This window comes from Panthera tigris, chromosome B1 (assembly GCF_018350195.1).
Source record: "Panthera tigris isolate Pti1 chromosome B1, P.tigris_Pti1_mat1.1, whole genome shotgun sequence".
Classification (NCBI taxonomy): Eukaryota; Metazoa; Chordata; class Mammalia; order Carnivora; family Felidae; genus Panthera; species Panthera tigris.
The window spans coordinates 197,094,295-197,665,830 of NC_056663.1; the positions used below are offsets into that span (position 1 = coordinate 197,094,295).

General features: G+C 50.5%; 7 protein-coding genes and 2 long non-coding RNA genes across 19 annotated transcripts; 5 read left to right on the forward strand and 4 right to left on the reverse strand.

Moving 5' to 3' along the window:
• Positions 1-84,548: 84,548 nt before the first annotated feature.
• Positions 84,549-128,417, forward strand: WDR1 (WD repeat domain 1). The gene is made up of 15 exons (XM_042984932.1): positions 84,549-84,713; positions 85,161-85,282; positions 97,093-97,183; positions 101,822-101,969; positions 103,011-103,191; positions 110,778-110,855; positions 111,401-111,481; positions 111,705-111,938; positions 114,528-114,615; positions 116,332-116,488; positions 117,807-117,894; positions 121,447-121,557; positions 123,690-123,863; positions 125,594-125,738; positions 127,304-128,417. Exons 1-15 carry the CDS (start codon positions 84,698-84,700, stop codon positions 127,408-127,410), a joined length of 1,821 nt encoding a protein of 606 aa, XP_042840866.1. The 5' UTR covers positions 84,549-84,697; the 3' UTR covers positions 127,411-128,417.
• Positions 128,418-141,565: 13,148 nt separating this feature from the next.
• Positions 141,566-398,695, forward strand: SLC2A9 (solute carrier family 2 member 9). Of its 4 annotated transcripts, XM_015534686.2 has the most exons (14): positions 141,569-141,834; positions 163,602-164,161; positions 176,202-176,302; positions 183,647-183,745; positions 208,785-208,945; positions 225,446-225,570; positions 240,670-240,815; positions 280,151-280,283; positions 313,717-313,904; positions 325,344-325,454; positions 339,471-339,572; positions 343,295-343,370; positions 376,621-376,748; positions 396,844-398,695. In XM_015534686.2, the coding sequence occupies exons 3-14, from the start codon at positions 176,240-176,242 to the stop codon at positions 397,096-397,098; spliced, it is 1,587 nt and encodes a 528-aa protein (XP_015390172.1). In that variant the 5' UTR covers positions 141,569-141,834; positions 163,602-164,161; positions 176,202-176,239; the 3' UTR covers positions 397,099-398,695. The 4 variants fall into 4 exon arrangements, with proteins under 4 accessions (XP_042840868.1, XP_015390172.1, XP_007075826.1 ...); XM_042984934.1 differs by lacking the exons at positions 376,621-376,748; positions 396,844-398,695 and adding an exon at positions 343,525-344,243 and having other exon boundaries at positions 141,566-141,834; XM_007075764.3 differs by lacking the exon at positions 163,602-164,161.
• Positions 398,696-425,656: 26,961 nt separating this feature from the next.
• On the forward strand, positions 425,657-426,383 carry LOC122237783. The gene is made up of 2 exons (XR_006216429.1): positions 425,657-425,949; positions 426,064-426,383. It is a non-coding gene; the product is annotated as an uncharacterized LOC122237783 (long non-coding RNA).
• A 3,584-nt stretch (positions 426,384-429,967) lies between these two features.
• Positions 429,968-431,392, reverse strand: DRD5 (dopamine receptor D5). The gene has a single exon (XM_015534698.2). The coding sequence runs from the start codon at positions 431,390-431,392 to the stop codon at positions 429,968-429,970; it is 1,425 nt and encodes a 474-aa protein (XP_015390184.2).
• Positions 431,393-445,818: 14,426 nt separating this feature from the next.
• On the reverse strand, positions 445,819-480,186 carry OTOP1 (otopetrin 1). Its single transcript, XM_042982755.1, has 6 exons — positions 479,790-480,186; positions 469,717-469,853; positions 465,326-465,384; positions 458,576-458,706; positions 453,862-454,790; positions 445,819-446,151 (listed from the first exon to the last, which is right to left on the reverse strand). The coding sequence occupies exons 1-6, from the start codon at positions 480,184-480,186 to the stop codon at positions 445,981-445,983; spliced, it is 1,824 nt and encodes a 607-aa protein (XP_042838689.1). The 3' UTR covers positions 445,819-445,980.
• A 12,374-nt stretch (positions 480,187-492,560) lies between these two features.
• TMEM128 (transmembrane protein 128) lies at positions 492,561-503,183 on the reverse strand. Its single transcript, XM_042984945.1, has 5 exons — positions 503,059-503,183; positions 501,396-501,537; positions 497,545-497,703; positions 494,600-494,708; positions 492,561-493,184 (listed from the first exon to the last, which is right to left on the reverse strand). The coding sequence occupies exons 1-4, from the start codon at positions 503,153-503,155 to the stop codon at positions 494,609-494,611; spliced, it is 498 nt and encodes a 165-aa protein (XP_042840879.1). The 5' UTR covers positions 503,156-503,183; the 3' UTR covers positions 492,561-493,184; positions 494,600-494,608.
• A 30-nt stretch (positions 503,184-503,213) lies between these two features.
• Positions 503,214-517,557, forward strand: LOC122238125. Its single transcript, XR_006217091.1, has 3 exons — positions 503,214-504,249; positions 504,665-504,820; positions 517,417-517,557. It is a non-coding gene; the product is annotated as an uncharacterized LOC122238125 (long non-coding RNA).
• LYAR (Ly1 antibody reactive) lies at positions 515,647-537,440 on the reverse strand. Of its 4 annotated transcripts, none has more exons than XM_042984942.1 (9): positions 537,348-537,440; positions 531,156-531,325; positions 529,734-529,848; positions 525,319-525,426; positions 525,118-525,201; positions 521,341-521,758; positions 520,934-521,020; positions 516,704-516,789; positions 515,647-515,969 (listed from the first exon to the last, which is right to left on the reverse strand). In XM_042984942.1, the coding sequence occupies exons 2-9, from the start codon at positions 531,275-531,277 to the stop codon at positions 515,835-515,837; spliced, it is 1,155 nt and encodes a 384-aa protein (XP_042840876.1). In that variant the 5' UTR covers positions 531,278-531,325; positions 537,348-537,440; the 3' UTR covers positions 515,647-515,834. The 4 variants fall into 4 exon arrangements, with proteins under 4 accessions (XP_042840876.1, XP_007075829.2, XP_042840878.1 ...); XM_007075767.3 differs by having other exon boundaries at positions 537,298-537,382; XM_042984944.1 differs by lacking the exon at positions 537,348-537,440 and having other exon boundaries at positions 529,778-529,848; positions 531,156-531,243.
• Positions 537,441-537,546: 106 nt separating this feature from the next.
• ZBTB49 (zinc finger and BTB domain containing 49) lies at positions 537,547-564,934 on the forward strand. Of its 5 annotated transcripts, XM_042984939.1 has the most exons (8): positions 537,927-538,528; positions 545,165-545,334; positions 547,351-548,450; positions 550,912-550,958; positions 558,238-558,311; positions 559,856-559,938; positions 560,030-560,191; positions 563,804-564,934. In XM_042984939.1, the coding sequence occupies exons 2-8, from the start codon at positions 545,183-545,185 to the stop codon at positions 564,475-564,477; spliced, it is 2,292 nt and encodes a 763-aa protein (XP_042840873.1). In that variant the 5' UTR covers positions 537,927-538,528; positions 545,165-545,182; the 3' UTR covers positions 564,478-564,934. The 5 variants fall into 5 exon arrangements, with proteins under 5 accessions (XP_042840871.1, XP_042840874.1, XP_042840873.1 ...); XM_042984937.1 differs by lacking the exons at positions 537,927-538,528; positions 550,912-550,958 and adding an exon at positions 537,547-537,657 and having other exon boundaries at positions 547,351-548,527; XM_042984940.1 differs by lacking the exon at positions 559,856-559,938 and having other exon boundaries at positions 537,924-538,528; positions 547,351-548,527.
• The last annotated feature ends 6,602 nt before the right edge of the window (positions 564,935-571,536 follow it).

Sequence of the window (571,536 nt, forward strand, 5' to 3'; positions counted from 1 at the left end):
AGAAATTTATATTGCTATTGATCATACCAAAGGCATTCAGAAGAACCACAGGTGGCATCCATGTCCAATTTTCTAGTATTTAGGTCTCTGGTTCCTCCCAGGGAAAGTGAACGAACAGCCCCTAAAACCACATCATCTGAGAATACCCAGGCACTGTACCTTTTTAATTTTTTTAAATGTTTTTTAGAACCTGTACCAGAAACAGGGAGTCTTCTCTAAAGCAAAGCCTGAGCATTACATTTTTTCATCTTCTGACATCAATCCCGGAAACAGGCTTTCCCGAGAAGTATCATAAAACAAACCCAGAAAGGTGGTCAGATCTTCCAGGTTTTAGGAACAGTAGCTTCCTCGACAGAACCAATGACTCATGCTTCCTAGAGTCTGAAACCTAACAGGGTAACATTGACGGCTTGAAAGGGATTCCTAATTCCAGGCCATGTCTTCAGATAGAGTCCTAGATGCCCAGAGCAGAAAGTACTGCTGTTGACCAAGAGGAGCACTGTCCTGAGCCTGAAACAATTATGTTGCTGGTGGTGTCAAACACTCACCTTAACAGGCATCTGGCTGCAACCTTCCCACATTCAAACTGCACTTCCTATTGTACTTTCCAGCAGGCACACCTTAATGACACTTCACCAGTCTAAGAACATCCATCAGCTTAGCACATAGTTTTACATCAAACCCATAGTCAACACTCTGTGGACATTCCCTATGTAAGTGAGCTAAAATCTCTTTTAGAGCATCGGGAAAATAAAAAGCCTCACTGGACCATCTCAAATTCTTTTCAATGAAGATGATGCACAAGGTCATTTAAACAAAGTGTCAGAGGAGGTAAAGGGATTCCTGGACTGTGGCCGTTAGGCCCTTAGACTCCTGGCAGGATGGGGATCATATACTCCCCAAAGACCTACATGGGAGAAACCAAAGCAAAATAGCCTGAAGTCTTCTCCTTGGCCAGTGTCTAGTACAAACTTATACTTCAGGTGAGACTCTGCATGGCACATAGCTAGCTTCCTTCTGATTCAGTCCTTGGAGTTCTAATGAGAGGTCAGCCTCCCAGGTCAGGTTTCACCAGAATTCAGGTGGTTGAAGATGATGAAATGTGGGAGAACAAGACTTAAACCCTCCCCTACACAAAAAGAGCTTAAATCACACACAAATGAGAATTCAACAGGTCTTGAAGCTCAGACGACAAACGTATCACTAAGTGATGACTTCACATGGTCTTCCCATCTAAACCATTACTAATATAGTGAAGCTGGTACTAATAAAACACATTTATGTATTGAAATATTCACACAGGATCCTAAAACTAACATTCTATTCCAACATAGCAAAGATATTGCAGAATTCTTCTATTTTTCCTTGATATGTCCTATCATTTTTATGATCACTTAAAGAAATATTGAAAGACACATCTCTCAAAATATTATCTCAGTTTAAAGGAGACTGTTAGGACTAAAACTTGAGAATCACAGGAAAAGAAAAGACAAAAATCCCCTATGCCTGTGTGAGTACAACCTTGAGCCTGTTCTCCAGAATGGGGCTATTCTCAGGCTACCTTTGAGCCCCATTCCACTCCATCTGTGTGGCTGGCATCAGAAGACCATACACCTTGGGGCACATGAAAACAAGGGCTCTGGAGAGAATAGACGTGCCCACTAACTTTTCCATGATCTAGAGGTTACAGAGGATCTTTCCACCTCCAGACCAATCTTCTTTCAATTGTGGGTCAGGGCCATGAATGGAGGAATAGCTATTTGCCAAGAGGGCCTAGACCATTGAACACCTCTTAAAAAATGAAAGAATAAGAAAGCTCAAACATTCCTCTCCCTTTTGATCTGCCATTCCTAGAGGAGATCACTCTTGGCTTCAGTCAATAAGGAGGACAATAGAGAGTAGAGGCGACCTCCCGTTAAGGAGCATGATCCTTAAGTTCAGACATCATTTCTGCTGCTACTCTATAGCACAGCATGAAGAGACTGGACTAAAACTAAGTGCAACAGAGCAAAGGTCTTAATTCAAATAGACCCACAAGGAACTAAGAACCTACTAAGCAGAGGACTATCACTGATATCCTCAACCTTCACTCTCACCTGCAGTCTTCTGGATCACGTAGCACAGAGCACATTAGCCAAAGCAGAAATCAAAGAGCAACACACACACACACACACACACACACACACACACACACACACACACACCCCTTTCCTTCTTACAGACTTCCTAATGCTTGGATGCCTTACTCAAAGCTAGTCTACAGTGGTTTGGGAGTAAGGGATGTAACGCTCATTTCTGCTTCAGTTGGGGGATTTCTGTGAATGACTATGTAAAGACAGTATTGTGAAGAAAACAACCTGCTACAGAGAGACTATATTCTAGTCCACTTTAAAATGATCCCAATTAGAGGAGGAGGATCATCAGAAGCCATCCCTGGCCAAAGAATTCTGGAAACAGTTTCTATGACTACCAACCTAGATCTCGACACAAAATTCTCCATAACTTACCTAGTGCAGGTTCTCCATGAGACAGGGGTAATGACACCAATGTTCTTCAGAGCAGAAGATCAGGTAGAGTGCAATCATAGGTAAGAGATGCATAAAGATGAAAATGACAAGCAAAAATATGGTTATCACTAGTTTAAATCTGTTACTGCATGAGTGGTGGAGGAAGGGATGAGGTTCTCCTTGAACAAGACGATAGGGAGAAATAGGAAACTAATCCGGTAGGAGGATACTTTGAGAACAGTTGTAGTGGAAATTAACTACATCGTATGTGATTTCCAGATAAGAGTGACCTCCACCTAATGCCATGTACAAGGTTTAAATCCTGAGATCCCATATGTGGGCCCATAGGATTCACTGGGACAAGTTGATATCGTGTTACTGTTTTATACAGAACCTAGTCTCCTGGGTACCCAGGTTTGAGGTGCTCAGTGACTAAAAACCATTTAGTCTTGTTCTCTCAGCAGTTGACAGGCAGAAGCTCCCACACTCAACAGGTCTTTGATGAGGACTACGTGCTCTGGAGATTACTCAAACAAGTTCCTGTAACTTATACACAGAAAATGTGAGACAGGGTCTTCTAAACAGATTTTCCCCAATAACTGAAAGACCTCCTCATAGTCCTGTTGAATATCATTTGTGAGAGCTAAAGTGTTTCACGGATTCTCCCAGGGATATAGGTTAGTGATAACCTGTAGATACTGAGACTGAGTTTTCTGCTTCATCTTCCTGCTGAAGGACCTACAACCTTTTGCAGCCTTGTCAGTTTTGGGCAGACAGGATTTCTTCCACTCACAAATATACATCACCAAGCAAGTGTAGGTATTTACAACCTTCCAGTTAATTTTGACTCTAGGCTTTCTATACCCTACATAACAGAACTAATTTTCCATCCTGAATGTAACATCAAGGTCCAGTGGTCACCAGGAATAGGATCAAGGAACAAGAGACAAATGATAACAAGATGAATAGCTATGTGAAAGTACTCTAAACAAACTTGATTCTTTGTCTGGGAAACCATTTCTCCTTTTATCCTGAATGACAGCCTTGCTGGATGGATTATTCTGGCTGCAGACTTTTCCCCATTCAGCACATTGAATATATCATGGCACTCCCTTCTGGCTTGCCAACTTTCTGTGGAGAAGTTTGCTAGCTTTATGAGTCTTCCCTTGTAAGTTAGGGACTTCTCCTTTGTCTTGCTTTTAGGATTTTTTTCTTTACTACTTATTTTGCAAATTTAATTACAATAGGTCTTGGTGTTTGGCTTGCTTTGGGGGATTTTGATGGGAATTCTCTGTCTCCTGGATTTGGAGGATTGTTTCCTTCCCCAGGTTAGTGAAGTTTCAACTACTATTTCCTCAAATAAACCTTCTGTCCCTTTTTCTCTTCTGGAACTCTGTCCCTTTATCTCTTCTTCTGGAACGTCCTATGATATGAATGCTATCTTTAATGGAGTTCTTGAGCTCTCTAACTCTATTTTCATGATCCATTAGTCTTTTGTTCAGCTTATTTTCCATAATTTTATCTTCTATATCACTTATTCCTCTGCTTTTTCCATCCTTCTAGTCATGACATCCAGTTGGTTTCAAATCTTATTGCATTTTTGATTTCCTCATGTTTACACTTTTCTCTACAGTGAGGGTCTCTCAGGTTTTATATGCTTTTCTCAAGCCCAGAGAGTGTCCTTAGGATGGTTACTTTAAATTCTCTATCAGGCATTTTATGGATATCTGTTTCAATTAGATTCCTGGCCATGAACTTAGGTTATTTTGGGACAAATTCCTCCATCTTGGCATTTTGTCTACCTCCATTCTTGAATGTGTAATGTTTAGCTGCTAACAAAGACAATATGCAAAACTGAAGTGCCTTGCTAGGAATAAAGGGCTCCATTAGTGGAACTATAACATGCCAAGATTTTTTATCACAAAAGTCCACCATTTAAGGTTCAAACTTCTAGCTCTGTTCTCTAAGGCATGAGGAAGAATTACAAGTACATACCAGGAGGCAATTACAAGCTCAGAAATATGTTTCCAAACAGTTCATAAGCAACTTGAATTCCCTCAGCAAAATTACCTAGACTAAATTGATCTGGTTCCATATATAGGGGGGAGTCATGACACAGGACACTTTAGACTAGAAGTAGTCTCATCCCTGAGGACCAAGTAGACTAAAGTCCAGTGGTTGAATGCTCACCAACTTTACTAAAGCCAGAGGAATTAAGATGCAGGAGTCTTCAGACTCAGACATCCAGTGAGGTCCCTGCTTTGCACAAGCTGGTTGGGCAGCAGGGATGCCAAGAGAAGCAAACTATCTGCCCTGCACACTAGCAAAACAAGTTCTTTGTGAAAAACAGCCTCTTATGAAAATTACAGCTCTAGTATTATCTTCCTCTTATTACAGCCATACTCTCAGCCATTCTCCACAGAAAATCATTGCCAAGACTAAACTAGAAATGGCTAATGCCCAGATGGCATGACCAACAGCTTCCTCTCCCACCCAGAAAGTCTCTCCTCAATCAGATTTTTGGGCCAAAAGTCGAGTAATTCCCATCATTGTGACCCTGTGGGACTTTAGTGGTTCCCTAATTTCTATCCATGTCTCACAGATGCACCTTGTCTTCCCAGAAAAGGGATAATGATGCCAATGATGAGCACTGTCCCACTTCTGCCTTCTACATTCATGTGCTATCGGTGCCAAAGAAATTCAGAGAACAGCAACAGAGGGCATCCAGCTCCAACCTTCTAGCCTTTAGGTCTTTGCTTCTCTTGGAGAAGTTCCAATAAACAGTATCTGAGATTTCATTTTCAGAGGACACTCAGGTACCACAGAGTTTCACATTTAACCCAAGTGGACATCACCTCAGCCGAATACCAAAAAGTAGTAGTATTTATCAATAGAACCTTTCTGCCAAGATATATGCTCAGGTAGGGGCCACCACAAGCACTCACAGCACAAGGTAGCAAGTACCTAAAGGGCATCAATTTAAGAGAACTTAACCTATTCTCCATGAAGAGGTTAAAATCAAGAAATTGAGATAGAGCCACAATCCTTAAAGCAGATATTAGCCAGAGAATATGAAGTCATAAAGCAGATGGAAATATTTAGTCAATGGGGCACCTGGGTAGTTCAGTTGGTTAAGCATCCGACTTCTGCTCAGGTCATGATCTCACCACTTTTGAGTTAAAGCCCTGCATCGGGCTCTGTGCTAACACCTCAGAGCCTGGAGCCTGCTTCAGATTCTGTGCCTGTCTCTCTGCCCCTCCTCTGCTCACACTGTCTCAAAAATAAATAACAATTTGTAAAAAAGAAATATTCAGCCAATACCCTATAGAAAGACATGGATAAATGACAGAATAAGTGTGGCTGAAGACCATTTGAAGGAACTCTGTTCAAAGCATCAGGAAAAGTAAAGGCTAAAATGTACAAGACAGTGTTTTTACTTCAATCACTAGACACCTGTCAGGACATACCCAGAGTACAAGGTAGAGGACAGTATAGATTTTCAGGCATTTGAAATTAGTGTCCCATCCATGGAAGACAGTTCATCTATGGCTCATGTTGTACTGAGACAAGTTATCTGAATTCTGAAGAACTTTAAGTACAAGTCACAGGAGGTTACTTCTCTATATCCTATGTCTAGAAAATAATCTATTTCTATCAGAAGATATCATTGTTATACAAGGAAATAGGTTTTTATTTTGATTTAGAAGGACAGACAGAGTTTAAAACAATAGCACATTCAAAATAGTTAGCTTTGTGAGAACTAAAAAAGAGACCTGGAAAATCCAGTGTTGAATTCCTGATTCTAGTCAAACTTGATTGATGCCAAATCACTCAGAATCAGGAAAACCTGTATGGAACTGAACAAAGATACATAGATCAGTAGAACAGAGCCCAGAAACACACCCAAAATTATATGGTCAGTCTATGACAAAGAAGGCAAGAATATACAATAAGGGAAAGACCATCTATTCAATAAAAGGAACCCTTGTACACAGTTGGTGGGAATGCAAACTGGTGCAGCCACTCTGGAAAACAGTATGGAGATCTCCCAAGAAGTTAAGTAGAACTATCCTACAATCCAGCAATTGAAATAGTAGGTATTTACCCAAAGAAAATGAAAACATTAACTCAAGATATATGCACCCTTATGTTTACTGCAGCATTATTTACAATAGCTAAGGTATGGAAGCAACCTAAGTGTCCATCCATAGATTGATAAACAGGTGGTATATATATGTATATACACCCATATATGCACACACAATGGAATATTCGTCATAAAAAAGAATGAAATCTTGTCATTTGCAACATGGATAGTACTAGAGAGTATAATACTAAGTGAAGTCAGAGAAAGACAAATACCATAGGATTTCACTATGTGGAATTTAACAAATGAACAAACAGTGGAAAAAAGATACCAAAAAGCCCAGACTTTTAAATACAAAGTACAAAGTTGTGGTTGCAAGAAGGGATGTAAGTGGACAGAAATAAAGGGGATTTAGAATACACTTGTCTGGGCATCTGGGTGGTTCAGTCGATTAAGCATCTGACTTAGGCTCAGGTCACGATCTCACAGTTTGTGGGTTTGAGTCCCGCTTTGGGCTCTGTGCTGACAGCTCAGACTGGAGCCCACTTCCAAATCTGTGTCTCACCTCTCTCTCTGCCCCTCCCCCGCTCACACTCTCTCCCCTTCAAAAAAAAAAAAAAACTTAAAAGAACACACTGGTCTTGAGCACTAAGAAACAGATTTTGGGGGAACCTCCATGTTGTATACCTGAGCTAATACAACACTGTTAACTTTATACTTCAATAAATGGTGCTGGAAAAACTAGACAGCTACATGTAAATGAATAAAACTGGACCACTTTTTAATGTAATATACAAAAATAAACTCAAAATGGATGGCACTTGTGATGAGCACTGGGTGATGTATGTAAGTGATGAATCACTGAATTCTACTTCTGAAACCAATATTGCACTGTGTATTAGCCAGCTAAAATATAAAAGTTTAAAACATGGATTAAAGACCTAAATGTGAGACCTGAAACCACAGAAATTCTAGAAGAGAACACAGGCAGTGATTTCTCAGACATGGGCTGTTGCAACATTTTTCTGGATAGGTCTCCTCAGGCAAGGGAAACACAAGCAAGAAATTAAAGTACTGGAACCATACAAAAAAAAAAAAAAAAAGCTTTTGCAGAAAGAAACCATCAACAAAAAGACAACTTACTGAATGACGGAGATATTTGCAAATATATGATAGAATATATTTGCAGATGAGATTTGATGAGGATTAGTATCAAAAATATATGAAGAACATGTACAACTCAAATGATCTAATAAGTGGGCAAAGGACCTGAACAGACATTTTTCTGAAGACACAGATAGCCAACAGAAACATGAAAAGATGCTTAACATCACTAATCATCAGGGAAATGTAAATCAAAACCACAGTGAGATATCACCATACACCTGTCAGAATGGCTAAGAAAAAGACAAATGTCCAGGATATGGAGAAAAAAACCCTCTTGACCTACGCTCTTGACAATGCAAATTGCTACTGCCACTGTGGAAAACAGTATGAAATCTCCTCAAAAACTTAAATACTATATGATCCAATTAATTCCACTATTGGGTATTTACCCAAATAACATGAAGACATTAATTTGAGAATATGCACCCCTGTCTATTGCAACATTATATATTATAGTCAATATATGAAAGTAACTTAAGTGTCCACTGATAGACAAATACACGATGGATTACATAGCCATGATAAAGGATTAAGGAGTCCACTTGTGATGAGTACTGGGTGTTGTATCGAAGCATTGAATCACTATATTGTACACCTGTAATAGCATGTTAGCTGGAATTTAAAAATTTAAGTTTTTAAGAAGAGATTGTGCAGTTTGTAACAAGAATGGATGTAGTGGGTATTATGCTAAGTGAAATAAGTCAGACTGAGAAAGACAAATACCATGTAATTTCACTCATATGTGAAATCTCAAAGTGAAAAAGCAGAATCAGACCTATAGAGAACTGATGGTTGCCAGAGGGGAGTAGTACGGGGATGGGCTAAATGGGTGAAGGGGAGGAGATATAGGCTTCCAGTTATGGAATGGAGTAAGTCATGGGAATAAATGGTACAGCATAAGGAACATAATCAATGATATTATAATAGTGATGTATGGGGAACAATTGGGAGCTACACTTGTGAACATAACCATGCATAAATTAGCCAAATCACTATGTTATATACCTGAAACTAAGGTCACATTGCATCAAATTTATTCAGAAAAAAATTTTTTAATCAAGAAAATCTGAGAACTAGTTTTTCTAAAACATACCATCAATCAAGAAGGACCACAGGACTGGGCTTACCAATGGAATAACTTCTGATGGAAATCCCCCATTCTTAGAGAATACAGTTCAAGGGGAACCTGCCTACTCACAAAAAAAATGAACAGCATTCTGTGGCCCTTAAAGAAGGCAGACACTGGCCACATGACTTGTCTGGAGGCCATGAGATGCACTGTTCCTTCCTCATAGGAGGACATCAGGCAAGTTTTCCTAACTGGATAAATCCTTCATCAACCAGCTCACTCCAACAAGGAGAGTCAGGTTCCATTAAGATGATATACATGTGATAAGACCTCCAGGCAACCATGTCTGGAGTCCAAATCAAGATCATCAGGACAGAGGGGGGAAATGCCATCAGATACAGGATTTGCCAGTGAGTCAGCCCTGTACAAAACATAGACATTGCTGGACTTTAAACCTCAACCACCACCACCACCCTCAAAGGCAGTCCAATGTACAGAGGGTTGAAAAGGGAGATCTGGATCCACAAGTTTCATAGATAAGAAAAAGATCACTTGAGTGACCCAGGTCCACCTTAAATCCTGCCCAGGTCACCAATATCCCTGGGGGTAAAATGAAAGGTCTCTCTCCAAGAACAGACATGTGGTAGGAAACTCCACCTGGACCATCTAAGTACTTTGGCTTAAAAATGGTCATTTATGGGCCCTAAGGAATAGGAGTTTCAGGAAGACATGGGTCAAAGAAGGACCTAGGCTTTGTCCAGCAAATAGGAACTAGGATGATGGGGAGAAGCGGGCAAACACCACCCACAGCTGTGGGCAAATCAGAGCCAAATATGCTTGGCAGCTGCTTCCTCTACGGGCCATCACAGGGCCCAGTCAATCCCAGCACACAGCCTAGGCCTGCCAGAGACTGCAAACAGGAGAAGGAGTTTACATATACTTTTCCTTTCCCATACAATCTTAGTTTTAAAGGAGGGGAATGGGGTAGCATGACCAGACTAGGCTCACTAGAATTAATGGGAGCTAAGGTAAAACATCAGGAAAGAATGCTTATAAAATAAACAGCATCAATTGTTCAAATTCAAATCAGATCTAGACCTTTCTTAGAAAACAGAAGTTGTAGATCACATTTCACCCTAAATACAGAGGCATATAGCAGTGAAATGCAACAGTTGACATATTACCATATTTGCATGAATATGGAAATCTAAGCTTGATCTCTATTATATGCTAAGAAATCAGAGTTGAATTCTTTTATAACATTTATCTTAGAATAATGCATGACTTGTAATGAAGATCTTAGAGGAGGTGTATTTAGCTTTATATCCTTAAATATACAGTAAAACCTTGGACTGCAAGTAATTTGTTCTGTGAGTGTCCCACAAGATGATCAAACATTTCTAACTTTAGCTTAATAAATGAGCCATGTCTTTCAATAGGAGTAGTAGTGATGCTGAACATCACACGACCATAAATGAGCCAATCGCTCTTCTAATTGTGGGTGATCACCTTCCATGCTCAGATGCTTCGTCTCAGACCACAGTGTTTGGCAGAAATCAGTGATTTTTTTTTTTTACAATGTTGAAATGTGCCCATAACTGGCACTAGTTTATTTGTCACTTCAAAGCACCTATGGACTGTCCTTTGCTTTCCCATTTCCCCTAAGCATTGCTTAGGAATGCTTTGCTTCATACTAGGTCAGGCTGTCTACAGATATAGACCCTTTCCTCTGCTGCCTCCTTGCCAGTTACATTAAGTACAGTATGTGACAAGTTTATTAATACTGTAGTCAACACCCGTGCAAGCATATACAATGGCCGCCATATAGAAAAAGATTCCACTGAGCCAACAGATAGCAGTGATTCCATTAGTGAAAGTTGTCCTACACAATAATCCTCTCTTGTCTCCCTCACACCAGCCACGAAGGTTTTCAAAAGTGTAGGAAGTGTAGGTTATTTTTCTTTTTTATTTTCTTCCTTGTATTACAGTGTTATAGTCATTTTTATAGGATTTTTTTGGATTGTGGAACAAGTCAGTTATTTCCTATGGAAAATTCACTTTGATATACAAGTGCTTTGGATTACAAGCTTGTTTCCAGAACGAATTATACTTGCAAGCCAAGATTTTACTGGTATTCCCATTTTCTTTTAACGTGGAAGAGAATGAATCCTAAAGACCAGTCATCTTTTGAATACAGTGAGAATCTGTTGTTCATTTTTGGCATCTTAAGATACTTAATACAGGCAGGCACTGTGGGACACAGCTGAATGGGATCTAAGAGAATGTAAAGAGTATCTTCCCATAAGAGGGGGGAAAGCCCTGATCACTGGAAGATAGTATAGGGAACACCTTGCTGTAGTAAACACTGCACCAGTCCCTCCTCTGCCTAAAGGGAAATGCAGGAGGTTGGCATTCTACTAGAAGTGTTGGCTGGCCCAGTGCCACACCCTGACCATCTCCGTGCCCTTGTTTTCATGCAAAGCCACAATTCAGCAGTGCAAGGAAATGGATGGATGACACAAGGAGTAATTGCAAAGAACATAGTCAATAGAGTTACTGGTAAAATACCAGACTCTTGACCCCATTAGGGACAATTATGAGATGCATTCTACATAATGCCTCCTAAAGGTCCCAAATGGGGCTGAACTCCAGTCACCTCTGTAGGTGACCAGCTTAATACTACCCACTTCGGTAGGTAACTCCCTTCAACTTCCCACAGGTTCACCTCTGGGCTTCCTGGGATGACTACAAATAAAATACTATCAAGTAGACCCATATCATCCCCCCAGAATGTTGACATCCTAATCCTCTGAACCTGTAGACCTGTCAGGTTACAGGACAAAAAGAATTTAAGCAGAAAGAATGAGGGTTGCTAATCAACGGACCTTAAATCAAGGAAATCATCCTAGATTATGCACATGGCCCAATGTAGTCACAAAAGCAAAAAGGTCTAACGTTCAGATGCACAGGTCCAGAATTTGAAGCTAAAAGAGGCCATAGCCAAAGACTTCTGAAGGCTTCTGTAAGGTGCAGGGAGGAGAAACAGTCCTCTGATGCCACTAGAACAAATGTCACTTTGCCCACACTTTTTCTCTAAGAGACCCATTTCAGATTTTGTACTTCCAGAACTCTAAGATAAATTTGCCTTCACTTATGCCCCTAACCTGGTGGTCATTTGTTACACAAACACAGTAAGTTAATCTAGTACCTGTCCAAAATTCTTATTTCAGGATCTATGTTCAGGGGAATCCATACTAACTCAAATTTATTTCAAACAATAGGCCTCCTAACTATTGTTTTCCTGGCAGCACTGATGAAAAAATTAAGGCAATAAAAATAGCAACATAGCCTCCTAGCATCCCAACCTAGAAAGGAGTTTCATGGAGTTTAGTTCAAACATGCAGGCTTAAGTAACTTGACTCAAACTATTGAAATTTACTGTAAACATTTTACATGAGTAACTAAATACACAACTAAAAACCTTCCAAAATCTCTGGACCTGGGTTATTTCCTTATAAGATTCTATGACCAGTTCAGCTAGAAATGCATCCATTATATTCAAATTATTCCAGAGAAATTAGTCTTTTTCTATTCCCTAACAGGTACTCTTCCCAGGTAACCAAGTGAATTGCCTAAGACTACTAATCTCATTCTCAATTTCTCCCCCAGGGCAGCTAAGATGTACAAGAGGTCTTGTATTTCACAGTGGATGGTGAGGTCCCTACTTCGCAGGAGCAGTGGATCAACATGCTCTGACAAACAGCTTTGAGTCTTTCTCTAACCTCAAAGAAATCTCAGAGCACAAACGTGAAAGTCCTGGAATGCAAGACCAGCAGCTGTCAGCACAACACAGAAAGTAGTGCTAGCTCACATTTTACCCCATCGGCCTGGCAGGCCCAGGGTGCCAACACCAAGATGCTAAGGATTGACTCAGAATGCTACTCTTTGGAGCACTGGGTCTTCCTACCTAGAGAACACACTGGTGTTGACCACCATCACCACTGTCCCCAGACTCCTGGAAGTTTCAGTGGCTCTAAAGGAATCAGATAAAGCAGGAGCTTCTACTCTGCTTCCTAATTCAAGCCTTCACCCCCTCTGGGTGAATTTCCAAGATGCAGCACCTACCTGTGACCTGAGAAACTGTTAGAGCAGATTCACATCTGTCACTTCAAGAAACAATCTGCTACTCACAAGGTGAGCTGTGATGAGGGCATGATCTGCTCATTAGTCTAAGGAATCACCTAAGGATTGAGGTCATGGACCAGACTTGCTTAAAAATGGCAAGGCAGTTCTTTGTCTAATCATAGAAGGGTGATGGTTTCAGGTCTCTCCATGTACATCCACTTCCCCAGTCCTGATGGAATAGAAATTCATAGGATGGGTGGGGAGAGGAGGACAGTGCAGGAAGCCTGTGATGAGTAGACTTCAGCAGACTCTGAAACCAGGCTGCCGAGAAGTTTACCAGGTCCGGGCTAAGAAATTACCCTGCATGTGTGCACCAACTTGAAAATGCTCGAACGAAATTCAAAGAAGCACTTCACTGCAGAGCTGCTCACTAGGAGATGGGCAGTGACTATGTCAGGATCCCACAGCATGCTCCATCAGCTATATGGCTCCAAGGATTTACCCACCCCTTAAGAGATGCCAACCTGTGTTGTCATGGGTTAATGAACAAAGGTGTTTTTAAGACCCATAGGACTGGTGTAACTTTTCAATATAGCATAGTTTTGGAGCCAAAGTATCAACTCTGAAGGTAGAATTGCCTGCTCATTTTAAGAGACTACTGATCATTACAGCCTCCACAGAACCATCTAGAAATTATTCACATCAGAAACAGGAAGAGGTCTCAGGGAAGAATATTTTTTGATGGGGCAGATTTAAGCCCTTCACCTTGAGTTGCCTGCTATTCTAGCAGGTGAAGCAAAACTCAGGAACCTTCTTTGACAGCTTCTGGTCATCATGCAATTCTTCCCTGGGTGGTTTTATGTTCTGGTTCTCACAGGGCTATTGAGGGTGCAAGAGTGCTCTCACTGGTGCTGACCATCTGCTGCTTACCTATTATTTTTCTGCACAGAGCCCATACTGCAGGCTAATAGAGGTAGGACCTGAAATCTACCTACAGCTCAATATCCTCCCTACAAGCTATGTGGAAACCCAAGCATCTCCCTATTCACTGTATGCAAGAAGAGGTCGTTGGGCTTAGGGTAAAATGCAGTGAAAGAGGCTCAATCAAAGCTCTGTACTTTGGCAAACCTGTTTTGTATAAACTGCTTATACATTGGAGGAGATTGGCAATTCTTATGTCCTTAAAAGAAGTTTTCAGTCCACCAGGGGAAACATCAACATTGGACTCAGAGCTACAGTCTGATAGGGATATCAACACTGGACATATCACAAGACTCCATGCTCAGCCCAGCATCACAGCCCCTTATGCCATGCCCTCCAAAGGTCATCATCTTCTATGCACTGAGGTGTGAGATTCCTGGGAAGCCACACACAAACTGCTCTCATGCTGAGGCAGAGGAGTCTAGCAGACCAAGCTCAATGAGCTTATACTGCAGTGTGCAGACAAGGGCTGGGAGAGAATCTTCCCAGAGGACTCCTTCAGTCAGACCTGCAAGTCCCACATATTTCTGAGCAACAAGAGGGAAGACTGGAGTCTGAACTTAGGGGAAGTAGCATTTGAATAACCTTAGGTTGTCACCACCCTCAATGATTATTTAAGAAAAGCAAAACAGTTAATGTGACAATGCTTCATTTTGAACCCTCACCTGCCCCTGTCAACAGGTCCCCAGTTAAGATAAAGGGTGGCTAAGGACCTTATAGCATTTTGGTAGTAGGTTCCCCTCCACAGCATTAGCAGGTGGTGAACACCTATATGCCCTGCTGTGCATGACCACTCACCTGATTCTCTGGGTTATAGAGAGCCTCATGAGAGTAGATACAGGTGAAATATATGATAGGGATTAAGGAGTACACTTACAAACACTGAGTAATGTATAGAATTGTTGAGTCCCTATATTGTACACTTAAATTAATACAATCCTGTATGTTAACTATACTGGAATTAAGTTTTATAGAAAAAATCCTTGATCCAAGCTTAGTTATAAATCAGGGTTGACTTATCCTCAGTCTGGGCCTAGGAGTACAATTCGAGATCATTAACTATCTTGAGCACAAAAACAGGATAGAACTGGAATATCCAGTGTTAGTTTTCTGATCTAGTCACTCCTGAAGCATCCCTAACTGCTAAGATCAGAAAACCCTAAACAAAAACATCCTTTTCTGAAATAGAAGTTGTAAAAGTCATGATTGACTTTCCGATGGAGTAACTTCAATAACTCATCCAGAAAGCAGCACAATTTCTTTCACTAAAATTGGTCTGTGGCCCTTATCACTGTCACATGGCATAGGACTCTTCTGCTAGCCAGTAGACTACACAAATTGTTCCTGAACCAGATGAAAATCAAGTCACAAGCATAGATAGCTTTACCTTCATTCAGTATCCTCAACCCACTCATACTTTGAAACATCAGAGTTGGGGTTCCATAAGGAAGACATCTGTGTCAAGGCCTCAAAGCGACCGAGGCTGTGGCTCCACCGGAGATCAGCTCAAACAGGGAAGCCCTTCCTGATTGCTGGATGCCAGCATGACTAACTCAGACTCTGTCGCTGGGTTCTTGACTTTTACTCTTCACCACACCAAAGGAAGGACACTAAACACCTAGAGTCAGCCACAGGTGTGGAAGTTGACTCTGATGACTCAAGCCCACAATATAAATATCATCCATGTTAATCAACATTCAGTGGGTCTTGTTTAAGGTAGATAGGTGGAATGGAAAAAAAAAAAAAAAAACACTTTTTAGACCATGAAAAGGTGAACCCACACTTCCCCTCCCCCATGATCTCAGGTAGTCTGGGATGAAAAGAACTTTGGGGAAAAAAGGAACAGGACTCTCCGGTAGAAAAAGAGGACCTAGGCTTGTCCAGCCAGGGCTCAGGTGAACATCAGAACTCTGCCCTCATATATACACACCTCTGTGAGCACAAGTCCAAGCAAAATAGCTTTAGCAACATTAACCTTAGATGGTCACGACAGGATCTCAGCCAACCACACATCTGGGTTAGGCCCTGCCAAGGACTACAAGTGAAAGAGGCTCTGATCATGTTACTTCTTCCTCCTTGATTTAACAAATGGGCCCTTCAGTAGGAAGGGAGCACACCCCTAACCAGGTCTCACTAGAAGACAGGAGCTGGAGGTAGTAGAGAGGTGGAAGACTTCAACTCTTAACCACACACCAACACCCACACACCTATAAAATGCTCGAGATCCACCTTAGATAAGAGACTACGTATACATCTCTGAACAATGCACATTCATCATTTAAACAGGAGGCTGGAGTCAAACAATCCTTAGAATCCAAGGAAAGTAAAGATATTCTCCCATTATCAGAATTATGAGTCATTGTTTTCTGACAGGCATTTCTGGGAAGCAGAAATGGAGGCAAGGCTGAATGGGATGCTTAGCCTCAAGAGACTCTTTGTAGGCTAGAGGAAATGCCACCATGAGAAAAGGATGGATGTTGTGGAATCAGCTATGGAGTCATGTAGAGCCTTACTCCAGCAGGCACTGAGCCCATCCTTTCCCTGGAAGGAGAACCCAGCAAGTTAGGCATTCTTCTATAATGACTGGGCAGATGTGGCCAAGGCTAGGCATGTACCATGCCCCACTCTGCCCAGTTGTTTTAGGTACAGCTGTTATGGGCAGTGACATGCCTGTTGCCTGCATCCCACCAGCAGCTCTTCAGTTTTGTTTTTTAAGCCTTTGGTTCAACAAAATCTCAAGATTGCTCAGCCTTAGGCACAAAGTACATCCCTTTGAGCCAACCTTGGTAGGAGTGGCAAACAACTCATTACTGAGGCTACTACTGAGCAAGACTCAGTATGTAGCTCTGATCAGAGGAAGAGAAATTCAGAATCAACATGAAGAACCACTTTCCCACCTCAAAAATCTCACCTCATCATGCTAAATAGCAACCTCAAACTCCTTGTGATGAAAACTGTCCAGGCTGAATAGATTGGACTCCTGAAACAGGAAGGACACAGGACACCCTAAACATATAATGGTCTTATCCCTGAGGACACAAAGGATGTATGGATCTACTGGTAACATCTCTGTAGAAGTGTTCCTGGCTCACAATTTTGTCTCACTGTACTTAAGCCTAGATCAATGATACTATGGTGACTGGAATTGTTTCGTAACTGTTCCAGGTCTCTTGGACTCCATCTTCTCAGAGGAGGGGCTGAGACTGGCCATGTCAGGCACTACCCCCAAACTGAGGCAATCCTATTTCTGCCCAAAGCATGTTGTAGGGGACACCTAGTTCAACTTTCTGCATTCAGTCCTTTGCTTCCTCCGTATAAATTTAAGGTACCACCCCTTAAGACATTATAGCCCCTTCAGGTCTGAAGGCAAATGTGTGGGAGCCCTGAGAAGGAGAATGCCCCAGGGTAACAGTCAATATTCCCCACAAAAATCAACATCTAGTAACAATGTCTGGGGTTAACCTGGAGTGCTACCCTCTTTTATAGTACAGCTCTGGTGAAAAACATCACCTTGACCATCCCAAGTATTCTGGAATGAAAAAAAAAACAAAAACCCTTAATGAGACAAAGATAAGAATGTCAGATAGGCAGGTTGAAACACCAACCCAGGCTGTATCCAGTGGCGTCTCATGATGTGTGTCACACACACCCTACACACAGAGACCTGGGATTTTAAGTCAAAACAAAATAGCTTTGGGAGAATTTCCCCCTCCAATGTCAGCACAGCGGAAGAAGCACTTCCAGAATAGCAGGGAAATGATCTCCAAAAATCTACACCATAGCAGGGAGAACATGACCCCCAAAAAAATTTTTTTAGAAGTCACAACTTTTCCAGGACTCTGGAAATTAACCAGATGCTTGCAACAATCTAAAGAGTATTACGTACATTTTTTTTCTTGAATTCTTAAGAACAGTGAGCTTTGTGGCATTTTAACTTGTCCTATTTCAATTATTCCAATTTTCTCCCCAGCTCTGCAGTAAACTTGAAAACTAGCACCTTACAACCATGGTAGCTGTGGAAAACAGCCTATCAGCTACTCCAGGGGGGAAATTGGATCTTCAGTGTTTTGGATCTTCATAAAAATTCCTGGCCGCAGAAACTAGGAACTATTTAAGATGTCTGGCACTTTCCAGTCCTATTCTTAAAAATGGTCTTCAGTTGACCTTAAAGTTGGCTCACTAGAAACAGCCCTATCCCCTCTGTGTTTGTCAAAAAAGAAAAGTCAACAGTAATTAACACACTTCTGAGGCCACATTACCAGATGGGGCAAACAAGATACTAATCAAAAACTTAGAAGACGAGCAGGAGATGCTCACAGGGGACTTTGAAATCCTCCAGCATACTTCTGGTACTTTAGAAGGCCACATACATATGCATGGCCTTGCACACCTTTAGGAAAGACCTGAGAAAGCCCTAGGCCTCTCCTTGCTGACCTTGAGGTTCTCGCAGTGCAAAATAAAGGCTAAGGCAGAGTTATAACTGCCACATACTTAAAGCTGTACCCCAACACACACAGAGCTCCTCATCCACAACTGAAAGACTTCTTAGTCCAAAGCATTTGAGGAATTAGTTGTCCAAACTTTAGGTAATTAAGGTAACTGAGCAGAAAGTTCAGGGTCTGAACATAATAAAGACCTCAAATAAGAAAAGCCACTGAACACTGGGGGTAGATGAGTTTAATTTCCCAGAGTTACCAATAATCTCTAGATTTGCTGATCATTTAAAATATCCAGGTTAACAAAGTTAAAGCATACAAAGAATCAGGCCCATACAGGAAAAAATTTAGTCAGTAGACACTGTCCCTGAGAAAGCCCAGCTGTTATCCTTACTATATTAAACTGGCTATTTTAAATATTTTCAAAGCAAAGGAAATCATTTGTAGAGTATGAGAACTGCATGTCATCAGGTAGATCAATAGGGTTTGTTTTTTGGGTTTTTTTTGTAGTTTAAGGTTTATTTTTGAATGCAAGAGAGAAAGCAAGCGCACACAAAAGCAAGTGCACATGAGTGGGGAAAGGGGCAGTGAGAGAGGGAGACAGAATCTGAAGCAGGATCCAGGCTCTAAGCTGTCAGCACAGAGCCTGACACAGGGGTCGAACCCATGAACCATGAGATCACGACCTGAGCCAAAGGCAAATGCTTAGCCAACTAAGCCACCCAGGTGCGCCCTCTACAGAAGTTTTTTTTTTTTTTTTTTAAGAACCATATGGAAATTTTTGAGTTGAAAAGTTCAATAAATTCACCTAAGAGGCTCAATAGCAGATATGAACTGATAGAATCAAAGATAGGTGTTGAGATTATAGTCTGAGGATAAGAAAAAGTGAGCAAAGCCTCAGATACCTGTGGGACAACCAAACATACTAGCATATACATAATGCTAGTCCAAGGAGAGGATAGAAAAGGGAAGAATATTTGAAGAAATGGTTATAAACTTCCCCATTTATCGACACATCCAAACTATTCAATGAACTTCAAGTAGAATAAATGTAAAGGGACCCAGAGCTATACATCAGTCTGTTGAAAGACCAAATCCTGAAAGCTAAACACTAACCCATGACATACAAAGGATTCTTAAGAAGCTTGAACCAATTTCTCATCAGAAACCAGGGACACCAGGAAGTGGAAGAACTACATATTCAAAGCATTCAAAGACTTTCAAGCAATAGTTCTTTATCCAATTAAAATGTCCTTGAGAAGTAGAGCTAAGGCACTTCTAGATAAATAAAGATGGAGATAACAGAGGTGACAATCCCTTCTCTCATCCTACTTTCCTTGACTAGACCAGTTGTGGCACAAAACAATTTAAGACCTTGCATATTACCTATAATGGCTTCTTGGTTAGACACAGAGCATGGAATAATGCAGCCCTTGAACAGAAAGTCTTCCTCAAATCTAATTTATTCCTTCACAGCAAGACATGCCAGACAAAATGAGGAATGAAGGTGAACTCAGGCTGGGCTTGCTTTGTTGACCGTTTCTGCAAGAAAGGAGGCATAGTTATTCCCTCGGGGGACAAGCAAGTCATGGTAGATGAGGTAATGTGGAAAACAGTGCTTCCTTTGCATGCCCTTTTCCTTATTCTTCAGTAAGAGGGAGCCACATAAGCATACTCTTGCTTTAAGTACTAAGACATCTATCCCTGGGTTAAAATAGAAGATTGGATTTCAGTTCACTCCAAGTAAGAGCACCTGATGCAATTGAAGTGAAAAGAGGGAGTATCTACCCTGTCAGGCAAATTGGAAAAACAGAGCATCCCACTGACCAGGACTGAGGGTCATTTCTAGGAAAAGTTATTTTGGATAGAGTTCCTCTTATGGTATTGAGCCATCAAGTTCCTCCTTGCTCAGTCTGGCTGCTTCATGTTAGTGGACAGTTCATTCCCACAGAGCATGCTGAAGAAATAACAGGACAAACCCAACAGTGCACTTCTCCTGCTTGGAAATCGACCAAGTACATAATCTGGATCTCAGGAGCGCACATGAACAGAACTGCCCCTTCCAACTCATCGGCCTATGAGGAAAAGGAGTCGTTGTTGTCAAACAGATCTTGGCAGCATCTGCTAACTGACTCAAAAGCGGTCTATGAGAGCATCTTGTCATCTGGCACTGCTGCTGCATGGAGCTGTGGTTCATGCTTAAGTACTGGTTTCTCCCAGAAAGGACTAGTTTAAAGAAAGCTGGGCAGGCACCCAATACAAACATGCCCTGGACAACAGCCTAGCACATGAGCCCTCTGGTGTTCTCAATACCACACAATTCAACATTTGGTTGTGAAGTTAGTTTTTACCCTTTGGGAAAGACAGGACAGAACAGAGACACTCCAGAGTAGAATGAAGACAATTCTGGGAGGCAGTAGGTAGGTCCCTCTCCAAATGTCTGCTGAAAGATGGAGAAATGCAGGGCTGAGATTATGGCTTCAAGAGAAAACCTTCCTTCTGGTAATTGTGTTTCCCTGTTGTCCCCAGGAGATTCCTGTGCCCTTTCACAGTGCACTCTGGTCCTTGAGGAGCCTCACCTTGAGGTTTTCTTGGTGTCTAACTGTTAAGAGCCAGTCATTCATATCCTACAACTCAAGAATGGTAGTCCCCTAGCAGGGGAATTCTAGGAGAATTTGAGGAGAAATATTGACATGTATCAGTTACTACCATCTCTTGACTAACTCTGACTAGTCAGGAGAACTTGAGGCAATTTGCATTGATTTCACCAGTGGATAGCCTACATCAGGAGAGTCTGGGCCAAGGAAATCCAAACATTTTCCCATGTAGAATTCCAGGAACGCATTACATTGCCATCAGCCCTAACTACTAGACTCTATGCTTTAACAGGGTAATGTTATCACTTCTCTCCCCTTTATAAACTTTAGTTAAAAAAAAAAAAAAAAAAAAAAACACAAAGCCACTACAATTATACTCAGAAGATATGACCCAAATGATTAGCTCTCTGTTTTAAACTAAGATAATCTCACCAGAGCATTTTTGTAACACAAGTATCTGGGCAACCCTGAACAGCTGGGGATAAAGTTATTAAATGCCTACAACTCAAAGTAAGATTGATTTCAAATTTTAAAATATTTTTGAGAGATGAAGCACAACCAGGGGAGGGGGCAGAGAGAGGGAGACACAGAATCCAAAGCCAGCTCCAAGCTGTCACCACAGAGCCCGACATGGGGCTTGAACCCATGAACAAGATCATGACCTGAGCCAAAGATGCTTAACTGACTGAGCCACCCAGACACCCCCTCAAAGAAAGAAATTTGAGTCCATTGATCAAAAGCCACTCTAATCTCAACTGAAGTCCAACTGACCAGCACCTTCCCCCTCCCTCTGCATGCTTCCAGAGAAGGAGATCTCCAACAATGAAGTTGGATAAGAATGATAACATGGTTAGGTCCCTGATAAGCTATCTGGCTCTGATGCACATGGCATCCAAGATATACCCCAATTCTGAGCTTCTGTGCTGGGTCAAAAGCAACTTTCAATGGCTTCTCTTGAGGGCAAAAGCTGGAAATTTCACCCAAAAAAACCTGGGTCTCCCTCTGAATTTTTTGTATCACTCACTTTAAAATACATTTCTAGTCAAGGATTGAGTCCTTTGGGCAAGTTTTTACTATGTAATAACATACTTTATTGTGTGGGGAGGGGGTTTCTCCAAGTAGATAAGAACACTAGAGTGCACCTCCTTAAGTGGTCTCTAGTTCATCTACTCTATATCCAGGTAAGTATTGGTTTGATACTGTTCAAACCTTATCCTCAAGATCCTCTGACCATCTTATCCTCAAGTCCAAAAAGTTACATAAAGAATACATATTCTGAGCTGATCATCTGGACAGAAACTGGTTCAAATTTTAAAAACAGAGGAACCTATGGTCTAAGCGTCACCAGCCATCCAGGCTGTAAGATAGCCCAAGAGGTTTTAATGGGACTTTAGGGACTCATCCAGACCTGAGTGATAGGGATAAGGTTACCCATTCTGGCTACTCCTCTCACACAGTGGCCAGCAGTAGCCATTCCCCAACCTCCAAGGTCTTATAGTCAGACACTTGAGCTCCTCATGGTACCAAACACAAACTTCTGTAGGTCCATCTGCTAGGAGGCCTACGGGACACAGACTATCACAAGCTCCCAGACAGGGTCAGAGTACTTACTCCAGACTGAGATACTAAGAAGTCTTTACTATAGCTCCCAGCCGCAAATAAGAAAAACCAGCACCTCATGGGCCTGACTGCCTGTTTCTCATACAAACACTGGGCTACACCCTTCATCTGGTTGCCTATACCTCTGAGACATTCTGCTTGCTTTGACTCAATGCCAACACCTTCTCTTGAGCCTATGCTGAGCATATTCTTTCTGTCCAGGGCTTCCTACACAGAGCAATGTGGGATGCTGATAAGAGCCTGCTCTTCAGGCAGACATGCAGGACCTAAAAATATCCAGGGGATGTTAGCATTCTCTATCAGCCAGTGAAAGAAAGGCACTTCTTCCCATTGATCTTCAGAGGAAAACAATCATTCTAGAGGCTTCTGGAAGGTTCCAAGAAATCAAGTCCCACTCAGCAACCAGCTCAGTATATGCCCATGTTGACTCCTCTCCTCATTTCCATTTCCTCAGACTCTCCATTCCTGTCACTGGGAACTGCCTGTGAAGCCTTTGGGGGTCAAGGCTCAGCTTTTAGTGAGGAGACCAGGCTAGGACTTCGTAGCAAAGTTTATAACCTTGATCTTTTGAAAGTCACTCTAGTAAGAGGATGTGCATACCCCCAGGAGGTCCCATTTTTGTGATAAATAATGCCTCATGAAAGCAGGTGGATAGATGTGGTCTGTTGAAAGGCAAAATACTCTACAGGGAGCTGAGGTTTTTCTGTAGCCACCCCCATCCCCACCTCAGTCATTGCTACCAGGAATCCCCCAACCATGAAGGCTCATGCTCTAGGCTGTGGTTACGCAAGGGGGAGAACTTTCATATTTCCCTTCTAACCAGCATCATGGTTTAGAACTTGAGTTCTCCCAACATGTACCAGGTATTTTTCCCCACATAATGTCCTTGGGTACACATCATGGATATCTACTCTGCCTTAAAGACTTAAGGCTGAAGGTCCGGGTGGCCAGTGTTTAAGGAGATTCCAGTGCTAGGTAGCTTTCCTGGCTCAAAGGGAAATCATTCTCTGACCATTCCAAAGTTTACTTTGACCTCTAGATCATCTTGAATATCGAGACCATAATTTACATTCATGAACTTCTGTGTGGTTCGTTTAAAGCTCAAAGGAGGCCAAAGGCATGTAGGTCAGAGCACAACGTCAAACCATGCAAGCAGCTTTTTCTGTAGACCTGCATTCCCAGGGGCTGTTTGGACAGATTGGAGAAAACTCTAGATCCCAGAGTAAAAGCATTAACCAAGCAGAAGAGTCAGAAGACAAGGAGCCACTCATTTTCCTGGGACCTCAAAAGAAAAGTTATGAGAAACTTTTTCCATGTAAAGTCTAAAGTTAATTCAAAGAGGAAACATGTAATGGTACTCTGAGATTGCCTCATTTTCTATTTGCTTCCTAATTTAATCCTGTGCCAAGTTCTGCAAGTTGCTCAACATCCTTGTCGTTGAAAGCATCACCAGCACATGAAGAGAACAAAAGCTCTGATTATCTCCTGAATCTCTTAATGTTTGAGAGCTTTAAGTCCTGACTCACACCTGTAAGCTGGACTCCCTGAATTCATTCATCCTTGCAAAACCAAGTGTTTACCCACAGCAATCCACATGAGAGTTCCCCAGACAAGGTGCTACTGCTGCCCCACGACACTGGTCATCTGCTGAGGTAATAAAAGCTCAGGTTTGGACAAGGAGTGTTTCAGAATATAAATATAGGTCTTAGTAAAGGGTAATTTCTAGGGCACCTGGGAAGCTTAAGTGCCCATTATAAAATTGACATGATATCCAGATCAGTTCAAATAAAGAATACCGTAAACATTTTAAAAGGTGGCAAAACACGTACCCCAATGTTTATAGCAGCACTTTCAACAATAGCCAAATCATGGAAAGAGCCTAAGTGTCCAACTGATGAGTGGATAAAGAAGTTTTGGTTTATATATGCAACGGGATACTACTTGGCAAGGAGAAAGAATGAAATCATGCCATTTGCAGCAACATGGATGGATGGATGGAACTGGAAGGTATTATGCTGAATGAAGTCAAAGACATCATGTTCTCAACTCATATGTGGAACTTGAGAAACTTAACAGAAGACCATGAGGGAAGGGAAGGGGAAAATAGTTACAGAGAGGGAGGGAGGCAAACCATAACATACTCTTAAATACAGAGAACTGAGGGCTGATGGGAGGGTGGGGGAGAGAGGAAAATGGGTGATGGACATTGAGGAGGGCACTTGCTGAGATGAGCACTGGGTGTTGTATGTAAGCGATGAGCCATGGGAATCTACTCCAAAACCCAAGAGCACACTGTACACACTATGTTAGCCAATTTGACAATAAGTTATATTAATAAATAAATGGTGGCAGGACTACTATAGTGCCATGCAATCCTTTTGAAACTAAAGCACTAGGAATCTAGCACTGAGTACTAGGAATCACTAGGAAGCACAGACCTAGCTTCTCTACTGGCTTCTTGGAAGAAACATTCCATTATTTTGAGATGCAGAAAAATCATTTCTCAGTTTCTATAGTGTGTCAAGGACCTCTGGAAGTGATTTGACACCAGCATTCAGATTCTCAAGCAGAACACTGTTCAGAAGCCCACATGCATGCATGACTTCACTTCAAAAAGTCTGTGAGCCCCAGACAGATATTATCTATTCAGAAGTAGGGGTAACAGGACCTCCCACTCCAAAGATGCCTGCTCTTTCTGAAGTATCAATGAATTTGGCAACAAACTCTAGTTTGTAATGGACAATGAGGGGCTTTTTCCCAGATCCCCTCAGATCCCGTTTTACCAGGAGGTACCGGGAAACTACTGGCAAAGACCATAGAGCTGTTTAGCCACTGAACTTGTTAGTGGCTTGTATAAGTTTCTTGTATAAGTGTATAACACTGAACTTGTTAGCCACTTGTATAAGTTTCAGTTATACAAGAGGAATAAGTTCTAGAGATCTGTTGTACAACATCACGCCTAAAGTTAAGGCAGCATTATGCACTTAGAACAAGACCTACCATAACAAATTTAAGTTTTAGCACAACAACGGAGGAAACCTGCAGATGACCTAATGTTGGTTAGGACTTCACACAATTGGTATTTATACCAAAACGTTATATTAGTCCTGCTACTGAGGGAGGGAACATTCACATGGCCAAACCTTAGGAAATAAAACACACAGGAAAAGTCCAAGAACTTGACTCTTGAGTGACACAATCCTCATTCACGTGGTATAATCCCAACAGTAAGATAGAAGATAAACTCAGACTTGCAAGACTAGTTTCAGCAACACTCTTGTCGCAGTTGCCTTTAGTTGGCGTGTACCACAGCACACCTTCACGAAGTTCGTGGTTATGCCAACTGTCCTCCATGGCAAGAAGTCCACAAGGATCTTGTCTTGGTGCCCCACCTGCCACCACACTGCTATATGGTATTAACGGCATTTGTAGGAGATAAACAGCAAGAAGCAAGCACCTTAGAGGACTTAGCAATATATATATCAGTACCAGAGGCTGGAGATAATCACCTCCTGGAAGTCCAGGGTTGACACATCAATTGAGCAGATCAGAATACTCCCTCTAAGGTGAAGGGCAAGTTACTAAGACCTTCCACCACGCACCAAGAAGTAGGTGATCCAATTCCTGGTCCACCTCTTCAGGCTTTGGAAACGAACTTATGAGTACCACTCAGACTCATTTACCAGGTTATCTACAAGCTGTCAAATAAGTAGAACCCAGAGCAAGAGTACACTCTGTAGCAGGTATTAAGTTGCTCTGCCTTGGGCCTTATAAGCACAGCACTCAGATACTGGACTTTCCATGGTTAACAGAGGTTATATAGAGCCTCGTACAGTCCTAGTGATTAAACAACACACACACACACACACACACACACACACACACACACACACACACACAGATGAGTAGGGTACCGAAGCAAGACCATGCCTTGTTCTTGTGAATAACTGCTGGATTGCTGTGTGACTCCATCAGAAACCAAATCTTGACCATGGGACACCACATGACCCTAAGATGTGATAGATCAGATAAAACCCAGTACATGGATGTCTCAAGTTCAGAGTTAGGCAAGCACCACAATGTTACATCATAAAAACAAGTATGACATTAAACACCAAATATGAATAACTCTGAAAGGCACAGTGTATTCCATTAACATGTAGTTCAGACTCTCCCAGTACCCTTTCCCTCCCCCATTCATTTGCCAGCCTTCTCTCAAACCACCTATTGCCTCTTGGGGTATCAACAGAGGAAAACATGCAAACCTGGGTTATGGCTGCATTCAATGGAGGGTTTGCAAGGGAGTGGGAAATGGAAAGCCCTCCCAGTGGCAGATGGTCAGGCAGTTTTGCCCACTTCACAAAGGAGAGAGAGGACATAGTCTATTTTTGTAAGCAGAGACCTGAAACAAGCAAGATTGAGGATATTAGCCTATCTCTAAAGCCAGCCCATGCTTATTCACAGGGGATCATGGAGACAGGAATGAGAGCAGTCACAGGGTAGGCTCCCTAGGAAGATGGAGAAAAATGCAGGAAACTTAGAGAATCCTCTTGAGGCATTACCACCTGGGGAGGGAAAGGAAGCCAGATCGGCAGAGGGTGAAGTTGAACTGCAATGCAACCTCATTAAGGCTCAGCTATAGGACATGTTAAACCTAGGATGGCCTTTCAGGGTCATCCCAAGTTACAGTGGCAGGGCCAGGCTATCCTACTTCCACACTGATTGGGGCTGGATGTAGGTCAGGCACAGTGCCCAGGAGTAGGGGGAGGGGGAGGGCACTCAAGGCAAGCACAATGGAGGGTTATATACAATGCTGGTCTGCCAACTATCATTCCAGAAGAGAAGGCAAAATGTCTTCAATTGTTCAGCTAGGATCTGATCAGAACATCACAATGCCTACCACAAAGGCCATACATAGGCCTCCGTGGCAGGAGCTCTTCCTCTGTGCTCAACTCTAAGGACTTAATGGTATACTCATGTCTAGGGTCTAGAGTAGCCTCAGTAAGAGGCTCTTCTGGCTCTGTTGCCCCAGCCTTGTCCTTGAACAGTGGTAAACACCATGGTAGAGCATTCCATGGGGCACCTGGGTGGCTCAGTCGGTTAAGTGTCCGACTTTGGCTCAGGCCATGATCTCGTGGTCTGTGGGTTCAAGCCCCGCATCAGGCTCTGTGCTGATAGCTCAGAGCCTGGAGCCTGCTTTGGATTCTGTGTCTCCCTCTCTCTCAGACCCTCCCCCAAACATGTTGTATGTCTCTCTCTCAAAGATAATATTTTAAAAAAAAAACAAAAACAAAAACAAAAAACAAAAAAAAAACCACCATGGTAGAGCATTCCAGACCTGCTTAGGTAGGCAACCAAGACTTCATGTTATTTGTGAATGAAGGATAGTTTTGTGCTCAGGTCTCCACCCAAGGTCTATATGCAGGTCTCCCTCTGGAGACATTCAGGAGGCTGCAGCCTGTGGCTCTACTAAGCAACTTGATTTTTAAAGGAGGAACATTCAGTTAACATTACTGGAGTGTGCCCAGTAGCCCCATGGACCTGCCTCTTGCTTCAACAGTGTTTGGAAGGAACAGACCTGGAGACACCCCTTTTTCCAGCCTCTGGCCATCCTCCAACCTCTTTTCTAGTTGCAACAAGGACAATTTTCTCAGCCACCTTCAGCCTCTGCAACCAGCCAACATGGTTTTGAGCTTTGCTCCTTATTACTAGTCAACCATGATTGTCAGAATTAGTCCACTGAGGTGGAAGTCACCAGCAACTACCTAGTCAATCTGCACCTGCAGGCCTCCTACACCTACTCTGGGTTTCTGTTCCAACCACGAGGACAGGGCTTAGAGGGTGTGGGCCATTTCCCTCATGAATTGGTCAAGGAAAAGTACAAGGGTGCTGAATGTCTCTTGAAAATACAAAAGCAATGCAGTGGTCACACCCTTTGCCTAGACTTGCAGAAGCCATCCCAAGATAAGCAGGGTTAAATCCTGGACACCATGAAAGCTGCCATGATCCTGGAGAAGAACCAGAATAAGGTCACTTTGGATCTGTATGCATGGGTTCTACCCGTGCAGACCCCCTAATGGAGTTACTTCATAGTTAAGGAGGTGAAACTCAAAGATGTGCAATCCTGGGTTTCTCTTTAAAAAGCTCCTTCTCAAGCATGACTAGGAGCATTCCAAGCCCAGTGGCCTTTGAGGGGCTTCTGTAGCATCCCCCCTAGTGTAAGGGCTGCTAACCCCTCCCTGTCACCACTAGGTAGCTTTTTTAAAGTTTATTTTGAGAAAGCATGAGCTCCAACACTAGTGAGCATGTGGGGGAGGGGGGAGAGAGGGAAAGAATCCCAAGCATGGTCTGTGAGCCCGAAGCAGGGCTCGATCTCACGAACCAGGAGATCATGACCGGAGCCAAAATTAAGAATCTTATGCTTAATCCACTGAGGCACTCAGGCACCCCAACCACTATGCAGCTTTTTAACTACCCTGGAGCCTTTTCTCAGGCCGTGGACCAAATGAAAGAGCTTTTAGCAGAGGAAAAATAAAAGGTGACCAGAATAGAGTCATGCCATTATTTGCATGGGCCATGTTTTCTGAAGCACATAAGTATCTGAGAAAAGTAGATTTTACCCATGCAGATTCTTTTTCTCATTACTCACCTCTGTGAGAGTTGACAGGGGTAGGACCCTGAGGTCTAGAACCACAAGAGCTCTTATCCCAACTGTACTCCCACTAAGTGAATGACTTAGTAGAAATTTTGTAGTATTTCCCAGCTGAGTATGGGGGTATCCTTGCCACTTCCAGGGAGAGTAGATCTGAAACGTTGAGGGGACTCCAGCCTGTGTTACTCTAGAAGCACATTCTCAGGCAGGGTCACCTACTAACTGACCCCACACAGGAGTGATGACCAGAACAGTATTGTGGCCCCACCTCCTCAAGTTTAAATCCCCTCTAGATGCCACCTGTTTCTCTGCTCACCTTTATAATACTCCAAGAGACTCTAGGGCACCATGCCTAGTTTTCATTATTTTCTTTGAAACCAATTACACCTCTTTTCCTAAGCTCCATGAGTCAAGTTTCTTCCTTTAACCCTAAACTGTTCAGTACTAAAATCAGTTATTTCTATTCCCTATTATCTTACCTATCACAAATACTTCATCTGATTGACCACTGCTTCCTCCAAGAACCACTTTCTGGAGTTGACTTCAAGAACACACTTTGGTTCTATCGCACTTACCCCCGCTTCTCAGCACTATTTAGTGTCTCCTCCTACTACTGCAGATGTCTTAAAGGCTATAAGCAAAATTTGTAGTGTTTTACCAACTAAACAGCAATTCCAAGTTTATTTGTGATCCAAATCATAGAGGAAGTGGGGAGATAAGCCCCATCAGTGGGAATATTTGAATCTGATAGTAGAGATTCCTGCTTACAAAGTTTCATGTTAGTAATTATGAGCGGGTGAAAAAAATCTGATGAAGTTATAACTGCTGTCTACTCCATCTTTGAGTTGTCCCATTATAGGAGTATTACATCTAAACTTCTAACTATAGTCCCTTATAACTGCTCTACAGTCTGCCTTCTCTTTACTGAGGTCTCTAGAATTGTCCCTTCTGTTGAGCTAAGATTTTCCACATTTTCTATTTGGCTACAAGACCCAATGTAGCAATATAGCATTTGGCCTAACTTGCATGAATTTCAACAAGATATATACAGTCACCCACCATAAGTGTTTGTAAGGCCTTTTAAAAACCTAAAGTCAACCTAAACACATGTCCAGGAGGCAATTCTGGGCAAGGCACTGTATCTAATCTGGAACTCACTGACCAATAGAGACTCAAGGGATGGCCAAGCAACTTTAGGTAGGTAACAAAGGAATTCAGAGTTACCTGCAGAGAGCTTTCTAGAAACTTTAGAATCAGAAATTGGGAGGTATTCAGTTATTTCAGATACTTCTGAAACCAATAACCTCATTAGATAATTATATCTATGTGGTATTCTTCATGTCACCCCCTCTTTCACAGGACTTTTCCAGAAAGGGGAGTGAAATGCTAGTCATCAGGAAAGCAGGGGGCTGAAGTTCCTTTCCAGTTCCACCAATGCTCACAGAACCTCTTTCTGTGACAGAAGCAAGCAGGCCCTTTAAAGGCCTTATCTGCACCCCCCCCCCAAAGCCTTATGTAGCTCCCATCCAAAACTAGACAGCTGGGGTCCCAGAGTTCCTGAAGGTAGACAAGGTAAGCCATTGTCAACTAGAGGCTTCTCTCCTGCACATATTCCATCTTGAGCCATGGAGTGCAACTATTAGGTATACTCCTCTATAGCCACAGCTTATTTCACTTTGGGACACCCATAGAGGTACATGCCTATTTCATAATGGCATCTATTTAAGGAAAACTTCCAAACTCCTTCTATGAAGGCAGCATTACCTTGATTCCAAATCAGAGAAAGACCCCACTATAGAGAATAACAGGCCAATATTCCTGATGAATATCCCTGAAAACTCACCTAGGCATTTTCATGGCCTTGCTTTAGTGTATTTAAGCTACATTAACAGGTTGCAGCAATTCTCATACTAGCAAATCGATTTCAACAGTACATTAAAGGCATTATTCACAATCAAGTGGGATTTATTCCTGGGCTTCAGGGCTGGTTCAATATTTACAAGTCAACATGATACAACACGTTAATCAATCAAAGAAAGGATAAAAACCAGATGATCCTCTCAATAGATCAGAAAAAGCATTTGACAATACAGCATCTGTTCTTGATAAAAACCCTCAACAAAGTATGGATAGATGAAACATACCTCAACATCTTAAAGGCCATATACAAAAGACCCACAGCTAAGATCTTCAATGGGGAAAACTGAAAACTTTTCCCCTATGGTCAGGAGCAAGACAACGATGCCCACTCTCACCATTACTATTTGGCATAACACTGGAAGTCTTAGCCTCAGGAATCCAAAAACACAAAGAAATAAAGGGCACACAAATCAGCAAGAAATCAAACTGTCTTTGCAGACATGATATTCTATGTAGAAAACCTGAAAGACTCCACCCAAAAATTGCTGGAACTGATACTTGAATTCAGGAAAGGATATAAAATCAGTGTACAGAAATCTGTTGCATTTCTATACACTAATAATGAAGCAACAGAAAGAAATCAAGGGATCGATCCCATTTACAATTGCAACAACAAAAAAACCCCACAGAAAATACCTAGGAATAAACCTAAGAGAAAAGATCTGTGTGGTGAAAACTATAGAATGCTTATGAAAGAAATTGATGCAAATGGAAAAATACCTTCCATGCTCAAGGATTGGACAAACATCATTAAGATGTCTATACTACCCAAAGCAATCTACACCTTTAATGCAATCCCTATCTAAATACCACTAGTGTTTTTTAGAGCTAGAACAATCCTAAAGTTTGTAGGAAACCACAAAACATCCTGGATAGCCAAAGCAATCTTGCAAAGGAAAAACAAAATTAAGCATGATTCCAGGTTTCAGGCTATACTACAAATCTGTAGTCGTCAAGACACTATGGTACTAGACAAAAACAGTCACACAGATCAATGGAAGAGAATAGAGAACCTGAAAATGGATCCACAACACATTTTTGACAAAGAAAGAATATCCAATGGAAAGAAAAGAATCTTCACCAAAGGTGTTGGGGAAACTGGACAGTAACATGAAACTGGACTACTTTCTTACACCACACACAAAAATTCAAAATGGATGAAAGACCTAAACGTGAGACAGGAAACCATCAAAATCTAGAGAACACAGGCAGCAACCTCTTTGACCTTAGCCGCAGCAATATCTTACTAGACACCTCACTGTAGGCAAGGGCAACAAAAAGCAAACAAACTATTGGGACCTCATCAAGATAAAAAGCTTCTGCACAGCAAAGGAAGCAATCACAACTAAAAGGTAGCCTACTGGGGCGCCTGGGTGGCTCAGTCGGTTGAGCAGCCGACTTCAGCTTAGGGCATGATCTCGCGGTCAGTGAGTTCAAGCCCCGCGTCAGGCTCTGTGCTGACAGCTCAGAGCCTGGAGCCTGTTTCAGATTCTGTGTCTCCCTCTCTCTGACCCTCCCCCGTTCATGCTCTGTCTCTGTCTCAAAAATAAACAAACGTTAAAAAAAATTTTTTTTAAATAAAAGGCAGCCTACAAAATGGAAGATGTTTGTAAATGACATACCAGATAAAGGATTTGTATCCCAAATCTCTGCAGAACCTATCAACCTCAACACCCAAAAAACCACCCAGTTAAGAAATAGGCAGAAGACATGAATAAACACTTTTCCAAAGACATCCAGATGGCTGACAGATACATGAAAAGATGTTCAACACCACTCATCAGGGAAATACAAATCAAAACCACACGATACCACCTCACACCTGTCATCATGGGTAAGATTAACACAGGAAACAGGTGTTGACGATGTAGAGAAAAGGGAATGATCTTGCACTTTGGTGGGAACACAAACAGGTGCAGCCACTCTGGAAAACAATGTAAAGGTTACTCAAAACTCAAAATAGAAGTACCTTACAGTCCAGCAATTGCACTATTAGAGATTTACCCAAAGGATACAAAAATACAGATTAAAAGTACCTGCAACCCAATGTTTATAGCAGCATTATCAACAATAGCTAAACTATGGAGACAGCCTAAATGTCCATCAACCAATGAAGGATAAAGATGTGATGTGTGTGTGTGTGTGTGTGTGTGTGTGTGTGTGTGTGTGTATATGGAATATTACTCTGATCAAAAAAGAATGAAATTTTGCCATTTGCAAAAGTGTGGATGGAACTGGAGGGCATTATACTAAGGAGAATAAGTCCAAGAAATACAAGTATCCTATGATTTCACTCATACATGGAATTTAAGAAACAGATGAACATGGGAGAGAAGGAAAACCACAAGAGAATCCTAATGACAGAACAAACTAAGGGTTGATGAAGGGAGGTGGATAGGGGATGGACTAAATGGGTTATGGGTATTGAGGGCACTTGTGATGAATCACTGAATTCTCCTAAAATTATTTCACTGTATATTAACATTTTTAAATGGCATTTCTTAATAGCAGTAACATGTGATTAGTGTTCCCAGGTTAACTTGGTCAAAAAGGCCAGGGTCTTGCAGGATTTTAGAGGAAATAGGAGTAAAAACACTCTTGGTCTTGTGCTCATAAACCAAACTGACCAACCCTTATATTTCTAAGAAGAAATAACTAGAGGCATGCCAAGGACCCCCACAAATAGGGTTAGCTGCACAGAACCCATGGATTGGCCACCAAGGGGAAATGGGAAGGTTCACACAACTACAGAGTCTACCATGGTTTGGAAACTCACCTATGTTTTTGGTTACCAAAGAAAACTTTACAAGGAATTAACAGGACATAAACTGAAAGATCTAACTTTTTCCATTCTCGGTCAAAGTGATCTAGTTCAAAGTCGTGAGCCCTGATTACTCAGAACAAATGTTTTTTATGTAATTTGGATTTACTTTGGAAAGATGACTTTTGTCACTGGGGAGTCCAGATCTCAAGGTACCTTGATACCACTGGGTATTTAAGAATCAAAAAGATCTGGAAGACCAGGAGTGACTTCTTGTACTATAGAGTGGTATAGTCACCATGAGGGTTTAATTGAATTATGAAATTTCTGGATGGAACTGATGTTGTCACCTTAGTAAGAGGATCTTTATTCCAAAGGGACTCTCAGCAAGAAGTCTCCCAAATAAAATCATCTCAAAAAAACCTACCTGCTTTCTCAGGTAAGAGGTAAATGAAGAGGATAGGAAATTGCCTCCAGAAAAGTTGGAGGTGTGGGACCTAGGCAAATGCCTTGACCATCATCTCCTGGTGACTGAAGAGCAGGACCTTTGCTCAACAATGCTGTTCATTCCCCATGCCCCGAAGAAAAAGGGATATGTTTTCATGACAAGGACTTCCCTGGGTAATGACTTCCAGACAACCTAACTGGTAATGGCTCAATCTGAGATAAAAGCCATCCACTGACATGTCCAGCATGAACACTAAGAAGGGATTCTTTCCTAGGCCACTCTCAGACATCACTAACTCTCAAAGTTCCTCTTCCTGCTCTATCCCATCTTGTTTTGAGTGATGTTAAGATAGGTCATGCAGAGAAAACATCGTTTCCAAATACTTGTCATTAATATTCCCTGTACATCCAACAGACTGGTTTAACCAGGGATTGATCAGAACTGAAGACCCTTATGGGACACTGAAGATGTAGGAGGCCCAAGCTGTTTGAGAGTGAAGCAACTTTTATGAACCATATGGAAATGAAGAGGGAGAGTTAACATCAGCATCCACCCAGCCCTCAACAGACCCAAGTCTTGGATGCCATTTAACTCATTTGGGAGTCCCATCATTTGGTGCCACTTGGTGGCCTTAAAACAGGTCTAGAGGCTGGAAGTCCTTGTGAACAGAATCTGGTATGTCACATCCCAACCACGGTGGACTCTGTACCATATGGCAGTCAAAAGACCTCAGTACTTTCACAAATCCTAAGAACTTTTAAAGAAGCTATGACTTAAAGATGGAATGAATCTTGGATCTTGAAATTTTGAGACAGTCATTCCTCTAAAAGAAGTGTAGATATAAAGAGGCAATGTTTCACGACAGTCTAGTACCATAGCAAGAGAAGAAGCCCTTGAGGAAACAAACATGACCAACACATGGCTCCCAGGCAAACGAAAGCAGGGTTGGCTGAAGCGAATTCTCAGGGGCCCATGAAGGCTGGGAAGTGGCCTCATTTTAGGGTAAATGAGGTTACCAGAATTTGCCAGAAGTCATTAAGTCCTGGTAAGATGGGTCAGATGGCTTGCTCGTGTTTCTGATCTGAGAACATTTCTTCATACTCCAGATTAGGATTTTTTAAAAATCTTATTTCAGGGGTACATGGGTGGCTCAGTTAAGCATCCGACTTCAGCTCAGGTCATGATCTCATGGCTTGTGAGTTTGAGCCCTGTGTCAGGCTCTGTGCTGACAGCTCAAAGCCTGGAGCCCGCTTCAGATTCTGTGTCTCCCTTTCTCTCTGCTCCTCCCCTGCTCACACGCTGTCTCTCAAAAATAAACATTTAAAAAAATGTAATACTATTTCACACTTGTATTAGAAGACTTTTAAAGGGGAGAAGGGAAACTAGTCAAAGACAACAGCAGCTGCCTAGGTCCATGTCCCTATTTGCTTCAAAACCAATATAGAACAAGTGAAACTACACAAAAACATGCCTCTAAAGTAACTGGAGGAAAGAGTGCCCGAGGTTAGTCATTTTTAAAATACCAAAGGCTGGAAAGCAGTTTCTCACGCTACTTTACTACTGTGAGCCTCTACAAGGAGCATGAGCAGGCCCAGAGAAATGGTGAAGGAGAAGAAACTGGTAAAGGCTCAAGAAGGATATAAAACCACCATCAGAAGATCTAAATGCACCTCAAGTGTGATCAGACTTAAGTGGCCTAGCAGGGCAGGGCACCATCAGCAGTATACACGATTTCAAGGGTCACTCTTTAAGAAGACTAGCTTCTGGAGAGAAAAATAGTAATGGGAAGAGTAATAGTAATGGGCACTCTTTGACAATTGAGTGATAATGGAGAAAAAAAGGACATGTAATGGAAAAAAAGCTTCCAAAATCTCCCAGCCATCGATATAATCATCTGGCAGCTACAGCAGGTCATTTTCTGAGCACTGGCCTCTTGGACTATTGAGGGTAGACTGAGCCCTACTGTTTTTGGAGATACTGCCTCAAGTGCAGGGATTTTATCACGTTACCTATGATCCAAGGATTCAACACATTCTCTGTACTGAGGCTCCAGATATCGTATATATGCCTTTGTTAAAAAAAATATATAAAAGATTCAGAAATGGTTGTCTGTTCAACCTGAAGTTCATAGAAGGAAATCCTTATCCTTATACTCCCAGAAAAGTCCCCAAATCAGAGGTCTTCCCTTCAGAACAATTTGGCCAGAAGAAAGTTGGCAAACATTCACAGCCAAGCATCTGTGTCTATCATTACTTGCAGTTGTGTTGGTAGATTGTTTTAAAAGCCAATTGTAGGAACAGAAATAGGGCTGGCAGGAGAACAGTAAGAGGGGTTCCCCTGAAGGATGTAGGGTATACTACAGTAAGTCCTGATGATCAATGGTAGTGCAGAAAGGCATCACCTAGATTCCTCAAGGAAGAATGTGATGCCCATTGCTGCTTAGAGTGCTGTCAGCCCTTTCAGGTCTTAATTACCTTTGTTACAGAGCATGATCTTGCCTACAGTCAGTCCCTCTAGGGATGTCCCACATGCAGTGACCTATCAGTGAGTATATAAAAGCCAGGTCACTTCAGCCCAACGTGGAACATTTACTCAGGCAATTTTAGCTACAGTACCCTTGTGGATAATTTGAAACTTAGGTCATACAACTGAGCAAACTATAGTACTAAGGTTAGAAGTGATGGGGGGAAAATGGTACATAGACACTATCAAATGCTCCAATGAGAAAACAACAGGTTTATGGGGTTCTGAAACCTGCCATCTTCAGAGAACTCTTTTGTTAAAGAACTCCTAGTGTTACTGGGCCTTGATAGAGAGCAAAGGTCCAACCACACAGCCACAGTTTATCATTAGCCAGGTTCTGTCAGACCTATGACCTAAGGCTGGATGATCCCAGCCACAGTCTGTCATGTTTTGGAAGTAGTATATATGGAACTGAACACAAGAAGGGCCAGGACACAAGCAATCTTATACCTGGTTATATCTGAGCAGGTATCACAGACCCCCATGTCTCTACTATTGCACTAGACACTCCTCCCACAGTTCACCACTTTGCCCAAATGTGAGATCCACTACAAATAGCTTAACGAAGAAGAAAAAGCTGGATTTACCAATGGGTCATCTCAGTATGTGGGTATAAGCTGTCAAGGAGGATTGCTGTTCCAGAGCCTCACTCAGGAGTGGTCTTGAAGGACCAGGATAAGGAAAAGTCATCCCAATAGGCAGGTACGTTGCTAGAAATTCTATTTTATGTGGAAAGAGATGTGACCAAAGCTGGGTCTGGGTGTATTTATGACTCATGGGTAGTAGCAAATGGCCTAGCCAGCTGAGCAAGAACATGAAAGGAAAAGTTGGAAGACTGGGGAGAAGGCTGTCTGGGTGGAGGATAGGTAGATAGACATATGGGAGTAGGCACAGATGAAGATGTTCAACTGATTTTGCCAGTTGATGTTCATCACACTAGCAAGTACCACGGTGGCCAAGAACACAATAGCCATGGATGCAGAGATAGTCGCTGTTCACGGGCACAGCAGTGAGGGATTCCACTGGGCAAAGTTGATTCAGCTGCTTCTACCACCTCTGAATATCTGACTTGCTAGCAGTATTGATCAGTGCTTAACCTCCCAACATAGCACATTCCTTATGATGGCAAAACAACTCGCCAGCTGACTGGTTTTAACAGGAAAAACACATTTTGAGCCAGCAGCTGACCAATTTGAATACTTCATATGTGCCCTTGGCAGGCCACCTCTGACAATGCTTTAAGGACAGGATGACATCCTCCAGGATGAAGCTCACGTTTTAATTCAAGTACTTTTTATGGCACTTTGTCACCAATAACAATACTTAGAACCAAGGGGCAAAAGCAGAAGTAGCCCCACTTGCCATCATTCCCAATGACCCACTTGAAGAATGTGTGCTTTCCTTCTATGCACTTTTAGGGACCAGGAGCTTTAACTCTACAGAGCCCCCAGGAATACTTCCTCCAGGGGTCATGGAGTTCTTCATATCCATACCACCAGGAAAGGAGAGTCCTCTTGTCACAGATAGTTGACTGATCAGCCTGAGAACATAGGGCTAGTGAGACACAGGTGGGGATAGAAGGAATAGGTTTGGCATATCAGTGGCCCACTTGGACACTAGTTGGTACTCCTTTCCCAACTGTGAGAAAAGGCAGTGAGCAATCTTAACCCGAAAAAGATATGGTGACCAGGGGCTCAGACCTTCAAGGGAGAATACTTGGCACCACCTCTGGTTGTCAGCCTACCAAAACAGGTCTATGGGGTTGACTTAATGCTGGTTAAGTCTTATAAAATGTTTTGTTCCTCTTGCAATGGCCGTTCTAGACAAAAAGCTGTGGATAGAGTAGGGGATGACTGGCAAAGAATGTCAAGTTGGAGCTGCTAGGAAGGATACACTGATTCTGTGATAGCACAAGGAGAGAAAAATAAAACCCAGGCACCTTGTAGGGGATCACCTCAGACCCTGGGAGGTACAGGGGGAGTGGCAGCCATAACCTTCACTTTCAGGACAGCTTCTGGAAACTTCCTCCACAAGAAATATACCCAGATCTGTGAGCACCAGGAATTTAATGGACTACCAAGTCTGCCATCCCCTGCCAGAAAGCTCTGACCACAAGACAGCAAGGGATGGTCCCTGCCACTCAACCCCCCATGAAAAAGACCCTTCCAGATGCCATCTGCACCTGCATTCTCAGTCGTGTCATGGGGTAGATGAACAAGAACTAGATTCTAATGTCCAGACCAGGACCTTAGAGCTTGCCAGCTGCTGGGAGGCCTGGTGGATGACCATGGTCCTACTGTACTTTCTGACTAATGTAATTCCCACCTGGGGCCAGGGAATATACAATTAAGTAATGACTGTTTCCAGGGGCACCATGTATGCACTCAGGACTGTTTACTGGCATTAGCTTCCTTTCCTCATGAAAACTGCAGGCATTAGCTTCCTTTCCTCATGAAAACACTGATTTGTGCCCCCTTCCAGGGAAGGGAGGGGCAGAAAACAGACTTTGGCTCTTTCCAGAGTCCCATGTGTCAATATTATTTGAGGAAGGACAAAGTTATACAGCTATGTTTCAAAATTGTTGCCCATTCTTAGCTCTGTACAGGTAAATATCTTTGCTACAGCCACCTCCAAGGTAGCATGGTTGCCCCACTCTACAGGTTCTCCCTTGGTCAGCACCTGCTCCAATTCTCACTTAAGTATAAGAATGGGAATTCCTGAGGAAGATCAGAATTGGTGGTTAGAAACAATTGAAACTAGTGTTTAGGGACATTAAAAGAAAATGCTTGGCTAATGGCACCATCTCTGAGTGATACCTGTCCTTTCACCTAGTGTGATGAGTGGTATGGCTATCAAGGCCAGGGGTAGAGGTAGCAAGAGGTATGCCCCTTTATTCCATCTTCCTTCCTGGCTAGAAAGTCAGCAGTCATTTTGGATCATGAAGTGACCTTAGCAATAGAATCCACCCAGAGTAAAGCAACAGAATAGAAGAACTTAGAGTCCCTTTACTGTGCAGTGCTGTACTCGCCTTCATATTCAAGAAATCTGGATATAGAATTCTTAAAGAAATTACACAATCTCCATTAGGATTATAAAAGTGTTTCTCATCCTCCCTGAAGTTGGTGAAAAACAGGGGAAGATTTATGTTACTGGGGTGATAAGGGTCTCTTCTTTCTAAAGGCAAAACAGACCCATTTGGATGGGTAAAATTTGATGTATGGCCAATAGGTAGGAGAGATCCCTTCCCAGCCAGACTTCCTACAAATATGAACTATGTAGGTCTCTGAAGGAGGATGCAGGTTTTTAGGGTGCTTTTGAGAATTCTTATGGCCAATACTAGAAATAACCAACCTTGAAGCCACCAAAAAGGAGGATTGGTGTGCTTCATGCTATAATGCATGCTACCAAGCATCAACTCTGTGGTCCCTCCCAACATGGGTAATCTGCCATCTCCCCCACATCCTTTTGGACACATGTCAGTATTTATGGCAAACAGTCGAGTTAAATGAAAATGCTCAAGTACATACACACATAGCTTACATTAAGATGCTTGGCTTGGGGCGCCTGGGTGGCTCAGTCGGTTAAGTGTCCAACTTCAGCTCAGGTCACGATCTCGCGGCCCGCGAGTTCAAGCCCCGCGTCAGGCTCTGGGCTGATGGCTCAAAGCCTGGAGCCTGCTTCCGATTCTGTGTCTCCCAATCTCTCTGCCCCTCCCCCGTTCATGCTCTGTCTCTGTCTCAAAAATAAATAAAACGTTAAAAAAATTTTTTTTTTAAAAAAAAGATGCTTGGCTAAAAAATGGTCCCAGTTCTAAGTCCCAACCACCTGACAGAACTCTTCATAGACTTCCAGCATGGACCTAAACTTTATAACCTGGGACTTCGTTGGCTACACATTTGAAGGGGGTGGTTAGTAATCACCAGCCCTGCTAGAAGCTGCAGAAATATGCACTTAATGCTAGAGGCATCATGGCCTATGAGTATCTGCTCATCTCCAGAGGTGGCTCAGTACCTGGACGGCTCCCAGAGTCCTTGGCCTTCATGTGGGTTGGCAGAGAGAAGCACACAGGGTTTTCAGGCTCATTTCTCACTCTCTAGGGTCCAGGTTCAGTGTGACTATGATATAAAATGATCTCAGAGTCCTCTAGACTTCAATCTATGCATCCCATAAAGACCAGGTGAAAATACAGCAGCTTCCCTCCAAAACTTGTAGCTCAACTATCTAGATTCTCCCAAGAACGTGGCCACAGGCCTACAAGTCTATAATTGCAGAGGAGGGGAGAGTGGTAAGGGAAGAAAAAAAGGGAGTCTTTGTACACTGAGAATTCATCTTGCTCACTCCTTTGAAGGGTTTGGGCTGATATCTACCTGTTCCATTGATTCTAGTTGTAGACCATGTGCTTACAAATGGAAGTTCACACAGGTGGTTCCTTCCAGTGCTCTCTTGTTAGAGAATTAGTGGGGCAGAGGAGTAGGAGCTATAGCCACAGTTGTGTGTTCTTCCTTGAGAGCTTCCAGGGACAACTGGCTTCCAAAGTTACCTTTGGGTAACTTCACCCAGAGGACGGCAGCAGATCAGACTCTTGAATTAGCCAGATGCCTTCTTCCCTTTCTGCAGAGAGGGGCCTTCACATTTGGGACAAAAGAACATACTTAGAAACAAGGGATCCAATCACTTAAGACCTTATCACCATCCCCAGCCACACTAAGTGACCAGAACCAGATTCCTCTGATTACTAGAACTTGGAAACTGGAGAAAATAGGACTAAGAATAGTGATATCTTTTGACCCTTATTGCCCCTCAATGTTCCAAAAGATAGGAAAACCTCTAAAGACACAGATTAAAGAGTCCTCATTGAATGTAACAGCTGCTAGTTGTATGCACAAGCTAGCTAATGCACTTGTTATAGCTTGGCTATCTCTAGTGTACATGTGACCAAATGAAAGATACCTAGAAGTTGTGCTGTATTCTTCAGATCTTGGTCAAAGGTTAGAACAGCATATTTTTAAGATTATCTTTTTAAGATGAAAAAAAAAAAAGCTAGGTGGATAGTATAGTCTCTTATCTAATACCTATTCTTCTTGCATAAGATTCAAACTGTACAGTTCCCCCCCAAAATGCTCTCATGCCCTTGTGCACACTATCTACACTCCTTCCCCACAGCCTGTTACCTAATATCCTACAAGGGTTGTGTCATAGGGACAACATGATCTTGGGCATTCCTTGGAGTAAAGAATTAAACATCTCCCTTCTGCAAGCTCAGGCTTTGGTAAAGGTAGTCAAACCCTCATTTCAGTCCACAAAACTCCCAGTCCTCGAAAACTGAGGTGACCAGTATGAAATTAAGGGATCAAGGGAGGGGGCAGAGATTTCCTCAAGACGACTTGGGACACTAGAGAAACATATCAGAAACTGCCTATCAGTGCCAGGGGAGTGATGACAGCTCTCTTCATCCCCTTCTATGTTAAACATGGAAATCTGGATGTGGCTTGAACCCTCAGGAACTTACATCCAGGCACAAAATTCTATCTCCACCTTTCTGAGGTCAGAGATGAAGGATGAATGTCCAGGTTGAGGGGACAGGTCTCCCTTCTGGCCCCAGGTTCTGTAGGGAAGGCAGTGGATTATCAGGTTCACTTTCTAGGTACTTCCATCAATGAATCTTTCAGAAAAGGGTGCTATCAAAGTCTCTAGTGCCTAGAACTACCTGGAGACAGCTTGGAATGGGTATCAACCAAGGCTAGTTAACATCTTACGCCATTAAATCCCAGTGACAGAGGATCTACAATTGAAGCTGAGAGATCTAAGAAAATATGCAATGAACTCTGGTGTTGCAGGAGAAGCTGTAAATTCAGGCTCAAGTCCACTAGGATATAAACGAATTTTTTTTTTTTTTTACACACCTCCAAGAGCACAGAATAGCAACAATGCCAATCACGTAAACATCAGACTCCCAGTGTGGTAACAGAAGGCACGGTTAGCATAGGGATGGACATATCCTCAAGATTTGGCACCTGACCCAAGTAGTAAAGGCTTGACTCTCATGGGAAGCCAGAAGTTGTCAGATTCTTGACATTAAGGTGACATTCCCCCACAGGAGACTATGCAATGAAACTTGCCTGGTGACCAGGCAATGTCATGGCAGTTTAAGCTGCTCTAATAAAGCACATTTTGAGAAGTGCGTGCACAAAAGCTGTACATTAGTAAGAGCAGTCCACTCTACTGACCCTAGATACGTACTTAGTTTTGTCCTCTGCCTGCTTCTATGAAATATTGATTACCATTCTAGGGTCTAACTCACCCTGTAGTAGTCCTAGTTTTCCTCCAGTCTCAGTACCAATCTCACCCACTGCATGCCTTCAGAACAAGATTTCCCCTAGGCATGTGGTCCCCACCAAACCCTCAGATGTTCAAGAGCTACAACTCCATCTGCCACAGAGGTCTGGAACATGAATCCTGGGAGAAAACCCGATCCAGCAACCAACTATTGGTCAGCCAACAGCACAGACTTGGTCAATGAACAGGACTGGACATAAGGAGTGATGGGGAGAAGTCATGCATTTATCAAAACAAAGCACAACAAGGGCTAGCACTGGAGCTAATTCAACTGGATAGGTCCTCAGAGTTCTAGAGGGGGCAAGCTGTAGCAAAAGGCCAATGAGAGGCAGCATGACCCAGTCCAACTACAGATTTAATCCAGGAGAATTGGAAAAAAGGGCTACTTCTTGATGCCTTCAGACTAACATTGAGATTTTAGCTCAAGTGCAGAAATCTTAGACAAGAAAGGCCATTAAAGGTTTAGAACCTTCTCCCAAGTATCATATCTGTGATCAAAGATTAAATTCATGGGTTGCACACTGTCTTCAGTAACTCTTGCCCTATCCCCCCACCCAACTTGGAGGCTATCTAAGATGCATAAAAGACTGAGCAACTAACAACCCAGTTATGTCTGATCTTTCAGAACTGGGATTTATTAGCTACAGAAGTTCAAAGACAGTATTTATCTTTCATTCTTGTTGTGCACACCACCTACATTGCTAGAATACTGAGGATCTCTCAGTGTAACAATTATGCTAAGGAAACTTGCACCAGTCTCCAGTCCCACAAAGATGAACTAAAGCTTTGGAGAAATTCATCTGGAACTAGAAATTAAGTATTGCAAAATGAGGGTAACTCAGCCAAAAAGCCCTGAGAATCAGGGCTGACAGATTAGTGTTAAAAGACTACAACTATCAAAACAGAACTTCTGTGAATGTTGTCATCTATGGGTTTCCATATAAAGTCCTGTCAATGGCATCATCCTGCAGCCATTTCCAGCACTGAAGCAGTATTTGGAAGGATTCTCAGACACCACTGGCCAGGCCACTTCAGAGAGGAAGACCCATGTGGGTACAACAGCCCAAGTTGAGTCCACCGGAAACCCAAGCAGGATAGCATTTTTCATCCTGAACCAACACTCTTGAAATCCCACTTAAAAGTCACCAAGTCCACATGACAGAACTAGCTACTGCTGATAGAAATCCAGATATGCCTAGTTTTGAGCAGCCCCCACCACCAGGCCTCTGCACAGACCTTCCTGTCCCTTGCTTCTCCCCTTGCCCTGAAACCCCCACCTGGCACTCAGCATGCCTCCACACCTTGCTTTCAAGGCATGACACTCCTTCACCCCTCAGATGTTGGGATTTCAGGGATGCACTCCCACATCCCTAGAGCCTTCATTCACAGCTGTGAATTGCCAAACTGCTGCCTGGACCTCCATAATGCACTTTTCCTGAAGAAAAGAACACTCAGGATAGGTAGACATTGGAGTAAGGACAGGTAAGTTTGCCAGGGGGAGGAACAGCCTCTGATGTCAGCCCCTGCTAGGTGCAATTCTTTATTACCCCAAGACTCCTTTGTCTGAAGGATCAAGACTTTAAGAGGCTTCTACAAAGCTCTCAGTAGTAAACATTCAAGGCAAGACTCATGCCTTATGGCCGCTCCATTGCACACCCAGGCAAGAAAATACTGGAAAACCCAGAGAATTCATTCATTCAGAAGACAGGTCTAATATTGGAAACTGCTGACAGAAAACAGGGTCTAGCTATTAGGTCAGGGGCACTAGGGCCAGTCATGCTTTCCCACCTGGAGCTAAGTTCTGGTTCCAGGTCAGTCACTGGATTGATGTCAAGGAAGTTTTTCACACTGCAACATCCCACAACAGAAGTCCTATGGAGGACAACTTCCATAGGCCTAGAGTGACTCAGCACATCCGTCCGATGCCAAGGACCAGTAAAGGATGGATGATAATTCTAAGTGTTACAATGTAGGGAAAATCCCCACATGCCTGGTAAGCCTCTTGTCATTTACAAAAGCAGTCTTGTTCTCCATCCTTCACAGGAAGGCAGGGGTGGGGGGTGGGCAGTCCTCAAGATCAAACAATTATCTCCCATATCTGGGCAGATAGGCCTCTTATTTACAAGACAGCAGGAATACAGCTAAGGGAGGTATTTAAAAAAAAAAAAAATCAAATGCCCAGGAAGAACATGGGTACCTCTTTCAGGGAAGAAGACTAACATGGGAGTTTTTCCTTAGCTTTAAAGCCAAAATATTCAAGAGGTGACCATCGCAAATTGAGGATTGAAGCTTCAAGGCATTCAGACCAATGAACAAAACCAATCATGTCAAGTGCTTTAGAAATTCTAAACTGCTACCCCACATCTCATGTCCCCGGAGTCTCAGTGGGCTCTGTGTGTTGCCCAAACAAAATTTCATCGGAGCATTTATGGTGAAGTTTCCAGCATTCATCTGGATCAAGGGATATTTATCCCATGATTTTCCCCTATTACCACAGCCTGGTCCATCATGGACAAACCAGAGGTTGGCCATGGGCCATCTTCTCTGGCTCTGCAAGAAGCCTAGGAAGCTCCAAGTACCACGAGTGGGCCTCCCAGTCAGACCCCACTACCCCACAACTGCTGGCACCCCTTGCCCAGTCACACCTAGACTTCACACTGGCCTCCATAGTTTTGGATACACTGCAGGACATGTGACCAGCCTACACCTAATAGGTCTTTCAGAACAGAACACTGATGGCCAACTCCCCAAATACTGGGGTCTCTTTCCATGTGGACCTTACAACAAGAGCAAGGATTTCAGGGATATGACTCAGGCATTCATGATTTATAACTTATGCCATAAGAAAAACATCTGCTCAATGGACATTATCTGGAGGCTGTAGAAATAGCAGCCAGTGATGGAAACCAGGAAAGACATGTTTTTGTACAACTGTTTTTTTCTAAGACCCAACCAGAGATTGAGAATTGAAGTCTCCAATTTCCTGAGAGTAGTCAGAAGTTATCTGAGGTTGGCTATCATTAACAGGGGCCATCACTCATGCCACCTCCAAGGATACATGTACAGTACCATCAATGGAAGTGGTTTCTCTCCACATCTTCCCATGCCAGCTAAATGCCCACACAGCATCCCACACAAGAACACAAAGGCCAGAGTCAGATACTTAAGTACTAAGAAGCAGATACGGTCATATATATGAAGACATGAGGACTTTGAGCTACAAGTTGCAGGACACAAGAGGTAGAAAGGGATTTCCCAAAGTGAGAAAAGGGGTAGAGACAGTTCTCAGAATGCTGATGAGCCAAGTTTAAGGTAATCATCCTAAGAGGTAGACAGCCTGTTTTCTCTTGGGGAGTTCCCACAGCCTCTGACCAAGGCTGTCTGAAAGCTCCCATGTTCTAAAATCAGTGGAAAGCCAATTCATCATCAGCCAACATTCTGCCATCTAACCAGTGCAAGAACTGCAAGGCACCCTCTAGTGTTCCTAGGAAAGACCTAGTCAGTGATCTCCAATTGGGAATGATCCTATTACAATGCAGGGAGAGGGTTCATGGTCACAATTTGTGGAAGAGCACTAATGGCTTTAAGAAGAGGCTGGGTGCTGGTAAAAATCCTAGTGTGCAGTGCCCCCCAACAAAGAATCATCCAGCCTAAAATGTCAACAGTCCTGAATTGAGAAACACAGAATAAGCTGGTGCTTGTGCAAGAAAATATGAACAGTCTGCAGCCTTTGGTGTCTGTTCAAGAGCATAGGTAAGACTTTCAGGATTTTGAAGTATTCATGACCTGAAGCAGCACACAAACAAGTCCAACCCAAATCGCCAGAGTTTATTACCCAAAAGCGATAAAGCATATTCAATCTAGCTCTTTGAGCTTTCCCTAGAGACTACTGCAATGCACTGTTGCCTTCAAGAGTGTGTACACAGATGTTGAAGGTAGGTTGGCTTTTCCTTTTCCCCCCGCTGGGGCCATTAGCAATACAGAGGCTATTTGACAACATCTAGAAAGCTAGGACTAGGAAACCAACCTAGTCATCATTCTACTGGAGGCCAAGTCTGCTGTGTTGGGTACAGGACTCAGACCCCAGAACGGCAATCTCTGTAGCCCTGCCCAGGTTCCTTTTCCATGCTCAGATTTGTGTTCACTCTCTGTATCCCTTCTCCCAATTAGCAACAAAGCAGCATGGACAAGAGTCTCACAGATGTGAATGTAGACTAAGCTTGGGCAAGATCAGGGTGCTCATGAAGTATGCTTTGGTCTCCATGGAATTATTTTCCTTTATGCAGAGTGATTTCAAAAATAACGTGGGGTTCCGACACCTCAACCATGGGAAATATCTCCACAGCCTCCATTTTGCTGTTGTCCTACAGATCCTGTAGTCAGGCTACATTCTACAGAAGAAAGTGACCCTGATGGAGCTTTAACAGGTCAACATGGATTGAGATTACATGACCATTGTGAACACAAACTCCAGGTGTAAGTGTCTGAATCAAAGAGCTTTTTCACCTAGATGAGCAAATTGGGCCACCTCCAGGAGCTGTATTCAATCTTGCTCCTGCCCACCCACCAGGTATCACTGATGAAGGCCTTGGAACAGTGTTGCAGCAGAGCCTAGAGACCACCTTCTAAATCTCTCAAGAGATGGTCCTCAGTAACTTCAAGTCTTGTCAAATCCTTGACTTTATGATGGAGAACCTCAGAGCCTTGGAGCACCTAAAATTCAAGGCAAGCCTGTCCATGGTGTCTAACATCTCTGATGCCCTCCAGCCCAAAAGCCCCCTTGCCACCTTCCCATCTTTGCTTTCAGTCCCATTGCAGTATCAGTTCTTGAGCTACGAATGCATTTAGCAATGATTGAGCTGCAGGCATGGCATACCCAGCTCTATTGAGAGGAATCTGTCCTGCTGGAGGGAAGCAGCCAAGGTGGTGACATTCATACGCACGTACCCTAGATCCAGTGGCCAGGGGCAGAGGGTCCGGTACTACATATGGCCATGAAAATACTCCATGTTCCAAATGAGTTCTAGAGAGCTGGGGTGAAGATGGGGACTGTCACCATCCTGTGTCTTCCACAAAATCTGTATTCCAAGAGAAAAATTAAGGTATCAAATGAAATGTCTTGGTCTGTTATCTCCCACCTCAGGACTAGACCAGGCACTCTGCCTGGTTGTAGGTGGTTCCTGAAAACAAGCTTGATCATGGACTTTCAAGAAACAGACTCTCAAGGAAGTTGGACTGTTCAGCTTGGGGCCACTGGAAAACAGGAGACTGCATTCACAAAACAGCAGATGTAATGGGGAAGAAGAGAGTTCAACCAATACAGAGGACCCTGAGAATGGAATGCAGCCTAAGGCCATGCTAATGGCAAACCTGAACAGACCACCTGGTTGACCTTCAGGATCCCCATCATGGGAATAAGTAGCAGCCTTTATTATGTGCCACAGTCACCTAGAATAGAGCCTAGCATATGAAGATGCTCAGATTTTTTTTACTGGAAATAAGGAAGACACTGGAAAGGGAACCACACCTTATCAAAAGGTTCCCTCACCCTGACCAGAACCTCCTATTCACAGGACATCTCTGAGCATTACCATAGAGAAGATGCACCCTGATCAAACAAGGCCAGGCTTCAGCATATCCATGACCACCACTCCAAGCTGACATCTACACACAGGCAGCCCCATAACCTCTCCCATCAACTCTACAGCAGCCTACTCCTTCTGGACAGAGCATAGGATGGATGTATACAGCCGATAAGCAAAATCAGGGAGGACGGAGGAGAACATTCCATGACACAAAGCACACAAAGGTCCTATTATACAAAGAGGAACAAGCCTGAGGCCATCTCTCTAGAAGATGGATGCCTGATTAGATATGAGCTTACGTGGTTTATTCTGATACCTTGAAGCCCAAGGGAAAGCCAACTGAGCCTGCTTTAGGATAATCTAGTCACTGGCTCAATCCAGATAGCACTGTGTATTGAGGGCAAGAATCACCAATGACCAGCTATCCCAGTATCACCAGTCCCTTCACCAGCAAGTCAACCTGCCAGGTGCCAGTAGTTAATGGCCAAACACAAGGTTGATGATAGATGTATAGACATTCCCTATATAAAAAGAAAAGTGATCCCTTCCACAGGAAACATCCTCCTTTCCCTCACTTGAATTACTCCCAATTGCTCTGAAATATCTATAGTTACCTGTGGTTGTGACCTAGATTCCATGCCAATGATCCAGAAGTTGGACTTTGTTATCAGATAATAGGAAGACATCTAGTAAAACACATGGAGGGCAAATATCTGCCTCTCAAACGTCACTGTACCATCCACATCTCCAGATCCAGGGAGGCCTATAGACCTTACATGGGCCATAGCAGCACATGGAATAATTCAGGGAATTTATGAAACCCAGAACCCTTTGCAGCAGCTCATACCGTATTTGCAGCATGAACGGGGCATACTGCTATATCAGCTCTGAGTATGAATATCTATTGGTATTTCTGACTTCTGCTTTGGGAAAAAGAGCATCCCATGATAAAGCTACTGGAGGATTTCGAGAGATTAGTATATAGAAGTTTCATGTTGAACAAAGGATCCGTTTTCTAGTTTTTAGCACTGGACTCCTTTCTTCAGAAATAAGATATCAAGAACATGTGATGAGCAGTTTTGTCAACTTGGTAGGCTATAGCCCTGTTATTCCGCCAAACACTAATCTAGGTGTTTCAGTGAAGGTATTTTGTAGGTGCAGTTTAAGTTCACAACCAGTTGCATTTAAGGGGAACTATCCTAGATAATGGGGGAAGGCATAATTTAATCAGTTGAAAGGCCTTAAGAGCCGAGCAGACGTTTCCCTGAAGAAGAAATGCCACTTCAAGACTGAAGCCTCGCAGTTCCTGAATAAGAGTTTCAGACCACATTTCCCAATGGATTGCCCTATGGATTTCAGGATTTGGCACACCAGTCCCCACAATCACAGGGATCCGCTCCCTGCAATAAGTCTCCTGAATAGGTCTTTTTTTAGTGAAGCCCTGAATTTTACTTCAACTCCAAAGGGTATTCAGAAGTCTTCTGAAGGTGGTTTTGGCTCCAGGAGGACATGGTCCAGGTACAGCCCTTTAGGTCACCTATAGAGGTGGAGGCCACTGCAGACATCAACAGGGCACACCAGCTCTTAGTATCTACTCAGATGAACTAAATATGAACCAGAGGATGCTGGACATGACCACATAGGTTCAGACCCCTGAGTAGTAAGAAGTCCATAATGGGGTGTGTACAACACACAGGATGTTTAGCCTCAAGTCTGATGGCAAAAATCAGTGATGGAAAGGATTCCTCATGAATCAAGTGCTGGGCTGTTGGAACTGACCTATGGGAATCTATTCAAGATGGGAGAGAGTTGGCTTCAGCAGGGGAAACCATCCCATCCCTTCCCTGAAAATCTCTCCTCCCAAGGAGTCCCTAAGAAAAATATTCAAGCATCCAGCACTCCAACCACAAAGTCCCAACAGGAAACTGCAAGATGCCATCAGGTGTTCTTGAAAGACATAGCTCAACAGCTTTCAGACAGAGGACATTTTGTTCCCCAGGAAGACAGGGCTATGTCTGGGGACTAGTCCAAATAGCATCCTTGGATGCTGTATAGGACAATAAAAATCTTCGAGATCTAGGATTCTTGGCACTGAAGAAAAAAGATAAATGAGTCCTACCTTTGTTGAAGCTTATTTTTGGGTGGAGATTAACTTCCTTCCACCTATTCCCCTTAAACTTTTCCCAAAGACCCCTCCCCTCTGCCAGGCACTGTCACCTAGAGGGCTTTTCACAAAGATGTTGAAAGTAAGAGTTTCGTGTTGCCCAGTTTCTCTCTGGAGACACTGACAACATGGTTGTCAGGTTGTGACATCTTGAAAGTTATGACTGGAGACAAATATGTCCACTTTTTATACTGGAGGACAGACTGGGCATGTTGGGCACAAGCCTCAGATGCCAGGACTTCAGTCTCTGTGGTCCTGCCCTGGCACCCCTTTCTTGGCTAAGCTTTGTGTTCACTTTCTGCATTCCTTCTACAAATAAGCAGGCCAGCAGGGATAAGAGCCTCAGGCTATAAAACTAAGTTTCAGTGACCATTAAATTTCTTGGCACAGAATAACTTCAAATACTGGGTCCTGGCTTCAACAGCGGGGGAAACCTCTGCAGCCTATACAAGTGGGCCTCAGAAATGCTGTGTACGACAACTGGAGGTGCCTCTACTGGAACTTCACTGGTCAACATGGATAGAGGTCACTAGACCCTGGATACAAAGCAGCCTACTTCTACAGGATCAGGCTAAGATGTCCCCTATCTAATGAGGTTCATAGATCCTTCTCACTGTTTTGAAGTTTAAAGACCACAATCTCACAGATGCCAGCAGCCATGGCCCTGGCCATGGAGAAAAGCAGAGAGTAGAAGCAGAAGTTCAACATAACTGGATGACTTCCCTCTAGAAAACTCAAGAGGTCAAGGGTAAAGTGAGCCAAGGCTCCCAAACACTTCCTGGCTCTTTTCTCGTGGGACTTCATTTTTTGATTTAACCTATAAAAGATAAACAGATCCAGTACAATATATCAGAACAGAGGTCCTCAGGAGATTAACAATATAGAAAAGAGCCATAAAGCAAGTCAGGGGAGGCTCTAAGAAACATGCTCAGCCTTTAAAGGAGAACACTCTTTCTGACCAAGCAGTTGAAGATAACAGGGGAACAACAGAATACACCTACCAAATCACAAATGACCCTATCCATTCACTAAACTGCTGTACCTTCCAAGGGTGACTAAGGACACCTCTAAGACAGGAAGAACAATAAAAACAACGTGAGCACAGTATCTTGATCAAATGCTATCTGGTTGTCCCAGAAAAAGATGCCTGTTCAAGCATGAGGGTGATACATCAAGTATGTGTACTTGGGTCCTTCAAGAGTCAAGTTCAGAGTGCTTATGGAACTTCAGGGCAAAGAATATGTGTTGCTCCAGAATGATCCCAATTTACGGGCTGATAACTTGTGGATGATTTCCTAGTAAAGGGTATGTCCCCTTGTTTTCCATGAAGAGCCTCCCTGCTCCGTTTTATAGTTCTGGGTACCTGCACCCATCATCATGGATGCTAGCATGTCCTTGTTAGCAGGGAGAATTTAACTTTTCCCACTAAGGCCATCTTGGGCATGCTGGGGCCTAATATGTGGTGAACCTGCTAGTTATCAAACCTAAAGCCTGATAGTACCAAAATGCCCCAGCCTATGGACAATCCATCCTTGATACCAGATTTTGGTACCCAGCTACCTGGTGTTGGAGTCATCTGTAGGTGCACTGTTCTCAGCACATCCACTGCCCTGTGGTTCAAACAGGTTGGGTCTCAGATCCATTTCAATCAAGGAATAGAAACCAGATGTGAAAATCTTAGTCTCTGAAGAACTTCCAGAGTGGGGAGATGTTATGGTACCAATTATTTTTATGGAGTAATTTGTACAACATCTTATTAAAGGACAGGACATAAAGAAATAAAACAAAGTCTGAAGCATGCTAGATTCCCTGAAAACACTACACAGGCTCTTAAGTACCCCTTGCACCTCAGTAACAGACTGGAAGTGGCTGTAGCAAGGGAAGCCTCTTGCTTCGTTACCACAATCCCTCCAGCAAGGTTCACAGAGCCATGGATTTCCTAATCTTGACCCCTTATCTAGATTATTCCTTGGGGTAACTATATGGATGCCATCCAATAAATAGGTGTAGGCCTTCTCCCTGAGAAAGGCACAGACATGGGGAGTCCCTTAAGCTGCAACCAGAGGTTACAGAAGGTGGCAGCATCTTCAGCTCCCTACAAATAAAAGGGATTTGCAGAACGGAACAAAAATCATTGTGGCTCCCCTTAAACCATTCCACGACACCACCCACCCCCTAGAAAAAAGCCGTCACTAGGCTATGCTTACTACTCCAACCTCATTGGAACAATTTTATCACTAAGTTACCATTCATTTCGGTCATGGGGCATTTATGCAAGGATACACCTACTTATACACAGCCTGTCCTATTGCCTGTAAACCAGAGGCCAGGCAGGTCTCCTTGCCCTCCCTACTTTGTGGCTCCAGGAAGAGCCTGTGAAGCTTCAACATCATGAGTTTGGACTTTTTAGCCCAGTTCCCATAACCCCAGACTTTTCAGCACTCAGGTTTGTGACTCCTCATGTAGCTACACCCACCTCACACTGGCCATGGACTTGTTCTAGGAAGTTCCAGAACATGTTCTACTCATAAGTAATAGCAGGTCTGAGTACAGAAATCTGATGGCCAGCTGTCCCAAACACCAGCCTAGCCTACCTAGGACCCATACTTCAGAGTTAAATCATGAAACAGGCAGAGCTCTAGATCTTTCCTAAGAATCCACCTACAAACCTTTCATCAAAATTACCCTCCCTTCTCTCCTTTTCTCTAAGTTTGTCTTTATTGGTATTCATCCACATGTCAGGCAACATTAGAGCTCAGGTAAATGGAGGAGACAACCCACAGCTTATGAAGACAGCATCACCATGTGGGACTCCTGAACCACTTGGACACCATCCACCTTTCCATGTTTTCACATAAAAATAGGATTCTATGGTTTTGTATGTAGCAATTCTGCATAAGAATCAAGAGGAAAGCTCAGAAAAGCATTCTATGGTCTAGAGCCATTGAGGCCATCCAGGGATCAAGTCACCTCCAAGTACCTTTTCATGGCAAACTGATCACTCTTCAAGTAACCACCAGAAAGAAGATTGGTTGTCTATGAAGGGTGGAGGCTGGGGTCCTGATAACATACTTCCTGTATCCTAGATTTCCCCACATAGACTTCTTCCAGGTGATCTTTGTGAGCTTGACCCCCTATTCTATCTGCTGCAGACAGTCCTAGGGACAAATGTGTGAATAGAATTACAGTCACCAGTTTCATTGGTCACCACTTGACTTGTGGTCAGTAAGCCTCAAGCAAAGAGTAAAGACCTGGAGTCAAATTGTTTCTTGGCTTGGGAAACTAGGTGATTATACCCAATTCACGGTGAAAGGACCTAGGTTCACTGAATCAAGGACCTTTATCTTTCCACAGTATCTCCGCCTGCCACCCCACACTGGCTTGACAGATTGTCTAGGTGTGGAAGCGTGCAAACTGGCAGCTACTGCTGACCCTCCTTGCGGTTGCTCCTAGGGCATTGACCTTTTCCTTTTGCTATATTGATCTCCCGTACCTGGGGCAATGGTTAAGGCCAAGGAAGGAGGTCTCTTTCCTCCCTCTCCATCCAGCATCTTGGGCTGAATTCTAGTTTTCCCGAAGAAACCTAGATTTCTAGGTAAAGAAGCTCCATTTTTAAAAAGACCTGGCTCAAGAGATTTATGACAGATACTCAAGGGCTCATATCTGATAGGAAATTGGAATGGTTCTGGAATGTTCCCCAAAGCACAACTCTGTTCTATTTCAGTGAATGAACTAGGAAGACTTCTCAGCACAGAAAATTCACACTGACCAAGGCAGGTACAAGTTCACCAGCTAAGATCAGCTTCTTTCACAGGCCTACTCTTCACTTGGCTATTAATTATGGAAATCACCTCACATGTGACTTGAAGTCTTCGAAATTCTTTGTTTCAGTTCAACATTTGGGCTGCATATTTACCATATTCTGCATAACAGCTATGATAGGTTATCTTGACTATTAAAATCACTATTTTGTATGTAGCTACTGGTCTAGAGAATACATTTCTTAATCCTCTGAGGGAAGTGTATTTGTTTTCCCACGGGAAGGTCAGCAATATGCATTTACAGCCTTATCTTAAAGGTTACCTTAACATTCCTCATCTTTGCCATATAATCTGTAGGAATCTTGATTATATTGACATTCCCCGAAAGACCTTGCTGGTATACTTTGCCATTGTCATTCTGCTGGACTTAGAAATCAGGAAGTAGTAAGTACTCTGGAGAACACCTACATGCCAGAGTGTGAGATGTAAACTTACAAAGACTCAGGGGCCTAACGTGAGTGATGCTTTTAAATGTTAGGGCATGCAGGGATAGCACTCCCAGTTACAAATTCAAGAACAATGCTGCATCTCCTCCCCTGGACTTCCAAGTTGGTAGCCCTCTTTGGATTGTAGCAATAGCACCATGTCACACTTAGGAACATTTTCCATTGGGCTCCAAAGACGAGTCTTGCATAGGACTTGGAGCAAAACATGGCCCCGCAACTGGTCTAGGTTGTAGCACCTATGGCCTCGCCACTCAAAATAGAACTTACCCAATCTCTTAGCATTAGGTATACCCATGGTAGAAAGGTAGGTTTCTGTAGGACTCAATAGGAAAAGTGTACAACGGACCCTTAAGATTTCAAAATTGATCTATGCATCTGCCAGAAGACAACTTTAATCTGGAAGTTGGTCCCAAACAGGTTACTAGGCTTTAGTAGAGACTGTACCCCACCCATGAAATATCAAATAACTGTTTAGCTCTTCCGATTAGATACTGGATGCTTTAAGGCTCATAGACCTACGGGAAGTGGCCACAATTAGTTCAGTGTGGGAAATAGTATACTTATGGTGAGTCACAAATCTGATGGCACTTTTAAGTCACAAGAATGCATGGCTCAGACTCTTCCCCTACCTCGATTCTACAGTGTCTCAGTTCGTACTTATGGTCTCATGGGTTAGATTCCTAGGATAAGGATGGAAAATTAAAGCTCTGTTTCATATGTGGATTAGTTCAGTATGTAACCAGGAATTGTAAAAGGACTATTGTAATACTAGGACTCCTTAGAAGGTACCCTAGAACCTTTCTGAGAGAAAATCCTCCCAACAGGCAGGAGTCCAGTCAGTACACTTGGTCATCTTTTATCTAAAATAAGGGTCTAAGACAAGTATTCAGAATCCCATGCATTAACAAATGGGTTGGCTGGCTGGAAGAGACAAGATTAGAGATAAGGTCTGGGAAGAGAGATGCAGGAGGGGCCTATAGAAATAGGCACAAAGCTTGAGGATTTTTACATCATGAGACCATGCCTACCATAGCATTTGCCATGGAAGATGTAGTCCATCAAGTGGACAGGAGACCCCAGTCTGGTAAAAGTTAGCCAGTTTCTGTGTTCAGCCACCTAATGTGTACAAAGACAGCCTACACACTCCCTGGGTCCAACACCTTAGGCTCCCTCTCATCACGGCCGGTCTAGCCCTTGCCAATGCTTTAAACCTGACCTGTCACCCACCAGCAGAAGCAGATGTAAAGCCCTCCATGTGGTGCTATCCAGCCTCTTGTTGGCAAGGTGATTACATCTGACCCTTCTGCCCCAGAGAAGGATGCATCCATCCTATTGTGATTGAATACGAATTTACCTTCCATTCTCCAACACTTTCACACATAGTGCCTGTCCTAACACCTCCAAGGGTTTTCAGACTACCTAACTTACTGCATAAAAGCCCATTAAGTCACCGAGAACAAGGGACTCCTTTTACAGTGAAAACAGAATGGACAGATCATAAAAACATTGTTATTTAGAAGCTGTCAGCCTGACATACTAGAATCACCTTAAATGATCAGCTAAAGCACCAGATTGAGGGTGAACTGCAGAGATGGGTTGTACCACCCAGATCACCCTTCAAGGCAGGACATGTTACTTGGTCCTTGGATCAAGGACTTGGAAGCTTGGATAGCTTCCAGTTAGCTGTCAGTCCCTCCAAAGGCAGCCCACATCCAGGTCTGGAGAAGTCAGTTGTAGAAATCCCACCCCATTAGCCTAGGTGTGACAACTCTAACAGAAGATAGCAACTATGGAGCCCCCTACCTGGCTCACCAGGGTTTGGCCAATCTTCCATGCTTGACTTTTGCCTAGTTCCTCCTTCCCCTTCTAACATTTTATAAGTCAAACTCCCTTGCATTCTTAAGTTAGCATCTCAGAATATCCTTCCCAGAAAACTCAGCCGCACAAATACCACAAAGGATGATAGACAACATGGTCCAAGGGGTGGAAGGACTCAGATCTGTGATATCCACTGTTCACGGTCCTCCTGAGGTCACTAGCAGTTCCAAGACCACTCTTGAGAAGAACTGCAACTTGAAAGCACTCAGTCATAGGTTGGGATTCTCTGCCAGCAAACTAATGGCTACAGTTGCATCCCAACAGCTAGAGTAGAGGTCTGGGAACCAAGCAGTGGAATTAAGTTTCTCCCTTTTAACATCTTGTGACTGAAGTTGAGAAACCTGTGTTTTCCATCCCCACAAGATTGAGGACCTCTTGACCTGCGGAACTCCATCTAGAAGCTTTCAGCAGGGGACTCAGACTGTGCTGCCAGGCCATTTTGGTCTCCTTATTCCAATAGACAAGATCTTCTGCCGCACAAAAAAGGAAAAGGAATATGGAACCCAGGCTATTCATTAGGGCACTGCTTGGTGCTCCCATGCCCAATGTTAGGAGGATGTAGGCAGTTGTAGCAAACATGGCAGGATAAGGTCACCAGGGGTTCAAACCTCTTAATGAAGGTGGTGATCACCCACCAAAAAAGCAAAACATGGAAATTCTGGCCAACAGTGAAGGACTCTAGGATTAAAGGTAGGAGAAACAATGTATTTTATATTGATGGTCCTTTAAGACCAGTTTCAGCAGCAGTTAAAAGGTGGAGGGATTGCAGCTACCCATTATACTTTTGAAGATGTACCATACAGCCCCCCCACACTTCACAAAAGGTGCTGTCCAGCTTGAGGATCATCGTTCTTTGACAGCCTCCAGCTGTTAGCTCGTTCTTAGGGTGGCTCTAAGCCAACAACCGGGCATGCTCTGCCACAGGGCTGTTGGGCTGGCAGAAACCATCAGGTTCACATTATGGTCTGACCTCTCCCTCTGCAGAATCCAGCCTCTTCCCTGGTCTTTTCATAGGTAAGTCTTGTACATTCCTAGTCTTCTCAGTACACGGTGTCACCACTGAGAAGCAGGGGGAGGGGGGTGGATTCAACGTGTGCCAGGAGTGGGATGCCCTCCCTTCCACAGCCCACCAGCTGTTTCAGGAGGTACCTCCATCATACCCACAGCCTCCCTACCTCAAGTGCCTACATCTGACAGCTGAGGACAGTCTCTGGTGCCACATGAGCTAGCTCAGTCAAAAACACATACAACTCCATCTCACAGTGGGCAGTTTGAGCCCCGTGTTGGGGACGGAGCCTCCTGTGCAAAAACAAATGTAAACCAGAAACCTCAAGGGGGATAATGATCCTGCGGGCACTTCCAACTGCTGAGGGAAAGACAGTCCTTGAATGACCACCTCACACCAAGCAGGAGGGTTCTTAGGTGTGCTCTGCATAGACCACACACTAGAGGCTCCCGCAGCAGGACTGAATCCCTAGCGCTAAACCCACTTATAGCCACATAACCTTCAACTTCATCCTTTCCTAGTCCTCCTTTCGTCACTGCTTCACTCATGCTTCCGGAAATCATCCAGCAAGCGAAGTCCTGCTCACAGAGCCTTCTCTCCATCTGCTCTCTGGAAAGTCAAGCCAAGAAATCTGGGTCGAACTATGGAATTCCAGTAGGCGGGAGTCCAAAATCCAGTGACCCATTGTTCCACACAATGTTTGTGCCCCTCTCCTCCAAACTTCCTATGAAGTTCTAGCCCCTAGTGTGCTACTATTAAGAGGGGAGACTCCGGATTAGGGTCTTTCAAAGAGACCAGAGATCCCTCGCTCTCCATCCATTTGACGACACCGGAGAAGACAGCTGTCTGCAGGCCAGTAGGGGAGCTCCCACCAGGAACCAAATCTGCCAGTACCTTGATCTTGGACTTTCCAGCCTGCTCATCCTTTTCAACCCAGCAGGTGTCTGGCTTGGCAACTTTCTTCTCTCTCCACTCCACCCCCAGAAGGCTGTCGTGTCTCAGCTCCACTCCTCAGTGGTTTCCACACGCACATCTCTGCTTTGCTGGATGAAGTATGGCTCTCCCAGTGAGAGGTGACCATAGGAACAAGGATGGAGGTAAAGCAGGTGGAGAACATGGCCTTGTGCTTCCTGGAACTGAGCGTAGTACCTGGACACATGCCTGTTTCCAAGTCCTTTCTGTTCCTTTGAGTCTGAGCCAGTTTGACAGGGAGTTTGACTCCCCTGTCAAAGTGTGAATCTCTGAATCTAGTATCCTATTAGCGCATTAAACAAGACAAAAATCCATGTTCAAAAGAAACTTCTGTCTCCAGATCAGAGAAGCAGCCAAGCAGAGTTTGAATGGGGGAAAACGCTAATATTCTTTGATCAGGAAGTCACTAACTACAGATGAGTAGGTTAGACATTCTGTAAAGATGCTATTTGAATGTTTTTTTTTCTGCTTGTCCTTTTTATGTCCCTTTAACTTGGTTAAGACCACTTATTCTGTCCTTAACCTCTGCTAAGGTATTTAGGGTGCCCTCAGTCTGTTAAGGATAGACACCAGCCTAAGGTTGTTTTGCTAAGTTCTTAGAATAAGTTCATAGTCCTTAACACCTTGTCCCTCAGATTTCTCGTGAGGCCTGGCCTATGGACTCAAGCAGTTGGAAGATTACAAGTCCACTGGAAAGTTAGACCATGAGCTTAAGAAATTTAGCTCCAAATGGAAGAACTCTAGAGAAAGACTTCTAGGTCATCCTGAGAACCTAGCAACTCAAATGTAGTTGTGGGTCACCGGGTATGTTACCAAGGTTTTATGTAAGATGTTGTTTCAAGAAAAGCTTTAGAGTTTTAGGCTCACCATATGTAACTGCTAGTTAGGTATTCATTAGTCTTGAAGGTAGTTTTATGGTTTATCCCTATACCCCCAATACTCACAAGTCAGGTTTAGAATCTAAGATGTAATTGCTACCTCATGAATCACTGCAATCCGTCACGGTAGGCCATTTGCCTTTGCCAGTTTCTAAGTTTGGTGCTTAAGTTTTTACTTTTATATTAATGCTTCAAATAAAAATTTCTCAAATCCTCGTGTGTGAGGCCATGTAAGGTCACAAGAGCAAGATGTTCCCATGATGAGAGAAGAGCTTACCTGCTTAGTGCACATACCCAGCTTGGCAGACAGGGGGAGGCCTTGGAGGAAGGCACCCAGCTCCCTGGAAAGGTCCCATGCTCCCCTGCTCATCAGGAGGGCTCCCCACACATGTACAGCATCACCTATTGTTTTGAACTCACAGCAAGCTTGGCATGAAGAGATAGGATGAGATGGTTCACAGAGGAAAGAGTTCTCTGAAGGGAATCAGGGCAAGAGCAAAGGCAGTGAGGCAGAGGAAAGGCTCCCCATTGATGTCCTCTGAATCCATTCTTGGTCCCCAGCGTGCCCAGGACTCTCCTGGTTTCAAACACCACTGGCAGAGGGGAGTCCTTTAGCACCACCTGGTGGCCTTAGGGCATCACAACAATGACGCGAATACAGAAGCCAGTGAAGCTTAATATTGGGCTTCTCAACATCACCCTGGAAGATCCCGTGCACCCTATGGCCGTCCTACTTCTAGGAAAGGAAGACAGACATCACCCCCATTAGAGGGGAAAGTCAGGCAGTAAACTGGACCTTTGAGAGGACGAAATGGCGTGGCTGTATTTAAGCAGCAAGAAGCAGGATCAGGCCGTGGCTCCTTAGGATGTGAGAGCACACAGCAGCCAGCTCAGCTCCCTGGCCTCCAGGCAGACAGAGGCAGAGCCTCCACAGGGACCCCCTCCCCCCTAGGACGACCCTCACTCCCTGGTCAAAGGGTCGGCCAAAGAGAGCGTGTACCTCCCCACAGGGCTCTGGGCTCACGGTGTATGCTGGTCTACTTTCTGATGCAACACAGCTCTTACCGAATTGTGAGAAGAGAAAATTTACACTGGTGTTGGGGAAATAGCTTACAGAGGTCGGTTATAAGGACGGGCACCAAACGACGTATATTGAAGGATTTCTATTAAAAAATCACCTCCTAGGATGGCTCCTTCCCCTGGAGTCCAAGGTAACATGTTCCCATCGTGCCCCCTTACCCTTCTATCACAGATCCCAGAGCTCACACCCAGGCCCCAGGTAGCCCGGCTGTCATGATCACCAGCCAGTTCACTCTCACCCCCCACCCACCCCGAGGATGGACAGAGGAGCCAGTCCCAGGTGGCTGACCACCCCATGGAGGAAGCTACAATATTGAAACACATTGATGTCCAGTTCCCTGAAGAATGTGCCTATGCACAAGCCAGTCCTCAGTTCTCAGGTCTTATGCAAGAACTCACCTACTTACACAACAGGCTCCTGTATAATTGCTTTGCTCTGGAAGACACAGGGAGGGCTCTGCTGCTACTTCTGGAAAAAGCAGGTCATTCTCAAGCCCCCAGGGCCCTCCCCAGTGGGGAGAATCATGGAGCAAACTCAGCCTCTGCGTCTTATGATCAGTGACCACAGCCTGCCAGGGAACCCCCTCGGCTTCACAGAAGGTCAGGGCGATTGCCGATTTTGAAAAGGAGGTGGAGTTGAACATGGAATGTGTACCTGAAAGGGTGCATTCCTGCTAGGAAGGAAACCTCCCCACTGTCCCCCCAGAACACTCCTTGAGCTCTGGCTCTGGTAACTTCAGCCTCCCAGCTGGTTCTGTGGGAGTGAACATTTGTACGTTGTCCTTTGATCCGATGACCACTCAAAACCACCTCTCTGGAGTCTCCCCTTCACATCAGACAACCCAAAAGGTCAGGATGGGCCTGGACTAGGAGCCGTTTCCCCTCCGAGCCCCATCTCGGAACACCCAAGGTGTCTCAGGGATACACCTGGGCAGGTCTCCTCCAGCCACAGCTTCTCGGCTGGCCCTGAACCCGCCTCGTGGTGAGGCTGGCCCCGGCCCACCTGGCACAGGCAGACAGCCTGCTCACTACATCATCTTCTGCCTAGAGAGCACCAGAACAGAGACCCCAGCCCCCAGCCCAGCCCAGCCCCACTGCCTACCCAGGAGCCACCAGCCACATCCACACCAAAGCAGCTGGGAGAGCCAGGGAGGATGTTCAGAGGCACCAAGACCCATTGAGAGGACACAGCCCCAGAGAGGTTCTCATCTCTGGACACAAGCATGGCCCTGTCTCTGGACACATCTCTGGACACTAACATGGCCCTGTTAGTATAAGAATGCTAACAGCACCAACTCCAACTTTGGCCCTTTATCTTATTTGTGTCCATGCAATGACCCCCCCCCCCACACACACACACACACGGGGCCTACACATTACAGGCCCCGTGGAGATTAATGTATGCCCTGACCAGAATGCAAGAAGTCTCGTTCCAGTGTTCCCTAGAATTGTTCAGAGAACCAGTAGAGATCACCTAGTTTCTTCCCCTTCCCCCCACTCAGGCACAGATGGCACCAGGAGGTCTGTTAAAACGTTAAACCCTCACCATGGTCCTCTTGTTCCATGAAGCCTGCACATCCAGGTCCAAGCTTTGCAGACAACAGCTGCAGGACACCCGGATTGTCATCTACTCAGTCCCCCCCCCCCCCATCAGTACATTACCCTGAAGACAACTGCCAAAAGGTACAGAGTGGCTAGCTTCATCTTTGGCTTCAAAGTCTAGTCTCCATTTGGAGGGTACTTTACTGTCCCTTCTCCATCTAACAGTTGGGGACGCGTGCTCTTTGACCTGAGAGAACCCAGCTATCAGCTAAGCAGAACTTGGGAGAAGTCCTCTGCCAGATCCAACATGTAGATACAATAGCCCTGGTGACCTGGCTCTGGTGGTTTCTATGCTCATTGGTTGCTAGACCAGCAAGGGATACAGGTCATCTGCTTAGACCTTGACAATCTGATAGGTGTTCCAGGAGTGGCTTCAGTTTGTGTTTAAAACCTATTACAGAATACACCCGCTGTAACACGAACAGAACCGAATAGCCTAATAAACAAGCCACTTAAGGGGACAATGTTGTCAAATCCACTCTATGTGGCACACATGAATTTCAGAGTTGAGGACAGGCAGAAGTCTAGATGCTTCAAGTCCTTGTTAGACACTTAAGTCAAAGGGTTTTTACAGAGTTTTCCTTTTGACCACACATGATTGCCAGTCCAGAACAGCAGGCCTGACTTCTCACAGGTGACCCTGAGGAAGACAAACCTGGCTGACCCACAGGTTGCTCTCATAGTCCCTACCCACCTGGACCCCACAAAAGCAGAATTCCAGCCCAGCCTCCGGCAATGCTGGCACCTGACTGCAGAATGGATACCAGCAGCGGACACCTGAGACTAGTTCTAGTCCCCCGGGTTCCTCAAGTGTCTCCTTCCCTCCGGGAGCATAAGGGGTTCATTCTCCTCTTTAGTCTCTTGGCCAACAGCTTCATCTGACCAGAGCACTACAGAAGCACTGGCCTCCCCTTCTCTGCAGTACCCAGGACTACTCAGGAGGCAGGAGTTTTCTAGAAGCATGAACTCTAAGGGACAATAACTGGAGATTCTGAGCTCTGAGGTGCATATGCCCAAGGATAAGGATGCTCCATATTTCATCCTGGGGAGTAAGCCATCAGGTCGTGCAAGCCTTCCCTGTTCTGCATGGCCAATCCATTTAGGCACACTATGCCTTCAGATGAGAGGTACATGCATAGCTTATGTTTGAAGATGACCTACAGATGGGCAAGCCTAACTTTTCAAGAGTATTGAGGTCTTGGGACATCCTACTTTATGGTTTTAGGTGCCTAAGATTATACTAAACTCTCTTGATCAGAAGATGCGTCAGTGGCTCACATAACTCTTCTGGCACATTTCTCACCAGGGATGAGGTTTCTCACCAGCCACAGGTGATCATCCAGGATCCTCCTGGGACACCCAACAGACTTCCTCACTCCAGGGCAGGTGGGAGTCCTGCTCCTCACAACCCTTCTATCAAGGCTAGTTTCAATGCCTTAGAACTGACCCTGTCAGGATTACCCTAACAATGTAGACTTTCTGCAGCCAGTCCTTCTCAGAAGGACTTTAATAAGGTGATAAAAGCATTCAAGTCTTGATTTTAAAAGATAGGATGAGAAGTTGAAATAACAACAACAACAACAAAAAAACCTTTGTCTTTAATCACCAGATCTACTCCCAGGGATCAAGGACAAAGCCTAGAAAGATTCAAGAATCACACAGATAAGCATCATGGTGAACCACTCAAGATTTAAGATTGGCTGCCTAATGGAAGTTTGGCAGGGCATGCTGGACAGGTTGGGCACCTTCCTGAAATGTTTTCATGAACGGAAAATATCCTGAGAAAGTAACCAAATCATATTGAAGAGATCCAACATGGTTCTCATTCTCTGGAAAAGGATAAGGGTCATAAGCTTCAAAATATAAGCTTACTGATTAATAGGGCAGATATTTAACTGTCATATTCAATTTGGGAAGAGGACCAATTAAGCTTTCAATTATCTGTGGAGTCTTAACAGTTAAGTGTCCTTGAGGTAAAAAGGATCTGGACCATCTGGGTGGGTGGGTGGGTGGTCTTCTTGATCTATATGTACTTATGTAGCAGATAGGACCTTCCTAAGTATAAGGACTTCCTAAGGAGTTCATTTTATCTAAAGTGGGGGGTAGCAGAATATTCAGAAGGACCTCAGGAAAAAGTCTTCCGCAGAGAACCACCTCCAGAAACAGTTCGTGGTCTGCCATTTCCTCAAAATGCTAAACCCAGAATTACCATCTGATCCAGGAATTCCTCTGCGAGGTAAACATCCAAAAGAATTGAAGCCAGGGACTCAAGCAGATACTTTCATGCCAACATTCATCACCATATTTGCAAGAGCCACTATGTGGAAACCCCAGTATCTGGAAACCAGATAAAATGGAATATTGACAAGATCATTCATACAGAAGAATCAATGAGATTGATACATTGTTCTAACAGACCTTGAAAATTCTAGTAAGTCACAAAAATTTCAAGTTATAGGAAATCTCAAAAATGGGCAATAGACAAGCTAGAGATTGCCAACAGCTAGGAAGCAGGGGGAATAGGAGCTATTACTTAAGGGTTGCAGAGTTTGTGAGGTGATGCACCAACATCACGGACTTGAAAACTTGCTTAGTCTGGACAGCCTAATGCCACTGGTTGCACACTTAATAAAGATGGTTCAGTTGTCAAGGTTTATGTTCTGTAGATTTTACCACCAAAAAAAGTTGATGGGGGAAATAGCCATTCATCTACTTGGTGGGCTTTAAAAAATATATATTCCCCATCAAGTTCCTATGTTGAAGACCTCACACAGCATGAGGGTATTTGGAGGTGGGACCTGGGGATGGTAATTAGGTTTAGGTATAAAAGGTAGCACTCCCATAACAGCGTTAGCATCCTTCGATGGAAAGGAATGGACCAGAGCTCACTCCACCACAAGGATACAACAAGAAGGCCACTGTTTACAAGCCAGGAAAAGAGCCCTTAGCAGACTTTGCTGGTACCTTTGTCTTTGACTGCTCAGCCACCAGAACTGTGAGAGTACCATTGTTTAAACAACCTCATCTATGGTATTTTGGTCTAGAAGCTTATAGGAAGGTTAGGAAGTTTCCTCTCAGCCCTTAAATTTCCCTGACTCTCCTCTGGGGAGGTGGACTTGAGGCTTACTTGCTCACCTCCTTTGGCTGCCTCTCGAATAAACCCTTCCCTTGCCACATATTCCATGTCTCAGGAATTGGCTTTGCTGCGCATTGAGCAGACAGACTAGGGGCCCATGCTAGTTCAGCCTGGCCCCAGAGCTCAGAAGAGTCTCTGAAGTTTGGCAGGGGAGGTAGAGATTGAAGAAAACCTCACTTTCTTCCGAGTCAGCCTGGGTGAGTTCACAAATGCCCAGGTCAATCCTGGCCCAGTCTCTGCTCCCTAAGCTCCTTCTTCCCTCTTCACCACAATCCAGGGATGACCCTTACTATAGGGGTGAGGAACCTAACGCAGAAGAGGCCTTCTCACTCTCGAACAGAAGGTGAAAACTCACAGGAATGAAGTGGACAGAAGTATTCCATTCTCCAACCCAGAAGCTGCCAGGTTCAGGGATGGTGGAGACTAGGGAACACAACAGGAGATGCCACTTCCTAAAAGGAGCACCCTCTGCAACCAGGAGCCCATTACAGACCCCATGAGGTTGTTCAGACTGTCTTAGACACATGGCCACTGATGTGCAGTATTCCCCACTTGGTGCAGGCTGTAGACCTGTACCTGAAGAATCCAAGGACAGGTCAAAGAACCAAGAGAAACAAAAGCTACAAGCGAGTGGATGAAACTTCAATCTAAATGAATCTTGCCAACTCAGTGGCAGTGTCTAACTTGACCATACAAGGAATCCCCCAATTCAACAGATTGCCAATGGACGAAGATTCATTGGCATCAAATCAAAGATGAGTGCTTGATAGGGCGTATCCTATCTGATTTTGTGAAAATGAATAAAGACTTCATTTTAAATGGAGTCAGAAAGTACTGAAGAGGTTTCATGCACTACCACTGCCATTGGCAAACCCCAGCAGGAAACACTTTACCTCCTCCCCCAGCAACAACCCATCAATGGGAAGCCACCACAGCCCTGAACTCTTGCTCTCCTCCAGTGGATTTCCATTCCAGACAGCCCCTCCCAACTTCCTTCTACAAGAAGAATTCTTCCCTTCTCTGGATTTGCCTTTTGTTTTTCTATAGTTTTCTATAGTTCCAAATTGTAATTCTATCCCTGAATAACTCCTTTTGCTGGTAATGTGGCTATGTTTAAGATTGACAATATACAAAAGGACTGGGTGCTGAGAGGTCTGTTGAATCTTAACAGCAATGACCCTGCAGTGTCCTTGAGGTAAGGAAGGATCTTGACAATTGGAGGGGGGAGGGGGCAGGAGAGTCTTCCTGATCTAGATCCTGAAAAACCAGATTGCCTTTTTCAGCGAATTCCAAGCATGAAACCAAGCAGTGGATTTTATCACCTAAGGGGAGGGGGGATATTCCAAAAAGACCTCAGGAAGAGATTTTCCACATAGAACCAGTTCTAGAAACTATCCACGATTTGGCAGTTCCTCAAAGTGCTTACGATGCAGCAATTCTTTTACATGCCTCAGGAACTTAAACTAGGAACTGAAGCAGGTAAGTGAGCATCAGTATTCATTGAAGAATTCAAAGGAACCAAAGGAACCCAGTGTCCTTACCACAGAACAAGGATATGTGCACGTAATGTGTTTTTCAGCCACAGAAAGGAACCAAGTGCCCACACCTACAACATGGATCAACCTTGAGAAACCTTAAGTGAAACAAACCAGACACTAAGACAAGCGTCTAATTCCACTTTTGCCAAAGTCCAGCAAGGAGTTTCCTCTGCTGCACTGCTCATATGCCCTGAAGCCACATATTCCACAATGGGGACATAAACTCAAGAGCCCATGAAGAACATGGGCAAGACATCAAGAAAGCGATCTGGTGACAGCTCAGTGATAGAATTACCAAAGTCATCCCCCACCAATGCATTAAGTCCTGAATACATGTTTGAAAGCACTTGCCATTATTCTCAGTGATTCAGACAGTCTGTCTCCGTTTAACAAAGTGGCAACTTGGTCCACAAAAAAGCTATGCACATGTCAAAGCTGAGGGACCAGAACCCTGGAGAAATTCCTGGTACCCAGCCCTGAATTCACAAGACCCCCCCGGACAAGAAGTAGACATTTCTAGCACTCAGAGTTACAAGACAACCCTGGTGAGGTCCAGCCAAGGACAGAAATGAAAACCCCATCCTCCCCAACTTGTGCAGCATGGGCTTAGGCTCCACCACTATTTGGAGGGGAAGGAGCTAAGGAAAACCTCCCTTCCTTTCCGAGTCGATCATGATGGGTGTACAAGTGAGCCACTAAGCAAGGCCCAGTTTGATCCTGAGAACAGAAAAATCTAATGACTGAACCTACAGTAACCCTATTTATAAGAAAGTCCTCCTCTAGCACCATGCTGGGATACCACTCCATATAAGAGGAGCCCCACACCTCAGGGAAATCTGTGTGATGACTCAAGGCTACCAATGACCCAAGGTCTGGCATGTGAGTGGGGAAAACTGTTGACTTCTATCAAAGACCACTGCTTCCTCACATACTAATTCTGTAGCTGATAGCTAACTAGACAGGGACTAGGCCTCCTTTCTGTGGGTAAGGCTTATACATCACTTCCAATGGAAGATCAGCATAGGTCAGGGGAAAAGCAAAGAGGGAATTGAAGTCTAGCAAAGACTAGTTGGCTCAAAGATCAAGCCCCCTCAAAAGTCTACATGGGAAAAGTCAATGAAAGGCCCCTCAGTGATTAAGCCTTTTTAATAAAGTACAGATGCCACAGAAGAGAGGAGGTTCCTGGTCCTAAGGCTGAGATCATCTGGTCCAGGTAGTTCAGCAAAGTGCAGAACTATCTGGTGAATAGGAAGAGTCTACAGATGGAGGGTATTAAGTGATCAGAATGCATACAGCAGAAGGGGGCCCAGTGGCCTAAGGGCCAGATCTGTGACCCCATTCTTTCTCCCCACTTTCATGGCACCCTCACCAAGGACAAAGTGTAAACCACAGATCAGGAGGAGTTGGAGACGTTTGAGAACCGAGGAGCTTCCACGCCAGACACTAGGTGGTCATCCAGCAACTACCAGCCTCACCCCACTCATGGCAGATCAAACTCCACTATCAAGTGCCTGTGGTTGAGCACACTGTCCACCCTAAAGGGTGAAATCTCAGTTTGAACAGGGGAACAGAACTTCCAAGTGTCCCTAACTGTTCTTTTCAGTAGTGTGCATGCTTGGAGAATCCAGAGAACACAGTTTACCAGGAATTACTGTTTAAAAGGCCTACATCCTAAGCGGTAAAATGGAAGCAGGTTTGGCTTCATTGCTAAGAGCAGAAACACATCCATCAGCGTGTTTCCTTGCCCTCATTGAGCTTCTGGTCTGGCAGAGACTCCATCTCAGAAGATAGAACTTTGACATCCATCAAGTGAGAGGAGAATCAGCATGTCCTGCAAACTCACAAGCAGGGCATAGGTGTGGGTATGTAGGAAGGAGTCCATGTCCACTGGGGCAGCCACCAAGCCAAGCATGCTGCCCCCAAACCTGCTTCCATATTGCCCAGCACCCCTGCCCCAATCAGCCGGCCAAAGCCCCCAGAGGAAGCCACAGCATCATTGGTCATGGCCCTCTAGGACATCAGGTATTACCAATAAATCTCATGAACAGATTCCCCAATATCTTTTCTAAGCAGTCCAAGAAGCCCCTTGGACTGTGGCCCATCCCAGACCTTGTGGTGCAGCTTTAGGAACTTCACAGGAAGCAAGAAAGTTCTCTCTGCTTTGCCCATTTGGAGGCTCCCACCTGTAGGCCCTTAGGAGGCACTGGGCACCCAATGATGCTGGTCATCCTACAGAGGTCTTTGACATTGGACACCCTGGTTTAGGTAAGGTTCCACACATACACAGACAGGAAAGTGAAGGGCTGAAGAGGCCATTCCTAAATTTTCTCTCCCATTTTCAGCCAGTTACCATGAAATCTGCGTGGGCTCTCCAGTGTGATCACTGACAACATCCCATTTATTCTCTAAGGATTTATGTGGCAATCTCCACTAGAGCCCAGAAATGAGAAACTCAGTACAGGTTTATAGTCTCCAAATATACCTGGATGCAACCCCATCCTGTGCTCACGGACTCCAGCTTCTTGTCCACATCCCTATGTGACCCTACCCTAAGGGCTCCCATACCCACGTGCAAGTCCGGACATTATCTCCTGAATTATGCCAGGCACCCAGGTTTCAAGGATTGTTCCTCAAAAGTTACAGGACATGTTTGCTGGATGGGACCTGAGAAGGACACCACTTGGCACTAGGTTACAATTGGGAGTCCTGATTCCCATAGGGAGGACTTGGTCTTGGATTCCAGATCGTCAGGACTGGGTACTTTGCTTCTCCCAAAGTAACTGGGAGAAGCTGACACCCTTCTGCCCACCTTGCCCAGTTGGCAAAACCCTCCCAGGATGGGATGCCTGATCTCTCCCCATCCCACCGCTGTCCAGATCCCAGGGCCTCCTTGTGGGAAGGGTTGGCAGCCCACTTAAACTCCATGCTCCCGTGCAGAACTAGCTACTTTCCCACTCGTGTCTCCTTCAGATGCCCTATCACATTTGGGGCTCCCTGTTCATGGACTAGGGCCCCTAGCTTGTGGAGACCAATACAGACTTCAAGAGCAGGTGTGTCAAAAAGCCCTACAGAAGGAAGGTCAACTTGGGGAAAAGCTAAGATTCCAGGATGTTGGGCCAGGAGGAAGGTAAAGCCAACCTTCTCTGCACCCCCTCAATAATGGTCTTTTCACTTTTAAAGAGCTGTTTGTTCTTACTGCAGTTCTTTTCTATTTGACTTGACTTCTTTTAACATTTCGTTCAGTTTTGTCAAGTACTTCATTTGAGCCCATCACACAACCTAGTAGTATCCGGATTCCCATGGCCATTCGTGTTGTTCCTCATGGTCTCCCCTCCCTCCCACCTCTAGTGCACCTGCAATATTCTAGGACATCAAATCACATTTGGGAGACAAGACGCCAAGAGTGAACAAACATGAGTGCAAAGGAAAGTTGAAATACCCCCTGCCCCCTTCTAGGCCAACCTCCTGTATCCATGGCCCTCCCAGAATGGTAGGACTTCCTGTAGAGGAATGGCAAAGGCTGCAGGACTAGAACTTAAGACCAGGGCAAAGCAGTCTCCATTTAGGGGCTACCAGCACAACAGTACAGTCCCCACAGAAGTCACCCCTGACCACCAAGTCCTCAAAGCAATAAACACAGGCCCCGGTCTTCCATCTTAAGGTCTTCTGTATAACCGGTTGAGTAGATGCTGTGACCAAAACACCAGGAATCCCACAGCCCACCTAAAGGGGCTATTCAGGATGGCTTCAGGCAACTAATGGAACCTTCATTGTAGTCTTGCAAAAATATTTCTTGGAGAACCCGACCAACTCATTTACAGCAAACAAGGGAGACACGTTTAAACCCCATCCAGATTTACTCAAAATTCAGACTGACAGACATTGAGGCCATCTCCACATTGATGCCATACTGCCCTCCAGTGAGACAGATGCACACAGAGAAGACCTTGCTTACCTGTTTAGCACACTTAATGCACAAAGAGTTTCTCTCCAGTTAGAGCTGATTTTCCACCAAGGGATACAGGAAAATGTGAGGCCAGCACAGAAAAGACTCTTCTCCATGGTCGAGTATCACATGTCAAAGGGATAAGGACCCTTCAGAGGTGTTCCACAGTTACCACATTGAGCTTCCTCAGAGAGCCATCGCCCTACACTCCTGGTGTTCTCTCTAGTGCTGAGGGCACACTGAAGGCTACTCATGCTGATGACATTTGGGGAGTTTCTCTCCATGACCATTACCCCAGGTCTCCCATAGGATAAGGAGGCACTGAAACCTCAGTTGCATTCCCAGGGTCCTCTTAATCCAACAGGAGCCAAGTGTGCCTGCTCTCATTGATCCAGAGACTCCATCCCCATAGCTCAAGCATCTCTATAGGGTGAGAGAGGCCCAGCAAGGCTTTACCCTCTGGTGAATTCCACAGCCATGGCCCCATAGGTGGCACTGGCTTAGCAGCCCCCATGGGACAGGCTGAGTCTTGAAAAACTTGGCACAGATGGGGGACAGAACACGGTTGCTACTGAGACAGTAACTTTGTTTGAACAGGGTGTTGAGGCCATCCCAAGTCAGCTCTCCAAGTTACTCAGGACTGAGGACGGCACACCCAGAGATGCCAGCCCAGGAACACACCACCACACTCCTGGAGCAGCTCCCCTCCCACTCTGGCTCCCAGAGAAGGCTCCCAAGTTAGCCAGCACTGCATCACCAAGCAAGTTTCTAGGTAAGTTCCACGCTCAGGTCATACTCTAGCTCACTAGGCTCAACCTATGGAGGGTTCCATAAATACCAGACAACACTCCTGGCTCCATTCCATGCTCCACTTCTAGCCTAACAAGTCTGACTTTTCCCAGTGAGCATGGCCCCAAAGGCATCAGAGGCTTGGGCTGGTCAAAGAGCCAGCTGAACCTCTGTCTGGGAGACCAGCTCTGGTGCTGTGTCTGGCATCCCCACCTCAAGCCTCTCCAGACCGCAGCAAAGAAATTCTCCACTCAAATCCTAGAGTCTGCTCAAAGTGGGGGTGCAGACGGGTGTACCTTAACGAAGATAAGTTTTCCCAGCCCAGCTAGAGCCTCGTGCCTGAGGGTTCCAGTCAACGTCATGTTTGATACTCTAGCGGTTCTAAGACTCCACACGGCTAGGCACCCTAAGGCCAGTTGTAGCAATAGAGGCTGACTTCACTCAACACAGCCAGGGTGGCCCACAACTGCCAGGAACTTAAGCGGAGAACACCAGGACCTCTGTGGCCATACCAGGAAGCACATTCTCCCAAATTGGCCCTCAGTCTCAACCCAAAGATGACCATGCACTTGATGAGAAGTTAGAAGTCCTCTATTAAACTGGAATAGAAGTTCTCTCCACTGAACTTTACCATTACAAAAGGGATTCATCTATTGCCATTTGTTAAGAGTTCCTGGAGTGTGCTGCCTTTTAGAGACCCCAAGGGCAAGGAGATGAAGGTTGGATTTAGGCACCAACACTGCAAGTATGGGAAGTTCTGATTGGGTGAGCTTCCATGAGGAAGTATACTGCAGGACTTCAAGAGCAGCCACGTAGATCCAACACCAAAAAAAGCAAGAGCCAGAAGCCAGGGTACACAAGACCAGTGACCTTACTGCCCAGAGGAATCTGTTCCCTGGTGGTGAGGACAATGGTGAATAAGAGTGAGAAGGTAAAAGGGCACAGCTCCCTCCTGTAGGATGGTAAGAGTGCACCCCCCCCCCGCCACCCCATAGGGAGGTAGCTAGTTCTTGACCCTTCACCCTCAGCATCCCGGAATAGATTCCATCACAGAAGCCAAGGAAGCTTCTCTTAGAGCTTACTTAATGCACACCACCCATGACCCTAGCACCAGGTTTCCAAGAAACCTCAAGAAACAGCTAATCTTTTTGCTCAGCTGGAATCAGCACTTAGAACTCTACAAGTTCCCGAAAGCCAGCAACATTCTGCCATCAACCAGCATTTGAAAGAATGCTGTATACAGCTGGGCTTTCTAAAAATGGACACAGCAATTGCCAAAAATGGCGAGATGCTCCTCTCCTAACTCCAACTGCATAAAGCAGCAAAAAAAGGCCTTGGCTATATGGGAACTAGGAGACAGTCGAGCAGCAAAATTTCCTGCCAACAAGGGTTCAAAAGTTCAGAATTTCATGCTGATTTGTGGTTCTGAAAGTAGGAATTCAAGGATCTTTTCACATGGGGTCATAAGTGTTACAGAAGACAAGCCCTCAGTGACAGGATCAAGTCTTGTACCCAGACTGATTTAGGTCTGGCCAGTTCTCACTGTAAACTGGGGCACCATTGTTGGCTTAGGGGATCAAATGCCAGCCACCAGAACATGCAAACACTACCTTAAGTACTTGACATTAAGGTGATTAACCTGAGAAGGCCATGAAAGGACCAGTGTCTGTCTATCCAAAGCAGTTCCTACCCACTGACTTGAACTTGGCTGTGGCCACAGAACTGAATGCTCCCATAGACTCAGAGGCCCAACTATAAAGGTGTCCCCATAGATGCACTAATGCAGTCCCTGTTCCCATGCTCATTAGCACTATCCACCCTGTCTCTAGAATGAGCATCCACTGCCAGTCCCTAGGGACAGGAAGAAACAGGTCTTCAAGCAGTAGTCTGATCAAGTTTCCTTGCCGAGAAGCTTCAAAAGGCTTACCCACCATCCCCTCAGGAAAAGCACAACACCTCACGCAGGCCAGCCCTCTGGATAGTCTCTTAGGGCAATCCTTAGCACTAATTCACCCGGCACCTGCTGCCAGACTTTATTCTGCTTACCTTCTGTAGACCTCTGTATACTAAGCAATCTAGCTTCAAAGCCATTTTTACCAAAAGTCCCTCCCAATCACAAGAGGTAGGAACAGCCCCTCCCCCATCTGAATTTATCCACCAGACTTCCTTTGGTTATAGACTATCATCCTTTTACCTCCCCCACAAGTAATTAACCTCGTTCCCACAATGAAATCCTGGCCAGAGCAAAAGTCGGTCTCCCAACACTAGGCCTTTGGAGTCCTTACACATCCTAAGGCAATAGTTATGAGCAAGGACCCAAGCATCAGACAGCCCTGGGCCCTAACGCCACCGAGGCTTTTAGCTGGGAGGTCTTGGGCCCTCAGCACATCATCTGAACACAGGAAGAACTTTAGATGCATAGTCCACATTAACTTGTCACATCTGGAGAGAAAACTTTGACAGTTTACAAAGCACCTTTATGTCCACGCCTCAAAAAACAATTACATCAGTGTGGCAGAGACTCACTGGTACGTTCTGTCCGGTGAAGGATGCATCTGAAGCAGCCTGTTCCCGTCTGCAGAGCAAGATTCGGTACATTGAGTTAATCTGGAATTAGGCCAACAATACAGATAGGGAGATTCAGTCTTGTCACTTAAGTTTTAGGAGTCCTGTGTGCACAGGTGACTTAAAGCAGCAGCTGATTTAAGAACTGCGATTTCATTTAAAGGTCTTACTTGCAATCATGTCAGAGTAGTTTCGGTCATGTTAGTGACTGGGTTTGCCAAGGGAATAAGGTTACACAGCCGAGCTATCCTCTTAAGTCTGGAGCTAATTGTAAGGTTTCTTTTGTACGATCAGCACTATTAAAGCTCAGCCAATTCTCTTTACATTAGGTAGGATTTAGCCATCATCAACAAGTCAACCACAGAAGGAGTTGACCTGCTACTAAATCAGACAGCTTTATGGGAAGTAATTTTGGGATTCTAGGTCCTCTCCAACATCAGGGTTAAAGGCCAGTTCTGTCCAGATTGAGAAGGTAGGAAGCCCGCAGTGTGTCCTAAGTCTAGATGTTTGCATCAGGTAGAAATACAAGAACTGACCTCTATTCACTCAGAGCCATGTCCCAGGACTCAACCTCCAGAAATTCAGGTAGAACTGGGTTTTCTAGCCACTGGGACACACCCAAAGGACCCAGACCACAGCCCAGAGCAGTGTACCCAAATGATACTATCATTTCCCGAAGTCTTAGCTGTATGGTTAGGACCTTGACCCCCACCATCCCCGATAGCTGTAACTCCTCTGTATACCTGAAGAGGAAACCTCTATTTGAGAGAGTCAGGAGACCTAGGCTCCATGACTTGCCCCAGGAGAAGAGTCATGGTCTAACTGCAGTTAAGAATATCCCATGTTTAGCATGTGCAGTGTTTATAATGAGACTGACAATTTTAAGCACTACCAAAAAAAAAAAAAAAAAAAAAAAAAACCAGATTAGCCCCAGCTGGTTTACTCCTTTACAGTATGGCAGGGGTCCTGGGAGCTGGTTTGCAATTGCTGGTTCTGAGGAATGCCTGATGGAAACATCCAGAAGCGTTGGCTTGATTCCTCAACGGTCAAGTATCTTGAGACTAGAAAGTGGGGTGTGGTTGGTGGGCACCAAGAGAGGGTTGAAATCAGCTCTTTGTGAGCAAATACTGATATACTGTGCTACACAAGCAGCCATTCGCTAGAATAATGGCTCTGTCTCTGCTCTGTAATAAGGCATTTGCAACTAAGGTGCAAAGGTTGCAAGGACCACCACTAGGAACACTGGATCCCAACACTTGGAATTTAAAATCTTCTTCCCCTTTGGTTTCTAGTGGTCCAGGAGGGAAGTCCTCTACTCAATATCCACACCATACCAGGCAGACACTAGGTGCATGGCTAACGCGCAAACACATTGCCTGACCTTTATCATTTCTAACCGACAGGGGCAAGCATCTTAAGGACCCACACTCCCTCTCCCACGTTCAAGTCTCCACAGTAGCCAATGCTGCACCATCGTCCAGTCTGGGGCTCTCTCAGACATGTAAGTACCTGCCCAATCCTGAGAATAGGTGCAGCCCAGAGACCCGTAGGGCTTGAATGGAACAGACATATCAAGAGAAGACTGCAGACCTTATTTTAAGAGGGGGAAGAAACCAAAACCGGAGAATTTGAGTAAGCTCCAAGACCAACATGGGGCTTTAACTCAACACCAAGGAGGAAGAGTCGCATGCTCTAGCAACTGAACCGGACAGGCACCCTTATAGCCAAACTTCAATCATCTTACAAAGCTGTAGTACTCACACGGTATGGTACTGGCACAAAAATGAACACATTAGATTAATGGAACAGAATAGAAAAACCAGAAGTGAACCCACAACTATACGGTCCATCAAAGCAGGAAAGAATATCCTGCGGGAAAAGGACAGTCCTTTCAACAAATGGCGTTGGGACAACTAGACCACAACATGCTAAAGAATGAAATTGGACCAGCTTCGTACACCATACACAAAAATTCAAGATGGATTCACTCACGACCTGAACAGGAGACCTGAAACCATAGAAATCCTAGAAGAAACACAGGCAATACCTCTTTGAGACTGGCTGTAGCAACTTTTTAGGTAGGTCTCCTGAAGCAGGGGAAACAAGCCAAAACAAAAAAAGTGACTTCAAAGTAAAAGGCTTCTGCACAAAGCACACAGAACTAAAAGGAAACCTATGGGCTGGGAGACAATACTTGCAAGTGACAGACCTGATGGTAAAGAGTAGCTGTAAGTTTATTTTTATAGATTTTAAAGCTCAATAGCTCTGGGGTGGCTCAGTCGGTGAAGCATCACTCTGGATTTCAGCTCAGGATCTCAATTTTGGGAGTTTGAGCCCTGCACTTGGGGTTCTCCCCGCTCCCCTGCTCACGCTTGCTCTCAAAATAAACATTAAAAAAATCCAATTAAAAAATGGGCAGAAGACCTGAGTAGACATTTCTCCAAAGACCTACAGACGGCTGACACGTGGAAAGATGCTCAACATCATTCATCAGGGAAATACAAATCCACAAGGGGATACTCCTCACACCTGTCACAATGGCTAAAAACAAGACAGCTGTTGGCAAGGATGTGGAGAAAGGGGAATCTTCTGGCACTGCTGGTAGGAATGCGAACTGAAGCAGCCATTGTGGAAAACCGTGTGGAGGTTTCTCAAGATAGAACTACCCCACCATCTGGCAATCGCACTACTAGGTATTTGCCCCACCACCACAAAAATACTAATTCAAAGGGATACACGTGTCTCCATATTACAGCAGCACTATCCACAATAGCCAAATGATGGAAGTAGCCCACGTGTCCAACTGATGGATAAAGATTTATGTCCAGTGGATTACTTAGCTATCAAAAAGAATGGAATGTTGCCATTTGCAGAGACATGGATGGAGTTAGAGTACCATGCTAAGCCAAGTCAGAAAGGCAAAGATCATATGATGTCACTCAGGTAAACTTAAAACAAGCCAAGGGGAAAAAGAATCAAACACTTACGGAACAAGCAGTTATAAGAGATGGGGGGATGGGTGAAACAGGGTAGGGATTAAACACTTGTGATGAACACCAGGTGTTGTGTGGAAGTAATCAGTTATACACCTGAAACAAATGTAACCATCAATTGAATTTAAAAAATCAAAGCCAGATGCAAAGTTATCTCCAATTATATGTAGTGGTGCTCCTTGATCCATTAACTTTGATGTCGGAATAAAATCAAAACCAGACGCGAATCATCCCCAAATGTAGTGGTGCTCCTCGATCCGTTAACGTTGATGTCAGAGTTGGAACACCGTCATCTCCAGCCTCACTCTGCAGTGTCCCTTTAGAGCTACTGCCTTGGAAACGGACATTACGATACAGATCAAGTTGTCCACGTACACAGAGGCCGACTATCCTAACTCAAGGCCCCTGGTGGGGACTAGAGCCCACCCAGCCAGGACAAAGGGCCTAATGAAGGCCTTCTGCAGGCCCAGACTTAAGCATGGAGGCCAAACAGCTCCCGGCCATCTACAGCGGCCTCCACCCTGCGGCTGCACTTGGACGCAGAAGTAACTCCATGGCTATGCTAGGTCAGGTCGAGGAATTGGGCTCACAGTCCCAAGGGCAGCAAGTAACTACCAAACACGCCCAAAGTGTTCTCCGGGGTCTGTTCCAAAGGCAGCTGTTTAAAATGCTATATTTGAGCATTTTAGAATGGAATGCCAGATCAGGGGGTGGGACAGACAATAGCTGTTTTATCATTACTTTGGAGACCCTTTGGTAGGACACCTGCCCATGGATCTGTTCGTAAACCCTAGTTGGTTTTCCCCAAGGGCAGGTGCTCCAAAGATGGGTGGTGAATCTCTCGTGTCAATGCTGTCATTGCCAAAGCATATGTCTGCACACTCCAGCATCTTGTGTCTTTCTCTCCCAGGGGGCCTCAGGACATCAATCAGGGCTCAGGGTGGGAGGACGGTCAAGTGAAACCAGCAAGCTTCTTACCTACTATTACGGAGATGTATGCCCCCAATGATACATTCAAGTCCTAAACCCCAATACCTCAGAAGGTGAATGGGAAATATGGTCATTGCTGACAATCTATTACGATGAGGTCATACCAGAGTAGGTAGGCCTCAATCCCATATGGCTTGTGTCCTTATGTAAGGGTTAAATTGTAGGGTAGGGGTAGCCTGTAGCCTTAAGAAACAGCTTTAACACTGTAGGTTAAAAGATAATAGCCTTATCCTATCAAGAGATGGATTAGTGTTTGATTGGATTGGGGCAAGGGCCTGTTTGAACGGTTTCCACCTGGGAACTATTCTTTTGTTCTGTTCCCAGGTGATAAGACGATGTGGTCAGCTATAAAACCTCCCATACCCCGGCTGTTCGAGACCGCACTCGGGTCAAGAGTGTCGGTCCCGATCTATCGGTTTGCCTTGCCTCTCATTGCAATAAACTTTGTTGTGACTGTCACTGGTGCCCGTAGCATTGTTTCACGAGTCGTGTGGATGCAACAAGACCAGACACCCCAAGCACTGCAGAATGTCAAGGGATCGCATAGCCACGCGCCTGCTTTATGGGTACAACCTGGACAGAGGTCCCCAGAGCCAGATGGTGACTGAGACAGCCGGATCATTTTCTGGTGTAAGTCCGAGAAAAGGCCACATTGTAATTCTAAGTATCTGTCCCAGAAGGACAGAGCGTTTCAACTAGAGAATGACGGACATCCTTGCACTTGCCCAAAGAGCTACTGCATTCCACCACTCACTGCAAGGAGATAAAGCGGTCTATTCATCAACACCAAGATTCGCGAACGCTGCGCTGGTCTCGTTCAGCCCTTTCCCCACGAAGGGCAACCGTTGGGCTCTGGAGACAGCAGACCCAAGCTTGAATCCTGGCTGTTGAAAACTTGGGCAAGTCCTCACAAGTGCTCACGGAAAGATCAGCGAAGTCCAAGAAAGCCCTTCCTTCAAGGGAGGCAGAGGTGAGGACAGGGACTCTACCTCCCTTCAGGGCACCATTTCACCTGCTGTGCCATGTAGCAGGCAGCACAGAAAAGAGCAGCGGCTGTATTCATCCTACAACTTACAGGAGGTCAGTACAAAGACTGGCAGGGAAGCGAAGGGTCTGGCCCAGAGCCTTCACAGTCCTGTGCTCAAAGAGTGAAGTTGTGCAAGTCCAAGTCTCGAACCAGGTTAGGACAGATAGCAGCAGAGGTTTAGCGGTCCATGAAGCATGGCTTTGAAGAACTAAGATCAGTAATCAAGTAAGAGGTGTTCCCTGAACTGTGTTTAGTCTGGAGCTACGCAGGAACAGAGTTCTCCTAGAGATAGAGGTGCTATAGAGAAGCTCAAATGGGAAAACAACTTATGCACAAGTTCCTACAGCTTGCAGGAATTTGAACACTCTTGTCGCACTGGTTACAGGTGTTAGGCAGTCATTTGGCAAAGCGTGGTTCCCCCACGGGGCCATGAAATACCATTGGTTTTTGACTGAGCAGCTTCACAAGAAGCATCCACAGCAAGGCGTGACACTCAGGGCTGGAGAATTTACACACCAGAGGTTAACACTCTTCTATAGGTTTAGAGAGACAGGCCAGGGTTTTGCATTATCAACCCTCTTTGACAGGACAAAAGCAGGAGAGCTCGTTGGGTGATGGCCCCACTCCCAATAGTTCTCCCTTCTAGGAGGGCAGCCCAAAGCCCTGCTGCCCCAGGCTCCCAGGATCATGGGGTGGGTAGCCTATAGCTAAGTCTGCCCCATGTCACTCCGCTCCCATTCATAGGTAAACTAGGGTTTGACCCTTGAGCCAAACCTGGGCGTTTCCCTGGCCATTTCCAAGTGAGGGTCTGCTCGTGGCAGATTGGAGAGGATGGCGGTATGGCCAGCTTAGAGATGGAGAGGTTATCTATTGCAGCAACATTTCAGAGATAATCGAGGGTGGTTTACCCAAGCTGTCTTGCAAATGGTAGGGTAGGACCCAGGAAAGAGACCAAGATTTCTAGAGAAATCTGAGCCCATGATGGGGAAGTTCCCCTACTGTACAGGACCCTGCCTCCAGGAGATGGACTAGTCCAACCACAAGCTCTTCTAGAGGATCAGCACCCATTCTTGGGCTCTTGCAGCATCTGGGCACAGTGCCCTTTGCAGAGGCCCAGTGTTCTTTAACAGGAAGGAGATCCCTTTCCAGATCCTTAGACGTGAGAACAGGAGGGTCGGAAGTGTGCAAGTAGGTTTACAGGCCTTGCACACAAGGCCAGGATTCCTGCGATTCCTTTGTTTTTCTGCAAAGCTTCTGGAAGCAGGAGCCTCAAAGGTCTCCTGTAGGTTCCTCATTTATGGAAGGGGTAAGCAGGACACCTGGGCTAAGCGTGCTCAGGAGGAGGTCCATTCTTGCACAGCCATGCATTCTGAACCCTTATTTTCACCAAAGTGTTTGTCAGAACAGACTTGAAGCGGCGAGGCCTCGTACTTACTCCTGGAAGCCCGTGGAAGGGTTTTGTCAGTTACCCCACTCAAGCAACTGCAACCAGGTTACCCTGGGGTGTCAGGGAAAGCTCAGAAACCACAGATGCCACAGCTCCCAAGCAGCCGCCGTGCAGAGCAGCAGAGCTGAGAAGCCCTGAGGTGACCCCTGTGGCTGGAAAAGACCCAGGGACAGAGCTACTGGAGAGCCAACCAAAGCCTGGGTCCCCCAGGGCCTTAGAGACCAACATCCTCCCCAGGCCTACATGTTGAGACAGGTGTGGGGGTTGCTGACAAGGTTTGAGGTTACTCTGGCTCTGAGTGGATACAGCAGTTAGGAAGTGGTTAAAGTAGCCCAGAGGAGGCGAGAAAGCTTGAAGCCCAGCCGTGTTTAGGACATGAAGGGTTAAAGAGATGCAGGAGACAAAGGGTTCGATTTAAGAGACGCAGGCATTCAAGGAACGAGATTTGGTGAAGGGTAGAGTGTAGGGGTGAGATCAGGCTAAGGTTTCTGACCAGTGCAGCCGGAGACAGGAATTACTGGTCGCTGTGGGAAGGGAGCCCTCAAAGAATCAGCCCTGTGTAGGAGAGGTTGGGGGGTGGGGGTGGGGGAGTTGGTCTTAGACTGGTTTAGTCCCAGGAAGTGCCCTCGGGACCTCCCTGAGATGCCAGGGAGGCAACTGGGAACAGGAGTTGCCAGAAGTGGCTGGACCAACATGTAGAGTAGGAGTCACCAGGATACAGACATTCAGGGTCCTCACTGGAGACCAAGGGCAGGCTGTTAGGTGGTTGAATTAACCAAGGTGTACATAAGGGAGGAGAACCCGAGGAAAAGCACTGGAACTACGGTTAGTCACAGCACATATCCCTCAGGGGTCAGAGTCCTTACAGCTTAGACAACCAAACAGAACGTTCCAGATGTGAGAAGTGAGAGGATTCCTTTTCAGAAGGAAAAGCAGTGCTGTTAATAGGTTTACAACCTATTTGAAATACATATTAACCTCCCCTCTCCGTCCCCGCCCCCCGGGGAGTTCTAAACCCTTAGATACTTCACTTCCTGGTTCTTCCCCCTCCCCACTTTTGCAGGCTTATTTTCTTGGGCTTTGCAATGAGCATGCACCAAAAAACCGAAGTCTCTGCGCCCCTCAAGGACTGTAGTTTTTGCCTTACGTGGGCATAGCTGACCTCCGGGTAAGGCTATAACCTCTGTAGTATTCAGCCAATGAGAAACCAGGGGAGGGGTTTGCACCCTAGGAGATCAATTGCCTGTAGTAACTGCCCCGTTGCGTCTATCCAGTTACCTGCTCTTGCAAGAACGTTCATTACAGCCCCCCTTCACTGTGCGCCCAGTCTCCACGTCCCCCTGGATTGGGTCAGCGGGTTTCTCACACTAGAGACGAACCAGAGGAATAACACCCTGGTATCCCAACTGCCTGCCAAGTCATGTTGTCTGTAAACTTTAAGCTAGTGGCAGCACCCCCATCCCCATCCCCATCCCCATCCCCATCCCCATCCCCAATTTAAGCCCGCAGATCAACGTCACAAGCTAGCAGCAAGACCTCGAGCCAGGGTTTGGGGAATGTTTTACTTAGGTTTGCTTTCCAAGTAGCATCAAAATCCAACAGAAGGCTTTATATACATGTTAAGGCTTGCAAGTGCTTGAGGTTGGGTACCTTAGTTTTATTTCCACCGGGGTCCTTCCACGATGTAAATACCCTAGGGGTGAACTTAAATTCACCTGTTCTGAATCTTAAGTCCCATTAAAGTCTGATCATTAAATCCTGGTTTCTCTAGTTAATAGCCAACACTTGCTTGACCACTTGTTTTAGGAATCCTCATTTGGTACAAAGATTTAATTAACGTTTCTATAGTCCTGTTCACAGAACTACCTTAACATCCCTTGTTTCTTGATCCAAGATTGCACGTGGGGTGCACGGGCATCCATTTGGACATCCAATGTGGGCCAGATGGATCTACTCTAGACAAACAACAGGAAAGGGAGGGTTCAGGAATGTATTCCTAAGGGCTGGAAGCTTGTGATTTAAAGTAAGGTCGTCAGGGAAGGTGACGTTTATTGAGGAGACCCTGAAGCAGTTAAGTACTTCTGGAGAGAATAATTCAAAGTAGAAAACAAATCACCCAGGCCCTGGAGTAGGAATATGCCTGGGACATTCCAGGAGCAACAAGACAGCCGGTGTGAAGAAAGATAGAGCTAGGGGCAGTAGATGGAGTCTTTTGTAACCCTGAGACTTTTTACTTAGGGCCCAGTCGGCCACTTTGAAGGCCTCAGCTTTTGAGCCCACGAGCTTTGAGTTTTGTAGAGCAAAAAATAGGTTTCAGCTTCTAGAAAAAACGCTCAGGCTGCAATCTGGAAGACAGACTGAGTTGAAGGGGAGGGAGGATAGGAGCCTAACAGACTAGATAACAAGCACCTGCAATTACCCAGGTGAGCGTTCAAGGCTCGGTTCTTGACTAACAGCCAAGGAAGAGAGAACCCGGATCCAGTTCGAAAGCAGAGCCTACTAGGCTTCCCAGATTAGAAAAATAGGAATTCAAGCATCAGTGTGAGGTTTTCTAGCGCAGGCTTCAGACGCTTACGTACCCACAGGTGCTTCACAGATTCTCCTTTAGCCGCCCCCCCCCGCCCGCCCCCATCTCAGGAAAACAACCCCTGCTGAAAAGTGAGGCTCGCAGCAACACCTCCGAGCCGCTGCCTCGATCTTCCAAGTTCCCCTTTGCCTTCCCCCTCCGTCATTGGCCCACTCTGGTTTTCTTAGAACCTACGTTCCCTTTTGCTCTCCTTGGCTTCTTAGCTTTCTAAAGTTTTGAGAGAGAGAGAGAGAGAGAGAGAGAGAGAGAGAGAGAGAGAGAAAGAGAGTGAGAGTTTGGGCCCAGAAAGACACATCCCTAAGGTTTCTGCTGCGAGACAGTTTTTGAGGAAGGGGGACTCCCACTCATCTAGCTTCCAAGAAAAAAAAAAAAAAACAGAAACCCACTATGTTTGCAAAACCCGAACGGGCGCCGACTCAGCCTCAGCAGGAAGGCTAGCGGCTCGGGAACGCCCGCTACGCAAACACAAGCACGGAGAGGGCTTCCGCGGCCCCCCGCTACAGCACGCTCGGCCCCCGCAGAACTCCAGCGAGGAGCCGCCCGAAAAGCCCGCCCTCCCTTCCCCCCGAAACACTCCGCAACCCTCCTCCAACCGCGGCCAGGACCACTCTGATCAAGCAGGCGCTCCCGCGCCGCCCTTTTACAGGACCGTGTGTAACGTCACTTCCGGGGGCGGGGCGGCCGGGGCGGGCCCCGCGCGGGGCGGGGGGAAGGGCGGCCCCGTCCGCGCAGGCTCACGCGGGCTGCAGCCGCCGAGCCGAGCGCTTGACTATATATGGTCAAAGCTGGGGGCGAGCCGCGCGCGGGGCCGCGCTTCCGGGTTCGGCGCGTCCGCAGCGGCAGCGCGCAGGGCAGGGCGCGAGCCGGCCTCGGAGCCCCGGCCTCGGACCGCCCCCTCCGCGCCCGGCACGCCCGGCGCCGCCTTTCGGCCCCCGTCCCCGGCCCGGCCTCCGCCAGTCTGCTTCGCGGCGCGGGCGGCCTCGGAGGCTCTCGGCGAGCGCGGTAACAAGTGGGCAGGATGCCGTACGAGATCAGTAAGTACCGCGGCCCCGTGCCCCCGGGGTGGGCGCCTATGTCCCCCGTCCCCTCGGCCATCGGTGGGGCGCGGGCGGCCCGGCGGGGTCCCGGGCCGCGGGGGAGGGGTGAGGGCGCAGGCCGGCGAGCGCCCCGCCGCCCTCGGGGCGCCCGGCGGCGATCCCCGGCCCGGGAGGGGGTGCCCCAAAGTTGGCGCTGCGGGCTGGGCCCGTGGGAGCCCCCGCGTCCATGAAGGGCCTGGTCGGGAGCGCAGACCAGGAAGTCGCGCGGTCCCTTGCGCTCCTTCAAAGTGGCTGCCGCCCCTCCTGGCGGTGGCAACAGGTGACCGGCTGAGACCGGTCCAGGGCCCCTCTCTAGTCCGCTCCCACCCCTCCGTCCTCAGCCCGGCCTGGGGGATGAGGCGGGGGCTGCCCCTAACGTGCGCTGCTTGATTTGTGTCTCCGCAGAGAAGGTGTTCGCCAGCCTCCCCCAGGTGGAGAGGGGCGTCTCTAAAATCATCGGCGGCGACCCCAAGGGCAACAATTTTCTTTACACCAATGGGAAGTGCGTCATTCTAAGAAACATCGACGTGAGTACCTCCTCCCCGTATCCCCCCGCCCAGGCGGGGGTTCCTATCTTGGGCGCGACTCTCAGGTTAATTCCTCTTCCCCTCTACGGCTTCTTCTCCCGCTCTCTCTCCGCAGCCTGAGGAGGGTGAGGACGCCACGCCCCCTCAGCCTTGGGACCACACCTCGGAAGCCTAGCAGACTAGGAGATGGTTTCAAGGTGGCCAGGCCCACTTCTCACTCTTTTCATGGGGAAACTGAGGCTCAGATTAGTTCAGATCATAAGTATAAGCGCTCTGGATTAGGGGGATCGGACACACCCGGCCAGCTGCTGCTTGACCTTGGGGTAGCTGGTGACTTGGGCCTGGGAATCCCAGTGCCCTCATCTGTAAAATGGAGGTGATGACACCAGGCTCCCCCCCCCCCCCCACTTCCCCTGACCGCCTGTGCCGGCTGAATGAGATGATGCCTCCCTCCCACCGGCTCGCCTGGCACACACCCAGTGCTTGGTAAATGGCCCTTGTGTATAATCATTACCAACACCCAGGGGCTCTCGGTGTGAGCGGCCAGGACTCACACTCAGGCCTCTCTGCACACCATCCGGATCTGAGCCCCGGCGCAAAATCAGGAATGGTTTATTCCCATGAAGCATTGAGACAGACATTCTGTACTCAGGCCAAGAATGCTTGTCGAGCCAATGTCGTGGGGAATCCTGTTACTCCTCTGTAATTACCCAAATGACCCAGTCTGCTTGTTGGTCTCCCCACCGCCGAGATTGCACACTGAAATCTTTCTTCGCCCTTCCCCAGCCTGAGTGACAGGATGGAAGGGGAAAGTGCCAGCACAACCATTGCCGGGGGGAGGGGGGGTGATGTTTTCTCCTGAACTGTGCTTGGGGTCGGGCCTCGTGCACAGTATGTAGGTAGATGGTTTTGATTGGCCGTGCTCCCAAGGGACGTCAGCTTAGATTCACATCTGTTGTGAGTGATTACCCCTAGTGGGTTGGGATTGTTGCTGATTGGGTGCGCTTGCCCTCAGGAACCTCACAACTGGCTGAGGGAGCAAAGGAGCTGTGTGGGCCTCCGCTTTCTTGCCTGTAAAAGGAGAGGCCTCTACCTGGTCTGAGGTGCTTCTGGCTCTGCCCTCATCTTTGGGTAAGCCAGCCTGTCACCGTTGCCCCTCTGCTCAAGGACTGAGTCCCGTGTGACAGTTTCAGCCCTGCCCGGGCTTGCTGGGCACCTCACACGAAGGTGGGTGGGTGTGAACGTTCTCTGAAAGTGCTAACAGCTCTTGTGCTAGTCACACGGATTCCTAGAAAGCTGATCTGGCCTCGCTCAGAACTGGGGGAAACCTTGCCAAGGACTTAGATGGTAATGATCCGGAGGTCTCCAGGGTGAGGTCCCGAGATGTCGAGTAAATAAAAGTTTAGACGACCCAGAGTAGATACTCGCTGGCAGTTTGGCAAACAAAGTGGACTAAAGCGTTCTCAGGGATCCGGCGCATTGGAACACCAGGCCTGCCCCTAGCAGTCATGCTCATGTCCCGGCAGTCTGCGTGTACTTCCAGACGGGAGGCCTCCCGTGAGGTGCCCACTGTGTGTCTGGTACCAGGGAGGGTTCTTCAACGGCAGCATCTCTCTCAGCACCACCCCCACCCCCCGCCGCTGGGCCCATTGCTCCGAAGAGAGGTCAGGTCAGCGAAGTTCAAGGAGGCCAGTGATCAGAGTTGTTTCCACCGGAATTGTTCACAGTCGCACACGAGCACCCCCTTTGCCAACATTCCCCGCCTCGTGCAACTCATTCTGCTCGTTCTTCAGAAGTCTTTCTTTTTACCGGTACCCCAGACTTCACCGTTCTCTGTTGAGGGTGCCTCTGCTCTTCTTTCCCACCTATTTGTAAGTTTCTGCAGGGCCCAGGACAGCACGGTGCTGCTAACGCGTCCCTTCCTGATCTGGATGTACATCAGGCACCCCAGGCTCTTGTTGGATTCAGGGACCATTGGTACTCGATTAAGGATGGGCACCGTTTTTATTAGGGTACAACATTCCTGGAAAAAAAGACGTGAGCCCTCGTGAACATTCAGGGAACAGGAAGGAAGATGGTCTGGTTAAATTACAGGCTCAAGAAGGAGAAGAGATCCGAAGGAAAGGTGGAGACCCGGTTGTGGAATGTCCAACAGATGTCTGATTGCCTTCTACTTGACGTGTCCTAAGCACAGTAGGGTTTCCTGTGTGTCCTGGCCCCCAGACAGCAACGCTGTGGCTCCAGCTGTTCAGGCCCCAAACCTTGAACTTCTGCTCGGTTTCCCTCTTTTTCTTCCACGCCATGTTTAATTCTCCAGTGAATCCTAGCAACTCCTCTCAAACTACCTTCAGGATCCGGCATTCTTTCTACCTGCTGTTTCCACCTCCTCCAAGCTACCATCCTCTCTGGGTTGCAAGACAGAAAACCCGAACTGGTCTCCCTGATACCGTGCTGGCTCTCCTCCAGTCTGTTCTCAGAGCACGGCTGGACCAGCTTTGGTAAAATAGGAGGTGGCATTCATTGTCCTCTTTGCCCTCCCTTACTATGGCTGATGCGGCCTCACCATCGAGCCTGGTACCTCAGTCTCACCCCCAAAATCCCACCCCACCCTTCTCACTCATCTCCGGGTATCCATACCCTTTTGACTCAGGTCACGATCGCAGGGTCGCGGGATGGAGCCCCGTGTTGAGCTCCATGCTAAGAGTAGAGCCTGCTTAAGATTCTCCCCGTGCCCCCCTGTGCTCTCTCTAAAATAAAAATCAGAAAAAAGAAAACTCCAGAAGGGGAGAGCCTGGTATATTCTTACGTCGAGGCCAGCGTCACCATTGCCCCTGCCTATTCTGCAGAGACAGGGAAGAGCTTTCTCCCAGTGGCAGTGAAGAAGCTTCTCCGTGATTCTGAACTGCCCAGTGTCAGAAGCCCCTTGAAAGCTGCCACAAGCAGTCAGCAGATTTGCTACAAGCGAGTTTGGGGCTGGCTTTTAAACGACCCGGTCCCTAGATTCCAGAACTGAAATGTGTATATTTGAAAAATTAGGTGCATGAAATCAAATTCTAGGAAGTGAAATGTTTGTTGCAGTTCAACACTCTCTGCTTCCAAGCGCAGTATGAAGTTCAGGGTTGTTGAACCTGAGTGCTGAGCTTCTCGTGGTGCGGTCTGCAGCCAGTCATGTGTAGAAGGACCACCTGTGCATCCCCCCCCCCATGGGGGAGGGGGTATGTAAAGAGACAGATGGCTTGAGAAGGGCTGACGTTGTCCCTTCTGTCTGTCTGCACATGCCTCCTGAGTCCCTGCTGTGTGTGCTGGGAGCACAGATCCAGGGGAGGCCCCCTCCTGCACGGAGCTCGTGGCCTCGCTGGGAGTGAAACAAGCCAGCAGGTGACCGAAGGGAGCAGTGTGCTGGGTTAGCACCTGTGCAGAAAATGAGCAGGTTAGCACATGCGTGAGCTTAACCCGGGAGAGACCTGGGGGAGGGTCTGATCTTTAAGAGGAGTCAGGCCCCGACAAGGCCACGGAGCTGTGTGGACCAGTAACGTGATCAGATCTGTAGTACAGCTTGTTCTGTGCCTCAGGTTGGAGGTTCAAGACAAACGCACTCCGCAAGTGCTGATTAGCTGCTAGAACCAGCCCTTGCTTCCTGTTTTCCCCCACACGTTCACCAAGCTTGTCTTGCAGAGCCCTGCCCATGGCCACCGTGTTCAAGATTTAAATCAGTGGCTGGGAGGAGGTTTTGCCCCCAGCCCCACCCCCTAAGAGCTATATGGCAATGTCTGGAGACATTTTTTTGTGCTACTGGTATCTATCTAGTGGGCAGAAGCCAGGGATGTTGCCAGGATCCCACAATGCTCAGGACTGTCCTATAAGTTATGTGGCCCAAAATCTCGTTAGCGTTGAGAACCTTGGTGAGTAACATTCTAATGCTCTGGTTAAGCACTTTAAAAGAATCTTCTGAGTGATTTGGGGGCACCTGGGTGGCTCAGTCGGTTAAGCGCTGACCCTGATTTCGGCTCAGGTCATGACCTCATGGTTTGCGAGTTCGAGCCCTGCCTCGGGCTCCGTGCTGTGTGCTTGGGATTCTCTCCCTTTCTTCTGCCCCTCCCTCGCTCGTGCTCTCTCTTTCTCTCAAAAATAAATAAACTGAAAAAAAGAAAAAGAATGTCCTGAATGATTTGGAAACAAGAGGGAAGAACCAGTTGCACCACAGAGCAACAAGGAAGTTTCCTGGAGAAGGGACACCTCTGAGTTGGGTTTTGGAGGATGAGTAAGAGTTCTCCGGGAAGAGGAGCAAGACAGACATAGCAGAGATGGGGGAGAATCTAGACCGGGAACCAAATGTGCACGGAAGTTGGAGGAAGTTTGACACGGGCTCCGGGCGGTGGCTTCAGCACATTCCTTAACCCTGTCTGTGGGGGCGTAGATCGGGCTCTCAGAGCCTTGGAGCTTAAAGAAGTCAAGGTTGCCGCCTCATGTCTGAGGCCAGCGGAGAGGTGGTCCTGGTTCCTGTTGGGTTGTGGAAGTTGGCCATGCCCCGGAACAGTTGGAGGTGCCCATTTGGATCCCTGTGCCGCACCCAGCCGTCATCCCCCACGGGGCCTTGTTGCAGATGACGTGTAGGCTGTGCACTGGAAAGGGCCCTGTTTTGCTTCTTTGCTTCTCTTCCAGAGTCTCGGTAGAACCTGCCCGGCTTTGGTGGTGGTGGACCCCCTAGAAAGACCTGGATCCCAGGCTCCGCTCAGCTTGCTAGTAGCTTCTACCCACCAGTTTTATCTCTGCTCCCTGGAACCTTACCCAGAAAATGGCAGTTTCTCCACCACAGGCCATCGCAGCCTGGGCAGCCCCAGCCCCAGCCCCAGCCCCGCCCGTGTTCAGCCCTTCTCTACAGGGACCACAGGCTTCTGCTGGTCCAGCGCGCTGCCCTGAGCACCGCCTCTGGTAAAGGAGCTCATCTTTGTTGAGCACTTGGTATGCTGGGCAGTGGCTGAGCACTTCACATACGTACTTCATCCGGTTTGGTTTTCTTATCTGTAAGAACAGGGAGAACCGGTAACAGGGTCACCGTGGGATGTCGCAGAGTCCTTTCACAAGTATTCCTGGAGGGTTGCCTGGGCTGTGACGGTACACGGTGCCTTCTTCACATCCGCCCTGGTGGCTCAGTGCTGTCTCTTTCTAGAGGTGCCAGACTGAAGCCCCAGGGGTCCCTTCATGACTGCTCAGTGAGGCCCTGCGCAGGCAGAGGGAGAGGAGGGACAGGAAGGGAGGTGGCGGTGGCCTTGTCTGTGCTGGGGTCCCTGCTCTAAGGCTTGGTTTGCTCCGTGGGGAAGGCGTTGAGCTAGGAGGCAGGAGGGAAAGTCACTCCGGGAGGGGTGGGCCCTGTAGGACCACTGAATGACCTGGCCCCACACCGTTCAGAAACCTGTGGGCTAGACAGAAGTGCTACTCTGAGTTAAAAGAATCAGGCTAACAATGGTTCCAACCATAAGTGAGAGACCAAAACTCGGGAATGAAGGCTCTTACCTGACTTCAGGTCCCCACCTCCACCGCTTACCAGCGGTTAGCCTTGGGCACGTCATTAGTTCTGTGCCCACGTCGCTTGGCCTGTGAAGTGGGTTGTGAGGTTACCTTCCTGTGAGGTTTCAGAGGACTTGGCAGAAGGGTCCCCTGGCCAAGAGTGAACCCTCCATACACAGCGATTTCGCAAACGGCCCTCGGGGTCCAGCGAGCCCTGGTCTCCTGGGGCATTTGGAGGCTGCCTTGTTGGATCAGATACAGGCCCTGCCCTCTGTGGAGTTCGCTTAGCGTGAAGCCTTGCGGATGTCAGAATGGCCCGCGGTACATGGCAGAGAGTAGTAAGGGTGGTGGGGTGGGAGGTCGGATGGGAATAGGCATTGGGGGTTGGGGGAGACCGTCTCCAGTTGGGAGCATCGGGGAAGGATTCTCGGAGGTGGCTTTCACCTGGGTGTTAGAAGGTAACAGGAGACATCATCAAGGATCAGGAAGGAGCGAAGGCGTTCCAGGCCGAGGCAGGTAAAGTGAAGAAAGTCACATAGTGATTTCATGGAGGAAGGAGCAGGGCATCATGGAAAGTGGACCTTGGATTGCTGGGGGAGGGTGCGTTTCCTGCAGGCAAGAGGGAGCCTCCAAGGTCGAGCAGGGCGGTGCTCGTTGGGTGCAGCTTGGGTGGCAGGTTTTATTTCTGCAAAGCATTCGCTCACCACTGGATCCCCAGGGCCAGCCCAGATTCTTGGAAGGAGTAAATGAGCCATCCGTCCGTGTTCTGTGTGTCTTTCGAGGCTGTGTGGAGGGGCTCAGCTGCTGGGTTCAGCCTTGCCGGTCGGGAAATACAGATGTCTTGTAGCTGCTTCGGAGCCGGGTTACCGTGCAGTAATTTGAGTTTGTCCTTGGTCATCAGTGAACAGAGGCTCTTGCAGATCGTGTCTGATACACGGGTCCAGCTACCGGTTACTGCTTTTAGGAACTAGAAGAATTTAGAAAGCTCTGAAATGCAATCCTCCTGGAAGGTCATGCTCACTTCGCCTGGTCCAAGTTTGGAGGAGCCTAGGGCTTTCTCTGGAGGCTCCAGGGGACATCGGCTGCTGCAGGACAGCCCGGAGGCCCCTCTCGCAGAGCCCTGTCCGACGGCTTCAGCCCTGGTGGGCCGGGGAGGCCTTTCCAACCTCCTGATGCGTCCGCCGCGCTCACTGTGGCTCAGGAGCTGAGGTGAAAGCTGCCACTCCCTGTGACCTGGGCCAGTCACCAGCCCCACTATACATGGTGTGATGGCCTCTGACCCCTCCTTGGCACTAGATAGAGCCTGAGCAGACATGGGGACGTGAAGGAGCTTTGGGGAAGCCGGCGGCCCAGATGCTGCCCAAACAAAGTGACTTTCGGGAACCCCCCCCACCTTTCATTGGTGTAGCGAATCTCCCGGATGGGGCGGGGCCTGGGAAGGTATGGGCGTTAGTCTCCTGGCAGAAGGTCTGGCCCTAGGGAGGGGTCTTGGCGCAGGTGGGAGGCCAGGGGGTGTCTGGTCCGCACGGAGAATGGGTCTCCTGAGGTTCGGTTGAGAGGTCTGCTTTCATCTGGCCCTGCTGGGCCCCAATCTGGCACTCTGTCAGCAGCCCCCGTCATCTTGCTGCCCCCGCAGGCCTTTGGGTCTGCAGGTGCGTGACGGCCGGCCATGGCCCGTGTCTTCTGTGAGGCTCCCTGACCTCCCGGGCGCGGAGGCCGCATTCCGGGACTGACCCCGGGGTCTCACCAGCCCCGAGCTCTGTGTGTCACTCAGTGATGTTGCTGAGTGCCCACTGCCAGACCCTGAGCTGGGGGTGGGTGGCTCCCGTTCTAGTCCCCACGTGGGCCTGGGGAGGGAAGGGGCCCTGGCCAGGTAAGGCCCAGGGAGCAGCTCTTCAGCCCGGGAGGGCCTGAGTGGGGCTGGAGTGGGGGGTCCTGTGTGTGCTGGGGGGTTCCGGGAAGAGTGCAGTTAGTGGGGTCGGGTTCTGCCGCTCCCGAGGGAAGGATATCAAGCAGGGGAACCAGGTGATGAGACATGGGACTTAGAGACGGGGGATGAGGGGTGTAGCGGTCCACGGAAGGTAGAGAGCAGTCCAGAAGGTACTGTCGTGGTCCCCAGGAGGGACCTGGATGGAATCTGGCAGGGGCGGAAAGAGGAGGTGGGTTTGGGAATTGTTGAAGAAGACTTGTGGGGGTGTGGAGGGCCAGGAGCAGGCCTGGGGTCGGGGGCGAGTAGATGGAAAGTTGCGGCGAGCCAGCCATCAGCCAGCCAGCCCACATCCCCTCGGCACCCGGGTCTCACCCTGGTCTGTGTCTCAGGTCTCCTGTACCCTGGTGGCAAGCACCCGCACTGCCAGTAGAAGTGCAGGAAGGCCTGGGGGAGGGGCGTCCCAGCCTCAGCACCCTTTGGGGGATGACCCCAAGACCTGCCCTGAAGCATCTCCCAAGGCCCCAAGGGAGGCGGAGCTCCTGCCACCACAGGGTTATTCCTTGGTGCACCCAGAATTGGCTTCTTTCCCTTCTGTGCCTCATTTCCTCTCTTCCCTAGCCCTGCTCCAAATAAACTACTCACCCAAGTGTATTCTTCACCGAGGCAGCAGGAGAGGGACAAGTGAGGCAGGGGAGTGGGTGTTGGGTCCCAGTCCTGGGGCCTTACAGACTCCAGATTCCGCTGATCCGGAATGAGCCTGAGCTGGCAGGACACAGTGGGGACAGGGGACCCGTTATTTCTGCCTCTAGTAGCCAGCCTCCCTGTGTGTGCCGAGCAGAGCTGGGGAGGTTGGCACACACTCGGCTGAAATCGTCGTGTTCAGTTGGAGAATCTGGCCCCTCGCTCGCCGGCTCAGTTGCATTTGCAAGGCAGACAAGAGCCATGTCTCATGCAGCCTGGGATTCTGGTGCCGAGCCTGCTGGGGATGACCTTGGGCATTTCGCAGCCCCTGCAACTGGCAACCCTGACCGTTTAGGGGCAGAACTTCTGCCCAGAACCTCTACCTACTCATCTGGTATCCCTGCCCTGGGTCCTCGGAACCCCCAGTGGGGCTGAGTGCCAACATATTGGCAAGTTGTCCTTGGGATGGATTTCTCATCTGTAAAGTGGGCTGGTGGTGCCCCTCAGTCAGCCTTGAAACAGACATCTGGAGAAGGATCTTGGTAGTGGTGGCCTGTCTGAGGACCTCTTTTGGCCAGTTTCTGGGCAAGGGGTCTTGTCCGTAGTCAGGTTTTGAAATTTTCTTTTTAACGTTTATTTATTATCAAGAGTCAGAGAGACAGGCATGAGCATGGGAGGGGCAGAGAGAGGGGGAGACACAGAGTCCAAAGCAGGCTCCAGGCTCTGAGCTGTCAGCACAGAGCCCGACGTGGGGCTCAGACTCACGAACCGTGAGATCGCGGCCTGAGCCAAAGTCGGACGCTTAACGACTGAACCACCCAGGCGTCCCATGGTTGGGTTATAGAATATGAAGCGCTAATTTGGGCCAGGAGTGGGTTGGATACCAGACATCTTAATTTTATTGAGGCATAATTTAGAAATAGGAAGATCAGGAAGATTCCTCTGCTGCACAGCCTGACAAATGTGCACGGCCTGTAACCACCACTGTAATCTGGACACAGAACCTCCCGTCATTTCCAGAAGCGCTCTCCTAACCCGTTGCGGCCAGTGGGCTCCCTTCACCCCAGCACCCAGCAAGGACCAATCTGCTTTCTGTCCCTTTACGTTTGCCTTCTCTGGAACAACCTGGAGAAGGAGCCACGCAACCCAGGGTGGTCTTCTGTGTCCTTTTCACTTAGCATAATGCCTGTAAGGTTCACTGGAGTTGCTGAGTGTGGTTGCTGAGTTGATAGTCGGTCGTTTGTTCCCCCTTATCGCAGGGTTGTATCCACTGTATGGATCCAGCGCGGTGTTTCTTCATTCGCCTGTTGGTGGACCTTTGGGTTGTTCCCAGTTTGGGGCTATTAATGCATAAAGCAGCTATGAACCCTCACGCATGTGTCTTTTTGTGGACGTGTGCTTTTATTTCTTGGGTACGTACCTAGGAGTGGGATTGCAGGGTTTTGTGTGGGAAGCGTCTGCCTAACTTCGTGCAAAACCAGCCAGACTATTTTCCATCCGCGTCGCCTTGCGTTCCTGCCAGCAATACGTGAACATCCCAGCGCCCCGCACCCCTGTCCTTGCCAGCATTTGGTGATACCGTTCTTTTGGTCTTGCTGATTCCAGCGGGCATGTAGCGGTATCTTATTGTAGTTTCGATTTGCTTTTCCCAAAAGGCTGATGACATCGAGCACCTTTTCCTGTGCCTGTTTGCCATTCATGACATCCCATTTGAATACCTCATACCTTTCTAATTTCACTAGCAAATGGTTATTCTCAGATGGATTAATCTGCGAAGAACGTGTATCAAGTGCCTGCTACGTCACTTAATGCTAAGCGTTAAGTCTCGGGGGTAAAAGGGGCTCCGTCCACTTTTCTTTCTCCAAAAAACCGTTTATTGAGCACCTGCTACTCGTTAACTGCCGTGATGGCTGAAAAGATAAATGCCCTGGAAGCAGGTTGCAGAAAAACAGATAAGAGATGACAAGAAGGTTCAGGACTACAGCTCTCCCCGCAGTCCAAAAACACAGTGTTCTAGGAAACGTTTTGTGAGCCAAAATGGCCTAAAGCAAAGAAATAGTTATCGTTTCTTTATAATGAAAAAAATTTTGAGTGGTCCTGGGCCCACCCCCAAATCACCTTTCTCAGGCTTTTCTGAGACCTCAGGACACATCTTGCTAACAGATGCACGAAATAAACTGAGATAAAGCACAGATGCTCTCAGGCATAGCTCGGAGCTCTGGCAGCTTGACGCTGAGGTGATGAGTGTGGTTCCCAGGGAAGGAGCTGGGGGGCGCCGCTCGCTGCTCCGGGGGGCACATCCGCCCCAGACCGGCTCATCTCGCTGTGGCACTGATGCCGAATGCTATCTTGGCCTTTTACCTTTCGTCATGAAAGTGAACAATGCTGTTCAGATTTCTTTCAGTCAGTGGAAACAGGCACTTAATGTACGTCTTTTGGAAAAGCAGAGTGGCACAGCGCAAGCGTTGGAGGCACCGAAGAGAGAAGAGGCCGTCCCGGGAGGTTTCATGCAGGAGACAGGTCTTTGGTTGGGCCTCGTACGTAGGTGTCAGCAGGCAGGAAGGCTGCTCCTGGCCAGGGGAACGATGTTTGCAGGACGCGGGACTAAGAGGAAAGCCAGAAGGCGGCTGGCGGTGGGCGGGGCTAGAATTCAGGGTGTACCCTCTGGACTCAGTCTCGAGGGAGGGGGATCCCATAGCCAGAGGGCGGAGAAGAGTGCAGGCCTCTGATCTTGTGGTCAGGTCGGCGAGAGGTGGGGGCGGTTGGGGATCAGGTTAGACGTACCTGCAGCAGCCGCCTCCGGAACGCTGGGCATCCCACACTGGGACCTGCCATGGCCTCAGTCTCCAGCCTGTGGGAAGCTGCCTCTTTCAAGAGCCCTCGGTTGAGAGAAAGTGGACAGTGGGAATCAGGAGTAGATGACCGCGTCTTTATTCCCCCCTGAAAGAAAGCCCGGCTGCCGAGACGAATTGAGAGCATCTCAGTGTGTGTGTGTCGGGTTCACTGAGGCCTCTCGGCTGTGTGTGCGAGTGGGGGACGCCGTGCTCTACTTTTAGTAAATTCTACGTTAAAACCTTGGTGCTGAGTAGTAGAGGTACTCCTGCTCCCAGATGCCGGCCCCGTTCTTGGTGCCAGTCCAGCCAACCCTCCATCTGTGCTGCGAAGCGAGCGGGAAGCCCACGTTTCCCGGCGAAGGTTGTAACAAAGAGAGGCTCCCACCCGCACGCCCCACTGTGCTCCTGGGGCTCGAAGCAGGGCCCCGTGACAGGCCGTCCAGTGGCAGCCGGGGTAGAGATGCTTGTGAACAGGGGGACCACAGGTGCCTCAAGAACGCAGCTGCCGATGGCAGCCTCCCGCCAAGGGAAGTAGGACAGTCGACTTTCAGTGCAACTTCTGTCTTGTGTGTGTGTGTTTCACAAGTACCTACTGGTACTATGGCAAGTGCGGAAAAGCAAAAGACACACTATCCTCTCAAGTTCTACAGCTCTAGGCTAAAGAGAAAGAGACGAAACTACCTGGATTTCTGTCGCCCGAAGCTGTGCGGGCAGGTGGAGGCGCTGCTGCGATTTCTCTTTATGGAGGTTTTGACTTCGGTGCTTGTGTGTGTGTTATCCCACTCCTCACGCCCCAACATCCACTAGCCGGGAGAGTGGGAAGCATTCCTTGTGTTCCTTCTGTCTCCTCCTTGCAGAACCCAGCCGTTGCTGACATCTACACGGAGCATGCCCATCAGGTGGTGGTGGCCAAGTACGCGCCCAGCGGGTTCTACATCGCCTCTGGAGGTACCTGTGTGCGTGGGTGGCTCATGGATGCATGTGGTGGGGTCCGGGAGGCCCCCAGGCCAAACTGGGCTTCGGGCTTCGGAGGGTAGGGTGGTGGGAGGTGGGGGGGGGGTGGGAAAGGGGGGGCAGCAGGTGGAACCAGTGTGATTAGTTCCACTTGGGGCTGACAAGGGATGTAGAAGCCTCCAAAAAGCCCCATGGCAGACTTTGTTCCAGCTGGTTCCGGCTCCGAGGTCAGCAGAAATGCTCACTTGAGGCTGGCCAGAGGCCTTTGTGGGCAGCTGTATCATGATGTTTTGGAGCTCATTTTGTGTGTGTGTGTGCTTTCTGAATTGCAGCTTTGTCTCGTGTCACCTTTATTCATGAGCTGCTCCTTTCCCAGTCCCTCTCAATGCTGGCCTCAGGCAAGCGCTCTGGTCTGTGCCTTTGCTCTCTCTAGCCAGGCTTTTGTGTGGCTCTGTGGGAGGCTGGCTAAGCGGAGGGACAGAAAGATCTTTGCCACGTAGGATGCTTTGTTTACCCCGGGTCTTTGGGGTAGATCTTTGATGAGAAAGGGAGGCACAGAAGTTAGCGTGGCTTACCCGTGTCTCGCATTCATTCACTCACTCATTCGTTCCTATGCTCTACAAGATGCTTATGGCTGCCTTGCCTGTGCCCAGCCCTGTCTCCAGCCCCAGGGAGAGCCAGGCGAGTGGGCTGATGCGGGCCTGGGCCTTGTCAGCGTCCCCAGAGAACAACAGATGAAGGAATGGCTGGAAGAACTAACCAGCCAGGAGAGGAGGCTGGAGTTCATACACTCCGGGAGCCGTTTGGTCTGCACTGGGTCGCTCCCTGTCCCTGGAGGGTGTGCCCCTTAACTGACTGCGCAGGCTTCCTTGAGTAACTTACCTTCCTGGGCCTTGACGTTCTCTCCCAGAAACTGGACAGAGGATCCAGAGTAGCAATGGGTGTGAGAGGCCTACGATGGTCTTGCACTGGTGGCCACCTGACAGCGGGTGACCCAAGTGTCTGCCACTAAAAGTAGGACATGCCAGGGCAACAGGTGTGCTGGCTGATGGCAAATGCCGGCGGTCAGGGATGTGTGTGAAGGGCTCGGCCAGGAGTCTATCCCATAGTGGGCACTTAATGACGCTTGTGTTTAGATCTACTCCAAGGCTATCCGTAAACCTTTCATTTATTTGTTTTTATTTTTTCTTATTTTTTTTTAACGTTTATCTATTTTTGAGAGAGCGAGAGACAGAGCGTGAGTGGGGGAGGGGCAGAGAGAGAGGGAGACACAGAATCTGAAGCAGGCTCCAGGCTCTGAGCTGTCAGCACAGAGCCCGACACGGGGCTCAAACTCATGGACCGAGAGACCGTGACCTGAGCCATCCAGGCACCCCTCGTAAACCTTTGATTTATATTCCTTGATTTATTTTCGCCCTGCAGTTCCGCCCCCTGTTCCTGCTTGCCAGCAAAATACCTTTTCCTTGAAAGCCCCAGGATGTGGCCCTGGTGCCGAGAGCCACAGGTCCAGCCGCTGAATCACTTGGGAGCCCCGGGCGGGGTGCTGCACCGGCTGGAAATCTGGGCGCTTCAGACCCCAGCGCTGAATTGGTGAGGGAGGCTGGCCCAGAGACCGTGGCAAAGGACAGTCCACAGAAGTAAAGGATCGGTTTGATCTTGACTTTCTCGGAAAAGTGCCCTGACTTGGCAGAGGAACTGAGGGAGGTTTGGGCCGTGTGCAGATCAGGTGTTCCTGGGTGGAGATCACGTTTTCGTTTCTAGCCTGCTGCTCCCTTTAATCGAGTGCACACAAGGAAGCCTCCACTGCAGAGATTAGGTCCTGGGCTAAAAATAGTGTGGTCGTGTAGTAGGGTTTGGAGTGTGCAGGAGGGAGGCTGGGAAAGTGCGTGCTCTGGTTAACTGGGTTACCTGGAACCTGGGGTGCCCAGGTTCTGCAGGGGAGGGGCCTAGTACCCCGGGAGGCCTGCAGCTCGCTCCCAGATGGGGTTCTAGCTTTCTGCGGGACCTTTAGATTCCTGTAAGTCTGAATGGTCTGTGTCTGCTCAATGATCAAGCCTTCCGGAAGGCCTGAGTAAGGAGCCCATGGCAGAGGCTGAACCCCCAGCCCCAAAAAACACAGTCAGTCTCTGCCCTGGGGTTGATGTAGCCCACGGTCCCATGTTCTCAGTGCAGAGCCATTTCCAGGGCAGGCCCAGTCCCCTCCAGCAGTGTCTTCCTTGTGTAATTTTGATGCTGGCGGTCTGTGCCCCATGCTCAGTCCCTGGGGCACCCCCCGGGCTGTGAATCCCAGGCTGCAGAGTGGCGGGCATCCAGGAGAGGGCCCCATGCCTAGAGGAGAGGAGAGGAGAGGAGAGTTGCTCAAGTGAGGAACATAGAGGAGAGGCCTTGATGAAAGGCACTGAAGGGCCCTCACACTCCCTGCTCCCTGTCACCGCCCCCCCCCCGCCATGTTACTAAGCTGCTGGAGAGAGGGGGCAGGCTCACCCAGACTGCCCCCCTCAGTGCCCCCCTCTTACTGCCTGGAGCGGGAGACGCCTTCCAAGTGGCAGACAGCAGGCACTCTTTCCCCATCGTCTGTGGCCTCCTGCAGGTGTCCTGTATCCCAGGGAAGGTGTCTTTGCTGTGCCCTCAGCACTTAGCATGGGCTTGGGGCTCGTGGGCCCTTGAACAGTATCTCATGACTGCACAGGGTGCTGCCTGCCCCAGTTGGGCCTGAGCACCTGGCCTTCAAGTCCCACTGTCTCTTTTCTAGTCCCAGCTGCTTCCAGAAAGGATTAAATGTATGGAAGCAAGCTAAGGGTCTCTCAGTAGATGAACGGATACAGACAATGTGGCGTGTATATGTATGTGTATGTGTGTATATATATATATATGTGTATACACATATGTATATGCACATATGTATATATATACATACACACAGTGGAACATGACACGGTCATAAAAAGGATGAGACCGCGCCACTTGAGATACCACGGGAGGACCTAGAAGGTATTCTGCTAAGCAAAGCAGACTGAGAAGGAGAAATACCGTGTGATTCCTCTTAGGAGTGGAATCTTAAAAAAAGGATGAATTAACAAAAAGCAGAATCAGACCTATAAATACGGAGAACATGCTGGTGGTGGCTAGAGGGGAGGGGGTGGGGGTGGGAAAATGGGTGGAGGGGAGAGGGTCGGTCATACAGGCTTCCAGGTGTGGAGTAAGGAAGTCACGGGAACGAAAGGCACAGCTCGGGGAATATAGTCGGTGACGCTGCGATAACGACGTGTGGGGACAGAAGGTAGCTACTTGTGAGCACGGCGTAATGTGCAAACTTGTCGCATCCCTGAGTTGTACCCCTGAAAGTAACGTCACGTCGTCAGTTATACCGGACGAGCAGGGCCCGTGGGAGGCGGCTGGCGGTCTGGTGAGGGAGGCATGGGGCAAGCAGCTGGTGCCGGGCCTGGGAAGGAGCCTGAGCCGCCCAGGAAGCAGAGCCCAGGGAGGCGGGAAGGCTGGGTCTGTCCTGGTCGAGCGGGTGGGACACTGTCAGCCTCTGCTGCACTCAAGTGTAGATGCCGATTCTACACGACTCCGTAGAGCCCCCTGGACCGGCCTGGGCACAGCCGACCACAGCCTGGTGTGTGCATGAGTGTGTGCGCACGTGTGAGCGTGAGTGTCCGTCGTGCACACCTAGCCTCTGCTTTTTCCTTTCCTTTCCTGCTGGCTGCCTTGTTAGGGACGCCCCTGGCTGCAGGTCCCCTTTGCAGCTCACCTCGGCCAGGCAGCCTTCCCAGGCCTCGCCCAGAGAGCACCAGGTCCCCAGGACCCCCGCGTGGTGCTCCCCATGTGGAAGTCAGCTTCTCCCTGTCTGCCGCACGGGACTGTGGGCCCCTGGGGTTTGCTCATGGGTCAGGCTCTCCGGCAGCCTCCTGCGGAGCCTTAGTTCGCTGTGAAGTGATGACTAACTTGGTGACGGGACCCTGGCGGGGAAGGGAAGGATGTGCCGCTTCCCCTTCCAGGACCCTCGTGGGCCTCACACGGGGATCCGGCAGTACCCAAGTCGTCTGGGCTGTGGGCTGTGCCTTAGATGCCAGAGGGCGGCACGGGTGGAGTGGAGGGGAGCCCCGGTGGGGGCCACCGTGCGCGTCACGGCATGCATTAGCTCCACACAGCTGCACTCCTTGTCTGTGTGAGCACGGCCACTGCACGGGAGAGGTGGCCGTCACTAGTACTGTCACACTTTGGAAATGAAGAACTTCGGTCCCAAGCGTTAAGAAAGCTGCCTGAGACCCGTGCGCCGCTTGGATCCCCCTACGAGGAAACCACAGTCCCAGAACCAGACCGCTTCCTGATGCCTTGGAAGTGTGCCTCCGCGTGTCTCTGGGCGTTCTGATCCACACCCAGGGTGCGTCATCCAGGTGACTGCTGGCGCCCCCCAGAGACCCGGTAGTGGCCCTCACAGAGGCCACGGGCTCTGATTGACCGGTGGCGGGTTTTGCTTACCTGAGACACGTCCCTCCTCCCAGCAGCAGCCTCGGGCAACGCCAGCAAGCCTGGGAACCCTGGGCGGTGCTGTCCGGGCGTGCCCTGTGCCCACACGGCCCTGCCCCAGGGGTAAACATGGCTCTCGCAACCCCCTTGTGTCCACAGATGTATCTGGGAAGCTGAGGATCTGGGATACCACGCAGAAGGAGCACCTCTTAAAGTATGAGTATCAGCCTTTCGCTGGAAAGATCAAGGACATTGCTTGGACGGAAGACAGTAAGAGGATCGCAGTGGTCGGGGAAGGAAGGGAGAAGTGAGTCTCTGGCTTCGGCCCTCCCTGCCCGTGTCCCTTGGCTTTGCTTTCTTTCCGGGTGCCCCCGGTGGGAGGGGAGCAGTGACACCTGGGCCAGCTTGGACTCGTGTGGAGTCCCCCCGCGGCCCTGGTACCTTCTCTCTGTCTCTGACATCCGTGGCCCCTCACCTCCTGGAGCTCCAGCCGTCATGCCCACAGTCCAGGCTGCAGGAAACGAGAAGGTGAAAGAGTTACAGCTCTCAGGAGCGTTACTGGGGTCCCTCCCAGCATGCCATGGCCACACCTGGCTGCAGGGAGCTGTGCACCCCACCTGAGATGGTCACTTAACGAAGGAAGAGGGGGCAGGTGGCCCGCAGTGGCCACCGCGCTCACGGCTCTAGTGACCAGCGGGGTCGGTACCGCGACTCAGGTTTCTGACGCCGAGCGAGGTCAGGGTTCCCCCCAGGGCACCACGGCCACCGTCAAGCACTTGGAATTTGGCGGGCACACATCTCCCTACTCAGAGGCTATTTTTACTGCGTGTTCTGACAGGTATTAATTCTGCCATAACTTTTCCAGTCATCCTGTTGGTCTCAGCAATTCCGTTTTCATTCAGTCACACGTAGTAACCCCCACGGTACGTTTTTATCAGATGCCAGCTGAGCGCAGGACATCCTCGCCTTTCCAGCAGGGGTGGCGGCTGCTAAATATCTTGGTCCCGCCCAGTAAAACTGTTAGGAAACTGGTAAGCCATAGGGCTACTCCCCTGGCAGGTGTTTCTAAGGCACATTCCACATGGGAGGCCTGTCGGCCTCGACCATATAGACCGAATAGGGATTCCAGTCCCTTCCCAAAGGCACTTGCTCTCGGATTCTCCAGCAAATACTGTGCAGGGCTAAAACCATGGGAGGCCTTCAGCGTTGACTCCTTTAACGAGCGTGCGTGAAGTGTGGCCACGAGCACTGCCCACCCCCACCCCGAGCACTGGCCACTCAGCTGCCCACATCTCATTGACTGTCCCCAGGGTTGACTTTTTCCTGTGACTCCTCTCATTGGGTCAAGGTTTGGAGCCGTCTTCCTGTGGGACAGTGGCTCTTCTGTGGGCGAGATCACGGGACACAACAAAGTCATCAACAGCGTGGACATCAAGCAGAGCAGGCCGTACCGGCTGGCAACGGGCAGTGACGATAACTGTGCCGCGTTCTTTGAGGGGCCACCGTTCAAGTTCAAGTTCACAATCGGCGTAAGTGGACTTCCCCCTGGGGGTGGCTTGCACGCGAAACCAGCAGTCTAGACCTGCAGCTATGGCAGCTGGGTCGCAGGCACGTGCCATTAACGTCATGACGTGTTGACGCGTGGACGGAAGTGGAGTTTACAGGGGAACTTCACACACGAAGCGCGTGGGGCAGCACTCGAGCCCCCGGCCCGCCTAGTCCTGCGCTCAGGCCCGCCTGGATGCTTCCAGCAGGGAGGCGCTCGCCCCCGGAGAGGTGTATGTTTCTGGGGTTGCAGGGAGGGTGCGTCTCTGATGCCGTGTGGCCAGGTGAGCGTTCTGGCTGGAGGAGCCTTGTCAGAAAGGGGTGGCCCAGGCCTGGCTCTGGTGGTGCCAGCTTGTGACCTGCTGAGCCTCCCGAGCGGTCGAGGTGGCGAGCTTCCGGGGATACCTGGATTTGTCTCGTCTGGTGAGGTGATGAGGGCAGGGTCGCGGCTGGAACGTGACATGTGATGAAGAGAGTTAGATGCTTCGACTCTCAAAGACTCGTGCTCTAAATGCCTTAGCGGAGCATGTCCTAGCCCTGCACGTGCTCCCTGACTGCGACGAGGGTCTGAACCTAAGCCTCCCTTTTCCCGTCTGCAAGGTGGGTATGGAGGCATCGATACCAGAGCATTTTAACCATGAACTTTACTGCACAGCTGCCCGCGGGTCCAGAGCGGTTCCTTGCCCTACCTCATGGAGGATTAAATGAGAGAATGCCCTTAAAGAGACTCACTGGGGCCTGCTCTTAACTCCGGTGACTAACCACAGTGATTCATGGATAGCGGGCAGGGTGTGGCTAGAAAGGATGATGACACTTCCTCAGCAGGTCCCCCACAGGGCAGCACTGGGGCAGTGGGCGGAATTTGCTGTCGGACACTGAAGGGCTCTGCAGGGGTTCCTGCTGGTAGTGAAACAGGCTTCCATCCGTCCCCGGGGCCCTTGAGCAGGGCCTGGCCGGCTGCATGGGAAGCACAGCAAGGCTTTCTGTGCCCTGCAGAGCGTGCAGCTCGGAGGTCCCTTTGCAGCAGTCCGTGTGGCTGTCTCCTGTGACTGCTGCCTGGCTTGTAGGTGGTGGCGGCTTTGTTGAAGGCTGTGGCTCGAGGTCCGTGCTTCCTACGTGCAGGCGGACGTACCGTGGGATACAGGGTGAGCGGTGAGTGCTGAGTCAGATGGGGTCAGATAACTGAGCGTCCTGCCTCGCACCCAGGAGGGGAAGGAGGACGGAGACAGGAGGTTTCTGTGGCAACAGGAGGTCGTCCTAGCTCGTCTCGGTGAAGCTGTCCCTGCCCCCAGGTCCCCCCCTCCGCCTCCCCCGCTGTTTGATTTCACTTGGCTGTGATCTGGGCTCTGAGCTGGTGGGGCTCCCTTCCCCGCCCCGGGAGGGATGGTTTCCTCTTCGCAGATGGAGAGAAAACCCGGCAGGGAGCCGCTCAGTGGCAAGTAAGCGGAGCCAGGTTTTGAGTCCAGTCAGCTCGAGCCTGTGACTTCACCCCACTGCCAGCCTTCTCCACGTGCTCACTTGGGGCCTTGGCCAGAAGGCCCTTCCGTTCCGTTTTCCTTTCTAATCTGTAGAACACAGCCCTCGCCCCAACACCCTGGCCCGGGGGGGGGGGGGGGGTGGGGGGTCAGGTGCGGACGTTTGCCCAGAAAGGGCACACAGCTCGTCCCCACAGTCTGCCTGTGGAACCTGTCACCCGCGGGTTCTGCGTAAGGACCTGGGAGAGGTCAGAAGGGCTGTGGGCCGGGAATGGGGGGCACTGGGTGGCCGCCCAGCGCGGCAGCTGGCTGGCTCTGCGACCCTCGGGTGGGCGATTGGCATTCCGGGTCTCTTCAGGAGACGGATGGTGACGGCCCTCCTCCGCCGGCCCCGCCGAGCTGTGGGCGCACGTGAGCTGCTGGTGAACGTCTCCGTGTCCACGAGGAGTTCCTTGGGCTTCCGTTGGAGAAGATTCTAACAGGCTCAGTTGGCCTAGAGGGTAAAGGATGGGGAGAGCACTTGCCCCCCGCCCCCCCCGGGCACCCACCCAAAATGCCTTGTAAAGTGTTGACAGCTTTGTAGATGAGTCTGACTTGTGCACGTGTGTCTGCCCTGGAGCCTCAAAACCCCGGAGTAAAGCTGGAGTGGATGGCTGGCTGTCCACCCGTCCAGGCTCCAGCTTCTTGCCTTCTTCCTCTCGAGCACGTTTAAGGCCATGGGATAAGGGTGGGCACGTCGGGAGCACAGAGGAGCTGAGTTCCAGTTGCCCTGAGAAAGAGCAACCAAAGAGGTTGTGCTCTCAGTGTCAGCACGCACTGAAATAAGCCGACGGCGCTCATACCCGAGGGGAAGCGCGGGGGTTTCGAGACAAACCAGAGCGACCATACTCACTCACGTCAGACCACCTGCCCGTCCTGCTGGCCTGAGGAGGGGAATCAAATTGCTTTCCTTTTTTGTTCTCGAGTTTATTGGTTTAAACCAGCCGCTCATGTCGTACAGAGGGAGTATAGACTCCTGGTTCCTCCAGGCCTGAGTCCTGGATCAGCGTCAGCCACCCTCTGCTGAGCCCTCAGACTCTGGGTTCAGCGTTAGTGTTCCTTCACCTAAAACCGCAGCGAGCCCAGGAGGCTGTAGAAACACAGGGTGGGGGAACCTTCACCTGAATAGGCCCGGGCCCACCCATATTTCAGAGGCCGTGGGCCCCCCCGGCCCCCCGGGACCATAGGAGGCCGGGTGTAGGACAGAGGCTTTGGGCATCGCCGTCTCCGCCCCTGGCCCTGGCGTTCTGTGGGTAAAGGTAGAGGTTCCCTTTGAGGAGCTAAGAAAGAAGGGGCGGGTGGGCCCTTGCCCACTCCTCTGCCGCAGGCATGTCTTCCCCGCCAAGCGCGTCCCTGCAATGGATGCGTCTGGACGGGTGAGAACCGGCCCAGCTGAGCATCGTCCGCTGGCCTGCCGCGCCGATGCACCTGCCCGCTGGGGTGCTCCGCGAGTCTCTGCCCCCGCGCTTCCTCCTCCGTCCGGTGAGCAGGTTGGCCGCCCCGGGCCGACCGTGGACGCCCCTTCTGGAGCAGGCCCTTCGGAAGACTGCGTCCACATCCCGACCCGCTTCCAGGTGTTGTGGTCGCTAGGGCAGTTTGTCTAATTCAACGATTGCCGAACCGGCACTCCTGTGCCCCGGGCCTGCTTCCGCAGGCTGCGGCCGGCTGACCTGGAGGTGGAAACTTCCCGCCCGAGTGTGTGAGAGCGGAGGGAGCCCCTGCGGCGGGGGGACACCTGGTCTCCTCTCCTCCCAGGTGCGGGTGCGGTGCGGTGCGGTCGGCTGCTCTGGGAGCGGCTCTCCCCTGCCGCCCGTGGCGTCTCCCCCTCCACAGGCGGCTCCAGGCGGGGGGCGTCCCACGTCCCTCTACACAGCGGGAGGGGACGTGAGCTACAAATCTGTCTTCGCTATTATTAGAACTGCTGCCTTTCCAGACCGTGAAGTAAAATTGGAGCTCTGATATGCAGGATTTTCTGGTGGTGTTTCTCCCGTTTCCTGACTCACAACAGGGCACGAAGCAGCCATATGGCTCCTTCGAAGTGTATCGGGGGCCTGGGCTGGGCCCACAGAATGCCCTGCCTGGTCAGGCCTAGCCTTTCCGCCCTCGTGTGCACTGGTCTTGCTTTTCAGAGAGCTGTGGGTGCGTTCGCGACGGGTGTGCTGGCGGGCAGCAGGGCACGTCCCCTCCCCCGCTTCCTTCCTGGCCTCCCGCACAAGCCGTGGCCGACGGCAGGGTGACTGGCCCAGCCAGGCTCAGACGGAGAAGCTTGCTGTCGCCTTCTCTGGTCCTCTTTCCCCGGAGTCCGCGGTAGCTGAACCAGTCTGTCCAGGGTGGCGGGAGAGGCAGAGGGTAGGGGTCACTTTGGTGCTTCTCAGCCAGGCTGAGGCTGGCGAGGAACTTGGCGAAGGATGCAGTGCGGCCCCTCGCACCACCTTACAGGGAAGACTTCAGAGCGGGGGGGGGGGGGGTGGGGAGCCGGGTGTGGAGGTGACACAGACCGAAGCAAGGCGAGGCCATGTTTCAGAAACCCCTTCTCAGAGCACTGGCTGTGGAGGCTGGGCTCGGGGAGGGCACCAACGTTGGAGCCTGTTCCTCCCTCCACGAGCTCATGACAGGGAACAAGGCAGGTGGGCCTGGGGCACGTCGCTGTGAGTGTCAGTAGCAGTCGAATGTTCAGGGGACGGCTGAGGCCAGCGGAGCCAGGGAGGGCTCCCAGAGGGGACATCTGAGCTGACCAGCTGGAGTCAGGCCAGGGAGCCCCGTGGTGCTCTGACCCTATCAGTGACGTGGGCTCAGGTACATTACTTATTACCTAATGGCTTCAATGACTCCGTGTTCTCGGTGTCGAGAGGGGGTGATGGGGGGGGTCAGGTGATGATGGGGAGATAATGACAGTGGGGCGTTCTGGGGAGGATCCACTGACCGGGTCCCCGCCAGAGCTCCAGTGAGTGTTCGCCGTGACTGATGGGCGGACAGGATTAGACCGGACCCCGAGGGCCTTCCACATCAGGGGATGGGGGATGGCCTGTGCCGTGACTCCTCTGGGGGGTTGGGGAGGGGCCGGGAGCCCCCGCTCAGTAGGTGGTGGCTGGGTTAGGCAGCCGCAGGAAGCCTTCGGATGTCTGAACCCTCCCTGTGAAGTTTCCCCAGACCCGGTCCTTCTTGCACTCAGGCCTCACCTCCCCGTGGAGCGGGCTATTTTTAGCCCTCACTTTTTTGGTTAACGGGCTGTTCACTGCCGTCTCCCTTTAAGTGGGCTATTTCGGGAGCAGACATCAGTCTCCGGCTCATTTGGGCTCTTGGCTCAAGCTGCAGGAAAAGCTGACGGGGAGGAGTTTCTAAAGCCCGAGGCCTTGGGTTCACACAGCGCCTGGGCCTCGGCTTGTCTGCCGTGCCTGGCCCGCGCCAGACCGGCCGGGGCTGTCCCACAGCCTGCCTTGTTCCCGGGCCTGGGGAGGGAGGGGCATGCTGCGTTCCAGCAGGGAGAAGGGCCACAGACCCACCGTGTGGTGTCCCCTGTAACATCAGGGGTACTGAGTGCTCTCAGAGACCCGATTCAGAGAGATGGGGCGGAGGGTCTGGGGAGAGGCTGTGGCAGCACAGTGGGATCGCTCCAGCTGTTGGCTGGACCTGGGCAGGTGTGGGGCTTGGGTGTCCGGTGCCCTTCAGGAGGGTGTCCTGACTAAGGCCAGCTGGGGTTTGGATACGGGGACATTCCTGTTCTCTAAGGGAACCGGCAAAACTGAAGTTTGCTACGAGGCGGAATTGAATGATGGCTGGCCAGCTAATTCATAGTATATTCCTTACGCCCAGTAAAGGGGAATCAGCACCCCACCGTAGCCCCCTATTTAGCCCAGGGTCTGCTCCATTTGTCGTGCATGCTTTTGGTGTCCCAGTTTGGGGGGGCCCTGCTTCCCTGGGCCGGCCGCGGCTGGATGGACAGCACCTGGGTGGCTCCCCGCCGGAAGGCCCCAGAGCCAGTGCAGTCAAGTCCAGAGCTCTGGAGGAGAAATAGGAGCCCCGGGTTCTCTCCCAGCCCTCTTGTCTCCTGGGAAGTGCCTGGAGGCTCCCTGAAGCCCTCGCGGTGGTTAGGTGGCGGGTGACCGGTGATGGTGGTGGAGGCAGAAGCAGCCAGGAGGGCTCGTAGGATCCTGGTTTGGAGAGCAGTTTGGTTCCACTGTGGCTCACGTTGCTGGACTGCTCCTGCTGCTGGTCTCGGAGCACAGACCCGGGAGCAGGGAAGGCCAGCCTTAACACAGATAGGCACACACAGCAAACTCAGGTCCCTGTCACCCCGGTGGAAGCTGGGCCCCGGGAGGCGGGTGGGTGGCCTGTTCGTAATAGGGACCGCCTCCTAGCGGTCGCACAACCAAAGCCAAGTGCGGGCTGAAGCCGTGAGCCCGTCGTGCCTCCGTCAGGGGCACCGGTGATGGTGCCCCAGAGGACAAGTTCTTCGGTCAGAGCCAAGTCCCAGCCCCATGACGGTGCTCACCAGAAGGAGGCAGGAAGGAAAGCAGGCTGTGTAAACCAGCCACCAGCATCGCCCCCCTCGGTGCTCAGGCTTTCTTGTCCCAGCTGGTCTCTCCTTTCTTGTCCCAGCTGGTCCCTCGAGGGTGACCTGGCCTCCCCACCCCTGCAGGGGGTCCCTCCCGGTGAGATGCGGCTTTGGCTGCTTCTGGCCTACAGCTGAGGGAAGGGGAGGAAGTGCTGAATAGGAGGTGCCGGGCCTGCTTTGGGCTCCAGCTCAGGACGGGGACCGCATCTCGTGGGGCCTGAGTGCCTGGCCTGGAGCCAGATCGCAGTCATGTGGTGCTGTGGAGCGAGGGCTGCCTCCACCAGGGAAACCCGTCCTCCCCCTCCCAGCTGGACTTTGCAGACACATGGATTCCTTTGATCCCGGCTCTGGGGCTCCACTGCCCGGGAACCCAGCCCCGACTTCTCCTTCCTGGCCTGGGTTTCTTCATGAGGACAGTGGTCACGGTGTCCGTGAAGGGTTGTGACCGCAGGAGCGTTTCGGATGACGCGTTCCACGTGCCCTAACGAAGTTCGGCAACACGCGGCGTGATCGCCAGGCATTTGTTCTCGTTTCTGGAAGCCAGAGCCTGAGATCCAGGTGTCCCCAGCTTGTTCCTCCACCCCCCGACTCCTTCCCAATTCTGTTACCTCTGGGGTTCTTTGGCTCAAGGGAGCCTAACCCCAGTCCGCCTCTATCTGGGCTTGTTCTGCCCCCCCACCCCCCCCCCCCCCACCCGTCTGGGTCATTGCATTAGGACCATGCTAATGACCTCATCTTGATTGCTTCTGGAAAGACCCTCTTTCCAAGTGAGGTTTCCATTCAGATAGCACCAATTCAGCTTGTGTCTTTGGGGCATAATTCAACCCATAACATGACAGACACACATGCGGACCCCTCGCACGCAGCTCCTGATTAAGTTGAGTCAGTGCTTGGCTTTGGAGGGCACTGTGGGGCAGGTGATGAGTGGGGGGTTTTCCTGAAGGTTAGCTGTTTATACCCACAGAAGCAGTTAACCCTTCTTACCCTTGGGAGAGCTAATAGTGCTTGCCAGGGTGGGGAGGGGCAGGGGGTGTTTAGAGGATGTTTTCTTATACGAACCCTCGATTTGGGAAAGAGTGAGTTGTTCCTCTAGGAAAGGGACTCACCCCTGGAGGGTCACTTGGAGTCTTACTCCCAGGAAGTACATGACCATCGTTGAATTTCTGGTTGTTAGCTCCAACCCAAGGTGCTGCACCCTGGAGACTCAGCCAAGAGGCCTCCAGGTTCTGGACTGGAGTTCTCACTGGGCCCCTGAGGGAAGAGGGCGGGTTGTGTCTGCCAGAGGGGAAGGAATGCACCCTGAGTGTGGGAATGGGGAGGCCTGGCCCTCCCAGTGAGTCAGGGGCTGCTTCAGACTTGTTTATTTAAGCCCTGAGGTCGTCCTGTGACCTGGCAGTTCACATCGGCAGCCAGAGTGGATGTGTGAAGCAGACTGCATATTTCATAAAGAACTTTCCAGAACCTCCCGTCGTCAGGTGGATAACTGTACACTTTCCCACAGGACCACAGCCGCTTTGTCAACTGTGTGCGATTCTCTCCTGACGGGAACAGGTTTGCCACAGCCAGCGCGGATGGCCAGGTGAGGGCTGAGGGCGGGGGCGGGGGCTCATCGATGGCCTCCCAGTGGTTCAGGGCAGGCAGACCCTCCAAAGCCCGTCTTCCCATGAGGAACTAGAACTCCCCCTCCCTCCCGCTCCTGGAAGGCGCTCGGGTTACTGGGTTGGTGGACCCCTTTTCACCTCTCCTTTTGTTTTCTATTTTTGGAGAGAGTGTGAGCGGGGTGAGGGCAGAGGGGGAGAGAGAGAGAATCCCAGGCAGATTCTGCGCTCAGTACAGAGCCTGATGTGGGGGGTCGATCCCCCAACCCTGAGATCACGACGTGAGCCAAAATCAAGAGTCAGGTACACAACTGACTGAGCCACACAGGCGCCCTACCTTTTTCCTTTTTAATAGAGCTGGAAATCCCGTTAGCACTCGTTTTAGGTTGCTTTTTTTTAGGAGTCACAGTAGCAGACTCTTGACAGTAGAGCCGTGGCAGGAAGGGCTGGTTTCACGCACAGCTGGCAAGAGCATCCTCACACCTGTGACCCGTGTGTGTGTGTGTGTGTGTTTATTCCTCAAAAGATCTACATCTATGATGGAAAGACGGGAGAGAAAGTGTGTGCCCTGGGAGGAAACAAGGCTCACGACGGAGGCATTTATGCCGTGAGTACAGATTTGTCTGCGGCTGTGGTCGGGCGGCATCTGTGTTTGCCATCATCAGTGAAGAGTTGGAAGCAGGGGCGGCGGTAGTGGGCTTCAGGGTCCCGTGGAAAGGGTGTCGTGGTCCCAGCGGGTCCCTCCCGGGCTGAGGGCTGTGGACAGGCTGCTTCCTGAGGCCCCTTCCCACTCTGTTCTCTGACACGTGGTCCACTGTTCCATTTGACAGATCAGTTGGAGTCCTGACGGCACCCACTTGCTTTCTGCCTCCGGAGACAAAACCTCTAAGATTTGGGACGTCAACGTGAACTCTGTCGTCAGCACGTTTACGATGGGCTCCACCGTCCTGGACCAGCAGCTGGGCTGCTTGTGGCAGAAGGACCACCTGCTCAGCGTCTCCCTGTCCGGGTACATCAATTACCTGGACAGAAACAACCCCAGCAAGCCCCTGCGGGTCATCAAGGTGAGGCTGAGTTAGGGGCCGGCCCTGGGGGCTTGGCAAGTGGGACGTGCGTTCAGCAGAAGTGAGAGTCCAGATGTCGAGCTCTCCTTGAGTTTCTAGAAGCGCCAGGATTCAGGGCCTGGGTTGTTGGACGGTGGCCCTCACCCTGCGGTCAGGAGCCCCTCTGACCTCCCTGGGGCAGCCTCCCTCACTTCGGAGCTTCCAGGTGTAACACACGGAGCCCAAGGGCATCGCTACAGACACGGAGGGCCCGCAGAGAGCCTCAAGGAGGATCAGGAGGCCTTGGCGCTGGACCTTGGCGTTTAGGTGGCATTTGAACGTGGGAAGGAGAGACTTTGGGTTTTGGGTGGTTCAAGCAGGGAAGGCCCGTGGCAGGGAATGAGCTTGGAGAAGCAGGTGGACCTTAGGGTACAGAGGCCTTGAATGCCCAGCTGGGAGTTTGTGCAGCAGCAAGCCACGGGAGGTGGTAGGACCCTGTCCCCGGCTCCCGTCCTGTCACCTGCAGGCTTCCTTGGGCCGGGTGATGCCCAGGGTCTGCCCCCAGTGCCCCTCCTTTGACAGGGATGAGTGCGTCTTCTCCCGCCTTAGCCCTTGTGATCTCATTATCTCTGGAAATCAGCAGCCAGGCAAGAGCCAGGAGCTCCCTGAGGACAGGGCGGGCTCTGCTGCTATCCCTGCAGGCCTTGCTTCTGCCCAGGAGTCAAGGGAGGCATCGTCCAGGGTGGGAACCACTGTGTCCCATTCAGGTGCGGATGCTGCGTGGAGGGAGGACTGACCCACTGCAACGGCTGCATCTGTCCTCACTGCTGGCCTCGTGCCATCTGCTGTCATGAAGCTTCACCCACCTTGGCCCTGAGGACGGGGCATGGGGACCCCTCCTTGAGTTAGGCCCCAGCCTGGTGTGATGGACGTGCCGTGAAGGTGTATCCGGCCTGACACTGAGCGTTGGGGCGCTGGGGGTGGGCCCCACCCCAGGACACAGTCACTTTGCTGGGCCTCCACATGTGATGGGGAGAAATTGCTTGAGACATTCAGGCATCGCCATCAGCCCACCTGTGCCCAGGAGGGCGGTTTGCCATAGGCCACCAGAAGCACAGGGACCACAAGTTAGGCTTCCGTTCTCCCAGGCCAGCTCAGGGAATCTTGTGGGCTTTCACAGTTCTCAGAAGAGACTTCTGGCCCCGTGCCTGCCAGCGTGTAGGTGTGTGAATCCCAATGTATCTGGTGCCGATCCTGGGCTGCAGGGGTTTCTAAGCCACATGTGGGAGCTCAGGAAAAGACTGGAGTCAGAAGAGCAGTTCTCAGACTTGGTTGCATGTTCAGATTTAAAAAGGCCTGGTGCCTGGCTTGCCCCAGAGGGACTGGGTCATCCCTGTAGGGATGGGCCTAGGTGCTGGTACTTGTAAACACACCCAGGGGATTCTCCTGTGTAGCCGGAGCACCGATTCTCAAGGGAGAAGGTCCATCAGGCTCATCCGATAGGGCCAGCTTGTTAAAACACGGCAGCTGGGTTCGTCCGTGGACATCTGTGGGGCACGCGAGAGCCCGGGGTTCTCACAAGTTCCCAGGTGAGGCGGCGGCCCCAGGCAGGGATTGTGCACAGAGCCCCAGGGCATCTTACCGAGTGCAGGTCCCGAGTCCCCAGGACACAGGTGGACGCCCAGTGGGGCAGACTCTGGTCTGAGGACCACACTTAAAGTGTCAGGGCTGGCAGGGCCCTGTCCTAGAAGGAGACAGGAGGTGGGAGTAGCCCAGTATGTCCCCTGAGAACTGTGCACCGTTCCTCTGAAGACACTTGCCGCATCATGGCAACAAGTGGAACCCCACAGAAAGCTTGGAAGTTCCTGAGTCGGGGCCTGTGCAAAATTGTGCCAACTGTCAGCAGAGCATTACTGGGAAAGGCCCTCCTCCCGCCCCTGGTGAAGGGGGATCAGTGATCAGGCCCCCCACCCCCTTAACAGTTAAGAGGGGTTACGTGTCCCCTTTGCAGCAGAGGTCCGGCTGTAGAGTCCTCTGTGCCTGCCACATTGCCAGGCAGGGAGGTTGGGGGGGGGGTGGGGGTCAGAGCCCTCGAACAGCTTGTGAGTTACAGGTCTGGGAAGAGAATAGGCTGTCAGCAGCACCCCAGGACTGCCTGGGTCTCTTTGGGTGGCCCGGACGCCGCTCCACCCGCCTCTGAGCGCCAGACCCTCCCGAGACCCGTCTGTTAGCTGCTGCAGCTCCACAGGTGTGAGCAGCATTTCCCCCTTGTGGGGGCGCTACTGAGACGAGGCTCTTGGCTCCTGGGCTCCCTTAGATCCTGTCCTTGGCCCGGGTTGAGCTGAGGTACTAGGAGGGAAGAGGCTGCACGATACGATTTTGTCACCTGCTCAGTCAGCTGGGGATAAAGCCGACCGGGACTCCGGGGAGGCGTTTGCAGGCACGCGGGGGGCCGCCGGGTGTTGCCACTGACGTCAGCGGCAGTGTCGAGGGTCTTCCGCCTCTTTGTCACCCAGGGACGCGTGTCAGTCAGTAGAGGGTGGCTGGCAAGTTGCAGCGGCAGGTGCTGTGCTCTCCGCGCTCACCCTGCCCCGTCCGTGTCCCCCACAGGGTCACAGCAAGTCAATCCAGTGTCTGACGGTGCACAAAAACGGAGGCAAGTCCTACATCTACTCCGGGAGCCACGATGGACACATTAATATCCTTTGACTCACAGAGCTGGCTGTGGGGCCGCTGGCAGGAGACGTGGGAGGTTTCTGTCCTCGCGGAGCCAGAGGCAAGGACAGCCAGGTGGCAGCAGCAGGGCGCAGCCAGCCCTGGCTGCTCAGACGGGCCGTGTCCACACCGGGGACAAGGCTGCAGCCCAGACCTGGCGGGTGTCACTTTCTCCTGGGCGGCTGGGAGTGGCTCTGGATGGAACTCTGGACCAAGCTGCCTCTCTTCTGCGTGGGCCCCTCGGGCGGCCCGATCCCTCTCATAAGCAGTGAGTCAGGAGTCTTAGAATTCAGCAGAAGCTAGAACCTTTCAGGACGGTCCCCTTGTTTTAAAAGTGGAAGACCGAAGCTCGGAACGCTCCAGGGCCTTCCGCAGACTCACACTGCTTGTGGGCAGCAAGGGACTGGAGCCTGTTTCTCCCTCTGGTGAGGTTCCTGACGGTCCCTGGAGACTTTCTCTGGAAGCACGTGAAGCCGCCCTCACAGCCGCGCTGTTTGTGGCCTGGGGCCGGTAGCCCCTCCCCCTCAGGATTGCGGTCCATAGGGTGCTGGGTGGGGCCCGGGCAGGTCATCCAGCTGCTGGCGCCGTGTGAAAGGCCTGCCCCTGTGTGGACTTTCCTAGTCTGCGTGCTTCTTAGCTCCTGGAAGGGGCTGTCCTGGAACTGCGTGCTCCTTCCTCACCCCTGCAAAGCCGGCTCATCTCTCCAAGGCTCTGCGGTTTTCAGGGGAGAGATCCGGCTAGGGAGGTCTCCCCACACCCCGGGGGAGGGGGCACATAGGTCACTCTCTACCCCGTCAAATGTAAGGAGGGTGGCATACGGTGGGAGCTGCATTAGAATCAGAGGCAGAGAAGGCTCTAGAATCTGTCTCTCCTGGAGCAGCGTGCCATCTTCAGCTGCCCTGGTGTGGCCCCCCTCCCCTTCCAGGTCTGCCCCGGCACCGGAGCACACCGACATGAACCCCCAAGGCTCCCAGGTACTAATGTTCCCTCGGGTATGGAGGGCTAGGGTCTCCATCACAAGAGCATGTCAACAGTGGAGCACAACTGTAGCTTTCTGATGGGGGTGATGATCTTCATTTAAAGTGAGATTTGCGATTGTTCATATGAAAGAGAAGTCCCATAGCTTAAAACACACCTTCTACCGGAACACCCCAAACCCACGGTCTATAAACCTGCCCTGCCAGGTGGGTCAGCCCCGGACTGTTATGTGGTGGTCCTAGCTGGCCATCAGCTTGCGTGGGGAGGGACCAGTCTCCTGCCGACGGTCCCGGGCTGCATGGCCCGCCGCAGAAAGCAGGCTGCAGCATGGGCTCAGCCGCACGGCGTCCCGTCCTGGTGACAAGTTACTGGCCAGCCTCCACTCTGGCAGGGCCCCGTCCCCTCGCTGCAGGAGCCCGTCACGGGGGGGCTGTGACCCGCGCACACCGTCAGCTGGTGGGGACTGGTGCGGTCCCATGATCGGCTCCCGTGGCCTCAGGTTGCACTGTTTGTAACTCAGCGTGTCCTCAGTGGCCTGCTCGCTGCGACACCAGAACGCCTGTCCTGGAATTGAGACGTAAACTTGCCCTGGGCTTCCCCTCGGGCCCCGTGCCCACGGTCCTGTCCCGAATACGCTGCCCCAAGCGAGGGATGGCCAGGCCTCCCCAGTGGGGCCTGCACCGTCTCCTGGAGGTGGCCTTTCCTTAACCCCCCGCCCCACATTACTGGGATTCAGAGACCGGGGAGAACGACTCCTTCGCCGGCAAGGGCCACACGAACCAGGTGTCCAGGATGACCGTGGACGAGTCTGGGCAGCTGGTGAGCTGCAGCATGGACGATACGGTGCGGTACACCGACCTCACGCTGAGGGACTACAGGTGAGCGGGCCGGGGCCGGAGCGCGCGCCCTGGAACAGGAGGCCCTTTGCCTGCACAGCTTAGTGCTGCCGATGACACGTGGCTCTTCTCAGCACTGTCCCCAAAGGCTCCCGGGGCCAGGCCTTCGGCCACGGGCCAGGTTAGAGTCCAGGTGGCCCACGTAGACCATGACGGGTGTAGACTCTGCCTGGGAAGTAGGCAGAACATCTCAGCCCGAGTGCCTTCCTCATTCTGTTCCTCAACAGCGAAGGAAGGCAACAGAGGAGACGAGGCTGCCTTGCGGGCTGTTGGGAAGGCCCAGCAAGGCCCTCGAAGGCCCCTGGCACGTGGCAGGTGGCTCCAGAGGACAGACAGGCACCCAGGTGATCTGAGTGAGAGGCGGTGGTGTTTCGTCTGGCTCTGGGGTCTTGAACTGGCCGGCCCCGGAGCTGGGATAGCGGCTGTTAGCAAATAGCCTGTAGCTTCCCGTGCACAGTGGGGAGGAAGGAGAGCAAGGTCTGGCTCGTAGAAGCACGGATGGGGCACCTGTCTCCCCCCACCCCCTGCCTCCCCACTGTGCTCCGTGTGCGGACCCCCGTCCCTCCAGGCTCCTGGAGACATGCTGGTGACCCTCACTTGGATGCGGTGTGTCCCCCCCGCACCTGGCAGGACCGGGCCTGGAGTCAGCCGAGCCTCACGGTAAAGGGCAGAAGCTGGCCCAGAGCCCGGCGTCCAGGCCCCAGCCGCCCTCCGTGCTGCCCCGTAGTGACCCCGCATCAGCACGGCCCCCGTGAAAGCCTTCCTGGGAGCTGCACACGGTGCGGCGCCCTGAGCCTCACCGGAGGGAAACCCCGAGCCACGTGGACCCCGCATTTGGCCTGGTCACAGGGGTGTGTGTGTGTGCAAGTTCCCCTAGGGCATGGTTTCAGGGCGTCCGCCAAAAGCGAACACAGGATTTTCACCCATGAACGTGCCAGCTTCTTCGGAAGGGTCACCGTGCTGAGCAGAGTGGCTATGTGGCTGCTGGCGTGAGGGATGGGCTCAGTTCGATCTGTGCCCTGGGAACGCCAGGGATGGGGGCCAACAGCTCGTCAGGGGCCCCCTTCCTTACTTCCTCTTGCCTGCCACCAGCCCCTGTGTGATCTCTGGTCTCTGTCCCAGAAAGGGTCCTTCCTCTGTGGTCCCAGGTCTCCGCTCGTGGCTCCTGTGGCACGGACGGAGTAGAGCTTTCACTTCCTACCCCGAGTTGCTCGGGTGTGCAATGAGTGTGTGGTGTGCTTAACACTCACACTGAGCCCCCGTGAGGCGGGTGTAATGCGTTTTCCCTTGTCTCCAACAGCGGGCAGGGGGTTGTGAAGCTGGACGTCCAACCCAAGTGCGTGGCTGTGGGCCCTGGAGGCTACACCGTGGTCGTGTGCATCGGGCAGGTAGGTCCGCGTCGGTCTGGCCAGAGGGAGCAGCGGAGCGCCAGGTCTGAGGTCCGAGCTGTGCTGCTCTCCCGTTTGACAGGAGCTCTGACACCTGTCTGTACCGAGCACTGCACGTGTGTTCGCTCAGTCGGTCCTCAGCAGTCCTGTCCTCTAGGACAGCATCATCCCCATTTTATAGATGAGGAAACAGAGGCACAAGGAGGGTAAGCTGCTTGCCCACGGTCTGCGGCAGACAGAGGGCAGAGCTGCGATTCGTACCTGGGCAGCTGTCGCGCATCAGGCATCCTGTTGCGACCGGCGCAACAAACACCGAGATCAGGGTCCTGAGGGTAGGGGAACGTAAGAAAAAAAAAAGAACAGAAGCCAGTTTGGGAACAGGAGGGTCCCCTGGGCTGATGGCCCAAGTGACGGCTTTATTGTTGCTGTACACAGTCTTTTATGTCAAGACTCTTATGGATCAGGTCATTCTAAGAATAAACAGGTTTCACATGATCGCTGCCAGCCAAAACATTTAGTTCTGTGTACCTTCTAAACGGGTCACAACAAGACCTTGTTGATAGATTGCTAGCAAAACACAGTTCCCATGTTTGTTTCTCTTTGACCTGGGGTAGAAAGGGGGGTAACATTACTGCCAACACCCACAGACCACAGGCTTCAGGAATTAGATTTCTCAGCCTTGACAAGGCTTTCGTATGCCTTTGCAAGTGGGGGGATGGGAGGGGGAACCACCGGGTTGGCTGAGTCAACAGGGAGCCGTTGCTCGACCCGGTCTCGGCCTGGCACCGGGGTCCGGCCTCCCACGGCACCCCCCGTGTCCATCGGCCCACAAGGCCTGCTGGAGGCACAGCAGGGGCGGCGTCCTCCTCACGACAGGAGTTCACATCCCAGCCCCGAGCCCTGGAACCGTGTGATTCCATGCACGTTCCTTGCCCTCTCTGGGTTCTGCTTTTCTCCTCCCTCCCTGACAGCTCACGGGGAGGATTTCGAGGACGTGTGGGTCCGGCCCCTCGTGCCCGTGTAAGTTCGTTCGTAAACGAGGCCGAGGCAGACAGTAGTCTGCTCTCTTCCCCAAGGCTGCGTGATGGCCGGGGCACCTGGGCCATTCCAGCTGTGCAGCCTGGGTTCCTGTTCAAGACGGGCCACCTACACACCTGATCTTTCAGCATGTCAGCATCTCTGGTCTCTCGACTGAGACCCCAGCCTGACCCGCTCCATACCACGTCCTGCTCCGAAACAGGCGGCGCGTGTCCGCAGACCCGGGCGTCCCGCCATGTAGATCAGGGAGGGCAGGAGTGACCGAGCCCCCGATGGCAGGAGCGACAGCCCTGCTAGAGAAGGCTGGCCGCTCCGAGTAGCCGCCCCACCCTGTGCCGCGCCAACGGACTTCCGCGTCCCGGATAAGAGGAACTTCGGCCGGGCGATTACCAGGCAGCCTGGGTGGTCAGTGGGAGAACTGCTGGAGTGAACCGCGTGGAGCGCTGTGGGGCGGGGGAGGGGGCGGGGGAGGGGGCACGGAGAGGCAGCCTTCCAGAAGGATGGGCGGGGCTGGGCTCTGTGGCAGGGCCTCAGGCGGCAGTTTCCTGCCTGCGGAGGGCCGTCCTGACAGGCCCTCCTCCAAGGCTCACGGCGGCGAGGCGTGTGCAAGCGGGTCAGGGGGGCCACGGAGCACAGCGTCGTTCCGTGCCGTGCCGCTGCTGCCCTGGCCCTGCCCCTCCCCCGCTCCGGGTAGGAAGCTTCTCTTGAACTCCCCAGTGCAGGCCGTAGGGTCAGCGGAACATGCCAGAAGGGGGCTGTGATTCTAGGTCAGGAAACAGCCAGGGTCCAGCCTCGTCTCAGATGCTCACGCTCCTAAGGCCTCCCCTGTCGGGTAAACCCAGTGCCCGCACCTGCTGGGCGGGTGACAGGGGCAGGTTGTTCAGGTGCATTTTCATGTCTCAGTGAGGGTACCGGCACCCACCCACCTGCTCCTCTTCCCCTGGCCCTCACCCCATAGGACACCAGAAGCAGAAGCCACTGGAGAGGGGGGCGGGGGGGACAGCTGGCAGCTCGGGCCGGGGTGCGGTGGGGTGAAGACAAAGCTGTCCCAGATCAGGGCCATGCTGTCTGGGAACAGGCCAGTGAGCTGGTGGCAAGAGGGGAGGCAAGGAGCAAGTGGGGGTGCAGGGCGGCAGAGGGTCCCCACCAGATGGCAGGAGGTACGCTGTGCTAGCCGGGGACGCTGAGGTCTTGTGGGCCCGGATGTGCGTCCCAGCTTGGTGGTTTGTTTTCTGGGTTTATTTTGGTTTTTTTCCTGTCTTTTATTAAAAATTTTTTTTTAATGTTTATTTTTGAGAAAGAGCACATGAGTGGGGGAGGGGCAGAAAGAGGGAGACCCAGAATCCGAAGCAGCCTCCAGGCTCTGAGCTGTCAGCACAGAGCCCGACACGGTGCTCAAACTCACGAACTGCGAGATCATGACCTGAGCCGAAATCATGGTGGCTTAACTGACTGAGCCACCCAGGCGCCCCACAGCTTGGTTTTGCGAGTTGTGAGGCCTCGGACCTGTGGCTCTGGGTGTACCCCAGTTTCTCCTCGCACGGTGGGTGGGGTGACGGTGCCCTCTCCGGGGTGGGGGAGGGGCCCACAGCGCGTGCAGCACCATTGGCAAGGCTGTGGCACACGCTGCGTGAACTTCAGCGGCTATTTTGCTTCTGGTGGGGACTATATTTGATAATGTTGAGGCACCTCCAGCGTCTTTTAGCCTGGGAGGCTGAGTAGGTCTGTGTGCGGAGCCCCTCGGTGGGGCTGGGACTCCCAGGCGCTCAGCCCTGCCTGAGGACTCCGTCCTGCCCCCGACGGAGTCCGAGGAAAGCAGGGACGTGCTGCCAGGGGGCGCGGTGGGGCGCCTCCAGCCGCCTCTCTGTGTGCCACCCGCGCGCGCTGTCCTTCCCGCTCCCTGGGACCAGGCGCGCTCTGGAGGAGGCCTGTTGGGGGGAAAGAGCCTCCGTGGACGTGGGCCTGGCTCTGCTCTCTGCCCGCTGGCGCCCACCCCTGGGGCCCGGTTTTCTGTCTGGAAGACGGGTACCAACACCGTCTCCCCAGCCGTGGGGGACGCCCGTCTGACACGTTGGAGGTTTCACACGCTGCAGATCGGAGCTGCGAAGGGGGTTTCTTTGGACCTGGGAAACCAGAACTGAGAATCGTCGTGTGTCCCGTTCGTTCCCAGTGTTGCCTTAGAGCCAAACGTTTGTGTCTCTTGAACCTCGTGAGAACGCTGTTCGGCAAGGCTCGTTTACTGTGTAACGAGGAAGGGAGTTCAGATGGCAGATGGCTTCCCGAGGAGTGGGTGCTCGTAGTGGCAATGGCAGTAACGTGGCGATGGTGACAGCAGCTGGTATTGTGATACCGTGACTAGGAACTGTCCCTGTCCCCAACGGCTAGCAAGGGAGGGCGCACGGAACCAGGGTCCCAGGGCCTCCGCCCCCAGCGAGCTTCGGGACAGAGCTCAGAGCAGGGCCGAGCAATCTGACCCTGGCCACTGCACCTTGACTGGTGGACTGTGCTTTTCAGATCGTCCTGCTCAAAGATCAGAAGAAGTGCTTCAGCATCGACGACCCTGGCTACGAGCCCGAAGTCGTGGCGGTGCACCCCAGCGGTGAGACGGTGGCTGTCGGGGGCGCGGTAAGGCTCCCGTCCCTCACGTCCTCTGCCCTGGCTCGTCTGGGTGGTTTGGGGGTGACATGAGCCATATGAGCGCGGGGCTGACCCGAGGCAGGACGGGAGGGGAGTGGTGGGGGCCCCAGGCAGTGAGCTCAGGCGGGGTGGTACTGGGCCGGAGGGCCTGCGGCAGGAGCCATCGGCCACGTGAGTACTTGGGGCACGCGTGACTTGGCATGTTGAGAGGACCAGCATGGATGAGCTGGGCTTGCAGGTTGTAGAAGGGAGCGTGACGAGAAGATGCTCAGCGCCTCGGAAGCAGCGCTGACCCGATAGGTTCAGGGTTTTCCTTCAGTGCCGGCCCTGTCTTGCACCGTGTGGCGCTCCCGCTCTCTAAACCTAGAGCCGCGGGCCCGGTCTTTGCCCGCCAGGCCGAGGCAAACCGGTTCCCTTCTTCCCGTCTGGTCCTGGGGGGCCCCTGGCGGAGGAGGTCCGGCAGACCTTCGTGCCTCCAGGGAAGGAAGCGGGCGTCAGGCAGCACCTGCCGTGTCAGAGACCGGCCAGGGGCCGCCTGCTCCCCAGCCGCTTGAGGACCCGGGGATCAGCTGCCCACCGAGAGGCGCTCGGCCGTCCTCATGGATCCGGCGTGAGGGTCGAAAGGCTGGCCTGGGGGCGTGGCTTGCACCTGGCACGTGGGGTGCATCAGCTCCACGCTGGCCACTCCACTTGTCCTTGCTGCCTGTCCGTGCGGCAGCAGACGTGTCCCTGTGAGTGTGGCTGCGCCTCCACAGGGCGCACCGCACCTCCTCCCACCAGGCAGCCCAAGGCCGGGACTGGGCCACAGCCCCGGCGGTTCCCACAGGGCTCCCACCCGGCCCAGACACCGTCTCCGTCGGCCGGCGCACCTGCAGTCCCAGTGGTCTTTCCTGGGCCCGTCCCCCATTCCTTTCCAGATGCTGTCCTCTGGCAGGTTCTGAGAAACAGGTTTCACCTTCTTAGGGAGGAGCTCACAGCCATGGTCCCGGGGTAGGAGGTCAAGGTCAGATGTGGGGTTTGAACCTGGTGTTCCCCCTGCAAGGCCGTACCACTGTGCCCTGCTTATCAGACCTTTACTGTTTCTCTTGAAAAGAAAGATGGCTAGTTTGTCGTCCCCTCAGCTGGTACCCCGAGGCCTCGGCAGCTTCCATCTTTCCTGGTTGTCTACCACTCCCGGCCTATGAATCGCCATGATGGCACAGGACATACGTATGTCTATACCGAGTTTCCCCACGTCTCACACACACTAGCCGTCTTGGTTTATTTTGATGACCTTGCAGCAGGTGGCTGTCCCATCACGTACTTGGCCCAGTAGTGGACATCGGTGTGGGCCTCCCAGGATGTGCTTCATGTGCCATCTGTGAACACAGGCTTTTCCTTCGCTGGAATGTGTTCCTTGTGGGCAGTGTGCTCACGAGACGTGGAGCCCCGACCCCTGCTGCATTAGGCATTGGATGGGCTTGTCGCGTGAGCTCCGGGACTCCCGTGCTCAGGAACCCTGCGGGGGCTGGACGTGGCTGTTCCTCCCATGTTAGAGGCAGAGAGGAGTGCGTCGTGGACATAGCTAGGAGACCTGAGATTGTCTGTGCCACACTGACAGCTCGACTGCCCCAAGGGGGCGGGCTGGCCCTCCATCTGCCTCCCAGGGCAGCCACAGGGCATCCTAGGCAACAGCAGGCTGGACAGAGCAGGGGCCTGGTCGGAGTGAGTTGGTACCTGAAGGAAGCAGGGCAGGGACAGAGCACAGGGGACAGGCAGTGTGGCCAGAAGGGACAGAGCCAGACCAAGGGCCCTCACTGGAGTGCTGTCATGTATAGGTCATTCTCAGAGCTTGGCCTGTGGTCACCTGTGTTAGAACTTACTGGAACATTTATGAAAAAAGGCAGAATCCTGAGCACCCAAACACAGAGTCAGAATTGGGGGTGCCTAGCATTCTGCATTTCAATTACCCTCCCGAGTAATTCTTCCCACTGTGCTGAGCGAGCCCTGGGAACTGCTGAGAGGTTTTAGGAGGGTGTCAGGAGCGTGCGTGCGTGTGTGTGTGTGTGTGTGTGTGTACACGCCTGTGTGCACTCGTGTGCACACAACGGGAAGTGACCTGCCGCTCTTCTGTCCTGCAGGATGGGAATGTCCGCTTGTACTCCATCCTGGGCACCACGCTGAAGGACGAGGGCAAGCTCCTGGAGGCCAAGGGCCCTGTGACCGATGTGGCATACTCCCACGATGGCGCCTTCCTCGCCGTGTGTGATGCCAGCAAAGTGGTCACGGTCTTCAGCGTCGCTGATGGTTACTCGGTGAGTGGGCGGGCCGCGAGGCTCTGTCCCCGTGCCGGGCGGTGCAGATGGCGAGTGGGGAGCCACGGATGCCCAAGACCACGTGGCACCCATGCTCTCAGAGCTGAGTGACATAGGGCAGGGAGATACACCCTGTCGTCCAGGAGCTTGTGGCTGGTTAATGAGGCAGAACGGTTGCCAGGAAGGGCCCCGGGCACCGGCGAGGTGTGCTGGGAAGACAGACCGATCGGTCACCCGGATTGCCTGGCTAAGTGACTCCTGGTCTCAGGGACCTTCTTTTTCGCCAAGGTCGAAGGGCTGAGACTAGATTTTCCTCTGGAGTCTCACTGCCATTTAAAGTCTTGGGAAGGTGGACACTGATCATCCCAGCACTGTTCGTGTGGGGGCAGGGCGGGGGTGGGGTGGGGTTGGGTAGGAAGCTGGGCAGCGGCTCAGCGAGGGTAGACGTGCCTGGGCCTGGGAGGACAGCCAAGGAACTTCACAGCCAAGGGGCGGGAGCGTTCATCGTGGGGAGAACTCGGGCCCAGAGCTGTTCGCCCCGGTTCACAGACAGGGGACTGAGCTCAGCTAGGGGTTCTGTCGCTTGCTGTCTGTGGCCACAGCGGGGGGCACTGGCTGGGGGGTTCCGGGTCCCTGGGCCCTTCAGTGTGCCAGCCCCCGCACTTAGGATGGGTTGGAACATGGCAGAGGCTGAAGAATTTACCATCTAGATTCTGCCATTAATGTCTCGCTGTGTCCCCTCATCCATCCAGTCGTTTTCATCTTCATTTTGGGTGCTTTTAAAGTAAACTACAGACGTCCGTATGTTTCCCCGTAAATACTTAGGCTTATGTGTCGTTAACTAGAGGGGAGTCTCCTTTTAGTTGATGTCTTTCCCGTAACGTCACTTCTGACGGCAGGTGTGAGCGAATGCAGGTATACGCTGGAGTCGGGCACACGCCTGGAACCCGGACCTCCACGGACAGAACACCCCGCCTCCCAGATTTCCTTCGGCCCCCTGACCACGTTCCTCAGACTCTATGTAAATGACTTCGTCTCTATGCCGCCCAGGTCTGGTTCACGGCCTGCTAAGTGAGCGGTCCTCGGGAGCGGGACCAGCAGTGCACAGACCAGGCACACTTGGGAAAGAAAATCACCATCAGGTGGACCCTTTCTAGGGAATAAGAAAACGGAGTGCTCTGAAGGAAAAGCATTCCTAAAGCATCAAGGGAAGCATTAGGCCTCGTCCAGCTCACAGCCTCTGTCCGGGCCCCTGCCCCCAGCCTGGGCTCCAGGGTAGAGGGCAGGTGTGTGAGGGGAGAGGCAGGCCGGCCTCCCTCTGCCCCGAGCATTCACTTCACTGAGCGCTGCCTGCACGGAGCAGGACCCCTTTGAGCCTGGGTGGCTGTTTCTCGGCAGGTGTTCCTGTCCCCTCGCTGGGCCAAGGGCTCAGTGTGGACCGCACACACATCTAGCGCTTCAGGATAAGTGCTGTGATGCAGGGGGCCCAGGGGACGCAGTGGCTGCTGCTTGATGTTGGGGCGCTCCTTCCTGGGCCTCAGTTTCCTCCTCTCACAGAGCAGCGGGCACCGTGGGTTCTTCTGAGGCGTCCGTGAGACGTGCACAGTGCCTGGCAGAGAAAGCGCCTCTGAAATCGACCCTCATTGTCACCGCGAGGGCCGGGCGAGGTGACACACGCCACTCTGGCCTGAACCCTGACTACCACCTTTCTGTTCTCACCCCGCGACTAGGAGAACAACGTCTTTTATGGACACCATGCAAAGATCGTCTGCCTGGCCTGGTCCCCAGACAACGAACACTTTGCGTCCGGCGGCATGGACATGATGGTGTACGTCTGGACCCTGAGTGACCCCGAGACCAGGGTCAAGATCCAAGGTGACTCTCGCTCCCGCCTCGGCTCCCAGGCCTGAGTGTCCCGTCTGTTTCCGGGGAGTTGGCCGGGAGGCACGGTTCCGTCTGCTGCGTTCTGCCGGCCCCTGCCGGACACGAGCGACCAAGCACGCTCGTGTTCCCAGCGTGAGAGCAGGTGGTCTCCGTCCACAGGGCACGGGGGTCACTCTTGACCTCTCCTCCTGTCTTAGTCGTTGGGCCTCCGTGCCAAAGCATCACAGGCTGGGCGGCTCAAACCACAGAGCGACTGCTCACAGCTCCGGAGACGAGGTCGGTGTGGCTGGAGGGGTGGGGGGGCTCTTCGAGGTCAGACACTTCTCGTCGGGCCTCACGCGGGGGGAAGGAGCAGTGCTCCCGCTCGTGACCCCAGCTCTTCTAAGGTCCTACCTCCTAATACCGTCGCCTTGGGCGCTAGGTTTTCAGCATGCGGTTTTTGGGAGCAGACGCCAACACTCAGACCACGGCACTTCCCTTCCCCCTCCTCACCCCCTTGCACCAAACGCTGAGCAGGGTAGATTCTCCGCCCATGGCGGGCAGTGTAGTGGAGCCTCATGTGGCCTTCATGCTTTCCTAGCACCCCCCCCTTTTTAAAAACAGGTGAAACTATTCTCCATAAGTTTTATTTAATGCAACACATTTTTTCTGCCTGTGGCTCCGTAGTCACATGTGGCTCAGAGCCCTAGGAGGGACCACGCCTGTCCGAGGTGGATCTGAAATTCTGCCTGGTGACACCCCCCCCCCCCCCCCCGCCTCTCCCTCCTGAACTGCTCCTCAGTGGCCTCCTTGTGCCATCTGGTCCCCCTCGCCCTTTTCTGCACAGCGGGCAGCCTTTCGTGTTAAAACAAATGGGAGGCTTTTCTATTTAATAGTATCTCTGAGTCCACCTCGAGGCCTGTTGCGGGTGCTGTAGGCAGAGGGAGGGCACAGCAGGCTGCGGGCCACACAGGACAGATTCCCACGAGCCCTCCTGGCTGTGTAGTAAGACCCAGCAAGTTCCCGGTGCAGGTGTCCGTTGGGCGAGGGCAGGAGACTGGGGAGGAATCGGGTCATGCTTGGTGCACCTGTTACAGAGAGGGGTGAGGTGAGGAGACCCGCCCGCCCAGTGCTTCTCAGCCTTTATTCATTGCCACCGCATTTTATTACCGCAGACAGCCCAGGAAGCCGTTTGTGTACTGTCTGTGTCTTGTTTTATGCACACAAAAAAAAGATTTTTCGGGGGAGGAGCAGTTTTGTCTCCCAGGGGAGGTATCCGGTTGTCAGGACGGTACCCGTGTCTGGGAGGTCCAGCAAGGACGCTGCTGAGCCCAAGCGTCAGTCATGCTGGGTGCCGGGGAGGGAGGGGGGGGGGGTCGAGAGCCCACCTTCCTTCCCCCCCCCCCCCCCCCGCCCCATGCTTCTGCGAAGAGGGGCAGGGTCCGATGAATAGCCGTCCAACTGGGTTTCTCGGGCCTGTTGTTGGTGCCGGCGCAGCGGGTCTCCTGCCCCAGGCCGAAGGGGTTGTGGGACTGGGGACGCGGGGCCCTTGTTCAGAGCGCCTTCTTTCTTCCCAGATGCGCACCGGCTCCACCACGTCAGCAGCCTGGCCTGGCTGGACGAGCGCACGCTGGTCACCACCTCCCACGACGCCTCTGTCAAAGAGTGGACAATCACCTACTGAGGAGCCCCCTCCCGTGGACGGACCGAATCAGGGACTAGCGCCTAACCGCAGCAGAACACATCATTTCTCTAAATCTCTCTGTCGTGCGCCCCCCGCCCCTGCCCCCCTCCAGAGGGAGGGGCCTTAGCTCACGAGCACCCGCGTCTCGTCTCTGCAGGGTGTTCCTGTCTGTACACGTCCTTCTGAAAGCTTTAGACAGTGACCGTTTGCACATGAAAAATAAAGCAAGCACTTAAACAGCGTGTGGAGCGTAACTAAAACCCACCACCCAGCCCAGCCCAGCCCAGCCCGAGTGCAGAACATTCCAGAGGCAGAGCCTCGAAAGCACACAGACCCGCTCGCCCACCGCCCCCCTCCGGCCCCGCCCCCGCGGCTCTTGCTCTCTGTCCGCCACCTGCAGAGGGCCCCCTGCCGGCGAGGAGAGGGCGCGCCCCGGGCAGCTCGGCGAAGCCGGCCTCGTGTGTAGAGCAGGTGCCGCTCGGAGCCGGGGCGCGCGCTGTGTGGTGGCCTCCGCAGCGGACCTTGTGTTCACTGTCCGTTTTTGTGCTTGATTTTAAGAACGGAATTGCGGGATTTTTTTTTTTTTTTTTTTAAGTGTATCTTAACTGTTGCCTGTCCGTGTTTACGGGCTAGCGCGCTGAGGGCGCCGCCTCCGGGTTTCAGAGCCCTTGTTAGCCGGACCCAGGTGTCTCGGCCCCCGTTTGCCCTCCCGCTCTGATGTGTTCCTGTCTTTCTTTCCCCCTTCTGCCCTCAAGAGCAAAGGTTAATTTAAAGGCAGAGGTGAAGTCACTGTAAACTAACCTGTTATGGTTTTCACCTTTTTTTTTTTTCAGTGCAGAAATTAAAAGTAAGTATAAAGCACGGTGATCTGTAGTTCTTTTGCGTGTGTCGGAAATTGCTGGTAAATGTCGGCCGAGAGCAATCGCTCCCTTTGCACTTGTGAAAACACTTTGAGCGCTTTAAGAGATAAGACCAAGAAGTGATTAAATGTCTTTCTCTTCACTGTGGATTGCTGACTCTGTGTGGTGGGGGGCCCGTGGGGGTGGGGACGGGGAGAGCTGTGCAGGACCTTCTGGTTTCTCCCTGGCCTGCACCCTCAGAGGGAGACAGTTCCGGAACCCGGATCGTTGGATCTACCCAGTGGTGGGAGAGAAGCCCCAGGGAAGGGGCCTTCTGGATCCTCATCCCAGCTGCCAAATTGCTGTGTGACTTGGGCCACCTCCTCTCCCTTCTCTGGGCCTAAATGGATTATCCGTAAACTGAAAACAGCGGACCAGATGATCCCCAGATCCCACTGATTCTCAAGTGCTGGGGCAGTCTGTGACCTTTCTGGGGTTGCTTTCAAAAGTAAGGAATAGCGTGCGTTTAGATGTGGGAAAAAACCGAAATTCCCAAACACTCCTTTTAATTGTGAAAGGTTATCTTCTTGGCTAGAAAGACAACATCGTAAAGATGTCTAAATTTGTAGTTGTTCTTCTGGTTTCATCATACTGCTTCCATAGTTCATGTATAACAAGGACCTGTGAGAGGAAGAGAGAATTAAATGTTAAGTCTGTAATATCTAAAGCTGGGGCCACCACAAATCACAAAGTCCAGGAGTGTGGTTCATTCCTGTGTGGACTGGGGACGGGCTGCTTTTCACTCCACATCAATGGGGAAATGGCGAATTATTCACTAAACAATGAAGATTAAGTTTGGTAACAATCTGAAAAAAATAAGATTGTGTACCTTGTTCTTACACCAGGCTAAATCAAAAGCAGATGCAAGTTTTTTATTTTAAACAACGGAGTTTCAATAATACTAGAAGAAATCCAGGGACTTTGCGTCCACACAGACATGAGTATTGCTAAGAATGAGAAAAACCATAAAGGATAAAAGAATGATACATTTGGCTGTAATTTTTTAAAGTGCACTGAAGCAGAAAAAACACAGTAAACATTTAAAAATACAGCAAACGCCACGCTTTATGCACTAGGCCCAAGGATGGGTACATTTTTATGCTCGGTATAATTTTCCTTGAGCACACAGGATTTTTTTTTTTTTAATGGAAATTATATGTGCATACATGAGACCGTTTTAAAATTTTTTGATAGAAAACTGATAGAATAATGCATATAAAGTGACTACATTTATGGAAAAAGACCACAGGCTTGGATCTTGAAACCAAGGCTTTCTGGTCGAGAAGACAAAGCTGGGAGGCAGGAGGGCCGTACACCAGACAGCACAGGGAGTCACCCGCCTCAATTCCTCACTGGAGGCTTTGTGTTTAAAAAAAATTTTTTTTAATGTTTATTTTTGAGAGCCAGAGCATGAGCGGGGGAGGGGCAGAGAGAGAGGGAGACACAGAATCCAAAGTGGGGTCCAGACTCTGAGCTGTCAGCACAGAGCCCGATGTAGGGCTCGAACCCACAGACTGAGATCATGATCAGGGCTGAAGTCAGACGCTTGACTGACTGAGCCACCCAGGCACCCCTCACTAGAGGCTTTCTAAAGCAGAGCTTGAGTTGACCCAAGATCCCTACTCCTTTCGAGGAGGGACGCCTTCATACTGCACCCTGTAAGGGCTAGCGGGGGGCGCTTTCAGGCAGAGGTGGGTAAGGGCTGTGTGTTCGTCTCTGCTCCCACCCTGACTGCGGTGCAAGCAGCAAATAAACCCTTATTCCATCAATCCACTGATTTCATGGTTACCACAGCAGAGCCTAGCCCAAGCTGACTTAACACAGAAACAAAGAAAGACCTGCGTATCGGGGCTGTTGGTGTCTATAGCCTGCATCAGTTTCTACATCTGTAAATTGGGGGTAATAATGGTACACACCTCACGGTTGTGCAGGGATTATGTGAGATACCCCAGGTAAAGCCTACATCAGTGTCTGGCCCACAGTTAACGCCATAAATGTGAGACATTGTAGATATAGAAGGAATTAGGAAATTGACTTGTAAGTAACACATACGGTAGTTAGCACTGTGAATGCGGGGCACCAAATGAGTACCCACCTAGTGATAACATACAACAAATAGTGACCTGTGCCCCAGGAGGAGCCCACGTGAAGTCCAGGGGGAACTCTGAGGAAGGAATCAGGGCAGGCTTCCTAGAGCAGGTGGTCTCTCGAGGCTGGGAAGAGGCTTTCAGAAAGCTAAACAGGAAATCCGGCCGTGACTTTCCTGAAAAATACCCAAGACAGGGTTTAATATCATCCGGTGTTCTTGCTTGGATTTATTCATTTATCCCTTTTACGGAGATAAACAATTATAAACCTCGCATTTAATACAAAAACCTCGATTTTTTTTTCCCATGTTCTTGCATTAAGTCCTAGATTTCTGGGAGTCTGCTGTTTTCGGATTTACTCCTGGCTATCATAATCCTGTCTAAAATCAGTCATTAGCAACTACTAGGGAACAGAAACTGAGGGAAGGGGAGGTTGTTTTCATAGGCTTACTGTAAGCCAGGATTCTGAGGGCCACGGGGCATAGAGAATCTCCTTAGAGGATGAGGGAATTGAGTACTGACAACAATACAGGGTGGCCCGGCTAATCAAAGTACAGTTTGCCTGTGAAACTTTCTGAGCCAAAATGGCCAAAAGCAAAGAAGTAGTTACCATTTATTTCTACAGAAAACTTTTTTAGCATCCCCAGACCCCCAAATGAAACTTCTCTAAGTCTTTTCCGATACTTTCGGGCACACCTTGCTCACAGACGCACACAAGTCGAGATGCGCCCAGAGGCTCACAGACAAGGTGCCAAGCTGGCGGCTTGACAATCAAGGGCTGAGTGTGGTTCCCGGGGAAGGCGCGGGGGGGCGCTGCCTCTGCACCGGCTCCCCTCGCTGCAAAACCAACTCCGACCGCTCCTTTTGCTTTTCGCCATTTTTCACAAAAGTGCAAATCCTCTTTGGACTTCTTCCAGCTAGTGAAAACGGGTACTAATGTAGGTCTTTCGTAAAAGCGTCGTAGGAGCTTCCGTAGGAGCGTCACGCAAAGTTTGGAAAAGCGAGGGATACCTACCTGTATGTGCGTTCCACTTGAGGTGTAACTTTGGGGCCACCCAGGTGCCTTCCTGCTCAAGGTAAAGAACTTGTCACCACAGAAGTGCCCTTTCTAAGTGACTCGTCATTTATGAGTTTACTGTCATTTCTTTCTCTTTTTTTGTTAATGTTTATGTATTTTTGCAAGACAGAGAGGCAGAGCATGAGCAGGGGAGGGGCAGAGAGGGAGGGAGACACAGAATCCAGAGCAGGCGCCAGGCTCTGAGCCGTCAGCACAGAGCCTGACAAGGAGCTCGAACTCACAAACTGCAAGATCATGGCCTGAGCCAGTGGCACACTTAGTTGACTGAGCCACCCAGGTGCCCCATCATTTAGTTATTTCTTGGTTTATCATCATAGTAATAATTAAAATCAATACTTTGGTTAATTATTAATGACTATTAATTATAAATTAATATAGTGAATGCAATTAATTCTTAATAATGGACTAATTTTGGGGTTTTAGTAGATTTCTTTTTTTTTAAGTTTTTTGAGAGAGAGAGAGAGCAAGGGAGGGGCAGAGAGAGAGGGAGAGGGAGAATCCCCAGCAGGCTCTGAGCTGACAGCTCAGAGCCCTGATATGGGGCTCGAACCCATGAACTGTGAGATCATGACCAAGAATAGAATGCTTAACCGACTGAGCCACCCAGGTACCCCAATAACTGACTAATTTTGGAAGGAAAAAAGAATCTTGGAAACAACCGACCCAGTAGGTCCCGGGATGTTAGAAATCCCGTGTGAAGAAGGGAAGCGTATAAAAAAACATTTTTGTGCCTGAGCCAGACTAGCTCCAGTGACCCTAAATCGAGCCTTTTGATTTGGATACCGCTGCACTTCGTGATTGCGTTTATCTATTCTGGTACCTTCTATGCCATAATTAAAAAAAAAAAAAATGAGGAAGATGAACACTGTCTTGCCCATCAGACTCGTGTCTCACAGGTAAATGGCAACCACGATGCCTGAGGGGGAGCCGCTCAATCGTTCACATCACAAAGCGGACGATCTCCCCAGCCTGGTGAGGGAGTTCACGCTCTGTCCCGTTTTCAGGCGTGCGGACTAGATCTGGGGGGCAGTTGGTTTGCAGGACACAGGACACAGAGTGACCGAGCTGGCTGCCAGACAGGCCTCGGGCCCCGCTGGACGCCCCAGAGGGCAGGTCCCCCTGCTGCTGTGGAGCAGGTCAGATGGCAGGGGCCACCGTGAGCGGGAAGGGGAGAGACCTCGTGACTTGCCTGGGGGCGCAGCAGAGCAAAGGAGGCGCCGTTGGACCAATTAGGCTCGAAGCAAGCAGACCATAGACGCAGGAGTGCATTTCCAGGACCCACGTCCAACATCAGACGCTGATTAGAAGAGCCGTTAGCCCTCGATCTGCCACCCACCTCCTGAGGGGTCTGGGACAGGCTAAGTGTCCACGCTGAGCCTCCGGGCATAGGGTGGGCGTGGAGGACGCAGGGAAGCCAGATTTGGGGGGGAATTGTATTAATAGGGCTATTGAGGGAAGAATGCAAGGAACTATTATTAAGAACTTAATCCAGGACTTGTGTTCTTGTATAATAAACAAATTAGCTTAAACTAGTAGAGCCTTCACCGAAGGTCATGTTGTGTATCCCCTTGTTTCCCACCCCCACAAAAGATTGTAAGAAATGCCGGCTGGAACCATCGGCGTGGCCACCTGGGGAGCAGCATCATTTCACAGGTGGACACAGACACCATCTTACTGGCACCTGAATTATGACCATCAACTTGCTCTCTAATGATCTGGGCATAAGTTAGACTTCCCGGCATCCCGAGGATGGTAAGTCTGAGATGTGTTATTTTTTTAGCAGACTAGGGAGTGGGGAGGTCACACTTCTGACTGCTCCAGGAGAGCCACAAGTGGCCTTGTCTTCCGCCTTTGTGCTCACCTGGGTGTCCTCTGTGCTGCATGAATGCAGGTCGAGCCTGTGCCCCGAATAACTTCTATCTTTGACTATTAACACCTTCTTTAATTCACTCCTTCTTCCTCCCTCCCTCCCTTTCCTTCCTTCCTTCCTTCCCTCCCTCCTTTCCTCTCTCCCTCCCTTCTTCCTTCCTTCCTCCCCTCTCTCCCTTTCCTTTCTCCCTTTCCCTCCTTTCTCCTTCCCTTCCTTCCTTCTTTCCTTCCTTCCTTCCCTCCCTCCTTTCCTCTCTCCCTCCCTTCTTCCTTCCTTCCTCCCCTCTCTCCCTTTCCTTCCTCCCTTTCCCTCCTTTCTCCTTCCCTTCCTTCCTTCTTTCCTTCCTTCCTTCCCTCCCTCTCTTCCTCCCTCCCTTCCCTCTCTCCCTTTCCTTCCTCCCTTTCCCTCCTTCCTCCTCTCCTTCCTTCCTTCCTTCCTTCCCTCCCTCCCTTCTTCCTGCCTTCTTTCCTTTCCAATATAGCATCCAACTCATTGCATATGGGAAGAACACTGATAATAGATGAAGGTTGCAAAATACTGTTTGTCTAGATGAAGCTAGTATTCCGGGTCTGGCCAAATTAAAAAGCCAAAACCCACAATCTTCGGTCTGGGAAGCGCCTTTATCAGTGTGTTACCTTAGCTACAAGACGCAAACACGCTTCTGGGGTTAGCCGGGATGTCCTATAGAAACAGCATGCATTCATTTGCTGACACACAGATGTACCAAATCTTTGGCTTCTGCTGATAACGCTCGTAAAATCTCTGAGCGGTCGTTATCGGTTTCGGTTTTCCAGTCTTGCTTTTGACTGGAGCAAGTTTCTCCCCGGCAGATTTAGATTCGCTGCCTCCACTTGGTACCCACAAGGTCAACACCAGCCGTCCAGCAGACGGCGCGCTCACATCACGCCCTCTCGGCCTCGGCATTATTCACAGTTTGCCCGGGACACCGCTGTGTTGGGCTGGACCAGCCTGTTCATCCGGGGAGGTGTGGTGATGTTTGTGGCCTCTACACCCTAGATCCCGGTAGCTTCCTACTTCGGTTGTGACGATCCCAAGTATCTCCGGTCCCTGCCAGTTCCGACAAGAGCTAGGTAGGGATTTCATTTTGAAAGAGCCAGGGATCTGTTGTTGTTGTTGTTGTTGTGGGCAGAAGAACTTTATAACTCCGTGATCCTAGTGGCTTAATTCTCTTAAAGAGAGCGCGAACGAGATATTGGACTTCTTCCTTTTGGTTCAAAGTCCGCTCAATTATTTATCCATTCGTGTATTCAACTAAATATTCATCGATCATTACGTACCAGGCAACACATCCAGCTTTGGGGACATACTCAGCTTTGAGGGAAGCCAGACACGGTTTGTCCTGTTTCACTGGGTTTCTAGAGAAGTGGGAGAGAGTGTGAGGGAGGAGTCCTCCGGTAGACGACACACAGGGAGCTGTGGGGCCCGAGGGAGGGACGTGAGGCCCGGCCCGGCGGGTGGGGTGGGTGGGGGTTACCACCCACCTTGCGTGGACAGAGCCCCGGCTCTTTTGCTAAACCCACGTCTCCGTCCCCCCACCTGCCTCCAAGTGGAAGCCATTCTCCCATTTCTGGAGAAGACCTGCTCGTGTCTCCGGTCTCTGCGGCCCCTGATTGCAGTGCTCCGCTGAAAACAGCAGAGAGCAGCTTGAGATCACGCCTGGGCCACGGCTGAGCCAGCCTGCTGAGGTCACCGGAATCCGGGAGGGTGACCGGCTCCTGGCTGAGAGACCGGAGAAGCAGGGCATTGGCCAGCAGGACAGGCAGGCCCTCCTTCCCACACCCCTGCCAGTGTGCCAACACGAAGCCCTGCCTCCTGGCCTTCTGACCTCAGACAAGCTGGCTGAGTCTGTGCTGAAACGGCCAGAGTTGGCTAAAAGAGCCAGTTTTTCTATAACCGGCCTTTATTGTCAGACCTGCTGGGCACAGCAGGAGGAGGGCCATCTGTCTCACCTCCTGCAAGCCACCTCCTTTGTCATGAGCATGGGGAAATGGCTTTGCAATTAGCTTAAGGTGAGTGGAAGGGAGAGTTGTTCCTCGTAGGGACAACCCAAGGTCCCAAGCGTATCCCTTTTTACCAGCAATTAAGTGGACATTACTCTGGCTCGTGGTCAGGGTGAGCTAGGGCTTGGTTGATGGGGCACAGTGGCCTGGCTTCTCACCTTCCTACCCCCCCCCCCCCGCCCACCATCAAAGCTTCGCTGCTCTCAGCTTCTCGTTCTGGGGCACAAGCAGTAAATTGCAAACATTATTTCCAAAGAGGTGCTAAGGGATGGTAGAAATTTACTTTTGCATTTCTCCCCCCTTCCCCAAATCACTTAGCTGGCATCTCAGTGTTAACAAGCTTGTCCCCACTTGCACCCCAAGAAAGGGTCAACTCAAAGGAATGTGTTTGCTCGCGTAATGGGGCTTGTGGCTAAGTAGGTTTCTCAAAGTGTGGTCCAAGACCACCTGCGTCAAAACTCCTTATACAAACATGGATTTCTACTGTGTGGTAATGTCTGCTGGCATTAGACGCATCTTGCCTTGGCAGCCCATCGATCCCACGCCCAAGTATGAACAAGAGGATGGGAGTCTACGTCCCGCAAAAGACACGGGTAACAACACTGGAGCAGCACTCTTCCAAAGAGCCTCAAGCCTTGGGTGCCCACCCACGGAAGAATGGAGGGACTCATTGTGGTTTGTCCACCCTGGGCGATGAAAGTGAACCGACTACCTTTCCAGGGAACAACCTGGAATCCGTCTTGTAAACATACCGTGGAGCAGGAGAAATGAGGCGCAAAGGAGTGAATATGAGATGGTTTCCTTTATATGAAATTTAAGAACAAACTAAGCTCGGGGCGCCTGGGTGGCTCAGCTGGTTAAGCCTCCGACTTCGGCTGAGGTCATGATCTCACGGTTTGTGAGTCTGAGCCCCATGTCGGGCTCTGTGCTGACAGCTCAGAGCCTGGAGCTGCTTCGGATTCTGTGTCTCCCTCTCTCTGTGCCCCTCCCCTGTTCATGCTCTGTCTCTCTCTGTCTCAAAAATAAACGTTAAAAAAAAATTTTTTTTAAAAAAGAAGAATGGACTAAGCTCATCTGTGTTGACAGTATAATGGTTACCCGGCGTGAGGGTAGGGATTATTGAAGGGAGGGGACGTATGGGATTTTGGAACTGTTCTATATCTGGATATGAATGGTGGTTAGACACGTATATACATATGTGAAAAAACGTATACATGCAGGTATATACGCTGGTGTATTATCTGTACGTAGTATACCATATGTATACCACGGTACATATATAGCACATATGCACATATACCCTACATGCACAGGTGTATACATGTGCATTGAGCTCATGCTTACGAGTGACAAACTTTAATATGTTTCACACGCACGCACGCGCTTCTCAGCCTCGTTCCAGACCTACCAAATCTGAATCTCTTGGTGCGGAGCCTAGGAATCTGCATTTTGTGTGTTTGCTGGTGTTGATGTACAGCGAAAGTTGACGACCACCATGGCAGGCTGGTCACACACCAGACCCCATTTCCCATCTGGGTTAGAGCATTACAAGATTTTTTTCAGAGGTCAAGTGTTAGGAAATAAGACTTGTATGAGATTTCTCTCCTGAAAATTGGGTGCTGGGGTCCTGTGAACCCAAGACTGTCACAGGCTCCACCCAAGACAGAAGCCCCACTCTCCTGGAAATGCAGACGGGCGACTCTTTTCCACTTTTCCTTAAAAATGGAACACTGACACCAACTGTTTCCACCCTTCTCTTAGTGGAGAAAGATGTATTTTAAACTTATAATCAGTCTGTACGTGATTTGGTATCCTTTCCTCTTCCCTCTGCCTGCCACATAAACCCCATGTTCTGTGTTATTAACAAGAGGCAGCAGGTAACATTTCTCAAGGACCTAGAATACGCAGGGCTATCTTGTTTATGTGATCTCATTGGATCCTTAAAGCAATGCCATGAGCAGATCTGAGGCTCCAAAGGATGAAGCAACTTTGCAAAGGTACACAGCAAATTGGTAGTGTCGCTGGGATCTGACCCCCATGTGTCCAACCCCACCAAAAACCTGCCGTCTCTTTGGAGGGAAGAGTCTATCACGAGGATTCCAGTGCTGTTTTTGTTTAACGCACAGCCATAAGAATTCATCTTTGTCATTAAAGGCTGTAAGTAAACACTCCTTAATATCTGCATCGTATCGGACAAGCGGATGGATATACAATAATTTGTTTCGTGATTCCCCTGATATTCACTCTGTTTCCATCTTTGCCAGTGCAGATGTCCTGATGAACGTGTTTTAACATCAGTCATCGCATTTGTGATTCTCGCTCGGGACAAATGGTCACAAATGGGATAACTATAACCAAAGACTATGCACATTTTCAAGATATAGGAACGATTTGTCCACACTGCTCCCCAGAAACATTCTTTTCATTTGCATCGCTCCCAACAGTGAGGGGACGCCTGTCTCACTCCACCCCTCACCAACTTTGGGAACCATCACTCCAATTTTGCCAACATGGCACTACAATTCCATTTGCACTCGTGACGTTGACCATTTCTGATAGACTCATTATTTTTGCTTTTCCTTATATGAATCTCTAGCCTTTGGAGCGTCAGTGTGAGCTCCTGACATATCTCAAGAAGTTGATACTGTTTCATATCCATGGGTTATTTTTTGTCTTTCAACTTCATTTAGGTTGCTTTCTGGTAAAAAGAGTTCAATCTTTATGCAGTCAAATTTATCAATAAATGTCACGATTTTTTATTGCTTCTAAGCTAAAACAATCTTGGGAAATTTATTCTCAAATCAGAGGAATATTTACCTTTAGGTTCTTCTGTGTTGTATTTCACTTTTTTTAATGTTTATTTAATTTTGAGAGAGAGAGAGAGAGAGAGAGAGAGAGAGACAGAGCAGGAGTTGGGGAGGGGCAGAGAGAGAGAGGGAGACACAGAACTCGAAGCAGGCTCCAGGCTCCGAGCTGTCAGCACAGAGCCCGACGCGGGGCTCGAGCCCACGAACTGCGAGATCATGACCTGAGCCAAAGTCAGACACTCAACCAACTGAGCCACCCAGGTGCCCCCAAACATATCCTATTTACTGATACTTACATAGATGGTAAATCTACAAAGGAAGGCAAAGGAATGATCAACAGAAAAATTAGGATAGTGCTTTCTTCTTGGGAGGAGGGAAGTAATGTGTTAGGAGAGGCACATGGGGCCTCTAAAGCATTGGAAATATTCTATTGCTTCACTTGTGTGGTAGCACATTAGCTATCTATTGGTAATAACAATATTTTCCCGAATTTAGCAGCTTAAAAACATATATGCCTGTTATCTCATGATTCTGTAGGCCCGGAGTCTCGGCAAAGCTTAGCTGTGTCCTCTGTGGGGCTACAATCATGGTGTCGATTGGGGCTGTGGTCTCATCTGAGGCTCTACTGGAGAAGGGTCTCCTCCCTTGCTCATGTGATTGTTGACAACCCTCAGATTCCTGAAAGCTGCTGGGCTGAGGGCCTCGGCGTCTCTCTGGGTATGCGCTGGAGGCTGTCCCCAGTTCCCGGCCTTGTGGCCAGCTCCGAAGGGCAGCTCACAACACATCATTCTATGGAGGTTACCATCGTATGTAACATAATCACACACATGCAATCCCATACACCCCCTCACTCTTGGTATATTCTCTACATCCAGAACCAGGCCGCAGGTTCTACCCATGCTCAGGGGGAGGGATCACACAAGCACATGAAAGCCGGATCATGGGGCCCCCTTAAGAGTCTGTCGGCCCCAAATGGTACACAGGTAGACATTTAACTATTTGTTAAAGTGCGGGTGTGTGGATAATATTTGTAACCCTATAATATGTTTCGCAATTTAAGGTTTTAAAAACTGTAAAGCCATTTTTTGGATAAATCAGTTTGGATCTGAGTGTGCCCAGGGATAGCCAAGCAAAAAGAATCTCAGGGCCTTAGGTAACTGAATCTAAAAGGAAGTCTGGAAGTGATTCAAGAGCTCAGGAGGGCTGACTTTTCCTTTTGAGATACTAGAAGTTGCTGGGAACTCAGAAGGCACTCTGTGTTAGACCTGAGAATTTTTGAATTGCTTCAAAATTACGTCAATGCCCAATTTTTATTTGAAAACAAGAAAACTGTTTTAACCTCTGACTAATTTGAAGAGAAGTGGCATTTTTACAGTACCTACCGTGGGCACAGACCATCTCTCCGAAGGTCGAATCTTCTCTAATATCCCTTAATAAAATTTGGTAGCTGTGTTCATTAACCTACCTCACCCCTCGTGCTAAATGTATTCTCAGGTATTTCATGTTTTTGTTGCTGTTATGAGTGGGATCTTCGTTTTTAAATATGATTTCTGCTTCCTGTTTTAAATATGATTTCTGTCCCTGCTATTCACCAGGAACATGACTGAATTTTGGACATGCACCAACATTTTTCTCAAGTGACTTTGTTTTCAAACAAAAGCCTTTGTGAAGTGGCTAATGACTATGCTCCCATATTCATTTCAATTTCTATTTTCTTAGGTTCTCTAGGTACACGATGGTGACATCCAGGAATCCTGGCATTTTTGCCTCCTCTTTTCCAGTGGCTGTAATCCTGATCTAAGTCTCTGGGAAGCAAAGTTCCTAAAAACCCTTAACCTTCAGGGGTGCCTGGGTGGCTTGGTGGGGTAAGCATCTGACTCTTGGTTTCGGCTCAGGGCATGACCTCATGGTTCGTGAGTTCGAGCCCTGTATCAGGCTCTCTGCTGTCAGCACAGAGCCCACTTTGGATCCTCTGTCCCTCTGTCTCTCTGCCCCTCCCCCACTTACACTTTCTCAGTGTCTCTCTCAAAATAAATAAATAAACTTAAAAAAAAATGTTAACCTTCAGAGTCAGATGAACCCAAGACTGTCAGCAACTTTCTTGGGCAAGTCACTTACCTCTCTGTGCCTCGGTTTCCTCATTTATAGCCTGGGGCCATCATACACTCTACCTCATTGGGTAATTGTGAGGATAAGATAATATCTTTTTTTATTATTATTTTGTTTTGTTTAAAAACAATTTTTTTTGATGTTTATTTATTTCTGAGACAGAGAGAGACACAGCATGAATGAGGGAGGGGCAGAGAGAGAGGGAGACACAGAATCCGAAGCAGGCTCCAGGCTCTGAGCTGTCAGCACAGAGCCCGTTATGGGGCTCGAACTCACGAACTGCAAGATCATGACAGGAGTGGAAGTCGGATGCTTAACTGACTGAGCCCCCCAGGCGCCCCTGACATCTGCATCCTTTCAAGGCTGCCTAGGTGATTGTAACGGCCAGGGTTGAGAATCGCTTGATGGCCCCAGTGTGGCACGGACATTTCAGACAATAATCATGGAAGTCCACATTCCAGATGAGTTCAAGTACATCCTCCCTTTCTTTGCCATACATTCATTCATCCTTGCTGACTATGCTGATTAATTTTACGTGCCAACTTCGCTGAGCCACCGTGCCAAGATATGTAGTCAAACATTGTCCTGGATGCTTCTAGGAAGGGGTTTTCTGAAGGAGATTAACATCTCAATCAGAGTAGACCTTGCATAAAGCTGATTGCCCTCCATAATGCTGGGGGCCATCTAATCAATTGAAGGCTTTCAGAGGGAAAAGACTGACCTCCTTTGAGCACGAAGGAACTCTGCAGCAGACAGTCTTTGGACTTGGACTTCAACTCTTCTCTGGGTCTACAGCGTGCTGGGCTGCCCTGCAGATTTTGGACATGTGCCTCCATCAATCATATGAGCCAATTCCTTAAAATAATCTCTCTCTCTCTCTCTCTCTCTGGTTGACCTCTTGTTGAACACACTCATAAAGAAAGCACCCCACTTTCGTTTTCTACAACTAGAGAATGGGTGATGGCAGAGGCATGGGGAGAGTGATACGGATCACTGGATCCAGTTGAAACGGTGGCATAAAGACAGAAATAACCTTGGGAGACATCTGGCAAATGTCTGGAGACTTTTTTGTTGTCTCAAGGGGGTGGAGGATGAGGGGCTGGGCCTGGGGCTGGGGGTGTAAGAGCGATAGGGACATCAAGTGGGCAGAGGGGCTGGGGATGCTACTAAACATCCTGAAATGCGTGGACTTATCGTTAAAATGTAACAGTGCCATTGTTTGCGAAACCCTGACTGGAGTGGGGCAATAGTGAGTCATTAAGGAAATTAACATCTCACCCCTTGAAAGGAGGAGGATTGTGGTCAGATCGGGAAGGAGCTCTGAAGAGGCAACAGGAATCCAGTCAGCAGATTGGACAAACAGCCTGGGGGCAGCTAGTACCGAAAAAGCCACGGGACTTCACGGAAACTCTTGAGAGACCAGCCCTACCGGGGAGGTAGGACTGGCTGTCCAGCCAGCAGGAATCTCAAGGCCATCATGTGGCTCCAATTAGTTCCTAAGTGGCCGTGAGCTCAGAAGCTCTCCCCAAGGTCTGAGCCCAAGACCGGAGGTGGTGAGTAGCCGTCTTGTGTTTTGTGGCTGCAGCTCATGTTGTTGCTTTAAATATCAGGGGGGTGGGGGCCCAGTGGGCAGAGCGGGGGCCAGGTTCTGGGCTTCTCTCTCTACGGTGCCGACTGAAGTGTGCATATGGCGTCCCATCCTGAATTCTCAGGAACTGGGGTACGTGGCGGAGGGGGGAGCGGCTGGGCGTCATGTCCTGAACACAAGGCTGCATGTAGACAGCCCTCAAGGAGGGTTTATTAAAGCGTTCGCGAAGACGTGGAAAGGGTGAATTGGTGATAAATTAATGACACTTCAGTTCTCTCATCTGCAAAAGGGGGAAAGTAAGACACCGAAGGTGGTCGCGTGAGGCCAGTGGGGTGATACAGTAGCATGATTGAGAAAGTCAAGCGTCCTTTAGAAAACCCCCCGTGTGGGGCACCCGGGTGCCTCGGTCGGTTAAGCGTCAGGCTCTTGATTTCAGGTCAGGTCATGATCTCACAGTTGGTGGGTTCGAGCCCCGCGTCGGGCTCCACACCTAACAGCACAGAACCTGGGTGGGATTCTCTCTCCCTCTGTCTCTGTTCCAACCCCCACTTGTGCTCTCGCTCTCTCTCTCTCAAAATAAATAAATAAAAATAAATAGCACCCCCCCACACACACAGATGCTACTCTCCTGTGGGTTTTATACCCCAGAGCATGTTTCCAGGACAGCATTAAAAACAAGCAAAAAGTCACAGCAAAGCAGAGCCACACCAAGATGGAAGGCAACCAGCACACGTGACCGAGGGCAGCAGAAGCAGGTGGGACACACACGTGGGTGGTCGGCCACAGGGCACTTTAAGGGAAGGGGCCAGTGAACCGGGAGAAGAGGTCCTTTGGGTCAGGAGTGCACGTGCACCCTCCTCAAACGTGTGAGTGTCTGTCCCGGGGAGCAGAGGTAGCCTTGATCCTTGCTGCCCTTAGATGCCAAACACAAAGCCCAGCGAGGGACAGACAGAGAGGCAGATTTCAGCGCACCTAGACATCCTGGGAGGGAATTGGGGTGAGCCGCGGGGTCCATGGAAAGAGCACGCAGCCTTGACTCTGTTTTCTTTGGCAGGGTGGTGGGGACAAGTTATTTCAACTCTTTGAGACTCCATTTCAATATCCCTTAAACAGGAGCATTGTAATTCTTCCATAATACTAGTATTCATGGCAAAAACATTCGTACCGTATCTTCTCTGTGCCCCGGGCCCTGTTCTCACCTCTTTCCGTGGAGTAACACACTTGCGACTCATGGCAGCTTGTGATACAGGTGCCACTATCATTGCGGTAGTCAACAGAGAGGAGGCTCAGAGAAGGGGAGTGGCCAGGGTCACACGGCAAGTACGGGGTACAGTCGTCGTACAGGGTACGATCTCTGTAGGACACGGGGTCTCTGCAGGACACAGCATGGAATGTGGCTCTCCTTAATCTCCCTCCACCTATCAGATGTCACCCAAACCGCAGCGTGTGTGATTATCAGCGTGCCGTGATGGCACCGTGCTGTGCAGTTTCTGGATCAGAATTGAACAACCTCAGCAGTCTGAAGGTGCAGACAGAAGCCAGCGAGTTGGCGTAAAACGGAGATCGGCGGCAACGCCATTCTGCACTTACTCAGATTCAGTCACCCAGACTCTCACTGCACTGCTCGGACCGCTTCTGGAATGTTCCGGTCCATGCTGGGGGCTCCTCTGTTGAGAGGCATCCCAACAAGCCGATATCTACTCGGTGAACTGACGAGTGAGATCACGTCAAAACAGAGGATGTCTGTTGCATGGGAGGTCACCAGGGACAAATTCATAGATGACAGATTGCAACAGAGTATTTGTAATATCTGAAACTGACGTGACCACGTGCACCTTTGGGGAGCAAACTCCTCTACACAGTCGAAAATCCACTTAAGATTTTTGACTCCCTCCCCCCAGTTTAACTACTGATAGCCTACTGTTGACGGGAAGACCGATGGATTCATAAATAGCCCATATTTTATATGTTATATGTGTTTTATGCTATATTCTTACAATAAAGTAAGCTAGAGAAATGTTACTAAGAAATTCACAAGGAAGAGAAAATGCCCAACCCCATAGAAGTCCACTCGCACAGTTCAAACCTGTGTTGTTTAAGGGCCAGCTGTATACCCACAACGCACAAGGGACTTCCCTGGAAATTACCAAGAAAGACAGGAACGACTATGGAAATGGCAAAGGATCTTGATGGGCAAGTCACAGATGTGGAAAACAGGAAGCCTGACCAATGCTTTGAGGAGATGCCACTGGAGCTAATTCCCAGAGGCTTGCCCGTGAAATCAGTGCACCCGTTAGACGGGTCGTGCTGGGAGCACGGGGTTGACTCACTGCTGAGTCAAGGCCCTCGTGTGTGAGGCACAGGAAGGTCTAGCCCCTTGGGGCGATGCTTTCTCAGCGGGTGATGCTCAGTGTCGGTGGGGATGTGGGCTTGGGCACCCACCTCCCTGGAGGTGGGGAGGTGGCCGGGGCAAACTTTCTCTGGTTAAATGTACTGGGTGGCTCAGTCGGTTAAGCATCCAACTTCAGCTCAGCTCATGATCGCAAGGTTTGTGGGTTCGAGCCCCGCATCGGGCTCTGTGCTGTCAGCTCAGAGCCTGGAGCCTGCTTCGGATTCTGTGTCTCCCTCTCTCTCTTATTTATTTATTGAGAAAGAGAGATAATGCCAGCAGGGAAGGGCAGAGAGAGATTGAGAGAGAGAGACTCCCAAGCAGGCTCCACACTGTCAGTGCAGAGACCAACGCGGGGCTCGATCTCACAAACCATGAGATCATGACCTAAGCTGACACCAAGAGCCGGACGCTTAACCGACTGAGCCACCCAGACACCCCTGACTTTCTAGCATTCCGACTTCAGTTAAGATTCTTACCCAACCGTCCATGACGTTTTGCGGAATACAAATTCCTAGAAGAAAAATAACCAGTGGCATATATTAAGCCCAGTTGCCAAGCACGACGCTAAGGATGTTACGTCTGTGTCAGGTAACCCTTCAGCAACCCCACCAAGCAGGTAGGATGTTTATCATCTCCGCTTTACCGATGAAGGAACAGAAACCAGAGAGGTTGGGTAACTCTCCCAAGGTCACACAGCTGGACTATAAACCCAGGCTGTCTGAGTCCAGGCTCCACACTTCCAGGAAGCTGGACTTAGTGTGGGAGGCCGTGCAGAAACCCTAGCCTGGCGTGGCCCCTGCTCTTCTCCTGGCTAACTTCATTCTGGATGGATCAGTGAACCACCCTGGGCCTTGGCTTTCTTGGTGTCTGCGGTGGATTGAGACGGTGTTCCCTCCTGCGGTTGTTATGAGGTATAACATCTGCAAGGTAGTCAACAAATGACTGTCATTAATGTGTCATTGTTGTTGCACTGCTCACATGTTCCCTCGAGGGGTCAGGGCCCAAGGTCCTAGAATGAGCGTGGGATGCTGTGTTCCGCGCGTGGGCCCATTGGGGTGGCTAGAGGATCCCCAAGGAGCGGATGTTGCAGCGAGGGTGGTGGCTGCATTTAAGAGGGAAGAAAAGGCTGGGGCGCCTGGGTGGGTCAGTCACTGAAGCGTCCGACTTCGGCTCAGGTCATGATCTCACGGTTCGTGGGTTCGAGCCCCGCATCGGGCTCTGGGCTGACAGCTCGGAGCCTGGAGCCTGCCTCGGATTCCGTGTCTCCCCCTCTCTCTGACCCTCCCCTGCTTGTGCTCTATTCTCTCTCAAAAATAAATAAATAAGCATTAAAAAAAAACAAAACAAAACTAAGAGGGAAGAAAAGGAGGGCTGAGACGCTGGGCCCTGGCAAGGAGACCGGGTGAGTTCAGCTGATTGACGTGGGCCCAGAAAGTCCAGCCAGGGCCCTCGCCGGCCAGCCGAGCACATGTGAGGCTCTGGATGCCTGAACAGGGGAGGGAAAGACATCGGGGAGAGGCAGCCCCCAGGCTTTGGCACCGACAGATCTGCCTTAGAGTCTCACTTCATCTCGGCCCGCGTCTGACCTCGACACCGTCCTCAGGTTTTCCTTGCTCAGACACGGGCTCTGGATGGTGCCCTTGCAGAGCGCTTGGGGACTGGGTGACACGAGCTCAGGCATACAGGGTGCCTGGCAGGTGGCCGTCGCCACCCCGCCTTCCCTGCACGTCGAGGGCCAGGGACGCAGGGGCCTGAGCGCAGCTGGCCTTGGCCCCGGGCTTCCCTCGTGACCGCAGACAAAGGGTCCAATTCGCCTTCTTGGGTTTCCTGCTTTCTTCTTTACAAAAACCGGAAGGAACACTGCTGCTGTCCCTTATCAAATCCCCCACATGGGTTTCAGTCAATGCAGCCATTTCTTACAAGAAAGACGTAGTTTGTTTTTGTTTTTGTTTTTAATCTTGACTCTTAGAAGATCAAAATGGCTTTTTTAATGAAATGTTAAAAGTCAGAACCGGGAGAAAATAGCACCAGACAAAAGAGGGGAGGCCTCTAAAATTTGATTTGTTTCCCTGTGTTCCCGTCTTGCTCTCCTACCAAAACCCAGCGGAAGAATGGACCCACGTTATGACTGACCTTCCAAATGGGGTCCCGGCTCTCCTGGGAGCCCTTGCAGCCTCCCGAGTCTCTCGGGAGCCCTTGCAGCCTGTCCCCAGGAAGTAGCTCGTCTTTGATTTTTATGCACGTGCATTTCAATACGGGGAAACAGGAGAAGGAAAAGGGGTAATCATGAACATTGTGGGAGGTAAGCATTGGGACCGGAGAGGTTGTCAGACATTAATCGGACGGGCCGATGGGGTGGATTCCCCTGCATCCTTCCCGGGCTTCCGAGTGGACAATTTTCACGGGAGGAATCAGGATATAATTTCCTGGCTGAGGACCTTGGCTCTGCTCTCAGTGCTGCTCCAACCTCCGGATGAAATTGCCCTGCCGGTGATTTCCAGGCAGCGGATGGGAGCAGACCCTGGCAAGAAGGTTGTCTCAATGTGGGGTCCTCGCCTGGAAGATTGCCTGTCCTTCCTCTGCCCTCTGGCGCCGCACTTATCACGACCGTGTTTGACTTCACGAACTGGTGTTTTGGAAACGTGGGTGTAAGTGCTTGATTCTCACGGTGTGGACTGGTGCTGTCCGTATCTAAGTGCTGCGCACAAATGCGCTCCGGTCGTAATAGTCCAGCTGGCCGTTAATGCGCCTTTAGCGCTAAGTCGATGAGCTTTTGTTGGGCACTTCCTATGAGTCGGCCACCATGCTGACTGTCGGGGGTACGCTGACAGGGACAGACACACAGTCCCCGCTTGGGGGAGATAGCAAACATCAGGCGACAGAATGATCGTAAAGGGTGACAGACACCAGGAAGGACGCAAACCAGGGGCTGGATGGAGAGAAAGACGGCATGGTGGCCGCGAAGGGGGTCCTCCCAGTGCGGGGGGAAGCCGGCGGTGACCCCACAGGAGAGGTAGCTGCGAACGGTGGCAGCCAGGGGAGAGGAGAGGTGGAGGTGAGAGACAGGTTGGATCTAGAACCGGTGCGTGTTGCTGCTGCACGGTGAGGTCGAAAGGGAAGCGAGGAAGAACCAGGATGCCACCAAGGTTTCTAGCTCCCCAAGGGAGCTGGGAGAACTGCATCCTGAGACGGGGCCACGGGGGGCCCAGAATGGGGGAACGTTTAGGAGAGAAACTCAAGAGTCTGTGAGTCACCCAGGTGACGATGTCCAGTGCGTAGCTGGACGTGTGGGTCTGGAGCGGTCAGCCTACAGGGGTCTCGACCTTCGAGGTGCATTCGATATGGTGGAGATCAGTGTTTGTAATGAACCGTAGCATGCATGACAAAGCCGAGACTTCCATTAGGCAGAAAACCAGGCGAACAGAGGGACACCCGCCAACCCTGTAGGGGGGGTGGGTAGTGTAAGGAAAGGACACTTGGACAGAGTGGTGAAGGATGAGTACATGGAGAAGGCATTTAGGTGGAGGGACAGCCTGGGAAAAGACTCCTAATATCTAGAGAACGGTGAGGAAGTGCCTGGTGCCGCGTGGGTGGGCAGCCAGGAAACAGGACGCTGGAGAGTTACCAGGGCCACCAGAGTTACAAGGGCCACCTTCCAGACAGCCTCTTAAGCCATGCTGTGTGCCCCGACCTTGGGCCACAACGTAGATGACCAGACGCACCACCCGAAGTCCTGGCAATGGACGCTGTCCTCAGGTCATTATCTTTCCGGCCCCCTCGGAGTGGCTGCAGGTCAGCTGTAGACCATTTGGGCTTGCCCCCGTGCCAAGCTGATGCACCCGCGAGCCGAGCTCAGATTACTCTCTCGCTCTATCAGCTGGTGCTATGGGCTGAATGCTCGTGTCCCCCTGTTGAAGTCCTGCCCCCGCTGCAACGGTATCTGGAGACAAAGTCTTCAGGAGAGTAATTACGGTTAAATAAGGTCATAAGGGGTGGGGAGGGGCTCTGATCTGATAGGACCAGTGTCCTTAAAGCAGAGACACCATGGAAGTGGTCCTTTCTCTCTCTGTCTCTGTGCTTCTGTGCTATGTGAGGACACTATAAGAAGGTGGCCATCTGCCAGCCAGGAGGAGAGCTCTCACGAGAACCCGACCCTACTGGAACCTTGATCTTGGACTCTCCAGCCTCCAGAGCTGTGCGAAGGCAAATTCCTGTGGTTTGTGTCACTCATTTATGGTATCGTTGGCCAAAGGTGTCCACTGCAGGAGAAGCATCAGCTGAGGGAGAAGCACAGCTGAGGGAGAAGCACAGCTGAGGGAGAAGCATCAGTGCCATAGAGGCAGATGACCTGGGGCCTGGGGCACCTGTTCATGCAGTTTGCAGGGCTCTCTGGACCTTCAACCCCCTATGTTCCACTTCCCAGGGCCTACCTGATCCTAGCAAATGTCAAGGTCATGAGTGGCCACATGCTCAGATGGCATGGCATCCTCAGATACAGTTTCTACGAAGGCCCAGCAGCATGCCGGGAGCTGCTTTCAAACAGTGCCCAGTCCTCTGCTGTGGATGGCACAGTCTTGCTCTAGACTCTTGGGGGTCTGCACCGTGCCTCTCCCGATGGGGCCTGCAGGGTCTCCATCTGACATCTTTCCCCACAGATGCCTGTGGTTCTGCGGGATCTACTGGGCTGGACAGCACAGGGGCGAGGCTGCTTATGCCTCTTCCCGGACCCATACATGGGGTTTGCCTACCTTGGGGTCCCACACAAACCTTCCACATCTGACACATAGGTGGAAATCATATCCCCGGTTGTGGAATGTGTGCCTCTCAAACCTAGAGAGGTTGAATGTCTTTCCCAGGGGTAGGAGATAGACGTGCAAGACTCCGTCCTTTACCCGGATTTTCCAGCATGGTCTCCACCAGTGGACCCCTAAGAGCTTCACTGATGTGACCCTTGGCCCTTTGGGCTCTAGGCCTTTGGGATCTTGTCTGGTTTACCTCCCTCCCACCTTCCAGAATGAACATGCTTTACCAAAGCACACAGAATTAGTACTTCATGCTTTTCAAGGGCACTTGACACAATGCCATCGACATGGCAAACCATTGCCATGTCCCGTAGGATGTCCAGATGGTCTAGGTCCCTTTGCGATGCCGTCACAACAACAGAAGGAGTAGAGCCCTAGAGGAAGGCCATACGTGGGTACCATGTTGTCCCATGTGGATGTAAACTGCTTCTGATCGTTCTCTCTCATCAGTGTAGAAAAAGATGTAGTTGCCCATGAATAAGCTGCATTCAGCGTACTCAAAAGCATCCACACTAGAAGACTCACCATATCAGTCAGTAACTACAGCTGGGCATCTACTACTGGGTTAAGTTCCCAAAGTTCCAGGGTCTTTTGCTCTGACCCGTAGAGTTCTGGTAGGGTCAGCCTGGTGAATCACATGGGGATATCACAGGGACCACTACTCCTGGATGCCTCAATACTCTGAGGGTGGCGCTGATCTCTGCAAATAATAATCTCACACATTTTGTAAACAATGTAATATTGTTTCTCATTTACTATCTTGGCATGGGGTGGAAGTTCTCGGGCTTTCTTAGGCAATATCGCTCACTCTGGAGGTCAAGGAACCAATGTGCCAGTTCTTTTCCAGGGTCTTAGCGTGTCTTTCCTAAACACATTCAGGACCCAGGGAAACGACTGCGGGGTGGGTTTGGTGACTCAGTGTACCCACTCTATGACATACCTGGGCCAGAACGATACTGACTACTTGATTCCTGTATAGCGGATTCTAATGGGGGGCTGTGACCATTAGAATAGCAGTGCCAGCCCAGAGCCTGTATCCAATGCCTGATGGCTAATTTGCCCCAGTGTATGGTTATTGAGTAGATGGCCACAGAGTCTTTGGGGGATTAAATGGGGGAATCCCTACCATATCCACCTGCCGTCCCACCTGAATTCAAGGGAACCTGCTCTTTGTACCCTTGTATCAGATAGTCGTTGGCTGAGTCTGGGGGCCACCGCAACCATCTGCTGAGAGCAAGGGGCGGACGGGGAGGTTACGGGGCCAAGGAAAGTAAAGGAGGCTTGACAAACACTATGGAGAGTGAGGTGCTGGGAGCATCACCCCTGTTTGAGCATGGCGCCCTGCCCTAGGGACTGAATCCACAGGCCGGCTAGCCCATCCGTGGGGCAGAAGAGAAAGTGGAGACTTAGCCACCCAGGCTTGGGGTTCTGCCAGAAAACGGTGAAGGCAGACTGGGAGAAGTATTGTTTAGGACACTGGTATGGGACGTTGAGTTGAAATCTCAAGTCTGACTCAGATGAGGACACTATAGAACGGGGAAGGCTGCCGGACCTGGAAGAAGCTGGTGACCATGGACTACGACAGTCAGAAATGGAGCAAGATGAACGCGTACTGGATTCGAGTCCTGGGGCTGCCACAACTCTCACCATCCTGGGTCCAACCCTCCACCTGTAAGGCTCACCTCCCTTGTCTCTGCCCACTCTTGGCCCCACCGGATTCTGCCTTTACTTGAAATGTTAACACGTCGTCAGCATGGACTTCTTTGGCATTCATGTGGACTTTTAAAAAATGTTGCATTAGATATTTATCTTGATGATTGAGGGTTTTGGTACCTCCGGAGGTTTTGCTGCCAACACGAATGCCTCACCTCCCTCACCCTAGCCCCAGCTCTTAGAGAAGGGGCAGCTAGAGAAGGAGAGGAAACACGAGAACACAGGATCTTGGAAGCCAAGGAAAGAAGGTTTATCAAGAAGCTGATACAACAGGATGAGGGTCAACATCACGTGAAACAAATCAAGCCGGACATAGAAAGTCATGAATTATAGAATCTCATGTCTATGAGCTGTTTGTAATATCAGAAAAGGGAAAACAACATACCTGACCGACTGGCTAAATGACATGTGGTCACTGCAAAACTAGAAGCTAAAACAGCCATTGAAAATGATGCTGGGGACGCCTGGGTGGCTCAGTCGGTTAAGCATCCAACTCTCGATTTTGGCTCAGGTCATGATCTCACAGTCATGAGATCGAGCCCCGCATTGGGCTCTGTGCTGAGTGTGGAGCCGGCTTGGGATTCTCTCTCTCCCTCTCCCTCCGCCCCTCCCTGCAACCCCCCTCAAAAAACAATGATGTTAATGAAGAGAAATCTTCTGGAATGTCAACTGGAAAAAGCAGGATGAGAAAGTATAAACAGAGTAGCAACAACTGTTTAGAATTCTATGCAAAATAGTTACATACACGAAGAAAAGAGGGGCGTATGTATGATTCCACTTCCATAAAACTCTTAAAAATGCAAACTAATCCGCAGGGACAGAAAGCCGATCAGTGGCCGCGGGACGGAAGGATCACAAAGAGGCACCGGGCAAGCTGATACGTATGCCCACTATTTTAATGGGGTGATGGGTTCACAGATGTGTCAACATGTGTCAACACTAATTAAACAGGTACACTTAAAAATATGGTAACACAGTTAAGTATCACATTCTCCGTTTTACAGATGAAGACGTTAGGACTCAGACTTCAGGAACCTTGTACAGAGAGTCATGCAGTTTGCAGAGGAGGAATCCAGACTTTACTCGCCCTCGTGTCTGTGCTCGGATCTGTTATGCTATCTCTTGGGATAATAACAGTAAACCCGGGGTGCCTGGGTGGCTGTCGGGTGAGCGCCAACTCTTGATTTTGGCGCAGGTCATGATCTCACGGTTCGTCAATCGGAGCCCCACGTCGGGCTTGGTGCCGTGCGGAGGCTGCCCAGGATTCTCTCTCTCTGCCCCTCCCGCCCCACTCTCAAAATAAATACATAAATATTTTTTAAAAAAGGAAAACAGTAAATGCCTCTCACCACCGGCTGTAAGGGATGCATAGATCCTTGGCAAGCCTCATTCTGGCCACCCCAGACAGTCTCCTGGGATAACACTATCGATGAACGCTGGCTGTTGCTAGAGCTCATAACCCAATCCTTTCCACTGAAAGCCAGCAAAGAAGACTCGGTCCCTTAGAGATGGAGAAAGGATTTGGCCATTCAGGGCTTCTCGATGTACATATTTTAGGAATGCTAAACTGCCACGGGTACCTGGCCTCTACAGAGCCAAGTGTGGGAATATCTGGTCCAGAAGCTTGTCCTAAATGAAATCTCTGCCATTTGCAGAATTGCCCCTTTTCTGCGCTCATCACTGCCTCCCTTGTGATTAAAAGTGCCCATTGGTAAAGGATGAGACTGCCATCATAATTCCCTCCCCGAGTCACTGGGCTCAGTAAGGCCTCGGTGCTGGCAGCGCCCGGTGCAGAGCCCTAGGGCCGGATGTAGAAGTCGTTAATTCTTAAATTGGCCACGTTGGACCAATCCAGGAAGCAGGTGACACTTGGATCAGGTGGTGGTGACCAGGCAGAGAAGGCAGAGGAAGTGGGCGGGTGCACACAGGCCGGGTGGTGTCACACACTCACCTCACAGAATCGAGTCAGTGGTGAGGGCCAGCAGGTGGCATCTCATTCAGCAACCCCGATGCCCGGGTCCCGCTGCAAGCCTGTATCTGGGCTCAGCTGTCGCATTCATTAACGACGTCTGGGAAAAGCTGTCTCATTCATTAACGACGTCTGCCATGGCAGTGGGAGGGGAGAGTGATGGTTCAAAAGCCCTGCATTTGCTGCTTCTTGGTCAATAAAGGCTAGAACTGGATGAGGAGGCCAGGTGGTGGAGGCTTGCACGGTCTGCTGAAGAATTTGGGCTTTTGGTGGATACCAAAGATTTTAAACTTAGCTTCTCCATTTTTATTTATTTTTTATTTGTTCATTGAAATTTTTTTTTAATGTTTGTTTTTGAGAGAGAGAGAAAGAGACAGAGCACGAGCAGGGGAGGGGCAGAGAGAGAGGGAGACACGGAATCTGCAGCAGGCTCCAGGCTCCGAGCTGTCAGCACAGAACCTGACTCGGGCTTGAACTCATGAACCGTGAGATCATGACCTGAGCCAAAGTTGGGCGTTTAACCGACTGAGCCACCGAGGCGCCCCTAATACATTTTTTTTGAAGTTGGTTTTTATTTATTTTGAGAGAGAGAGAGAGAGAGAGAGAGTGGGAGAGGGGTGGAGAGAGAGGGGGCGGACAGAGTTCCAAGCAGGCTCCGCGGTCAGTGCAGAGCCTGACGCTGGGCTTGAACTCACGAACCGTGAGATCATGACCTGAGCCCAAATCAAGAATCGGATGCTGAACCGACTGAGCCACCCAGACGCCCCTACCTTAGCTTCTCTATTCTTAAAACAGAAAGTACCATATCCAGAAGATTTCAGGGTAGATACTGAGGATTTCTTGAAAAAGGCAAGACTCGGGTTGAATTTAGAGAGAGGACTGTGGTCCAGAGAAGCAGAGGGTGGAAAGAGCGTGTTCTGGAGGGACACGGTATCCTCTGGGACGCGGTCGGAGACGGAAGGAGACTGTCGAGGCCAGGTAGACACGGGGCTCTGGCGAAGCCGGCTTGGTGTGGCGCACTGGGGCTGGCGGACGGGGTGAGAGGTTACAACCACACACCTGCCTTACTCACCTCATCGCTGCAAGACAAACAACCTTGGAATTTTCCAGGCATCTCGCGCAACACAAGAGGCTCCAATCAGGTACAATTAGCCACAAAGGGCGGCAGTTGGCTTTTCACAGAGCATTGGACAAAAGGAGGAGATTGAGTTGGGTGTTCATCTTCGGCACTCGAAGATGATAAAGGAATATGTGTTACCAGGGAGTGGGGGTGCGGTGTGTGTGTGGGGGGGTGAGCCTTCCTCACCTGCTCCCCAGTGGCTGACTCTGCATTTTAGTTCACTGCACTGCTTGTCCTGCTCAGGGAGGTTCGAATTTTTCCTTCCCAAAAAGGGAATCGGGGCTCGGCGTGCTTATGTAACTTGCCCAGCGTCACGGGGCTAAGTCATCAGAATTGGGACCGCACCCCCATGCCCGTGTGTCTGAAGACAGAGTCCCTGGGCTGCCCACCCTTCCCGGAGCGTTTGAAGGAGGACAGTGGGGATGCTTCAGCACAGGCTGAGGGCACGGGCCAAACGGTGACCCAGCGAGGCCCGGCCTTCCCCGTGCACCAGGCCACCCTCGGAACTGCCGTGCGAGTGGGTCGCTACTCCTGGCCTCACCCTGGTCTAAACCTCCATCATCCCTCGTGTGGACCAGCCTGGGTCTTCCTGCGGCCACTCCATCGCCGTCCTCCCGCCTCCCCCCAGTGCTGACACCCCAGGCCTGCCTGACCTGCCGACCTCATCATCCCCCACAACCCCTGCCCAAGTTTGGAGACCTTCAGCCCTTCCCACTGCTCTTAGGATTCAGCCCCACTTGCCTAACGTCGTCTATTAAGGCAGGCCTGGCCCAGCCCCACGGTCGGTCCCTCAAACCTTCTCCCCCACCCCATCCACACATGTCAGACTAACACTCCTCAGCTTAGGTCAGCATCTCCTGCCGTGGCCTCTCCTACCACCTTACACCACTTTCTAGAATTTTCCATAATCGCACCTGAACATCTATTCAAGCGTGTGCGTGTTTAATGTCTGATTCCCCAGGATGTGTAAGGGCCAGGAAGGCAGGCCCCTTTTCTGCCTCGTTCGGTTCTGGGCCCATAGAGGGGGCCTGACACAGAGCAGAGGCTCACTTACATCAGTCCATACCGTTGAACGAATGAGTGAATAAACGAATGCATGAATGGGTGACCCTCAAACAGCACAGCTGCATGCCTCCTCTCCAAGACCTTGTTCTACCTCTGTTGAGGTATGCTGGAACATTCTCTGTGACTGTCCCCCACCCCCATCCACGGTGCATCCTAGGGGATAGGAACGAAGCCTTATTCATCTGAGTATCCACGGCTCTCAGAATGGAGAATGAAGTCAGCCTCAGCGTATGTGGTATTTTCCTCCCCCAGTTCTGGAACCAGCCACGGCGCTCTGAGTCATCTGTGTCTTTATTTCTAAAATGAAGTTCTGTAACATGACCCCCCTGATCCCTTAATTGCTAGGGCTGATATTCTAGGCTTTCAAAACCAGAAGGATTCACTGTTTCCTTTAGACATGAGATCATCTTGGCAGTTCCTGTTAGGGTCCTACTGTGCCCGTCAACAGAGGCTTTGGAACCCCTCTGAGAGTCGACCTCCAAAACACAGCTGTCTTGGGCCACCCCAGGAGCAGAGAGGCCTCCGCATTTGCTTTGGAAAATCCACAACAGCATCTCATTGGTCATGGGTCCTTAGCTGGTCAGGAAATCTGAAGCTAATTAGATTAGGCTCAGCAAACAAGGCAGCCTGTTTGCAAACTGCTTTCTTTTTATTTTTTTAATTTTTTTTTACATCTTATTTATTTTTGAGAGAGAGAGAGAGAGAGAGCACAAGAGGGGGAGAGGCAGAGAGAGAGGGAGACACAGAATCCGAAGCAGGCTCCAGGCTCTGAGCCATCAGCACAGAGCCTGATGCGGGGCTCAAACCCACGAACTGAGATCATGACCTGAGCCGAAGTCGGACGCTCAACTGACTGAGCCACCCAGGCGCCCCTTGCAAACTGCTTTCTTGCAATTAGGCTTTGCCAGGAAAGGCAAGGTCATGTGCTGACCTATTAGCCACACAAGTGATTGAACGACGACAGATCTGATCTTTCTAATGCTGATTAAAAACTTGGCTTCTCAAATAGAGATGGAATTTTATTCCTTCTTTTCTAATCTTACAAGAAACCAGAAGGAGCTAACGGCAGGGGTGAGCATGGTGAAGATAGACTGGATGGGGGGTGCTCACGCACACACACTTGACCCCGATGCCCAGCCTTTGGAAAGCCTCTTCCTCAGCTGCTGTCACAAACCAGTGCACATCTAGAGTCCCGACACCCCTCTGTCCAACGTCGCTGGAAGGCAGGTGGCTCACTTCTCTGCCCCAGACACAGCAGAGAAAGTGTGATGTTCCAATCCAGCCGCTGAACTAACTTCCCAGCAGTGGAAGAGTCGGGATTTGGGGTCCTGTAAGCCTCAGTTTCCAAATCTGTAAAATAGGGATGATAATGGCCTCCCGCAGCGAGTTGCTGTGGAGATCACGAGGTCACTCACATGATGGGGCCCAGGGGGGCCTAGTTCATGCGAGATGCTCAGTGAGAAGAATTCTGTCTTTCTTTGGACGTGGACCCAAAAGACCAGAAGGGCCTTTACATCTAGTCCAGGGTTGCTCAAAGCACGGAACTCAGGGTCCTTCTTGGTTGCCTGCTCGAGCATGCTTTTATTTACGTGTTCATGCCTATATTTTCATGCCTATTAGGTTGCTTGCCTATCATTGCTTCAGGCCGTGGTCCTCAACCACAACCACACCTTCCAATTGCCCGGGGAGCCTTTAAAATGCTCCGGCCCACAGAGGGGCGTGGCTTTGAGATTTTATACAACATCCTGCGAGCACCATTAGCGTGAACAGCCAGGATGAGAACGACTGGCTTAGGGCAAAGCTGGGTAAAAACTAGAAATAACTCAAAAGTAACATAGCATCAAGGCGCCAAGCTAAGGCTGAAGGCTGGGAAACACGAATCAGCCAACGGTTTGTTTGAAGGCCACGTATTGGGATCATCTGCGGATGGAGGGGTTGGGGGCGGGCAGTGGTGCTAGTGAAGTTTCAGATGCCCTGTCCCCTGCCAGGTCCGTTAAGTCAGAATCGCGAGGTGTGGACCTGGAAGATCCGTGTTCCCGTCAGTCTGCCTGGCCCTGGTTCTCTGGAGGGCATTTGGGAGCTACTCATTTTGTGAAGGTCAAGGCCCTGCTCAGGAGGAAGGGAGGCAGGGCGTGGTCTGCCCGACAGTGGAGAGAAGGGGACGCTGACCAGCCAATGTCAGTTAGTCACACTGCCACCTGGGAAGGGTTGAGCCCACATTCACTGCAGGCAGCCAGGGGCACCGAGGCTGCGATTCTGGGTGCACTGGGGGGTTCTTTGGGGAAGGAGGGGTGGTGAGGCTTCTCTGAGTATGTCCAACCAGGTCCCTAGGACTTGAAGGAGACAGAGTGGTAGGTCCAGGAGGGTCCATATGGCAGGAGTGTTTCCTGGGTGGTAACTTGCGGGTAAGCTTCGTGTTCAGACGGGTAGCGGGATGGTGAGTCACTCCCTGTCTAGAGCCTCCAATATTTGCTGCCCAGAAGGCACAGGTGGATCATCTGGAGAATTCCATACCTACTCATTCCGCTCTTCCTGCAGCCTGGTCGCAGTACTCGCTGGGAGACTGTGGAGAGACTCAAGAGGAAGGAAACCCCTGCGTGCTGAGCAACCTACCCCCCTCCCCCGGCGAGGGTCTACACCAAAGGCCGCGGCCAAGCCACTTAGCCTCTGAGTCTCAGTGTATGCATCTTGAAAATGGGTTCTCATAGGATGGTCAGCGGGGGATGGGATGCAAGAGTGTATCTCGGCTCCGGCCCAGGATAGGCTCCTGATAATAACACGTGGTTACCTGTCATAGGACAAACCTGGAGCGTCCTGATGTCCACCTTAGCTTCTGCACCGAGCTCTGGCTTGGCTGCAGAGCCCAGCTAACTCATTTCAGGGGCTCTCTCATGCCTTTGAAGTGACCCTTTCAGAGGCGCCTGGGTGGCTCAGTCGCTTAAACGTCCAACTTCGGCTCAGGTCACGATCCCGCGCTTCATGGGTTCGAGCCCCGCGTCGGGCTCTGTGCTGACAGCTCGGAGCCTGGAGCCCGCTTCGGATTCTGTGTCTCCCTCTCTCTGCCCCTCCCCTGCTTGCACTCTGTCGCTCTGTGTCTCAAAAATAAATAAATATTTAAAACATTAAAAAAAAAAAGATGTTTTGTAAACAATGACCCTTTCCGTTCAACTCCGTTCAAGATACTCTGACTTGAGAGCTCTCCAGGAAGTGGTAGCCTCTCGTAGCTGGAAGGAAGCCAGCTGGGGGGGCGAAGTTGAAGCCCGTAAGAGGGACAGGGGGGTCCCCTGTTCCTTTGAGCATCCCTGCTCCGAGTCTGGTCCAGTAGAACCCCACCGGGCAGGGATGGTGGCAGCTCTTGACTTTATTCCAGCCTTCCAGCCTGGCGGGGGGACACTTGCCAAGGCTCATTCACAGGCTCTCGTTGAAAACAGCTGAGACAATGCAAATGAACTAGTAACCAGAATGAATAAAAATGCTATTAAATATAGCCACTTACTTATATACTTACAGATGGATGGATGGATGGATGGATGGATAGATGGTTGGTTGGATGGGGGAGGATGGACTGAGTGTGACAACTTTGAGAACTGCAGAGGGGAAGAGCCATGGGGAGTGTGAATGCCTCATTGTCATGGGAGAAGTAGTGGGGACAGGCCTGAGCCGAGAACCAGGACGCCCAGTGTCGCTGTGACTCATTTACAGCCCAGTTTCCTCCCTGCCCTTCAGTCTTCTCACCAGTACACCGTGTGGGTCGATCCAGCCCACAAAATTCTGGGCAGGGTTCTCTCTGATGATGAATGTGAAGGCATTCTGTAAACTGCACAACTCTCTAAAACTGTGATTTTTTTCCCCCCAGTTATCACTTAATTTGCATTATATCATTGGCTCCCCACAACAATCTGTGCAACAGGGAGGAGCCTCCCCAAGTCCAGAAGGTCCCGAAGTCACACTCCCACATCGCTATGCGAGCTTTGCTTGATGGGGTCCTTTCTAGGCAGCCCAGCCACATTCCTGTAAAGATACAGGGAAAGTGGGAAAAGCTCCCGTGGGAGACAGGAGTCCAGGCACTCGGTGAAATTCAGTCCTCTGTGCCTGCACCCTGTCTCTACCGGAAATGTCTGCTACAACCCTGTCTCCCTCTCCACTTGATGGGTCTTACTCATCACTCATTCATTACTTCTTAGCATATTAGTCCTGTTTTGTCTGTTTTATTTTAATGCCAGCGCCCTCAAATCTTCCCAGAATCAGACGGGTCATAACAACAAATACGTACGTGGAGGGAACCACCAAGGCTTGGGTGGTGTGGGCAGAACGGCATCTTCCAAAAAGACGTGTTGATGTCCTAGCCACCCCATAGCTCAGAATGTGAACCTATTTGGAAATAGGGCCAATCCAGATCTAATTGGTTAAATAAAGTCATACTGGAGTAGGGTGGGGGCCTAATCCAATATGGTGGATGTCTTTATAAGGAGAGGACGCACAGGGAGAGGGCCGAGGGAAGACGCAGAGAGACCGAGGCTGGAGTTATGGCTGCAAGCCAAGGAATGCCAAGAATGGTCAAGGACACCAGACCCTAAGAGAAAGTCACAGAACAGATTCTCCCCTAGAGCCTTCAAGACGGCATGGTTATGCCAACATCTTGATCTCAGCCTTCTAGCCTCTGAACTGTGAGGAAGTAGGTTTCTATTGTTTTAAACTCCTCCGTTTGTGGAATTTTGTTATGCGGCCTGAGGAAATGAATGCCCTCAGGAACCGAGGGCTCCGATGCCCAGCCCTGCCTCCACTGAACACACTGGCTGTGCATCCTTGGGCAAGTCCCTGGACAGCACATTTCCCGTCTGCAAAGAGAACGAGTTGTGTCGGATAGGTATTTGTCAACTCTGCCATTAATTAGAATTACTTGGGACACCTATTAAAATAATAGCTGATTTTTTTTTTAATGTGTATTTATTTTTGAGAGGGGAGCACAGGGAGAAGGAGACACAGAATCCAAAGCAGGTTCCAGGCTCCGAGCGGTCAGCACAGAGCCTGATGCGGGGCTCAAACCCACGAACCATCCGATCGTGACCTGAGCCGAAGTCAGACGCTTAACAAACTGAGCGCCCCGGGCGCCCCTAACATCACGGCTTATTAGGCAGACCCTTCCTCCGGATTTTTGGAATCAGCAGGTCTACGTTTCGAAAATCTATGTTTTTGAGAAACTCTCCAAGTGGTAGCAATGCCTGGCGTCTTGCTGTTGCTGCCCTCTGGTGTTCTAGATTTCTCAAGGGTCAAGCTTTGCCCCTTGACCCCACAGGCTCTAGGGTAAGCCTACCGTGGATGGTGCGTGTGGAACCTGTGTCTGTGTCCGCGTCTCCAGCACATTGCCGGGAAGATGGCCAGTGTGCCTGGGGGGGGGGGGCGGTCAGGCACCGATCGAAGGGCAAATCATCTCTCCTGCAAACGTCCTGCTCTGGGAGGTGCCATCAGGGACCCCACTTGCTTCTCTGGAACGATCCGTCATCCTCCTCACCCACTGAATGTCCTTCTGCTGGAAACTCCTCTGCTTCATGCGCAGGGAGCTGTCCCTCTGGGCTGCCGGGGAGTGAGTCTCCGGTGTGTGTGTGTGTGTGTGGCTATCGTAACACACGTTGTAAGTTTTGTAACTCGTCCACATGGCTCCACCCCTCCCTGCCCTCATGTCATTGTTCACATGGGTACCTTCCAGGTGAGGTCTTCCAGAACCATCTTTTTAAAATTTGCAATGTCCCCCCCACACCCACAGCCTTCCATACCCCCTACTTTCTGTTTTTTTCCATGGCACCTATCCAAATCCAATAAACTAGACTTTACTTACATGCGTGGTCTACGATCTGACTCCTTTCCCTAGAACGTATGCTCACGAGGGCAGGAAGTTTTGTCCGTGCGTTCTCATCGCTCCATCCGCCGTGCCTGGAACAGTGCCGGGACCCCGGCACATGCTCCCGTCAGTGCCTGCCGAATGAATGACAGAGCCTTCCCCACTGCTGTGTGTCTGTCTCCCTCCTCCGAGTGTGAACCCCTTACAGGAGGGGCTTTATCTGATTCGTTTCTGTACCTCCAGCAATTAACATAGGACCTGGCTCTTAGTACGTCCTCGGGAAGCCTTTGTCGAAGAAATGAACGAGGAAACGAACGAACAAACGAGCGCATGAGCAGGGTTTGCGTGGCCAAATGCAGCGAAAAAGTGTCCATTTGTGGCCTCGCCTGTGGCTGCTTCTCAGGGTGGAATGAGCCCCCGACATAGCCTCTGGCACATTCATAGCCCCAACAGGTCATGCAGGGCTGTAAAGGTTGAACTAAGTGGTCAAGTCCGGCCAGCCTGGGCACAACAGTGACGTCAGCGGGGGTGTCAGTCCTGCCCCTGCCCCTTCTCCCTTCGCCAGATGGAGCACGTGACTTCCCCTGACTTTGTGCAAGAAACTGGCTTCTTGGCCCCAGCCCCGCGGAGGGAGAGCCTCTGTTTGCTCAGCTGTCCCCAGCAGCTGCTTCCCAGGGAACAGAGAGACAGAAAAGGGCACCAGCTTCAAGTTCACCGTCCACGCCCTGTGTTTCCTGGCCCAACTGCACGTGGATGTGCCATTTTGTGTTTTTTTCCCCCGGGCCCCTCGCTCTGGCCCAAGATTTTGGCAGACCCAGGAGAGCCACGGTCCGCCTTGGAAGGCTAAGGTGCTTGTGGGTCTCTTTTCCAAATCCACTGCTGCTTCTCCAGCCTTAGAGTTGTCACAAGCCAGGAAAGGACCGCCTGCCGGCAGGCTGCAGGGTGAATGGGAGAGTCTGGCCGGCGCTCCTGCTGAGCGGGCGAGGTCCTCTCTTGCTGCAGAAGCCGCTGGGGTCCATTCCCTCTCTGTGGTGCAGGGGCGTGGGCCCTGCAGACTTCTCCTGAGCAGGGAAGAGTCTTTGCTGCTTTGGACAGAGGGTGAGCCTGAATGGTCCATGCACGACCTCAGCCTGCGTGCAGCCAGGCCGGGAGAGTGGGGCCGGCAGCTGGGGCTCCAGGGTCAAGGGGATCTCAGAACCCTCATCCATCCGGCTGGGGGGGGAAAGGGCCTGTAATCTTACCCTTCAAGGTAAGAGCCAGTGCAGGAGACAGATTCAGGACTCTGCTAAGCACAAAATTCAAAGGAACACATGGCTACTGTTCATTTTTTTTTCTGTTTAGGCTTCCTTGGAAGTTAGTTCATTGGCTTAATTCATTCTTTCCTTCACAGAAACAAAGCGGCCTGCTCTATTCATTGATCTGTTCATTCCTTTAAGTAGCATATTGGTTTCCTCCCATTCATCCTTCTGCTAATTAATTCATTAATGAATTCATTGGAAGTATTTATCAAGCACCGTGTTTCAGACTGCATTCTAGGTGCCAGGCACAGCAGTAAACGTGACTGGGTGGCTGCGCTAGGGTTTCAGGAGGAAACAGAACCCACCCCAGACAAGTCTAGGGACTCACAAAGGTGTGGGGAGGGGTAAAGGAACAGATGGACAATGGCCGGTCCCTCCATGACGCTGAGGCTCACTCTGGGCGCAAGGGAAGGAGGTGGTGTTGAGAAGGAGGAGGGCCGTGTCCACTTGGGGAGGGTACAAATGTTGCCAGAGCTGCTGAACTGGGGGGACTGGGCCGCAGGGGAGATGCCCGACCTCCTTGTCTTCCCACCCTTTGACTTCCTGCCCACACCTCCCTTGGGCCGATGGCTTCTTGCAAGGGAGTCAGCCGATGCTGTCCGTTAGGGCCGGCGTCCCAGGGCAAGAGCAGGACAGGGAAGGTGGGCACTGGGGCCTCGGGGGCAGGAAGGGTGGCCAGCACATGACCCGATCCCAGCTCTCTGGGCTACACGTTCTAGCCGGAGGATCCAGGTCGACGAACAGGTAAACACTCTTCGTTCGGCGACTGGAGCCCTTCAAAAGTAAACCAGCGCAGGATAGATGGGAGATTATGGGGGTGATTAATCACGAGCTTGCATTTTATATCGGGTAGTCAGGGGGTCCTTTCCAACGGCCCCTGTTGGGGTGCAGACCAGAGCAAAGTGAGCTGTGAGCCCTTTGCAGATCTGGGGGATTGGGGGTGGGGAGGGGGGATGTTCCAGGCAGAGGAACAGCAGGTACAAAATGTCCTGAGACAAGAGTGTACTAGAGCCAAAGGGATCCAGTTGGCCAGAGTGGAGGGGCAGGGGGAAGAGAGAGGGGGGAACAGCATTAGCGCGAGTCACCGGAGTCAGAGGCTATAGCATTTGCTGAGGCCTGAGGACATAATCCTGAGCCGAGAGGGTCGGGAGCCATGGGGAGGGGCATTTTCTGAGCACAGGAGGGAGGAGATCCAACCTACATGATGAGGAGCTCTTGGCTGCTCTGTGGGGAAGTGGGGGGGCGGGGGGGGCAGGGGCAGGGGCAGGGAGAGCAGGCTGGAGGGGAGGCCGAGGCAGTGGCTCCTCCCAGGGCTGGCAAGACCGCTCGGACTAGGGCTGAGAAGCAAGAACTGATGGGAGGCGGTCAGATTCTGCATCCAGGAAGAAGGGTGTGGACAGCAGGTCCTCCCGGGGAGGGTGATGCCACTGACCGGGACGGGAGGACCGTGGAGGAGGAGCCGGTTTGGACAGGGCGGGAGGGAGGGCGGCAGGCTGGGGACCTGGCAAGTCTGAGATAATAATTATTCACGCAGGTGTGGGAGCTCAGCCAGCCCAGGGGGACCGCCCTGGCTCCAGACGCACGACTGTCTCCGAGCACTTGCCGTGCTAGAGGCCGACCCGGCCGCTCCACCGGCGTCATTTGGTCACTTAATTCTGAGGTTCCTCTCAGTACCCAAGTGCCCATGTCCTGTGGGCTGCCCAGGAACGTGGCACGCCTGGGCTGGGGTAGAACCTGGGCGTCATCGGCAGCCAGGCAGGTGGGAGCAGAGCCGCCCAGGCAGCAAGTGCAGAGGGAATAAGCACGGGGAAGGGGAGGAGGCCCCGGAGAAGAATGTGGAAGGCGGCCAGAGACGCGGGAGAGAACCAAGCAGTGGCTCGGCGAGCAGCTCCGACGAGCGTTTCCGGGTCTCAGGAAAACCCAAGCAACCGGTGTCTGGTCCACAGCCTGTCCTTTGACATCGAAGCCACATGCTGAGTCTCCTTGGGGAACGCAAGCTCACGGAGACCTGCTCCGGGCCGCCGAAGGCTGTTGTTCTCGTTGGTCAACTCTGCTCGAGCTGAACACCAGCCTGGGAGAAACTCTGAATGAACAGCTAAGTATAAATATTTGCTTAGACTCGCTGCATTTCATAAATGATTAACTTGGATGTGTTAAAAATAGGCACAAGTTTCAGGCGCTGAGTATTATGTCCACATGTTACTGATCTCCACGGAGGGACATGGTGTCCTGGTTATGATTACGGGTAAGGAAGGTGAGCTCAGAGAGGTTAAGTGAGTAGTTTGAGGTCACACTGCTGGCTGGTGGCAAGCTGGGTCACTGTGTGGGTGCCAGAGCCCTGTTCCTTCAGCTTCAACCAGACCCGTGAGCCAGGACGAGGGTTTGTATCTTAGAACATTCCGCTCCCCCCCCCCCCCCGCTTTTTTTTTAAACAGGTCGATATTTCAAACTTCTTTCACAGTGGTAATTAAACCATGCATGGGGCTGACCATGCTTCTTTTTTTTTTTTAATGTTTATTTCTTTATTTTTAATTTTTTAATGTTTATTGTTTATTTTTGAGAGAGAGAGAGAGAGCGAGAGCATGCAGGGGAGGGGCAGAGAGAGAGAGACAGACAGAATCCAAAGCAGGTTCCAGGCTGTGAGCTGTCAGCACAGAGCCCGACCCTGGGTTCTAATTCACGAACTGTGAGATCATGACCTGAGCTGAAGTCGGACGCTTAACTGACAGAGCCATCCGGACCCCCCTGACCATGCTTCTTCTTAAAGGGCTTGTAACAGTCCCACGAGGGCTCTGGTAAAACCCAAAGTGATACCAAGCCACCGTGTGATAAGCAGAGATAGCCTCTTTAAACTTTGAGCTTTCTTTCTCTTTCTTTCCTTCTTTCTTTCTTTCTTTCTTTTTAAATTTCTCTACCCTAATTTCTGACTTTCATAAAAGTAAAGAGCACTCCTGTCAGTTTTCTTCCGGAAGTATTCTCAGCGACAAACGGAACCCCTTGTTTGCCTTTAGTTTTGAGTGTAGAAGTTGTATATTACTTAAAATTAGCTCTAGTCTTCAGTGAAGGCTCAACTCTCCCACTTTTTTATGTATTTAAATTCAAGTGAGTTAGGGGCGCCTGGGTGGCTCAGTCGGTTAAGCGTCCGACTTCAGCTCAGGTCACGATCTGGGGGGGTCCATGAGTTCGCAGTCCGTGAGTTCGAGCCCCGCGTCGGGCTCTGGGCTGATGGCTCAGGGCCTGGAGCCTGCTTCCGAATCTGTGTCTCCCTCTCTCTCTGCCCCTCCCCCGTTCATGCTCTGTCTCTCTCTCTGTCTCAAAAATAAATAAACGTTAAAGGAATAAACTTCACGTGAGTTAACAGACGGTGGAGTATTGGTCTCAGGAGTAGAACCCAGTGATTCATCATTTCCTTATGACACCCAGGGCTCATCCCGACAAGTGCCCTCCTTCATGCCCATTAGTACCCATCACCCATTTAGCCCATCCCCCCGCCCACCTCCCCTCCAGCAACCCTCCGTTTGTTCTCTGTTGTTAAGAGTCTCTTATGGTTTGCTTCCCTCTCTGTTTTTATCTTATGTTATTTTTCCTCCCCTTCCCCCGTGGTCATCTGTTTTGTTTCTTAAATTCCACATATGAGTGAAATCCTATGGTATTTGTCTCTCTCTGACTTATTTCCCTGACTCAAATTCTGAGAGCGTCTCTGGGGCTGCATTGGAGTTCACTGACTTTTCTCATCAAGAAGGGTTCATTTGGGGGATCAGCTGTCCACATCGGGACCAGCCCAGTCCTGGGGGCTTCCTGGTGGGCCTTCCAGATAAGGGAGCCGAGTGTGGGGAGGCCCGGATGCAACCGCTAGAAGAGCCAAGTGGACAAGGGTGATTGCTGGTCACATACCGGCATGGACTGGGACAGAAAAGCTGTGTAACAGGTGGCCCCTGGAAGGTTGTGACTGCATCAACGGAGAGACTGTGCCTCCGGGTTCTGGAAACACACAGAGAGCGTGGGAAGCAGGCAGTGAGAGAACAGCCTGGTTAGGAGGGTCCCTGACCCACAGCTGCTGGACGCTCAGTGCCATCGCCACGAGACGCAGGCTAGAGAACGCTTCGAGTCGCTCCGTGTCGGCCCCAGGGGGCCAGGGACACAGCACTGGGACAACAGCAGTGATAAGAGACAAGGTCCCTGCCCCCCCCCCGCCCCTGCCATGGGGTTGCATTCTGCAGGGGAGGAAAGACAAGAGCCCCCAAAACAAATAGACAAAAAGGGTAACTTCAGGTAGTAAGTATGTGGAAGAAAATAAAAGGTAATGGAAGAGAGAAAAAGAGGGAAGGAGGCAGAGAGAGGAGCAGGAGAAGGGAGAGAGGAAGAGGAGGAAGGGAGGGATGGACAGACAGGCAGGCAGGCAGACTTGGGGTCGGGGTGGGGTTTGATGGGGTATTGGGGTGGTGAGAGTCTGGAGTCGACCGCCAAGAAAGAATTCTTGAGACGTCTTTGGTGCAAGAATGGTGATTTTATGAGAGCACGGGGACAGGGTCCATGGGCAGAAAAGCTACACTGGGTTGTGAACAGTGGCTGGTTATATACTATGGAGTTGGGGAGGTAAAGTCAAAGGGAGGCCCCCAGAAGGACTTTCATGTGCTAAAGAGGACTCAGGAGACACCGGAGGCATTGCTGTGGTCAAGCCAAGGTTGTTTTCCCTCTAGTAAGGCATTAACATTAGGACGGTAGGGTTTCCTGGGGAAAGGATATACTCTCTTTGCCTCAAGTATTTGTCAAGGGGCTGCAGGTTATAAGGAAGTTTAATTTTACCTGCCATTTCCTTCTTGCCTCTGTTCCCCACATCACTGTGGAGGGGAGGGTGATGTTGGGGCTCCAGGAAACCGAATCTGTAGGTTTCTGGAGATTGGGTTATTGTTACGATTGCCTTTTCCTTATAATTAACTAAGATATTTGTAAATGGATGGAGACTCTGTCCTGCACAACTGCGATCTCTATCAGTTAACCTCTTGCCTTCCCCTTTCCTTTGTTCTTGGGCAGCCTGGAAAGCCTGAGGAATGCCACATACCTCCCACCTGGGGGGAGGGGGGGTTAGCTTGTGCGTGGCCCTCAGTTTGCCTTACGTTCCCTCATCAGGGTCGGTTCAGCTGGGGAGGTGAGGGAGAGCATCTCTAAGGAGACGTTTGAGAGAAGACCCCACAGGACAAGAGCCATAAGTGGTTTGAGGGTGGACCCCTGGGCAGAAGGAACAGCAGGTCCAAAGGCCCCGAGATGGTGGAATTTGGGTGTTTGGGAGGAAAGGAGAAGCCAGGGTGAGGGGCCTGTGGAGGCGGAGGGACAGAGCAGAGGGAAACGTTGGAGAGGCAGACATGGGCCTGGTCACCAAGGACCTCATGACCTGTTTAATCCCACAGTCGGTCGGCAGCAGGACCAGAATTGGAACCCAGGTCGGGAGGTGCTCTCGCTGCATGACATGGGGGAACGAGGAGGGGAGTCTGACTCTGGGCGAAGGGAGCAGCAAGTCAGGACTCGATCTAGGACAGACACCGGAGGCTCGGGGCAGGGAGGGTCCCTCGGCCTGGGTGTTTGCGGACGAAGTCGCCTTGGCCACCTCTGGATGGAGGGGGTCTGGTGAGGAGGGCAGCTGTCTGGAGGCTGTGGCAAGCCATGTCCCTGGTGTCCCCGGGGAGAGATGCACCATCTGCCCGGGTGTAACTGAGAGCTGACGTGGCGAGAGATGTCGTGGTTCCAACAGGCACTAGGAGGGAAGTCAGAGGGAGGAGGGGGTCTTGCTCTTTGGCCTAGGAACTGGGATGGGGTCCGCAATAGGGGAGACGGGGAGGCCGGAGCAAAGAGGGCATTTGGACAGGGACGTCGGAAGTTCAGTTTGGGACCTGTTCGGCTTGAGAAGCTTAGCCAAGCGTCAGCACTGACAGGGAGGTGGACGCATGAGTCTGGATCTCGGGAGAGAGGTCCGAGCGAAAGGGGTAGGTCGGGGCAGTCGGCATTGTACAGATGGTTTGAAGGCTGTGGATGGACGAGTCTGGATGAGTTTGCAGAGCAGTGAGGAGGCCAATGGGCTGAGTCTTGGGACGTTCTGCCATCAGCGGCCTCGCAGGCAAGGAAGAGCGGCTGAGCCGACTAAGGAAGAAACAGGCGAAGGAAAACCAGGCCAGCGTGTTGGCTGGAAGACAGCACAAGGAAGTTTGTTTGTTTGTTTGTTTCTCTCATGTTTATTTATTCTTGAGAGAGACAGAGACAGAGCACGAGTCGGGGAGGGGCAGAGAGAGAGAGGGAGACACAGAATCCGAAGCGGGCTCCAGGTTCCGAGCTGTCAGCACAGAGCCTGACGCGGGGCTCGAACTCACGAACCGTGAGATCATGACCTGATCCAAAGTCAGAAGCTTAACCGACGGAGCCACCCAGGTGCCCCAGGACAAGGAAGTTTCTAGAAGGACCCAGAAGGAAGAGGAGTGGTCACCTTCGCCAAAGCTGCTGGGAGGTTACAGGGAATTGACTAGTGACTTTGGATGATTGATGTCCTCAAAAAGAGCAAGCTGGGTGGGGTGGTGGGTCAAAAGCCTTCTGCACCAGCGAGAATGGGCAGGGCAAAGGAGAGACCGTGAATTCTCTTTGGGACACTTTAGCTGTGACAAAGAGCAAGGAAATGGGGTGGTAACAGGAGGTCACGGAGTCAAAGGAAGTCTTGTTTTCCACTGAGGTGAACTTCACTTAACCTCAAACGGAGCGTTTTAAAGTGAACAGTTAGGCGGCATTGAGCGCATTCACAATGTTGTGCAACACCGCCTCTGTCTAGCTCCAAACCATCTTGATCTCCCCAAAAGCAAACCCCTCACCTGTAAAAGAGCGGTTCCCTAGCAACCACGGATCCGCTCTCAACCTCTGCGGATTTGCGTTTTCTGGACATCCTATTTATTTATTTATTTATTTATTTTAATGTTTATTTTTGAGAGAGAGAGAGAGAGAGAGCACAAGCAGGGGAGGGGCAGAGAGAGAGAGGGAGACACAGAATCCGAAACAGGCTCCAGGCTCCGCGCTGTCAGCACAGAGCCCGACGCGGGGCTCGAACCCACGCACCACGAGATCGTGACCTGAGCCGAAGTCGGACGCTCCACCGACTGAGCCACCCAGGGGCCCCCCGACCCCCCGGACATTCAAGTGGAATCAGAAAACACGTAACTGTTTGTGTCCAGCGTTTTAACCCCAGCATAAGGGTTTCGAGGTTCTTCCGTACTGTAAACGTGTGTCAGGACTTCATTCCTTTTTATGTCTGAGTAATAACAATCCATTATATGGGAGACCCTAACTCTTTATCCATTCATTAACTAATGGGCATTTGGACTGTGTCCACACTACAAACTGCCGTAAGGAGCACTGCTGTGAGCGTTCGTGTTCAAGGTTTATTTGAACACCTGTTTCCAGTTCACTTGGGTCTGTACCCAGGAGGAGCGTGGCTGGGGCAGAAGGTGATTCAATGTTTACTCTTGGAGAAACCGCCCGACTGTCTTCCACAGTGGCTAAACCAGTTTACATTCCCACTGGCAATGTAGGAGGGCCCCAGCTTCTCCACATCTTCGCCAACACGTCTTCCTTTCGAGCTCCTTTTTTAAATTGATGGCATGGAGACACCCTTGTGTATGGCCTGAAGCGATCTGACGGAGAAGGAGAACTTGATGATGGCGAAGGAAAATGGGATAATGGCTGAAAGAAGACCCTTGACAAGAGGGATGTGCCCACAAGACCCACCATGGCAGAGCCTCCCAAGTGGGAAGTCTTTCTGGATGCTGCACGGCCACGCATGGCCAGGAAGTGAAAAGAGAAGCGTGTCTGACAGCAAGATCCCGAGGCTCGCTCCGATGGGCTTGTTGATTTTGGTGGGGGGTGGGGGGCCTCCCCACAGAGCAGCAGTGAACGGTAACATGGCGGGGAGAGTGGTGCGGAGTGGGTGGTCTTGCTTTAAACATCAGTCCTCATCCATAAGTCATGGTGCTTCAGGAAGGTGGGGTGACCTGTGGGATCCCGGTACGCTCGGCCACAGAATGGAGATAACAAAGCTTAGTGGCTGCTCTCGGGACTAAATGAGGCTTTGCCTAACCAGTGCCTGGCACACAGTAGGTGCTTACTAAATGCGGGTATCATCCATTGGCTCATCCTTCCAACTCAATTGTGAATTACCCAATGGAAGTAACAGGTTTAACCCTTCTTTGCAGCCTTCTCGGGTTCCAGCACTATGTGGGCCACATAGTAGGTGCTCCATAAAACACTTGAAAAAGAATAAATGAATAAATAAACAAATAAGAAAGAATAAAAATAGTGATCAAGAAAGAGACTTCCCAAAACAATAGCCATAGTGAATATTCACTGGGTGCTTGCTACATGGCGGGTATTTCCAAGGGCAACATCTCGTTTGGTCTATATGACATGACCTTGAGACAAGTACTCCCTTATCCCCACTTGGCAGACAGGTGACTTGTGCTGTGTGACATGGCTGGGGAGGGGCAGGCTGGGGGTGGAGGTCTGACATGAAATCCCAGGCTTAGTCATCGTATTATACTATCCACCTAGACGCTGCTAAACTAATGGTTGAATAATCCTGGTTCTGAGAATGATTTGCCACAGCTAAAAACATGTCAAGAGAGAGGTCAGGTGACTGATTGGGAAAAGGAAGGGTTGGTCACCAAATGGATAATTGTGGAAGCTTTGAAAACTCCAGGGGAGCCATTGCGTTGCCCAGGTGTGTCTGCATTTCCTTGAGCACAGCTGAAATCACCCCGGGCACAGAAATGTCGTCTTCCTGATGGGCAGGTTGGGTCGGACACTGGAGGTTGGTTGATAAAGGCACCTGGGGTAGGTGCTTCTTGGGGATCAGGTGGTTTCTTCCCGTTCTCCAGTCCACTGTTTTGTCAACATCAAGGTTGGGAAACTGGGGAAATGGGGTTAGCCATGAGAAGGCTGCCCGGGTGCTCGGAGTTGATGCCAAGGGAATCAGAAGGGCTTTTCCAAGTTCCCCGAACGGTGCTACCTCCCAGGGTCCAAGCATATGCCTGAACCAGGCACGGAGTCCCTTTTCCGTGGTGGGTAGGACTCCCAGGCGCCATCTTTCTACGATTCACCTCAGAACCGTTCCGCACTCCTCATGCCCTCAGCTCTCTCTGTGAACTGGTCAGGAGGAGGCCCTGGTGCCCTTGGCTAAGCTTGGATCTGGCCCCGAGCCGCTCAGCCATGCTCTTGCATTCCTCACTTCTTCTCCTCACACCCCTCTGCTGCTCCAGCCCTCCGTTTATCTCAGAGTCCTGAAGATAGAGTAGGGCTCACACGTGGGCATCTCTTTCGAGCTACCGGGACAGGTCGGGGGACGTTGTGGCATTCGTAAACCGCCACCAACAGCAGTGACCACCGGTGCAGCATTTCAGAGTTGACGGCTCTCCTGTATTTCTCCCGGGGCTGATTATAGTCTGACATTGACAGAGTAGCAAGAATAAACTTTTCGTCTTGCCCATTTGGGCTTAGAACCCGATCGACGTGCACCATTCGTGTCCTGCTTTACAGCTGTCATGTGTCATGTCACTTAACCCTCACCATGGCCTGGGCAGATCCTGCGCTGGTCATATCCTCGGAGTAGCAGGAAGCCATCGGACACGCAAGAAGGTCAGCCCGATACTCAACAGTGGCTGTGCCGGAACACCTCTGCCTTTGACTCTGGTCCAGAACTTGTTGACCCCCTGGCATGTTTTTAATAAGCTGAGCTTGCCATCAATAGTTGGCTGTTAATCATTTACCTCTCGTGGGGATAGACATTAAGGAATGTTTATAGTAATAGCTGGATGCCGTGTAATCATTAGTGCTGCTTTCTTTCACAATTTCCCAGGCTTATATCTGATTATATGGGGGGAGCTGATTTATCAATGAAACGTATTCTGTTTGTTCTTTAGACCGTAACAGGCAAGGGGGGCTCCAGAAACCAGGTGGGTTATGTTCACAGACATGGACCAGCTTTGGGAAGGATTTCAAGAATTTCTAAGACTCTCGGAGAGCAGCTGGAATAAGGGAATTGAAAAGTCAGGGATTTGAACATCAATTTAGGTGAAGATTAAGTGAGAAAATGCACATAAAGTGCTTAGCGTGGGGTTTGATGAATGCTGCTATAAAATGAAATGGATAATGAGTGATCATGGCTAAGGCAATTATTCCAATGGCTGATAACCCAGTTACCTCCTTCTGCCTTCCTTCCTCTCTGTCTCTCTCTTTCTCTCTCCTCCTCTCTCTCTCTCAAAGCTGCTCTATCTTCCACATTCCTTTTCAGGATGTTGTTATAGGGTTAGCTTTAGCTCCATGCCAAAGTCAGCAGAGAATTAACCCTGAAAATAAAGAATAAAGCCCTAGCCAAATATTGCTCAATCAAAACGTGGGGGGAATAGGAAGTATGTGGCATTTCCTGTTCAGAGCTGTGAGGCAGGTGCTGGTTGGCACCACTGGGCTCGTGTGGCAGGCTGAATAGCAGCACCTGCAGGCATTTCAAGGCAGGTGACCCCCAGCTTTAGGAGAACAAGTCCACCTGGGCCGTCCGCTGACATTCTGCGGTCTACGGATGTCAACAGCGCCTTTTCTTTGCCTCTGTCTTTCCAGCCAACCCAGGCTCACGAGTGAGGATTTGACCAGAAGCTGTCTGGGCTCAGACCCACCCTCTGTGACAGGTTGGGTGGGTAAAGATACTTCCCTAAGGCTTGCTTACCTTATTTCTAACATGGTTGACCCTAGCGACAGACACATGGCGACCGCAAAGGTTTTCTTATCGGCAGCGAGGTGATTTTCTAAACATTTAACCCCAGGGACAACCTAGGTGGAGGGCAATCAGATTGCCAGGAACAGAGTCCTGGGCTCGGTTTTGGTAGACGTTAACTCTGTAGCTGCTGGGTTGTGGCAGGTGGGCACTCTGGGGGCTTGGGATGTGGCTGTTCACCAATGGCTGCGGTCGTTTGACCTTCTAAGAACTGGCATGGCCACACGAGTGGACACCAGAGTGTTAGATTCAAACAGCAGCACGTTTTGTATTATTACTGCGGACCAAAAAGATAGGGAGCTGGCATGTTTGGAACTTCACGCAGAGTGGATATCGGTGTTATATTTATTCACGATTCCATTTAAGCCTTAGAGAATTCTTTTGAAGCAGTTTAGGGCTCTCTGCTCGCATGCCCAATGGTTCCCCCTCTCGTAACCAGTTCTAAGACACCATCTCAGAATGTTGTTCCATGAGGCCCTTACAAATGAAATGCCTCATCAGTGCTCCACAGAGGCCATTTGCTGGGAGTCCGGGGATGATGATGATGATGCCATTTAGCATTTACTATGTGCTTCATACACATTGAGTCATTTAATCTTCACAAACGCCCTATGAGATGTGTCCTGTTATTATTCGTTACTTGACATGTAGAAACAGAGGCTCAGAGAGGTTAAGTGACTTTCCCCAAGTCACACAGCCAGTAAGCTATTGAGCTGCGATTTGAACTCATGGCTCCATACTGCCTGGGGTGCAAGCTGTCTGCCTTTGGCCTTGTGCTGGGCAGGTGGGCACAGAATCTCACCTTCAAGGCTCACCTCCGCTTGACTGACTGTTCCTTCTGGGAGCTCGGAATCACTTCCTTCTGTGCATGGGAAGGAGGAAAGGCATTCTAGGATCAGGGACAGTCCAGGGAACACAAGAATGGCCTGGAAATGGAGGTCCAGTGGGCTGGACGGTCCCTGAGCATGTGCTGAGTGTGTGGCCCTTGTCAGGGGAGGGCCTCGGATGTCACACTCGAGTGTTGACTATGGAAGCCTGCCAACCAACATCCTCGTCAGACCGGCTCAGATGACATCTGGATCGCAGAGCCCGTCATCCTACAAGGACTGGATATTTTTCCAGAATTGTATTGCTTATGTCTCCTTGGCTACCCAACACCTTAAGGACTCCATCAAAACAGAAACATTTTTTTAAACTTAAAGCAACTTTTAAAACTTGCTTTTCTAGTTATAGAAATTTTTTTTTTCAGTGTCAAAAATCGGAGAAGTCTAGGAAAACACACCAGATAAAAATGGGCTAAAAGACGGCGGCCGAGGGGAAACTGCTGTCTCTCTTGCCGCCTCCAGGGAGTCTATTTTCTCTGCACATAAATATGTGATTTGTCCTCCGCTCCCCTCTGCGGCCCAGTCCCCTCCTGCTCTCCTGTCCTGTGCTGGGCCAGGCCGCTCGCCTTCCGTGTGCCCCAGGAACAGACTGTATAGTCTCCTAGAGTGCAGGCTCCATCAGGGCAGGCCAAAGTCTGTCTTGCTTTTACCTAGGCATTAGGGGCTTAATGAATACCTGCTGAATGAACAACGTGATGTACAAATATTTTGAAACCTTGAATTTCATATTAAAAAACGCACGGGCACAGTTTAAGTACATACATCCTTTAAGAGCACGCGTCTATTCCTAAGTACATCTAGTTTCAACGTTAACTGGTGGATAGACTTTAATATATCTTCCTCTGTTTGTCAAGGAAGATTATGAGCATTTTCCCATGACATTAAATATTCTTTTTTTAAATTTTTAAACCTTTAAAACAATTTTTTTAGGGGTGCCTGGGTGGCTCGGTCGGTTAAGCGTCCGACTCTCGGTTTCAGCTCAGGTCACAATCTCGCGTTTTGTGGGGTCGAGTCCCACATCAGGCTCTAAGCTGATAGCACGGAGCCTGCTTGGGTTTCTCGCTCCCTCTCCCACTTGTGCTGTCTCTGTCTCTCTCTCAAAATAAGTAAATAAACTTAAAACAATTTTTTAAAGAGTTTATTTATTTTTGAGAGCAAAACAGAGCTCGAGCAGGGGAGGGGCAGAGAGAGAGGGAGACACAGAATCCAAAGCAGGCTCCAGGCTCTGAGCTGTCAGCACAGAGCCCGACGCGGGCCTTGAACCCATGAGCTGTGAGATCAAGACCTGAGCTGAAGTCAGATGCCCTACCCACACACCCCTAAATGTTCTTTTATAAAATGTTTATTTATTTTAAGGGGAGGAGGGGCAGAGAGAGGGAGAGATCGAGAATCCCAAGCAGGCTCCATGCTGTCAGCGCAGAGCTTGATGTGGGGCCTTATCCCATGAACCATGAGATCATGACCTGAGCCGAAATCAAGAGTTGGACGCTTAACCGACTGAGCCACCCAGGCACGCTGACATGAAACGTTCTTTAACACAGTTTTTAATCGCTACATGAGTTTCCATATATGGATGTACCATAACTTATTTAAACTTCCCTGCTGGATTTTTTTTTTCTCTTGTGAATACCATTTTTTTTTTAACGTTTTTATTTATTTTTGAGACAGAGAGAGACAGAGCATGAATGGGGGAGGGGCAGAGAGAGAGGGAGACACAGAATCGGAAGCAGGCTCCAGGCTCTGAGCCATCAGCCCAGAGCCCGACGCAGGGCTCGAACTCACAGACTGTGAGATCGTGACCTGAGCCGAAGTCGGACGCTTAACCGACTGAGCCACCCAGGCGCCCCGTGAATACCATTTTTTAACGTGAAAAATGCTGTAGTGAAGGTCTCAGGCTGGACTCTTTGTGCACGTTCTTTTTCGCTGCTTTAGGATAACTTTTTATAGATGGAGTAGTTGGCCCAAAGGGCCTAAATATTTTTATGCCTCTAGAAACCTATTTCCAAACTCCAGGAAAGCTGCATAGTTTTCAAGGTCTGTCCTGCCAGTGATCCTGTTACAATTTTGGTGAACTGTTTCCAGTTTGACAGGGGAGATTGGCACTTGGTTTTGACTTACACTGCTTTTATTTTCACATCTTGGGAACAGAAACTTTGGTATTTCCAAGATGTGCCCTACCATGAGAATGGCTGTCTGAATGAGAATGTTCTGGGGAGGGGCCTGTATCCAATAAGCAACGTGGCAAGTGTGGAAAACACGGAGGTAGTTCAACACAACCATCTCACAGATGGAGACACCGAGTCCAGAGAGGAGCACAGAGCTGCTTAGGTCTCCGGGGAAGTCGGGCACCCCCGTCCTGGTGTCCTCACCATGCCCCCTTATCTGGGCCGCTCCCCTAATTACCCGTCAGTGACAGCAAGCGCCTAATGACTTCTTCCTTTTTTCTCTTTCTCAGGAACAAGGAAATCCAGTCCAAAATCTGACAAATAAGCCATGACGGTCAGCGAACAGGACTCCACAGATTCCAAAGAAAGTGATTCGGTGAAAGAGAAATTGGTCAGTCCTGGTTTCCTTATCTGTCCCTGTTCTGGTGACTCTGGGGCAGTCCTTCCTGGCCCCCTCGCTGCTCCCAGGGAGATGCAGGTTGAGGTCAGGTCAGGCAGAGAAGAGACAGCAGGGGATAAAAGCAAAGGTATATGGCAAGTTGCCTTGTGAACCACAAAGCATGTGTCGTGAGGCACAGGCCACTGATGGCATTGTACTTCGGCTGATGATAACATATCATCCGCTGGTGGCCTTCAGGACTTGTTGTGGGGGGTGGGGGTGAGTCTTCGCTCCAAAAGTCATTTTGCAGCAGGGGGACACCGATGTGTGAAAGCAATGATGTTGATGTCCTTAGGACACACTGAAACTCCCCCCTTATCCCGCCACGAGGCTCAGTCCTCTGCCCCTCCTCCAGGATGTCCTGGGCATCTAGAGACACTCTCACTGCTCAGGAGTCCTTGGATAGTTATTTATTTACTTATTTAATTTTTTTTTATTTTGAGAGAGAGCATGAGCACACAAGGAGGAGAGGGGCAGAGAGAGAGAGAGAGAGAGAGAGAGAGAGAGAGAGAATCCCAAGCAGTTTCCATGCTGTCAAGGCAGAGCCTGATGGGGGGGGGGGGCTCAAATCCATAGACTGTGAGATCACAACCTGAGCCAAAATAAAGAGTCAGACACTTAACACACCGAGCCACCCAGACACCCCAATATATGTCCATATTTTCAATAAACCTTATTTAGCAGGAAAAGATCCACACAGGTGTATTTACCAAACTGCCAGGGAAGTGTGGAATTGGCAGACTGAGAGTGATTGTCCCCCCCCCATAGGGGTGAAATGGAGGTTCGAGGAGGCCCAGCCACCTCCTCAGGTCATCTGGGGACATGGCGGAGTCACATTAAATAAACAGCGATTCCCTCCACGCAGACACTATATTTTTCTCGGTGCTCATATTAGGTTGAGTCAAGGCTCTGCTGTCTAGACATTTGGTGTAATGAACAAAGGGCTGTAGTCATCTCAATCATTCTGCTTAAATGATATTCAATAGAAAACACCCCCTTTTTTCCTTTCCTGCCCTGTCCTGGAAGAAAATGTTCATCTTGTCCAAGCTGACTTTCTAGCTTCAGGATACCATCCGGAGGACAGTTTGAGTTCAGTGCCAGAAGTATCTACCGGGTCCCAGCCCTGAGCCAGGTGGGAAGAAAACTGGGAATGCTAAGAGGCTCAGGACACTGGATTAGCCTGCTCAGGCCGTCGTGACAAAGTACCACAGGCTGGTGGCCTAAGCAACAGAGATACACGTTTTCACATCTGGAGGCTGGAAGTCCAAGATCAAGGACATCAGAAGGGTTCATGCCTTCTGGGGCCTCTCTCCTTGGTTTGAAGATGGCTGTCTTCCCCCCCATGTCCTCACATGGACTTTCCTCTATGTGTGTCTCTGTCCTAAGCCCTTCTTGTAAAAACACTGGTCGTATCCGATTAGGGTCTACCTTAGTGACCTGACTTCACCTCACTCTCCTCTTCAAAGAACCTGTCCCCAAATACGGTCCATTCTGAGGTTGTGGGGGGTTGACTCTTCACCATATGAATTTGGGGGGGGGGCACAGGTCACTCAATACCAGACACACACACAATGCCTGCCCTTGGTGAGCTCCTGTCCAGAGGGAAAGGCACACATGAGAATAGACACTTTTAAGTACAGGTGGTCGTAGACAGTAAATCTGTGAGCAGCTTATGGAACACAGAGGGGCAGAGAGAGCCCAGGGAAGATTCTGGGAGGAGGTGGTCAGGGGGCTGAGTACTGAAGGATGAGCAAATTAAGGGTCCTCAGAGGAGAAGCCTGAGCAAGGGCCAGGAGAACCGGCACGAGGAGATACTCCACAAATATTGGTGAATGGGTGTGTGCATGCCGGAACAGGTGTCAGAAGAGGGTGATGGTGCCCCAGCCTCAGAACACCTGGGAACACGTGTCTAATGACCACATCCTTAATTGAGTTCATCTTCTCAGGCTCTGCCGGGAAGCATGGGGCCACAGGCCGTGCAAATGCGGGGATGGCACCAGCTCTCCCCAACTCCACTGGTGATATCGTGGGTGTGAACACACCTGGCCAAGTGTAGACATGTTCCATGAGGGGCGGGAGGAGGGTGCTCTGGTAATCAGGAGCCCCGGTTAACTGCCTTCTGGTCCAGGAATCTACCACACATCATGTTCACCACCAAGAGACCAAACTTGAGCACTAGAACAGTCCTTAGCAATTGTCCAATGACATCAAAATGCCCCCAGACCTCCCCTTCTACCGCTGAGGACAGTGATTCCCTAGAGGGGGGCAAATCTTTGTCCACAGAGTTTGCGTGATGGCACTGACTTAGAAATGGATGAGAACATTTGGTCCAGATAGAGCACATTATCCGGGGACAAGGTGATCTAAAAAATAATGAGTGTTCGTTGTATCGTATGCTTGCTGTATGCTGGGTGTTGTAGATGCCACGATTCTAGGTGTTTTTCCAGTATAAACTCACGGAATCTTCCACAGGTCTATGAGGTGGTGGCACTGTTATCATGCCCATGCTACACACGAGGACATGATGCCACAGAGAGGCCAAGTGATTCGTGCAAGAGCTCACAGCCTAGGTGGCTGAGCGGAGGCTCAAACCCAGGCAGTTTTGAACCGCTAAGCTGGGGCAAAGGGAGGGGGCAGCTCCTATCAGCTTCACCAAGCGTTTCCAGAAATCAGAGCCGTTCACTGGGTCACCCTGAAAAGCCCCGGGGGGCTGGGATCACTTACCTGCCTGAAGGAAGGGGGGTGCAGTTGACTTGAAGGCCAAGCTCTCGGCATAGCTGGAGCCCGGACTCTGCTGTGTGACTTTGACCAAGTCGCTGCTCACCTCTGGGCTGGTTTGCGGGCTGGCCGGGGAGGGAATTAATGGACAGCTACCTCCACCAATAAGAGGAGCTCTTCAGGCCAAGCACCGCCTCCAGACTGTGGGACAGCAAGGACAGTGAAGTCTGCACAAGCCTTGCTGTGTGGCTGGACAGATGTGCGTCCGGTCTTCGGTTCTGGGACAGGTGCAGGGCTGGGGCCGGGGCGGCCGCCGGCAGTTGGTCTCTTTCCACCCCTGGGATCTGCATCCCCTCTGGTTTCTACCCTCAGAGCTCAATTTCAGCAGGTTTTGGGGCAGCAGAATTGAGGCAGGAGAGGCGTGCAGGGACAGCTTTGAGGGGGGCCTCAAGTCCACACCCGGGGTACGTGCTGGCCGGTGGACAATGCTTGCTGACTTTGGAAGCCTTCATAGCGCAGGGGCGTCCCCGACACCAGCGACCACCCCCGTTTCCTCCTACTTTGTGTACATTTGTGTTGACCTCCTGGAGCCTGGGGCCTACTGAGTTTTCAGCCCCAATGAGGAAGCACAGAACAATTTCCAAGGGGGGGTGGGGGTGGGGAGAGAGCACCTGATTCGGATTGAGTTTTAGCAAGATCAGATGAGACCGCCTGTTACAGATGAAGCCAGGCAGGAAGGGCCTGAGCTAAAGAGGGGGTAGGGGAGGAAGAATGAGGGTGAGTATAACGTCCCCATCCAGACAGCACAGCGAGGGTCCTCACGACACAGGGAGGCAGCTGTCCCTTCGCTGCCCCTTCCCGTCCTTCAGGGCCCAGCCATCCTCAATTACCTTCCTCCCCCACCTACTCCAGGGTATCTGTGTCTGCAGGCCTTGGCTCGATGCCCTCCCACCCCACACCCTCTGCCTGCATGCTTCCCAGGGCTACTCAGAAATCACCTCTTCCGGAAAGTCTTCCGTGATCCAGCCCCAATTTCAATGTCTGTGTTCCCCTACACCTAGTTTGTTTGCTTCCCGTCTCTTTTTGCGGACTTGAGGCCTCCCTGGCCTCCTAGGGGTTCTGAATTCCCCAGTCAGGCCCTTGCCCACCGGCCTGTGCCCCTGCTCTCTGCCTCTGGGGGCAAATGGCCGAGGCAAGCTGTCCTAAACCTGTCACGATTAAAGGTACACTTCTCCGACATCCAGGGCAAGTTGGCCACGTGGTGAACAAATTCTCATGACGTCTGGTGTGCATGAGAGGTCTTGCCTCCTTAATGATTTCCCTGAGCTGAGCCAGCCTGGGGCGGGCACGTGGGAGGTATTCCCCGGGCCAATGCTGAATGAGAAGCATAGAGGAATGACCGACTGGCAGGTTCTTTTTCTTCCAAACCCAGAGCCTCCCCATTTGTGCCCGAGCTAAGGGCGGCCATGCCTATGTCCAGCACGCTGGCCGGGGCTGTGTGTTTTCTACCTGAGCCTCAGAGGAACTGCAGGGCAGTCCAGGCGGGATCGGTCTTCCGTGTTGCCCTCGTAAACGCAGCAGCTCAGAGAAGCCAAGTGACCAGGTTAAGGGCACGCAGTTAGAGAGGCAGGGTGGGGACCCCAGCCGGTCGGTGCCGGTCCCTGCCGTCGGTGACCTGTGTTCTGTGCCGATCCTCGGAGAGGCACCCGGCTTTATGGCCAGCGCTCCCCTCCCGGCTCGCTGGCCTCGTTGGCCAGGAAAATGAAAGGTGCTGATGCCAAAGGAAAAATCCATACCCCGGGTGGTGGTTCCCGAGAAGGCCAGTTTCCCTCCAGGATCCCTCGGTGCTGCTATGACAGCAGGGGGGAAAGCGCACGGTGCCCGTTTCCTGTTCAGACAAGACAGAGCGGCCGCGTTTCCTGCCAGGCCCCCGCCCCCTCGTGGACTCTGCCTCCTGCACCGAGATGCCCCGGGATGGCCTGCGGGAGCATGGACTCCCGGGCCTGGGTTCCCCTGACGTGCAGCCCCGGCCATCCGGGGGCTGCCGAGTGTGGCCACGCCCTGAGAGGGACGCCGGGCGGGAGGACCAGAAAGGTAAACGCAGAAAGCGGCCTCAGGACCTGCCAGGGGGTGGGAAGGCCCAGCGTGGGCGGCTGCGGCTGCCTCCGCCGCCTGGGGCCCTGGGTCACAGAAGCCTGCCGTGAGAGCCGGCACCCCGGTCCCCGTGACCTTGGCCGTGGAGTTCCAGCTCTGGCAACATGGCCGTGCTCGTGAACAGCCTGGCAGGTGCTGGGTGGTTTCCCCTTTTCCTTCCCCGCCCCCACAGCAGGTACCTCTGTCCCCCGGGGCCGGTGGTGAGAGGGGGTGGGCACGGGCTGGCCAAGCAGCGGCAGGGGCTCCAGGGAGAGACTCCCACCTGCCTTTCTCTAGCTTCTGATGGGTACAGACAAGGGGACAGCGATCGGGGCCAGGGCAAGGGGGTCCAGGAAGAGGAGGTGTCCAGGGCGGGCCAGGGAGTCAGGCAGCGTGACATCTGAGCTGAGACCCAGAAGATAAGTGCAAAGATAAAAGACCGTGGAGGATGGGTACTTTGTCCAAAATGCAGTTCTTGTTCTAGCAATGGATCTCTTTTAGTTCAGGCTCTTCTTCCTGTAGAAACCCATTCTGGCCCCACACCTGGCAATGACCGCCCCTGTGGCTTATAAACCCTTTTTCTCCCCTCCGTCCTCTCACTGGCATTTACTGAATACCTTCTGTGCCTCAGGCTCGGTGCCTGGAAGCAAGACCCCCTCCCCTCAAAAAGTAAGACCCTTGGGCACCGCCCCGACTCTGCTGCTAATGCTCACAGGCACCTGCCACAGGACAGGAGAGGCCTTGTCTGCCTTAATTAACTCTTTTCTTCAGCATAACAGCCTGTGAGGTGGGGTCTATTATCATCCCTGTTTTCAGATAAGCCCACTGAGTCACAGAGCAGTTATGCCACTGGCCCAAGGTTACAGTCATTAAGTGGCAGAGCTGGGGGTAGGACAGAGTTGAACCAAAGAGGGGGTGGAGTTTTCATTCAGAGGAGAAGGCGTTGGGAAAGGGTCGTAGATGCCAACGTCTCTAGAAGGGGAATTTCGGGCGCATGTATCTGCACGGGCAGGGCCAAGAGGCAGCTTGGCACCTAATTCGAACAACAGCCGTTCTGTATGGCGGGGCCAGAGGGAAAGTAAAACGAGTAAGCGGCCTTTCCGAACGCTCCCTGTGTGCGCGCGACTTTCTAAACATCCTCATCCGGCAGCGCATTGATTCCTCAACAACCTGTGTGGCCAGTGCTGTTATTAGATCCATTTTACAGCTGGGCAAGATGAGACCCAGGGAGGTGAAGAAAGCGGCTCAGGTTCCCACAGCTGACTGGTAGAGCCGTCCAGCACCGCGTCCCCTGCCAGAGGAGACTACTGACGTGGGCGGGTCCGGGAGTGGCTATCGGGGTCCAGCTCTCTCCTCCAGACAGTATTTGACCGACACAGTTCCCTGAACTGTGGACCTTGTCTGTTTTGTTTCCCGCTGTATCTCTAGAGCTTTATCAGGGCCTGGCCCGATACACGCACACATTTTATATGATAACAGAGAAGGTGCCTTCCAAGAGCACCTGGGTCCCCTCCATCCGGAGAGTGGCCCACATTCCGCTGGCCAGCCTCGGATGGGAACCCCTTCTGCCTCCAGCCCCTGCCAGCTGGTCAGCTCCGGCCAGGGGGTTCAGATGTTTCTCCTGCATGGTCCTGTCCTGATTGTGACCACGCTCGGATGAAGGACAGGGTCACATGGGGGCAGATGCCCCGTTCTCCAGGCTGAGCCCTGTATCTCTCTGCACGTCCTTGTCCTGCGGTGCTCATGGTGGCCTGGAGATTGACAGCTCGGCCTGGAAGGGCGTGTGCAGTGGTGTGCATGCGTGCATGCGAACGTGTGTGCACCTGTGCAGCTGTGAGCAGCCTCAGGCCCCTAGACACTGTTCCCAGATGACGAGGCACTGGGGGACAGGCAGTGCGGTGCAGCGGGTGACTGCATGGGCTCCAGCCCCCATCCCAGACAGCACCACGGACGTCTCGGCGCGTCTCTTTTGCCACCTATCAAATCGGGATGAGATAGTACTGATCTGAGCGTTCCGTGAGATAATACCCTGAAAGGGCTCAGCTCAATGCCTAGCCCATACCTCTTGTAAGTGCCAGCCGCTACCATTGGCGGCTAAGTCTGGCTTTGCTTTTTGCTCCTATGTGGTCCAGAAAGTGGCCAAATTCAGCTAAAATAATAGTGTGTGGCTGCTTACAGAGCACCTGCTAAGGACTGTGGGTCTGTGAGTCACAGGTCTGTGGCCGCAGGCAGAAGCAAACTGAACCCGTGGGCTGACCGCATTCCCCCAGTGCGTCCGCCTGCGCAGTGGTCGTGGACAGCGATCCCACCTGTCAGCGGGCTCCGGGAACTCGGGCAATTCTCTAGGGCCCCTTCCCCAGACAAGGGGACAGCTCAGGTGCGTCCTGCGGGCCCCTAGCTCTGTGCCCAACGGCCAGATCTGACATACTGTCCTCTCCTTTCCAGGACTGGTCCTGCTGGCTCATCGTGGCCTCTCTGGTGGGCGCCTTCGGCTCCTCCTTCCTCTATGGGTACAACCTGTCGGTGGTGAACGCCCCAACTCTGGTGAGTGCCCCGCGGCTGCGGGATGCGCCCGGCAGAGGGCGCTGCGGCCACGCGGAAAACTTCGGGAGTGTTCCCAGGCTGGTTCTGTGCCAGCCCTTTGCCGGACACTGGGACCTAGGAGAGGGAGAGAGAGGAGTCAGACCAGCCTCTGCCCTCGAGGGGAGGAGTGAGGGGAGGATGGGAGGTACAGAAACAGACAATGGTGACAATGTGGAGGGTTCAGTTCCCTGCCTTGGAGGGTCCTGGGAGAGTGCAGGGCAAGGACAGGGATCTCCGGAGTTCCCAGGGAGCAGTGCTTGAGGATCTTATCCTGGGCACGGAGCCACGGAGAGACCTTATGCATAAACGTTTTCTTGATCTGTTCTTTTTGGGTTTATGGCTTTCCATTACCACTAGTGGTCATTCAGGTGTCTGTTTTGTCTGGCTTTTGTTTCGGTCTGGAATCAAGTCGTTAGGTTATGTCAATCAAGAAGAGTCTGTAAAGCAACCAAAGGTGTTTATCTGGGGTCGTAGGGCTTTCAGTATGGGAGACAGAGAGGGCGGAAATGGACTTTGTGCTCAGAATTGCAGGTGGGGTAGGCAGGCTTCTAAAGGCAGAACCCATGGGGCGCCTGGGTGGCGCAGTCGGTTAAGCGTCCGACTTCGGCCAGGTCACGATCTCGCGGTCCGTGAGTTCGAGCCCCGCGTCAGGCTCTGGGCTGATGGCTCGGAGCCTGGAGCCTGTTTCCGATTCTGTGTCTCCCTCTCTCTCTGCCCCTCCCCCGTTCATGCTCTGTCTCTCTCTGTCCCAAAAATAAATAAAAAACGTTGAAAAAAAAAATTTAAAGGCAGAACCCACAAGGTTACCAAACTTCTTCGGAAGGAATGATGATGGGTGCTGAGGGAGTTACACTGAGCTCGGGATGCAGGATTGACTAGGTAGCTAACAAGTGTTACATTGTCTCTATTTCAGTCCTCAGTAGAGGAGGCCTTCCAAGAGCTGGCCACGTTGTAATTGCCACAAGCCAAGAGTTCATGGTGTTCCCAGAATTGAAACAGGAGCCCCTGCATGGGTCCTGCTTCCTCAATGTCCTCCCAACCCCCTTCTGAGTGGCGGTCTTAGCAATCCCCAGGCCCTCCTAACTCCTCCCTGCTGGTTTGCAGGTTCAGATTTGGTTCCGCCTACCTAGGCTCTTAGGTAGCTATCCATGCCAGGGGGTGCTGGCTTCTGCTTGACATACCTGCACCTTCGTCCACCTTACCCCGCAACGGCGGAGGTAGGTCAAGGCTACCTGGAGGCTTTCTGGAGGAAGTGATGCCTCAGCTTCACCTTAAAGGTAAAACAAAGGCACGGAGGCTTGCCATTTGTGACATGTTTGCAAGAATGCAGGCGAGATGCGGTTGGAACGCAGAATGCCTTTTGGGGAGCACAGGGCAGGAGCTAACGGGGCAAACGGAAGCCAGGCTGTAGACCTTTCTGAAGGCTTTTCGGGCCTTGTTTGGAGCCCAGCATCCCCATGTGCAAACCACAAGGGAGGCTGGACCAGGGGGTCCCAAAAAGTTCCCAGGAGCCCTGAACTTGGCAGAATTGCCTTTTAAAAATTCAGATGTCCTTCGACAGTCCTTCAGATGTCTTTTATAGCTGGTTTGTCCAAATTAGGAGACAAAAAAAAAAATGAGCGCTATATTCGTGACAGAAATACGGAAAAATAATGACAACTGTAAAATCCAGATGTAGGTGTTTCTGTTCTATTCCCTGACTTTTCTGTGCATTTGGAAAGTTTTACAGCAGAATGTCCAAAATAAGTACATCATTACATCTTTGCAAATGTGTCTATATATGTGAAAGGAGAGGGAAGTTTCTAAATCTTGCTCCTGAGCCCTGTTCTGTTCAATGTTGTCACCAGTTATTTGGACAATAATCTGGAAAGGAGGTCTACACATTTCTCGGTTGATGTGCTGGGAGGAATAATGACTGTATTTGAAAATGCAGTGTGTCAGAATCGAGTGTCAGGACAGCTCTAGTTTCTGTTGAGTTTGTTTCGTTTTGTTTGAAACCCTTCTACGTTTTGTGTAAGTTCATTTGGAAAATGGGCTCTGATGCTAAGACCCATTTGAAAGCCAGGGACCTAGATGGCCTCCCCAAACTCTTGCTGAAGAAAGTGGCTTTGATTTTGTCGTTGTGACCTTGTCCTGACACGAGGATCTGATTTGTCCATATTTGCCTATAAAAGAATATTGGAGGGGCGCCTGGGTGGCTCAGTCGGTTAAGCATCTGACTCTTGATTTTGGCTCAGATCACGATCTCCCAGTTTGTGGGTTCAAGACCCACTCCAGGCTCTGTGCTGTGTGGAGTCTGCTTGGGATTTTCTGTCTGTCTCTCTTTCTTTCTCTCTCTCTGCCCCTCCCCGGCTCGCTCTCTCTTCTGACTCTCAAAATAAATAAATAAACATTAAAACAAGAAGATTGGAAATTTACACTCTTGCCTCATCATGACAGTTCAGCAGAAACTCCAGCAGAGGGTGGAGAACCTTTGCACTAATGGTTTGTGGACCAAAAAGCCATGTGAAACTTGAACCCTGAATGAAATGATGTGGATGGAAAAACAGAAGTTCAAGCCATGACTGTGGGAACAGGAGGAAGGAGCAATTCGGTCATTTAAAACTTGTTTTCGATTAAGAAACTATTTTTTTAGATCAGTTTGAAAGCAGTTCACAGCAAAATTGGGCAGGAAGTACAGGGAACCACTCCCCCCGCCCCCGTGTCCCTCACCCCCAAAAGCTTCCCCCGTTATCAGTTTCCTCCAGGTCCTTTCATGGCTCGAAAGCTCCTTTGTTCTTTACAGCTGAATAATATTCAATACATTAATGCATTGTATTAATACAGTGTAATAACACCTTGTCTGCATGTACCGGTTTATTGAGCCACTCACCTGCTGAAGGACATCTTGACTGCATCTAAGTTTTGGCAACTGTGAACAAAGTTGCCGTAAACATCCATGTGCGGGTTTTTGTGTAGACATAAGTTCTCAGTTCATTTGTGTAAATATCAAGAAGCACCATTGCTGAATCAAAGAGGGAGAGTACGTTTAGTTTTGCAATAAACAGACAAAGCATCGTCCTGAGTGGCTATCCTGTTTTTCATTCCCAGAAGCAATGAGCAAAATTTCCTGTTGTTTCCCATTCTCACCAGCATTTGATGTTGTTAGTATTTTGGATTTGGGATGTTCTATAGGTGAGTACTGGTATCTCGTTTCCATTGCAATTCCCTAATGACATACGATGTTGGATACCTTTTCATATGTTTTTGGGAAAGATAGAAACATCTTTTCAAATGTTCACTTGCCGTCAATAAATCTTCTTTGGTGAGGTTTCTGTTCACATCTTTTGCCCATCCTTTAATCAGATCGTTTGTGTTGTTTTGGTTGAGTTTTAAGAGTTCTTCGTATATTTTTAGATTACAGATCTTTATCAGATGTATCTTTGCAAATATTTTCTCCAGGTCTGTGGCATATCTTCTCATTCTCTTGACATTGTCTTTCCCAGAGCAGAAGTTTTTAATTTAATTGAAGCCCAGATTATCAATGATTTCTTTCACACATCGTGTCTTCGGTGTTATATCTAAAGAGTCATCACCATAGGGCACCTGGGTGGCTCAGTTGGTTAAGTGCCGACTGTGGTTCAAGTCATGATCTCACAGTCCATGGGTTTGAGCCCTGCATCAGGCCCTGTGCTGACAGCTCATAGCCTGGAGCCAGCTTTGGATTCTGTGTCTTTCTGCCCCTCCCTTGCTCATGCTTTCTTTCTCTCAAAAATAAATAAACATTAAAAAAAAAAAGTCACCACACCCAAGGTCATCGAGATTTTCTCCTGTTCTTTTTTAGGAATTTTATAGTTTTGTGTTTTACATTTATGTCTGTGAACCAATTTGAGTTAATTTTTGTGAAAGGTACAAAGTCTGTGTCTAGATTTTTTTTCTGATATGTGCATATCTATTGTTCCAGTACCATTTGTTGAAAAGACCATCTTTGCTCTATAGTATTGCCTTTGCTCTTTTGCAAAGATCAGTTCACTGTATTAATGTGGGTCTGTTACTGGGTTTTCTGTTCTATTCTACTGATCTATTTGTCTGTTTTTTCACAAATACCATGCTGTCTTGATTATTGTAGCTTTACCGTAAGTCAAAGTGAGATAGTGTCAGTCCTCCAACTGTGTTCTCCTTCAGTGTTAGGAGTTGATTATTCTGGGTCTTTTGTTTCCCCATATAAACTTTAGAAATTAGTTTGTAGATTTCCACAAAATAACTTGCTGAGATTTTGATTGGGATGGTATTGCATCTATAGATGAAGTCAGGAAGAACGAACATCTTGACAATATTGAGTCTCCCTATTCATGAACGTGGGATATCTCCCCATTTAATTAGTTACTATTTGATATCTTTCATCAGAGTGTTTATTTTTGATATAGCTGTTATAGAACTTGTGAGATTTATACCTAAGTATTTCATTTTCTTTAATACTAATGTAAATGGTAATATTTTAAATTTAAAATTGCATTTTTTTCATTGCTGGTGTATAGGAAAGCAACTGACTTTCATATATTAATCTTGTTATCTTGCAACTGTGCTATAATCAATCACTTCTTAGTTCCAGATTTTTTTTGGTCAATTTTTTCAAATTTTCTACACAGATGACCATGTCATCTGTGAAATAGACAGTTTTATTTCTTCTTTTTCAATACGTGTATCTTTTATTTCCTCTTGCTGTCTTATTGCATTAGCTAGGACTTCCAGTTTGATGCTTACTTTGGATTTAATCTGCTTTTCTTTTTCTAGTCTCCTATAATGGAAACTTATTGATTTTAAATCTCCCATCTTTTCTAATATATTCATTCAATGCTATAAATTTTCTCCTAAGCACTGCTTTTGATGCATCCCACAAATTTTGATGAGTTATATTTTCATTTTCATTTAGATCAAGTTATTTTAAAGTTTCTCTTGAGATTTCTTCTTTGATCCATGTGTTATTACGAAGGGTGTTGTACAATCTTCAAGTGTTTGGGGGATTTTCCAGCATATTCTGTTATTGATTTCTAGTTTAATTCCATTATGGTCAGAGACCAGACACTGTATGATTAGATTCTCTTAAATTTGATAAGGTGTGTTTTATGGCCCAGAATGTGGTCCATCTTGCTGAATGTCCATGTGAGCCTGAGAAGAGTGTATATTCTACTGTTGGATGAAATAGTCTGTAGACGTCCACTGTATCCAGTTGGCTGATGGTGTTGTTGAGTTCAGCTATGTCCTCACTGATTTTTGGCCTGTTGCGTCTGTCCATTTCTGACAGAGGGGTGTTTCAGTCTCTGACTTTAATAGTGGGTCATCTATTTTTCCTTACAATTCTGTCAGCATTTGCCTTATGTATTCTCATGCTCTGTTGTTAGGCACATACACATTAAGGCTTGCTATATTTTCTTGCAGTATTGGTCCCTTTAACCGTATGTAATGCCCCCTTTTTTCCCTGTTAACTCTTCTTGCCAAAGTATCCCTTGTCTGAAATTAATATCATTTTTACTGCTTTCCTTTGATTCATGTCAGCATGGTATATCTTTGTCCATCCCTGTACTTAAAAAAATTTTTTTTTGATGTTTATTTATTTTTGAAGGAGAGAGAGACAGAGCGTGAGGGGGGAGGGGCAGAGAGAGAGGGAGACACAGAATCTGAAACAGGCTCCAGGCTCTGAGCTGTCAGCACAGAGCCTGATGCGGAGCTCAAACCCGTAAACCATGAGATCATGACTTGAGCCAAAGTCAAAGGCTTAACTGACTGAGCCACCCAGGCACCCCGATCCTTGTACTTTTTAAAATCTATATGTGTCTTTATATTTTTGTAAAAAAACCTTTATTTATTTTTGACAGAGAGAGAGAGAGAGAGAGTGAGTAGGGGAGGGGCAGAGAGAGAGGGAGAGAAAGGATCCCAAACAGGCTCTGTGCAGAGCCTCATGTGGGGCTCAATCTCACAAAATGTAAGATCATGACCTGAGCCAAAATCAAGAGTCAGATGGTAACCAGCTGGGCCACCCAGGTGCCCCATGTGTCTTTATATTTTAAGTGGGTTTCTTATAGACAACATATAGCAATAAACAGACAGTTTGTTCTCTTGACCCAGTCTGACAATCTCTGTCTTTTAATTGCCATATTTTATACCATTGACATTTAAGGTGATTACTGATACAGTTCAATTAATATCTACACTGTATCTGTTCCTTTTTCTATCTGTCACCCTTGTTCTTTGTCCCTATTTTTGTTCTTTGTCCCATACTTCTGCCTTTTGTGGTTTTAACTGAGCATTTTGTATGATTCCATTTTCTCTCTTTTCCTAGCATATCAATCCCCCCCCCCTTCTTTTTAACTTTCTTTAGTGGTTGCTCAAGAGTTTATAATATGCATTTTCAACTAATCCAAGTCTACTTACAAATAATACTACTTTACTTCACTGGTAATGTTAGTTCTTTATAATAACAAAATATTTCTAATTCCTCCCTCCCACCCACTTAGACATAAGCATATTATATAGATAATCGAATACATTACTATCATTATTATTTTGAACAAAATTAATTGTGAGATTTATACCTCAGTATTTCACGAATATTCTGAACAAAATAATAACCTATTGATTATTAATAGATAATAATCAATAGATAATATTAACAGATAATAATCTGTTAGATTAATTAAGAACAAGAAAAAAAGTTTTCATTTTTACCTTTACTTATTCATTCTCCTGTGTTCTTCTTTTTATGGAAGGCTGAGTTTCTGACCTATATTAGGTTCCTTCGAAGAATTTCTTTTAACATTTCTTGCAAGGCAGATCTGCCGGAGACCAGCTCCAGCAGGTCCAGGGGTTCCCAAAGGAAGAACAGCGTCGGTGAAAATAAAACAAAACTAAAATAAAAAACTAAAACTAAAATAAAAATGAACACAGACAACAGCAGTGTGTTGGACTGGCCAATTTATTGTAGCAAATGTGGCATCATATTTGCTAGTGATTTCCTTGTAACATACGTCATCTATGTTTTTCTAACATTACCTAATTTTGAAAATGTTCCTATGTATAGACAACCTTTAAGAAATAACATGATGATTTTCCCCTAACTTTCCCGCATACCCTTTGTAATATCATAGATTAATCTCTTACATTTTTCCATTATGCATCTGCATTTATCTATAATCTACAAAGCATTTGCTTTGCTGTTCTCGTGAAAGGACCTCCATTTCTCAACACCTCAAGTGGAACAGTTACAGGAGCATGACCTCCTAACCACATGAGGCCAGAAGAACAATGTGTTTGCCTCGGTCCGAGGTGCCAGAAAGGGGCTGAAAAAGCCTTAGAAACCCATGCCTCATATATTCTCAGCGAGACAATGCACCTAGAAACTAATGAACCATTCTGTACCTTAACCAACTAGGTTCAGTCATCATCTGGAATGCCTCCGGAGGCCAGGTGGGCCTAGGGGTTGAAGTCACCTGTGCCCAGAGATACACTCCTTAGTTGCTGGAGTGGGGCTTTCAAATCCATATGTCTCTTCTTTACAGGCCCTCTTTGCTGGCAAAGGGATGAGGCTATCCTTCCTGTAAGTAGAGGAGTCTCCATAGGGGATGGCAAGGGCTAAATGTAAGGCCACACAATTTCTTGTGGAACCTTATTTTTTTCCCCAATGGTTCTTTTCCCAGGGGGGCTGCAGAGGGCAATTCCCCAACAGACAATACCCCAGGTACTTTAATAAGGCCAAATTTCCTAAAAGCGGGAGTACGAGAAGCTTCACTGTCGGCAGGCCGCCCTGCAGTCACCAATCCGTCCACAGCCCGCGTCCTGCCACTCAGGCTGGGATAGCTTGGCTTCCAGCACAGATCTACTGGCAACAAATTCTCTCAATGTTTGTCTGAAAAAGTCTTTACTTTTCATTCATAGTTTGGAAAATTTTTTTAATGTTTATTTATTTGAGAGAGAGAGAGAGAGAGAGAGAGAGAGAGAGAATGTGAGCAGGGGAAGGACAGAGAGACAGGGAGACACAGAATCTGAAGCAGGCTCCAGGCTCTGAGCTGTCAGCACAGAGCCTGATGTGGGGCTCGAACCCACAAACTTTGAGATCATGGCCTGAACAAAAGGCGGAGGCTTAACTGACTGAGCCACCCAGGCACCTTTACCTTTCATTCACTCTTGAAGGATAATTTTGCAGAGTATGGAATTCTAGGTTGGTGGGTTTTTTTTCCTCTCTCAATATTTTGAGTATTTCACTTCATTCTCTTCTGGCATGGTTTCTGAGGAGAATTTGGGTGTAAATTTTATCTTTCCTCCTCTGTAGGTAAGATTGTTTTCATCCGGCTTCTTTCAAGAGATTTTTTTTTAATCTTTGATTTTCTGAAGTTTGAATATGATATGCCTAGGTGTAGTGTTTTTTTGTTTGTTTGTTTGTTTGTTTTAGAATTTATACGTTTTGGTGTTTTCTGAGCTTTCTGGATCTGCAGTTTAGTATCTGATGCTAATTTGAGGAAATTCTCAGTCATTATTGCCTCAGATATTTCCTTTGTTCCTACCTCTGTCCCACTGCATGTATATTACAGATTTTGTAGTTTTCCCACAGTTCTTGGATACTCTGTTCTGTTTTTTTCTCTATATTTAAGTCTCTTTTCCTCTATATTAAGTCTCTTATGGTGTGCCTCTCTCTGTTTTTATTTTCTTTTTCCTTCCCTTCTCCTGTGTTCATCTGTTTGACTCTTAAATTCCACGTGAGTGAAACCACATGATATTTGTCTTCCTCTGACTTATTTTGCTTAGCATAATACACTCTAGTTCCATCAACGTTGTTGCAAATGGCAAGATTTCATTCTTTTTCATCACTGAGTAGTATTCCATTCTATGTATGTACCATATCTTCTTTATCCATTCATCAGTCAATGGACATTTGGGCTCTTTCCATAATTTGGCTGCTATAAACACTGGGGTGCATGTGTCCCTTCGAATCAGCATTTTTGTATCCTTTGGATAAGTATCTAATAGTGCAATTGCTGGGTCATAGGATAATTCTATTTTTAAGTTTTTGAGGAACCTCCATACTATTTCCCGGAGTTGCTGCACCCGTGTGCATTCCCACAAACATAGCATCCTTGCCAACGTCTGTTGTTTCTGGAGTTGTTAATTTTGGGCATTCTGACAGGTGTGAGGTGATATCTCATCATGGTTTTGATTTGTATTTCTCTGATGATGAGTGGCATTGAGCATCTTTTCGTGCGTCTATTAGCCATCTGGGCTTCTTCTTTGGAAAAGTGTCTGTTCATGTTTTTTGCCCATTTCTTCACTGGATAATTTGTTTTTAGGGTGTTGAGTTTCATAAGTTCTTTCTAGATTTTGGATACTAACCCTTTATCTGATGTGTCATTTGCAAATATCTTCTCCCATTCTGTCAGTTGCCTTTTAGTTTTGTTGATTGTTTCCTTCACTGTGCAGAAGCTTTTAATCTTGATGAGGTCCCAATAGTTCATTTTTGCTTTTGTTTCCCTTGCCTCTGGAGACATGTCTGGTAAGAAGGTTGCTGCGGCCAAGGTCAAAGAGGTTGCTACCTGTTTTCTCCTCTTGGATTTTGATGGTTTCCTGTCTTACATTTAGGTCTTTCATCCATTTTGAGTTTATTTTTGTGTATACTAACCCCATTTCATAGATGAGGAAACTGAGGCCCAGGGAGGTTAATGTATCCTAGTTCCTGGGGTGGGGTGGGCGGCCCTTTAACCTCCACTCCCTAACTTCCCATTGGTTTCCCATCTGACTACTTATGCCCCATTTGGAAGAGAACACCCACATGCCTTGTGCATCCATGATAGGTCCTTGGCCAACTGTGGACAATGGGATCTGAGCAGAAGTGAATATAAGCCACTTGAGGCTTAGCCTTGAAGTGAGGAATCCAGAAGTTTCCTCAGTTTTTTCTTCCCCTAGATGGCATAGGTACTAGACGGCAGAGAATGGTCTGGCAGGCACTAGGCATGAGCTAGCATGAGGTAGAAAGAAGTCTTTACTATCCTTAGCCACTGAAGCTTCAGAGTTTCTGTGCTGTGGTGGTGCATTGATCACCATCATACCCCAACATCTACCCTTCAAGGAAGTCCAGCCTGGCCCACTGCAGGGTCTTCTAACTGGTTTTCCTATTTCCACTGTGGCTTCTACAATTTATTCTCAGCCCAAAAGCCCAAGGGATACTTTAAAAATTGAGACAGATCATACTGTGCTTCAGCTTCAAACCTTCTACAGCCACCCAACACACCTAGAAATCAACCCCGATTGCTGTGGCCTATGCCCAGGGTCTGGTGCCTAGTGACCACTCTGCTCTTATTTCTGGCATGTTCCCCTCACTGCCTCTTCTCATCCCCATGACCCCCTCCCCACCTGCTGATCCTCAAACACACATGCACTTGGTACCCCAGGACATTTGCACTTGCTGTTCCCTTTAGTGGAATGCTCTTTCCCAGATATTCCTATGCTGTCTCCTTTGATTACTTCTGGCCTGTTGAAACGTCCTCTTCTCAGAGATTTCTTCTCAACCAGCCCATCCATAACAGCATCTCTCCATTACTCTCTAGCCTCTGCCTTAACTTATCTCTCTTTGTAGTATTTAACCAACTTGAGGTGTTATATATTTATTTGCTTCTTGTCTACTCTTCCTTTTACTTTAGAATCTAAGCCCCCTGTAGACATAGTGTTCACAATTGTCTTGCTTTTGTAATGCCAGCACCTAGAAAAGGGTCTGGCACACAATAAACCTTTATAATGAATGTTTGATGTGTAATGAGTAAATGTATACATTTAATATTTTTTAAAAAGTTCTTTGTGTGCAAATGCACTTCCAAGGCAAGTCTGCTAGACCTCCTCACCCTCAAGCAAATTCCCATTTGCCCTATGTAAAAATTCTAGTTCTACCACATTCACACATCTATCTATCCATCCATCCATCTACCTAATTCTCTTTACACATCTGTCTACCTGTCTCCCATCTATCTTACCTCTCTTCCACTTATCTCTCTACCTACCTACCTACCTACCTACCTGCCAACTACTTACCTGTATCATCTACATACCTACCTCTCTAAAGCATTCTGATGCCTTTGTAAAAGCTATGCAGAATCCAAGGCTAATTTACATACCAATCACATGTAACATGATGCCTGAAATTTTTAAGCAGTCATGCGTGCTGCTGGCTCAAGATGCCAATCTGAAACCTGGCAAATGGCCTCAGATTTGTGCCATTCTAAGCCTTGACCTTTAGTAGGAGAATGCTGCTTGCCTGCGATCTGCTCCATGAGTACAGCTACAATGGTCCATGGTGGCCGGAATTGTGCTGGGAGATTTCCCCGTATTGCCCAAGGGCCTGCAATGTTTGGCTCCCACCTGAGAACCCACTGAGGGTTGCATGGAAGTATCAGAGGCAGGATGGGGATTTCTGGGTTCCTGGGGTTGTTATCTGGGAAGGCACCCACCTTTCTGGGCAGACAGGGCTGATGTGTCAGGTGAGCTGATGTATCGGCCCAGAGCATAAGTCAGAACTCCTCTTGCTCATGGGTGTTGTTCGGAGAGCCTACAGGAAGATTCTGGAAGCAGTATTCTAAAGAAATGCAAAGTTTGAGGGGCGCCTGGGTGGCTCAGTCGGTTAAGCGTCCAACTTCAGCTCAGGTCACGGTCTCGCGGTCCGTGAGTTCGAGCCCCGCATCGGGCTCTGGGCTGATGGCTCAGAGCCTGGAGCCTGCTTCCGATTCTGTGTCTCCCTCTCTCTCTGCCCCTCCCCCGTTCATGCTCTGTCTCTCTCTGTCTCAAAAATAAATTAAAAAAAAAAAAAAAACGTTAAAAAAAAAAAAAAGAAATGCAAGGTTTGAGCCTCAGTGGACAATACAGAGCCTGGGCTCCAGTCCCAAGGGGCCCCACGAAACTGAGGATGGCACCAATGGGGATGGGGCCCAGGTGTGGCTCCACTGGAGGAGCACCTGGTGAAGAGGGATGGGTCAGCAGGATGCGCCCACAGGCACGTGCAAGGGGCCGGAGAGAGTGGACGGCCTTGAGCAGGATGACCACTGGGGCGGACATTAAGGAGAGTCACTGAGAAGAGCCAACGTTGAGCAAGTGAGCGTGTCGGGTGGGTACCATGAGTGACAATGGAAACTAGAAAGCAGACAGGGGTTGGGGCGCCCGGGTAGCTCAGTTGGTGAAGTGTCCGACTCTTGATTTGGGCTCAGGTCGTGATCTCACGGTTCGTAAGTTTGAGGCCCATATTGGGCTCTGTGCTGACATAGCCAGGGGATGGGGATTCTCAAAAGAAGAGACACATCGGGTGAGGTCTGGGGCTTTGACACACTAAGCTTCCGGTGTTCTCCCTACGGAGTCCAGACGCATTACCCTCCCAGTACATGGGTGTGTAACAACATGCACAGAGTACTGTCCACCAGGCATGCTCACCCAAGCCTCTGTGTCCAGAGTTATTACTGGGGTTTCATTACAGAGGCATGATTGAGTCAACGAGTTATCTCATTTGCATAAATTATCAGGTGGGGGCTGACAGGCCTGCCACGAATAACAAAGACAGTCCCATCACTCAGGACATCCCAAGGGTTTAGAGGCTATTTCCCAAGCATGGGGACAAAGGCCAGCCAGATTCTTAATTATCCAACAGCATATGTAGGATGTATGGCATACGAAGGTATGTTCTCAACATAAAAGTACCCAAAATCGTCTGTTAAATGAATTAATGAACAAGAAAGAATGAAAAAGAGAACTTGGGGCTCTCACTTATCACCCCACTCTCACACCATGTCAGTTAGGACTCCCTTGAAGCAAAACCAGAGTAACAGCGAATGGCTTGGCTTTTATACTGAATTAGTCACCGTTCCATTGATTTCTGAGTTGGCGATGTTTGGTCTTCTCTTGGGACCGGAGACAGAGTTTGCCCCCCCCCCCTTGTGTCAGTACAGCAGCACCCCCGCCCCTTATCTGTGGTGTCAGTGGCCCTCAGTCAGCTGTCGTCTGCAACAGAGGACTCTCCTCCTGACCCATCGTCTGAGTCCGTAAGTCGCCTCACGCTGCATCATAGTGACTCTGTCCTCACCCCACTTCGTGTCCCCACCCGGGCATTTTATCATCTCACATCCTCACAAGAAAAAGAAAGGTGAGTACAGTACAGTAAGACATTAGGAGAGAGCGCGGGGCCACATTCACATGATGCTCATTCCCATGTGTTGTTACAGTTGTTCTACTTCGTTACCGTTAATCGTTTACTGAGCCTAATTCATAAATTAAACTTCATCACAGGCATGTAGATATAGGAAAAAACATAGTATATGTAGGGTTCAGCATTATCTGAGGTTTCAGGCACCCAGCGGGGGCCCTGGAATGGATCCCCTGTGGACAGGGGGCGGGGGGGGGGGTGGGGAGTTGGCTACTGTATTTAACCCCGGGGCTTCAGCAGAACATTAATTTGACTCCCCACAAGTTCCCAGCAGAAATGGTACATTTCATCGTTTTCCTCTCCCGATCCTCCCCCGAGGGCAGGTAAGCAAGCACTGGTAAAGGATAAAACCATCTCTCTCTACAAGAGCAGATCCGCCCCAGTTAGCTGCAGATGTTAGATGCTGCTCAAAGGAAAGATTCCAACGGACCAGCAGACAGAGAACCCAGAAGCGGCTTCTGGTTCTTTTAATTAACCCCACCCCATGCTGCAGTTTCAGTGACTGCTCCGAGCGCCCCGGCACTCTTAGGGGAGCAGAGGCGCCTGGCGGGGCACCTCGGTGCAGCCCCGGGCCTGGTCTCAGGCAACCGGGTAGGGCACGGGGAGCGCGGATCCTGCCAAAGACATCAGTGCTGGACGGGCGGACAGGGAGGCGTAGCGGCTTGGCATCTTGGCAGGAGACAGCTGGCACTGAGGGACAAACCAGCACATCTTGTCATTGCAGAAGCAACTGGCAATTATTTTGATGAGACGGGTTATCTCTGGTTAATTTCAGCATGCACCAGGACTGCCTTTGGTATTTAAATCCCCAAGTCTTTCCTTTCCGTTCTTTCTCTCTGCCTCTCTCTTGTTTGCCTCACGTTGTCTCAGTAGTTACATAAGCCAAACAGGTTTCTGTTAGCAAAAGCAAACAGCACACATTTAAATGTTAATAATTTAATAATAAAACGACCGCTATGAATCACCATCTGTAGTTCTCATTTGGACAGCAGCCCACGTAGCAGGCGCGGAGATAATAATCCCGCTGTACAAATAAAGGAGCCTGGAAGAGAAAGACTGAGGAGCTGGCCCAAGGCCGCTCAGCTCATGGGTGGTAGCCTGTCCCTGAAGAAGAGAGTCCCGACCTCAGCCCCACCCAGGGGCCATTTTTAAGGCTTTTTCCAAAAAGCATCCATTTCTGCCGTTTTATATCCTGCTTTTTTTTTTTTTTTTTTTTTTTTAGCTTATACTTACATTGGAAGCACTTTTCCATGTTCTTGAAAATGCCCCATCACCAGGATCTCTCATAGCTGTGCGCTGTGGCATCACGTGACTGTCCTATCTTCCTAATGTGGGTCTCTTAGATTGTTTCCAGTTTTTCTCTAGGGCAGGGCACTGATACATTGTTTAAATTGGGGCTTGGGAGTCATTGTTCGGTTTGGCATCTGGCTTGGATTGAATCAAGGTCCAGGGAGGTTGGTGTCTTGTGTGTTCTACACGGAGGGTGACCCCTGTGCCTGCTCTCCATCCTCTCGGGACCCCAGGACCCCAGCTTACTGGAGCAGAGAAGCCTGCATCTTTGATTCAGAATTTTCCCATATCACAAAGTTTCTCTGGGAAAAACGCTTGTGTTGAACCTAATGGAGAAGGGAGCACGGCCCTCTCGGGGCTCGGGGAAGCCCTGTGTACAGGGGTGGGTGCCTTATTTTCTGCAGCCAGGCAGGGGAACAGAGGTGAGGTTAGCCCAGCGAGGCAGGCAGTCGGGAAAACTTGGGAGGGGGAGTGTCAGAGTTGGGTCTGCTGGTGTGAACAAACCCGACAAATCAAATGAGAAACATTGTGTTTCTGACCCATAGGAGAGAGGCACTGAGATTTACTGAGTGTCTGCTATGTGCTGGACATCATGCTAGGGTCTACACGCCTTCATTTAATCCTTCCAGTGGCCCCATCTGCAGGCTAGGGTTTTTAGTCCTTTTCTGTAAATAAATTTTTCCAGAACTGGTGCTCAAAACCATCACCCTGAACTTGGAATGGATCAGATGCCCTGTGAAAGCCCCCCATGCCTCAAGACTGGTTTTTAGGAGCCAGAAACAATTTGAACAGAAATGAAAACGCTCATCATTTTTATTCCAGCCACCCGGCAGACCTACAGAAAGGAGTGGGAAGTGTTATTTCAGAGCAAATGACAGACATGTCAGTGTGAAGGCACACTGTCCGCCCCCCGCCCCCCTCCGGAAACACAGCCACGCAATCTCTCGAAAGACTGCTGCAGCAGGAGAGAGGCTCAGGAGTAATTTTTGTTGAATAAGAAGGATATTTGCGAGTACACACACTCCACTGCTCTCGCCTGGGGCAGAGAGAAAGTGAAACTTTCCTTCTTCGTTTCCTATATAATTAAACTCAAAGTTTCCCCCCTCGCATTGCAAAAGTGGTTGGCAGGAGAACCCGGAAAGCTCTCAAGGTCTTACCTGCCTGACTATTGCTCGCAGTCAAATACATCTTCTTTCATTAGCTTTCAGTGTGGAAGCCGGCTGAGGGGGTAGAACATATTCACGCATCTGTATGTACAGAGGCCTCTTTCCCACCCCGTCGGGGAGCTGGACTCCTCCAGGAGAATCACACAGCAGGGAGAAAAACCCCACCACAAACATGCAGCCTAGACATCAAGCCAAGTCAGAAAGGGACCTGGGTGTTGTCCTTAGGGCTGGGAGGTGTCTCAGGTCCCCGGGACCACCCCAGGTCTGATGGTTCACTAGGACACACAGGACTCAGAATGTGAGGACTCCCTACTCTCCACCCATGGCTGGGATTTACTCCAGTGAAGGGATTCGAAGCAAAATCATCAAAAGGAAAAGGCACACGGGGCAAAGTCCAGAGGAAACCAGGAGCAAGCGTCCAGGGTCCTCACGTGGTGAAATCACTTAATCCGCCAGCAATGAGTGTGACGACACAGGGGGCATGTTGTCCACCAGGGGACCTCATCAGAGCCTGAGTTCAGAGTTTTTATTAGGGACTGGTCGCAAAGGCACCCTCTGCTCGGCATGTACATGACTCCTGACTCCCAGAGACAAAGCAGGTGTTCGGCATAAGCTATCCTCTGCATGCTGTAGACTTTGGGAGTCGCTTTCATCAGATCTGGGAGTGGTGGGAGCCCCCCTCCCAAAATCCACGCTCCCCAACACCAGCCTCGGGCCAAGCTTGCGTGCAGGCCTCTCAGAGGAGGGAAGCCTCAAGCCAACTATGTTGGCTTCTTCTGCACGGGAGGCCTTACCTCTGTTAGATGGCATCAGGTGGCCCTGCTGGGCTTGAGGAATTCTGTCCTCGAGTGGTCCTTCTTTCAAGGAGCCCGGTTTGGCGGTGGGCACTCTGTAAGGGACTTTCATACCGATTTACTCACGGTGCCAGCGTCTTCAGTGGCATCAATTGTCTTTACAAATCCCGAAAGAGTTATGGGCGTGACCTGGGCATGAGCTGCTCAGCTATGCAGAGTGTGTGCTCTGGCCCGTCCACGAAAGTGCTCTATTGATGTGCATTTTTATAGCACCCCTGAGAATATTTTTAGATGAATTCATGACAGGCTCCGTGTGAATCAGTAAGGAACATGAATATTGCAAAACAGGCGACAGGGTAATTTGCCTCCCATTGTCTGGCAATTTCCTGCCATCATTTGGAGGTGTTCTAGGCCTGTCTTCCTGGCTGGGAATTGCGTGCTTTCGATTTGCGGCCAGAAGCTTGGCCTCTGAGTTGTCGGCTGGGGAGTTAGTGGTGAGTTATTCATGGCTTCATAGGCCTGAGAAATAAACACATCTAGGCCCTTTATTTTACAGATCAGGAGTAATGTTATCCGCACCACCAGCGGCCACCCCAACTTCTGATTTTTATCGTGTGCTTCTTGCGGACCCTGCTCTGTGCTTTATTTTCGTTCTCATGTCAAATCCTCATAGTAACTCTTTTGAGGAGGGAAGGGACCTAGCAGATGAGGAATCGAGGCACAGAGAGGTTAAGTAACTTATTCAAGATCGCCCAGCACACAGCTGAAGAAAGTGGATCCCAGGGCCCTTAACCACTTAGAAGCCTGCCCTCAGAGGCAAAGCAAAGCCACGTGTGGGACATCACGGAGGACTCAGTGGTGGAAGCAAGTCTTGAACCTGAGACTCTTGGCTTACCTTTAACCGTGGCTCCCCAGCGCCCACACGATTATGCGTGGACTCCTCAGGCTGACAGTCAAGGCCAGTGATGACCACTCTCTGGGCCTTCGAGGATTCGCTTTCCTCTGTTGACAACTGTCATACCCAAGCCCGTCCCCACCTGCTCATGACGTGGCGAGTGTGGCATCGCCTTTCTCGGCTTCCCGCCATCACTGTACCTCCACTGTGTGTTATAACTGCGTGTTTACTCTACTCTTGTCTCTACTAGACTGCACGCTCCTTGAAGGCAGGGGGCTGCGGCACTTGTATCCAGAAGACAGGCTGGGAACCCGGGCCCCTGTTGGTAAGGAAGCAGGTGTGTAGAGCCCGAGAGAAAGACAAGCCTGGGCCCTTTGTAAGTGGACCCAGTGGAAGGTGAAATGTGGAATCCATGAATGAGATGGCCCAAATCAGGCCTAGAGATTAGCTAGCACAGTCATCTTTAAACTCTCATTTTATTGCATGGGGCACCTGGGCGGCTCAGTCAGTTGAGCGTCCGACTTTGGCTCATGTCATGATCTCACAGCTTGTGAGTTCGAGCCCCGCGTCGGGCTCTGTGCTGACAGCTCAGAGCCTGGAGCCTGCTTTGGATTCTGTGTCTCAACTCTCTCTGCCCCTCGCACTCTTACTGTCTCCCTCTCTCACTCAAAAACACACATTAAAAAAAAAACAACCCATAGGGGCACCTGGCTGGCTCAGTCTGCTGAGCTTCCGACTTCGGCTCAGGCCGTGATGTCATGGTCTGTGAGTTCGAGCCCTGCGTCGGGCTCTGTGCTGACAGCTCGCAGCCTGGAGCCTGCTTTCGATTCTGGGTCTCCCTCTCTCTCTGCCCCTCCCCCACTCGCACTCTGTCTCTCTCTCCCTCAAAAATTAAATAAACGTTAAAAAAAAAAATTTCAACCCTCATTTTATTGCAGAATACGCTTTTCAAATGGAGCCTTACAAGTTTCCCAAAACATAAAAGGAATCCTCTAGCAGAAGGCTCATATCTCCTACCTACCCTTTATGACTTTGCTGAAATCTTCCCTCTTTCTTGAAGACTCATGGCATAGTAATCATGACGGCATGGGCTTTGGCGTCAGGTTCATTGTCTTTGGGTGCTATAACAAGGAACCCCTAAATCTCAGTGGCTTAACACAGTGAAAGTTTATTTCTCATTTATGCCACCTTAAAAGGGCAGGTGAGCAGAGACACTCTGCTACATGAAATCATTCGGGGACCCAGGCTCCTTCAGCTCCCAGGCTCCAGGAATGGTGGCTCCACCAGAGTCTATGTCTCTTCTGGTCTGTCTGTGAATGATCAGACAATAAGGAAAGGGAACGAGTGAAGAGAAGGCACACAAACTCTTAATACTTTGGCTGAGGTGACACACGTCACTTCTGCTCATGCTCCTGTGGTGAGAAGTAGCCATGTGGCCGCATCCAGATGCAAGGCACCGAGAAGTGTGGGTGTGCCCAGGAAGAGAAGGGCTAGACGCTGTGAGCATGGAGGAGGAAGGGCTCTGCCATTCCACTGGATTCTCTATGGCTTTCAGATGCATTTCTCTACTCCTTTTTCTGCTCTTAATGAAACTTCACAGGATGGCTGCCAAGGGTTAAACAAAGTGAGGTATATAGATGTCTAATGCGTACTGAGCAGTCAATCAGTATTCGTTCTCTGTCCCTCCTTCTCCCCGACTCCAGTCTTTCAATATGCAACAGAGGTACTGATAGGATCACCTTTGTGTTTTCTATACTGAGTTGGACTACAGTAGTGGTTAAGAGATGGGCTGTGGAGTCCAACTACCTAGGTGTGAGTCCCGACCCTCCCACATGCCAATGGTGTGACTTGGGAAATGCCCCTGTGGCTCTGTTCCTAAGGTTCATCAGCCCAAAGAGAAGTTACAAACAGTACCTGCCTCATAGGGTTGTGAAGACGATGGAATGAGTTCACACGTGTCCAGTTCTCGGGGTAGTGGATGGTATGTCGCATCTATGACCTATTTTTATTATTACGTGGTGATTGATACACAGCAGAAACTGAATTTTAAACATTGTTTTAATGTTTATTTATTTTTGAGAGGTAGTGCATGAGCGCGGGAGGGACAGAGAGGGAGGGAGACAAGGAACTCAAAGCAGGTTCCAGGCTGTGATCTGTCAGCACAGAGCCCAACGGGGGGCCGCAAACTGTGAGATCATGACCTGAGCTGAAGTCAGATGCTCAACCGACTGAGCCACCCAGGCGCCCCGGCAGAAACTGAATTTAAAACACAAACCCTTATTAAAGCACCTGCTCTATACTATGCAGTACCAGTCGGTGTTCACATAAGTCAGGGCCACACATCTCAAACTCAGTGAATGTTTGTGTAATGAGTTAGCAGAACAGCCCTCATCGGCTGGCTCCTACTATCACATAACCCTTCAGGCTGCCTTTCATCTAGGCCTCTGCTGAAATCATTCCTGGAGAAGACAAACATTAAATCGTTACAGCCATCACTTGGAAACCAGCTTTCAGGACGGTTGAGGAAGGCGTCTCTGCAGGGGGGCGCAGGCTTTGCTGTGTCCTTCAGCTTTCTCCAGCCCTCTGCAGAGGTTCCTTCCATCCTCCAGCTCTCCCAAACTGAGATACAAAATCTCTGTAGAGATGCCCAAAGCAACACCTAGGAATGAGTGATATGAAAGCTGCCCCCTTTCTCACCAGGCTCCTGAATGCCTAGAAAGGAAGAGATTTCTTCCCCGGCAGCATCCTTCTAGTTTCTGCACATCAATTCTTGGACACTGGTCGCTGCTGTAGGCATGGTGATAAGAGGCTCTCTAAAAACTTTTAACGTTTTATTTATTTTTGAGACAGAGAGAGACAGAGCATAAGCAGGGGAGGGGCAGAGAGAGCGAGACACAGAATCTGAAGCAGGCTCCAGGTTCCGAGCTGTCAGCACAAAGCCTGACAGGGGGTTCAAACCCACAAACCGTGAGATCATGATCTGAGCCGAAGTCGGCTGCCCAACCGACTGAGCCACGCAGGTGCCCCAAGAGGGTCTCTAGAGTGGGCATTAGCAAGGCTCCTGGAAAGGTGGCTATAGTTGCTCGAATCAGTGTCAGTTCTGGATCACATTAGGGACCAAGGTCACATCCAAGAATAACCTTCTACGTGGGGTGAGGGGAAGGGTCCTGCTTATTAGGCAGCAAGAGGTGCCCGTGCAGTGCTGGGTACTCACTCCTTACACCGGTTTCTCTGAGGGTCTTGCTGTTGCCCTGGGGAGGCGGCAGGGGTGGGGTGGGGTAGTTCTGTACCTCTGCCTTCCTGAGGCCTGTCCAGCCCCTGGCTTAGCAGTTTATCACACTTTCTCCCACTATGCTCTGTGCTTGTTGGTTGTCACCCAAGTACTTAAGGGCATGGCAGAGTGTGTAGCCCATAACAAAGGCTTAATTGACATTTTTTTTTAACGTTTATTTATTTTTGAGAGAGAGTGACCAGGGGAGGGGCAGAAAGAGAGGGGGACAGAGGATCTGAAGCGGGTTCTGTGCTGACAGTAGTGAGCCCAATGTCCACTTGAACTCGCAAACCATGAGATCATGACCTGAGCCAAAGTCAGACGCTCAACCGAGTCACTCAGGTGCCCCAGATACTTTTAAATCAATAAATGTGCCATTGTACTTGGCTGCTTAACATTGCCACCTTGACTGTGAAGTTGGGAGCCCGGATAGTGCACTTGTCCTTTAGGGCTCCAACGTGAGGCGGGCCTTGCACAACCTCCCCCCATCCACCTGTTAGCCACCTGGCCAAGTTGGCAACTCTGGGCTCCCTGGTCTGTAAATGAGCGTTTCTGCCCCCAGGGCTGTTGCGAGGCTGAAATGGGATAATTTACGTGTTTTGGGAGAGTTTCAGCAGTTGCAAGCAACAATAATTTTGTCTGATCGAAGCTAAAACTGTTGTTGCCAAAATCGGGAGCAGCTCGCAGGGCTGGTGAGCCGGCCCCGAAGCTCTGCAGCCTGGCCAATGCCACCCCCGCCCAGCGGCCGCCAGTGTGAGCTACCGCGTGGCTGGCACAGGACACCGCGGCCATCAGGCTCCCACGGCCCCCAAACCCCAAACCCTAAACTGCTGCGAAAGGAATTCTGGCCCCGCCGCTTAGCGCCCCGCCTCCTGCAGAGTCCAGGCCTCTGATTGGCTGAGCCCGGGTCACATGGCGCTCGCTAGCTGCAGGGGATGCTGGGAGACGGGCGCCTGGCGTGGTAAAGCCGCGTAGGGAGGTTGGGGCTGTGTGTGCCGCCGGGGCTGTGAGGAGGGAGCTCCCCGAGGGGAGAAGGGGGCTCCTGATGCTGGGCAGCCACCAAGTGCACGGTAACCGGGGGTCAGTGTTGATGTCCAGCCACGGGCAGCACGCGGCTCCTTGGTGAGTCGCCGGGGCGGCTGCTGTGGTGGCCCCAGGAGGGGAGGGGATGGTGGCCCGGATCGGATCGGCTTGAGCGGTCTAAGTGGGGACAAGTATTTTGGAGATAAGGCAGTGTGGCGGTCCGCTGGGGCCGCCAAAACAAAGTACCCCAGGCAGCCTCTCAGGGAGGGGGCGGAAACTGAGGTTTACCGAGCAGGGGGTTATTCTGTGACAGCCCTGCGGGCGAGAGGCCTGAGGTCAAGGTGCTGGCGGAGTCCCGTTCCTTCCAGGGCCTGTGAGGGAAGGATCTGCTCTAGGGCCGGCTCTCGGGCTTGCAGGTGGCTGTCTTCAGCGTGTGCCTGTCCTTCTCCCTCCACGCTTGTCTCTGCGTCCATGTCTCCCCCTTTGATAAGGACATCAGTCACTTTGGATCGGGCCCACCCAAATAACCTCATTTCAACCAGATTCCCTCTGTAAAGACCCCTGTAGCAGGATTCTCGCTCAGATAGATAGTCGGGGCACCGAAGCTTTTCTTTCCAGGAAGCAACTTCATTCGTGCCGGCACCGCTCCCTTGGGTTCGTACGGAAGACCTGAACGCCACGTGGTGTAGTTTCTTATACATTTTTTACTTCCTTGTCTCCCATAGATGGTAATACACAAACATGTCGTCTGATTAAGTGGCCTCATGTTACAAGGTCGTGAGGGATGTTGTCACGTGGGCATACAGTCAGGCTGCCTTGAGCGTTTTTTCTCTTCTTTCCTTGGGAGGGGACCCTACCACACCCTGTCTCCAAATACCTCACATCCTGAGGTCCTGGGGGTTAGGGCTTCCACTTATGAACGGGGTGGGGGGGGGGGGGTCGGGGGGCATGTCACAATTCAACCAGTAACACCGGGAAGAGTGTAGATATCACATGGGAAGAGAATAGATATCACATAGGGATAGGATGCTTCCCTCATCTCCTGCCATCAGCCCATTTGCCTAGGCCAGAAACCTTGCAGTCTTCTCCGTTCCTCTTAGGCGTGTCTAGAACCCTCCCTCCCAGGATGTGGGGCCAGTCCCCAGTTGGTCTTGTCCATCCTACTCTCAAAACATATCTCGGATCCACCCCCTTCTCTCCACCTTCACTGCTGGGTCCAGGCCACCGAGATCTTGGGACTGTTGGGGTGCCTCTCAACACAGGGCCAGCTTCCTCCCTAGCTTCCTTCCAGGTCCCTGGCGACTCTGAAGCAGAGCAGTCCGCTGAAAATGTAAACCACTCCATGTCCTCCCCTCACTTGAAACCCTCCAATAGCTTCCCATTCCACTCGGGCCAACACACACACACACACACACACACACACACACACACACACACACACACACAAAGTCCAGGCAACAAGCAAACTGATTACCATGACCTCTAAGGTCCCGAATGACCTGCCCTTTCCTGCCCCTCCAACTCCAGGCAGCCCTTCCTTCCCTTCCTCATCCCATTCCACCCCCACTGGCCACACACACACACACACACACACACACACACAGAGTTTAGAGGATGATTAGAAATCTAACCCAGCTAAGAATAAGATTAAGAATAGAAGATCCTGCCAGATGCCCCTCCCAGATCATCTCTCCACCCCGCCCCCAGGAGCGACCACTGACCTGACATTTGCAACAATTATTTCTTTGTTTTCCTTTGTATTTTATAATCTATATGTAATTCCCCCCAAAACGTTTATATTTTGTATATCTTTGGATAGAAATATGGTGTCATACTGTACGTACTGTTTTGTTTCTGGCTTATTTTGTTCAATGTTGTATTTTGTGAGGTTTAACTGTATGTGTTTGCATGTCGCTGTAGTTCGTTCGTGTTTGTGGCCGTGGGGTTTCATATGATGATTCTTCCACGATTTGTTTATCCATTCTGCTGGTGGGCATCGGTTGTTTCCCTTTTGGGGCTATTATAAGCAATGCTATGTGGACATTTGGGTAGATATGTCCTCGGGCAGGTGGGAAGGAGTTTTTTGGAGGAACTTTCTAGAAATGGATTTGCTGGGTTGTAGGTTAGGGGCATCTTCAACTTTGCTAGATGATGCCAAACTGTTTTCCAAGATGGTTGTCTCATCTCAACACAGTGCATGAGAGCCTACTGCTGATCACTACTTGGTTTTACCAGACCTGGTAGAGTTGAGCTTCCTGGGGATTGTGTGAGCTTTGCCCAAGCCCTGGGCACTGCTCTAAACTCTTGCGTGACCCTCCCGACAGCCCTGAGACATCAGTGTCATCATTCCCGTTTTGTAGATGAGGGAGCCAAGGTCCAGCTGGCTTAAATCGTTAGTACTTTGTTGTGCTGGGATTCACGCTGTGGTCTGTGTGTCCCGAACCTGTGTTTATTCTGCAGTGACGTATGCTGGCTCTGGTATCTGGTGTCAGTGGATAGCTATGAACATCTTGGGGATGGAACTCCTTGAGGAGCTTAGTGCCATGACCCCAGTCTTTGGTGCACATCAGAATCACCCCGTCACCATCTGAAACCCACCAAATCACAAGACAATGATGGGGATCTAGAGGATGCAAAATAGTATCTTGTTGGGGTTTTAATTTGCATTTGCCTGTTGACTAATGACATTGAGCATCATGTCATTAACTTACTGGTCATTTGAATCTTCTCTGAGTCAGTTCAAGTCTTTTGCTCAATTAATTGGGTTGTTTGTCATATTGACTTGTTAGAGTTCTCTGTGTGTTGTGGATATAAGTCCTTTATAGTTTATGTGTTGCAAATATGTTATCTCAGTCTGTGGCTTGCCTTTTCATTTTTTTTTAAAGTATCCTTTGAAGAATAAAACACTTTAATTTAGACAAAACCCAAATGAGCATTTTGTTTTTCTTTTGTGGTGTTTTTTTTGCATCCTGTATCTTCGTCTACCTCAAAGGCAAAGATTTCCTCTTATCTCAGATATGTGTGTTGTTAACACACTTCCCAGTTGGTTCTGCTGTGCACCAAAGTGGGAGAAGCCCAGGTATAATCGGTTACCCTAGGTTTGGGGTCAGATTTGAGTTTGGCTTTCAGGTTTGCCACTTACTGAGCACGTCACTTTGTCTCTCTGAGCTTCAGTGTCCCTATCTGCAAAACGAGGTTAAAAGTAGGGCCCCTCCACACAATTTGTTGGAAAGGTTCAATGAAATAAAGCTCAAACAGAACTTAGCAAAGTGCCTCGCATGCACAAAATGCTCTGTAAAAGCTGTGTTCGTTTATAACGAGCAGCAGAATGGAATAACACGTTTCGTTGTTTCTTTTCAGTACATCAAGTCCTTCTACAATGAATCGTGGGAAAGAAGGCACGGACATCCAATAGACCAAGACACTCTGACCCTGCTCTGGTCTGTGACAGTGTCCATATTCGCCATTGGTGGACTCGTGGGGACGTTACTGGTGAAGCTGATCGGAAAGGTTCTTGGGAGGTTAGTGGGACATCTCTGCTTGGGGATCCCCTCTGTAATGTTCACAATATGTATCAAAGTCAGGATCCCAGAAGGCAACAGAACTCCGCTCAGACAGTCCAGCTGGAGAGATTTTAATGCCAGGAGAGGAAGGGGAGGAAATAGGGCACCTGAGGCCAAGGAGAAGCGAAGCCACGGACAATGGGCCGAGTTGTGGAGGGCTGTGTGGACTGGGCTGCGTCCGACTGTATTGTCCAAACAGGGAAGGAGTAGGGGGGAAATACCCTGGCTTCTCTCTCCTCACACCCTCCAACCCACTGTCAGTGCCTCTCATTGGTCAAACCCAAGTAGAAGCCAGAAACACCAGGAGCCTTTTGGGGGCAGTCCAGGAGGACCGGGTCCCAGGGCTCGGAGCAGGACAGGAAGGGAGGAAATGGATCTGGCCGCCAGAGCAAGTGGAGAAGAGCCTTAGAGTGCCTTAGAGACTCTTCCACATATGTCCATATAGATCTGCTTTTCAGAACGTGGGAGCTCAGACAGTGTTTTCTTATGGGTCTGAATGATAACTTATTAAGCCAGTCTCCTATGGATAGACATTTAGGTTATTTCAAATCTTTCATATTACAAATACAGGATGGTACGTGTCAAGCAGTTCATGTTGAGATTTCCCATCTGGGCCCTCTCGGGTCAGATCCACTTTACCTCCTGAGCTTCGTGCCTCGCTCATTTCTGTCCTGTGAAGAGTTCTCTGAGATCAGATTGATTTATCAAGAAACCTCCCCAAATGTTTTCCCTGTCTCTTCGCTTGTAACTTCTCGGGAGATGCGGAGGTGTTAGTGCAGAAGTGGAATCTGCAGCATTCATGTCTGAACTGGACTCACGAGTGTTCCACTTTCTAGTGCCTTTGGCCAAGTCGTTTGATGTATTTGAACCTCAATTTTCTCCTCTGTAAGACGCAGGAAATGTTACAGGGACTAGAGAAAACGAATGGAGGCAGAATAGCACATTAGCAGGAACTCAGTAAGTAGAAGCTATTATTATTTACCGTATTACTTACTTACCATCCTTCTCCTCATTATCCGGACGCCCATATACTTACCCATACATGGTAAGTGCTCAACACATCTCCATGTTGCATTGACCTGAATTGGAAAGGACCCAGAAAATCTTTCCACTCCTCAGGGCTCTAGAAATCCTACTTAAAAAGGTGCCCACCCCCTTCCTTTACACTCGGCCTCACGTCCGCTCCAAGGAGTAAGTTAGAACTGATGCTATTTCGGAGCCGACTTTCACAAGGCTGGGGCAGGAAGCCATCCTGAAAACGCGCATGTGGCGCTCAGGAAAGTCTGTGGTATCCGGTGAGGCAGGGGAGGTGCTGATACTTCCCTTGTGCCCAAGGCCACTTCCAGGTGGTAACGAACGGGAACTCCGTACTCCAGAGAAGTACGGCGACGGCAGAGTGGCGTGAGGGCTGCCATTTTCTGTGGTCCCCCAATGTTCCGGGAGCTCCCACATGCACCCTTATTCCATTTCTCCACTCTCGGGGGTCTTGGATGGGGGATGGATTGAGAGCTTACACAGAGCTCGAGCTCAGGTTGGAACCAGCTCCACCACGTCACGATCCTTCCATCATGCCGAGCAGATCTGAGTAGGGGCATGCTGGCAGTGGCTCTGTAAGTCCATGACTGTTTGACCACAGGTCAGTGACTGGCTGGCCCCCGGATTGGCATCAATGGCCGGGGTCCGTGAGGCACTGTTGCTAAGCCCCTGGGCCAAGCCAGTTTCTAACGCCAGTCCTCTTGTCTATTCTAGTTAGATGGAGTCAGCCCCGGCCCCAGGATTTGTGGCCTGTGACATATACCTGCCTTTTATCTGGCCATGGCACTGACACCCCAAGGCTGCCCCATAAGAAGTCTCTGAACCCAGGCAGATGGTACAGGGAAGTCCACACTGTAGCCGGGGTCAAGGTGCCGTGGCCCCACAAGTCCTGACTCCCCAAATTGCCAGTGTGTCACGTGAGACTTTGCCACCTCACCTCTCAGCCAACACCTCTCCCACATGTACAATGCAGGCAGTGGAAGTGGCTTTGCAGCTCTTGACTGCGTGGTGCAAAAAAAAAAAAAAAAAAAGCAGAAGGAATGGAAGAGACACGTTTGACAGATACTCCTTTTCTAAGAGAAGGAAGGGTTTTAGGCCAGAGAGAGATTGCATCAAAAGGTGTTGGTCCGTGTGCCCCAGGCAGCTGCCAGTTCCCTTTTTCATCATTGTGGGAAGAAAGGTTGAGCCAGGATGAAGCCTCAGCTTGAATGGGAACTCCGTAGGGAGGACAAGGAGCAAACACCGAGAATCTACCCCCGTTTCTTCACCTCCTGCTACGTACCCGTGCTCGACCTACCATACCTCGTTTACGTCCACAGCTCCGTATTGTTGTCCCTGGTCCACAAGCCATGAATCCGAGGCCCTGAGAGGCCTCGTGGCTCGCCCGAGGTGACAAAGAATGAGGTTGATCCGAAACTCAGACCGGAGCCTGTGCTTTTCCCATCACATGGTGTCTGTTGAAACCTTTTCTTGATGCTTCACTAATTGTCTCTGGGAGGCCGCTGGGGAGAAAGAAGAGGCTGGCTTAATGTGCAAGGCTGGGGTGGGGACCGATGGGAGGGCTCACACGCATGACTATGGGGGGAATTTGGGTGGAGTTGAGGGTCCTCAGAGTCAGGCGGGTCTGGTCACCAGCAGGTCCAGCAGGGGGCTGACCCTCGCTAGGCCATGACGAACTCGACTGTGGTTTGGGAGAGGGATGAGGACGGGGGAACACGAGGGGCCAGGAGTGGTCTCTGGAGATGAGGCACCCCCATTATCTAGTCTCAGGGGAGCAAGTTCCTTGTCTCCTCGAGCCTCTGGCTTGGAGAATTCTGGTTGACTCCCTCCCCTCATTTGGGGTCATCCCTCCTCTTCTTACATGGCTCTAGTGACAGAACCCTCCTTCCCTCATGAGATAGGACGGTGACCATGTTGGTGCACGGATGCCAGCTAGAGGACCCGTGATGCTCCTGGCTCATGGGGCCACGTATGAGTTACTCAAATTCTCCAAGCTTTGCTTAGTTGGTGACAAGATGAAGATAAGGCAGTGGCCTGTTGGAGGGTTGTGAAAATGAAATGAGAGTGTTCCTCTCCGTGGTTGACACGGAGTCAGCACCCATCCTACGTTGGCCAGCGTCCCTGTTGTCCCTGTCCCCATCCTCATGAGCTCTTCTTGAGACGTGTCACCCCATTACTCGACAGAACTGGCCGTGATTATGTTCTAGAATGTTGCACTGAAATTGGCCTCCTTACACATATCATTGGATCTAGTTTTTCCCTCTAGAGCAGAGCAGAGCAAATATGCAAAAAACCATAGGGAAACTCACACGGGCTTTGAAATCGGATCCTTAGGCCTGTTCTTGAGCAAGCCATATAACCACATCCAGCCATGCAGCAAATATTTTGAACACCTGCTGGGTGCCAAGCACTGTTTTGGCACTTGGGCACCAGCAGCAAACGGCATGGCCCGAGCCTGCTGCCTGGCTGTGAACAATGCATCGTGCATGACATTGTGGCGATTGGAAGCACGGTGCGGGGGTGGACGGGTAGTGGAGGGACAAGAGGAGGCAGTTTGAAATCTGTGGAGCTCGGATAAGCACGCTTACCCGAGGGGGCAGCTCTGAGGGTTGCAGGAGAGCCTGTTTACAAAATGGGTCCTGTCACTCATGCCTGTGACGGGGACTCAAACCAAACTGGCTTAGGGCCAGAGGGAGCTAATTGGCTGACATAACTGGAATGTAACTCAGCCGAATCCACCTGTCTGTCTTCTCTGTCTCTCAGCTCTGCCTTACTCTGTGTTGGCTTCATGCACAGGCTGCCTCTCCCTGTGTGGGGGCAAGATGCCCCCAGCAGCTCAGGGTGACCCTGTTTCCGCTTGGCATCCCCAGAACACACTTCTCCTTCCAGTAGTTCTAGCCAAGTCCCAGGCCTGAGTCTCATTTACTTGTGTGAGGTCGCATACCCTTGGGGCTTCTCGACCAGGGGCAATTTTGCCCCAGCAGGGGACGTTTAATGACAGTATCTGGAGGCGTTCCTGGTTGTCACTGCTAGGGGGCGCTCCTAGCATCTAGTAGGGGCCAAAGAGGCTGTGAAACATGCTACAATGCCCACGACAGCCCCCACCACAAAGAATTTTGTGGCTGCAAGTGTTAATAGAGCCCAATGTGCGAAATCCTGGTGATTAGTGCACTTTAAAGGTACTGTATCATGTGCCCGTTCCTGGAGCCACAGTGGGGTGGAGATGGGACACAGAGTGCAGGCAGGAATGTTTCTTGGAGGAAATCCTACCAGAAGAAGGAGGGTGGGTGTTTTTTTATTTTATTTTTTATTTGAGAGAGCACGTACGCGCCAATGGGAGAGGGACAGAGGGAGAAAGAGAATCTCAGGCTCTAAGCTCAGTGCAGAGTCCAATGCAGGGCTCGATCCCACAACCCTGGGATCATGACCTGAGCTGCAATCAAGTCAGAGTCAGACTCTCAGCTGACCGAGCCACCCAGGTGCCCCAGAAGGATGGGTATTGAACGAGTAGTACGTCATGCCAGGCAAATAGCAGGTTCTCAAAAGTGCTATTTTTCTTTTCTTTTTCTACTTCAATATTTTGAAATCTGTGTTTATTTTCTAAAAGTTGGAAGGAACGTAAGCTCTCTAGGTGCCTGCTGAAGGAGCCTGCAATGCATACGGCAAACCTTTACTAGGCTTGAACAATAGAAATCTCTCCTCTCACAACTGGGGAGGCCGGAAGTCCAAGATCAAGATGGCAGGGGATGGCGGGGGAGGGTTGCTCCTGAGTCCATTCTCCTTGGCTTATAGGTGGCTCTCTTCTCACTGTGTCCTCACAGGGCCTTTGTCCTTATGGGAGAGCAGGCCTGGTGTCTTTTCTTCCTGTCTGTTCCCGTTGGATGAGGGCCCCGCCCTTACAACCTCATTTAACCATAATCTCCTCTTTGAATGCCCTGTCTCCAAATATAGTCACCTTGGGGGGTTAGGGCTTCAGCTGAGGAATTGGAACATAGTTCAGTGCACAGTAGAACACTTACACTGGTCGCTGACCTCCTCCTCTTTCAGGCTGGAATTGCCTTAGGAAGGTGAGTTCCCCAGAAGCAGAGCCTATGAGGGAGCTTGGGATACATACGTTTTGTTGAGGGAAGGCTCTTCAGGAGTTCCCTTGACGGTGATACAAGCAGAAGAGAGAAAAGGGGAAGAGAGCCAAGCCAGGCCGTGCTCTCAGGTCCACTCTGGTCTCGGCTGGCCCGCAGGGATCTGGGGCATGAATCCTACCCCGGAGGGATCCCATCTGGGCAGGGGGGCCGCATTCTCTTCCCGCCACTCTCCAGCCATTGGCTGCAGGCTGCTCTGCGGGAGGGGGTTATCTTCTTGGGTGGCCCTTCTGGAGAAGAGGAGCCTTGCTTGAGCAGCCACGTGTACAAAGTGGGTGACGGAGGAGAGAGCTGAGGGACAGAGGGGTACCTGCCGGGACTCCTGATCCCCCACCCCCATTCTGCCAGCCTTGGAGCCTTGCCTAGCACCGTGAGGGTGGCAAGGATTCTGGGAGAAGGAAGCCGTCTTGGGGTTCGTGCCAGAAGGTAGGAAGAGAGACTGGGAGTGGCGGATGTAGACTTCAGGAAGGCAGAGTTCCAACGTCTCAGAGAGTCTCCAACCCCAAACACGCAGCAGCTTTAGTACAAGCTGTTTCTGCACGATCTGTTTGTTGTATTACAGATGCATGAGCTGGAAATTATGGTTGAAAGTCAACAAGTTGCCACTCCTGCCCCACACTGCCCACCACACATCTATTAGAACCAAATAGTGGCCTCCCTGGGCCCACGTCAGACCTTCTGTTTCCCTCTGTTACGTCACTTAGCATTTTGTGCTGTAACCACTTACTGACATTTCTGTCTCTTCCCTGAGGGGAGTTCCTTGCGGGGAAGCTCCTTGAAGCTCCTTGATGCAAGAACCACACGTACGTGTGAGCGCCAGCACCTGGCACAGAAGCTTGTGCACACTAGGCAAGCAAGCTTGTTGGACAGATGGAAGGGTCGATGGAGGAATGCCTGATGCTTGAAGGTTTTTCTACCGTAACTTCCCAAAGTGGCCGTTTTTCTCCCGCTTGTGTGCTTCCATTCACTCGTGCGTTTATTTTCCCAACAAATATTTCTGGAGCACCTGCTGTGTGCCAGGCACTTAGGGGCGAACAAAGTGGACAGAGACAGCTCTCTGGCAGAGGGAACAGCAGCTGTAAAGGCCCCGAGGGACAACTGGGCTTGGCTTCTTGGAAGATAAGACAGGATGTCAACGTGGCCGGGGCCACGTCAATGAGTAGAAAATGAAGCTAGAAAGAGGTCACTGAGCTTGGATCCAGAGGGCCTTGTGGGGCAGGGTTGGGACTTGGGCTTTTCTCTAAGGTGGGAAGTTACTGGTGTGTTGTAAGAACTGGCCCGATTTGCAGCCTGAAAGGCCTTCTGTTGTCAGTGGATCTGGGGACGTTACGGCATCTTGCGCTGATAGGGTGAGGTGATCTGGTTTGCACCAGGTTTGTGACAAGACACGGTGAGAGGTAGTGGTGGTTTTAGGAGTTTTGGACATATTTTAGAAGTAGAAAAAACAGGCCTTAGAGATGTATCGTAATGTGGGTGGGTGAGGGACAGAAATAAAAAATGATGCTATCGTTTTCTGGCCTGAGCAACGGCAAGGACTGTGGTGTGGTGGTGTTGTGGGTTTTTTGTTTTTGTGGGTTTTTTGTTTTTGTTTACGTTGTTGTTTTTTCTGAGGTAGGAAGTCTTTGGGAAGAATAGGGTGGGGTTTTTTTTAATGTTTATTTCCTTGGGGGGTGCAGAGAGAGAGAGAGAGGGAGACACAGAATCTGAAGCAGGCTCCAGGCTCTGAGCTGTCAGCACAGAGCCTGAAGCGGGGCTTGAACTCACGAACGGTGAGATCATGACGTGAGCCAAAGTCGGACGCTTAACTGACTGAGCCACCCAGGCGCCCCAGGAAGAGGATTTGGGGAGGAAGGAGGCCAATGTTACGAATTCGGTTTTGGGTATGTTAACCTTGAATTGTCTGTAAGACTCCTTCATGAAGAGGTGAAGCAGGCAGTCGGACATATGGGTCTAGCACTCGGAGGAGAGCTCAGAGCTTGGATGTAAGTGTAGATGTCATCAGTACATAGGTGAAACTTGAAGCCAGGACACAAGACGGGATCACCTGGGAAGTGTATAGAGGCCAAAGAAATAGGCTCAAGGGCTGAGGCCGGGAGCCCCCCAGTCTTGGGAGGGTTGGGAAGATGGTAAGGATCAGCCAGCGAGGCAGGAGCAGACCCACCACTCAGAGCTGGAAAGCAGGTGAAGGAGGGAAGTGGTGACCACCTGTGTTCAGACGGAGATGAGGCCCGAGAGTTGGTGGATTTAGCAATGTGGAGCCCTCTGGTTACCTGACAGGAGCTGTTTCAAGGGCACAGTGGGGGAGGCAGCTCCTGGAAGGGGCTTAGGAGAGAAGAATAAGTGGAGACAATGAGTGTAGATGGGTGTGCCGGGGTGTAGTTTTCCTTTTAACCGCATGTTAATGAGATGTTCCAGCAGAGAGGGGAAAACTGGCGGGCAGGGGCCAGAGATGAAACTTGCTGAAGCAACATTCTTGTGCAGGTAGGAGCGGGGTGGGGAACTGGTCGGTGATTGGAGGGATTGGCCTCAGGTGGGAGCACGACAGTATGTCCTCAGGAAAATGGGGGCAGACAGTGTGTGGGCACAGAAGCCGGGAGGTCGATGCATGTGGAGGGAACACGTGGATTCCTCTCCAGATTGCTTCTGCTTTCTCAGTGGAGTAGGAAGCAAGGTCATCAGCTGAGAAGGAGGATAAGGGGATTTGAAGACGGGGAAGTCGTATGAAATAGTCCTCGCGGAGAGCAGGACGTGGAACAAACCAGGGAACTATAGAATGGTTGCCTGGAGGCCCCAAAGCCCACTTGAGATTGGTGGTCATGAATTTCAAGTGACACCAGTCAATGTAGTTCGGGTTTTTCTCCAGCCAAGCTGAGCTCTGTGGTGCATGTGTGAGGCAGGTCAGGATCTAACCAGGGTTGGGGTTTGCCAGGCACATAGGATGAAGGCATGTGGGTCAGTGGGTCAAGGAGTTGAGGATGTGATGGCTATTTCAAATGATGGACCATGGAATTCAGGCTGAGTAAGCAGGAATGGACAGACATGAGGAAGGTGATGATTGGTGGAAACAAGGTACGATCTCGGTTTATAGGCCAAGCTAGACTTAAAGAATTGTTGGAAGGGTGGGTGATGGAAGCCGTATCTCCAGAGGTTCCCCAGTTCACTAATCCCTTACAGAAGTACTTTCTAAATTCCCTGTATCTTCCACCACTTGGTCGTGTGTGATTGAGTTAAAGCATGACACAGCGGAAGCTCTCACATTTCTCCTGAGCCTTCTCGTGTCTAGGCTCAGGATGCTGAGTCCCTTTGACCGTTTCTCCAGTGATGTGCTCTCCACTCTCCTCATCACCTTATCACTCTTCCTCGTGTTTGGCCCCTTTTGCCAAGAGCTGATAATCTTCTGGGTTGCCCACGAACATTCTGCAATATGGGAAAGCTCAGAACAATGAGTGCGCTGTCCCAGGTGGGGTTCTCAGGGGTCACTGGAGTTCTGTGCTCAGAAATGGCATGTCCCTGGTCTCCCTTGTTTTTGTTGCCATGTTCATCCCCGGGTAAGAAATGGAAACACAGTCGTTAAAATCCACATCTCTGAACTCCAGTGAATCAGCTTTGCAAATTATTTGCGAGTAAGGTTTCCGTCCTCACCGGGGCACTGTCAGGCTGGGGGTTATTTTGGGAAGGAATATATTAATATGATGTACTTGCTTAGAGGGTGTGCAGCCCTGTTTGCAAGTGTTCCAAGTCAGACCTGAATGGGATGTTAACATTCACTGCATGGCACAAAATACACCATCGCATCCAGTGCAGGACCTCAGGCCAAAGCACTTAGGGGCACCCTTAACTCTTCTTTCTCTGTACCTCTGTCCAATCCAAATGCAAAGACCACCAACTGTCTACGAAACACACGGGGCTCTGACCACGTCTCACCACCTCCACTGCTCCCGTCCTGGCGCGAATAACTATTGGCACTTGCCTGGTCCGCTGCAGGAGCTTCCCAGCCAGTCTCCCTGTTTCTGCACTTATTTCTTCAGCCCACGGTCGACACAGAAGTCTGCGCGATCTTGTTAATATGTTAGTCAGGTCATGGCACCCCTCTCCTTAGAATCGTCCGGTGGCTGCCCGTCTCTCTCCAGGTGGGAACCCAAGTTGCCATGGTGGCTCCTACAAGACCCTTACCAGCTCCCCCTGCAGTCTCTCTGCCCTCACTTCTACTATTTGCTTTCCTGTCCTCCTCTGCTTCCAGCTGTGCTGGCCTCACTGGTGTACCTGAAAATAACCCATGTCTGACTGTTAGTACCTCCCTGCCAAGATTGCTGCTCTCTGATATCCATATGGCTGGTCTATATTCCTTCTTCAAGTCTGTGCTTAGATATCACCTTCCCAGATGTCTCCCTGAGTAAAATTCCTCCCCTCTCCTGTATTAGTTTTCTCTACAGTCTTTGTCTTTTACTTGTTTATTGAGAACATGAAGAGTGGGGACTGGGTCATGGTGGCAGCTATATGCCAGAACTTAGAATGGTGTTCAGCACTCAGTCCACACTTAGACGTTGTGTTGAGTGCATGAATGTCAGTTGAATGAGTGAACATCTGTTGAAAGAATGAATGACTGTGAGTAAATATAGCAGCCGCCATTGTGGGGGGCTTAGTATCAGGGTGACTGGAATGCTAAACCTCCCATTTCATAGTATGTGAACTTGACCAAGTACTCCAGTTCTAGATCTATTTCCTCACGTGGGACATGGGGTAGCAAGATTACCTAATGCATAGGGTGTCCAGTGAGTATAAAGTACTTAAAATAGTGCCTGAGACATAGTAAGTACCCAGTGAATGTTAGCTCTCACCATGGATTGGTTTTCAGTTTATTGAGGCTCCAAATAAGTTCTAGGTGCCATCCTAAGCACTTTGCGTAAATCATCTGATTCTTAGAGGAGACTTAGAAGGTAGACATTGTTACATCCATTTTACAGGGGTGGAAACCAAGGCTCAGGGAGGGTAGGAAACCCGCCCACAGTTGTTCAGTTAGCATGTGGCTGAACTGTCCAAGTAGGAATAGTATTGGAGGTAGATTCAGGAGAACAGCGTGTGTCCTGCCCACAGACCTAGAAGCTAAAGTAAGACTCAGAACAGGCCAGAGCTGGGCCACATGGAGGAAACCCGGCTCAACATCTAGAATTTACTCCTTCATTTATGCAACAAATTTGAATGGGGCACCTGCCTGTACCAGCAACTGGCTTAGTGCCTGGGGCTACAGTGACAAGATAAAAATCTCTGCACGCATGGAGCTTATAATCCGGTAGGGGCACATGCCAACATAAACACAAATAAATATGTAAGCTAAACTCCCGTGTTGTGGGGGCTGCAAAGAAAATAGAAAGGGTGATAAGATTGTGGGGGATGGGCTCTGCAGCTGGGGGAGTAGTCACATCAGATAGTGTCAGAGGTGGCATTTCAGTCACTTCGGTGAGATAAGACGAATGGATCGAGGGGCACCCATGACACGGGTCGTGAATCAGGAAGCTGCCCGGCACACCCAAGAGATGGCGGGAAGCCTCGTGGGCACAAAGGCACGAGTATCGGACGGTGTGGCCAAGGCCATGTCATGCAAGGTTGTTTGGGCCCTGGCGAGCGGTTTGTCCCAAGCGCAGTGGGAAGGTTTTAGGTAAGGGGAGGTGTGTCGGTGTTTGCTTTGCAAGGATCACTCTGGCTGTTCTGTGGACCCTGAATCCTACAGGAGGGCAAGAGTGGAAACGGGAGCCACCTAAGCCATCCTGCATCCGTCTGAGGGTGAGATGGTGGTGGCCTGCCCCTCTGCCGGACTGTGGACCAGAAACGGAAAGAAGCGCTCTGCTCAGGGATATACTCTGGAAGCAGCGTAGGCGGGACTCAGTGATGCAGGCAGGAAGGAAAATAAGAGATGTAATTATTATTCCCCTATTTTTGGTCTAAGCCCCTAGGAAGGTGGAGGTTTTATTTACTCAGAAGGGGAAGACTGTGGAAAGAGGGGTTTGGATGCCTTTGTGGGGGGCGGTTAGCAGTGGGGATGCATGAGTTCTATTTTTTTTAATGTTTATTTGTTTTGGGGAGAGAGACAGAATGCAAGTGGGGGTGGGGCAGAGAGAGAGGGAGACACAGAATCTGAAGCAGCCTCCAGGCTCTGGGCTGTCAGCACAGAGCCCGACGCGGAGCTCGAACCTACAAACTGTGAGATCATGACCTGAGCCAAAGTCAGACGCTGAACTGACTGAGCCACCCAGGCACCCCAAGAGTTGAGTTTATTTTATTTTAATTTAATTTTATTTTATTTTATTTCATTTCATTTCATTTCATTTCATTTCATTTCATTTCATTTCATTTCATTTCATTTTAAAGTTTATGTATTTATTTTGAGAGAGAGAGAATGTGCACGCATGCACCAGGGAGTGAGGAAGGGCAGAGAGAGAGAGGGAGGAGAGAATCCCAAGCACATTCCACACAGCGCAGAGCCTGATGTGGGGCTGGAATTCACAACCCTGAGATCATGACCTGAGCCGAAATCAAGAGTCAGCTGCTCAACCAACTAAGCCACGCAGGTGCCCCAAGAGTTCTATTTTAAAGATACGTGGCTTCAGATGCCTGTTGGACATGCAAGTGGAAATGTCTAGGAGGCAGTGTGGCATGTAAGTCTGGATTGAGATGAGTCCAGGCCAGAGATACAGTTGGGATTGTCATCAACTAAGGTCACAGCTGGGTGAAGTCACCCAAGGAGGGAGTGGAGAGAGAGGACAGACCAGGCTTGACACTGAGAAGGGGAGGCTGGTAGGCAGAAAACAGGAGAGGGCGTGATCCCAGATGTCCCGGAGAAGACTGTGTTTCCAGAAAGAGCCCGTGGCTGTCCGTATCGCATGCTGCTGGGAGGCTGTACCGGGGGGGTGGGATGGGGGTGGGGGTGGGGGTGCAGAACTGTCAGTGGTGTTTGTTGAGGCGCGTGATCCTGATCGTCTTCACAAAGGCAGTCTCCCCGGAGTGGTGGCAATGATCCAATCAGAGAGGGACAAGGACAGAAGGGAAGGCAAACAGACGGTAGTCTTCAGGGAGTTTCACTCTAAAGGGGAAGCGGAGATAAGGGGCAGTGGCTTCAGAGGGCTGAGGGTCAAGGGAGACCATAGTCTGCTGTGTTCGCACGGAAATGATGGAGTAGTTAAGGGATGGATTCTTCTAGGTGGCGGACAGCCAGGGTGCAGGAGACTGCACCTTACCCCCCAGGGATGGTTTTAGCCAAATGCAGGTGGGCTGGTGAACTCGGTGCAGTGGGGGGGTGGGGGGGGTGGAGCAGGGTGGGGAGTGAGGTGGTCCCCACCTGTGACACCTCCACCTCTTCCTCTGTGAATTGCCCAGCTCACGAATGCTGCCAGCTACAGGTGTGAAAGATGAAGTGAATGACACGAGATGATTTATGTAAAAGCCATGCTCTTTCTAGATTCTTCTAAAGGTCTCTTGTGGAGTCTGTGTCAAGGATTGGGATTCTCTAGGGGTGGACCCAAGAGTCTCTCTTCTTATGTGATGTCGTTGAATCTGATGAGCAGCTATAGCCTTGAGAAGCACTCAGTAATGCCAGTATTAGTGCCATGAATATCATTACCATCACTCTAGCATCAAGGGCCCCGTTTAACTGGAGTAGGAGCCCAGGGGTCGGGTCTGCTTCCTGGTCAAGCCCTTTATTTCTCCCTGTCTACGGGTCATGGAACATGCTGTCTTGTCCAACATCCAAGAACCCCCTGAGTCTGGCCAGCCTCAGCAATCCTGTCCCGCTTCCCCTCTCTCGACAACCTCTTCACATCCTTGACTTACACTGGACTCTACACCCACAAGATTTGGGCCGTGAGGTCTCAAGGAGTAGAACTGGGGTCAGAGATGGACCTACAGGGAGAACGTTTTGGCTTGTTGGGAGAAATCACTTTTCACACACAAGCCACTACCACACCTGGGACGGAAGGCAGAGACAGCATTGCCAGGGCCCCCAAGCCAGGCCCGCTCCGTGGAAGGGGGCAGGTTGCTGGCACCACAGGGAGAAGGCTGGGGCCAAGGAGCCGACGCACCTGCCAAAGTGGGAGTGGGACCATAGGGAGATGCCCAGCCTCTCCTCTTCCCCACAGAAGACAACATCAGACCTCTCATTGGCCAGTCCTGCCAGGGAGCTGGGAAGGAAGGGAGCCTGGGAAATGTAGTTCTAGTTCCCTTTGCCACAACAGAACAGAGAAAGGGTCCCGGGGTAGCCAGGCAAATGACACACAGTTCCCACTTATACACTCTGAGACCCGGTATCTTTACTTCTAATTGATTTCTGTGTGACAGTTTATTCTTCTGTGTCCCTAACTAGGTTTTAAAGCCCCTAAGGGTAAAGATGGGGATTGACTTACTCCCTGTGGCAAACCCTGTGTCTTACACTCACTGCGTGTTTGCTGAGCAGACACGCCAGTGAAAGCCCTCGCCCCCGTGAGGGCACAGGTCTTTTCACCACTGCCCTGCTTCCTTCCTAAGACTGACCTGTCAGACCCTCAGAGGACTGAGGGAAGGGCCGTGAGCACTGCGCACACACGGGCCACCAGAGTATTCTCATTGTGCTCTGAAGCCTCGCTGATAACAAAATTAGTGCCCTTGGGTTCGTCTTCTTGAATCCTGAGACTGCGACCTTCTGTATCACAATAAGGGAGGTCAGGGGCGCCTGAGTGGCTCAGATGGTTAAGCGTCTGACTTCAGCTCAGGTCATGATCTCGCGGTTTGTGGGCTCGAGCCCCATGTCGGGTTCTGTGCTGACATCGCAGAGGCTGGAGCCTGCTTCAGATTCTGTGTCTCCGTCTCTCTGCCCCTTCCCTACTTGTGCTCTCTTTCTCCCTCAAAAGTAAATAAACCTTAAAAAAAAAAAAAAAGAATGAGGGAGGTCAGCCTAGATTGGAATTTCTGTTTTAAGTCTTGGCTAAATCATAATTTTCCCCTCATGGCATCCACTTAAATTAACTTTTTGACAGTGAGATTGTATTTATGTTTTGAATAAATAATACATTCATATGGCATAACTTTTAAAAGGACCAAACGAATGTAAAGTAGAAGGCTTCCATTGTATTTCTCTCCCCCAGCCAATCAGAACCCCTTCCTGGGGGCAACCTGTGATACCAGTTTTTTGTGTATCTTTTCCAAGGTTTGTGTCTGTTTTTGCATGCATGTGCATGTGCGTGTGCGCGCGCGCGCACACACACACACACACACACATATTCCTTTATCACACAAATTGTTGAATATTCTATGCAAAGTTCTGTACCTTGTTCTTTACACTTGACAATATATCTTGGAGATCTTCCTGTATCAGAATATAGAAAGCTACTTCTGTTTTAATGTCTACATAATGTACCATTACATAGATGTATCATAATTTGTTTAAATAAGGGAGACCTGGGCTTTTTCAGTTCACATTATAGAAGATGTTGAACCAAGTCTTCGTGCCATCGTGAAAGTGTGATTAGCTTTGGGATTCTCCAAGAAGATGTAGGCAGGAGGAAAAAGTTTAATGGAAAGTTTGAGATAAATAAGAAATAGTGGAAAGAGGCCCGGCCTGGAGTTTAAGGCCTCTAACTCACAAAAGTAATAACAAAGTCCCCTTTCAAGTCTCTAGCTTCTTCCAATTTACAAAACAATTTAATATTTGTTAACTCATCGATTTGTTAGGGAAAAAATATCCTGTGAGAAGCTATGATGTTTTTTTCCAGCTCTTAACTCACTAGTTGTATGGCCTAAATTTCTAATTTGTCTATATCCTGGTTAACTTATCTATAGAATAAGGATAATGAAGTATCTACCTCATAGGGTCATTTTGAGCAGGAAATGAGCTACTCCTGTAAAGTGCTTAGAACAGGGTTTATCATAGAGCAAGAATTTAGTAAGTGTGAGCTATTACTATTCTGTAAATGAGTAAAGGAAAACACAGAGCAATAAATAAAGTATAGTCACCTAGCTCATAAAAGATACAACTGGTGCAGGGACCCAGGTCTCCAGGCCCCAAACAAGTCATGATTCTCAACCATGAGGTCTTAGAGACATGTTACCAGAACAGTGACAGCAGTCCCGGCACAGAGCAGCTATAGGAATAATTGCCATAGGAATTTGACTGATCTTGTTCAAGAGGAATTAGTTCAGCCTCACACTTAGGGCTGTAATTTATCAAATCGAAGATGTCATCATGTATAAGAAGCATTGTTACACAAAATGCAGAGAAGGAAGGATGGAAGGAAGGAAAGAAGGAAGGAAGAGAGAGGGGTAGGAAGAAAGGAAGGAAAGGGAGGGAGGGAGGGAGGGAGGGAGGAAGGAAGGAAGGAAGGAAGGGAGGGAAAGGAAAGGAAAGGAAAGGAAGGAAGGAAGGAAGGAAGGAAGGAAGGAAGGAAGGAAGGGGGAGAAAGAGAAAGGGAAAGGCTGCTAATTAAAGCTATAGGACACTGTGCTGGTTTTCAGACTGTGGTCTCTCAGCTCCAGACTTACCCTCGATGCTCTGCCCTGTGATGCAGGGGCTGGGACCTGCATGTCTCATCTGCCCTTTGATAAGAGGCACACAAGAGCCACACTAGAGGAAGAGGGGCAAGGGGCTTGGTCCTGTTTGGCTGAAATTCCTGCTAGTCCCAGCAGTGAGTCTAGTTCCCAGCCTTTGTCTACACCTCAGAACACTGTGCCCTCAGAAGAACAGCCCCAGCGGGCCAGTGCCCACCCTTGAAGATAAGCCAGGTCTTGAGGGCCCTTCTTCCAAGCCCCCAAAGTGTCAGCACCACGTGGGCAGCACCCCGTCTTCAGAGATCCCCCTTTTGACATCTGAGTTCCCCAATACCTGCTTAACCAACTCCCTATGTTAAATTCTCTCTGCTAAAATCACTAGAGTGGTTTCCATTTTCATGCTTGAACTCTGACTCAAGGATTATAAGGCACATCTTGACTTTAGAAATGTTAAGTGAAGGTCTTAGAGTTGATGAAACACAGTATTGCATCAGGGAATTCGTGAAATGTGACACTGCCTTTGAAGGTGACTTAATTAGCCTTAGTGGTGAACCCAGGAGGGGGAAGTGCCTTGCTCAGGGTCATACAACCAAAGGTGGCAGTAGGGATCAGTGGGATTCTGGGCCCTGTTCCTGACCCATAGGTCAATGTTCTTTCCACTGTGCCTGAATCTCACTCTGCTGTCCCTTCTGAAGGGCGTGACCCCTGCTCCTGGGATGGATAGGTCAACATCCTCACGGTGGGCCTCCTCATCAAACCACTCCTTTTTTTCCAGGAAGCACACTCTGCTGGTCAACAATGGGTTTGCGATATCTGCTGCACTGCTCATGGCCTGTTCTCTCCAGGCAGGAGCCTTTGAAATGCTCATCGTGGGACGCTTCATCATGGGCGTGGACGGAGGTAAGCCTTAACCATTACTGCACGAGGCAGTAATGCGTTCCTCGGGGGTGCTTCGAAATGTGAGTGGTGTTTGGAGCTGTCACAGGACTGGGCTCCTACTAGTGTTGAGTTGCCAGGGACCAAAGATGCAGAAAGTCTGCATGAAGGGGACAGTCCCGTGAGGTGAACCACTCATGAGGCTCTAGCAGGCTAATTGAGAAACACTGCTGGGTAGAAACCCAAGTCAACTCCAAAGACCTGGATGGTTTTCAGTACATCATGCCTTTTGCTTTGTCATCTTCACTGTAAAATTCATATTCTGAGATTGTCTGTGGTTTCCAGGGGAGTTTCAATGAGGGTTGTATTTCCTGTCCGGACTCTGACTTATTCATTCCTTCGTGTATTCACTGAGTATTTGTGGAGCCCCTGGTGTGCCTGGCATTCTTCTCCATGCCGGGGGCACAGTGGTGAGTGAAATGCCCCAGTCCCTACCCGTGCAGCTTACATTCTAGTGGGTGGATAGACACATAATTAGATACATAAGGTAGGTAGTGGCAAGCCCTAGGAGAGAAATGAAGCAGGGCAGGAGGAGAGTGGGGACTATTTTAGGTAGGGCAGTCAGGGAGGACTGCTCAGAGGAGGAAACACATGAGCAAAGACCAGCATGAACCAGGAGTGAGGACCAAGTAAATGTCGGGGGAATGGGGTTCGTGGCCAAGAGAACAGTGCACTGGCCCTGTGGTGGAGTCGTGCTTGGAGAGTGAGGAGGCCAGCACGGCTGGAGCTTGGTGAGTGGGAGGAGAGTTGTAGATGAGGTTGAAGAGGGGCCGCTCAGATCACGTAGGGCATTGTAGGATTTGTGCCGAGGGTGATGTGACATGAGCTGGTTGTTTTTTCCGTAAGATTCCTCCTGCTTCTGTATAGAGAAGAGTGGAATCGGGGAGCCAGTTGTCCAAGGGGAATAGCTGTGGTGGGGTGAGGTGGCGGCCGCGAGGCTGCGAGGTGCAGCCGGCTGCTGGCTGTGGGCTGTGAGAGCAGGGGCCTCCAAATATATTAGTAAAACCAGCTGACCGGCCAACCGACCAACCAACCTTGCTTTTTTCTAAATACTGTGAGTGTGGAAGGTAATACTTTCAGGCATTTGTGGGAAGCTTGCAAGCTTTTGGATTAGAGATCTCTGCCTTTGCTCTGAGGTCTGCTGCTTACCGATCACTGACTTCTGACAAGGTGCTTAATGGCCTTGGTTTCCCCATTTGTAAAATGGAAATAACACCTGCTTTGAAGGGCTGTCACAGGCTGACAAGACGCCATATACACATATAAAATCTGCCAAACTTGTGAGCTCATTAAAGGCTCATTCCCTTCCTTGCTGATTCTTGCAGGCTGCAGGCCCCAGGCTTTGGGAGTGAGCTGAACAACAAATGTGCCTCAGGCAGAGGTGAGCAGGAGAGTGAGGGCCTGAGGAAGGTCAGGGGGCGAGACTTCCCACCCCTCCCCTGCGCTGCTGGTGGGAAATACTCAGGATCAGTAATAACCCAGACTCAGGGTGAAATTACTCCTCTGTCTTGGTATTCAGGTAGAAAGAGATGGCTCTAGAAAATGTTCATTGGTAAGAATAATGCCTGGCTTTACGTGGTGTCTCACAGTTAACCAGTGATGGTTAACTGGGTTGTTGTGCTCTGATCTAATGCTGAAGGACTGTTACGTTGTTGTCATTTTACCTGGAGGACACTGAGGCTCAGACACATGCGATTGTAGCATGGTTAAGGCTGAGGGCTATGGGTTTGCACTGTCTGGGTTCTCCCACTCACCTAGCTTATTTCATGGCTTTGACTCACTTAGATTTTGCTACCAAAAATAAAATATAAAAACTGAAACATAAGGGCTTAAAGCAGTAATTTTTTTAAATGTTAATTTTTGAGAGAGCGACAGAGCATGAGTGGGGGAGGGGGAGAGAGAGAGAGAGAGACAGAGAGAGAGAAACAGAATCCAAAGTAGGCTCCAGGCTCCGAGCTGTCAGCACAGAGCCTGATGTGGGGCTCGAACTCATGAACCATGAGATCATGACTTGAGCTGAAGTTGGACACTTAACCCACTGAGCCACCCAGGCACCCCAGCAGTAATGGTTTTGGCTGACTTTGTAAGTCTATGGGCTGGTGGGGCAGTTCTGATCCGAGGCAGCTCTGCGGCTCTCCTCTGGGCTCTCTCGAGCGCTGTGGGGCGACTTCAGATGGCCTCACTCGCCTGTTTGGTTGTCGGCAGCTGAGTTGGGGTCGCAGGGGCCAGCTCGTCTCTGCTCCACAGGGTCTCTTCCCAGGGGATCCTCAGAGTTCCAGAGAGTGGCAACTGGGCAGGACCCGCCGTGCAAGCGCTTGTCAGGTCACTGCTTGTGGCACGTCTGTCGGGGTCCCCTCGGCCAGGCCGAGTCTCATGACCAGGCGCACAGTCCGTGTCAGAGGGACCTAAGCCCCCGAGGATGCAGACTCAAGGACTGTGAAGAGCAGCCTTCCGCTCGCTGTCTTAGCCTCTGAGTCTTCATCGCGAGGCCCCGCTGGTGGGCGCGTGAAAACGAACCGAGAGGCTGCCTGTGTGGCGCTTCGTACGTTCCAGGCATCTCGTGCCTTCGCCCAGCGCTGAGATTGGTGACGGCATCGTTGCCCTTAGTGCAGCCATTGTTTTTATTCTCAGTGAATAAGGTGTAGATCCCAGATTTGGACCGAGATGTCTGGTTTCACAGGCCCCGCCTGCCGATGAGAAAGGTCAGGTGAGGTGCAGCATGAGGGACCTTCCCCCGCGGAGGGCGTCTCTGGCAGGTTTAGATTTTATCCATCACCCTCTCCCAGTTGTCTTCCTCTCCAGCTATTCTGGGGGAGGCCACACTTACTACACATAGTTAGCTGCTCTCTGAATTTCCTTAACTAAGAAAAAGCCGGATTTGAAGAGCGATACCATTTTTACAAGGCCACGTATTCAAGACGTGTCTGTTAGACCCCTTTTCTGAGGAGCTTTTCAAAAAGAAGCAGAAGACAAAAAGTAAGAACAAGGAGGGGAGAAAAAAATCAGACCCTCTGACTTCTGGAGAATAGCCTGTTGCAGCTGGCCCACGATGTGGAAGCTTCAGGTCGTTTATGCTCACCAAGCCCTCTCAAAGCAGAGACGGGGACCTGCTTTTGAGCAGGCATTTTGAGGTGAGGCAGTTGATCAGGAAGAAAGGAAAATTTCTGGGCAGCAGATGAGTGGACTGTCTGGCTTGTAATACATAATTTAAAGCCGAGTGATGAGCCTAGAGGCTTTGCAGAGTCTGTGCTGCTCAAGCCAGGTTTGTGGGCAGTATTTGGAACCACAGCAGAAGCCCAGGATGCCTTCCTGAAGTGTCCTTTTTCTAAAAAGCTTGGCCAATAAACAAACAAACAAACAAACAAACAAACACATTTTTACATTGAAAATGTTTTGTGTTTGTGGAAGATTGTGTTGGACAGGTTCCTGCCAAGCCCTCCCAGTGCTGCCCACACTCCTAGGGGTGCAAGCCTGTGTCCATGCATTAGGAGCTCTCTGATGCGCCCCCTGCTGCATTAGGGGCTCTCTGGTGGACAAATATGAACAGTAGCATTTAGAGAAGCATATGACATGGAAAGAATATAAAATCAGGGTCAAGGAAGTGACTTTAAGTTCTGGTTCCACCATTGACTTGCCAGGTGACCTTGGGACCATCATTTCACCTCTCTGGACCCCAGTAATGGCATCTAGAAAATAAGGAGGTGTGGACTCTGGTAGCTGAGGTTTCTACCAACTCTACAAAAAAATCTGCTTTGGCTCCTTTTGTACTCACCTTAGACCTACTATCTTGAATAGTCTCTTGAAACTTCTGGACCTCGCATGCCACATGGAGCTATATCGTTTACTCCTTAAAGAACATCAGACAATAGGAGATTGTGAAGTAAGAGCATATGTTATGATTTGAGTCAAATTTTAACATGACAGAGAGCATGTGAGGTGTTCTGAAGGATGGATTCTGGTCCCAGCCCTGCTACCTACCATCTGGGTGACCTCAGACAGACTTCTCTGTCCCTCTATCCCTTTCCTCACATGTACAGTACAGATAACAGCATAGCTACCTGACGATGTTCAGGTACCATACAGGGGTGTGTGTGTGTGTCTGTGTGTGTTTCTGTGTGTGTGCATGTCTGTGTGTGTGTGCCTGTGTGAAGAGAAGAAGACAGAAAAATTAAAATACACAACTAAAATAGCATATAAATCAGGAAGGCAGTACATGAAATTGGAGTGTATTAAATTCTTTGCATTGTCTGGGAAATACTAAATGTACTACTTTATATTAGATTTTATTAAGACACAGATTCATGAAATGACCTCTAGAGCAATAATTTGAAGAAGAGAAAATAACATAACAACAATCAAATGACTTAAAAATACTTAACCCTAAAGAAGGCAAGAGAGGAGAGAAAACCGAATATAGGAGAGTGCCATATAGAACAGCAAATGGTAAGATGTTATATTTAAACACAAGAATAACACTAAATAGACTCAGTACTCCAATTAAAAGATAAAAATGGTGGGGCGCCTAGGTGGCTCAGTCGGTTGAGCGTCCGACTTCGGCTCAGGTCATGATCTCGCAGTCTGTGAGTTCAAGCCCGGTGTCAGGCTCTGTGCTGACAGCTTGGAGCCTGGAACCTGCTTCCAATTCAGTGTCTGCCCCTCTCGCTCTGCCCCTCCCCTGCTCATGCTCTGTCTCTATCTCTCTCTCTCTCTCTCAAAAATAAACATTAAAAAAAATTTTTAAAAAAAGATAAAAATGGTTACACTGGATAAATCAAATACCTGTGTATATGCTGTTTGTATCTTAGATGTAAAGACATAGGAAGATTGAAAATAAAATAATAGAAAAAGCAATCCCAGGCAAACCCAAGCCCGTAAATATGGTTCGGCAGTACTGATAAGAGTCTAAGTAGATCTGAAGGCAACAAAGATTACTAAAGACAACGAGAGAGGTTTCATGATGATGAAGCATTCAGTTTGTCAGGAATATAATAATTCTAAATTTGATATGCACTTAATAAAAAGCATCAAAATGTATAAACTGAAAGTGAGTATAAGCTAAAAGTTAGCCAAACTGAAATGAGAAATACTGTCTCAGCCATGGATAAAACGAGTGGACAGAAACATCAGTAGTAGCTAGAATGTTTGAATGACACAGTTAACAAATATGAGCTAATTAACATATTAACATTAAACTTTAGAACTGTTAAACACACGTTTCTTTTTAGCTTTCATGGGCCATTTACAAAAATCAACCATATGATGAGCCATAAAGCAAGTCTCAACACATTTAAAAGGATTAATATTAGACTATGTTCTCTGACCACAACAGAATTAAGTTAGAAGCTAATTACAAAAGTATAAGTAGAAAATATTCACAGGTTTGGAAACTAAGATGTAAGTGACATACACTCCAAGTAATGAACATGTACTTCTGAGTAACCAGAGGGACAAAAAGAAATCACAATGGAAATTTTAAAATAGTTTGGATTAAATGATAATGAAAATACTACACAAGACATCTCAAAATTTGTGGACTACAGCTACAGCCATACTTCGAGTAAAATTTATAACCTCAAATGCAAAAAGCTAAAAATCAGTAATCTAAATTTCCGTCTCAAGAAGTTGGGAAGGGAATTTTCATTGGAGTGCATCAGCAAGATCAAAGTGAGTTCTATAAAAGATTAATAACTTTGCTAAACCCTTGTGAGACTATTTATAAAAAGAGCAGGAATTAATAACTAATATTAGGGTTTAAATGGCCAGCTCCTGAAGCATTAGAGAGATAAGAATATATTGTGATGTGATATATTTGAAAACTTAAAGTGTACAAGTGCCTAGAAAGAGAAATCTTAACCAATAGTGATGTAAGAAGAATTAGAGTATCTGAATAGTCCTATTCTATTAAATAAGTTGAACATATAATTAAAAACCTCCCAACAAAGGTGATTCAAAGCTTCCTTAAGAGAGAACAACACCAATTCTGTATAAACATTTCCAGGGGGGATATTTCCCAGCTCATTTGATAAGATGAGTGTATCCTGGATAGCATATCCTTATAAGAACTCTACAGGGAAAAAATTACAGGCCAATATCATTAAGGAACATAGATATAAAAATCCTAAGCAAAGACTTAGCGAACAATTTCAATGATAAACAACATAAAACATAAAAAGATAATAGGTCAAGACCTAGCTGAGTTACGCCAGCAGTGGAAGATTGGATTAACATTTGAGAATCAGTCAGGGTGATTCATCATATTTACAGAATACATTTGAAGACAAAATTATATGATGATTTTGACATATGCAGAAAAAACCGTTGATAATGTTCAGTATCCACTTACGGTAAAAAAAAAAAAAATGTAAAAACAACTCTAACCAACGAGGAATAGAAGAAAATTTCCTTATACTAATGAAGGCTGTCTACCCAGACCTACAGCAGTCATCATACTCAGTACTAAGATGTTGATAGGTTTTTCTCTGAGCTCAGGAGCAACACAAAATGCATGCTGTCACCACTCTGAGTCAACACAGTACGAGAGGTCCTAGCTAATGCCACGAGGCAAATAAAATTTTTTTTAACACAAGGTATAAAGATTGGAAAAGATGAACTAAAACTGTCATCTGTCACAGATGTCATGAATGCATAAAACATCTAAATCTATAAATAAACTTTAGAATGAGTGAGTGGATTTGGCTACCAGGGTCTCTGGATAAAAAAGTCATCATACTTGTGTACTTGTAACACGAAATGCAATTTTATTTCTATACATAAGGTCAATACACTAAAAGCAATTGTATTCTTATGTAGAAAATGAAATTTATAAACTATACCATTTAAAAGGCTGTAAAAACCATCAAATACCCACGAATAAGTCTAGTGGGAAATGTGCAATTTCTAATCTCCTTATTATCTACACAAAAATCTATAAAATATTATGGAAAGAAATTAGACACATACATGGGGGGTATTCCATATTCACAAGTTGGAAGACAACATTATAATGATGTTCCCTCTATACTGATCTATAGATTCGATATAAACCCAAGCAAATCCAAGCAGGTTTTGTAAAATGGAAATTTCAGACTGCTTCTAAAATGTACATGGGAATACAAAGTGCTGAGAATTCACAAGATTATCTTCCAGAAAAAGAAAAATGGGAGAACTTAATCTGTGGGGCATCAACGGTTAGAAAGTTACAGTGGTTCAGACAGTGCAGATTGGTGCAAAGAGAGAGAAATACATCAGTGGACTAGAAATGAGACTTCTGAAGCTGAGCCATACATATATGGACACTTATCTATGGTGAAGGTGTAGCTGGAGAGCTGAAGGGAAGAGCGTCTTTTCAATAAATGATGTCGGGTCAGTTGGGGTCACCAGTGGTTGGGAATTGCAGCCCCTGGCAGGCTGGTACTCAGTTGTGATTGTGCTATATGGGAACAGGCCCCAGTGGTAGTCTGACGGGGACTGCAGACTCCAAGAAGGGAGCAGATGTTAATATGCACCTGTGTTTTTATGCTTGGAATGTTTTATGTGAAATTTATTTTAAATGGAATGTTTCTATGTATTGCATCTTTCCGGAAACATGAGTTCCTGGGGTAACCGGGAAGGAAAGTAATAATCCCAGCAACCGTGAAAGAACCCCTTTTTGCTTATGTCTATGGTCAGGAAATTTCTACAGGTATAACTTAAGTTATTATTGGTACATCGTAGCTGTTTTTGCAGAACAGAGGCTTATGGGTCAAGAGTTGTTATCTGTATTTTTCTGCTGCTGCTTCTCTCTGGGGAGTTGTCTTAGGGATAAAGTCCAGATTGCGCCATCCAAGGTGGCAAATAACTGCATTTGTATTGACACCTGACATTTTAATGCCATTACAAATGAAACCTGAACGCTCCTTGACTTCATACGCACAATCAATCCCAGGTAGATTATAGCTCTAAAGATGAGAGGTAAAACCATAAATATCCTAGAAGGTAACATACCATATAATATTTTCATCATCTTAGGACACAGAAAGATTTCTTAAACAGGACAGAACAGCACTAGTTTAAAGTAAATTGATAAATTGAACTACATTAAAATTAAAGACTTCTTTCTATTCATACAAAAAAATCACCATTAATGAAGGGACAAACCACAGAGAGCAGGAAAATATTCGCAATGAATGAAATTGACAAAGGGCTCATACACAGAATACATTAAGAACTCTTACAAATCAATAATAAAAAGACAGAACATCTCTTACAAAAATGGCTAAGAGACAAAATAGGCATTTTCACAAGTTACATTAGTATTCCTCAAAAAGTTAAAAACAGAACTAATCTATGACCCAGTAATCACACTACCTACCCCAAAAATACAAAAACCCTAATTCAAAGGGATACATGCACCCCATGTTTATAGCAGCATTATTTACAGTGGCCAAACTATGGAAGCAGCCCAAAGTGTCTGTCGATAGATGATGGGGTAAAAAAGATGTGAGATGTCATGGAATATTACTCAGCCGTCAAAAAGAATGAAGTCTTGTCATTTGCAACAACGTGGATGGAGCTAGAGACTACTATTCTAAGTGAGATAAGTCAGAGAAAGACAAATACCATGTGATTTCACTCGTATGTGGAATTTGAGAAACAGTAAACAAGCAAAAGAAAAGAGAGAGACAAACCAAGAAACAGACTCTTACCTGCATAGAGAACAAACTGATGTCACCAGAGGGGAGGGGGGTGGGGGGATGGCTGAAATAGGTGATGGGGACTAAGGAGGGCACTTGTGATGAGCACTGGGTGATGTGTGGAAGTGTCGAATCACTAGATTGTACATCTGAAACCCATAGAACACTGTGTGTTAACTACACTGGAAATTAAAATAAATAAAATAAATCTCACTCGTAATTAAGGAAATGCACATTAAAACCACAATTGCTAAAAATTAAAAAGACCAGTAATGCCAAATATTGGCAAAAACGTGGAGCAAAGTATTTCATACGTCTCTTATAAAGGTGTAAATTGGTGTGATAATTTGGGGAAACTGGATTTATCTACCAAAACTGAACATACATATCTTACGGTTGCCGTATATATATATTTCCATACATGTGCATCTACACACTTGTGTAAGCATGTTTATGGGGCACTGTTAGTGTTAATCCCAAACTGGAGAGCGCTGAAGTGTCCCTCAATGGGAAGGTGGATGAATTGTGATACTCTCACACGTTGGAATATGACACAGCAATAAAAACGAACAGATTACAGCTGTGTGCTACAGCACGGATACATTTCACGTCTGTGAGAAACACAAAAGAGATGAAATACCAGAGAAATACATCCCCTTCCCCTGTGATTCTGTGTACATCCATCTTTGGTGACAGCATCAGGCTGGTGGTGACCTTGGGGGAAAAGGGAGAGGATGGTTGTCCTGAGGAAGCACAGGGTGCGGCTTCCGGGGGGCTGGTATTGTAGGTTGATTCTTGTGTGTGTGTGTGTGTGTGTGTGTGTGTGTGTGTGTGTAGGTTGATTCTTGACCTGGGTGGGAGTTGCACAGGCGTGCGCATTTTGTGATGATTCGTCAGACTACATGTGTATTATCTGCGCGATTTAGAAATATATGTCATAATTTGGGGCGCCTGGGTGGCTCAGTCGGTTGAGTGTCCCACTTCGGCTCAGGTCATGATCTCGCGGTTTGTGAGTTCAAGCCCCGCATCGGGCTCTGGGCTGACAGCTTGGAGCCCGGAGCCTGCTTCGAGTTCTGTGTCTCCCTCTCTCTCTCTGCCCCTCCCCACCCCTGCTCACACTCTACTTTCTCTCTCTCTCAAAAATAAATAAACATTGAAAAAACTTTTTAAAAAGTATATGTCATAATTTGATTTTCAAAAGTCAAGACTTACTACATTCAGTAAATACTTTGGACTGGACTCAACTTTTTCTTTACCCCAGTAGGAAAATGTACATTTCCAGGTGTCCCTAGAGTATTTCTGTCAGCATCTCTGATTTCCCTAGAAAATGTTTTCCGAGGTCCCTTCTGCTTTTTGGGGGCTAAGAGCTGACAATCCAATTGGACTCTGAGAGGAATCAGAGAGCTAAGCTCGCCTGTGTGAGGGCGTGTGCCCTGACTGCTCCTTGCACACCATCGGACCGTGCACCCTGAGGAAGGGGAAGGCCTTCTGGAAGGTGTAGCAGGCTCGGTACATTGGGACTGTTGTGATGTTTTAGATACGAGACATGCTGCCCTCTCCTCACTTCTCGGAGTCTCTGCTCGCTGTCTGCCCACCAGGGGGCCTGCTCCCATAGACCACAGTTGTAACCAGGGACCAGCCTGCCAGGGTTCGCGACTCCAGATCGCTGGTATCTGCTGACCCTGGCCTTTCTGAGCCAGGATTAAACAAATAACAGTAGAGCAGTAGTGGGCGGGAACCCATTCAGTACCTGGTTTGTTTCTTTTTTATTTATTTATTTTGAGAGAGAGAGAGAGTAGGGGAGGGGCAGAGAGAGAGAGACTGAGAGAGAGGCAGAGAGACAGGCAGAGACAGAGAGAGGATCCCAAGCAGGCTCTGCACCATCAGCGCAGAGCCTGACGCGGGGTTTGAACCTACATACCGCAAGATCGTGACCTGAGCCGAAATCAAGAGTCTGACCTTAACCGACTGAGCCACCCAGGCCCCCATAATACATGTTAATCAAGCCCCTGTCTGTCCCAGGGCTGGTGCTGCAGGTGCCGTGCTCTCAGGGAGCTTCACTGTGGCTGTGGGTGAGGAAACAGACGGTCGAGTAAATACCAAACAAGAAACATGCAGAAAGCACTAAGCACTCGGGGGAGCCAGGACTGGATGCAGAGACAAAGAGCTGGGGAAGGGGCCAGTTCCAGCAGGTGGCCAGGGAAGGCCTCAGTGAGGAGGTGTGCTGGTCTCCCGGGGGCGGGCCTCAAACAATAGAGATCATGCTATTAGAGTTCAGAGGCCAGAAGCCCAACATCAAGGTGCGGGCAGGCTTTGTTCCTTCCCGAGGCTCTGAGGGTGAATCTGTTCTGTGCTCTGCACCCCTTGGCCTTCCCTGACTAGCGTCTCTCTTGTCCCTGTCCCCATCTTCACATGGCCTCCTTCTCGGTATCTTCACATGACCTCTTATAAGGATGCCAGTGATTGAATTTAGGACCCACCCTTATCCGGTATGACCTCCTCTTAACTTGAGTACATCTGCAAACAACTTCCAAATGAGGTCACTTTGCTGGGGGCTTCGTAAGACAGGAAGCACAGGCGGGGGTCAGCTTATGGGGCTGTGACAACCAAGGTTCCAGATAAACAGAGCAGCAAAGGCCAATATCCTACAGTCAGTATGCGCCTGGGGTTCAGCGAACCCCAAGGCTGGGGGCCCCTGGGGAGGAAGAGTGGCAAGAGATGGGGGTCGTGGGTCGAGAGAGGCCACTCAGGGGTGTGGGATGGCTGGTGCAGCACTACGGGCCTCGGATGACCTACCCCCTGGTTTGCCTGGGTCGCAGGACTTCCAGTGCTAAAACCGGGACAGTCCCCCAGCCAACTGGCATGTGGTGGCTTTCATGTAGACTGCCTCCTCATTCGGCCCCGGTTTAGCCACCAGCATCGGATTTTGCCATGTCATTTCACAGCTGGGAGAGGAGAACGGCCACCACTTATCGACAGCTTACTGTATGCAGGCACCTGCAAAGCATTTCACATACATCTCACCTGTGCACAGCACCTGTGTGAAGGGGGTATAATTACTGTCCCAGCTGTGGCTCCGTGCCCTTCACCGCCACCTCGCCGCCTCTTTCCCACCAGCTTTATCATTTCCTCATTCATTTTTTGAGAGGTGATTAGCCCCAGCGGGGAGGAGGAGCTTCGGGGAAAGGAAACTGACAGTTTTTTAAGTGCCTGTCAAGTGACCACACGTGAGGCAGAAGCCTTATGTGTGATAATTTCATTGCCACTGCAACAGAAATAGACAGCAATTATTACCCTAATTTTATAGATCAGGAAGCCGAGGCTAGGAGAAGCTAATTGACTTGATCAAGGTCACCTGGCGAGGAAGCCGGGGCTCTGGGACTTGAGTCCTTGTACGTGTCTCCCCCTGTGGTGCTCCCCACCCCAGGCAGCAAGGTGCCAAGCTGGTCCCCGGCCAGCCAGTGCTTCCACGAGGCCAGCTGTTTTCAGCGTGTGTATTTTGGATAAAAATTCAAACAGCATCTGGCTTATGTTGTGACTTTGCAGATAATTCCCATCTCTTTGTACCTTAAGCATGTTTGCCTTTCTGGTGAGGCAGGAAAAGTTGTTCTGGGCTGAGATGCAGTGAAAGAGATCCTCAGCTTATAAATTGGGTCACATAGTCCCTCTCCTAATTTTTTTTTTTTTAATGTTTTTTCTTTTTTAATTTATTTTGAAAGAGACAGAGAGAGAGCAGGTGAGGACCAGAGAGAGAGACAGAGAATTCCAAGCAGGCTCCACGCTTATCACGGAGCCCGATGCGGGACTCGATCTCACAACTGCAAGATCATGACCTGAGCTGAAATCAAGAGCCAGACGCTTAACTGACTGAGCCACCCAGGCGCCCCGAATTTTTTTTTTTTAAAGGAAGGGTCTCTCTGACGGCTAGCGACTGGGGCGAATTCAGCGTAACTTGAAGCACGTTGATTGGTACCTAGAGTGTTTCGGGAGGTGCGAGAGGCATGGGGAGGCCAGGGCAGGAAAGAAATGTTTGATGCCCTCACAGTGTGGTGAAAAGTCAGGCAATAAGAATGAGTGTTGTCGGCACTGATTTGTAGAGCACTGCACAGTGAGCAGACGCCAACTCTCCCAGCCGCCCTGTGCAGTTAGGCTCAGTTCTTAGCCCATTTGCAGAGAGGGAAGCCGAGGCCTAGAGATGCTAACTCCCCCAGCCAAGGCCTCATGGCCCGTAAGTTACAGGGATTCTCCCCGGGAGGCAGTGTGGCTCTGGGTGTGCCGTCTGTGCTCCAGACGAGCTGTGAGTCAGCCTGCAATAAGGTCTATAGACCTTTGTGGGCCTGTAAAGGGATTTGAGAATAGCCTTGCCCAGGTACAGGTGGAAAACTGGGCTTCTTGAAACTGACAAGCACTCTATAAAATGTTGTAAAATGGGTATAATAGTATCTACCCTACCTGAGTCCCGTGACTTACATAAAGAGACACGGTCAGCTAGTGGGAGAAGCTCAAGTTCTAGAATCGGAGACCTGACTTGTTGGGCAAAATAATCTCTTCGGGCCTCTCTGGCCATCACTTGGTGATTTGGGAAAGTTACTCCATTTGTGCCTCAGTTTCCTCATATTTAGAATAAGGATAACAGTAGTACATTTACTTCAGTGGGTTACTATAAAAATAGGTAAGTTAATAAATGTAGAGATAAGAAGGATCCCGCTCCTTGGTAAGCACTAGGCGTGTTGGCTGCTAAACACCACCAGTACCGTCTGCTACCACTACCTCCGCTCTCACTGCCACTCTCGCCACCACTGTCACCACCTCCTCCATCGGCATTATCACCACCACCACCACCACCACCACCACCACCACCTCTACCATCGTTACCACCATGACCACCACCTCTTCCACCACTGCCATCACCTTCTCCATCATCACCACCTCTTTTGCCACTACTGCCATCACCACCACCACCACCACCACCACCGCCTCTTCCACCGGCACCATCATCTTCTCCACCATCACCACCTCTTCCACTACTACCACCATCACCATCATCACCACCACCATCACCACCACCGCCATCATCACCACCATCATCATCATCATCACTACCACCACCTTCACTATCACCACGACCACCATCACCACCACCACCACCACCACCACCATCATCATCGTCGTCATCACCACCACCACCACCTTCACTATCACCACCACCGCCATCACCACCACCTCTACCATCATTACCACCTTGCCACCATCACTACCTTCTCCACCACCTCTTCCACCACCACCACCACCATGACCGCTACCACCTCCATCACCATCATCACCACCTCTTCCGCCACTTCTGCCTCTTCCACCACTATCACCACCATCACCACCGCCATCACCATCACCACCACCATCACCACCACGATCGCCGCTACCACGTCCGTCACTACCACCACCACCCCATCATCACCCTCATCATTATCACCACCCCCATCACCACCTTCACTATCACCACCACCGCCGCCACCACCTCTACCATCGTTACCACCATGACCACCACCTCTTCCACCACCGCCATCACCATCACCACCACCACCGCCTCTTCCACCGGCACCATCATCTTCTCCACCATCACCACCTCTTCCACTACTACCACCGTCACCGTCACCACCATCACCATCACCGTCATCATCACCATTTCCACCACCGCCATCATCACCACCATCATCATCATCATCATCACTACCACCACCTTCACTATCACCACGACCACCGTCACCACCACCACCACCACCACCACCATCATCATCGTCGTCATCACCACCACCACCACCTTCACTATCACCACCACCGCCATCACCACCACCTCGCCACCATCACTACTACCTTCTCCACCACCTCTTCCACCACCACCACCACCATGACCACTACCACCTCCATCACCATCATCACCACCTCTTCCGCCACTTCTGCCTCTTCCACCACTATTGCCACCATCACCACCGCCATCACCATCACCACCACCACCACCATCACCACCATGATCGCCGCTACCACTTCCGTCACTACCACCACCACCCCATCATCACCCTCATCATCATCACCACCACCACCACCACCGCCATTGTCACCACCACCGCCGCCACCATCATCATCTGTTTTCCCTTCTACGAAATCTGCCTCCCAGCCATGCCTTCTGGATTAAACGATACAGGGCATGTCAAAGCATTAGCGATTTGTGCAGAAAGCTTGGGGTAGTGTTGTGGCTGCAGCACTGTTCTTGTCAGGGCACGGCAGAGGGGGCGCCCTGACCCATGTCCCTCGAGGGAGACGGCCCTCTCGCTGACCGGGGTGCTCCTCCCTCAGAGAAGACAGACCTCTCACAGCCGCCGTTGTTCCTTCACAGGCATCGCCCTCAGCGCGCTCCCCATGTACCTGAACGAGATCTCGCCCAAGGCGATCCGTGGCTCTCTGGGGCAGGTGACCGCCATCTTCATCTGCGTTGGCGTGTTCGTGGGGCAGCTGCTGGGCCTGCCTGAGCTGCTGGGAAAGGTAAGTGCGGCTCGCCGGCCAGCCGTGTCTATTGTCATTTGATGCCACCCTCCCAGCTCCCACATCCCTTCCGGGACCAGGGGTGGTTGGAGGTGAGCCCTTCCTCCAAAGGCTTGTCCGTGGTGTTCCTGAGCACGCGGGCCTCTCACTCACCACTGGAGGGCAGTTATCGAGTTCCTTCGAGTGCGTTTGATTTTTTGTTTTTTTCCAGAACATAAAGAATACATAACAAATGCAAACCTTAACAGAATGTTCAGATCCACCCACCCGATAACTGTTGTCAGCAGCTAATTTGTATTCATTTAGGCGTTTTTCTTTGCTTCTACAAACTCATATAAACATATAGTTGTTGTTGTTTTTGTTTTAATGGAACCATGCCACACGCATTGTTCTGCAACTTGGCTGTTTTCACTTACTGTATTTGGGGCATCTTTCCAAGATGTTTTGCTCTGCTCTACCTCACTCTGTCTTTCCTACATAAACATGTAGTTGCACAGTCTTCTGTTTTGGGAAGCAGGAGGGCCTGACTTTGAATCCCAGTTCAACAGCTGACTTGCCTTCTCTCCTTGGCAGGAAGGAAAGCCTCGCCCGGGTTGGGGGTGGGGGGAGGGTGATGAGGGAGGGGAGGACCTACAGAGACCAGAGAGAGGCCTGGAGGCTGTGGCTCTCTCTCTGGGTAGAGGGGAAGGGGATGACTTGCTGTCGGAGCGTCCCGCCGGGATGAGGGGGGAGAGCGTGGCCTCCCCGCAGACAGCGGAAGGTTGGGGGGTGGGTCGGGAGGAGGTGAATCTCGGGGTGATGGGGGTGGTGCCTGCCGCCTGCCACGTCTGGCGCTTGAGCGGAGCACAGCTGACCAGCCCCGTGAGCGGCGCCCCTGCTCCAGCGATAGGAGTGCTCATGATAATGCGCACGTCTCGCGCGCTCGTTGTTTGTGCCGTCCCGAGCCTCACGGCTGCTCTGTGGGCGGCTCCCCTCTGCAGCTGTGGACGTGGAAGCAGAGAGAGGTGAGGTCAGACCTGACTCGTGGCTGAAACCGGAACCTGGGTCTGTCTGCTTCCAGACCCACGTATGGGGCGTGTCTCACACAGCTAAGAAGGGACACGCTGGGTCCTCTGGGAGCGGGAGCAAGATCCCGACACTGATTCTCACGTGCGCGTTCTTTCCGTGCATCAAGCAGTTCTCTGACACCAGCCGGGTGTCCTGTGAATCCACGCAATTCTGACACCATCTACCTGGACGCAGTGTCAGACCCCACAGGGTAAGGGCTCAGTCCCACGAGGCTGTCCCCACTTCAGAAGCCAGTTGCAACTCTAGGTTGTCCCCTGTGCTTCCGACCGACTGGCCATGAATCAGTGGTTCCTACGACCTTCTCCTTGAGTTGGGTTAATTTGCTAGAACAGCTCACAGAACACAGGGACCCATCGACCCACGAGATGACGGGTTTCTCACAAAAGGGTAGAACTCAGAACAGCCAGAGAAAGGAGACACGCAGGGGAAGGCAGAGGGAGGGGCGTGGAGTTTCCCTCCCCACTCTGGGACGTCACTCTCCCAGAATCTGTGTTCGCCCACCTGAAGCTCTTGGAACCCCATCCTTTGGGGGGTTTGTGGAGGCTTCCTTACAAAGGAATGATTGATTATATCATTGGCCATTGGCGACTGAACTCAGTCTCTGTCCTGTCCCCTCCCTGGAAGTTCCGGGTCACTTGGTTTTCTCCATGGTTACCCAGCCCCCTTCCTCAGGTGCCTTCCAAAGTCACTTCGTTAACATAAATGCGGGTGTGGCTTAAAGAGGTTTGTTATGATTATTGAGACACCTTTATTACTCTCATCTCTTAGGAAATCCTAAGGGTTTTGGGAGCTCTGTGCTAGAAGTGGGCAGGAGACCAAATATATGTTTCTTTTTTTAAATCACAATAAGACAGTAAGAGCTTAGCCTGGGAGAATACCAGCCCCTTTATGCCTTACCCTTAAGAAGCCGAGGGCCAGCCCCTGCCTCATTCAGGGAAGGTTTTATAAGCTGAGGATTATGATAAGATTATGGGAGCTGGATGGCATTTATCCCTTAAAAATGTTTTTGGGGGCACCTGTGTAGCTCAGTTGGTTAAGCATCTGACTTCAGCTCAGGTCATGAGCTCGCAGTTCACGAGTCCGAGCCCTGCGTCAGGCTCTGTGCCGACAGTTCAGAGCCTGGAGCCTGCTTCGGATTCTGTGTCTTCCTCTCTCTCTGCCTGTCCCCTGCTCGTGCTCTGTCTCTCTTCTCAAAAATAAATAACAACATTAAAAAAATGTTTTTGAATGTTTGCTAACACTTTTTATTGTGGTAAAATATACATAAGGTTGACCATTTGCAGCATTTTGACGTCTACATTTCCATAGCATCGTACGTGACTTTTTATACTTCACCTGATGGAGGTCACTTCCGAAGCATCTACTTCTGATCTTTTATTATCAACACTTTGGGGTTATTATGGCCACGATTTTTTTCTCTTTTGCAAAAACAGAAATAACGCACACTTAATATTTGTGGTTGCCACACGCATGGTGATTTCTAGAATTAGTGCAAGCAGGTGGGAAACAATCTCCTTACCAAAGTGAGATCCCACATTAGAGAGGCTCTTTCGCTTTTTGTTTTCAAAATATTTTAAAATTCTGAAAGTCAATGTTATGTATGTGGCAAAAATAAAAATATTATAACAATCACAGCCTCTGTTCTTACATGTAAAAATGTATTTATTTTTTAATGTTTATTTATTTTTGAGACAGAGAGAGACAGAACATGAGTGAGGGAGGGGCAGAGAGAGAGGGAGACACAGGCAGCAGAGAGAGAGGGAGACACAGGCAGCAGGCTCCAGGCTCTGAGCTGTCAGCACAGAGCCCGACACAGGGCTTGAACTCGTGAGCCGTGAGATCATGACCTGAGCCAAAGTCAGACACTCAACCGACTGAGCCACCCAGGTGCCCCATAAAAACATATTTTAAAGTCAACAGAGAGACCTGTTGTCCTCCCAGAGTGAAAAAGTAAATAAGCATCTGCTTCAGTAGAGGTTAAGTTTTTCTCTTTCAGGGGGAATTCCAATTCCTTATTGGACTCCTCTCTTGTAAATCAGTGTCTGGTCCTTTCTGCCACCAGGCTGGGGTCCCGTCTCAGCTCAGGTTGCTGTCAAATACCAGAGGTTGGGCGGCTTGAGAGCAAGAGAACTCTTCTGCATGTCGCTGTCCAGTTCTCCCAGCGCCATTTGCTAAAGAGACTGTCTTTTTTCCATTGGATGCTCTTTCCTGCTTTGTCAAAAATTAGTGGGCTGTGCGTTTGTGGGTCCAATTCTGGGTTCTCTATTCCATTCCATTGGTCTACGTGTCTGTTTTTCTGCCAATACCATGCTGTCATGATGATTACAGCTCTATAGTACAGGCTAAAGTCTGGGATTGTGATGCCTCCCGCTTTGGTTTTTTTCTTCAATAGTACTTTGGTTATTTGGGGTCTTTTGTGGTTCCATAAAAATTTTAGGATTGTTTGTTCTAGCTTTGAGAAGAATGGCGGTGCAATTTTGATTGGGTTTGCGTTGAATGTGTAGATTGCTTTGGGTGGTATTGACATTTTAACAATATTTATTCTTCCAATCCATGAGCATGGAATGTTTTTCCATTTCTTTGTGTCTTCTTCAATTTCCTTCATAAGCTTTCTACAGTTTTCAGTGTACAGATCTTTTACATCTTTGGTTAGGTTTATTCGTAGGTATTCTATGGTTCTTGGTGCAACTGTAAATGGGATCAGTTTCTTTATTTGTCTTTCTGTTGCTTCATTATTGGTGTATAAAAATGCAGCTGATTTCTGTGTATTGATTTTGTACCCTGCGACTTTGCTGAATTCATGTATCAGTTCTAGGAGTCTTTTGGTGGAATCTTTCAGGTTTTCCAAGTAGAGTATCATGTTGTCTGTGAAAAGTGAAAGTTTGATTTCTTCTTTGCCAGTTTTGATGCTTTTTATTTCATTTTGTTGTCTGATTGCTGATGCTTGGACTTCCAGCACTGTTAACTAGACCACTTTCTTAAACTGTACACAAAAATAAACTCAAAATGTATGAAAGACCTAAATGTGAGACAGAAAACCATCAAAAACCTAGAGGAGAAAGCAGGCAACAACCTCTTTGACCTCAGCGACAGCAATTTCTTACTCATCACATCTCCAAAGGCAAGGAAATTAAAAGCAAAAATGAGCTTTTGGGACCTCATCAAGATAAAAAGCTTCTGCACTGCAAAGGAAGCAATCAGTAAAACTAAAAGGCAACCAATGGAATGGGAGAAGATATTTGCAAATGACATATCAGATAAAGGACTAGTATTCAAAATCTATAAAGAACTTACCAAACTCCATACCCGAAAAACAATCCAGTGAAGAAATGGGCAGAAAACATGAATAGACACTTCTCTAAAGAAGACATCCAGATGGCCAACAGACACATGAGAAAATGCTCAACGTCACTCATCATCAGGTAAATGCAAATCAAAGCCACCCTGAGATACCACCTCACACCGGTCAGAGTGGCTAAAATGAAAAAATCAGGAAACTATAGATGCTGGCGAGGATGTGGAGAAACGGGAACCCTCTTGCACTGTTGGGAATGCAAACTGGTGCAGCCGCTCTGGAAAACAGTGTGGAGGTTCCTCAAAAAATTAAAAATAGATCTACCCTAATGACCCAGCAATAGCACCACTAGGTATTTACCCAAGGGATACAGGAGTGCTGATGCATAGGGGCACTTGGACCCCAGTGTTTATAGCAGTGCTTTCAACAATAGCCAAATTATGGAAAGAGCCTAAGTATCCATCAACTGACGAATGGATAAAGATGTAGTTTATATGTATACAATGGAATACTACTTGGCAATGAGAAAGAATGAAATCATGCCATTTGCAGCAACATGGATGGTACTGGAAGGTATTATGCTAAGTGAAATAAGTCAGTCAGAGAAAGACAGATATCATATGTCTTCACTCATATGTGGAACTTGAGAAACTTACCAGAAGACCATGGGAGAAGGGAAGGGGGAAAAATAGCTATAAACAGAGAGGGAGGGAGGCAAACCACAAGAGACTCTTAAATACAGAGAACAAACTGAGGGTTGGGGGGGAGCAGGGCAGAGGGGAAAATGGGTGATGGGCATTGAGGAGGGCACTTGTTGGGATGAGCACTGGGTGTTGTATGTAAGCCAATTTGACAATAAATTATATTAAAAATAAAAAAAGAACGAGAGAACTTAGTCCTTGAAGTTCTGGAGGCAGGAAGCCTGGGATCTGGATGTCAGCGCGAGCAGGTTCTGGTGAGGGCCCACTTCCTGCCTTGTGGACGGCCGCCTTCTCTCTGTGTCCTCAAATGGGGAGACAGATCCTCTTTCTCATACAGGGCTCCACCCTCATGACCTGATCACCTCCCAGAGGCTCCATTCCTAACATCATTGCCTCGAGGTGAAGTTTCAACATGTGATTTTTGGGGGGACACCAACATTCCATCCATAGCAGGCCCTTTGGTCTTTCGTGAACCTCTGTCTTCTCCTGTCATTTGCTCACTCCTTTACCCGTCCAGCACACTCTGGAACACTGAGCTGGATGCTGGAGCTGCAGCTTTGGGCACGTCCACAAGCTGGGTATATTCTGCACCTTTATGATGACCACGGTCCGCATGGACTGTGTGACCCTGGGAAGGTCACCCGCCTCCACGAGCCAGGGGCCCCCTTGGTGGCAGGCATGCTTGCAGGTCCTCGAGCTCCACTCCAGCACGCCTTCCTCTGGGGAGCTCCTCTGACAAACAGTGACACTGTGCAGAACGTCCCCAGAACAGACACCCTGCACACGTCCCCGTCCCATGCTTTATTTCTGTTGGCTTCGGCTTCTTTTCCCTCCAGTAGATCCTGTCTTGCAGACGTGTGCGTGCACAAAATCCAGAGGTTTGCAAGTTTATTCACTCATCCAGAAAGTGTTTTAGACAGCTGTTCTGTGCCACGTGTTGGACTGGTTCCTGGTAGCCGTGTACAGAGGTCAGACTAGTCCTTGCCCTTGGGGAGTTCACAGGAAAGACAGGTAACCGAAGATGACCAGCACGATGGGGGAAAGGTAGGACACTATCCTAGAGCGGGTGCCAGGAATGGTTGGTTGTCCTGTGAGAAGTGACATTTAAACTCATGCCTTGAGGGTTGGTAGGATTTACCCAGGCCAGGAGGGTGGGGGCAGACAGAGGAGAGTGTTTCAGGCAGAGGACACAGTATGAGTGAAGGCCCTGTCATTTGTCTAGAGGCAAAACCCCAGGGGCACTAGGGCACTGAGAGGGAGAGGGGTGGGGGCATGGAAAGGCAAGCGGGGGCCACACACTGTGAGTACAGTGAAGGGCAGGCAAGATGAGGGGCTTCAGTGGCCCTGTGATGGCTGGGGGGACATGCCTTGTTCAGTGAGAGCAGCTGCTACTGTTTCCGTGACAGATACTGGGCTGCAGGCGATCAGTTTTCTGATTTTCAAGAGAAGTTAGAATCCAGATCTTCATGTCAAATTTCTTGATTTTTGTAAAAAAAGTTTTACTTATTTATTTTGAGAGAGAGGGAGAGAGCAGGGGAGGGGCACAGAGAGAGGGAGAGAGAGAGAATCCCAAGCAGTTTTTGCACTGCCAGTGCAGAGCCAGACGTGGGGCTCAATCTCACGAACTGTCGTATCCTAACCTGAGCAGAAAGCAAGAGTTGGATGCTTAATGGACTGAGCCACCCAGGTACCCCTACTTCTTGATTTTTAAATATTGGAAACCAGTTGACCTTGAAAAAAACCCTCCCATTTGTGGTCTGGATCCTGCCTCGTGGGCCACTTTTCACACACCTTGATGAGGAGCGTGGGCACCTGTGGAGGCTTCTCTTCATTCGGGAGCACTGAGCCATCATCCACCAGTGGCAGTAGGACAAGATGTACACTTAAAAGAAAGACTTGGGCTGCCACGTGGAGAGCATATTGGATCCCAGCCAAACCCGGAGAGACTGCGCTGGTCCGGTGGGGAGACAGGAGCTTGGTTTCGAGTAGTGGCGGGGGACAAGTGGACACGCTCGATGGGGAATGGCGGCGTGCCTTGTTAGAGGTGGGAGGAGTCAGGATATCTCCTGGTGTGTGGCAGGTCAGCCGGGTAAAGCGGGGCACCAGATGCTGAGGTAGGGAGCCCCGGAGGAGAAGCAGCTTCACAGATGCAGCTTCAAAGATGACAAGGTCACTGAAAGGAACCGTCCAAATCACAGAGCAACTTGAAGGTGGAGCTGACTTGAGGCCCCGGGTACCTGGATTCCCAGGCAGGTGCTCCCTCAGCAACAGGTGCGCAGGCCCGCCTTCTGGCCCCGAGCCAGCTGAGCAGGTGTGCCATTGGTGCCCAGGGACTGTCTTTTCCCATCAGATTGGATTTTTCCAGCATCTTGGACCTGGCCACAGGCTGTTAACTCGGTGAATGCCTTATTTTCAAACCCATGCTCCAGGAAGACGGATATTGGGCTTCTGGTACAGGAAGGAATGTCAGATCAGAACTTTTCATTCATCTCAGTGGGGATTGGTGGTATTCTGGCTACCTGAGACGCACAGTTATTTCACTGAGTGTCAGAATCTCATTTTCTCTATGTTCATCCTGTTTCTCAGTTACCTTCAAAGACAGGGACAACTCAGCTTGTGAAAAGAAAAAAAAAAGTAAGAGGAGAAGGACTGCATTTACATGCAAACAATTGCTTTGAAATGCAGAGGTTGGAGGGAGTAGTGGGAGGACTTTTAGCACAGTCGCCAGAAGGCCAGATGGGGAAGTGAATGTGGGAATTAACACTTGTGCTGCGAATTTAATCAAACACACATTGTAAAACATGTGGGAGTTGAACATTTATGTGACATTTTATGCTTCCAAAGGATATTTTGCAAACATATTAATTAGCTATTTCTCCTGCAGTGAGGAAGAAGAAAGGCACTTCCATGAAAATTGTAGGCAGAAGTGGGAGAAGACAGGGGAACAACTTGGGGCCGTAAATGCTAGGTTTCGACCACCTGGGGAACATCCGTGGTGGGTGAGCTACCAGGCCAGGGAAGACCTGTGCCAGTTCAGGGCTCATCATTGTTCTACTGGGGACACACTTCTCCCACGACTGACATCCGTTGTGTTCTTTTGTAGAAATATTGTGGGCTCAGCTCAGAAAATTTGAAAAACAGCAAGAAGGAAGTAAAGCCACTTGAAATTTGGCCATGTTAGGGGAGGATGGTACTTTTTATTTTGGTCCGTTTCCTTCTATGTTTCTATGTATCTGTTACACGGTCGAGATTACTGTGCCTAGCTTTGTGTCCTGCTTTTAAAGAATCACTTACCACCATATCAGGTTCCTTTCTCTGCATCACTAAAGATTCTTTACAAGCACATTCGTAAACTGTAAATAAACGTTTCATTAGCATCATCGGGTTCCATCACAAAGGGGTCTAGGAAGCCATTGTCGGGTATTGAACTCATTTGCCTTTTGAATTTTCACTGTGAATAATATTGAAACAGACAGCTCTTTCATAAATCTTTTTTCCCTTGTAAAAAAGTTTGTATTTAAATTCCAGTTAGCCTACACCGTAATATTAGTTTCGGGTGTGCAACATAGTGATTCAACACCTCTGTACAACACCACGACAGGTGCGCTCCTTAACCCCCGTCACCTATTTCCCCCAACCCCCCGCCCCCACATAAATCTTTTAAGTCTTTTCTGTTAACTTATGTGCTTGATTTTTATGACCGTGATGCATCCATACCCATTATATATAATGTGAAAGAAGTTGGAAAATGAAAACATTAAAGCTTCTATACTTTACCATTTCTGGATAAACATTCTAATTTTTAATTTTTCTTTCCATTAGTTTTAATCATATAATCTTGCCCCCACACACGCATTTAGTTCATTACATGTGTATATCTTTTTATATGCTGATTATTTTGCAACATTATGTGGAGAAGAAGTCATGGGAATTATTTGGCATGATAATATTAATAATTGTACAGTATTTTGTTTTATGAGTTATGATCATCTGTTTTATTGTTCTTTTATTTTCTGGACATCTGGATTGTTCTGGTGTTTATTAAAGAAACACTGCAGTTTGAAAACTTGAGATGAACAGTCCTCTGCATAAATCATTATTCAGCTCTCTAATTATTTATGTGGGTTAGTGCCCCAGAAATGGAAACAGTAGGTCAAAGAATATAAATTTATTTAAGGCTTTCATGCATATTATCAAATCTTTCCCCTGAGGGGCTGGCTCCATTTTCTTTCCCACCAGCAGTGTTCAAGAGCATACCTGTCCCTATACCTTTGTCATCCACAAGACATTTAAATAACTCTGGTATTTTATAGGAGAAATAATATAGCATCACATTATAGTATGATTTTGTGTTTATTAGTGAGATTAGATATTTCATAAGTGCCTGAGTTTCCTGTTGGTACTATAAGAAATCACCACAACAGAGGCTAAGATGTGCTCTCTCATATTCCCGGAGGCCGAAATTCCAAACCAGTTTCATGGGGCCAAAATCAAGGTGTCAGAAGGTCTGTGTTCTTCCAGGGGCCCTAGAGGAGACTCTGTCCCCTGCCTCTTCCAGCTGTGTGGCTGTCTGCACTCCAAGCTCTCTGTGGTCACATTTCTTCCTGGGTCTTCCAGGGTCAAATTTCCCTGTGTCTCCCTCTTATAAGGATTGCACTTAGGGCCCACCCAAGTGTTCCAGGATAATCTTCCCATCTGGAGATCCTTAACTACAAAATTATTTTTTTGCCACATAACTTACTTCCAGTTTCTGGGATTAGACTGTGGATACCTTTTAGGAGGTCCTTGCTGAGCCTACCACAATAAGCTGGTTTTCAAATGTTTCTTCTGTAAATGGTCTATATAGTCACGCATCTTCCTTACGCGGCTACTGGGATGTTAAGGATTCTGTTAGTAACTTTTACGATCCCTTTTGCTATTAGGAATATTAACAATATCCTTTATGTCATTTCCTTTTTACATTTAATTTCCTTTTTATTTTCAATGTGTGGATTATAAAATATTTTTATGTATCAAAGGCTTTCTTCTCCTCTGAGATTTCTTCTACTTTTTCTTTAAGTTTGTTTATTTATTTTGAGAGAGAGAGAGAGACAGAGAGAGAGCGAGCACACACACGCAGGGGAGGGGCAGAGAGAAAGGGAGAGAGAGAATCCCAAGCAGTTTCCACACTGTGGAGCCTGGTGCAGGGCTCGATCTCATGAACCGTGAGATCATGGCCTGAGCCAAAATCAAGAGTCGGATGCTTAACCAACTGAGACACCCAGGCGCCCCTCTTCCACTTGTTTTTAGCTTAGAAATTTCTTCCCCTCTCAGAAATACAATGAGTATTCATCTGTATTTATTTGTAGGTTGTTTTATGGGAACAGTTTTTACATTTAATTCTTAAAATCTTTTGAGTTATTCCAGAACATGGCGTAAAGCATTTAAATGTAGCATTTCCCCATCTCTCTTCCCACTCTTCCTCAACTACTCACTAATTCAGACCACCTTTCCCCTATTGATTTTTGGGGTTGCCTTACCCACACGTTCCATTTGTGATACACATGAGCTTCTGCTTCTGGACTGTCCACTTTGTTCCTCTTGAATTTCTGTGGTGAGGGCCCACCCCTGCTTTTTTCATTATTGTCACTTGAGTGTATATTTCATACTGCCGTCACCAGTCTTCGTTTTCAAAACTGTGTCAGAAACATTCACTCGTGTGTTCCTCCGTGGGAACTCTGAACCTTTCCTCCTTTCCCAGCACAAACAAAAATGTCACTGGAATCGAACTTTTGATTGGAATTGTGTTAAACCGATTCGTGAATTTGGACTCAGTCGAGACTGTTTTCCCTAATTTATTACTTCCGCTGAGAAGCGTGCCTCCCTCTGCATTTAGGTTTTCTTTCTACCACTCAGTTGTTTTTGTTGCTGTTGCATTCCTAAGAACTAGAAACGGTAATTTTCTTATTAATTGCTTAGGTATTTTGTAGCAGGTTGCTGCTACCGGAGGTTTTCCCATTATGGTTTCTAACTAGTTGTTAAAGTATGGGAAAGCTCCTGACTGTGTGTGGTAATCTGGAAGTCTCTGCTGCTTGCTCATAGTTCTGTTTCTTTGTTTGCTTACCTAGACAACTCAGATGGACGTTTATTGATAGCATCTGCAGCGAATGCCAGTTTGGCCCCTTCTTTTCTAACAGTGACGCTTCTTAGTCTTTACTGACCTCCATGTCTTCTTGCGTTGGCCACGGTGTTGACTGGAGGAGGCATTTTTGTTTTTCCTGATTTATTGGGAACACCTGTTGTGTTTCACTACTGGCTATATTAATTTTTATTAATTTGAAATGGATATTATTTATCCTCGTTAGGAATTATCTGTCCCATCTTGGTTTTTGTAGATGATCAGCAATGCGCAAAATATGCCCTGATTTCTATTAAGCTATTGATGCTTTTGTGTTACCAGTCGATTATCAGATGTGTTATAACATTAGAATGTCTTATTTTAAACCATCCCTACATACATTCCTGGGATACGTCTTCCTTGGTTGTTGTGGAATATTTTTACATGTTGTTAAATTTGATTCACTCATATCTTGTTTAGTGTTTGTATACTTACGTCAATAGATGAAATCTGTCTGGAGCTTTTAATGTTGAACCCATATTTTTTTTTTATCTCTTTTCACCTTTCACTCTTTCTAGAGCAGATTCTGTAACATTAGTTGGTATCAAAAGAACTTACTAGTAAAACAGTCTCGACCCAGTCTTGTCGGGAAGAAATTCTTTGAAGAAGCTTTATCAGTTTCTTCTTTAACAATCTAATCTATTTTTTCTTGGGTCAATTTTGTTCATTTCTGCCTTTTCAATAAAGTTATATATCTCATTGACACTTTTAAATACGTCTGCAGTTATGTATACAACTCTAAGTTTTAATGTCCTCTATGTCTATATATCTTCTCACTTGATCTAATTTGATTTATTGGACTTTGCTGTCTTTTTTAAAACAAAACTTCCAACTCGTTGCCTCTAATTTTGTTATTTGAAAGACTAAACTCTGTTACTGATTTTCCTGCTTTCCAGTTTTATAAATTTCTGCTTTTTTATTATTATTTATACATTTTTTCCTTCGAACAGAGATTTGCCAACATTCCTGAGATTGTAATATGCCACTTTCTCAATGTGATTGTTTTCTAAATAAGTTGTCATTTTAATTTCATATTCAGAACAATCACTTAGAACAGTGTTATGAATTCTACCTCAGGTAGATGTGACTTTGTTATTGTCGCTCATTGCCAGTTGTGTTTTGTTGCATAAAGAGAAAGCAACCCATTATGTCTCTTTTGGCAAACAAATTGCGGTTATTCTGAGGTCGGTTTGTGATCAGCCTGGATAAATGCTGCACGTTTGCATAAGTACATAGCTCATTCTTACAACGTTATACCATGCACACCTGGCATTATGAAATGATCATGATTTCATCACAGTAGTTATCGCTGATCTACAAAATACAAAGAAAGGATCTCATGGCAGAAAAATTCCCCATGAGATTAAGAAAGGGGTGAAAAATGTGATTCTGTAATAGAATGAGCTCCAGAGAGAAGGTCACGGAACAGCTCCAGCTGCCGTGTGGGGTGGTGCAGGGCGGTGTAGGGAGGGCAGTGCCGTGTGGAGCCGTGCGGTGAGGGGTGGGCAGGGCGGTGCAGTGGGCGTACGTGTTGTGGTCCCAGCACCACCACCCAAGCACTGAGGGATTTTGAGTAGGTTACTACACCTCTCTTAGCCTGTTTCCTCACCTCTTCAATGAGGTTACAATGGCATCTGTTTCACGGGGCCTTTGTAAGATTTGGAGAAGGACACACATGCCAGGGCCTTGGAACCATGTGTGCAGCTGGTGCTAAGTTGATGTCAGCCAACATCTCATTTAAACCACGGATTTAATCACGGATTGGAAATACGTATTACTACTTTCTGTTTTACAGATTATAAACTCGGGCTCAGAGAGGTTTAGTAATCACCCAGCGACTGCAGCAAGGAAGCAGTGGGGCCTAAGCTTCCTGGCGTGGAAGCCCGTGACCTCTGTGCAGTAGAACCAAAGTCCTGACTTGTTGACGGAGAGGGAAGGGGGGTGTCCCCAGAGCTTAGAGTCCTGGATAGGAAGCCAGACGGGGCGCAGTCCTCTTCCCAATCCCCGGGCGCCTGAAAGCACTTACTTTCTGAGAGCTTTTGATCTACAGCTCTCTCGGCTTCAAGCCCTGGAAGGAGAGAGAGCTTGATTTTTGTAAGACTGTAAGGAGAAACTCGTTGGTCTGTGTTAAAGTGATTTCAAGCCCCAAACAGCCCAACATTTTTATGCTTCAGTGACTTCGAAATCGCACCTCTCCTCTTTGAAATGAAGAATCTCATTTTGGGTGTGACCCAGATGCTTTCTGTAGCCAGAGAACACACTCAGCGGGGCTGGGAGCAGCTCCCGGATGGGTTTCCTTTGAAGGGAAACAGGAAACGAGAAAATTGGAGACTGTCACCTCTGCACGCTCACTTCAGAGCCGCTCACAGGCTGATGTCCGTGCTCCTTCAAATGACATTCAGAGACGCGAATCTTCTCTTTTAGATAATTCAGGCTTTTCAGATGGGGCAGTTCGAGTCCTGTTAGCTTCCGGACTCAGCTGTAATTCATAGCCTGCCTCTCGAATTGTGGTCCCTGCCCAGACCAATGCCTTCTGAATCTCAAATTCTGGGGTTGCAGCTCAGCGATCTGTGTTTTAACCAGGCCTCCAGGTGCACCTGATGCCTGGTCAAGTGTGTGAACTCCTAGAAGAGTGATTCAGAGCGAGGACCCTGGGACCAACACGCAGGTTAGGATCTCAGCTCTTATACTTACTGGCTATGTGTCTTGGGGCAGGTTGCTCACCCTCTCTGTGCTTCAGTATCTTTGTGAGTAAAATGAAGATAAAATGTGCACAACTCACAGAGTTGTGAGAATTTACCTTCTCAGGATGATTCAGCCTGGCATTTAGGAGTCAGTCCCTCGGTATTAGCTCTGTGTCGTTGTCCTGCGGGTGTAGGATGTGTGCTGGACAGTCTACATGCGTCACCTCTTTGCCGTGCACCTTCAGGGTTGGTCGTTCTCACGTCAGTCTTCCCCAGACAGTCCCCTCTCAGACACTCTCTTCGTCCCGTTTCAGAGTCCAGTGGTCCTTCCCCTGCTGGTCGTTTCCAGGCACCGAGGTCAGAGACCTCATCTTTGAACTATCCTGGGTCTGAACATGGTGTCAGTGACACTGAGATGCTCCCTAAGTGTGGAAGGAATGCACAAACCTTCCGTGACCTTAGAATGGTGAATACCGCAACCCATGAATTTTCTAACGCTTCCTCACCCCCATGCACACAAACAGACCCCCATGCCACCTGCTGAGAAATAAGTGTATGGGCAAGACTGAGACCACGGACTGCTCAGAGTAGTGTGACCTTGGGCGAGTGACCTCTCCTGACCCCGAGCTCCTCATCACTGAGAAGAGGGGCTTGGACTGAAGTCGCCCCAAGGCTCCTGTCTGCTCGAGCTTCTGGTTTGACAGCTCCAGCGGCTACAGCCATGTGGTGATGCATGTCCCTGGCCTGGGGCACCTGGGCCCCTCAGCTCAGCTGGCGTCTCACTCTGCAGGCAAGGAAGGTTGGAGGGATACAGAGATGCGTTAACAGTTCTTGAAGCCATGCCGTCTGGAATCTTAAAGAAAGTCTTTGAAGCTTGCCTGAACTTTGCTGTCCCGTCTTCAAGACAGCCCAGGGGAAAGCGAATAATTGAGCTGCCCTCTGGGTGCGTGGCCTGGAGTGGGTGTTGCAAGGCAGAGAATCCCCAAGCCCGCGTGGGGAAAGGTGAGTGGCTCTGGAGATGGCTTGGCCAAGAGGCTCCTGCCCTGCGACTCTCTTGGCCCCGACCACCAGTCTGGAGTTGCCGTGGGGCAAAGCCTTGAAGGCAGAGGCCGTTGGGCAAAGGTCAGGCCGAGAGCAAGGTCTGCACCTTCACACCTGGGCCCGGAGAGCCAAGAGCTGACATTTGTCGTGGGCCCCTCCGCTCTCAGCTCGGTCCACGTGTTACTCGTGGAGTCTGTGCAGTGACCCTAGGAATCAGGCACCGTCGATATCCTCCCCATCTCACAGGTGAGAACTGAGCCACAGCGTGAGATTAACGAATGTGTTTCAGGTTCACCCAGACAGCAGACAGCAGAGCTGGGTTTGAGCACAGGGTACTGGAATCCCCCCTGCTGTTGCCATTTCGGCCTTGGCCTTCTGGGCAGATCCCAACTCGACAGAAGCAGTTGCATCAAGGCGCTCCCAGTCCGTGGGCAGCTCGTCCTGAAGGACACAGATCAGAGACACATCTAGGAAATCACGCAGTAATAAATGCTCTGAAGCAGAACAAAGCCAGGAGGAGGGAGGGGGTGGCAACGCAGGCTGCTTTAGACAGGGTGGCCGGTAGGGGGAGGCCCCTGGCGCTGAGAGGAGCAGGAAGCAGGGGAGTAGATGAGACAGATCTCTGGGAAGCAGGTCTTAGCCCTTCCCCAGAGATGTCTCTGCTGGAACCCTTTCTGAACCTGGCTTTTCCCCTCTCCCTGCTGCTGCTGCCTGTCTCCCTCCAAGTCTCAGTCTCATTCAGCCCCTTTCTCCCTTTCTCCCACTGATGCCCCCCAATTCAGGCCCTGTTCCTTCCTCCTCTGGACCACTGCAGGTGACTCAAGTCTATAATCTCCTACATCCGTAGTAATTCTGATCAACTCGTTTTGCTCAAATGAAACCAGTATTTATTGAGTGTCCACAGTGCATCAGACCCCCAGAGGTAGTAAGGCAGGCAAAGTTCCTGCCTGCAAGGAGCTCACACTGCTGGAGGGGCAGATGGAAGGGACAGCAGACAGTGAGGCCCATGGAGGGGGGGATCCCGAGGATGAAAGGATCAGGGAGCAGCCCCAGCACAGTAGAGGAGGCCCAGGGAAGCCTTGAGAAGGTGGTGTCCGCCCTGAGGGTTAGGGGATGGCTAGGTAGCCAGGTGGGAGGGGAAACGCCACCCCAGGCCAGGCAAACAGCCGGTGCAAAAAACCAAAAACAAGACAGAGAGAGAGCTAGGCGTGTGAAAAAACCGACAGTGCCTCAACAAGAGTGCCGGGGAAGCCACAAGAGATAAGGGGGACGGGTCAGCTGGGGCCACACTCACATTCTGCCCGCCCCCGCACGCTCCTGCCATTTCAGGCCCGCCCGCCACACCACCTTCTTCTGGCAGTGCTTTGGTGGGCTTGCGCCACGCCCCTCAGTGGGAGGGCACAGAGCATGGTGGAAAATGCTCCGACCTGGAATTCAGAAAGCTGTCGATTTCCTACCTCTGCCACTTTGTAGCTGTGTACCTTGAACAAGTTCCTGCAGTTCTCTGAGTCCCAGTTTCTGCATCTGTAAAATGGGCCCAATAGTGCATGCTCGATGGCGTTATCGCAGCCACTGAAAGACATGCTGTATGTGAAGTGCTTATCACTGTGTTCTGAAACACTTGCCACCTGGTGATGCAGTGGATCCTGTGTCCACCCGATGAAGCCCGTTTCCTCAGTCTGGCATTCAAGGCCCCCGAATTTGGGCCCCGTCTCCAATCCTAACGCATCTCTTCTCTAGCAGCCTTCAACTATCCATGCTTTCCCGGATGCCCCTTCTGCTCTCCCACCATCCTCCCTGCCTGGTACCATTTATTCTGTCTTACCTCTTTCAATCCACATCACTTAACCTTTGAGAAAGGCCCAACTCGAGCAGTTACAAACTCCGGAAAAGAAATATGATTTAACAGCCTTTCTGAAAATAGAAAGGAGAGGCTAAACACCACTTGAGCCTGGCCTGGTGCTCCCAACAAAAGCTTTTCACTCGCTCTGTTGAATTCCCATAATAGCGTTTCCCGGGCCTTCGGTCTGATAGGGCAGCACTGGGACGTGCCCTTTCTTACTGCTTCCCTCCGAGTTCACATTGACTGTAATCTCTTGAGGGGCTGAGCCTCTCTCTTTTGGATTCACCTTTCTCTCCCTGCATTGCCTGGTGGGGAGTGGACGTCACTAATATTGTTGACTGACTGAAAAAGCATTTCATCGAGGAGACTAAGTAGCCTCTTCTATTAGCTTAACCTGATGAAGGGGACTAGCAGGGGCTAGTGACGGTGAGGATTGTCTTCCAGGCACAAGGGCCTATTCTGTTTCTTTGGTGCCAATCTGTGCAGTTTAATGGAGGCTGAGAGACCTGGTAGGTGCAGGGCCCAGGGGAGATGCAAACCCAGACACTGTGCTTCCATAATTAGATGAGGCAGATGTTGCTTCTGGCAGATTTCAAGTCCTACTGTTGGAACAATAACACTCCTCTCATGTGTAACTTGACCTCTGAGCTTCTCAAACGGCCCTCACCGATAATAATTCCTCTCTACGCTTTGAACACTGTTAGCCTGGGCCCCTGCCCAGGAGAGCTTGGTGTGGAACATAACACACACACACACACACACCCAGCTATCTGTCAGGTCTGGGATGTGGCTCAGCACCTCCCTGAGACATTCACGTTGCTCAGGCCCAGGACAGTTAGGTTGTGTGGCTGAATCACAGCAAAGGACCCTGAGCATATAAACCAGAGATTCAGCACCCAGAATCTCAGTGGGGTGCACAAAACTCCAGAAAAGCATCCCAAATAAAAATTACTTCTATCTCAACCTGATACTTAAAACAAATTTTTCGTTGTTTTAGTCAAAACACTACATGGAAATTGTTTAAAAAGGAATCCAGTCCTACTAAAAAACCCATAGGGAGGAGCAGGGGTCCATTACTTTACCTGCTGAGTCTCTTACAGCTCCTTTAGCTGTTATTTAACAATTCTCACATATTTTAAAATAATTTAAGCTAGTTTCATATAATAAATCTATATGCATGTATATATAATCATAATCTAAATATAAATCATTGGTTGTAACACTAATCCTGTCGTTTGTTTTAGACATTTTCATTGATGTTCTATTGTAATACTTGAGGTCCAAGCATCCTTACACCACTCGCTCTCCCCTCCCCTTTCTCTGTTCTTCTAATACAGTTATAGCACAATCTTTTATTAATCACTAATTAATATTTATATTATTATTATGTACCCTGATCATTTTCCTTTTTCATGCAACTTTTTGTTTCTCCTGGAGTTAGTGATACCTTTGTTGTTATTTCTCACTTGCTTCGTTTTCTTTGTACCTACAGTTGATTTCTTCCAAATGCTTTAATATTAAGTGTTCAGCAATAAATTTGCAAAATGCTAAAATATATTGCAAATGTCCTGTCAGTTCTATTTTTGTACCTCAGTCTTCCGGCCTGTTATTTTAACCTAAACTAGTTGTCTCTAGTTTGGATCTGATGCAGGCTTGTCCTGCTGGGTTTCCTGTGTCTCTCTAGCAGGTAGGATCTGCTGTTTCTTGGGTTCCCCGTCTTCCTCTTCTTGGTTTATTTTCTTCTTTTGCTGAGTCATTTCCTCTAGTACTTTCCTAAGAAAACATGAGGGAAGGGAAATCTTTTGAGATTTTCCATATCTGAAAATTATACTATATGTATACCTAATAGAGAGTGGGGTTGGCTGAAGAACTCTTTGATGAATATAATTTTCCTCAGAATTTTGAAGGGATTGCTCTTCCTCAGAAGAATTCTGAGGGATTCCTCAGAATTTTGAAGGGATTCCTCAGAATTTTGAAGGGAGTGCTGATGAGAAATTTGATGGCTTTCTTATTTTACTCACTTCATAGGTAAAGTATTATTTACCTCTGGGAGCTTCTAGAGTTTTATCTCTCGTTTTATAATTTTATAGTTTATATCCTTTGGTGTGGCTCTTTTTCCTTCATTGTGCAGAGTTCTCCTTTTATTCTGGTACATTTCCGTATGTCACTTCTGTGACAGTTTTTTCCCTTCTATATTTCTATTTTCTCTTTCTCAAAATCCTTATAGTCAGATCATAGACTGACCTTCTAATTCTGTTTTTAATCTTTCCTTTCTTTTCCTCCATATCTCTCTCGTTTTGTTCTTTATGGGAGATGTTCTCAAATTTATCAGGTGTTATTATTGATGGGGCTTTGCCCCTACATTTCCCGTTTTTACTCCAGATTTCTTTCTTTTTGTTGGTTTCTTTTGGCCTCTCTCCTTCATGTTGGGAAACTTCTCAAATGTCTGGTGCTCCTACTTCAGAGGGCTGAGCAGAAGCTCTGGGGGAGGGATGGGGTTTCACCCAGGGTGATGAGAATGTGAGCAGCATTTTTGTCAGGAGGTGTTCGGACAGCGGCGTGGGATGCCTTTTCTCTTCGGAGGTTGGTTTCTCTTCACAGAACAGGAGGTGCCTGAGTTGCAGGAACAGGTCAGAGGCCAGGGATTGGGGGCTTTGAGGTTTGTTTACTAGTTTTCAGCTTCATGTTTTGTTACTGTGCCTGGTATGTCCACACCTGAAGTCACCAAGGTCCCGCTGATTATGAGAATGAGCCAGACTGTGTGGGGAAGAGAGCTGACTGGCTGCAAGGTGAGGGCAGCAGACGAGGGTCTGTGCTCTTTCACCCCATCTCACCTGCCTTCAGTGGTCCCTTGTGCCATGCATCAGGGGTCTCGCTTCCCCTCAGTGTCCCCCGGGGGCTCAGATTGCCCCTTCCCCCACTTGGCTATCCCCCTGCTTGCCCACCATTGCCACTTTTCCTCTCTTGTTCTCACAGCGAATACCTGTGTATTCCTGGACTGTCGTTCTCAGGAGTCAGAGAAGATAATGGGTGATCTGCCTTGTTTATCAGATAATTTCCATGCCTTTTTTTTTTTTTTTTTTTGGTAATCCTTCAATACCCAAAACAGAAAAGGCACCCAGGAGACTTCAAATAAATTGATTTTAGAATGATCAAATTATAAAATGCTAGATTGGGAAACAGTGTTAAGGAAAGCCTGCGGTATTCATATCGGAATGGGGGACCGAGGCTCAAATAGCACCCACCCTCCTCTTGAATGCCTCTGGTAACAAAGCTTTCACTGCTTCCACAGGTTTGTAGGAGAGGTGGTATGCACCAGAGTGTCCGATGGTACTTATTTTAAAACGTTGGGCTTGAGCCCTACCTAAGACCTCCTGAATTAGAAACTTTAGAGAATGTCTGCTGGGGTTGAAAAGGTTAATGCCTACCCATCTACATTTGGGACCCTTAGAAATGGAGGTCAGACCTGTTCTCATTGGGATTCAACACGAGTCCTGGCTACACGAGCAGCAAGCCAGCCTGCCCTGTTCCCCGAGGGAGCATGGGGGTCTACAGAGTCGACACCTAGTCACCTAGGGGTGCAGCTGAATCCTCATCCAGGGGAAGGAGCAGAAAGAGGCCTCACCCTCTGTGAAAACAAGCCCTTACTAGGTTAGCCCCACCCTGCCAGCCGATATGGACCAATGGCTGCCACCCAAGAACCCATTAACTCTGCTGTGGGATGAGGAAGGGGTGGGACAGAAGGCCAGGAGTTTATAGGCAGGGTCCCTCTTCATGCAGCCCAGAACAGTGGAGACCAAGGGCGGCCTGTGCCCCCACCCAGTCTAGGTCTAAGCAGATGTAGTTTTAAACAAGTTTTCCAACAGGACAGCTATGTTAGAACGCCCTAGGAGGCCCCATCATGGCCTGGTGCTCTGCGTTGTGTGAAATAGTAACAATAATAAACCCTGTGTGTGTTACTGAGAACTGAGCACCAGGCTGAACACTTTACAGTCTATTTAATTGTCACAACAGCCTGTAATGTAGGGTTTATTATCCTTATTTTACTGATAAAGTGAGGATCATAGAAGTTAAATAGCACGTCCAAAATTACAAAAGGGAGTACCCATGAGGCGAGAAGTCACAGCCAGATGGGCGTAGCACCTAATGCCTACGCCTGGGCTCACGTGGGTTCACCTGGGCTCGCGGTCTGCTCCAGCTCTGTTAAGTGACAGGATATGGTGGGGCTCTGGGACAGGCAGAGTGACGCAGTCGGGCCTCTAGTCACTGCCCAGCAGTCACGCTGTGGGCAAAGCACCTTCCCTCTCTGGGTTTTTGTTCTCTACCTCTGTACCCATGGCCAGCGCAAAAATAGTTTTGTGGGCATCTGTGAGACAGAATGATTCAAAGCTGAAGCTCTGCCCCATCTTGCCAAGTCCCCGGACAAGAGTAACTGATACGTGACCTGAACACCGTGAAAACTTAAAATTTTAGGATTGAAGAATTTAAGTAATGTATGAATCATAGAGACTTGCTCAAAGAACATCAAAACCATAAATGCGTACGATTGTGGGCTTTTGCAAAGCATCTTACGATAGACATTAACAAATGTTAGAGGACATTTGGATCATACAGCCCTTGAGTAGAAATTGATCATAGCAGACACTGACCTGACCCCTTCTGGAATGCAGAAATCTCTTAAACAACCCTGACTTTGTCACTGTTGCTGTTTGTCAAACACTTACCAAGTAGTCCCTCCACAGAAGGCATTCTGCTGTGTACTTAATTTTACAGATGGGCAAACTGAAGTTAATTTATTGCCACACAGTCGGGAAGTGTCAGGACACAACCCCAGGCAGTCTGGTTTTGGATTAAGTTCTCGGCTTTTCAAGCACAGAGAACTTCATGAGCTCTACTCTGGAGCTTGGAAACCAGAGCCCCCTGTACCTGTCGGCCTTCTGATCAGGGGCTCACCCCTGCTATTTCCCTAGCTACTTCAATTCTGCAAACATTCACCCAAATGTTAAATAAATCCATTATAAATTTCCTGTCCCCTCTGACAAATATACTTTGCAAGGATTTTTGGTGTGTGTGTGTATGTGTGTGTGTGTGTGTGTGTGTGTTTGTTTAAGATTCCTAGTGAAACATTTACATACCTTCTCTTCTCACTGGGAACAATGGAAAGCATTTGCAACATTTGGTTTCCGGCATCTTTAGCTTATTTTCTTAAAAACAAGTACATGTCTTTTCGATAAATGAAAGTTCTCAAAAAACCCAAGTACCTATATACCATTTTTTTTAAGCCAAATTTTACTGAGCCCAGAATTACATTTTGACATTTCCCCCACAGATCTGTGTGGAGCCTGGCAAATGTTAAGTCCTCAGAACCAAATCAGACCAATGTGGAGTTTTTACTATATTTTTCTCTTCCTGAGATGTGTGTTGTGAGACTGATAATGAATATTTTAAAAACAAAAAAGAGAATTCCCTATTCCAAAATGATTCCAAGAACAAAATAAATGTCTCCCCCAAATTCCAGAACATGACAACAGAGATGCGGAAACTGATTCACTGTAACTAGAGACAAGAGTGGCCGTGGTTTTTGAAAATTGAGATTGTCCACAGTCCACTAGCGTTTCATATAAAGGTGGGGAAGGAGGGAAGCAAGAAGCAGTCGATATAGGTCTAACTCAGAGCTGTTCTGGTAAAAGTTGTGGTAGGAAAGTAGTTGTAATTAGTAGCCTCTGTGCGTGTGACGCTGGGGCAGGGCCGGGGTAGAGACGCTGAGGAGTTCTGGGAGCTCAGTCATCCAAAGTTGCTTGTTTCTTTGACATCCTAGCCTCTCCCAGTTGCAAGATCAGCACTTGTCCCCAGTGCCTAGACCACTACCTGAGATGGGGTGCGAGAAAAGTCATGTGTCTTTATCTTCCCAAGTTCCACTCAGTCCAACCCAAGTTCACCCTCACTGGGGCCAAAAAGAGTCTCCTGCGAATGGCTTCCTTGGGCATTCACTGCCTTCCCAGGGTTGTACAAGGGCCCTGAGGTTGACCCGTGTTCTGCTGTTTCTCCCAGTGGTTCCTCGGTGGCTCCTTCTGTCTGGGAGGGAATCAGCTGAGCAAATTATGCATGGCCAGCCTCCTGCTCAGTCCAGCATGTCCTTGTGGTGGCAGGTGGCTCTGCTGGTGATGGATGTCCTCCCTCTGGTCAGCCAGGCTGAAGGACCCTTGCTGTTGTTTGCAGCTGTGACCCTCGGGGTCCAGTCTCCTTAGATGTCCATGTAGCCCTCCCCCACCTGAGGTCCTGCCACTTCCACAGAGCTTTAAACAAGACAGGGACAGTTTTACGCTCATCACAGAAAGTCCACGCTCTTGTCTTCCTTCTCAGTCCTAAAGACTCAGGTCACTCCTGTGCTTTCTCTTATTCTTTCCTCTCAAACAACACCTAGAGTTTCGGTTCCTACCTGTTCTCTCCTTGGAAAGCCTTGAATGGTTTAGGGTCTGGATTACAAAAGAACAAATTTGGAGGTGAGGAAAGTGCTATCATCTTTCCATTAGGAATGAATGACATATTTCTCTAAAGCAAACACATACTTTCTACCTGTGCTTTCTTATCCTGGTAGTTTAACCCCTCAATGATTCTTGTTTAACTCCTGTTCAGCACACACTCTTGAAGCCAAGTTTTGACTAAGAGTTACTCAGTAGCCAAAAGAGAGCTACAGGTGCTGGTTGTTGGAAATAGAATCACATCAAGTCTGTCCTCCCCATCCTACTCCCCACCAAATAAAACATAACAATCACCACAACAGGAAACATTAAAAAATAAGTAGGTGTTACATCGATGTGGGCTCCAGCATCACCCACTCACTGGCAGTCCTGGGACGTCCTCAGGTGCTACTCCCTATCCTACTCAGAAGGCGATGAGATAGGGAATACCTGTGGGAATAGTCGAGCTTGGGTGGTCAGGGAAGGCTTCTTTGAGAGGTGGCATTGTAGGTGACTGGTCAGAAGGAGCAAGCTTACAAAGATGGGGAAGAGGTCAAGGCCAAAGGATGGTAAAGGCAGGGATGAGTGTGGCAGATTGAGGAAGAGAAAACATGGCTGGGGTACTGGAGTAAACTGGGAGAGTGGTATGTGACAGAGATCAAAGAAACAGGGGCCAGATACAGAGAGAAAAGTGGCCTAACATTTTTCTTCCAGAAACAAACAAACTTTTGCTTTTATCCATGATTAACCCTCCCACCTTAAGCCACCAAGAAACAGACAAAATCTATGAAACAACAGTTCCTTAAAATGGATGGCTCTCAGTGCAAGACAGCAATCCCGAGAGAAGGGAAGCAAATAAAGTAGGCCCTACAACCGCCCCGGCGGCATGATTGGCAAGAAAAATGCTGGAGAGGAAGGAGCTACAGAGAGAAGGAGAAAGACCGAGAGACAGAATGAACTCTGCATATCAGCAAAGAGGTCTTCTCAAGTCTTTTGTTGAGCAAAATGCATCAGAAAAAGTAACCCGAAGCAGAAGGAGGAAGACGAGGAAGAGGTAAGTCAAATAACAGCGGGAGTTCACACACATCTGGAAGTGTTCCAACTCACCGGAGTGGAAAGACCTCCCAATATATTGACATTGAGTAGAGTTCTCATTGGGATTTGGCCTCAGTGGTGGGGCCGTGTTAGCCTGGAATAAAGAATGTTCAGGACCCCCTCTAGCAAGGCTGAAACACTTCTAAATGAACAAACTGATTTCAGGGACCTTGACTGCATCCAAGAACAAAGCTGGATACTACTTAAAGGGATACATCAAAAACCCACAAGAAGCTACATAAAATTCACAATGACTGACATCCAGTAAAAAATTACCAGGCATGCAACTCAGCAAGAAGACATAATCCATAGTTAGAAGGTAAAGTAACTAATATAAGCAGAAGCAGAAATTTCAGAGACGACAACATTGGCATATTAGGGTGCTAAAACAGCTTGTATACATACATTCCAGGTGCAATAGAAGGAAGGGGAGGGCACAGAGATGAAGAGAAGAATGAAGGGTGTAAACAAAGACCTGAGCCAAACTTCTAGGGTTGAAAAAGGCAACACTGAGTATGAAATGCACACAGAGTGGGATGAACAGTAAATTAACATTGTGGAGGAAGACAGTAGCCAACTTCAAGATGGAGCAAAAGAAACTATGCAGAATGAAACAAAGAAAGAAGATTGAGAAGACTCAATCTGATATGGGCATCTACAAAAAACCTAAACACCTACAGCTAACACCACACTTCATGGTGAAAGATTAAATGACTTTCCCCAGGACTGGAAAAAAGTGAGGATATCATCTCTCGTCAGTAATTTCAACATTGAACTAAAGGTTCTATCCAGTGCAATAAAGCAAATGAAATACAAATAAAATGCACCTTGTTTACAAAGTAAGATTTAAAACTCCCTTGATTTACAGAAGACATGTTTACTTATGTAGGAAATCCCAAAGATTTAACAGAAAAGGTTGATAGAACTAATAATTAAGTCTGTCCAGGTCACAAGATACAAAGTCAGTAGAAAAAGATCAATTGTATTTCTATGTGTAGCAATAAATAATTGGAAATTAAAAAGAAAATATCATTTGCAGTAGTGTTAAAATATGAAACATTTAGGGATAAATTTATCAAAACATGTACAAGACTGTATGCTGAAAACTACAAAACAGTTGAAAGAAATTAAAGGCCTAAAGAAACATATATACCATATTCATGGACTAGAAAACAATATGGTTAAAATGTCAGTACTGAAACTCATCAGTGATTCCAGTGTAATTCTAATGAAAATCCTTTCTCACCCTTTTTCTTAGTAGAAAACAGATAAGCTGATTCTAAAATATATATGAATATTAAAGGTCCTCGAATAGCCAAAGCAGTTTCGAAAAGAAGGAACAAAATTGGAGGTCTTGTACCATCTGATGTTAAGATTTACTACAAAATTACAATGTGGGGGCTTTGGGGTGGCTCAGTTGGCTAAGCATCTGACTCTTGATTTCAGCTCAGGTCATGATCTCATGGTCATGAGATCGATCCCCAAGTTGGGCTCCATACTGAATGTGGAGCCAGCTTAAGATTCTCTCTCTCTCCCTCTGCCCCTCTCCCCTGCTCATGCTTTCTCTCTCTCAAAATAAACAAAAACAAAACTGCAATGTTGTATGGCAAAACCATAGAAAATAGATCAATGGAACAGAACAGGGAAGTCAGAACTCAATCTAAACATAGATGACCAACGGATATCCAACCAAGGTGGCGAGGTAATACAAAGTAGACAGAATGATCTTTTCAGTAAGTGGTGCCGGAACAATTGGAATTGAAATAGGAAAAAGTGGAAGTAGGAGATGGACTTGAGCTTGTTTAGCAATGCCAGAGGTTGGAAGCTGGTCTGGGCTCCCTGGCTTTCCCCTCCTCTCCCTCAGAGTGATTCCACTAGACGAGAACCCGTGGGGCAACATGGCCATGTGTCCCTGGGGATGTGCATAGCCTTAAAACTTGTTCTATGAAATGCATACTTTTTAAGCCACACTTTGCTTCAAGTAAACATGATGGTTTCCACTTAAAGAGCTCAGCTTTGGGAAATGCCACCTAGTGAATGGCCCATTACCCAGACTCCAGATCCTATCCTCACTCATTAAAGAAAAACAAACAAACGAACAAACAAACAATTACAAAAACAGCAGGAAATCTGTTGCTTCAAAAAGCATACCACGGCATCACTCAAAATATTTATTTAGAAGCCGCTATATCTAGAAGGAACAACAGAGCTGGCATAGCCAGTGTTCTCAGTGGACTGATGAGGAAACCGTGGCCAGAGGCAATGACTCGCTCAGAGATGCACCAGTCACGAGTAACAGTAATGATCGTGATAATATCAAACGTGTGCATGACACCAACTCCATGCCAGATACATTCCAGGCGCTTTACACATACTGACCTATTTAATCGTAACCACCCTGCTGAGTAGGTACAATTGATTGGCATCGATCCCATTTTGCAGATGAGGAAACTGCTGCACAGAGAATTGAAGTAACTTACCCAAGGTTTCTCTGCCAAAGAGCAGCAGAGCTGGGACAGGAATGCAGGCATCATGGCTTCAGAGTTTGTGGCCTCTGTCATTAACCCACCACCTTCCCAGGCGATTCAGGGTCTCTGGCTCAGGGCAGCCAGACCCCTCAGCCTGAGACTCCCAGCTCCCACATCCTAGACCCCAGGCCTGCAGATGCTTTTGCGTGCAGTCAGTGTGTTTTCAGTGCTGATAACTCGGCCTGCAGGTGTCGGGGCAGGCCCCACAGGGAGGCTTGCAAGGAAGGAGCAAGAATTTACCCGGCAGGCCACGGGAAGTCGAAGGGTTTCCAGGGGATGGAAACAGCACGTGCAAAGGCTCGGAGGTGTCAGAGAACAGGAGTTCTTTGAGAGAGCTTGAAATCGCTGGGGACGGGAAGGGACCCAGAAAGGAGCTGAGGCGACAGTGGTGGCCACATGGAGCACCTTGAATTGCCAAGCTAGACAGTATGAGCTTTTTTCTGTTAGTTTCTTTCCATGACAGGGTGTGGCCTCTCCTTAGACTCCTGGACACGGGCTATGCTGGCACTGGCTAGGTCTTCACTGGCCCAGCCAGCCTTTTCTCTCAGGCACAGCCACCCACCAGCTCACTTGAATCACATACAGCCTAGAAGTAGGGACACCCCAGTGCTGAGTGGCTGGTGACAAGAAGCAGTGCCAGCAAATGGCCTTTGGTTTGAAGTCTCTGCATTTTCTTTGGCTTTGGTCTTCTAGCACTTAAGGTATTTGAAAGATCAGAAGAAAAGGTGAGGTTCTGAAAAAGACCTGTCTTCATGGAAAACACGAATTCTGAGCACAGCCTCTGCTTATCAGAGTATGACAGGTGCCAGATGGGCTGGGATGCACTGGCCACAGCTTTATGAACAGGGGGCATGTCAGAGACAAGCAAGCTATGGCAGAGATTCCTTGGGAGGAGCTGAGTGCAGGCCTGCCATCTGCTACTCTGTTCCCGCTGTTACTGTCCTCAGACCTGCCCTGCCCTTCAGGACATGTGCGTGGACAGAATGAATGACAGTGTGAATAAGTTAAGGGAAGGAAATCCTAGCATCGCTCTGGAAGTCCAGCCTCACACCCCATGTGTTTGTAGAGTCAAGGGCACTCAGGGGCACAGGGGATGGGAGTGTGTAGCCTGGTGCAGTGCAGCCTAGTGTCTCACAGATAAGGAGACGGCACCCTTTAGGTGGAGGGGCGCCATTCTCCTTCTCAGTGGGCTCAGCAAAGGGCCACCAGGCTGTCTGTGTCCAGGGCAGAGGTGCCAGATGGCTGGACAGAGGCCCCAAGGGGGGGAAGAAGGAGGAGCAGTGACCAATAAATTAGATGGGGGCCTCTGAGAGCAGCTTTGCTGGGCCTCAACTCCTAGACTTCCTGCTTGGGTCTGAGACATGAGTTCCATACACTCAGCCCAGACACCAAATCATACTCTTGGGGCAGCAGATCTAACCTCAGCCTATTGTTTGATTAGGATGGGTAACCTATACTGACTGGCTCAGGGGATTCATTCCCACAGCCAAGGGAAAAGATAACCAACATCTGTTAGCTCCCAAATATGTACCAGGCCCACACTCAGGATATCACCTCTATCACCCTTATAGCAATGCTACGAAGTTAAGTTTTCATTACCACTCTCATTTTCTGGCTGAGACAACTGTGATTCCAGAGAGAATAAGTCATTTGCTCAAAGCCCCATAGCTTGCAAGTAAAAGAACCTGAATTTGAATTTGGGTCTAACCCCAAAGCCGAATGGAGCTGTGAAAGGCAGAGACTGACATCCAAGGTCACAGACCTCTTGATAACTGGGGCTGGTCTCTGACTGCTAAAAATCATGCCTCAACTGTACATATGCCCCAAATGGAGGTCATCAGTAGGAAAGTGCAATTCACATCAATGTCCTTATGCTTTTATTATTTGTTGTTTCAAATTTTTATTTAAATTCTAGTTACTTAACATATAGTGTAATACTGATTTCAGGAGTAGAATTTAGTGACTCATCACTTACATGTAACACCCAGTGCTCATCCCAGCAGGTGCCCCCCTTAATGCCCATCACCCATTTAGCCTATTCCCTACCCTCCTCCCTCCATCATTCCTCAGTTAGTTCTCTATAGTTAAGAGTCTCTCATGGTTTCTTTTTTTTCTTTCCCCTACGTTCACCTGTTTTGTTTCTTAAATTCCACATATGAGTGGAATCATACGGTATTTGTCTTTGACTGACTTATTTCGCTTAACATAATACACTCTAGCTCCATCCACATCATTGCAAATGGCAAGGTTTTGTTCTTTTTGATCTCTGAGTAGTATTCCATTGTATATATAAACCACATCTTCTTTATCCATTCATCAGTTGATGGACATTTGGACTCTTTCCACACTTTGGCTGTTGTTGATAGTGCTGCTATAAACATTGGTGTACATGTGCCCCTTCGAATCAGCAGTTTTATCCTTTGGATAAATACCAAGTAGTGCAATTGCTGGGTCATAGGGTAGCTCTATTTTTAACTTTTTGAGGAACCTCCACACTGTTTTCCAGAGCGGCTGCACCAGTTTGCATTCCCACCAGCAGTGCAAAAGGGCTCCCCTTTCTCCACATTCTTGCCAACATCTGTTGTTTCCTGAATAGTTAATTTTAGCTATTCTGACAGCTGTGAGGTGGTATCTCATTGTGGTTGTGATTTGTATTTCCCTGATGATGAGTGATGTTGAGCATCTTTTCACATGTCTGTTGGCCCTCTGGATGTCTTCTTTGGAAGAGTATCTATTCATGTCTTCTGCCCATTTCTTCACTGAATTATTTGCTTTTTGGGTATTGAGTTTGATAAGCTCTTTAGAGATTTTGGATACTAACCCTTTATCCCGTGTGTCATTTGCAAATATCTTCTCCCATTCTATCAGCTGCCTTTTAGTTTAAAGCCTTAGAACAAACCCCATTCATCTTCCTTTCTTGAGTTGTATTTGGAGGATACTATCTGATGGCAGATGACCCATGGTGAGGGATGTGGAGGTGGTAATAGACAAAGCCATGGTGTGAATGGATCTGAACAATGAAACTCAGAAACCAGAATGACTCAGCTGGAACCACGGAAGCCTGACGAAGGGCTTAATAATGGGCTTCAAGTCCAGGGAGTTTTATTTAGAAAAGAATGGCGGTGACCTAATTCCCCGGGGAAAGAGAAGGACAGTCTCTATAAATGTAAAGTCAGGGATGCGGTCTGCCTCAGCAAAGGAGTGCCCTGTCTGTCCACGAGAAAAGTGTAGGGGTTAAGAGAACCATGCTGGGTACCACGCTGCCTGGGGTCAGTCCCAGCTCAGCCATTTATAAGATGTGTGACTGTGGTTGCATCACCTAACTTCTCCATGCCTCAGTGTCCTCAACGGTAAAATGCGGATGAAGGCAAGGGTATTGGGAAGATGAAGTTACTGTGTATGAAGCACCCAGCAAATTCCAACGTGCTTGGTGCCTGTCTCTTACTGAGGGTTGGCCCGGGAAGGTCCTCTGCGGGTCAACAACCTTTAAAAACTGCAAGGATTTCTCTGTCTAAAATGGAGAAGGGACCATCTTGATTTTATGGAAGATTTTGCTACAGGATCACCTCAGTATCCTTATCGGTAAAATGCTTGGTCAGAATCATAGCTTCTGACCTTACTTTCCAATTAGATTGCTTGAGAACTACACAAGGCAGAGGACAACTGAACCCTTTGAAAAGCAGAAAAATGTTGTAGGAAAAGGGGCGGGGCTCTAGCATGGCTCGAAAAGCCGCTATGGGTCACTGCTCAAGTCCTTCCCTCACACCTGGAACTCACAGCAGCTTGCTGAGAGTAGGGTAAGTGTGTCCTTGGAAGATAATTTCAGCATTATTTCTCACACAGGAAAATGCAAGGGGACTCGCGAAGCCCATGTTCTTAAGATCCCCATTATTGTTCTGTTGACATAGAATCAGAACCTGAATACATACAAAAAATAGTGATTTCTAGAACATACGTTTGCCACAGTGAATTGAACCGTTTTAATGGCTGGATTGTGCTCTGCAGGGCCAGGTGGTATTGATTTCCGCACGGACTAGAGTGGAGATGGTAATAGACAAACCTGTCTCAAGGCGGTGTAGACACAGCTGGGCACAGGCTCCCCGCCCCAGGGCTCTGCAAAGCTGCGGCCAGCAGGGTCCCTCCCTCTCTGAAAGGTGGCTATGGGGATGGCGTGGTCAAAGGATTCCATGCACGTTTGTTGACTGATGCTGATTCCCTTGTGAAACCCAGCTCGACAAGCAAGGGGCATTCGCAGGTCTCAGTCAGCATCCCTTCTGAAGGTGAGCACCAGTTTCTGCACTGTTTCTCCTTATGGGATGGCTGATGCTTTCTCTGGCGTCTTGCCTTGACGGGGTCCTCATGATGTTTTGGTAATAGTAGGAGCCATTGGAGTTCAGCTTGAGTGATCTCTGATGACTTCCGTGTAGAACTCTCCGGGGGAAGCAGGACTGGTCGTAGCTAATATGATCTGCATATAAATTCTCTATTCACCTAGAAGCCTCCATGAGGGAAGGTGATGTGGTATATCGCTTTGCTCTGAGAACTGCGTCCTGCTGGGAATAATGTCACGTAAGGAGCCCCATGCAGGAATCAGAAGAGCCAGGCTCTCATTCGCCTGCACCCCTCAATTTCTCATGTGGACTGTGCATGAATTGCCTGACCTTTCTGGGCCTCAGTTTTCCCCTTTATAGTCTGGAAATTATAATAGTACCTCAAAGGGGAATATTACTTATGGTATTTCAGCCCTTTAATAGGATGCCATTTGAGAAGTTGGAGCATTAAAAAACATAAACGGGGCACCTCAGTGGCTCAGTCGGTGAAGTGTCCAACTCTTGATTTTAGCTCAGGTCATCGTCTCACAGTTCGTGCGTTTGAGCCTCTGCAGTGAGAGCGCAGAGCCCGCTTTAGATTCTCTGTCCCCCTCTCTCTGCGCCTCCCTGCTCGCACATGTTCTCAATCTCTCAATCAAAATCTCTCTCTCTTTCAATCTCTCTCTCTCTCTCAAAATAAATAAATAAGTTTAAAATAATAATGATAGCTAAGCAGAGATGTGTGTTATTTCACCGTCTCCGTCTCTCGCAGCACCATCACTGACCTGCACCATTCACCCTACCCAGCGCTCAGTCAGCAAGCTTTAACTGGACACCTGCCATGCCCAGGCACTGGGCCGAAACATGAAAGAACACGGCAGGGGAAGGGCCCGAGGAGCTGGTCTAGTCAGAGAGAAACACCCGGAAAGAAATCCATTGCTACATGAGTTAACAAATGCTCTCATGGGATTCTGTACCTGGTAGAGATGTTATCTATGGGTGGGAATGCTAAACTTGGAAGGGTAGACAGTAAGGTGGAGGCATTCCCGGGAAAGGGAACAGCACATTCAAGGGCGTGGCATCAGCTCTTAGAATCAGGGAGGCTCACCGATCTGCAGGAGCAGAGCCGAGGCGCATGGACCTCTGTCCAGCCCAAGGCAAGGCTGGCGTCATAGCAGGGTTCTTATTAGACAGGGTTTGGGATTCCCAGCTAAGAGATTTGGGCTTGACCCTCAGGGCAGAGGGAAGCCACTGGATGGTCTTAGAGAAGTAACTTAGAACACCACATCCACTTTCCAGAAGGATCACTGAGGCTGTGAGGGATGGAACGGAATGCGGAGGGTTTGGGCACAGTTGAGATTCTGCTGCAGGAATCCAGGCGAACCGGGGGAAGAATGTGCCCCAAGGCCAGTCCTAGCAAGGAGGAAGGCGCAGAATGCATTTGAGGAAGGTTGAGAAACAGCCAACGGGGACATAGGGCAGGCAGCCAGTCAGATGGCAGCTGAGGGTCAACGGCAGGCGTGGAGAGACTAGGTTCCTGAATTGGGTTCCTGGACAGGTGGGGATCCAGGGGTAGGCCTGGGTGGGCCGGGAGGTGACAGCCCCTGTGCTCGGACGTGGAACCAAGAGTTATCAGTGGCGCTGCCCCCAGGCGACTGGCCATGAGCGGAGCCCCAGGCAGAGACGAGGGCTGGACGTGGACCTTTGGAGGCATTGGGTCCACAGGTGGGATTGGGTTGGGTGTCCTGGCAAAGAGACCCTGAGATGGACGTTGGTGGGCAGGAAGCTGATGGGGAAGTGTGTTCAGCTCAACCCCTGCCAGAGAGTGAGGGAGTCAAACTCAGCAGACGGGGAAGGTGAGCTGCCCTCAGTCATACAGGGATCCAGGCCTGGCTCTGGACCTGGAGGGCCCCTCGATTGTTCCATTTCCAGACAGAGGAGGACAGGCAGGCCTATGCATCCCCACATCAGCCAGCCCCTGCATGCAGGTTGCTTCTGGGGAGGGGTGGGCAGCCTCGGTGGAAAAAGCATCCTCCAAGGTCAACAGCCAACCACACTCCTGGCCGTTGGAGAATGAGCCCCTCAGTTCTGGGTCCTGCACCGCCATCCACTGCCAGTGGATAGAGGGGAGACCCAAGGCCAGTGGCTCTCACTGCCCCTGGGGCCATCTGGAGATGGCCTGGCACCCAGGCCACACTCCCAGACCAGCCAGCCTCAAATCTCCAAGTGTGGGAGACAATGGGCATGAGCAGTTTTTAAATCTCTCCAGGGGATTCCAATGCACAGCTAAGTTTAAGACCCATCGTCCTAGGGGAAGTCCTGGAGATAGAAAAAAGGCTGGGCTCACGTCCCCAGGTGCTCAAGGAAGCTGGAGGAGAACCAGGAGAGGTGGCCTGGAAGGGCCGGGGGCTCAGAGCGAAGTGTGCGGTCGCCTGCAGCAAGAACCTGCGTGTGTCTGGGGGAGGGGTGGCCCCGCTGCCCCCAAAACGTACCTGGGATTGGCTTTTATCGGCTATGCTGAGGTGACAGACATGTGGCCGCTGCTTTTGGAAGAAGAGTTTGTTATTCACCATTCTGGTGCCACCCCATGCAGGGCCACACAGGGCGGGCACCGGGGTCCATCAGGAAGCAGGAGGGAGGGGAGAACAAGGCCTGAGCTTTGTTGTGGTTTCTGCATCAAGGAATGGGCAGGGCAGGGTAGGCAGCTGGAACAAGTTTAGGACTGCATGGTTTGAATGATCTCAGGCCAGCTCTGGGCCGCAGGGGCTGTCTGGGTGTCTGGTATCTGACCTTCCGGTAACTTAGGGTGGGAAGAACATGAGCTTATGTGTGACAGTTGGATAAAGGAAGTCACTGGGGGCGTGGGCTCTGGTTGGTTTGCAAGGGAAAGACATGCTGTCAGGCAAGTTGTTTACTATGACGGGAAGGGGAAACCTACAGGATCAGTAAGGACCCAAGATGCCAAAGCATCAGTAATACAGAAAATGAGAGGCGTAATTAGTAAGCCTGCTCCGTGGGCCCTTAGCTTGGAGACCAGCGCGGGCTGGATTTCAGTACCAGTACTGGTGCAGCTTTCACGACAGCGCACCGTAGCCTTGACCCTGGATTCCTCCTGGCTGCAGAGGAGATGCAAACTCCTGGGTCAGAGGAACTCCACGGGGAGGGGTGGTCCCAGGGATGGACCGGAGGGAGAGCACACTGGCCGGAAGTGGCAGAGGGAAGAAAGGAGAGGGAGGGAAATGAGAAGCAGCCCCCTCCCCGCCTCCCCCTCCCAACCCCCTTTCCTCCAATTCTTTCCACCGTGGCTCCAAGTCCAGAGCAGGCTTGGACTAGGAGACGGAAAACCTGCCGTTCACTCAGGTTGATTTTGATTGTTATTTTGAAACTGTCACCCCGAGACTATCTCCTAAGGTTGAGGCCCCGGGGTGGGGCAGAGAAGAGCACCCCTCGCCAATTAAACTTTATTATTTTTTTAAATGTTTAATGTTTATTTATTTTTAAGAGAGAGAGCATGAGTGGGGGGAGGGGAAGAGAGAGAGGGAGACACAGAATCCCAAGCAGGCTCCAGGCTCCGAGCTGTCAGCACAGAGCCCGATGTGGGGCTGAAACTCACAAACCGTGAGATCATGACCTGAGCTGAAGTCAGACGCTTAGCCAACTGAGCCACCCAGGCACGCCCTCCCCCCCCCACCAATTAAACTTTAAAGAAACGTAGGAGATAAAAACCAGGTTGTACTTTGACGGCATCATGAATTGTGTATCTTTAACACGTGTTGTATTTGTGGAGCACCGAGTGTGGAGCTTGGCACATGGAACGCTCCATAAACATTTAGCCGTTACCATCATCAGATGCTAAATATGATGAAATAGAAAAATACTTCATTTCATCCCTGGCTGGCTTTGTGGGACAGGCTTCCTTCTTCCCCTTCTTGCTGCCAGAAGCACTGAGTTGTGGCCCCGGGAGCCTGTCTCATTGGTGGCATGTGTGCCTGCCAGTGTCACTGTCCCTGTCCTGCTCGTCTGCACATGGAGGGCACACAGTGATGTCCTTCAGAAGAACTTGACTTGGGGTAAGGTCACTGGTTCCAACTCTACTCAACATTTTGTGCAGTCGTATCAGAGTCTGGGAGGATATTGTTTATGGAAAGGCCTGAAGTCATCAACAGCTCACGGGCAATGTGACCAGGAGGTCTGTTTTACAAAGGAAACCTTGCAGATTCAAGAACACGGTCGTTGGGTTATTGTGTGACCCACTCACTTTACCTGAGAGGGAATTGAAAGTCACCCTGGCCAACAAGATGATGCATTTTTCTCTCCTCCCGAGTGAAATGAGCAGGTGTAAGAACTCTGACCTTGTGCTCTATGGAACGCAGGAGGCCCTAACCAGCATTACAAAGACTCATCTGAGATTGACTTTCCGTAGCCCCTCGTGGTCCTGTGCTAGGCGAGTGATACATATTCTTTACAACACGCCTTCTCAGGGTGCCTGGGTGGCTCAGTCGGTTAAGTGGCCCACTCATGATTTCGGCTCAAGTCATGATCTCATGGTCTGTGAGTTCAAGCCCCGCATCGGGCTCTGCACTGGCAGCATGGAGCCTGCTTGGGATTCTCTCTCTTTCCCTCTCTCTCTGCCCCTCCCCTGCTTGATCTCTCTTTCTCTCTCTCCAAATAAATAAATGAACATTAAAAAATTTAAAACATGCCTTCTGTTTTGAACAGTTTCTAACAAAGAAAGTTAGAGGCTGTCCTCTGCTCTTGCCAAGGGGGTCTGTGTGAAGGTGACCAGTGCGTACAAAAGCCACTTCCCATACTCATGTGTTTCTCCTGTAGATACTCTGTACTGGGCACGGTCTCTGCCCTCTAAGTGTGGTGTGAAATGCTGAGTCCTTGGCTCTGTGTAGGACCAAATGCCCAAGAGCACCGTGGAGGGCCACTGAGGATTCTTTGGCCTGAAGCAATGGAAGAAGATCAGATCCCCTGGGTCGGGAAGCCTCGTGCTCCCCCCACTCCCCCTGCCCCCCCCCCCCCCCCCCCGCCGGTGACTGAGGCACCTGTGGTCAGGCTTCGTGGATTAGAACTTAGATTCTTGGGCCCAAGACCTATTGTTTAGTCATGGCTCTGTGATGGGATTGTGGCTTCAATGAACCACTTAACCTCTCTGTGCTGCAGTGAATATTTCTGTAACATGAGCGTGATCCTGGTCTGTACCTCAGAGGGCTATTGTGGAAATTCAGGGAGATAATCTACGTAATGTGCTTCTCACCACAGTTCATGATAAAGACCACTCTTGTCTGTTGAATGCTTGCAGCGCACAGGGTCCTGTGCTGGGCACTTGATAAATCTATTAGCTCACGTAACCCTCCTGACAACCTGTGAAGAGGCATTAGTGTTATCCCCATTGTACAGACAGGAAGACTGAAGCATAAGCAGTCAGGTTGCCAAGGGCCACAGAGAACTGGGGATCGAGGCAGAATTCAAGGTCAGACGGCTATGGGATTTGGGATTTTGTAGGCACTGAGTTCATGAACTCCACTGTTGGCTAGGCTCGGCCCTCCCTGAGTAAAATGTCGCCCGAGCTCTACTCTGAATATTCCTGCCCTTCTCCTTCCCCGCTGCAAACACTGTTAGCATCCCAAGCTAGGGGTCACCCGCCCTGAGGTCAGTAATACCTGCTTTTCTCTGGAGGTAGAGACCAGAGCGCAGCCATGTCCTTAGGAAAGATTCTACACGTCCTTCCATTTACGACATCACGGATCCCAGGCTATACCAGAGACTTGGCTTGTCAGTAATACTAGAAATCCACTCCGTGCACTCACTGACAGCGTGACAGAAATGCCGGACTGTGGACGCAAGGAAGTGGAGGGTGTGCATCCCATTTGGGTGTGCAGACCCTTGCACAGCTCCTGGATGTCCTCAGAGCCACATCCAAGTGCCAGGGAATGGCTGCAGACCGCCCATGACCAGCCTCCAGTGTCTGTACTCCCGTGTCTCTAGCATCCCCTGGCCCTACATTCCCACTGCGGTTCTCGTTTCCCAGTGAATCCGGGTGGATCAGGCCTCTGCACAGTCGTAGGTGCTATTCCTACTCCAGATCTGCCCTTCCAGCTCCTCTCCTTCCGCCCTTCCGCAGCTCCAAGGATCTTACCCTGGAAGGTCGCCTCTCTTTAGATGCTAGGGGAAGGGCTTGGCTACTTCCTTCTCTGCACCTCCTGGCTGGCAGGCCTCCGTGTGGGCTTTTCTGTCTTCACATCTCGAACGTGCAGCAACAGCTCTGGCCTCTCTGGCTGCTGGGAGGCGAAATGAGACAATTGTGTGACAAGCCCACGCCACGCCTGGCACATTAATAGGAGCTTAATTGGGTTAATTGCCCTGTCTTCCCACCGCACCTGCCCCCCCCCCCACAAGCTTTCTGTGTTTGCTGTTACTGAGACAGCAGGTAAACTCGAAGGAAAAACAGAATCAACAACAACATACTCACACCAAAAAAGGCATAGCCAAAATTCTACTTATGTGTACATCATTTTTCTTTGTTCCTTGGTCTTTCAAAAAAATTGAGATATAACTCACCTACTGTAAAATCCATCCTTTTAAAGTGGTTTTTAGTGTGTTCACAAAGTTGCATGGCCGTGGCTCTTTTCTAATCCAAAATATTGGAAGCCCATACCTGTGGGCAGTCCCTGACCATCCCAGCTCCCTCTGGCAGTCCTCCCCTCCCCCCCATCACCACTAGTCTGCCTTTTGCCCCACCCCCAACCCGGTCTTGTCTCTCACCCCGAGTTCTCACCAAACCCAGAGCTGACATTGGCCTGGAGGTTCCCTCAGGGCGGTGGTGACATCAGAGGAGTTTTGTGAACATAAATTGCTATTTTACACAGAGAGGGCGGTAGGATCGAAGGTCCCTTGAAGATCAGGACCTGGTCATAGTCCTTCTCCAGCCACTTGGCCTGCTCTGTGCTCCAGGGGTCCCCGCCTGCTGCACCCTCTTGTGATTTGGGGACTGAGAACTTACCGGGGCCTCTGGCCTCAAGGGCCTCTGTAGGGAGCCAGCCCTGGGAGAACACTAGAGGGGATTCTGTCCCCAAGGGTGCTCGGGACCCCAGGGACATGCTTCCAGTAGGACCTGACCTGAAGCCGGCTGAGCCTCCCTTGGCCCATCTTGCAAAGTCTCTTCAGGTGAACGTGCCTCCTTGCTGGTCTCCTTTCTCTTTCTAAGGAAATAAAGCATGTCAAGAATTTGGCATTGAGCATTTTGCTTTCTCTCCATCAGAACTGCCTCCCATTGGCATTCTCTTCCAGCAGAGGCATGGGGAGAGCTTCCTTGGTAAACTGGAGTTGAAAAACAAAGCGGCTCAGGAAGAAGCTGCCTTAATCATCTAGGAACAGCCGCTGCTGCGCTTCAGCGGCGTTAAGGCGACTGGCGCTGCTCCCAGTGGCCCAGATGCCCCTTGTGTAGCTCAGGCTGTAGGGCCCTGCTTGCTTTCCCTGGCCCCGGACCGGGAAGAATCCCCGCCAGCCCCACCACGCTCACCCGCGGGAATCAGGGAAGCTCCAGCCACTACCTTCCCCGTGTGTCCTGGGACAGGACCAGCCTGGGTGGGGTCTCTCCGGCCTGGGAGGCGTCTGGGGACTGGCATCAATGGAGACAGCAGTTTCTTCTGTGCACCTGCTGTGCACCAGGCCCCACAGCCCAAGTGCTATCCGATTGCACTCTTGGGACAAGCTGCAAGGTGGCCGTGGCTGTCCCCGTCCCACAGGTGAAGAGACCGAGATTTCGAGGGGCCACGGGCATGGTTTCCGGGGCCACACGACCAGGAAGGAGTGGAGCCCGTTCAGGCTCACCATGATGCCCTCCCAGAGTCCTGGCATTGGTCAGCTCTGATATCCCTGAGTGGTCTTGGTCCCCCTAAATCTCACAGGTCACCACCTCACAGGTGGTTCTGAGAATGGACCGACCTCGTGCGTGGACAATGCCAGACCCGTGGGGCTGGTGCTAAACCAGCGTCCGTTCCCTCTCTCAGCCTTTGTTCGTGGGGATCCCACTGGTGCTGGAGGGTCTTCTGCACAGAGCTGACACCGCTTGGCCCAGGGGCCCACCCGCAGCCGGATGACTGAAGGCCACAGCCATTCATCGGCCTCCTCTTTCTCCCTTCAGGAGAGCACCTGGCCATACCTGTTTGGAGTGATCGCTGTCCCTGCCTTGGTCCAGCTGGTGACCCTGCCTTTTCTCCCCGAGAGCCCCCGCTACCTGCTCTTTGAGAAGCACGACCAGGCCGGAGCCGAGAAAGGTAGGGCACCCGTGGCCTTTCCTGCATAGCTCCAGCCTGTTCGTGGGGGTCAGCGCTGCAGGGCACTCTGGAACCTGGGGCCATCCCTCTCTGCAGGCACTGTGCTGGGTGCCCCTGGACACCCTGTATTGATTCATCCTCCCGGCAGCCTGCAGCGGGGACACACATCACACAGGGAAGCTGGGAAACCCAAGACAGAGAAGGATAAGACCCAGGTCTGCTCGCTTCTGGGTGGTGTCTGTCTCCCCATTGGTCCCAACCTCAGAGACAGCCTGACTTCTTAGCGGTTTAGGTCTTTCTTGGCTCTCTCCTCACCCCTCCTCTCTTCTTCACTCCCGGGTTCTGCTGTCCTAACATTCCCAAGGAAAGGAAATACACAAGTGCAGAAGGAGCACCCGTGTCCCGCCAGCACGGGGCTGGGTGCCAGCAGCCTGCGAGGGAGACAGAGCGTGCTCACTCTACAGGAGAGAAACAGGACATCCACGATGGGGCTTGGGACTGGTCTTAGTTCGCTGTCCTTAAAGCTCCTGAACGGTGAGGTGCCGGGTCAGATGCAAAGCATTCAGAATCAGAGGCGTTCCCACAGTGCCCCGGAAAGGCAAAACCATTTTGCCCAGACACAGACGACGTAGAATGAACACCCCCGTCTTCTTGTAAAAGGAGACACTGACGGCACCCCCGTTAAGCAGGAGGGGCTGGGTGCACCAGGGCTGCCCTCCCGTCCCCAGCTCTGCCGCCTGACCTGGTCTTCTAACCTTCATCTGTGGAAGGAAACGATAGGAACCTCCCTCTGGGCTTGTCATAAGGGTGATGAAATTACATGATATATATAAGGTTTGCAGGAGCATTTGCTGTCATTCTGAGAACTCGGTCCCTTTCCTTATCCGTACCCTGTCCTCTGATCTAAATTGCACTAGTGTCCACGTCCAAGAAAAAAATTGAGAATTACGTAGCCTTTACTTAATACAATTTGTGCAACCCTTTTTAAATCCACACAGCCTCAGTATTTTCTGAATTAACAAACGAGATATTAACAGTTGCCTCCACTTGCCTAGCAGTTTGTGGCTGGGATCCATTTTCTCATTTACAGCATTCCTGTAAAAACATGACATCAGGAAATATTATCATTACTTTCACTGTTTAGGCAAAGGAACCGAGGCTTACAGGGCTGAGGTGATCTGCCCAAGGCTGTGGTTCTTGGTTTTTGGTTTCTAGAGGCCTTTAAAAATATGATTGGGGGCGGGGGAGGGAGCACATGGGTGGTTTAGTCGGTTAAGCGTCTGACTCCTGGTTTTGGTTCAGGTCATGATCTCACGGTTCCGTGCATACGGTGGGGGTGGAACTTGAGGCCTGTCCCCCGTCAGGGGCCCCTGGCCCTCCCCATCCTACAGCCGTGAGCATCAGGAAAAGGACTGGAACCAGAGGAGACTTTACCTCCCACCCCACTCACGCTCAGAGGGGCATCAGGGGGTCGTGTTCCAGGGGACTTCCCATGGGGCCTGTGGGGAGACCAGCCATCCAGAAGTCAGGCTGCAGAGGAGGCGGCTGATTGTCAGATGGGGAAGGCTCTGGAGCGACACTAATGTGGCTGAGAAAGAGCCAGGGGATCCTAGTGCCAAAAGCAGCCAGGCTGGGGGTCGGTGGAAGGTGACGATTCCTCCAGTCCCATCCCTCCTGGCCTCGTCGGCAAGAACCCGCAGGAAATGCATCAATTACGTACGTTTGGAATGGGCAGTGAGTGTATGTGCAGACAGTGAAGACGGCTTAAAAGGTTTGCTTCCCAGCACAGGAGGGAGGGAGGGAGAAGTCTAGTTATTAAGAAAAATGATAAATATTACATGTGTGCTTTATACAAAGAACAGAGACGCTGGCCTAGGTTGAAAGAGAATTTTGAAATTCGCATCTGTGCCAATAAAAGTGGGGTTTCACTCCAGACACTCAGCAAACAACAGGTATTTGTGCTGGCACTCTGCCAGGTGATGGGGAGAGCGGGGGACCCAAGACGGCATCCCAGCCCCCCAGGAGGCGAGGGGAAGGGTAAGAGAGATGGACGTCCCCATTGGTAGCTCATCTGTATTGAGAACTGTTATCATCCTGAGCACTTCGCATGTATTAGACCCTTAAAACCTCCCAACCGTGGAAAGCAGATCACATTATTACTCTCGTTTTAAAACAAAACAAACAAACCAAAAACCGAAGACGGGATAAGTTGACAAAGGACACGGAGCTTGCACATGGTGGCACTGATAGTCTGGCTCTGGAAGCCCTGAGCGCAAGTAAAGCACACTCCGTTGTGTTGCCTGGCTCGATGGGAGATGCGCCTTGTCTGGTCTGTTGGTAATTTGGGGGGAAGGGGTCCCGCAGCGGTCAGCTACTGAGACAACACCACAGAGCAAACCGCCTTGAAGCTCGCCGGCTTAAGACAATGGCATTTATCGTCCCAGGTCTGCAGCGGGCTGTGAAGTTCTGTCCATCCCGACAGGGCCTGACCTTGCGGTTCCTCTTGCCTTAGCAGAAGTTGTCCAGCGTGGCTGGTGGTCAGCTGGCGGATCCAGGCCGGTCTCACCTCTGGGCCGCGTGCTCATCCTCCAGCAGACCGGGCCCCGGGCGCATTCTCACCGAGAGCACAGAGCCCAGAGAGGAGGTGGAAAACACGAGCGGCTTCTCGAGCTTCAAATCAGCTAAAATCCTTCTGGCCACCGTAACTCCCGTGGTTAAACCCACAGTCGGAGCGGGAGGGGGTAGCAGTTACAGAGCAAGGACACACACGTCGGGAGGTCATGAACCGGGGCCATCGACGCAACCCATCCACACCACAGCAGCCCCCTTCCAGGCTTTCCTACCCCACCCCGCCCCCATCCCTAGCTCCAGCTGGGTCTCATTTATTGACGCCCCTCTTGTCAGTTGAGGAGAAGCCCCCAGAACCTAAAAGTAGGGGAGACAGCCCAAACTTGCACTGTGAGAAAGGGGGGATATTTAACTGATAGAAATGAAATGTTAGCACAGGCAATGTGATAGGGCAATGCTTCAGTCACTGGGGTCAGGAAAGTTGCATTGATCAGGACCCCTTGGGTTGTAAGAGCTAGACAATGCAGCCTGAGCAAAAAGGAACCTTTGAAGTCCTGGCTGTATGAGTGGTATTTGAGGTCCCCCCAAATTAACACCCCTCTTTCCGGCCCAAGTTTGACAGCAGACGAAAGATGGATAGAGGAGTGGATAAAAATGCCGCCTTCCATGTGGATAAAGACTCCTCGGTCAATTGGCATTAGGTCTGAGGGCCAGGAGAGCCTCATAAGGCAGTACTCATGAACTGAGCTAAGTACTCACTCATGGGCTCCCGGGCAGGCGTGCCCTGAAAAACCGAGAACACAGAAGAGAGAGTGTGTGTTCCTCCAGCCAGGCAGATCCTCAAATGAAAGAGAGGAGCTAAGCCATGCAGACCATCTCTCTCCCCAACTTACCAGTTAGCCCACTGCGTTCCCATCTCCTGGGGAAGAGTGAGCGAGGGGTGGGCAGAGACAGAGTGAAGGACACAGTGATGAAATGCCCTTTTAGGAGGACAGTAGTATCAGGAGTGAACAATAAGGGTTCTTCCTCGTGATAGGGGGTGAGGGACTGGGTTTCCTTCAGGCATGGTGGGATCCAGGAGCTGAGACCAAGCCGTGAAGGTACCATCTCTCTCTCACTCAACAAATCCTAGACATTCTCAGGATTCATTGGCTTCCTTCTTAGACGAGCTTTCTCCACCTGGCATCAAGACAGTCCTGAGTGGCTCCGGCTTTATGACACTAAGGAGAGAGATTCCTTTTCACATAGCACACATCTCAACCGCTAAACGAAAGAACTCTAATTGGCCCTTCTTAGGTCCCATGGCCATCCTTGTACTGATTGCTCCCCTGGGCATTAGAATTCCTTGATTGGCCAGTCCAGGTTACTATCTAGTCTGGTGATTGGGGATGGAGGGCCATGAGGTTTGGCTGACATCTCTACTAGAATTACAGGGACCACGGGAGGAGAGCTTCAGGAAAAGGATACAGGCAAGAGAGGAAAGGTAGCAGATGCCCATCACCAGAAGGAGTGATACTTCTGGAAGCTCCCTTCCTGGCCGTGCTCCATCACCCCCTCCCCTGTGGTCCATATTGGCCTTTGCTGCCAGAAGCCCAGTCAGGCATATAGACTCGGCAGAGAGCTCAGATAAGGAGAAAGCAATTCGCGTTGTTGTTGTTATTTTGTGGGTGGGATGGAGTGTGTTTCCATGGCATTTAGCAGCCAGTTCTGGGCTAGGACCCTGGCCTTAACAGAAAAGGAAGACTGTCCATTGTCGCCTGCCATTGTAATTTTGGTTGGCATCATGATCAAGGGAAGTTTGTTTCTTTTGCTCTTTTCGGAGAGAAAGGTGTGTGTGTGTCAGGACTCAGGTCCACCACCTTATGATAGAAACCCCAGATGACAGCGTCTTAGACAAATTGGAAGTTTATTTCTCTCTCACATCAGAAAGTGTTGAAGGTAGGCGGTCTACAGCTGTTATGATTCTCCATGGTATCAGGAACCTCATTCCTTTCATTGTCTCCATCTGCCATCCTCAGAAGGTTGCCTCATGGTCCAAAGTGGCTGCTCTCACACCTGCATTCTGGCCAGGGGAAGGAGGGTGAGAGGGAGGGATTATCACTTGCCTGTATAGTTAAGAATTCTCCTTGGAGTCTCACATACTCTGTGTCTGTTTGGTCAGAATGTGATTGTCTGTCCTCTTCTAACTGCCAGGGAGCCTGGGAAGTGTAATTAATTAATTAATGTGCCCTGGCCACAAAGAGTCAGGGCTGCTCCTAAGGAAGGAGAGAAGGAATGAGAGAATCTGGCCCCTGGCGGGCTCTGCCCCAGTGTGGAACGGGAGCTCCTGAAGTCTTGTTGGCTGGGACTAGCTGAGCCAAGGCACTTTGGGCGCTCTGAATTCTGGTGGCTCCTTCACGATGGCACCGTTGCAACAGCTGTATGATGCTTAAAGGTGAGGCCGAGTGAGCTGTGGAAATAAGCTACCGGAACCCACTCTGTTAAGCCAAAGCCCCGAAATTAATGGGAACCGCCTTCATTTATCATTCCTGAAACCTCCATGGCAGCCCTGTGAGGACCGTCTACCACCTTCTGGTGCAATCACCTGCCTCCCGTTACGTTTCTAATGATGCCTAGTGCTTCGGGAATGTCACAGTGCCCCTTATCTATAGTATGTCTCAGTGACCTGAGCTGGACTGAGGGGCTGTTCCACAGTCCAGAGATGGCCAGAAACATGCAGGAGGCAAGGTCACATGCCCAGAGAATGGATGTGAGGCCCCATGGTGGCCTTTGTCGAAGACTGCTGATTTCACTCTTCTGTGCTAGGGGTGAAGTACCCTACCTTGGTTACAAGGGGTCTAGTTTTTATTAAGGCAAGAAGAAAGTATATCTAAATGAATTCATGTCAGAGGTGAGTGGAAAACACAAAATTTCCCCAAACCATTGCGACAACTGCCTTCCAGAGGAGCACGGATTTCCTGGGTGGCCAGGTCTGAGGTCCAGGCTATGGGGTCTGCACGGACCCTCTGCACGGAGGCAGAGCTAGCTGAAAGCCCAGAGCAGCCACAGCCTGCAGGTCTCGGGCTCTGCCCTAAAGGACTCACCATGATGTGAGAATCCCCTGTTCCTCCTGAGGTTCTAGCGCCCTCCCCAGACCCCTCCCGACTCATGGCCCAGGATGGCGGCCATCCTCTCTGCCACCAGCCTGTCCAGTTCCATGTAAAGAAGAGATGACACTGAGAGGCTCTTGAGGGGAAGAAAAAGCAGCCTTATTTGGGGTAAAAGATTCAGAACCGAGGGGAGAAGCCACAGCAAGGAGATGTAAGAATAGAACACACTACTTACAGAAGTGGGGGGTTCTCATTTCTAGATGTGTTGAGCGCTGGGCGGGACTGGGAAGAGCCAATGGAAACTGCCAGAAGGACAGGCTCCGTCAGGTCCCAGCGCCCCGCCCACCAACCTTCTCCAACCAGCCTTGGTTTCCTAGTCCGGGTCCTGTTTTAGGGCGAGGTCGACAAGTTCAAGTAGGATGGGGTATGGGGGGGTGGGTGCCTGGTTAGCTCAGTTGGTTAAGCAACCAAGGTCATGATATCACAGTTCATGGGATCGAGCCCCACTTTGGGCTCTGTGTTGACAGGGAGGAGCCTGCTTGGGATTCTCTCTCTCTCTCCCTCTCTCCTCTCCCCTCCCCTGTTCACGTGAGTGTGCACGCACATGCACCCATGCTGTCTCTCAAAATAAATAAGTACATGTTAAAAAAAGAAGAATGGCGTGTGTGGGAGGAGGGCTTTGTCAACTGTAAAGTGTTGTGCCCATAAAAGGGGATCGTATGCTTCTGCCCTTCTGTGTCACCTTGCCTTCAAAGAAAGGGATTCTGTGGCTAAAGCGAGTGAAATTTTTTGCTCTGGGAATAAAAGAATTTGTTTAACGTTGCGGGAGGAAAATCACTCCCATCTCCATCCCTCTTACAAATCAACTGTCATTTATACCAGAGCTTTGTCTGTCATTCGTGACATTTCTGTCTTGTTTACATGGGGACCATCATGGGGATTCATATACTAGGCTGCTTTTATGCACACCGCCCCTCTTGTGTCCTGAGCATGTCTCCTCATGACCGTTTTTGTGTTGTCACATGTGGTTGGCAGAATAACGGCCCCCACGTGGGACCACATCCTGGTCCTCAGACCCTGTGAGTGGCAGTGCACACGGCACCGGGGACCGTGCTGATGTGATTAACATAAGGATCTTGAGGTGGGGCCGATTTTCCCGGGTTGTCTGGACGAACCCAGGAGCGTCACAAGGCTCCATATAAGTGAAAGGGGAGGAAGGACGGGGTCGGAGAAGGAGACGTGGCCGTGGAAGCGGGGGTCAGAGGTAGAGGGAGACCGAGGGCGTCCTGCAGGTGCACCTCTTGGGGCTGGAAATGGCCAGCAGGCCGGTTTCTCCCCTGGAGCCTCCAGAAGGGTCACAGCGCTGTGACACCTTGGTGTTAGCCCCACGGGACCCATTCTGGACTTCTGGCCTCCAAAACTGTCACATAAAAACTTTGTGCTGTCGCAAGCCCCTAGTTTGTGGTGATTCATTACGGGAGCAAAGCAAACTCATACATCAGGTTAAGTGAGGAAAATCAGTTAAGACTGAAACACTACTTTATCTCAATTTTAAAGATAGTTAAACATTTGTTTTTACTTGAACTCTCTAAATGGCTGGGCATTCTGATTGTTTCTCTTTTTCTTTACAATTAGTGGTTGTGCAAAAGGTCTTTGTGCATGAAGCTTTCAAGGGTTTTTCTTTCCCACACCATTCTGTTGATGTAAACTGTCAAGTGCCTCCGACCTGCCCTCCTTGGCCAGTGCGAGTCTTTCAGACGCCACAGGCCTCCAGGAGGGACACATTCAGAGGCTGAGGGCTTGGCCTGCGGCCCGATGGCTAGAGACAGAAATGGGGTTCAAACCCAGTTTGCCTCACTCCGAACCCAGGGTCGTTAAAGTGCTGTGTGCTGCCTTGTGTGTGTGTGTGTGTGTGTGTGTGTGTGTGTTTGTAATTGTGACACGTGGCATTTGCATACACACAAGTATATCAGCAAAACATAGTTGACCCCTTGGTTTCTGTACTTACGGCCCAGAAAATTTCTTCCGTAGTACAGTGATTCCCTATATCTGAGCCAGGGTTCAACTCCACATTTGCATCTGTTACATCACAGAAGGGTTAAGTAATTGTGTATCTGCATTCGAAACCTAAAAATTCTATCTCCCAACTTGATTCCCTTGTTTTAGCAATTATAAAACGATTATAGCATTATGAAGTCACCCTTAGGACCTAGTGCTCAGTGGGGCGAAATAGAGCATACAAAACATCCACGTGACCATGAAAGTGTGGAAATAACAGAAACGAGCAGGACAGCACGGGAGGAAGGCAGGCAGTGAGATCACTGATCTGTGACGGCTGTGCCTTGTGCTGGCTGGGCTCTTGGTGAGGGAGGACGGTCTGTGTCCCTGCGGCCTCCTGCCCACCAGATGCATCTGCCGGAAACGAAGCCATGTGCCTGGGAAGGGAGCCCTGGCCCTGCTCTTACCGGGGGACTCCTGACACGCCGGGTCCCCCGGAGATGACTGGAGAGGGGGGCGGGGCAGTTGGAGTGCCCTGTGCCTACACTTGCCAGCTGGCAAGATGGCGCCACCTCTCGAACTTGGTAGAGGGACTTGGCAGGAGGGGGAGGAAACACGGTCCCTCTGAGGTCTCATCCCCGCCCCTGGCAGCACAGTCACCTGCTGTTGGAGGATCGGGCCCTCCTCCATTGGTGCTGTTTTCATGGTTATAGTGTGAGACGGGATGAGCCACCTCTGAGCGCCTCCCCCCATTGCCCCTGGAGTAACAGTCTCTCGGGGCTCCCTTTTCCCTGGCCGGAGAGCCTGCTCGTGGGCTGGGCGGTCCGGCAAAGGACCAGGCGCCTTCCTACAAAATGCCCAAGGGCCAAAAGGAGCAGGAAACCACAGCTCAGAAACCACCACCGGAGCTCCCAGAGCACACAGGCCCATCCGGAAGTTGCCCACACGCTTCCTTCCAGAGTGTGACTGAGCCCTTTAAATTCAGAGAATTGCCGAGGGTTCCGGCCAAGCGGGGGATGCTTTCCGTATCGTGTCTGTGGTTGGTGCTGATCTGGGCAGCCCTGAGTCTGCTGGGGGGCTCCGTGCCCCGAGAGCCGGAGGAATTGCCTGCGGCCCCAGTTTTCCAGCACAGGGAAGGTTCCGGCACAGGGAAGGTCCACCTCTTGAAGGTATCTTGGAAATCCTGAGCATTTCTGGGCTCTGAACTATCGTGGGCACCAGCCTCCTTGCATGCCGCTCTGGCTCGCGTCGTAAAAACCCCAACTTGAACTTTGGCCCCTACTTTGCTTTCCTCAAACACCATAACAGCAGGCACACACCCTGCGTCACTGGAGCATTTCAGGGCTGTATCGAAGGTTTCGGAAAGGGCCCCAGGAACGAGGCTCTACCACTCAGCACCCTCCGCTTCCCCTCTCACCGCTACCCACTGTCCCCTCTGCCTCCCAGGTGGACCTGGGACTCCTATTCCTCTCCCACTAGCGTCCCTTCCCTTCCAAAGCTGGAATTAAACCGCACGCACATTCAGCAGACAGACACCTTCCACTTAAGAGGTTTGTCAAGAAACTTTTCTCAGCCAAGTCACTTCTTGCCCTCAGAGACACTTTGGTGTCAGCCGTTAACGCGCTTTCCTTCCTCCGCGTACCTGGCAATCTCGCCGCTGCTGTTCTGACGTGCCCTGGCTGTCTGGGGGGCCCCCGGAGGCCACGGTGCCACGCTGTGGGCCCAGGGCAGATGGAGAGTCTGCTGGGCTGGGCGCTGCCTCTGCTTCCCCGCTCGGTAGCCGCGAGCCCAGGCGAGCTGTCCATCGTCTCGGACACAGACTCGGCTCTCCCCTCTGTGAAATGGGAGGAACACGGTGCCCATCTCCAGGGCCCAGAAGGACGCTCAGATGAGATCACGGGCGTGACAGTGCTTTGTGACGTGCAAAAACGTGCAGCCGCATCGGGTGCAGTGGTTGTAATCACGTGGCTGAAATTGGCCAGTTGACAAACATTCATGGTGTATCAAGTAGGTCCTGGTGGAGAGGGTGAAGGAAACAACCTCCCGTAGGGGCCACGAGCACCCTGGACCCCGCCAAGGCCTCGGGGTCCCACAGAGCCACTGGGCGTCACCAAGGTCCTCCGGCTATTTGTGACACTGGGCCTGCCTCGGAGGCCGGGGATGCTGCTCATGGGAAATGCTCATCTTCCTTTCGTGCAGCTTACGCCTGCAGGAGGCTCACTGCTTCCCCACGGGGCTCGGGCGGCGGCGTCCGAGTCTCTGACCGTGTCTCTCCGGGTTCTCCGAGGAGCGGATACCGAGTGGACTAAGCGGTGGGGCTTTTATTGGAGTTCGTGCCTGTGTAAGGAGCGTGGAGGGAGCTGACGGACCGTGATGCTCGTCGGACCCCCAGTGGGGAAGGGAGGGACGGGGCCGGCAGCGTCAGCCCCAGAGGAGCCCTGGGTCCCTAGAGCAAGGGTGCCTTAGTTTCCCTGCTGTGCTCTGCCATCGTCTGGGAGCAGTCCCGGAACGGTATGGCCTGGACACGCAGGCCGTTCCGTGCGACGGTTTGCAGAGCGAAGCGCTGTGGCCCCTGTGTGTTCGCCGCCTGCGGTCGGGGGTCTGTGGGCACGTTCTCCTGGCCACCGCCCTCCTAGAGGCCACTAGAACAGTGCACTCAACTAAGGAGTGAGGTGGAGGGACACCTTCCGTGAGGTCCCCAGCAGGGTCGGGATGGCCCTGTGTTAGTCAGGGTTCTGCAGAGAGACAGAACCGGCAGAGTGTATGTCTGTGTAAACATAAAATATATGTACACATACACATACAGAGAGAGAGACTTATTTCACGGAATTGGCTCATATGATTGTGGCCATCAGCAAGTCCAAATCTGCAGGGCGGCCTGGCAGGCTGGAGCCCCAGGGAAGAGTGGGTCTGAGGCCATCTGGTGGCAGAGCTCCCTCTTCCTCCGTGGAGCTAGGTCTTTTCTCTTCAGGCCTTCGACTGATTGGATGAGGCCCACTCACATTATGGGGAATAATCTGCTTTGCTCAGAGTCTACTGATGTAAATGTTACTCTCGTCTAAAAACTATCTTCACCACAACGTCTAGACCACAAACACCACGTGTGGTGTTTGACCAAATATAGTTGACTGTAAAAAAATGTGGGGGCTGGGCTGCTGACCCCCTGCATGGTTGAAAAGCCATGTATGACTTTCGATTCCTCAAAAACTTAACTACTAATAACCAACTGTTGACCAGAAGCCTTGCCGATAACAGGAATAGTTAATTGACACATATTTGGGATGTTATATATATATATTATATGTTGTATTTTTACCAGGAAGTAAGCTAGAGAAAAGAAAATTGTAAGGATGAGAAAATGCAAATGTGTACTGTATTTATTTAAAAATGCACATCTAAGTGGACCCATGCAGTTCAAGGATCAGCTGTGTCTGGGTGCCGTGGCCCAGACGTGCTGGCACATAACCTTAGCCATCACGGTCCCACGCCATCCCTTACTAGCCTAGTCATCTCCCCCAGTACTGGCCACACTGTGGCATCACTGCCTCTTTCTGCCGCTCTCCCTTCCCATACAGTGAGCCTCTCCAGGGCAGGGACTGTGTCTCCTTAAGTGCCATGTCCCCTGCATCCAGAACAGACTGTTGTTGGCTATGGATTGAATAGACAAGAAAAGAAATCAAGGCCTCGAAAGTGTGCTCTGATCTGTTGAAGACCATTCACCTGTGAAAGGTCATTAACAGTACTGAATTTCCCAGAATTCCTGGGCAGGGTGAAGACAGCTGGGCCTGTCCTTTTTCCACAGATGAGCAACTCAACCCAGAGAGGTTTGGGAACTAACTCGCTTGACAGCCTAGCCTGACCATTTATGGAGCTGGAACTCAAAAACCAGGCCCCTGACTCCCAGAAGAGTTCCCTCCCATCTGGCCTCTCACAAGGTCCTGTATGAGAAGGATGGAGATGAGGTTCTGGAAGAACAGCCCCACCTCCTAGGAGGAGGCAGCATGAAATATTTGCCCCCTCTCAGGACTCACTGATTGAGATCCTGCCGCTCTAATGAGTAGAGGGGGATCCTTGGGTGTATCTGGGGAGTGGAACACATCCCAGAACAGCTCCCCAAATATCCCGTAACTCATTCTTCACAGAATGGGCATTTAATGAAATGACAGGGATGCCCATTTAATGTTTTATGAGCTGAGGAGCTCCCTACAGGGGAGAGTGGAAGGGAGACTCTTGAGCCCCAAACTCGGGGCCCCGAGACTCATCAGCTTTGACTGGATTGTCTGCAGGGGAGATCCCGCTGGCAGAAAATGCTCAACAGCACACGTCCGGAACAACATGTGCACCACCGGAGTGTTCCTGCCAGTTCTTTCCCAGGCATCCGTCTTGGCGAGCCCTTTCAGATGGCAGATACTGAGAGAGACCACAGAATCCACTGTTCCACACTGGCCAGGGTCAGGAGCCCTGGTCCTGTCACACCACCTCTCTGTGGCTTCTCCGCCCATGTAATCAGAACCGGGCGAGATGCTTTGTTCAGGCTAGTCCAGCACCGGCTTCTGAGGTCAGAACGTGGCATGTTGGGACAGAAGTAGTTTCGGTCCCAGGGCTCCTGAAAGCAAGTGCCAGGGTCTGCTACCCACAGGCACACACAACAGGGTGGTCACAAGGGTCCTTGCTGGAGTGGCTGCCTTCCATCTGAGGGATAGTAAGATGACACAGAACGATGAATACGAACTGGGTTCAAAATTGTCTCTACCATTTGAGTTCCTAGCATGTGCTAGTGTGGGAGGCAGAACAATATCCCCTCTGAAGGATGTCCTCATCCTAGTTCCCAGAACCTGTGGATGTCATAGGTTACAGGACAAAGGAATTGAGATCACAGATGGAATTAAGGTTGCTAACCAGCTGACTTTTGAGATGGGGCGATTAGCCTGGATTATCCAAGCAGGCCCGCGTAAACACCAGGATTCTTGTCCTGGGAGAGGAAGGCAGGCGAGAGAGAGAGAGAGAGAGAGAGAGAGAGAGCCAGAGAGAGAGAGAGAGCCAGACAGGGCAGCAGCACGAGAAGGGTTTGGCCCGAGGTTGCTGGCTTTGCAGATGAAGGAAGGGGCCACAAGCCAAGGAATGCCAGCCGACGATGGAATCTGGAAAAGGCAAGGATATACACCCTCCCCTAGAGCCTCCAGAAGGAACAGCCCTCGCAACACCTTGATTTTAGCGCACTGAGACCCACTGCAGATTCTGACTTCCAGAACCGCGAGAGGATACATCCACGTTGTCCGAAGTCACCACGTTTGTGGCGATTTGTTACAGCAGCGCCAGGAAGCTAACGGAGGTTAAGTATGCTGCACGCACTGCTTTAACCCTCATCAAAAACCGCCTGCGGTGTTCCTGCTCCTTTTTCACAGATGAGGACACAAAGATGCAGAGGGATGTCGAGGTCACAGAGCTAACGCCCTGGTCGGTGTTCCACTGGGGAAGTCAGGAAGAGCCCTTCAGAGAAGTACTGAATGCAGGGGGGTGTGGGGCAGGGGGAGCAGGAGGAGTCAGGCAGGGTCCCCCCGCCTCACCTCACCGACACTGTAGCCAGCACGTCGTGGCTGCCAAGAGGATGCCGGAGCTGCCGGTGCGAGTGTGGCCGGTGTCGTGGCCACAGAGGACGTGGGGGCCTCAGTCTCCGAGGCAGGAGCCACCAGAAGTCATGGTGCTGGGGGCTGGACCAGGGGCGGGAGAGACTCTTTCTTCCTCCTCCCTTAGGACCCACGTCAGCGCCGCTCACGGGTGGGCGCACCGGGAATCAGCTCCGTGGGAGCCCAGGGAGTGTGATCTGCAGGCCACACAGGGGGCAGACTCTGACGCAGCTGGGAAATGGTGGGATGCCCCAGGCAGAGCTCCCCTCGGCCCTTGGCGCGGGCTCCTTCCGCCAGAAGGCCCCTTCCCCAGACGTCTGCACACCGGTCCCCCCCAACACCCCGTGTGGGTCTCTGCTGAAGGGGCGTCTCCCCCAGAACAGCTTCCCCAATTACGGTAACTCAGTCGGCGTTCTCTCCGCTTCACTGTCACTCACCCCGGTTGATTTTCTTCTTAGTACTGAGTACCGGACATTGTACGTTCATGTGCTAATTTGTTTGGTAGGTTTCCTCCGGGAGCTCCCTGAGGGCGGAGACTTTTCCTGTTAGCTCCGGGCTGAAGCCCCACCCAGCGTGGAGAGCAGGGCCTGGCACGCAGTAGGTGCCCCCTGAGCAGTTGTTCAGCCAGGGCGCCCCTAGCACCAAAGGGTGTGCTCCGGTCTCTGCAGCACGCCGCTCCTTCCAGCCCTGTGCTCCGCGGCAGTCAGAGGCTCACTGGCCCCGGAAACACGGAGCAGATTCGACCCGAGGACAAGGCTAAGAGGGAGAGACCAGAGCGAGGCAGCCTTATTCCACAGGCCGGTGGTTCTACCGGGGAGATGTGTCAGATCATTACTCTGGACCTTCTGATGCTTATGCCTGGGAAGTTTCTACCTCTGCACCCGAGGGGTCTTCCTGGGGGCAAGGACTTTGAAGTCCACGCAAAGCATAGATATAAAGTCCCAGCGCCTGGGTGGCTCTGTCGGTTAAGCGTCTGACTCTTGAATTGGGCTCAGGTTGTGATCTCACAGTTCGTGGGTCCGACCCCCAAGCTGGGCTCTGTGCGGACAGTGCAGATGCTGCTTGGGACTCTCAGCTTCTCCCTCTCTCTGCCCCTCCTGCATGCGTGCTGTCTCTCAAAATAAATAAATAAAAACAAAATTAAAGCCCCATTCCATGTCTTCCTTGCAGCCCCTCCCCAGGTGGCGGAAGGCATGCAGGCGGGGATGTTTGGATGTGTCCTCAGACGGAAGGAACCGGAGAAGGCGTTTCTACAAAGTGCTCAGTAAAGGCATAGGCTCTTCATGCTTTGAAGGCTCCAGTTCACAGCGGGTCTAGTCAGATGCGGAGACCGTCTGAACAATGTCTAACAACAAACTATCTGAAGGCTGCCCTTTCTCTAAAATCAAATCTCAAGCACTAGTAATGACATTAGGGCGTGGCGACCTATCTTTTGGAATATAGTAGGGCCTCAATAAATGTGTGTTGGCTACATAAATAAATGATGCCAACTTAAGACACAGGCAGAGGACTGGGTGCCTGGGTGGCTCAGTCGGTTGAGCATCTGACTTTGGCTCAGGTCATGATCTCGTGGCTCAGTTTGTGAGTTCAGGTCCCACATCAGGCTTGCTACTGTCAGCATAGAGCTTGCTTTGGGTCCTCTGTCCTCCCTCCCATCCCTCCCTGCTTGCACTCTCTGTCTCTCAAAAGTAAATAAACTTCTTTTTTATAGACACAGGCAGAAGGCATCCTAAATCTATGCAGTGTTGTGAGAGAAGGGAGGACAAATGGACTTGTCACGTGCTAAGGGCCTGGGGCACGCGGGCATGTGCCAGTGGCCTACCTCTCATAGCGTTCTCCAACTCTGAGAGATTATGTTCTTACCCCCACATTCCAGTTGAGAAAATAGAGGCTGGGAAGGTTGGGATGACCTGCCAGAAGCCACTCAGTTGGTAAGTGGTGGGGCCAGTTCTTGAACTCAAGCTTGTCTGAGACCAAAGTCTGGATGTTTGTCTATAAAACCACAGAATCTGGGAAACACGTGATGTGACCCAAAAGCATGAGGATGTTTGGCTCCAGTGGAATGTGACTGGAGGGGAGTAGCTGAGCTCAGCTTAGACAAGGAGGCCTCCTGTAGCCTTCAGAAATTAGAAATGAGGTCATGCCAGTGCAGTGCCTTCATTGTGCTGAGGTGGAACTGAGACCGGATCGGTGAGTCTCGTCTGAAGCCACCAGGCAAGTCAGGGCTTGGGCTGGGACAGAGCCCTTTCTCCTGCCCGTGATCCACCGTGCTTGTCATCGCCCCCTCCTGTCCCCCAAAGGACCAGGAGGGGAGCTTTGGGCCAAGTTTGGGGGAGGACCAGCCCACCCAAACCCTATCAGCTTCATGATGCTGTCACACATTTGATGGTGGCCCCGTTGGGGTCTAACCTGCCGGTCAACCATGGTTGTCTGCACCCAGCCCCTGCCATCAGCCTTCCGTTCCCGTGTCCGTGGTTTGTTGGAGGAAGAGTGGCAGTAACTTTTATAATCCTTCTCTCTGGCATGTGGGAGAGCACCGCAAAGCTGAGAGGGAGTCTGGCCACAGGGTCCTTTTCATAGGGATGGAGATACTGGAGGGTGAAGGTCCACCCCGCCAGGCCACACCTTCCAGGCCTCTTGTTTTCTCTTTTTCATTAAGTATTAGTGACTTCATCTTCTGCCTTACAGAAATCAAGGGAAAGCTGAGACAGCTGACAAAGCACATAGGCGCTGTGTGTGTGGGGGGGGGGGGAGGGGGGTGAGCGTGTGTGTTATAGATTGACCTCAGGGCCCTGGAAGGAGAAGGAAGAGCCCCTGCCAGATTCATCAGATATACCAGGTGGTGGCACACGGTGCAGGTTAGGAGCTCAGCTTTTCTGAGCCAGGTGGATCGGGCTCACAGCCCTGCATTGCTGTTCTCTAGCTCTGTGCAGCCTTTCATTTGGTTCCCCTGTCTGAGGCACTAGTCTTATTGGATTGTTTTGAATTCTTAAGTGATTTGGTCCACATGAAGGGCTTAGAACAGTGCCTGGAAATTGACTCTGTCATGGGAAGCATCCTGTCGTTAGTCTCTGAGCGTCCTGGAAGCCAGGGCAAGAAAGGAACCGGTTTCTCCACAGATTCTTTCTTTATGACAAGCATATCAGTTCCTCAGGAGAGAGAGAGTTGAGTTACACACGACTCTGAAAACCGCTTATTACAAGGGACCCTCCAGAGGGAGTCTTGGGACATGTAATCGAGTCTTAAACTAAAGTCAAAGCAGTTGCAAAAAATACTTTTCAACGATTTTTCTTTTCTCTTTTAGTTTCAATTTTTTATTTACATTCTAGTTAGTTAACATTTCTCTGATTTTCCTCGTGTGGACCCTCAGTAGGAGCTGAAAGCATGAGCCTGAAGTGCAGCTCGGGAGAGGCCATCGTAAAGGAGTCTGAATTGTGGGTCATCTCCTGGAGTCACTGTTCATTCCGTGCGCACGTATTTATGGAGTTTTGGTTGTGTGCCAGGCACAGTGCTAAACCCCGGGGGATAGAGTATGGAGCCAAACCAGACAGGGCCCCCGAGTCCTGAAGCAAGCAGTCAGCGAGGGGGTCAGACGGGAACCAGGTTCACGTCACAACGAGTGTGAGATGGCCCCGTGTCAGGAGCTACGAAGGAAAGGGCACAGAGCTCCATGGGGCTGGTGGGGGGACACCAGGACAGCTTCCTGGAAAAAGGTGGCAGTTGTGCTGGGGTGGAAGGATGAGTTGACATAAGGGGGTGAAGGGACAGGGCAGGAATCCACCCACATGGTGGAGAGTTGATCAAAAACCCATGAATACATACGGCTTCTTAGGGAAAACACTGACCAGGGAGGATGCCTGTTTTTGTTGTTGCCGTTGGCTCGTTTTTGTTTTTGTTCTTATTTTTAATGAATACTTCCACTGTTTCTACCTGGGAAATCTGCTACTAACAGCTGTTGTCCATCAAGGATAATCCCTGGCTTATCACCTAACAGACACATGTCGGTCGATTGATTCTCACGAGTACCCTCTGAAACAGAGTAGCCTTCTAGGAACGTTGGCTAGTCTTGTTGGTGTTGGCGCTGTTCACTCTAATTCATTGCAGAAGACAACTGAGGTTTTAGCTGCCAAGTGACTCCCCAAGTCATGTGGGGGGACATCTGTTGTGCCCCAGCTCTCTCTCACCCCAGCGTGAACCCTGGACCACCTTGCCATTTTGCCCATTTGAGGACCACAGCTTGTTGAAGATCAGTCGGCTGTACCACCGCGGGCTTGTTTCTGGTCTCTGTCTTCTGTTCCACTGGTCTATGTGTCTGTCTTTTTTATGCCCCTATCATACTGTTGGACGTACTGTAGCTTTGCAGTGTATGTTGAGATCAGGAAGCATGATGCATCCTGCTTTGTTCTTCTTTCTCAGGGTTGTTTTGGCCATTCCTGGTCTCCGGTGGTTTATTAATTTTTCTATTTCTGCAAAATATGCCATTGAGATTTTAATAGGATGGCATTGAATCTGTAGGTAATATGGTCATTTTAACAATATTAAATCTTCCAATCCATGAACATAGGATGTCTTTCCATTTCTTTGTGTCTCCTTTAATTTTTTTTCATCAGTGTTTTATAATTTTCAGCATATAAGTGTTTCTCCTCCTTAGTCAACCTTATTCCTAAGTATTTTCTTCTTTTTGATGCAATTGTAAAGGAGATGATTTTTTGAATTTCCTCTTTGGGTAATTTTTTGTTAGTGTGTAGAAATGCAACTGATTTTTGCCTGTTGCTTTTGTGTCCTACAACTTGACTGAATCCATTTGTTTAGTTCTAGCAGATTTTTTGGTGAAGTCTTTATACAGTCATGTAGTCTGCAAGCAAGGATAATTTTACTTCTTCCTTTCTAATTTGGATGCCTTTTCTTTCTTTTTCTCACCTAGTCGCTCTGGCTAGGATTTCTGAATAGAAGTGATGAGAGTGGCTATCCTTGCCTTCTTCCTGACCTTAGAGAAAAGGCTTTCAGTCTCCCACCATTGAACATGATGTTGACTGTGGACTGTAGTGTCTTCTGGATGCTAGATAACTGGAAAACTGGTCATCTCTATGCAAAAGAATGAAGTTGGACCCTTAGCTAACACCATACACAAAAATCAACTCAAAATAAATTGTAGACTTAAATGTAAGTCCTGAAACCATAAAATTGCTAGAAGAAAACAGGCAGAAAGCTTCAGAATATTGGTTTTGGCAGTGATTTCTTGGATGTGATGAAAGCAGAGACAGCAAAAAGGGATAGGAGAACTGTGTCAGATTACAATGCATCTTCACAGCAAAGGAAGTAATCAACAGGGGCAAAGGTAACCTATGGAATGGTAGAAAATATTAGCAAAACATATATCTAATAAGGGATTAATATCCAAAAAATATAAGGAACTTCTGCAATTCAATAGCCAAATATCTAATAACCTTATTTAAAACTGGGCAAAGAACTTGGATAGATATTTCTCCAAAGAAGACATACACTTTACCAATGGGTACATGGAAAAAAATTCAGCATCACTAATCATCAGGGAAATGCAAATCAAAACCACAGTGAGATATCACTTCACACTGACAGGATGGCTATTATCAGAAATGCAAAGGCAAGTGTTGGCGAGGATGTGGAGAAATTGGAACCCTTGCACACTGTTGGTGGGAATCCAAAATGGTGCAGCCACTCTGGAAAACAGTATGGTGGTTCTCTAGAAATGAGAAACGGAAATCACATGTGACCCAGCAGTCCCATGTCTGGACATTTATCCCAAAGCATTGAAATCAGGATCTCACAGAGATATCAGCACTCTTAAATGTTCATTGCAGGATTTAAGTATTTACTATTCACAGTAACCAAGATGTAGAAATCACCTAAATGTCCATTGATAGATGTATGGTTGAAGAAGATGTGTTATACACACACAATGGAATATTATTCGGCTTTAAAAAAGAAGGAAATCCTGCAACGTGTCACAATATGGATGAATCTGGAAGACCTCACGCTGCCTGAAATAAGCCAGTCAGAGAAGGAGAAGTGCCGTCAGACCTCAATTAACTCTGAAATAGTCAATTCATGGATCCCAACAGCGGAATAGTGGTTGCCAGGGGCTGGGAGGGAGGGGGAAATGGGGAGCTGCCATCAGTGGGTGTAAAGTTTATGCAAGATGAGTAAGTTCAAGAGATCTGCTGTGTAGCATGGTGCCTGTCCTCAGCAATACCGTGTTGTGCACTTAAAATGTGTTCAGTGCCAGACCTCCTGTCCAGTGACCTTACCACAGTAGAAGAGTCTTTTTAACTTTGCAATGATAAATTATTCATTCACTAATGGAAAAAAAAACCATAAGGCACAGCTATGGAGGTCACTCCTGACAATACGAATGCAAACGCTAACTTTATTACATGCGAAAGCAATCATCGCAAAGGCAGAATTCCAGCAGACATCTACAGAGCGCTCTTGGGAAAGAGGACCTTGCATTTGCCCAATGGCACAACTACCCTCTCGGGCAAGGGATGTGTGATAGGAGATCCGCTCTCTGAATCAGCCCCTGAGTCATGCTTGCGTCAGCCCCTCGGGCATGAAGCACCACGAGACTGGAGATGGCAGCTCGGCTGCGTGACTTGGGCACATCACTCACCCCTCTGAGCCTCAGTTTCCCCACCTGTTAAAAGGCAGCAAGCACACTGACCTCGCAGGGGTTTGTGTGGCTCCTGCAGGCCCCGCATCCAGCACCATCCACCTGGAGTTGAGTGAGCTGTGTTCTGTCTCCCACTGGAGAACTCCTTCTGGGCAGAATCTTTGCTCAACACAGGAAACGTTTGCATCCCCTGGCATGTAGCAAGCTCTGAAAAGCTGCAGGTTAATTGAAATGAACTGAATTTGGTTCTTTTAGCCTCTCAGCTCCGTGGTTTCTTTTCATCATTCTCTGAGGTGCGTGCAAAGAAAGATTGGGTTGGAACACTGCCTCCCTCACTTTCTACCTGGGATCATTTCCTAATTCCTCTGAGGCTCAGAGAAGGGAACGCTAGGTTATCTTGCTGAGGCCTGTAAGACACCTAGTCCAATGTCTGGCACGTTGTGGATGCACAATGTCAGCCTCCTTTCCCCTGCTTGGTCTCTTGATGCCCCCCTTGAATGAAGATGAGTCTGTAACTGGTACAAAATCTGATTACATAATGGCTCCCTCTCCCAGCCTAGAAATTGACCATGCCACCCAGAGGGTTTTCTCTCCAGTTGGGAAATGCAAACTCTCATTCCTTTTTCAAGTTCTTTGGAATTAGTGATCAGAACATGACCAGAAATACGAATGAGGTGTGAGCTTTGGGAAGCCTTTACTTTCAAGCGCAAGGGCGAGGATGGAAGCCTGAGCAGATCAGATGACCCAAGTAGATCAGATGAACTATTTAAGTGACTTGGAGATTCAAGGGAACAGACCCCTCCGGGAGGGTTATTTTCCATAAGCAAATGTCTTTTTGAAATGGGCTCACTGACTGTGAGTTTCCAAGGTCATTTCCCCTCTCTGCAAGGACAGCTAGTTAAAACTAGAAGTTTCTGACGCATCCGCTCCCCGCTCCCAACATGCCATGGCTTCATTCTCCCCAGTCTTCCATGGGACCTGCACCCTTCTCGGGTTCTCCACTTGCTTGGGAGACCTCGTCCTTCTTCCTGTGCAATGCCGGGATCCCTCCCACAACATCTCTGACAGGTGGTCATCACGCCTCTCCTTGCACACCTCCAGGGATGGGGGGCTCACTGCTTGTGAACCGCCCAATCTGCCCTTGGCCACATCAGTCAGACATTCTTCCTTGTGGTGAGCTGACACCTGACACAGCACGGCTGCTGCCATTGGTCCTTGTTCTGACCTCAGGGCCAAGGAGTCCAACACTCTCCACATCCAGGCTTCTCCTCCCAGAGGATCCCCTTCTCCACACTGAGCAAATGAGGAGGGACCAGTCACATTCATCCAACCTGGTTTGAGCACCTGCTGTATGCCAGGCCTTGAATAAGTCCCAGCCTCTGGCATGAAGTGTCATAAGCCTTACACCACCAGCATAAGCACCTGCCTTAATCTGGTAGGACCACAGTGATGACAGGAGCGGCCATGACAGCCATTTGCCAGCCTCAGGACAAGTACGTGTGCTTTGTCCCCTCACTGCATGGTTTCTGCCCCTTTGTGACTGGAGTCCCAGCTCCATGGGCAGATTCCAGGCCTTCCCCTAGAGATTGGAAGGAGGGGGCTCTGGGTAAAGAAAGACTGCAAGAGTTAGTTTCAAACCAATCCTCTCTGTGATTCCCAAGTATAATGAAATTGGTGCTGATTTACAACATAGGCATTTGCTCACTCTGGTGATGGGCCAACGGATGGGTGAGAGGAAGCCAGAGGATGCTTCTAGGCTCATCAGGAATTCTGGATATAGAATGAGACCTAGGAAGAAAGGTCGGGAGTGAGGGGAGGGAGGAAGGAAGGAAGAGAGGAAAGGAGCGAAGAGAGGGAGAGGGGAGGAGAGGGTGGGAGGACTTTGTTTCAGAGGTCTGAAAGGTCTCGTTCTAAGTTCCCAGGGAGCATAACCGAGCATCCAGAGCAGGGCTTCGGAGCCCCTGGTTGAGCTCTACTCCCAGCTGCCCCATTCACCAGTGGTGACACTAGTGGCTTCCTCTGGTGGCCCCATTGCACCATCCTTCTCCCCACTCTGATTTCAGCCCAGCTGTGGGGCAGCCCCGTGTGAGCGCAGACGCAGGCTGAGCTCTCTGCACCTCCAGCACAGCAGGTGTCTGACTGCACGCTCAGATGGCCTGGACCCAGCTCGGCCCCTCCACAGTATAATGCGCACGCGTGCGAGTTAATGCCCCCTGGAGGCAGGAGTGGGCAGACGAATGCCCAGCCTCACCCGTGGGACAGTTCGGAGAGAACAATGTTCCGTGCTCTACTCAGAAGTCCAGCACAACGGACCCCGTCGTTCATGGTGGCCTCCTCGATGACTCACCTTGGGTGGCTCCCCCTTTCCCACTTCACTCCCCCCACCCCCTCACACCTGCTTTCTGCAACCACCACGTGTATCACCGTCTTACACCCAATCCTTGTCTCAGGCTCCGCTCTCAGGGATCCTAGTGCTGACCACCGGCAAGTTGCATCTCTCTCCTCACCTGCAGAGTAGGGACCCTGCGGTGTCTCTTTCAGGGGACAGTTATATGAAAGTTAAATAAGAAAAGGCCCATGAAGCTTGTGGAACGGTGGCTGGCCCAGAGTGACCCTCAGCAAGGGTTAGTCAGGATTGCTGCAACATTGGACTTCATGGTGATGAGACCTCAGAAAGAGCTTAGAAAACAATGTGGATCCAAATGAAAGACGGCAGCAAGGCTGGCTGAACCTAACGCATTTGGAAATTGGAATTGTCTTGCAGTCCCGTCTGCTAGGAATGAAGCGTCTGGGAAGGGGCACCTGCAGCGGAGAGATTCCCGCCTTCCAGAGGCACTCAGTTGTTTCTGCAAAACCATGAGACAGGGTTGCCTTTTTATATTTTAACAACCGTAATTCAGCCACTGAAACTCTTCATTTGGAATATTTCAATGTGTATTTATTTTTGAGAGAGACAGAGACAGAATGTGAGTGGGTTAGGGGCAGAGAGAGAGGGGGACACAGAATCTGAAGCAGGCTCCGAGCTGTCAGCACACAGCCTGACGCGGGACTCGAACTCATGGACCGTGAAATCATGACCTGAGCCGAAGTCGGACGCTCAACTGACTGAGCCACCCAGGTGCCCCTTCATTTGGAATATTTCAAAACAGAAACACTTTTTACAGCAGTTTGCAGAGGGTTTGTTTGGGAGTTTGAACCGGCAACACATGTGCATCCCTTGGGGTCCCAAGCAGCACAGTGATGGCACCTTTTCCACAGGGCGACCTCCTTTGAAAAGCTGCTACTTTCTCGCTCTCCTTAGAATGTCACCTTTACCTTGAAGAGGTCGGTGACTCATGTCTTAGTAGGTGGAACCTCGGCTAGACAGCCACTGTCACAAGGTCCTGAGGCTGACAACGGGCTCACACCCGGGACAGGGGTGGCTGCTGAGCTCCTGTCTTTGCGCACGCACCTCCGTTTTACCCTAATCCGGGCCTTCTTTGGAGGATCCTGTATAAGCCGCCTGTACGTTTATCAGGGTTAACTCAGTTAAAACCAGACAGTACCGTTCCCAGGTCCTCTGACCCGTGCATTGGACAAGTAGGCGGAAATGTATCACTCTGTGCTGGAAGCAGAGGTGAGGGGCACCCTGCCGGCTCCCCCTCGTGGTGGAGCCCCCACCACCCTTATGTGGTCCCTGGGAAGGCTCCGGGATCAGTCCCTAATGCAGTGCTGTGACAGTACAAACAGGACTTCCCTAGTCTTCTGCTACGTTCCCCGCTTGGATCCTACTGCTGTTGGTATTGAACTCAAACTTCAATCCCAGATGCTGCTGAAAACTAATGTTTCAGTGAAACCCCCCAGTTTCAGAAGCCCTGAGGTGTGCTCCTCTCAGAAGAGGGGGTATGCACTGTGCCAGGCACATGGCTGCAGAGGGTCGTGGCCCCCCACTCCACCTGCAGCCCCTGTGCCTGCCTTGTCACAGGGCCCCTCGGGGCCACAAGAGGGACGTCTCCAGGCTGCCGCGTGCTTCACTCTAGCAGGTGATAAACGCTAGCAGGGTCGATCGGGGGCAGTGGCGACCGTAACACAGCGCCACAAACTGGGGACTTCAAACAACAGGTGTTCCCTCCAGTTCTAGAAACCAGAAGTCCAAAGTCAACCTGTCCTCAAGACCTGCTTGCTTTCCCAGCTTCCAGTGTTTGCCTGCCGGCCTTGGCACCCTGTGGCTGTGGCTGCCTCTGTCCAGGCCCTGCCTCCGTCCTCACGTGGCTGTCTTCCCCGCGTGTCCGTCTCTGTGTCTCTTCTCTCCTTCTTATCGAGGGCCCACCCTACTCCAGGGCGACCTCATCTTAACTGAAATACTGATCACATCGGCAAAGACCCTGTTTCCAGATAAGGTCACGTTCATCATTACCAGGTTAGGGCTTCAACGTATGTTTATGGGGACACCGTTCAACACCCAGTAGAACCCCGTCAGGCTAGAAAGGAAGAAAAGGAGAATAAAGTGGGGGTGTGGCAGGTGCCTCCTGGGATAGTTAACAGACCCCTGGTGCTCCCGGCCCACTGGGAGCAGCGGTGGCACTTCTGAGGACTTGGTGTGTGCTGACGTTTCATCCCGCAGACAGCCTCGCCGCAACCGTGTCCATTTTACAGATGATGAAACTGAGGCACAGAAACAGGAAGTAACTCACCTGGCCTCAGATGAGGTGACAAGGGGAGAAGTGAGGATTTGAGCCCCCGGCAGTGTGGCCGCAGAGTGGGGGCCCTTAACCACCCCATGACATCATGACACAGCTGGTCACAGGGGCCGGCAAACGACGCTCGTGCTATGGCAGGCACAGTGCAGGGTCAGGCACTCGCTCTGATCCCCCGGATCCCGAGGAAACAGAGGTGTGGGAGGCGGGCCCAGGTGCCAGGCTAGGGGCAGCAGAGGCTGGACGGAACCCAGTTCAGTCTGTGCTCCCCGCCCACCTCCGCCTTTCCTCTCTGCCGCACACCTCTTCCCATTTTTTCTCTGGGGGGGGGGGGGGACGGGTACTGGAGGGCCTGACTGGGGCTGCAGTCAGCTTCCAGCTCTTTCTCTGAGCTGGCCAGGCGCGGGCACAACCTCAGACACCACCTCCCTGATCTGGAGACTTGAGGGATGCGAGTCACACCCGTCGAGAACACCTGCTCTTCTTCCCGTCTTTGTTTCGCGTTGCCCGTGTGAAGCTGGGCGGGCAGAACGTTGGGGCTCGGCCCTCGGTGATCGTGAATGAAAGAAGCTGGACTGCACCGTGTCCCGCTCATCACCCATTTCCCCGGTCGGCGCACCAGCCCAATTCCAAATCCCCGAGGCCATCCGGGCTCCGGCCGGGAGCAGGCTCCCAGGCCTGTCCAGTGGAGGTCATGGCCCGTGTCGTCCACACAGTACAGCTAACATGTGGCATGTGAGCCAGCACCCTGCTCTGCCAGACTCCTCCCTGACCCAGCACCCACACCCTTCCCCACCGGACGGGGAAGACGACCTCAGGATCCGTACCTGTCGAGCTCCGGGCAGCCGTGACCACTCAGGCAGAATTAGATGCCAGGATGGTCCTGTCCTCTGTTCTGGTGCGCCCGGACAGACGCGACCCGGGAAGGAATTGCCGAGAGGCCGGACTGACCTTTAGGGAGGAAGTCCATGGGCCCCACCCCAACAGGCACCCCCCCCCCAACTGCCATAGGACACCCAGTGAGCACTTTCCGGGGCTGGGCGCCTCTCCAGGTGCATGCCCCCCACCTGGTCTGCAAGCCACAGTCTGCCAGCCAGGCATTATTAGGGCACAGAGAGGCTGAGCAGCTCAGCCGTGGTCACCCAACCAGGACATGGCATAACACGGGCTCCAGGCCTAGCAGCCGGGCTCTAGAGCTGTGAGCCTAAACACCAGGCTTGTGGCTGCTCAGCTGGAGTTTGTGACCCCTGTCCCTTCCAACCCCTCCCTCCCAGACCTCAGACAGCACTGGGCAGACACACCCCCAATTTTCCCTTATTAGGTTTTGCATAATGCTGGCTTATCCCCCGCAAAGGGGACAGTATGTGTTTTGCATCTGCAGTGAGCCAGGCTCTGGGCTGGTGCTCTGCAGCGTCACCCCAAGGAGCTGTCCTAATGACTGGAGACCTGGGTGACCTCAGCTCCACCTTGCAGAGAGATCACATGCTTTTCCCATGCCGCACCGGAAGTGAGTTGGGGGGTGGGGGGTGCAGCTGTCTAATTAAAACAGTTTTCTGTGGCTGTTCTAACAAATTACCACAAACCTAGTGGCTTAAAACAATACAGGAATAGATGAAAGAAAGTTGGTACTTACTTAGTGGTTTAGTTTGAGCTGCCAGATCGAGACTTTTTGGCAATTCCTTTAAAAAAGTACCAATTTATTATCTTACACTTCTCGAGGTCAGAACTCCAAGATAGGTCTCACTGGGCTAAGACCAAGGGGCTGCAGGGCTGCATTCCTTCTAGAGGCTCCAGGGGAGAAGCGTTTCTTGCCCTTTCCGGCTTCCAGAGGCGCCCCCATTCCTTGGCTGGTGGCCCCTCCTCCACCTTTAAAGTGTATCCCCTCCACGCTCTGTTCCCAGCACATCCTCTCTGACTCTGACCTCCTGTCTCCCTCGCACAGGGATGACGCTGGGCCCACCCAGACAATCCAGGATAACCTCCCTGTCACAGGATCATTATCTGGATCGTATCTGTGGCCCTAGAAGCTAACATATACACAGGTTCTGGGGATTAGAATATGGACTTGTTTGGGAGGACATTATTCTGCCTACCACAGGTTCTTTCTGCTTTTCAAGGTGTCCCTTAAAAGACAAAGATAGCAAGCAAACTGTGATATTTGCCTCCACCCTCTGATCAGTGTCCTCCATGGGATTCTCCCTCCAGCCATGGGGACAGCCTAGATTCACTCCCACTGTGACACATGTCACATAAAGGCAGAGGAAAATTTCCTGGCGTACTTCCTCAGGTGCTCCAGCAAATGGATTTAGGAACTATGGAGCAAAACAAAGTTAAACGGGTGTCTTTGTGCAGGACTTATCAGAACGTTTATTATTCTGAGATAAAGTTTGAACCAAGAGATAGAGCATACAGTGACACTGAACTTCTTTGACCGAGGAATCTTATTCCGTGGAGCTTCTCTGGGAGTTGGTATTCCACAAAATGCATGTTGGGAAATGTGAGTGACTTTGAAGAGGACGCAGCCTCTTCAGCGTCCATAGCTTTTGTTCCTTTCTCCAACTCCTATACTTGGCACACTGCCTGGAGCCAATACATGCTGAGAATTGGCTCTGGGCGGGGCCGCAGTTTCTGTCAACCAGCCCTGAGACTGTCCCTGTAAAAAACCGATGCTTCCTCCCCAAGCAAGGGTTGTGCGTTCCTTCGGACCGATGGGAGTCTGCCATCAGCCCGGGGCTCCTGAAACACGAGTGTCCACCAGTCGGCAGGGCCTGGCAGAGCTAAACCACTTTCCCCCACACGTCCCAGACGGTGGTGGGGCCGGCCTCAGGTGGGCCTCGAGGCCGAGGCAGTGAAGGATTCAAGGCCGTGTCTCCACGTGACCGCAGGAGCGTGGCCTCCGGAGAAAAGAGGGCATTAGACTTTACCGCAGGAAGCCGCAGATCGGAAGCAGTCCGCCCCCTTCCCACCTGCAGGATTCTGTGCCCAGCCGGGTGCCACGGGTGGGCCGGGTCACGGCGAGGTCCTCCCGGTATCGGCGGAGCCCTGCAGGGGCCTGAAGCCCGGGAGGGTCTCCCACCGCGGATGGAGCCTGTGCCAGGCGCCCATGAGGCGGCAAGCACATGCCCGGTGCCCTGGCAGCCTGTGTGCATTGCCCCGCGGGGTGGCTGAGGGCTGCGGGAGCCCGTCGCCTGTCAGCCACACTGTGCTCGGATGCTGGCTCCCTCACTGACTGCCTTCTGTCATGCTCACTGCCGTGTCCCTCTGTTCCTGTCCGCCGCGCCACAGCCCCACTTCTGTGCCCCTAACGTGCCCTCCCCTGTCACCCCCAAGTCTCAGTGTTTGCTCTTCATTCGAAACACATCAGTGGAAAACACACTTGGTGCCCGGCTCTGCAGAGAAGAAATAAAATAACAGCGGTAACTGTTGTTCATCGGACACCATTTACGTGCCAGGCACTTCACATACGTTGTTTTCTATTCTCAAAAACACCCCAGAGGTAGGTTTTATGGTTTCCGTTCCATGGAAGGACAGTTCAGAGAGAAGCAGCCGCTGCCTAGGGTCACACAGGTCACGCAGGAGGGGCAGGCGACTCTGACCCCGCGGCCCACACACTTCCCAGGGTACCCTCCTGCTTGGGGGCATCACGGGGTGGGCATGGCAGCTGCGTGGACACGTTGTCACGGCCAGGAGTGAGGAGAAGGTGCTTAGTTAGCCGTGACCGGGGCTGGGAGGGCTTCCGGAAGACATGGCGGCTGAGCGGGTCCCAGAAAAGAATGTTCCAGACAGGCCACAAAGTGGCAGAAGGAGCATGTGTGAGGCACAGAGGAGTGTCGTGGGGTTGGGTGGAGGTCCTTCTCAGTCAGGACAGATGGGAGGGGACAGTCTTGAGGTGGAGGGGCTTGTGGGCAGGGCCTCCACCGGGCAGAGTGAGTTCGGGCCCTGCTGGCTGGGGCAGGACAGCCAAGGCTCGAGTGCAGGAAAAGGTCGTCTTGGGGGACGGAGACCAGCACGAGGAGCCCACAGAGAGGTGCTGAGACTGAACTGAGACAGGACCTGGGGCCTGAGAGGGGCACACGACTCGAGAGCAGGAAGGTGGCATCAGTGGGGCTCGGTGACAAGATGAGACCTGTAGGCAGGTCCTCCATCCTGTGCTCTCACCTGGCCCGCCCCTCCCTCACTTCCCACCAGGGGAAATCAGGGAAAGCTTCCCGGAGGAGAGGGTATCTGAGCTGAGGCTCAAAGAACAAGGCTAGTCAAATGCAGAAAGGCCAAAAGAACATTCTGGAGAGAGAAAAGAAGTAAAAGTACCAGTGTTTCTCCTGAGTGCCGGGATGTGTGAGGCAACTTGCTGTCTTTTGGCTCCCTGCTCAAGGGCCCTCTCTCTTCTGACAGCACGAATGCACCCCTCCCTGGTGCCCCTCAGGACTCCAGCTCGGCTTTCCTGTTACTACTGTTTGCTGTTTTCAAAAGGACATTTGTGAGCCCCCTGCCAGAGGATACATATGGGGTGGGAAGGACCCCAGAACTGAATCCCACGGGGCCATAATTATTAGGAGTGATCACCAACAGAAAGGAGTGTAGTGGGGCAGGTGGGGAGGGGGGAGGTTATCTGGAAAGTAGGGAAGCGCACAGGGGCCAGGTCCTGCCGGGGAGAAGGGCGACGGGCTGGCGGGGGTAGGACAGGGCCTGCTCTGGTGTGACGTCCTCCTGGGAGGAATCGGAAGCCTGTTTGAAACGGTGGTTCTGAACTGGCGACATTTGGCGGTGTCTGGAGACATTTTCTTAAATTATTTTGTTCATTGAGATATAATGGACACTGGCATTATATGTTGGCGTTACATATGGCGTTATATTAGTCTCATGTGTCCAACATGGCGATTCAATATTTGTATATAACATGAAGCGGTCCCCACAAAATAGGCCCAGCGACATGTGCCCCCACACACTTACAACTTTTTCCTGTGATGAGAACTTTTAAGGTCTGTTCTTTCAACAGCTTTGGAATATACGCTACAGTATTAACTGTAGTCATGTGGTCACAATGTGTGCACGCCCCCAGGGCCTGTTTCTTTTGTAAGTGGAAGTTTGTACTTTCGCCCGCCTTCACCCGTGTGCTCGCCCCCCCACCCCCACCTCTGGAAACCACCAGTATCTGTGAGTTTGGTTTGGGGAGGGGTTTTTGTTTTGTGTTGTTTTTAGATTCCGCATGTGAGATCATGCAGTGTTTGTCTTTCTCTGTCTGATTTGTCTCACTTAGTGTGATGCCCTCAAGGTATCACAACAAGGTATCCCATTGTTGGGAATGGCAGGATTTCCCTCTTTTTGTAGCTGAATAATATTCCATTGTGTGTGTGTGTGTGTGTGTGTGTGTGCAAGTATACATGTGCATGTATGTAAGTATACATGTGCGTGTGTGTGTGTGTGAGTATACGTGTGTGCATGTGTCTGGGTATGTAAGTATGTGTGTGTGCATGTGCGCGCGCGTGTGTGTAAGTATACGTGTGCAGGTGCATGTGTGTAAGTGTACATGTGTGAATACACGTGCAAGTATACATGTGCATGTTTGTAAGTATACATGTGAGCGTGTGTGTGTGTAAGTATACGTGTGCAGTATACATGTGTGCATTCTGAGTAAGTATACATGTGTGCGTTCTGAGTGTGTAAGTATACGTGTGTGCATGTGTCTGTGTGTGTGCATGTAAGTATACGTGTGTGCATGTAAGTATGTGTGTGTGCATGTGTCTGCGTGTGTGTAAGTGCACGTGTGTGTGTTATCTCCGTACGCCTCCGCCCATCAGCAGACACTCAGGTGTGTCTCCACGTGTCGGCTCTCGTGAACGACGCTTGGAGGCAGCTCTGATGGTCCCTGGTGCCGAGCTCCTCCGGCATCTGGCGGGTAGAGGCCAGGGATGCCGCTAAATGCCCCACAATGCACAGGACCGTGCCTGCCACAGAGTTATCCGCCCGAGAGGCCAGGAGTGCGGGAGTGGGAAGGGCGGGCTCGGCGCTCAGACCTACAAACGCAAACCGTGCCCCTCCCCCAGCAGGCACCAGGCGCTAGGCCTCAAGGTGTGCGCAGCAAGCGGAAAGAGGAGGTGCTAGGGACGGCGCTGAGATGGGAAGGCACAGGGGACCGGGAGGACCCGGAGTGGCCAGGCACGCTCTCCTGTCCCCTCGGCCATCTGGGAGGGAGGGAGGGAAGGAGCAGCCAGGCAAGGAAAGGCTGGGAGTGCGTTCCTGGCAGAGGGAGCAGCATGGCCAGGTGCAGACAGCCGAGAAGCACAAGGGGTGGAGGAAAGATGAGCCACTGATGCGCTCGGGAGTGACGCGGCAGGGTGGGAGCTGAGGGAGGGGACTGGTGCCGCGGCGTGGAGGACAGGTTTACGGGGGGAGCTGTACGGGACATGAGGCAGCCAGGCCAGGAAAGCCGCTAGTGGGCTGTGCTCACAGGTCAGGAGAAGGTAATAAGAACCAAAGCAGCTTGGCACTTTGAAAGCTGAGAACAGAGCCAAACTGATTGTTTTTGCTTTGGAGCGGCTCATCGCTGCAGTCAGCTTCTCCAGGAAGCAGGTGCTGAGGAGGAGCCAAGAGTGCGGAAGTTTCATTGGAGAGTAACACTGAGAAAGGGAGAGGGAGGAGGCAGGATAGAGCAGGACAGCCTCAGACCGGGACACCCCCCGGCCGGGTCTCTGCACACCCAGTGGGGAGCTCTGGAGCAACACTCGTGCGTTGCGGCATCCCCACCGGGTGAACACGGCTGTGCCCTTGCGTCCCCACCGTGCCCACTCATGGGCCGGGAGTCACCGTGGGAACAGCATCACCTGGGCTTCAAGGTTGAGTGCATATCCACAAAGCCAAGGGCGGGGGCAGGGTGGTGTCAGTCAACCACGCGCTCACAGCTACGGTGGGGAGTCCTTTCCTGAAGGCGACGTGAGTGGTGCATCTCCGTGTCCGCCATGATACTCTCCCTCACCGGATACTCGTCCTCACCCAGTCACAGGAAACTTCGAGGAAGGGGTGTGGAACAAGTAGAAAGACACTGTCTTTATGAGCACATATACAACAGGAAATTAAATTGATGCTTTAAAAGAAGAAGGAAAGCGCGGCTTTTAAGAAGGAAGACTTTTGTTCCAGGAAACTCTGTTAAGAGCTGAGCATTGAATTTCGCCGAGAGCTTCCTGGCAGCCAAGGGGAAAGGGGGGTGGTGGAGGGGAATAGGCTATAGATTTCTCTTTTATTTTACATGGAAAGCATGTATTTCAGGGAGGAGAGAGAAATATTTTCCTGCCCTCAGACTTCAGGATTACTTTATCATATGAGTGTTGCATTTTGAACTTTGGGGAAGTATTAGCAGTACTGTAGTTAAGTGAATGACATGGAAATGTTATTCATTCAGCTACTTCTCCCATTTATCCTTAATAAGAACTAGCAAAAGTATTAAATCATAGCTTATTAAAGAAACATTCTGAAGCAGTTTTCAGTGTACTGTTGGAAATAACACCCCAGAGTCTCATGGGCTTGCTTTTTGTAGAATCTGGAGGAAGTTTTAACAGCCTTTTTGTTTTGTGTGTGTGTGTGTGTGTGTGTGTGTGTGTGTGTGTGTGTGTGTGTGTGTGTGTGTGTGTTGGGGATTTTGTTTTGCTACTTAAGAAGAGCAATTTCATATGCCCTGTGCTGTAGTGCAGTGTTTTTAAGGATGATGCCCACTGTGTCTGGAATGGACTGTCCACGGGAGCCGCCACCACGGCCACCTTTCTCTGGAGGAGGATAAATGTCAGAGCACTGAACATTTAAACCCGTGTTCTGAAAGCATCTGCTATTATCTGATTATTATGCTGTCAGGGGTCTAATCCATAAGCCCACCTTTATACATGTATATGTGGAGGTTTGCACCATTAAAGGCTTAGTCAGAAATGGCAGGTTCGCTGAGGCTGGAAATTTGCAGTGTTCAGCCTGGAAAAGGCCCAAGTCACATGGGTGAGTTTGAGTGCTAGGAAGATTAGCCCTTTGAGAGTATTTCCACGCAAGGTTCCTGTGTCTCAGAGGGTCATATGGAAAGGGCCCTGGAGGTCATTTAGTTCAGTTCTCCTTCCGATGACAGAATCTCCTCCCAGAATCCTGGCCAAGAAGCAGGCAGTCTGACCATCTGAGTGCCTCCAATGAGGAGAGCACACAGGTCCAGGCAAACGGGAGGTGCTCAGTAAATACTTTTCAAAGGAATACGTCCTGTGTGTGAAGCTCTGAGCCCGGGTTTAGTGTATATACGTCATCCGGTTACTATAGCAGCCGTGTGAGGCAGGAATGCTTACAAACCACGGACAGATGCACTGTGGTAGCAGGGGATTTGAACCCAGTGCCCCCAGGAGACCAGTGTTTCCTCCTGGCTCTTCTCCTAGCCAACTAGGTGACCTTGGGCAAGTCATTGCACATCTCTGGGCCTCTGTTTTCCTATTTTTTTTTAAGTTTTTAAAAATTTTATTTAAAATTTATTTTTGAGAGAGGGGCAGAGCACGAGCAGGGGAAGGGCAGAGAGAGAGGGAGACACAGAATCAGAAGCAGGCTCCAGGCTCCGAGCTGTCAGCACAGAGCCCGACATGGGTCTCGAACTCACGAGCCACGAGATCATGACCTGAGTCGAAGTCAGGTGCTGACCTGACTGAGCCACCCAGGCGCCCCTGCTCTGTTTTTAAACAAAGGCTCGGGACTCCTCGCTTTCAAAGGCCCCTGCCAGCTCTGTCCCTGACAAGGTGTGTGTCTGGGTGGTGGGACCGTCCACTGCAAACATCCTAATCCCTCCTGAAAGTCTGTGATGGTCCCTGTGTGCAGCCTTCCGAACCTTCCTGGGCAAAGAGGATGTCTCCCGAGAGGTGGAGGAGGTCCTGGCAGAGAGCCGCTTGCAGAGGAACATCCACCTGGTGTCCGTGCTGGAGCTGCTACGGAGTCCCTTCGTCCGCTGGCAGGTCATCACTGTGGTCGTCACCATGGCCAGCTACCAGCTCTGCGGTCTCAACGCGGTGAGCGTCCCTGCACAAAGGGCGGTACCAGGGGGAGGTAACGGGGTGGGGGGGGGGGTCAGGGCTCAGGCCTCAGTGCCTGGATCCGGTCCTGGCTCTGCCACCTGCACTGGCTCTGTGCCATCAGGCAGTCACGTGATCTGATTGATCCTCAGTTTTGTCATCTGTAAAATGGGATGATGTAATACCGAAAGAAAGAATTCACGCAAAGTGTTCAAAGCAGCAGCAACACAGTCACCCCTTAATAAACACCATTGTTTAATTTAGTGATCCCTAAAACTCGTGTTTCTTAATAGAGTAGGAGTTAGGAAGCTGTAAGTGAGAGATGATTTAAATAAAAGTACTCTTGGCTGGGCTGGCTTCAACGTGGGACTTTGGTGTGGGAGGACCTCGGGCTTGAAAGGAAAACTTTCCCAGGGCCTGAGTTAACGTGGGCAGGGAGATCGGGCGGAGGCGGGCGGAATCTTCTGTGAAGTTCCCCAAACCCACGGACAGACGCAGCTGGCCCCTTCCCTCCTGGTGGCTCCTGAGGGTAGAATCCAAGAATCCCAGGACCAGGGAGCAGACTCGGGATCGTTATCATTGCTGCTTCTGGAAAATAATGGGTTGTGTTGTGCAGTGGTGAGTTCCCCATTTATGAAGGTGTGCAAGCCAGCTGGCAGGGCAGTGTAGAGGTACTCACATAGCTCAGGAGAAGTGTGGCTGGGTCCAGAAGGAGGAAAAAGGGGACCTTCTAAAGAGCCCCAGATAAAATAGCTCCATAAGCCCGGCATCCCCTAAAAGTCTGCATGGCAGTGTCTGGGGTATGTAGGGGGAGGTGACATGAGATGAGAGGGAGGCGTCCCTGTCCAGAGAGGGCAAGGTGACAGCATGGAAAGTTACAACGCCTCATTTGAACCACTCTTGATTCTATTTTTGGAAACATTGGGATGAGCTGAAATCGACTTGCAACTTACTTATTTTTACCTTTTTCCTTGGTCTGTTGAAAGCCAGCAGAAGGAGGAGGTGCCCGGGGCAAACAGCATGGCCTTGGACACCGCCTGCTGTTTCCTGCACTTCACAGCTCCAGGCTCAGAGCCACCCTCCCTGTTCTGAGAAGGTAGAGAGGGAGCGTCTCCGTTTCCTCAAGCTAACATTTGGAGTCGTAAAAGCCACATATGGAATCTGTATTCAATGAGGCATTTGGATTGAGAGCCATGACATTTCTAAACAGAATTCTCTCCTCTCCCGGGACATAAATTTCTGATTCGCGTTCCCTATAAAATTTCCTGTATAAATCCCACTAGGGTGTGTCTGTAAACCCCGCTGCATAGGCCTAGGATGGGGAAAAACCTTGTCTTCTGCTCTGGGGACCAGCGGTAGTGAGGTCTCAGCTCGGGGCATCCCGCCCTCCTCATACTGATTGCCTTTCGTGTCTTTTGTTATTGTCGTGAGCACATTTGACATGAGATCTACCTCCTTAGCAAACGTCTAAGTGTGCACTGGAGTCTTGTTAACTGTGGGACGGGCTTTGCACAGCACATCTCCAGAGCTCGTTCATCTTGCTTGACGGGAGCTCCGTACCGTTGATTGTCAGCTCCCCGTTTCCTCCTCCCCCAGCCCCTGGCGACCACCACTCGCCCCGCTCTCTGCTCCTATGAGTTTGCCTGTTTTAGATCCATCGTGTAAGTGGAAGCATGTGGTACCTGTCCTTCTGTGACCAGCCCGCTTCCCTCGACGTAACGTCTACCAGGGTCACCCAGGTTGTTACAAGTTGCAGGATTTCCTTCTTTTCTTATTTTTATTTTTTATTTTTTTGAGGCTGGCTAATATCCGTCTGTGCGTACACGCACCACATTTCCTCTATCAGTTCATCCATCGACAAACACTTGGGATGTTTCCACGCCTCGGCTGTTGCGAATACTGCTGCACTGGATGTGGAGTGCAGGCATCTCTCTGAGATCCTGATTTCAATCCAGACCAAAACCCGGAAGTGGGATACTGACTCATGTGGCAGTTCGGTTTCTAATTCTTTGAGGACCCCCCCATACTGTTTTCCGTGGTGGCTGCACAAGTTTCCATTCCCACTGACAGTGTGATGTAGCCAGTCTTGCTAATTTTTGCTTTTGGTGTCGTATCCAAAAAAGACCAATGCTATGAAGTTTTTCCACTACGTTTTCTTCTAGGACCTTCATAGTTCTTATGTTTAAATCCTTAATCCATTTTGAGTAAACATAAGGGTCCAATTTCATTCTTTTGTACGTGGATATCCAATTTTTCCAACACCATTTGCCAAACTATCCTTTTCCCATTGAATGTTCTTGGCACCCTTGTCCAAGGTCAGTTGGGCATCAATGAGTTTACCTCTGGGCTCTCTGTTCTGTCCCATTAGTTTGCGTGCCTGCCTTTATGCCAGTATCACACTGTTTTAACTACCGTCACTTTGTAATATCTTTTGAAAAGAGGAAATGGGATGCCTCCAATTTTGTTCTTTTTCAAGATTCTTTTGGCTATTCATTGTCTTTTATGGTTCCATATGAATTTTAGGATTTTTTTTTCTATTTCTGGAAAATATGCCATTGGGATTTTGATGGGGATGGCATTGAAGGCATTGAATCTGTAGATCATTTTGGGTGGGGTGGCCATTTGGACAATATTAAATCTTCCAATCCATGAATGGAATATTTTTCCACTTATTTGTGTATTTAATTTCTTTCATAATGTTTTATAGTTTACAGTGTAAAAGTCTTTCATTTCCTTACTTAACTTTATTCCTAAGTATTTTTTGATGTTATTATAAATAGAATTTTTTTTCATTTTTTTTTAACATTTATTTATTTTTGAGAGACAGAGAGAGACTAAGCACCAGCAGTGGAGAGGCAGAGAGAGAGGGAGACACAGAATCCAAAGCAGGCTCCAGGCTCTGAGCTGTCAGCACAGAGCCTGACTCGGGGCTCGAACTCACAAACCGTGAGATCATGATCTGAGCTGAAGTCAGACGCTTAACCGACTGAGTCACCCAGGAGCCCCTAGAATTATTTTAATTTCCCTTTTGGATAATTCATTGTTAGTATATAAAAACATGACTGATTTTTGTATGTTCTGTATCCTGCAACTTTACTGAATTTGATTATTAGTTTTAACAATTTGTGCGTGTGTGTGTGTGTGTGCGTGTGTGTGTGTGTGTGTGTGTGTGTGTGCACGCACGCTATCTTTGGGGTTTTCTACATATAAGATCATGTCATTTGCAAACAGTGATGCTTTTACTTCTTCCTTTCTGAATTGGGTGCCTTTTCTTTTTCTTGTCTAACTGCCCGGGCGAGGACCTCCAGCACTATGTTGAATAGAAGCGGCAAGAGCGGGCATCTTTGTCTCGTTCCTGATCTTAGAGGGAAGGCTCTCAGTTTGATGAGTGTGGTGATATCATAATATGATGTCGGTGGAGTAGGACGTTAGCTCTGGGCTTCTCCAGTGTGGCCTTTATTATGTTGAGATAATCTTCATCTATTTCTTGCTGTTTTAGGATTATTTCTAATCTGTAAGTCAGAAGTAACACTTGTAGCTTGGCATGCTGAATTTGACATAGAGCAACATGCTCTGGCCCAGTATCCAGAGGCCTGGCTTTCTGTCTCACTGTGGCCACAAACCTGCAGTGGGAAACCTAGGCCAGTCACTTCCCCGCACCCAGCCTCTGTCTGCTCAGCTGTAATAATAATAAAGCACACCTTCACTTAGCACTTAGCATGAGCCAGAAGTTGTCCCCATGGCAGCCCTGTGAGTTACACAGCACTGTTAGGCACAGAGACACTGGGAGACTTTCCCTAAGTCACATAGCTACAAATGGTAGAAAGGGGATTTGAGTCCCAGCCATTTGGCCACAAGGTTTGGCTGCTTAAGCCGTGAGCAGGGAAGGTCCCTAAGGCCCCCTCAGAGCATCCCCATATGGGACACTGATCTGTGTCCCCGGGTCATCCTTAGGCAGCCAGCGAGACAAGTCTTACCTCTTCTGTTTTACGTACAAAAGGACAAACACTGGTTAGCAGCAATCTTGGTGTCAGAGCCCAGCTGTCCTGGGACCCGGTCCAGCTCTGCCCCTGCACCTCTTGCCCCCAAATCCAAATATTGCATGAGGCCAAGAAAGAATGCTAACACAGATGAAAATCTTGAAATGCCCTTCAAAACTTGCTTTATTCCCTTCATTTTGCCAGAAATTATTTGGGGGATGTGGTCTGTGGTTTAAGACGTCACAAATACTGCTAGGTGTGTCCTACTTATCACTTTATTCCAGCCCCAAATGTCCTGCAGGAAGTGGTGCCATCCCCATTTTGTAGAGGAGGAAACTGAGGTTTACAGAGGGCCAAGGACATGCTCAGGGTCACAATAGGAGGGGTGCCCGTGCTGTCAAACTCACACGTCCTGGTTCCAGGTCTTCTGCCCTGGAGCCCCTGCCCAGGCTTGGTCAGCCCATCTCCTAAGAGCCAGGCACCTGCACTAAACCAGCAGCCCTCAGCCTCAGCACCGTGCACACTGGGGGCTGGAAAATTCCTTGTCCGGGTGCGGGTGGTGGGGGAGCTGTCCTGGGTACTACAGAATGTTCTGTGGCATCCCTGGCTTCTGCCCATTCGATGACAACCTACCCCACCAGTTGTGACAACCAAAAATGTCTTCAGATGTTGCCAAATGTCCCCTGGGGTAAAATTGCCCCCAGTGGAGAATTACCGGGTTAAACCAACGTTACAAATTGCTCAGTACATTTTTGCTGACAGAATCAATGAATAGATTCCACAAAGCTTAGAAATCAGGCAAAAGTTGGATTTAACATTTAATTGTTTCTAAATTCCTTTTCAGCATCGCATTCTTTTTTCCTCCTTCTCACAATGGCTTTCAAATTCCCTCCTCTAAAATTAGACTTAAATCCTTCATTTTATGCAGCTGCCTTCTTCCTGAACAGTTTGTTGCATGAAAACCAGACTTGTGTGTGAATGTTCAGTCTCTCACCAGCAAGGAGCCTCCTGGTTACAGACTCCCTCCCCTTCCCTGGGGTGGTCACAGCAGCTCCTACACCCACAGCTGTCCCTCCCCTCCCTGTGACTGTCCTCGTGAGGGAAGGCCACCTCTCCTGGTCCCTGTGTCTCCAGCACCCAGAACTGCCCATGGCACATGGGAGGCACCTGAACACTGGGAGAGAGGGGGAAGAGGTGAGAAGAACAGGGGCAGGGAGGGGGCTGCTTCCACCAAATGCTTGGGTTGAGAATTGGACCGACGCCGTTGTCACACCTGCTGCAGGAAAACCAGTGTTCTTGAGACTTCCTGAATGTTCTGGAATACCCAGGATTATAGTATCCTTATCGACACCTGGGGTTGCCCTTCCTTCCTCTGGACTCCTTCCCTCTTGAACAGGGGAAGCCAATCATACCGACTCATCTGGGCCTCGGTTTCCTATTATGAAAATGGGGGATATTAATGCCCAGTCTGCAGAGCTTCTGTGGGGGGTGATAGGAAGTTATGCACGTGGAACATGTCGCAGATGGTAACCGCTGAGCTTACGTTCCATCTCCCCTCCCCTTGCCCTTATCAGCAAGACTGTTTCTAACACCGTGTTCTTCCCTCTCTCGATGCCACTCTTTTGCAAACTTGGCTGCTCCCACTATGCGGTCTTGGCTGGGAAACAAGGCGCTGGAGCTTGTTAGAAATGGACACAAAACAAGAGTGGAGAGGCTCAGGGCGCAGGCTGCAAATAAGCCTGGTGATGCCCATTCTGGACCCTCGGAGGCGTTTCACGGCCTCCCGGGTTGGTCCACTCGGCGGGTGCCCAAGCGTCACAGCGTTCCCGGGCAGCTGTGTGTCCCTCGGGTCTGTCACCTGTACAACTGCTGTGTAACGCCTCCCTTTGCTGCTACACCAGATTTGTGAGGGCAAGGACACGTGTGTGCTGTTCCCCTGTGTGGTGCACCTGCCGTGGCTGACAGAGCACCAGACGTCCCCTCCATAAAGAACCAAGTGGCAGGGAGGCAAGGCTGGGAGGGTGGAGGGAGGGAGGAAGAAGGCCTTAGACATGATGCCTTCCCCCGGGGGAGCCCGGAGCCCTCTGATGGTCTATCTCCTTTGTCGATGCGTCGTCAGGAACGCTGCAGGCCAAATCCTGTCTTGCACCAAACTTCTAATCACAGGTTGAGAAGCATTGTAAATAGCTTTTGTTTTTGAAGTTTCTTCCCAAATAACATCCTAATTCAAATTAGAAGGATTGAATGTTCTGTTACCTCTGTAACTGAGACCCTTCACTGAAAGGATTTGCGATGTCCCCAGATGGGGAGAGTGCTGCACGGAGGCCCTTTGCGTGGCTGCCCCAGCGTTCTGGTCAAGAGGACATGTCCTGGAGTCCGTGGTGTTCAACCCCCAGCTCTGAACTTACAGGCTAAGGGGAAAGTTGCCACGACTGCTCCGTGCCTCAGTTTCCCCAGCTGTAAAGTGCCCCCCCCCATATGATGGCACGAAGATGGACGAAAGGATGTCTATAAAGTTCTCAGCACAGAGCTGCCCTGCCCTGAGACCCCGGGCGCCTGGGTTCCAGCCCACATCCCCACCTCCCAGCCCTGGAACCCAGGTTAGAAGCTTAACCCCTCTGCCCTTGGTCACTGAGATGTGATTGGGGACACGACTCAAAGGCGGTATCAGCTGGTTGAGGGCTGGGTCAGGGTGGGGTTATGTTTTTACCTGTAAAGGAAGGAGCAAGATAGGAAATCCAACACTCTTAGAAAAGCTTTTAAAAGCTAGCATGTTCTGGCCACCCTTAAAATTTGAGTCCTTATTTCGTATCTTTCTGGATTTCCAAATAGAAAGAGTGAGGGGATCGGGAGGAAGCCCCTCCTTGCTGAGTGCTGGAGGCGCCCCATCAGGTCATCCAGCGATGCTCATCAGGGTGTGAAGTGGCCCAGGAGAGGTGGGGGAGTCACTCGCTCATTCCTGCACATCCATGGTCAGGTCCAAGGGCCCTGATGGCAACGAGGGGTGACACTTGAGCTCTGGATGCACCAGCTCTGCGAAGACTGGGGTCTGGGCCTAGAATTGTCTGGAGAGCAGGGGGTCTGCTTCTCTTTGCTGCAGAGCATGTTGTTATCCTTTCCCAGGACGCACCTGCTCCCTTCCGGCCCCCGATGGAACCCCCACCCCATTCCACCTCAGGAGGGCAAGCAGAGGCAGCAGAGAGCAGGAAAGGGTTGGAAGGACCTGAGCCCACATCCCAGCTCTGCCACTCTTGGCCGTGTAGCCCTCACTGGGCCGAGCCTCACTTTCCTCATCTGTTAAATGGGGGCAAGACACCTACCCCACTGGGTTGTGTGAGGATGGAATTAGGACACGTAGATGATAGATTTGGGGGTATAATATATGAGCCTTTTTTCCCCTCTGAAATTCAGAGCAGGTTAGAGAGATTGGCACAGGAATCGGATAGATGGGGATCACAATGTCTCCTCTACTCCAGGTGGAGCAGGATTAGAGGTTGTGACCCCAGAAGTCGCCATGAATTCTGCATTCCCAGATTTAAGGCACCTCCCCAGTCAACAGGAAGAGGAAGCAACCCCAGCCCCAACTCCACGGGTCCCTCCCTGCATGGACAGAGCAGAGGGGACACAAGCTTCCCGCGGGTGCACAGAGAGCCCAGCAGGGGCGCATGTGAGCACATGAGTGTTTCTTTCTAAGGGCCCTTCATTCCTTATGTGATTCCTTGTCCCTTGGGCTGAGAGACAGTCGTGTTCCTGAATGGGAGTAGGAAATGAAGGGAAAGGAGGTCCCTGCCCTACAGTAGGCCCAGCACTGGTGCCATCCCTGGGAGCTAGTGTTCAATAAACGACGAGATCTCCTTTGTCTTCTATCCTTCAACGTAGATCCCGTGCGTCACCATTGGTGGAGACAACCTGTGTGTTGACAGCTCTCTTTCTCTCTCTGACCTCTGCTCCCACCTTTGCGCCTTCTCTCTCTGAACTCCGTCCTATAAGGACCCTCATGACTCCATTTCCAGCTCACCTAGATAATCCAGGATAACTTCCCCTTGTCAGGACCCCTAAACGTAACCACATCTTCAGAGCTCCTGTGCCAGGTAGTGTAACATATTCACAGGCTCCTGGGATTGGGACACAGACATGTTTGGGGGAGCCACTGTTTGGTGACCACCCCCTGCAAGCACGTGTTGAGCCCATACTCTGCCAGAATCGCCTTGTTCCGGGCAAAGGCAAATCAGGTGGTTTCTTGTTCCTGAAGGGTTAGCCAGAGAGATGGGTTAAAACGCCTCTCTCAGGAAGAGGCCAGCTGCAGGCAGCTGGGCATATATGGGATTCCGGGGGAAATGCTGGCTAGAGGAGGCATTTCCAGTTAGCCAGCTGCGCTAACAGCCCAGCAAAGCCCGTGCAGCAGGAAGGACTGTGGGGCAGGAAGGGAACAGGCCTGGGTCTGCACTCTGGTGTGATGGGCTGTGTGTGGTCTCTCTGACCACACTGTCACCTGCACAAGCTGTTGAGAGAGTTGAACGCGATTATGGTGCTATGCTTTGTCTCTAACACGCAGTGTCGGGAGTCAAGGAGGAGGGCTTTGGGGCATCCGAGGCGGGCCGTCAGGAGGCCAGCGCCCCCCTCTCCAGGCTGCGAAGCAGACCCTGAAGTACTTCCTCCCCAAGCCATGCGCACGACTGTGACATGTTTCTTCACCAAAGAACAGTGGTGTCTCAGGAGAGACCTGGAAATCTTCTGGAATGATACCCACCGTTTGTTGTACACCAGCTCTAGAAAAGACGCTTTACTTCATCACTTTCCAGCTTGTTTACCACCACCCTGAAAGCCAGATCTTTTTTCCCTTCTTTAGAGACGCGTAGTCCCTTGCCTACAGACCCACAGTTCACCAGGGGCCGCGCTGGGGTCAGATCCGGTACGCGGGCCTCCAGCTTGCTGTCCTTCCAGTCCTTCTCTGGGGGAGGAGACAGTCGGCCACCTGAGAACCTGACTATGTCAAGGATGAGGTCAACACAAAGCACCCTCCGCGGGAGGGTTTGCTGTGGGACACGCTCCACCTTTCCTGGTACTTCTGGGTCGTCCGACGTCCTCAAACTGCCTGATCAGATAAACCTCAGTGCAGGAAGATAAACCTCAGAGGCCGTTACCTTCCTGCTCTGGAAGGTGATTCAGGGGGAGAGCAATGGGTTTGGGAGCCAGCACTAAGATGGGCAGTTCGTGCACAGACCTCACCCCCCACCTCACCCCCGCACCCCTCCAGGGACGGGGCCAGCCCAGCAGGAACACCCCACAGGCCCTGGACTGGGGGAGGTGGTCCTCAGGGCTGATTTCTGCCTATCAATGAATAGGTACATTTACATATGAAATGACTCCCCACCTTGAGCTCGTAATTTTATGCAAATGATTCCCTTTGCTAACGTTTAACCCCCTCTGAGGAAGCCTGAGGCTACAAGGGGAATTGGAAACGGGGAAGGGGGTTGCAGGGGGTGTGAGAAGCCAGGAAGGAGACCCCGGGGCAAGCAGGGCACCGCTTCCGCGGGAGAACACAAATCCAGCGGGGTCCGAGGCTGGCAGCTCTGGGGTCCAGGCTGAGGCTGAGAATACCGTGATGTCCTCATGGTCGCGGGGGGATGGAAGGGGCCGTGGAGCCTTGGCTGTCGAAAATCAGTGACTTTGGGTAAAGGCGTTTCTGCTCCTCTGATCCAGCCCTGCAGATCTGCTGGGGGTCACAGTGAACCTTCAAAAGGGAGTGGAGATTATACAAACAAATCCAGCAAGGACTGAGCCTTTCTGGAATAATTTTGGCTTCTGTCACAGCCCCAAGAGCTATAGCAACTAATGAATTTATCAGGAGCCACGTGTGTACTCTGTGAATGTGAAAGCAAAAGTAGAATCTAAAATTCTAATTTCTCAGCTCAGTCAAGTGCGAGCAGGCACAGGGGAGAGGGTCCTTGTCTTACGGGAGCATTGAAACGCATTTCGCCCAGAGATGCATCAAATCCCACAAACCCACAGAAACGCATGCGGTCCTTTTTACTGGGCTCTGAGCGTTGCCCGTAACTTTATGAAGAATTACTCCTGTCGCTAAAACATAATCCATCTGCATATATGTGTACAGGTCCTAAATTCTGTCTTCTCCCCCGAGGCACGAAATTTTTTTTGGTAAACAAATGCTGGTAACAAGACAAATCTGTAGAAACAAGAGCTCTTTCCAAACACAAAGTAAGAGGCTGCGCTCAGGCCTGACAAGTTATAGCCAACGAGCTCTGATGTTTCTTAATAATGATCAGTGTGTAAATGCTTCTGAGGCCCTTCACACAGTGGGTTTCCCTGTCAGATGTCATGGAAAGGACAGCACGGGTTTCTGTCCTCTAGCAAACCCTTGCTCTTTGAGGAACGGTTGGGATTAGGAGAACACAAATGACCCGTGTCCAGCCCCTGGACCCAAAACTTTAATAATGAGCAGTGACAATTCTTACCCAATTCCTGTTACCCTCTCCTCTTTGAGGAGGAGAAGGAAGCCCAGCAGGACAGAGGTCATTGCTTGAGGTCACACAGCCACCTCAGCATGGAGCCAGGTCTCCAACCTCCAGACAGTGATTGTCGGAGGTCCCGTGAGTGTCGTTAGGGTTAGGTTTGGTCTCCAGTGGCAGAAACCTCCACACATGAGGGAAGTTGGGAGGGGTGGCCCAGCCGTCCCAGGACCACGCGTCCTGCTTTGCCCAGGGCGTCCAGATTTGTGTCTGTTGTCCTAGACTAATTATTAACAGTCTCAAAAGTGCCCAGATTTGGCTAGTAAATTACAGCATCACTCTAAGTCAGTGACAACAGGCTTCTTCTAACCTCGCACTCTAGCATCTGAACAGGTGTCTTGCATTTCAAAGCAGGGGCTCCATGTGTAGTTTTGTAAGTTGTGTGTTACACAACCCTTAGGAGCGCCATTCACATTGTCCCCATTATAGATTTACTGTGACGGTTTTCTAGCAGTTGACATTAAAGCATCTTGTGGATCAGGGACCTTTTCTGTTTCTCACGGAGTTGCCATGGGGGCTAATAGCAGTGCTATCCTGTCACCTAGTGATCCAAGAAGGCTGCTGAAGCTCCAGCCATCACATTCACCATCTTGACAGCAGAAGGGAGGAAGGGCAAAAAATGGGATCACACGTCCTTGATGGAAAGCTCATTTTAAGGAGACTTCCAAGAAGCCTCGCCAACATTTCTGTTCCTGTCTCATTGCCACCATCGGCTGAGCACGTGTTGCCCCCAGTGTGGTAGTTCTGTTAGTGATGAAGAAAGGGGAGAGGAGGGAGCAGGAAGAAAACACGTAGTTGGCCACATCATACAGCTCCACTCTGGATGCAGCTGTGAATCTCAGAGACCACCTTGGACCTGAACTTAATTTTGGAAATAGATGCCTTTCACTGACTCTCCTCCCTTGTTTTTCTTCCCTTTGTTATAGATTTGGTTCTACACCAATAGCATCTTTGGGAAGGCTGGGGTCCCTCCGGAAAAGATCCCATACATCACCTTGAGCACCGGTGGCATTGAGACTTTGGCCGCCATCTTCTCTGTAAGTGAACTGACCAGTTATTCCTGAGAACGTCATAGGGGGTGCATAGCGCCGTGGGGACCCCCAGACCATAAATGTGCTGGCCTTTAAAGGAGCATGTCCTTTGTCTCTCCAAAGTTACCTGAGTTTTAGGAGTTTATCATGCAGCTCATGATGTTTTACCTGTCTAGAGAATATTCTCATCTATATTTTGCTCCCCTGTTATCTTTCTTTTAATAAATAGCTCCCTTCTTTGAACTCTCACCTGGTCACAGATGATACAGTGTGATCAACACCCAGTGGAAAGGGCCATTTCTCCCTGAGGGTCCAAGCGAGAGTCCCTGTGAGCCTCAGGTCCATTGCCATGACTTTAAAAGTGTTTCTAAACCATTAGCTGTCACCTTTGTACCCCAAACATGTAGGACTTTGGAGAGAAAAGAGAGGAGAAAAGACATTCCCGTTGATCAGTGTAACAGAGAGTGACTTTATAATAAGCAAAGGGGACGCTGGGGTGGCTCAGTCAGTTAGGCATCTGACTCTTGATTTGTCTCAAGTTGTGACCTCGTGGTTTGTGGGATGGAGCCCCCGCTTTGGGTTCTGTGCTGACAGCATGGAGCCTGTGTGTAATTCTCTCTCCCTCTCTCTCTGCCCCGTCCCCACTTGTGGTCCCTCTCCCTCTCCCTCTCCCTCTCCCTCTCCCTCTCCCTCTCCCTCTCCCTCTCCCTCTCCCTCTCCCTCTCCCCTTCTCTCTCTCTCAAAAATAAATGAATAAACATTTTTAAAAAAGAGTTTAACAAGAAGCAAAAGTGTCCAAAAGAAGACACAGAACTCATCACTGTCAACCTCAAAGATGCACAATAAACACACTGTAGGGAGGAAGTTGGCAATTTCACAATCTAGCAGAAACCGCACAGGCCTGGCAATCAGACCAAACTAGGCTTGAGTCCTGGTTCTGGAACTTCTTGGCCGTGTGATGCTAGACACTGCTTTCAACCTGTCTGAGCTTCGGTTTCCCCTTTGATGAGCTGTCGGATTCTCTTCTACCTTGTTGGGGTGAGGTCCGTGCCTCACATTTTGGGCACGTAGTACACGACGGGGCTCACTTCCAAAGGACAGAGAGGAGGCGGGGGAATCAGAGTGAGGTTCTCTGACCTTAATGGAGAAGCTCATTTATTTCCACTCGCGTGCACCGACTTCTGCTGGCAGGATTGACCTCTGCAAACAGGCAGAGGCTCCCAGTGGCACTTCTGACTCACTTCTAACAGAACGCTATTTTGCTCCTTGCTCTCAACGAGCATCCTAACAAGATGCTTCTAAAAATGGACGTCAGGGACTGATGTTCCGTCTCCCTCTGCTTTCTCCCATGGCCTTGTTCTTAGAGGAAAATACCTCACTGCTTCACAATCTGGGAGTTTCACAAAATTCTCCTTTTGAGTTTCAGACTCCCTCCCCAGTCTGTGGCTGTCAGTGTTTACGGTGATCCGTGAAAAAGCACAGTCAGTCTAGAATGATAATGATAGGAAGTTACAGGGTTGGTTTTGGGAGTTTTTTGGTTAAGTATTTGGTTGTTGTAAGAAATCAGCATGAGCTCATTAAGGTAAATTTGTAGAATTCAGAAAAATAGAAAGAACCGAAGAAGAGATCCACAATCATACGACCCAAGGACCTGTGGTAAAATCTCCCCTTGGCCTTTCTGTGCACAGGTGGATGTTCTGTTCTGACACGTAGTAATCCTGCTTTTGTTCACATAACCTCATGCCAGAATTGCTTTCTGGTTTCCTTTCCGTTTTCTTGTCTGAGAAATGTTTTGTTGGAGTGTAAGGTGTGTACAGAAAAGCATGCTGATCGTCGCCCCTGGGAATTAACGCTGGTTGTGGCTCTTCGGAAGTCGACGGTCCCGTCCGTGCCCCAACTGCTGTCTGTGGGGCTGGGGCTGTTGGGTGTCCCCCTTCGGAGCCTGGACGGCAGAGCCTGGATTCTGACCCCAGCTCCGTTCCTTTTGAGCTGCGTGACCCTGGCGAAGTTATTCAACAGCTCTGTGACTCGGTTTCCTCATTTCTTTAACAAGGACGTTGCCCTTGCCTTATAGAGATGGGGTCAGGATTGAACAGGTGAATACATGCCAGCGGTGCCTGGCAAACGGTGTGGGCTCACAGAGTGTGAAGTACCCCATTTGTCAACACTTGTCATCTTAAGTAAGGCTGTGATGAACACGCCTGCAGAGAGCAGGGTTTTACGAGGACTCTCGCAATCTTCTGTTAGGTGAGGAAACCAAGTCCCAAAGAGCTGGCTTGCTCAGGATCGCACAGCCAGTAGGGAGTGGGGAGAGCTGGCATCAAGGGCCCCCGCCGCTCCCCAGGACCCGGAAGTGCTTTACCTGGGATCTCAGGAACGCTCACTCACATCACTCCTCAAAGTCAGGTTGTCGCCCTGGTTCGAAAGAGGAGCAGAGAGAGTAACGATGCCTCCAACCCCGTCTCCCTGACCCCACGTGCCCTCCTTCTGGTGCCCTCTCTCTGGCCCATGGATCATCTTCACTAAAAGCTGACAGTATTTGACAGAGCACTTCTTGGAAGTGCTAATCGCAGGAAGGAGGGAAAGTGACTTCCCCCTCCTGGGAGAGGCAGGGGTCAGACTGGGAGTCTGCCTGCCTCCTGCCTTCAAGTGTGGATCATGGTGGGTCATGGTCACGTGGCATGTGTGTTCCAGAGCAACCTCCCTGCGGGCCCTCTGTGGGGAGTGACGGCTTCATAGCCGTCACGGTAGAGTCGTTCATGCACGCATGCATCCGTTCCACAAGCAGTTCCAGCACACCCATAGCATGCTTGTGCTAGGGGGTCACCAGTGACGTCGTCGCGTTCTAGGGAGAAAGATCCAGAAACAGACACATACCACGTGCAGCCCTGGGATGAACTCTCCTGGGAGGGCTTCCTGGAGGAGGGCCCCAGGAAGGCGAGCCCTGAAGGTCCAGCAGACATGAGCCCAGTGATGGGAAGGGAAGTGCACTGGCAGCCTGTCGCCTGGCCCTGTGCACCTGGCCCCAGTCATCTGCACCCCTCCCAGTGTGTCTTCTAAAGGAGACAGAGATGCAGAAGAGTTCGTTGGGAGCAGTTCTTAACACGGTAGCATTTAGCCTAATCTCTGGAGCACCTCGAGATTGACTCCAGCATGAGGCAGGGAGTCTGAGGTGGAGCTAAGAAAAAGAGGGGAGAAAGAGCTAAGGCTGTAGGGCCCAGCAGCTCTGAATTCAGAGCCCAGTGACCCACCTGCAGCTGAGTGGTCTGGGGAAAATTGCCCAACATCTCTGAATTTGTTTGTCATCTTTAAGATGGACATAGCCAGGCCTGCGTGTGGTAAGAATACTGTCCCCCCCACCCCCCGCCAAATGTCCCTGTCGTCATTCTTGGAAGCATAAGCATGTAACCTCACACAGCGGAAGAGGCTTTGCAGGTGTGGTTAAGGTACGGATCTGGAGATGGGGGGTCATCCTGCACTCACCAGGTGGCCCAGTGTCATCACAAGGGTCCTTAAAAGTGAAAGAGGCAGGGTTGGGGGTCACGAGGGACAAAAACAGATGTTGGAGTGGCAGTTGCTGTCTCTGGTAGAAGAAGGGCCACCAGCCAAGGAGAGCTGGTGGCCTCTGGAAGCTGGAAAGGCAAGGGACGGATTCTCCCCTAGAGCCCCCAGAAGGAACACAGCCCTGCCAGCAGCTGTGATTTTTGCCCCACGAGACCCATGTTAGACTTCTGATTTCCTTCACCCGCTGAGTCTGTGCTAATCCGCTACGGCAGCCACAGGAAACTAAGCCAGCACCTTACAGAGCTGTCGTGGAGGCAGCCGTCAGTGTGCATAAAGGCCACGGCAGCAGTGCTGACAGCCAATCTTCGCTAAACCCCTTGGCCTCTCCAAAGTGTTCATCGCCTCGTTTCCCAAGATACGGACGGACACTGTTTCATCCAGCCCTGTGAGGCAGCAGCCTATCAGAAAGGACTTTCCAATCTTTCTTCTTCTTACCGAGTTTTTGACAGTCTGTTAAAATGGCTTTGGGACCCAGGACACTTGAGAAAGACATTTTTGTTCATTTGATTCGCAATTAATTTTGGCTCCTGGCACTGCTCATCGGCTTGGGCAGCTGTGAATCATTGCATCTTGCAGAAACAACTGGTCTTCCAAATCGATTTTCTTGGCGCAGCGTTAACTCTGTGAGCGAACCCCCACCGTGTGTCACGCAGGCCGTGGGAGCCCGAGTGTCAGCTGACACATGGGGCAGCACCTTGTGGAGCGCGAGCCTCATTCCTTCGAGGAGAAGCGGAGACTGCCTTCTCTAACCAGGGGGAGCGCAATCCACATTAAGTCATTCTTACTCAGGAATGGGCTGTGTCTAGCATTCAAGTGGGAAAAAGAATCCTACTGGTTCCCCCGCCCCCCTCTGCCTCCCAACGAACACACGGTTTCGGAATCAAAACCTTCAGAGTTCACAGCTGCATCTCGAGCCCCTGGATCTGGTGCTTGTTGGAGCAGAAAGTGGGCACCGACAACCAGGCAGGATGGTGGAGTGTTTGGGCTCCATGGGCTCATGGCCCTGAGCTCGGTCGCTGGGTGACCTTGGGCCAGTTAGTTAACCTCTCTGAGCCTCTGTTTTCTCTAAGGGAAAGTGGGAATAATACAATAAGACCTCCACAGGTCTTACCATGAGAGCTATACAGTAATTCACAGCACTTGGCATAGACAGGTGCTCAGTAAATGTTAATTATTACTACGGGTTGAATTGTCATCCCCACAGAATTTATATGTTGAAGCTCTAATGGTACCTCAGGAGGTAGTCATTACAGGTGTAATTAGTTAAGGAAAGATCATTCTGGAATAGAGGGACCACCAATCCAATATAATTGGCATTCTTATTAAAAGGGGGAAATTTACACACACACACACACACACACACACACACACACACAGAGCATCATGTGAATTTTGAAGGCATGCTACAGAAGACAAGAAACTCCCAGCAGCTAGAACAACCTTGGAACAGTCTTCCCTGCACCTTCAGAGGGAGCACGGCCCTGCTGGCACCTTGATCTCGGACTCCCAGCCTCCAGAATCGTGAGAGAAGAAATGTCTGTTACTTAAACCGCATAGTTTGTGAACCTTTTGCCGGCAGCCGAGCAAACAAATACAGTTTTTGTTGGTTACGAGTGTTCCAGAAGAGAACCAGACAGATGCCATGGAAAAAGCTGAAAATGCCCTCCTGCCTTCCAAGAAAATCGGAAGATGAAACTTGGAGCCAGAGTGTTTATTCCGCCAACGCTCAGCAAGTGCTGGTGGGGCCCCTACTCTGCGCGCACAGGTGTAGGTGTGTGGGATACATCAGTGGACAAAGGAGACAAAAGCCCTTGCCCAGGAGAAGGAGAGCTCCTAGTCGGGGGACAGACCGGGAACAGCAGTGTGAGCTAAGTCAAGTGTATGGTGGCTGATACAGGAAAGGATGCGGTGAGACGCATTGGTGCAGATTGAGGGGGGCTGAGAAGTGGGGCAGGTTGCTGGAGTGCATTGTGGTCAGGCTCAAGGGATGAGGGCGCTGTCCAGATAGCCAGGTCGGAGGACGGATTAGACGGATTAATTCGGGTGGGTGGGTCTGTAGGGTGGGCAGGCCATCCATCGGGAGCCATGACCTTCAGTGGAGAGACTCAGCCAGCCAAAATGTGCCTGGAGAAAGGGAGCCAGGAACCAACACCCTGGCCCCCCATTCTCTTCCCTCCTGATTCCTTCCCTTCCCTTCCCCTCCCTTCCCTTCCCTTCCCTTCCCTTCCCTTCCCTTCCCTTCCCTTCCCTTCCCTTCCCTTCCCTTCCCTCCCCTTCCCTTCCCTCCCCTTCCCTCCCCTCCCCTCCCCTCCCTCCCCTCCCCTTCCCTTTTTTGCCTATTTATTTTTGAGAGAGAGAGAGCATGAGCACAAGCAGGAGAGGGGGAAAGAGAGAGAGGGAAAAACGGAATCTGAAGCAGGCTCCAGGCTCTGAATATCAGCATAGAGCCTGACTCAGGGCTCGAATCCATGAACTGTGACATCATGACCTGGACAGAAGTCAGATGCTCTTTTCTTTTCTTTTCTTTTCTTTTCTTTTCTTTTCTTTTCTTTTCTTTTCTTTTCTCTTTTCCTTTTCCTCTTCTTTTCTCTTTTCCTTTCCTTTCTTTTCTTTTCCTTTTCTCTTCTCTCCTTTTCTCTTCTCTCCTCTCCTTTTCTTCTGTCCTCTCCCTTCCCCTGTCCTCCTCCTCCCCACCCTTCCCCTTCCTCTCCACTCCCCTTTCTTTTCCCCTCCCCCAAGGACAGCCCTTCCTCTTCCGGAGGCCAACAGTGGCCCCTGTGCTCAGGAACACATCAAGCCAGGCAGAGACTGACTTCATGGGAAGAGCAGAGCAGAAGAGGCCTGGCCTGGAAGGACAGGAAGAACAGGGCCTCCCTTAGGATGTTGTCGAGGAATGAACCCTTACAGGGCTCTGCAGCCCCTGAAATGTCAGGAATTCTGCCAGCCACCAAATGTTTCATGCCCTTTATCCGTAGATGTAAACAAAGAATACAACCTAGGCAGATCTCTGCCTACAAAATTCATAGTAGTATGAAATTCAAAGTAATATCTGTAAAATACTATAAATGCACTTAAGTCAGATTTGGAAGCATTGAGTCGCATTTGAAATAAGTGACATTTTAGATTTTCCTTCCCTGGGTCCCTTCCTTCTCTCCTCATGTGTTTAATCATTTAACACAATGTGCAGTGAGCGCACCGTTAGTTTTCTAGAGCTGCATAACAAAGCACAGCAAGCAGAGGGACCTGAACAATGCAAATGCATATTCTCACCTTTCTGGAGGCCGGAAGTCTGAGACCCAGGTGGCAGAGGGCAGATTCCTTCTAAGACCTGGAGATGGTGTCTGTTCCAGGCCCCTCCCCCAGCATCTGGTGCTTTGCGGTCAATCCGTGGTGTTCCTCAGCTTGCAGAAGCATCAGCCTGACCCCGACCTTCATCCTCAGCTGGTGTTCTCCCTGTGCGTGCGTCTGTCCAAACTCCCCCTTGTTATAAGGGCACCAGTCACATGGGTTTAGGGCCGGCCATCGTGTCCTCATTGACTTTGATGACCTCCATAAAGACCTGATTTCCAAACAAAGGCACATTCTGAGGTACCAGGAGTCAGGACTTCAACATATCTTTTTTGGGGAGGTCACAATTCAACCCAGAAGGTTCTCCAAGGGCCAGGACTCCTGTCTTCTTCTTCTCTCTGCCCTTGTGCCAGCGCCTCACCCAAAGGAAAGAAAGCCTTGGGAGACAGCATATTTCCTTTTGATAAATCTATATGTGCCAGTGATGAGAGGCAGGACAGTGCAGGGGGTCAGAACAAGAGTCTGGAACCAGTCTGCCTGGACCTGAATGCTGTTTCTGCCACCATGTGACCTTGGGCAGGCTGCTCAACCTCTCTGAGTCTCTGTGTACCGATGGAGATGTTATGAGGATTAAATTATGACTATATGCAAAGCATCTAGAACTGTGCCTGGTACATAGTAAATGCTGTACAACGTTCAGTACATAGTAACCAGGACAGCATGGTGTTGGTGTAAGGGCAGCCATACAGATCAATGGAACAGAATAGAATCCAAAAATATAAAAGATGCCAAAGTAATTCAATGGGGAAAGTCATTCTTACCACAAACAGGACCATAAAAACTAGACATTCACATGGAAAACACAAAAGACAACCCTTCTCTCATACCACACACAAAATTAACTCAAAGTGGACCGTGGACTGAAACATAGAGGCTAAAATTATAAAACCTTAGAAGTTTTTAAAACCTTAGAAAAATTATAAAACCTTAGAAGGAACATAGGAGGAAGTCTTTGCAGCCTTGGGGTAGGCAGAGATTTCTTAGATGGGACGCAAAAAACATGAACCATTTTTTAAAATTATTAATTGGATTTCATCAAAATGAAAAGCTGTGACTATTTCAAAGACTCTGTTAAGGAAATGGGAAGGCAGGCCAGAGTGAGGAATGTTCACAAAGCACACATCTCACAGGGGGCTTGAATCCAGAAGATATAAAGGATTCTTAGAATTGAACAAAAGCAAGACCATCAGCCACTTGGAAATGAACTTGGAAAAGACTTGGGCAGATACTGTACAAAAGAAAAAATCAGAAGTATCAATAAATGGATGAAAAGTTGCTGAACACCACAAGCCATCTGGGAAATTAAAACTAAAACCCACAACGAGACAGCACTGTTCACCATAAGGATGACTAATATCAAAATGGCTGATGATACCAAGCGTTGATGAAGATGTGGAGCCACTGGAACTCTCATACGTGGCTGGTGGGAATTTCTAATAGTACAACCCTTTGGAAAACTGTTTGGCAGTTTCTCATAAAAATTGTACCCATACTACCAGACATTCTTCTCGTAAGTATTTACCCAAGATCAAGCACATTTCTACACAGAGATTTGAACCCCCATGCTTACAACAGCTTTAGTCATAAGACGCCAAACTGAAACAGCCCAAATGTCCATCAAATGCTGAATGGAGAAACAGACTGTGGTATATCCATTCAATGGAATACTTCTCAGCACTGAAAGGGAATAATATATACAACAGGGATGAATCTCAAAAGAGCAGTGATCACCAATGTGGAATTCTAACCTAATCTAGTCTACTCTGATCTAGAGTCACGGAAAGCACATCAGTGGTTGCTTGCAGCTAGAGAAAGGGGCACAAGGGTACTTTAGAGTGATAGAAATGTTCTGTATCTTGATGTGGTCACGGCTTTATAGGTGTATAAATTTGTGAAAACATACCAAACTGCACAATTAAAGTTGGTACATTTTATTGAATCTAAGACCTTAATCTAAGTCAATACAGACGATTTTTTTAATGTTTATTTATTTTTGAGAGAGCACAAGTGGGGGAGGGGCAGAGATGGGGGGCAGTGTGGGGGGGTGGGTGGGAGCGGGGGGCAGAGGATCCAAAGCAGGCTCTGCACTGGCAGCAGCGAGCCCAATGTGAGGCTTGAACTCACAAACTGCAAAATCATGACCTGAGCTGACGTCAGATATTCAACTGACTGAGCCACCTAGGTGCCCCTATAGTTGATTTTTAAATACTAACAACAGGGGCGCCTGGGTGGCTCAGCCGGTTAAGCATCCGACTTTGGCTCAGGTCATGATCTCACGGTTTGTGAGTTGAGTGCCCATTGGGCTCTGTGCTGACAGCTTGGAGCCTGGAGCCTGCTTTGAATCCTACGTCTCCTTCTATCTCTGCCCCTCCCCCATTTGTGCTCTGTCTCTCAAAAATAAATAATTTTTTTTAAATGCAGTTTAAATACAACAACCACCACAAAAACATTCTCATTGTCATTCCACCAGCATCCTAGCACTGTGGGTGGGCAGTCAGCGCTGAGTAAATGGCTGCTGAACGGCTGAATGACTCCGTGGGTCAGGAGTCCCCAGAAGGGATTTCTTGGAGGATGACAGTCCATCCCCAGCTGACATCAGTAACCTTCAGAGGCCACTGTTCATCTTGAGTTAATGTTTTCACTAATGATTTTAATGCTAAGTGGAAATACCGTGTTTACCCTAATCCCTTTCAACAGGCTGCACATTAAAACGATTTAAAAGAGGCAGAGATTTTGAAGGAAGGAGCCCTGCAGGCTGATTGGTTTTCCCACTAGGAGGGACAGAGTTGTTTTCATGTCTTTCGCTTTCACGGCTGTTTCCTTGGTGTCTTCCTAGACATCTTGAGAGACTGTTTCCGAATCACCGAATCACTGTTTCCAGCTCTACCTTGGCTTCAGTTACTGGTTCGTCAGGAGACTTTAGGGAAGTGAGACAACCAGATGCCCCACCCCGACCCCAGAGCACTTGATTGTTGGCATCATGATGTAAGACAGTGGTTCTCCACTGGTTTGTATTGGGGGCACGTTTGCTGACATTGAAATTCTTGGCGGTGCCTTAGGAGAAACTAAAACAAACCAAAAAAAGAAAAAGAAAAAATAAACGCTAACGTCAATGCCAAGCACACATTAATCACAGCGTAACAATGCAACACATGTTAATCTCAGGGCAGCAACTTCAGTGCCCTGTGTCTTGCAGTGACTGGTTCTCATCATGGTAATTTCTGTCGTCGTTTCAGTGCTCTGTCACTGGGCACTTAACCCAAGGAGATAACATTGTCACACATTCTACCTACGGGCTGCCTTCGTCTTCGGTGCCAGCTGAATTGTGGGCTCTGTCGTGTTAACTTTAAGAATGGCGATGCCATCCTGAGATTGTAATAGAAACATTCTACACGGTGAAGATTTACACATGTGGGTATTGGAAGTCACTGGTGATGGGGAAGAGTAACAATTTGTGACTCAGGGCAGAGGGGTTTGTGTCTCCAATGCTTTAGCTAAGTCTGTTTCTCAGACTTTTTTTTTTTTTTTTAAGTAGAAAAAGCTTATTGTAGGGGCGCCTGGGTGGCTCAGTCAGTTAAGTGTCCGACTTCAGCTCAGGTCATGATCTCACAGTTTGTGGGTTTGAGCCCCGTGTCGAGCTCTGTGCTGACAGCTCAGACCCTGGAGCCTGTTTCATATTCTGTGTCTCCTCTCTCTGCCCCTCCCCTGCTCGCACTCTGCCTCTGTCTCTCGCAAAAGTAAATAAACATTAATTTTTTTTAAAAAAAGGAAAGCTTATTGTAGAAAACTTGGAAAAGACTGAAAACTAACAAGAAAAAATAATAATCACCTATTCCCCCTAACCAGAGTTAGCCATTATAAGCTGTTTTTGCATATTTTTTCCAGGGTATATTCATTCAATAGAATTGTGATTTACAAAACTGCATACATGAGTATATGCAAGGTATAGCTCTGTGCCCTGCTCTTTCCCCTCAGAAGTGAAGCCTCATGATTTTCCTGTTCTTTAAAATTCTTCTAAAATACGTGAATTCTGTAATTATCATCAGGATATTCCGGTATTTATTGAGCCGATTCACTTCTTGGTAGACTTCTAGATGGTTTCTATTTCCTCATTCGTATAAATTACACTACAATTGAAGGTCTTTGTCCGTGAGTCTCCCACCAAATGTCTATCTCCTTGGGATAAATACCCAGAAGGTGAATGACTGAATCCAAGGGTATGGGTATTTTTCAGCCATCCCTGCAGTGTGAGGGAGCATGTATTACACTTCCTTACCTCTCAGTAGCTCTGTGTGACTTTTGACACATCCCAGAATCTCTGATCGCGGGTGTCTCTAACGTTCCCCATCCCCCAGCCCACCTGCCACCCAGGGGCCCGGTTTCCCTGCACCTGTTCCTCCCGCCTTGGCAGCCCGTATCAGGACCTCAACTCATGAGGGTTTGGGGAGGAGAGATGACTTAGATGCTGGCCCTTCTTTCTCTCTAGAACTTTCTCAGCAAGCACTGATCTTTGCTTTCTCCAGGGGTCTCACTGGGCCTAACTTGCCACTGAGTGATCTTAGTGTCCTCATCGTCCTTTTCTGCAATATGTGAACTGTTGTACCTGCCTTACAAAGATAAACCTTCACTCAATCAGCAGACACTGGCTCAGTACCTGCCAGGTGTGCGCTCCTAGGTTCTGGGAAATAACAAAGCTCCCGTTCTTCAAGTGAGGAAGGGGTCAGGGAACAGGTGCTATACATCCAGGTGCCACAGGAAGCTATTACAAAGTGGGGGCTTGGTCTGTTTCTAGTTTGGAAAATTGTAATGTCTCAGGAACCAGAAAAGACTTTGTAGATGATCCCAGCTGTGCTTCCTACCAGCCACGTGACCTTGGGCAAGTTCCCAAAACCTCTGTGTCTCAGTTTCTTTACCTGTAAAATCTGACGAATAATCGGTCCTACTTCATAAAGTTGCTGTGAGAATTAAATAAGTTGATGCCTGATAAGCGCTTAATGCAGCATCTGGCACATCACAGGCACTCAGGCAGAGGTCATCATCCACGCTAACCCATCGGCATCAGAAAAAAGGAGCGAGGAAGACACAGAAGGGTGACTGGCTGTCTCAAGGCCACGTGGCCAGTTAGAGGCAGGAGCTGGGACCAGACCCGGTCCCCCCCTTGACTGCAAGGATGTATTATCTGCCATTTGCTGGAAGCCTCTGTGGTTCCCGCGCCTACTTCAGACACCGTGAGTTCTTCGCCTCTGATTGCGTAGCTATGCTGCAAAGACAGTATTACCACTTCCGTTTGTCAGGTGGGGAAACCGAGGCTTCCAGAAACTGAGCCCCCTGTCCTGGGTGCAGAGCCAGGACTTGAAGCCAGGTCTGCCCATTTCAGGTCCATGCACATCTGGATGCCACCTGTGCTCTGCTCTGATGGGTCAGGTGTCAAGGAGGCCAAGTTGAGGCGCTTGGGTCAGCCTTGCCTTCCTAGGCCGCAGAGGGAGAGGCTTCCGGAAAGGAAGTTGTAGATGTTTTTGAGACATGTGGCCGTCAGCCAAGGACGTTTCCTCCCAGGCCACTGACTTTCTGCGCCAGAGCCCCCTCCCCAGTCCCCTCAGTGTTCATACCAAGCACCCAGCCGGCCTGGGGCTATGCCTGCCCACCTTTGGTGTGTGCTTGGGCGAGTGGCCAACAGCCCTTGGCGGCTCCAGGAGAGCTCACCCAGAAGCCTTTTTATCACCCGCCCTCCTCAGAGTAGGGTGTGAGGAAAGAGGAAAAAAGAGGAGTTTTGGGGTTTCCCGCAGAAACACTCCTTCAGGCTTTGAGGCAGGATTGGGACTGTTCAGTCTGATGCTCTGGCTTTTGAACTGTCATCTGAGGCTGGCGGACAGGAGCACCTGTTCCGGTTTCATGGCCCCCGGCGGTGGCACTCCTTTCCCTTATCCAAACCAGATGGCTCACTTGACCCACTGGTCCCTCTGCCTGACGAGCTACCGCCACTGTTGCCTTCTCCAGAAGCCTTGCCTGATTGCCCAGTGGAGAAAAGTTGTGCATTTTTATTCAGACGCCCTTAATTCAATACTCCCCTCCCCCAGCCCTCTCTGTTTCTCTCTCTATCTCTTTCTTACTGGCTGTGTGATGGCCACTGAGTTACTTCACCTCTCTGACCTTCAGTGTGCTCTTTCTGTGCAATGAGACGGGGGAAGAAAGAGGAGGGAAGGCACTTGACAAATTGGAAGACTTGTTGCGTGTTTTGAATGCAGCCGCTTATTTAAGCACCCACCCCTTCCAGGCAGCCTTGTTGTAGCGTATTTTGGACCTCCTTGCACAGATAAAGGCCCTGGGGCTCTGGGAAGGGGAGTCATATGCCAAAGCTTACACATCTGGAAAGCCAGCGACCCAGAATATAAGCCCAAGTCTGCCTGTTTCTGAAACTCGGCTACATGACTGTTTTTCAGGGTCATTGGCAATTAGAGGAGCTCAATGAAGAGCCCTGCCTTTACCCAGTGGAGAGGTAGACACAGGGGCCAGCTGGATAGACGTCAATGACAGTCCTAGCTGTGGGAAGCTGGGCCCGAGGACACGGCTTCAGCAGCCACAGTCACGTGGGCTTCCTGGTATCACACCCCAGAATGAAACTGACCCATCCGGGTACCGGCAGAGTGGAAAGCGTCAGAACCTTCTCTGTCCGCTCTTACCCCTGGGCCCCTGCCTTGGGAGTCTGCCCCTCTAAAAACTATACACGGGGGCATAAGGAGTGGAGAGCCCTTGCTTTCGGCCCACAAGCTGGCTCCAAAGAGTGGGCAAAGGGCTACGGCAACCGTATCCGTTCATTTCCTCTTGCAGACCAGCTAGCAGATGAGCCCATCCTTCCCTAACAAGAAAGATTCGGAGGAAAGGGGAACGTGTGGGCACACAGTAGGTGCTCAAGAATGGTGACTTTGTTCTCCCTCCCTTTCTCATAAAGACCTTGGCCTTTCTGGCTGTGGCCTCGGAGAATGTGACGGGGCTGTCTGAAGGTCAAAGCCGTCCTTTCACCCTGGCCCCAGTGCCGGTTCCTGGCACCACGTTCCCCTCCTCCTGCTGCTAGGAGTGAAGTATAACCACCTCTCTCTGATCCTGACTTAGGGCTTGGTCATTGAGCGCCTGGGACGGAGACCCCTCCTCATGGGCGGCTTTGGGCTGATGGCCCTCTTCTTTGGAATCCTCACCGTTACATTGACGCTGCAGGTGAGAGCATGCACCCGTCGTACCCCGAGGGACACCGGCACGGAGCTGGCTTCCGGCTTCGGTACTCCGGGGCCTTGGCGTGGGAAGTTTGTGAGGCCGGCAGGCACCTCTTGCAGAACGGCCTTCCCGAGGGGCATCTCAGCTCAGAAGCAGCTGGTGCCCTCGTGGAGGAAGGTTGGTGAGGGGCCCTGGACTCAGAGACAGAGACTGGGTGGACAGTCCTGTCGCTGCCTCTAATGAGCCGTGTGATCTCGGCCAAGATATGTCCCTTCTCTGAGCCTCAGTTAACCCATCTGTGGAACAGAGGAGACCAGAGGATCCCTCAGATGCCTCTTCCGGCTCCCATGTTTCCACACAGCACAGCAGGAGCTGTCATATAAGACACTTCCACAAGTGCCCGTGGGCTCCAGCAGGAGCAGGAGGAGCTCCGCCCCTCAGGGCCCCATCTCTAAAATGGGAGAGCTTTCCGTATACTCAGGGGTGTTAGGAGGACTAAATGAGAAAACACACTTAGAGTACTCAACAGGGCCCCCAACCATGACGGGGGCTCGGAGAAGGTACCTAATCCTGGTGAGAGTGGTTTTTTCCCCCTTTTATGGAGACAGGAAACTGAGGCATAAATATTAATGAATAAGCTGCCCAAGGTTCCACAGCTAGTAAATAGCAGAGCTGGGACGAGATTCCAGGATCATGGGGTTTCCTTCTGCCCCTGCCCTGCTCAGGACAGCACGCAGTGACCGAACACTGCCTGTCTTAGTGCCAAGGGAAGCGTGAGGCCAGGTCACGGTGGTCAGCCAATCTGGGCACTTTTCAAAAATGAATCCCTAGATGGAAAGTTGTGTGTGTTGATCATTTGCCAAATGTCTTAATGTCCCAAAAACCTCTAGAAAAAGGCAAGGTGAGCATGGCAGTGCCTGACAGACAGAAAGGACGTGCTGCTGGGCGCACTGACCAGGAGGGAGGTGGTCACGTCTCCCTTGGGGGTGATGTGCTGGCAGTGACCTCTGCTTCCCAGCTGCCAGAGCAGGGGTGTCCTGCACAGGGTGCCTTTGCAGGCCCCTCAGACTGACCAAGCTGGCTCCTTCACCGGTTGGGCGATGTTCTGGGACATTGTGTCAGATGTCTGGAAGGGCTGCTGAAGCACGTGGGCCCTCTAGGCCTCATGCCACAAGGTTTCAGAGCTCTTCCTGGCTTGGCTGCCCTCATCTGCCCATGTCCCCCTTTCCCTGCTCTGCCAGCCCTGTTCCCAGCAGCCCCCAAAGAGACTGCCCTTTCCTCTTCCTGGGCCCTCCTCTGCTCACCTGGCTTCTCTCACTTTCCAAACCCACGAAGACCTGGATACCCCTTGGATACCTCTTCCTCTAGGAAGCCTTCCCTTACCCAGTGTCTCAGTGAGGCAACCTTCTCTGTGCTCCCAGGGACCCCAGGGGCAACCCTGCCCTATCACTTATCACACAGGATTGGCTTTCCCTGTTGACTCATCTCTCTTTTCCAATAGGCAGTTGTGGGGGTAAGCGCCATGCCTGTGTCATTTCTGTATTCCTACCTCCCAGCCCAGGGCATGCCACTCAGGAGGAACTAAGAACAGTCTGCCAAATAAACAAATAGATGTATGTATGTATGGGTGGATGGATGAATGGATGGATGGATGGGTGGATGGATGAATGATGGGTGGATGGGTGGATAGGTGATGGATGGATGGATGATGAATAGTGATCGGTGGATGGGTGGATGGATGATGGATGGATGGGTGGATGGATGATGGATGGATGGATGGATGGATGGATGGATGTGTGGATGGATGGATGGATGGATGGATGAATGGATGGGTAGATTATGGATAGGTGGATGAATGAATGGATGGATGGATGAATGGGTGGATGGATGCATGGACGGATAGATGATACATTGATCGAAGAAGGTGTGGATGGATGGATGGATGGATGGATGATAGATGGAGGGATAGATGGATGGAAGAAGGTGTGGATGGATGATGGTTGGATGAATGGGTGGTTGGATAGATGGATGGATGGATGAATGTGCGGGTTGATGGATGGATGGAAAGATGATGGATAGATGGATGAATGGATGGATGGATAGATGATGAATGGGTGGATGGATGATGGATGGATGGATGGATGGATGATGGATGGATGGATGGATGTGTGGATGGATGGATGGATGGATGGATAGATGGATGTGTGAATGGATTGATGGATGGATAGATGGATGGATGGATGTGTGGATGGATTGATGGATGGATGGATGGATGGATGGATGGATATGTGGGTGGGTGGATGGATGGATGGATGGATAGATAGATTATGGATGGGTAGATGGATTGGTAGATGGATGGATGGATAGATGGATGTGTGGATAGATGGATGGATGGATATGTGGGTAGGTGGTTGGATGGATAGATGGATGGATGGATATGTGGGTAGGTGGTTGGATGGATGGATGGATGGATGGATGAATGGGTGGATGGATAGATGATAAATGGATGGAAGAAGGTGTGGATGGATGGTAGTTGGATGAATGGGTGGTTGGATAGATGGATGGATGGATGGATTGATGGATGGATGGATGGATGGATAGATGGATGTGTGAATGGATTGATGGATGGATAGATGGATGGATGGATGTGTGGATGGATTGATGGATGGATGGATGGATGGATGGATGGATGGATGGATGGATGGATATGTGGGTGGGTGGATGGATGGATGGATGGATGGATGGATGGATGGATGGATGGATATGTGGGTGGGTGGGTGGGTGGATGGATGGATGGATGGATAGATTATGGATGGGTAGATGGATTGATAGATGGATGGATGGATAGATGGATGTGTGGATAGATGGATGGATGGATATGTGGGTAGGTGGTTGGATGGATGGATGGATGGATGAATATATGGATGGATAGATGGATGAATGGGTGGATGGATAGATGATAAATGGATGGAAGAAGGTGTGGATGGATGGTAGTTGGATGAATGGGTGGTTGGATAGATGATAGATGGATGGATGTATGGGTGGATGATGGATGGATGAATGGGTGGATGGATGAATGGATGGTAACTTAGTGCAGTAGTGAGCCATGCAGTGTGCAAGACCTCACAACGCTCTTCTCAATTCTAGATCCTCCTTCAGCAAGAGCTGATAGACTTGGACATGGAAGGGCTGCTCTCTCTTCTCTTTACCCCCACCTTCCACTCTGAAAGTTTGTTGCTTACCCCTGTGCTGTACTCTCCTGTGCCTCTGTGGCATTGCTAACGTACAACCATCTCCTGAAACTTTTTATCCTTTCCTTTTCCTCTTGTGTGACCCGGGCTCAGCCTTCAGAGGTGAACACACTCTCCTCCCATCCCTGAATCTCTCTAGATTGGACTCGGGTGCCCTGACCCTTCCTTCCTCCCATGCTCCCCATGTCCCAGCACTGGTGACACCATGTTCTGCTTATCAACCATCCAGTCTCCTAGCACAGGGGCAATTTCCTATACATCTTTCCACACCCAGCGCCAAGCCACCCCAACCCTGCCCGACAGGTGACAGCCCATCTAAACATACTGAATGACACCAGTTAACTTATCTCATACCTGTCAGGGCTCAGAGATGTAAAGTGACCCGCCCAAGGTCACACAGATAGATCAAGGAGGAGCCGGGCTGGGAACCCAGGTCCTGTTTGCACCCCTGCCCACACCCCTGCTCTCTTGCAGGACCACGCCCCCTGGATCCCATACCTGAGTATCGTGTGCATTCTGGCCATCATAGCCTCCTTCTGCAGCGGGCCAGGTAAGAAGCGCCTCCTTCCTCACCGCCACCACCGAGCTGGGGTGTTCTCGTTGTACAGATGGGAGCGAGGGGCAAGGCCCACCTGGGAGAGGAGGGGAAGAGAGACTTCCCTACCCATTTGAATGCAATGATGACCTTCCTTTCCATCCCACAGATGGTAGCTAGCCGGTAACAGGCTCGCCCAGAGTGGGGTGACTGATAACGTAGAGCAGCGTCACAGCTACAATAACAGTTGCCAAGAGCTCCGAGCCAGATGCGCTAGCCTGGGCTGAACGGGAGATACTCAAGTTACGGTCTGTGCCCACAGAGAAGTGACCACTTAGCGTGGAAGATATAACAATAATAATAGTGGTAATAGTAATGTCCAAGATTTGCTGATCACTGGGGATGTGCCAGACGTGGCCAAGCACTTGATGCGTGCTGACTCGTCTGGGCTCATGGCAGCTCTAGAGGAGGCAGGGATGGGAACGACTTGCATGCAGAGAGTTTTGTTGGACTCGCCCGACTCCCAGGACCCCAGCCACCACCTTATACTGGAGCTGCCTGAGGGTGGAGTCTGGAGCATTCTGAGCCTCCGCGTGCCCAGGACACACTTCCAGCCTCCACTCTGCCATTTCCCTACAGGAAAAGTCCTCTTCTCTCCTTGGGCCTCAGTGTCCCCATCTATAAAATGGCCCTGCCTTTCCCTGGCTCTGTGTGTGCTCAGGGGCCCCCACCAGAGGCCACGCTGGGGCTGAGAAGGGCTTCAGGGCAGGTCTGACAGTTGTGCACATCCGTCTGGCGGGTGCGGCTGTGGTTCCTTGTTTTGGCTTCTATGTGGATGAAAACAACAGTGTGTTTCTATCAGAACAAATAGAACTGAATTTCTGTTTCTCCCTTTGTGTTGCTGCTTTTCACGGGCGTCAAGCTCCCTGTCCTGTCACATTGGTGGACAGACAGCATCTGTCCCCTGTTCAGGACAGCAGTATGTTATAGGGAGGTGGCAGAATGGGCTGTGGAATGGCTGGCAGAGGGCATTAGGCCTGCACGTGTGTGTGTGCACACACCCGGGCACACACACCCTCACCACGTTGTGGTGGTGATTGGAGGCACCTTCCAGGCGGGGCAGCAAATTGACTGGAGGGCCACAAGGAGCACACATTGCAGTTAAAGCAGATTCAACGGGCAAATGTGCTCAGTCCTATGGGGTCCCCCTTTGCTCCCTGTGTGGTCAGGATTCTCACGGGAACCCCTGCAGGGGGGCAGCCAGAGGCTCCCCGCTAGCCCTGGGAACACCGGGGCGCAGACCAGGACAGCCTCTGCTCCCACGGGGCTTATAGGCTGGAATGAAAATCAGACATCAGGCCTGGGGGAGCCTCTCTCAACCTCTTAATCGAAAATCAGCATTCACATACATACACGCACACAGGTACACACATGTGCACACCCACGTTTCCATGCATGCACATATGTGCACATACATACACACGCAGGTGCATATGTGTACATGTTTGTGCACACATGCAGAGCCATGTGAGCACATGTGCAATACATACACACAGGTACATACATGCACACACATGCACACACATGCATACACGCACACGAGTACATACAGGTGCGTGTGCACGCATATGCACACACACATTTACATATATGTGCATGTGCACACACAACATGCACATCTACACACATGCACCACGTGTACACATGCACACAAGTACGCACATATGCACACTCACGTATGCAGGTGTGCACACACAGGACAAGTGCAGCCACTGAGGGGAAGCTTTGGGTTTCATAGTGTGATTGTAGTGTTTTTGGGTTACCTTCTTCCATAACACCTGTTTTCCCAGCAAGAACAATGAATGTAGATGTTTTATCTCACTGGACGTCTTCTCCCCGTCTCCTTCACAGATAGGCTAACTGGGACGATCCACAAACCTGAAGTGCTTTCCTGACCCAAACTGCTAAGCTTCGTCTTGTGTTTTGTCCCAAGTCCTCACTCTTCCTACGGCAGTGTCGATTTCACTGGTTTTCTTCAAATCACAGAACCTGCTGAGTTTCTGGCAGTTTCGACCGTAAGCTCTTCCCTCAGCACCTGGGAGTCTCCCTAAAGGGAGGTCCATCTGCCCTTCCTGATTCCATATCACTGTGGGCTCCTACCCTCTGCTCCCCACGCCCCACCGTGTTCCCCAGCAGCCAGGCCTCACCCGCTAGCCACTAGTTTAGCTACGAGATTGGCCAGGCTTTAGAAACTTCTCTTGAACTCACATCAACAATGTACAGCTTAAGCCCCAGGGAAATTACCCAAGGGAGGCTGCCATTTGGGTCAGGAGATCATCTTCAGCGGACAGGAGGGAGCGGATCCCAAGAGGAACCACACTGGGAAATTGTGGCTCAGAAATGCTGAGAGATAAAGGGCTGTGTGACTCCCCATCTGAGGCTGTCCCTCCAGGATTAAGGGAAATGGATCATCCTCCCAGGAAAGAAAGCAGGCATTTGCCTGGGGCAGCTTCTGTGATGAGCAAATCAATTCAAGGAGGCTTGACAGGGAATTGAAATTAGGTGCAAGGCAAGACAGGAACAGGGAAGGCGGTTTCCTGCTACATATTTTATTTGTGCGCATAACCCCAAGGCAGTGGCCGAGACAGCTAATAAATGAGGCGCCATAAAAGAGCTTATCTTTGAGGAAAAGGAGATGTCCCCAAGCACTCAATTACAGTGTGAAAAGTCTTAGCTGCTGGGGCTCTGTGCCCGGCAGGAAGTTAAACTCTCTAAGGCCGGTTTCGGTGCTGGGGGTGGGGGGTGGGACAGACACACCACCATCTACCCGGAAACACTGAGCATGGTCACTGCGCTTGGAAGGTACAGTTTAGGAGCTGGACGCTCCAGAAAGCTAGAGCTACCCTGATGGGGACGTACGAATGCCTGATGGGTGCGTGTGGGCAGGGAAAAAGGACTCCCCTATCTATCACATTGGTTGGATCTGGAAAGATGATGGCCCACCCGCTTGCATTAAGTGGTCCAGAGCTTCGATGGGGTCAAATCAGATGACTCAGTTCCCCTCGGAAGTTAGGAAACCATGTGCAAAACAGAATGGCAAGGAAATTAATTTTCTAACCGTGCAGAATTCACTGGGTAGGAGAAATGAGTGTATCTACATTAAAACAGACCTACAAATCAAGAGAGAGATCCTGACGCCAAATCAGTGTGTGGCCCTCGTTTTTGAACCTGGCTTCATGACAGTTAAATGAGAATGCCTCACGAACCCGGTTAAACACGTAGCCATCATTGCTCGGGACACATCCACGTCCCTACAGTGTGTTCACACAGATGGTGGGCTCTAACTGGAGGGTCGCGAGTCCCAGTCCCAATTCTTAGCAGTCCCAGTGCCAGCCGGAGACCCAGCCTCCATGCCCGGTACCACGTAGGATTTGGGAGATGCCCTTCTGAAAACTACCCTGTAAACGCTTAACTATTGCATAAGCTTGAAATTAGGTCAAGGTCCAACAGGAAGGTACTGGGAGCTGGGAATTTAAAGGGAACTGGATGAATGGCCTGTTTGCAGAGGTGTGGGCATGGCGAAGGGACTCGGCAGGAAAGGTGCAGGTGCCTCAGCAGCAGAAGTAGGGGGAGGCTGCGGCCGACCCCCCAGCCTGAGCAAGCGCGGGATAGGCGAATTTTCATTAAAATCAATTTCTCCCTAAGAAGAGAATTAAATGCAAAGAAATAAGATTGTGTCGGGTAGAACTGAACTTTGAAGCTCCACAAACCATTGTGATACTTCAGATTTTTTGCTGCCACTCTCACCCCCGAGAACCGATTTTTACCCCAGCTGAGACCCCAGCTGAGAACGCATTTTTTTTTACCAATTTTTTTTTTTACCAACTGAGAACCAATTTTTACCCCAGCTGAGAACGCATGCTGCAGACAGAGACGGGGATTCGTGAAGTCTTCTTGAGCAGTGCATTCATCCCTGGGAGCACAAAGAGGAATAAGAAGTGTCCCGCCCAGGAGCTTGGAGGCCAGGATTAGAGGCAATTTCAGGGAAAGAAAAAGAAACTATCATGGGAGTGGGGGTGGGGTTGGATAGGAAGCTGAAGCCCAGAGAGGTTGAGTGTTTTCCCAAAAGTCACACAGCTGATGAGCCAAGATTGCAGTTCAGGTTGTGTGACTCCAGAGCCTGGGTTCTTAGGACCTTCGATAGAGGAAGCAAGAACTCCTGTCCCCTTTAAGGTCCTTCCAGCTGGAGTAAGAATCGAATTGACATGAGACAGATTAACAGGAGAAAATCAAATGTAATAGCATAAGTAAGAGAAATCCCCACAGATAGGGAAATTACAAAGACGGGCAAAATGAGACAACAAATATCCCCAAACCTAGGGGACCGCGCGTGACCGTTTACCGCTCCAAGTCTGTAGGTCACCGTGGTAGTTTTGCTGTGCGGGCCCTCACACGTCTGCGCTTGGCTGGCGGGTTGGCTGGACGCCAGCTAATCCAGCTACACAGACCGCTGGTCCGTCATTGAGAAGGGTGACCCGGCCACACGTCCGTCCCCATCCACCTGACTAGCCTGGCTTGTTCACGTGATGGATCAAAGCTACAAGGCCAGAAGTGTGCGAAACCTCGTGAGGCCCAGGCTTAGAACTCAGTGTCACTTTTGGATAAAACAGGTAACGAGGGCCAGCCCAGAACCAGGAGGTGGAGAGAGCGACTTTGCCTCTCACGGGAGAGGCTGCAAAGAACTGGGACCATTTGACAGTCTCTCCAGAAGTTGTAGCCATAGAATAGGCAAGAGGCGACAATTACGGACTCTCATTTTAGAGAGAAACACGTATATTTCATTCATTCACCCATCTCCCAAATAGTTTTTGAGTGCATACTTGGGAGCAGGCATCCTTCCAGGCCTGAAGATAGAATGCTCGTGTTCTCTCTCTCTCTCTCTCTCTCTCTCTCTCTCTCTCTCTCACACACACACACACACACACACACACACACACACACACACACACACAGTGTGCCCCCGAGGGAGATTCTCACAAGTGAGAAAGGCCAGGGTCCCACCGGGAGGATATGGCACATGCAAGCCAGGATACGTTGAGGAACATTTGATAACAAGACAGATGCAATGGTAAAGGGAGATTTGGGGGAAATGTCAAAGACCTGATTATTTAGATGATGTCAACATATGACACTAACTTCCTATGTCCACCCCTCCACCCACTGACCATGCAGGAAGCGAAACAATTTGCTGACAGTTAATTCATCAAAAGTCAACACATCCAAGATCACATTGCTAAAAGCCAAATCATACAGAAAAACAATTTGCTGAACGTACCTTATTTCTTTCACTGTCTGTTATGAATCTACAAAATTCTGTACAGAAAAGAATGATTTTAACGGCTTCTTTAGATTTCTGTGTTGTTCCTTATTTTGTCTGCCTAAGCGAATTTTGAAGAACTTTCCTTTTGTTTTCTTGGCTCTCTGCTGTTGCAGGTGAAAGTTACGGGGGAGCAGGAAGGCCCAGCCGAGTGACATAAAGTATATTCTCATCCAGGTCTTGCTCCCTCTCCAAATCCATTCGGTTTCAGAGATTCACGTAAAAAGTTACTGGGTTTGGATAGCAAGGAGACATCAACACATTTATCTTCCTTTATTCTGTGTTTGGGGAACAAGAGTGTGGATAGCAAAGGTTCAGATAGCCAGGGTTCCTGCCTGTCGTGCGGACTGGTTTTTCTCATTACTGTATTCTTATTCAGTAATGCATTTTACATCTTTGGCTTTAGGTGAATTGACCTTGAGCCAACCATGTGACCTTCATCAGTCACTTCTCTGAGCCCTAATTCCCGGCCAGGACAGGAGACAACACAGAGAACCCACAGGGAGGATGTGGGGCTCAAGAGAGACCATCTGTGGATGCTTTGGAATCTCACAGCACCTTTGCCAAAATCTGCAGTGATTTGGGCAAGGCCATGTTCCTCTATGGGTCTCAGTTTCCCCACCAGGGAAAGGAGGGGCTGACCCAGATTAGGAGTTCTCCGGCTGGGTGGCTACCCGTCAGAAGCCCCCATCTGTGGTCAGACGTAACCCTGGCACACTGTCCAGGCCACTGGGCAGGCAACAGGGATGGCATTGTTTTTAATGTTTATTCATTTTTGAGAAAGACAGAGAGGGAGAGGGAGAGGGAGAGGGGGGGAGAGCATGAGTGGGGGAGGGGCAGAGAGAGGAGGGGGCAGAGGATCCCAAGCATGCTCTGTGCTGACCGCCCAATGCGGGGCTCAAACTCACGAACCGTGAGATCATGACCTGAGCCAAAGTCAGACGCTTAACTGACTGAGCCACCCACGGGGCCCCAGAAATGGCATTTTAACATGTTTTCTGGACGATTTCTAAGCAGCCAGTCCAGCCCAAACCACTCCTGTCTGTGGAAGCTTCCAGACTTAGTGAGCAGCTCCGTGGCTGCCCAAAGACCCACACCAGCGAGCTAGCCAAACAGAGCACTGGCCGTTGACGTCTCTGGCACAGACCCTCAGGGCAATAGTAAAAGTCACGGTGACAATGACGATCACAGTGGCAGCGAGGGCAGTCGTGTATCTAGTGGGCGTTTCAGGTTCGTGCTGAGCGTTTCACTCAGGCCAGCTCACCCAGCCCTCAGACCAGCCCCCCAGGGCAGACCGCCGCATTCCCAGTTTGCACACGAGGGGGCTGACGCTCCAAGAGGCTCTGCTGTCGTAGCTCCCAGGTGGCACCTGCTCCTGAAGTCAGTGACAAGGCAACGTTTGTGCTCCTAATACTGCAGTAGGGCGAGTGGTGCACCCCCAAGCTTCATGTCTGCTCAGAACCTCAGAGTGTGACCTTATTTATTTATTAAGTTTATTTATTTATTTTAAGAGAGAGAGAGAGAGAGTGAGGGAGTGTGCAGGGGAGGGGCAAAGAGACAGGGAGAGAGAGAATCCCGAGCAGGCTCTGTACTATCAGCATGGAGTCCATCGTGGGGCTTGAACGCATGGACCGTGAGATCATCACCTGAGCCGAAACCATGAGTCAGACACGAAACCACCTGAGCCACCCAGACCCCCAAAATGTGACCTTGTTTAAAAATAGGTCTTTGTAGGGGCGCCTGGGTGGCTCAGTCGGTTGAGCGGCCAACTTCGGCTCAGGTCATGATCTCGCGGTCCATGAGTTCGAGCCCCGCGTCGGGCTGTGCTGACGGCTCGGAGCCTGGAGCCTGTTTCAGATTCTGTGTCTCCCTCTCTCTGACCCTCCCCCATTCATGCTCTGTCTCTCTCTGTCTCAAAAATAAATAAAAGGTTAAAAAAAATTTTTAAAAAAATAGGTCTTTGTAGATGTGATTCATTAAGGATCTCAAGATGAAATCATCCTGGATTTACGGTGGGCCTGAAAGCCGATGATGGGTGTCCCTAGAAGATGGGAAGATTCCCACGGAGACACACAGAGGAGGAGGTGATGTGAAGACAGAGGCAGAGACTCGAGTGACGTGGCTCTAGCCACGGAATCCGGGGACAGCCAGCAACACCTGAAGCTCAGAGAGCCTCAGGACAGTTCCCTCCTTGGGGCCTTCAGAGAAAACTAACCCTCCCTGCACCCAGACTCAACTCTGGCCTCCAGAACCGGGAAAGAATCCATTTCTGGGATTCTAAGCCACCAAGTCTGCGGTGATCTGTTTCAGTAGCCTTAGGAAGCTATCGCAGCACACAGTTGGCAGGAAAGTGTTTCCTTACCTCCAGGTGGCCGTAGGGGCAGGGCCAGGGCGCTTGGAAATCAGTCTTTCACCATCTAACACTTAATGCCAAGCAGATCGACGGGTGGCGGGCTACTTGCCAGGCTGAGGTACACGTTCCGCTTACCAGGAAGACCAAGGGGAACTTTTAACGTTGATATTTTCTTCCTGAAGTCGAGCACCTGTTCAGTGCTCGGTACTTTGCCTCGTGCACCCTGGTCCTCCCGGCACCCTGCAGAGGAGACCTCCTGTCCCCGATGAGGGCACCTGCACTCCAGAGAGCCTGCTTTGCCCACATCACCTGGCATGCAGGAGGCCCGTCAGGACTTGAACCCACGGCTCCCCAGCTGTGAGGTCTCATCTTTCCTCCTGTTCTCCCTCCCTCGTTTTCCCTAACGCTCAGTTTCCCTGCTTATCTCCTTCCCACAGTCTCCGGCAGAGTTAATTAGCAAGCTTATCTCCTTAGGGTTTTCTGCCAGGCCTTCTCCAGAAGGGCTCGTCCCTCAGAAGCAGTCCACAAGCAAATGCAAATCCGGAGAAAGAATCTGGGCCCTCCAGAGTTTCAAGGCATAAGCCTGGGTTTTCAACAGAAAGGTGGAAATTTCCGGTTCTGCAGTTCCTGACGTGAGTGACAGGTGCCCAGCTTCTGGTTCTTTCTGTGGTGTCGGCCAGCAGCCGCCTCCCTCCTCGCTGACACTTGAGCGAACCCTGGGAACCTGGCAGGGGAAGCTGACCCTTAGCTGATCCTCACAGCCCCTGGGGTGAGAGCCTGATTCGCCGTCTGAGGGGACTGTCTCCTGTGGCCGCTGTGACACAGGACCACAAACTGGAGCCTTTCAGGAACAGAAATTTTTCTTTTCTCACAGTTTTAGGGGGCAGAAGTTGGAAATAAAAGCTTGGGCCAGGCCCGGCTCCTCCAGAAGCCCTGGGGGAGAATCCGCTCCCTGCCCCTCTCCTGGCTTCCTGTGGCTGCTGGCTTTCCTCCGTGTGCAGCCACAGCCCGTGATCTCTGCCCCATCTTCATAGTGCCTTCTCCTCTGGCGGCCACCCCCTGCCGCTTACAGGGGCACATAGGATGCACTTGGGACCCACGCTGATGGAATCCAGGGTGAGGTCACTAACTGAATCATCTTGCGCCCTATGACATGACTGTCACACCCCCAGGCACTATGAGACGGAGTGAGTGGAGCACCCTGTCCCTCTCCTGTGGTTGGGGGGGGGGGGTCACGACCCATCAACAGCCTTCCTCCTTCCTTTGCTCCTTCACCCACTTCTCTTTTTTTATTTTTTTAAGTTTATTTGTTTATTTTGAGAGAGAGAGAGAGAGAGCAGGGGAGGGGCAGAGGGAGCAGGAGCACAGAGCCCTATGTGGGGCTCGAACTCACGAACCGTGAGATTGCGATCCGAGCCGAACCCAAGACTCGGACGCTTAAGCGACTGAGCCACCCAGGCGCCCCTCTCCCTGACCCGTTTCTTGTCTTAAAGTGGGCGAGGGGCTCAAGAGCTGTGAGTTGACGCTGCCTTCCCTGTGCGTCCTGATGCAGAGACTCGAAGCCGCCTTTGGTGTCTCTGCCTCCGTTGCTTCTCCGAGTCCAAGTGAAGCTTCTGTTTTGAGACCCAGCTACCCCTACAACATAGATGTGAGCTAGGTGGCAGCGTGGGTGCAGGGCGAGGAGCTGTTGCCCCCGCCCAGGAGGCTCAGAGGGCATAAAAGGGGCACGTTCAGTGCCTAGATTTTCGGGAATCGGTAGAACGCAGTTTGGGGGGACAGGTCATGGTGAGGCAGGGCTGTGCTTGATTCCTGTGGCCGCCGCCACAGACGACCGCTAATTTGGTGGCTGAGAACCACATCAATTTCCCCTCCTACGGTTCTGAGGTCAGAGTCTGAAATCACTTTCACTGGGCAGGGATGACTCCCTCTGACTCTGGGGGGGTTTGACTTCGTGCCTTTTCCCCCTGCGAGACCACCCACATCCCTTGTCTTGTGTCCCCTCCTCGTCCCTCAGAGCCACCAGCATGGCATCTTCTCTCTCATCTCTGACCTCCTGCCTCCTTTGTAAAAGGACCCTGTGATTACATTGGATGGGATAGTCCAGAATAGCCTCCCCATCTCAAGTTTCGTAACTTAATCATGCCTGCAAAGTCCCTCTTGGCATGCCAGCTAACCTGTTCACGGATTCTGGGGATTCACATGTGGACATTTTTGTGAGAGAGTTGGGGGCCGGGATGGGGCATTCGGGCAGTGGTAACATTTCCTACGGTTCAAGCGCGTGAGATTGCAGGATGTATGGAAAGTGGCAGGTGGCCCAGGTGGCCAGTGGGGTTATAGGGGAGCTGGCGTTTGAGAGGGGACTCAGAGGCACACAGGACCAGACCACAAGCCACCTGTGTACTCAGCCTGAATAGTGACTGGATTAGTCTGCTCAGCCGCCATGGCCAAGTACCGCGGACGGGGAGCTTTAAACAACAGAAATGTACTGCCTCGCGGTTCTGGAGTCTGGAAGTCCAAGATCAAAGTGTCAGTAGGGCAGTTTCTTCTGAGGCCTCTCTCCTTGCCTGGTAGACAACCGTCTTCTCCCTGTGTCCTCATGTGGTCATCCTGTGTGTGTGTGTGTGTGTGTGTGTGTGTGTGTGTGTGTGTCCTGATTGCCTTCTCTTATGAGGACACCAGTCATAATGGATGGGGCCCACCCAGGTGATCTCATTTTGCCTTAATCACCTCTTTAGACTCCCTGTCTCCAAATACAGTCACACCCTGAGGCCCTGGAGGTTCGAACTTCAACATATGAATTTTGCCCAGGGGTGGGGACCAGGAGGGGATGACACAATTCAGCCCACAACAGTGATTGAAAGTCAAAGTCTTAGAACAAGAAGTCACCACGGCTTAGGTGCTAACTCTACCTCTTACGAACAGTGTGGCCTTGGGCAGGCTGCCTAATCTCTGGCCTCATCTGAAAATTAAAGATAACAATAGTAATAGTACCTACTATTACAACAGTAATAGCTGGCCTTACAAAGGTTGAATCCATCTATTCATTCAAATAGTTACTGATGGGACCATGCGCCAGGCATTCCTATAGGTGCTGGGGATATAATAAAAACAAGAGACAAAAACACTTGTCACCGTGGAGCCTTTGCTATAGTGGAGGGAGACATAAAACAGTGTGAAAAGTCCTCTATAACGTGTGCTGAAATGCGATAAGCGCTGTGGCGAAAATTAGAGCAGGGAAGGTGGGTGGGAAGCCCGTCTGGGGAGGTATTGAATTGGACCTGGGGTTGTCAGCGAAGGTCTTGGTGGCAAAGTGACAACTGGGCAAAGACGGGAAGGGTGCGTGGGAATGAGACATGCAGATAGCTGGAGAAAGAGCCCACCAAGCAGAGGGAACAACTAGTGCAAAGGCCCTGGGGCAGGAACACATCTGATCTGTTGAAAGAACAGCAAGGAGGCCAGTGAGGGCAGGGAGTGAGTGAAGAAAGAACAATTGGAGACAAAATTGTATTGATGGAGGACCGGGAAACAGCGGACCGTGGACTGCTCCAGAGGCCGTTTCAAGGGCTTTGGGCTTTCTCTTTGGGAGAGATGGCAGCCTTCTGGGGATTTGGGGCTGAGGAGTGACAGCTTCTGTCACTTAAATGCACATAAAAACATTTTATGTTTTTAATGTGTGTTTAATTTTGAGAGAGAGAGAGAGAGCGCGCACACATGTACGAGCAGGGAAGAGGCAACGAGAAAGAGAGAGGGAGACAGGGAGAGAGAATCCAAGCAGGTTCTTCACAGTCAGTGCAGAGCCCAGTGTGGGGCTTGATCCCATGAACTGTGAAATCATGACCTGAACTGAAATCAAGAGCTGGACGCTCACCCACCGAGCCACCCAGGCGCCCCTCGAAGCTCCTTTTTAAAAGGATGTTCTTGGGTCGGCTTTAGCTCAAGCGGTTGCTTCGCATGTGGTTATTAAAAGGATGTCCTTGACTGCGTGTTACAACAGCCTGTAGGAGGCCAAGGGTAAAAGCTGGGAAACCAGTCAGGAGGTTCGTACAACCATTCAGGCAAATGGCAGTGGCCGCTTGGACCAGGGTGGCGGTGGAGGAAGTGATGAGAAATGGTGGCTTCCCAACACAGCAGCCTTTGTAAGTTTTCATGGGCAGAATGCTCTGGCAGGCTGGACGTGCGATATGAAAGCAAGACCAGAGCCGAGAGACCCCAAGCATGAAGCTGCTGTTAACTGAGGTGGTGAAGTGAAGTAGATCGGGGGTCAGTCTTAGACATGGTAGTGTAGACGTGACCATTAGCCATCCCCGGACGGGTGAGCTGACATGTGTAAAGTACAGGCCGTCACAGGGTGGCTTGTCCAGAATCCGATGCCGAGGTGCAGTTTGGGATGAGGGACGTTGGTCAGGGGTCCTCACCCATTGAGAGGCACGGAGAGGGCAGAGGGAGAGGTTGGGCTGTGATACAAGCCCAAGGGCAGCTCAGCCAGCCCCATGGGGAGTCTGCAGCTGAAATGGCCCGTTAGATTGGGCCGTGCTGTGGCCCAGGCCTTTCTACCCCTCCACCAGCAGTCGTCGGAAGTGGGCCATTCTGGGAAGGGCGTGCGCGGGGGCCAGGCGGTTCTCTGCCGCTGAGGCTGACCCTAAAGGGACTGATGGCTGGAGGCATCTGCCAAAAGCAGTCCTTTCCCGCAGCCCCGCAGAATGGCACGACTCCGTGCTGGTCGTGCCCACGTTCCCTCGTCTGCAAGTCCAAAATTCAAAAATCTCAGAAGAAGCAATTATTTTTCAGCGGTTTGCACCAAAACCGGACCTGAGCAGACGTGAGCCTCCTTGCTGTCCTTCTTTCTGTCCCGTTTAGTGGGGCTCTAGATGGTTCTCTTCCTCCTCGGACTATGGCAGCTGTGTCTCCTACATCTTCCCCGACCTTTCTGGCTGCCCCTCCTCTGTCCCCTCCCGCCCTCTTCTTCTTCCGATCCATGGATGCTGGCCCTCCCCAGTTCTGCCCTTGGCCCGTGCACTCCTCACTGCAAACGCTGTCCCACGATGGTCTTCTCCGCTAGTTGTGTCCGTGTCCACTCTTCTCGGAGCTCCCGCTCTTCCGCTGCACTTCCCTCCCAAGCTCCGGACCCAGGTGTCTACTCCCTTAAGGCACAACACCACAAGAGATCATACGGGTTCCTAAAAACACGCCCAGTCCAAAATCAGCATTTTCTCTCTACATCTGCTTTTCCTCCCGTATCCCCTTATTTCAGTGGATGGAGCCACCAACCACCTACGTGCCCTGTAGGTCATCCTGAACTCTCCGTCCTCCTCATTCCCCTATTGAGCACTTAGTATGGGCCAGGCACAATGCTAAGTATATTACCCACGTTACCTCCCTTAACAAGAAACTCGAGTTACTTGAGACAGGAAGTGAGACATTTGGACGTGTGTCAAAAGTGCACGTGGACATAGAGTCCACGCACTGGGGCTGGAGTGGGGGTGGAGAGCAGACCTCTCTTTCTTCTCTCACAGTTTTAATGGCCAGACTCTCGTGGGGGCCGAAGGAGTTGGTATTAACCGTATTTAAATTTGCATTTTTCCCGTTGAGATACACTTATATGATCATGATTCACTTCTCCGGGTGTCGAAAACAAGCTGCTAAAATGGAAAAGTGGCCCACTGTGTCCACACACTGTCCGTTGTCTTTCTGTTGATTTGAAGGAGGGTAAGGTTCCCTCTGATAAAAGTACTTGAAGGATTTCTGCTCAGCCCATATTTAGGACAGGATGGCCAGCATTCAGAGGGGATGTTAGGCACCAAAACGTGGACTCTGAAGGAGCAAAAAGTGATGTTTCCCAGGGAGGCAACATGAAGTGTGGAAGGACCTTGGCTCAGAGCGCCCCCCTTGGTTTGAGTCCCCACACAACTGCCAGTGTGGCCTTGACCTCTTACCCTCTCTTGTGTCACTTCCTGCACATGTAAAATGGGTCACAGGTGCCCTGAGGATGAAATGGGTCAACGTACACAAGGCAAGCGTGGATGTGGCCCACGTGCAGACAACTAAAGGGAAAATCTTCTAGCAGAGGGAATAACCGAGGCAAGAATCTGCCTGGCGTGTTCTAGAACAGTGCTGCCCAATAGAAGCAGAATTCGGAGCACCTGTCTGTCTGTCTCTCTCTCTCTCTCTCTTAAAAATAAATAAATCTTAAAAATTTTATTTATTTAAAAAAAAATTTTTTTTAACATTTATTTATTATTGAAAGAGAGACACAGAGCATGAGCAGGGGAGGGGCAGAGCCAGAGGGAGACACAGAATCCGAAGCAGGCTCCAGGCTCTGAGCTGTCAGCACAGAGCCCGACGTGGGGCTCGAACTCACAAACCGCGAGGTCATGACTTGAGCCGAAGCCGGACGCTCAACCGACTGAGCCACCCAGGTGCCCCAAAAATTTTTTTAAAAAGAGAGAATTCAAGCCACAAATGCAAATGCTTCTGGTGGCCACGTTAAGAAAAGTAAAAAAGAAACCGGTAAAATTGCTTTTGAGAATGTGTTGTATTCAGCCCCATACATCCAAAACATTGGTTCAGCACGGAATCATTATATAACCTGTGTTAATGGGCATTCTAAATTTTTTTTTCTGTACTCAGTCTTGGGAATTGGTGTGTACTTTATACTTAACAGTACATCTCAGTTCAGACTGGCTACATGTCCGGCTCTCAACAACCACATGAGACGAGGGCTACCGTATTAAGCTCAGTTCTGGAAAGAGTGAGGACATGTATATGGCGGGAGTGGCATGAAAGGGAAGGGAAGTGAGAGAGGAGGAGGGAACTGGAGGGAACCGTTAGGTTAGCTGTTGGATCCAAGCACAGGGGCAGAGTGTGGGAGAGTCTGACCAGAGGGCTGACGGAATGTGATTTCCGTTCCAAATGCTCACTTTGGCTGCTGTGTGGGTAACAGACTGGAGAAGGTACGCCCGATGTCCTCGGAGAGCTGCTCCGAGGCGAGTCTTTCAACAGTAGTGGTCGTAGTAATCGTAACACGGTAATAATAAGCAACCACTGTCACATCCATCACCCTGTTGGATCAATGTGCCCATTTTATAGGTAGGAAAAGTGGGAGTACAAGAGTGAGCAATCATCCCCCATGTCACAGCTAGTATCACAGAAAGGACTGGGGCCCCTTGCCCTGGCCACAGTTCCTTCCCACCCTCCAGAAATGGCTGCCTGGAGGGAGAGAGGTCCCAGGCCAGGCACTCGGCCCTGCTTCAGGTCTCTGCATTATGTCCTTTAATTCAGGAGCCATATGCTTTCAAATACTGTGTTTGCCTGGATGGCACATCATGGGCCGTGGGGCCAGATTCCTGCAAACCAGAGTTCCTGCGGGCATCTTGAGCTGTCTCACCAATCTGGGTGGGGGGGGGGGTGGATCTTTAAACCCTCCAAACACAGATCCAGCTCCCCCTCATTTCCTTCTTTTATGTTCTGGAAAAAAGAGTAGGAAACTCACCCGTGCCACATGGCACTGAGAGAGAGGCATGGGCTTGGGGTCCGATCAGGCCGCCCCCTCACCCCTTGTGACACTTAGCTTCCCTGAGCCGTATTGGCTCGTCTGCAAAATGAGGCTACCAGCCTCCCCTTGTTTAGTGACAGTCACACTGCCTGGGTCACAGAAGGTGCTGGGTGAGTTTTAATTTCCTTTCTTGCCTCCCCCTGCCCTTTATGAAGTCATATTTAAATGTATCCTATAACAACACAAACTATAAATTCAGAGTTCTAGAAAAAAATGATGAGTGGTCTGATAGAAATTTGGATTTTCACAAGTCCTCCAAGATGATGAACACACGGTAATTTAATGATGCCCTTACGTGACTTTCTGGAGAAACTTCTAGAACTTCAGCCTCCGCACCGCCGGCATTGGGGCTGGATACTCCTTCGTGGTGCAGGCCGTCCTGGGCATCGTGCCCCGTTGAGCCACAACCCTGGCTCTACCCCCCAGCTACCAGTAACATCTCCTTTTACACCAAAAATGTCTCCAGATGTCGCCACATGCCCCTGGGGGCAGAGTCACCCCTAGTTTAGAACCACTGTCGTTAGCTGGTGTTTTGGAATAAATACAGGCTCGAGACTCGAACCAACCTGGCTTTTCCACCTGTTACTGTGTGATGTGGGGCGAGTCTGCCTGTGTGTGTGTGTGTGTGTGTGTGTGTGTGTGTGTGTGTGCCCGCCCTCACTTCTCTACTTCTTTCCTTATATCTAAATAATGACCTTTTAGTCAGTGGCCGCTGTGTATCATGCATTAACTCCTGTGATTCCCACCAAAAGCCTATGTGATTATTATCCATTTTACAGATGAAGATACTGAGGCACAGAGAGAAGATGCTCATACACGGTCACACTGCCAACGTCAGGCAAGCTTGTTTTCAAGTCGGAGCATTTCAGTGCCACACCCTGTGCTCTACACCTGTGAAATCACCTGCCTAGCACACCTAGAACCTGGCCAGGCACATAGTAAATGCTCAGCAAACACTAGTTCCCCTTCTCAAAAAACAGTTTCAATCAAGAAGATTGTTAGGGTCAGGGTGGCTGACTGGCTCAGTCGGTTGAGCATCTGACTTAGGCTCAGGTCATGATCTCACGGTTTGTGGGTTCGAGCCCTGTCAAGTGTGCTGACATCACAGAGCCCACTTCAGATCCTTTGTCCCCCTTTTTCTGAACCTCCCCCACTCATGCTCATTCTCTCTTGCTCTCTCTCAAAAATGAATAAACGGTTTTAGGGGGCACGCGGGTGGTTCAGTCGGTTAAGTGTCCGACTTCGGCTCAGGTCATGGTCTCATAGTTTGTGGTTTCGAGCCCCACATCGGGCTCTGTGCTGGCAGCTCAGAGCCTGGAACCTGCTTCGGATTCTGTGTCTCGCTCTCTGACCCTCCCCCCTTGCACTCTGTCTCTCTCTCTCTCTCTCTCTCAAGAATAAATAAACATTAAAAAAATTTTTTTAATAAAAAAAGAAGATTCTTAAGGTCCCACATTCCAAGGTTGCATCTCAAAGTGTTTGTGTTGGAATAGGAAAGGAGCTTAAAATCTACTCGTGACCTTCTCTTGTGCCAGGATACCACACCTGGAAGGGTTTGACTCTGTAAGTGGGGGTGAGGGGGGATGCTGCGACAGCGACAGCGGGGGACGAATCACGTGCTCTTGCTCATGTGCTCAAAAGAGGCAGGAGCAGGGTCTTCAAACCCATCCCTTGGCTTCAAGCCAAGATCTTTCTGGGCACTTTGTCTGTATGGATGCATCATGTTTTGAATCTGTATCGGGTTCCTATTACTGTTGTAACAAGTTATCACAAACTCAGTGGGTTAAATCAGCACGTATATTATCTTACAGTTCCGAGCTCAATTGTCTAAATGGGTCGGCAGGACTATGTTCTTTCCCGAAGGTTCCAGGGAGGAATTCATCCCCTGGCTTCTAGAGGCTTCTAGAGGCTTCTACACTGCTTCCCGCGTGGCGCCTCCTCCATCTTCAAGCTTCTGCTTCTGTAGTAACATCTCTTTTTCAGACTCTGACCTTCCTGCCTTTCTCTTTTGAGGATCCTTAAAAGGATCATCCACCTGGATAATCCAGGATCTTTCCCATCCTAAAATCCTTCATTTAATCCCACCTGCAAAGTCCCTTTGCCCTGTAAGGTGACACAGGTACAGGTTCTGGGGATTGGGGCATGGAATCCTCTGAAGGGAATTATTCTGCTCTGGCGTCCTTCGTGCTCTAAGTTTGCATGAGGGGAAATAAAACCTGAGAATATGGAAGGCCATTTCCTCTATTTCATGCCTCCCGTGGGCAGCTCGATGCAGTTGAGACCCTCTGGGCTTCCCGCTCACCCAGCCTGGGGCCTGACGGCCAGAACCCCCCTTTGCACCTGTGTGACCTTAGGCGCGTTAGCTCGGCATTCTGAGCTGCCCCCTGTCTAACAGGTTGATGCACACCTTACCGTTTGGCGTAAGTTTAAAAAAAAAAATCTCTGTTAAGTGGCTAATCAGGTCCCAGCTCCTGGAAAGCAGTCGAGAAATAGGGGCTGCTGTAAGGATTCACTCAGCGGGTCAGCTTCATGCTGAAGAAGGCTCACTGTGGACCTGCCTGTGAGCAGAAGCCCTGCTTTGGGCAGGTCCCCTGGGACTCTGCAATTCCAGAAACCACGCTTGGGAGACTTGAAAAACTTCCCTAACTCAAACAGGCCTTTGGCGAGAGAGCTGGCTCTGAGAGAACATCAAACCCAGTGTTTAGGGGACTGTTTTCCTAAGGCAGTGACAGCCTCTAATGGGAAGTCTTACCTGCTGCTGAGTCTCATTTATCAGACCTTGTCAGTGCACTGCCTTGCCCTGGGGTTCTTCCTCTGTGCACCCAACTTCTTTATTTAAATACAATATGGAGAAAATAGAAAATCAAGCTTGTTAGAATTATGCCTGAAAAGGGCCCACGGGGGCTCTCTTTATGAGGAGAATAATACATGCTTTAGTGCATGGATTTTCTCTGTGTGGGCTCTTTACAGGATTTTTTTTTCTCTTTCACTTATTCTCAGTTACGTCCCAAATGAATTCATTCGACAAAAGATTTTGAACACATGCTAGGTGCCAGGTACTGCACTCTGTGCTGAGGATGCAGGACTAGAGTCAGAGACGTTTTCTTTTCATCTAGAGTTCATACTCTAATTAAGAAGACAGACACTCAAACTGATAATTATAGATCAACCTGGGAAATGCAAATTTAGTGAGATTGACTGTCAAGTCTAAAAGGGAGGAATTGGAAAGATCAGGTGGATTAGGTAAGCGCATTCCTTAGTTTAAAAGTATTTACTGGGGAGCCTGGGTGGCTCAGTTTGTTAAGCATCCAAGCATTCCGGCTTAGGTCATGATCTCCTGGTTCATGAGTTCGAGCCCCGTGTCAGACTCTGCAATGACAGTACAGAACCTGCTTTGGATTCTGCCTCCCTCTCTCTCTGCCCTCCCCTGCTCTCTCTCTCTCTCAAACAAATAAATAAATATTTTTTTAAAAAAAGTATTTACCAAGCACTTCTTATATTGATCCAGGCACCAGGGAATGACACAGGGATGTGGTCTTTGTTCTTGGACCTTATGTCTCATGGGGATGGAGGAGAGGTCTTTTTCAGACCCCAAGCTGCCTCACCACCAATGCATAGTTATAGAACCTTGGCCATTAAACTAATAAATACTTTAAAATTAGTGACAAATGCTAAGAAGGAATAAATAGAGTAAGGGGCTAGAGTCCTGGAAGGAACGGCAGCTTTACTGAGGGTGGATGGGAAGGTCCTCTGTGAGAAGCTAGCACTGGCGGCAAGACTCGGATGCTAAGAAGGAAGCAGCCCTCTGAGGATCTAGGATGTGCAAAGGTCCTGAGGCAGGAACTTGCTTGAATGGGTCAAGGAAAGCTGAAGTGTTGTTAGCAAGGGAAGGAGATGAGGTTAGAGGGGTAGCAGGGGCCCCATGATGGAGGATCTCACCACTACGCTAAGGAGCTGGGATTTTTTTTCTTTTCTTTTTTCTTTTTTTATTTCAGCATAGTTGACATACAGTATCATATTAGTTTCAGGTGTACAACATAATGATTCAACAATCGTGTCCTTTACTCAGTGCTCCTCAAGATAAGTGTACTCTTAATCCCCTTCACCTGTTTCCCCACCCACCTGCCCTCTGGCAGCCACCAATTTGTTCTCTGTATTTTTTTAATTTTTTTTTAACGTTTATTTATTTTGGAGACAGAGAGAGACAGAGCATGATTGGGGGAGGGGCAGAGAGAGAGGGAGACACAGAATTGGAAGCAGGATCCAGGCTCTGAGCCATCAGCCCAGAACCCGACACAGGGCTCGAACTCACGGACCGCGAGATCGTGACCTGAGCTGAAGTCAGACGCTTAACCGACTGAGCCACCCAGGCGCCTCTGTTCTCTGTATTTTAAGGTCTGTCTTTAGACATGTGAGACATGTCTCTTTTGTATTTTGTTTGTTCATTTTGTTTCTTAAATTCCACATAGAGTGAAATCATATGGTGTTTGTCTTTCTTTGACTTGTTTTGTGTAGCATTATACTCTCTACCTCCATCCGTGTCATTGCAAATGGCACGACTGCATTCTTTTTATGGCTGAGTAACATGCCAGCATTCAGATACACACACATACACACACATACACGCACACACACACCCCATATCTTCTTTATCCAGTCATCTGTCAGTGGACACGTGAGCTGCTTTCATATCTTGGCTGTTGTAATAATGCTGCAAAGCACAGAGGTGCATATATCTTTTTGAATTAGTGTCTTGTTTTCTTTTTGAGAAAGAGACAGAGCCAGTGGGGGAGAGGCGGGGGGGGGGGGGGAGACACAGAATCCGAAGCAGGCTCCAGGCTCTGAGCTGTCAGCACAGAGCCTGATGTGGGGCTTGAACCCACGAGCTGTGAGATCATGACCTGAGCCGAAGTTGGATGCTTAACCGACTGAGCCACCCAGGCGCCCCTAATTAGTGTCTTGTTTTCTTTGGGTAAATGCCCGGTAGTGCAGTTACCAGGTCATATGGTAGTTCTCTTTTTAATTTTTTGAGGATCCTCCATATTGTTTTCCACAGTGGCTGGACCAATTCACATCACCAACAGTGCACAAGGGTTCCTTTTTCTCCACATCCTCACCAACACTTGTCATTTCTTGTCTTCTTGATACGAATCAATCTGACAGGTGCAAGGCGGTCTCTCATTGTGGTTTTGATTTGCATTTCCTTGATGATGAGTGATGCTGAGCATCTTTTCATGTGTCTGTTGGCCATCTGTAGGTCTTTCTTAGAGAAATGTCTGTTCATGTCTTTTGCCCATTTTTAAATTAGATTGCTTTTTTTTGGTGTTGAATTGTATAAGTCATTGCTATATTTTGGATATTAACTCCTTATCAGATATATCATTGCAAATATGTTCTCCCATTCAGTAAATTGCCTTTTGGTTTTGTTGATGGTTTCCTCCACTGTATAAAAGCAGTGTTTTGTTTTGTTTTGTTTTGTTTTGTTTTGTTTTGTTGGTGTAGTCCCAATAGTTTAATTTTGCTTTTGTTTCCATTGCCAGAGGACACATAACTGGAAAAATGTTTCTATAGCCGATGTCAGAGAAATTACCGCCTGTGTTCTGCTCTAGGAATTGCATGGTTTCAGGTCTCCCACGTAGATCTTGGAAGCTTTGGTATGCTTGGAGTTTCCGTGGTGCACCTGCCAGCCTCAGAGAAGCTCCAGAAAAGGGAACCTCACTTCTCTGTGAGGTCTCAGCTGGGGTCAGACTCAGATTCAAGCGCTTTACTTCTCAAAGGAGTGAGCTCCCTGTCACTTGAGGGATACAAGGAAGCTTATTGATAGGATTTCATGGAAAGGAGCCGGGTTGACCTGGAGTCCAGCCCCAGCTGGAAAGGCATGGCCCAAGAAGGGACAACATGATTCCTCAAGAGGCAGGCTCTAAGCCAGTCCTGCCCCTGAAACACCGAGTTTTAGTTCTTCTTTGTTAGCTCTGTCACATACTCGTTTCTAGATTCTCCCCTTCAATTGTTCACGTGGTAGTTCACGCATGATCCCCCTTCACTGCACACGCCCTCCCCAAGCACCTTGTCTGGGCCTCTTGACAGGGGCATCTCTCGGTGTGCAGGGCCCGTGGGCGCAGAGAAGAAGGTGCCAGCAGCTTGGCAGGCAGGGGACAGGTAGTGACAAGCAGTGAAGCTGAAAAGGTAAGAAGGAGTGTTCCGGGCGGACAGGGGTGGGAGGAGGAGGAAGGAGGCTCCCCATGGAGGAGACCACCAGGGTCAGGCCAGCCTCGTGGACAGCTGCAGGCCCTCTCCTGCTTCTCCTCTGTCTCAGCGGCTTTGGCCTTTTCTCAAAAAGGCTGGCACTTGAGGTGGAGGGAGGAACCCAGGCTGTGGAAAAGGGCCAGCGGGAGTTGCAGCCTGGCTCGGCTCGCAGGCAGGTAACCCTCAGGAACCGGGCTGAGCGGAGCCAGGCTCCAGGAAATGTGGCTGGGGCCACTGGGTCCCTGGGAGCTTTTAGCTCGGCATGAGCGCCTGCCACGGCCTCAGGAGCTGAGCTGAGCTGAGTGCGGAGCTGAGGAAGGCACCTGGGAAAGAAAGATAAGCTCCCCACACTGCTCAGAGAGACTCCCAAGAAAATTCAGAAAAAGCTGCAGGGCCCAATGAGGTTGCACGCGCATAGTCTGTAAACTTGGCCGCATGTCACATGTTCCGTTGTCTGGGTCCCCTGTTTTCATCATCTGAATGTGGGCTTCCTTCTCTGCTGTCCCTTTCTCAGCCTCAGAGCTGGCACGGCTGGAAGACCAGGCGTCAAATCCTGTCTGCTGTGTATCAGGTGAATGACTTGGGCAGTCACCTCACCTTTCTATGTCTCGGTTTCCTTGTCTGTAAATTGGGAATAATGTTACCTACCTAGAAAGAGTCTTAGGCACATTAGAATTACTCACTGTAACTGCATAGACAGTCACACTGTTCATGCTCAGCACAGGTGGCTGTGATGTCATTTAAGATGTTTGCCTTGCCTGACGATTTCATGGAAAGTCCAGTAGATCTGGGTTCGAATCCCACCTTCTGCCACTGCCTTACCAGCTGTGGGACCTTAGCTGAGAGTTTTTACCTTGAGCCCCCATTCTCTCATCAGTAGTCGGTTCAGATTATACCTGATGTCTGAGGTGATTCTCAGTGGCACCCATGGACTCTGAAAATGTCTTGGTTTGAAAAGCAAATCATGTGTTCTCCCCACCCGTCAGTAAAGTGGGCATGACAGCACGTCCTCGGGGACTTCTAGAAGGACGATCCAGGAAAAGGCAAAGGAGAATTCATGATAAGCCTGAAAATGCCCAGCCAGCCAGCCACCCCACCCGCCATAGCCCAGCCCACAGTCACATTCCTAGAGGTGTCAGTCCCAGCCCCATGTCCAAAAAGAAGCAGTTTAAATTCACAGCATGTAGCAAAAGTTGTTGGAAACCTTCTTCTCTTTCTCTCTTGATCTCAGCACCGCTAGCATACTGAGCTGCCCATAAAGACCACCTCCTGCCCATTAGATGCCCCCAAGTCACCCCGACCCCAAAGAAGTATTTACAGAGAGTCCCTGCAGTCAGTCCTGGGGAAGGAAGAGGTGTTAACTCTCCAGCCCTTGGGCTCGGCTCATGGAAAGGCAGACAAAGCCCCTGGCTGGTGATGCGGGCAGGCGGGGGAGGGGGGCCAGCACTGAGATGCAGAAAGCATCTGTTTGGGGCATTCTAGGGTCTTGAGCCAGAAAACACCGTGCACCCACAGGATTTTAGATCCGTGTAGCCCAGGCGCCGTGGCTCCTTCAGGGCTGTAGACCCGGTACCCAGCACGGCCCCAGCTTACAGCAGGAACTCAGTAACTTGTGTCCACTGTAAGAATGAACAAACCAATCCATTCTGTAGCTGGGAAAACCAAGACCCAGGCTGAGGGTGTGCTGGTCTCCAGTTACAGGTGTCCCCAGGGTCCTGGACCTTATTCCAGGCTGCCTTATACCTGCAGCACCCCTTATCCAGGCCCCCATGCTTGTCTGTTTCGACACCCCCTAGTGCCCACGCAAACGAGGAAGAACGGTAAGGCGTGCCCAGAAGAACTACCACCAAGCCCTCTGACCTCTGTCTTCATTGGAACGTAGACTCCTGACCACACTGAGTAACAGACCATCAGGGTGTGGTTAACCTACCCTCCAGAACCCCTCAACGTGGGCTTATCCTGATAGACTTTACTTGTGTTTTCTGACCTGCTCGTCAGCTGTCCTCACCTATTAGGATGTGGCAGCGCCTCATTTTTAATTAGAATTAGCAGAGTCAGTTTGGCGTTACATGGCCCATTTGCTCCCAAGACTCTTCAAAAACGTCTTCTCCCCCGGAAACTCCCACGTGGATGTTCAAACCTGAGAATTTGACTTAAAAGTCCAGATTAAAGAAATTCTACTAGAATAAAGTCTTTGTCAGAGCATGCTAATTGGAAGTCAAGAGGGGACTCAATTTATGTTTCAGCGGAGCGGAGTGTTCGGGAATGAATTTAACGAAGTCGCATGATTGATCTCATGCAAATGCAAGATAGAATCACAGAGGGTGGCTGTTAATGAGACTGAGAGGCACCAAGGCCTTTATCACAAACATTTTCCCAATGTTTTCTCACATTCTGAGCAGCCGTCTCCTAACCAGCGTCCCTGTCTACCTGCACTCTCCCTCTGCAACCCCAGCTCCACTCTGCATCAGGGACCACTTTCCAGAGCAGTCTGATCTGCCTGCCTCCTGCTAAAACCTCCTGAAGACACCTGGGATCCACCCAGCTCTGTATAGTCCTGTGCCAAGGATGCCTCTGCAGTCTCCAAACAGACACCCTCTAAACCACTCTTGTGCTCTGCACCCCACCGGTTCCTTGACCACATCATGAATTTCCACTCTCCCTTGAAAGACTTGCTTAATGGCCATTATTTCCTATTTATTCATCCACTCACCCATTCAACAACCATCTATTAAGGGATACAATTTGCTATGGGGAAAGCACCAGTGAGCAAAAGAAACACGCAGCCTACCTCCGAAGAGCATGATGAGCAAAAGCATAAAGAAGTCAAAAGATCACGAAGGATACCATCCATGGAAGTCACGGGTGGTGGCAAAGGGACCTCCTCCTTCTCTGTAACTAGACACACACTCGAGTCTCCTTCCCCCTCCTAGAGCAGCCTCCCTTTAATTTCTTTAGAAGACATGCTTCATGTGGGCGAGACCACAGCCTTGGTCAGGACCTTTGCTGGTTACCTGCCTGGGCAGGTAGTTAGGCTGGGAGGGAGGCAAGACAGGTGCCATTGCTTACATATCCCATACTGAGGGCCAAGCCTGTGCTGAGTAAATTGCCCATATATCCTGGGTGCCCCGAAGTCCCTCCACTGCCAGGGGCATTTCCAGCAGTGGGCACAATCTGAGCATGGCAGGAGCTAGAAATTGCCATGAAGGACGTGCACACAGCAAACAGGTAGTTGGAAAGTCTGAGACAGGGAGTCTTACTTCCCGTCTCCGGCCTCAGTCTCCCCATGTGGAAGGCAGGGATGGGGCTGGACAGTGGAAGCCTGACTTTGCAGCATCTCTGGATACAAAAGGAATGGCTTTTGCTCCTTTGGTTCAGAGCAATGACTCCTGATGACTTGTAATTCTTTTTTTTTTTTTTTCAAAAATTTTCTTAATGTTTATTTATTTTTGAAGGAAAGACAAGAGTGTGAGTGGGGGAGGGGCAGAGAGAGAGGGAGACACAGACTCCGAAGCAGGCTCCAGGCTCCAAGTTGTCAGCACAGAGCCTGACGCGGGGCTCGAACTCACAGACCGCAAGGTCATGACCTGAGCCAAAGTCAGACGCTCAACCGACTGAGCCACCCAGGCACCCCTACTTGTAGTTCTTTTTTATCCAAGACTAACAATGTCTGATGCTGTCTTCCTTCTAAGGGATCCCTTCTAAGGGATCTTAGCGATGCCTCCGTCCTGCAGAGGGCAGACTTTTCAAGAACCTGGCACGTAGGAAGTTCTTGATCCATTAACTCTCACCATTGCTGTAATTGCCCAGGAGAGATGGGGGCCAGGAGAAAGTTAATCTTGTGGTCGGTCTGGCTATTTTGTCTCAGTGGATTCCCAGATGCTAGAAGCCCTGGGAGAAGCTGAGCCTGCTCCTTGCTCACCACCGATGTCCGTGCCTGGCACGTGGCCGATACTCAACAAGCATTTAAGTGATTGCGTCGTGGGAAGAAGGATATCTGTACCAGGTGTTACGGGGCAGCCTTTGCAACGTGTTGCACACAGTGCTGAAGCACTCTCATTTGGCCCCCAAAACAATGCTAAGAGGTAGGAACTGTCCTCATTTTATAGATGAGAAAATTGAGAGCCATCGATACGACTTGTCTGTGGTCACACAGGGTGTAAGTGAAGCTGTTTATCTGACTCCAAAGCCAGTGCCCCTGGCCACCAGGGTGGCTGCCTCATCAAGGTGATAACGGACCGTGTGCCAAGCACGTGCCACAGGTGGCTTTACTGAGATTCTGAAGAGCTCATCAAGTGCCCAGATTACAGGTGGGGACACCAAGGCTTGCAGTAGGACCAAAGCCTTATTGGCCGTGGAGCCAGAAGTGCCCACTGAGAGTCAGGATGGGACGAGCCTCTGCCGGGGATTCCTGGGCTGCACCTGCCACATGTCCCGTCCTTCCCTACCTGGGAAGCACATGCCTGAAGAGGTGGACACCCCCTCTGAGGGGACAGACCTGCCTTCTCCCCGTTTGGCCGAACAGGCACCCTTCAAGGCGAGGGGCTTCCCGAGCAGACAGCCCCCCCCTCGCGCTGCCCCCCTTCCTGCACCAAGTGCATGCTGGTGCCAGCTCCCTGCAAGCTGCAGGTGTGCTGATGGCTGATGGCCTGATTTTTGTCACAAAACAAAGCTGTTTGGGAAATAGTGCCTTTGCCCTCTCTCCAGTGTCTCCTAGAGAATGGGCAGGGGGGAGGATCTTTTATCTGAATCAGAAGCTCTTGGTGACAGCTTGTGTGGCCTTCAGCAAGCCATTTTGCTGCTCTGTGCCTCGATTTCCTCATCTTTCAAATGGGTATTAGAATACCCCCCTCCTAACGTAGTTATGTGGACTCATCACATAGATTAGTAGATCCTAAAAATGCCCAGCACAGGACTTAGAATGCAAATGTTGGATGAAAATGGACAGATGAGCAGACAAAAAAGGTAAAGTCTAATGAAATAAGCACAGCAAAATATCCGTGAAGAATTTTCAAAGTTATATTAAATTAAAAAAAATTTGTTCTTAAAGTTTGTTTATTTTGAGAGAGTCAGAGAGCACAAGCGGGGGAGGGGAAGAGAGAGGGGGGCACACAGGATCCGAAGCAGGCTCTGTGCTGACAGCAGAGGGCCTGATGCGGGGCTCAAACTCACAAACCGTGAGATTGTGACCTGAGCCGAAGTTGGATGCTTAGCCGACTGAGCCACCCAGGCGCCCCTTAAGTTAAAAAAAACTTTAAAGGTATTTTTAAAACTCCTACTTAAGGAGAAAATGTGTTTAAAGGATTAAGTGGTATGGGGCACACCTGTGGAGACTATTAAGGAGATTTAAAAGCCCTTATTAAAGGGCTTTTCAAGTTGATGATAGTGGCTCCATTCAAAGAATGTAATAATATGAATTATAGAATAGTTTGGACAGTTGCCCTTTCTTTCTTTTATACAAAAATGAAATAAAATTTGACATTTTACCCAGGTGCCTGGCAAGAGCTAGAAAATAGAAGAGGAGGGGGAAGGGACTAATGGCTGCGTGGGGGGAAGCCACAAGCAGAAATGATAGAGCGGTCTTCTGGAATACTGCAGGCACACATTGCTAAGCACGTTCCATTTGGTCCTCAAAACAATGCCAAGAGGTAGGGACTGTTGCTGTCTTCATTCCGAGATGTGTTTTCCACACAGTTTCCCGAGAGGCCCCAACTGGATTAAGTTCTGGTGGCCCACAGAGGTGACTTGCTGATAACACACCCTCTATACACTTCCTTCAGTTACCCACACCCTTACCGGCATTTTCTAGAAACAACTCACACACAAAACCCATGTCAGGGTCTGCTTCCGGCGAATCCAGAATAGCATAGCCAGATAAAATAACAAGTAGGAACCAAATAAGATAACAAGGAATGTCGGCCAAGAGACGTAAACACAATTTACAAAGTTTAAGCTGCACCATACCCCTAGGCAGTAGGTATGGGTCCTGTGACGTGAAGAGAACTCCGTGCGAGGCACGCTGGATACAGAGTGGAAACAGCAGCATGAATCCTCTGTCATCTTTTATCCATTTGAGCTGAGAGGTGCAGTCCAAAGAAGGCAGGATTTTGAGTCCGAAAATCCAACTTTGCATCCTCTTTTGTGGGTGCAATCAGGGGTGATTGGAGTGGCCCAGTCAGGTGGAGGCCGGCAGCAGGAGGAAGTGAAAGAATTCACCCAAAGCAGAATAAAGGACATAGAAGTTTATCAAATACAGTCACTGCAAGGGGGGCAGTGAGCAGGACAGCAAAGGAGAAACTGTCTGGCATGAGGGGTGACGAAGGGCTATAGTATTGGAGGGAGTGAGGAGGTATGAGAACATATGGAATTTTCCTTTTTCGGTAACTGTGCCCGGTTACAAGTAGCCCGATGGTCAGTTGGGGCTTATGGCTGGTTCAGGGTGGGTCACTTAATTCACCTGTCTGCGTTCAGCCCAGGGGGTCACTGGGGGCCATTGCTCAAGCCTGTTACCTAAAAGCGGTCTCCACATCTTTCCTTTACAAGTGGGACCAGTAACATTAGCCCTTCGTCTTCTAGAGCCTCAGTTTCCTAATCTGCAGCGATAATTCACAACTCATAGTTGGGTTGTGAAGAAAGATCCAGTGAGATATGGCATCTAAAATCTTTTTGTAAACAACAAGATCCACAAAGTAAAGGGCCCCGACCAGAGATTTTGGAAGAAGGCACCCCCTTGTCAAAATCCTGTGCCAGAAGGGATTGTTTCCAACTGCCCTTTAATTCTGAAGCACGTTATTTTAAAATGAGTGCCAACCGCACACCTACCACAAGAAACACCAATACCTTAACTTTACAAAACGAGTTACCAAGGGATTTTAGGTAAATATGGTCATGTACAGCCTTCTGACAGATCTTCCTCCCACAAATACCTAACAAAATGAACTTTAAAAAAGTTGTTAAAAAACAAAAACAAACCTTAACTTTGATACGGGAAAAAAAAAATACGGCCAGCAGCAAGCCAAGAAGGAAACATACCATACGCTGTGAAAATTGGCAGCCAGGGAAGGATATTCTAGCATAGGACATTCTGTCTCCACCCTTCCGAAACAGCACTGACCAGGGAAGGGGATTCAATACCCCCTAAGAACTCTCACTAACATCCTTGATTGGGGGGGGAACTGGAGTGAGGAGATGAGTCAGCAGTCCTGGGGAAGATACTTTCCCCCGCAGCAGTCCTCCCCAAAAGACTTCTCATTTTTCAAGCCTATTCTGATTTGAGGAGACCAGTTGAAGCCCACAAAAGCTGGGTGTACCCCTGACCTCCTGGAATGGATTCTGGTGCGTGTCACTTAAAATCTCAGAGGCCAGAGCAGAGCCCAGATGCTCCAAGTTTGCTCTGCTCCCCAGCCCTAATGTTGGCCTCCATTTATGGAAAAGTTACTAAAAGACAGGACTCACACCCCCAATTGTGATTTGAAAGAAAAGACATCGTGGAAGAAGATCAGAAAAGGTGTTGATCAGGGCGGATGGCAATCTGGATGGAACAACTCATTCTACTATGGCAGGACAAAAGGCAGTGGCACAGGGAATGCACCAACATGGGACCAGAAGAAGGAAGAAAAGAGAAGAGATGAAGAAGAGAAACAAGGGAGAGATTGCCTGAAGCATGCAAAATCTGTTTAGACACAAGATAATAAAGTCATTCAGGAGACAACAGACATGGAAGAGGGAGAAAATTAATCCAACATACAGATAATCACTGTCTGTGGAGTAGAGAGTCCAACAGGTAGAACAGAAGAGGCTTTCAAATCTAAGATAGGAAGTAAATGAAGAGTGGATCTGTAGTTGAGACGGAGTCACTGTGTTCTAAGAAAGACTGTTATGGGGAGACCAACCCCAGACACATCACAGTTAGTAAACAGTTCAGTTAATAACTTGAAGCATAAGAAAGGATTTCTTCAGGAGAAAGCCAATTGCCTAAAGGATAAGTATTGGACTAGCTCTAGGCTTCTCTATAGCAACATCCAATGTCTGTGCCAAATACCAAGACACAAGTGGATATCATCTCTGGATGGAAGGTCTAGGGATGACTTGTTTCCTTTCATGCTTTTCTACATTGTATGCTTTAATTGTTAAAAATGGGTACATATTACTCATGCTAATTAGAAAAATATAACAATACAATTTTCATTTTGAAAAACAACAGAAAAATAAAGGACCTACCAGAAATCCACTGTTTCCATATCACACCCCATTCTTTCTCACTTTACTTTGGATTTAAAGAAACAGTGAGAGGCTCTCAGGAAACCAGGCTAACATTGCCTTCAGACAAAAGAGAAAAACGAATTCCAGAAGTTGGTAGGGCACTCAGATAAAACCATGAATACTCTTAAGTTCCTTTCCCATATTTTAAAAATTGTAAACGTCTTTAGTCTTGCTTGCGTCACAATGGAGTCATTAAGACTCAAACTGGCAGTTACCCAGCCTTGAGTTCGAGTCCCACTGGTGGTATGATTTGAGGGAATCGGTTAACTTTCTTATGCCTCTGTTTCTTTATACATTAAGTGGGAAAAATGGTAGTAACAGCTACCACGTACTAGTGGCAATTAAATGAAATAATGTATGTCAAGTGCTTTTTACAATATGTGCCACTTACTGTCACCCCCAGCAGCAGCCGCAGCAGCACCATTGTCCTTTTTATAATCATCACCACCAGCATCTTCATTTTGTCACCATCATTCTTGGCTAAGAGTCCTTGGGCATGTCACTCGAGTTTTCTGAACGTCAGCTAGCTCATGACAAAATGAAGGGAAATAATTCTTTCTATAATAAGAAGAAAAAGCTAACACTTATGTTAATTATAGAAGCTAACACTTACCGAGTGCCTCTCATGTGCCCTACGTAATACTAAGTGCTTGCTAGTCATTTAATCCCCACAAATACCCCCGTGGTAAGTTCCTACTGTCATCACTGTGCAGGAGAGAAGCCTTAATTCTAAAGAGATGCGGTAGAGCTGCATTTAAACCTGTCCTTACTGACACCGGAGGCCAAGCCCTAGCCCACTGTGCTTTACCACCTGGTTGTTAGGTTCAAGGGGGATCATGGAAATGAAAACCAATCAGCAAAACAGGCTGTACAGAATTCTTATTGTGTCTTGTATTTGCCCTCAGAGGTGGCCTGAAGGGAGGAGAGAGGAGACCCAATGTAGATGTGCTGTGAACCTCACAGTGTCTTGCTCATTCCTTGTGGGTCCTGCAGACGTTTACTGAGTCCCTAGTATCCGTATCCTAAGTGCTGTGCCAGGAGCGAGGGCCACCACCAGCAAACAAGTCATGGCCCAGCCCTAAAGAGACACAGAGACATCAGAGACATGCGGGGAGGCAGGTGTATCCACATTCTCTGCTCCGCCGTAAGCTGATGTACCAGGATAAGGAATGTTAATGGAGCTACCGACAGGTTCTTCCAAACCACACCCAGGGAAGTCCGGGCAGGTGGCACACCAGCCTTCAGCCCTGTCCAGGCTTCACAGTAGCTGTGAACTGACCCCCGAGGGTGTGCTGCACGGCTCACAGTGGTGGTAGCTGCGGGAACAACGGGTGTGCGACAGACTCTCAACAAGGCAATATCGTGCTTGTGAAGACCTAAAGGCTGGTTTTCGCACGTTTCAATGCGTCACGGTTGTTCTTGCACATTTTGATAGATACCTTTAAGATATGGAAAGTCTCCTTTCTTTGTAGTAAACAATATATCAGATCTTTTCAAAATCAAATTTTGAGTGTCTAATACAAGTACGTAAATATCGATCACATATCTACTCTCTGCCCAAGATGCCAGGCAGATGGGGACACTGTCTGCCCTGGAGGGCTCATAGTCTAATGGGGGATGAGGGGCTGGTCCATTCTGAGTCATTTTGATGTGCTGCAGTCCAAGGCTTGCTGGCAGAATAGAGGGGTTATAACAGTGAACACTCTGAAGGGACAGGCTTGAGTCGTCCCGTGACCCCTGTGACCTTGGGTTTCTTGGTTGAACTGGATCAGTATATGTTGTCTGTAACGCTCACAGTGAGAGCTTGGCCTCCATGGGGTGGAGTCTCTGAATTCTGCCCCTTCCTTCCATCCCCACTGGCACCATGCAAGCCCTCTAGACAACCATGGCCTCCTCCTGCCCTGGCCAGCAGCCTCCTGCAGCCACTACTCCACCCTCCGGTGCCCTCTCTAAACAGCTGTGGTCCCTACAAAATGCAGGCGGATCACATCAGCCCCTACTCAAAACCCCGCATTGTTTTCCTTCAGTAGCAGACCCTCTCCTTGATCTACAAGAGGCTGCTTAATTGGTCCTGCTTCCCTTTCCCGCTTAATACCATTCCTCTCTCCCCTCGCTCAACAGAGTGGCCTCTGCTCTAGACCTTGACCCAATCCCTTTCACCCTCCCGTCCCTCTGCCTGGCAGTCTTCCCCAGATCTTAGCAAGCTGTGTCTCCTCCTTCAAGTCACATCTGACCCATCACCTCCCAGAGAGCCCTCCTTGACCACTACGAACACTGGCTCCCTCCAGTGCTGAGTGTGTTCCCTCCATGCTTAGCGCATGTTGTAATTACTTATTCATTCGTTCACTTCTTTTTCATAGACAAGTCATTTCTCCCCCCTTCCAGAAGAGGGAATGAATCCCAAGGGGGCAGGACATTGCTCCTGTCGTCCACCACTGTAGGACCAGCCCCAGCACGGTCAACAACCATGGAACCCTTAAGTGTCTTCCTAGAGTCTGGCATTCCCCTTCCACTACCCTTGTCTGTACAACGCCGGCATGTAGATCCGATGGGCACAGTGGGGATTGCATTTGCGGGGTGGTGCAAACAGGACCCCAGTGGCCATGCTGAGCCCCAGGTCCTGGGTCTGGGCACAGGGCCCAATCCTGGATCTCACCGAGTTCAGGGAGAGTACGGTGCAGACCTTGGGGATTCTCAGCTACGTGTGGCACCCCGAGGACATTTGGAAATGGGTGCAAGCCCCTGTGGGGAGCTCCGGGCATCCAGGAGGTGAGGGGTGACAAACGTCGTGCAACTGCGCGTTACAGTCCTCCAGATAAACGACTGTCCTCCGTCAATGCCAGTGATGTTTCTGCTGAGTGACGTCCCGCTGCCGGGGCGACTCTGGGACTGGGACCCACCACCCATCCGGTCACAGGGGAGATCAGGAAGACGAATGGCTCGCCGGTTGAGTGAGGGTTTCCACCCCGTCAGGCAAGGATCAACGGGGGCAGTGCCGACCTGTGGAGGTCGAGTCCCAAGCCTCAGTTCTGGCCCTGCTACGCTGGAGCTGGGTGACCTTGAGGAAGTCAAGTAAGCTCTCTGGGCTTCAGGTTTCTCTCCCAGGGAATATGGGAGCCAGGACCTGCCTGACACAATATGCCAGTGAATGTCACTTGCCTTGGAAATCAAGTTGGCATCTATCGTAGTCATTTTGTGGCGGGTTACAGCTTGATTCAGAAGGCGTTGGGAGAGCCAACAGGATCAGTCGCCTCTCACTGGGATGCGCCAGGTCAGAGAGGCGGTTCGTACACTTTGAGGAGTTAGGGGCTGACTCCAGCACGCATTCCCGAAGCTGTCCCTCACCCGGGCAGGGCCGGCTCTTATGGCTCTTCCGGAAGGGGTGCCGCCCTGCCATATGGAGATGGAGGCCGGCAGCACGACCTTGTCACCTTGTCGTGGTGATTAATCGCGCGCCCTTGCTCTGCCACCACAGGGGGCGTCCCGTTCATCCTGACCGGCGAGTTCTTCCAGCAGCCCCAGCGGCCGGCTGCTTTCCTCATCGCGGGCACCGTCAACTGGCTCTCCAACTTCGCCGTGGGGCTCCTCTTCCCCTTCATTCAGGTATGGCCGCGAGGGGCCTCCTGCCCACGGGATGCCCTCTGACTCGGCACCCTGAGGGCTGATCCACAGAGCAGAGGCCGGGTCCGTCACAACTGGGAAACTCACGCTCTTGGCCTAAGGACGGCAGAAGTGCGCCTCGGCCCAAACCCTTAATTCGCTTTCTCCTTCCTGCACCTTCCAGGAGCTGCCCAGGATGCCAAGGGCTGCCTCAGAGGGAGTGGGCTTCCCGTCGCCGAGGGTCTGCAGGGAAGCCTAGGGTAGAATCCCAGACCTGCCTTTGTGCATGTGCTTGTCACGGTGCTAGACGAGGTCTGGGTAACAGTGCCAGTGCACGCTGCAACGTGCCATGCGTCTGACATCCTCATTGGCACCGTAACCAAGCTGACGGGGTCACCGTCCCGAGGGTGACCGTGACGGACAGGGAAATGCCAACTCGGGAAATGGATACAAGCTCTTTCTGTGTAGGTCAACTCGCTCGTTTATTCAGCACGTATTTATGGAGTCCCTACTCTGTACCAGGCACTGTTTCAGGCGATGGGGATACAGTGGGCACAAAAACTTGTGCTTGTTGGTCCTGGAGCCAGAAAGGGAAGCAGCAGAAACAGGTGTGCTATTTTACACGTGACAGTGACACCTCGTATTTTAGAGGCGACACCTCAAGGGAGGTGACACCTGGGCAGAGACCTGAGTGAAGTGAAGCAGCCCGGGAATGGAGAGGTCTAGGCAGAGAGATAGCAAGTGCAAGGGTCCTGAGGCAGGGCCATGCTTGGCCTGTGTAAGGAACAGCAAAGAGACCAGTGTAGCTGGAACAGAGTGAGTAATGATAATGGCAGAGGCAAGACATGAGATCAGAGAGTTCTCTGGGGGCAGGAGCACAAAAGACGAGGACTTTACAGGTGTTCTGCCCAGAGCCAGGGGCCCGGCTACATGCCAAAGAGGGTCCAGCTCCTCTGCTCTAATGCCTCCAGGGCTCCCTGCTGCCCATGACAGAAGTGATACCGTCAGTGAAGGTGAGAATCCATCAGGTGTCCCTGAGGAAGAACCACCGTCCATTCTCAGGGACCATTTCAACCCTCACCCCCTCCCCTGGGGTTAATACTTTGCTTATTAATTGACTAGCACCAAGCCCAGCACATCCCAGAGGCCCTGCTGTCAGCTCGACTGAGCCCCGGGTCAACAGGCCTGGCCACAGGACCGCATGATGGTTACACCTGCTTCCGTGGTTACAGGTCCCCTGCACACGGCTTGTTCTGTGCCTACTCCTACAGCCCTGAGCTGGGGTTTCCTGTCATCCACTTCACTGCCGACAGGCTGAGGCTCAGGGAACAGACGCAGTCTGCCTGAGGTCCTGCGGTCACCACCCAACCTGGCCCCTCTGTCCCGGGGCCTCTTACTTGTGGGCATTCTCTGCCTGCGATCCACTAGTCTGGGTGAGAGGCTGACCCGCCGTGTGACTTTTAAAGCATCGCCAACTGCATCTGAGGTACAGGCACCCTTCCTCTGAAGCGTGCATGACGTGGGGGACACCCTGGGCCCCATGCCCATTTCCTCCCGTCCTCGGAGCGGCCAGAACATAACAAGTTGTCTTTTCAATGACTTCGAACCTGAAATGGCTTTTTCCTGTTTGGGTCAAAGCCAGCAGAGCCAGGGATCGGTAAAATATTCATTATCATGGGGAAAATTAACTTCAAACCACTTCTCTGTCGACACGGACCCCCCTACCACCCCTGCAATGTAAGTGGAGAACTCTAGAGGCTTCACCTGGCCCACCCCTAGGCTTTCTGTGCCTGGGAAGTAGGCCACTGTCTTCTGAGCAGTTTGGGGTTGGGGCCAGTGAAAGCCCCCCAACCCCAAACACGACCCCTCATTTTCCCACCACGGTTCGTGAGCGAACAGCACAGAGGCGCTTCTGGAACACCGGTGTTTGCGGAGCACTTGCTGGGTGCCAGGCCCCAGTCAACCCCTGTCAGTGCCGGGAGGTCGTGCCTTCGTGTCTCCCTCGTGCGGACCAGTGGACCAGAGCTCGGGGAGATGCGGCCACTCCCCAAGGTCCTCCCCTGGGAAATGACAGAGCAGGACTTGAGCCCAGTCCCTCGTCCTCGCCTGTGAGACAAGGGGACGAAGGAGCCCTTGGTTATACGGCAGGGGATTCCTTCCTACAAGTGCGTTCGAGCTGGGCCCGAGGAGTTAATTTACGTTTAAGTACGTACATGCGCACACGCACACACGTGCACACGCAGGCACGCACCTCAGAGGGGTCTCCAGCTGATCGGATCCATCTGACCTTTATTTCATGTCACTCGTCTGGCGAATCATAACCCGTCCACAGCTTCTTCCAGCAGAGACATAGTGCTGCCTGTCCCTCGAGACGCTGCCGGGGACTCGGTGTGTATGGGCCAGGCTTGTGCCAGGTTCCTGAAGCACCTGCTGGTTCGGCCTACTCAGCTGGGTGACTTTTGTCAGGGAAGGGGTGCAGGAGAGGACAGCGACCACGACAGAGCAGGTCACGCGTGCCGTCACGCCATGGCACGCTAGGTCTCATTGCCCCCACGTGTCGGCCAGGATGGTTTGGGTTTGCTGCAGGAAGAAACGGTGCCCAAGTCTCAGGGGCTTTAAAGCGCCCAGGACCGTGTCTCGTTCATGCTAGGTGTTCGTTGGGGGAGCCGGGGGGACTGGAGATCCTGCCCCAGAACTTCCCGACTCAGGCTTCTGCCCTCTGCAGCAACAGCCCCTGCAGGTGACGGGTCTCACACCTGTCCGCTAAGGCCTCGCCTGGCAGTGACACGGGCTGCCACCACGCAAATGCCCTTGAGTGAAAGCCTCAGTCACACGGTTCGCCCCAGGGGAAATGCAAAGTGCCTCGTGTCCAGAGGGGAAGAGCCAGAAATCAGTCCTTCCATAATGACGGCCGTTGCCCACCCTTGGAGGAGGAAAGTCAGACTCAGCAGGCTCAGGACACTTGAAGGTCCCGTACCAATGGGAGGAAGAACATGGTCCCACCCATGGATGTCACCCCCACGTGCCCTTCCTCTGCCCACAGGGCTTTGGTGTGTGTCAAACTCCATTCACCGTAACCCAGTTTTTGATAGCCTTGACCACTAATTTCGGGGATCACGTTCATTCTAACTGGCTCGCTTCCAGCTGGGCGCCCGGGAGCCTGAGAGGTTTCTGGGGCCAGAGCTCATCCTGGGTCACCCTGTGTGATGGACTAGAGCGTCTGAGGGCAAAATAAGCCAGGACTCTCAGTGGTTAGAGGATCCCCTCCGGAGGAGGAGGAGTCCCCGAGCGTGCTGTCACCGTGATTAAAAATGCATCCGTTCACACTACCGGTATGATCTCGTGCGCCACATTTCGCAGAGCAAGTCAGCCCGAGGGCCACTCAGAGCCCAGCCCAGAGCAGGGGCATAAGGCCAGGGCCCAGGTAAGGACTCAGGGCTAAGAAGGATGCCACCCACCCACAGAGCTGAGGGCCCCCCCCCCCGCAGAAATGACACAAGTCTGCATGTCTGTCTTAGAATATCCAGAGCAGCAGTCTCCTCTCAAACGTGTCAAGGGCACAGGAGTCACAGGAGAGTTGCGGGCACCATTCCTTACGGGCTGAGGTTTCAGGGTTTGGGGCAAGGCAAAAAGGAGTTGGGGAGGGGAGGGCTTCACAGAAAGACGAGTGGCTGGGGAGGACCCAGCAGGCAGGTCTCTGACCCGTTCCCTGAGAGGTGTTGGGCTCAGATCTTGTCATTGCCTTTGGCATTTTGGGGCTAGAGCTGGAGAGATGTGTGGCTCCCACATCAGAGACCACCTGACCTTGACCTTGCCTGGCAATGTCCACAGCCACACAAGGGACATGGGTAGGCGGTCTGGGGGAGCCAAGGAAGAGAGCCATCTCTGCAGCAGCCCGCTGGGTCAGTGCGGCAGGGTCGTGAAAAGCTGACGGGCTATGCGAGCTACCAGGGACTGCGTGAAGGAGGAATTGAGGGGTGACAGGGAAGGAAGGGAGCCCTCAGTGAACACGCCAGGGCCGTTACCACATCTCTGCCAGGCAGTCGCCAGACCTTCACTTGGAGCCGTCTGGAAACAGGGCTCTCAGGGTCCCTGGAGGAGAGTGACACCATTATCCCCTTGTACTGGCCAAGATGGCGGGTCCATGGGTGTGTGGACGTCTGTGTCTTTCCAGAACAAGGCGACCAGTGGCTGCAGGCCAGACACTAAGCTGTGTTGTATCGAGACACATGGCACAAGGCCTGGCCGTGACCAAACGATGGCTGAGTGGGAGGTGACATGTGTCACCCGAGGGCACAAGACACACTGGGTGTGTATGAAAGAGTAGGGCCAACGTTCACACCTAACCCTGTCTAGCCCCTCTGGGTCACCCCACCAAAAACCATTTAGATTTCAAAATGCACATGTTCATTCACTCATTCATTCACTCACTCATTCATTCCTCAAACCCTTGCCGAGTACCTACAACAATGCCAAGCGCTGGTGGGGTGTGGGGACACACCGATAAGACCTGCACGGCCGCTGGGGGCTCTAAGCTGGGGTGGCTGTCGGCTGTGGGAGAGGAGGCAGATGTGGACCCGGGGGTGGTCCCACCAGGCAGAGCGGAGCCCGTGCCCACAGAGTGCACAAACTTGCAGCGGCTCTCACGAGGGGGGCGGTCATTCCAACGGCAGGAGTCTGCCCGGGGAGGCGTCTCACAGGAGGGGCATGAGCTCAGCTTTGGAGCGTAAGTGGCAGTTAGATCCGTGGTGGCAGAGGAGAAGGGCCTTCCAGGCAGAGTCCACGGCAGGAGCCGAGGCTCAGAGCCGTGGAAACAAGTCCTGTGTTCTGAGGTACCAAGTGGTCCTAAGGAGCTGAAGCGGGGGGTATCGGGGGATATAGAAGGGGTGTTATTGGAGAAGGGCTGGGCAGGAATGTTTGACCCCGATCACAAGAGACCCTAGATACCAAGTTCAAACTTTGGGGTCCAGATATAAATGAGGACTTGACTCCAGGTTAAATGCTGAGCTGTATGTCTGGCATAAGAACTGTGGACATAGCCTTGCCACACTGCTGCCTCCAGCCTTGATGGATAGACTCCCCTCTTCCTTGGGCAGCAGGGTTGCCTATGCTGGGGGTGGCCACCCATCAGTAACGAGCGTCCCCCTCACCCTGGCATCGGCCGTGGGAACTCCCACTCACCTGCCACAGACCTGGCTCACGTGGTGGGGGTGACAAAAGTGGAGGTGCCTTGTAGTCAAGCCACAAAGAACCCTAAAACCGTGACCCTGTGTCAAGCCCTCGTAACAGCCCATCCCTTAGATCCCCTCCCTCCTCAGGTCTCAGATTTGTGATAGTCCACAGGTTTGCTGTATGACTAACACGAGATACCACACTGCCGTGGGCTGGGTTCCCTGGAAGCAGAAGCGGGGGAGGGGATACTCATGGGATTGTCCCTTCACCCCTCCCACGTGTATAGCTTATGGAGTGCCGTCTCCCGTGGGGAGAGGCTGGCGCTGGGCCACCTCTGTGGTTTGTCCTCGGTCATTCAGCTGTTAACAGGCAGGTTCGGGACACAAGGCAAAGTCTCCTGGTTTCGGCAGGCAGTTTCCAGCCCGGCCCTGGTGCGAATCAGAAGGGAGCTAGGGCTATAAACACAAGTGTGGTGGGTAACAGCCCCCAAAGATACCAGATCCTACTCCCTGGAACCTGTAATGTTATCCTGTATGGAAAAGCTGTCTCCCTAGAAGTGACTGAGTTAAGGATCTTGAGACAGGGAGATGATCCTGGGGTGGGCCCAGCGGCATCTCAGGGGTGCCTTTGAGAAGGAGATTCGACACAGAAGAAGCGAACGAAACGTGACCACAGAGGCAGATTGGAGTGATGTGACCACAAGCAAGGAGCACCAGCGGCTCCCGGAGCTGAGGGAGACGGGGAGCAGATTCTCCCCGAGAGCCTCCAGAGGAAATGATTTCAGCCCAGTGATACTGATTTGGGGCTTCTGGCCTCCAGAACTATGAGAGAACACATTTCTGTTCTTTTAAGCCACCAAACTTTTGGTAATTTGTTGCATCTGGCACAGGAAACTAATCCAGTGGGAAACCACCAAGACTGACAACATAGCCAACACTGATTGAGCGATGACCATGCACCTGGTTCTATTCCAGGCACTTGCACGTCGTAATCCACTCAATCCCACAAGCGCTCCGTGAGGCGAGTGCCATTATGGCCCCATTTCACAGATGAGAAACCACTACACAGAAAGGCTAAGTCACTTAGCCAGGGTGGCCCAGCTCACCAACAGCAGAAGTGGGATCGAAGCAGCTCCCGGGTTGTGCATCCTTAACCACTTCACTGTATAGCGTCCCCGAGAGAGTCATAAATCTTGCCCGGCCTCTCCCATCCAGAGGGCAAGAAGTGCTAAGCCAGCCTTGAACATGATGCCTCCAGGGGCTCTAAATACGGCCCTGTTCATATAAAATTCCTTAAGTGCATTATTTTGTGTAGAATGACTTGGGGAGAAGCCAGTGATTGGGGTGAGCACACCCGTTCCCCTTGCTGACCAGAGAAATCCTGCATCCAGCTCTCCCCGCGTCCAGGTTCTGTGCAGCCTGCAGGGCAGACCTGTCTCATCACCGCGTCGTCCTGGGCTCCCCGCCAGCGAGAGTCCCAGCCAAGGGCTGTGCCTCTTCAGTGCTGACTGAGGCCCAGCCAGTTACGTTATACGTCCTTTGTTGCTGCCCGGGAGGACAGTGATCGTTTTAGGAGTTCTGTTTGTAGCACTCGATAAACACGGAGACTGCGGCCGAGGGTTCAGGATTTTTATAATCAGAGGGCCTGGGCTGAAGTCCCCACTCTGCTCCCCATAAGCTGTGTGGCCTGTGGCGGATTCCTGGGTTTCTCCAGGCCTCTGTTCCTCATGTGCATATTGAGGGGAATCACATGACCTGCTCACTGGGCCACTGTGAGATTATATCCTGGGATTCTTAGAAGGCATTAGGCTTCATCGGTCACAGCAGGAACAGGCCGTGACAGAGATGACAGGGGCAGGCTGGCCAATGAGTTTGAGGAGGTGGGCCTTGAGGGGGCCCGAGGGGGCTGCAGGCAGCAAGATGGAACCCCAGAAGTGAGGGATGAGGCGTGTATGTGTCTCTTAGGGCCACTGTAACAAATACCACAAGTGGGGGTGAGGAGGCTTAAAGCAAGAGAAGTGTCTTCCCTGCAGTTCTGGAAGCCAGAAGTCTAGATCAGTTTCACTGGGCTAATGTGAAGCTGTGGGCAGGGCCACGCTCTATCCGGAGGCCCCTGAGATGCTGCCTTGCCTTTCTCAGCTGCATCCCTTGGCTCCCGGCCCCTTCATCCACCTGCAAAGCCAGCAGGGGAGCATCTTGCTACAGCGGTCCCTTGGGCTTCACCTTCCGTGTCATACCTGCCTCTGCGTCCCTCTTAAAAGGACACTGCGATTGCAGGTGGGGTCCACCTAGATGATCCAGGATCATCTGCCCATCTCAGAATTTTAATCATATCTGCAAATTCCCTTTGGCCATGTAAGACAACGTTCCCAGGTTATCGGGGCCTGGATATCTTTGGGGGCCATTGTGCGGCTGACCGCAGGAAGTGGGGGTGGGTTTGGGAAGCAGAACCTGGTCACTTATCGGGGGCTACCCAGAAGCCAGCCAGGCGTGGTGCTGAGTCCTTGCCTCCTGCCCCCCCCCCGACTGAGCACAGGATCATCCTGAGATGCCCGGGAGGCAGCATGGGGTGCCAGTTCTGGGGTGGCAGGGCTCCTGGCAGGTTACAAAAGAGCCTGGAAGTGCCCAGGAACAGGAGACAGACTGGACGCTCATATATGGACTCGATCATATACTAGACCCTACTGGACTTGAACAGTCTGTTAGGGAATTTGCACTTGATGCAGATGCGCATCTAGATGACAGGTGCGCAGCCCTGGAATCACACGAGGTTCACCTGGGGGGAGTTGAAGATAAATGATGATGTGTAGGATCATTGAGATTCTGAGTCGGTGGGGGAGGGGGCGGCATTATCAGTATTTTCCTATGTGATCCTAATGCGTAGCCCTGCGTGAGAACCCCTGATGTAGGTGCTGAGGAAACAGTGAAGGAGACTAAGGTAGCAGCGGGATGAGCAGTTGGATTTGTGTTTCGTGAAGACCCTTCTGGCTGTGTGGGGGCTGGACTGGAGGGGGCATATTGTAGGCAGGGAGGCCTGGTGGCTGGGATTTCCTGTCGTCTGCAGGAGAAGCCGTGCTCACACTTGGGCCGGGACGATGGGCAGGGGAGGGATCAGTCAGGAAGAGAGTGGGTCCACTTCCCCGAGGGAGAAGGGGATCACGCACCAGGCAGCACCTGACTGGGCAGCCAGCTAAGCAGGTGACAGGGTAGCTCACACACCCTCGTTTTTCATCCCCGGCAATGACGGCCAGTGTCAGCCGTCTAGCAGCATAGCCTTCCGAGTTGTGCTCATAGCCCAGATGCCTCTGAACTGGTCCCAGAAAGATCTCTACGATCTATTTTTATTTTCTTTTACTCCAATAATTAAAAAAAAATTTTTTTTAATATACTTTATCGTCAAGTTAGCTAACATACAGTGTATATGGTGTGTTCTTGGCTCCGGGAGTAGATTCCCTTGACTCGTCCCTTACATAAAACCCCCAGTGCTCATCCCAACTAGTGCCCTCCTCAATGCCCATCTCCCATTTTCCCCACCGCCCCCCCCAGCTCCCCACCCCCATCAACCCTCAGTTTTTTCTCTGTATTTAAAAGTCTCTTATGGTTTGCCTTCCTCTTTGTTTGTAACTCTGTATCTTTTTTCTTGCCCTTCCCCCTGGTCTTCTGTTAAGTTTCTCAACTTCCACATATGAGTGAGAACATATGATATCTATCTTTCTCTGACTGATTTCACTTGGCATAATACCCTCCAGTTCAGTTCCACCCACATTGTTGCAAGATCTCTACACTTTAAACAAGGCTGTTGGCCTCCTCAGGAGGGGACCATGAAGACTTTATTCAGAGGAGAAGGGCCATGTGACGGCCAGAACTTCTTTCCTCCTAAAGCCTGACCCTTACAGTTCAGTGCAGCTCTTTCCCATTCTTGGTCGTCCCAATTAGTGGAAGTCCTGGTCAATCGTCAGTCTGGCCCCGGGAAGGATGTCCGTGGCTGTGATGTAAACCTCACAGTCAGAAATTCAGCACAGCAGAATCTTAAAAATATATCGAGTCCTCCTTTCCTTCCTATTCATAGAGAGGGTATTTTGTAGATCAGTAATTTCTAAATATTTTTATTTTACCTGTTGAACCCTTTGGTTAAGCAAGAACGTTCAAACTTAAAAAAAAAATTAAAAGAAGAGAGAGAAGGCAGGGAATAAATAGAGAAGATGTGCAAAATGACTCCAGATGGATTCAAGAGCCAAATGTGGAAAGTAAAACGAAAAATGAAACAGAAGACAGAGTAGGAAGGTATCTGTGAGACCCAGACAGGGAAGGACAAGACCCCTAAAAGCACAAACAGTGCAGAGAAAGGGGACGGATTTGGTGATAACAAAAGGAAGGACGTCAGCCCTGTGAGGAACAGCTCGGTCAGGGGATTGATGGCTGGAATACTAAGGAAGTCCTGCAGGTCAACAGTGAAGGCAGGAGTCCCACTGGGGAGGTAAGTAGAGAATGAGAAAGGACAGTTCGCAGAAGGAGAAACGTGGGTAGTTGTCCAATTATCAAAATTGCGAATCTGGAGAATTACCAAGTGTTGGCAAAGACATCACGGGATGGGCACACGCTCGTGCACCAGTGGAACCAGGTGTTAACCCCAATTTCCACCCCTAATTATGTATCCCAGGGAAAGTTTTGCAAAGGTCCGTAGGGCAGATGCCCAAGAACAGTAACTGTAGCGCTGTCCGTGGTGATGAGGAGTTACAAGTAACCTGGACGCCGTCCTCCGGGAAAGCGTCAATACAGGGCTAGCAGAGGCACATGACATTTCCACTGCAGTGAGAAGCAGTGAGCTAGATCTTTATCCGCGGCGTGTACAGACCTAAACCCGGTGCTGAGGGAGCTCAAGTGCAGAGTGAAGGCTGTAGCTAGATACCATTTATGTAAGTTACATAAATTTACGTAAACACATATATAACAACGCTACGAATTGCACAAAGATAAAGAGAGATTAGAGATAGATTGATAGAGGGGCACCTGGGTGGCTCAGTCGGTTAAGCATCCGATTTCAGCTCAGGTCATGATCTTGCAGTCCGTGACTTCAAGCCCCACGTTGGGCTCTGTGCTGGCAGCTAAGAATCTGGAGCCTGCTTCGGGTTCCATGTCTCCCTCTCTCTCTGCCTCCCCCCTGCTCGCACTCTGTCTCTCTCACTCTCAAAAATGAATAACTGTTGAAAAAAAATTTTTAAAGAGGGATAGATTGATAGCTCGATAGACAATAGACATACAGACTGATGGAAAGATAGAGGATGGGGGTAGAGAAGGACAGGTGAGCTCAAGGACATTTATCAAACACTCACACAGGAGTTTGTCCAGAGGTGGGAGAAGGGCACAGCAGGACAGAGGAATGAGAGCAGCACTGAGGCTAAGAAGGGAAGAAACAAATACAAACGAGAGGACCATTGCACAGACCAGCAGCAAGGGTAGGTCAGGAGAGTAGTGTGTGAACTCAGCCTGTTCCTGGGGGCGGAGTGGAGCTGGAAGGGGCGACAGAAGGAAAAGGAGGGGATCACTAGTAATTAAGCTGACACACAGTAATTATAACTCACCACCAGGCAAGGGAGGGCAGCAGAGAGGCTGAGGACGTATCAGCCCCTCGCCTTGCCCCTTGGGGCACTGTAGCAACACATCAAATTAATTAATTATTCCCATAGTATCAACATTTCACTGGGCATCTTGCTGCTTTTTCTGTGCCAAGCACCAGACCAGATGGTTTACGTACATTTTCTCAGGATTCCTAACACAGCCCTTATAGGGTTCATTCACTCAGCCAGTGTTTGAGGGCCACTGAGTGAGTCCCTCTAAGAGGGCAGAACACAAGGGCTAGTTCTCTGTTGGGGACAGTCACTGACAGAGTTGTTCATCTTCCTTTTCCTCTTCCTCTCCTTCTTTTCCTTCTGTTTATTCCTCCTCCTCCCCCTTCCCCCTTCCTTCCCTTCTCCTCCTCCTCCTTCCTTGTTTCCTGTAAAGTTATGAGGGGATTCTAATTATAAATGATTCAGGCTCACTGTAGAAACTGTAAAGCGGTGAAACCAGGCATGTTAATGGGTTAATGACACTGTTTCCTTCCTTTCTTCCAAATATATGTAATTTTTCATATTTATAAAAATTAGAACCAATTTTTTGTTCTTTTGCTTTTCTCAAATGCCATGATATTATGAGCATTTCCTTATGCCCGTGGGTATTTTTAATGCTCTTTATGCTCCGGAAGCAGAGCTCCTGCCAGCCAGGGTGTCTCCAGGGTCTCTAGGTTTGGGGTACCATTCAGGAAACGTGCAAGGTGTGAGCATTGACTCAAGGTGAACGGCCTTTGTGGTCACCCTGATGGAGACCCTGGCCAGGTGACCACATTTAGATTCTGTGAAAGGTGGGCCCCCTGACCCAGGACAGGGAAGGCAAGGAGGACAGGAGCTTGCCAGGGCAGAGGCTAGGCCCTGAGGCTGCTGTTGGCCATGATGACCACACTAGACAAATGCAGGACTTACACGTTCAGGTTCACACCCCCCACCACCCTAACCCTCCCGGGACAGGGAGGCAAGGAGGACAGGAGCTTGCCAGGGCAGAGGCCGGGCCCTGGGGCTGCTGTTGGCCATGATGACCACACTAGACAAATGCAGGACTTACACGTTCAGGTTCGCACCCCCCACCACCCTAACCCTCCCATGTGGGTCCTTCTCCGCTGCGGACTCCACAAATGACCAGTTCTGTCCCACCACTCTTCCGGAAACCATCGCAGCCACAGGAATATCTGTCTTGGTCTGCCTGGCTGCCACAACCAGACAGGGTCAGGGGCTTAAACAACAGACAGTTCTGGAAGCTGGAAGTCCAAGATAAGGTCTTGGCAATGTTGATGGCGTCTGAGGCCTCTCTCCTTGGTGTGTGGACGGCCATCTTGTCTTCGTGTCTTCACGTGGCCATCCCTCTGTGTGTGTGTCTGTGTTCCAGTCTCCTCTTCTAAGGACACCCGGCACATTGGGTCAGGGCCCACCATCCAACTTCACTATAGCTTGATCCCCTCTTTAAAGACCCTATCTCCACAAACCGCCACATTCTGAGGCGTGGGGGGTTAGGACTTCTGTGAATCCTGGCGATAGACACAGTGCAGCTCATACCAGCCCCAAGTGCGGTTTTTCAAGACATCTTGAGTTTTACATGTTTTCCAAAACATGTCAGTGGTAAATATATCCCAGCTGCCGAGCAGGGACCTGCAAGGAGCTACCCCAGAAAGCAAATATCAGAGCCAGCACGGCCTCAGACAGCGACGTGGCCCAAAACTTCACTGCCACGCGCATTAAGCAGGGGGGCCCTGGGCTAGGTCCTTGACTGCTCCAAGCCTCAGTTTCCCCATCTCTAAAATGGGAAATCCCTCACTCTCATTCACCAACGGAGCACAGAGCCTGTGGAGGTTCAGAGCAGGCACTGGGGGCCGCCGGGGCTGGGATCACTGGCCCGCCCTGACCTCCCCGTCTACGAATGGACCCCGTGGGTCACAGGAGGGCTGAGTGAGCTCACACAAGGGAAGTGCCCACAGTACCTGGCCAGAGGTGATGTCACCTCCTTTGGCTGGGATGAGGACTCGTGAGCTACGGTTGTGGGACAGCTGCTGCTGGGGCCCCGCCCACACCCACTCACCCTGACCTTCTCCTCCGCAAACAACTCTGAGAATCCTGTCGTCATCCCGCCCCCACCCCCCACGTGGGGCTCGCTCTCAGCCTGTGGGAAGAGCAGGCAGACGGTCGGGACGGCCCACAGCCAGTGAGGGTGTGGGTGAATACGCAGCTTCCCCCTCCTTGTCTGTGTGGGGGCGACTCTGCTGTGTGCTCCGCGTCTCCCAGAGGCCCCAAGAAGCACTGAGTTCCAGCTGGACATGTCCCCTCCTATCTCAGGTTCCAGAGCGGCCATCACCAAGGACCACAGACTTAGCAGTTTGTGACAATAGAAATTTATTCTCGCGCGGTTCCAGAAGCTAGAAGCACACAGTCAGGAGGCGAGGAGGGCTGGTTCCTCCTGAAAGCTGTGAGGGAAGGGCGTGTCCCATGCCTTCTCCGAGCTACTGGAGGTTTTCAGTGCTCCTTGGCTTGTAGCTGCATTAATTACCCCAGTCTCTGCCTCCCTGGGCACGGGGCCTTCCTCCTTCGTGTATGTCTCCAGGCCTCTTTCTGTAAGGACACCAGTGATCGGATTGCAGGCCCACCGTGGTCTCGTATGACCTCGCCTTAACTTGATTACCTCTGCAAAGACAGTTTCCAAACAGCACCACATTCACGGGCCCCAGGGTGAGGATTTCACCATACCTTTTGGGGGACACAATCCAACCCACAACAGGACCGTCCCCATAAGTCTCACCTCCCGGAGAACCACTTGGTTCCAAGCAGCCCGAGATACTTGGTCACATACCCCCAGCTCAATCCCTCCCCTACCCGTGCCCCCTGGGTCACTTGCACTGACACCCCAGAGTCAGGCTCTGTGTCTGGGGGCTCCCGGCCCGAGGCAGACGTCAGGACCATCTCCAGTACAGACCAGCCTGGTGAGTGGTGGCTGCCGTAGCTGTCTGTCGTTCCTATTGCCCTGATTTGCCTGGCACTACCTTAGATATAAATGAGACACTGGAAAGACTGTACGGACTTTGAGGTCAGACGGCCTGATCTTGAATCCCGACTGTGACTTGAATCCTGACCATGCCCGTCAGCAGTTAGGTGAAGCCCATGCCGGTCAAATCTGTCCAGCTTTGATTGCCGTCATTTTTATGCCCATGCAACGAAAGAATTGCCCCAGTTTTGCAGCAGGGCTCCCGAAACAAGCAGAGGTGAAGTCAGGTCTTGAGCACAGTGTCTGCCCGTGGACAGTCAGGACCAGTTGCCATCGTGGTCATTATTAGTACCATAAAGGTTGCTTCCTGCCGTGTGGTCCTAGGGTCACTTGGGAAGAGGAGAAAAGAAAGACAGAGCAATTCATGGTGAGCGCTGGAGGCTTACACTGCCCCAAACTCGCTGAGCCGTCCAGGATGGCTTGTTGCCTTCTTCCCTCTTCCCTCTTCCCCCTTCTCTGCCACCCACCCCACCCCTTCCTGCAGAGTGTTCTAGTTATGGGCAGATGGCATGGGCTGCCTTGACCCGTGGGGGCATTAGTTTCACTCTCTGTTTCCATGTCCTTAGCCAAAGGCTGCCTTTTCCTTGGGCCTCTGCTACGGTCAGCATCGGTGTGTCCCTTGGGCCGTTGGTTATAAAAGCCTGCGGACCAAGCAGCCTCTGCCGTCGGCACCAGCATTTTCTGGTTTGGAAAAGATTGCCTGCAATTGTACACCTGCTTGACTCCACAGGCGTTATAAAATTTCGTTTGAGTTCAGTAAAATCTGGAAGCGGGAAAATGGTTCTTTTCAACTTGAAAATTATCGGGTCATATCCCAAATGCCTATTCAGCGTGAGGAGGAAGCTGATGCGGACCCAGGATCGTGGGATCTGAAAGCAAATAAAGCTGCCCCCTCGCCTCTCTGGAGGCTCCAGCTGGTATCCTTGGGTCTAGAGGGAGGAGGAGACAACCTTTCACTTGCTCCTTCTCCAGTGGCACCGACATTGGGGCACAATCCTGCCCTAACATTTCAGAGAGAATAGACATGATCCTTGTGGGACCAGGTGTAGGTTTGGGCTTCATGGAAGGGGGTAAAGTGGGGCCTAACTGGGCTGACCAGAGCAGGGACCTTTCAAGCTGAGGTTGAGGGAGTCAGTGGGGGTGAGGGTGGTGGGGAGCAGGAAGAGGCTGGCAGAGGCCCTGCGCAGGCCCAGAGCAGGCAGCTGAGGGATGTAGGGCATCACAGGTAGTTGTAAGGGAGGGGAGGGGGGTGGAGGCCGGATCTGCCCAGGTACTGAGGGCGTGATAGGGATTTGGGGTTTTTCCAAAGGACTCTAGGAAGCCATTGCATGGTTTTAAGACAGAACTATTTTGTGACTTTACATTTTTTTTAATGTTTATTAATTTTTGAGAGAGAGAGAGAGAGTGTGAGCAGGGGAGGGGCAGAGAAAGAGGGAGACACAGAATCCAAAGCAGGCTCCAGGCTCTGGACTGTCAGCACAGAGCCCGACATGGGGCTCAAACCCACCAACTGTGAGATCGTGAACCTGAGCCGAAGTCAGATGCTCAACCGACTGAGCCACCCAGGCGCCCCTCATTTTGTGACTTTAAAAGAACTCTTTGGCTGCCTGGTGGCCCGGGACAGGGGCAGGAAAAATGGAGGGTACAGTGACAGACACCACAACGGTGGTTGACTCTATGTGTTGGGGACGGCAGGGAGGTGGCTGGGAGACAGGAGGCACTGACTAGCAAATGGCACAAAGAACTTTCTGGAGTGGTGGAAATGTTCTGCGTCTTGACGTAGGTGTTAGTTACACAGGAGAGTACTTTTATCCAGACTTGTGGAACTCTACACTTCAGATCTGCGCAAGTTACTTTATGTGAATTCTCTCTGGATAAAAAAAAAAAGTGTGTATTTTTACAAAAAAGAAAAAGGATGTTTCAGGGTAAAGTCATCAGGACTTAGTAGCAGAGACAGGCAGAGAGCGGGGAAGCAGTCAGAGGTGAGTCTGGTGTCCATCTTGGCCCAGGGAATATAGCAGCGTGTGTCTGAGAACCAGTGGGGAAGAGCGGGCTTGCCAGGGAGGGAAGGGCAAGCCAGGGGCGTCCACAGGGTCCTTAAATGTGGCTTCCGGCTGGGCACGTGGAGCTGAAATGCCGTCAGGCAGCAACTCCAACAAGACCCGAAGGGTACGTATGACAGCGGCTTGGGAGCTACCACGCACAGCAGAGGTGTAAGATGTCACTAAGATCCCTGCTGCCTTCCGGCCTCCCCTGGAGACATCCTAACGCTCCAACCGTGGAGCAGCCTTGACTTGTTAAGCTCTCCGCAGAGCTGGAGGTACAGGTGGAAGGCACTTGACTCCCCATCGGTTCTTAAGTGACAGCCCAGCACTGACTCGCCCGGGAGCTTGGTATGAATCACCTGTGAGCCAGCATCCCACGGGTCGCGGTGGACACTGAGCGGAAGGATTCTATTTTGGTCCCTTCGTGACAGTGTAACCTGGACCACCTTTGTTCCTTCATGCTTGTCCGTGAAAGTGCTCAGATTTCATTCCTTTATCCACTCAGTCAACATACTCTTATTAAGCCTGGGGGGCTCAGTTGGGTTAAGCATCTAACTCTGGATTTCAGCTCAGGTCCTGATCTCACGGTTCGTGAGGTCGAGCCCCACCTGGGGTTCTGCGCTGACAGCAGGGAGCCTGCTTGGGATCCTCTGTCCTCTCTCTGCCCCTGCCCTGCGCATGCTCTCTGTCTCTCTCAAAATAAATAAATAAACGTTAAAAAAAATACTGGAGTTAAAAAGAAAACCCTCCAAGTTCCATAGGGAAAACTCAGATCACCTGAAAAGAAATGACAATCAGGGGACATCCTCCTCCTCCTGAGCAAGATTCCACTACCGTTGGGCAAGGAACACTGTCTTCAAATGCTTGAGAGGAAACTACTTTGAAATCAGAAGTCTGTACCTTCCCGTATGAGAGAGGGGAAAAGGCGTTTTCAGACACGAGAGGCTCAGACAGCTTACCACGCGCATCGGCCAGCTGTGGCTTAGGAAGGTGGTCCTGGAGGGACGGGGTGTGCCTGGCCACCAGGAGCCAGTTTGCAAGGCGGTTAAGGCTGCAGACTCACAGCCTCAGGCCAACCAAACGGGAGGCCTTGGGCAAGACGCTTCATTCCCTGCGTGCAAAGGTCTCGGCTCAAGGTCTCGCCCCCGAATCCTCAACAAACGAAGCTCAGTTCTGATGCCAGTATTAATATCAGCAGCATCCCTCGGCTGCAGGCAGGGGCCAGCTCATGTCCCCAGCAGGAGCCAGTGGTCCTGCTGACACGGCTGTTGCAAAGACTGACTAGTCATTTAAAATATCCTATCTTCTTGGAGCACCTGGGTGGCTCAGTCAGTTGAGCGTCCGACTCTTGATTTCAGCTCAGGTCATGATCCCAGGGCCACGGATCGAGCCCCGTCGCTCAGCACGGAACCTGCTTGAGCTTTTCTCTCTCTCTTTCCCTCTGCCCCTCCCCCACATATGCGTGTCCTCTCTCTCAAACACAAAAATTGTTTCAATAAATAAAAATCCTTTCTTCTTGACTTACCATTCCCAGGAGCAATGAAAATATTTGAATTTGTACAAGCTTCAATTAAACGGGCTTCATCTCAAGGCAGAGACCTAGGTTTTCTAATTATTCCCAGTCGTAAAACGATAGGATGTCAGGGCCAGTGGTATTTTGGTCAGCTCGGGCCGCCATCGCAAAACACCACAGACCCAGGCACTTAGACGACAGAAACCCATTTTGTCACCGTTCTGGAGCCTGCAAGCACAAGGCCCAGGTGCCAGCTGATCTGGTCTTGTTACCGACCTCAGGTTCTTTGACTCTCGTGGGTAGAAAGGGGCAGGGATGGTGTGAGTATTGCAAGTTCACACCCGGGCTGAGGGAGGCAGCCTTAGGAGGAGGGACACCAGGCTGCGTCCCAGACAACGGCCGGGGAAGGTGTTGAGGGGCCGAGGCGGGAAAGGGGTGCCTTCTGAGCACGTACAAGCACGTAGGAGCCAGGACGCACAGGTGCAGCTGACACAACACACCTTATTTTCATGTTAAATCTCCACCCCAGGCGTGATTTTGAGCATCACGATGAGGGGAAAGGCGACGAAGGCCAGGGCCCGGGCCCACGTGGCTCCGACTGGTCTGGTCTGGTCCGGTCTGGTCCTTGCAGGAGCAACCCCATTGTAAATTGGGCCCTGGAGCCTGTTTCCAGCTTCTGGCTTCCAGCCTCCTGATGGCACACAGCCCCGGCAAGGTGGGCTAGCAAAATGGGTTTTCTGAGGGGCCCGAGGTCCTCTTGCAGTGTGCCTGTTCTGTAGAAGTGCCTCAGAAAAGAGAACTACAAAGGGGCAGGCAGATATTTAAAGAGCTTTCATTTTGAAAGAGATGGGAATTGTAGGATTAGGGCCCAGGGCAATGTCATCCAAAGATCTGCTTTCCCAGGTGGGCACCTCGGGACCTCTGTCTGTCTCAGTTTGTGGTGAGGGCTCCCTTCCTGCCTCACAGACGGCTGCCTTCTCCCTGTGGCCTCCCATGGTTTTTCCTCTGTGTGCTCATGGAGGGAAAGAGAGCTCTCTTTCTCCCCCTTCTTCTAAGGCCACTCATCCTGTGGGATTAGGACCCCACCCTTATGACCTCATTTCACCTTAATGACCTCCCAAAAGTCCCATCTCCAAATATAGTCACATTGAGGGTTAGGGATTCAACATACGAATTTGGGGGCCACATAAGTCAAGTCCACAGCAACAGGGAAACTTACGAGACAGATTGATTTCTCTGATTGAAATCTGATTGACAGATCGATTGATTTGTTCACTCCATAAATTATCCGCTGAGCACCTACCATTGCCCACTCACTGGCCCGAGCACTGGGCCACAGCGATGAGCAAAACCAGACGTTTTTGCTCACGGAGCTGCTGCCTCATGGAGCGGACAGCCCAGCAGCAGACAGTCATTCATCAAGCAGCCACACTACTAACCATGCGGTTACCATCAACGTCCAGGGAAGGAGGACAGAACCAGGAGAGATGATAATACAGGGTGCTGGCCTGGGGCAGGGCACGTGCTTGGAGAAGGAGAGAGACAGGAGCTGAGGAGGTGGACAGTGTAGGGAAGAGGGATTAGCAAGTGCAGAGACCCCGAGTCAGCAGAAGAAGGGTGGGAGACGGGAGTGTCAAAGCCCGTGCGGAAGAGGCACAGAGAGGAGATCTCGTGACCCCAGGGCGAGCCAAGGAAGTGGGTCCCACGAGCGATGGGAGGCAGCTGCAAGGTTATAAGCAGGGTGCTGGCATGACCAAGATACATTTTTGCAAGACTCCCTGGGCTGCATTGCAGGGAAGAGATGGGGAAGAGGCCACTTGGATGGGGGACGTGGGTGAAGAAGGCAAGAGGCAATTGTCCCTTGGGCGTGGCCGGGTTTGACGAAGTCCTGCCCACCACAGGGTTTATTGTTCTGTAAGGAAATTCTACTGGAGCACAGCCACGCGCGTCCATTTATGGATCTTCATCTGTGGCTGCCTTCCCACAAGAGCAGAGTCTGGTGGTCCCATATGGCCTCAGGTGCCCCCTAGGCTGGACTTCAGGAGTGGGGACGCCAGGGGAGGCGACACCGGGGACCTGTTTGAGGAAGAAATCCAGCTGGGACTCAGTGCATGGGACCCGCATGACAGCTGAGGGGACAGAGCTGTCACGGGTGACTTTCAGGTCAGGCACCCTCATTTAAGGTGTGTAAATATGAACTTAAAATAACTTTCAGCAAGTGTGACATGTTGCTTTCATGATGACTAGTTTCTATATGCCTAGTTTTCAAAAAAGAAAACAGAAGACTGGCATTTCTTCGTGGGTCCCGGGGTTTGAAGCTGATGTGTTCATGGCTCATATGAGAATGTCTCCTGCAGATGCTTCTTAAGGCACCATTTGCCTATAGAGTCTATGTCACAGGCCTGGTATGCCATCCAGGAATATTGATATAGGGATGGGGAGCCATAAAAATCCGTTGAGAGGGGCACCTGCGCGGTTCAGTCGGTTGAGCGTCCCACTTCAACTCAGGTCATGATCTCATGGTTCGTGGATTCGAGCCCCGTGTCGGGCTCTGTGCTGACAGCTCAGCGCCTGGCGCCTGCTTCGGATTCTGAGTCTCCCTCTCTCTCTGCCCCTCCACAGCTTGTGCTCTGTCTCTCTCTCAGAAATAAACACTTAAAAAAATATTTAAAAAATCTGTTGAGAGATGGTTTCACAGCCAGATTTGTGATTGTCTCCTTGATGTTCCTTGTCTCTCCTTCCCACAGAAAAGTCTGGACACCTACTGTTTCCTGGTTTTTGCTGCGATCTGCCTCACAGGTGCTATCTATTTCTATTTTGTCCTGCCTGAGACAAAAAACAGAACCCATGCAGAAATCAGCCAGGCGTTTGCCAAAAGGAACAAGGCCTACCCTCCGGAGGAGAACACAGACTCATCTGTGAGCGACAATAAGGTGGCCAGAAGGCCCGAGCAAGACTCCGCCTCCACGCTGGACAATTATGTCAAAAATGGGATTGTCTAAACGGATAGTCTCACCATTTCAGGAAACCAGAGGTTTCCCTACGCGGTTAATATTATTAAGTATTTAAAAATAAACCTTTGCTAATCTAACGTCACAACCATTTGGGTTTCATTCATAGCTTATCTCCAAACTCTCTGGAAGGTGGACCCCTCATTTTCCTTATGGATCAATGGCCTGTCCTCTTCATGACTTAGCCCATGGTTTCGACATGAAATTGGGGAAATAGCATCTGAAGGCTTTCTCACCGGAAAACCATATAGTCTGACCAGAGATGGCAGTGGGCCGAAACGCACAGACCAAGGTCCTGGTGCCAGATGAGCCATAAGCAGCCTTGAGCTGCCCTCAACCCGGATCCTGAAACCCCAAGGGACCCTTGGCTTTGGTCCTAGATGAAGGTTTCCAGACTTCAGTGGAAAGACTCTCTTACGTCCTAACAAGTGCCTGGTTACCAGTCTTTGGCTTGGCCTTGTGGGTCTCTGGCTCAAGAAGCTGATACGAACCCACCATCATCCAGGCTGTGTCCCACAGGGCTCAAGACTTCCATCCATGAGACTGTCTTCACCTCAGAGCATCAGACGTGTCTCAGAAGACATAAAGAGGTTCGAAACGTGGGAGAAGTAACTTTCCAGTAGCTGGGGCAGTGACTGCGGATTGAGTTCTGCTCAACTGAAAAAACAATATTAAGAATGGTTCTGAAGTGAAACCAAGGCTTGGTGGAAAGACAGGGCAGAAGACCAGTGTAAGTGTGAGGGCAAATTCTCCTTTCCTCTGCCCGTTTGTGTTCTATTCAGGCCCTGGACAGATTGGCTGAGGCCCACCCACATCGGGGAGAGCAGTCTGCTTTACACAGTCCACCAATTCAAATGCTAATCTTGTCTGGAGGTACCCTCGCGGGCATGTCCAAAATAATGTTTAACCAAATATCTGAAGCCCCCCAAGACCCAGTCAAGTTGACACATTAAATTAATCACAGACGGTGAGTTCAGCATTACGCGAAGTGCTCAAGAGAAGGTTGGGTGATTGCTTGTCTTGACTGCTGTTGTGGAAATCTAAGTGTCACTTTTGGGAGGAGTGCTTCGGAGCAGATATGCCTGAGGACTCTTCCAGCCCTATGTGCTAGGGCTGTTTGGGTTGGATCAGTTTGCAGCCTGCTGTGAAAATGCCGGCCCTGTGGATTGCGTGCAGGCTGAAACAAGTTCAGAATGCCCATATATATATGAAAGTGCACGCGAATTAGCACGTGTGTGCTTGAATTTAGTATGTCACAGTAGGAGTGGGCCAGAGAGGAAGGGCTCTGGACATGGCAATGCCCCTGAGACCCTTTCAGCCACAATCCATCAGGCTTTCCTGACCATTCCTGGCAAGGCCAGCCCTCGCCAAAACCTGAGTTCTGAATTGCCTTTCCTGCCGAATACTCTTCTGTCACTGGGCTTCTCCTTTGGTTGGCTTCCAACGCAGTGCACCATACTACCCAGCTTTGGTTTGGCTGAAAGATTTGGACGGTGGGTGTCGATATGGAGAGAAAGTGATATGTGGGTGCAAAAAAGTGCCTGAGAACATAACATAAAAGCCAAATAAAGTGCAAAAAGATATCTCAGCTGTGGAGTGTCGTCTTTCATTTGTAGACCTGAGTATTTAGCTTCTAGAGAGGAGGTACCTAGCCTGGTCTGGGCACTAGGAAGGCATCGAGGACACATCAGTGAGCAGGAGAATATACTGCCCTTACCTGCATTTTCTCATGCCTACCACAGAAGATTGAAAATCAAAGAAGCATTAATGGCCAAGTGTCCCCTCAGGACCCGGAGGAGGGGGGACACAGGGATACAGGAACAGGACACAGGACCACCTAATCAGGGCTCAGTGGGAAGTAAGAGAATAAATTTGTGTGGCATTCTGGAGCCAAGGTTGTGGTGATTTTTACGGCAGCAGGAGACTAATGCAGGCAGCGGAGGGCAGTTGTCCCCACAGCAAGGCAGGAGTAAACCAGGCACAAGATGCCTCCCTGGCACGTGAGAGGAAGGTAGTAGAAAGTTTTTATATTCATGTTTCATTTTTAAGTGAATACTGCTGGACTCATTTTCTATGATTCAAACACTGCCCCAACCCAGGCCCGCCATTCCTCAGACGTCACATCGTGTTTCTCCTCGCAGACATCTTGAAGACCTTCTCTCTGCCTCCTTCCCCCAGACCCTCCAGAGTGCTGACTTGGGACCTCACATGTCTAGCACCTTGTGACCTCCTCCTGGTGCTTAGTGGGTACCAGAGAAGTTGCCTTTATTGTAGGGAAGAGCAAATGAAAGAATGTGGCTGTCGTGACAGCAGCAGGGGCCGCCCGCCTTGGGCCCCAACGTTGACACCACCCCCCAAGGGTGCAGGGCGGTGAGCAGTAAGGACCCTGGGCCGCACCTTGTGGAACAGAACTGTCAGGACAACTCCGAATTGCCCAGCAATGGCCTTTGCTTAGGGGTCAAAATGTCCATGTTATTTAAGTTACTCTCACGTTGAGTTTCTCTTGCTCCTGACTAACCCTAAACTCCATTCACACAGGTCACATCACAAGATCTGAAGGCAAATGAGAACATACTAAGCAAATCCAGTCTTTAGACACTCAGCAGGTTGTTCCTCTGGGGCACAGGGACCCCCAGTTTAGGGGAGCGTGGATTCACATCCACGGATTCTCTGGTGACATAGCTTCATGGTGGTCTTGAAGCTGGCCGTGGTGCTGGCCGTGGTGCTGACCTGGGTTTTTTGCCTAGAAATGCTGATTTATCTTCCTCTCAACTTTGCAAACTGATTTCACATGATTGCCTACGGTACTGGAGGTTACCTGAGAAGTAAATACTGGATTTACTTCATCCAATTCAAGCCCTGTTCTTCCGGCTCCTAGTCCGGCCAAGTTTAGTGCTCTTGCTGCTGCCCTCCGGGACTTCAGAAACCTTGTCTCCAGAACAATGACTCTGCAGGTACCATCCCTTCCACTGTGACAGTTGGACACCTACCGACCTGTGGTCGGTTGCAACCCTGACGGCCCTGGTGAATCACGCCTCCCTGGCTGCCTGCCCTTGCGTGATCCCCAACCGTGCTGAGTCTGGACGTGGCCACGCAACTCTCTTTGGCCACGGAGACATCAGAAAAATATGACACAGTGCTCTCAGTCTTTCCCTCTTGGAGTTTGAATGTCACCATATGAGGGAGCCCAATCTAGCCTCTTTGAGGATGCAAGGGCCATGTGACAGAGGGGCCCAGCTATCTCCACTGTCCTGAGCCCTGATCCAGTGACTCTGCGGCTGAATGCAGCTGTATGGGTGAGTCCAGGAGAACGCAGCAGAAGAATCCCTGAGCCATTCACAGAATCACAAGGAATAATAGGTGGTTGTTGCAATAAACTGCCAAGTTTTGGGATGGTTTGTTAAAGCACACGTATAGCTGATACAGACCCCATTATCTTTGGTTACGTTTTCTCATTATCCACTGGGTTTTGTGGCACTGCTAAGCGTGCACACGCAAACAAGAACAGAATTTGTGTTTTCTGGGGTAAAGTCTAGTTCATTCATCCCGCAAACGTTTGCTGAGCACCTACTATGCATCGATGCCAGGTGCTGGGGATACCAACTGGATGAAACCAATCTCTTCCTTCAAGAGGCTGAGAAAATGTTGGGGAAAACAAACCACTGGGAATCAGCACCCTCTCCGGTCCCTCTCTGTAGAATGCCTTCCTCTTTCTCCTCACCTGGGTGACTTCTACTCATCCTGAAAGACTGTGCGAGGCCCTCTTGCCTGTAGGAGTGCAGACAACACTGACTCCATCTTTGGGCCCCCACCTTGTTCCTGCCCCCACCTGTTCATGCCTGCACAATGACCCCCCTCTAGGCCCCACGGAGGTTAATATGCCCTGACTGGAGTGTGAGGACGCTTATTTCGATCTTCCCTAAAGTGGCCCATACGTGGCCGGCACACAGGTGGCCCCACTTTAGTTAATTGCCCTGTGACCTCACTGCTCTGCCCCTCGGTCTATAAAAGCTATGGGTTAGAGGCACCTGGGTGGCTCAGTCGGTTAAACATCTGACTCTTGGTTTGGGCTCAGGTCATGATCTGACGGTTGTGAGATTGAGCCCTGCGCTGGGCTCCAGAGCATGAACTCTGCCTGGGATTTTCTCCCTCCCTCTGCACCTCCCCCACTCACTCACATGTGTATGCATGCTCTGTCTCTCTCTCAAACATTAAGACAAAAAATGTATGGGTCAAGGTCCCAACTTTATAGAGAATAGCTGTGTGGTGCCTAGATCATATGCCTCCTGATCCCCCCTGTCTGTAAGTCACCCTGAACTCACCTCTGTAAATGGTACGAAGTGTTTGCTTCATTTTTCTGTCTCAGAGTTCCTGCTCAGTCTGGAGGCTGCTTTCCTGTCTGTCTTCCAGCCTCTAACACCTGCCTCTAGCTCTTCTGGACCAGTCTTCACTGGGTTCTTCTGATTCTCGCAGAAGCCTGTGTTCACCTTTATTGTGGGATTGAGCACTGCGTTACCATCGTGGTGATCTTTTCTCACTTGAATGCCTCCCCTCCCAGACTCTGAGATCCTACAAGAAAATGATTCATCTCAAGCCCCCGTGTTCCTGGTAAGTGCTCGTTACACGCTTACTGAACAAATAAATGTCGTGATGAAGCGATGAGAGGAAGAGGATGCCGTGGGACCCCCAGCTGCTCCCGAATTGTGAGCCGCATCTCCAGTGTGGTGTTAGGGTTCGATCAGGCTGAGACAGGGCAGGAAGGAGTTGGAGACAAAGGGGCCGATGGCACGGGAATGGCATATTCAGAGAATAGCAAACTGTGGATGCAGCCAAACACAGTGGATGTAAGGGCGAGAGTGGGAGACCACCCTGGTCAGTGGTTTGGGTCTAGACTGAAGACTCATGAGTGTGGGACCAACATGACTTCCTAAATATGCCCGGGACCAAACCCACCCCACACCTTCCATGTCTGGCTAAACATCGGTCTATGCAGACGATACCCTGTTCTGACACTATTTCTTACTGGAATAAATGAGGGCACTCGAGGCGGTCAGGTCATTATAATCAGGCTTCTGCCCATTCCCCTTCCAGGGAACATCCATTTGCTGGCTGTGAACCCCAAAGGATGGAGGTCGCGCTGAATGACAGGGGCTTGGCGGCTGTTTCAGACATTTGCTGTAATTTACACGAAGATGTGGATGTAATTATCCTTATCAGAATCGCTTCCCCTGGCCAATTTGTACATTAAGTAAATTTCCTCTCATCAAATCGCAGCATTTGGGGACTGCGGTTTGTCTCCACCAAGAACCAGAGCTGGAAGTAATAAAGGCCAAGGAAATAAAAGACGCTGGGCTCTCAGCAGGACATGTGGGCGGTGAAGACAGAGGCAATATTTCAGGAGGTGCTCTGGGAGCCCACACCTCCAGCTGCTCCTAGACTCTGTGCTTCTTGAATTTAGAGCAGGCGCTTCTCAGCCACTCGCCGCCTCACCATGTGGCAAATCGAGGATGTTGCATTCTGTGTGAGCGCTAGGAGCCGAAAAGAGCCTCTGAGAGAAGGTACTTTCAGTGATGAGGCACATACTTCAGAAACGGCCTTATAGTTTTATTCTGGGAGTGAAACCAAAAATGAGCAGGACACCCCTGTCAGGTGTCCCACCTGTGTGACCCCCTTGGGCTCTCACGACAAGACGGTGAGGAGGGCTGTGAACGCTCTCATAGTGTCCGTTTCTTTCTCTGCTTGGAATCTAACACAATTCTAATTAAATAGCCTGGACTGGAGTCTAGGGACACTGGACTTGTCCTACTGGTGGGGTTTTGGAGTGTTGGGGGTCCGGAGCCGACGGCTAAGAAACAATTCTCGGGATGTCTCTGGTGCAGAAAGGTGATTTGAGGGGCGTCTGGGTGGCTCAGTCGGTTGAGTGTCCAACTTCAGCTCAGGTCACGGTCTCACGGTTCATGGGTTCGGCCCCATGTCTGGCTCTGTGCTGACAGCTCGGAGCCTGGAGCCTGCTTCGGATTCTGCGTCTCCCTCTCTCTGTGCCCCTCCCCTGCTCGCACTCTGTCTCTCTGTCTCTCTGTCTCTCTCTCAAAAATAAAAAAAACATTAAAAATTTTTCAAAAAGGTGATTTTATTAAAGCACGGGGACAGGACCCGTGGGCAGGAAGAGCCGCCCAGGGACCATGAGGAGAGACTGGTTATATACTTGGGGGTTGGGGGAGGTAAAGACCATCCAGGAGACGTTTCCAGTGAGATTTTCATATGCTAAAGAAGATCCACAGGATACTAGAGGCCTCCCTAAGGTTATTTTTCCGTCCAGCAAAGCATTATCATTAAGACCTAGGGAGTTCCTGGAGAAACGTTTTACTCTGCCGGCCTCGAGTGTTTGTCCATGCGCTGCAGGTTAGAAGGAAATTCAGTTCATCTGCCATTTCCTTCTGCCTTTGTTTCCCAGCACTACCACCTGTGGAACCTCCAGCAGTTACCTGGCTCACAGTAAGGGCTAAATGGAGAGTAGCTGAATGAGTAAATTGTGAATAAGATCATTGTTTTGAAACCAGGAAACTTTGACCGATACGGGAACTAAGTTTAAGGACATTCAACACCGCCAGGCCAACAAAACGCGGCTGACACCTAACTGCACAGAACATACCCAGCAAAAGAATGTCTATCGGTCCCTCTTTCCCCTGAGGGAGAAGGAATCCTGACCAAACGAACTTCAAACTAGGATAGAAGGTTTTTCATTTGCTAAGCTAGAAGTCCAGGATAGGAAAAGATAGGATAAAATAGGCAGAGAGGGAAAGGGTAGGGCCTGAGGTTCCCTGGGTGGGGGAAAAAACACCTATTTTGGAACGATGCTGGGAGTGTCTGGCCACAGCAAACCCCCTCAGGCGTAAGGTTCCTCCTAAGAATGTTATAGACACCGCCTACTCCCCCTCAGGTTTCTCTCAGGAATTTGACAAAAGATAAAAATAAGTAAACCATAAAACCTACGACCCAAGGACCCACTAGTTGACCATAAACCACCCCTCATACAATGGAAACGAGCCAATCAGGAATGGACAACCCAGCACCTAAAGTTATCCAGTCAACGAGGGTAGAATCTGAGAAGGAACATGGGGGGCAAGGGAAGGGAAAGGCGGGGGAAGGGGAGGGCTGACCAGAGCCTTATAAAACAAGAACCCTTGCCTACAGTTGGCGGGCATTCACCTTCGAATGTCCCCTCTCTGTAAAGACAGATTTCCCAGTATTCTTACTATCCAATCTTTAATAAACTTTTGCCTGGTGCTCATTTCGTGTCCACCTCTTCGTTCTTCGAAGGGGCGAGACAATGAACCCCGGGTATTGAGGTAAAAAATCCTGCAACACAACCAGCTTAAGTCTTGGCTTTCTGTGCTTCAGAATCCCAATATGGCAGCCTCCGCCTGGCACCTTCCCAGCCTGGCCACCCAGTGGGGTAGGGGATGAAGGGGGAGAGAATCTCTCACCCAGTGCATTACTTCTCTATTGCTATGGAACCAAACTCCCCAAAACTTAGTGGTTTCGCAAGAACAACCATTTCTCTGCCCACAGTTCTATGGGTCGGCGAATCGGGCAAGGCTCAGCTGGACAGTCCTTTGGATCCATGTGGTGTCCTCTGGATTCAGTTACGCATTTGTGGTCACGTGGTGTCAGCCGGAAGCTGGTTGGTCTCAGGTGGCCTCAGGCACATGTCAGAGGCCTCAGCTGGGATGGCTAGAACAGCTGGGATGTCTGAGCCTCTCTCTACAGGGTCTCTCTCTGCATGAAGTATTTCAATCTCAAAGAGGTTCCGGCCTGGCTGGCTCACAAAGCGGCAGTGTTCGAAGAGAATGAGAACAGAATCTGCAAGGCTTCTGGAGGCTGAGGCCTGGAACGCAGACATTTCTTCAATTGCTTAAAGTCATGGCGATGAGGGACCAGAAGGCAAGCGGAAGCCCTGCAAACATCGCTCCTTCCCCCACCCCACCTGCCCAGTGGGCTAAGTGGGACAGTCCTTGGCCACCCCTGGCTACCTTAAGGCTAAAAGAAGAAAACAAAGGGTTAACTGATAGAGATCACAGTCGTGCAGGACAGAGTCTCCATCCGTTTACAAATATCTTAGTTAATTATAAGGAAAAGGCAATCATATCAATAACCGAATCTTCAGAAACCTACAGATTCGGTTTCCTGGAGCCCCAACATCACCCTCCCCTCCACAGTGATGCGGGGAACAGAGGCAAGAAGGAAATGGCAGGTAAAATGAAACTTCCTTATAACCTGCAGCCCCTTGACAAATACTTGAGGCAAAGAGAGTATATCCTTTCCCCAGGAAACCCTACCGTCCTAATGTTAATGCCTTACTAGAGGGAAAACAACCTTGGCTTGACCACAGCAATGCCTCCGGTGTCTCCTGAGTCCTCTTTAGCACATGAAAGTCCTTCTGGGGGCCTCCCTTTGACTTTACCTCCCCAACTCCATAGTATATAACCAGCCACTGTTCACAACCCAGTGTAGCTTTTCTGCCCATGGACCCTGTCCCCGTGCTCTCATAAAATCACCTTTTTGGGGGGCACCTGGGTAGTTCAGTTTGTTAAGCATCCGGCTTCGGCTCAGGTCACGATCTCACGGTCTGTGAGTTCGAGCCCCGCATCGGGTTCTGTGCCGACAGCTCAGAGCCTGGAGCCTGCTTCGGATTCTGTGTCTCCCTCTCTCTCTCTGCTCCTCCTCTGCTCACAAGCTGTCTCTCTCTCAAAAATAAATAAAGATTAAAAAAATTTTTAAATAAAAAAAAAATAAAATAAAGTCACCTTTTTTGCACCAAAAGCATCTCAAGAATTCTTTCTTGGCCATCAGCTCTGGGACCCCATCCATGGGACCAGCCCCAATTCAAGGGGAGGGAAAATGGATTCCACCTCTTGATGGGAAGCACAGAAAGTCACATCACAAAGGGACAAATAGGAAGGGAGTGGTTGTTGTGGTGGTCAGCTTTGCAAACAAACCTCTGCCCTCAGTGTCCACGTATCAACCTCACAAAGATACTGCTTCCCTACTCAGGTCACAGGCACATCCCCGTGGCAGTCACGGTGACCCGGGAGGCTGAGTTGTTCATATGCTCACCCCAGAGTGGTGGGCAGGGGAGAGGGCAGGGGTGATGTAATCCGAAGCAGGGAGGGAGTCCCCAGCAAAGCAGAAGAGGCTGGAAAAGTATGTGCAGAAGACAAAACAGGAGCTGGCAAATCCCAAGGTAGCCTCGGTCCATCGTAAGGGGATGATGATCGGCTGTGAGAGCCCGAAAACAAAGCCGGAAGTATCAAAGCCCTCTCAAGCATATAGATGCTCTGACCCATAGACTCGGCCTGTCCAATCGCTCCTGAGTTTGGAAATGAATGCACGACTCTCAACGCCAGCTGCCAGAAATAACAAATATTTCCATCAGTTAACTCCCATGCCTCTTTTTTTCTCCCCCCACAATGCCCTGGTGGCCATCTCATTAGAATGATTTCCAAAGAGCTGTTCAAACCAATTGGAGCCCTGATTTTTCTGAATTCTATATTGCACAGCAAAAAAATGGCAAATTATCATGCATGCCCGGTTTTTGGAGCCCTCTCTGGCGAGAACAGTAGGAATGTGTCGCCCCCACTCCAGCTGATTCTCGGTTACCAAGAAGGTGGCATTTTTAAAGCTAAAAACCAGACAGTGATGAATTTGCAAAGCTCTTATCCCTTGAGACATGTTCCTGAAGGCTTGGAGGTGCCTGAGCTCTGCTGAGTCTCCCCTATCCTTGTCCGCACTTGACCTCAAAAGAAACTAAGGCTTGCCCAAGGTCACGAAACTGTCAACCATAACCCATAAAGTGGCTGCTCCCCACTCATTAATTCCCATCCGTTTACTCACTGGACTCTTGCTGTGGGCCTCCTATGTGCCCAACAGTGTTTGAGGTGCTGTGGATGGGATGATAAAGAAGAAAATCCCCAGCTATCACGATGTGGACATTCAAGTAGAGGGGATGGAAAATAAGAACGAAACAAATAAATAGGTCACACACAAAAAGCGAATGGTGATAAATGCAGTGCAAAGTATTAAAACATGGTGTCTGGGTTGTGACTTTAGGTTGGGTGGCCAGAGAATGATGATGTAAGAATAGGACTGCACTGTTACCCAGAGATCTCAAACACCCACCTGCAAAATCGGCTGGCTGACTGGACAAAATCGTCTCTAGAGTTATCAGCATGAGCGGCACATTGTAGGGGCTAAGGACTCGGTGCAGTGGGCAGTTAGCGTTGTACAGGTCGAGATCCGTTAAAACCATTAATGATGGCAGCAATACCTATAACCTAATGAGCTGTGCGGGGTGCCTAAAACGAATTATGTCTCGGGTTCATGATGACTCTGCCAGTGCAGGTGTTGGTCTCAGCCAGTGAGGAAACTGAGGTTCCCTGAGGTTGACAAATTGATCCCAAGAAAGGTGGGAGAGGGCAGGTCACAGTGTGCAGGCCAGGCTGAAGCCCTGTTTGGAGTTCACTGTGCTGCCCTCTTCCTCTCCCCAGACTTGACCCCCACTTCTTCCTCCTCCTTCCTAACGACTCTGCTCCCCTCACAAGACTCAAGACACCCAAGCCCCTCCTCTCCTCTGTCACCTCCTCCCAGAGGTCGGCAGTGTTTCCTTCCGCATGGAAAAGGCATCTGTCTACCCACAGCCGGCCCGTTCCCTCCCACCCTCAGGAACCAGGTGTTCCCCAGCCTCTGAGCCTGGTGACTCAGCAACCAGGGCCCCAGGACCCCCTCTCCCCTCTCCTACCCCACCAGGACACTTTAAGGCAGAAATTCTTTGCCCATTGGAACCATTTGTATTCTGAAGTCTGGCACCTGCCCAAGACATCCTGTGGATGAACAGCGGAGTTTACATTTGAGTCTAAATACTCTGAATCCTAACCTAATGCTCATTTTACTGTGCCGCGTCATGTCAAAAATATAAAGGGGTTTTCTCAACGAAGGAAATCAGAATCAACCTGAGGCGTGCAACCCCGCGTCTTCTCAGTGTCAAGAGCCTCCCAAGAAAGGCCCCTTGGCCCAGACGCAAATGTTACCCACCTCCAGGGCTGCAGGGGACCCACGGTGTCCGAGACAAGGGGGAACCGATGCCTGTCCCCCGAGCCAGGGTCACCTTGCTGCCCCTCCTTTTGTGTGCACGGCGCCCCTGGGGGTGTGCAGGGCAGCTGCGACCCTAACCGAACAAGACAGAGGGGCGATTCCTAAGCTAAAAGACAATGGTCGTCCGGGCCTCACACTGCGGCTGACCTGGGAAGTATGTTGTAAAAGGAGAGAGAACCAGCCTTTCTCAAGTCTGGGTTCACGGGGCACCTGGGTGGCTGGGTCAGTTAAGCGCCCAACTCTTGATTTCGGCTCAGGTCATGATCTCACGGTTCGTGGGTTCGAGCCCCGCATCGGGCTCTGCACTGACAGCACAGAGGCTGCTTGGGATTCTCTCTCTCGCCCCCTCTGTCTCTGCCCCTCCCCTGCTTGAGATATAAATAAATAAATAAATAAATAAATAAATGACTGTATTTATAAATAAAAGCCTTCATCCCATGTGTGGGCAATCTTTATTTTTAGGGGTGAGGCACTGATGGAAGAATTCCAACGTCTCTTTTTGATTTTTTTAAATATTTTTATTTATGTACTTATTTTGAGAGACTGTGTGTGTGTGTGTGTGTGTGTGTGTACCAGGAGGGGAGGGCCAGAGAGAGGGAGAGAGAGACAATCCGAAGCAGGATCCACACTGTCAGCACGGAGCCCGATGCGGGGCTCGAACCCACAAACTGTAAGATCATGACCAGAGCCAAAACCAAGTGTGGGATGCTCAACCGACTGAGCCTCCCAGGCCAGCCCCCCCATCCCCCCAAGTCTCTCTTTTAGATGTGCAACCACACCTACAATCTCAGAAAGTGGAAGGGTGTGTGAGAAAGTTGCCTGATAACCCAGACGGGACTCTAGAACGTAAGGAATTGCTCGCGGGTTGGTCACGACTGGACCAAAGAATCTCGCGCTGGCAGAAATGTTGCCGGCAAGCTCTGCCTCTTCTCCATCTTTCCATTAACTCAAAACACTGTGATTTGGAGCGCTCAGTATGTGGCCAGCCCTGGGATCAATCCAACACAGCGTCCGCCACCGAAGAGGGCGAAGGCAGGCGAGGAAGACAGCAGGCACACAGCTTTAGCGCGAGCGGAGAGGGCCGGCGTGCGGGGAAGCGGGGACGTGGTGGAATCAAGGGAGGGCACCTAACCTGCCTTAGAGAATCAGGGAAGGCTTCCTGCAGGAGGTGGCCTCTCACGAGAGGGAACCCCAGATAAGGGAAAGAGCCACTACTCAGAGCCCAGCAGCGTGTGACAGCGTGACCCGTGGGAGCATGCGTGTGGCCGGGGTGGCCGGAGCGTGGGGGGACTTGGAAGGGTAGGAAGGGGTGTTAAGATTCTGGCCTCGAAAAGCAGGCAGGACCTTGCGGTCCATTGTGAGGAATTAGGACCTGGTGCTGAAGGCAGGCAGTTACCAGAAAGCCTAGACCCCGGGCGCCTGGGGAAGAGGGGTTCCTCCATCTCACGAGTTTGGGAAGTCCTCTCTCTCCTCGACTTTCTGGGCGGGTCAGCAAGGGCATTCGTGCATTAACGGCTCGGAGGCGCCCTGCAGTCAGAGTCTGTTTAACTGGGTCTAACCCAGGACCAAATATATTTGGCCGGGAGAAATTGAATTCCTGTAAGAGTTGCCCACAGAACATGCTGGAAAATCTGCCAGGGCCTCTGGGGAGGCTCTGGGTACTTTCTGGATCACGAGAAGGGCCGAGTCAGGTGGGGTGTTGGAAACATGCCAGAGACGAGGGACTGTCCCTCCTCAGCCTGCCTCTAGATTCCCCCCGAACGTCACAATTACTGTAACACGTCACCCCTCAGTGTGCCCTTACCTCCTCTATTCCCTCGGTGTCCCTCCTTCCTCGCCACCACAGGTGTTTCCCAAGCTCACTTCAGCTGTCGCCTCCTCCAGAAGACTCCCCAAGCCTCCAGGGGAGCTGGATGGCCCCTCCGTCCCCAGGGTGACTCCCAGGGCCACTGGTCCTCCTCCCTCCCCGGGCGCCTTCCTGCTCACCTTCCATTGCGGACTCTCACTCTTCCTACTCCAACTGAGGCCCCATCTTCAGCCTTCGGTCCTTGTCACGTTCAAACGCCGTCCCTGGGCAAGATCTCCTGTCCCCCTGGTTTCAACCGCCCAACCCACAGACGTGTGTCTCCTGCCAGAGCTCCCTTTGCGGCCGCAGACCTGGTTCAAACACCTGCTGGTCGCTCCCCCTGGAGGCCCGCGGGGCGCCGCATGCAGACCAGCCACGCCCAAACCGGAACTGCCCTCCACCCGCCTTGCGTCTGTTCCTCCTCGGTCCCCTGATCACAACCACAACACGCCTACAGGCTGGAGCCCCAGGGCCGCGTGGACGCTCCTGCCTTCTCTGCCCGTGCAGTCAGCACCCGGTCCTGACGACGCTACTCCCTGAACAGGCGCTTCTCCCCCCGCCGCCCTACGGTGCCCTTGACCACTGTTCTGCCATTGCCCACGGGCGCCTCTCGCCAACCACCGTCCCCACCCCGGCAGGGCCGTCCTCCTCAAGCCCAGATGTGTGGCGTCCTGTCCCCGCACGCGACTCCACGCGGCCTGCAGGGCACGTCACACCGCGGCTGGTGCCTTGCTCACCTCCCGTGTCCTCTGCTCTCTGCTCTCATCCTCTCGCCCCTGCCCCTGCCCCTTTCCTCGGCCTGGAATCCCTTGCCATCCCTTTTCCCCCAGGGAACCCCAGCTAGCCTCATTTCCACATGTATCTTTTTTTTTTTTTAAGTTTATTTAGAGAAAGAGAGAGGCAGAGTTGTTAAAAAAAAAAAAAAGGAAAAAAGAGTTGCTCAGGCCTTGCCGGCCAAGCCCAGCCTCTCAAGAGGAATACCAACCCCCCCCCGCCTGCTGCCGGCTGACTGGCTCCCCCTGGGGCTGATCCTGGCTGAGCCTCACCAGAAGCCCCAAACTGGTGCTGCGAAGTTTGTGATCAAAAGCCCCTGAAAGACAGGCGTGTCATACGCCAACCACGAAGGACAGACCGGAGCTGGCCCCGGGGTGCAAAGAACCTCATCAAAATGGAAATAGGTTTGCTGAGAAAAGCCTGGCCTGCGGTAAAGGGAGGCTGTGCGCAGCTGCTGGAAAACGAATGGGCATGACGGCCCGAAGTCCAGTCCCTGCTCCAGCCAGGATGCGGCGACAGCCCAACATCCACCCGGCCAGTGACGGAGCCACGGGGCCAGGCCACCTCCCCCAGAGGGTGAGCTTTATCCATGTTCCCTCCTGGCCGTGAGCCGACCCAGCTGCTGGTGGCAGGACACGGTGGAATTGACAAGCGAAGAAGAAAGAAACAAGGCCAGGGGGAGACTGGAGCTCACGGAGACCCCTCAGGTCCCCCCTCGCTCACGGGGCAAGGATGCTCTATTAGGATGTCAGTCTAGAGCCTGGAGAGTAACAAGAAGCGTTTGACCAGCCTCTCTGCATAAAACTGTCCTCCCACTGACGGCTGGCCAAGGCTTTGGGTGACCGTGGATTCTAGCCAGGTCTAGCACCAAGCCTAAGGCTGACTTGGGACAGCCTGGCCCCTGCTCTCTCACGTGATCGGTAAGATTCCTGCAGGTCTCACCTGCTTATCTGAGCGTGCAGGGTCTTTGAGCGATCACCCAGTGGACATGCATCCATCACGCACGGGTGCCCTGCACTGGGAATGGGAGGGAGCAAGGGGCAGGGTCTGCTATCGAAGGGCTCAGTCCAGGGTGGGGAGAAAGCTGATAACCAGACAAGCAGGGTCCGTGACAAATGTCAGAACAGACCGATGGAAGCTCGAAGGACAGGCAGCTGACCCAGTATTAGCAGGGAAGGTGACGGAGATCAAGGATGGCTTCCTGGAGGAGGAGACACCGCAGCTGAACCTCGAAGGCATGTAGGAATGCCCAAGATAAATAAGGGAGAAAGGGCATTCTAGAAGACAGAGGCACAGGAACACGAAACGTCGTGGTATGTGCCCGGGATGCTCAGCACTTCACTGTGGTGGTAGCCTCAAGGGGAGGAGGAGACAGGCAGGTGACCAGGGTCGGAGGGAGGGGTACAAAGGCCAAGAACGTGGGGCGGGAGGGAGAGGGGCCGGGAGGACCTCATCGGAGCGTGGTCCCTCGTGAACCAGCCGCCCTCGCTTTTCCAGAGTCATGATGTCCCTCCTCCCTGTCCACACACGGAAAGGCTGGATGCCACTTAGGTCTTGAGTTATTTTAAGAAACGGGATCGATTTTTCCGTCCCCGGATCCCGGCACCGAAGCCCACGCTGCACGTAAGCATCCGAACAAGCCGGGCAGGTGGATGTCGTTCAGCTAAACACGCGGGTTGGGAGGGAGCTCAGGAGGAAATCGATGATTTTGGTCCCTTCCAGTCTTTAAAAATCTTACAAGCCCATCTAACTTTCTCGGGCCAGTTGGAACATCTCCCAAAAAGCTATTGGGGGTCAAGCACATCCTCTTACGTGGCTCTCACCAGCCTGACAGCCAGACAGCAGAGTGTCCCTCTCCCAGCTTTTATCTTATTTTGAAGTTAATTTACGTATTTATTTTCGAGAGAGAGAGAGTGTGTGTGCACGAGAGAGAAGGAGAGGGGCAGAGAGAGAGCAGACCCCAAGCAGACTCTGCCTCCGGCTGTCTGTGCAGAGAGCCCAACATGGGGCTCGAACTCATGAACCACAAGATCGTGACCTAAGCATAAGTCAGGAGTCAGATGCTCAACCGACTGAGCCACCCAGGCGCCCCTAACTCTCCCAGATTTTCAGAGAAGTATCCAGAAGGAATGAGGAAGCCCATTTTCCTGGGTCTCCGTGCAGGCAGATTTCCCGACTCTCCCCGCTTCTTCCTCCCCCTCCCCCACACGCATCACCAGAAGGGAAGACAGCCTTCTCCACATTCTTTCTTCTAGAAAACCCAACGCAGCCCAACCCGACGGCGAGGCTGGAAAGAATTTAAAAAGTGCTGGCTGTGTCCAGCCGCTGAGCAGAACACTGTTTATATGTTCTCCCATCAGGAGCGCAGACCTCCAGAGCAGCGGCTGGAGGTGGACAGCCTGGGTTCAAGGGCAAGCGCCAAGCACGCCCTCACTGTGGGCTTTCGGTCCGCCTGCGTTACCTGCTTTGCCTCAGCGTTCCTCATCTGTAAAATGGGGATGATGACACCTACTCCTAGGACTGCGGTAAGAGTGAGGCGGTAAGTTAATGAATCCGGAGCACCCAGAACAGTGCCCAGCACTTAAGAAGCTCACGGTCATTGTTGGCCATCACTCTTACGAGCTCGTCTGTAAGACAGAGTGGGGCTCCCTTATCAGAAGCAGCTGGGGGCCTGTGGCTGGTGGGTACACTCCACCATCCAGCCCCTCCCTGGGGGGAGGACGACGCTTCCTCAGCCGGGAGAGTGCAGGAGTGATCACGTGACTTCAGCTGGCCAATGAAGGCTCGTGGTTCACCATCTTTCTCTTGCCCTTTTGCCACAGAATCAGCGGTGTCCCCCAGAGAGGCCGCTCCACAGCCCGGGTTCTGGGGTGGGCCTGCAGCCTGAGCAAGAAATAAACCTTTGCTGCTGGGAGCCACTGAGATTGAAGGGTTGGTAATTACTGTAGCATGCCCTAGCCTCGCCCAGCCGATTCGGGGGATGGATGGAGTCAGTGAAGTTAAGATGGGAACACAAAATGACACAGACATTACAACTAGTTTATTTTGTTTGGTTTTTGGTTTTTTTAATGTTTATTTATTTTTGAGGTACAGAGGCAGAGCGTGAGCCGGGGAGGGGCAGAGAGAGAGGGAGACACAGAAGCTGAAGCAGGCTCCAGGCTCTGAGCCATCAGCACAGAGCCCGACGCCAGACTCGAACCCACGAACCGTGAGATCATGACCTGAGCCGAGGTCAAACGCTTAACCAAGTGAGCCCCCCAGGCGCCCCACAACTAGTTTATTTTGAAATATAAATGTGCATTCATTCACCTTTAGTAAGGAAGTCAAGACCGTTCAGCGTTATTCTGGTAACTGGACCTCCATTTTGTCTTTCATAAGCCCCGTCTCTCACGCTCTAAAATAGAATGGTAACTCGTAGAGCAAGCTGCAGGCTTTTTTAGATTTTTACTCATTTTATAAGAGTCTACAGTTGTCTCTCCCACATTGGTTTGACGGGAACTTTTTTAGCAACTCAAACTTACGGAGCCTTCTAAAGGAGTCAACTTTCTTTCATGGAACCAACTTTCTTTCTTGGGGAGCCTGGGTGGCTCAGTCGGTTAAGTGTCCGACTCTTGACCACAGCTCAGGTCTTGATCTCAGGGTCATGAGTTCAAGCCCCGCGTTGGGCTCCGTGCTGCGCATGAAGCCTACTTTAAAAAAAATAAATAGATAAAGGAACCAACTTGCTTTCCACACTTAGGTGTTGTTGGCCTATGTAAAGATTTAATTACGAGAATCCTATAACAAATGCAATAAAGGGATATAAATATACATGTGGTTCTTTGTTGTAACAGCCCTAGGAAGCTAATACATTGACTGAGGGCTCCTCTTTCCCAGCCCAGGGCCAACCAACGGGTGAAGGTGGTCTTCCCAGACTCAAAACTGTGCATGGGTCCTGTCTGTTCATCACACGGGGGTCCCAGACATTACCGTAGGTGAAAAGGAGGCCGGGGGGAAGTAAATTTTCAAGATAAGAGTAATAACTAACATTCACTGGGTGTGAGGCTTCCATAATTCATAAGCAAAAAAAAAAATCACCTATAAAATTGCAAATAACTCTGAGTATGAAAATGACACCCGTGATTACAGCAGATGCGACCTTGAGGTTGAGAAGGCCAAGGACACAAAACCAATTCCTCACTCTGCACAGGGACAAGACAGCATTGGTGGACACTCTCGTCCCTGCACGGGAAGACTGGGGGGCACCCGGCCGTCACTGGCCCACAGCGATTCTGAAATTGGGCTGGGCGCACACTGGGGGGGCCCACCCAGGGAAGCAGAATGGAGCCTGGAGGTGCCTTGGTTCTACTCCCTGGGAATAGCTTCCAGACCACTGGTTTTCCGTGGCCCTTCACTCTATAGTTTGGAAAATCCTTCTCTCCCCCACCCCCGTTTCCCTCCTGGAAAAGACATTGGAGAACATTCCATTCCAGGAGGGTGCACGTCTTTCCCAGCCTGATTTATTCATGCAGAATTTAGGAGGCCCAAGGGTCCATTTTGGTCTCAAAACGTAGAGAGCTTGGAGCTCTTATGGAAGTGGAACTCTCTCCAAAACTGAATATGTGTCTTATTACTTTATTCCGAACGGCAGTAACCACACCACAGTCCTTTGAGACACATGCCTTTCTCAGCTTAACTCCGAGCACTTAGGCTGTCACGCTTCCAAGGCACAGCCAACCTTTATTCTTTCCTCCTGCTTCGTTGGCCTGAAGGATTGAGTACGTGCTGACTTCATCGAGTCAATGATTTAACAAAGAACATGGCGGCTGCACCCTTGATTTGGCCCTAGCCATGACTTCTAACTGGCATTTGTATGTAGGACCTTCTCAGGTCGACCTTCTACAGGTTGGAGATGTGAAGCAGCCTTGCCTCTCCCGACCCTCAATGCCCCAGACTTCCAGCACCTTCCATTTCGCTTCACACCTGCTTACAGGTTAGCCCCTTCTTTTCTGGGCTCACCTCTTTCCTGCGGGGGCAGCCAAGACATGCTGCTAACACTGTGTTTCCCAACCCCTTCACCTCCAGTCACTGGCTCCTTCAACACGTCACCTGCCTTCCCAGTTATCCGGACAGCAGTGTCACCAACTGTTTCTCTACAGCATGGCGCACCTCGGCATCTCCCCCACCTCCAGGAATAGCTTCCTGTTGCCCGCCACCCGGACCCAGAGCCGAGGCCACACATTCCACATCGTAGAAGGCAGCTCTGTGCTCCTGATCCGCTCTTGCGATATCCAGAACCCTCTGTGGGACGTATTCTCCCCGCTGACGATGCCTGGTGTCCGAGGGGACTATACTCTGATTTTGTTGTTATTCCTGTGGAAGCAATGCGGGGCGATAGGAAGAAAACTTCTAGCATTATCTCTTTGGCTGTGACATCACTGGGGCATCTATGAGGGCCAGACGCTCATACATCATCTCCGACCTTCCATCACAGAATAGATGTCAGTCTCCCCACCTTCCACAAAGGAGAACATGGACCCAGAACCACCAGGGACCTGTCTCAGAATCACATATGTTGTAAGTGATTAAGCATAAATTAGAACAGAGACTCAGGTTTCCGGGCTCTGGCCCTTTCCGCAATTTCCCAACGTCAACAATTAACTTCCCTCCTTTGATCCTCAAGTTTTCTATCTGTGATCCTGGGTGATTACACTAGAAAATCTCTGGGGCACCTGAGTGGCTCAGTCGGTTGAACATCTGACTCTTGATTTCGACTCCGGTCATGATCCCAGGGTTGTAGGATCGAGCCCCACATGGGGCTCCACACCGACATCGCGGAGCCTGCTTGGGACTCTTTCTGTCTCCCACTGCCCCTCTCCCTGGCTTGCACGCTGTCTCGCTCTCTCTCTAAAAAAAAATCATCTAAGGCCCCCTTTATCTTGGGGTTCTTTTTCTCCTAAAGGTAAGAATAACAAAGCTCCTTTGCCATTAGTACAAGTCCATTCATTAAGTCTGATCACTGCAGCTAGAACCTTACATGAAATAGACAGATTGAGAGATTGGCAACCCAGGGGAGGAAATAGCCCTCTTTACATAATGATTCCCACTATGATTTGGTTATAAATAACCCACAAAGAAAATGAGGCTTCTCAGCAGCCTCTGATTGTAGTGGGTGTTGGGATGGGTGATCGTGCCCGTGCGAATGCTCTAGGCTGATTGGGAAGGTGCCCCCTCTGCTTCAGCGGGGACAGGTGCTTCTACGTAAATTATTTGGGTTAATGACCAAAGCCAGCGGATAGAACACAACAAATACAACTAACACAACATCACGGCTACTTCCCAGATGATAAAAGGCAGTGGTATCAAACGGCCATTGTCCCCTGACATACCCTGTGCAGGGGCCCCAGACCCATCCTGGCTGAAATCCCCCGCCGAGGGCCAGAGAGGGGATAGGGTCCAGCGTAAACCTCATCCACTCTCCTTCCTGGGGACTCAGCAGCCTCTACTGACCTGGCCATTCATTCACTCATTCCACACCCTTCTCTTCAACCCCTACTCAGTACCAGTCCCCGGGCAGGCACTCGGGGGACAGAGGACGCGAAACTGGAGAACACAGGCTTCCTGTGAGCAGTGAGTGCAGGATATACACGTACATAAAGAGTAACAGTGGGGAAGGTGCCTGGAGGAAGTGCTCGGGCACTGTGGACTGGCGAAGCAGGCAAAACTCCAGGCAATCAAGGATGTTTTCCAGGAGGAAACGATGGCATGGGTGAAGTGGCTTCTGGACAGTTCACTGGACCGGCAGTTGATAACTTGAATCTGCCCCTCAGATGGGTGGAGTCACTAGCCTAGCCGTGAGGGTCTAGGCTCGTAGATGTCTCTGCCAGAGCTCACATCCCTGCAGACCGGGGACCAGACTCTTGCCAGGGTCGGGAGTTTCAGGCCGTCCTTGATGTGCTGTCCCTGCCTTCATGCTTGAGTTCACAGCTGTCATGCAAAGAGCAGAGCGAAGGGACATCCACACTGCGGTGTCATTCCAAGCTCTGCCATTTTCTAGCTGTGGGTCCAAAAAAAAGTGACCTAACTCCCTGAGTCTCAGCGTCCCTAATTTTTTTTTTATGTTTATTTATTTTTGAGAGAGAGAGAGAGAGAGAGAGAGAGAGAGAGCATGAGCAGGGGAGGGGCAGAGAGAAAGGGAGACACAGAATCCGAAGCGGGCTCCAGGCTCTGAGCTGTCGGCACAAAGCCTGATGTGGGGCTCGAACTCATGAACTGCGAGATCATGACCTGGGACTAAATCGGACGCTTAACCAACTGAGCCACCGGGGCGCCTCTCGGTGCCCTTATATGCAAAATTACCAGATATATGGTAATACCTGGTTTACAGAGATCTGAGAATTAAAGTAGCTCTTGCTGGTGCTCAGGAGGGGGTTAAGTTCTCTTGGGGGCCTCCTGTGGCCTCCTGTGCCAGCTCTTGCCAGTGTCGTGAGAGTGCCCTTGAGGGCAGGTCACTGACTCACCTCTGAATCCCTGGTGCTCAGCACACTTCCTGGGAGCTGTTAGGCACCCAGGAAATCCTACTGTGGGAGACTGTATTCTTGTGGACTGTATTATCGTCCAGCACCCGTTAGGTCCCCTGCCTGAGTGGGAGGGGTGTGCGTCCCCACCCCACTGATGTTGGGTTTGGCTATGTGAAAGGCTTGGGCTAATGGAGTACGAGTAAACTCAGTGAATGCCACATCCCAACAGAGGCATCCAATGTCCTTGGCCTCTTGTGATCCTGTCCTCCAATATGAGATGAACGTGCCTCAGGCAGCTGCGGCCCTTTTTCCCTTTTCCTGGGTCTTCGAGAGCCCAGTGAAGCAGACATGAGCCCAACTCCCAGCCTGGACCGGGCCCATCTGGATCTAGGCAAGCCCCGTAGAGCCCCACAGAGCTAGGCTCACCTCTGAACGTGAGAAGAAACTATATGTTGTCAGCACTGAGATTTGGGGATTGCTTGTTACGTAGCATTATCACAGCAAAGCCTGACTAACACATTCTATAAAGTGAACTCAGTACTAACAATGTGCCAGGTATTGTTCTAAGGGCTTTATACAGAGTACCCATCTAATCCTTATAGCATTACTTGGGGTGCTATTACAATTATCCCCACTCAAGAAATTGGGGAACTTAGGCACGAGTTATCCCTAGGGTCACATAGCTAGTAAGTGGGAGCACAGGAATTCCAAACTAGCAATCCAACTCCAGAGTCTGCATGGCATAACCCTTCCACCATAGTCCCTCCTGTGATAAGCCAATGAATTAATAAATTAATCTATCTATTGGTCAGCCTGGGGCTTTGCCCTGAACCCCATTTCCCAGCTCAGTGACAGGGTCTTGCCTCCTGAAGCCAGAGTTTCTGAATAACCCCACTGGACTGCCAAGAAGAGATACTATGCCTAGGTTCTCAGATCTCATAATTGGAAACTCCAGTGCCAACTGCACCCAACGTTACCCCTGAATTTCCAGAATGAGTCCCTAGAACTGCCCCGTTTCCATTGCATCGGGTCCACCTACTACCCAGCCAGAGGCTATATTAGTCAGGGTTCTCCAGCAGAAGCAATAGGATGTATACATGTATGCAAAGAGACTTGTTATAAGGAACTGGTTCTTGTAATTATGGAGGCTGAAAAGCCCTCTGGTCTGCAGTCAGCAAGCTAGAGACAGGCATGAGACCCAATTAGCACACAATATTCAATCCGATGGGCAGTATTTAAAAGAACTGAATTAGCAGTGTAATTGACCACCCCGGAAATGACACAAATTTCTCATTGGTCAGCTAAATGATAAATCCGAATGACCAGTCTTTAATCTGATTCACAATGAATATTGCTGATAGAAATCATCAATAAATAACAAAACCCGCGATCGCACAATTAAATGGTAAATTGCTAAAAAATAACTCCCTCCCCCCCAGACAGAAAACACAGTGGCAGGAGATATGGATAAAATTTGATATGGAGAAAAGAAGCTGGTCAATAAATCACATCTTCACTGTGAAGGTTTCTAAGAAAATAGTCAATTCAATAAAAATAAATTTAGCCAGATTAAAACAAGAAAATGGAAAGTCATGCTGTAAATGGCTTCCTCGCACCAAAGAGAAAAATGATCAATGAATTTAATCTGTTCAGTGCATTTTACTCTAGCAAGCACTTGCTAGGGGAAAATTTGTCGATGTTGATAGACTTACGGCTAAAGTGTTTGTTTCCAGGGGCGCCTGGGTGGCTCAGTCGGTTAAGCGTCTGACTTGGGCTCAGGTCATGATCTCACGGTTCATGGGTTTGAGCCCTGTGTCCAGCTCTGTGCTGACAGCTTGGAGCCTGGAGCCTGGAGCCTGCTTCGGATTCTGTGTCTCCCTCTCCCTCTGCCCCTCCCCCTGCCCATGCTCTGTCTCCCTCTCTGTCTCTCTTTCTCTCTCAAAAATCAATACGCATTAAAAAATTATAAGGAGATAAATAAAATGTTTGTTTCCAAGGGACAACATGTCTACTCACCTTTGCTCTTTTGCAAATGCTCTTTCTTCTTCCTGCGTTGCTTTTCCCCACCCCTTTCACCTGCTCTCCTGTCACAAGGCTTTCAAAGGCTCCTCTAAGGACTACCTTAGCTACAAGGTATTTCCTGCTGTTCCACCCGGACGGGAACTCACGCTCTTGAATTCCCTCTGTACTTTCTCTCACTCTCTTGTGGCCCAGAGGATGGCCTCTCAACCTGTGTCACACTTATCGGACTTCATCCTCCCTTCTCCCCCCACCACCGCTCCCCCCCACCCCCGCCGGGGCTCTACCCAGCCCGTATCCAGCCCCCCTGGCAATCCTGGGGCCCAGCTCCCAACCCCAGCACCCAGCAGCTAATGAGCCAATTACAGAGGAATGCCCGGGGGCGGAAGTGATCACTTGGACAGCCACGTGAGTTCATGTCCACGAGCCACCTTTCCTACAGAGGTCTGCCTCTTAGATGGGCAGTAAAGTCACTGATCTTCCATGAAAAGGCCCCTGAACTGTGACAGCGGGTGGGGTAGATGTGGCTGGGCACTCAGGATCCATCTCAGAGGCTGGAACTCCGGCCTCCAATGTGACACACGTTCCACTGAGGAGCCTGGTCACCCCCATTCGTGTTATTCCTCCCCACCCCATGCCTCTGGGTGAACCAGCCCCTATGCTCGTTAGAACCCCCAGCCAGGCTCACTGGAGAAAGGCATGGCTGGGGGGGGGGGGGGGGAGATGGGAATGGTCTGGGAACAACCACAGGTGACAATGTTGGGGTCTGGAGAATGATCTTAATAACCTCAGACAGTTGTCATAGCTGTTCAAGAAAAAGATAGGGATTGATTGATGTCTCTGGATGGGATATCTGGGGGTCTTCCCCTGGCCCCCAGTACTCAGGCCTAAGGGAGCATGAGCCGCGTGGCCACGAGAGTGTTTAGTGGGGGAGAGTACTGCCCAGGTCTGAATCTCAGGTCCACCATATTTGCTGTGTGACCTTGGACAAGTCACTGGACCTCTCCATTCCTCGATTTTGTCATTTGTAAAGTGGTGGTGTTCACTGTACCCACCTCCTGGCTCTTTGTAGACATTAAATGAGTTAATGTTTATAAAATGTTTAGGATGTAGCAAGCATCCAATGAACTGTTATCTGGGGCCTCCCCCTAGGGTGCTCTTTGGCGCCCCGGAGGTCCTCTGCGGGCACAGAGCACGAGCATGCCTGCCCTTGAGGGGTGGACGTGCCTGGGAACCAGGGCCCTGCGCTCCGACCAGACCAACCAGAGCAACGCGTCCCTCACCACACTCTGGATTGTGAACCTTTCCCTGTTGTCTGGCGGATCAGGACCCAAGCTTTCGTCCCTCCTGCTTGTTTGCAAAGGCATTTCCTGAGGGTCCCTCAACTCAGCCATCACAAAAATTCTTCCCGCTCTCAGGGAGAAAACTTGGACACATGCTGAGTCCCCAAGACCAAGGGAAGCAAAACAAAAGAGGAGCTCTTACAAACTGAAAGTGACTTGAAATAGAAGGGGCGTTGGCGAGGGGCCAGAGGGGTCTCTGAACCCTCCAACAGGAGAACCCGGGACTGCAGAGAACCATTCTCCTCGGGGTTCTAGCCTGGGCTTTGGGTGGTGGTGACCCAAGTTCCCGGCCGCGCCTCCAGCAGGGACAGTGAAGGATCGTCACAGCCTCAGGCTGCATGCGGACTGAAGCTCACGCCCAGAAGCCCCTTGGCACAGTGCCTGGTGCAAATCCAGCACTCAGACTGTCTTGGGGGTGGAGGTCCCAGACCCAGACCTCTGGTCCTCATCCCCACACCCACCCGGACGGCCCTATGCACCTTCGCATGCGTCCAGCGCCGAATCCAAAAGCCTCATCGCCCCTCACCGCCCCCGCCACCAGATTCCCTTCCTCCCAGACCCCTGAGGGCTCCACAGGCCATGGCATCGGGTCACGGAAGCAGAGACTGTGATGCTAACCCACCTTTAATTCCGGCACAGAATAGGCGATCCATACGTCTCTGGAGCTTGTAGGGTTTGTTTTGTTAGATTTGCGATTTATTATCATCCCATTCTTACCATGTGGGGTAGGGGCCAGCCAGACAGAGCCGGGCGTGAACAGTGGGACCTCTTAGCTGTGTGACCCGGGGCGAGGAGCAGGACCTCTCTGAACCTCGGCAATCTTCAGCTGTGCAGTGGGAAGGAGCTGACCTACTCACAAGCGCGGTGAGACCACTCTGTACAAATCCTCCCATGGCATCTGGTAAGAAGTAACTTCTGGTAAATGAGGCTTTTTTTTTTTTTTACATTCATAACGACCCTGAGATGTAAGCATGATGGTTGTCATTATTTGAGATGAGGAAACCAAACTCAGATGTCAAATCATTTACTTAAAATCCCACACCTGGGACTTGAACCCAACTCTCCCACTTCCCCGTCTGCTGCTCATTCTTTGTTGCCCGAAATGTCCCAATGATTCTACCAGAGTGGGGGAGGGGGCCAGGGAGGGGACAGGAAGTTGCTGACATTCTTTATTTCCTTGTTGTAGCAGCCTCCCTCCCTGCAGGAGGAGATTTCAGTATTGAAGACCCAGCCCCTTTGAGTTTGTCCTCAACTCATTTTTAAAGTCCTCTTTTCTTCTTTGCCCACGGCTTCCTGCCACTTTGCTCAGAAAAGTCTGCTGTCTTCCATGAAATACCAAAACAAACAGAAAAACAAGCCTTTGAACTGCTGTTTCGCCCCCTCCTGAGAGCTAACTTTGTCAGTTGTAAATTACCATTCTCCACACTTCTTTTGATCAGAATTAATCAGGGTCCAGAAACCCCCTGGGCATCTGTATTTAATCCACAAACAAGTCAACAATGTTCCATCCTAACAGGGGATATTGTAGGAAAAGAATAAATCTCAACTTATTTGGCGTGGAAAGAACAGTTGGCCGTGAACTTTTTTGCACTCGTGATTTCCTTCAGAGAAAGATTTTCCCGGGACGGGGAGTGTCCTCTGTCCCCCACGGAAGGAGCACACAGGCTGCGGAAGGAGCAGCACTGATCCAGGGCTTGGAGACCTGGATTCTAGATCTGGGTCTAGTTCCTATGACCTTGCTGGGCTTCTTAGACAAGTGCCTCAACCTCTCTGGGCCTCAGTTTCCACATGGGCACAAGGAAGGAGGTGGACAAAATGAGTGCTGAAGCCTCCAGCCAGCTTTCAAATTTGCTTAAAGAACATTAAAAATTGCTAAACAAAAGAAATGATAGTGGCCATTTCTGTTCAGAAAACAACGTTCTCCGGGTCTCCCTGGGCCCAGCATTGTTTTAATATCCCACAAATGGGACACATGGGTCCCCAGGCCCCAAACTGGGAAACGTCAAAATGGCATCTCCCCAACAGTGCCAAAGCAAAAGTCTGGTGACTCTGCCCCCACTTGTGAGCGGGGATGCTCCTGGTTCCTTTGAGTCCTTCCCCAAAGTGGCCTAGAGCCCCTGAGGGGGTTCCATATGAGCTCAGGAACATTCTCTTCTTAGCTCTCCCCTGGTCTCAACCATTCCTCTCCTCATCAAGCTTGACATTGTTGCCCTGTTTCTTCCTGTCTTAGGTGTGGCCAAGTTTGATTTACTGTTGGTCTACTCCATCCGTGTCCCAGATCTTGGCCCCTGAACTCCTGGTTTCTGCACTACCCTAAACATGGAGCGTAGGACTCCTGCCTGGACACAGAGAGGCCCGGCCCTGTGGTCTCTGGTCTTGCAGATACAATCACAGAGCTGAGAGTTTTCAAATTCTCACTGTGTGCATGGCCCTCCATTCTGCATGCATCATATCACATAACCCTGCCAGTGAACTACAAGGTAAGTCCCATTATTATTCTCTTTTTAATATGCCACAAAGAAAGAAAGAAAAAGAGAAAGAAAGAAAGAAAGAGAAAGAAAGAAAGGAGAAAGAAAGAGGAAGAAGAAGGAAGAAGAAAGAAAGAGAGAAGGAAAGAAAAAGAAAGAAAGAAAGAGAAAGAAAAAGAGAAAGAAAGAGAAAGGAAGAAGAAGGAAGAAGAAAGAAAGAGAGAAAGAAAGAAAAAGAAAGAAAGAAAGAAAGAGAAAGAAAGAAAAAGAGAAAGAAAGAAGGAGAAAGAAAGAGAAAGGAAGAAAGAAGGAAGAAGAAAGAAAGAAAGAAAGAGAGAAAGAAAGAAAGAAAGAAAGACCAACCCTTGGCAGGTAGCTTAATCTCTCTACTTCTAGCTCTCATGAACTAACAGGTTAGTGAGTCAGAATTTGAATGGGGCTGATGATTTTAAAATATGTCCACAAGGCATCAGAATCAACCCCTGGGACTTAATGGATGTACATAGCGAGGTATAGAAATATATATGTAGATACTTCTGGATATGTGCATATACACATATGAATATATGTGTGCGTATATCTACCCAGATCTATTTCCCAGCTCTGTCCTTTGAGGGGACCTAGAAACAAACGACCTGAGTAGCAATAACACACTAGTGCCCAGATCTTGATTTCTAAATACCATTCTCTGCTAAAAGGAACCAAAACTCCTCGAAGAAACGGCTGATTCCAGAGCTCACACGGGAAATACACAAGATGAGTCTGGAGTGTCTTGGGCCAAAAAAAAAAAAAAAAAAAAAGCAAAGTGCCCAAAGAATAATGACAGCATATCAAAAGGACACAGACGCCAATTCGAAAGTGCTCCCACTTGGCCAAATCTGAGACAATGTCAACCTCACAATAAATGTGAAGAGGAAAGGATTATAACCCATTATAAAAACTGGGAACTCAAGAGTCTACACAGGTATAAATAAAAAAAAATAATAATAAATGCCCTCCCTTACAGTAAAAAACCAGCAATAAAACAATGATGGAATTTTTTAAGTTTCTTTATTTATTTTTGAGAGAGAGCGTGAGCAGGGGAGGGGCACAGAGAGAGAGAATATCCCGAGCAGGCTCTGTGCCGTCTGCACAGAGCCCGATGTGGGGCTCAGACTCATGAAACCGTGAGATCATGACCTGAGCGGAAACCGAGAGTCGGATGCTTCACTGACTAAGCCACCCAGGCGCCCCAGTGATGGAATTTTTTTTAAACACGCCGTCTGGCCAGCACAATAATAATTGATTCGGGGAAGGGTGATTAGTAGATGGCAAAACCAAGGGGTGAAAGTTTGAGGAAGAATCCTGGGGTGTTTTTGGAACCTCAAAGTATCTCTGCGGAGGACGCCTATCAAGTATCTTCATTACAAGTACCAAGTAACCTTAGTAACTTTGTAGGGGGCTCTGCCAGAGCGCCGCGATCAAGACTGACATCGCCAGTAACGGGCATCGACAGCGTGTGCCCCCGACGCGACGCTCTGAGAGGGTCACAGCCTTGCCTCTGTGGCGTCCCTGCCCAGAGCGCACGTCAGAATCTACGCAGCAGGAACGCGGCCTCCTGGAGGCCCTTTGCTAGTTACAAAAGAGCGTCCGGGGGTGCCGTACTTCCTCCCACTTCTGTGGGGACGTGCAGGCCTTTGATCGGCCCCCAACGCGAGGACCAGCACCCCGCAATGGGCAACACCACCGGGACTTGCTGCTGCGTAAGTACCTACCTACTTAGCGGAAGCACCGAAGACCGGTCTGCGCGTGCGCGCTCGCGCTTGCGCGCCTCGGAGGCAGAAACAGACACGTACTGATCACCGACTCCACCCCAGATGCTATTCTAGGCCAAGAGGACCGCGCGGCCAAGAGAGAATGGATCTCAGCTCTTGTGGCCTTCGCTTCTAGGGTGATGTAGCTCTCCACGAGCTGGGAACCTCCAAGTCCACTCAGAATGTATCGAGCCGTGGAGTTCTTTGAACAAGGAGAAAGAAGAGGAAAAAGAAGGAAACAAACAACTTCGGTATCATGCACTCTCATTTCATCCCGACCCAAACCCCTGGGGCTAATGTACCCATTCCTCAGATAAAGAAACTGACGCTACGAGAGGGGCCCGAATGCAGACAACTAATAAATGTAGGAACTACAGTCTGAACTCGGTTCTGCGGAGCCTCAAGCCTGGGCAGTGTAACTCTGTGGGTCCGGTGCAGGCACCTGGAGTCCGCCAGCCCGGGTCAGGGCCTCTCAGGGCAGGATAATTGTTTGTGGCGGAGGCTGTGCGTGCACCGTAAGCTGTTGAGCCGTGACCTCTACCCGCGAGAAGGCAGGAGCACCCCACAGGCAGGTATGACACCCAAAAGTGTCTCCCGACATGGCCAAGTGTCCCCTGGGAAACAAAGTCACCCCGGCCGAGAACCACTGGCCTGGGTTTAAATACTGACCCCGCAACTTAGTGGTCGTGTGACCTTGGATGAGCAACGTCACCTGTCTCTGCCTCAGTGTCCTCACCGGGAAGATGGACAGAAAACAGCACGTGAGGTTAGCGTGAGGACCAAACAGATTCAGGAAAGCGCTTGGCCGTCCACGTAAGGGCTCAGGACGCGGCTCTTTCTCCCGCTGCCCTCTGCCACCTCCCCTCCCCAAACGCGAAGCAGTGTTCAGAGCAGGTGCGCGGTGGAGGCTGGCTTACGGGTGGATATAGGACAGTGTCCGGTAACCAGCTAGTAGCAAATGGGCGAGGAGTCGTCTGATCCCGGCGTTAGCGCCTCTGCAGACTGGGGACGCCCTGACAGCCCTTCTCACCGCCGCAGCGAACACGAAAGCCTCCGTGGCCAGACTGCCTAAGGTCAAGTGCAGCTCAGCCAGTCAGGGGCTGTGTGACCCTGGGCTCGTTATTTAGCTTCCTGATGCCTTCCTTTCCTCGCCTGTAAAATGGGGGTGATGAAGGTCCTGCCCCGCCGGGGGGTGAGTGTGAATTAGCACGTGCGTGGTGCCCAGCGCAGGACGCAGCCCCGTAGCGCCTGCTGTCGTCGCCTATTCCCGTTCTCGGCGGGAACCACCCACAGGGCTCCAGCCGCACTGACCTCCTCGCTCTCCTCCCGGCTGCCGTGCGTGGCCCCGTTTCCAGACGTCCCTCTGCCAGGAGCACCCTTCGGCCTAGACCTTAGCCTCGCCCCGACCCTTCTTCTTCGTCTGGGCCTCTCTGCATTGGGCCTCTCCTTTTTTTTTTTTTTTTTTTTTTTTTTAGAGAGGGCGAGGGCGAGCCAGGGAGGGGAGCAGAGGGAGAGAGGATCCCAACCAGGCTCCATGCGGAGCCCAACGCGGGGCGGAGTCCGATGCGGGGCTCAGTTCCACTGTGTCCCTCCTACTGAAACACAAGTTCAAGACACCAGAGCGTTTGATCGGTGACTGGATTCCCAGGACAGTGCCCAGCACATAGTAGGTGGAAATAATCACAAGAAATGATTCGAGACACTTTGCAGAAGGGACTTTCAAAGTCCCCACATAACCCATTTTTCCTAACACACAAATGGTTTGAACTGGGACATAGAATGTTTGCCCCATGCGCGCACACACACACACACACAAACTTGCTTGCAACAACGGTTCCTTTCACATAGATTAGCTACCCTTTAGAGACTTCCAGACCAATAAGGGTCTCTCAAACTGCGTTCCCCGCCACTGTGGTCTCCAGAGAGAAGGGAATAAGGAATTGAGCCAAACGAGGACTCACAAGGTCAAAGACATCGGGAAGCAGGGCCGAATTCTCTCCTGCTTGGGGATCCACACTGCACAGAAAAGCCCTAAGAAGCCTTGTAGAGGAAACAGATACTGTAGCCGGGTTTTCTGAGCTTACTTCACCCGAGACCCCGTCCATGACATCTGCATCCTGGAAAACAATTTGGGAAACAGTGTGCTAGCATAGGGGTTTCAACTTACAGAAAGTACGGCCCAGAGAGGTTACTTGCCTCACCCAAGGTCACACAGCCACCTTCCGAATCCGAGAGCAGGGCACTTCCCGTGGCCCCCAGTGTTTCCCTAATGGTGCACGTAGCCTTCAGTTCACACGAGGTCAAAAATTGAACACAGACTGCAGATTCTGAATCCAGTTTGACTCAATCATACATGCAAATTAAGGTACCAAAGTGGACTTGGTTTCAATCTCACCGTTCCAGAAGTGTTCATTCAACAAATATTTATGAAGCATCATGTGCCAAGCACTGCACCTCGTGCAGCAAACAAGACGTGGTTGGGTTCAGCAGACCGGCAATAAAATTATCCCTAAAGAGACCAAAATGGATTGAACTGTCCTTGATAAGCCTGCTTCAAGGTAGGGACTTGTAAGAAATTACACATTCAGATTTCATTTGCTTCCGTGAACAATGCTCGCCTTTCGATCTATCAGTACGAACAGGCTCTCAACTGGAATGCTTCTGGAATAAAACGCTCCCCTTTTCTGTGCAGGCTGCAGAGAGGAACAAAAAGACTGGGATGCGTTGGGCTCTTTTTTGTTGTGGAATACTTCAGCCAATAGATTTTCCCATTTCAAGTTCATTCAGATATCATCCCTGGCTCCTACATTTTCGTGGAAACGCGTGCCCTCATTTCCCATCGTCTACAAGTGAAAATGTCTATTTAAAACAGAGGTTTGTTTTTTAAAGCATGTCCGCTCACACATTTCAAAGCCTTCCAGAAATGTTGATCAAGAGCCACGTAACTCTAAAACCCTGTAGGTTTGAGATTGAGAAAGATAAAGCTATTATTCTGCATGATCTTTTCAATGAACTGATATGCCAACATCTGCCTAGGAACCGGGAGAATTATTTCACGTTATTTTTAAAAAGAAGATTCCAAATGAGAAAACACTATTAGAATTTCAGGCTGAAGAAGTCCCTATCTGATGCCGTGGTACTGAAGCCAGCTTTCAGCACAGACGTGAAAAGTGTGTATCTAAAAAAAGAAAGAAAGAGAGAAAGAAAGAAGAAAGAAAGAAAAACCTGAGGAATTGGAAGCTCTTCAATTGGAAGCAATTGGAATTGCTCCTGTGTGTACCTTTAAGGCCAACCTGTCTGCTAAGAAAATAAATGTGTGCTTCCAGACCAAGCCCAAACCTTCCCTGCTTGTAAAGATGCTCTCGTGGCTTCTCCAGGAGCGATCCTAAACTCCAGTTTAGGCAAAGCAAAGATAATCACCCCACAATCCACATAATTTGTGTTTATTAGACACCAGAACAAATCGGAAAGAGTTCCCCAGCTGTGGTAAAGACACACACAGAGGGCAGAAACTGCATAAACACAGGGCTACAGGAAGCAAGATACAGGAATGTCACCCGCACCCCCATCAGCACTGCACACACATAGAACCTGTTGTCTAAAAACCCACCAGACAAAAACAAGTCACTGAACAGTTCATTTGTGTAAAAGGGAGGGCGAGTATATTTTTTAAAGATCAACTGCGACTTTTTTGTTTGTTTGTTTTTTAAAGAACCAAACACCACCTTCTCTTCTCTAACTGGACCCCCCCATCCGTTTCTGCTAGGCTGCAGTATATATTCCAAACCTTCTGCCAATTCTTACACCAACAAATCAGTCTGGTGACGTTTCTAAGCACATGGGCTCCTACACAGACACAGAAAATGTGATGAACTGAGCAGCACTGGATGTGTGTGTGTATGTATTCTGCATGCTTGTTAATGTCTGTGCAATTATATAGATCCAGAAGGGGCCTTTCTCGGGCACTCTACTGGAATCCGTTCGGGGTGAAGGGCGTTATTTTGCCTAAAGAAACCTCTCCCTCGCAGTCCAGCTCCCACACAGACTCAGCAGCAGGGTCACCATCCGGGGACGTCTGAGAGATCTGGGACATTCGATCGAAAGGGCTCTCCTCCTCCTTGTCCCCCTCCCCGTCCCCCGGGGACACGGCATTGGGGATCATATGGATGTAGGCAGCTGCGATCTCCTTGTGGAAGACGGTGTCCTGATTGTAGGAGATGAGTTCATTGCTGATGTTCACCGTCTCCACCTGGGTGCGGGAGCACAGGTGGCCGCACCCCAGCAGCTGCGCAAACACCTGCCGGAAGTCAGCGTTGAAGGCGTAGATGACCGGGTTGAGGGAGGAGTTGGCCCAGCCGAACCAGACGAAGACGTCGAAGGTGGTCTCGCTGACGCAGGGGAAGCCGGCCCCAGGACCCTCGCGGCGGCCGCTGCAGAAGGGGACCGTGCAGTTAAGGATGAAGAAGGGCAGCCAGCAGCACACGAAGACCCCCATGATCACCGACAGCGTCTTGAGGACTTTGGTCTCCTTCTTGATGGATGCCCGCAGGCTGGGGTCGGGCGCACAGGCTGCGCGGCCGCGGCAGCTCTGCGCGCGCTCGGCGGCCCTCTCCAGCGAGGAGATCCTGCGGATCTGCACCTGGGCGATGCGGTAGATGCGCGTGTAGGTCACGATCATGATGGCCACGGGGATGTAGAAGCTGATGAGCGAAGAGGAGATGGCGTAAGTTCGGTTCAGGCTGGAGTCGCAGTTTTCCGCCCTCGCCTCTGGCTCCCCTGCCTCCTCCCAGGGCGTCCCGTTGGCCGGGCCGGATGGCGGTGGCGCCTCGCCCCAGGAGCCTGCCTTGTCCCTGTGCCAGTGGAGTTGAACTGGGATGAAGGAGATTAGGATGGACAAGGCCCAGGCCAGGCCGACCATGATCAAAGCCACGCGCTGGGTCATCTTGCGCTCATAGCGGAAGGGCCTGGAGATGGCCCAGTAGCGGTCCACGCTGATGACGCACAGGTTCAGGATGGACGCGGTGGAGCACATGATGTCAAAGGCCACCCAGATGTCGCAGAAGGCCCCAAAGGGCCAGTAACCGGCCACCTCGGCGACCGCCTTCCAGGGCATGACCAGCAGCGCCACGAAGAGGTCGGACACAGCCAGGGACACGATGAAGACGTTGGTCATCTTGGCGCGCAGGTGGCGGCTGCGCACGATGGCCGCGCACACCAGCACGTTGCCCAGCAGGGTCCAGACGATGAGCAGGGTCAGGAGGCCGGCGGTGACCACCTGCGCTGCCCCCAGGGGCGCCGCCCCCTCCGAGCCCCCCACGGAGCCCCGCTGCGCCAGCTGCTGCTGCCTGAAGCGCGCCCGGGACGCGGTGCGGTTGCTCCCCGGCGGCAGCATGTCGGGCTCGGCGGCGGGGGCGGGCTGCGCGCGGTCCCAACTTCAGCCTTGCGTCCCCCGGGTGACCCCATCGGGCACCCGGGGGCTGAGGAATCCCCGAGCCCCGGGGCGGGGGACGCTCACCGTGCGCTGCGCCGGCGCCCGAAGTGCGCGGGGACCCCTCTCGCTTCCTCCAGCGCCTCCGGGTCGGCGGCCGCGTCGCGCCCCTCCGGCGCGGGCGCCGGGGGCAGGTGGCGGCCGGTGCGCGCCGGGCGGCGGCGGCGGCCGCGGCCGGGTCTGGTTCGCCGCCGGAGGAGCGAAGAGCCGGCCGGCACCGAGGGGGCGGGGGCCGCAAGCGGCCGGCGGCGGCCGGCACCGCCGCGCTGCCTCCGTCCCTCGCTGCACCCCGGGCCCGCGCCCCCGCGCCTCCGCGCTCCCCGGGCTCCCGCGCCGCCGCCCCACCTGTGCCGCGGCGCGCTCACTCTCCGCGCTCCGCCGCCCGAGCCTGGGGGGCGAACCCGCAGGTGCCAGAGGCGCTCCAGGGCCCGGCCGTCGCCCGGGCCGGGGAGGACGCGCCCCGGGAAGACCAAGAGGCCCCCCCGGCCCAGCCCTGGGGTCCTGGCCTCATCCGCGTTTGGGGAACGGGGGAGGTGGGGTGAGGGTGGGGGCAATCGCTGACTTCCAGACTGGGAGAGTTTGGAAGGTAGACAGCAGCCTGGGATTTCACAGACCTGAGACGCCTTCGGGACTTCATTTCTGGCTGTGTGACTTTGAGCCTTCGACTCAGCTTCACGGGGCCTTGGTTTCCTCGTCCACAAAATGGGCTCGTGATTCTTGCTCCTGCGGGGGCGGGGGGGGGGGTGTAAGGTTCAGTGAAACCAGCCATCTAGGAAAAGCGGGCGGGAGGACTGTCTCCGAGGACCCGGGGTTCTCCTGAACCCCCCACCCCCACCCCACAACGTGGATTCTGAAATCGGGACTTCACCTGACCTCTTGGGAGAGGCTTCCCCTCCCCCCCATCACCCCCAATCTTTAAGCGATTCTTCCTTGGGGAAGAATTTTGGATGAACCCAGAAGACAGGGAGGAGGAGGGGAGACTCCAGGCAGCTGGGAGCCTCCTCCCTGCTGGCCGCTTTAAGTCTTTCTCTTGTACAACTTTGAGAAAAATGGACTAATAGCTCGGTGCTTGACCGAAGTGGACCCTGTGCTTGACCGAAGTGGACCCTGAGGCTTGAATCGTTGGCCCCCAATCCAAAGTTTTGAAAAGAATGGCAGGAAACACTGCAGAGGAGAACAGCGCTCCTGGCTCTTAACCCCTCTCCCCTCCAGCAGACAAGTTCCGTGGCCGAAGGGCCAAGTCTCGGCCTGTGCTAAACTCAGCTGAAAGCGGCAGGGAGAGACTGTGACGAGGCGGCCGCGGGCGGCACAGGGTCCATCTGAGACCCCCTGGCCCGCTGACCCTGCCCTGAGGTCTAGAAGCAGGGTCTGGAGTCTCTGTCGTCCCCTCCTTAATCTCCCTCTGCGCTCAGCCCCACCTGCCACGTTCCCCCGGCGGCCACCTGCGTGCCGGACGCAGCACCTGCGAGCGTCCCAGCTTCTCACACTCAGCCCCACGCAGCCTCTTGTCCCTCACATCTCTCCCCTCGGTGCTTTCTGCTGCTGGAGGTGGCAAGACCATCTGTCCGTCCCCTCGGAGCTGGTCCGCTCCTCTCTCCACCGATGCCCCGTCCAGGACCGCGTCTTCCCCACCCGTTCGACAGCGACACGAGGCTAGGCTCCAGGCCCTGCCCTGATCCTCTGGCCGCCCTCCTCTCAATGGCAGGCAGAGTGACCTTTCTCAGACGGAGCTACGACCCGGTCACCCCCCCAGGGGGAAAACCCTCAGTAGCCCCCTGCGATCCCCGATCCTTGGACGGTCCCGTAAGGTCCGTGAAGTCTTTCAATCGTCTTGCCCTTTGCTCCTGAATCTTCTCCGGCCGCACCTCCTCCACCGACAGCCCGGATTCGAGCCTCCACCACGACAACACAGAAGCAAGCAAACAAAAAAGGCACGAGTTGCGACTTCCCTCGCGGGTCTCAGGGTCGTGCCTCACCCTGGAACGGCCTCCCTCCTTGTCCTGGAGAACACCAGCTTACGACGTCAGAAGAGAGCGTGGCCTGCGGCGACCGGTTTGAATTTGAATTCCTTGTACAGTGAAACCTTGGTGTGCGAGCATCATTCGTTCCAGAAACATGCTTGTCATCCAGAGCACTTGCACATCAAAGCGAATTTCAGGAACCATTGGCTCACGATCGTGTGACGTTCGGCCTCGCGTTCGCAGCGCTCGATCCCGTCCTCTCACCTCCCACCCCACCCGTGCGCAGCCCCCCTGGGGGAAGCCTGGCCGGCTTCAGGGAGGAGGAAGGGCCCCGTGTCCAGCAGAGCCCGTGTTAGCTCGTACTGCACCAGTTCGAGGCTGTAGCGTTACTCTCCCTTTACGTGCCTGTCTGCTCCTCTGGACCCTGAACCTCTGAGCTCAAGGAAGCGTGTCTTCTTCACGTCTGACCTCCCCAGACCGGCACAGTGGGTGCGTGCCTGGCCGGTCTTTAGTGGTGGAAGAGTGGCAAAAGGGAGGCTCCGTGCCCAACGCTGGGACGGCAGTGGACAGACAGGTCCCCGGCAGGGGCGCGCACACGCTCGCCACACGAGTTCGCGTTGGTCTCCGGAGAGTTCTGCGTCCCGGAAGTCCGTCTGCCCATTCGTTCATTCAACAAGGCTCGGCTGAGGACCTCAGCGTGCGGAGGGGAAAGGGGGGGTATGCGAGCCACAGCCAGGCGCGAAGACGCCGAGCGCCTCTGGACTGAGCGGGTGGCTGTGCTCCGCCAGACCCCTGGGTCAGCTTATGATGCGGCAGTTATGTCACTGGAGGAGGGGGGAGGGGAAGGGAGGGAGAGAGAGACAAAGAGGGAGGGGAGAAGGGGAGAAGGATGGAGGAGGAGAGGAAGAGAAAAAAGAGACGGGGCGTCCTCTCTTCTGTGTGGTGAGCTGGAGGGTGAATGGCATCCACCGGCGTGCCGGGTGGAAGGACATTCCCAACAGAAGGAACAGCAAGTGCGAAGGCTCAGAGGCACGGAGCCTCATGTGCAAAAGGGGAGATTTTCCAGAACTCTAAGGCTAGGCTTTCCCTCCATTATCCAAAAAGCCGTGTCTCTCGTCATTTTGGGAAACAAGAATTTTCTATCAGTAAGACGCTCGTCTGCGTGCAAAGTGACAGCACCCAGCCTGGTTGGCTATAGCGTGTCTCTCCTGTCTTCGCCGGGGGGCTCCGGGGGTCATTTGTCTACTAGGGACGATGGTTTCTGGCGAGCAGTGACCGTCCTCTCTCACCCCGGCTCTTTCCCACATTTCCCAAAAGGCTCTCGTTGGCCCGGGAAGCCAACCTCTCAGCATGGACTGTAACCAAGTCGGCGGCCGATAAGCTCCCTGTCTTGTGCCACCCCAGCCAGAGCCCGGCCCCAGAGGAGGGCAGCGAGGCAGGATCCTCCCCAAAGGTGGCTCCTGCAAAACTGCTAAGAGGATTGGCTGAGAACATTGTAGCACAAAGGGGGTTTTCCTCACGCAGTTGGCAAACATTCTTCCGTTTGAACTCACTGATCCTCTTTCCCCTGAAGACATTGCCGGTTGGATTTGCTTCACTGAGACAAATGACAAAACCAATAGGCTGGCAGCCAGGATTTTGCTGCTGCTGCCACAGCCGGTGTCAAAAGACTCAAGTCTCTTTTACCCCAAGAAAGGTTTGGTCCTTGGCTACGGGACGCACCTGAGCTCCCCCGACGCCGGCCGCGTCAGGGTCCTCAGCTTGGCTCCGCGAGGCCCGGGCAGAAAGGTAGTGATGAGTCATCTGCATCCATCCCGTGGCTGGAAAAGTGGCCTCGAGCACATGACTGTTGATGGTGACCTGGAGACCTCCTCTTCAAACCCAAGGGGCAGTCCCCAGGTCTCTGCCCCCTCCCAGCTGAGACACACAGGAAAAATGGAGATGAAGGGCTATCAACAGGACACGGCCACCAACATGAAGGGGCTCTCACCTGCCAAATCTGGGACAATGTGAGCATCAGAATTAATAATGTTAACGATGGATGGGGCGCCTGGGTGGCTCAGTCGGTTAAGCAGCCGACTTCGGCTCAGGTCATGATCTCGCGGTCCGTGAGTTCGAGCCCCGCGTCGGGCTCCGTGCTGACAGCTCGGAGCCTGGAGCCTGCTTCGGATTCTGTGTCTCCCTCTCTCTCTGCCCCTCCCCCATTCATGCTCTGTCTCTGTCTCAAAAATAAATAGACATTTAAAAAAAATTTTTTTAAATAATGATGATGGATTATAATCTATTTGTTAAAGTGAGAATCTATACTGATAAAAAGATAAAAGGAAGGAAGAGAGAGAGGGAGGGAGAGAGGCAGGAATCTTCCTTATGGGAGAATGCCAATTAATAAATGTCAAAGGAATAACAGAGTTAGAAAATCTCATTTTGCCACCATAATAGTAATAATTGATTTAGACAAGAGTCATCACCAAGTAGGGGCGTCTGGATGGCTCAGTCGGTTGAGTGTCCGACTCTTGATCTTGGCTCAGGTCATGATCTCATGGTTCATGGGTTCCATGCTGGCAGTGAGGAGCCTGCTTGGGATTCTCTCTCTACTCTCTCTCTCTCTCTCTCTCTCCCTGCCCCCCCCCTCAAAATAAATGAACACTTTAAAAAAAAAAGGAGTCACCACCAAGTAAAAGTTTGGAGAAGAATAGGATATTCGCATGGTCTCCATTCATTTATTGATTACAAAAAGAAAAATATGGTAACTTTACCATTGAGAAACCTGGAAGGCCTGGCCTTACAAGTGAACAGAGTTAACACGACCAGGGATGGGACAGATGGACGCCAGGTGCCCCGCGGTTGGATGCACCGAGGACACAGCATCCGTACCTAGTATCCCTGTCCCCCGAGGAAACATCAGACGTACCCAGAAGAGGCGGCCTCAGCAATTGACCTGAACTCTTCAAAGTACTGATGCCCCAACAGAGACAGAAAGGACAAGAAACTGTTCCAGGTTGAAGGAGACCAGAAACGTGCCAGCTGGATAAGGAGAGAGATCCTTTGGAGAACGCGATGGGGACAGTTGGCAAAATATGCGTGTGGGTTGTATATTAGACAATTATTGGCGGTTAAACCATTGACAATGGACAATTGTTGACAAGTAGACAGTTGTATGGCATCCATCTTCAGCCTCCTGAATTCACTCACTAGACTCTCCTTGTCCTTAGAGACCACACACAAACGGTTTCAAGTATCAGGCCAAGGGGAGCAGAGTGCCCAGGCTTGGCTGAAAGAAATGAAGGCTCTTCACCAAAGACGGGGCACTTTGCCTCCCCAACAAAAATCAGGGCTTTCTTAGCAAGGAAAGGATCGTCGCTGGGAAAGCAATTAACACGTGTGCCCTTGTTCATATTTCTGAAGCTCTTGCTGAGGTCAACACTGCAGGGAGGAGGACTGGGTCCCCATCCCTGGGGGCTCAGCCTGTGTGTTCTTGGGTGGTCCCAGTTACTCCTCTGCATGGCTCTCCATCCAGAGCATGGAAACCTCTTCAGAGCTCGGTTAGGAAGAGATGCTGGAAAACGTGAGTTGATTGGGGCTTTTCCAAATGGAAAAGCATACATAACTTCCTAACCTGCCCTGGTAAATATCAAATAAATACATGTGTTTTGTGTTTTTTGCTTGAATTTTCTGCCATATTAAAACTACCTCCCAGTTCCCATTTTTGCCTCAAAAGATCTTCAAACATCTGTCCATTTGTTTGTTCATTCAACAGGGATGAGGAAGGGGCGCCTGGGTGGCTCAGTCGGTTGAGCGTCCGACTTCGGCTCGGGTCAGGATCTCGCGGTTTGTGAGTTTGAGCCCCACGTCCGGCTCTGTTCTGACAGCTTGGAGCTCGGAGCCTGGAGCCTGCTTCGGATTCTGCGTCTCCCTCTCTCTCTGCCCCTCCCCCACTTGTGCTCTGTCTCTGTCTCTGTCTCTCAAAAATAAATAAATGTAAATTAAAAAAAAAAGCAGGGATGAGGAAGATCTTTGTCTGCTGGCAGAGGGGATACAGTTGGGGAACGAAACAGACGTCGCATTGTCCCTTCTTTTTGACGCTTACAGTCACGTGGTTTTAAAAAGAGAGAGAGAGGCTTATAGTAAGCGGTCAAACGATCCAACGTGCAATTGTGTGGTTAACGGCCACAACGAAAGCAAGCTAGATGGTGTCGTGAACGTTCGTAACAGGGACCTCAGACCTGGTCTAGGGGTGGGGGAAGACTTCCCCGAGAAGCTGGTGTTCGGATGGAGATCTGAATGATGAGCTGAATTAATGAAGTGAAAGGAAGAGGGAGCAGCCAGTGCTAAGGCCCCGAGGCAGGAGGGAACACAGCACGTCCAAGGAACTAAAGAAGCTGGCCCGCGTGCTGTCAGCCCAGAGGCAAAAGCAAAGCGTGAGCAAAGGCTGGAGAGGCGGGCGGCAAAGACCACACAGGACCCCGGGGCCCAAGGGGAGGATTTGGGTTTTCATCTCAAGCGGCGAGAGGCCATCGGGGGTGTTGTCCAGGGAGGGGTATGAGCACATTTGCCCCTCTGAAGCGCGGCTCTGGCCGCAGTGAGAACGGCAGACTTGTAGGGGCCATGGAGGCCTTGGAGAAATGAGGAGGCCACGTCGGGAGGCCCGGAGGAGATGATGGGGCACCGGAGTGGGGAGGGGCTGGAAGCGGGCAGAAGTGGGTGGAGCCACGAGTTTGGGGCGTGGATGCGACAGGTGTGGCTGCTGCTTGGAGATGAGACCTAAGGGCCGTGCAAAGACAGCCCTGTACTTGGGGCTTGTCAAACAGAGGCTGGTACCGTCCATGGTGGGTGGGGGGTGGGGGGTAGCCAAGGAGAGGGAGGACTAGCTCGAGGACTGAGACTGTCTGGGGCCAGACACCCTCGGGACACGGTGCCTCTGAGACAGGTAAGCAGGCTGCTGGAAACAACCAGCAGGGAACGAAGATACAGACCTGGGCGTCGGCAGCACCTCGACGGTAAGCAAGCCGGGGGGCCGTGAGCTAGACCGCCACGGAGAGCAGAGAGGGCAGCCAAGAGGATGCAGGGCGGCCCCCTGGAGCGGCAACACCACCTGCCCAAGAAGAGGGTGAGGGGCCTGCCCGCAGACCCGGAGGGGTGGCCAGGGACCAGGGATGAGCCCCAGGGGAGCCGCCATCAAAGCCAGGACCCTGTTCACGCCGCTCCCCCTCCCCGGCCCTCTCCCCTCCTTCTGCAGACGGGGAAGCCGACCCTCCCTCGGAGGGGCGTGATCGGTGCCCCCGCTCACTCAGTTTTTGCCGGGCGCACCGCGACTCCCCCGTTCTCGTGTGCTCGGTCTTCTGCTCATGCGTGCGCGAGGCACAAAAAACAGGGTAAAGGCCCCGTGTGAGTTTCCTGCAGCCGCTGTGACAAACCGCCACACCCTTAGTGGCTTGAAACAACACAACTCTATTAGGGTTCTGGAGGTCAGACGTCCAAAAGGAGTCTCGCTGGACCAAGGTCAAGGTGTCAGCAGGGCCATCGGCAGAGATCCAAGGGCAGAATCCCAGCCCCGCTTCGTCCAGCTGCTGGCGGCTGCTGGCACTCCCTGGCCCGTGGCGGCATCACCCGGTCTCTGCCCTCCCTGTAGCCCAATTCCCTCCTGCCTCCCTCTTAGAAGGACCTCTGTGACTATGTTCTGGGCCCTCGCGGACAATCCAGGATGATCTCCCATCACAAGAGCCTCGACTTAACCGCACAGGCAACGTTGCTCTTGCCAAGTAACGTGGCCTATTCACAGGCTCCAGGCATTAGGATGTGGACATCTTTAGGGAGCATTATTTGCCCTCCCGCAGGCTCCCTGGGCCACGTAGAGGACCAGGGATGTGAGAATTTTCTGGAGCAGCACCAAGCCTGTGCAAAGACGGACATCCGGTCTGCCCTCAGCAACAACCCCAGGGGCAGAAACATGAAATCGCTCACGTGGCCCTAACAGAGCTCGCTGCGTGCCAGACTCGCGGGAGTTAACATGCAGCATCTCGGCTCGTTTTCCAATATCTCTTCAAGGCACAAACTTCCACTGTCACCTCCTGATAGAGGAGAAAACCAGGTGCCGGGGGACGAAAGTAGCTCGTCAGAGAGACCTGAACCTGGCCTCAAGCCTTGTGCCCGCACCCCCCCCACCCACCCCTGATGAAGCACGATTCTTCAGGGACCCGTTGCAGGGGCGGCCCCAGCTCTGCGTGCACCTTCAGCGCCCTTCCACCAGAAAATCCCACCTTCTCTTGCTGGAATCTTGCCTGCGCCCAAGGAGGCCCCGATTCTAACACCTCATGTGTTTCTGCAGTTCACGGGCGGCCTGTGGCCTTAGCGACCCTCGTGACACATCACCTTATGCCGTTGGAGAGGCTGCACCCCTGAGGACAGCGCCCAGTCGGGGAAGGCGAACGCTCCCCCACTCCTCCCCGAGCCGCGCTCCTGGTCCGCGAGCCGCCGGGCGCAGCCACCCGCCCTTGCCCTGTGGTTCTGGGTGGCTCAGTCCTGCTCTGCGAGAGGGCCACGCACCGGGCCGCCAGGTGGGGAGGGTGAAGTGCGGCAAGTCGAGGGGAACCGGCGACACCTGTGGTTCCCTGTGGCTCCCTCCAGCACGTGCCCGGAAAAGGTGAAAGCATTCGTGTTAAGGTGATGCATTCACAGGACAACTGTTGGGATGAGGCGGAGACCCTGGAGGAAACTGTGGGAAAGCAGGACTGTGGGCAGGTAGAGACGAACAGATCAGAGGGGGCGGGGCGGGGGCGGGGTTCCGGGCTAATCCCTCCCACCCCCCCAACCTGTGCTGCAGACCCCGCCCCTCTCAGGCTCACCCCTCAACCAGCTCCAGGCCCCACCCCCTCCCACAACCACACACAGGCAGGGAAAAGGGCAGACCTCTTGCGCCTTGCTTTCTTAGTAGCTATCACAATCCTTCCAGAACTATCCGGCAGAGACCCCTTCCCTCTCATCGTCAAGACCAGGGGTCAGCAGACTTTTTCTGTGAAGGGCCAGGTGGTGGGTATTTAAGAGCCATGTCTCTGCAGCATAATCTTTTCGTGTGCGTGTTTTGTTTTCGTTTTTGACTTTTTTTTTTTTTTTTTTTTTTTTACCAGCTTTTCAAACTGTAAAAGCCATTCTTAGCTCACAGGCGGTAGTTTGTGGGCTCCTGGCCTAGCACTATTCCCACATCCCGCTCTCTACCAATCTCCAGCCAAGGGGGAGCAGGCTCATTATGTTTCGGCTTTGACCGAGCATCCCAAACCAGTGTTCCAGAAACACCTGCCAGAGATACCTAGGCAGCCCTTGCTGTCGTCAGGAAGACAGCTCCTGCCCCCCACATCCGCTGATTCGTCCCTTCCAAGGAGGGGAGCAGAACCTGCCTGTAAGCTTCTTTGGCACCCCCCCCCCGTCCCCCCCATAGGCCAGAGCAAGCAGAGGGGAGCATATCCTAATTCCAGACTCCGCCGGGGACTCTGTTAAGGGCCCCGCCCAAAGTGCCGTCTTGTGCCTTAAAGGCAAAGAGGGGACTGGAGGCGTGTCCCCGAAGCGGGGGGAGAATGTCTGCCAAGGCCTTAAAAACTATTTCTGGAAACACGCCAGTCCTGAGAGCCCGCCGAGCTCCGGGCGCTTCCCCACGCCCTGCAATAGTCTGGATTGTGAGGGCGGCAGCCCTCGTGGTGAGGCCTGAGGGAGAAGGAGGTTAAGCCTCTACCCTCACAAGGCAGACAGCTGTGTCCAGGACGGATAAGCACACATGCATAAGCAAACGACTAATGGTAATGCGGCCAAGGTGAAGCGTAAGGGGCGATGTGTTCAGGCAGATGTCCGGGGCAACCCCCACAGCGGAGGGACCTCTACACATGGCCTGAGGGATGAAAAGAGGCCCATCTGTTTCAAGGAGCCAGAGAAGCCCTCTCCTGAGAGCGAGATTAGCACATGCAAAGGTCCTGAGGAACAGAGGAGTCTGCAGTGTCCAAGGCGGGACAGCTGTATGTGGCTGCAACAGTGCAGGTGGGGGCACCCAGGGGGTCGGGAGCTGGGGGGGGGGGGGCAGAGGAGGGGACAGGATAAGAAGAAGGCAAGTAGCAGAGGCCAGACCGTGAAGATCTCAACAGACCACAGTCAGGAGTTTGTACTTTCTTCTAAAAGCAACAGGAGGGGCACCTGGGTGGCTCAGTCGGTTAAGCGTCCGACTTCGGCTCAGGTCATGATCTCACGGTCCGTGAGTTCGAGCCCCGGGCCAGGCTCTGTGCTGACCGCTCAGAGCCTGGAGCCTGTTTCCGATTCTGCGTCTCCCTCTCTCTCTGCCCCTCCCCTGTTCACGCTCTGTCTCTCTCTGTCTCAAAAATAAACGTTAAAAAAAATTTTTTTAAATAAAATAAAATAAATAAAAGCAACAGGAAACCAATGAAGAGTTTAGGCAGGTGACTTGATTTATATTTTTGAGACAATGAACATTACTATCATTGTTGTGGTGTTTCTTATGTTATTAATGTGGCTGAAACACCGGACCAAAATTATCACCCTTTTTGAGCATTAAAACACTGCCCTCGGGGGACCGGGTGGCTCAGTCAGTTAAGTGTCCGACTTCAGCTCAGGTCACAATCTCATGGTTCATGGGTTTGAGCCCCGCGTCGGGCTCTCTGCTGACCGTTCAGAGCCTGGAGCCTGCTTTGGATTCTGTGTCTCCCTCTCTCTCTCTCTCTCTCTGCCCCTCCCATGCTTGTGCCCTGTCTCTCGCAGTCTGTCAAAAATAAATACACGTTGGGGCACCTGGGTGGCTCAGTCGGTTGGGCGTCCGACTGTGGCTCGGGTCATGATCTCACCGTTCGTGGGTTCGAGCCCCGCGTCGTGCTCTGTGCTGAAAGCTCAGAGTCTGGAGCCTGCTTCGGATTCTGTGTCTCCTTCTCTCTCTGACCCTCCCTGGCTCACATTCTGTCTCTCTCTCTCTCTCTCTCAAAAATAAATAAACATTAAAAAAATTTTTTAATAAATAAACATTTAAAAAAAAAAAAAAAAAAACAAAACACTGCCCTCGTTCTTTCCCTGTCCTGTCCCTGTGGCCCCAGGGTCTGCCCTTAGGAGCAGCTAATGTTACTGTCATGCCCCATCAGACCCGGTGAAACTGCCCTCTGCACCCACCTCCCCAGCCTCCTCCCTGACCAAGTTCCACCCACTCTATTTGGGGGACTCTCCACACATGGGAACATCCTCCAGCCGCGTTCCTCCAAAGCCTCTTGATGGGGACAAGGATGCCCCACGGACAGCCGGACGTGGTGGGGGCAGGTGGAGGGAACACCCCTGTTGAAACTAATTCTCAGCTTCCTTAGGGGAACTCAGAACCCACCCAGCCCTCACCTGGCAACGAGGACAGCCGTCCCTGACACACGCCACAAGAGTCCAAAGTTGTGGACAGGGTACAGACGGGGCATTTTGCACCCCTGCTCTCATTGGGGACCCTGGAGTCTGCTGCTCGCCCACCGGATCGCCCCTCACTTTGACCTAAAAGCACAGGTGAGGACTCAGCGGAAGGGCACCGGCGCCCCCTGGTGGCCGCGGTCTTCCACAGCGGTCCCGCCAGCGGTCTGTTTGCATTCTCTGTCTTTCGCATTTGGCCAACCCTTGCCAATCAGATGAAAGGGAAATGATGGCTCCTTGCTGTTCCAATTTGCATTTCTCTTCCTCTAGCCCTGAGAGCTTGACACTTGTTCATTGCACACTCCGGTTCGTCCTCTGTGGGCTGCCTTGGTATGAAGGTAATACATTTGCTTTGCTGCCTAAGTGGGTCGAGTCGAGACGCTTGGCTACCTGTGGGACAAAGCTGCCTGGCTCAAACAGCCATCCTGATGGCGCGAGCTCTGCTTGTTTAGGAGCAAGAGGCGATCCATCTTTAAGGTCACGTCTCAGAAGCTCTGAGCCCAGCAAGACTGTGCTGGCTTTTTCCTGCTCTGATGGTGCCCCGTGGCCACGCCTGGAGCCCTAATCCCACAGCCCCTGGGCTGTACTGATGTGCTCAGCACCGGGGGAAATGAATGCCAGCCGAAATGAAGTCCTCTGAATAGATCGGCATTCACAGGTATTCATCTCGTGCAGGGTGGTTTATCAACGTGCACAGAGACTCAGCCATGAAAATGCTTGCCACGGTGTCGTTTGTAATAGCAAAAAGAAAGCAAAAGAGGAAGAAAAACAGAAAAGGATCACACCGTCAAATGTCTCTACCTGTCCAACGTCGGGTTCTGACTACATAAGGAATGATACAGCCCTCCATGGAATGTCCTCTGAAGCTACCCAAGGTCACATTGCAGAAGAATACACAATGTCACGGGAGGCTGTTCAGGAGTCTTGACTCGGGGTTCACGGACTCTCGAGGAGGTGCTTCCGGAAGGGACACGGCATCACCTGAGACGCTTCTTGAAGCACCCTGAGCCCCACTCCAGCCCAACGGAACCTGAACTTCTGGCTGGGAAGGCAGGAGTCCTCACAAGCTCTCCAGATGATTCTTACGTATGCTCAAGGGTGAGACATGATGCCACGGGGAAACGAAAATCGTCCAGAACCACGCAGGTGTATTAAGAGGGGGAAAAAGCTAGTTACATGCAAATTCAGTATACATAAAAGCAATCCCATTCACATGTATGTGCCTGTGTGTGCGTGTATGTAGCTGTGTGTGTACTGATAGGTACCGAAAATTAACAGCAATTACCTCTAGAGCACAGTTCCTCATGCTGGGCACTATGAACCTTTGGGGCCAGATAACTCTTTGTGGTGGGGGCCATGCTGTGCACTGTAGGGTGCCTACCCGCACCCCTGCTCTCTGCCCACCAGACACCTGTCGCACACATAGCAGTAACGATAAGAAGTGTCTCCACGCTTTGCCAAATGTCCCCTTGGGGACAGGATGGCACCAGGTTGAAAACCACCACCCTAAATAGAAGGTATGACAGATCATCTTTGACTTTGTTTTCGGTCTATCTTCCCGTTGTCTTTAGTTTTTTCCCTAGAACTTAAGGTATTTTCGTCATGTAACAAAAAAAAAAAAATTGGTGTTTCTTAACATGCCATTTGCCCGTGCTATCAAACAAAATACATGCAGATGAAAAGATACTCACGTTAGTATTTATAGGAAATAAGCTAATTTTATTATGATCTTAAAATAATTATGGCAAAGCACATAAAAAGGCCTTCCAAACGTCATTATTTCTTAAGAGGCTTTAAAATATTTACAACCTTTGGAATAGACAGCCAGATTTTAAGTGTATATCGTAAAGAAGCAATTATGATATATGGGAAATGCTTTACAAAGATAGTGGATTTTTGCAGAAGCCCTTAAAAAAACCCACCAGGATAAACACTCTAACGCCCCCGACAATAGGAAGACTAACTATGGCACATGCATCTGATGAACTTTAACACAGTAGCAAAATCATATTTACAAAGCCTCGAAAACCACGAGGAAAGGTTCATGCTCTATTGTTAAGTAGGGGGGAAATGGATACAAAATTGGACATGTCAGATCACCAGTGGCAAGCATAATAATGACAATGAAAAGAACGCCGTGAATCTCATTTCACCTCTGGGAAATACAACAGGGTGTTAAAGTGATCAACCCAACAGTAGTGTCCTAGGTGATGTTTTCTCTCTACTCTTCCAAAATGTCCACGTTTTCTGTAATAGGGCATGTATGTATTTACGGTGAGAGAGAGTAGTAAAATTTCTTTTTAAAAATAAAATGATCACAAAAATGTGCCGAAGTTTCCAGGAAGAAATAGGTCTCCGTATTGATCCGCACACTAATTTCCATCCAGATGAAAAACATAACTTTGTTCAAAAAATTAAACATATTCAGAAAGTACAATATAAACTAAGTGCAATTGTATCGGCATTTATCAGCTTTGGGAGGGATAAAACGTCAGGAGGATTGTACTACGCAGCCGGTCAGAAGAGCTGTAGGCAGTAACGTGATGATAGAAAACAATTGTTATGAGAAACAAACCGCATAATGTGTTTTTCCCCCCAACCTGGGATCACATTCTTCTAAAAAAAACAGAGGATCCCGTTTAAAAGGAGAGAAGGGGCGCTGGGTGGCTCAGTGGGTTAAGCGGCAGACTCCTTGATTTCAGCTCAGGTCATGATCTCACGGTCAGGGACTCGAGCCCCGCGTCGGGCTCCAAGTCGGGCTCTGCACTGGGCACGGAACCTGCTAAAGATTCTCTCTCCCTCTACCGCTCGTGCTCCCTCTCTCTCTCAAAAAAAAAAATAAATAAATAAAAGGAGATAAAAGAATTTGAGTTTGGTGAGAATTCACTACCCGAGACCAGATCTCGGCCGCCTCATCGATGTTGATCTAACGCGCTCACATTCATCCAGGGTGATAGACAATTCCAGCTCACGGGAAATAATTGCCGCAAAGACAACCCTCTGTGCATTTGTCAGGCGATATTTGCCCAACCTGGCCATTCGCAGGTGGCTCCAGTGAATTCTCTTGTTAGGTCACTCCTCGGGCTTGGATGTGGACACAGACTAAATCTTACAATAGACCTCAAAGAGAGAGGCAGCTGCGTGCATTCGGTAGAAAATAGAAAAAGGCATGGCCAGGTTGACCACAATGATCCAGGGTTCAAAGCCAAAGACGATCTCCTCTAATCCGTTGTCGTACTCGGGGCGGCAGCCGAAGGCGGGAGGGACCCAAAGCTACAAGAGAAGAGGGGCCCGTGCCAGCAGCCGCCTGGGGAGCCCCACGCGACCCCCAGGCGCCGGCCTGGACTCGGGGACTCAGAGTTACACCTGTCCCTGCAACGTCCCCCTGGAGGTCTCCAAATCCAACGAGCCTGCCTGACTCTCCTGGCCTCCTCAGCCCCCTCCCGAGTGGATGCTGCTCATACCCACCCGACTCTCTCTGTCCCCACAGCCCTCACCTTGGTCGGGACCTCAGTATCCCCCGCCTGAACTGTCACAGTGCCTCCAAATGCCCCCGCCCCAACTCTAGCAGATGCCTTCCATCCACCCTGACCCTGCTGTGGAAGCGATCTTTATAAAGGGCACATCTGACCTTGCCACTCCTCTGCTTGTCACGCGCCAGTGGCTCCCAGGAGCCTTCAGGACCAAGTCCAGATTCCCTCAGTGACGGGGCACTGAGTTTGATTGCAATTAACTACCACCACGTCCCTCACCACGCCCTTCACTTCAGCCGCCGAAGGCTGGATGTGACTCTCCTCCAAGCCTTCAGGGCTTTGCTCCTGCCTCTCCCTCTATCAAGGGCTCTCTGTCTTCCTTCTTCGGCTGAATCCTACCTTCTTCCAAGTCCTGAGACACTCCTCCTTCCAGGAAGCCCTCCATGATCTAACCAGGCTGGGAAGGAGCTCCTATGTGCACAGCCCCCCGGGCTTACCTACAGCAGAGGTCACCCGTTTATCACACCCGCCTTTACATCCCAACATTGGTGCCTGGAGACCCCAGCCACGTGGGGCTTTCTGGCTTGACCTGGAGAGACAGCCCAGGCCTTGCTCACATCCCCCTGCTTAGGGGAGGAGCCCCTGCTTTGGAGCCAGACCTGGGTTTGGGGCACTCACAGAGTGCCATTTAACCTCCCCGAGCCTCAGTTTCCTCAGCTGGAAGGTGGGACTACAGACACCTGTCACAGAGGGCTCGCATGAGAATAAAATGGCAACTACGTCTGCAAAACCTAAAGCAGTGACCTATCGTTGCTGTTGCTTGCGGAAGCTACGCACTGGTCCTGCCTCAGTCTCCCCGCCCCAGGTCCTCCTCCTCCACCTCCCCTGCTACAGCCGGTCTCCTGGGCCTGCTTCTCTTTTACACTGCACACTTCTGGAACTTTCTCCACCCTTGCATGGTGGCAGGCAGCCTCTTGGATGGCCGCCCCCTCCCCCCCACCGATCCCACCTCCTCGGAGTCACGTCCTTGTGGAAGCCCCTCCCCTTGAGTCAGGCTGAGCCTCATGACTCGCTTCAAACATCAGAATGTGACAGAAGGCGTGAGACGTCACCTCTGAGATTAGGTGGCAGAAGGACTGGGGAGTCCTGCAAGAGGGGAAGCCGGCCGCCCTGTTGTGTGTGACCTGCCCCGTGGCGAGGCCCCGCGGCCAGGAGCGGAGGGAGGTCGGGAACTCACGCCCTCAGCCCAACAACCCACCAGGAAGTGAATCCCGCCAACAGCCACGTAAGTGGGTTTGGAAAGATCCCCCGGCGGTCGGCTGAGCAGAGGCACCGGCTAAGCCACGCTGGGATTCCCGACCTCCAGACTCCACATTAACAACCAGGTGTTGTTCAAGCTGCCGAGCGCGGGGTAATTCCTTACACGGCGGCAGGAACTGATGCACCGTTTCACTAGCCTCTCCGTGCGGTCCCCTCTGTATCTCTGCCCACTGTGACCTCAGGCTCCGTGACCCTTAAGGCGCCTCCAACCACCCTGGCTGGTTCTTCCCGGCTCCTTCCTGCTTCCTCCTTCGCTCAGTCTCTCTCTGTTGGCTGGAGGGCTCACCCCTGGGTGCTCTTCCCTCCCCTACACACGCGACCCCTGAACGAGCTCACCCAGCCTTGGCTGTAAATAAACACCAACTATGGGCCGATGACTCCCCCCCGTCTGAATTACTCGCCTGATCTGCCCTCGAGGACCCCACGGGCTACTTGGCGTCTTACTTGCGTCTCAAACTCCCCCTCTCACCCGCGACATCTTCCTCCTCGTGGCCGGTCACACGCCGGGCATCACCCTCGTGTTCCCTCTTTCCTTCAACACGCTGCACCTGCCAGCCAGCCCATCGGCGAGCCCGGAGGACTGTGCCTCCACGACGCCCTGCGTCAGTGGACCCGTTTCTGTCCACGTGCACCTGCCCGGCCATCGCTGTCCCCTGTCACCCAGGCCACCGCGGCGGCCTCCTGACCATCCGGCTTCCACGGCGCCCCTGACGGCCCCGCTCACCACTCCGCTGCCAGACTCGCTTCTCCTGCGAGACCACATCCCTTCCCACCAGCCCTCACAGCCACTGAAAATGAAGTCCACCCCCTACATGGGATTATAAAGCCCACTGCTGGCTGATCCCTCGCCAGGCCCCCCAACCCCACTGCCCAGGTGTCCCCCACACCCGGGGTCCCCGTCACATGGCCCACCATCCTCCTCCTCCAATGAGATAAGCTCCCTGCCCTGGGGCCTGACCCCGGCTGTTTCCCAGAACACTCACCACCCAGCCCCTGTCACCCCCTGAGGAAGCCCCTCTCACCCGCCTGGGCCTTCTGATCGGAGACAGTGCCAGGCGTGGCCTCACTCCCTCTTGGCTCATTCTTTGCGGGGGGCGCTTCGCTAGAAGGGGTCTCCTGCCTGACCGTTTACTGCCAGCCCGGACCTCTGGTTCGCAAGCCCCCTAAGGCATCACTCACAGCCGCGCTGGCCCTCGGTAGCCAGCCGGTGGCTATATCTTCAGGAGAGAGAGGAACGGAAGGAAGACAGTGGGCAGAGAAGGCAAGGACAGACGACTGGCCCTCTTTCCTGAGATCCAATATTTAGATCTGCCGTGGAGTGTTTTTGCTTTTCATGCCAGTGGGAGGCGGGGCTGTGTCCCCTTCCCTTGAATCCGGGGGGCACTGCCACTGCTTGACCCAGAGCATGTGGCAGGCAGGACTGATGCCACGCGATATCCACACAGGCCCCGAGAGACTGGAACCTCCAGTCTCGGCAGGTTGGCCGCTGGGCCCCGAGCCGCCACCTCAGAAGCCCCCCGACCCCGAGACCGCCATGCTGGAGAGCCCGTGTGTAGACACGGTAGCCGAGGGTCCCAGCTGAGCCCTCTCAGCCACCCCCACCCCAGCCACCAGACCTTGGGCCCTCGATTCCAGCCCGCCCACCGGCCTCAGTCGATGCCACGAGGAAGACGAGACTTTCCCAGCCAAGCTCTGCCAGAATTTCTAACCCTCAAGGTCATAAGACCTAGCTGGTTTTGACCTGCACTGGGGGTCGTTTGTTACACAGCAGTAGGGAACCCAAACATCTGCTTGGATGTCCGCCTGAGGTCGCAGAGGCGCCTTACGAGTGGACGCGTCCGGTACTAAACCCGGGGTCTTCCTTCCACCCCGAGCCCCTCCCGAGCCTGCCGCCCCTTCGGAGTCCCCAGTCTCCATAAATAGTGTCACCGTGTCCCCGGGAACTCGGGTCAGAACCGGGGAGTTGTTCTTGACATCTCTCCCCCCCCTTCACACGTTACCACGTGGCTGATATTGGGGGACATTACGCTAAGTGGGACAAGCCAGTCGCAAAGAGACAAACACTCCGTGAACGCTCCGCTCACATGAACTGCATGGTGTGGTCGAACCCAGAGGTAGGACGGGGTTGCGGGGGGCCGGGGGGTGGCGGTGGGGAACAGGGGCTTGTTTCCCGGTTACAGAATTTCAGTTTCGCAAGGCGAACGGGTTTCAGCGATGGGTGGTGGTGAGGAACGCCCTTCGCACTCCTGGACCATATGCTCTGGGATGGTTACAACGCGGGCGCCGGGGTGGCTCAGTGGGTTGAGCGTCTGACTCTTCATTTCGGCTCAGGTCGCCATCTCGCGGGTTGTGGGTTTGAGCCCCGCGTCGGGCTCTGCGCTTGACGGTGAGTGTAGAGCCTGCCTGGGATTCTCTCTCCCGCTCTCTCTGCCCCTCCCCTACTCGCTCCCTCTAAATCAATCAATCAATCAATCAATCAACTCTTTAAAAAAATAAAATGTGGGGTGCCTGGGTGGCTCAGTCGGTTGAGCGTCTGACTTCAACTCAGGTCACGATCTCACGGTCCGTGAGTTCGAGCCCCGCGTCGGGCTCTGGGCTGATGGCTCAGAGCCTGGAGCCTGCTTCCAATTCTGTGTCTCCCTCTCTCTGCCCCTCCCCGTCCATGCTCTGTCTCTCTCTGTCTCGAAGATAAATAAACATCAAAAAAAAATTTTTTTTTAATAAATAAATAAAATAAAATAAAATGATTAAAATGGTAAATATTATGGTAAACGCTTGTGTTATGTGGTATTGCCTACAATTAAAGGTTCGACTGAGTCAAAAAAGAAAAAGCACGAATCGCATCCTGTCACTACCTTAAAACCCTTCGACGGTTTCCTGCTGCATTCAGGATTCCGTCCTGGCTGCGGCTGTGGCTGCTGAGACCCCGCGTGGTCCACCCTGGAGCCTCTCTCGTGTCCCTCCCTTTGCTCGTCGTGCTCAGCCAGGCGGGTCTCCTTCCCGCGCCAGGAGCACGTCCCGCAAGCCCTACTTGGCCATGCATCCACACGCTCCCCACGGCCTCCCCATGCCCGTCATTCTGCCCAGACGGTCCCCTCCCTCTTGCCCCCCCCTCCCTAAATCCCACCGTCCCTCCCGCCACCCTCGTCTGTCCCCACGGCCGCTGCCGTCCCCACGTGGACGTGCACACCAGCACCTCCGGCTGCGGCCTCTGTTCCCGCACCTGGTCCTGGAGGATGACGAGTCTCACCCTCTGCCAGGGGCTTCACGGCCTCGTGGGATGGACCGCGGGTGCGCGTGTGGCCCGTGGGGCTGCTGAGGGCCCCCCCGGACATCACCCCACGATGATTTCTGTCTTCCGGCTCACTCCCCGGTGAACAGAAGCAGGGCCTGGGGACACCGGGGGCGGAGCACGGAGGTGAAGAGATGACACGGGTCCCCCTCCCAGGACAGAGCCCTGAGTCCGGCCGTCGGGTCCCAATAGAATGGCCACGCGGTTCTTGGTTGAGCTGGTCCGAAACCACAAGCCAAGCGCCTCACCGGCGGTCAAGCAAAGAACCCGTGCGGAAAGCGGCTTTTCTGAACTTGCTGAAAAGAGAGAGATTTCTACCTCTGGGTGTGTACAAAAACAACACACGTTAGGGGGATTCTGGAACCAACTCTGACTTTGTAAGATCTACGCTGAGGGCGCCTGGGTGGCTCAGTCCATTAAGCATCCGACCTCGGCTCAGGTCATGATCTCATGGCTCGTGGGTTTGACCCCCGCATCAGGCTCTGCACTGACAGTGTGGAGGCTGCTTCGGATTCTGTGTCTCCCTCTCTCTCTGCCTCTCTCTCTCTCTCTTTCCAAAAAGAAAATAAATAAATAAAAACATTAACAAAGAAAGACCTGAGTGGATACATGCCTCTCTGGAATACAAGCCTCACATAAAACGCAGCCCCGCAATAGTCACTAATCTGTCTCTCTCTCTCCCGTTCGGCTCCTTCATTCCCTGCTGTGCCCAGCACAGGCTCCAGAAATGTCTATTCCATGAAAGACGCGGGCCCACCTGGACCCAGACTCGCCTGGGACCCCTTCTCCCTTCAGAGCTCCTCGTAACCGTCTGCCGGGCTGGAGGGGGTCCGAGGTCCGGGTGGCCCAAAGCAAGAATCAGATTTGATGGGCAGACACGTGGCCATCTCGGCTTCAGAGGGACCCTCCCAGCGTTGTGGCCTTAGCGTGACATCAAAATGGGCGGTCCCTGGGCACGCCCCCGCTGAAACTAGGCGGAGGAAGCTCGAAAGCCAGGGAGTTGGCGGGGAAACGGCATAGCCCTGGCGGCCTGGAAGCTGGCGGCTGCAGAGAACTGACCGTGACGACAGGCAGGCGCCGTGGGCGGGGCGTCCCCACCCTCCCGCCAGCCACGGTCATTTCGAGGCCCGTGTGGTGCCAGAGGCAGCTGGCCCCTCCCTGTCACCAAGCCCTGCCATCCTACTGTGGATCTCTAGAACGGATCCCAACAAGGCACGGGGCTCTCTCTTCCTTTGTCCTCTCTCCATCCCCGCGGCCACTGCCCTGGGCCAGGGGGCCATCATTTCCCATCTGGGCTGCTTCAGGGCTTCCGTCCAGGTGTCCCCGCCCTTGGGCTCGCCTGTCTCCATCCTTCCCGCACACCGCTGCCAAGGGGATCCATCCAAGACACAAACCGAGAGGGTCCCCTATGGCCCTCAGCACGAGGACCAGACCCGGCCGGGCTGACGAAGCTCCGCTCAAGCCAGACCCACAGGCGAGACCCGCCTTGCTCTTTCCCCTGCCGCGGCTCTCCCCGACGTGTGTGGAATTCCTGCTGAACTACTTTGCTGCTCCCCAAGTAGGCCGTGGCGGCTTCCGCCTCTGTGTCTTTGAACCGCGCGCCCTCTGCGCTCAGTGCTTGCCTTGGCCACCTGGTAAACCTCCAACCGTTCCTCAGAACCCGGGCAGCCGAAACGGAGTTACCATACGCCTTCCATGTTGCTACTTGCCATCAGAGGCTGCAGGCTGGAAACCATCCACTTCCCCGGCCTCCCTCGCGGCTAGGGGTGGCCATGGGAAAGCTGCTGCCTGGCACTAGTCCTTGCTCGTGTCTCAAGCCCCGATGTGACGCTTGGTGCTGCTGCAGCCACTCTGTGACCGCGTGGCAGTCCGCACCACACGAAGCGTGGTCGAGTGGAAAGACGGACAGCACCTAGATCCTTGATCAAAGGGCTCAGCTGCCGGACCAACCCCGAATAGCCAACCTTCAGGATTCTCGTCTTTAAGACTGAAGAGACTGCTGGCCAAGCTTTCTGTTCTTTGCAGCCAAAAGCTCTCCTAACTGAGTCTGGGCCTCACCTCAAGCATCCCCGACTCACTAAAGTCCCTCCCTGGACCCATGCTCCCGTTACACTTTGCATATACTCTGTGCCAACACTTGCCCTACTCGCTGTATGTTTTCCTTGTGTCCCTTCCGCCTATACTGTGACCTCTCTGAGGAAGAGGTTATTGGGGAAGGTCATCCGAAAGAAGTGACCGCCGGTCGGCCCCCCGAGCCCTCACAGGCTCCTCACCCGCCCCCTCCCTTGTCCTTGGAACGTGGGTTCTCCGTGCCCTTTTTGCTCCCAGAAGCTGCTCGAAGGACACAGCCCTGAAATAATGATGTGGCGTTGAGAACACCTGCACGGCATGCGCGACCGAACCCAGTTAAGCCTCTCTCTGCATATAGACTTCTGCCATCTAGCAGGCAGGTACAGGGACCCCACTCGTCTTGCTGCTGCTCAAGACAAGCCTCGTATGTAAGTTCCCCTCGCCTATTAAAACCGTCACCTACAAAAAATAAAAAAATAAAAAAATAAAAAATAAAACCATCACCTACAAAGCTGGAGTGGCCTCCTTCCGCCTCTCCCTGCCCTCCGTGGGGCAGGTCTGTTACAGATCTCCCCCGGGAGGGCTGCTGACCAACAGAGATGGGGGTCTTGTCACCTGCAATCGTTAGCCCCGACCCCAGCCCCTGGCACACGGCAGTGCTCAGTAAGTGGGTTTGTGGAGGGGACGCCTTCATTCCAGCCTCATTTTTTCACCCCACACTTACATCATTTTGATAATAAGCTTCCCTCACTCCTTCTTTGGGGGGGTGGGGGAAGAAAAGCAAGGAACATAGATCGTGTTTAAGGTGAATAACTTAATGCACGTTACCGAAATATTGCAGAGGAACAGAAAGGCTGTGATGTTCCTCAAGACGCTTCTCTTGCCGTCGCCCTGCAAGAAACCGGGACGGCAGGCGGGGCCCGGGGTCCCTTCCCGGCTCCCCTCGCCCCCCTCTCCGCCACAGCCTTCTCTCAGACACGTGTTTCCGTTGGCCGCGCGGAGCATCTCGCCGCCTGGGGAAGCCGCGTCCCCGGCCACAGCCCCGTTCCCGAGGCCGGAAGAGGAGAGGGGCGTGGCATTGCCGCTGCAGACGGTGACCATTCGCAGGGTTCTGATGTCCTCAGACAGCGTCTCCGGCTCTCGGTGGATAGACTCAATGATGAAGAGGTTCTGGACGTATTTCTCAACAATCATCAGGACAGAGTAGGGCAGGTTGAACCAGGTGTAGGGGGGGCAGGCTTCGGCACAGAGCACGGCCAAGATGGAACCCCAGGAGATGAGCGAGGAGCTGGAGGCGGTGCCCACCAAGAGGTCGGCATCCAGTTTGCGGGCCGGGCTTCTGGACTCATCCAGCGATTTCTGGTCTATCCTGTAAATCCGGATGCCAAGCAGCCCGGCGGCCCCCATGAGTATCAGCAAGGCGATGGCATACAGGTAGAACATGATGAGCGCCGACTCGCTCTTGGATTTGGAGCGCCCGATCTGAATCAGATACACCACCACGACCCCGATCGTGGCGGCCAGCACGCTCAGGCCCAGGACCGAGCCCGCCACGACCCCGCGGAACTTGAACCGCACGCTCTGATGCTGGTGGCTGTCAACTTTGCGTCCGATGTTTTTCCACAGGACGTAGAGCATCATGGAAGCCAGGATCTGATACTCTATGTTGAAGGGATAGAGGTAGTAGATCCCGTGCGAGATGGCCGAGCAGAGCGTCGGGAGCGAGCAGTTACACGGAGGCGTGTGGTCGTCCAAGACTGGGGGCGAGAGAGAATGCACGGGAGGGAGGTTGGCATGTTGAGTGGGCAGGTGGCAGAGCATGAGTAAACAGCGTCACTGAGGAGTCACACGCGGGTGTTCCCGTTGAATTAAAGCTTTGTGGTGCCTTGTTATCACGTTTAATATCGTGGCTAAATTGATGGCCATGACTACCCCCCAATGAGCACTACCTCCATGAGTCACATTATACCCATCGATCCGTACCTACACCAGCCCTTTTAAATGGTATTATACAAATTTACTGAACATGCAAAGATGTCCACAAGATTTTGCATAAGAGAAGCTCGCTGAGGAGGTGAGAGTATAATTCCATTTTTATAAATTATAGATGTATAGATGATAGACAGACACATAGAAGAAATCTGGAAAGATAGAAGCTAAAATGTCGACAATGGTTATTTCTGGGTGGGAAAGTGGCAGGCAAATGTTTTTTTTCTTTCTGTTTTTCTTTCTGGGTTTTTTTTTTTTTTTTCAGTAAAAGAAAGTTCTATTGTGTCTCTTTCCCCCAGCTTCATGGATTTGTGGAGATATCATTGGCATGTAACACTGTATAAGTGTAAGGTGTCTAGTGTATTACTTTCCTCCAAGTTTTGCTTCCTTGTATCCTCTAAACTTTCTATGTGCATATGATTTACATGTGTGATTTTTAAATTATTTTTTATTTTTATTGACTTTTTTTGAGAGAGAGAAAGAGAGCACACAAGCAGGGGAGGGGCGGAGGGAGAGGGAGAGAGAGAGAATCCCAAGCAGGTTCCACATCCAGGGCAGAGTCCCATACGGGGCTTGAATTTACAACAGTGAGGTCATATCCTGAGCCCAAATCAAGAGTCAGATGCTTAATGGACTGAGCCACCCAGGTGCCCCTAAAATTTTTTTAAGTAACTTTATGAGGGAAAATGCCCCTTCTCCTGAGCAAAGCGTTTCCTCTTGAGAATATTGGATACTAGCACGTGTAGTGTGAGACGGGAACCATCAAACTCCAATGCTTGGCACACGAGTTGGCACCAATTTCCGGAAGGCACTTGGCAATGGAATACAGAGCGATTTCATAACAAGGAGGGCACGTGCTATACATAAATAAGAAAATATGTAACAGAAGCCTTAAAGATGATGCAGCTGTAGTCTCGGACCTAGAATTCCAATCTGTTTTGAGGGACGAGTCAAAAATGTAATCAAAGCCAAAAAGTGTAATCAAAGCATTAGGTAAAACTGTGTGTGTGTGTGTGTGCGCGCGCGAGCGCACTGGAGAGAGAAAAAGAGAAACATTTCAGTGTCCAACAATTTAGAAACTGTTAAGCGAATTTTGATACATTCATACAATGGAACAGAAGGCTGCCATTAAAAATTATAATGAAGTTGTGTTTTAATGGTACAGGAAAGTGATCATGTTACATAACAATGGAAACAAGTAAGAATAAAATGTATACACAGCATTTTTAAAATGCGTGTCACAAGGGGGCACCCGGGTGGCTCAGTTGGTTAAGTGTGCAACTCTTAATATCGGCTTGGGTCACGATCTCATGGTCATGGGATCGAGCCCCACGTCGGGCTCCAAGCTGACAACACGGAGCCTGCTTGGGATTCTCTCTCTCTCTCCCTCTGCCCCTCCTCTGCTTGTGTGCGTGCACTCTCTCTCTCTCTCTCTCTTTCTCAAAATAAATAAATTAATTAAATGAAAAAAATAAATACATATCACAGCTCAGCACTCAGTTATGAGATCAATTTAGTGGGTAGCTGCCAATGTATTTTTTAAACAGAAAGGACTTGTCATGGAATAGAATGGAATGGAATGGTACCAGATAGAAATTTGAAAGTGTCTCCGATACAGCAAGGTTATTATTTCGTGGCATATGTGTCCACACGTACAGGTGTGCACTTGAGCTACCGTGCAAGTTCTATTTCTTATTGTAGCCTGTAGTCAAAAAAATAAAAAGATTGAATATATACACTATGGCCTTAACTACAGATAAAGAAATAGGACACGACAAAGAAATAACCTGATATTAACAGCACGTAACTGCATTTCTGGGTAGGTGCTACTGTAGGGTTTTTTTTTCTTTACACTTTGTCACTGCCTTAATGCGTGACTTGTAGAGACCAGTTATAAAATCACATGGAAAGCCTGTGGCAGCACAAATCACCTTCACTTTTGCAGAACCCTGCACTTTTCACCGCACAACCGGTTTCCCACCCAAGGCGCTACTGTGCAAAATCAGGGGAAGAAATCAAGGAGAAAGGTTCAGATCAACAGAATGTGAGAGCTGACAGAGTCTTTTCTTTGTAGATCAATCTAATTCCATCTTTCCACAGAGGTTCCTGGAGCCAGATCAGATCCGGGTTTCATCATTTACTTGCTGTGTGGACTTGGGCTAGTTACTTAACTTCTCTGTGGTTTGATGTTTTCATCCAAATGGTAAGGTCAACACTGACTACCCCACGGTGTTTTGAGAATTAAATGAGCCGCACGAAGGGACTAGAACAGCGTGCCAGGCCCTCAGCAAACACTTGGGAAGTTTGCTTTGTTTTCATTGCTATCACTGACACCAATGAGGAAACGAGAGTTGACGAGAGAGAAGGACTTTCCCAAGAGTCGGCTGCCGGTGGAGAGCGGGGGTTGGGGGTTAGAGAAACAGCGTGTGCCCTGACTTCACCATCCCCACCCCACTGGTAAGGAAGCAGGGTTTTTTTTTAAGTTTACTTATTTATTTTGAGAGAGAGAGCAAGTGAGTGAAGGAGGGGCAGAGAGGGAGAGAGAGAGAATCCCAAGCAGGCTCCACACTGTCAGTGCAGAGCCCGATGTGGGGCTCGAACTCACACACCGTGAAATCGTGACCTGAGCCGAGATCAAGAGTCACATGCTTAACCAACTGAGCCACCCAGGTGTCCCTGGTAAGAAAGCTGTTTTAAAGTTGCCCTGGGCGACGGGCCTGGGGTCATACAGTGAGTGTACCTGAGTAATACATTAAAGCTAAAAGGACTCCCTGAAAGAACCTGGTTCAGGTCCCCTCACTTTATGAATGAGAAAAGGGAGGCCCAGAGACGTTGAATGGTTACCAAAAGTCACACAGCCAGGACGTGATGAGAACATCCCCAAATCTAGGCTATCCGGTTCCCAGCACATTTCCGCCCTGCACATTCCTCTCAGCCCCACTGTTCTAATAGAGAAGCGACAGGTCATAGATGGGAAAGAACTTTGGAAGGAGGTGTGGCGGGCTCTCAAACAGGAGCAGGGTGGGGGTGGGGGTTGGGGATAAGGATGGGCCATAGGTGCAAGCCGGAGAGAGTAAAAAAAAAAAAAAAAAAAAAAAAAAACCACTTCAAATGAACTCAAACCAATTAACGACAACCCTGAGACCTCTCTGGGTATTTCAAAGCTATACTTTTAGTAGAAAGAACGGGTAATAGAGACTTAATTAAAAACACAATGACTGCCAATCTTCCCTAGCTGTAAACAAAGACATTCACTTCCATACCAAACTGTACCGTGAGAAATGGTATCCTAAATGATAACCCTTGGGTCCGGCAAGTCCCTGAGTCACTGAGGGAACCATTAATTACCCTCAGCACGTCCTACTTACGTAACCAGAACGAGGGACTCAGGAGGTTTTGAAAGACTTTCAACAACAGATGATTGTCTGGCCAACGTTGTGGTGGAAGGACCCTGCAGTTCTTTGGAACCTGCCTCTCCGACTCTGGACATTTCTGGTCTCTGCGGCCTTCTAAGAGTTTCCAGCACGGGGACGGGACAACTCTTATCACTCACCTATTGTGACGTTCCCGAAGCCCAGCATGATGAGACGTTCCTTATGTTCATTAAGTTGGTGCTTTGACTCATTCAGGACACCATTGGTCCACAGAAGCAGGTTAGTGAACACTGAGTGGATGACCCCAAACCTGAAAAACACAAGGACTCAGTTACTGAGCCGCCCTGGGAAGCTCCGAGCCCCATGGGGTGAGATGGAGACATTGTGCACACACACTCCCACATGCACGCACACACACGTGCGTGCCTCCTTCTTCGCCAAGAGTCTGGTTTTGCCAGGCAGTTCAGACCTTAGGTGGGTCCCTATCTGGGGAGAGGCAGTTCCGTGGGAACTTGCAAAACCAGTCTTGGCACTCTGCCTTAATCTTGAACCTGCCAATACTCAGCTCATTGTCGATGGGACAAGAAGAAACTGGGATCCAGTCATGGAAGCTTACTGAAAGCAGGCACCAACCCCACCACAGCCCGAACCCTTTCTCCCAGAAGGGGAAAGAACCATCACGGAAAGATGAAGGGCTACACTGGAAATGTGGAGGGTTGGGCACGCCCTCACTGTTGGCTGGCCAACCCAATGGTCCTCATCCACCCCCTCTGTCTTGCCACTTACCTCGAAAGAAACTGAATCAACAATAGCCAAATATGGAAAGAGCCCAAGTGTCCATCAACCGATGAATGGATAAAGATGTGATGTGTATATATACATATACACATACATTGTGTATACACACACACACACACACACACACACACACACACACCACGGAATACTACTCAGCAATGAAAAAGAATGAAATCTTTGCAACAGGGTGGATGGAACTAGAGGGTATGATGCTAAGTGAAATAAGCCAGTCAGAAAAAGGTATCATACATTTTCACTCGTATGTGGAATTTGAGAAACTTCACAGAAGACCATAGGGGAAGGGAAAGAAAAATAAGTTACAAACAGAGAGGGAGGCAAACCATAAGAGATTTTTAAATGAAGAGAAAAAAAACGAAGGGTGGAAGGTGTCAGGGGGTGGGGGGCGGGGAAAATGGGTGATGGGCATTGAAGAGGGCACTTGTTGGGATGAACACTGGGTGTTGTATGTAAGTGATGAATCATGGGAATCTACTCCTGAAGACGACTACACTGTATACACTATTTGTTAGCTGACATGACAATAAACAATTAAAAAAAAAAAAAAAGAAACTGAAACAAGTCAGAGACTCGCTGTCTGGTCTCCCCTGCAGCCTGGCATGGCCACTCTGGCCAGTGGGATGTGAAGTCAAGTCTACTGGGCACTCCCAAAAGCTTCTGATTTTGTGATGAAAAGGATGAGAATAAAAAAGCCTATGTACTGTCCTTCCCCCCCTTTGTTTCCAGCTTTGAATACAGACATGAAGGCTGGAGTTGTGGCAGCCACGTTGTGACCATGAAGCAACCAGTATGGGATGAAATGGTAACCCACTAAGAAGGGCAGAGTGAAAGCATACACTTGTCCACCATCTGCCTAGAGGAAAACTGGTATGACTGGGTCCTCAACCCTGACCTTTCCTCTCCTCTGAGTTTTAACCCCAGCTGCCCCCTCGGGGCCTCCCACAAGTGACCACAAGCCAAACTTTCCTCATTCGAACCCTGGCTTCCTGGAGCAGCTGTATAACATCCAGGCACAAGAGGAGAAGGAAACAGGTGTTTGCCCATCTGCTTGCCCCTGTGCTCGCCCAGCAGCTATAGATTGTGGCCAGGTCACCCCGGGGCCTGGCACAAATGCAGACAATGCTGTTTGCCTCAGGCCAACTGCCTTTTCTTCTACTTATAATGCACACGGCTCCTTTTCTTCTCTTCTTTCCTGGTGCACAGGGCACCGTCCAATCCCAGGCCCGCTGAGCCCGATGAGATAATGCCTATGTCACCTGCAGCTGCAGACGGTCTCCGTGAGCTGGCAGCCTCTTGTCGGTCCGACCTGGAAACTGTCCTACAAACTAAGGGCAGAGGCTTCCTCATGCCAGGCCGCCTTGTTCATACTTGGGTCTGATGGCCCCAGACCACAACAAACACAAGGCCTCCGGGGGCCACTTCTGACCTCAGTTTATGCTTTCAGCTCTGCTCGCACAGCTACTGTACCTCCAAACCCCACCCTTGGGAAGAGAAATGGACCCAAACAAGTTAAGGGGAATTCTTAGATCGGAGAAAAGTCCCAGGACATACAAAAAGCATGGGGCCGTGGAATCCTGGCTCAAAAGACCAGAAAACAAACAAACAAACAAACAAACAAACAAAAATGACAGCAAGTCTGGGAGTGGTAAGTTCTGAAGCCTTCAGGGCCTAGCAGGAAACGTCAACGAATGAAGCAGGTCTGGGGTCCATTAGGGAGCGGTGGGGACTGTAGCAAACTGAGGCTACACCCCCCCACTCAGCTCTGGCCCTCTGCTGCACGTGCGTTTGGGACGGCCAAATCTTCCAGTTTTGCCAGAGAAGTCGAAATCCAAAACCTAAAGGTGGGGAGTACCTCAAAAATGTTTAACACTTGTCTCTACAAACAGAACAGGCCAAATCAAGCTCTGTGTGTTATCTCATTTAAGCCTCTCGCTGTCCAGGTTAGGAAAGGGGCCACGAGACAGGGAGAGACTTGCGTCCAAACACCCAGCAAGGAGGTGGGCACGGAGTTGTGTGTCCCATCCCTTGGAGTTCCCTCAGATGACAGACCCTGGTTGCCAAACGTCTGGGTGCCTGGCCTCAAGCCGTCCCGTCCAAAAACTGAGAGTGCAAGGCACGGATGTGAGCCACACGTAGAATTTCAGATTTTCCTGTAGCCACGTTTTTAAAAAGTGGTAAGAAAAAAAGAAAAAAAAAAAAGGAACAGGTGAAAATAGTTTGCATCATTTTCTCTTAAACCCGATCTAATTTGCTATGACGTCAACATAGAATCAACAGCAACAAAAATTATCCCTGAGATCTTTTGTACTCGGTTTGTCGCCCGAGGCTCCAAAACCTGACGTGTGTTAGACGCTTCCCGCACGTCTCGGTTAGAAGTAGCCACAGCTCAAGTGCTCAGTAGCCCGTGTGGCTGGTGGCTGCCTTACCGGGCAGTGCAGATGCCCGAGCAGAGCCAAAGACCCTTTTCCGCCTGGAGGGGAATGGGCCCGAATGTCCCGAGGCTGTGATTGCATGAGTGACATTAGAAAGAGAAAGACTCGGGGCGCCTGGGTGGCTCAGTCGTTAAGCGTCCGACTTCAGCTCAGGTCACGATCTCGCGGTCCGTGAGTTCGAGCCCCGCGTCGGGCTCTGGGCTGACGGCTCAGAGCCTGGAGCCTGTTTCCGATTCTGTGTCTCCCTCTCTCTCTGCCCCTCCCCCGTTCGTGCTCTGTCTCTCTCTGTCTCAAAAATAAATAAACGTTAAAAAAAAAAAAAAGAAAGAAAGAAAGAAAGAGAAAGACTCCGCCCGCAAAGCCAGGAGGCCACTGCAGTCACCAGGATTTACGGCCAACAATCAGAGCCCCCCAGCCGTGCACAGGCAAGTGTCTTGACCTTGGGCGCTTTGCTTCATTTCTTTGAGCCTCGGTTTCCTCATCTGCTGAGTGGGGGCTGGTGATCGTATGGCCCCTAAGTGGCAGGGCTAACGTGGGAGAAGTCCTCGTGAGGAACACGCCTCAGAGAAAGTGCTTTATGCGTGAGCAAGCCCACCCCACTCAGCCAGGAGTCTCTGGGGGTAGACGAGATGTTCCATACACATCTGTTGAAAACCTCTCACCCTTTACCCCCAACGATTCTACTTCTAGGAACTTACCCCAAGCAAATCATCAGAGATGTTCAAACACTAAAGATGTTTGACCGAGGACGTTCATCACAGTACGACTTATAACAGCAACAAAACTTTCAGAAAGATTGGGTGCCGTGGACTGGCTTGTGTCTCCTCAAAATTCTTCTGTTAAAGCCCTAACCCCGCAGCGCGACTGTATTTGGAAAGGGGGCCTCTAAGGAGGTCATCAAGGTTCAGCGAGGTCATAATGGAGGGGTCCCGGTCGAATAGGACTGGTGTCCTCAGAAGCAGAGGAAGAGAGAGCAGAGCTCTCTCTCCGCGAGCGCAGAGGAAAGGCCACGTGAGGCCACAGCACACAGCTGCGGGCAGGCCTCCAAACCCAGCCCTGCTGTCACCTTGACCTTGGGCTTCCAGCCTCCAGAACCACGAGGACTGTCTGCTTCTGTTGTTTCGGCCGCCCAGCGTGTGGCATTCTGTCGCCACAGCCCGAGCAGAGTAACACAAGAGGGCGGCTGGTTAGACTAACTGCGGCAGTGACCCGCGGGGCGGTCAGGAAAGGTCGTGGCGCAGACGAACGCCGACCGGAGGAAATGCCAACGATAAAATGGAAAGACCAAACACAGCAGGAAGAGCAGGGCCGTGATGGTAAGTAGAAAATGGAGATGCACCCGGGTGGCTCAGTCAGTGAAGCATCCGACTCCTGCTTTCGGCTCAGGTCATGATCCCAGGGTGGTGGGTTTGAGCCCCACGTCGGGCTCTGCACTGAGCACAGAGCCTGCTTGAGACTCTCTCTCTCCCTCTCTCCTGCCCCTTCCCTGCTCTCTCTCTCTCTCTCTCTAAAAAATTAAAAAAAAAAATTAAAAAGAAAAAAGGAATGAAAATTGTATTCATGGAAAAACTGGCAGGAAGCAGCCCGCAATGTTAACGGTAGTTACCGCTGGGTGGGGGGCGTCTCAGCCAGCTGGGGCTGCCGTAACAAAACGCTCCATTCTTTCTCACGGTTCTGCAGACAGGAAGTCACAGGTCAAGGTGCCAGCGCGGTTGGTTTTGGTGAGAGCTCTCCCGTGGCCTCTCTTCTGGGTGTGCAGAGAGGGAGAGACGGAGATCTCTGGTGTCTCTTCCTCTAAGGGCACCAATCCCATGATGGGGGACCCCACCGAGCACATCATCTAAACCTAACTACCCTCCAAACGCCCTGCCTCCAAAGACCATCACCTTGAAGGTTAAGGCTTCGGCATGTGAATTTCGGGGAAACACATTCAGCCCACAAAAGTGGCATTAAGGTGATTCTTAGGTCCTATTGTACCCTTGCAATCTTATCAGTTAAAAAGTACAATCCTTAAAAAGCGTCTGTGGGAGGAAGAGCGAAGGATCCACCTGTTCCTTGCTCCCCGGCATGCAAAGTGGGACAACTCGGGACAGAAATCCCAGGCCTGCCACTTGCACTCTGGAGACATGGGGTAAGTCCCCTAATCTGCTGGGACCTGTGGGCCGCACCCCTTCAAAGCAGGGAAGCGTGGTTCCCATGAGTTACCCTTACAGAGCCCGCGTGCAGATCAAATGTGAGAAAGGGGCCATTAAAGTGCTCTTTGCTGGGTTCTCGGGGCCCAGAACTCATTTGTCCCTGGTTTGTCCATTTCTCTCCACTGGGCGACCACTCAGGGCCACAGAGGATAGCACGGGGTGCCAGGGCACAGCCCCCGGGACATCCCACCAGGTGCCTGGGGTACCTCGGCCCAATGTCCCCGCATATCCCCGACAGTGTCTGGCCGTGGACCCTACACACAGCAGCAGCTCATTAAATGCTTCACTGCCTGTTGAGGCTGATCCTTTCTGCATGGCGGGATTGGGGAAAGCTATTTCTATTTCTTTTTTTTTTTAATTTTTTTTTCAACGTCTTTTATTTATTTTTGGGACAGAGAGAGAGACAGAGCATGAACGGGGGAGGGGCAGAGAGAGAGGGAGACACAGAATCGGAAACAGGCTCCAGGCTCCGAGCCATCAGCCCAGAGCCTGACGCGGGGCTCGAACTCACGGACCGCGAGATCGTGACCTGGCTGAAGTCGGACGCTCAACCGACTGCGCCAGCCAGGCGCCCCAAGCTATTTCTATTTCAATAGGCTATCAAAATGGTTCTATCCAGGGGTCATCCATAAATCCTTTCCTAAATTTTTTAATGTTTATTTGTTTATTTTGAGAGAGAGAGAGAGAGAAAACACGAGCAAGGGGAGGGGCAGAGAGAGAGGGAGGGAAAGAGAGAGAAAGAACCCCATGCAGATTCCACACTGCTGACCCGGGGCCCCAACCCACAAACAAGCAAGATCATGACCAAAGCCGAAATCAAGAGTCTGATGCTTAACCGGCTGAGCCACCCAGACGCCCCCATAAATCAATCTTTTAAATATCTGTTGTCATTTCAAATGGTACTGGGGGAGTTTTCTGTTTCTCATGATCTGATAAGAGATCTTTCTATGAAACAAATGCTGATTCTTTGAGTCGGTGGTATGTGGGCACCCAGGACTTTCTTACGTGATGGTAACACCTTCCATCTAGTTAATTCACTCCCTATCCTATGGATTCTTTCCCTTGATTCTCACAATCACTCGAGAGAAAGGTGACAGAGAGAATGACAGACCCCACGCTTACTGAGCACTTGTTACGCACCAGGCACGTGGTTTATGTCAATCACTTCATTCAGTCCTCAGAGGCTGGCCCTCCTCTCATCCCCATTTACAGATGAGGAAAACTGAGGATCATAAAGGAAAATGGCACCGACAGCAGAGTCGGAATTCGAAACCACATGGTCCTACTCCCAGGGCCGTCCGTCCCCAGGAAGAGGCGGATGGTGGAGGGCCTCCTCCCCAGGCCAAGAGCGCGGGCTTTGCTCATCGGGATGGAAGGGAGAGTTGGTCTCCCATTTAAAACCCAAGCGCAATGGCAGTGATGAGTCTGTGCGTTCCAAACGAACACCAAGTTCAACTGCTTTACTAGCAGTTCCCACGCTTTTTACCTTTCCAGGGTTTTGAAAGACTGGATGATATCCTTGGCATGCCCCCAAAGAAAATACACCTAGGAAATAAAGGAAGAAAAGAAAGATGCGTCAGGGAAAACCACTGTCATGTTCGCATACTGAGAAGCTTTGAAACGCACAGAAGTGGAGCGGGGAGATGCTGGGACGTCCGTGAATTCCCATCCCAAGGGTCCCAAGGATGGAAAGTCACCAAGGCCCTCTCAGGCGGCAGTGCCACCCCCCCAGTGGGGACCGCGCTCCGGAGGCGAGACTCCAGGTGTGCGAGAAAGGTGTCGAAGACAGGTTGAGGCTCTCAGCAGGGATGGGGCTTGGGGAGTCGCTGCCTGCCTGTCACGATCCCCGTCACCCCGATTCTATCACCCGTGTTAGGCTTCCTCCGAGAAACACCCAACAAACAGTTCCTACACCAGTGGCCAAATGTTGAGGGCTTTTTAAAAATAGTACTTTCGGGGCGCCTGGGTGGCTCAGTCGGTTAGGCGGCTGACTTCAGCTCAGGTCATGATCTCACGGTCCGTGGGTTCGAGCCCCGCGTCGGGCTCTGTGCTGACAGCTCGGAGCCTGGAGCCTGTTTCGGATTCTGTGTCTCCCTCTCTCTGACCCTCCCCCGTTCATGCTCTGTCTCTCTCTGTCTCAAAAATAAATAAATGTTAAAAAAAAAAATTAAAAAAAAATACTTTCGGGGTGCCTGGGTGGCTCAGTCGGTTGGGCGTCCGACTTCGGCTCAGGTCATGATCTCATTGTTCTGGAGTTCGAGCCCCACGTCCGGCTTTGTGCTGACAGCTCAGAGCCTGGAGCCTGCTTCAGATTCTCTCTCTCTCTCTCTCTCTCTCTCCCCCTCCCCTCCCCTGCTCATGCTCTGTCTCTCTGTCTCAAAAATAAATTTAAAAAACATTTTTAAGGGGCGCCTGGGTGGCTCAGTCGGTTAAGCATCTGACTTCAGCTCAGGTCACGATCTCACGGTCCGCGAGTTCGAGCCCCATGTCGGGCTCTGTGCTGATGCTGGCTCAGAGCCTGGAGCCTGCTTCCGATTCTGTGTCTCCCTCTCTCTCCGCCCCTCCCCCATTCGTGCTCTGTCTCTGTCTCAAAAATAAATAAAAAAACATTTTAAAAAAATTAAAAAAAAACATTTTTAAATAATAAATAAACAATAAATTTGCCCTGTTCAATCTTCATTTTGCAAGGAAGAGCTATGAAAAATAAAATCAGAAAACACCAAAGAAAATTCACTTACACATCCTACCTCTTCCACATTGTTTTACCGACGACTGACTGGCCTGCTCTGAAAACACTTTCAGGGGATGGTCCTTAAAACATCTGACGTCCCAAAAAGACAGAGAGCAGTGGCTCCTGGTAAGGTGCCATTCAGCCCAACAAGAGGGAAAACGTTTGGTAAAAGGATTTATCAATGACTTCCAAGTTAGACAGCTACTTCACTGATACTTTCGTAAAGACCACATGGCAACCCCCAAAAAAGTTTATGAAGTTTTAAAGTGAAACCTCGGAATAGGATATTCTGCACGTTCTCTGTAAAACTTTGACAAGAATGTGCAGGGAACTACACATTGTTATCTTCCTTCCCGGTTTTTTCAGTAACGTTAAATTACATTTTATTTGTTGAGTTTACTTTTTTAATGTTTATTTTTTGAGAGACGGAGAGAGACAGAGCACGAGCGGGGGAGGGGCAGAGAGAGAGGGGGAGACACAGAATCCGAAGCGGGCTCCAGGCTCCGAGCCGTCAGCACAGAGCCCGACGCGGGGCTGGAACTCACGAACCGCGAGATCGTGACCTGAGCCGAAGTCAGATGCCCAACCGACTGAACCCAAAATAAATGTTTTTTTTTTTTAATTACCATGTAATCCAGCAATCCCACTCCTGGGTATATATCCACAGGAACGGAAAGCAGGGTCTCAAAAAGATATTTGTATGCCCATGTTTACAGCAGCGTTGTTCCTAACAGCCAAAAGTACAAGCAATCCAGTGTCCATCAATGGATGGAGACGGCGTGGCCCATCCATACGATGGAATATTGCTCAGCCTTAAAGAGGAAGGAAATTCTGACACCCGCTACAACACGGATGAGCCTTGAAGACATTAAGCTCAGCGAAACAAAGCCAATTGTCACAAAAGGACAGACACCGTATGATCCTACTCATCTGAAGTCCCTAAAGTAGCCAGAGTGGTAGAGACAGAAAGTAGGATAGTGGACACCGGGGGCTGGGGGAGGAGGGAATCAGTAGGTAGTGTTTAATGGGGACGGAGTTTTAATTTTGCAAGACGAAAGGGTTCTGGAGGTCGGTTGCACAACAGCGTGAATAAACTCAAGACTACTGAACTGTAGCTAAGACAGCAAATGTGATGCTGTATGTAGGTTAGCACAATTTAAAAATTCCATTTTTTTTAAATACTGTTTTTCATTCTCCAGTCATCGAGTGTAGCAATGCCAAGGAGTAAATGTCCGCTAGGTATAGGATGCTTGATGAATTGACTGATAAAATGCCCTAAATTAGGAAGATAGAGATCTGCAACCCACCAAGTAACAGAGTGATATTTTGAAAACGCACATCTGTCCAGGTCATTCCTCTGCCTAAAGTCTTCGATGGCTCCCCATTGCCCGCAAGATATAAAGTTCAAGCTCCTAAGTGGCCATCAGCCTTGGCCAAGTGCTCACTGCAAAGTGCTTTACACACATTAGCACCTTCAATCTTCACAAAACCCCAGGAAGCAGGCGCTCGACAGATGCGAGGCCTGAGACCCAGAGAGGTTAAGTAATTTGCCGGAGCTCACCATCGCGAGTATGAGCCAGAGTCAGATCACCTGACCAGAGTCCATGCGCTTAAGCCCTCCGCTAAACCATGGCTCCGTCTATGCCGTCGCCCCAGCCCGCCTCCCCCCACAGCCCCACACACCTTCTCCCCGTCATGTGGGAAGACCACACGTCCCCCAATATCTCTGACACCCTGCTTCCATTGACACCTCTGGAGCTCTTCCTGGCAGAAACGACCTCTCACCCCAAAGCTGGTGCGCCCTCATCGCTGGGTGACTTTGGTCAAAGCATTGAGCCCTGTGTTGTCATCTATATTTGTAATTTGTCCCCATCTGACTGACACCTTGGCAGGGCTCAGACCATGGTTCTTCACATATGCATTCCTAATACTGGAAATACTATTTGTTGGGTTCAGAGGGAAGGAAGGAAGGAAGGAAGGAAGGAAGGAAGGAAGGAAGGAAGGAAGAGGAAGAAGGGAAGGAAAGAAGGAAGGAAGGAAGGAAGGAAGGAAGGAAGGAAGGAAGGAGAGAGGGAGGAAGGAAGGAAGGAAGGAAGGAAGGAAGGAAGGAAGGGGGAAGGAGAGAGGGAGGGAGGAGGAAGAAAGGAAGGAAGGAAGGAAGGAAGGAAGGAAGGAAGAGAAGGAAGGAAGGAAGGAGAGAGGGAGGGAGGAGGAAGGAAGGAAGGAAGGAAGGAAGGAAGGAAGGGGGAAGGAGGAAGGGAGGAAGGTAAAGAAGAAAGTTCTTTCTGGTCTCACTAAGACTCTCCAAATTGTCACTGGTATCACCATAAGCCTCTGTCATCATGAGATTTGACTCCCCCGAAATAAGTAGCCAATAAATAAATTGTCAGTGCTTCCATGACAAAACATCAGAGATTGAGTGCCTTAAAACAACAAAAATATATTTCCCACGGTCCGAGAGGCCAGAAGTCCAAGATGAAGGTGTGGGCAGGGTTCTCCGGAGCCTCCCTCCCGGGCGTGTGGCCGGCCAGCCATCTTCCTCCACGGTCCTCACACCGTCTTCCTTCTCCGTGAGTCTGTGTCCCAATCTTCTCTTCATATAAAGACGCCGGTTCTATTGGATTAGGACACCCCCCCATGTGACCTCATTTAGCCTTAACGGGCTCCGTGAAGACCAAATCTCCAAAATACAATGTTTCAGTGACCCAGAGGAGTGACCGTCATGGCCCAGGGTTTCCTTTGCGGGGGATGACAGTGTTCGAAGATTGATTATGGCGATGGTCGCCCAGCTCTGAGAATACACCAAACCACTGGCTTGTACAGCGAAATGGGTGAATGGTACAGTGTGTGAATGACAGCTCAATAAAACCCAATAACATATATGAAAATCCACTCCCGAGCCTTTTCTGGTAGCCTCAAGCTTGGCAAAATGTCCTGACTCTCCATTACAAGGGCGCCCTCATAGGATCCCCACAAAGACAGCCAAGGGGACACAGAGACCCATTTGAGAGCGGAGGCAACGGAAGGACTGAGCCTCAGAGGAGGATTACGCCTTCTCATGCTGTCTCCCACACCTCCCGTTTCGTGTGCCCTGGGATACACTCCGCAGGAGCCGAGGCGACCTACAGAAACATCTTAGGGTTTACCTGGACCAGAGTATGTGCTGCGTGTGTGACAGGGAAGACGCCTTCAGTGGCTGATAAACATTCAGAGAATCCAACGAAGTAGCCAATTTTAAAGCATCCCAGGATGATGGTGATGACCGCGAACAATGTCATGCTACCTAAATTGGGGGGGGGGGGCGCGGGGAGAGCACAGAAACACACGTGTAAGTGTTGACACGCACGGATGTCGTTTCAGAGTAAACGACATTAAAACCCTCACCTACGTGGTCAAATGGTTTTTGCAAGGGTGCCAAGACCATTCAGGGAGGAAAGGGCAGTCGTTTCTACAGATGGTGCTGGGAAAGTGGATAACCCAATCGTGAAAGAATGAATTTTACCCTGCCTTACACTATATACAAAAATTAACTCCAGATGAATCGAAGACTTAAACATAAAACCTAAAACATCAAAATGAAAAAACTGTCGGGCCTCAGAGGATACTATTAACCTCCATTAAGAGTGGGAGGAAATAGGGGCACCTGGGGGGCTCGGTTGGTTAAGCACCGGACTTCAGCTCAGGTCATGATCTCACGGTTCGCGAGTTCAAGCCCCACGTTGGGCTCTGTGCTGACAGCTCGGAGCCTGGAGCCCGCTTCGGATACTGTGTCTCCCTCTCTCTCTCTCTCCCCTTCCCCCATTCACACTCTGTCTCTCTCTCAAACATAAAGAAACATTAAAAAAAATTTTAACAACTAAGTCGATAAATTTTATGTTGTGTCATACATATTAGAATTAATTACATATATACACAGCAAGACAGTATTGTGTCCTGTTTATCATTGTTCCCACCTGATGCATATCCTGGGGTCTGGTGAATGATATACATTCAACAAAGATTAGCCCAATAAACAGAAGGCCTCTAAGAGCTTTTCCCCAAAAAAGATCAGTCTAAGAGTGTCACTGTTCTCCTCAAAAAATCTGTTCTCTGATCTTAAAACCCTGCTCTCTAGAGAAAAAGATGAGGGGCATACAGGCATTCGGGAACCCTTGCACTCTCTGTGCAACTCTTCGGTAAACCTAAAACTTTTCCGAAATAGAAAGCATATTTTTAAAACTGATAGGAAGGGGGATCCATAACGGTGTCACGGAAAGGGCCTGAACTTAGGCAAAGTGAAGAAAGGAAGTATTCTTTGATGGTGTATGTGGCATGGTTTGGACCAAACAATAAACACAAAAAATATGCATAGGAAAGAAAAAAAAAAACATGGAAAGGAATATACAAAACACATTAAAAAGAAACTTGTAACAAATGAAAATATTAGCAAGAAAAACAGAGTGGTCATGGAGACTTGATCAACGTCAAAGGTCCTAATCCTTCTTCTGGGCCAACGTTGGCCACCATTCACGCCTCCTCTCCCACAAATGGGAGGAAACTGGATCGTGTGTGACAAGCATTATAGGGAGGTCGAGAGAGAGGACGGGTCCTCACACTGAGCTATAACATTACAGCTCCAACCCAAGAAGCCTCCAGTGAAAAGTAACCCAATCGCCCAGCTCCTTTCCATTGCTCAAAGCCTTATAGAAACAACTCTAAGTCACATTTTTTTTTTTTAAATCCTGGCAAGCTCCCAGTGAAATCAAAAGCTCAGTAAGAGCGGAGACTCAATCCCGGTGCTTTCAAAAGGTTTGACAAATGCATGGCTCGTTTTGATTACAGGGGAAATAGTGAGAGGAGGTGAGGCAGCCTGGCTGGTGTGGCAAGGACACAGGCTGCAGCCCTGGGGACCTGGGCATTGGCTCCGGCTGTGCCCCCGGTGGCATGCGTGAATTCAGATGAGTCACTTCCCTGCTCCTAGCCTTGGTTTTCCCATCTAGAAAACGAGACCAGTCTCCAGCACTGGTTCTCCAACTTGAACATGCATCAGAATCACCTGGAAGGCTCGTTAAACCGCAGATTGCAGGGCTCCACCCCCAGAGTTTCTGCTTCAGTAGGTTTGGGGGGGGGGGGTCCAAATTTGCATCTCTAACAAGCTCCCCGGTGGGGCTGGCACTGTTGATCTGGGACCCCACCTTGAGAACCACTGGTCTAGAACACCCCTGTCACTGATATTTCAAGAGTTACGATAAATACATCATCCGCCTTCTCATAGTGTTAAAAATCCTTCCTTTATCCATTTATTTATACAACAAATATTTGGGGGACGCCTACTATGCATCAGGCATTTTGCCAGGGGCTCAAAGGCAAACAAACAAGATTGCTGGGGAATCAACAAATACACATGTGTAATATTGGATAAATTGGGCTGTGCGCAAAATGTAGAGGTGCACGCTGGCACCAGACTTCTCATCTGCAGAAATCGGTGGGAGAGTAGCTAGAGTCAACTTTAGGGAAAGGACTGCAACGTAAGAACCCTACCTCCAGCCAGCATGTCACCTGCTTGTCAGGGCACAAGACAGAAAGAGATTTGAGGGTATGCAAAATGCAATTCATTCAACAACTCTTTGTTCCAGGGATGGTCCAGCCACTGTCCCAAGTCCTGGAGACGTAAAAAGAGTGATAAAATAAAGTGCCTGCCCTCAGCGAGTTTAACGTTCTAGTGGGGGAGACAGAGAATGAGCAAATAAGTAATAAACATGGAAGAAGTGTCAGGAAGTGAAAAGCGTGTGAGGAAGAGTAAAGCGGGAAGACGATTAAAGTTGACGAAGGTCAGAAGGTGCCGGCTGAACAGAGAACAGAGGTGGGGGGGGGGGGGGGGGAGTCATGCACATAACTCGCTGTTTAGCCAAACAGCCTGTGAACCGGGGGAGAGTCCTCATAATTGGGAGAGACGAAGAGGAGAGGGAACAATGGCAAGCAAAACATGTAGCAACAGATTGGAGAGGATGATGGATGTATAATCGAAGGAAGAGGGGGAGGGTGAAAATGGATGGATGGATGGATGGATGGATGGAGGATGAATAGTCTAGTAGATAGATACATAAATTAATAGGAAAGAAAAACAGGATAGTAGAAGTTAAACCCAAATGGATGAAGATACACCAACTGGAAATGTGTGACTTACATGGTCTATAAAAGCTTTGTGATGCAGAATAAGGTTGGGACAGACTGGGTGGGGAACAGACACAGAAAACCTTTCAAAGATCTCATGGAAAAGAGATAGAGACCAGGTGAAAACAGGGGCGAAGAAAGAAACAAATGGATTCCACAGATCTCCTCTCATTGGAGCAGAGGCAGCAATGTGCCTTCCTGGGGGAAATGTTAAGGGGTTTTCTGGATAAGAATGGAGTAAAATGCATCTGGTTGTGAGAACAGGAAAGGAAAGATAGCCATTCATTGAATAGAAAGACACAATAAAATGTTCAGGTGCTCCAGGGTTCCTTGGTGGCTCCGTCCGAGGAACGTGGGACTCTTGATCTCGGGGTTGTGGGTTCGAGCCCCGCATTGGGTGCAGACATTACTTAAAAATAAGATCTTTAGGGGCGCCTGGGTGGCTCAGTCAGTTGAGCGTCCCACTTCAGCTCAGGTCATGATCTCACAGTTCATGAGTTCGAGCCCTGCGTCGGGCTCTGTGCTGACAGCTCAGAGCCCGGATGGAGCCTGCTTCAGATTCTGTGTCTCCCTCTCTCTCTGCCCTTCCCCTGCTCACACTCTGTCTCTCTCTCTCTCTCTCTCTCTCTAAAAAATAAATAAAGATTTTTTTAAATAATAAAATAAAATCTTTAGAAAAAAATGTTCAAGTGCTCCAAAAAGCAAACGTATGCAAAAGGAAAATGAAACAACATGTAAAAGAAACCATAATGGTCGCAAAGAAAACTGGGAACAATAAAGTCAAGCATATAAATCCTTACAGTAAATGGGTCCAGGGAATGATCTGAATCTCCCATTAATTTAGTCAGCAAGGATGGGAATATTGGATTAAAAGCAAAACCTGTTTTATGAATCACACTATTCACTGAGTAGCAAGGGCAGAAAATCAAGGTGTGGACAAAGAGACCATGCCAATGAAGAGAAAGCGGGAAGAGCCATATGGATACCAGACCACATGGAATTCAAGTTAAATGTAGTAAACAGGATGAAGAATCCCTTCATGTTTGTCATCACGCATGAAAAAAAGGCATAATGTATGAGAAAGATATACTAGTCCCTTGTGTGCCAAATAAAGTAGATTTCCCTATTTATAGTATATGTAACTGCTACTTTAAAGAGATCAAATGGAAGATTCCAGAACTAGACTGATCTGGTAGGAGGAAACGTAAGGAAGGACACAGAAGAATTAAGGCACACAATCAGTGAACTTGGATTTACAGCCTCCCTTTGCACACCTCAAGAAGAGAATATATGATTTTGGATGCCGCTAGAATATCATCAGCAAAAATCGACTCGCCTGCGAGAAGACAGTGGGCTGTAGTGGTCAGAGCCTTGGCCTCAAATCCTGTTCCCCATCAGTTATTAGTTGATGACTTTCAGTAATTACTTAACTTCTCTATGCCTCAATTTCCTCAACTGTAAAACGTGATAATAAATGATTGGCTTTCTCTTAGGGATGTAGAGAAGATTAAACGAGTCATTACATGAAAAGTACTTAGCACAGTGCCCCACACGTAGGAAATTCTACAAATGGATGCTGTCATCATTCTTATCATCAATCACAAAGAAAAACAATGAATTCGAACCAATTAGAAGTTTCCCAGCCACGTCACTTGAGAATAATCCTAAAAGGTCTCGTGTTGGCAGAGGGGAGAACCCTCCTCAGTGGTAGGCACCCAAATACTCCCTAGGAGTCTGGAACCTTGAACTGTAGGCTCTTAGAGGTAGAAGGCCCCATAAAGTCAGTCTATATCCCCGTCTCATGCAAGAATGCTTCCAGTGCATTATGACTAGCGGCCAACTGGTGTCCCATCGGCACATGCCCAGGGCTGGGGGGCTCACCGTCTCTCAACGCACACCCTTCCATCACCAGCTGGGGCTCATATTAGAATCTTCTTCCCTATGCTGAACTGCAGTCAGCCTCCTAGAACTGTCATCCTCTTCCTTGGAGATTGTGTCATCATTCACTCACTCACTCATTCATTCATTCACCCATCCGTTCACTTGGCGATTCAGTAAATCCCAACTGGCACTTGCTACGTGCCAGGCACTGTGCCAGGAGCTCAGGCTATAACGGGGGGCACATGCAGACAGGGGCTCTGCCTCCAAGAGCCCACGATCTGGTGAGATCGACACACCGAATAACACAATCTCCTACTTGATTTGCGTCAAGAAGGAAATAGAGGACCCTATGAGACCAGACCACCTGGGGGTCCACACCTGGTCTGAAGGTATCAGGAAAGGCTTCCCTAAAGAAGTAACTCTGCTTTCCGGGAGCTGAAGGATGGTCTGGGGCCGACGGGAGTGAGGTTGTCGCCTCCTCTCCCTTCTGGACCCGACACCCTTTCGTCCCTCCTGGGGCCACCCTTCTGCAGGTGCCCGTGTGATGGTCAGAGGGGGACAAGGCATTCCACGTGCAGTCTGACTTCCTTTCCAATGAACGCCAAACTGGCACCAGCCTTTTGGGCAGCCCCATTATCTTGCTGATGCTGAAATCCTGACATTATGTTTATAGTTTTTTATTAGACAAAAAAAAAAATCTCATCCAAAAAATAATATGTAAGAAAACGCATGCAGCTAGGCAAGAGTCTGTCGTAGTGACCCCAGGCTGGGTCTTGGGGACCCACCGCTCTCCTTCCCAAGGGGATTGTTCAAACCCCCCACCCCCGACATGTTGTTCTGCTCCAGAAATTTGCCGGGTGTCACTGTCATGCTCAGTTTGCTATATTCTGTGTATTCTTTTATCATTTTAAAATGATTTTTAATGTTTTTTTCCCAGACTCCAGCAAAAACAAAAGACCTTCTTCTGGGGATCCTTCCCTAAATCCCTAAACCCTCACCCCCGCCCCCAGCTGTCTTCTGCCTCCCTTCACGCATCCCCTGCACCTACACACTATAATGCTGGATCATTTATTTCGTAAGACATTTCTCTTACGATGTGCCAGAGGCTCCTAAGCATTTTATATGTACTAACTCACTGAGTCTCATAATACGTGGTATCATCGTCCCCATTTTACAGATGAGGAAACTGAGGCAGAAGTAAAGCTACATGCCCAGAGAAGGGGCACGCTCTTAGCCTCTGCTGCCCCCTTGTCGTCCGCACCCCTCTGTGCAGGACCACGTCCGAAGGTCCCGCCAGCCCCAGAGCCCAGCCAATTCTGGGAGCTCAGTCCAGGCCGTCGAACAAAACCAGACCAACAGTTCTGCCCAAGCACCACGAAAATTTCCAGGCTGTACACTTGGCTCCCTTCTCTGTTGCTCCCCACAAGTTCCCGGGAGCCTCGACGAAGAAGACAGAAAGCAAACAGGAAGTAGACTTTTGCCTTCTCTGACACCTGTTAGTATCAGGCCATCTGCCCGGAAGCAAGGAGTCTGTCCCTCTTCACCTTCTCACTGTTAAACATTCCCAGTGATGGGGAGCTCCATTGTTGCATCTCTGCGTTCTGTGCCTCCGCCCCTCCCCTGGTGGCCCCCCTCCGCTGCTCCCTGCCGCCGTCCCCCATGGCACCTGCCCCTCTTCTCGCACACACTGGGACCCGCTTACTCACAAGTGGGGACAGCCTGTTTCCCAAACCCATCACCATGTTCCTGACCTTTAACTCGACAGCCGGTACAGCCACCACCCCTGAGCTGGTCTGACATAAGCAGCTCACCTCTGCCCCTTCACTTCCAGGCCCTTAAGGGACGACGAGCACGGTGCTGGGAGCAGTCCATTTCCGGGGGCAGCATGCTGGACAGAGATGTAATGTATCATACACATGGGTGGGTCTCATTTTAAGAAAAAAAGTATTGGGGCGCCTGGGTGGCTCAGTCGGTTAAGCGGCCGACTTCGGCTCAGGTCATGATCTCGCGGTCCGTGAGTTCGAGCCCCACGTCAGGCTCTGTGCTGACAGCTCAGAGCCTGGAGCCTGTTTCGGATTCTGTGTCTCCTTCTCTCTCTGACCCTCCCCCATTCATGCTCTGTCTCTCTCTGTCCCAAAAATAAATAAACGTTAAAAAAAAAAATCTGAAAAAAAAAAAAGAAAAAAAGTATTATGCAAAAATATGATCTTAGAAAAGGAGTACATTTGGGGATGATTACTCACAAGCATTACAAAAACGAGAATCGCTGGGACGTATAATTGAGACAATGCTTCTAACGTGCCTGCATTCTGAACTCACTCAATAAACACAGCTTCATTTCTTATTGTCATTGTTCCCATAATTGTGTGTTGATGACGCTTCTCGGGACTTGAGACAGAACAGTAACAACAAAATCCTACCACTGGTAAGTAAACCACTACAGTCTTTTATGGAACTAGAAACAACTAGGATGTTAATTACATCGTAGTAATTAACAGCCTGAAACAGCTATTCACTGAGTGTGCATATCAATGTACCCACTGGGCTGGCACGAGATAGCCAGGCTGCTGTCATTCCTTCCAGAAAAAAACCAATCTCTTTACTTAGCAAACAGAGGAGCTGGATTAATAGCCCCTCATTTCTGCTAAATATTTTAATACATCAATATTATCTGTTCCAAAGGAAATTTTCACTTTCTCATGCTCAGTAGGTGAAGCAGAACGTTTTCTGCTCAAAGAAATGCCTCACAGCCCATACCAAGACCCAAAAACTTTCTCTGAAAACATCAGTGCCCCGAATTTCACAGGCTGGTTCTTTCTCAGAGCCCCGGATGTCTAGAACTGTCACAGAAGCCAGGGCAGAGCTGAGTCAAACCTGTCCTTCCAGCTATGATTCCAAGGAAAACCCCAGGGCTGGCTGGGGCTGATGCATCTCCCATGGCCTCCCCATGTTCTTTCGGGACAATTAGCCTCTTGCTTTTTGATGAACCGCAGCCCATTCACAGGGATCACAGTGTTTTGCAAACTGCGTTCAGCTCTTCCCCGAGAAACAACTGGGAGTCTCATTTCAGTCATGAGGAAACAGGGACTCAGAAGGTGAAGGTAGCAGAGCTGGGACACGGAGCCAAGCCTTCCAGAACGACACCATGACCATTAACCACACTCCTCACTTGAATGGTTACAGTATCGTGTTTGTCTCAACAGCCGCCATTTATTGAACACCTGCTATGTGCCCTCTCTATATTTGCCACTACTGGGTGTCTAATAGACATCTGAAAAGTAACGTGTCCGTAAGAGGAAACGGTGTCACCCTCACCACTGTTCCTCCCTCTGTCTCCCTAATCTTGGGAAACGGCACCACCATTCAGCCACTGACTGAGATCACAAGGCTTCGAGTCTTTCTGGGAAGAGAGAGAGACAGGAGGGAGAGGGAAAGAGGAAGGGCAGGGGAGGGAACGGTGGTAGAAGGAAGGGGCAAGGAGGGAGGGAAGAGGAAGGGAAGAGGTGAGGGAGGGTCAAAGAAAGGAACCTTCCACCACAGGAAAGCCCAGGTGGAAAGCCTACGTGTGTAATCTCTTTTAGCCTGTGTAAATCAGTGTCCTCAAAATAACATTTCATTTCCATTTGTTTGTTTGTTTGATTCAGACACCGGAAAAGGCACGGGATTCCCCGCCATTCAGAGTCACAAAACCATGAGCCTCCCTCAAACAACCGTTTGCAGAACAGGAATTCGGGCCCAGCCTGGAACTGGGTCCATTTTTCCAAAGGCAGGATGAACTAGCCGCAGGCCCTGAGGCTACAAAGCCTGAAATCTCACCCGGTAACACGGCTCTTATCCAGCCAGCCCTAATACGAGGTGGAAACCGACACGGAGCAAAACAGGTGCACACAGAGAAAGCCACGGTGGCCAGTGGGAGTTGGGAGCAGTTCCCGGCAGGGCGGGCGGAGACGATGGCACTGGGGCCAGACCTCGGAAGGGAGGTGGGTGGGAAGGAGAGTGGAGGTGTGCTGGGCACGCAGCCTGAACCCAGCCAGCAGTCACTGGTCCCCCCAAGTGTGTGATTCCTGCTCCCCGCCTGCGGAAACGGGCAGGGTGGGCAGATTATGGAACGTGCCCAAGGTCACGCAAGGACAAGGAAAAGCCATGCTCTCTCGGGCAGATTTAAAGTCAGACCGGACGAGCGGTCACGTAGAGATGTGTGATGTGTGTGGTCCCCGCGCAGTGACACGTACCCAGCCTCTCCGGGGAAGGTTTCGCAGGGACTGTCTCCAAGGCGGACTCCCCACTGCCTCCTCCCTTTGACTGCACCCCATCGAGCTCCCTCTCAAGGGCCGAAGCTCCTGGAGGAGGGGAACCTTCCTATCTTGATGATGTTTCAGTCACCGCGGCCTGACTACCTGGCAAGTGTATTACCCTCCGCGGCCCCAATGCTTGGCCGCTTAGCCACGATTCCATTGGCCCCAGCTGCACACTCTTAGCGTCTCCTCCACGCCAGGCCCGGAGGTGGCTCTAGGACTAAGACGTGAGCCTCTCAGAGCTCCCCCAGGGTGGTGGGGGGGGTGGGGGGTGGACAGAGATATCAAGAACAGGTCTCCCCAGGGCATGGTGAGGGGTGGGGGAGTGTGGTCAGACCACAAAGAGCAGGGGAAATCAGAAAAGCACCACCAGAGGGGACGGAGTGAGGCCTGAGCCCTGTTCTGCAAGGCAAGGCAGGCGGAAGGCACTGAGGGAGGCGGGAACAGAATATGCAAAGGCATGAAGACCTGAAACACCATAATGGGAACTAAGAGCCTCTCGGGAGCCCAGAACCGAGGGCAAAGGAGGGGATAAAACCAGAGCGCACTGCGGGGGGGCTGATCTCAGCAGGCCGTGAATGCCAGGACGGGGAGTGCGGCCTCCCTCGTGGCTGCAGGAATTTCAGCCGAGGAGAGACGTGAGCGGGCTCGTGTAGCTGCGGCTCTCAGGACGGGATGTGTGCCGAGAGCCTGACGGCAGAGAGAGAGGAGGCTGCTACAACAGCCCGGGCGTAACAAAGAAAAAGAGAGAAGGCAGGGAGGCGGGGGGAGCCCGAAACGCGGCGGGGGAAGACGGAGCAGAGGGAAGTCGGGGGAAAGGGCGCCGCCGAGCGGCTGGCGGGCGAGCCGGCGGGCTGCGCGCCGCACCTGCCGGCGGCCGGGAGACTCACCGCGGAGCCAGCGCGCGCCGGCGTGCGTGTCCTTGGGGCGGAGGAGGCGGCGGTGCGCGGCGCTGCGGCCCACGTACCACAGCATCCAGAGCAGCTGCAGCAGCATGAGCGCCGTGAGGACGCACAGCAGGTCGCTCTTGCCCACGCCCGAGGCGTGCACGGCCCAGGCCAGCAGGAGCAGCAGCCCCGCCGCGAACACGATCAGCCCGTACTGGCTGCTCAGCGCCTCGGCCAGCTTCTGCGGGACGCTGGCGCGGAGCGCGCCCCGCCGAGGGGCCGGGGACTCCCGCGGGGCCGCGAGCTGGGGCGAGGGGCCGGCCGCGGGCCCCGACGGCACCCTGTCCGGGGCGCTCCCGGCCGCCTGGGGAGAGGCAGGCGCCCCCTGGCCCCCGGGCATCACGGAGTGACCTGCCCGGAGTCTGGTTCCGGGAGCGGCTGCGGGCCCGGGGCCCCACCGGCTGTCCCCCCCCGCCCCCCGCCCTTGCCCTGACGCTCTCTGCCGACCAGTCCCCCTCTCCCGATCGCCCTGCGACACCTGCTCTCCTCGCTTCTTCCCCTCTGCCCTCCCTCGGTCAAGGTGCACAGCCCGGTCCGCTCGCCGCCGCCGCCCCCCACCCGCTGACCCCGGGCTGACCCCGGCTGCCTCTTCGCGCTCCTGAAAGCGCACTGCCCACCTCCCGGGACTCCCCAAAGCCCGGGGGCAGCCCTCCCGCCCACTATTTGACCCACGCGGGCCGCTCCCCGCCCCTGACGCCTGGGACCCGGGCCAGCCCTCCCCCGACGTCCCCTCCCCGCGCCCGGCCCGCCCCCCCTCCGCTGTCCGCACCCCTGTCCGCTTCGTGGACGCCCGCCCACCCAGCCCTGCCCGGGAGTCACGGAAACCCTGGATGACGACAGGTGCCTCCTGGCTCCTGGGATTGCGGTGGGGGGCAAAGGGTCACCCTGAGTCAGCCGGACCGAGTAGGCGCAGGGGGCGTTGCTGGGGTCCGGCAGGGGTGTCCCACTGTGGGGACTGTCCCAGAGGAGCTGCGACGCCCACCGCAGAGGTCTAGGTGAGCCTCAAAATGTCCTTGTGAGTCTGTCTGTCCTTCACCCTGTGTATTTCTACCGCATGTTTTCTCTGTGTGAATCTCTCTCTGTGTCTGGCCGTCTGTCTTAGGGGTGTGTCTGGTTGGGACAAGGAGGCGAAGGTGTCTCAGCGCTCCTCCCTAGGTCTATGAATGGGGGAGGGGTGTGTTTTGTTTGTGTCTGTGTTTGTGCATCTGGTGTCCTTGTGTGTCTGCCAGATGCCCAGATGCCCAGGAGCTGCCTCCCAAGGAGAGAGATCACCTGTGCACCCCCTCCAAGGGAATGGAAAGCTGCTTCTGGAAGCAGAGGTGTTGGGGGCAGCTGCCTTGGGCCTTCCCGGAGCTACAGGTGCCCCCAGCCCGTCCCTCAGCACCCCAGCCCCTCTGAAGCTGACAGCGTCTGCCAGGGTGTCCCGTTCAGATGCCACCGAAGAGGAGAGTCCCCCACCCCCACCCCCGCCAGAGGTTTTTGCAAAAGAGCATCCTAGAGGCAGAGGTGGCTGAGAGCAGAGTGGGAGCAGGGAGTTGGTGAGGGAGCTGCTGGGGGGGGCCTGCAGCCTGGAGGAGGAAAGGCCTCCTGCACGAGCCTCCTATGCTGTAATAGAGGGCTCCTCACCCAGGAGACCCCCTCTTCCCCTGGGTTTCACGCTCTCTGTTGCTCTCCTGAAATTAATTGTTGAACAAGCAGACCCACATTTTCATCTTGCAGTGGATCCACTGAATTACATAGCGGTTCTGACTGCCAGAGGGTCCTGAAGGGGCGGGGGGCGGGGGCGGGGGCTGGAGCAGCAGGGAGTCAACCTGGGAGCCTTGTCTTGCCTTCATTCATTTTTTTTTTTCACTCATTCATTGGTGTGGCCAACACTTACTTCTCCAACGCTGAATCATTTGCCAGGCTCTTCTGGGTACTGGAAACTTCAGCTATGAAAGACTGCCGTCAAGGAGCCGGCACCCTGGCAGGGACATGCTGAACAGACAAGTATGTGTCGGGAATGCACTGGGAGGCTAGAGAGCATCCGATGTGAGACTCGGCCCTGTCTTCTAATCATGGCCCGCAGGGGGGGACTGAGCAAGCAGCCCCCGGGGAGCAGGGCTGCCCCGAGGAGAGGGTTGGGGGAGCCTTGAGTCTGCCAGGAAGGGTGAGACGTTCCTAGAGGAGGCACTGTTTGCTCCTCTTTTGGGAGGAAGACTGTGACTTTCAGCTGGGTTTCCCCAGACCCAGGCCAGGTGATGCTCGGTAAATAAACCGAGGGGTTAACGAAGGCACAAGTGGGGGGAAGTTGCATGAACAAGCAAGCCAGGTGTGGGTCTCACCGGACCCGCAGGGCACGGGGCACAATGCTGTGTCTCCCCGCGTCTGCTCCGTCCCCTTCCCTTGCTTTCTTTTCCTCCTTAGCTCACACCTGGAACGTGTGTACATCTGTGGCCCGTCTCTCCCGCCGTAACGAACGCTCTAGAAGGACATTGCCTATCTTGTCCATGGCTCTAGCTCCAGCGCATAGGACAGTGGTGACCAGCACACCCGAGGTGCTCAGTGAACACGTGTTGAATGCGTCCCCCCCTCCAGTGAAGCCCTAACTCCCCATCCCTGTTAATGCGACCTTATTTGGAAACGATCGATCAAGTTGAGGTCATCAGGGTGGGCTCTGATCCAATACGGCCGTGTCCTTACAAAAAAGGGGAGACTGAAGACAGACACATATAGAGAGAAAGGTGATGTGAAGACACAGAGAGTGCCATCTACGAACCATGGAAGCCCTGAGACCGCCAGAAACACGGAGAGAGGCGTGGAACGGACATCTTGATCTTGAACTCCTAGTCTCGAGAATTTTGAGCCGATAGATCTGTGTCGTTGGTGGCCTTTGTTAGGGCAGCCCCGGGAAAGGAAGACACCCAGCTTATTCCTTCTGTGCTCCCCGGTGGGCGTGTCCAGCTCCCCATCCGTCCGTGCCCCACACTGTAGACTATTGTCAACTGTCTTTCCAATGCTGAGCGCCCTGAAGGCAAGAGAACTATGTCTGATTGGCTCTGCTCCCTAGCACCCAAGCTGTGTTTTTATCATACGTTGGAAAATGTGTAGTGAGCCCCTCCCAAGTGTCAGGTATAAGGCCAGGCCTGGGGACAACAAAATGAAGCCACAGTTTGTGTCAAATGCCATGGGAAACTGGGAGGGAGAGAAAGAGAGAGGGAGGGAGGGAGAGAGACTGCCTGGCAGATGGCAGGAACTCCACGAATGCCCCAGACTTCCGTAAAAATCACCTCTGCTTTTATTTCATTTTACAGTTTTACAGCACACATTAATTCATTGTCTCTCTCATGAATCAAGCTCAAGTCAGCATGGATTTGTAGGGACGGGCAATATCGCGTGGCGGGGGAGGGGGGGGCGGTGGGTGAGTTCTAAAGCCAGGCTTCGGGGTCCGATTCCTGGCTCCATCACTTACTGCTGTGACCCTGGACAAGTTACTGAGCCTCACTGCGCCTCAATTTCCTCATCTGTAAAACGGAGCTCTTCTTTTAGTATTTCTTGTAATGTTTATTTATTTTTAAGGGAGACACAGAGCGTGTGCAGGGCAGGGGCAGAGAGAGAGGGAGACGCAGACTCCGAAGCAGGCTCCAGGTTCTGGGCTGTCAGCACAGAGCCCGGCGTGGGGCTCGAACTCACGAACCGCGAGATCATGACCTGAGCCGAAGTCAGATGCAAACCGAGCCACCCAGGTTTCCCTAAAACGGAGCTCTTAATACTAACCATTCTCGCAGGTTTCTATGGGGACAAAGTAGCCTGATACATATGAAGTACGTGGGAATGTGCCACCAAATACAAAGTACCCGAGACACTTTGTTATTTACTGAGCACCTACTATGTGCTGGGCACTGAGCTGACCACCAAACATGGGCTCCCCTTCCACGGCGTAGAATCGTCACCGGGAAGTGGCTGTCCAGCCAGGGACTCTCCCCTTGCACCTAGGTGGAGCCAGGCGACCAGGTTCTGGTCGGGGGAGTGGAGGCAGAAGCGATGGCATCGATACCCCGAGCGCCCCCGCGAACTCCGTGCTGAAGACGGCAGAGTGCGTCAGCCTGAGCCCTCCTCCCCACCCCGTGAGTGGCAAAGCAGAGTTTCCCCGCTGAAGCTGGGCCCCCGTGAGTGAGAAGAAAACTTCTACCGGGCTAAGCCGCTACACAGTTTACCTGTTAGAGCAGTCGCGCTGCCCTTCCTCACTGAGAACTCAAGGACACATGACACGCAATCCCCATCTGAAAGTCAAGTGGGACTCCCTTCTCTGGGCCACCTCGATTCCTTTTAATGAGCAATGAAGTGTAAGTTTCTGGACACAAAAGAGAGAGACTGAAGTCGGTCTCCTTTACTCTCTACTCAAAACGATGCTGAAGATTGACAGATTTACCCATCTTTCTGCCTCCTGCTGATGTATAAGTGTTTCAAAGATCTGAGCCATACAGAACGCTCGATTTCTTTTTTTATTTTTTATTTTTTAATGTTTATGTATTTATTTAGAGAGAGAGAGAGAGAGAGAGAGTCAGGGGAGGAGCAGAGAGAGGGAGAGAGAGAGAGAGAGAGAGACAGAGAGAGAGAGAGAGACAGAGAGAATCCCAAGCAGCCTCCATGCTATCAGCACAGAGCCTGATGCGGGGCTTGAACTCACGAACTGTGAGATCATGACCTGAGCCAAAATCAAGAGCTGGAAGCTTAACCAACTGGGGGGCTTAAAACAACACAAATTTCTTGTCTGGCGGGTCTGGAGCCTGGAGGTTGGAAATCAAGGTGTAGACAGGGACTCGCTCCCTTTGAGGGATCTAGGAGAGGGTCCCTCCTCACCTCTTCCAGCTTCTAGTGGCTGCTCCTAATCTTTGGTGCCCCTTAGCTTCCAGCTGCATAATAGAATCCCTGTCCCTGTCATTGTCACATGGTCATCTTTCCTCTGTCTCTGTCCGTCTCCTCTTTGTATAAGGACACTAGTCATATTGGATTAAGGGCCCACACTCCTCCAGCATGACCCCATCTTAACTTGCATTGTAATTACATCTGCAAATAAGGTCACAGGCACAGGGACCATGGGAGGGACTTCAGCATATCTTTGGGAACGGGGGCACAATTCAGCCCGTGACAGGCAGCCTATTATAGCATTATTATTTGATTTATATAACTAGAAAACCTCTAGATAAGGTAAACAGAGATCTATCCTGAATCATTACAAGACTCTCACTCAATTCCCAAACCTGAGCCAGTTCACAGACCCAGAGTCCTTGAAGGAAGAGGGGGCGGGTCTCCTTGACAAAAGCCTTGCAACATTGCCATAAATATCCTGGGAATAGGGGCGCCTGGGTGGCTCAGTGAGTTGAGCGTCTGACTTCGGTTCCGGTCCTGATCTCGCGGTCCGTGAGTTCGAGCCCCGCGTCGGGCTCTGTGCTGACAGCTCGGAGCCTGGAGCCTGCTTTGGATTCTGTGTCTCCCTCTCTCTGACCCTCCCCCACTCGCTCTCTCAAAAATAAATATTAAAAAATTAAAAATATATATATATATATCCTGGGAATTTTCCTCTAAGCCTTCCCCAAAAGGACATACAGTGTCATAGCACGGTGACAGTTCACTCGGGAAAGGTCACTCCTGCGTCATTTTTTTTTTTTTTTTTTACTTTTCCTTTTGAAATAACGTCAGATTTGCAGAAGAGTTGTGAAGATGGTAGAGACGTTTTTACGTTTCACCCAACTCGCCTCACCTCCTCCTACCCCTCATACACCACGGTATCTTTGTCAAAACTAAGAAATTAACATTGATACGAATGCAGTAGCTAAACTACAGTCTTTACTTGGATTTAACTACTTTTTCCACTCTTTTTTTTTTCTATGCAGATCCTTTGGGAAACACTCGAATGGACTCTGAATGGATGTTAAGCCCTGAGCATTGGTGAAGTCATCAGACGCAGTGCGGTGTGAGGGGCGCCTGGCTGGCTCAGCCGGTTGAGCGTCTGACTTCGGTTCCGGTCCTGATCTCGCGGTTCGTGAGTTCGAGCCCCGAGGCGGGCTCCGTGCTGACAGCTCGGAGCCCGGAGCCTGCTTCGGATTCTGTGCCTCCCTCTCTCTCTGCCCCTCCCCCGCTCGTGCTCTGTCTCTCTTTCTCTCTCTCAAAATAAGTACATTAAAAAAATTTTTTTAAATAAATAAATGTTAAAAAAAAAAAAAGGAGAAGCAGCAGCAGTGTGGTGTGGAACTCCTTGACCATATAAATGCCAGCAGAAGCATCATGGGAAGGAAAAGGCAAATTCCTCTTCAGAGTATGTGTCTCATCCAGGGAGGACAAGTCCCCCCACTCCCTTCATGATGGAAGGGGTCTGATAGAATCGAACGTCCACCAGGCCGGTGTCCCCAGGGAAAGGTTCCACATCAGCAGCACGGGGGGGGGGGGGGTCTCTGCCGTTCACAGTGCTTCCAGCAAACTTAATCGCTTATCCAACTTGCTGGCGTGTGGCAACCATTTTTGTTGTGCTCATGGGTCTGTGGGTCAGGATCTACAGAGGACGCGGCGGGCATTGCTTTTCGTCTCAGGTCTACAATGTCCAGGGCCTCAGCAGGAGAGATGAGAACGGCTGGGGCGTGACTCAATGGCCAGGGCTTGGAATGTCTGCAGATTTCTTCATTCACATTCTGGTGCCCCAGTGACCCAAAGCCTGGGCTCAGCTGGGTTCCCACACGTGCCCTCTTTCTGCAGCTTGAACCTCCCACAGCCTTCCATCTGAGCCTCGAGAAGGGGCCTCCCAGGAGGGAACATCTGGACAGCAAGCATCCCAGGAGACCCAGCAGAAGCTGAGTGGTCTCTACGACTTAGCCTTAGAAGCCACACTAAGGCGTCATTTCTGGCATATTCTGTCGGTGAAGGCGATCATGAGCCCATCCAGGTTCAAGGGAAGGGAGAAGTGGCAAAAATTCAGAGCCCCTTCTCAAGTCATTCCAGAAGGTTCTGCACGCAGCATATGTCAACCGGGTCAGCCTTGGGGAAGGACTTCTACGTTGCTGAGCGTGTGCACAGCCCTCCATCTTGCACCTTGTACGTGGGCCCGTGGAGGAAACGCTGGGTGGCTAGGCAGAGGCTGACAGACACCAACAGAACATGCTCTCTTACCCCCTCCCCTGCAGGCGTTGCCCCTGGTGAACACTCACGTGACTCATTTTTCACACTCTGAATCCGTGCTGACGGGCCCCTCCACATATTATTCCCCAAACCTCCTTGTCAATAAGTTTCCAATTCTTCTCTTTGCAAGTCACTGACCATCCAGCCACGCTGGGAGTCTGTTAGCAACCATCCACGAGTTCATGTCGATTTGTACCCTGGCCATCTCTCAATCCGGCCAAAGTGGCCAAGCAAATGTACCCCTCAACATTCAGCCCACTGGGAAGATCTTCCTTCACAGCCTTTCCTTCAGGGTCACCTTTGGGTAGGGCTGTAAGGCTGCAGCCGTCTACGTGGGGGGACAGCATATCGTGATGGCTGGTGCCGTCATATCATGCAGAACCACCTGGAAACTAAGCTGGAGCTTTTTCTCCGCCACTCATGAGAAACTCCCCAAGGGACTGCAGGTGTAGATTAACGGAGACAGTGCAGGGGCGCCTGGGTGGCTCAGTCGGTTGAGCATCTGACTTCGGCTCAGGTCATGACCTCAGATTTCGTGAGTTCGAGCCCCGAATTGGACTCACTGCTGTTGTCAGCACAGAGCCCACTTTGGATCCTCTGCCCCCCCCCCCACCTCTGCCCCCCGCCTCTGCTTGTGCACTCTCTCAAAAATAATTTTAAAAAATTAAAAAAAAAATTTTTATGTTTATTCATTTTTGAAAGACAGAGAGAAACAGAGCACAAGCGAGCGTGGGCAGAGAGAGAGGGCGACACAGGATCCCAAGCAGGCTCCAGGCTCTGAGCTGTCACCACAGAGCCCGACGCAGGGCTCAAAGTCACGAACCGCGAGATCATGACCTGAGCCGAAGTCGCTCACTCAACTGACTGAGCCACCCAGGCGCCCCACATTAAAAAAAAAAATTTTTTTTTAAAAACGAGACAGTATGTAGCAAAAATCGATCTCAAAGGCCCCTGAGCCACCTGTACATGCAACCGACTAATGGCTTCCAGTTCACGTTCAAGCTTATATACCATTTCTACTCAGCAATGCATCACTGTGGGGCATGCCCAGCCTTGCTCTTGGTGGATCAGATGACATCCAGTTCATGCCATAGGTAGGTGTCCATTTCTCAAGACCTGGTCGTTCCCTGTCAGGCCCTGACTCTGGTGGATGAAATTTCCCAGACTGAGAAGTCATCCGGCTCGGATACTTTGCCCCCAATTAAGTCCTGAGCCTGATCCTTCCCTGAGTCTACCCTGTAGTTCAAGGAGGTAAAGATTTAAATGCAGCCGCAGAGATGACCTCTCATTCTTTGCAAACTGTTCTTGCGGAAACACCTCCAGCTCAGACAGAAGGGGAAGACAGTGCAAAATGAAGAACCCTCAGGAGCTCAGACCTTTTCTGGGCAGGAAGCAGGCTGAGAAAGCTGGATTCTAAACTGTTTTCTTCCAGAAAAGAATGACACGGAGGGCGAATAGAGCCCAGAGGGTAGAGCCTGACACCTTGTCAGAGTCCTAGGAGGCAGCACTGGTCCCTAAGCAAGAGAGGGGGACCCGCGCCCAGCTGGATTTCTGTGGACCAGCGACTGTGTGCCTCGTTCCCCACTTTTCGAATGTTACTGCGCGTACTTGCGCCTGCCTCACCACTGTATGTTCGGTGTGCGTTCGACAGGTAACTCGCCTGTGAGGGTGGTCAGCTCGAGGCCCCCGCACCGCTCTTGATTCAGATGATGAGATCCTGGAGCTCAAGCCTGTGTCTGATGCTGGAACAGGATGGGGCTTCCGGGATTGGGACTTTCGCGTGTGGGAGGAACACAGAGAATTTGTGGCCAGAGACTGTGGTGGTTTTAACACCCGGCTCACACGTTCCTTGACCCTCCTCCTTTAGGATGAGGGGAAGGTATGTCCCCTTGAATCTGGGGTCTGTAACTACTTGGACAGTTTCTGAGCCCATGCTCTAAGTGGGGGCTTCCTGTCTCTGGGACACAGCGGTGGGCAGAGCGATGCCCCCAAAGGGGTCCACACCCTGCTCCCGGGAAGCTACCCACAACGCTGCGTTGCGCGGCAAGAGGAACACTGACGGCGGATTAAGGACTTTAAAATAGGGAGAGCACCTGGGGTTGCCCAGGTGAGCCTGGCGTGATCACACGGGCCCCCCGAAAGCGGAAGCGGAAGGCAGAAGAGCGGATCTGGGCAATATGACAATGACGAGGAGGCAGGACAGGCGCGGCTTTGAGAGGAGGAAGAGCGCCACGAGGCAAGAAATGCAGGTGCCTCTAGAAGCTGGGAACGGCCCTCGCTGACAGCCAGCTCGGCATGGGGAGCTCCGTCCTCGGACCGTAAGGAATTGAATTCTGCTGCCCGCCTGACAGCACGGGAAATGGACTCCCCTCCTGGAGCCTCCAGAAAGGACCACAGCCCTGCCCGCACCCGTGAGCCCCACCGCAGACCTCAAACTACGGAACTGCGAGATAATCCACGTCTGTTGTTTTAGCTGCTGTCTGTGGCAGCTCGTTACAGCAGCTACCGACACCGACACAAAAGCTTTGGACCTGAGCGACTCTGCGGGGAGGAAACCCAAACTGCCCACCCCTCCCCCCCCCCGCCCCCCGGGGGAGACCCTGTGCGGAGAGAAATCAGCAGCCAGCACCACCTCGCCAGCCCAGAGGGAACCGCCTTGGAAGGGGACCACCAGCCTGCCGGCTGGGTCACCCCATGTGGGGAGGAAACAGGTTGTTCCTGCAAATTCCTGTCCAAATTTCAGACACACGAACAAGACCACGGTGGCGGTGGTTTTAAGCCTAAACGTGTCTTGTGATTTGTTACGCGGATGAGGGGAACACACGCACGTGGGGGTGAGGCCAGGAGGTGAGACGTGGCCCGGGAGTGCCAGGCCTTTTGTGCTGGCCGCGGTGACAGGGATGAAGGGATTATGAGAAGAGTCCGGATGGCCCTGATGGTGTTCAGGTGAGTGCCGGGGGACAGCGGGGGAGCAGTGGCTGAGTTGGGGGTCACTCCTGCCACTGGAGGTGTGTAGGCTGGAGGGCACCCAGCTCCTGAGGTCCTCTTTGACTCCTCTTTACTGTAAACATAAGGCAACGTTCTAACACTCTTTTGCAAAAGTATGACCTAATACAACTTTTTCAGAAAGGAGCACGACTGGAGAGCGTGGGCAGAGAGAGCTCTTTGGTGGAGTTTTGCCATTGGGGCGGGGTGGGGGGCAAAGAAAACGGTCAGTAAGTGGAGAGGCATGAGGGACCCCGACTTGGGGGGGGTGTGTTCGAAGATGGGAAACGTGGCAATATATCTGTGTGCACGTGGGAAGGATGCATCTCAGGGCACGACGAATACGCCCAAAGCGAGGTTCTGAAAGGTTTGCAAAAGCTGCGGTTAACAGTAAAATTCAGGCGCTCACGCTGCTTTAGAAATAAAGCAGCCGTACGTCCCACTTCTGCCCAAATGGGGAAATCATGGTCCTCGGCTTGGGGGCTGAATCTGGCACTCGGGTGAGGAGGGTTTGCGGCCGCCACCAACTGCCCCACCTTCCCTCGGCCCAGAACCCTGCAACGCCTGCCCCTTTGGACTCAGTCCTCAGTGCATGCAAAATACTCCTGCTGCTGATTCCTTTAGTTTTTATGAATCCCATGGGCCTAGAATCCACCGGACTCTTTCCCACCTCGAGGAATACTGTGCTTGAATCGGTCTTTCAAGAGAAAAATGTTTTTAAGTGGAGGCATTTATCTGGACTGGAACTGCAGAGGGCACCTAATAACTTCTGTCACCTGGCCCCAGCCTGTCCCCCCACACTAGCCCACCTGCAGAGACTTTGCAACTTTCCCTAGTCCCTTCCAGTGCCTGGCTGCTGCTGAAGAGAGCTTTTAAGGGTGCATACGACCAAAGAGCCCCGACACAGCCAGGGTCTTAAATCCTTTTAGTCTCTTAGAAAGACCAGTGTCACCCGAGCTGGGTCCCAGACATAGACTGGGGGGTTGGGGGGGAGTCCCAGTCTGGTTTTTATCCTAGTGAGCGAAGTTAGATCCCTTGATCTCTCTGTTCCCTGCCAATTCGAAGGCTCCAGCTTCTGCAGAGAGATCTCTCCCCAGATTGACTGGAACAGGGGAGTTCTCGACCCGGGCCGCACGCAGGAATCGCCTGGAGAACTCTTCCTGTGGAACAGCTCTGCTCCCCAACCACACCACCACCTCTGAGCAGCGGGCCTGGGCATCCGGGGTGCAAGCAGGTAGGAGACTTGGGCTTGAGGCTTGGGATGGCCAAAGTCAGGTACAGCTTTAAGAGCACGCACCTGCCTCTACCCTATCGTTGGCCGTCGAGGTGGGGACTTACAAGGGCTCACTTAGTCTTGACTCTGAAGGGTGGTGCTCCTCCCACAGGACGGCCTGATACCGTTTGTACTTATTTAGCAGTTACAGTAACAGGGACAGACCCCTAAATAACACACGTGGCAGTCATTTGACAGAAACAGGGACCACACATGATCCTGTTTCAAAAAACTTATTGAAAGGTCTCTTTGCAAGTAACAGTGTAATCTTACCGTCTTCTTGGCCACAGCGTCAGCGTTTGGCTCTCTGGGTTCTGACAAACCAGTGTCCAGGAATGCACAGCCTTAGCTTTCTATCCAAATGGAACTATGCTCTGCAATAAAAGATGGGGTAGGGAGGGATGGGGTGTCTGGGTGGCTCAGTTGGTTAAGCACCAGACTCCAGCTCAGGTCATGATCTCAGGTCTCGTCTTGTCTTGTCTCATGTGAGTTTGAGCCCCGCGTCAGGCTCTGTGCTGACAGCTCGGAGCCTGGAGCCTGCTTCGGATTCTGTGTCTCCCTCTCTCCCTGTTCATCCCCTGCTCGCTCACTCGCTCGCTCTCCAAAATAAATAAACATTAAAAAAATTTAAGATGGGGGGCACCTGGGTGGCTCAGTGGGTTAAGCGTCTGACTTCGGCTCAGGTCATGATCTCACGGTTTGTGGGTTCAAGCCCCGCATCGGGCTCTGTGCCGACAGCTCAGAGCCTGGAGCCTGCTTCAGATTCTGTGTCTCCCTCTCTCTCTGACCCTCCCCCGTTCATGCTCTGTCTCTCTCTGTCTCAAAAACTAAATAAGTATTAAAAAATAGTAATAAAAAAATTTTTAAAAAAATTTAAGATGGGATGGTGGGGGGCCTGACCTTGCTCCTTACTTGTGAGGAAGCCCTCACATGTGGGTACACAGGCTGGGCTTGATTCTGCCCGCTGGTCACGCCTGCCTCGTCCCATCCCTGATCCTGGATCTACGTGGTCTTTCTTTCTCTCTCCATTACCATGAATGGAGTGAGCACCTACGTGTACCAGGCACTGTGGTGGGTGTTTTGTAAACATTAGCCCACATCTTCCACCGAAGTCCCCTTTGTCAGGGAGATGATAATCAACACCACAAAGCCCGTGCCGGTGAGGTTTAAGGTGAATGTGGTTGCATTTGAAAGCGTCTGTCTTCCTGAGGTCTCCGAAGAGCAGAATAGACTTACACCCTTAACGCAAAGTGCTATCAGCTGAAACCAAAGGTCCCAAAGTCTGCAGTAACAAAACCCACAGGAAAGTTGTAAAAATATTTTATTTAAATGTTAAGGAAAAAGTACGTGTACTTAAAAATGAGTAAAAGTGCCCACGTTGAACAAATGCTAGAAACCCAGTAAGTTACACATGATAAAATCTAAAGTGGCAGGAACACATAAAATGCTTTCAAGTGGTCCTGTCACCTAACAAAACTATTATAAAAATGAGATCGCAATTGCAGAAGCTGGGTTAAAGGCACATGACATGATCATTCCCACATATACACACCCAGTGATCGCATACGATCAAAGGGCGAACAACTCTGCAATTTGGGGAGGACACCATGTGCCTATAATGAAACTCTGCTTAAATGTTCACACCAACACTTTCTCCGACGATTCATCAGACTGACACCACAAACTAATTATTTCTATTTTGAACAGAACATTTCTGAGTGTGAAAAATTCAGTAATCACTTGAGTGTGAGGACAGACAAACGAAATCGAATTTATTCTGATTTCAACCAGACTGCAACGTTATAGTTTTTCCGAGGAAACCACTCACTTCCTAGATACGAGGACACGTTGTAGCACTTGTTACACCTGCGATGCTGCCAGCTGGCTGGGTGCTGAATCGTTCGCGTCGAAGTGACACGCTCTTACACCTGAAAGAAAGCCAGCATTTATATTCTGAGTGAGACAGTCTGTCTTTTAAGCAGCTGGATTTCCTGTTTAAAAAGCACAGTTCAGGGGCGCCTGGGTGGCTCAGTCGGTTAAGCGGCCGACTTCGGCTCAGGTCGTGATCTCGCAGTCCGTGAGTTCGAGCCCCGCGTCGGGCTCTGTGGTGACAGCTCAGGGCCTGGAGCCTGTTTCGGATTCTGTGTCTCCCTCTGTCTCTGACCCTCCCCTGTTCATGCTCTCTCTCCCTCTCTCTGTCTCAAAAATAAATAAATGTTAAAAAAAAAAAATTAAAAAAAAAAAAGCACAGTTCAGTCCACATGCCTGTAACACTCTCTGGCTCTCCATTACCAAAAACAATCTCACGTCAAGGGTCGAAAGCTCCTGAACGTGCGTAAAAACTGAAAACTGAACGGCGGAAAACGTAACGGTATCAGGGCGGAGGGGAAAAGCAGGACACGGGGTCAGATGAGGCTCCGTCCTGCGGCGACACGTGCTGACCCGGACAAAGGGAGAGACGCCAGATGGCCCCGGACAGCACAGTGTGCACAGGGGACTCTCCACCTCTGTGGGGCCACACACCTGCTAGTGACCACCTGCAGCCTGGCAGCGACGGGATTCTGTCCGTGTCTCCCTTATTTGGGTACAGTGACTCCCCTTAGAACTCCAAAGGGAGCACAGGCTGTTAGCTGAAATGCACCCCAATCCTTTACTTAGTATGTTAACATCCACTTCTCTGGGCCTGTTTTCATGCCCGTAAACTGACACATGAAGAAGTTTTCCTCCCAGCTCTGAAGTCAGTTGCGTAAAGAGAGGGCCTATCTTGGCTTTTTCACCGTGTCCCTAAGCACGCAGAGGGAGTGCTCTCATGCATATTTATTTGATAAAGGAGTCGTCTGGTACTCGACAGACAGACCCTGCCGTGTAAGGCAGCAGGCCCAGGGAGGCAGTCGTCCGTGGGGAGCAAGAGATTCTGTAAGTAACACGGAAGGAAAAGGCTGATGGGTTGTCCGTCAGATTTTTAGGAGGCAGCCAGAACAGCTCGAGTGGGTAAAAGCGCCCGTTCTTCCTACGTTCCTGCTCCCTAACAGCAACCTAGCCAGTCGTCTGGTGTGTATCAGGTGATGGAAGCTGACCTGGGTGGAAAGTGACCTACTGTGGGAGCTTATCTACACCGTAAGGTGTAAATATGACATCTCTGAAGGGCAGGGTGCCTTACCCAGGAAATAGTCATGGAGAACTAAATTATGCAGAAGGGAAGGGGTCTCGGTCCCTTTCATCTCAGAGTTGAAGGAAGGCACAGTCGGTGAGTAGTCCGTCACTGCTGTGCCACCTGGAAACAGTCACCAAAGACACTGGTCCAGTGAGTTCAGTGTTAGAAAGGCCGTTCCAGGACTCTTACCTCTGGACATCACCCAAGGAGTGAGATCAGCATCACAACGCCCATAAACTGAGTGAACAACACCAGCGGGGTGAGGAAGGACCACACGTGCCACAGGGCAACGTTGAAGCTGAAAAGGATAAGACACACGCGGTTGGCCGCTCCAGCTGTAATCTACGCACGTACCCTGATATCCCACTTTGAACTCCGTTTGGGAAAGTTCTCTTAGCCAGCAACTGTGTGTGTATGTCATGTTTCCCAGAGATGTGGTTTGGCCAGCACTGGAAATATCACAAACTCTTCAGAGAGCACTTGGGACCGAACCACTGAAGGTCCTCCCCCGAGAGCTGGCCCAACAGGATCCCAAGTCTCTCAAAGTCAGTGTCTGTGGCGGCACATCGACGACAATGGCTACAGCCTGCTTCCACGACCCGCACACTGTCAAACCATCAGAGTAAAGACACAGTTTCAAATAACTTTTTGTTAGAAACAGGATGAAAAACGTAATGACGTATAAGTTGCTATTAAATCTCCCTTTGAGAAAAACACTGCTCCTGTCGCCAAGGTAAGAATAAGACAGCTTCTCAGTGCAAATGATCTTTATGGACTGAATTTGTAAGAGCAGAAGTTAATTAAATAGTTACTGGTTTCACTATGTAATAGTTTTTTAAACGGAACTTTAAACAACGGAACTTTTTAAATCCTACTGTTCTAAAAAAATAACCTTTCCGGGGCGATCTCACTCTTAGGATGTAAAACAGCACACCCGTGTACCCACATCACCGAAGGGTCAGTAATAACCACAACACAAGGTGATACATGTCAATGCCCTCCAATTTCAATGACAGAAAATTAATCATAAAAAACATTCAATTAAACGGAATAGCACAAAATATATGGTTTTTCCAAAATCCCAATTCAATTGACATAGAGAAAGGAAAAAAGCTAGAGGAATATATACAACATATAAAGAACAGTTGTTCTCTCTGGCTGCAGGATCATGGGGATTTATTTCCTTTGTGTTTTTCTGTAATTAACAGATTATTCTTCAGTGAGCAAGTGTGCTTTCATACACATTAAAAAAAAAATCAGTGTTTTTTCATCGACTACCTATTAAGAAGAAGGATACGGATTGTGGCATTTTCCTGGTAGCAAAGCAGTAAGAACAACTGTAAGTCTAGCCACCAAAGGAGGGTAGGTTCAATAAACCCAGGTTATGTCCGTGTGATGATAATGTGTACAATTAAAAATAATGAGGCTTATCCAGGGGCGCCCAGCTGGCTCAGTCGGTAGAGCATGTGACTCTTAATCTTAGGGTCCTAGGTTCAAGCCCCGTATTGGGCATGGAACCTACTTAAAAATAAAATAAAATAAAAATAAAGAGGCGCATTTTTTTGTACCAATATGGACGAATTACCAATGATACGGCTCCGTTACAAAAAAAATGGACAATCACTTTGGGAAAAAAAAAAATTTCAGCTGTTTACTGCAATTGGAGATATGTATAACCTATAAGCCAGCAATTTCACCTCTAGAGACATGTATACACACATGTGCACACATACCTCCACCAGACACGCGTGCACATGCGCATGAGACTCACACACAAGAATGTTAAGAGCATCATGAACAACAGCACCAAACTGGAAACGATCCAGATGCGATCAACAGTAGAAGCGATGAACGCATTCAGTGATGGAACGAAATGCTAACCAGAAATGAGCGGCTGTGATACACGGCTCGGGTCTAACGGGAGATGGGGTGAGGCAGGATGAGACCGACACACTCGGCAGGAAGAAAAGCGAGGCTTCGCACACACTCTGTACAGCACCGTCTAAACTACAACCCCGCTCGTGGGACACGTTTTCTTTCACAGTGAAGACAGCAGCTTTCTGTTTGTTCTGAAGTTTCGAGTGTGAGAATGATAAACAGGTACCAGACATAGCACTGCATGTGAACAGCCAAACGTACAAGAATACGGAATACCTGAATCCATTTCTACGAAGTCAAAAAAATAGACAAAACAAAAACGGTACTTAAGAGATGCCAAAGAAAGCAAGCCCCACACGGGTCGGGACAGTGTCTGTCCATGGGCAGGAAGGAAAGCGCCCTGGCTGGGGCGGGGGGGCGGGCGGAAAGGGATCACGGGGCTGGTTCGGTTCTCTTTCCTGACCTGGGTGAGGGTTCACCAGTGCAGTGGTTAACTCATTCAGCTGGACAACTCAAGTTGTCTCCACTTTCCGTATTACATTTCCCAATCAGCACGATGTAATTAATGAATTAATTTTTAAATTTACAGCCAAGTTAGCATATTGCGCCATAACGATTTCAGGAGCAGATTCCAGTGATTCATCCCCTACGTATCACACCCAGTGCTCACCCCCACCAGTGTCCTCCCTAATGCTCCTTACTTATCCATTTAGCCCATCCCCCCACCCACAACCCCTCCAGCAACCCTCAGTTTATTCTCTGTATTTAAGAGTCTCTTATACTTGTCCCCCTCGCTTCACAATGCAAATGATTTCAAAAGCAAAACGCAGAATATATACAGATAGCACGTCAACATTTGTGTTTTAAACAGCTAAATGCGCGGGACACCTGGGCGGCTCCGTCGGTTAAGCGTCCGACTTCGGCTCAGGTCATGAGCTCACGGTTCGTGGGTTCGAGCCCCGCATCGGGCTCTGTGCTGACAGCTTGGAGCTTGGAGCCTGCTTCGGGTTCTGTCTCCCTCTCCCGCTTCCCCTCCCCCACTCACGTTCTGTCTCTGCAAAATGAATAAACCTTAAAAAAAATTAAAAAACCATAGCTAAATACGTAAAGAACGATCCTACTAGAAAGGGCCTCTGAGACTAGCAATGACAGGAGGCCATTTTCCCGTTTCTCCTTTTCTGTAAGCTTCGTGCCCCGTACATCGGCACCTGATCACAACACGCTTTATTCCCCTGGTTGCTGCAAAGTTAACTCACCAGACGCCGGCCGCAATAAAAGCGGCAGTTGTCACGGGTATCAAGGCTGGATACTTGACGTCGTAATCTTCAATCCCGCGGCACCACTCCAGATAGAGGATGCAGTAACACGCAAGCGACAGGCTGATCAGCAGGAGGGCGCCGCCAGCCACGAACCAGCTGCAGAGACCAAACGACACAAGGGTTGCCAGCAGACTTAGCGCCTCAGCGCGCGTCTGAAAAAAGGTTTTCACCGACAGCCTAAAAATCGATTGCTACGCAGATCAACTGGGCGAGGGGCCCAGAGGGGCCCACAGCTCCCCAACCCCCGCTTTCAGATGGCCTCTGTCGGGCGGGAGATGGGGTGACACAGGAGGGGGCCGGCAGGTGCAGCAGGAAGAAAGTGAGGCTCGAACAGCCGTGCACTCCCCACGCTCCACAAACCACCACCCGAAGCACAAGTCCGCTCGTGGCGCCGCGTCTCCTCTCACAACACGGCAGCTTTCTGTCTCTTTCTGAAGTTTCGAGCGGGAGAGTAAGAAACGGGTGCCATGAACTCCTCTAAGGTAAGGAGGCTTTCTGGGAGGACTGAAAATCAGACTGGAAGGTGGTTACCTCAAACTGCCTCTCGGAACAGATTTCTGAGCGAGACACCCATTTCTAGAATATTCCCAATCTCCCTCCAAGGGGCAGTGTCTTTTTCCTCACTTGGAATTCTACCCCAGCGCTGACTCAGTGTGGGTGAGGCGGCCTCCTTGGCCCCTGCTGGTTGTGGGAGGAGGCCAGATTTGGGGAACGAAGCCCTCTTCCTGTCTCCCAACGTCTCCATTCTCTTTCGCTTCTTCATGGGGAGAAGACGGGGGTTCCATGCAGACGAGAGAGGGGTCATGGGGGTCTGGAACAGTCACAGTCACACAGGCACTGAGTACACTTCCAGCCATGGCAAGCTTCCAGGTTCCTTTAAGGCACCGAATGACACTACAGTGCTGGGATCAGTTATGAGAGGCGGGATAGCTCAGTGGTTGGAGCGTGGCCTTCCAAATCTGCCTGTCTGGGTTTGAAGCTCAGCCCCAGCACGACTAGCTTTGTGGCTCTGAGCAAGTTACTTAACCTCAGGGTGTTCTGGAAACGTTACTAGGACCTCACAGAACAGCTGCGAAAATCACATAGCACTCTGAAAAGTGCTGCCCCATAGCGAGCAGCATTATTCCGCTGGTGTGATCGATGGAAAAAATACCTCCACGTTCCTCCTTCGGGGTCTGCAGAGGCCTCTCTTCTGCTACAGTGTCATTCTCAACAGGGGCGATACTGCCCCCAAAGGGAAGAAATCCTCCTCTTTCTGTATGCACAGAGAAACTCCCGCAGGACGTTACGGGGTGGGTAGGAATGAAACGTCTCACGGAGGCTCCTCGGGAGGTGGCAACAAAGGTTGAGGAACACTGTGCCAGAGTCACGGTGACCTCCTTGCTCGGTCAGGATCCTTCCGTCTGTTCCAGGTTTTAACTCCACCTGGAACACTGGTGCGGCTACTGCGTCCAGACATGGCAGAGGACAGAAGCAGCTGGAAAACCCGCCTGAACCAAAACGCGACTGCAAGTCAGAGGCCCTCCACCCTGGCATCGGAGTCCCTCGGCAAGGTTGCCAAGGGAAGCCATCTTGACCCCGGTTTCCCAAATTCTGACTCGGTGGGTAACGAGGAAGAGCCTGGGTATCTGGGCTTGTGATTTCCGTTGTAGTTTTAACCAGCAACTCGGCTCACACACACGACCAGGATTTTCTTAAAAACTGTGATTTCCAACCCATCACCCATCACGCTTCGCTTTGTTAACATAGACCTGTGTCTCCTATCTCTGAACATCGTCTTGCAGCCTTGCGTAGATTGGAAGAACCCTAATGCCTCGAGCTTCCGAACTTGGGGGCTAACGGCAGGGCAAGAGATGAGGAATCACTTCAGGTAGATTTGTAAGGCGGCAGAAGGCAGCCCGCAACCCCTCTTGGGTACGGCCCTCGTCCGACGGCCGCTCAGACTCCCCACTGCTTACCGAGGCCCTTGGCAAGAATATAGTGCCACTCAAAATCCTCAGCCTTTGAGTATCCGTTCAGGTCTTTTGTCTCTAAGGTGATACTTTTCTGAGGCCAGGCCGGTGACTTCTGTGTCCTTCTCCTGCCCCACAGCCCCGGCTCTGCTACGGGACAGCGCGGGCTCCTGGGCAGCCCAGTGACTACGGCAGGTGCCCCCAACACCTTAGAGGTGTAACCAACCGTCCCTTAGCTCAGCATTTCCTTCAACTAGAGAGAATACTTAAAATAAGGAGACAAAGAGGGAAATCCTCCTCTCTCTCCTAAAACCTCCAAAAGGCCTGCCTCCCGAGGCTGGGCTGACTAGGTGCTCCTTCTAGGTGTCCCACGGCATCCTGGGCATATGCTTATAGCGCGCACATGACCCATTCACCTGTCTTGGCCTGAAAGGGGCTACCGGGGGGCTGGAAGTGTGCTTCCTTGATCACTGTCACCACAGCCGAACACATCTCAGGCTCTCGTGTCGTATCTGAATAACAAAGAGGCCGCTGCTCCCGGCAGTGTGCAAAACAACTACTCATCCTCTTTTCCCAGCCCAGGATCTACACCGACTGAGAGACACATAGGAGTTAGGCCGATGACGTCAACTGTCAGCTCTGTTACTGACGGAGCTGCAGGAAGATGGCTTTGGTGACCAGACGTGCCACCAGGTTCCAAGTTGACATGAAAACCTAGAGACCCTCTTGGGTTGGGGCTGCCCCCAGAAATGACAGCACAGAAAGACAGACCAGAATCTGGGCTTCCCACAGACAGCTGGCTCCCAAGAGAAAGGAGGTGCCTTTGACACGTGGCTGGTTCTTCATCCCAAACTCGGTCAGGGAAGGGGCAAGCAGGGTAAAGGGCAGGAAAACAGGAGTGTTTAAGGAAAGTTCTAGCTCCTGGCATTAAGGCAAGAGACGAATAGGCTTTTATGGAACAACTGAAATAAGTCCCATATGCCTCCTTTCTCCTGAATGCATGCTCTGTGCACCTCCCGGCTCTCCCTCCCGCAGTCAGCATCCGAAGGCCTCTGAGGAGAAACTGTGCGTCACCCCCATGATGACACGGGATCAAACGGTCCTATCCGCACCTCTCTAGCCCTGCTGGTCCCCGTGCTCGCATCCTGTGCAAACCACCGCTCCCAGTGCCGGCTCAAAGCTCACCAACGTCTCTCCCTCTTGGCTCTGCTGTGTGGGGGCCTCGAGAACACTCTTCAACATTCAGTGAGGACTCAGGTACGATTCACAACCTTGCCCCCCCCCCCCCCAATCAATTCCTGAGATCATACCGAAGAGATCTTAATCCTCATGAATGACGGACGATTTGACATCAGGCCTCAAAGCTCCCGACTCCTCCTCTGGGTGACGTCAACCCTAATTCAATCACTCCCCGTAGTTACTTTGTTAGCTGTAACTATGCTCCGCAAACAAACTCTGAGGCCCGGTTCTCACCCGCCAGGGTCCTCGCTCCCTCCTCCCGGTGCTCCTGCACTGTCTTCAGACAGACTGTCAGAATCTTTCTTCTTCCATTTTTTACACATGGATTAGGTTCTTCTTAAATTCACTACCTTCCCCATCCTCCAACACACTTGTGCTGAAAGGCATACTGAAGTACTTTCCAGTTTCATCCGTTCTGCTGTACGTGTCCCAAGCACACACTCTCTTGGTCACTAGTGACCTTTGTGTCACCAGTACCTCCAACACCGTGCCTGGCAGGAAGTAAGAGATTTCTAAGCATTTGAAGAACGCAACTCACAAGACACTATGAGCGATGAGACGAGGGCACTTAATTACGAAGCAATGAAGCTTTCTCACCTATTGGTGTGGAAGTTTTCTTTAACGGTTTTAAAGAAATCAACATAGTAGGTCACAACAATGGATGCCAGAATCCAGAATCCAGAATGGATGTTAAGTCTTGGAAGAGGTTTCTCCTTTCTTTCAACAGCAGTAGAGACTTCTGCAAATAAGGGAGATTTCAACTTATCAAATTACCATAAATTTATGAGGAAAAAGAACACCTATTTTAAGCCGGATAAAATAATTTCCTAGAGCTTTCCCAAAACCAGATTCTCTCCAATTAGAGAACAGATTTCTTCTGTACAGCCACCAAAACACGTTTATATTTGCAGAAATAATTAATAGGAACCTGCTATAAAACATATTCAGTATAGTCAACTTGTTCCCCTAAACGAATTTAAAATCAAATTTACAATATTACCGTCTTTTGGAAAGAAAGACACCATCTGGTAGTATAGGAATTTTAGTATCATGTTTCATATATTGCCTAGGAAAGCAATTAGTCTTGTTAATTAAGAAAAATGGAGACAGCAGACATTAAAGCACAAAATGGACTTGTAATTTCCCCCAAATACTTTTAACTACATATTTTAATTATTTCAAACAAACACAACCTTCTGAGGCAATGGCAGGGCACAGCAGAGGTCTAGTCCTGATACAGCACTGTCTAGACAGGTGATGGACAAATCAAATTTCTTCCAGTTGAGACCCAATCTGAAAGAATAGGTGGCTGGGGTTGGGTGTGATGAGTTATTTCTAACAAATTCCCCAGAGGAGTGACATGCCCCCCTCTCTTAATTCTCGTGAGAACCTTTGGTATACATTTGAGACCCCCGACCTTGAACAAACCATCTGAATCCCCAGGAGGCTTGTTCATAATACAAATTCTGGGAGACAGCCTCAGAATTTGTAAATAAGAATGCCTGGGCATGATGTTTTCTGCGTTTATTTTTCAAAGGGTAGTAAGTGCACGATTTGCAACATACAGGGCAGAAAAATCTAAAATGAACTCTCTTTCCCCTATCCTTAACCCTAGTTTTCTCAACCCCAAAGCAACTACCAACACCAACTTCTATGAATTCTTTCATATTCTATGCATTTACAGGTGAACACACATCACACGTTACCAGGTCTGTACCCAAACGCTGGTACAGCGGACTTTGTCCTGCGCCTCCCTGTGAAAATCATCCCCACAGGGCGAAAAAAGTCTGCCTGCCGTGTCATGTAGGAGTACATCCAAATGTATTTAACCAGCTCTCTGCTGATGGGCAATTAGACATTTTCAGTCGCTCGCCACTACGAGGAATGCTGAGGTTAAACACTGTGCACATACGTCCTCGTGTACTGGTACGAGTATGATGCTTTGGTAGATTCTTAGAAATACAACCGGATGGTATTTTTTATTTAAATGGAGAATGCCAAACAGGTGTCAAACCAGCTCTCCTGGGAATCCTGAAGCGCAGCTGGGATGAAGATGCGCGGGGCTACGCGATCACTAGGAATCTCTCAGGGACGCTAAATACCCGACTTGCAAAACGGCTTGGCAAGCCTTGAATAAACGAAACCTGGTCCCTCCTGCCAGGACAGGGCTGCGGGAGGTCCGCGGGGCCGGCCGTTTCCGGGCGCCTCGACTCCGGACACCTCAGCGCAGCTCGGGGCGCGCCCGGGGGGAGCGCCTCACCCGGCCCGGCGTAGCCCTCGCTGTCCAGCGGGGCCTCGGTGTCCCGCGGGAACAGGTACCGCCGCCGGAGCTGCTCCCGGGCCCGCGAAGCGTCCATCTTGGCAACGCCCAGAAGCGCGGCGGAAGTGACGTAACGACCGGAACTTCCGCCAACGGCTCCCCGGCCGAGGTGCTCGCTGCTGTGAGGGGTGGAGCCTATGCAGTCCGAGGTTTTAGTTGGTGAGACTGTAGGGTGGGCTCGGCTTCTCGGCCTCAGTGCTCAAGTACGCAAACAGGATTTGAATTTGAAAACACTGAGCCTGGGCCCGGCGGAAGGTACCCCCAGCGGATTCCGACCTACGGAAGCCTGGGAGGACCAAGCTTCCAGAGGCCGCCGAAAGTGTGCCGGGCAGGGGTGCGAGGCTGTGCGGTGCCTCCTGGTTCCCCCTGGTTCCCTTTGATCTTGGCGGACGGAGCCTCCCCTGGCTCCCCTGTGTCCAAACTTCGTAGTCTCCGGCTTCTTCCCTGCTCCAGGAATCGCCCAGCTAGACTTGAAAGGGTCCAAGGCAGCCGCAGGACCTGCTGTACCTGCTGTACCTGCTGCCGAGCCTCGGGCCTGGCCCCTTCCGCTGGGATGGATGGGCTTGTGCGGGAGATAAACCTCTCCGCGCCTGTCTCCTCTTTGGCACCGCGGGGGTTACACCTGCCCATCCCTGGATCTGTTGTGAGGTTTAAGTGGGAAGCACCCGTATGTGGTGCATGTTAACCCCCGTCTTCTGAGTCTGGAGAACTATAACCCCGCCAGGAACATGGGAGACAAGTTTGTTCTGGCCCAGAAAACTGCGTTTTCCCCTCACTCTTGCTCATCGACCGAAAAAGACTGTCCCTAACTCACGATTTTTCTCCGTCAGTAGTCCCGTGAATTACGGTCCTTCCCCTGCCCTACGTGTCACGTGTTGAGAAGTTTGGGGCTCAATCATTGAAACGTTTACTGAGCACCTGCTGTTCGCAGCAAACTGTTAAGACACCATGCTCCACACTAGAGATTAGCATGAGTAAGACATGACGTTGCACTGGAGGAGCCCTTGGACCAAAGATGACCCCAGAGACCTACCACCGCCTAGTTTAGGGCTTATAGATGTAGAGAAGAGTTCTGTTAATTCAGTCAACATTTTCCGAGCCGCTGTACCTGCTAAAGTGCCGAGGACAGAGGTGGGTTAGAAACTCGGGGAGGAGACGATTTCAATACGAGGCCATAATAGAAATACTGGGGGGGGGGGGGGGGGGGGGCGGGTTATGGGAGCACCAAATAAAGGGCGGTGTGCTCTGCTGGGGTGTGTGGGGAGCAGGGAGAGTGGCTTGAGGTGAGTTGAATACAGGAGTGGATAGCCCAGTAAGCCATGGAAGTCAGTTTGGTAGGCACTCTGGTATCTTCTATATGTTATGAGTATTTGCAGAAGAGATGTAATAAATATTCAAGAAAAGAATGGCAAGTTTCTGCCGGTTCATTTCTTCAGCCTTTCTAGCAAACTCATAGGAGCAAAGGATGTAACAGCTGGGCAGATCATATGGCCTGTCGACACAATACCTCCTTTTTGTTTGGTTTTGTGTTGCCTTTTCTTTTCAGACTCCTCAAGAACCAGGGTTCATCAGCTCAAAGCCACCTGGGGTCTTTGCCCTCCCGTCTTCTCTCTCTTCAAACAGGGGGTTTGAAGCCTTGTCAACAGGAAGTGACTTCCTCGTATCACATACAGTCTTCTGTTGATTCTCTCCTTGCAAAAAGGTCAGTGCTGGGTCTCCCTTGTAACTGAATATTCCCCGGAGCATCACAGCTATGCCCGAGTTTCCATATGTAGTATGTTCAGGTCAGATCTGGTTTCCCCTTTGATGGTTTCAGGGCCTTTGTATTTGGATCCGAAATCCTTTTAGCCTTCTTTCTCGGGTGTTATTAATGGCACTACTGCTTACCGTGTTGATGATACTCAAACACAGGTTGGAAAAGGTCCAGTGTTTAATGACCACATCTTCATTGCTGGGGCCATTTAAATAAGTTCCTCAATGTGTGTTCGGTGTACCTAATAACAGATAACTGATAACAGAGTGCTACCAACCGGGGGATCTCATTTTCAATGTCAGTTACTTATGGGGAAAAATGAAACTGACTGTGACCCTTGCCAGCTCTCCTTAGTAACGTGGTTAAGTCCAGGGTGTTTACAGTCTGTTGAATCCCGGCTCCATCGTGACGGGTCCTTCGGCAAGTTATTTTATTGTTCTAAGTATCCGTTTCCTCATCTGTGACACAGTAGGTACCAGCACGAAGATTCGTGTGTACTGATTGCTTAGCCTGGTGCCTGGCACGGAGTGTGCGTTCAAGCAGGTAGTTAATATACACTACTGCTAATGTGTGCTTCCCAGGCCTTCCAGATCCTGCTCACCTCCTGGTCCATTCGTTATTCCCTTCTCCTTGGGCCCCAGATAGGATTCTTGTGGCCATTTTCCTTTTGCTTGCGCTCTCCCACCTGAGCGTGGGCAACAACCATGCCTTAGCAGCTCCCCAGAGCCTGGCAGGTAGCAGAAATCCCATTACCCAGTTTTCAACTTGACCCTTGATCACAGCTAACTGGTCTTCACTGCAGATACACATCCCTTCCTCTGAGAAGCCCCTCTCGCTCCTTTCTGTAGTAGTTCTGCAGAGTTCTCACGAGGCCGACCCTGTCCTAGCAGAGGACACAGGGCCCAAACCAGACCCGTCAGCCCCTGGGACTGAGGCTGGGGCTGCTGGGACGGTAAGCTGTGAGGTCAGTGTGGCCTTTGGGGCTGGCACCATAGAGACCCATGGAGGAAGTCCGCCTAGGGAGGAAGCTCTGAGATGCACGCCAAGCCAAGAGGTAGCATTTTTGATAGCACTGTTCCAACTCCTGACTCCAGCCAAGGCCTGGTTAACCTAGTTAAGAACACGAGCTCTGAGGGTGTCTAGGTGGATCAGTCGATTGAGCATCCTGCTCTTGATTTTGGCTCAGGTCATGATCTCACGGTTCATGGGATGGAGCCCCGTGTTGGGCTCTGCACTGACAGCATGCAGCCTGGTTGGGAGTGTCTCTCTCTCTCTCTCTCTCTCTCTCTCTCTCTCTCTCTCTTTCCCTCTCTCTCTCTCAAAATAAATAAATATTAAAAAAAAAAGAGAGAGAGAAAGAAAGAACATGAGCCCTGGAGCCAGCCACCTAGCCCTGGCGTTACTGACTTTGCCATTACTGGCTGCTTCAACCTTGGGCAAGCCACTTCTCTTCTGCCTTAGTTTCCTCACTTGGAAAAGTGAGTTAAGAATGGGTTACGGATAGTATCTACTTCATGGGATTGGGTAAAGATCAAAGTCTTGATAACATGCACAAAGTGCTTAGAACAGTGTCTGACCCAGAGAGAGCTCTCGATAAGTCCTACCTGTTGTTATGAATCCATTGCTGAGGCATCACAGATTTCTGAGCCAAGAAAACCAAAACTCATTTTTATTATTTTTTGCAGTTTATTTATTTTTGAGAGAGAGAGAGTGCGAGCGGCAGAGGGGCAGAGAGGGAGACACGGAATCCGAACCAGGCTCCAGGCTCTGAGCTGTCAGCACAGAGCCCGATGCGGGGCCCGAACCCACAAACCGTGAGATCATGACACGGGCTGAAGTCGGACACTCAACGGACTGAGCCATCCAGGTGCCCTCAAATCTCATTTTTAGAAAAACGAATGCCGTTTAAGTGGTTTTGTGTTACCTGCAGCCCTGACAGCAGACTAGAACAGCTGTGTTCTCCCATCAGGCCACGTGCCTGCCCCACTGGCCCAGAGATGGTGAGCACGTCCAGGAATGAGCTCATGCAGAAGGGAAGTCAGTGTGAGTCTGACAGCGCTGTGCCACCCCAGCAGAAGGGAAGCCCCCGGAGAACCTCTAAGGACACAGGCAGTGTGCTGTGTTGTGGGATAGGGCGTTGGGGAGAATGGTACAGAAGCCTCCCCAGGCTGCCAGTGTGTCAGGCAGCAGGGAGGTGTTCGTCTTGAACAAAAGATCAGGACAGGGAAAAGGACCGTTCCTCAAGCTAGAAAGAAAAGGAGGGGGTGGCGGGGGGCGGGGGCCGGTACTGGCCTAGAGTGGGAAACCTGGGAGGTTGGAATCCTGTGAAAGCGTCCCCAAGCACTCCTGACATTTCCCGATGTGTGGCAGTTTGGGAGGAATGTTTGGATCCGTTGTTCTGTGCAAGAAAAATCTCTTGTATTAATTGCTCACATTTAAATTGAGACTCATTGGTCGGGGGGCACCTGGGGGGCTCAGTCGGTTAGGCGTCCGACTTCGGCTCAGGTCGTGATCTCGTGGTTCGTGGGTTCGAGCCCCGCATCGGGCTCACCACTGACAGCTCAGAGCCTGGAGCCTGCTTCCGATTCTGTGTCTCCCTCTGGCTCTGCCCCTCCCCACTCGTTCTCTCTCTGTCTCTCACTCACTCACTCTTTCTCAACAGTAAATAAATAGAAAAAAAAATTTTTTTTTAAATTGAGACCCACTATCAGGCTTGCTCACCTAGAGAGCTGAGGTGCGTCCTGACCGACTACCTCCCAGATGCCCAGAGTCCTCTAGGCTGTTAACGCCAGTCTCGTCATTGACGTGACCCGAATCATGCAGTGCCTAGAATTTGGCCTGTTAATGGTGTGCATGTAATCTAATAAAACAAACTCTTTTTTTTTTCTTTTAAGAAAGCCCCATATATATTTTTTTAATGTTTTATTTATTTTTGAGAGAGAAAGAGACCACACAAGTGGGGCAGGGGCAGAGAAGGAGGGGGACAGATGATCTGAAGTGGGATCCACGCTGACAGCGGTGAGCCTGATGTGGGGCTTGAACTCATGAACCATGAGATCATGACCTGAGCTGAAGCCAGGCGCCCAACTGACTAAGCCACCCAGGCATCCCCCCCCCATATTTTTAATACAATATTTTGTCTCATATTATCATGCATTTCCAGTAAGTAAAGAAACTTAGATGCCCTAATTTATTTATCAAGAAGGCATTTCTTGAAAGCTTAGTTAGAAGAAGGGATACAGGATAAATATACTCAGAAATCCAGTAACCACAAAGTACATAAATTGCATAAAACTATGAAAAAGCCTTTCTGGTCACGTGATCCATTGTGGAAACCACTTGGAAATCCCTGGCCTGGACAGTTTTTTAAAAAGCTTTACATGGAATATATTTATAATGATGAGCTAAATTATTAGTGCTAAGAAAAGGCAGGTGGAAATGAGGCAGGGGAGGGGTCCTGACCAAAGGAAAAATTTGACCAGGAGAGAAAAACTAAGTTCTCAAGGTGACACCAGAGTTCAGATCCTGATTCTGCTATTTGCTATGTGACCTGGGGCAAGTCACTTAAGCTCTCTGCATCTCCTCATCCACGAAATGGGTACAGTAACACCCCCCTCCTAGGTTTGTTGAAAGATCTGTGAGGTGGATAGATATGGATACAGCGGCAGATATAAAGGGCTTAGCGCTGTGCCCGATGTAGAGGATGAAGACTCCGTAAAAGGGAACCCCTGTTATCGGGGAAGGGCAATCTCGGCAGCTGGGGAAGGCAGCCTGGGAGTGGTCAATACCAGTGAGGCAGCAGCAACTGGTAGCTGGGCAGCCTTGAAGGGGTGAGCCTGGTGGCCTTCCCGTAGGAAGAGGTCAGACTGTGGAGCGGCACAGACTGTGGATGGCCGACCGTGACCAGCACCTTACATTCCCTTGATACAAGGATTAAACCATCCGTTTGGTAGTTTCATTGGAATTGCTGATTGCAAATCCCTAATTTGTCAGAGCTGAAAGGCCCCCCAGCTGAGCTCGGGTCTCTGCGGGTAGCCTTGCAGCTTATGCGATGGAGCATGGATTTGAACCCAGGCAGGTTTGGCCTCAGAGCCTGAGCTCCCATGCTGAACGGATTCTGATGACTCAGTGTCTCAGGACATAAGCTACAGGGAAGTCAGAGTGCCCGGGGCTCATTCTTGCCAGATGCTGGCTCCAGGAGGGGAGAGTGTGGTGACCCACCTGCCCCTCTCCCACCCACACGCACGGCAGACGTTGCTAATCAACGGCAGCGTTTCTTACCCTCCCTGAGCGCCAGGGGAGGGCCTCCAAATCCCGAAGAACACCAGAAAATTACCCCCGATTGACTCGTGTGAGCGGGTCAGATCACATCTAGTTGCGGTACCTGGCGTGGAGTCTCCGGGCCTGCCAGACGATAGTGCAGAAATGCGGGCTGGGGGTTGCTTGTGTGCTGGTAAGAATCTGCCTGTCATTCCTTAAGAGACTCAACACACGCGTCCTGATGTTCTGAAAGTCCCAAAAGCACATTTTGCACAGAGCCCAGAGGGAGCTCCCACCTCCCCCCCACCCCCGCCCCCCACCAACCCCAGGAAAGTGGGGGTGTTACAGGGCGGTGCTGGAGGGTGACTCCTCACTCGCAGGGGGTCGTTGGACTCCGTACCCCTCCTTGGGCATCACCCCCAACACCACGGCCACGGCCCCTGAGGAATCCTCGCGTTAGACAAAACAAGAGGGAGGAAACTCCAGCCTTCCAAGATTGGCGGTGGAGAGCGGGTGGGGAGCACCTTTTGCGAGGCCACATCACGAATCACAGCCCCCGGGGCTCTGACGAGGCTGGAAGGAGACCTGGTACCAGGTGCGGACACAGCCGGGCACCGGGGGCCCTCGAGAACGGTGCCTGCGGTCGTGACAGTGGTTTGGAAACCCCGGTCTCCTTAACCCACGATTCTCAGACTCTTTCAACTGTTCAACCATTGAACAGTCCCAGAGACTTCTCTCAGATCGTGGGATGCCAGGTGCTTTCGTGGAATATCATGACATGTGGATAAATTAGGTGCAAAATAGCCGAGCGCGGTAAAAGTTTCCACCCACTCTCCTAGCATCTGAGCTAGAATTGCATGCATGGTGACAAAAGCCAAGAGGCTTAAGATTTTTTAGGCAGAGACATCTTAAAATTGAAAACGTTTTGTTGCCTTTTTTTTGTTTGTTTTTTTCTTCTGACACCTGGAAGAGGGATCGCCATTTCCATTTTAGCTATAAAATAGCTCTCTGTTCAGGATGAAATTGGTCAGAGCAGGGCTACCCTATAACGTTACCATTAACATCCTGACGCAAACTCGATGCCGGGTCCCCAGAGCAGTGCTCTTGGAAACTACCCAGGGGAGCTGAGGCTTTACCTACCTTTGATCTACGGTGGGGAAATCTAATATATGGGCCACCGCGAGCCTGCAGCCCAATTCGGCCCGAGGTCACCAGGAAGGCAGAGCAGCAAAGGTAATGTTTCGGGAGCTCACAATACCCGCTCTGTGGCCAAAACAAAGGCCTGACCTTCCGAGCCACGTCTGACCTTTCAACTCTGACACATGTATTTACTCAGCAATTACAACTTAAACTACCAGAAGGGCAGTTCAGTCATTTATACCAAAGGGAAGGAATTAAATAAAGCTTTCCTGGATCCCGTAACAAAACAGCTGGGCCGAGCTTTGCACTCAAAACAAAGAAACTTCTCTTGCCACCAGTGGATGTGACTGCTTTGTACCCAAGACAGAGAGTTAGAAGGCGGGTCTGAGCCCAAATTGCAGAAGTTGGAAAACCTAATAAGCGGGCTGAGCAAGATCTTGAGTTTCTGTAAATGCTAAGAGGGCAGTGGTAGATTCTGTAAGAGGCAGAAACTGCTGTGCCGCCGTGACCTCACTCAAGACCAGTCTGCTGTGAGAACTTGGAGACGTCGTTCTCTACAGCGTGATAATCTGGCGGTGACCCCCAGGGGCTTTACTTAACAGCACGGGATAACAGAGCCGTTTGGAGAAGAGAGACACAGAGATGGAAGTTTGCGAGGTGCCAGACCTCGGTGCGCTTTCGGGCAAAGCCAACTCACGTACCCTCATCCACTGAGGGAGGCCGTGGAAACCGGTGAAAGCATCCTGGAAAAGCTCCGGGCTGCGCGTCGTCAGGGTGGCACGCACCCGACGAGTCCGTGATCCCAGCAGAAAGGAGGAAGTACTGTGTCTGCACCCGGAGCCTTAGAGAGGATGCCGATTTCGACGGGGGACAGCAGAGTGTGGCATCAGCAGAAGAATGGAGCGATGCTGTGCATCACAAAGCCGGCGCAAACTCCTACTACGAGGCAATGTGGCGAATCTCACGGAATGTTGGACGAAGGAAGCCAGACACAAAAGGCCACGTGCCGCCGCGTGATTCCTTTTACATAAAGTTCAAAACCAGGCCTGGCCGATCCATGCCGCCAGAAGTAAGGATGTGGCTGCCCTCGGGCTAAATAGTCTGTCTCTTTGAGTTGGGCAGTCACGGCTCGGGTGCCTGCACTTTGTGAAATTGATTGGGATTTAGATTTTTATACCTTTCCATATATATACTTTAGTGGAAAGCTTACGTTAAAATCATTCACTCATCTAGGTTTGTTGGGCAGTTTTATGATCGCATCTGTGTCCTGGAAAATGTTGACACGTGCATCGTAAACCAGAGCGTCACTTGAGAACTGAAGCAGATTCGCTCGTCTCGCGGCCGTGCTCCCTGGTTTGGCCGCTGTGGCTCTTCCTGCCGGGCCCGGTCACTTCGTGCAGCAAAAGGCCAGGCGCCTGGAGGATGGGGCCCGTCTCCCAGAGCCAGAGCGTCGGACCAGCCTTGGCGAACCTTCGGGTACTCAAAGAGGAAGTATTTGCGGACACCTACTATGTGCCAGACACCTGTGTGCGGTATTTTAACTCCACTCTGTCTACCCAGGGAGGTCAGTACAGCAGGTGAAACCCCCGAGATTCAGAGGCCAAATAACCCGCCCAAGAGGGGCCCTTGGCTAGTAAGACACAAAGTCGGATTCAGCGCAGGTCGGACTCCGACACAGGGAGCCCCGCTGACAGCTGTCACCTCATGCTGCCTCCCCCCCGGGTGGGGGTGGGAGCCTGCAGGTGACAGCAGGGGCAGTGGCAGGAGGAGAAAGACCACCTAATACAGCAAGTTCCAGAACCACTCCAGCGGGCTCCCCACCCCAGGCCCACATCCAGTATACCAGTACACCCTCGGGACATTTTACCAGGCTTGCCTCGAGGCTGTTCGTCTCCCCGTCCCTAGAGCCAGCACAGAGCCTGGCCCAGGGTGGGCCCTCTGGAATTACCCCCTTAGTCCCTATGACCTGTCACGGTTTCAGTGACAAGAGGTGCAGAACCGTAGGCACCGGGGCTAACGGGAGGATTCAGGTCCAAACGCATTTGTGAGGAAAAGCATCAGTGCACGCAAGACAACGTCCCCCAACAGAATCCCTTTAAATGTGAAATCCCGCCACGGGCTTGTCAGATTTCCTCTTCTGACATCGAGAGCGGCACAGAGGCACGCTCTCTGTTACCTATCAAATGTGAAATAGAACGTGCCCTCTTGGGCTCACTGCCTAGAAAAGAAACGTAGAAGGCCTCTTTTAGCCATCTCTTGAAAGCTCGGTTGGAAGAAGGGGTAAAGGCTGAGTCCGTGCTGAGCTCCAGTAACCACAAAGGACAGGTAAATGTGTAGACTATGCCTTTTCTCTTACCTTGGACGCGTCTAGTAATTGACCTCGTTTCCTTCCACAAGGGAGGACGTTACAATCTTAAGAGCGCTGTGGTGTCACGGTTCTGTATCCAGGCACAAGTCAACAACGTACAGTTGCCTACTTAGTGCTGGAGTCCAGCTTGGTCTGGACAAAAAAGAATACCACCAGCCAGGAGGATCAGTTTTCAGCGGTGGAGTAAAGAAGGGAGATGCAGTCTCCATAGCTTTCCCTTGATGGAAAGGAATTGGATAAAATCTCTGATCTCTGAACACCTCCCTCATTCAGCTGCAAAAGTGCTATCCAAAAACCAACAACCTGTATCAAAGACTGCTTCCTCCCCCCACCACCCCCGCCAATTCCTAGAGATCTGTTTTGGAGAAAGACAGGTAATTACAGGCTAGTGAGATTCTCCAAGTAAATTGTTTCAGTGGGAACTGGGCAGCTCAAATTTTAACTTTGAAAGAGAAACGATATGTTTAGAAAGATGAGAGCCTCTCAAAGATATCCGTGAAAGTCTGCAGGCCCGTAAAAAGGCTATTAACCTTGACTTCTAGCAGCGTATTCTCAGAAGCACCCTGTGAGGCGGGTCTAAACAGAGAACTAGGAATGGGGTCCCTGGAAGCCCCTCTCCTCAGAGGGGTCACTTTCTTGCACCATGACAGCAAGCCACCCGTGCTCGCCTGAAGCAAAGCCAGTGTGGAGAAACCGGAGTGATTTGGCTGTTTTTAAACGTTCTCCACACAAATGCCCCTCTGCCCTCAGCGGCTGCTTTCTTTATTCTCTGGCTGCTGCGTCAGCCCACGTTCCTCACCTGACCGCAAGATGCCTAGAGTGCCTGACGTTAAGGAGGGCCCAGCCCGGGACAGTCACGCATCTTAGAAGATACAGCCCATCTTCTCCCAAATCCTGCTGGTAAGCAGCATCATGGAAAACGGCTGTGCACACAGCTGACCAACGCCAGGCAGGCCAGGAAGGCAGGCGTCAGATTCGAAAACCACAGTGTGCCAAAATGCATCCCTGGCAGGTTTGGGGATACCCGAGGGCCAGACCCGGCAGACCCATGTGGACACAGGCAAGAATCTGGTAGAACGCAAACGTAACACTCGACTTGGGCACAGTGAAGGGGTAGAGCCAGACACAAATATCATTAGATCCGTTTCTAAAGTCCCTGGGGCTCCAATATTGTGTGAGCCCAGGTCAGGCAGGCAGCTGCCCAAACCAAAGGGTGGTCCCTGCGCAGGGACCTCGGGAATGGTCTGCGGACTGTGTTTGTAGCCAGACCCATGGGCACAACTGCTGCGCATTTGGGGAGCCCTTCCCACCGCCAGCTGCACGGTCTGCAATAAAGACCTCTCTCCGTGACACGGACCATCAGAATCGGAACGGCTGGCTTCATCCTCGTGGAGCTCAAGGGAACTGAGGTCACCTCCTCCGGCCCTGGTGCACGGGCACCGTGCTAGCCTTCCGGAACAGCAGCCAGCCCCATCACTGCCCTGTGCTAACCGGAGCCAGTCCTAACCGGAGAACCTTGGGGGGTAACAGCTGACAAAGGTAACAGAAATGAGGACCCTCCCATGGCATGGGTTTTAGTTCATTTTGTCACGTTTGTCCAAGTTTGCCTTAAATGCATCCTGGTAAAACTGATGGAAAATAAACATCAGCACAGACCTTGAAATACTGTGGAGTCTGCACTTCAACGTGGGACTCTGGGGAGTAGGTTCGCGCTGCGCCCCCCACTGCGCACGGGGAGGACAGGAGCAGGAAGTGTCCTGGGCTGCACTCAGGAGTCAAGACTGGGCTCTGCTCTGTCCTTGGGAATGTGGCCTAGGTCATTCCTCACTTTCCCACTTTCTCCTGTGCTCTCCAGAACATCTAAAGCTTCTCATGGCTCAAAACTTGTTACCAATAACCCCAACAGGAATCTATCTGCTGGCTTCAGGCAAGGTGCTGTGTACTTTACATAAATGAGTTCATTCATTCACAGCCCAAGAGGAACCTTCAGCATCCTGTCTAGATGGAGAAAGTGAAGTCCAGAGAGGTTAACTATCAAAGGACCAAGCGAGTCCAGGAGACAAGCAGACTCCTCTCGCTCATCCGGGGACTCAGAGGCTCAGACAGCATCTGTCTGCCTTTTTGGCCCCTCTTCCTGTTCATCCTCCCCTCCTAAGCCTTGTGAGACGGTTCCACGTTCCATCCTTGCTCTCTCCTGCAGTAGGAGGGATTAACGACAAATGTAACCCTGGCTAAAGGGACCACGCTCGCCAGCTTTTAAGGGACTTGTGGGCAAAGCCTGCTCAAGTATCAGCAAGAGGCACAACACAGCTCTCCTCCAGCACAGCACACTGGGCCTCAGAATACCATCTCTGAAAGCATCGCGATCCGCTCGGAGCCCCGGGACAGCGACACAGCTAAGTGATGGGTTCCGGGTCAAGTGAGTGATTTCCCTGCATGTGGTCACAGGCCACGCTCCCAGTCTGTCTCGGGCTGAAGAGGGACAGGGCCACGGTGCGGACAGGCCAAATACTGAAGACTGTCGCTGTGATCATTTCTGGATGAGATACTGTTAACTTACATGTTTTAACAACACAATAAACACACAAAAACCTCTAATTAAAAATGTAGAGAGGCGCTGCAATTAAATACTTTTTAGTTTAGTAGTAATTGTTTTTGGCTTGTCACATTTTTAAAAGATTTCCACCACATAAAAGCATTTGTTTTTTTAAGCATGTGTAACTGGATAGAACCAGACATGGAGGTTAATTTCTGCTCTGCTGCTTCTGCTTTTTTTTTAAAGTTTCTTTGCTTTGCGAGAAAGAAAGTGCAGGAGGGGCAGAGAGAGAGGGAGAGAGAGAGAGAATCCCAAGTAGGCTCCCTGCTGTCGGCACAGAGCTCAATGCGGGGCTCGAACCCACAACCCTGGGATTGTGACCTGAGCCCAAGTCAAGAGTCGGACGCTCAACCAACCACCCAGGCACCCCAAGAATATTTTTTAAAGTACAATAATTTTCACCACCACAGGTTTTGAATTTTGGATAAGAATATATTTTATTTTCTCATAAAAGTTCTACCAAAAATAGACTTTTTCTGTAACTTAAAAATACAGCTTTGAAAAAGCAATACTGGAGTTGTTGTAACTCATTACATGTTTTAGAAACAGCAGTGAAAAAAAATCAACAGAATGGATTCAATTTTTAAGTAGAAAAATGTTCATTTCAAAAGCTTGACTTTGTCCTTTACTAACTTGAAGGTGGGGCTCTTGCTGATCTTCTTGTTAAAGATGGTCAGGAGCTCCTCTTCGGATCTGTGGTGTTCCTCTGTCACCGCGTAATACTGAGCTAAAACCTTCACGGGGAGAAACAGTCATCAAGTGGGTGATGTGTCCTGAAAATGTACCTCAGAGTTCTTCCTTTAACCCAGAACTAGGCCAACAGTAAAACAGAAAAGAAACGCAGGTGCCGGTGACACGGGTGTGTCCTGCTCGTGGGTTCGCGCAGCTGTTCGCGCAGCACCCGCACGTGCAGCCTGTCACACGTCGACACAAAGTTAAAAGCAAACACAGAGGAACCACCGCTCTGGAATAAGCAAACGACGGCAAGACAGCAAGAACAGTAATTCCCAGGGGCGCCTGGGTGGCTGTCGGTTGAGCAGCCGACTTCGGCTCAGCTCACGATCTCGCGGTCCGTGAGTTCAAGTCCCGCGTCGGGCTCTGTGCTGACAGCTCAGAGCCTGGAGCCTATTTCGGATTCTGTGTCTCCCTCTCTCTGACCCTCCCCCGTTCATGCTCTGTCTCTCTCTGTCTCAAAAATAAAAATAAGCGTTTAAAAAAAAAAAAAATTAAAAAAAAAAAAAAAGAATAGTAATTCCCAAATTTAACACAGGCACCGTTCAGGCTAAGGAAGTGCGATGGGATGGGGTCCGATTCCCGCCCCCCGCCAGTCCCGAGGGGCTACTGAGCAGCTGGAAAATCACTGAGATCCACATCTGTAGTGTTTTAGATTAGGAAAACCAAGAACTGTACATCCTGAAATAAAGAAGTGGCTGTCCCCAGCTTCTGCACCTGCGTCTGTGCACCATACCTTTTTCCTTAGCTTTTTGATTGCTACTTCGTTGTCCGGGGCCTGTTTCAGAACTGCTTTAATAGTTCCCTTCCAGTTGAATTTACCTACAATATGAAGAATAATACGTAAAACATTTTATTTCGGTGTACCGCCAGAGGGATAAAGCAACCATGTGGGCGACACATATTTGCCATCCGGGAAATGAACTAATGACCCTGACCGTACCGCGTAGCAGGTGCTGGACCTGTCCGCTCGCAGTGGCCTACAAGCCCGACTCCCCTTCAGGACTCGCTCTCAGAGTGAGCGGGTCAAGTGGGCATCCCAAGTACCATCAGCTTTACAGGTGCCTGTAAAAAGGCACGGCTGTGTCCGATGAACTCACAAGTGTCCCTGAGGGTCCGCCAAGATCACGGGGCTGGCCAAGCATGGTGAGCAAGACATAGAGGAACAAAGGCAGCTCAGCCTCGGACGGCAGAGGACAGCCACAGACACGGGCTGTGACACCGGCTATCTTGCAGGCTCAAGGCTCATCTAGGGGACTTGCTTCCGGAAAGATGCAGCAGGTGTACTTTTGCCTGTTCTGTCTGCTGAGAACAGCCAAACCCCCGGAAGTCTAGTCAGACAAACCTAAGACGACTCTGAAAGAGGGCAAAAAGGCGGACCGGGTAGGGGCCTCGAGACTTGAGGAGTGACCTGGTAGTGAGCTCCCTGTGTTTTCTTTTTTGCTCCAGAGATCCCAGATTTGGAGCTCAAGAAGCTGGCAACCTGGAAAGCCAACAAAGGAAGCCCCAACAAGAGCGTGATCCTCCTCAGCGAAAGGCCAAGAAAGGAACAGCCCACCGAGACACAACTCCTCCACAGTCCCCACTCTCCTCCAGCTAAACACCTCAGAAGAAGTTCGTGGCTCCCACCCTCAAGGCCGTGATGAGGGAAGGCGTCAAAGAAGGCCGAGTAGGAAATCGGGACTTTCATCCATGCCGGCTGGTAACAAGGCCGTGGCCACGGTCAGTGGTGACCACGGGGGGAGCCAGAACTCCCACCCCACCTGCACTAGCAAGGAGTGCCTCCTTCAGGTGCCAGCGGAGGTCAGGTGGGCAGCCTGGTCTTCCCTCCCACCTGCTGTAGTGAGGTCTTGCCCCCGCTTCCCCTGCCAAGTCACGTGAGGAAGAGCCAGTTAAAAGAAGTTGAACTAAGACCCAGAATCTTCTAACCTGCGAAAATGTCCAGGTGCCAAGTGAAAACCATTCATCATTCCAAAATGAAAGTACTTCAGTAAGCAATTATGTGTACACTCAGAACAAGAATAGAAACAGCCAAAAAAAAAAAAAAAAAAAAAAAAAGAAGAAGACATAAAGAACCAAAAGGAAATTTTAGCACTGAAAAATATGGTAGCTGAACTGAAAAGCTCAGTGGACGGACAGAACGGAGAGGGGAGAGGAAAGAATCAGTCAACTGGAAGATAAAACAATAGAAATTACACAGTCTGAGCAAGAGAAAACCAAAAGAAAAAAAAGAACATTAAGAAAACTACAGACCAGTATCCCTCATGAATACAGACATCAGTATACCTACCAAAATATTAGTAAGTAGAATCTAGCAGTTAGGTAACACATAAGAAAATTATACACCACAAGAAAGTGGGTTTATTCTGGGGATGAAAGGCTGGTTCGATATTTAAACATCAATCAGTGCAATTCACATTAATTGCTAATGAAAAAAAACAATTACATCAATCAATGTAGAAAACGTGTGTGACAAAACTCAACACATTCATGATAAAAACTCTTAGAAAAATAGGGATACAGGGGAACTCCTCCAACTTTAGATAAAGAGCATCCACCAAAAACCTCCAATTAACGTGACTTAAAGTGAAAGATATAATGTTTCTTTCGATCAGGCACAGAGCAAGGCTGTCTGCTCTCATCACTTTTACTCAACACTGTGGTGGAAATTCTTGCCAATGCAAGAAGACAAGGCAAGGAAAGAGCAGTGCTATGGATCCGAGAGGAAGAAATAAAACTGCCCCTGTTTGAAGATGACGTGATTACCTCTAAAAAAAATCCCAAGGAAATCTACAAAATCATACATATTCTATATAATCACAGGAAGAGTTTTTGTAGATCTCAACAAGATTATTCTAAAACTTAATTCTGACAAAGAATAAAGCCTGCCCAGTTTCAAGACTTCAGATAGAGTTAAAGCGATCGAGACTGTGTTGGTAGGGGGCACACATACAGGCAAACGAAACAGAATCCAGAATCCAGAACTACACAAATATGCACAACTGATTTCTGACGAAGGTACAAAAGTGATTCAGTGAGGGCCTCCTCAGCAAACGGTGCCGGAATAATAGCACACTGATGGGCACAAAAATGAACCTTGTACTAAGTCTCATTCGTTACATAAAAATCAACTCAAAATGGATCACGGGCTTAAGATCAAGAGTAAAATGTTAAACTGTAAAACATTTAGAAAAAAAACACAGGAAAAAAACTCTTGGGGATCTAGGGTTAAGCAAAGAGTTCTCAGATTTGGCACCAAAAGCATGACCTATTAAAGGAAAAATGGACAAATTAAACTAAATCAAAATGAAAAAAATCTGTTCTATAAAAGATTGTCAAGAGGATAAGAAAGCTATAGACTGAAGGGGAAAAAAAACCTTGCAAACCCCACATCCCACAAAAGATTAGTATTTAGAATAGAATACATAAAGAACTCTCAAAAGTTAACAGTAAAAAAGAAAATCCAATTCGAAAATAAGCAAAAGACGTGAACAGACGTTTCAATATCAAGAGATATACAGATGGCGAATAAGTACAGGAAAAGATACTCAACATCATTAGGGATAAACAAAATCACCCGAGCTATTACCACATGCCTATCAGGATAGCTAACAACAACAACAAAAAACAACAACAACAAAGTACCACCACCAGACCCTGGCGGAGATGTGGGAAAACTGGGTGAGGCACACACCGCTGGGGCGATTATAAAATGGTACGGCCACTCTAGAAAAAGTTGGCGGTTTCTTTAAAAGCCAAACACGCAGTCACCACACCACATGGCGATTGCACTCCTGGACGTTTCTTCCACAAAAGTGATGTGCGTTCACATGAAAACCTGTACGTAAATGCTGACAGCAGCTTATTTATAGCAAGTGGAGGCTGGGCCTTCAAGAGAGGAGTGGTCAGACGAACGGGGGTACGTCCACGCCACGGGCTTACTGAACAGCAGAGGGACTGGATTACCAACACATGCAGCCACCTGGATGCGTCTCCAGAGAATAATGCTGAGGGAAAAGAGGTAATCTCAAGAATTCACATACTAGATGATGCCACTTAGGTAAGGTAACGTTCTGAAACTACAGAAGTACAGAAATGGTGAACGGATTAGTGATTGTGGGGGGCAGGCGGGGTGGCGGGTAAGGGCATGGCTATAAAAGGGCCCACAGAGGGCTCCCTGTGGTGATGGAAACGTCGGTCTCCTGACTGGGTCAGCGTCAGCACCCTGTGGAGACAGGATAGTTGTGCCCGCTGTGGCCCTAGCAGGAAGCTGGGCAAAGGGCGTGTATCCATAGGTCTCTATTATAATTTCTTACAACTGCATGTGAATCTACTATCCTCTCAAAACAAATTAAAAAAAAAAGGCCTCATGCAGCCCAATTTGGGAATGGGGGGGATCCAGGCAAAGAGGTGTAACCCAGCTCAGGCAGTTACTGAACCCCCATTAGTAAAGCCTCCCCTCCCGGGTGAGTCCTCGAGTCTGTTCTGCATCAGCAGGGCCCCAGGGAATGCTTCAGGCCGGAGGAAGTGGGGGCAGCTCTGTGGAGGAGGCAGCGTTTGAGGGGACCTTTAAAGGCCAGGAATTGGATTCTGACAGGGACACACTGGGAGACAGGGAGACAGAGACCCTGGGAACAAGAGGAGGTGGGGGGCGGGGCAGCTAAGTGTGGCGGGTACTTCCGGGAGAGTAATGAGGGGCAGGGGGGAGGGAAGCAGGGAAAGGGAACGAGGTCCCAGAGAGCCGTGCTGGGTGTATCTGCAGTTCCAAAGAGAATGGGTTTCCAGTCCAGACCATCTTCCCCTTAGAGCTAGACAGACGCTGCGGAGTGGCTCACACAGCTCCTTTCTCCCCTCTGGAGCCACCCCTCCCCGTGCCTCCGGAGGGGATGATCCGCCTGAAGGCCCCGGGTCACCTCCTCCCCCCACACCCTCAAGGGCAGACGTCTCCAAAGGATGGCGGCGATACCTTTTGCAGGAGCCCCATGGTTTTCCGGTTCTCCACCCTCAGAATGTCCCGAGAGCTTCCTCTTTTTCTTCTTGGTATCTGCTTCATCTAGGAAAGTAGAAAGAGTAAACGCGAGAACAAGATTTTGCATTTATGACAGCGGCTGCCATTTAATGAACGCCACGCACGGCCAGGCCCGGTGCATCCGCCAGGAGGACCCGCTCCCCAGGCACCCAGCACCGCGGGCTTCTCCACCTCGGGGTCAGGTGAGCACACGGCGAGTGGACGGGTGCCATCACCTGCGCCCGGGTTGGCCCGATCCCAAAGCTTATGCTCTTTGCCTTACTTGTTCCAAACGCGAGGTCTGACGCAAATTCACTGCTTTCCGACCCTTGTACCAGAGCCCAGAGCAAACGCCAGCCACGTACCGTCCGCGTGCTTCTTTCTCTTCCCGGGCGGCGGCTTCGTCAGCTCCTCCTTGGCGTCTCTGGCTCCGTCCGCCGCCCCCTTGGCCTTGCCCCCCTCGCTCTGGCTCTTCTCCCCTGCAGAGCCCGGGGCCTGCCCTCCAGCCTCCTGATCGGCCTCTCGCTCTTGCCCTGTTTTGCGCTTCTTAGGCTTCTGACCCCTTGAATTCTCCTGGTGGCCTTCTAATTTTAGTTCTTTCTTCTCTTTTTTTCTATTCTTCTGCCTTTCTTCCTTCCTTTCTCTTTTATTCTTCTTCACCTCTGCTTGCTTTTCCGGGGTGTCATTTGTCTGGGAGGCTGGAACCTTCGTGGAAAGTTCTGCGCCGGGCGGGTTGGCCCCTTGCTTGAGTGGCTGTCGGTCCTGCCCCTTACTGACCGGTTCCTTATTATTAAGCAAAACCGAGAGACACATAAATACTCATTCCAGACATTCGTGCACGTCATTAGCAGGTATCTACTGAGCAAACCGTTCCAAGAAAAATGTCTACTACTTACCATTTTACTGTGACCGCCTCCCCCGCCAAGAGCTAAAACGTAGCAGTAAACATATCAAATGGGAAAAAAACCTTCCCCCCAAGCCCACACCCCACCCTGCATTTCATAGACATTTTCCTTCCGCTGGGAAAGTGAAGAATCCTTATGTCACTTAAGCTAGACCTTTAACTTTGGCTCACTCTCCACCTTTCTGATAGAAGATGAGCACATTGGTGTGGCGGAAACCACTGGATTTATGCATCTGCAGACCTGGGTTCGAGCACCAGCTCTGTTAATTCCGAGCCGGGTGACTCAGGGCAAGTTATTTATCTGCTCCGAACCAACTTCCTCACTGATAAAATGAAAGGTAGTGGAATGAAAGTCATATGGTTCATGGGCGAATAAAACGGAAAGTTATGTCATGTGCTTAGCAGCTCACGGTGCTGAGTAAGGACGAGTAGACCGAGGATGCTTAAATAAGCCACTTCCAGGAAAGGTTCTGTAAACTCTGGAGCACTGGACCAGCACAATCTACTCACTGAGAACAGAGGAACTGCCCTTGAGGAAGGGATGTGGGACACCTGGATGGAGTGTGGACCCGCAGAGTGGGAAGCATGGGGCACAGGGAGCCACAGAAAGCTAGGGAACCACAAGCCACACTCTACCTTATTCAAGCCAGTGCACAGATCCGACTGAGAACAACGACCCCAGCAAAATGAGTGCCACTGCCGGCTGCACTCCCTGACCCTGAATCTGTGCTGGTCTCTATGTCAGCCCCTTCTCAAGGATGACCCCAGCAATGTCCTGAGCTTCTGGTGAGTCCTAATGCGTCTGGATGGGGCTGCTTCGGGTGCGGCGGGAACCACCGGATGTCAGCGCCCAAGACCCATCTCCGTTAGTTACCAGCCAGGTGACAGACCAGTCACCTCCAGTCTCCTTCATCTGGGAGAGTAGGTCTCAAGGAGGGAGCTACTGTCCCCCAAACTGAGCCAAAACAAGGACTGGCTTTCGCTCAAGTACAGACGCTCTACAAAGGTCACGCCTCACTCAGTGCTCAACTCCGGGCTGAGAGCACAGCGTCTGCGTTTCCCCAGCAGGTCAGAGACACCAGACAGGCCAGGCGCATGGCACGAAGGCAGGCAGTGGGCTCAGAAACAAAGTCAGGAGGAAGAAGCGGCCCAAGTCGCCTGACTCCTAGCCTACAATTTCCTTCCTAGCTTATGGGAAGGCACTGTTATGACCACTGAGAGCCACACGCCTCAACCCACCTTCGGCCCCGTTCAGACCAAGTCTCTAGCTGGGGCCTCCCCTCCGCACCCAGGGAGAGGGACACACGCACCCCATCTGGCAGCTACTCGGTGATGGGTAGACAAACTCATTGCCCATATTCTGCTTCGTTCCAGGCTCTCCTCAGAGACACCTGCACCGACCCTCTTTCCTAACAGAGCCCCTCCTCTCGCCTACCGTTTCTCCTAGGGCTTCCGCGCCCTGTCCTGCCATCAGGGCCGGGACCTGCATACGCCATCATCTGTCCCGCACTGGAACACAGCTCTGTGAGGGCAAGACTTTGGCCTCGTTACAGCTGTGTGCGCGGGGACCAGGCACGCTGTCCCGGGGCACAGGAAATCCCCCCCCAACCAGGAGCAGAGAATCCAGGGCCTCCGGCTGGATGCCCAGCACATAGTAACGGGAGGGATGAACACCAGAGGTGTGTACGGACGGGGCCACAGAGCCGTCCGCACCACTCACACTGGGTCGTGCCGTGAAGGTCACAGGGCAGAGGCAAAACAAAAGCCGTGTTTTACAGAGCTCAGTTGGCCACGGGCTGCGCACTGATTATTCATTGACTTAATATGTTCACAGCTTCGAAAGGGAAATCAGAAACAACTTTAAAAAAAAAAAACTCTGCAGTGAACGAAGTAATCCCAAATCTTTGATTCTTACTTACAATAATGGAAATAATCCTTAAAAAACAGTACCACCGAAACGCTAATCAAACGACTGGTCACAGGGCGTGCTCCGGCAGCACACGTACTAGAAGACCGCAGAGAAGCTCAGCGGGGCCCCTGAGCAAAGCTGGCACATACACGACTGCTTATGAGATTCCAAAGGCCCAATCTGTCTGTTCTGGAAGAGCCACGACAGGATAGTTTCACCGTTTATTCCAATTTGCTGCCCAAACTGTTCTCTCTATAAGTCAGTCAACTCCTGGCACGGTGAATAGAATAAAAGATGGTCAGAAAACCCCACTGTCGGGGGCACCTGGCTGGCTCAGTTGGTGGAGCACACAACTCTTGGTCTCGGGGTCGTGGGTTCAAGCCCCACGATGGGTGTGCAGCCTACTTGGGAAAAAAAAAAAAAAAAGGGAAAACCCCATTGTTGTTTTTGAAAACTGCTACTGATTTCAGTCTACAGATGGGGTAGAGGCTCCAAAGAGGAGCAAGGTGCAGGTGAACTAATGGGGAAATGTTTTTAATTAACAACGTCACCAAAAGGAGGCCACACGGTATCAGACCAAGACTCTGCATGTGCTCCACACCGAGGGGTCTCTCAGATGGAACCTGACAGGCGGCGGATGATTACGCCAGAGGGATTCCCACTCCACAGAAGGAAGGAGACAGACGCGCATCGGATGCCCACAAAGCCCGGGCACGAGGAGGGATGCTTCCAGAGCCTCGGCTGCTTTAATGCATGTATGGCGCCTTCTGTGAACCCCTCGCCTAAAGGAACCCCCAGTTACTCCCTATGTCCTCACGGTTTATTTTTCTTCCTGGCTGTGTCACTGCCTGAGCTATTTTACGGTGTTTGTTCAGGGCCCAGCACGAGATCAGTCACTAAGTCCCAAATCGGTGCATGAGTTGGACTTCTTTAAGTCTTCTTTTCTTTTAAGACTGGGAAACGGAGGCTCAGAGAGGTTAAATAAAGTGCCCAAGATCAAACGTTTGGCCAACAGCACAGCAGGGATTCAAACCAGGTCTGTCAGACACCCCAAGTTCCTGCTCCTTCCTGTACATCCCACTGCCTGATTTCTAAGCAAGCCATTTCACGTTAGCCGGTACCATTATCAAACATTGGATTAAATACCTTTCTCTGCACAATAAGGAAATCTTCTCTGCAGTGCATTCAGTTTATTCTTTCCCATAAATGAAGGCACAAAGAGGCTCTCTGAAAAAGAAGGCTGTCTTGACCTCCAAAAATAAGACATTCCCGTTCATTATTACCAATCATTTTTGCCACACTACAAATCTGAAATTAGATCTGACTTACGTTGCCAGAAGCTTCAGAAAAGATACTCCACACCTGCTCCAGAATGGACTCATTATGAACTTTTAAACTGTTCTTCATCCAGTTCTGTAAGGAACAGACACACAAAAAAACCTGACTTGTCCCGTTCTGACAGGTGCCCGCAGGCTCAGTCACTGGGCCACGCCATCCCCTCCATCCAGGGAAGGCATATCCCATCCATACCTGAAATTTCGCCTTTTTCCTGGGAACGTTGTCAAAACCACTAATTTGCTCTAAAAGTTCCCTCACTTTGGGGCTCACGTTGGGTCTTTTTATTAATTCATTAATTTTCTATAAAAAGGAAAATAAAACAAGTAATAAACAACTGGCACAAGAGTTTCACGAAAGCCAGGTTAAGTGTCCTTCTATGGCTAGAGGTTTTGCAGTTCAAGGCCAGATTTTGTATTCATGTCTATGCTTACGCGTTCACCATAGTGCCAGAAGTGCTAGCCAGAGCAATTAGGCAAGAAAAAGAAATAAAGGCATCCAGGTTAGAAAGGAAGAAGGAAAACCATCTCTGTTCACAGATGATTTCATCTGACATGTAGAACACACTGAAGATTCCACTAAAGATCCCAGGAGGACCAACAAATTTAGCCACCATAGGACTCAAAATCCACACTTGAAAATTCAGGTCTAGATGTCATACACCAACAAGCTGAGAAGGAAACTGAGAAAACAATTCCATTTACAATAGCATCAAAAACAATAAAGTCCTTAAAAAACTTAATCATTAAGGGGCTGAAAGACTTGTACACTGGAAACTATAAAACACTGAAAGAAATGAAAGAAGACACAAATAAATAAAAAGACATCCCGTGTCTGTAGATTGGAAGACTTAATATTAAGAGGGCAATACTAACCAAAGTGACTGGTACAGATTTAAATGCAATCCCTATGAAGATCCAATTGACATTTGGGTTGGTTTGTTTGTTTGTATAAATAGAAAACTCCATCCTAAAATTCACATAGAATCTGAGGGGACACCAAATAGCTACAACAATCATGAAAAAGAACAAAGTTGGAGGTCTCATTCTTTCTGATTTCAAAGCTAGAGTAATCAAAAAAAAGCATGGCACTGGCATAAGATGGGCATGTCAGCCCATGCAGTGGCGAGCCCAGAAACAGACCTCGCCTATATGGGCAAATGGTTTTCAAAAAGGGTGGCAAGACCATTCCGTGGGGTAAGAACAGTCTTTTCAACAAATGGTGCTGGGGCAAACGGATATCCACACGGAAGAGAATGAAGTTGAACTCTTACCTAACACTACACATAAATATTAACTCAAAATGGATCAAAGACCCAACCTGAAGAGCTAAAAGCATAAAATCCTTAGAAGAAAACAGAGGGGGAAAGTGTCATGACAGTGGATTTGGCAATGACTTCTTGTTCTTGTACATGACACCAAAAGCACAAACAGCAACAGCAAAAAAGCAGGACTATATAAAAATTAAAAAAAATTTTTGTACATCAAAGACACTGTCAACAGTGAAGAGGCAATTCACAGAACAGGAGAAAATATTTGCAAATCGTTTATCTGATAAGGCATTAATATCCTGAATATTTAAAGAACTCCTACATCTCAACAGTGAGAAACAAACAACCTTGGGGTGCTGGGTGACTCTGTCAGTTAAGCATCCAACTTCAGCTCAGGTCATAATCTGTGGTTCATGAGTTCGAGCCCTGTGGTGAGCTCTCTGCCGTCAGCACAGAGCCCACTTCAGATCCTGTCTCCCTTGGTCTCTGCCCCTGCCCCGCTCACGCTCCCTCTCTCTCTCAAAAACAAACAAACATTAAAAAAAAAAAAATTAAAAAATGGGGAAAGGGCTGGGAACAGACATTTCTCCAAAGAAGATGTACACATGGCCAATAACACATGAAAAGATACTTATCATCATTATCACTAGGGAAATGCGAATCAAAACCACCCCGTCATACCCCCTTGGACGCCTATTATCAAAAAAACCGCAAAGTGCTGGGGAGTATGAGAAGGAACCGGAACCTTGTGTGCTGCTAGCGGGAGCGTAAAATGGCGCGGCCGTATGGAAAACAGGAGAGCGGTTCCTCAAAAAGTTAAAAAACCCAGCAATTCCACTTCTGGGTGCACGGCCCAAGAGAACTGAGAGCAGGGACTCCAACAGATATGTGAACATCCGTGTTCACAGCAGCATTATTCACTATAGCCAAAGGCTGAAGCAACCCAAGTGTCCACCAACATATGGACGTATAAACACAACGTGGTCCGTCCACACAACGGCATGTTGCTCGACCTTAAATGGGAAGGACATTCTGACACCTGCCACAACACTGACGAACCTGGAGGACACTGTGCTCAGCGAAATAAGCCAGTCACAAAAGGACAAACACTACATGATTTTGCGTATATGAAGTCCCTAGAGCAGTCAAATTCATAGAGGCAGAAAGCGGAATGGCAGGGTCCAGGGGCTGGGGGCGGAGGGCACATGAGGAGTCCGTGTTTAATTTAACGGGGCCGGAGTTTCAGTCTGGGAAGGTGAACAAGTTCTGGCGATGGACGGCGGTGACGGTTGCACAACAGTGTGAATGTCCTCAACTGTGTACTTAAAAATGGTTAAAATGGTAAACTATGTCGTGCTTAACTTGCCACTTACCACAATTTTCTAAAATCTTGGAAAAAAATATACACAAGTGATCAAAAGAATCCGACGAAAATGGATATTATCCAGACCAGGAAATTACTTGAGGACCAAGACACGAAGATCGAATAAATAAGGTCTGAAGTAGCAGGAACAGAACAGGGATGAGACCTAAATTAGCAACCTTGAGAAGATGCTTATGGCAATATCACTGAAGGCAGAGGAAAAAGAGAATTATTAAAGTTAAGGAAGTGACCGTACACAAGAAAAACGGTCCTCGATGAGCCAAGAGAATGAAACACAGAGCGCAGGACGGTGTCCCTGCATTAGGAAAGAATTAAGGCTATATATACACAGACCTGAAGAAATGGATACAGGATACCGAGATGAGGACAGGACAAAGCTTCTCTCGGCACCCAGGCAGAAAACAAATTAAGACCACGACGCAAACGTGAACGAGGAAGAAGTGAAGCTGGCTGGGCACCCGCCCGAGCGGCATGTGGGTCAGAACAGGGTGCTGGTGACAAAGTTTAGTGGCAGACGCCGTGACCCAAGCAAGTGGGCGATCTTTCCCCGACCCGTCTATCCACTCCCTGTGTGTAAGCACAGAGACATCGAGAAGGATGCTCAGTTTTGGAACACTGACAGGATTCCAAAATTGGTCTTTAAAACTGAAGGCTTTAGGGGTGTAAGGAAACTCCCTATGAGGCTTTTTCCCTATGGGAGAACAGCCAGCGCAGCACATTTAGTCCTCCCCATCTGTTTTCACTGTCAACTAGGGGTTCCGGGAGGAATCAGACGGCTAGCGGACCAGTGGACCCGGACAGCACCCGAAGGAGAACTCGACCCATAATACGGCGGTGCGGCCACAGAAGCCTGACAGTGTACAGCAGGGGTCAGCAAACCCTTTTCTGAAAAGAGCCAGGTAATAAAGATTTTAGGCTTTGCAGACCATCCAGTTTCTGCCCCAACTACTCAACGATGCCCCTGCAGCTCCCGGCACCAACAGACCATATGGGAACAAATGGGCGCGGCTGCATCGGGCTGTCTGGCGTTTGCTGGCCCTGCTTTAGAGGGTGTCATGCAAGCCTGACGTAACTCCTACACCCAGGTACCTCAAGCTCAGGACCTAGAAGGTCACCTCTTCCTGGGGAGGATTAAGATACAGTATGAGCCCCAAAGTGAGGCTGACGGTCACCAGCCGATCTATCTTGGTTAAAACAAGCAGTTTTACCAGCTTCTGTATCCGCACTGGGCTGACTCAGTCATTAGTCCTTCGTGAACGGGAAGACTTCCCCTCCCAGGCGTCTGCTAACTCGGGAAGCCAGCGAACACCAGAAGACTCACATTTAAACTATCATCGAAGGGAGTCAACTACTACGCATCCAGGTTCCAGGAGGGTAGAGAATTTCCACAAAGGTGGCATTTGTCTTTTCTTTCTCCTACCTTCCGTTCTGAATCCTTTCTCCTAACTATTCTGCGAATGGGGAGTAACACCCTGGAAGCTACACGTCTCGGCGAATTAGGGACTTGGCTGCTCTTGCCGTTTTTTACTGTGCATGTTTCCATTTGCTTCAAGTAGAAAATTCCTTTTCTTCATGGCAACAACTTTGTTTTGCCCAATTCCGACGACTGGCAGACGTGACGGAGCAAAACATGGTTTGAGTGATAAAAAGCCGATCCCTGGAAGCAGATGAAGATTGGAAAGCTTCTGTTCCGTTTCGCAGCCAAGGGAAAGTGAGAATCCTAAAACATTTTTGCAAGAAATCCGCAGAATGTACGCATTAAAGACCAAACGCACTGCAGCCGTATCCACAGAGAAATAAAGAACTCTTTGTCAAGGCCCAGCAGCTCCGCCTCCGTCTGTCCTAAGACGCGATGTCTGTGCATCTTGTCTGCACGTACGGTGCATTTATTCTCAGGCTTCCAAAGAAAGTGGAAGAGGTCAGAAGCAGCTACCTGATGAACGAGAAACACCTTACCTGGATCCATGCCTGCTGCTTAATATCGCCTTTGTGGGTTTTACCTTCATAACCTTTGCCACCATACTTCTGTTCTTCACTGATGCACTTCACGTGGTTTTTGTAGTCGTCACCCCTTCAAAGCGATACAAAGTTCCACAGTCAGACCCACTCTCCAAGCAGAGGCTCCTGCTCACATGCTGCTCCTACCCTCTGCCCTCCATGTGGTTTTACTGTTTATAACCTCCGGGCAGGGCAGGCGTACTGTCCGTCCTCCGAACTGTTTCATGTAGAGCCCACAGCCACACCTTCCACCCGGTTTCAGATACAAACGTCTTAAACCAAATTGACAAGCAGTACTTTTTTTTTTCTCGTAAGTGAATATATGCAGAATACAAGAAATAAAAATAATTCTCTGCAATAGGGTGGCTTTATTTTAAATAACAAAGTCTGTATGATTTCCTGGGTATACAGTAGGCAATCAGTAATTAGTTGTACAAGAAGTTAAAAGCTAAAGTAAAATGGTGCTATCTTGTCACTAAAAAGTTCTAGACTGCCAAGTCTCAGACCACAAGGAAACTTGATTCTGTCTCTTACAGTCACTTGGAAGCCCCACGGGACCCTCGGGGAAATGTTTGGGACCAGTCTGGGGACAAAGTCTCTCAATGAGAAAAAACCATTTTCCCCTGTGTTATAGGTCAGGCTTCCCCCAGGATTAGGTATGAACAAAGACTTTAGCAGTTTTCAAAAAAAAAATGTTTTTGAAAAAAATCACTGCTTGAGAATGAAATTAAAATGGACTGCTAGTAAATATCAATCGAAATACCACACAGGACACTGAGGCAGAGGCACCAAAAGCCACCTTTGCACCTAAACCCTGCGAAGCGGAGGGGAGGCAACCGAGGACGGAGGGGAGCCACCTGCAAACAATGACCCGTGACCCACCCCAAAGAGGAGAGAAGCCAGTGAAAAATCTGGCCTGCCCCCACCCCCGAAGTCCTCCCCTGTCCAGAGAGCCCTCAGCGGAAGTACCAGACGCACCCGGGGGCCGGGGGCTCGCTCCTACCATCACCTGCGAGCTTGTGAGGGGGGACCCCGTCTCTCCTCCCTGCCCCCACCAGTTTCTGGTTCATTAATCCAGCCCTTCGATGTGGCCAGCCCACCATGCCCCTGTAGCCTTACTCTGGGTGGTCACCTCTCAGGGTCTGGTAACGCCGAGTGCCACCGACGGACCACATGCTCCCCACACCCTCACCCCTCCCTCTGTCTTCTCTTCGGATTGTCCTTGGAGAGCAAACAGGCTGCAGAGCACTTAATTGTTTTCTTAATTTCTTTGCTCAAATATGCCTCCATTTTTTTTTTTTTAAAGGCCTCATGGGGCCCAGGGCTTCCCAGACTGGTCTGGGTCTTTACTACGATCTACATGAACTAGGTAGAACTTACCAGAAATCTTTACCGCAGTCAATACAAGACAGGCACTCACAGTTTCTGCAAACGGCCACGTGCTTTTCCACTTGCACTTTCTTCACAGATTCGCCACATGCATTGCATGTAAAAAATACCATTTTTAGCTAAATGGTTACGTATTCTCGATCCAAGTTAGGTTTAGAACGCTGTCCGAAGAGAACATGAAAAGAAAGGAAAAATAATTATCATTGTAATCTGAAGCATTCATTCCCAATAAACAATCCTACCGCTCACTTTTCAACCATAGTTTCACGTGAAAATAGCTACAAAGAACAGAATCTAAGTTGACGAGCAATCCACATACAACGCTAAGTCAAGTCGTAATTACCATCTGTTAAGCCCAGTTACCTCACCGTGTGCCAGGCCGGTTCTGAGAGCTTTACACATAGTAATTTATTTACTCCTCATAGCAACCCCGGGAGGGAAGGCCTATTATTGTGTACAGTTTACACCGGGTATGGAAACAGAGAGATGAAGTAACTTGCCTAAGGTCACACAGTAACAGATGAGGACTTAAATTTGGAAGGCTGGCTCCAGGGAGGAAGAGTTTTGGGGGCATTAAGCAAAACATCTTAAAATGTCTTACCGTTCCTAATAATGTTAAGCTGGCTTGCCCTCCATCCCTGTGCTGTTAGGTGTGAACTGGAAATTATTCCAGATCACCAAACACAACAAAAACATAGGAGGGAATTCAGGAAGGTTTAGAAAATGGAGAAGGGGTCTAAAAATTTCTGAGACCACAGGAAACATTCATATAGGCATTACTATGTATCCAGATGTTAAAATATGAGGATGTGCCCCTCAGTCTTAGTGGACAGGGAGTAGGGGAGGGAGGGAGGGGCCTCTTTCACATGACTTCTTGTTGGATCAATAAACAAGTGGAACCACAGGGGCGCCTGGGTGCCTCAGTTGGTTAAGCATCCGACTTTGACTCCTGTCATGATGTCACAGTTCATGGGTTTGAGCCCTGCACAAGGCTCTGCGCTGACAGCTCAGAGCCTGGAGCCTCCTTCAGATTCTGTGTTTCCTTCTCTCTCTCTGCCCCCCCTCTTATTTGTGCTGTTTCTCTCAAAAATAAAGAACTAAAGATTAAAAAGAAAAAGAAGGAGAAAGAGAAAGAGAAGAAGGAGGAGGAGGAGGAGGAGGAGGAGGAGGAGGAGGAGAAAGAGGAGGAGGAGGAGAAAGAGGAGGAGAAGGAGGAGAAGGAGGAGGAGAAGGGGGAGGAGGAGGAGGGGGGAGGGGGAGGGGGAGGGGGAGGAAGGGGAGGAGGGGGAGGAGGGGGAGGGGGGAGGAGGGGGAGGAAGGGGAGGAAGGGGAGGGGGGAGGAGGGGGAGGGGGAGGAGGGGGGAGGAGGGGGAGGGGGAGGAGGGGGGAGGAGGGGGAGGAGGGGGAGGAGAAGGAGGAAGAGGAAGAGGAGAAGGAGGAGGAGGAGGGGGAGGAAGAGGAGAAGAAGGAGGAGGAGGAGGAGGAAGAGGAGAAGAAGAAGGGGAACCTTCTTATATATCAAGGGGTCCCAGCTGCTAGGCACTGAATTAACGGAGGGCGTTCACACACCCACGTGTCCCAAGCACTGCCCCAAGATTTAGTATGTCTGTGCAAATACGTAACTACCATTTATGGATTTCATGGAGAGGCTATTGTGCTTGACAAAACACAAATTCATCTGAAAGTGTTATAGGAGTCACAGTAACTTTCCACGGCTACATAATTTTTTCACCACTAGAGTTTTAGAGTGTTGTCATTTTAGGTTATAAGTAAGTTGCACGGCAAAAGTACTGACAACTATTTGACCCAGCACCTTCCTCCTCCTTATAAAGGCGAAGGTAAGGGTCAAGTAAACCAGTGCGCTTTGACTCATACAGAAATCCTTAAGCACAGATGAGCGGTTGCATTCCCAGAGAATTCCCATGCACATAATCACTCTCTCCCCTCCACTCCCATGTTCTGGGTCACTGCCAGAGAGGTCACACATAAGGAAGGTGCAGGGTAATTCCATTCCATCCGGCCTTGAATGGAAATGTACATCCTGGCCGCACCTGGGGTTTACGAAGGCCCAGCCGTCTCTCGTGGAAGCCTCTTGCCCCGTGGGCACCGTCGGACATCAGCCTTGCCTGATACGCTACATACCCACACAGGTCCCCACTCCGCGTCCCCCTCCTCAGCTTGCCATCAGTGTAGCTTGGCAAGGGAGGGCACGTGGTCAGCCACAGCCTAGCACTGAGTCCGGAGGAAACGTGGTGGTGGTTCTGGGACGTGCGGCGACGATGACCATCTTCTCATCCGTCAACCAGTCACCAGTCCTGGGGAGCTGACATCACGTGAACCACGAGCCAGCTCCCTCCAAGCCCGGCATTCTGCACACAGCAGATGGCTCTGCTCAAACAATGCCGGGCAAGTGATGGGCCGCCCTGCCTCCCAAGGGAGAACAAAGGCTAGAACCAGAACCAACAGATTACTCAACAGTCTGCGGGGGCACCTTTGTGTAAGAACAAGAGCGAATCCTTAGTTAGTCACCAAGAAACGGGCGGCCATTGTACCCGCAACGAACAAGCAGCTGTGTTAAACCAAATTATCTGCCGAAAATTTTAAAAATACTTTCATTATGAGATCCAACTATGAAAAATACCACCTCAAACTAAACCTGTGGCCTAGACCTTTCTGACTTTGAGCGAAGAGGTCTGTTCTGTTTCTCGATCCGGGGGGAAGAGGGGACGAGAGAAGGTTTCGACCAGCTTTGAGATCCAACTGGGAGACTCAGTCTGAAGGTCAGGAATTAAAGGCCTGGGAAGGACAGCTGGAAACAAAAGGTAACCACTGAAAGAAGCCAGTGATGTTGACCAAAAAGACGCCAGGAATATCTGTGCAAAACGTGTCATCCCTCTGGGGATTAGCCACACATGGTGTAAACATCAATTCAGGAGAGGATTAGAATTTGCTCACGTGTCCGTTGGAAAATTACCCCGTCAACCGTTTTCATTTGGTCTTTGGTGGCAAAGGTCCACATTTTAAAACCTGTTATTTTTTTAAAAAAAGCAGAATAGAACCCAGTCTCTCAGCGCCTCAGGATTTTCAGGACCATCGCTGCATTTTTACACTGGATCTGCAATGGGGCCCGTGCGGTCACCCGCTTGTTAATGAGATAAGGTTTGTAAGGAGCTTACCCCTCCCTTACATAGAGCCCTGAGGACACCCCAGCGCTAGCCAAGGATCACCTTGAGGATGTCTCACATCTGAACACCTCTCCTGTGTGCTGTAAACACTTGGGTGGGTCCGTGGGGGGGGGGGGGGACTGCAAAGAACAGCAATTTCCAAACCATCCTAACTGCATGGCAGCCAGGGTGTCCCAAGTCTGCCTGCGCTTAACAATCTCAGCAGCAGTTAAGTGCCACAAACTTACAAAAAGATGCCTTCTGAAAATTCCGGCCCTCTAACTGAAGACAGCAGTCACCGCCAAAGACAAAAAATTACTTTCAAACTTCACAAAACTAAATAAACGTGAAAGAAGTTTAAGTCAACTTTCAAATGGCGTTTTTGGTAAATTTGTAACACTTATACTTTGGAAATTTGGAAAGCCGGACAAGCTGCATTAAGACGTTTAGGACACCTTATCCGCAGGGCTCGGTTATTATGTATTTCAATGTCTGGCCCCAAGTGTGAAGAGATGGCTTGCTTCATGGGGGCCGGACCTAAATAAGAGTCCCTTTTTCCCTGTCTGGCTCTCCTGCGCACTGTGCCCAAGGCCAGGTCCCAGTACAGAGATCCTCGGTGCTCTTCCTTCTAGAAATGTGGACACGTGAAGAGAAGGCAGTGTTCCCGGACTGGTTGCGAGCGTGCTCGGGTTCTCACCCCAGGTAAGTCATTGTAATTCATTTCAGCAGACCTGTGCTCAATGCCAACTATGTGTCAGCATCCACATATACCTGAGTGCCTTCCCCAAGGGGGCCGGGCTCTGGGTGTGCTTCTAGCTGTCTGCTCCTCTCTCTGGTCAATTTACTGAGCTCTCAGCACATGCCAAAACCCAAGAGAAAGATGACAAATTACAGAATACGATCATTTCACATTTACAGCCACAACTGTACCCAACACCTCCAGAACAGGTCTGATCATACCACCACCCCAACATCTGTGACCGAAAACTGAGGCTCAGAGAGGCTAAGTGATCAGGCCGGAGACACGGGAAGCGGCAGAGGTAGCCTGAGACAAGCCCAAAGCTTCTGCCCGGCCTGTCGGACTTGTCAGCGTCTTTGGCCATTTGCTTGGCCGTTACTCGGCACATGGGACCTTGAGACCCTCATCCAAAAAGAAAGAAAAAAATCAAAGGCTCCACAAATGACCTTCCATTCTGGACCGTAAGGACTCCCAGATCCTCACACACTGGGCAAGGTTACCACCGGGGTCACAGCTGAGGAGGTCAGGTACTGGAAACGGATGCGGAGTGGAGGGGTAGCAGGCAGCAACAATAAGGGCACGCGGACTTGTGAGGGGCTTGGGGCACCTCAGCTCCCTTATCAGGATGGTGGCCACGTTCTGTTGAATGTTCGGTAGAGTCAGGGCCAGAGAGATGAACTGGAGCCTGTGCTGGTTCAGAAAAATGAACTCACTGAAAAGTGACCTCAAGGTTTCCTAACTTCCTAGATTCTGTTCATCTATAAAACGGGCCTAATATCTATCTTGGAGCATCGTGTGAAAAATAAGATAGGAAAGATTTGTGCTTACCCAATTTGGGTAATTTGGGTATTTGCTGTGACCTACTGATTTGCCCATCGATGCTATTACACCCAGTCCCCTCCTAAACCCACATCTCTTTAAACATGACCCTCAACCCACCCATCTATCTTCGTAAGTTCGCTCATCTCCTCTGGCTCCCCACCCCATGGGTGCCTAGTCTACCACCCTGTTCCCTGGTACAATGACCTCACATTTAGTTCTGGAATTGGGATTTGGAGTCCTTTTTGAAACCTTCCTCCCTCTACATTTTTATATTGTTTATTTTTACAAAAACTACATTCACTATTCTTAAAGCATTCTCTCACAGACCTAAACCCCATCATCGCTGGGCACAGCCCACCTGGGGGCAACCATAGCACAGTTCCCCGTGAGCCCTGTGACTTCAAACAAGTCACTGTCCCCTCTGAACTTCAAGTCCTCCAATCTGTGGAACAAGGGGCCGGGAGCCCCTTCTAGAATTCCAAAAAACCAAGGGTATGATGCAAAGGAAGGCTAGGGGAGCACTTACCATCTTGCCTAGGCCCCTGAACGTGGGCTGATGAGCGTCTCCATGATTCACTCTAGGAGGCAAGTACGCCCATCTCCACTTAACAGATGAGCAAACTGAGGCTGGGAGAAGTGGAACCATGTCTCTTACCTCCCCACACACATCGCCAGCACCCCTCCACCGCTGTGACAACGTCTACGGAAGCCTACCACGTGTCAGGCACCATGCTAGGCACCGGGGGACTGGGGGGTGCCGGTACAAGTCCCAAGTGGGCCCTCTGCAGGAAAGTCAGCCTTGCAAGTACACCCCACCTCACTCCCCTGTCTCCCCAGAGGTAGATGCTGCAGAAAATCCCGGCATTAACTGGTCACCTACCATGTGCCAAGCCCTGTCATAGGTGGTTAATATGTTTGTGCTCATGTGATCCTTGCGACAGTACTAAGTTTGGTTCTCTAACACTCCCTTTTGACAGACCAAGAAACGGAGGCACCAAACGATTAGGTAACTTGCAGAAGGTCACACATCCAGTTAGCGGCAAACCCGGACTCCCAGGCAGTTACAGCGACCCCAAGACGGTGCTCTCAACCGCTATGCCCTAAGGCCTCCTCCTTAGGGACAGAGCTCCCCAGAGGGCTCAGGGAAGATAACAGCCCCGTCTCCGACCTGCAACAACGCAGAAGCCCAGTCCCGTGTGGCCCATCGTCTTGGTTTGCCCAGGGGCAGGGGACCTTTCTGTTTTAGAACCGAGAAGAATCGGTCTTCCTAAGTCCAGGCCCCCATCCCCGACCCCAGAGTACGAACGAGATCTGAATGGACTGCCTCCTCCTTCCGAGGGTAAGCCCAAGGAGGGGCTCTCATGGTGGAAACGCGGGCGTCAGCCACGCCGCCCCCTCCCCAGCTCACCGTCTGAGCCCCAGCCTCCTGGGCCGGACCTCTGGGCCTCCGCCCCTCACCTCTCAGCCCGAGCCCGCCAACGGTTTCAACCGGCCGCGGAGAGCACGTGGAAACGCAGCCGCCGGCCCGGCGCCGCAGCCGCCTCCCTCCAGACCTTCCAGGGGCAGAACCCGCTTCGGGGCCGCCCCGCGCGCCTGCGCGCAGCGACCACGCTCCCGGCGGAAGTGACGTCCCCGGAAGCCGGAGGCGGATCCCGCCGGCCAAGGGGGCGTTGTCGGGATGGTTCCGCGGCCCGCGGGGCCCGGCGAGCGGCGCTGAGGGCGGCGGTGGCGGCGGCCGGTGAAGAGGAGCAGGCGGGGCAGGGCGCGGGTAGGTGGCCGCCGGGCCGGGAGGCCGGCCTCGCGAGGGCGTGGGGGCCCAGCGCGGTGCGGTGGGAGCGGCCCCGGCCCGGAGCCGCCGCCGCCTCCGCTCCCGGGCTGAGCGAGGGTCGCGCGGGAGTTCGCTCGATCCCAGAGGCGCGGGGCCTGCGCCCCCCGTGCCGCCGCTTCGGCCCCGTGGCGCGCTCCTTGTCCCCGTCTGTCGCCCTGTAGTCGCGGGCAGGGCTGAGCGCCGCGGACCTCCTAGCCAAGCGCGGCCTCGTTTCCACGCGGGCTGCGCGCGTGTGAAACGGGCGCGGAGACTCCGTCCCCGGTCCGGCCCGGGAGTCGCTGAACGCGCCGCGCTCAGCACGGTGCCCGCCGCTTGCTTAACGGTTCAGCCGTTCCTCTTGGCCCTCAGCGGGGGCTGGCAGACGGGGGCGGTCATTAAGTGCTTGCCGCTTAACAGGGTGGCTACGGGGTGTACGGGGTGTGGACGCGGTCATGTGCGCTCCAGTCACCCGGCGTGGAGGGGGGAGGGGTGATAAGGAGGGTTTCTCTCCGGAGGTGAGCGCGGTTGAGCTGGAATGGAGAGTGCATCCGTTTGCTAAGCCCTCGTAGCCAGCACCACAGGCTGGAAGTCCAAGACCAAGGTATCGGGATGGTTTCTTCTGAGGCTGCACCACCTGGCCCACAGACACCCACGTTTTTGCAGTGTTTTCACGTGGCCTTTCTTCTGTGCGGGAGCATGCCTGATGTCTCTCCTGGTGTCTAAGTTTTCTCCCCTAATGGGGACAGCAGTCCGATTGCATTAGGGCCCACTCGAATGGCTTCACGTAATTACCTCTTTAAAGACCGGATCTCAAAGCCGCAGATATTATGAGGTACTAGGGCTTAGGATTTCAACGTTTGGGTTTTGGGAGGAACACCATTCAGCCCTTAACAGAAGGCATTCACCGGAAGGACAAGGAAGAAAACATTTTCCAACAGAAGTGACAGAATGGCCTTGAGGTCTCAAAGCAGGGCAGTTGAGGTGTTTTTGTGTGCAGGGCACACATGTGTCTCATTGGTGTTTGTGCTCATCTGCATTTGTGTTTTCACTTGGTCCCCCCTGGAAGCCCAGGGGGAGCCCTCTTTGGTCTTTCTTGGTAAATCGAATTTTCCGGTTTCAGCACACATGTCTCTTCCTCGAGGAAGTTCTCCCTGACCCTCCTCCTTGAAATTAATCTGCACTTCCCTCTTTCAGCGTCTCCTGGACCATGTAGTTCCTGTTTATTCTCTGTCTGGGGCACCGGGGTCCAAGGGCACCTGACTCGGGACCCCCCAGACAGACCACTGATGAAATCCAAAGGCAGAGAAATGAGTGGCGGTGACGCAAGAAAGGAGTATATTTCAGGGAGGCCACCACGGGCAGGACAGTGGACTAGGGCTCAAAGACCGTCTCCAAAGTGCCGGAAGGGCTTCCAGGTTTATATAAGGAAAACGTGGAACAGAGGTTGGCGGATGCGTGCAGGTGGGCAGTGAAGGTCAGATCGATCATCGTCTTAGGGTCAGTCACACGGCGTCTTCCTGGCTCAGGGCAGGCCTTGTGGCTTGAGGGGGCAGCTTCAGTTCCCAGCAGGGGATGCTTTGCCCGAGTTAAGAAACGAGCTGGAAAGAAGAACTTAGTCTGTTGGAAAGTACAGACTGAGGTCAGAACGGAGGGATTTGAGGTCCTCGTCCGTGAAGGCTCTGGTGGCCGCGTATGTGAGTTGTTCACCATCATACCCTCAGTGGGGAGCATACAGTGACACTCCATAAAGTTAAACGAATGAGGTGAAAACTGAGACACAGCCTGTGGAGGGCAGGGGACAGATCTTGCCCAGGCGTTTCATCCTCACAACGCCTTGCACATGTCAGGCACACAATGTCAGTTTAACTGCGTCGGTCTATATAGTGTCTTAGAGTCAGTCACTAGAGAGCTAAGACAACCAGGCTTGCTTGCTTGAAGCCATTGCTTCTGTCATGGGATTGGGGGCAGGGGGCATTAGGAATAAGCCATTTGAAAACCGTGATGACCAAAGACAAAGGTTGGACCACTCTAAGGCAAGGTGGGTGCTGAGGTGTGTGAACTGTGGACCTTTGGAGAAGTATCCGTTGGTGGCCCCAGGAAAGAAACTTCTGCAAATTCTGGGTATCTGACCAGTTGGAAAAGTGTCCCAGGGAACAGAAGGGCCCCTGCTCTAGGATCCCTCTCTGCAGGGTAGAATTCCGTTCTGGCTCTTACTCCCTTTACAAGCACCTCTTCACATGTAATGTTTCGTGTGTGTGTGTGTGTGTGTGTGTGTGTGTGTGTGTGTGTGTGTGTGTCTGTGTTCTCTTTTCCCATATTTTCCCAAGTTTTCCCAAATTTCCCTTTGAGTCCAGTTCGTCCATCTTCCTACCATCACATTTCGGTGCAGATTTGTAGCATTTCAAACAGGAAATACCTTGGGAATTCTTTAACCAGTGGGGGACCTCTCCATTTTTACATACAGAAAACTGAGGCTCAGAGTCTCCAGCCGTGGAGACGCTATGTATTGAGCACCCCTGTGTTCAGGGCGCCCTTCTAGGTACCAGAGATGCGCTGATGCATAAGGCAGATGTGGTCTGTGTCCTCTGGTCTCGGTTCCTGGTCACAGAGCGAGCAGCTGCAAGCACGGAGATCGGTCTGTGCCCCTTGAGCCCCAGCGCGACACCGTGTGTTGCACTTGCCCATCCTCGCACATGCCGTGCTCACCTAGGCCCTCAACTGACTGGATCCGAGGAAGGCCTTTCACCCGCCGAGTGGAACTCAGAGTAGGGGTTAAGCACGCGGGCTTTGGGGTCATTCCCTGGGTTTAAATCCGAACTCCGCCCCTTATTATCAGTTACTCACTAGCTGTGTCGACTTCTCTGTACCCGGTCAGGTTGTCTCTTGCGTTGCAACAAACTACCCCAAAACTTAGGGGCTTAAAAACGTATTTTCTCTCACGGTTTTGTGGGCCAGGAATTCAAGCAGAGCTCCACTGGGCAATTCTTCAGTTCCTGTGATACTCGCCTGGAGGCTGGGGCTGGTCTGGAGAGTCAGGTGTGGCTTTGCTGTCTGGTGGCTGGAAGGCTGGGCTCAGCTGAGTCCTTCTCCGGTTCCACATGTTCTCCAGTTGGGCGCCTTACAGCCAACCCGGGCCTCCAGAGTCACTGTTCCAGAAGACAGACAGTGGCAGCTGTCAGACCCAGAAATGAGCAGGGCTTTACACCCTCACTTTTGCCTGTTGTTGGTTAAGACACAGGCTGCTCAGATTCAAGGCAGGGAGAGACCTAGATCCCGCCTCCCCTTGGAGGAATGTCAGAGTTGTAGCCCTCTTTAATGGTCCACGTGCCTCATCATCCTCATGTATAAACTAAGATGGGTACTTATGATTATCGTGAGAATTAAATGAGATGAACTGGGTATGAGATGAGCATAGGGACTGAAAAAACACGCGTAAAGGGCTTAGAACAGTGCATGGCACGTTAGAAGCATTTTGTAAGCATGGGTCTTTATTATCACTGTCTTAGGTACGTGATCCGTCGTTATTTACGCTTGTCACCCCTAATACTCATGAGGAATATGAGATGTAAATTCTTTTTCCAGAGCTCTCTCTAATCTTGTTGGGGAGGTACAGAATTGCTGTCATGAAGCCATTAGAGAACTATACTGAGTAGTACAGAATAGTTACGATTTTCATAGTCCGTGTAAATTGTGTAACAGTTTCTAACTGTACATTACTTCTATATAGCTGGAAAGTGTCTAAAGATCGAGAACATTTGCTGCATTTTAGCGTTAAAGCCTACAGAGGAAGGTTTTGTGTTGTATTTTTAATGTCCTTTTTCTCATGGGATGTAGCATAGCACCAGAGCATGGGCTCCAGGGTTAGGAACCAGGCTTCAAATCCTGGCTTTGGAACACAGGATATTTAAACTCCCCATTTCTTAATTTCGTCTCTTCTAGAAGGCCGATAATAGGGTTCTTGTCGGATTATTGGAGTTAATGGATAGAATGTGCTTAACACAGTTCCTGGCCCGAAAATAGTGAATGATAGGTAATAACAATAAGCCAGTAATCCTTTTCTTTTCAAGCAACTGATGGGGCAGGGGTAGGTAACTGAGTACTCTATCATTTGGCTGTTCGGTACCCTCGAGGATTTAACACGGGGCACTGCCCCACCACCTGACATAACGCTCCCCTTTCTGTATTCTTGGTCTAAGTGATAAAACCCTCTCCCCGTGCTTTAGTGTTGCTTTTTATAGGTGACATCACCTCTAATGCTAGTTTTCTTTGAATCCCACCCTGATCTCAAACCAGGAGATCATGCCAGTACCCCAAGCTTTACATGTCAGAAACTAAGCTTTCCGTGAAGAAATAGGGGAATCCAAATGAGGTGTAGAGCCGAGGGTGAGTTTTAGAGATTCGAAGTCGAGGGGTCATACAGTGGAGATGGTTAGCAGAAAGTTGGACATTTGGAGCTAGTGGTCAAAGCTGAAGTGTCCCATTTTGGGGTTGTCTGCTTCGAGCAGATGAAGGCCAGGAGTAGATGTGATTTTCATGGGAAAGAGAAGGGGGCCCAGGGGCTGAATCGTAAGGGACATTACCGCTTGGTAAGGGGCTTGCAGAGGAGGACGTACAGAATAGAGATGGAACAGATCAGGGGCTTGGTAAGAGGAGGGCCCCGGGGGAGGCAGGCGTGTCCAGAGGGAGGCGCGCAGACCGCACTCCACAGGCTGTAGCTGGGGAGCGGCCCCTGCGGGCACGTGTGTAGCAAGACGCAAGGTGAGAAGAGAGTCCTCCGAAAGCAGAGCCGGGTGTGGAGTGGCTGCTTTGAGGGGTGTCAGAAAACGCGCTGTGATGAATAGATGTGCCTAGAGGGACGGTTTTGTTGTCCTGTTTTCTTCTGCTTTTTTTCAACGCGAGGCAGTCTTGGTGTGTTCGCAGGAACTGGTGGGCCAGTTGGGGACAGAGCAAAGCAGTGAAAAAGCCGAGAATGAAGCCAAGTGCTGGGGGAGCCCGTGGTGGGGGCAAGGGGAGGAGGAAAGCTGGCTTTGCAAGGAAGGCACACTTCATCCTGTGAAGCTGAAGGGGTCGAGTGAGAGACGAGCGAGAAAATTGGAATTACGAAAATAATTTAAAGGCACTCAGGTTACGTCAAGTTATCTGTGGACTCAACCTTCTTGGTGAAGTCAGGTCACAGTCACTTTTATGGACGAGGGAGACAGACCTGGTGGAAATGAAGAGAAGGGAAAGGGCCTAGAAGAGTAGCTGTGGGGCTGGAGGGGGTTGTCAAAAAGATGTAAAGAGACATCACTAACTGTCGTTCATTAGCAGCAGAGGTTAGCCAGCGTGGATCTTAATGGGTGAGTGTCTGCTCTGTGCCAGGCAGAGGTGAATAAGGTGGTGCCCTCAGAGCTCACAGCAGAGCTGGAGACGCAACTGATGGAACATAAGGATAGGTTATCTAGGGAGGCAGGTGTGGGGTGCCGTACGATTGCAGAGGGGGGACCCCAGACTTGAGGAAACGCTGGGGAGGAAGGAACACGTTTCCGAACGGCAGGAAAGGCTTCTAGGAGATGGTGACAGCTCAGCAGAGCCCTGATATTTGGAAGAGTCCAGTGTGGATAAAGTATTCCCAGGACAGGAAGTATCAGAACCGACGGCTTTGGGGGCAGAGAGCAAGGCAGGGTCCTGCAATCTGCCTGCCCCAGGACCAGCTGGATGCTTGCAGTGCAGACGCGTAGGCCCCGCACAAGACTGGACAGAACCCAGACGGTGTCCAGGAACTGGGACTTTTCACAAGCTCTCCGGGTGCTCTTTAGAGAGAACATTTGTTGAATACTTAATATGTCTGTTGCTGTTCTCGATGTTCACGTGGGTTCTCACAATTGTCTCCGTAACCCATGAGGTAGGGTGAGGAACGTGGACGTGGAGAGAGTCGTTGCCCAAAGTCACGTAGGTCATGAGCAGTGGCTGGGGCTCCGCACTCTCCCCAACACAGCTTGTCTGGGGAGCCGCAGGTCGCGTATTTTGGTGGGCACCTAGGGGGCATGGGAGGGGATAAGGCGATGGTGATCACGATGGGAGAAGGGGCTGTGTTCAAAAGCTTCGTTTTGGCTTCGTGGTTTGGTGACTTTTTCCATCATGCTTCTGCACTGAGGATGAAAGCGAACGAAGAGACCACACCGTTCCACACGGCCATTGAGGCACACGCCTGCCCCAGGCTGACTTCATTTGTCCCCACGACTTCTCTTCCCTTCAGCGTGTCTCCCTGGATTGTGCTCCTGGCATGAACCCGTGCCTTCCTCTCCTGTGTATTCAGGTGTCTGAGTACTGTATTTGTGTGGTTGTGTGTCGTGTACTTGTGTGTGTGTGTGTGTGTTTAGTAGAATTTAGGCTTCGTGAGGGCGGGGACTTGGTATGTTTGCTGGTTTGTTGCTGTAGCCCTAGAACCTGGCACATAGAGAGGTTGAAGAGATGTGAGACCTTCCGTGTCTGAAAGGGGGTGTCCCATCTCGTTCAGTCTTAAAGTCAGCGTTCTTGAAAAGGCCTGTAAGATTCTACATGGTCTGACCCTCTCCCCTTCTCTCTCTCCCTCTCCCTCCCTCTCCCTCCCTCTCCCTCCCTCTCCCTCCCTCTCCCTCTCTCCCTCTCCCTGTCTCTCTCCTTCTCCCTCCCTGTCTCTCTCTCTCTCTCTCTCTCTCTCTCTCTCTCTCTCTCTCTCTCTCTCTCATACGCACATACAAGCACTGACACACACAGGCACATCCCGTCCTGCCACTCCCTTGGCTTCAGCGCTCTCAAGCTCAGCAGGTGCCTAACGCTTTCTAGTCTGTGCACGTCGGGTACGTGCAAGACGGGTGTTTGCTAAGGTAGCACCCCAGCGGAGAGGCAGGAAGGAGCAGACGAGTACACGTGCTGCTTTGTGAGATCTTTGTTATTAGTGTCTCGTGATGTAAGTTAATTTATTTTGACTTACACCTTATCTCTGCAGGTAAGTTTGTAATTTTCCTCACCTTCTAATTCAGCACCCCACGTATAGGTGCTCAGTAAATACGGATTGATCTTATCCACTTGGCTTTTTGCTGCCCTTCTAAGTGTTTACATACACACGCTTTGTTGTTGTTGAATTATTCCAAAGTCGAAACAAGAGAAATGCATGTAGCATTAGCGTGGTCGTAGTCTACATTTGCACTGTCAAATCCCGTGGCTCTTTAAATAAATGAAAGGTTTAGTTCCTCAGTCACACCAGCCACATTTCAAGTGCTTAAGGCTGCTGTATCGAACGGTGTAGATACGGAACATTTGCATCACTGCAGGTAATTCTGTGAAACTGCACCCGTCCCGATGCGTAAGGCCCAAGGTTTTTTATGCTTGTTGTTGGTTTGTTTGAAGGAGCCATGACTGAACCGCAGGTCAGTCCGCGGGTTCTGGGGCCACGTAGCTCCCAGTCACCCCCGGGTCACGGTCTGCTTCGTGCTCTTCCTCGCAGGTCTCCCGGTGTTTGAGCATGGACCCGGTTGCCACCCACAGCTGCCACCTCCTTCAGCAACTGCACGAGCAGCGTATCCAAGGCCTGCTTTGTGACTGCATGTTGGTGGTGAAAGGGGTCTGCTTCAAAGCGCATAAGAATGTTCTAGCAGCGTTCAGTCAGTATTTCAGGTACGTGTTGTAGACTTTGTTCTTCTAACCGTATGGAGAAAAAGCTCTCGTAGCGTGGCTGTGTGTTGACTAAATTTTTATTCTCTCCTTGGATCTCACCTGTTCTTACCTTTTGTAGCACTTGGCGCAAGTTTTGCTTTTTGTATTTAGAGCAGCCTGAGAGGAAAAGAGCCTTTTGACCAAAAACTATCTGGGCTGATTGCAAGTATGTTGGCACTTTGTCTTTAATAGCTCTAATCAATGTCAGGTTTCTGTATGTATTTCTTACCCTTTCGTGGTGAAAAGATTGAAGAATAGAATTCCTGGTAAGAACTTTCTTGTGATAAGAAACTGAAGGGGGGAAAACACCCTACATACTGTTTTTTATTAAAATATTTTCATTTTTGTTTTTCACTGGAATAGTCTAAGAAAACAGGTTTGAACTGAATTTATTTCTTCCTATGGTCATTTTTAGGTTATTAGACATTGTTGGAGTTAAGTGTTCCACGTACATTTTCTGAGTAGCTGAGATTTATCTCTCTGTAAGCACTGAAGCTTTTTTTTGGTACCTTTTTTCCCCTTAAAATGCATACCGTTTCATTGCTCTTGTAAATCGTATATGGAACCTGACTTAATCGTTCCATCAAATTAAACCTCCGCCATCATCCATGGTCTAAGTACGTGTTGTAATGAACGGATCAGCTCACTGAGGTAATCAGCCCTTTTTGTCCCTGTGCAACTTGGTCCCAGACTCTGCTTTCCCTGCCCCTTTTTAATTTATGCTTCCCTCAGGCAGGAACAGAGCTGAAGGCTATTTTGGGGAAGCAGGTGATTGGATTAGGGAAAAGGTCCACAAACTTGCCAGACCACGTACCTGACCCAGCTTGGTGGTTTAGATGCAGCACAAACTCGTTCACCTGCAACTTGACCGTGTGCAGAATAAAGCACGTGGGCGTTGTGCCCTTTTCCCTCATTCACTCCTAGGGCTCTTCTTGTTCTCACTGCTGGCTTGTGGGCCGTTGGGTTGCAGAGAAACCTCTAACAGATCTGATTACAAAACGAGTGTATATCAAGTCCCTGGAGTTGTCAGATTCACAGACACAGAAAGTAGAGTGGTAATGCCAGGGGCTGGGCGGGGAAGGGGGGGGAATAGAAGTGAATTGTTTCGTGGGTGTAGAGTTTCGGTTTGGGAAGATGAAGCGTTCTGGAAATGGACAGTGGTGATGGGGGCACCGCGATGTGAATGTACTTCATGCCACTGGATTTCCCGTTGGAACTGTGTTTAACATTTGTAACCACTTAGGAATGGATCAGATGGTAAATATTACGTATATTTTGCCACAATTAAACAAACTAAAATCAAAAACAGAATGAGTGTCGAGTGTTGGTTTCTTATGGTTATTTTTATTTTTAGACATTTTTAAGGCACTTCGATGTAGAAATGTCTTTGTTATGTGTTTTATGGTCTGAAGTATAATTTGCCAGACTAGATATGAAATACTCTACCTGTATGCTATACTCTATCTGTATGCAATCGATCATACATATGGATAATTATACTTTGAAAAGAACGATGAGTATATTTCAGAATTTTACTTTGAGATCTGTTTGGAAGGTTGAAGATCCAGCACACTAATTTAATTCATCTGAATTGCTTTATTGAACAGCTTGCCAACAGTTTTTAAAGGATTAAAATGTACTTCACTTAAAAATCTTGGCATGTAGGGGCACCTGGGTGGCTGAGTTGGTCGAGCATCCCACTCTTGATTTCAGCTCCAGTATGATCCCAGCGTCATGGGATTGAGCCTCATGCTCAGCGCGGAGCCTGCTTAAGATTCTGTCTCTCTCTCTCTCTCTCTGTCTCTCTCTCTGTCTCTCTCTCTGCCCCTCTCCCCCTCTCACACTCTCTGTAAAGTGAAATTAGTAACAAAAAATAAATCTCAGCATTTACAGGATAGTATTCTTGAATATTAACATGAGTGTTATTCATAAGAAAAAAGTAATCATACTATAAACAGCTATCCTTTCTTTTATCAGGAGCCTCTTTCAGAATTCTTCAGGCCAAAAAAGTGATGTTTTTCACCTGGATGTTAAAAACGTCAGCGGCATCGGGCAGATCCTGGACTTCATGTACACGTCCCATCTAGATCTTAACCAGGACAACATACGAGTAGTGCTGGACATAGCCCAGTGTTTGCAGGTTCAAAACGTTCTGAATCTGTGTCACACGTTTTTAAAATCGGCCGCTGTGGAACAGCCCCCTGGCGTGTCCTGTAACAGTACATTCTCCCTGCAGAGCGCTCTGGCTGCTGACGCTCACTGTGTCGGCAGCGAAAACCACCCTCCTCCTTTGCTGCAGGAGTGTCCCGCGGAGGTTCAGCAGAGCAAGGTGTTGGATGAACCCCATTCTCACGCTCCCCCGTCAGTTAATCTTCACCACCCTGCGGGCGACACGCCCAAACCGGCGCCCGGTCCGCTGGAGGCCAGCGGCCCAGAGCTGCCTCTCAGGCACAGCTACTGCCACAAACTCCGAAACTTCTACAGTAAGCAGCACTATAAACAGGCTGCCTGTCCCGGTCACGGGAGGGTGGGCGAGCCGCCCTTCCCGCCCAGCACCCCCACGGGCCTCGGTGCCGGGGAGCGCCAGCCTGGCGCGGCCGGCCGGCCCGGGTGTGGGCCGGGGCCTGCGGGGCGCCTGCCTCCGCACCGCTCGGCCCCGCCCCTGAGTGAGCCGGACCCGGACCCGGAGTCCGACAGCACGCGCCAGCCCCCGGCCAAGCAGATGAGGCTCAAAAAGGCCATCCACCTGAAGAGGCTCAACTTCCTCAGGTCGCGGACACCCGCGGAGCCGGCGTCTGAAGCCAGGCGGGAGGACGGTGTGACCGAGCGGGCAGGCCCTGCCGGCGCAGATGCGCGGGAGGAAGCCGGCGGCCCCAGTGCTGAGGGACGAGGAGGCGGGGAGCTCATCGGCTCTGAGCACTCGAACTGCGTGAACGACACGGAGCGGCCCGAGGACCCCGCGGCGCTGGAGGACCAGTCCCAGACGCTGCAGCCACAGAGACAGTACGCGTGCGAACTGTGTGGGAAACCTTTCAAACACCCAAGCAACCTGGAGCTTCACAAACGGTCTCACACAGGTACACTGATTCAGTGCCCGCAGGCAAAGGAAAGGACCCGACCCAGACGCTCAGACATCACTGCCCGCTCTGCTTTTGTAAGAACTTTTGCTGTTGCGATGACGTCGTTGATAATCCCCCAGAAAATCCAGGAGCGTTAGCTGCTCTTTCTCTGACGTTGTTGGTGATCACTCTTAAAGAACGGTCTCGGAGTTCTGTAGACGCTTTCGCAGAACCAGTTGCAAAAGATGGCACGCTTTTCGTTTTTAACCGTGGCTTTGTGTGATAGACCTTCCAGCTTTAAAGAAGCGTAGCGAATTGTTTTGACGCGCTGAAAATCTCAGATATGTTCTAAAACGGATAAGCTGTATTTGCTCTTTAGAATTAGATGAACTTTATATTTTTTTAAAGCATGATGTTGTAGGTTCATCCAGACCAAAATAACTGAGGGTGATAGCAAAAGGTCTCTGGGAAGCCATGTTAATATCAGATTGTTTCAAATTGCGGTTTGGAAGGAAGAGGTACACTTTTTAATAAGGATCAGCTTTAACCGTTTGATAATTGGTTTTCAAATGGTAATTCTTCCATTTTGAACGTTGAATTTTCAGAGGCTTAGTACCCTAATTCATACCTCGTCCTTTCTCCAGAAAGTTTATTTTTTCCAAATGCTAAGTGCCACGTATACGACGTTATACGACACTTACGTGTCATATGACTTCCGTTATACGACACTTACGTGTTACTTTCCTTCCTGTAGTTAAACTGGGTGACTCTACTGCACGTGAATTAATGACAGCTCCCCTATAAGCATGAGAAGTAATATGCTAACGGGTGCTTCCAGCATAACTGCTTTTAAGGTGCTTGGGCCATTGTGATCATGTCCACGTGCCATTCTGTTACCACTTTGGGTTGCCCACGGGCTTGGGTGTTTGCTGCCTCGTTGCATTATCGAGAGACTTCTATATGGCAGCCCTTCATTTTCATGTGTTTGCATGGAAAGTGCTTTCGTTGGTGGTAGTGGTTCAGAATTATTTTACGCGAAGGCAGTATCGTTGGCTCAGCGTCGCCTGAAAAGAACTTGTTTTAGGTCGTTCTGTTTGCTTAAATTTCCTGGAGCCTAACGATCGTTAGGATTTTTACTTGAGAACATCTCTCTCTAGCTTTAAAGGAAACATCTTCGGATGCCAGTAGCACACAGCCGTGCACAGGTGTTGACGGGGACAGAAATTGGGAAGGCGGCAGGCAGTTCTCTGATTACGGTCTGGGGAGCCCTTCCAGGGGGTCTGTGGGGCCTGAACTGTTTCCATCAGAGTCTGCGATGTTACTTGCCCTCGCCTTTCCTGCTCCAGGCACACAGTGGAGTCAGCTAAAGGCTGCGGCCGCTCTGGTGGCCGCCGAGAGGTTTGATGGCGTGTTCTGAAGGTCTCCGTTTCCATTTCTGACGTGGGCTCTACCCACCGATGTAGCCTATGTAAACCAAAGCTCTTTAGGGCCATCAGTTATTCAGAGTGCGAAGGGGTCCTGAGAGCAGACAGGGAGGCCCCTGGTGTAGGGTGATTGGCCCCGGTCACTCGTGAGTCTCGGCGACTGGTGACCTCTCGTTTCAAACTGTTGTAACTCAGAATGGGGTCTTTCACTTGACATGATCGTCTTCCCCATAATTTCAGACGTAAATGTAGACACCAAATACAGGATTCGTGTGATTATAATTACTCAGGGTCGGAACTTCCGGCTTGTCCTTGAGGAAGCCATTGAACAGTTTTAGGAAGCCGTTCAACTCAAAAAATATCCTGGCAGGAGCTCAGAGAGCTAGCAAGGTGCCAAACCTCAGCAACACAGGAAGAAGGGAAACGTTCATGTTTAAAAAAAAGAATCTTAATGAAACCACTTGATTTGAGGGGGATTCTTGGTCTTCAAAGCATAGTAGGTTTTACAAGCCACAGGGGGTACCTTGAAGTACGCTTTTCCTGTTCTCTACGCCGGGTCAGAGCTGCGGTGGTTCCCCTGGGGTGGCGTCCACTCTGGACAGAGGTCGCCCGTCTGTTCTGTTTCAGGACGCAGAGGCCAGCGGTGGCCAGGGAAGCGCGTCTCCCTGCTGAATCTTGTTTTCCCCTGTAAGCGTGCGTCAGCCACCGAAAGGCGGCGGAGAGGGGTCTTCCCTGGCACGCTTGAAGTCCACCCCTGTGTGGCCGCCTCGTGTGGTGCGAATGAGGCTCCCCGGCCGTGTCGGAAACTGGTGGTAAAGGACTCAGGCCGAAGGGCAGGGGAGCAGGCCGCTGCTGTCCGGCAGATCGCCTCTGCGCCGTCCAAGGGGGTGCGGGACAATCGGGAGGACGTGGGGACTCTGCCCACGCTCGTACTTTGGGAAAGAAGGCGACGCTGTCTTCTGAGAGGGCAGCGGAGATGGTGTAAACATTTTAAACAAAATTGTGGTGCCGATGTGACTAATGATTTTACAAGTTGTTATTTTGTTTTGTTTCAGGTGAGAAACCTTTTGAATGTAACATTTGTGGGAAACATTTCTCTCAGGTGGGAATACTCTTATTTACTTTAATAATTGGAAACCCGAAACCCAGTGCTTTTTTTATTATTATTACAAATAAGACCTACATTTGGACTTCTGAGAGAAGGCTCTGGTGGTGTCTAACGTTGACCTCACACTAAATCGGAAGAAAATAATTTCTAAGGAAAACAAATTTTTAGATCATCAGGGGAAAAACAGCATTTTTTGTAAGGGTGTGAACTCCCCCCCCCCCCCCCCCCCCCCCCCCCACTTAAGGATGGGTCCGATCCTGGTATGTTTCTTCTCTTTCGTGAACGAGCTTTCCGGTAAACCACAGTGAGCACCCACCCACCTGGAGGCCGCAAGTGCCGGGCTGTGTCCAGGACAAATGTCCCCTTCCTCCGGCTGGCACATCAGTTGTTAGGATGCGGGGAACAGAGCAAGAATTTCTCGTTCCTGCTTGGCCCACCTTTCAGCTGACCCCTATTTAATGATCATTGGGACACGTATAAAGTCTCCCCATCCAGCCAGTGTTTTGGTCCCTCCTGTGCGTGCTGATCTGGGCACTGGACATAAACACCCCCTAGAGAGTTAATGTGTTAGAGGAAATTCTGAACGTAGACTGGTGGCAACCCACTTCTGAAATGGAGGGAGAGCCCTGCTTCTCTGCCACGTGCCGGGCGCTGGCATTTTAGAGGGTGGGCGAGGCCGGCTGCTCGGCCCCGGGCACACGGGCCCGCCGAGGAAACAGCCACCGCACGCAGCCACCGCACGCCGTCGTTCCACTGGCGGGTGCCGTAGATCCGGTCGTAGCTCGTGCAGACGCTGTTTTACCAGGGCCAGGACTCTGGGCTGGGCCCTGACCCAAGAGCCCTCCAGGCCACAGCGCTGGCCGCAGCGCTCTCCAGGGCACGGAACCTCCGTGGCAGCGCCGTCTTCTGGCACATCCCCCACGGAGCCAGCTCTCCGGGGTCCCCTTCGTTCTCCCCCCCCACCCAACCCCCAAACCTGTGCCCTCAGGGGCTTTTCCCTCCCACTGCCACCTGCCTGCAGGGGTTCACCGAGTCCGGACCCCTGCCTTTGCGTCTTTAGTCCACACTTGCCGTCCAGGAGAACTCTGGCACCCACACTGCGTCCAATAGGTTTTTGAGAAGCAAGGGGAGTCCTCTCTCCTCCAGCTGCCAGTTATTCAAGGCCCTGGCGGCTTCAGGATGGCCTCGCCTGGGGCTTCCGAGCTGTGGCCACCACGATGGGCGGTGTGGATTTGGATCCCGCCCCTGGCCTGCTACTCCGTGACCTCGGGCAAGCCACCCCACCCTTTACAACGTCAGCTTCCTTTGTCTGTGAAACCAGGGAAAGGAGATGACTGACCCTGGGGAGCATTTGGGGAGTAAACGAGCTAGGAGGAGTAAGAACTCCTTTCTGCCTGGCACGTAGTTCGTGCTTCAGGGGGGCGTCATTATCTCCCGTCCCAGGGCCGCCCTCTCTGTTCTTGCAGACCAGTCTTCCCAGGGCACCCCCCCCCCCCCACCATCTTAACCTCACAGCTTTGGGGTGGAGGAGAACCTAAGACTTGGACTAATGACTGTTAACAATTAGCAGCCATCACTCCCTGGCCCACATTGTCCTAATTCTTAAATCAGGATCGTACTACCTCATGCAAGTGTCAGGAGGAGTAAATGAAACAGTGGACACGAAAGCCCTTCGGACGTTTAAAATGTGATGACGCCTTAGGGGCTGTCCTCTCCTTGCATGGGATCCTTCCCTGACCCTTCTTTGCTAATCAGAGAGAACCGGACATTGAAGCGTCCGTAGTCAGCCTTCAGCCTCCTCTCCCGGCATCGGTGGCAGGTCTGGCCTCCAGAGATTCCGATTTGGTCGCTTTGGGGTGCGGCCCGAGCGTAGGGATGTGTTAGTGCAGCGATTTGGAAGTGTGGCTGAGGTCGAGGACCGCTGCTCAGACCTCGTCCTGCACTTGCCCTCCGGAGTCCCATCAAGGTGGCCCTGATGACTGCCGCTCCCGAAATCCTCCTCTGCTGGGGTCTGTGGTTTTGTCGGAGTTTTGTGAACATAGGATTACGTATACTTGCAGTTTTCAGATGCGTGTTGCTGTTTTACTTCGTAGTGAAATTATGAAATTTTTGTGCACAAGGACTTCTGTTTAAAAACCACTCAGTAATAAGTGTTTGTGGCAAGCGTGGGGTGTGCTGGGGAAATATGCATAGGGAACAGCATGGGCAAAGACAAGCGAGTGCTCGTTTCTGCCTGGAAGAAGCGGTGTTCGGGGTGGGTGATGAAGACGTGAAGGATGTTACGAGATTGCTCAGGTGAGCCCCAAAGACAAGCAGACATTTGATAAGCCTGGGGGTCTCTGGCCTTGAGGAAGCTGTCGCGTTGTGGATACAGGGATACTTTGTAAGTAGTGCCCGCTGACCGTCTCCGCCTTACAGCAGGCAGTCATTTTTATTTTTTATCTTTTTAATTTTTTTTGTATTATTTTTTATATTAAGTATAATTTGTTGTCAGATTGGTTTCCATACAACACCCAGTGCTCATCCCAACAGGTGCCCTCCTCAGTGCCCATCACCCACCCTCCCCTCCTTCCCACCCCCCATCAACCCTCTCAATTTTTTAAGAGTCTCTTATGTTTTGGCTCCCTCCCTCTCTAACCATTTTTTTTTTCCTTCCCCTCCCCCATGGGTTTCTGTTAAGTTTCTCAGGATCCACATAAGAGTGAAAACATATGGTATCTGTCTTTCTCTGTATGGCTTATTTCACTTAGCATCACACTCTCCAGTTCCATCCATGTTGCTACAAAAGGCCATATTTCATTCTTTCTCATTGCCACGTAGTATTCCATTGTGTATATAAACCACAATTTCTTTATCCATTCATCAGTTGATGGACATTTAGGCTCTTTCCGTAATTTGGCTATTGTTGAAAGTGCTGTTGTAAACATTGGGGTATGATTGCCCCTGTGCATCAGCACTCCTGTATCCCTTGGGTAAATTCCTAGCAGTGCTATTGCTGGGTCATAGGGTAGATCTATTTTTAATTTTTTGAGGCACCTCCACACTGTTTTCCAGAGTGGCTGCACCAGTTTGCATTCCCACCAACAGTGCAAGAGGGTTCCCTTTTCTCCACATCCTCGCCAGCATCTATGGTCTCCTGATTTGTTCATTTGAGCCACTCTGGTGTGAGGTGGTATCTGAGTGTGGTTTTGATTTGTATTTCCCTGATGAGGAGCGACGTTGAGCATCTTTTCACGTGTCTGTTGGCCATCTGGATGTCTTCTTTAGAGAAGTGTCTATTCATGTTTTCTGCCCATTTCTTCACTGGATTATTTGTTTTTTGGGTGTGGAGTTTGGTGAGCTCTTTACAGATTTTGGATACTAGCCCTTTGTCTGATATGTCATTTGCAAATATATTTCCCCATTCCATCGGTTGCCTTTTAGTTTTGTTGATTGTTTCCTTTGCAGTGCAGAAGCTTTTTATCTTCAGGAGGTCCCAATAGTTCATTTTTGCTTTTAATTCCCTTGCCTTTGGAGATGTGTCCAGTAAGAATGAGCTGGAGCAAATGTTTGCGGTTACGGTGTATTGGAGTGCTCCCATGCTGTTGCTGGAATGTTTGCTTTGGTGGAAGGGAGTTTGTAAATATTTTCCCTTCTGGAAGTCTCGAAAGTGAGAAAACAGATTCACCAATGAGAATTAATCTTTTATGCTGTTTACTCAATTTATATTTAGTAGAGTCAGTCTTGGCGGTGGGGGGGGGGGGGGGGGAAGTTACCCATAACCTTGCTGTTGAGTCCGTAAGCAGTATGATACGTGAGCTTTGCAAAGCTACCGTAATTTGAGACTGTGGCAACAGACGACACCTGTTAATATAATTGTGGACACGGTCTGTGCGCGGATCTCAGCACTGGGGGTCCCGCATGCGTTAGAGTATGAGTGAGGCTCTGTCCGAATGCAGGGTGTCCGTGCGGGGTAGAACCCGGCCCCGTAGGTGCACCCGGAGGAGACGTGAGGTAGGGGCAGGTCTGGAACATCTGTGACGTGAGAAATGGGAAGAGGAAACCTTGTGCACTGAGCTGTCTTTCGGGAGAGGACTGGAGTTGTGTCTTCTCTCCAAAGAGGCAGGAATGGAAACTTCGAGTGACTGGTGCAGTCGGTGCTTTCCGGAAAGAGGTGTCCCGTGTGCGGGGCGCAACTGAGGGGGCCTGCCTGGAGATCAGTGTGCTCCCCCCGGGCACGGACACAGCCTGACGCCACAGGTGACAGGGTTTGGGCCCGTCCAGGGGAAAATGCAAGAGTAAGAGTGTTTTGATGAACTTTTCCTAAGTTGTTGAATTTTGAGCCCTGAGGTAGTATGTCCCACACTCGCGTTGTTTAGGAGACATCTCTGTGCTAATCTCCAGATTCTTTTTCCCTGTTAACTTTTGTTATTTGGTGAAATCCTAAAGTCCCAAAACTCCTGAACTAGGTGACTTTTAAGATCTGAGATCCCTTTTATCTCTAAGATGGTATGATTCCTCAGCTGTTTTTTACATGAATAATCAGCTGCCGCTGGAAAAGTGTTCTGATAGAGAATATGTGTCTGGTTTGCTCGGGTTTAAATGCTCACGTCCTCGTGCCTATTAGAAAGGGTTTCTTTTTTAAATTACTCAAATCAGGTGTTAGTTCTTTTCTGCAGCAGAGTTTTTCTGTTCCCAGTTCTGACAGCTCCCTCCTGATTTAAAATATCTGCTTAGAAGGAGTAGAGCCTCCTTTGCTGCTGACGTTCTTGAGCACAGTGAGTGCCGCAGGCTTGGGAGTCCACAGACCTGAATCAGGATGTTTGATCCCGGCTGTCGGAGCCCAGGCTGATGGCTTCCCTCCAGAGCATCCGTTTGCTTTTCCGTAGACCGCGATGCTACTACTTTATAAGGGAGTTGTGACTAGGTGACAAGTTGTCTGCGGCCGCTAACCCAGCCGCTTCATTCCTGGTAACCTCCGAATCATCGGTAGCAGTCACTGTTGCTGCCGCTTGCTAGAGAGTTCCATCCGAGATGTGGAGCGGGTACTTAGCATGTAATGAGCAAGAGAGTGAAGCACGGTTTACCAAAAATAAAGATGCTTCAGTAAAGGTCAAGTACTCTGGGTCCCAGTTTGCTGTGTCATTTGGCATAAATCGTTGAATGCATTATTGGACTTTTTTGCCTGAATCTTTCAGTGTTTCATCTGCTTTTATACCATCGGCCAGATCAATATGTGCTCCTTTATCTGGGGAAAGATTTTCATGATCCATTTCTATTTATTAAATAGCTACAAAAAAAAAAATTCAAGGGGTTGTTTTACTACTGCTTATTATACTATGTTAAGTGGAAGATCATTTGATTATACTTGCTTTGAAAACGAGTAATTGTGAGGCTTCAGTTAAAAAGCAAGGGCTCAGTGCTGCTAAGCACTGACTCAGAGAATGCATTTCAGTCATGATACATCATTTACAAAGTAACTTAAAAAGAAGGACCTAAGTTAACAGATGAGCCGATGGTGCTGTTCAAATTGTTATATAATTGATGGGCTTTTCTGGAATTTGGAATTGACTGACTTAAAACAGTGGTACATTATCTCACCTCCCAGGAGCTGTTTCCCCAACAGCCAAGTGACTCTTGTACGAAATAGTCAACACAAGCCAGTTTATTCACAGAAACTTGTGAGTTCAGACTCCCACAAACCCATGTTACTTTCTGGCCCAGCTGTGTAACAGGGGCAGTTATTTATTTATCTGAATCTGAGTTTTTCATCTAGAAAAGAGACCTAATTACTAAGAGCAGCTTAGTGATGTGTGTTAAGGGCAGGCAGACGAAACGTATACGGCTGTTGGCACTTACTGTTTCATTGTTGTCAATAGTCATTCTGTTAAAAGCTAGGTATTTACCGATGTTTTGCCAAATTCTTCCTCTTTCGTTACCTCAAGTAAACCTGAGTTTTTTCGAAGCCATATTTATCATATTCTGAAGTATCTACCCGTGTGATCTCCCAGAGCCTGACTCACAGAATCTCCATGCTCTGTAACATGAAATCCACAGACCACACTTTTTGTACCTGTAAGTTTCCACTCAGAAGTGGACTTCAGACCGTCTTCAAGCGTATAACCATGAACTGTCTGCATTTTACTTAAAATCTAGTTTGCAGATTTACAAAGCCAAATTTGTTAGTTGGCCATTACTGTTCATTCTCTCTTTTTGGCTTATTTTGTGCATAATGCCGGCACATTGTTACCCTCGGGCACATTCATTCGTTTCAGTGTCTTTATAACAGAACACTGTAAAAAATTAGGAGGGGAAATGACAGATTGAGTCTATTAAGTTAAATTCCAGCAGTGGAGGCTTTTGTTTTCAAATCCTAATTTGAAACATTAGCCAGGAGCTTTTTTAGTATAAGGCGATTGCAGTTTCAACTTTAATGTGCTTGAGGCAAGTTAATATTGATTTCCTATTGATCGTTGCATGGAAACCTATTTTGCGATCCCCATTTAAGTAAGTTACTCTCTCTCGGTACGTACGTTAAGAATTGTGTACAAATTGAATTGTCTGTACTGATCCTCAGAACAACCAATAAAAACTCAATTAGGAAAGGAAAATAAAAAAAGAAGTAAGTTACTCTCTGCGAAGCCCTGCTAGTTCCAGCAATTAGGAACATAAAAGGCCCAGCAGCGAAACGGCTCCTGAGTCTCCTGCTTTGCATTTTTGCACAAAGGTAAAAGACAGGACGGCCCAGTCCAGCACAACAGAGCCCAGGGGAAGTGCTGTTTGCACGTGTCTCACCTTCTTTATGAACCAAAGCATGTTTTTAAAAAAGAAACAAGGAATCCTGAAATAACCAAGTACAGACAGATGCTTTGTTTCCAAGTGATGCCTGCGTATAGATGGTCCAAGTTAAAAACACCAGGTAAAGCGGACCGAGGTCTGTTTGAAATACAAGCTTAGCAGCCCCCACAGTGTGTGGGGCCCATTTGCCAGGGAGGCAGCACAGCGCGTACCCGTGAGGCAAGCCAGGGGCTCACGGGGAGCACTGGGGTCAGAAGTGCACCATCAGGCATGTCCGTGTGATCTGCAGATTGCTGGGCAGGCCCAGGCCCCCGAGTGAGGACGGGGCTGTCCCTGGTCTCCCTGCACGCGGCTGCTTTGAGCTGTGCATATGTAATCTTCACCTGAAAGTTGGACCAGGACCTGGCTCAGTCTGTTAGTTTTCCTTTTGAATTTACAGAACCTTCAAGAAAACTGGTCATTACTGGTATGCGTTTTCTCCTCCCCTCTCTTACAGGCAGGTAACTTGCAGACTCACTTACGTCGGCACTCTGGTGAAAAACCATACATCTGCGAAATCTGTGGAAAGAGGTCAGTGCTGGGCTTGTTCCTCTGTTTGTAAAGAATAACTCGTGTCTGTCTTTGAGTTCGGTGTTCTCTGGGCCCCCTGTGGGCTCACCGCGTAGCTAAGGAATGCAGGTAAAGTCAGACCCTCCGGCTTTTCCATAACAAAAAGAAAGAGAAATGTTCATTAAGAGAAAGAAAATCTAGGACACAGAGTCTTAGGAAATGGGATTTTACATGAAACAAAATTATACTAAAATTTCCATTCATTCCAAGAATGTCTGTTAACATAGATCATAGATCCATGGGGACGTGGAGGTGACTGTCATGGGAGGGGCAATGAGACTCGCAGCCAGGAAGGGCTGGAAGGGCCCTGAGCTGAGTCAGAAACAGGCCTTGAGAGCTCAGCAGTGCGAGTGGCCAGCTGGGCAGGGCTGTGACTTGTGACAGAGTCGCAGTGGGGACCTTCCTGCCCTCCCTGGGCCGCTTGTCTGGAGTCTGCACGCTTTTAACAGGCACCAGCCACAGCGCTTCAGTCATTCATTTATTTAACCAACATTTATTCGGCACCTGCTGTACGCTAAGTGCTGTGGTGGGAACATAAACAGTATAGGGGCCCCTGGCTGGTTTAGTGGGTTAGGCATCAGCCTCTTGATGTCAGCTCAGGTCTTGGTCTCAGAGTGAGACCAAGCCCCACGTGGGCTCACGTGTGAGTTCAAGCCCCACGTGGGCTCCACGGTGGGTGTAAAGCCTTTGTTAAAAAAGAGAAGGGAACAAAAACAGTACAGGTTCTGCCTGCGATAAATTCATAGTCAAGGGCGGTGGGCAGAGACGGCTTTGGGGACAGTTCAAGTCAAAGTCCCCCAGTACGGGGTGCGGCACGTGCTGTGCGGACGCTGGAGGAAGAAGCGCCCCTTGTTCAGGTCCGGGAAAACCGCTGTCTCTGCAGATGGGAGAAAACAGAGAAAGAAAGGCTGCCTGGCCTGGCGCGTCTCCCTTTCTGTCGTGGCCGCTTCAGCACCGCGGGCACGTTTCGTGCCGGGGGTATCGCACACCCCTCGCTTCGGGCGCCTCCGGAGTGCGCCCCCGCTTCTTCAGATGGTGTCACTTCCCTTTGGCCTTGTTTTACAACGTGGGTTAAATGTGAGCCTTCTGAACTCCCTCTAAAAGCAAGGCGTGTATTTAAAACCATGTCCATACACGTGTCGTTGCAAACAGAGCCAGTTGTACAATTAGGTGTGGTGGGAAGGAAGCGTGTTTCTGTGGCCGAGACCTCCCTGAGCCAACTCGGTGACCATCTCTGAAGAAGAAAGAGTGACGAAACTAGGTAGAAAAAAAAAACCAGTCATTCAGAAACAAAGCACTTGCATCATTTTCTACTTTCTTGTAAAAAAGAGAAAAGAAGTAAAGATTTTTAAAAATGCACATTTCAAATGAAATCAGGCCACGTCTGGTTCGTTCTGCAGGGATGTGGGGAGCAGCCCATCCGTCCCCCTCAGTGACTTGCAATTGTAAAGATGTGCACCAATGTGGAAAGAAATTCTTAATTGAGTTTCCGAATGTCACGGCAGGTTCGCAGCCTCTGGTGACGTCCAACGCCACATTATTATTCACTCGGGAGAGAAGCCACACTTGTGTGACATCTGTGGGCGAGGTACTGCTGAGCGTTTTCCTTTTCTTTCTCGAAGACCGCTGATGAAAACGGCCTCAGTCCTTGAGCCGAACGCCTCTTGTGGTCTCTCTAGGCTTCAGTAACTTCAGCAACCTGAAGGAGCACAGAAAGACGCACACGGCCGACAAAGTGTTCACCTGTGATGACTGCGGCAAGTCCTTTAACATGCGGAGGAAGCTGGTGAAGCACCGGGTCCGGCACACGGGTGAGCGGCCGTACGGCTGCCCCGCCTGCGGTGAGTGGGTGACGCCCGCGGACGCGGCCCCCCAGGTGCCCGCCCTGTCACTGCGTGGTTCGCCTCCCTTTCCTCGGGGGGTGACACAGAAGCAGTGCTGTCCCCTCGCCCCTCCCGCGGGGTCTCCTCTCATCCCTCCCTGGGCTCGCGTGTCAGACGTTCGCAGAGCTGCCCCGAGGTGCTCTGGGCACGGCCGAGTCCGGCTGCCGCGGGCTCCTGGCCGGGTCCGCGGGGCGTAGACAGAAAAGCGTGGAAGGGCGAGGTGTGCAGCAGCGGGCGTCAGCACAGCCGCCTCGACGGCAGGGCCTGGGGGCTGCCGGCGGACTGTCCTGCCGGAGCATCTCGAGCACGTGGCGGGGTCAAGAGGGAGGGCTTCTGGGTCACGTACGGTGAAGCAAAGGGCGCTTCTCTCCGCAAGGACGCGGCAGCGAAGTGGCCAGAAAGGGGAGGGTGGGCTGGCGGCCCTCGCTTCTGAGGGGCCTCGCCGCCCAGGTGAGGGAGGGCGGACTCTGAGTTACCTGTGTCCCTGTGATCGTGGAGGGTTTGAGCCTCTGAAGGAGAGAGGGTGTGTGCGTGTGTGCTTGTGTGTGTGCATGTGTACACGTGCGTGCCTGTGACGAGCACTTGACCATGCCGACTGAGTCATGGAGGAATCAGTGAGTAATGATTTTTACGACTTCCTGTGTGGAACAGACGGGGAGAACGTCCAGAGTCCTGCTGTGGAAGGCTGGAATTGGGCTCTGCTCGGAGCGCCTCCTCCTAACTGGAGCTGGAATCTGGAACAGGGCAGGACTTCTGGGCTGTAGCCAGAAAGTACCTTTGTTTTTGTCTCCCACTTAAATTGTACACAGATCTCATCTCCTGGATACAAAGTTAGGCAACTCCATGACTCTTCTCATTACTCGTAAAAATAAAAGTGGGGCGCCTGGGTGGCTCAGTCGGCCGGGCGTCCGACTTCGGCTCAGGTCACCATCTTGCGGTCCGTGAGTTCGAGCCCCATGTCAGGCTCTGTGCTGACAGCTCAGGGCCTAGAGCCTGCTTCGGATTCTGTGTCTCCCTCTCTCTCTCTCTGCCCCTCCCCCACTCAGGCTCTGTCTCTCTCTGCCTCAGAAATAAATTTAAAAAAATTTTTTTTTAATAAAATAAAATTGGTAGTACCTGGGTGGCTCAGTTGGTTAAGCGCCTGACTCTTGATTTCAGCGCAGGTCATGATCTCACGGTTTGTGAGATCGAGCCCCGCCCATGTTAGGCTCTGTGCTAACAGTGTGGAGCCTGCTCGGGATTCTCTCTCTCCCTCTCTCTCTTAATAAAAGAGAAAAAAGAAAAAAAAAAGGAAAGCAATTGTTACTTTACATCACAAATGCAGTCTCAAATCACTAATTTAAAATGTCAGTTCCAAACGATTATTACAGCTGTCAACTTGATTTAAGGTTAAATTCTCTCTTCCCTCCCCGGCTAGGGCTGGCTTAGACCCCCGTAGAGGAGGAAGCAGAGGAGGACCCTGCCTGCCTCACCTTCTGTTTCCAGCCCTTTCCCTCCCCTCACTAGCCATGGTTTCTGACCCTGATAAGGTCAGCCTGGGGCCAGGGGAAGAGAAAGAGAGCGCAAGAATGTTCGTTCTTATAGGACAGGTTCAAAATTCTGTAACCGCTTTATTGAGGTAAAAGCCCCATACCATAAACTTTACCCATTTAAAGCGAACAGTTCGGTGGTTCTGGTATATTACTCACAGAGTTGCACAACCCAACCCTCACCATGGTCTATTTTAGAACATTTTCATCACCCCAGAAAGAAACTCCACACCCACTAGCAGTCATTCTTCGTTCCCACGCCCCAGCCTAGGCAACCATTAATCTGCTTTCTCTCTCTGGATGTGCCTGTTCTGGACATTTCGTATAAACGGAATCATTCAGCATGTGGCCTTTCATGACTGCTTTCACTTAGCAAGTGTGCTGTGACATCGGCATACTACTTTGTGTGGGTGTGTGTTTTCATTTCCTTGAGTTCAGAAGACAGGTTCAGTTTTAAGATGGCTTCACATTCTGGGCTTTGCAGTGAATAGAGAGCTCCTCCCTCTCCCTCCTCCACCTTCCTCCCTGTCCCTCCTCCACCCTTCCTCCCTCTGTCTTCTCCCTCCCCAGACTGCCTTCTCCTTCCCTTCCCTCTCTTCCTTTCCCAGCATTTCTCTGCACTTTCCAAGGTGCAGACATGCATTTTCCTCTAGCCCTGGGTTTTAGCAGTTTATTCCCAGGAGACTGTCTCTGTTGAGGTCTCATCGCCCCTCTGGCCAGTCCTCACAGGCTGGACTGAAGATGGCTCCAGGCAGCTCGCTTGTGAGCACCCTCGCTGAATCCATGGAAACGCAGCGTCCTGCACTGCCTGGGACTGCGGGCCACAGCCGTGCGCGGTGACCGTCCTCTCTGCCGCCAGCACGGCCAGCCGGCTGTCTGTCACCGGATTCCCCAGGCAGGAGGCAGGTGCTGCCCCATGGTGTCCTCACGGCAAGGATGGCTGTGAAGTCTGGCCCCCTGTCTTGCCTCTGGGATAAAAGAGAGAGACTAGCCACGGTCCTCTCCTGGGGAAACTCTACTGTGGCTAAAGTTCACGTCTTCAGGACCCTAGAAAAGATTATTCCCATCTGCCCAGTAATTCCATTACTGAGAATTTATCCTCAACAGTGTAAAGAAAGATGGTGACTGAACATGAAGTATAGTAGCAAACAGGTGGAGACCGCCCACACGTGCAGGAGATCGAGGACGGGTTCTGAGGCCTCGAGTCCACGACATGTCACGTGTCTGTATAAACTGTGTGGTATAGCGACAGCATAGCAGACGGTGTTGTTCAGTGAAAGAGACTGAGCCTGACGCTCAGGGCACGGTGTAGACGTGAGGACACAGGGTCACTGTGGTCACTGTGGCGAGCTTCGGTATCCTGCGTGGGGAAGGGTACACCTGTAACGCGTGGACGTCGACGCCTGGTCTGCCTGATGGGCGGGCGCTGCGGAGCTGAGCGTTCCACCTTCACGCGGGTCAGGGCGAAGCTCTAAATAGGCATCTACGTAACTGCGTAGTTCTCAGTCCTCTGTCAACATGTGATGTCTTCTGGAAGGCTGTCTGTTGGTTTCTGTCTTCCGATCTTACCTACTCTCATCATGGAAGTTGACCCCCCCCCCCCCACCTCTGTCATATACACAGGATGGAACTAGAACCAGGAGAAGCGTATGTAAAATTATGTTAAAAGCAAAAAGCTGTTTCTAAATTGTCGATCGGCCACGTTACATTTGCGAAAACTTAAACAAAACGGGCGAGGTTTCCCGGCACGGGCCGGCAGGGGCAGGCACCTCCGCTTACCCGGCGAGGCGCTCCCTTGCGGGGACACAGAGTCCCTCGAAGGCTCACGCTGAGGTGCCCACCGCCAAAAGGCCGCGGGTCGGAGGGACGCAGCTGGAGAAGAACGCGAGCGTCTTCCGGGGCGAGCAGGTGACGGGAGGGCTCGACTCCGTGCCCGTGAAAGCAGTGAAAGCAGAGCCGCTCTGGGTTTTAGAAGGGGGCAGGGGCGGGGCGGTGCTTGCAGAAGGCCCGCTTCTGAAAGGACCCCCTTTTCCTCCCGCAGGGAAGTGTTTCGGGGGCTCCGGCGACCTCCGCAGGCACGTGCGCACGCACACGGGGGAGAAGCCGTACGCGTGCGAGGTGTGCAGCAAGTGCTTCACGCGCTCCGCCGTCCTCCGGCGGCACAAGAGGACGCACTGCAGGCCCGAGGCGCGCCGGGATGCGCTGGACGAGCTGGCGCAGGCCCTCGACGCCTCCGACCTCGAGAAGTCCCAGGGCTCGGATGCCTTCTCCCAGGACGTGCCTGTCGCCTTGATGCCCGCGTCGCTCAAGCTCCCCGTGCACCCGGTGGGAGAGTCCGTGACGGAATTTGACGGCCACGCTGCCGGCCCCTACTGCAAGTTCCGGGCCGCGGTCGAGCCTCACGGAGCCGGCGGCCCGGAGAAGCTGGGTCCGGACCCCGGCAAGCTCGCCAAGCGCCCCCTGCAGCCGGCGCCGCAGCAGACGTTCGCTTACCCGGACGCGGCCGCCTCCGCCGGCGACCAGCCGCTGCCGGCCGACAGCCCGTCCCTGGGCCGCTCGTCCCCGGCCGCGCTGGACACCCCCTGCGGCGACGGGCCGGGCGGCCGCGCGGCCTCCACGCCCTACAGGAACCCCGAGGGCCAGTTCTTCTCCAGCATGACCCTCTGGGGGCTGGCCATGAAGACCCTGCAGAACGAAAACGAGCTGGACCAGTGACGGCCGGCGACGGCCCGGCCCGGCCCCCGCGGCATCTTCTCGGCTCGGCAGGCGCGTCCCTGCGCCGCGGGAGGGGGCCCGGCCCCTTCCCAACAGCCCGAGATCCTGTGGCCGCCCCTGTGCCGCCGGTGGCTGATAACCGGAAGCATCTGGAGCCCAGGATCTGGGAAGGCCTGCCGGCTCCCCGCGCACACAGACGCGGGACCGGAGGGCTCCAGGGGCAGCAGCTACCGGCTCGAGACACCGGCCCACTGACGTCAGCCGGGCACGACGGCGGGCACGCTCTGGGCCCCCTGCTGCACCCCGAGTCGTGTTCGAGGGAAAACATACAGAAACACAAATATTTTTGCATTTTTACATGATTGAAATTTGTAGCGTTTTGTACTTTACGCAAAAATTTTATTTGTATATGAAACCCGTGCTATAATTTAATTGGAATAAATGAAACTTGACTTTCTCTATAATGTTGTGTGTTTCCTCCAGCATTTTCTTTCATTTAAAGACCCCGGTGCGTATAAAAGTAAACGGCAAGAAGGGCTCCCCCTGCGGGGATGAGTCCTGGGTTCAGTCCGGCTGCCCCGGGGCCGTGGGCTTCCAAAGCCACCGGAACAGGGCCCGAGTCCTGGCTCCCGCTTGCTGCCTGCGTCACAGGCAAGCTGCTCAGCCCCCCAGGATCTCCTCTGGGTTTTCTTTTGTGCGGTATGAGGTAAGAATCTTGTGGCACTGATGCAAGGCCCGAGAGATGCCCCCATCCCCCTGAAGATACTTGCCAGGTCCACCTGCCAGGCGGGCGCCTGAATGAGCTTCCCCCTCCCCTTCCCGGCGGACGTGCTGGCCTCTGCGAGACTGAGCGCGTTGTGTCCGTAGACCCGTCGCTAGGCTATCCGAGTGAGCTCACACCCGGGAAAGTGCAGTTCCCCGCGTGGCACGTGAGGCCGCTTGCACAGAGGACCTCCGATTCCGTCACCGTCCACCATCTGTAACCCGGGGACGACACAGCCCGTGAGAGACACGGGCGGGCGCGGATGTTCGTGGGGGAGCAGCGTGGTTGCAGACTGGAAGGTCCGCTTTGAAGTCAGAGTCGGGTTCGCTTCCGGGTTTTCACCGGCAGGTCTGGGTCAGTGAGCGCGTGTCCTACTCGCAGACACGCGGCTGCTCAGGGTGAGAGCCTGCTCTGTCGCAAGGGTGCCTGGGAACAAACCTGAACCCTGCTGGTCCCACATGAGTGGGAACTTCCTCCTTCCTCCGCGTGTCCTCCATACCTCCCACTCCTCGGTCCTCCTCCTCCCACTGTCCCCCTCTTCAGTCCTGCTCCCCCCTCTGTCCCCCTCCTCCCTCTGTCCCGCCCCTCCCTCTGTGCCGCTCCTCCCTCTGTCCCACTCCTCCCTCTGTCCCCTTCCTCCCTCTGTCCCCCTCCTTCCCGTGCCCTCTCCTCCCTCTGTCCCCCTCCTGCCTCTGTCCCACTCTTCAGTCCCTCTCCTCCCTCTGTCCCTCCCCTCCCTCTGGTATCCTGGCCCCAGCAGCCCTCATCCGCCGAGGACCTACCACCCAGCGGTCCACCATCTGTCCGCTGCCCCTCACAGCCCTCGTGTCCCAAGCCACCTTCTTCCCAGGCTAAACCCGAGGCCCATCACACCAGGCTCCGCCCACCAGCCTCTTTATCAGCTTCCAGCCCTGCCCTCTGTCTGCACAGGGGCGTCTGAGCCAGGCTGGTGAGAAACAGCCCTGCTCTGCTTCCTACTACGGCTCACTTCTGGGGAGCCCTCGGCCACCTCACAGCCTTCCTCGCCCACCTAGACCCCGTGCTGCCCTTGCCCTTGCTTCGTGGTCTTCACGGTCTTCTCCTTGCCCGTCCTCCCGCTCATGATCTTGCTTTCTTTTTCTCTGAGGACGTAGAAGCGAACAGTGAGGAGCCTCCCCCACACCCACCAACCTCCCTGTGCCTGTGCCTGCAGATGGCACCCCCTACACAACTGTGGCCCTCCACACCGCCACCCTGTTCCCCAGCTGCTGGCTTTGGTTTTTTCTTTCTTTCTTTCTCTTTTCTTTCTTTCTTTCTTTCTTTCTTTCTTTCTTTCTTTCTTTTTTTTCTTTCTTTCTCTTTCTCCTTTCTCCTTTCGTTTTTTCTTTCTCTTTCTTTTTTCTTTCTCTTTCTTTCTTTCTTTTCTTTCTTTCTTTCTTTCTCCTTTCTCCTTTCGTTCTTTCTTCCTCTTTCTTTCTCCTTCTTTCTTTCTTTTTCTCTTTCTTTCTTTCTTTCTTTTTTTCTCTCTTTCTCTTTCTTTCTCCTTTCGTTTTTTCTTTTTTCTTTCTTTCTTTCTTTTTTTCTTTCTCTTTCTTTCTTTCTTTTCTTTCTTTCTTTCTTTCTTTCTTTCTCCTTTCTTTCTCCTTTCGTTCTTTCTTTCTTCCTCTTTCTTTCTCCTTCTTTCTTTCTTTCTCTTTCTTTCTTTTTCTCTTTCTTTCTTTCTTTCTTTCTTTCTTTCTTTCTTTCTTTCTTCCTAAATTAGGATTTATCCATTGCCAAACCTACTGTAGATTTTACTCATTTCCTCATGAGAATGTGAGCTCCCTGGAGTTTTGCCTCTTGCCCGCTGCACTACGCACGGAGCCCCGAATGGCGCCTGGCCCTTGATGATGGTCAGCAAGTAATTGCCAAAGGCATGTTCTTGGAATATCTTTTAGTCAAAATATTGGCCCTCCTGGATAGCTCCTCTGATTGTCTTTCTCCCAGAACCCTGTTCAGTCAGACAGCTTTTGTCCCTTGACTCCACTGAAACAAGTCGTGTCCGGGTCCCCATTGCTCACCCCGGGGTCCCTATCTTAGTCGGCCCCTGGGCAGAGCTGGTGGTCCAGCAGTGAGTTGATGCCTCCTTCCTCCATGAGACAAGACCCAGGGTGTCTTGGGGGGTCGATCCCTTTAGATGTCCATCAACTCACTGCTCAGGCTCAGACCTCTTCTCCCCTCTCATCGGCCCACACCTGAAAGTCGGGGTGCCTCAGAGCACAGGCCCGGACCCCTCCCTGGCCTCGCTCTCTCCCTAAGCCATCCCCTCACGCCTAATGGGTGCTTAAGTGGCGTTTGCTCATGACTCCCAAACTCGGGTCCTCGCGGGCCTTCCCAGAACTCTAGAATCCTACGCCCAGTTGCCCACCCACCGTCCTTATCTGAATGCCCAATAGACCGGAGAACTTTCCACACTCAGCTCCTCATCCCCCGCCCCTACGCTGACCCACCTCGACACACAGCAGTCTCGTTCTTCCCATTGCTCAGACTAAGTAAACATTTACGGAGCGCTCCCTGTATGCCAGGTGCCGGGTTTACCCGAGGCTCAAAGAGTAAGACTGCCGAGGCTGAGGGTGCTGGATGAAGACAGTGGGTTGTTCTTGTGGAATGAAACTCTAGGGAAAAATTAATTCCAAAGCTCTTCCAATTCCGGTTTCCCGGCTCTTCCCTTTCTCCCCTTATCCCTCTACTGCAGAGGCCGAACCGAAATAGAGAAAAACGTACAAGTGGTGAGAAGGCTTGGAAGTGTGTAAATGTGTGCTTGGACAGCAAGTTGTCTGGCAGGGGCTGGCCTTGACTTTGTGGCGTGCACACAGCCTGGGCCTCCGCAGCAAGAATAAGCACGTGTGCGCATGTGTGTGAGGTGCACACGCGCACACACACACACACACACACAGACCGCTGACCCCGGAGTCAGGAGATCTGACTGTTCTCGACTCCGGCACCAGCCAGTCGGGCAACAGATACCCTGACCCCTGGACGTCAGTGTCCTGACTACGGCACGAGTGTCTCCAATGTTAGTTCTTTACGATCCTCTGAAAACGGCCTGCAGCTGAGTTCCTGCCCAACCTGCCAGGGCCAAGAGCTGCCTTTCTTATTACAAAATTGGGGTGCAGAGGTCAAGAGATTGGGCAGGCCCCAATCCTGGGTTCAGAAGAACCCAGCATTTTAGAAGGTCTGAGCTCGCAGGGACCTTAGAAACGACATCCTGTTTCCAGGGGTCTCAACTTCCTGTGAGCTCAGCTGGGAGGTTTTTGCCTGTGAAATCTGCTGATGGTGCAGATTTGGAAATTTTAGGCAAGGCCAACAAATCTGCCTTTCAGCAAGTTTCCCAGCTGGCTGTGAGGCAGGTGGTGCAAGGACAGGACTCACGGAAACCCTGGTCTTGTCCCCATCCCTGGCTGGATTGATGCCCCGAGATGGGAGGTGGCTTGTGCTTACTGTGAGCCAGGCACGGTGGCAGATGCTGCCCAACAGCCAACCCGTGTCACTCCGTAAGTGACCTGTGAGGTCAGTCCTCTGTTTGCTCCAGACGAGGAGAGTGACCCCCTGAGAGGTCAGGCCCCGGCATCCCAGGGTGACTTGGTGGCAGAGCCCAAAGCCAGGATCAGCCCCAGCCCGGCAGGCAGGGCTCGCCGGCCAGGCTCGGAGAGAACCCGGCAGCGGCGATATTCACGAAACTCAGACAAGCTCCATGGGAGCTGATCGCAGCCTTTCTCTCTCTTTTAATTTCCTTTTTTTTTTTCTGAGTAACATAGACAACAGAGAAAAATCGGAAGATACATGTAAGAAACAAGGAAAAACAATTTTCTCATCCAGGGATGATGAGGAGGAGGATGTTGATGATGGAGAATCCGATTCTGTAACTGACATACAACAGCCAACAAACACCTGCTGAGACTTAGTCCGAGCCCGGCCTCAGCCCTCCACACGTTATTTCAGAACTGACCCCCTTCAACATTCAGTGTTTACGCCTTGGCCTGTTTCCCTCCTGGCCTTCCCCATGCGCTCAGAAACATACATTCAGCCGCGTAAACATTTTCTGCATCAGCACACACCGTGTCTTTGCCTTTTCACATCGCAAATTGTCGTAAACATCTTCCCTTCTCACAAAACCGTGTGTTGCCATCAGCACCCTCTGCCCGGGTCGGATATTCCCATCATGCTTGCCCTCAGCTTGAGGATGTTTGCAAAGGGCCCAGCGGGGTCCTGATGCTTCCCAGACGAGCCTGCTTTTCCCTCAAACTGACCAGGAAATCTGCGGGCGGCCCCAAGCGGCTTCGCCTTGGGTTTTCTTGCAGCCACCAGATGGCGCCATAGCCCCTCAAACAGAGCAGAGTCCGAGGCAGGAGGGACCTCAGCCTTCCAGCTGCCGGGGCTGCTGAGCTCTCGCACACGCTGCAGGTGGCAAAGTACGTCCACCCGCCTGAGTCCCCAGGGGGCCCCCCAAGCGGCCTGGTGGCAAGACAGCATGCTCTTTCCCCCGTCTGGAGGAATGCGTCCTAAGGAGAGTCACCTCCTCATTGATCCTTCAGCCTTGCTGAGTGTCCTTTCATGTCCCAGATTCCAGTGTTCACGCAGGAGATGCCACAGCCTGGACGCCCCCCCCCCCCGCCCCGCCCTCACAGGTCCGAGAGGAGACCCCACTCAACAGCCTCGTGAAAGGCTCAGCCCAGTCCCCCGGATCCCCTGCGTCTCCTCTGTACAAATGGGCTTGAAAAATAGCTCTAACTCGTGGGTAACCCTTAAAAATATGATGCTAAGTGAAAAAAGCCAGACACAAAAGGGCACATGAGTCCTCGCCACCCGCCTGAACTCGACCAGCTGGGCCTGGCCTGGGACAGACTGACGGACAAGAGAAAGTTTTGAAAATTCTGTCTCTCTTAACAAAACCCCGGCTCTTGGAAGAGATCGTCTTAGATGCCCTGGTCTCTCTCTTTGCTTCCTCTGTGCTATTCCTTGCCTCCCCACCCACCCAAGACGGATGGACACTTCTGATTATCGTGGAGGAAGGTCGTGTTCTCAGAAGCGAAAGAGAACAAAATTAACACTTTACAAAAGAGCCCCCTTATAGTTACACGTGCGTAGTGCAAAAGCATAAGCCTGACTCGGCCTGGGGCCCCTGGGAGCACAAAATAATTCTTGTCTAGAGTCAGGCAGACTCTGTCCCAACCAGCGGAGTCCCGGGGGACCTCCCTGTCCGCTGTGAAGAGCCAGCCCTCCATTTCGTATTCATTTCAGCGTTCCTCATCTGAAACTGTCTGCTCTTTGGATTCTCTTTTGAACCAATTAGAACATCTGTTTGCCTGGGCGCCTGGGTGGCTCAGTCGGCTGAACGTCAAGACCAGCTCAGGCCGTGATCTCACAGTTCGTGGGTTCGAGCCCCGCGTCGGGCTCTGTGCTGACGGCTCAGAGCCTGGATCCTGCTTCGGATTCTGTGTCTTCCTCTCTCTCTGCCCCACCCCTGCTTGTGCTCTGTCTCTGTCTCTCTCAAAAATAAAATTAAAAATGTTAAAAAAAAATCAAAAAAAGAACATCTATCTGCCTGTTTCCTTCCCTGATTAATGAGTTAAATAAAATCTTTAACATATATGCATAGTCTTATCTATACGACAGGCAGGATTTTACCTTTCTTTGAAAAAAAAAATTAGAGAGCAGGGAAGAGGGATAGAGAGAGAGGGGTGGGGGAGAGAGAATCCCAAGCAGGCTCCACAAATGGAGCCGGATGTGGGGCTTGATCCCACGGCCCTGGGATCGTGACCTGAGCTGAAATAATCAAGAGTCAGACGCCTAACCAACTGAGCCACCCAGATGCCCTTTTGAAAATTACGTTTAACAGACTTCTGAAAGGGAAGGTGTGCCCAGATGTTCCGGACAAAATGTTCTCTTGTTCGCTATTTATGGCCGAAAGTGGTAGGTTCCCAAGCACAGATTGTACTTAGCCATGACAAAATACCAGACTCGGGGGCTTAAACAGCAGACGTGTCCTCTCCTGACATTCTGGAGGCCGGAAGTCGGAGATCAAGGTGTGGGCTGGCTGGTTCCTCCTCACCTTGCCTTGTGGACGGCCATCTTCCCCGTGTCCTCACGCGGTCGTCCCTCTGTGTCTGAGTCCTGATCTCCTCTCCTAAAAGGACACCAGTTCTATTGAATCAGGGCCCATCGACATGACCTCATTTTTCCTTAATCGCCTCTTTCAAGGCCCCGTGTCCAAATGCGGTCACATTCTCAGGTCCTGGGGGTTAAGACGCACATCTGAACTTGTCAGGGACACAAGT

Coding starts and splice junctions, on each gene's coding strand:
- LYAR (XM_042984942.1), bottom strand. CDS start 531,277: ATGGTATTTTTTACATGCAATGCATGTGGCGAATCTGTGAAGAAAGTG. Junction 525,427..529,733: donor AGCAGCAGGCATGGATCCAG/GTAAGGTGTTTC, acceptor TCCTTTTTATAG/AAAATTAATGAATTAATAAA. Junction 516,790..520,933: donor CCATGGGGCTCCTGCAAAAG/GTATCGCCGCCA, acceptor TTCATATTGTAG/GTAAATTCAACTGGAAGGGA.
- WDR1 (XM_042984932.1), top strand. Junction 101,970..103,010: donor GTCGGGGAAGGAAGGGAGAA/GTGAGTCTCTGG, acceptor CATTGGGTCAAG/GTTTGGAGCCGTCTTCCTGT. Junction 125,739..127,303: donor GACCAGGGTCAAGATCCAAG/GTGACTCTCGCT, acceptor CTTTCTTCCCAG/ATGCGCACCGGCTCCACCAC.
- OTOP1 (XM_042982755.1), bottom strand. CDS start 480,186: ATGCCCGGGGGCCAGGGGGCGCCTGCCTCTCCCCAGGCGGCCGGGAGC. Junction 465,385..469,716: donor CAGCACATACTCTGGTCCAG/GTAAACCCTAAG, acceptor TTTATTTCCTAG/GTGTATTTTCTTTGGGGGCA. Junction 458,707..465,325: donor TCTTTCAAAACCCTGGAAAG/GTAAAAAGCGTG, acceptor TGTGTTTTTCAG/GTTTGGGGTCATCCACTCAG.
- ZBTB49 (XM_042984937.1), top strand. CDS start 545,183: ATGGACCCGGTTGCCACCCACAGCTGCCACCTCCTTCAGCAACTGCAC. Junction 558,312..559,855: donor TGCGAAATCTGTGGAAAGAG/GTCAGTGCTGGG, acceptor ATGTCACGGCAG/GTTCGCAGCCTCTGGTGACG. Junction 560,192..563,803: donor GTACGGCTGCCCCGCCTGCG/GTGAGTGGGTGA, acceptor TTCCTCCCGCAG/GGAAGTGTTTCGGGGGCTCC.
- TMEM128 (XM_042984945.1), bottom strand. CDS start 503,155: ATGGACGCTTCGCGGGCCCGGGAGCAGCTCCGGCGGCGGTACCTGTTC. Junction 501,538..503,058: donor CGAGGGCTACGCCGGGCCGG/GTGAGGCGCTCC, acceptor CCTTATTTGCAG/AAGTCTCTACTGCTGTTGAA. Junction 497,704..501,395: donor GAAAACTTCCACACCAATAG/GTGAGAAAGCTT, acceptor TGGTCTCTGCAG/CTGGTTCGTGGCTGGCGGCG.
- SLC2A9 (XM_042984935.1), top strand. CDS start 181,043: ATGGCCTGCGGGAGCATGGACTCCCGGGCCTGGGTTCCCCTGACGTGC. Junction 225,571..240,669: donor CATCATGGGCGTGGACGGAG/GTAAGCCTTAAC, acceptor GTTCCTTCACAG/GCATCGCCCTCAGCGCGCTC. Junction 280,284..313,716: donor CCAGGCCGGAGCCGAGAAAG/GTAGGGCACCCG, acceptor CCCTGTGTGCAG/CCTTCCGAACCTTCCTGGGC.
- DRD5 (XM_015534698.2), bottom strand. CDS start 431,392: ATGCTGCCGCCGGGGAGCAACCGCACCGCGTCCCGGGCGCGCTTCAGG.